This window comes from Hemitrygon akajei, chromosome 7, assembly GCF_048418815.1.
Source record: "Hemitrygon akajei chromosome 7, sHemAka1.3, whole genome shotgun sequence".
Lineage (NCBI taxonomy): Eukaryota > Metazoa > Chordata > Chondrichthyes > Myliobatiformes > Dasyatidae > Hemitrygon > Hemitrygon akajei.
This window is the reverse complement of record NC_133130.1, coordinates 17,147,256-17,723,971: the sequence shown is the minus strand read 5'-3', so window position 1 is coordinate 17,723,971 and position 576,716 is coordinate 17,147,256. Positions and strand designations below refer to the sequence as shown.

General features: G+C 42.6%; 2 protein-coding genes across 2 annotated transcripts; one reads left to right on the top strand and one right to left on the bottom strand.

Annotated features, from left to right (window-relative positions):
• Positions 1–125,545: 125,545 nt before the first annotated feature.
• On the bottom strand, positions 125,546–187,930 carry nmbr (neuromedin B receptor). Its single transcript, XM_073050253.1, has 3 exons — positions 187,527–187,930; positions 163,223–163,571; positions 125,546–125,932 (listed from the first exon to the last, which is right to left on the bottom strand). The coding sequence occupies exons 1-3, from the start codon at positions 187,928–187,930 to the stop codon at positions 125,546–125,548; spliced, it is 1,140 nt and encodes a 379-aa protein (XP_072906354.1).
• Positions 187,931–260,321: 72,391 nt separating this feature from the next.
• Positions 260,322–562,777, top strand: vta1 (vesicle (multivesicular body) trafficking 1). Its single transcript, XM_073050440.1, has 8 exons — positions 260,322–260,491; positions 378,804–378,898; positions 417,496–417,623; positions 444,863–444,938; positions 470,707–470,815; positions 486,460–486,657; positions 521,729–521,812; positions 561,195–562,777. The coding sequence occupies exons 1-8, from the start codon at positions 260,383–260,385 to the stop codon at positions 561,338–561,340; spliced, it is 945 nt and encodes a 314-aa protein (XP_072906541.1). The 5' UTR covers positions 260,322–260,382; the 3' UTR covers positions 561,341–562,777.
• The last annotated feature ends 13,939 nt before the right edge of the window (positions 562,778–576,716 follow it).

The window sequence follows — 576,716 nt, the reverse complement described above, 5'->3', positions numbered from 1 at the left end:
TTTGCCTAGCACTTTTTTCCTTTGTAATAGCAATGTCACTGTCCTACTCCCTGACTCTGACAGACCTCTGGCACACTGCTAGTGCCTTCCAGAGTGAAGACAGATGCAAAATACCCATTAAGTTCATCTGGCATTTCTTTGTCCCCCATTACTACCTCACCAGCACCATTTTCCAGTGGTCCAATATCAACTCTCACCTCCCTTTTACTCTTTATGTAATTGAATCCCTGCCGTGTCATATTCGAATGCCACTGGTAGATCTGTAGTGCACTTCAGTTTGTTATTTATGTGAGATTCATCTGTAGAATTTATCCTTACCTTCTTAAGTTATTGTGTGTTACGTGCACTATTGTGCTTTACATCCTAGTTTGGTTAAGCTTTGTCTCATTTCTATATATGTTATAAGGTAGTATACGGTATATACATGTATAAAGTTAAATGACAATAAATGACTTGATGATTTAAAATGTTTCAAGTGCAATTTAATCAGGGTTTTATAGAGCGTCAACATTAATTCACGGATCTTTGACTCAATCCCAGGACTAGTAAAGGCCAACAAACCTTAAGCCTTACTTGAACTGACTTGAAATATTTCTTTCTTTTTCAATATTTTTATTAATTTTCACATAGAAGAATACAGAGTGCATGAGGATATATGTTATGAATAAAATAAAGATAGTACCAAATACATTATATTTAAATCACACTTGCAATCGCAATATTCGTAACTTGAAGTAGTTTAAGTGCTGTCTAATCAGGGTTTTATAGAACTGCAACATTACCTCACAGCTCTTGAACTCAATCCCAGGACTAATAAAAGTCAGCACATCTTAAGCCTTAACAATCCTCTCAGCTTGCGCTTTGAGGGATATATGGACATGGACCCCAAGATCCGTCTGCTGCTCCACACTGCTAACAATCTGCCATTAACCCTGCATTCTGCCTTCAAATTTGACTTTTGTGAGGAGCTGTGTAAATGTGCCGTCCAACTTTCAACTGAATTGTTCAACTATTGAACCTTAAAAATACCCATGAAATTAAAACAAGCCTTTTTCTTTGATATTTAACTGCATTATAAAGGTGCCCGATTGTACATATTGCAGTATTTCCTACATCTTTCATGTCAGAGTTAGCTCTGCTGAGATAACCTGGTTCATTAACTAGGCATGGCATAAATTTCAGTGGTACCGGAACTGAGCAAGCAGAGACGCAGCCACAAAGAACCTCACTGCACACTTCACATGCATCTTAAATAGTATTTTATTCACTTATTTGTGGTATCATTTTGGTCTATGTGTACTGTGTGTTATATGTGTTGTGGTGCACCATGGTTCGGAGAAACGTTACTTTGTTTGGTTGTACAGTCTGGTGACATGGTGAAAGTGAACTTGAACCTGAACTACCACCATGTTTTAACTATGGAAACCTGCATCACCCCACCCCCATCACCCCCCCGACATCACTAAAGGAGCACCTTCACCAGAGGGGCAGCTCACCCCCACCTTCTCAAGGAATCAGTCTAACCTTGTGAGTGACACCCAGAGCCGAAAAATCAAGGCTCAAGGATCAGCTTTATTCACCAAATACATTTACAAGTATTAGGAATGTGGTGTGTGTGTGTGTGTGTGTGTGTGTGTGTGTGTGTGTGTGTGTGTGTGTGTGTGTGTGTGTGTGTGTGTGTGTGTGTGTGTGTGTGTGTGTGTGTGTGTGTGTGTGTGTGTGTGTGTGTGTGTGTGTGTGTGTGTGTGTGTGTGTGTGAATATAAAACATTAAACAACTGTAAAAATAAAGAAATACGTAAAAGTTAAGAGTATGGATATGGAATAAACTGTGCATAAATGTTTAAATGCCAGCACGTATTTACAAGTAAACGGCATTATAAAATGTAGTTTAAAGTGTTTACAGAGCAGTGCAGTGACAGGGGTAATAGATAGAGAGGGTGGGGCTAACTAGATTAGTTACTCAGACTGGGGGAAGAAACTTTTAATATGATGTGAAGTTTCTTTGTTTTAGTCGCCTTGTAGTGCTTTCTAGAAGGGAGCTTTTGGAAAGAGCAAAGACAAATTGAATTTAAAAAAAGCACTAGATTATCAATTGCTCAGTGTATGCCTCCTTTTGAATTAGGATAAACAATTTTACTGTATATTCTCAACATCAGACAGTGCTCACAGAGAAAGTTTGTTACCTTGGTAACCGAGCTTTATTCTCAGATATCAGGTGAGAAATGAAAGGAAAACAGAAAAGAATTTAGAGATCTTTGACACATATTAGTTAAAGATTCCCAGCTGCACTGAATCCCTACTCCTCACATACCAGAACCCTGTCATTTGCAAGGTCTGCTCGAATTTAGGAAGGTATAAAAAGATTGTTACCAGATCTTACACTGGAGCACAGTTAGGTTACAAACAGTACAAAAAGCCTGAATCAGAATTGTGAGATCAAATCACCCACCCAATATTTAAGTTCAGTCAATAGTTTAATATAAATATCCTAGTAGGTGGCACAGCAGTGTAGCTGCTAACACAATGTTTACAGTGCAGTCATCAGTGATTGGGGTTCAATTCCCACTACGTCTGTAAGCAATTTGTATGTTCCCCCTGTGACTGCATGGGTTTCCTCCAGGTGCTCCAGTTTCATAGAAAATAAAACAGTACAGCACAGGAGCAGGCCATTCAGCCCACAATGTTGTGCTGAACCAGCTGAAAAGCAAATCAAAAAACACCCAAACATTAATCCCTCCTACCTACACCATGTCCAGATCCCTCCATCTGCCCAAATGTCTCTTAAAAGCCTCCAATATATTTGCCTCTACTACTATACAAGGCAGCACATTCCAGGTATCTATGACTCTCTAAGCAAAAATCTTACCCCTCACATCCTCTTTGAACCTACCCCCTCACACCTTCAATGCATGCCCTCTGCTGTTAGACATCTCAACTCTGCGAAACAGATATTCTCTGTCCGTTCTTTCTATGCCTCTCATAATCTTGTAAACCTCACATTCCGGTGCTCCAGAGAAAGCAACCCAAGGTTACCCAGCCTTCTGCATTCCACAGGAAAAAGGTTTAGGCATAGTAAGTTGTGGGCATCTGTGTCTCAAGACTTGCCCATCCTCAGCACATCCTCACACTGCGTTGGTCTTCGATGCAAGTAACGCATTTCACTATGTTTTGATGTTTCCAATTACATGTGACAAATAAATATAACCTTTATCTACCTTTATACAGAAACTATTGGAAACATTTACCAGGTCAGGATGCAACGCCACGGTAATATAGCAGTTAGCGCGACTCTATTACATTTAATCGTATCTATTGAGAGTTCTGCTGCTACACAAGTTGTTCCGAGGCTCCCCGGAAGGAGACGGCTAACCAGAAGACCCAATCTGTGTGGATTGGTGATAAAATCTCCTTCTTGCCGAGGATCAGCACTGGTACACCTCAGGGATGTGTGCTTAGCCCACTGCTCTACTCCTATACCCATGACTGTGTGGCTAGGCATAACTCAAATACCATCTATAAAGTTACTGATACAACCTTTGTTAGTAGAATCTCAGATGGTGACGAGAGGGTGTACAGGAGCGAGATATGCCAACTAGTGGAGAAGTGTCACAGCAACAACCTGGCACTTAACATCAGTAAGACAAAAGAGCTGATTGTGGACTTCAGGAAGGGTAAGACGAAGGAACACATACCAATCCTCATAGAGGGATAGGAAGTGGAGAGAGTGAGCAGTTTCAAGCTCCTGGGTGTCAAGATCTCTGAGGACCTAACCTGGTCCCAACGTATCAATGTAGTTATAAAAAAAGCAAGACAGTGACTATACTTCATTAGGAGTTTGAAGAGATTTGGTATGTCAACAAATACACTCAAAAACTTCTCTAGATGTACCATGGAGAGCATTCTGACAGGCTGCATCACTGTCTGGTATGGAGGGGCTACTGCACAGGACTGAAAGAAGCTGCAGAGGATTGTAAATTTACTCAGCTCCATCTTGGGCACTAGCCTACCAAGTACCCAGGACATTTTCATGGAGCAGTGTCTCAGAAAGGCAGCGTCCATTATTAAGGACTTCCAGCACCCAGGGTATGCCCTTTTCTCACTGTTACCATCAGGTAGGAGGTACAGAAGCCTGAATGCACACACTCAGCGATTCAGGAACAGCTTCTTCCCCTCTGCCATCTGATTCCTAAATGGACATTGGACTCTTGTATACTACCTCACCTTAATATATATTATTTCTGTTTTTTTGCACGATTTTTAATCTATTCAATGTATGTATGCTGTAATTGATTTACATTTTTGCCTCTATTATGTATTGCATTGAACTGCTGCTGCTGCTAAGTTAACAGATTTCATGCTGGTGATAATAAACCTGATTCTGATTCCAGTTCAGGGTGTTCCGGAATTCAGAGTTCAATTCCAGTGCTGTTCCGTACGGAGACTGTAAAACCTCCGTCTGGAATGTGTAGATTTTCCCCGGGTGCTCAGCTTTCCTCCCATAGTCCAAAGGTGTATGGGCTGGGTTAATTGGTTATTGGGAATTGCCCCGTGATTATGTTAGGGTTAAATCAGAGTTGTCGAGGGTTGCCAGGGGATGCTGGGACGGTTCTGTTCGAAAGGCCAGAAGGGCCTATTCCACACTGCGTCACTAAATAAATAAATAAATAATCGGCGGTGTGAGAAACAGTTATTGTCTCGTTTCTGAGATCCTACATTGGAACAGGGAGAGAATGCATGTTTTCAATAGCAGAGGAAACGGGAGAGGGAAGGGGTTAACATAGGGAATATCTCTGGCAATGTGAGACCGCATAGGAGGAGCAGTTAGAACCTGCGCATTGTGCAAAGTAATTCATCAACTTAAGTGACATGAAATTTATTGTATTGTGGCAGCAGTTAAGTGGAAACATGAAGATCTATAAGTAACAAAATTAAATAAATAATGCAAAATACAAGGAATAGTGTTTATGGTTTTACAGGCCATTCAGAAATCTGATGCCACAGGGGAATCTGCTGATTCTAAATTGTTGAGGGTGTGTCTTCAGACTCATGTACCTCCTCCCTGATGGTAATAATAAGACGGGGGGCACATCCTGGATGGTGAGGGCAACTTTTGAGGTACTAGCTTTGAAGATTAGAATTAGAATTAGAACTAGAATTTATTTAAATCTGACATCCATCCCACAACATGAGGGAGTAAAAACCTTTGCATTTTGACTCCATTGCAATGTACAGACATGAGAATTTAAAAGTCTAATGACTTTCAGAAAGAAGCTGTCCCATAGCCTGTTGGTCCTGGCTTTAATGCTGCAGTACTGTTTGCCAGACTGAAGCAGCTGAAACAGTTTATGGTCGGGGTGACTGGTGACCCCAATGATCTTCCAGGCCTTCCTTCTGCACCTGCTGCTGTAAATGCCCTCAATGGAGGGAAGTTCACGTTCACAGATGCTCTGGGCTGTCCGTGCCACTTCCTGCAGTGCCCAGCAATCAATCTTGGTGCAGTCCCTGTACCAGGTAGTGATGCAGCCAGTCAGGATGCTCTCAATGGTGCCCCTGTAGAAGGTCTTGAGGATTTGGGGGTCCACGCTGAACTTCTTCAATCACCTGAGCTGGGCGAGACGCTGTTGTGCTTTTTTTTTGCCACAAAGTTAGAGTGTACAGTCCAGGTGAGATCATCAGTGATGTGTTATCCAGGGAACTTCAAACTACTCACCCTCTCAACTGCAGACCCATTAATATTGATCGGGCTGAGCCTCCATTCCTCCTGTAACCCATGATCAGTTCTTTTGGTTTTTGGACATCGAGGGAGAGATTGTTATCTTGGCACCACTGTGTCAGGGTGTCAACCTCTCCTCTGTAGGCTGTCTCATCATTGCTAGAAATAAGCCCAAGCAAAGTCGTGCCATCCGCTAGTTTGATCAGCCGATTGGAGCTGTGTATGGCAGCACAGTTGTGGGTGTAAAGGGAGTAGAGGAGGGGACTCTGAACACAACCCTGGGGGGGGGGGGGATGCCTGTGTTGAGGGTTAGAGGTTAGGGAGCCCATCCTTACTACCTGTTGGTGATCCAATAGGAAGTCTAGGATCCAGCTGCACAAGCTGTCCTCGATGGTGGGGTATATTGTATCCATGGTGGATTTGATTATGTCTGCAACCCTCTGCAGCTTTTTCTGATCCTATGTTTTGAAGCCAGACAGTGATGCAGCCAGTCAAGATGCTCTCCATTGTACATCTGTAGAAATTTGTACGTGTCTTAGCCATGAAACTCTTGACCCACTTGTTAACTGAATTATTTAAAACAGGAGTTCCCAACCTTTTTTATGCCATGGACCAATACCATTAAACAAGGGGTCCATTGACCCCAGGTTGGGAACCCCTGCTTTAACGGAATTAACCTGACATTCTTTCCTGAAATTATTTCAGTGAATTGTTCACTCGAATTGGTGAGCAAATATTCAACAGACTCCAGTTCCGCTTTCACCAGTGAGACAAGTACCCACTTAAGGGTGTTTATTGTTGGGTATATTAATACCTGAATTGTTGAGAGTGCCTTCGGGCTCCTGTACCTCTTTCCTGTCGGTAGCAATGAGTACAAGACATGCCCATGATGTTCTGGCAAACTTTTAACCTGCTCTAAAGTCAATCTAACCCTTCCCTGCATTTAGCCTTTCATTTTTTCTATCATCCATGTCTATCTAATAGTTCTTTAATGCCTCTGATGTATCTGGCTCTACCAACACCTCTAGCAGTACGTTCCATGCTCCCACCACTCTCAGTGTAAAGAATTTACCTCTGACTTACTTTCCTCCAATCACCTTAAAATTATGCCTCCTCCTATCAGCCATTCCCGCTCTGGGAAAAAGTATCTAACACCCACTCAAACTAACTCTCTTATCATCTGTACACCTCTATCGAGGTGATATCTAAACCATAGTCTAGGGAAGCTGCACAGGTAACACTAATCACGTGAACTCTCTTTGGGTGCAGAGACAACATTTTCCCCCAGGAATTTCCCTTCCTTGAATTAGCCCTGCATTTTCCTCCATTATTTCTGCTCCCAACAGAGTTCACTGCTGTGAGGATGAAGGTCATAGAGTTGTAGAGCACGACAGCACACATACAGGCTATTCAGCCCATCTAGTCCATGGCAAACTATTATACTGACTGGTCCCCTCAACCGGCACCCGGACCATAGCTCTCGATACTCGTCCCATCCACGTACTCATCCAAACTTCTCTTAACTGTTGTAACTGCACTCACTTCCTCTGGCAGCTCATTCCCAACTCTCACTACCCTCTGAGTGAAGAAGCTCCCCCTGGTGCCCCTTAAACATTTCATCTTTCATGCTTAACCCATGACCTCTAGTTCTCAGCTCACCCAACCTCAGTGGAAAAACTCTGTTTGCATTTATGTACTCTATCTGTATCCCTGATAATTTTATATACCTCTATCAAATCTCCCTTCATTCTCCTGCACTTCAGGGAATGAAGTCCCACCCTGTTCAACCTTTCTCTGAGCTGCTCAAGTCCCAGCAAAATCTTTGTAAATTTTCTCTGTTCTCTTTTGATCTTATTGATATCTTTCCTGTAGGTAGGTGACCAGAATGCATAAAATACTCCAAATTAGGCAACTTCAATATACCATGTACTCAATATTTTTATATATGAAGGCCAATGTGCCAAAAGCTCTCTTTATGACCCTATCCACCTGTGACACCACTTTCAAGGAATTATGAATTATGTATTCCCAGATTTCTGTTCTATCACATGCCTCAGGGCCTACAGTTTACTGTGTAAGTCCTTCCCTGGTTTGTTCTCTGAAAGTGCAAGACCTCACGCTTATGGAAGTTATGAAAGGTGTGATCTATATCGGTACAGGACGTGTAAGGATGCTGTCAGTGGAATTGACATGGGGCAGATTTCCAGTTCAGCTGGTCTTTCCATCCCACCATCAGCGCAGATTATGCGCAGTGACTCCAGATAAGGTGATCTTGGTACAGAAGTGTTATGGTTTAAATCAAATGGCAGTCTACTAGTTTTGCACTTATGAAATTAAGCGAGGTATTTGGAAGTTCTGTGTTATGATCTACTTTTTCTTCGCAAGTCACAGTCTAACCTTACCTCACATATAGGATTCAGCAAAATACCATTCTGCAGGAACTCAGAGAATCAGGCAGCATCTATAGAGGGAAATCAACAGTTCAGGTGGAGGCCTTTCACCAGGACTAAAGGGTCTCGACGCAAAAAATCGACTGTCTATTTCCCTCAATAGATAGCTTCACCTCCCCCACCCATCTAATTCACCCTCACCTGACTTCACCCATTATCTGCCAGCTTCTACTCCTTCCTCTCCCCCTACTTCCTTACTCTGTCTGAGTCCTTTCTCACAGCTGCCGTCGGAAAGAAGGAACAGGTGCCTTATATCCCACACCACCATGCTCAGGAACAATTATTACCCTGCAACCACCAGGCTCTTGAACCAGAGGCGATAACTTCACTCATGTCAACACTGAACTGAATCTGCAACCCACAAACTCACTTTCACAGACTCTACAACTCATGTTCCCGATATTATTTACAGTATTAATTGATTTAGTCATTATTACTTTTATTTGTTTTTTATCAATCGCCTAGTTGGTCCTTTGCGTATCGATTGTTTGTCTTTGAGTGAAGTTTTTCATTGATACTATAGTATTTGCTTGCATCTACTGTGAATACCTGCAAGAAAATGAATCTCAGGGCAGTGCAGTGTATGGTGGCATGTACGTACTATGATAATAAATTTACCTTGAATTTTGAACTTCCTTTCCAGTTCAAAATTGATGAAGGGTCTCAATCCCAAATGTCAACTCTTTATTCCTCACCATAGATGCTGCCCGACCTGCTGAGTTCTCGCTAGCATTCTGTGCATTGTTCCAAATTTCCAGCAGCTTCAGTTTACATGTGTCAGAAACATACGGTGTTGTATTCATCCACCAATTCATGAATAAACACAAGAGAAAAAGGTTAAGGTTGTGCATTGAAGAATAAGTTAATATTAATCGTGCAATTAGTGGTAATAAGCATTGAACAATCCCTCCAGTACTGAAGACTAAGTTTTAGAAGCATAGTGTTTAATTCCCTCAGAATCTATTGATTTTAAAGAAAGTAATAAAGGTAATTTCACTTCATTCTCCTTGTCTCTTTGCTGCCTCTGCCAAAACCCCTCTCTTCTCTAACTTACCTTTCTTTGTCTCAGTGTGTTTCACATATAAAATCAAAGTTTCCCACCACTGGGCCATGTTACCCTCTGACAGCTACCATTAGGCAGTAGGTATGGAAGCAAGCAAAGTTTAGTTGTATAGCACCCTTTTTCAAACACAAGACAGTTCAAAGTGCTTTACATAGAACAAGATATAAAAAGCAAACATCAAATTTCAGAGAATAAAATCACTCAAAAAATAGAAATGATAAATAGAAGTTACTGTGCAGGTGATTCCAATTAAAGGCTACAGCGAAAAGAAAAGTTTTAAGCCTCGATTTAAAAGAGCTTAAAGTTGGGTCAGACTTCAAATCCTCTGGAAGGTTATTGCAGATGTGCAGAGCATAGTAACTAAAAGCTGCTTCACCACGTTTAGTTTTGATCCTGGGGACGGTAAGCAGATCTGCCACAGACAACTTGAGAGCTCGTGAAGGTTCATAATGCAGCAAGAGATCGGAGATGTATTTTGCCCCTAGACCAGTCAGTGCTTTATATCCAGCAGTAATATTTTAGAGTCAGACCTCTGATGGACAGGAAGCCAGTGTAGTGATCTGAGAACTGGAGTGATACGTTCTACTTTCCTGGTCTTAGTGAGGACTCCAGCAGCAACGTTCTGAATGAGCAGCAGTTGCATCTGTCTGAGGGATTTTTTACAGAGACCTGTGAAAACGTCATTACAGTAATCAAGCCGACTAAAAGTAAATGACTTTTTCTAGATCTGCTGAGACATAAGCCCTTTAACTCTCACTATATTTTTAAGATGATAGTAGGCTGACTTTGTAATTGTCTTAATGTGCCAGTTAAAATTGAAGTTGGAGTCCGTCACAACACCAAGGTTTCTGGCTCGGTTTGTGGTCTGTAATGACAGGGATTCTAAGTGAGCACCAACTTTTAATCATTCAGGAAGCCTGAAGTCCCATACCATCAGGTTTAGGAACCGCAACAGTGCTATGCAAAAGTCTTAGGCATGTGTAAAAAAATCTGTAAAGCAAAGATGCTTTCAAAAACAATGAAAATAAAAGTTTATAAATATCAAGAACAGCAAACAGTAAAAAATTAAATCAAATCAATATTTGGTGTGACAATTTTTAAAACTGCGTCAATTCTCTCAGGCACACCGTCGTGCAGTTTTATACGAAAATCAGCTGGTGGGTTGCTCCAAGCATCTTGGAGAACTTACCACAGTTCTTCTGCAGACTTTGGCTGTCTCGCTTGCTTCTGTCTCTCCAGGTAATCCCAGACAGCCGTAATGATGTTAATATCATTGGCATATGTTATGAAATTTGATGTTATACAGCAGCAATACATTGCACTACATAATAACAAAAACTGAAGATTAAAGAGGAAAAACATGAGGTAGTCCTCAGCAGGCCAAGCAGCATCTACAGGAGAAGCACTGTCGATGTTTCGAGCCGAGTCCTAATCAGTTTAATGTTGATTCAGAAGTCTAATGGTAGAGGTGTTGCAGCCAGTTAGAATGCTCTCCACAGTATATCTGTGGAAATTTGCGAGTGTCTTCAGTAACAAACCAAATCTCCTCAAACTCCCAATGAAATATAGATGCTGTCAGGCCTTCTTTGAAACTGCGTTGGTAAGCTGCGCCTCAGAGATGAGAAATACTGCAGATGCTGCAAATAAAAAGCAACACACGCAAAATGCAGGAGGAACTCAGCAGGTCAGGCTGTATCTATGGAAAAGAGTACACAGTTGATGCTGCAGGCTGAGACTCTTCATCAGGACTGGGAAAAGAAATGCGGTTAGAGCAAGAAGGTAGGGGAGAGAGGAGGTGTTAGGTGACAGGTGAAACCAGGAGGGGGAGGGGTGAAGTAAAGAGCTGGGATGTTGATTGGTAAAAGAGATGAAGGGCTGGAGAAGGGCAAATCTGATAGTAGAGGATAGAGGACCATGGAAGAAAGGGCAGTTGGAGGAGCACCAGAGGGAGGTAATGGGCAGGTGAGGAGATAAGGTGAGAGAGGGAAATGGGAATGGGAAATGGTGAAGGGTGGGTGCGATTAACAGAAGTTTGAGAAATCAATGTTCATGCTATCAGGTTGGAGACTACGCAAACAGAATATAAAGTGTTGCTCCTCCAACCTGAGTGTGGCCTCATTGGAACAGTAGAGGAGGCCATGGAATGGGAAGTAGAATTGAAATGGGTGGCCACTGGGAGAATCCACTTATTCTGGAAGATGGAGCATAGCTGCTTGGAGAAGCAGTTTCCTAATCTGTGTCGGGTCTCACCGATACACAGAAAGTCACACCAAGAGCACCAGATACAATAGATGACCCCAACCAACCCACAGGTAAAGTGTCGCCTCACCTGGAAGGTCTGTTTGGGTCCCTGAATGGTAGTGAGGGAGGAGGTGTAGCACTTGTTCCACTTGCAAGGAAAAGTGCCAGGAAGGAGATCAGTGGGGATGGATGAGTGGACAAGGGAGTTGCGTAGGGAGCGATCCCTGCGGAAAATGGAAAGTTAGGAGTGGGGGAAGACGAACTTAGCGGTGTGATCCTGTTGGAGATGGCAGAAGTTACAGAAAGTTATATGCTGAACGCAGAGGTTCATGGGGTGTAAGTGAGAAGAAGAGGAACCCTACTCTTGGTGGGGGGGAGGGGCAGGGTGATGTGTTCAGTGAAATGGAAAAATGAGGGTGAGGGCAGTGTTAATGGTGGAGGAAGGAAAACCTTTTTCTTTAAAGAAGGAGGACATCTCATTGTTTCTGGAATGAAAAATCTCATCCTGAGAGCAAATGCGGCAGAGATGGACCAACTGAAAGAAGGGGATGGCATTGTGACAATGACAGGGTAGGAAGAGGTATGGTCCAGGTAGCTGAGAGAATTAGTAGGTTTATAAAAGGTATCAGTGGTTAAACTGTCTCCAGAGATAGAGACAGATATCAAGAAAGGAAGAGGGAGGTCTTGGAAAAGGACCAGCTAAAACAAAGTCGAGGTATGCAGGTGTAAGATTGGTGGGGCAGGGACAAGCAGAAACAATGAGTCCAACTGGACAGGCAAGTTTGTGGATCTTGTGTAGAAATAGAAGGTGTGGGCTAAGGAAACCATGATGTTGATGGCAATGAATATGAGATCCCAAGAGTTAATAAGGTCAGAGATGGTGCAGTTGACAATGTCCTGGTACATCTTAGTGGGGTCCTGTTCGACCCTGTTTCGCCTATCACCTCCCACCTTGTACCAATTCCTCCTCTCCCCCCACCTTCTTGCTTTAACTTCGCGTCTTTTGTTCCAGTGTGTGTTCCTCAGAGATGTTGACACAGGAACTTGAAACTGCTCACCCTGTTCATTCTGATCCCTCCATAAGAACTAATGTGTGCTCCCTTGTCTTACCCTTTCTGACATGCACAATCAGTCTTCAGTCTTACTGATGTTGAGTGCAAGGTTGCTGCAGCACCACTCGACTAGCTGATGAATCACAGTTTTGGTTCTAATTGTGTTCTTTCTTATGAAAAGAATATGCATAATTTATGTTTAATTTAGAATTGCCAAGGACTCCAGCAGTTTCTACGGCTGCCTGGTGGAGATCATTCTGACTGGATGCATCACCATTGGGTATGGCGGTTCCAATGCACAGGACTGAATGAGGGTTGTACACGCAGCCAGCTCCATCATGGGTACGGCCCTCCCTTCCACTGACGACTCCTTCAAAAGGCACCGCCTCAAGTAGACAGCATCCATTATGAAGGACCCTCACCAGGGGATCCTGACCTTCTTATCGCCGCGGACCAAGACCATTAAGCAAGGGGTCCGTAGACCCCAGGTTGGGGACTCCTAACCATCTTCATCCAGGACATTCCTCTTCTCATCAAGGAGGAGGTACATGAGACTGAATGTTTTAGGAACAGCCCTGTTATTAGATTTCTGACTCGTCCATAAAGCTATGAACACTAACTCATTATTCCTCTTTTTGCAATATTTATTTATTATTTTGTAATTTATTGAATTTTTTATGCCTTGCACTGTACTGCTGCCACAGAACAACAAATTTCACAACATATGTCATTGATAGTAAACTTGATTCTGATTCTGTTTACCTTGTGAATGTTTGTATCTGTTGCTGCCTTAGTTAATTTTTCATCGCACCTGTGCAGGTGACAATTCATTCAACGTTGACCTTTTGTCTTCAGACGCTGATTCATATTTTACGGCACAGAGCAGACACAGTGCGGAACAGGCCCCTCTGCCCATCGACCTTTGCCACCCAGCAACCCCCCCTGAGTTAATGCTAACCTAATCACAGGACAAATTACAATGACCAGTTAACCTAACAACCAGCACGTCTTTGGTCTGTGGGAGGAAACACGCAATCATTGGGAGAGTGTACAAGCTCCTTACAGGCAGAGTGGGAATTGAACCCTGACCACTAGGCTACCATGCTGCCTTTATTTATCATGTGTGCTTTGAAACATGCAGTGAAATGTATGGTTTCCGTTAACAGCCATCACAGTCCTGTTTATTATTCATTGAAATGCCTGCACTGTTTTTGTGCACCTTATGCAGTCCTGTGTAGGTCTGTAGTCTAGTGTAGCTTCGTCTGTGTTTTTTTTACGTAATTCGGTCTAGTTTTTGTACTGTGTCATGTAACACCACGGTCCTGAAAAAACATCTGATTTTTACTATGCACTGTACCAGCAGTTATGGTCGAAAAGACAATAAAAGTGACTTGACTTGATGTGCTGCCCATAAGCTGGCCACACATTCTGGTGCCAATACAGAATACAGGCAGCAGCAGCAACAGAACAAAACAAGACAACAACAGCAAAACAAATCTCGTTCCCACCCTCCCTTATACTCATCCTCCTCTCACACACACCTCCAATCCCAGGACAGGCAATCTCAGAGCCTCCAGTCCTCTGAAATGGTTGCAGGATGAATATAATTTTTCAAAACGTTTGTGTTTTGACTACGTCTTTCTGAGGGCTTTTCGTCTGAAGAGCCTTTCTACTATTTGTTCTGGTTCAGGGACATCACAGACACTTCTTAAAGGGTTGTGAGTTGGGTTAGAAGCTTATTATAGGTTGGCCTGAAGACTGTATGACCCAGTAACGTTTTATTTTAACAAGGAAAAGGATTTCACATGTGCTTGTGTGGTAAAGGATATATTCATATTTTTAAATTCCTTCATCAGCAAAATAAATTTTATGAAGATTAATTTTTGAAAAATATTTGAAATTTGTCACGTGTATTGAAACAGTAAAACATACGTCACATGCGTCAAACCAAATCAGCACGCTGGGCAGCATGCAAGCATCACCACTCTTCTGGTGCAAACGTAAGTACATCTGCAACTTACTGACCCTAACTCGTACACCTTTGGACTGTGGGAGAAAACTAGAGCACCCAGAATGTGGTGATCTACATATACCTGTCTGGACACGCCCCCCCCTCCGCTGACTGCTCCTGTGGCTCCTCCCACAGACTGTGGCTCCTCCCACGGACCCTGGTATAAAGGCGATTGGAGCCTGAGCCCCGGCCTCAGTCTCCAGGATGTCGTGTGGTGGTCAATTGCTGCTTGTTCTTTCTTCCAGCCAATGAAAGCCTATATCTCACCTCACGTCTCAGAGAGTTATTGACGGTGCATCACAGAGGAAAGTAACGCAGTCACGGGGAGAACATACAAACTCCTTACAGACAGCAGTGGGAATCGAACCCTGATCTTACAGCTGATGCTGTATAGTTTTACGCTGACTGCTATGCCACTGTGATGATAAAGAATATGAGCACATTTTGAAATTCCTACATCCAAAAGTGTGTTTGGTGGAATGCTTAATTATTTAATTCATTTATTTAGAGAGATACAGTGTGGAACAGGTCTTTACAGTTCAATGAGCCACACTGCCCAACAATCTAACTCTTTAGCCCCAGCCTAATCACAGGGACATCTTGAGATCTAACCCTTCCCTGCGACATAGTCCTCCATTTTATTTTCTATCATCCGTGTGCCCATCCAAGATTTTTCTAAGTACCCCTAACGTATTTGCCTCTACAGCCGTCCTTGGCAGGGAATTCCATGCACGTATCTTTTCCCTGGGATCAAAACGTCCAATACCAGAGGGCACACATTTAAGGTGGGATAGGGAATATTCGAAGGAGATGTGTGGGGCAAACACAGAGAGTACTGGGTGCCTGGAATGCACTGTCAGGGGGAGGGAGTGGTGGTGATAGATAAAAACGGGCTATATTCGAGGCTCTTTGACAGGTGTGTGAATGTGCAGAGAATGGAGAGATGAAGACCAAGTGTAGGCCGAAGGGATTAGTTTAATTAGGCATCATTAGATCAATTAGCTTGGCAGGTACAAATGCCTGTTCCTATGGTGTACTGTCTGATGTTCTGCATGGGGTGCCACAGTAGTGTAGAGGTTAGCAAGACGCTACTAGGGCTCAGGGTGTCAGAGTTTGGAGTTCAATTCCGATGTCCTCTGTAAGAAAGTTTGAATGTTCTTCCCAAGTGTGCGTGGGTTTCCACCGGGTGCTCTGGTTTCAAAGATACACGTAAGTGAGTTAATTGGTTATTGTAAATTGTCCTGTGATTAGGCTAGGGTTAAATTGGTGGGTTGCCAGGAGGGCAGTAAGGGCCTGTTTCACGCTGAATCTTTAAATACTCAAAACTGCTCCATCCTATCCTTAACTTTCCCAGTTTTTACTTCAATGAACAGAGTCTCAATCCCACCATTCCTATTGGATCTCAGCCGACATGATCTAATGGCATTCGGTCACAGGGCAAGTAACATCTTGCGCCTGCCCGAGATAAGATCTGTGGAAAGATGGGAGAAAGCTTTCTGTTGCAGGCCCACAAATTCCTGAAGTACATGCCCCTTCTCATAATTCTTATGAGTGCTTCAGCAAAACAATATTGTGTCTCAGAGAGAAAATGGGAATGATTAATTGCTCAATTAAATTGATTTTGAAAATTTTACCAAGTAGCAAAGCTGCAGTTCATTGTAAAAATGGAGAAGAAAAAAATCTTGTTCTGTCAAAGCCTTGATATATTTTCAGGGTATGCTACATAAAATCAATCCTCCTTCAGGTTCTGCTTCAATTACTAAAGACATCTGAAGAAAACTAGATATGTATGGGAGTGAGTCAAAAATCAGCTTGCCAATAAAAGGAAAAATGTCTTAAAAACCAACAGAAAAAATCTGTGTTGCTGGAAACCTACATCCAGTGGCCGCTTTGTTAGATACACCTATACACCTACTTATTAATCAGCTAATCATGTGGCATCAATTCAATGCAGAAAAGCATGCAAACATGGTCAAGAGGTTCCGTTGTTGTTCAGACTAAATATCAGCATGAGGGAGAAATGCGATGTAAGTGACTTTGACTGTGGAATGATTGCAGGTTCCAGATAGGATGGTTTAAGTATCTCAGGCACTGCCGACCTCCTGAGATTTTCACGCACAACAGACTCTAGATTTTGCAGCAAATTGTGCAACAAAAATACAGGAAGCATCCAGTGAGCAGCAATTCCGTGGGTGGAACGCCTTGTTAGTGAGAGAGGTCAGGGGAGAGAGGCCAGGCTGGCTCAAGCTGATCGGAAGGTGACTAACTCAACTGAAACAGTGACAGTTTCTTTCCTCGCACAGTTGCTGCCTGACCTGCTGAGTTCTTCCAGCACATTGTTGTCGTCACCATCACACTCTGCTTTCTACCATCTACCGTGCAGCATTTTCTGTTTTTACCATATACTCAGGGGCCACTTTATTAGATACCCCCTGTACCTAATAAAGCGATTACTGAGTGAATGTTCATGGTCTTCTATACTGCTGTAGCCCATCCACTTAAAGGTTCACCACACATAAGAATATTGGTGTGCAGAAGAGCATCTCTGAATGCACAACACATCAATCCTTTAAGTGGATGCCCTGGGCCCAAGATACAAAACACAGTACCAACAGTCATACACAGCACAAGGCACATGTTGCCCATGCAGTATAACATGGTAGTAAACATAGTCACACAAAAAATATATATAGCCCAAGTCCCTGAATGACTGTCCTGTAAGCTGATGGTGGTGGGTGTTGCCGTCAAGAACAAGCAGTTTTCAGCATTCCACGAGGGCCAGTAACATCATGAAGTATGCCATGCACCCTGTATATGGAGTATTTGTCCCACTTCCATCAGGGAGGAGGTTATGTAGCATCCATCCCAGAACCACCAGACTCAGAAACAGTTTCTTTCCCCTCACAGTAATTCTGATCGACACCTCTACCCACTAACTCCACCACTACTTTATTATTTCCCATCAGTCACCTTATGTACAGTTCAGTGTCACTTTATGGGCAAACAGTCAATCCATGTATCTAATATGTCTTGTGTATTTATATTTATTGTGTATTTTTATTATTATTGCATTCTTTACTGTTTCTGGGGTTTTTTTGTGCTGCGTCGGATTTGGAGTAACAATTATTTTGTTCTCCATACACTTGTGTGCAGGAAATGACATTAAGAAATCTTGAATCTTATACATGCCAACACGTCATGAACATCCTCATGAGTCTAGGGCAGGGGTTCCCAACCTTTTGTATGCCATGGACCCCTACAATTAACCAAGGGGTTTACGAACTCCTGGTCTAGAAGATTTGATTAAGCTACTTGTTGTGGTCTGGCCGACGTTTCTGGGAATAAATAGCAATTGTTTGTTACTCGGGCCGGTACAGCTACACTAATGTAAATGAATACTCCGGGATGAATATTGAAACTGCTTAAAAAAGAACACAGATGCTGGAAATCTGAAATAAAAATGAGAAACACTAGTAACACTCAACAGATCAGGCAACATCCATGGAGAATGGAACATTTTGGATTGAAGGAACTTCATAGGTCAATCTGAAATATTAACATTAACCTTTTCGAATTTGCAAAAAGCACTCAGCACAAGATGTTGTATGTAGAACATAGAACAGTACAGCCAGGAACAGACCCTTCGTCCCACAATGTTGTGCCAACCCAGCTAAAAAGTAAATTGGAAAACCCCCAAAAACTGATCCCTCCCACCTACACAATGTCCATATTTCGCCATCTTTCTCATATTCATGAGCCTATCTAAACAGTCTCTTAAAAGCCTCTAATGTATTTGCCTCTATCACCATACCAGGCAGCAAATTCCACACATCCACAATTCTGAGTAAAAAACTTACCTCTCACATCCCCTTGGAACCTGCCTCTTTTCACTTTCAATGCATACCCTCTGGCTGTGCTGAATGATATAAACTTACCCTAAGGTCAATCTAACCCTTCCCTCTCAAAAAGTCTCAATTTTCCTATCACCCATGTGCCTATCTGGTGATCTCAGAAATCTCCCTATTGTATTAGCCTCTACTACACCCCCAGACTGTGATGCAGACACCTAACACTCTCTGTATCAAAACCCACCCCCCCTAAACTTTCTGCCAAGCCATTCACCTTAAAAATATGTCCTCTCATATTAGCCATTGTCACCACAGGGAAAAAAAAAACTTTGGCTATCCAGTCTGTTTATGCCTCCTATTATCTCGCGCACTTCTAACAAGTCATCTCTCATATTCAAACATTTCGAAGAGAAGATTCTGATCAGGGCAGACTGGCTCTGTGGCCTCCAGTCAGCAAACAATACAGTGCTAAATTGAACTGAACCAAACTAAACTTAATAAACATTCCTAGACTGTTTCAATGGTTTGATGTTTAATATTCTGTGTTTTTAGCTCATTTATTCTCCACTTGCACAATTTGCTCTTTTGTTTTGTGCGTTGGGAGTTTGAAGTTTTCTTTGAACGGGTTCCATGGTGTTTCTTTGTTTTGTGGCTGTCCGTAGGAAGATGAATCTCAGGGTTGTATACTGCATCCATACTTTGATAATAAATGTACTTTGAATTTTTGAAAACTCCAACCCACTCAACCTTTCCTCATTGGACATCCTCTCTAATCCAGGCAGTTTCTTGTAGACTTCTGTCATCAATGTTCAAATGTGCATCAGTGACTTTGAACATAGGGGAATACCAGATAAACACATCAATTAATAATCAAGCAAACAATTAACTATTAAATGTTATATTGTTGTCAATGTAATGGACAATGGGAGGAAGTTTAAGACTCATGGTGATAGTCAGTACATAGAGCACAGAACATTACAGCACACTATTGGCTCTTTGGCCCATGATGCTATGCTGACCTATTAACCTACTCCAAGATCAATCTAATCCTTCCCTCCTACACAGCTCACTGTTTTTCTGTCATCCATGTGCCTATCTTGTTGTTGTGGCATCCGTCGGTCTCGAGAGACCATGGATCTGCGCCTGGAGTTTCCAGGGCGCAGGCCTGGGCAGGGTTGTATGGGAGACCGGCCGTTGCCCAAGCTGCAGGCCTTCCCCTCTCCACACCACCGATGTTGTCCAAGGGAAGGGCACTAGGACCCAAGCAGCTTGGCACCGGTGTCATCACAGAGCAATGTGTTGTTAAGTGCCTTGCTCAAGGACACAAACACGTTACCTCAGCTGAGGCTCGAACCAGTATCCTTCAGGTTACTAGTCTGATGCCTTGCCCACTAGGCCATGCGCCTATCTAAGACTTTCTAAAATACCCCTAATTGTTTTGCCTCGAACATTGCCCCTGGCAGGGCATTCCACACACCCACCACTTTCTCTGTGAAAAACTTATCTCTGAAATTCCCATCTCTACTTTCTTCCAATTACCTTAAAATAATTACCCTTGTATTAGCCATTTCCACCCCTGGAAAAAGTCTCTAGATCTCCTTTCGACCTATGCCTCTTACCTTCTACACCACTGTCAAGTTACCTCTCAGTTTTCTTCACTCCAAAGAGTAAAGCTCGAGCTTGCTCAACTTAACCTCATAAGACATGTCCTCCAGTCCAGGCAGCATTCTGCTAAATCTCCTCTGCATCCCCTCTAAACTTCCACAACCTTCCCATAATGAGGTGATCATAACTGAAGGCAATACTTTAAGTGTAGTCTAATCAGGGGTTTTATAGAGCTACAATATTACCTTGCAGCTCTTGAACTCCACTCCCCCCTCCCCAAGTAATGAAGGCCAACACACCAAACACCTTCTTAACCACCTGCATGACAACTTTGAGGGTTCTATGAATGTGGACCCCAATAATAGCTGGGTGATTTCAAGCCAGCTAGCTCCCAGTTTCACTCATTGCCAAGAAAGTGCAAGCTAAATGATTGGCCTGAGCAACTTGCTCACGTTTTTTTTTGAATAAATCTGCAGCAAGTGTGGCATCACAAGAGCTGAAGAGCACCTCATGAGAGGCATTTCTTTTCCACCAGTCTGGATCCAGGCGCTGTCAAAAGAGATTGTCTGAATTAAATACATCCCAAAACTGAAAACTAATTATTTCTTACAAATATAATGATTCTGAATTCATTTCAACATTATGTTACTATTTTGTTGTCATCTTGACCGCACGTTTTGTCCTAGCTGATAAGATACAACTTTTGAATTAGACAACAAAGCAAGCAGAATATATTCCATGACGTCAGTAAGCTCCCTCCGGATGCGCAGCAATTATTGTAATGCAGTAGGCAGAAGACATTCTGTGCAGAGCGAGCAAACAGCAACGTGACAGAGATGTGGTGTATCACAGCTCCAGTGACGCGGCTCAAATCCAACCATCACTGCTGGCTGGGTGGAGTTTGCACTGTCACTGCGTGGGATTCCTCTGGCTACTGTGGTTTCCTCTCATATCGAAAAGCTGGATGGATGTGTTGGAGGTTTAATTGACTACTGTATGTCACCCCTGGTGTGTGACTGAGTGGTAGAAACTGAAGGGGGAGGGGGAGAAATGAGGGTAAAATATGGGATCCCTATAAATGGGTGCTCTTGTTGCTTCAAGTTCCAGTTCAAGATCATTGTCACAGGTACACACACGGGGTATAAATACCATGAAAGTAAGCTCTTTGCACCTCAGTCCATTACAAAGCCAGTACACGTAAATCAACCTCCCCTCCAGAGTTCACGCAGGGAAGCTGGTTCCCATGATGTGCTGAGCTGTGTCCATAATTCTCTGCAGTTTCTTGCATAGTCTCGCGTGCAGAACAGTTACGATACCAATCCGTAATGGATCTAGACAGAATGCTTTCTATGATGCATCAAAAAAAATTAGTAAGAGTCAACAGGGACATGCCAAATTCCTGAGGAGGTAGAGGTGTTGGTGAGCTTTCTTGGCTGTGACATCAACGATCTTAATTCAGGACAGGTTATTGGTGATGTTCACACTGAAGTTCTCAATCGTTTGAACCTCAGCACCACTTATTTAAACAGGAACCTGTGCACCATCTCCCTTCCTAAAGTCAACGCCCAGTTGTTTCGTTTGTTGACATTGAGGGAATGGTTGTTGTCATGACACTATGGGACTAAGCTTTATATTTCTTTCCCATACTCTGACTCAATCATTATTTGAGATATGACTCACCACGGTGATGACATCTGCAAACTTGTAGATGGAGTTGGACCATGTGGAGTGAGATACATGCCATCATTAGTGACTTGGATGGTGGAGTCCCTGATAGATGTCATCTTGCTTTGACATCATATTTTGTAGATGTTGCTCAAGTGTGAAAAGAGCTGTACCCCTAATGGATCTGGCTGAGTCCACTGTGTTCCTGTGCACTGAAGTTCCAATAGCAGGCCAGTTTGCAACCAATCATAATGCCTTCCACTATATATGTGTAGAAGTTTGTCAGAGTCTTTGATGACCTGCTGAATCTCCTCAAACTTTGAAGAAAATGGAGATGCTGACTCGTCTTCCTTGTACCCACAAGGGAGATCCATTTGGAAAGGATGTAATGCGGAGGAAAACTCAGCGACTGACCGAAATGGTAGATTACACCAAACAAATCCAGCATGCAATTATCTTCCCACCCAATGGATTACAGAGGCAATACCGTCTTATCTGGGAAGTGAACTGTTACCCTCTGGCAAATAGCTCCAGGCAAACTGTGCACCAGTCATAATGCTTTCATTATCTGCTGCTCCATAAACAGCTTGAGAGAAAACCTGCTGCTATCCGCAATGTGGTTTAAATCCAATTTAACTACTGCTTACACTCAGTGGCCACTTTATTAGGTACACCTGTGCAGCTGCTCGTTAATATGAGTATCACAGCAGCCAATCAAGTGGCAGCAACCCAATGCATAAAAGCATGCAAACATGGGCAAGAGGTTCAGTTGTTGTTCAGACCAGATATCAGAATGGGGAAGAAATGTGATCTAAATGACTTTGACTGTGGAATAATTGTTGGTGCCAGATGGGTCGGGTTGAGTATCTCGGAAAGTATTGATCCCCTGGGATTCTCACGCACAGAAGTCTCTAGGGTTTACAGAGAATGGTGCAAAAGCAGAGAAACATCCTGGTTAGTGCCAGTTCTGTGGACAAAATGTTAAAGGGAGAGGTCAGAGGAGAATGGTCAGACTGGTTTAAGCTGACAAGAAGGTGATAGTAACTCAAATAACCAAGCATTACAACAGTGGTGTGCAGAAGAGCATCTCTGAATGCCTAACATGTCAAACTTTTAAGTGGATGGGTTACAGCAGCGAAAGACCACGAACATACTCTCAGTGGCTACTTTATTTGGAATGGGGGTCCTAAATAAAGTGGACACTGAGTGTATTTTTCAAGAGTAAGGAGTTGAAATGATGTTATTGGACAGTCAAAAAATCTCCAAAATTTCAACCAGTGCACTCTCAGGGATATTGTTTGGGTACTTGCCCCAATAGTTCCCTGAAATTGCTGTTGCAGGTAGACAGGTGGTAATATAGGCTTCCGGCTCACTGGCCTCCATCAGCCAAGGGCACCACATACAAAAGTTGGGATGTTATGTTGGAGCCTGACAAGACATTGGTGAGACTGCATCATGTTCAATTCATGATGGCTGGTAAAGTAGCAGCTGCTGAAAAAGCGAAGGTAGAGAATGAGTGGACATTAGATAGGGGTACAATGATACAAAATTATGAGGGTATAGGTAGGATAAATTATATTTCCGGTCCCTTAGAATGCCTTCCAATAAGTGAAAAAGGATCTTTTGAATTATCTTGAATCATCATTCATCCGGTGCTTTCCCGGCGCTTATGATAAATAAACCAACATTTCGATTATAAACTCTCTCATCTTCTTCAGGGATGATGCCTGGGCATGTCTAGTCTGGTGGTATTTATGCCCCCTAGTCCATCCCTCCTGATTGGTTAGTCCTCATCCAATGAGTTTCCCACTGTCGCACCTTGTTTACAATTGAATTCCAGTTCTTACTTGGAGCAAGACCTTTGATAAAATTCTTTTCCACTAGTTTTATTCCAAAAACCATTAGTGCGACACAATAGTTTTGTGCCATTGAGGCCAATTCTAGGACCTTTGTGAATGCAGTGTTTTGCTACCACCAATTTTTCCGGTTAACCCAAACGGATTCATCTCCTGTGCTCCTTGATACAGATTTCCACCGTGCGTCCCGTCTGGCCGATATACACTGCTCCGCATTCACAGGGAATCCTGTAAACACCAGCCAACCTGAGTCCCAGGTCATCTTTGGCCTGCAGAAACTGTGATTTGAGCTTCCTTATGGGTTTGTGGATGGTATTAATCTGAACAAAAGAACCAACAGATTACTTTTCCAACATGGCAGTCTCTCCATACCCATTATCCCTTTCTCTCATGTCCACTGTCTTCTCCTATAAGATTCTTTCTTCTTCATTCCTTTACCTCCTCTACTTATCACCTCCTAACTTCTTAATTCATCCCTCCCTCCCTTTCCACTCACCTTCTCCCTCACTTGGTCTCACCGATTATATGCCAGCTAGCTAGTGCTCCTCCCCCTCCGTTCCCCCTTCTTATTCTTTCTCATAAACACAAGAAATTCAGGAGCTGAAAATCCAGATTAACACACAAAAAATGCTGGAGGAACTCAGCAGGTCAGGCCAATGAAGGGTCTCGGTCTGAAACATTGACCATTTATTTCCCTTCTACCAGATTTATGAGGTCCTTCAGCATTTTTTGTGTGAGTCACTTCGTATTCTGGCTTCTGCCCCTTCCCTTCCAGATCTCATGAAGGGCCTTGACCCAAAATGTCGACTGTTTATTCCCCTCCACAGATGCTGCATGAATGTAAGACCGTAAGGTATAGGAGTAGAATTAGGCCGTTTGGCTCATCGAGTTTGCTCCGCTATTTCATCAAGGCTGACCCATTTCCCTTTTAGACCCAATTTCCTGCCTTCTCCCTGTATCCCTTCATGCCCCAACTAATCAGGAATTTATCAACCTCTGTCTTAATTCCACAGATTCACTACTCTTTGGGTAAAGAAATTCCTCCGCATCTCCATTCTAAATGGACATCCCTCTATTCTGAGGCTGCCTCCTCTGGTCGTAGACTTTCCCACAATAGGAAACATCCACTCCACATTCAGTCTATCAAGGGCATTCGAAACCCTTTGATAGGTTTCAAATGAGATTCCCCCCCCCCTCCATTCTTCTGAATTCCAGTGAGTATCAAATGCCCCTCATATGATAAGCCTTTCAATCACAGAACCATTTCCGTGAACATTTTTTGAAGCTTCTCCAATGTCAGCACATAATTTCTTAGATAAGGGGCTCCAAACTATTCACTATACTCCAAGTGAGGCCTCACCAGTGCTTTATAAACCCAAACATTACATCCTTGCCTTTATATTGCAGTCCTCTCGAAACGAATGCCAACATCACATTTGCTTTCCCCGACGCCAGCTCCCAAGTCTCTTTGAACCTCAGATTTTTGAATTTTCTCACCGTTTGGAAAATAGTCAACCCTTTCACTTCTTTTTCCTGCTGAGTTCCTCCAGTATCTTCTGTGCATTGTTCCTGCTTTGTTTTCCATTGAGATTAATAAATGAAAGAACATGAAATGTCATTGAACACAGATTATGTGCACTCCACAATATAATTGCATTTTTAGTTGGATTACTTTCATGTACTACTGTATTTTCCAATGGTTGCCCTTGGCAACTTCAGAGGTTAAATTAGTGGGCACCACGGTAGCATAGTGGTTAGTATGACGCTAGTACAGCTCAAGCCATTGGAGTTCGGAGTTTAATTCCAACAACATATGTAAGGAGGTTGTACATTCTCCCCATGATATCTTACACCACTTCATGATGCAAAATACGTTCACCTAAAGTTCAGGTCACATCTGAGTCAGATATATCATGGGGTGCCACGATGGCGTGGCGTTTAGCCCAATGCTTATATAGCTCAGGTCGTTGGAGTTCAGAGTTCAATTCCAGCACCGTCTGTAATCAGTCTTAACACTCTCCCCATGACCACGTGGGTTTCTTCTGCGTGCTCTGGATTCTTCTCACAGCCCAAAGATGTACCGGTTAATAGATTATTAGGTTAATAGGTTATTGTAAATTGTCTGTGATTTGAGGCCCTCCATTGGTTGGTGTTGACCATGAATGTTGTGTCCCACATGTATAAATAACATGCAAGCCAGGTCAAGATGATATGGAGAGCAAGCTGTTGCCCACGCAGCAGATGAATCCAAAGGAACAGCAGCGACCAATACAGTTCAGCCCCAGCGGTGTCACAGAAGTTGCCAGTATGCATTGAACTCAACATTGGACTGCTTTAGGGACTCCAGCTCTGGATTTTCCCTTTGAGGTTTACTCCCAAAGCCCTCCCCATGAGTGGGTATAGCCACAAGGCAGCAGAGGTTTGAGAACAAAGTTCTCTTCCTCCTGGATGAGCTGCCAAACATGGCCTACGAGCCTCGGCTGCCTGAAGCAACTGGTTTTAATGCACCAGTGACCTGCCTTGGCCATTTCTCCTGTCAGTGGAAACTGTTTTGCTGGGCTTAGTAGCTAAGTCACATGTCCAGGCCAGGAGCTGGACTTGGTGGTCAGAGGCTATTTAAGACACCTGCATTGGGAACATTTAATAAGTAGTGGGAGCTTATCCTCACTATCAGCACCTGCTATAGCAACCTGATGGAAGCCCCCTGTGGTTAGGCTAAAGTTAAGTAGCTGGGTTGCTGGCAGTGCAATGCATTGAGCCAGAAGGGCCTGGTCCATGCTGTATCTCTAAATAAATAAATTCTGCCAGTCCTCAGTGGTCTCAGCAACGGTGCACTGTAGGGGACAAACCCTTACAGGGATGTGAAAGGCAGATATATATCTTGTACTCTTCCCTTGTCGTTTGCAACTAGACTGTCGTGATCCCAACTTTACAGGAGAGAAGTAGGATATCTACACAGTGGATAACACAGTGAAGCAGCTGGAATTTATTAATTTATTTATTGAGATGGAACGCAGAACGGGCTCTTCCAGACCTTCAAGCCTCTCCACCCACCAACCTCCAATTTAATCCAGCCTAATCATGGGGCAATTTACAATGACCAATTAACCGGCCAACCAGTGCGTCTTTGGAGTGTGGGAGGAAACCGGAGCACCTGGAAGAAACCCAGGGACAATGTTCAACCCCCTATGAAGTGTTGTGCTAACCTCCGCACCACCACGCCACCGCTGGGTCCTGGGTTCAAGCCAGATATTCGGTGTTGTCACAGTGTGGAATTTACATGTCTTCTGAAAGATTTTTTTAAGAGATTAGCTTTATTTGTCATGTATATTAAAACCGAAACATACAGTGAAATGTGTCAACAACCAACATTGTCACTGTGCCGGGGGCAGCCCGCAAACGTTGCCATGCTTCTGGCAACAACATAGCTTATACTGTACCACAGGTGACTACCCTAACCCGCACGTCTTTGGAATCTGAGAGGAAACCAGAGCACTCGGAGCAAACCCACACAGTCATGGGGAGAAAGTATAACCTCCTTAGTGGCAGGAATTGAACCCCAATCTTACAGTCATAAAGCGTTATGCCAGGCACATTGCTACCTAGTCACCATGAGTTATTCAGGAAGAAAATCAATCCAGGCAATTTGTAGTACCAAATGGAAGAATACTTATTCACAAACAAGAGAGAATCTGCAGATGCTGGAAATCTAAGCAACATACACAAAATGCTGGAGGAACTCACCAGGCCAGGCTGCATCTACAGAGAAAAGTACACTCGACATTTCAAGCTGAGACCCGTCAGCAGGACTCACTCGAAACATCAACTGCCTTTCTTTTCATAGATGCTGCCAGGCCTGATGAGTTCCTCCAGCATTTTGTGTGTGTTGCTAAGACTTGTTCAATTATTTTTTTTAATCTGATTTGGTTTTTTATTTCATATGCCAAGTTAGGTCACAATAGTCTAACACTGTCTCATGGGTCTCAGCACTACTGGCTTAGTGGCTGTGAATTTTGTTTGGTGGCATCTGTACAATTAAATAAAATTTCTATAAATTACAAACGTAAATACATCATGCAGAAAAATAAAGGAATCATGAAGTAGTCTTCATGGACTATTCAGAAACCTGATGGCAGGGAAGGAAGCTGATCTGACTCAGTGGTGTAGATCTTCAGGCTTCTGTACCCCCTCCATGATGGTAGTAATGAGAAGAGGGCATGACCTGGGTAGTGAGGGTCCTTGATTTTGGAAGCTGCCTTACTGAGCCACTGCCTCTTAAACATTCCAACGATTATAGGGGTGCTTGATGGCTCTGGGCCTGTACTCACTGAAATTCAGAAGAATGAGGAAGAATCTCATTGAATCTATCGGCTGTTGAAAGGCTTGATAGAGTGGATGTGGAGAGGATGTTTCCCACAGTAGGGAAGTCAAGGACCAGAGAGCACAGACTCAGAATAGACCATTTAGAATGGAGATGACTAGGAATTTCTTTAACCAGAGAGTGCTGGATCCATGGAATTCATTGTGGAAAGCAAGTCTTTATGTATATTTAAGGCTGAGGTTGATAGATTCTTGATCAGTCAAGGTATGAAGGGTTATGGTGAGAAGGCAGGAGACTAGGGCTGAGAGGCAAATGGATCAGCCATGATGAAATGGCGAAGCAGGTTTGATGGGCCAAAAGGCCTAATTCTGCTCCTATACCTTATGGTCTTATGCCTGTGATGGAGCTGGCTGGGTCAACACTCGTCTGCAGCCTCTTGTAGTCCTGTGCGTTGGAGCCTCCGCACCAGGCTGTGATGCAACCAGTCGGAATCATCTGACCGTACATCTGCTGAAATTTGCAGAAGTCTATTCAGACACAGACAACTTCACAGACAAAAGCTGAGTTCCTCTTATTATTAAGGAATAATGTCAAGAAAGCACAGCAGCACCTCCACTTCCTGAGCAGACTGAAGCAAGAGCGGCTACCCAGACTCATTCTAACCACATCGCACAGGAGCACCATTGAGAGTGTCCCGACCAGCTGTATCATTGTCTGGTAGGGGACTTGCAAGGCATGTGAGTGCCAGACCTTGCAATGGATTGTGAGGACATCTGAGGGAATCATTAGGGTCTCTCACCCCCAACCCCCTCCAGTGGAGGACATACACCAGAAGTGCTGCATTTTGCAGAGCCCTCAGCATTTTCAAGAGCCCCTCCCTCTGTCCCACAATCTCTGCCATCATGTATAACATACCTCAGTATCAGAACAAGAACTCTAGGTTTGGTATCAGCTCCTTCCCCCAGGATGTGAGATTTCTGAACACCCTTCTACCACCAAGGACCTGTTACTTATGACAAGGCCAGTTGCTGTATACTGTTGTTGTATTGAGCTCTTTGGGAACTGTGCAGGGAGTTGGAGAGCATTGGACTCCAAGGCTTTTAGAACACCTGAACTGGTTAATTGTTGTTTATGAGAGACATGAATCGCTTAGAGTTCTTTGTGTTTTTTCTTGAGTGACTCGGGCTTTGTAGTGCTGCTTCCTGGCGCTTTCTGTTTTAAGTTTGTTAAAATTGATTTTGAGGGACTCATGGATTCTGTGCTACTTGTTTTGTTCATTAGTGCCTGATAATCACTCATGTTTCTTGTGGTTTTGCATGGCCAAGTCGCCATTGTTCAGTAGAGTAAAGGGAATTACACAGGCATGAAAGAGGGGCTGACCAAAGCTGATTGGAAGGGAACACTAGCAGGGATGACGTCAGAGCAGTAATGGCTGGAATTTCAGGACGTAATTCGGAAGGTGCAGGATGGATACATCCCAAAGAGGAAGAAGTATTTTAAGGGCAGGATGATGCAATTGTGACTGACAAGAGAATTCAAAGCCAACATAAAAGCTAAAGAGAGGGCAGACAATAAAGGAGTTAGAGGATTGGGCAGCTTTTAAAAACCAGCAGAAGGTAACTTTAAAAAAATCATAAAGAAGGAAAAGATAGAATATGAAGGTAGACTAGAAAATAATATTGAAGAGTAATATTAAGGGAAATTTTTTCCTGACAAATCTGTTGGAATTCTTTGAAGAAATAACAAGCAGAATAGACAAAGGAGAATTCATTAATGTTGTGTACTTGGACATTCAGAAGGCCTTTAGCAAGGTGCCATGCATGAGGCTGCTTAACAAGCTATGAGCCCATGATATTTATGAAAGATTCAAGCATGGATAGAGCAATGGCTGATTGGCAGGAGGCAATGAGTGGAAATAAAGGGAGTCTTTTCTGGTTGGCTGCTGGTGACTAGTAGTGTTCCACCAGTGTCTGTTTTGGGATTGATTCTTTTTATGTTATATGTCAAAGATTTGGATGATGGAATTGTTGATTTTGTGTCCAGGTTTGCAGATGATACAAAGATAGGTGGAGGGGCAGGTAGTTTTGAGGAAATAGAGAGGCTGCAGAAGGACTTAGACAGATTGGGAGACTGGGAAAAATAAGTAGCAGATGGCCTGCTGCGTTCCACCAGCATTTTGTGTGTTGATGGAATACAGTGTCGAGAAGTATGATTCCAGGTTTGAAAGGCTTTTCATATGAGGAGTGTTTGATGGCTCTGTTTCTCTACTCCCTGGAATTCAGAAGAATGAGGGGTGGTCTATTTGAAACCTATTGAATGTTGAAGGGCCTCAACAGAGTGGATGTGGAAAGGATGTTTCCTAGGGAGGGGGAGCCTAAGGCCAGAGGACACAGCTTCAGAACAGAGGGGCATCTATTTGGAATGGAGATAAGAGGAATTTCCTTAGCCACAGATTGGTGAATTGGTGGAATTCATTGCCACAAGCAGCCATGAAGGCCAACTCATTAGGTACAATTATAGCAGAGGTTGATAGATTCTTGATTAGTCAGGACATGTAGGGACATGGGGAGGAGGCAGAAGTATTGAGGTGAGAGGGAAAATAGATCCACCATGATTAAATGGCGGTGCAGACTTAATGGGCCAAATGCCCTAATTCTGCTCCTATATTTTATGGTCTTACGTCCTTATGTTCTGTTCGAATTCTTGTAAATAAACGGTACTCACCATTGTTATATCAGAGTCTGTTTTCCCTCTGTACTCAGGTTTCAACATTGCCAGTGCACATTGTTACAGTTGTATAGTCAACTATATGTCAAATATGCACTTTGTTATTGTGTACACTGCAGAATATTTATTTTTACTATCTACTCATATTATTGTACTAATTTTACTTTCTGTGCTGTATGTGATACATCAACTGTGTTTGCACCTTGGTCCCAGAGGAACATTGTTTCATTTACCTGTATACATGTGTACAATCAACCTGAACTTGAACTTCATATTGAATTAAAAGTTGAATAAAAACAGCTAGATATATGCAGCAGATCAAGCAGCAACTGAGGACAGAGAAGCAGAGTTTCTAGTCAATTTATAGCTTCTAAACAACAGATGGATTTTGATTAAAGAAGACAGAAATGGGTTTTAATTGATTTGGGTATTAGAAACTAAAGGCAAAAGCAACATAAACTAGGTGAACAAATTAAAGCATTAGCACTCACGGTTAATCAGGGAAAAAATCAATCTGGGCTATTTATGGTGTTAAACAGAACCAGACTTGTTCAATCAATTTTATTTGATTTTGCTTTGTATTTCATACACCTAATTAGTCTGTAATACCGTAACACCTTCTATGGATGTTAGCACCATGAGGAGTTACTGCAGAATAGAGTGGAAAGACAGCGTCAAGCCAGTCTTGTATTTTATACATTCTTTATGTGGAGTGATGTATGACATGGGCAATCATGGCCTATCGATGACAATGATTGTTCTTGGCAAATTTTTTGGCAAAAGAGGTTTGCCTTTGCCTTCTTCTGGGCAGTGTCTTTACAAAATGGGTGACTGCTGCCACTAACAGTACTCTGCCTGGTTCAATGGCTGCATAACCAGGACTTGTGTTATGCACCAGCTGCTCCCATGGCTTCAGGTGACCCTGATCAGGGGGCTAAGCAGGTGCCACACCTTGCCCAAGGGTGACATTCAGTCTAACAGAGGGAAGGAGTGCCTTACACCTCCCTTGGAAGAGATGGAAGAGACCCTGCACCCAAATTCTGTATTGGCATTTTAAAACTAACCAGGCCGTGTAGTTAAATAAAGACCTGCTTTTGAATATCTCGTGATAAGGCAAACCATGTTCACTTAACGGTTTCACTATTTTTCCATGTGATAATAACACAGAAACTTTGTGAGAATGGTCATTTCAAGCACTGCTACAAGGTGTGCTGCCACAAGAAAGCAGCATCTATTATCAAGGACTCCTATCATTCAAGTAATGTTTGCTTAGCACTACTACCATCAGCCAGGAGATAGAAGAGGCTTAGGTCCCACACTACTAGGTTCAAGAACAATTACTACCCTCCAATCACCAGGCTCCTAAAGCAGCGTGGAAAACTTCACTCACCTCAACAATGAACTGATCCCACAATGTATAAACTCACTTTCAAGGAGTCTACAACTCATGTCCTCAGAATTTCTAAATTAGTTGTATTATTTGTCATCTTTTGCACATTGATTACTTGTCAGTCTTTGTTTATACATAGCTTTTTATAATTTCTATTGTTTTTCTTTATTTTCCCTTCTTAATGTCTATATGCTCAAGCTTTTCAGTCCACTGTAAGTCATCCCTATGACTCATATGAACTTGAGAATAATTTTCTTGCAGCTGTACAGGACCCTGGTCAGACCCCACTTGGAGTACTGTGCTCAGTGCTGGTCACCTCACTACAGGAAGGATGTGGGAACTATAGAAAGTGTGCAGAGGAGGTTTACAAGGATGTTGCCTGGGTTGGGGATTATGCCTTATGAGAACAGGTTGGATGAACTTGGTCTTTTCTCCTTGGAGCGACGGAGAATGAGAGGTGACCTGATAGAGGTATATAAGATGATAAGAGGCATTGATCATGTGGATAGTCAGAGGCTTTTCCCCAGGGCTGAAATGGCCAAAGTGAGAGGGCACAGTTTTAAGGTGCTTGTAAGTAGGTACAGAGGAGATGTCTGGGGTAAGTCTTTTATGCCAAAAGTGCATGGAATGGGCTGTTGGCGATTGTGGTGGAGACGGATACAATAGGGTCTTTTAAGAGACTCCTGGATAGATATATGTAGCTTAGAAAATAGAGGGCTATGGGCAACCCTAGGTAATTTCTAAGGTAAGGACATGTTTGGCACAGCATTGTGGGATGAAGGGCCTGTATTGTGCCATAGGTTTTCTATGCTTCTATGTTTTTTAACATATACATGCTTTGATAATAAATTTACTTTGTCTTTGACCTGATTCGCAGGCTGAAGCTAGGAGCTGTTGAGGGCCACATGCAAGCTAACTACTTTGCAACTGACTTTTAATTAATTTATTATTGCCACATATCACCCATCCACAACCATCAGGCTCTTGAACCAATAGGGATAACTTCACTCAATTTCACTTACCCCATCACTGAACTGTTCCCACAACCTACGGACTCAATTTCAAAGACTCTTCATCTTGTGTTCTCAATATTTATTTCTTAATTATTTACTATTATTATTATTTCTGTTTTCATTTTGTATTTGCACAGTTTGTATTTTGCGCATTGGTTCCTTGTCTGCTCTGTTGGGCGTGGTCTTTCATTGATTCTATTATGGTTCTTCGATTTACTGAGTATATCTGCAAGGAATCAAACCTCTGGGTTGTTTATGATGACGTATATGTAGTTTGATAATTAATTTACTTTGAATTTTGAATGTACTGAGATAGAGTGAAAAGCTTGCCTTGTGTATTGCTTATTTATTTGTTCATTTTTGCTTATTTGTTTGGAGACACAATGCAGAACAACCCAATCCAGTGCCACACTGCTCAGCATACCACCTATTTTAACACTTTTCTCCACAGAGCTTTGTTGAGGCCTAATTTGGAGAATTGTGTAGAGTTTTGTTTACCTACCTACAGGAAGATGTAAACAAGGTTGAAAGAGTACAGAGACCTGAGATCCAAAGGACCTGAGTTATTAGGAAAGATTGAATAGGTTAGGACTTAACTCCTTAGAATGTAAAAAACTGAGAGGAGGTTTGATAGAGATATAGATAGGATAAATGCAGGCAGGCTTTTTTCCACTGAGGTCGGGTGGGACTACAAGCAGGGGTTAAAGGTTAAGGGTGAAAGGAGAGAAGTTTAAGGGGAATATGAGGGGAAACTTCTTCACTCAGGGTCGGGAGAGTGTGAAAAATGAGCTGCCAGCACAAGTGGTGCATGTGAACTCGATTTCAAAGTTTAAGAGAGCTTTGCATCGCTACATGGATGGTAGGGATATGGAAGGCTAGGGTCCCAGTGCAGGTCAATGGGAGTAGGCAGTTTAAATGGTTCTTGCATGGACTAGATGGGCCAAAGGGCCTGTTTCTCTATGACTCCATGACTAGTCTAATTACAGGGCAAATTACAATGACCAAATAACCTACCAACCAGCATGTTTTTGGGCAGTTGAAGGAAACCAGAGCACGTGGAGGGAACCCATGCAGTTCATGGGGAGAATGTACAAACTCCTTACAGGGAGTGCTGGAATTGAACTCCGAACTCCAGAATGCCTTGCGCTGTGATAATGTCAGGCTAACCTTTACACGACTGCCGTTCATACAGATCAATTTAGTTAACAGTGTATTGAAAAAGGTAAAACAATAATAATGCAGAATAAAGCATAACAGCTACAGTGGAAGTGTAGAACAGGTACACATAACCAAAGACTCCATCTACACTGGACATTCTTTACTTCCCTTGTCCCATCACTGAACTGTTCAAACAACTTCTGGATACATTTTCAAAGACACTTCATCTCATGTTCTCGATGTTTGTTTTCTTCTTATTATTTCTTTCTTTTCATATTTGGACAATTTGCAGTCTTTTTCACACTGATTGACTGCCCCATTGGTGCAGTCTTTCATTGAGATGGATGAAGACATGTGATGCATTAGTAATGATCTTTCAAGAATCAATAGATTCTGGTATGGTTCCAGGGGACTGGAAAATTGCAAATGTTACTCCACACTTCAAGAATGCAAGGGAGGCAGCAGAAAAGGAGATTATAGCACATTTAGTCAACCCTTGTGGTTGGGAAGATTGTTATGGATGCAGTCTCAGGGTACTTAGAGACACATGATCAAATAGGTCACAGTCAGCATGGTTTCCTTAAGGGAAAATCTTGTCTGACAAAACTGATGGAATTCTTTGAAGAAATAACAAGGGTAGACAAAGGACAATCATTGGATGTTGTATGCTTGGATTTTCAGAAGACCTTTGACAAGGTGCCACACATGAGGGTGCCAAACAAGTTGAAAGCTCAGGGTATTACAGGAAAGATACTTGTATAGATAGAGCTTAGGCTGACTAGCAGAAGACAAAGACTTGGAAATAAAGGGATCCTTTTTGGATTGGATTCCAGCGACTGGAGGTGTTCCACATGGGTCTGTGATGGGACCTCCTTTTTGTCAATGACTTGGATGATAAAATTGATGGTTTTATGGCTACATTTGCATACAAGATAAAGATAGGTGGAGGGGCAGGTAGTGTGAGGAAGCAGAGAGGCTGCAGAAGGATCAAGACAGATTAGGAGAATGGGCAAAATGGTGGCAGATGAATTACAGTTCTTGGGAAGTGTAATGTCATGCACTTTGATAGAATGAATGAAAGCATAAACTATTTTCTAAACGGGGAGAAAATTCAAAAATCCAAGATGCAAAGGGACTTGGGAGCCTTCGAGCAAGATTTCCTAAAGGCTAATTTGCAGGTTGAAATGGTGGTGAGGAAGGTGAATGTAATGTTAGTATTCATTTCAAGAGGACTAGAATATATAAGGCACTGGCGAGACCTCACTTGGAATATTGTGAGCAGTTTTGGGTACCTTATTTAAGAAAAGATGTGCTGACATTGGTGACATTTTAGAAGAGGTTCACAAAAATGAAACTGGGAATGAAAGCACGAGGAAATCTGCAGATGCTGGAAATTCAAGAAACACATACAAAATGCTGGTGGAACGCAGCAGGCCAGGTAGCATCTATAGGAAGAAGAACTGTCGACGTTTCGGGCCAAGACCCTTCGTCAGGACTAACTGAAAGAAAAGATAGTAAGAGATTTGAAAGTAGGAGGGGGAGGGGGAATGAAAGGTTTATCATATGAGCAGTGATTGAAGGCTCTAGGCCTGTACTTGCTGGAATTTAGAATAACGAGGAGGGATCTCATTGAAATCTATCGAATGTTGAAAGGCCTAAACAGAGTGGACGTGAAGAGGATGTTTCCTTTGGTGGGGGAGTCTAGGACCAGAAGGCACAGCCTCAAAATAGAGGGATGTCCATTCAGAACAGAGATGAGTAGGAATTTCATTACCCGGAGGATAGTGAGCCTGTGGAATTCGTTGTCACGGGTAGCTGTGGAGGCCAGGTCACTAGGTGCATTTAAGGCGGAAGCTGATAGGTTCTTGCTTAGTCAGGTCATGAAAGGCTATGAGAAGAAGGCAGGAGAATAAGGTTGAGAGGGAAAAGGATCAGCTGGAGCAGACTCAATGGATCAAATGGCCTCATTGTGCTCCTCTGTCTTATGGATTTATGGTCTTATGCAGGCTCAAAGTGTTTTAAAATAGATTGCCAAGATAATCAATTATCGTCATAAATTTAGATACAAAATTAAGAATAATAAGACAAACAATATGTAGAACAAAATGTAACTGAATATGCCAAATTATATAAATATAATTAATATCAACAGGCATTAAAGGTTATCATATGAGCAGCGTCTAGGACCAGAGAGCACAGCCTCAAAATAGAGGGATGTCCATTTAGAACAGAAATGAGGAGGAATTTCATTACCCAAAGGGTGGTGAATCTGTGGAATATATTGGCACAAGTGGTTGTTGAGGCCAGCTCACTGGGTGCATTTAAGGCGGAAGCTGATAGGCTCCTGAATAATCGGGAAGTGGAAGGTTATAGGGAGAAAGTAGGAGAATGGGTTTGAGATGGAACTGGGCCAGACATGATGAAGCGGTGGAGCAGGCTTGATGGGCTGAACAGCCTCATTTTGCTTCTATGTCTTGTGGTCTTATGATTATATTATGGTTATTGGATTTATTGAGTATGCCCAGAAGAAAATAAATCTGATAGTTACGTATATGAACTTTGATATCAATTTACTTTGAACTTCTACTTTATCCACTTTCCCCTCGGGCAGAAGAAACAAAAGCCTGAAAGCGCATGTCACCAGGCCCAAGGAGTATTTAATGTTTCTCCAGTATGAAAAGGGCATTTTTGACCTCCCTATGTACCTTGCTACATAATTTCACCTTATTGTCTTCCTGCACTGTACTTCCTCGACCAATGGAACACTTCATTCTGCATTCTGTTATTGCTTCCCCCTGAACAACCCCAGTGCACTGGTTACAAATTGTTTGTATGGACGGCGTGCAAAATAAAGTTTTTCACTCTACCTCAGTAGATGTGACAGTAATGCATCTTGCACCTTACTGTTCTCTCTGCACTGCACTTCCTCTGTACCAGAAAACTTCATTCCGTTATTGTTTTACTCTGTATACCATCGTAGTACAGCAGTTTCTGAAAGAGGTAGAGTTAGAGATCAGCCATGATTGAATGGAAGAGCAGACTAGATGGGCCAAATGGCCTAAATGTGCTCCTATGTCTTATGGTCTTATGGTAATAAATTGATCTGTAAGGGGTGATGGAATAAAAGACAAGTCTTTCACTGAATCACAGTGCCTGTGAAGGCCAAGAGATTGGAAATATTTAAAGCAGATGGTGATAGGTTCTTAATTAGTCATGGAGAAGGCAGGAGAATGGGGTTGAGAGGGATAATAAATCAGCCATTATGGAATATCAGAGCGGTTTTGATGGGCTGAATGGTCTAATTCTGCTCCTAAGGCTTATGGCCTTATGTGACAATAATAAACTAACTTATCAATGTACCAGTATCTCCGTATATCCCCTTCAAACTTTCCTCCTCTCACGTTAAATTTATGCCCTCCAGTACAAGCCATTTCTACCCTGGGATAAGGATTCTGACTGTCTACCCTATCAATGTCTCTGACAAACTTATATCAGGTCATGTGACAAAGGACTCCTGTGGGCGTCAGGCTGGACAATGCTGTGGACGAGGAGTTGCAGATCCTCCCCAGGTCGTAGGTACTGGGATCAGATGCCCATGTGGCCAGGAAGCTCAAGAAGCAGTACCGACACCCCCCCCCCCCACCCCCCCGCACCCCCTGTACGAGAATCAGTGAGTCCGGAGATCAAGGCCTGCAATTTGGAGTCCCAATATCAGCCAGTCTAGAGTTCAAGACCTGAAGTTCAGGATCCCTGCACTGGCTAGACCGGGGTCAATACCGAAGATCTAAGGTAAAGGGCGATCAGAAGATGAAGACAGGTGGCTGAAGCGCTGGCACTCAAATCTGCGAGTCCACTGGAGGATGGTCACCTGGAGGCCTGTCCTTGGACTGGAGAAATGTCTGTGTGTGTGAGTGGGTGCGAGGGAGGAAAGGGGCTTGTTTAGCTGTTGCTGCTTAGTTGCTTGTTGTTTCCTACGATGCTCTGCTGTTGGCATCAGAATTTGTGGCGACGCTTGTGGACGGCCCATCCTAAGGTGTTAGCTGTTAATACTAATGATGTATTCCTCTGTGTGTTTGATAAATAACTGGATCTGAATCTGAATGACTATACAAATATTTTATAAGGCTTTGTAAATTATTTACAGTAAAGGGCATGCTTCAGAAATGTAATCGTTTTGAAATAATCTATTACAGAATGAACATAACATAAAATCTCAGCTAGGATGTAATGGGTAGATTATGGCATGGAATAACAATATTATCAAAGTCAATAGCTGCTTCTGAGCAAAGAGTCAAAGAAAATTGTAGCGCAGAAACAGGCTCTTCGGCCAATCTAGTCCATGCTGAAACCACGTAAATTGCTACACCCATCAAACTGCATTGGGATTATAGTCCTCCATACCCCGACCATGCATGTACCTATCCAAACTTCTCTAAATTTTGAAATAGAGCTGACATGCACCACTTGAGCTGACAGCTCATTCCACACTCTCACAGCCCTCTGAGTGAAGAAGTTTCCCCTCTTGTTCCCCTTATACTTTTCACCTTTCTCACTTAACCCATGACCTTTGCTTGTAGTCCCACCCAACCTTAGTGGAAAAAGTCTGCTTGCATTTACCCCATCTATACCCCTCATAATTTTGTATACCCCATCAAATCTCCTCACAATCTTCTACATTCTGAGGAATGAAGTCCTAACCTATTCAATCTTTCCTTATAACTCGGGTCCTCCAGACCCAGCAGCATCCTTGTACATTTTCTCTGTACTCTTTCAGTCTTACTTACATCCTTCCTGAAGGTACGTGACCAAAACTGCACACAATACTCCAAATATGGACTCAACAACATCCTGTACAACTTCAACATAACATCCCATCTCCTGTACTCAATACTTTGCTTTATGAAGGCCAATGCGCCAAAAAAAAGCACGAAGAGCTGATGATGTTCCAGCACGATATATCTAGTAATCTTGTCGTGCAACATGTTTCGGTGGTATAGCAGTTAGCGTAATGCTTTACAGCACCAGCTGCAAGGTCGGGGTTCAATTCCTGCCTCTGCCTGTAAGGAGTGTGTATGTTCTCCCTGTGACCGTGTGTTTCCATTGGATGCTCCGGTTTCCACCCACGTTCCAAAGATGTATGGGTTAAGGTCAGCGAGTTCTGAGCTTGCTATGTTGGTGCCAGGAATGTGGCCTAGCACAATCTTTGCTGATTTGATTTGACATAAATGACACACTTCACTGTATGTTTCATTACACATGACAAGTAGAGCTAATCTTTCCTTTAAATTGACATTTACCTGTCAACTCATAAACATTTCTCCTGTTGTAATTGTGCTGAGGTGAACAGGACACAAACAAGGCAGTTGTGAGATACAGAGCAACACGCACAAAATGCAGGAGGATCTTGGCAGGTCAGGCAGCATCTGTGGAAAGGAGTAGACCATCGACGTTTCGGGCTGACGACTGAAAAAGAAGAGGAAGATGCCAGAATACAAAAACTTCAGGGAAGGGGAAAGAGGTTAGCTGGAAGGTGTTAGGAGAAGCCAGGTGGGTGGGTAAGGTCAAGGGCTGGAGATGAAAGAATCTGATAGAAAAGGAAAGTGAATCAGAGGAGAAAGGAATGGAGGAGGGGACCTGGGGGAAGTAATAGGCAAGTGAGAAGTAGTGAAAGGTCAGAATGGGGAATAGAAGAAAAGTGGTGGAATTTGTTACCAGAAGAAAAACTAGATTTTCGTGCTGTCAGGCTGAAGGGTACCCATATGGAATATAAGGTGTTACTCCTCCATCTTGAGGGTAGCTTCATCTTGGCACAAGAGGAGGCCATGGATCGGCACATCGAATGCAAGCTTTCTTGATGAACAACCTTAAAGACGTAGAATATTGATCCAATTGTTTTTCAACAGAATTTCTCTTTGTTCAATTTCACATCTGCATTGATTACACGTTACCATCAAATGCTCAGAAACATCTAACTACGCTTGTTTATATTATTCAGGTAGAAAGCTACATACAGAAATACAAGCACAAAGTATTAATCTTTGACAGGGAGACTCTGACCCCTCTCTCGCTTTCCGCATTCACCTCGACATTTCAATCTTCGTCGTTGCTTAATCGATGAAGTGGAGTCGATCATTTGTCTCACATACATCGAAATGTTGAAACATACAGAGAAATGCATAATTTTGCATCAGTGACCACCATGATCTGTGGATGTGCCAGGGGTCAACCCACAAATGTCAGCACACTTACGGTGCCACATAACATACCCAGAAGTGAATAACCCTAACCATACGTTTTTAGAATGTGGGGGAAAACTGGATACCCCAATACTACTGGATACCACTGGTCCTCCGGGTTCTGGGGTTCAGCTCAGAGCTAACATCCTTGACTGGTAAAACAAAGTTGTTATGGAGATAGCAATAAAGAATCCTTCTGCATCTGAGTGCAATGGTATTCCTGAGTCTCCACCCAGGACTTGCATGACTGACAGGAGTGAAAACCGAGAAGAACAAATGACATGATGAAGGAAGCCTTGACCACCACCAGGAAGGTGGGCAAGGACTGTCCTAACCAGCAGCAGGAATAATAACTACCTCTCAGCTCTTGAACTGAATCCCCCGACTAATGAAGACCAACACACCATAAGCCTTCTGAACCACCTTGTACAGCAACTTCGAACGATCTAGGGACATTGACCCTAACTTCTTCATTCCTTTATTATCTATCAGGATTACGCTTGGCAATTGAACACCCACAATATCCAGAGATAGGTCACACTCTGGGGGAAGAAACTTCATCTCAGTCCTGAATGGCCGCATCTTGAGCCCCGTGGGCCAGTGCCCCTCTATTTGTAATTGCTGTCTTATCTCGGGCCACGAAACACTTCAGTTTTCTGTTTAGTCTTGACAAGTTGATTTTGACTGGCCTGGGTTTTCTGCTCACTGCAATTATGTAAAGGACCCTCACAATTAGTGGTTATTGTGGAGTCCTTGTGCTTTGAAAATGATTCATCACACGGTGCCACTCAGTTGAGCCACCAATGTCCTTTTGAAATGCCAATGAATAACTCTTGTTTCTGTCTCAACGTGGGAGTCTGCTGTTCCTCAACACTTGGGTTCAGTCATTTGTTAACACATGCCATGACAGGCCAGCCTGTTAATTGAAGACTTTGACACGTTCTTCTAAATAACACAGCCAGGCAAAGCATCTTCTATGCATCCACCCTGTCAAGTCTCATCAGAATCTTTCCTCGTGAAGATCACAGGACAAAGGATAGTACAGCCCCTCATCAGCCCATGATATCTGTGTTGATCATGGTGCCAAGTTAAACTAATCCTATCTGCCATACATGGTCTGTATTCGTCCATTCCCTGCCTGTAGATGTGGCTTTCTAAATGCCTCTTCATTGTGCCATGGTAACTGCTTCTACCACTTCCTCTGGCAGCATGTTCCAGGCTTGGCAGAAGGACTTGTTTTTGTCTTGACGCTGTGTAGTCTTCTCCCTGATTGGAGTGCAACAAACAGTCCATGTGGGTGATGAGCGCAGTGGATAGAGGGGAACAGATGGATGTTATTTACTTGGATTTCCAAAAGAGATTCGATAAGGTGCCTCATAAAGGACTTACCCATAATATAAGGATGCATAGACTTGGGGGTGATGTATTACAATGGATAGAGGATTCGTCAACTAATAGAAAGCAGAGAATTGAAATACATGGGTGTTTCTCTGGTTGGCAATCAGTGATGAGCGGTGTGCCACAGGGGTCGGTGCTGGGCCCACAACTGTTCACAATATACATTAACAATCTGGAAAAGGGGTTCCGAGTGTAGTATATCCAAGTTTGCTGATGATACTAAATTGAGTGGAAAAGCAAATTGTGCAGAAGATGCGGAGAGTCTGCAGAGAGAGATAGATAGGTTAAGTGAGTGGGCAGGAGTCTGGCAGATGGAGTTCAATGTTGGTAAATGCGAGGTCATCCACTTTGGAAGAAAAATGAAAGAGCAGATTATTATTTAAATGGTAAAATTGCAGCTTGCTGCTGTGCAAAGGGACTTGGAAGTGCTTGTACATGAATCACAAAAGACTGGTTTGCAGGTGCAGCAGACTATCAAGAAGGCAAATGAAATGCTGGCCATCATTGCCAGAGGGATTGAATTCAAGAACAGGGAGGTTATGCTGCAACTGGACAGGGTACTGGTGAGGCCGCACCTGGAGTACTGTGTGCAGTTCTGGTCTCCATATTTGAGGAAGGATGCACTGGCTTTGGAGGCAGTGCAGAGGAGGTTCACCAGGTTGATTCCAGAGATAAAGGGGGTTAGACTATGAGGAAAGACTGAGTCACCTGGGACTGTAATAGGAATTCAGAAGAATGAAAGAAAATCTTATAGAAACATATACAATTATGAAAGGGATAGATAAGATAGAGGCAGGGAAGTTTTTTCCATTGGTGGGTGAGACCAGAACTAGGGGACATAGCCCCAAGATTCAGGGGAGTAGATTTAGGACAGAGATAAGGAGGAACTGCTTTTCTCAAGGGTGATTGATCTGTGGAATTCTCTGCCTAATGAAGCAAAGGAGGCTACCTCAGTAAATATATTTTAGACTAGGTTGGATAGATTTTTGCATAGTAGGTGAATTAAGGGTTAAGGGGAAAAGGCAGGGAGATGGAGATGAGTCCATGGTCAGATCAGCAATGATCTTATTGAATGGTGGAGCAGGCTCGACGGGCCAGATGGTCTATTCCTGCTCCTATTTCTTATGTTTTTATGTTCTTATGTGAGGTTCTTCTTGATATTGCAGGCCTTTTCCCAGCTCTTTTCTGTATATATGCCCTTGATGGCATGTAGGCTGATGCCAGTGATGTGTAAGAGTCTTTCGTCTTCCTAATTGCTTCCAGAACCCATAATTTAACTTGATCATTAAGACTCAGATGTGAATGTAGGAGTAATGATTAGTAAATTTTCAGATGACATGAAAATTGCTGGTGTCATAGAAAAGCTGTCAAAGGCATAATCAGGAAATAGATCAGGGCGGCACAGTGGAAAATGAAATATTATCCCAGCATGTGTTGTGTTTAGGAAGGGCAAGAAGGGTAGAACCTACACGGTAAAATGGAAGAGCACTGAGGAATGTAATGAACATAATCGCAGGAGATGCACTCCCCACCGCTGAGCACATCTACAAAGAACGCAGTCACAGGAAAGCAGCATCCATGATCAAAGAGCCCCACCGTTAAGAAAATACTCTGTTATCACTGCTACCAATGATAAGGAGATACGGGGCCTTAAGTTCCACGCCACCAGGTTTAGGACCAATTATTAGCCTGCAACCATCAGCCTCCTGAACCAGCATGGATAACTTGATTCACCACTGAACTGACACCACAACCTATGGGCTCATTTTCAAGGAATCATGTCAGTATTATTTACTTACTTATTTAGTTGTTATTATTTTTGTTTGTTTCTTTCGTAGAAGCAAGTTTTCTTCTGCACGTTGATTTTCTTTTCTCTGTCTTGGAATTACTTGGATTGCACTACCTGTATGTACAATTTATATTTTCATTTATATTTATCATTATTATTGTTATGAGCAGAGAGACAACATCTGCCGGAAGTAAATTCCTTGTATGTGCATAGGTACTTGGCGATTAAAGTCTTATTCTGATTCTGATTCTGATTCTGATCAAGTCAGCTCCGCCATTTTATTATGGCTGATCCATTTCTCTCTCAGTCCCAGTCTCCTGCTTTCTCCCTGTAACTCTTTATGCCCTGGCTAATGAAGTATCTATCAAGCCCTGCTTTAAATATAGCCAGTGACTTGGGTTCCACAGTCACTTGTGGCAATGAATTCCACAGATACACTGCTCTTTGGCTAAAGAAATAGATGTCCCTTTATTTCGAGGCTGTGTCCTGTGGTCCTTTCTCCATTGTTTCTCATTGATTTTGACTTAGTTCTACTGTGAATGCCCACAAGAAAATGCATCTCAAGGTTGTATATGGTGATAATTGTAGTTTCATGATAAATATACTTTGAACTTTGAACTTAAGAGCTGGGGCATCATATTACGACCTCAGAAAACATTGGCTAAGCCACATCTGTGTTGCTCCCTGCAGTTCTAGCCCCCACAAGAATGGAAAGATGCAATTGCCTGGAGATGGTGTAGAGGAGATTCACCAGGATTTTGCCTGCATTGGAGAATTCAGTTACAAGGAGAAATTGGACAGATGGGGTTTTACTTTCTGGGAAGCAAAGGAAGGTAATGGCTGACTTGGCTTTGGTATATAAAACTGTCATGAGGATAGATAACATAGATAGTAAGATTATTTCCCATGGTGTGAGGTGTTTAGTAATAGGAAAGGGAATTGGAATTGAATTTATTGATTAAAATACAGCCTGGTAACAGGTCTTTCTGGTCCAATTAAACCCACGTGACAAATTAACTTACTAAGTGCTATATCTTTGAAACATGGGAGGAAACCAGAGCACCCGGAAGAGAGTTACGCAGTCTCAGGTAGAATGTACAAATTCCTTATGAACTATAAGACCATAAGACATAGGAGTATAATTAGGCCAGTCAGCTCATCGAGTCTGCTCCACTATTCCATCATAGCTGGTCCTGGAACCCATTCAACCCCATATACCTCCCCTTGCCATATCTTTTGATGCCCTGACCGATTAAGAAACCATCAATTTCTGCCTGAAATTTATGCACGGGCTTGGCTTCCACCACAGTCTGTAGCAGAGCATTCCACAGACTCACTACTCTCTGGCTAAAAAAAATTCCTGCTTACCTCTGTTCTAAAATGCCGTCCCTCAATTTTGAGGCTGTGCCCTCTAGTTCTGGATAACCCCATCATAGGAAACATCTTCTCCATATCCACCTTATTTAGTCCTTTCAACATTCGGTAGGTTTCAATAAGATCCCCATGCATTCTTCTAAGTTCCAGTCAATACAGGCCCAAAGCTGCCAAGCACTCCTCATATGTTAACCCCTTCATTCCCAAAATCAATCTCGTGAACCTCCTCTGGACTCTCTCCAATGATAACACATCCTTTCTGAGATATGGGGCCCAAAACTGTTGACATAACTCCAAGTGTGGTCGCTCTAGTGTTTTATAAAGCCTCAGCATTGTCACCTTGCTTTTATATTCTATTCTCCTTGAAATAAATGTCAACATTGTATTTTCCTTCTTTACCACAGAATGAACCTGTAAATTAACCTTCTGAGAGACTTGCACAAGGACTCCTAAGTCCTTTTGCACCTCCGATGTTTGAACCTTCTCCACATTTAGATAATAGTCCGCACTGTTGTTACTTTTACCAAAGTGCATTATCATACATTTCCCAACACTGTGTTCCATCTGCCACATCTTTGCCCATTCTTCCAATTTGTCTAAGTCCTGCTACAATCACATTGCCTCCGCAGTACTACCTACCCCTTCATCTACCTTGTATCATCTGCAAACTTTGCCACAAAGCCATCAATTCCATTATCTAAATCATTGACAAACAATGTGAAAATTCCTAATACTGACCCTTGAGGAACTCTACTAGTCACTGGCAGCCAACCAGAAAAGGCCCCTTTTATTCCCACTCACTGCCTGCTGCCTGTCAGCCATTTCTCTATCCATGCCAGTGTCTTTCCTGGTATCCTGCTTTATATTATTAGCTTCTTTGCCGTCATATTTAATCTTTTCCTTTCTTATACCTTTTTTAGTTGCCTTTTGTTGGATTTTAAAAACTTCCCAATCGTCCAACTTCCCACTCACGAGTTAGCTTATATGCCCTTTCCTTGACATTTATGCAGTCCTTAACTTCCCTAGTCAGACATGGTTGCCTACCCCTACCATTTGAGAATTTCTTCCTCTATGAGGCATATCTATCCTGTGCCTTGTGAATTATTCCCAGAAATTTCAGCTCCCAACTATGGTCTTCTTTCAGTCCTGACGAAGGGTCTCAGCCGGAAACGTCAACAGTGTTTCTCCCTATAGATGCTGCCTGGCCTGCTGTGTTCCACCAGCATTTTGTGTGTGTTGTTTGAATTTCCAGCTTCTGCAGATTTCCTCGTGTTTGCCTTCTTTCAGCGATGACTCAGTGCCCACAACATCATACCGACCAATCTCTATTTGCACCATGAGTTAGTTCACCTTATTCCAAATGCTAGTCGCATTTAAATACAATGCCTTCTGTACTGCATTCTTTGCCCTTTTGAATTTTTGCCTCTGTGGCACAATTTAACTTTTTGCTCTATCTGCATTTGTACCCAGTAATTGGCTTATCCTTCCTTACATTCATGTTAGACTCATCATCTACTTGTAAACCTGTTGGCTCATCCTCAGCTCCATCATCCTGGTTCCCATCCCCCTGCCATATTCGGTTAAATCACTCTATTACACACTGTAATAGCATTAAGCAAACTGCTACATTACTATGACACCCTAATTGGGTGGCAATTAATATTGCCACATATCCTGAGATCCAGTGAAAAGTTTGTCTTGCCTACTGCACTCTAATTGATCTTTCATCAATTCTGTTATAGTTACTATTCTATCGACTTGCTGAGTACACCCACAGGAAAATTAATCTCAGGGTTGTTATGGTGACATATACAGTTGAAGTCAGAAGTTTACATACACTTAGGTTGAAGTCATTAAAACTCATTGTTTACCCACTCCACAGATTTCATATTAGCAAACTATAGTTTGGCAAGACAGTGAGGACATCTACTTTGTGCATGACACGAGTAATTTTTCCAACAATTGTTTACAGACAGATTATTTCACTTTTAATTGACTACATCACAATTTCAGTGGGTCAGAAGTTTACCAGCAAAATCAAAAGAAATCAGCCAAGACCTCAGAAAAAAAATTGCGGAAAAAAAGTCTGGTTCTTCCTTGGGAGCAATTTCCAAATGCCTGAAGGTACCACGTTCATCTGTACAAACAATAATACGCAAGTATAAACACCATGGGACCACGCAGCTGTCATACCACTCAGGAAGAAAACGCATTCCGTCTCTTAGAGATGAACGTACTTTGGCGCGAAAAGTGCAAATCAATCCCAGAACAACAGCAAAGGACCTTGTGAAGATGCTGGAGGAAACAGGTAGACAAGTATCTATATCCACAGTAAAACGAGTCCTATATTGACATAACCTGAAAGGCTGCTCAGCAAGGAAGAAGCCACTGCTCCAAAACCGCCATAAAAAAGCCAGACTACAGTTTGCAAGTGCACATGGGGACAAAGATCTTACTTTTTGGAGAAATGTCCTCTGGTCTGATGAAACAAAAATTGAACTGTTTGGCCATAATGACCATCGTTATGTTTGGAGGAAAAAGGGTGAGGCTTGCAAGCCGAAGAACACCATCCCAACCGTGAAGCAGGGGGGGTGGCAGCATCATGTTGTGGGGGTGCTTTGCTGCAGGAGGGACTGGTGCACTTCACAAAATAAATGGCATCATGAGGAAGGAAAAATATGTGGATATATTGAAGCAACATCTCAAGACGTCAGCCAGGAAGTTAAAGTTCGGTCACAAATGGGTCTTCCAAGTAGACAATGACCTCAAGCATTCCTCCAAAGTTGTGGCAAAAGTTGCTTAAGGACAACAAAGTCAAGGTATTGGAGTGGCCATCACAAAGCCCTGACCTCAATCCAATAATTTGTGGACAGAACTGAAAAAGCATGTGCGAGCAAGGAGGCCTACAAACCTGACTCAGTTACACCAGTTCTGTCTGGAGGAATGGAACAAAATTCCAGCAACTTATTGTGAGAAGCTTGTGGAAGGCGACCCAAAATGTTTGACCCAAGTTAAACAATTTAAAGGCAATGCTACTAAATACTAACAAAGTGTATGTAAACTTCTCACCCACTAGGAATGTGATGAAAGAAATGAAAGCTGAAATAGATCATTCTCTCTTCTATCATTCTGACATTTCACATTCTTAAAGTAAAGTAGTGATCCTAACTGACCAAAGACAGGGAATGTTTTCTAGGATTAAATGTTAGGAATTGTGGAAAAACTGAGTTTAATGTATTTGGCTAAGTTGCATGTAAACTTCTGACTTCAACTGTATAATGAACTTTGACAATAAAAGTTATTTTGAACTTTGAACTTTTGCTTCCCCAACCACCACCACCAAAGTATCACGACAATGATACAGGGTTTTGACTTAATCTGGCAATGGTGCCTTTTCACTCCACAGATGTAATCATAAAGAAGGCAAGGCAGCGGCTATATTTTATTAGGAGTTTGAAGCAATTTGGCATGTCAACAAATACACGCAAAAGCTTCTACAGTTGTACTGTGAAGAGCATTCTGACAGGCTGCATCACTGTCTGGAATGGAGGTTGCTGCTGCACAGGACTGAAAGAAGCTGCAGAAGGTTGTAAATCTAGTCGGCTCCATCTTGGGCACTAGCCTACAAAGTACCCAGGACATCTTTAGGGAGCGGTGTCTCAGAATGGCAGCTTCCATTATTAAAACAACACGTACAACAAGCTGGAGGAACTCAGCAGGTTGGGCAGTATCCGTGGAAACGAGCTGTCAACCTTTCGGGCCAAGATTCTTTGTCAGGACTGAAGAGGAAGGGGGCAGGGACCCTATAAAGAAGGTGGGGGGAGGGTGGGAAGGAGAAGGCTGGTAGGTGCCAGGTGAAAAACCAGTAAGGGGAAAGATCAAGGTGTGGGGGAGGGGATAGGCAAAGTAGGAATGTAAGGGGAAAGCACTAGAAGAAGGCAGAATCATGAGAGGTGATAGGCAGCTGGAGGAGGAGGCAGAGTGAAACTAGGATGGGGGAAGGGAGAGGGAGGGAATTACCAGAAGCTGGATAATTCAATGTTCATGCCAAGGGGCTGGGGACAGTATATGTGGTGTTGCTCCTCCAACCTGAGTTTGGCCGCATCATGGCAGTAGAGGAGGCCATGTGTAGACATATCCGAATGGGAATGTGAAGCAGAGTTGAAGTGGGTGGCAACTGGGAGATCCTGTCTGTTGTGACGGATGGAGCGGAGGTGCTCGACGAAGCGTTCCCCCAATCTGCGTCGGGTCTCGCCGATGTAGAGGAGGCCTCACTGGGAGCACCAGATACAATAGATGACCCCAACAGACTCACAAGTGAAATGTTGCCTCACCTGGATGGACTGTTTGGGGCCCTGAATGGTGCTAAGAGAGGAGGTCTTTATGTTGTCGATGATTAAAGACTCCAGCACCCCTTTTCTCACTGTTACCATCAGGTAGGAGATACAGAAGCCTAAAGGCACACACTCAGCGATTCAGGAACAGCTTCTTCCCCTCTGCCATCTGATTCCTAAATGGGCATTGAATCTTTGGACACTACCTCACTTTTTTTAATATACAGTATTTCTGTTTCTGCAGATTTTTAATAATCTATTTAATATATGTAATTGATTTACTTGTTTATTTATTATTATGTTATTTTAATTTATTATTTCTCTCTCTCTCTGCTAGATTATGTATTGCATTGAACTGCTGTTGCTAAGTTAGCAAATTTCATGTCATATGCCAGTGATAATAAACCTGATTCTGATTCTGAGAAGCTGCTCAGCCTGCTGAGTTCTGCCAGATCCCAGCAACTGCAGTATCTTGTGTTTCCAACGCTCTGAAATTACCTCACTTAGACACAGCACTTCCCTTTGCTCTTTAAATTCCTCCAACATGTTGTTCATCTTTTGCAGTATTTTCTTTCAGTTATCATCCTACACTGTGATCACAGGCTTAAGGCAAGAGACTGCATTGGCAGGGGCTGTTCTTCCTGGAGTGAAGAAGGTTGAGGGGTGCCCTGACAGGAGTGTATAAAATCATGAGGGTCAATGCACACAGACATTTTTCCAGGATTGGGGAAACAAGAACTAGAGGGACTCCCAAATCCATTCTCCTGCCTTTGCCCAATAAGGTCAAAAACCTATCAACCTCCACTTTCAAGACACCTAGTGACTTGGCCTCCAAGGGGGCCTGTATCAAAGAATTCCACAGGTTCATCACTCTCTGGCTAAAGAAATTCCTCCTCGTCTCTGTTCAAATGGGGCATTCTCCTATTCTGGGCCTGCGTCCTCTGGTCCTAGACTCTTCCATAACTGGAAACATTCTATGCACATATGCATTCTCTCTAGTCCTTTCAAAGTTTAAAATAAATTTATTATCAAGGTAAATATACACCACCGTTGACAAACCTGAGATTCATTTTCCTTTGGGCATGCAGAGTAAATCCAAGAACACGAAAGAATCAATGAAAGACCTCATCCAGCAGGACAGACAAACAACTAGCATGTAAAAGACAACAAACTTTGCAAATAAAAAAGAGATAATAATAATAATAATAATTTAAAAAGCAATAAATATCAAAGACATAAGATGAAGAGTCCTTGAAAGTGAGTCCATAAGTTGTGGGAATATGGTGACAGAGCAAGTGAAATTGTGTGAAGTTATCTCCTCTGGTTCAAGAGCCAGATATTTGAGGAGCAACAGCAATTCCTGAACCTGGTGGTGTGAGTCCCGAGGATTCAAAAGATCATAAGACATAGGAGCAGAATTAGGCCATCTGGCCAATCGGGTCTGCTCTGCCATTCAATCATGTATGATCCTTTCTTCTCTTCTCCTCAACCCCAGTTCCTGGCCTTTTTCCTGTAACCTTTGACGCCATGTCCAATCAAGAACCTATCAATATCTGTCTTAAATACGCCCAAAGACTTGGCCTCCACAGCTGTATGTGACAACAAATTCCACAAACCCTCTGGCGAAAGAAATTTCTCCACATCTCTATCCTGAGTCTGTGCCCTCTTGTCCTAGACTCTCCCACCATGGGAAACATCCTTTCCACTACTACTCTGTCTAGCCTTTCAACATTCGAAAGGTTTCAATGAGACCTTCCCCTCATCCTTCTGAATTCCAGCGAGTACAGACCCAGAGCCATCAAACGTTCCTCATATGATAACCCTTTCATTCCTGGAATCATCCTTGTGAACCTCCTCTGGACCCTCTCTAATGCCAGCACATCTTTTCCTAATACTGTTCACAATACTCAAGGTGAGGCCTCATCTGTGCATTATTAAGGCTCAGCATCACTTACTTGCTCTTATACTCTAGACCTCTTAAAATGAATGCTAACATGGCATTTGTCTTCCTCACCACCGGCTCAATCTGCAAGTCAACCTTCAGGGTATTCTGCACAAGGACTCCCAGGTCCTTCTGCATCTCAGTTTCTTGAATTTTCTCCCCATTTAGAAAATAGTCTGTAAATTTATTCCTACTACCAAAGTGCATGACCATGCATTTTCCAACATTGTATTTCATTTGCCACCTTCTTGCCCATTCTCCTAATCTGTCTAAGCCTTTCTGCATCCTACCTGTTTCCTCAACACTACCTGTCCCTCCACCAACCTTCATATCATCTGCAAACTTGGCAACAAAACCATCTATTCCATCATCTAAATCATTTATATACAGCATAAAAAGAAGTGGTCCCAACACAGACCCCTGTGGAACACCACTAGTCACTGGCAGCCAACCAGAAAAGGATCCTTTTATTCCCACTCACTGCCTCCTACCAATCAGCCAATGCTCTAACCATGTTAGTAACTTTTCTGTAATAGCATAGGCTCTTAACTTGGTAAGCAGCCTCATGTGTGACATCTTGTCAAAGGCCTTCTGAAAGTCCAAATATATAACATCCACTGCATCCCCTTTATCCTTCCTGCTTGTAATCTCCTCAAAGAATTCCAACAGGTTTGTCAGGCAGGATTTTCCCTGAAGAAAACCTTGCTGACTTTGTACTATCTTGTCCTGTGTCACCAAGTATTCCATCACCTCATCCTTAACAATTGACTCCAACATCTTCCCAACCACTGAGGTCAGGCTAACTGATCTATAATTTTCTTTCTGCTGCCTTCCTCCTTTCTTAAAGAGTGGAGAGAGATTTGCAATTTTTCAATCCTCTGGCACCATGCCAATGATTTTTGAAAGATCATTTCTAACGCCAGCACAATCTCTAATGCTGCCTCATTCAGAACCCTAGGGTGCAGTTCATTTGGTCCAGGTGACTTAAGTGCCTTTAGGTCTTTCAGCTTTTTGAGCACCTCCTCTCTTGTAACAGTAACTGCACCCGCTCCTCTTCCTTCACACACTACAACATCAGGCACACTGCTAGTGTCTTCCACAGTGAAGGCTGATGAAAAATACTCATTTAGTTCATCAGACATCTCCTTGTCCTCCTCATTATTTCTCCTGCCTCATTTTTTTTCAGTCCTATGTTCACTCTCATCTCTCTTTTATTTTAAACATACTTGAAAAAAATTTTACTCTCCCCTTTGATATTATTTGCTAGCTTGCTTTTATATTTCATTGTTTTTCTTCAATTTGTTTTAGTTGCTCTCTGTAGGTTTTTAAAAGCTTCCCAATCCTCCCACTAATTTTTGCTTTGTTGTATGCCCTCTCTTTTGCTTTTACAATAGGTCTTGTCAGCCATGGCTGTACTATTTTACCATTTGAGTATTTCTTGATTTTTGGAATACATATGTCCTGCACTCTCCTCATTTTTCCCAGAAGTGCGTGCTATTGCTGCCTCATTTTCTAGTGGTCCTATATCCACTCTCTTCTCTTTAATTTTTTACATATTTGAAAAAGCTTTTACTATCCACTTTGATATTGTTTGCTAGCTTGCTTTCGTATTTCATCTTTTCCCTTCTAATGATTGTTTTAGTTGCTCTTTGTAGGGTTTTAAAAGCTTCCCAATTCTCTGTCTTCTCACTAATTTTTGCTTTGGCGAATGTCGTCTCTTTTGTTTTTTTTTTCATTAGCTTTGTCTTCCCTTTTCAGCCACAGTTGTACTATTTTGCCATTTGAGTATTGTTTTTGCAATACATCAATCCAGCACCTTCTCCGTTTTTCCCAGAAACTCACACCGTTGCTGCTCTGCTGACATCCCTGCCAGCAGCTCCTTCCAATTTACTTTGACCAACTCCTCTCTCATACCACTGCAATTTCCCTTACTCCACCGAAATACTGCTACAACAGACTTTACTTACTCCCTATCAAATCTCAGGTTGAACTCAGTGATATTGTGATCATTGGTTCCTAAGGGTTCTTTTACCTTTAGCTCCCTAATTGCCTCCAGTTCATTACATAACACCCAGTCCAGTATAGCTGATCCCCCAGTAGGCTCAATGACAAACTGCTCTAAAAAGCCATCTCCCTGGCATTCAACAAACTCACTCTCTTGAGATCCATTACCGACCTGATTTTCTCGATCAACCTGCATGTTAAAGTCTCCCATGACTACCAAATCATTGCCTTTTTGACTTGCCTTTTCTATTTCCTGTTGTAATCTGTGGTCCATCTCCCAGCCACTTTTGGGAGGCCTGTATATAACTGCCATCAATGTCCTTTTCCCTTTGCGGTTTCTTAACTCAATCCACAAGGATTCAACATCTTTCTACTGATTTGATGCCATTCTTTACCAGTACAGCCACACCACCCACTCTGCCTACCTTCCTATCCCTCCGATATAACATGTAACCTTAGACATTCAGCTTCCAACTACAGTCATCCTTCAGCCATGATTCAATGATAGCCACAACATCATACCTAACAATCTATACTATGCCAATTTAGATACAACACTTTGAGTACCAAATTTGCTATCCTTTCCGATTCTGCATGCTTTGATACTCAGCCTGTTGGCTGCAACTAAGTCCCATCACATGCCTGCCCTTACTGACAATCTGACTGCACGCTGTCTTTACTTATTTACCATCTGTCCTATCCTGAGTCACTTCACTCTGGTCCCCATACCCCTGCCAAGTTAGCTTAAACCCTCCCCAACAGCTCTAACAAACCTGCTCGCGAGAATATTGATCACCTTTTTCTTCAGCTGCAACCCACCACTTTTAAACAGGTCATACCTCCCCCAGAAAAGATTCCCTGCTCCCTACACCATCCTGTACCATCTTCCCAATGGCAGTAGCAAGAAGAGAGCATGTCCTGGGTGGTGGGGGTCATTGATGATGGGTGCTGCTTTTCTGTAGCAGTGCTCTGTGTAGATGTACTCAATGGTGGGGGGGGGTTGGACCATAACCAGTAGGTTACATAGGATTTTCCATTTAAGACCTTTGGTATTCCATACCAGGCTGGGATACAACCAGTCAATATACTCTCCGCTACTTATCTATAGAAGTTTGTCTATAGAAGTGTTAGATCTGATGCCGAACCTTCACAAACTTTGAAGGATGTCGAGGCACTGCTGTGCTTTCTTCACTTACATGCTGGGTCTAGGACAGATCCTCTGAGATGGTAACATTGAGGAATTTAAACTTGATGACTTCCATAACCTCTGATCCCCGATGAGGACCGGCTCATGGACCTCTGGTTTCCTCCTCCTGAAGTCAATAATCAATAGGTTCAATAAGTTCTCTTCCTAATAAGGGAAAAGGAGGTGACCCCGTTTCACAGCAAGAGGGGAGACAAAGCAGCTCACTGATTTATGGTGTTTAAAGTCTGTTGCGCTGCTTTTTCCGAGCTCTGTGCTCAAAGAACCCAAAGGGCACAGAGCCAGCGACCAGCTCCCTGCTTACGATCTTCCGTGTACTCCCACGGCATATCAGGCGGCAGCACTGGGCTTGAATGCGCCCGCCTTGAGAGCCACGGAAATCCGGCACCCTGAAGGCGCGCTAGTCTTCCAGGCCGCGTCCTTTGGCATATCGAAAAGCAGCCAGTCGTGAGACCCCGAAAGTGGTTCCCATTTCCACAAGGAACCGAAGTCAACTCCAGGTCAGGGTCTTCACAAAATCCTTGAAAGGGAAAAAAAAGAGATACTGAAGATGGAAATAGAGCTGTTTCCGAAGATGCAAGCAAAGGAGTCGCCGTTAGGTGCCATCGTTCTCCTAAGCTCTGCCTTCAGTTCATTGGTCTTGCTGAAATTGAATGAGAGGTCATTGTTGTGGCTCCACTCAGCCAGATTTTCAATCTCCCTCCTATGACCTTTGATTCAGCCTATGACTGTGGTATCATCAGCAAACTTAATCTGGCATTGGAACCGTGCTTAGCCACACACTCATAAATGTAATTCCCTGGTTCACACCTTTACTGTTATGCTGTAGGTATTTACTTAGCAGCTCTGTAAGAGCTGTTTGCTCTGCTTTCAGCCTGTTTGGGTTATTGTTGAAGATAAGGGATGATGAGGAATGTATGCCATCCAATTAGGATGCCAGAACTGGGGAGAGTTTTTTTGTAAGGGACATTTAGGTTGGTCTTGGGGCTTTTGCTCGGCAGGAGATGAAGAGAGAAGACACTGGGGGAGAACTGGTCGTAGGTTACAATCCGGTGGGAGACCCATTTGCTCGAGATGGATTGCTTTCACACAGACCGAGGGCCCAGCGCGTGAGTGACTGAGAGCTTCAAGCTGAGCTCCAACCTGTGCTTATTTGACCATTTAATTAAAATGGGACCTTTTCTTTTTGTTTTCTTTACTAACCCTAAAGTTAAGATCCATAAATATAATTCCTTTAATTGTATGCATTGTTCCGTCTGTTGTTTCATGGCACTAATTTGTAACAGGGTAGCAAATTACCCAGCATCCACACAAACCGGGGTTTGGGGTGAGACAATCATCTCAATCTCATGAGTTTGACGGGACTGGAGAGTGTCCTCCCTAGACTTACACAGCCAAGGAAACTGGGGGTTTCATAAGTATTGTGTGAGTAGAGCTGGGAGCTGAGCACACAGCCTTGTGGTGCACCTGTGCTGATGGAGATTGTGGAGGAGATGTTGTTGCCATTCTGAACTGACTGGGGTCTGCAAGTGAGGAAATCAAGGATCCAATTGTTCAAGGAGATATTGAGGCCAAGGTCTTGAAGCATTGATTAGTTTTAAGAGGATAATGGTTTTGAATGCTGAGCCGTAGTCAAGAAGGAGCATTCTGATGTATGCATCTTTGCTCTACAGATGCTCCAGAGTTGAGTGAAGAGCTGATGAAATGGCATCCACTGTGGACTGGTTGTACCCGTAAGCAAATTGGAGCAGATCCAAGTCACATCTGAGACAGGAGTTTATATGTTTCATCACCAAAGTCTTAAAGCACTTCATCACTGTGGATGTAAGAGTACTGGATGATAGTCATTGAGTTAGGTTACCACGTTCTCCTTATGCACCAGAATAACTGAAGCCTGCCTCAAGTGGGTGGGTACGTCTGACTGTCAAAGCTGGGAGATAAATAACAGTCCAGCCAAGTGATCAGCACAAGTCTGTAGTAGTCAGCCAGATATCCTTTCTGAGCCAGATGCCTTCTGTAGGCTCACCATACTGAAGGATGATTTCACATCAGCCTCTGTCTGAAATTGCAGTGTCATCGGAGGCTGTGGGAGTTCGTGAGGCTTCCTCCAAATTTGGACAGTCAAAGTGAGCGTAGAAGGCATTAAGCTCACCTGTCAGTGAGGCTTTGTTGTCACCTATGTCTCATGGTTTTACCTTGTAAGAGTATTCAAGCCCTGCCAGAGTCGTTGAGCATCCTTCAGAGATTCAAATTTGGTCCAGAATTGCCACTTAACACATGGGATGTTTGTACCTGGACCTTTAGTTTCTACTTGGTCACCAGACCTGAATGCCACTGACCGAGCCCTCAGCAGATTGTCAACTTCATGGTTCATCCAGGGCTGGTTGGGGAAGACTGAATGATTTTGTGGGGACACACAAGTCTATGCTCTTTTTATAAAGTCTGTGACAACTAAATATATTTATTAAGATCCTCTTATGAGTCTTTGAACACGGCCCAGTCTACCACCTCTGTGTTGTCCTTATTTCTGGAGCCTTGCTCTTTAGCCTCTATCTGTATACCGGTAGGAGGACAGCGGTTAATGTGTTGGGACCCCTGGTGCTGCAAGCTATATGCTGACGATAACTGGGCAGACATTTCTTCAATCAAGCTTAACTGAAGTCCCTGAATATGATTTGAAATGCGTTAGGGTGGGCTTTTTCTAGTTTGGTGATAGCAGTATTCAACATCTTGAGTGCCTGATTAATGTCAGCTTTTAGCAGTATATAAACTATCAGGGTTACAGTGGAGAACCCTCTTGATCAGTAGAACAGTCAACACTTAATTATTATATACTCCAGGTCAAGGCTAGAGTCTCCCATTATTGGAAAGAGCCTCTCCACGTTCACTCTATCTAGGCCTTTCAAGGAAAGTCATTTTGGAAGGCGCCTTGACATGTTGTGCTAAAGAATTGTTTCAGTGACTCCATGAACCTGTCAATAGTCAACTCATTGACTGACTCTGACATAACAAGCTCATTAATAAGTGAGCTGAAGCAACTATACTGCAGCACAAGTATGGATCAAGTTCCTGGCAATTAAAGAGTTTAGATGTACATGTCTATTGAACACCACACAGTTAATTCTTACACCTGTGATTTAATGACAGTGGATGCCCTTCTCTTTCCCCAGGGACCTTAGCGTATATTTAATCAGCACTTATGTCAGGCATGAGTGATGAACATTTGTCTCAAAGGCATACCCCGCCTTTAATGTGAAGGATAATTTGGAAACATACAGAAGATAAATTGCTTGGCTATTAAGAACCGGGATATAATTGACAAAGTAGTGAATAACCCACTGACAGCATCAACAAAAGAATGTTAGTTGATCAAAGGTGATTGATTGCATGGGTAATATTGTCATGACATTTATGTTTAGGCAACCAATAAATCAAATTGGTTTTGCTACTTAAACATATGCTGATGGCAATGGAATTCTGAATTCACTAAGTACCTTATTTTTAGTAAGTGCTGTTGACTAGACCATTAAAAACAATTTCATTTTCTTCAGGGATATTTTTGATGGTATGATCATGTTGGAGTAAATATATCATCTCTTATAGATCTGTTTCTTTACACAACTATTGGATAGGGTTATAGTCAAAGAGAGTTACATCCAGTTGCATCATGGGTACAGCTGACCCCACCATCGAGGACATCTACAGCTACTGTAACTTCCTCAGTAAAGCAGCCTGCATATCAAAGGCCCCACCCACTCAACATGGATGTTTTCTCTTCACTCATCTCCTGTCAGGCAGAAGATACAAAACCCTGAAAGCATGTACCCTCCAAACACAAGGACAAATTCTATACCACTGTTATCAGAGTCATGAATGGACTTCTAGTACAATAAACTGGACTCTTGGCCTCACAATCTACCTCATTATGATCCTGCACTACACTTTCTCAGTAGCTTGTACACTTTGGTGTCTTAACTTGTTCTGCCTGAACAGATTGTGTAATGGTTTGATCCGTATTCACTAAGGAGAAGGATATTGAATTGTGTAAGGTAAGGGAAACAAGTAGGGAAGTTATGGAAACTATGACGATTAAAGAGGAGGAAGTACTGGTGCTTTTAAGGAACATAAAAGTGGATAAATCTCCAGATCTTGACAGGATATTCCCTAGGACCTTGAGGGAAGTTAGTGTAGAAATAGCAGGGGCTCTGACAGAAATATTTTAAATGTCATTAGAAAAAGGGATGGTGCCGGAGGATTGGTGTATTACTCATGTGGTTCCATTGTTCAAAAAGGGTTCTAAGAGTAAACCTAGCAATTATAGGCTTGTCAGTTTGACGTCAGTGGTGGGTAAATTAATGGAAAGTATTCTTAGAGATGGTATATATAATTATCTGGATAGACAGGGTCTGATTAGGAACAGTCAACATGGATTTGGGCGTGGAAGGTCATGTTTGACAAATCTTATTGAATTTTTTGAAGAGGTTACGAGGAAAGTTGACAAGGGTAAAGCAGTGGATGTTGTCTATATGGACTTCAGTAAGGCCTTTGACAAGGTTTTGCATGGAAGGTTAGTTAGGAAGGTTCAATCGTTAGGTATTAATATTGAAGTAGTAAAATGAATTCAACAGTGGCTGAATGGGAGATGCCAGAGAGTAGTGGTGGATAACTGTTTGTCAGGTTGGAGGCCAGTGACTAGTAGTGTGCCTCAGGGATCTGTACTGGGTGCAATGTTGTTTGTCATATACCTTAATGATCTGGATGATGGGGTGGTAAATTGGATTAGTAAGTATGCAGATGATACTAAGGTAGGTGGCGTTGTGGATAATGAAGTAGGTTTTCAAAGTTTGCAGAGAGATTTAGGCCAGTTAGAAGAATGAACTGAGCGATGGCAGATGGAGTTTAATGCTGATAAGTGTGAGGTGCTGCATTTTGGTAGGAATAATCCAAATAGGACATACACGGTAAATGATAGGGCATTGAAGAATGCAGTAGAACAGAGTGATCTAGGAATAATGGTGCATAGTTCCCTGAAGGTGGAATCTTATGTGGATAGGGTGGTGAAGAAAGCTTTTGGTATGTTGGCCTTTATAAATCAGAGCATTGAGTATAGGAGTTGGGATGTAATGTTAAAATTGTACAAGGCATTGGTAAGGTTGAATTTGGAGTATTGTGTACAGTTCTGGTCACTGAATTATAGGAAAGATGTCAACAAAATAGAGAGAGTACAGAGAAGATTTATTAGAATGTTACCTGGGTTTCAGCACCTAAGTTACAGAGAAAGATTGAACAAGTTAGGTCTTTATTCTTTGGAGCATAGAAGGTTGAGGGGGGCTTGATAGAGGTATTTAAAATTATGAGGTGACGTGGATAGGCTTTTTCGATTGAGAGTAGGGGAGATTCAAACAAGAGGGCATGAGTTGAGACTTAGGGGGCAAAAGTTTAAGGGTAACATGAGGGGAATTTCTTTACTCAGAAAGTGGTAGCTGTGTGGAATGAGCTTCCAGTAGAAGTAGTATAGGCAGGTTCGGTATTGTCATTTAAAGCAAAATTGGATAGGTATATGGACAGGAAAGGAATAGAGGGTTATGGGCTGAGTGTGGGTCAGTGGGATTAGGTGAGAGTAAGCGTTCAGCACGGACTAGAATGGCTGAGATGGCCTGTTTCCGTGCTGTAATTGTTATATGAACAATATGCAGGACAAGCCTTTCATGCTATCTTGGTACGTGTGACAATAGAACTTAGAACATAGAAGAGTACAGCACAGGAACAGGCCATTCAGCCCACAATGTTGCACCGAACCAGCTAAAAAGCAGATCAAAATCACCCAAACACAAATCCCTCCTACCTACACCTTATCCAAATCTCTCCATCTTCCTAACATCCGTGTGGCTATCTAAATGTCTCTTAGAAGCCTCTAATGTATTTGCCTCTCCCGCCATTCCAAGCAGCGTATTCCAGGCTCTCTGAGTAAAAATATTACCCTTCACATTGCTCTTGAACCTACCCCTTCGCACCTTCAATTTGTGCCCTCTGGTGTTAGATATTTCAACCTCAGGAAACAGATACTTTCTGTCCACTCTACCTTTCCCTCTTATAATCTTGTAAAGCTCCATCAGGTCTGCCCACAGCCTCCGATGCTCCAGAGGCTGGAGTTCATCCATCCTCTCATGATAGCACATGCCCTCTAAACCAGGCAGCATTCTGGACATCTGCACCCTCTCCAAAGCATCGACATCCTTCCCATCTTGGACATCTAGAACTGTATGCGATACTCCAGATGTGGCCTAATGAGTGTTTTATAAAGTTGCAACAAAACCTCCTAATTTTTGAACTCAATGCCTTGACTAATGAAAGCAGACATTCCATAAGCCTCCTTAACCACCTTATCAATCTGTGCAGCCACTTTCAAGGAGCTATGGAGATGGATCCCAAGATCTCCATGCTCAGCAACTCTGTTAAGAATCTTGCCGCTAATAGTGTACTGTCTTCTTGCATTTGCCCTACCGAGGTGCAGCACCCCACATTTACCTAGGTAAATCTCCACCTGCCAGTATTCAGCCCATATCTGCAACTAATCTATATTGTGCAGTATTCTTTGCCAGTTCTAAATCCAAACAGCCAATTCACTGCGAATCCCCTGCACTTTAATCTTCTGAATTAACCCCCCATAAGGGATATTGTCAAACACCTTACTAAAATCCATGTAGACAACATTCACTGCCCTACCTTCATTTATCTTTCTCATCACCTTGTCAAAAAGACTCAATCAAGTTAATAAGGCATGACTTGCCACACATAAGCCATGCAGCTGTCCCTAATTAGGCCAAGGGTTTCCAAATGCTCACATATTCTATCTCGAAGAATTTTCTCCAGCAATTTCCCTACAACTGATGTGAGACTCACTGGTCTATAGCTTTCAGCATGTTCCCTTGTTCCTTTCTTAAATAGATGTACAACAGTAGATACTCGTCAATCCTCTGGAACTTGCTTGTGGCTAGAGAGGACACAAAGATGTTGGTCAAGAGCCCAGCAATCTCATCTCTTCCCCCCTTCAATATCCTGGGGTAACTCCCATCAGGCCGTTAGGACTTATCCACCTTAATACTCATTAGGAGGCCCAACACTTCCTCTTTCTTGACCTCTAAATGTTCTGACATATTTACACACTCAGCACTGATCTGCTAGTCCTCCATATCCTTTTCCTTGGTAAATACTGAAGCAAAGTACTCATTAAGTACCTCACTCACATTCCCTGCATCCAAGCAAACATTCCCCCACACCTTCTGGTCCAATCCTTCACTTAATGACCCAGGGCTCCGGTTCCCAGCCCCCTGCAAAAACTAGTTTAAACTCATCAGCAGGTCAGCATCAGCAAGCCTCGCGGCCAGGATATTCGTTCCCCTCCAGTTGAGGTGCAACCCGTCCCTCTTGTACAGGTCACCACTTCTCCAGAAATGGTTACAAAGAACTTGAAACCCTGCCCCTGCCCCATCTCTACAGCCACTCTTTCATCCATGCTATTACCCCATTCCTACCTGCACCAGCCTGTGGCACAGGGAGTAATCTGGAGATCACAGCTTTGAGATTCTTCTCTTCAGCCTCTTTCCTAACTCTATGTACTCCCTACATAGGACCTCGTCCCTTTTTCTGCCCATGTCATTGGTGCCAATATGCACCACAACCTCTGACTGTTCCTCCCACCCCCCCACCGAGAATATCCTGCAGCCGCTCTGATACATCAAGGACCCTAGCACCCAGGAAACCACGCACCATCTTGGTGTCCCCTTTGTGGCTACAAAGTCTCCATTCTATCCCCCTAACTATTGAGTTTCCTATAATGACCACACTGCCTGGCTTTACCCTTCCCTGTCAAGCCTCAAAGCCAGCCAGAGTGTCACCAGCCTGGCAGCTGTTGCCATGATTTGATGGGTCATCCTCCCCAACGGTACCCAAAGGGGTATACTTGTTGCTGAGTAGAATAACCACAGGAGGACCCAGCACGGACCTCCTAATCCCCTTACCTCTCCTGGTGGTCACCCATCTAATGTCCGAAGCCTGTACCCTAGGTGTGACCACCTCTTTAAAAGTCTCGTCTATAAATTCTTCAGCCTCCCAAATGATCCTGTGTACGTCCAGCTCCAGCTCCAAATCCTTGACCTGGTCATCAGGGAAACCATCAGGTATCCTGAATTCCCATATCTGACAGGAGAAACATTCCATCCTGACTACTCTATACTTAAAAAGAAACAGGCTTGCCTCTTCTTAACTGTGCCTCCATCTGTACACACCAAAGCTTGTTAAACCAAAGCCTTCACACCTTATCTCTGGGACAGTCGGACAATGGCCGCTCTGCTTGGGTTTAGTCCTCCTTTTATTTGCAGCTGAGGTTAGGCCTCTGACACCAACACTTCCCACACCTGCGCAGTCCAAGAACACTAGCCTTGTCTGAATCTGCTCCTTCTGCCTTCTCTCCCGAATTCTGTAGGGCTCTGACCCTGGTACACCTTCCTCTTGCCTGAACCTCTGAAAAAAGAAATATCAAATCAATACCAATACCAATTAACGTCTTGTACTGAACTAATGCCACAAACACAACAAAGTTGAGGATTGCTTATTAGTGTATCACCATCAGTCAGAAGTTTTATATTTATTACTGGTTTAAATTTTTTTTAAATACCAGGTTTCCTATTAGAGAATGAGACAGGCAGGTGACAGATGTCTGTGTAGGGGAACATTTAGCATCTACTAATCATAATGTCATTAGGTCCAAGGTAATCATGGAGAAGGATAGGTCTAGTCCTCAGGATGGGATTCTCAATTGGACAAAGGCCATTACTAATGGTATCAGAAAGGATCTAGCAAACGTGAAGAGGAACAGATTATTTTCTGGCGAAGATGTACTTTGTAAGTGGCAGGCCTTCAAAAACAAAATTTTGAGAGCACAGAGTTTATACATTCCTGTCAGAATACAGCAAGGATAACAGATTTAGGGAACCTTAGTTTTCAAGAGATATTAAGGCTGTGGTTAAGAAGAATGAGGTGTATAGCAATTATAGACAGGAAAGAGCAAATGAAGTGCTTGAGGAGTAGAAGGAATACAATGGAACACTTAAGAAGGAAATCGGGAGGACAAACACCCATGACTGTGTGGCTAGGTGTAGCTCAAATGCCATCTATAATTTGCTGATGATACATCCATTATTGGCAAAATTTTAGGTGGTGACTGAAAGGCATACAGGAGGGAGATATACCAGTTAGTTACAACCTTGCACTCAACGTCAGCAAGACCAAAGAGCTGATTGTGGAGTTCAGTAAAGGTAAGACGAGGGAACATAAACCAATCCTCATAGAGGGATCAGAAGTGGAGAGAGTGAGCAATTTCAAGTTCCTGGGTGTCAACATCTCTGAGGACGTAACTTGGATGCAACATATTGATGCAGCTATAAAGAAGGCAAGACAGTGGCTATATTTGATTAGGAATTTGGGGAGATTTGGTTTGTCATCTGAAACACTTGAAAACTTCTACATGGAGTGCATTCTGACTGGCTGCATCACTGTCTGATATGGAGGGGGGTGCTACCACACAAGATTAAATTAAGTTGCAGAAAGTTGTAAAATCATTCAGCTCTATCATGGGCACTAGCCTCTGTAGTACCCAAGACATCTTCAAGGAGTCGTGCTAGGACCAGATAGGACATGCCCTCTTTACAAATTACTGTTGGGAAGGAGGTACAGAAGCCTACAGGCACACGCTCAGCAATTCAGGAGCAGCTTCTTCAACTCTGTCATCCAATTTCTAAATGACCACTACCTCACTATAATCTTAAAATAAGGGGATGCCGTTCCAGGACTGAGATGCAGAGAAATTTCTTCACTCAGAGGGTAGTGGGGCTGTGGAATTTACTGCCCCAGAGAGCTGTGGAAGCTACTACACTCAATAAATTCAAAATGGAGATAGCCATTTTCCTGGATAAAAATGGCATTAGGGGATACGGTGAGCGAGCAGGTAAGTGGACATGAGGCTAGGTTTAGATCAGCCATGTGATCGCCTGGACCAGTTTTCGATAGCCTGGATAGGTCGGAGAGGAATTTTCCAGATTTTTTCTCCTCAATTGGCAATTCGTTTTTTTTTCCCCGGGTGATCACATGGGTTTGGGCGGGATGAATAATAAAATAAAATGGGCGGCATGGTGCCCTGTTGGTTGGCACTGTTGCCTTGTGGGATTCGGTGAAAACTAGAGTTAAGATTGGATCAGCCATGATCTTGTTGAATGGCGGAGAAGGCTTGAGGGGCCGATTGGCCTACTCCTACTCCTATCTCTTATGTTCTTATGTTCACTACTTTATTACTTCAGTTTTTTTGCATTACTTATTTTAACTTAGCGAATATATAATGTATACTTAATGTAACTGTTTTGACTATATTTATTCATCATGTATTTCATTGTACTGCTGGCATAAAATTAGCAAATTTCATGACATGCTGGTGATAGTAAACTTGATTCTGATAAAATAATGCATGAGGTTGCTCTAGCAGTTAAGGTGAAGGAGAATCACAAAGGCTTCAACAGATAATTTTCATGACAGAAGTCAGTGATAATAAAGCTGATCCTGATTCGGAAAGGTGGACAATGAGTGACAGTGATGTTATGAGACAGAGAAAGCCATTTGACCCATTGGATCCTTGTCTGCTCCTAACACCACAATCCAATCAGCCTCATTCCCCTTCTCTGTAATGATCTGTAGCCCTTCAACTTAATGCATTTCCCCATCATCTCCCTTGACATTTTTGTCACTTCTCTACACTGAGGGGTAATTTACAGCAACCAAATAATGTTCTGGTAGCCACTCATTCCAATTACACTTCCCCTTTCCAATCTGACAACTCTGTCCACGGCCCCGTCTCCTACCACAAAGAGGCCTCATTCAGTTTGGAGGAGAAACACCTCATATTACATCTGGGTGGCCTCCAACCTGATGGCATAAACATCAATTTCTCCAACTTCCAGAAATTCCCCCCTTCCCCTTTCTCTCTTCTTACGTTCCCCATTTTGGTTCCTCTATTACCCCTTCACTTCTCCTCATCTCCCCCTCAACTTTCATAAGTTTCCCTCCTCTATCCCTTTTTTCCATGGTGCTCTGTCGTCTCCTGTCAGATTCCTTCTCCTTCTGCCATCTATCCCCTCCCAGCTTCTTACTTCAGCCCCTCCCCTCAAACACTTCCCCCCCCTCACCTGGCCTCACCTATCACCTTCCCCACCCCACCTTCTTATTTGATCTTCTTCCCCTTTCCTTCCCAGTTTTGATGAAAGGTCTCAGCGTGAAACATCATCTATTTATTCCCATCCATAGATCCTGCCTGACCTCCAGCATTTTGTATGTGTTGCTCAGTGTCTTTGGGATGTGGGAGGAAAGAAGAGACACAGGGAGGTTGACGGAATCCACATAGTCACAGGGAGAACATGCAAACTCAACCCAGAGAGCAACCAAGGTCATGACTGACCCTGGGTGGCTGGAATTTTGAGCAATGCATGAATGCCTTTACACATTTACTCACCACTCTGGCTAAGAGAGGCAGACTGGGAATGCAGACTGGTAATCGGCTTATTATTGTTAAATGTCGCAAAATACAGTGAAGGGTATTGTTATATGTACCATCCATAAAGACCATGGCATACATACATGCTTCGAGGGTCAACGGAAGGAAAACTCATAACAGGATGCTGAATACAGTGGTACACTTACAGAGAGAGTGCAGAACAGACAGACAAAAGGAGAAGTGGGGGGGGCGGATGAGGTAGACTGAGAAATCATGATGTTCTAGAGGTAGTAATGGGGGGACAAGGAAATGGCGGACAAACTTAAAACATATTCTGTGTCAGTCTTCACAGTGGAAGACACTAGCAGTATGCTAGGAGTTCAGGAGCGTCAGGGGGCAGAGGTGAGTCTACTGTAGTTGCTATTACTAAGGAGAAGGTGCTAAAGAAGCTGAAATGTCTGAAGGTAGATAAGTCACCTGGACCAGATGAACTACACCCCAGGGTTCTGAAAGAGGTTACTGAAGAGATTGTAGAGACAATAGTACTAATACATTACAGCTACAGAGAGAGTACAGTGCAGACAGACAATAAGGTGCACATTCATAGCGAGGTTGACTGAGCTCAACAGTCCATCTCATCCTACTAGGGATTGTTCAATAGTCTTGTAGTAGAAGGTGAAGGAAATGCACATGGATTCATAGAGTGATGGAATCCAATTTCACCTCTCATCATTACTCTGAGAAAAGGGATTCCTCCTGATCACTGGATTCTCTCCCAGAAAATGTGAAGAAGTAGGAGGAATTTGGGATTCAGGTGGATCTGAACCATTCTCTCCAGTCCATGTGAGCCCAATCAGAAGATTTTAGCCTACTTTCACAGCAGCAAGACAACTGTTAAGGTACTTAGAATGCCCATAGGACATCAAATAATACAACACAGCTACAGGCCCTTTAACCCACAATATCTGTGCCGGCTTTGAAGCCAATCCAAGCTGGGTCCTGGGAGCTGAACACATGAGGAGCATTAAGTGGCTTTGTGCTTGTTTTTGATAGAGGCCAGAAACATAGGGGAGCTCATGGAGAAAGTGAGGACAGGTGCAAATGCCATGATGAATTAGATCAAGAATTTATTATTGTTTATAAGGTTCATTCAAGTGTTAAAGTCTATATCTGCCCTATTTCTCAGCTGTTCATGTTCTTGTCTAAGTGCTTCTTGCCTACAAGATTTGCAAGATAAATCTCTTTTGTCCAACTGACAGCTTCCTAGGCAATTTGCACTCATTTTTGTTCATCACCGAGAAGTGGTAGAGTGATTAATAGCGCCATATTTTACAGAAAATGCAATTCCATCACAAAGGGTGACATCGGAACTACTCTTGTCAGTATATTAAATGTGCCCCAAATTGTCTTTCTTCAAATTACTTCGTGGTACAGATTTTGATGAATGCACAATTTAGATGTTTGTATCAACATTTATTGTTGCAGCTTAAACCTTAAATTCTGATATTTCTCTGTATCTCTCCCCTCCAACTCTTTCCTCTTTATTAAATCTTGCATTTTGGACTAAGTCTTTCTGTGTGATGTCAACTTCCAAAGAGAAATATACATCCTTATTGACTTCTGGGTATCATACTTCCCCAAAAAAAAACAGTTTCATGCATAGTTTCTGCATGATTTGTTTTTGTTTTCTGGACATTGGGTGTTGGGTGATTTTGTTTTTAATTGGTTCTATTGGGTATCTTTGTTTTATGGATGACTGTAAGGAGACAGAACTCAAGGTTGTATAAAGTTTACATACTTTGGTAATAGATGTTCTTTGATCTTTGAATTTTTTTATAGCAAAGACTCATACAGAACAACAAAGGATACCAGGGAAGTTAGGCAAGAAACACCACCTGCAGAATCTCATGTGTTTATAACTAAAGAGAGTTATGGACACAACTCAGCACATCACAAGTCTATGCTTCTCACTGCGCTGGTAAAGCAGCCAGCGTTATCAAAAACCCCATTTACCGCAGGCATCTATCTTTGCCCCTCTCCCATCGGGCAGAAGATGCAGAAGTCTGAATGCATATACCACCAGGCTCAAACTTCTATCTCAGTATTAGGTGACATGAACGGACCGCTTGTATGATCTCAGACTTTAGACAAACAAGAGAAAATCTGCAGATGCTGGAAATAAGAGGATCACACACAAAATGCTGGAGTAACTCAGCAGGCCAGGCAGCATCTATGGACAAGAGTCAACATTTCAGGCCGAGACCCATTGGCAGGACTGGAGAAAAACAGCTGAGGAGCAGATTTAAAAGGCAGGGGTAAGGGGGGGGGGGGGGAGAAACGCCAGGCTATAGGTGAAACCTGGAAGGAGAGGGATTAAGTAAAGAGCTGGGAAGTTGATTGGGTGAACGAGACAGAAGGCCATGGAAGAAGAAAAAGTGGGGAGGAGCACCAGAGGGAGGTGATAGACAGGTAAGGAGTTAAGGTGAGAGAGGAGAAAGGGATGGGAAATGGTGAAAGAGGGGGCATTGGGAGCATAACTGGAAGCTTGAGAAATCAATGTTTATGCCATCAGGTTGGAGGCTACCCAAATGGAATATAAGGTGTTGTTCCTCCAGCCTAAGTGTGGCCTCTTCATGACAATGGAGGAGGCCATGGTTGGACATATCGGAATTGGAATGGGCAATGAAATTAAAATGGATGGCCACCAGGAGATCCCGCTTGTTCTGGCAGATGGAGCGTAAATGCTCAGTGAAGTGGTCTCCCAATCTACGTTGGGTCTCACCAATATACAGGAGGCCACACCTAGAGCACTGAACACAGTACATGACCTCAATAGACTCACGGGTGAAGTGTCGTCTCACCTGGAAGGACTGTTTTAGCCCCTGAATGATAGTGAGGGAGGAAGTATAACAGCAGATATAGCATTTGTTCAACTTGCAAGGATTAGTGCCAGGAGGGAGATTAGTGGAGAGGGATGAATGGACAAGGGAGTCACGTAGGGAGCAATCCCTGTGGAATGCAGAAAGTGGCGGGGGGGGGGGGAAGATATGCTTGGTGGTGGGATTCCGGTAGAGGTGGTGGAAGTTTCAGAGTATGGACATGGAGGCTGGTGGGGTGGTAGGTGAGGACAAGCAGAACTGTATCCCTGGTAGGGTGGCAGGAGGATGTGCGTGAAATGGAAGAGATGCAGTTGAGGGCAGCTTTGATGGTGGAGGAAGGGAAGCCCCTCTCTTTGAAAAAGGAGGACTTCTCCTTCGTTCTCGAATGAAAAGCCTCATCCTGAGAGCAGATGCGGCAAGAAGGAGGAATTGAGAAAAGGGGATGACGTTTTACAAGTAGCAGGGTAGGATGAGGTGCACTCAAGGTAGCTGTGAGAGTCTGTGGGTTTGTAATAGACATTGGTGGATAAGCTGTCTCGGGAGGTAGAGACAGTGAGATGGAGAAAGGGAAGGGAGGTGACGGAAATGGACCAGGTGAATTTGAGGGCAGAGTGGAAGTTGCAGGCAAACTTTTGATCTCTCTCTAAATCATCATAGCACTCGCACCTTACTGCTGGTCTGTGCTGCACTTGCGCTGTGAGCTCCCCATCCTTCTGTCCTCCTCCAAAGTTGCTCATGAGCTAAAACTTTCATTCCCAGGATCACTTTTGTAAACCTCCTCTTGATCCTCTCCAGAGATGTCACATCTTTCCTAAGATATCGTTGAGCCATAGATCAAGTGGACAGTAGATAGCTTTTCCCCCCAGGGCTGAAATGGCTAATGGGAGGGGACACAATTTTAAGGTGATTGGAATAAACTATCAGGAGGATGTCAGAGGTAGTTGTTATGTATTTAATATTTCAGTAATTGAGCAATCTGGTAAATATATTTTTGATGAAGCATTTTTGTTCATTTAAATAATTCATTATGGGTTATATGTAAGCATGCATAAATTGCATGTGTCAAGACACTACCACGTGATACGTGTGTGCTTTTCTTGAAATAAACACAAAGTTAGACTCACGTTTCAGACTCCTGTGTCTTTCTTTGAATTAGTTTCATATTCTGAAGTTACAAAACATAACAAAAATGCTCTTCACACAGAGAGTGATGGGTGCATGGAACACACTGCCAGCAATGGTAGTAGAGGCAAATATATTACAGACATTTAAGAGACTCTTAGATAGGCACATGGATGACAAAACTAGATGATAGTATGGGAAGGGAGGTTTAGATTGATCCTAGAGTGGTTAAATATTCAGCACAACATTGTGGGCTGAAGGGCCTGTGTAGCTCTATGTCCTAATTTCTGCATTTGATTTATCAAACCTAAACTTCATTCCTCCAAGAGGACCACAACCTTGTTGTGGTTTTGGGCTTGCATTCCTCAATGGCCCAGAGAGCTATTTTGGCTGGAGCCAGGGCTTTATGTTTGGCTTGTGGTAGGGACACCCATACCAAACAGGTCAAACTAAGAGTGATCTACGGGTCCTTCTGGTCCAGGGGCTTCAGCTCAGGGCTAACAATTCTATCTGGTAAAATGAAATCGCAATGGAAAGAGCAATGAGCAATCCTTTCACATCTGAGTGCAATGGTATTCCTGAGTCTCCACCCGGGACTTGCATTAAGTGACAGAAGTAAAAACCGAGAAGAAGCTACTGACATGATGAAGGAAATGCTGAACACTGCCTGAGATGGAGGACCTTCATTGCTGCCCTAAATGCCAGTGGTGTAACAGGGAGTAAGTAAGTAAACTTCATTAGCCTGTCTCATATGCTTCTGTTGTTGACTTTGTAATCAAACCACACAGGTTGTGGAGGCTGTGAAGCTCTCTCTGCATATATTAACACTTATTGCTTTCTGATATGGGGGTGGGGGGGGGATCTCCTTTGATATTGTATAGACATTAGTCATTCCTCACTAGGGGAGCTGTAATCTCTCTGCAGGGAAAAGAGATCACATCCTATCCTACCAGCAGAAACCCGGATATCTTCAAGAAAGTAATTAACTTGAAAAAGAAAGAGATTAATTATTTCAGGAAAATGAATCAATTACTGCTGTTGTCCACTAGATGAAGATCAGGACAAAAATCATCATTGAAGAAGCTGTCATTTAACTCTTAAAATGGTAGTAGTCCAGGGAGTTAATCAAAGTCAAATTTATTGTCATCTGCTCACGTATATGTATGCATAATTGCAATGAGAAACTTACTTGTGGCATCAAGCAGTAATAAATCAAGGCAACTGGACTTGCTGTGTTGTCTAGAAGAAGTTTCACCATTCAGCTGAGAGGCTTCTTCAGTTCTGATTCGTGGCAGGTAATTTTCTTATAAACTCTGTGAGTTGTTTAAAGCTATACGCTTCTTTACTCCCTCTTTCTTGACCACCTATCTTAAACAATTCTGTGAGTTGTTTAAAGCTATAGGCTTCTTTAATCCCTACTTCAGACCACCTATCTTCCCTGTCCAAAGTGTGTACATTTTCATCATCAAAAGATTGTCCCTTGTCCGTGTAGATGTCTTGACTTGAGGTATTAGCCCTCCAATGTTGGGCCATTCGTTGGTGACGTGGTTGTTTTGTCTCACCAATATGTAGTTGCAGAGAAAATCAGGAGGATTTTCAACCAACACCAAATCCCTGTGTGTTTTTCAAACCTACACACACACTCAGACAGAAACTCGTCCAGCCCAAGGATCCAAAACCCAAACATTAACAGAGCAATATTGTATATGCTGTCCCATGCAATGAGAACTGTATATCGGCGAGACGAAACAACCACTTCACAAACAGATGGCCCAATAGGGGAGGGTAACTCCTCTAATCTGGTATCTCCACAACATGTCACACCTCCATTCATGCAAAGATAAGACCAATGACCCTTTCATTACCTCTACAACTCTTGCTATACTTTTAAATAACTCAGCGTTTATAAGCCAGAAAACTACCCACCGTGGATCAGAACTGAAGAAGCCTCTGGGACGAGTGGCAAAACATCTTCTGGACAACACAGCAAGTCCAGTTGCCTTGATTTACTACTGCTTGATATACAATGACCTGGATGACTGAGAATCTTCACAGACATATTACATGCAGCAGTATCACAGGCACATAGCATCATTCAGCTCCCTAGTAGCTACTTTATTATCTACCTCCTGTACCTAATAAGGTGGCAACTGGGAGTAGGTTCATGGTCTTCTGCTGCTGTAGCCCATCCACTGTTATAACATGTTGTCTGAGCTACTGTCACCTTGAACCAGTCTGGCCATATCTCCTCTGACCTCTATCATTAACAAAGGCTCTTTCACCCACAGAACTAGATTTTTTTTTGTTTCTCGCACCATTCTCCATGAACTCCAGAGTCTGTTGAGCGTAAAAATCCTAGGAGATCAGTAGTTTCTGAAATACTCAAACCGCCCCACCTGGCACCAACAATCATTCCATGGTCAAAGTCACTTAGATCACATTTCTTCCACATTCTGATGTTGGTCTGAACAATAACTGAACCTCTTGATCATGTCTGCATACCTTTATGCATTGAGTTGTTGCCATAAGATTGGCTGGTTAGATATTTGCATTAACAAGCAGGTGTACAGGTGTACCTAATAAAGTGGCCATTAAATGTATAAGCAGCATTCAGAGGAAAGACGTAAATTAAAAATAAATCATACACATTTTTTACAAAAACACAATCAAAACATAAGAAAGATCCACTTAGAAAAGAGATCAAATTTTTAATAACATTGTTAAACTGTACTGATCAGGGTTATGCGAGTTGCTTCAAGAACCGGATGGTTGAAGGTAAATGTTGAAGAAGATTTTTAAAGATTATCTTTATTTGTCACATACATTGGAAATGACAAGTACAGTCCGAGATGTGCTGGAACTAACCCATAGGTGTCACCATGCTGCCAAAATCGCATGCCCTCATACTACGTTATTGAACCTGGAGTTGTGGACTTCAGGCTCCTGTACCTCCTGCCTGTTGAAAGATGGCATGGTCCGGATAGTGTGAATCTTTAATGACAGCCGTTGCCTTCTCAAGATAGCGACTCCTGGAGATGTTACTGATGGTGGAGGGGGATATGCCCATGATGTGTGGGCAGAGTCCACTACTCTCTGCAGCTTCTGCCCTCTGCCTTGAAATTTCTGTCCCAGACCTTGATTCAACCAATCAGGACACTTTCAACTGTACATCTGCAAAATTTTGTTGGTGTTTGGTGACAAGCTGAACCTCCTTAACCTCCAAATAAGGCCCTTGCTTGAGCTGAATTTCACCTGACTCACACATGTGAGTAAGAAACTAAAATTATTACAAAGGAAAAATCAGAATTTGAGGCAGCAGGTGGAGACTTGGCCTCACAACTCAGTTCGATCCTGAGCTCGGGAGATGTTGGTGGTGGAGCTTGTATGTTCCTCTGTGACCAAGTAGGTTTTGTCCTACATCTCAGATGTGTCAGTTGGGGGTAAAAAAAAACTGACCCTCATGTAAGTGAGTGGTAGAATCTGGGCAGAGGTGATGGGAATGTGGGGAGAATTACAAAGTGGAGATTCATTGCAGTAACACACACAGGTTTAGTGTAGGATTGACATTTAACTCCAGGAACTCGTCTACACTTCCAACTGCCTCAGTAAAGCAGTCAACATAATCAAAGACACCACCCACCCTGGACATTCTCTCTGCTCCTCTCTCCCATTGAGCAGAAGATACAAATGCCTAGGCTTAAGGTAGCTTCTATACTAGTGCTAGACTATTGAATGATCCCCTTGAATGATAAGAGTGATTGGACATCGTAATCAACTTCATTATGACTTGTGCCTTATTGTAACACCATAAGACCATAAAATATAGGAGCAGAATTAAGCCATGTGCTCCGCTATTTCATTATGGGTGATCTCAGCCCCAGTCTCCTGCCCTCTCCTCATATCCCTTCATGCCCTGACCAATTAAGAATCTATCAACCTTTACCTAAACATACCCAATGACACAGCCTCCACAGCCCCTATAACAACAAATTTCACAGATTCGCCACTCACTGGCTAAAGAAATTCTTTCTCATCTCCGTTCTAAAAAGAGGCCTCTCTATTCTGAGGCTGTGTCCTCTGGTTTTAGACTCCCCCAGTATCGGAACCCTCCTCTCCACCTCCACTCTATCGAGGCCTTTCAACATTCGATAAGTTTCAATGAGATCACGCCTCATTCTTCTACATTCTAATGAATACACACCCAGAGCCATCAAATGCTCCTCATATGACAATCCTTTCAATCCCAGAATCATTTTTGTGAACCTGTTTTGAAATCTCTCCAATGCCAGCACATTCTTTCTTAGATAAGGGGCACAAAACTGCTCACAATACTCCAAGTGAGGTGTCGCCAGTGCTTTATAAAGCTTCAACATTACATCCTTGTTTTTATTGTCTGCCTGCACTTCACTTTCTCTGTAATTGTAACACTTTTTTCTGCATTCTGATATTGTTTTACCTAGTACCAGCATACTGATATGATGAAATGATCTTTATGGATGGTACAAAACACAAAGTTTTCACTGTCCTGCCACTTAGGGTTATTATTGTCACATGTACCAAGATACAGTGAAGAACTGTTTGCATGCCACCCATAGAGATAATTTCATAACAAATGCATTGAGTCAGTACACGGGAAAACAACTGTTCACATTACAGTTATTGCCTGCAAGGGAGGCAATAAGGTGCAAGGTCTTAACTGAGGTCATAACACAGCCTCAAAATAGAGGGTTGTCTTTTCAGAACAGAAATGAGGAAGAATTTCTTTAGCCAGGGAGTGATGAATCTATGGAATTCATTGCCACAATGTACCTAATTCTGCTGCTATAGCCCATAAGCTTGCAACTGTGTCAAACCAACCACCCCCTGGAGAATTTCTCATTCTTCTGTGATGTTTTCTTTGGAGTTTTGTGACTTCTGCTCTGATGTAAGTTCCCACTTACAATGCAGACTCTCAGTGAGTATCTGTGACTCTGCAATCACACTTCTCTGAGTGAGATGATGGAACAGTGCTGCTGTGAAGCGTCCTTCAACTCACCAGAGGTACAACAAGCAAAATTTTGTAAATAGAAAATGCTGTGAGAACATGTATCTACCAATTCCAAATCAGATTCAGGTTTTTAATCACTGGCACACAGTACGTCATGAGATTAGTTTTATAGCAGTAGTACAGTGCAATACATTCAAGAAACAATTTTCAATAATGAGTAAATATATGAAAAAAGAGCAGAATAGTGAAGTAGTGTTCATGGGCCATTCAGAAACCTGATGGTGGAGGGGAAGAAGCTGTTCCTAATTGTATTCCCACAGGGTAAAATCTATTAATTTAATTTATTTATTGAAATACAGTGCAGAATAGGCTCTTCCAGCCCTTGCTGCCCAGCAGCCTCCAATTTAACCACAGCCTAATCACAGGGCAGTTTATAATGTCCATCTAACTTGCTATTCAAGGACATTTTCAACCTCTCGTTGCTACAGCTGGAAGTTCCCACTTGCTTCAAAAAGGCAACAATTATACCAGTGCCCAAGAAGAGGAGAGTGAGTTGCTTTAATGACCATTATCCAGTAGAATTCACATCTATGGTGGTGAAATGCTTTGAGAGGTTGGTCATGACCAAAATCAACTCCGGCCTCAGCAAGGATGTGGACCCACTACAATTTGCCTATCAGCACAATAGGTCTATGGCAGACGCTCTTCACGTGACCTTAGATCACATGGACAATATAAACACTTATATCAGGATGCTGTTTGTTGACTATAGTTCAGTGTTTAACAACATCATTCCCACAGTTCCTGATTGATAAGCTACGGAATCTGGGCCTCTGTACCTCCCTCTGCAATTGGAACCTCGGCTTCCTAATCGGAAGACCACAATCGGAAGCATGGTGATGTGAGTGGGCTGCCTCCAACCTATTCTCAGACTGTGTTGGTCGTTGATGCAAAATGATGCACTTCATTGTCTGTTTCGATGTACAGTGTATATGATAAGTAAAGCTAATCTTTATCTTTGTGGGTGACAGGGTGGAGATATGTCTCTACCACACGAGGTGTAAAGCACTCCTTCCCTCCGCTGGCCTGCAGGTAACTCTTCAGGGTCTTTTGAAGCCGGGGAGCAGGCAGTGGATGGTCGTATGAGCAGCTGGGTCATATCACAAGTCCAGGGTATGCAACGCTGATGCTAGGCAGACGATCTCTGAAGATTATTGATAATGGCCGGGGTCACCCATCTTGTAAAGACACGGCCCAGAAGAAGGCAATGCCAAATCACTGCTGTAGAAAAATTTGCCAGGAACAATCAAGGATAGACCATGATCACCTACATCATACGACACAGTACATAATGAAAAGCATGACCTAAACAATCTACACTAGCACATGTTTGAAAGGATCTGGCTGCACTGGAGAGGAGGGACAGGAGATTCACCAGCTATATTGGAAAATTGGGTTATTATTGTCACATGTACCAAGATACAGTGAAGAACTGTTTGCATGCCACCCATAGAGATCATTTCATAACAAATGCATTGAGTCAGTACATGGGAAAACAAGTGTTCACATTACAGAGGAAGTGCACTGCAAGGGAGGTGATAAGGTGCAAGGTCATAACACAGCCTCAAAATAGAGGGCTGTCGTTTCTTAGCCTAAGTGTCTTAGGCTGTCTTAGCCTAATTCTGCTCCAATATTTTATGGTCGTATAATAAGGTAGATTGTGAAGTCCAGATTCCATTTTTTTTTTGCATCAGTGGAACACTCAATAGTCTTACATCACCTGGATAGCTGTCTGTGAACCAATCGCTATGGGCTTTCAGGCTTTTGTATCTTCTGCACAAGTGTGTATGGGGTGTCCAGAGATCTGGTGAATGGGCTTGTTTGCCCAGTCTGGGGCAGCTCACTTATCTTTGGGCTCCACCTGTCACTCAGCTCTCACCTGTGGCTATAAGTAGCTGTTTGCATGAGACAGCGGCCGTACCCAGCACAATGCTTTGACGGGCGGGTTAAACAAGCTGATGGGTCTCATACCCCAGTGACTTAGGGACAGGCCTATCCAAGCATGTAAAGTCAGTTTTGTCATACTGGGTGGATGAGATCAGCAGTGAGATCCAATGGTCAGGAAGGCAGTTCTGCAATGATTTTTTGAGGAGCATGGAAAGTCATCTACTGCAACCAAGGAAAACCCCATATGTGATGACTACTCATACCATTGGACCCAGGCTTCCAAGTTCAAGAATGTGGAACTGCCCCAATGGGTTTTCCACTTTAAAAACTCACTCACACAGGTCTCCTGCCATTGTTGGACACCACGGACAATCTGCACAATTTTCCACGTTGTTTGGTGCATTCATAAGACCATATGACATAGGAGCAGACTTGATTGGCCATTTGACATCTTTCCTCCAGATGTTTCCACATTCCATGGACATACAGAATAGGAGGTTAATTGGCCACATGGTGTAATTGGGCAGTGCAGGCTCAAGGACTTGGTAGCATGTTGTATCTCCAAATGAAATACCACTGTTGTGGGAGTGAGTTCCACTACTTAAACCCAAAGGACTAGCAAGTTATTTCCACATCTGGGTGGTGAATCATAATCAGTATTGGTACTGATTTTGGTTTATTATTGTCACAAGTACCCAGACATAGAGAAAAACTTGTCTTGCATATAATTCATACAGATCAAATCATTACACAGTCTACTGAGGTAGAATTAGGTAAAACAATAACAATGTACAATAAAGTGCAGCAGCTACAGAGAAGTTGCAGCACAAACAAAGTGCTGAAGGAACTTGGCAGGTCATGCAACATCCACGGAGACGAAGAAACAATCAGTCTTTTGCGCTGAGGACCTTTATCGGGACTGGAAAGGAAGGGAGCAGAAGCCAGAATAAGAAAGTCGAAAAGGGGAAGGAGTACAAGCTGGCAGGCAATAGGGAATGATCAGGAGGGTAAGTTTGGTAGTTTGGTAGTTGGGGAAGAAGTGAGAAAGTGGGAAGTGATAGGAGGAAAAGATAAAGGCATGAGGAAAAAGGAATCTAATAGGAGAGGAGAGTAGACCATGGAGGAAAGAAGTAGGGGGAAGGACCAGAGGGAGGTGATGGGTAAGTGAGGAGAAGAAAAGGGTTGAGGAGAAGCTGGAATGGAAAGTGAAAATAAGCAGTACAGGAAGTCAATAGGTCCATGGCCATGACAGGGAGATTGTGAGGTGAAGACTCCATCCCTGTTGTAGAAATGAGAGGCATTGATTGTGTGGATATTCAGAGGCTTTTTCCCAGGGCTGAAATGGCTAGCATTAGAGAGCACAGTTTTAAGGTGCTTGGAAGTAGGTACAGAGGAGATGTCAGGGTTAAGTTCTTTTACGCAGAGAGTGGTGAATGCTTGGAATGGGCTGCTAGCAGCGGTGGTGGAGGTGGAAACAATAGGGTCTTTTAAAAGACTCTTGGATGGGTACATGGAGCTCAGAAAAATAGAGGGCCATGGGTAAGCCTAGGTAGTTCTAAGGTAGGGACATGTTCAGCACAGCTTTGTGGGCCAAAGGGCTTGTATTGTGCTGTAGGTTTTCTATGTTTCTAAAGGGACTGTTTGATAGTCTGATAATAGTGAGGTAGAAGGTGTTCCTCAACCTGGTGGTACGTTCTTTCAGGCTTTTGTATCTTTTGCCCAATGGATTATTGTCTAAATGTCATCTTACAGAGCAACTCTTAATTTCCCCAAGAACTTGACAGCCTAAATTACATGGATTATGATGAAAAAGTTCAAACTGCAGGAACTAATGGGCCAATTTAACGGCTGTGCGCATTTTTAACTAAGGAGCATTGTTATTAGCCTTACCATAGAACCATAGAACATTACAGCACAGAAACACAGAAACAGGTCTTTTGGCCCTTCTTGGCTGTGCCAAACCATTTTTCTGCCTAGTCCCACTGACCTGCACCTGACCCATATCCCTCCAAACCCCTCTCATCCATATACCTATCCAAGTTTTTCTTAAATGTCAAAAGTGAGCCCACATTCACCACTTCATCTGGCAGTTCATACCACACTCCCACCTCTCTCTGCATGAAGAAGCCCCCCTTAATGTTCCCTTTAAACTTTTCCCCCTTCACCCTTAACCCATAACCTCTGTTTTTTTTCTCCCCCAGCCTCAGTGGAAAAAGCCTGCTTGCATTCACTCTATCTATACCCATCATAATCTTATACACCTCTATCAAATAGATAGATAGATAGATAGATAGATAGATACTTTATTCATCCCCATGGGGGGTCCCGTACACTTGTTGTAGCAAAAACTCATTACATACAATACAATACTTAACTCAGTAATAATATGATATGCATCTAAATCACTAGCTCAAAAAGCATTAATAATAGCTTTAAAAAGTTCTTAAGTCCTGGCAGTTGAATTGTAAAGCCTAATGGCATTGGGGAGTATTGACCTCTTCATCCTGTCTGAGGAGCATTGCATCGACAGTAACCTGTCGCTGAAACTGCTTCTCTGTCTCTGGATGGTGCTATGTAGAGGATGTTCAGGGTTTTCCATAATTGACCGTAGCCTACTCAGCGCCCTTCGCTCAGCTACCGATGTTAAACTCTCCAGTACTTTGCCCACGACAGAGCCCGCCTTCCTTATCAGCTTATTAAGACGTGAGGCGTCCTTCTTCTTAATGCTTCCTCCCCAACACGCCACCACAAAGAAGAGGGCGCTCTCAACAACTGACCTATAGAACATCTTCAGCATCTCACTGCAGACATTGAATGACGCCAACCTTCTAAGGAAGTACAGTCGACTCTGTGCCTTCCTGCACAAGGCATCTGTGTTGGCAGTCCAGTCTAGCTTCTCGTCCAACTGTACTCCCAGATACTTGTAGGTCTTAACCTGCTCCACACACTCTCCATTAATGATCACTGGCTCCATGTGAGTCCTAGGTCTCCTAAAGTCCACCACCATCTCCTTGGTCTTGGTGACATTGAGACGCAGGTAGTTTGAGTTGCACCATATCACAAAGTCCTGTATCAGTTTCCTATACTCCTCCTCCTGTCCATTCCTGACACACCCCACTATGGCCGTGTCATCAGCGAACTTCTGCACATGGCAGGACTCCGAGTTATATTGGAAGTCAGATGTGTACACCCCTCATTCTCCTACCCTCCAGGGAATGAAGTCCTAACCTATTCAACCTTTCTCTGTAACTCAGTTTCTCAAGTCCCAGAAACATTCTTGTATACTTTCTCTGCAACTCTTTCCTTCCTGTAATTAGGTGACCAAAACTGCACACAATGCTCCAAGTTCAGTCTCACCGATGTCTTATACAACCTCACCATTACATTCCAACTCTTATACTCAATACTTTGATTTATAAAGGCCAATGTACCGAAAGCTCTCTTTACGACCCTATCTACTTGTGACGCCACTTTTAGGGAATTATGTATCTGTATTGGATAGTGGACTACTTGACAGATAGACCTCAGTATGTGCAGTTGGGAGACTGTAGGTCTGGCACGGTGATCAGCAGCACAGGAGCGCCGCAGGGGACCGTGCTCTCTCCGGTCCTGTTCACCCTGTACACATCAGACTTCCAATATAACTCAGAGTCCTGCCATGTGCAGAAGTTCGCTGATGACACGGCCATAGTGGGGTGTGTCAGGAATGGACAGGAGGAAGAGTATAGGAAACTGATACAGGACTTTGTGATATGGTGCAACTCAAACTACCTGCGTCTCAATATCACCAAGACCAAGGAGATGGTGGTGGACTTTAGGAGATCTAGGCCTCATATGGCGCCAGTGATCATTAATGGAGAATGTGTGGAGCAGGTTAAGACCTACAAGTATCTGGGAGTACAGTTAGACGAGAAGCTAGACTGGACTGCCAACACAGATGCCTTGTGCAGGAAGGCACAGAGTCGACTGTACTTCCTTAGAAGGTTGGCGTCATTCAATGTTTGTAGTGAGATGCTGAAGATGTTCTATAGGTCAGTTGTGGAGAGTGCCCTCTTCTTTGTGGTGGCGTGTTGGGGAGGCAGCATTAAGAAGAGGGACGCCTCACGTCTTAATAAGCTGGTAAGGAAGGCGGGCTCTGTCGTGGGCAAAGTACTGGAGAGTACAACATTGGTAGCAGAGCGAAGGGCGCTGAGTAGGCTACGGTCAATTATGGAAAACCCTGAACATCCTCTACATAGCACCATCCAGAGACAGAGAAGCAGTTTCAGTGACAGGTTGCTATCGATGCAATGCTCCTCAGACAGGATGAAGAGGTCAATACTCCCCAATGCCATTCGGCTTTACAATTCAACCGCCAGGAGTAAGATATGTTAAAGTGCCGGGGTTAGGACTCAATGTATTTAAGTAAACTACTTAAGAACTTTTTAAAAGCTATTATTAATGCTTTTTGAGAGGGTGATTTTAGATGCATATCATATTTTTACTGAGTTAAGTATTGTATGTAATTAGTTTTGCTACAACAAGTGTATGGGACATTGGAAAAAATGTTGAATTTCCCCATGGGGATGAATAAAGTATCTATCTATCTATCTATCTATCTATCTATCTATCTATCTACTGCACTCCTCAGTGTCCTACCATTTACCTTGTATGTTCTGCCTTGGTTTGACCTTCCTAAGTGCAATACCTCACATTTGTCTGCATTAAACTCCATCTGCCATTTTTCAGCCCATTCCTCCTACTGATCCAAATCCCTCTGCAAGCTTTGAAAACCTTCCTCACTGTCCACTACACCTCCAATCTTTGTATCGTCAGCAAATTTGCTGATCCAATTTGCCATATTACCATCCAGATCATAGATATAGATGACAATAACAATGGACCCAGCACTGATCCCTGTGGCATACCACTAGTCACAGGCCTCCACTCAGATATCATACTACATGTCAGAACATGACAGAATTCTCTCCCTTTACTTCTATGGTTCATTTTAATATCTGAAATGGAGCCAGAACAACTTAAAGATTGATCTCAGTTCTTTATACACTCAATGGCCACTTTATAAGATAAGACAACAAGATATACTGTAGGAGTAGAATTAAGCCATTTGGCCCATTGAGTCTTCTCTGCTATTTCATCATGGCTGATCCAATTTTCCTCTCAGCACCAATCTCCTGCCTTCTCCCTGTATCCTTTTATGCCCTGACCAATCAAGAATGTATCAACCTCTGCCTCAACTATAGATAAAAACTTGGCCTCCATGGCTGCTGTGGTACTGAATTCCACAGATTCACCACTCTCTGGCTAAAGAAATCCCTCATCTCTGTTCTAATAGGATGTTCCTCTATTCTGAGGCTGTGTGTTTTGGTCTTAGACCCTCCCAACATAGGAACCATCCTCTGCACATCTCTATCAAGGCCTTTCACCATTTGATAGGTTTCAATGAGGTCACTTCTTATTCTTCTGCATTCCAGTGAATACTCATATGACAAGCCGTTCAAACCTGGAATTATTTTCGTGAACCCCTTTTAAACCTCCTCCAGTTTCAGCACATCCTTTCTAAGATGAGGGGCCCAAAACAGTACACAATACTCCAAGTGAGGCCTCACAGTTCTTTATAATATCTCAACATTATGTCCTTGCTTTTATATTCCAGTCCTCTTGAAATGAATGATAACATCACATTTCCCTTCCTCGCCACAGATCCAACATGTAAATTAACCTTTAGGGAATCCTGCACAAGGACTTCCAAGTCTAATTGTGCCTCAGTTTTTTTGTATTTTCTCTCCATTTAGAAAATAGTTAACTCTTTCATTTCCTCTACCAAACTGTATGACCATACACTTCCTGACCCTGTATTCCATCTGCCATTGCTTTGCCCATCCTCCTAATCTGTCTAAGTCCTGTAGCCTCTCTACTTTTTCAAAATTACTGGCCCCTCAACCTATCTTCATATCGTCTGAAAACTTTGCATTAAAGTAATCAATTCCATCATATAAATCATTGACAAATAGCGTAAAAAGAAGCAGTCCCAACATAGATCCCTGTGGATCACCACTGGTCACCAACAGCCAACATGAAATTCCCATTCCTTGCCTCCTGCCAATCAGCCACTGTGTTATCCATGCTAGAATCTTTCCTGCAATATCATGGCTCGTAGCTTGTTGAGCAGCTTCATGTGTGGCATGTTGTCAAAGGCCTTCTGAAAATCCAAGCACACAACAACCACTGATTCTCCTTTGTCTATATTTGTTATTTCTTCAAAGAATTACAACAGATTTGTCAGGCAAGATTTTTCCTTGAGGAAACCATGCTGACTACAGCCTATTTTATCATGTGCCTCCAAGTATCCTGAGACCTCAACCTTAACAATCAGCTCCAACATCTTCCCAACCAGAGATCAGACTAACTTGCCTATAGTTTTTCTTCCACCGCTTTCCCTTTTTGAAGAGTGAAGTGATATTTGCAATTTTCCAGTCTTCCGGAACCATTCCAGAATCTAGTGATTCTTGAAAAATCATTACTAATGCCTCCTCAATCTCTTCAGCCACCTCTGTCAGAACCCTGGGGTGTACATACTCTGGTCTAGGTGACCTATCTACCTTCAGACCGTTCAGCTTCCCAGGAACCTTCTCTCTAGTTATGGTAACTTCACACACATCATGACCCCTATCACCTGGAACTTCCACCATACTGATCATGTTTTCCACAGTGAAGGCTGTTGCAAAATACTTATTCAGTTCATCCGCCATTTTCTTGTACCCCAGTACTACCCATCCAGCATTGTTTTCAAGTGGTCTGATATCCAGTCTTGCCTCTTTTACACTGTATGTATCTAAAGAAATTTTTGGTATCCTCTTTAATATTATTGGCTAGCTTATTTTTGTATTCTATCTTTACCCTCCTATTGAGTATTTTAGTTGTCTTCTGTTGGTTTTTAAAAGCTTTCTAATCCTCTAACTTCCCATTAATTTTTGGTCTGTTGCACACCCTTTCTTTGTTGGCTTTCTTGTCAGCCATCGTGGTGTCATCCTTCCTTTAGAATACCACTTCTTAATAAGTAACCTGTATACCTACTTGTTAATGCAAATATCCGATCACTCAGACATGTGGCAGCAACTCAATGCAGAAAAGCATCCGGACAAGATCAAGAGGTTCAATTATTATTCAGACCAAACATCAGAATGGGAAAGAAATGTGGCCTAAGTGACTTTGACCGTGGAATGATTGTTGATGCCAGGCAGAGTGGTTAGAGTTTCTCAGAAACTGCTGATTTCTTGGATTTTCACGCACAACAGTGTGTGAAACCAGAAGGTCACAACCTGAGGTCCATAGACTCCTTACTTAATCTTATTGGTCCATGGCATAAAAATGGTGTGAACACCTGCTCTAGAGTTTACAGAGAATAGTGTCAAAAACAAAAGCAAAAACTCCAGTGAGCAGCAATTCTATGGGTGAATATTCCTTGGTTAATGAAAGAGGTCAGAGAAGAATGGCCGGACTGTGTCAAGCTGACAGGAAGGCAACAGTAACTCAAATAGCAACACACAATTTGGAGGAATTCAGCAGGTCAGGCAGCAGCGATGGAAATGAATAGCAAACCATCTGCAGATGCTGGAAATCCAGAGTAACAATCACGTAGCCATGTATCACAACAGTGGTGTGGAGAAAAGCATCTCTGGACGTGCAATTCAATTCAAGTTTAATTGTTGTTCAACCATACATGAATACCTGTGAATACAGCCAAACGAAACAGCATTACCCCAGGGCCAAAGGTGCAAATCACAGTGCCAACAGTCACACACTGCACAAAGTACCCACAGTAAAGTCTACACAAAGTCCAGCTCCTTCAGTTTCTCTGTCAATGAACAACTCGCTGATGGCATAGACCTGCTGTTCTTTAAGTTCTTTATGTCTAGAAGGAGCTTGCGATCTTAGAAAATACATTTAAAAAGAACAGTAGCCCCCTTTGCTGACCCGTAGAAGCTGCTGCAATCAAACATGCCACTATCTTACTCGAACCTCGGTGGATGGGCTACCACAGCAGAAGATCACATTCCTGATAAAGTGGCCACTTATTGCATACACCTCACTGGTCACCCCACTGTAGGAAGGATGGTGAGGCTTTGGGGATGGTGCAGAAGAGGTTTACCAGAATTCTGTCTCATTTAGAGGGACTGTGCTATCACAAGAGGCTTGATAAACTTGGGTTGTTTTCTCTAGAGTGCTGGAGGCTGTGAGGAGATCTGATAGAGGGTTACAAGATTATGAGAGGTATAGACAGAGTGGACAAAGAGCATCCATTTCGCAGAGTTGAAATGTTTAATACCAGAGGGCATGTGTTGAAGGTGAGAGGGGTAGGTTCAAAGGGGATGTGAGGGGTAATTTTTTTTTTATTCAGAGGGTCTTGAATGCCCGGAATGTGCTGCCTGGTATGGTGGTAGAGGCAAATACATTGAAGGTTTTGTGTAGGTAGGAGGGATTCATATTTGGGTGATTTTTTGATTTGGTTTTTAGCTGCTTCAGCATAACATGGTGGGCTGAAGGGCCTGTTCCTGTGCTGTGGTCTTCTGTGTTCTATTTGAGTGTACGTAGAATGACTGCCTCTACATAAAGTTATCAAAATTTAACTAAAATACGAATTATTTACAAGCTACCAAAACATTCTATACCCCATAACATTGCATGGCATCCTCTGCGGTACTCTGGTCATTACTTCACCCTCCCTCCATAACAAGGGAGCAAGTGAACTTACTCAGAATAGCTCAGAACTTAACACATTCGATATCTGTAAGCGTCTTGGTTACCTGACATGCTCTAACACAGAAGCAAGTTCTTTACTCTACTTGTCTTTATGATTGTTGTTTCATCTGCGGGAGTGGTGAGACACTTTTCAATGTTTCTGCACATCTGGGGGTCTGCACATTCATAAAAGGAACTTGCAGAGCTGAAGGTGGCTCTGTTGCGTTTACCACCATCAACGGTTGCTACCGCAGCGAATGATCTTGCCTCAGCTTCCTGCTTCAGTGAAGAGATTTTGCTAACACTATTCACGGAATCAAATGCTCTGATATATTGTCTGAACTGAGTAGTTGAGTTTTACGGTAGAAGGCCTTTAGCCTAACTCATCAAGATGCCTACCTAAGCACCTTGTCTTATGATAATAAATTGAGTAGGAAGGGTTTTTCTCTATGGAGCAAAGGATGATAAAGGTGATTTAATCGAGGTGTACAAGATGATAAGAAGCATATGTCGAGTGGACAGCCACAAATTTCGAAGTTCAAGGAACATTTATTACCGAAGTATTTGTACTACATACAACCTCGAGATTTCTTTCCTTACAGATAGCCGGAAAACAAAGATACCCAATAGAACCCATTTTAAAAAAAACCCTCAAACACCCAACGTGCAAAAAGGAAGAACATATTGTGCAGTGGCACGGTAGCATAGTGGCTAGCACAATGCTTTGAAGTACAGGCGACCCAGGTTCAATTCCCACCACTCTCTGTGAGGAGTTTGTACGTCCTTCCTGTGACCGCGTGGGGTTCCTCCAGGTGCTCGGGTTGCCTCCCACATCCCAAAGATGTACTGGTTGGTAGGTTAATTGGTCATTGTAAATTGTCCCGTGATTAGGTATGGGTTAAATTGGGGATTGCTGGGTGGCACAGCTCAAAGGGCCCATTCCACGCTGTATCTTAATCAATTAATACATACATACATACATAAATACAGTAAAAAGTAAGCAACTAACAATCAGTACTGAAGTTTACAAAAGTGAGCTCGTGGCTGCAGGTCCAAGAGCCTGTTAGTTACAGGCCACAGCTTCAGTTCAACACCCTGATGAGTAAACCTTGCCAAACAACAAGCTGATCACCAGCACCCCCTCCCCCCTTAACTTCAGCCCCAACATCCTAACATTTTCAATCTGGCCCAGCACTTAAATCGGTCAAACATCGGGTTGTTCCTTGTTCTCGGATCCGGGCCCTGCCGCTTGATATGCCTGCAGGCCTGAGCCCTGCAGCCTCGATTCAGCCTGTACCCAACTCTTCCAATCCGGCCCAGCCTTAAGTCAGTCAAACATCGGCCTGTTCCTCGCTCTCAGGCCAGGGCCCTGCCATATTAACTTTGCCTTGGCTCAGCTTGCATTGATTCCACCGTTTCAAATTGCCTCCGTGACTGCTCCAGTAATGGCAGGATATCGGGGTCGTTCCTCGCTCTGCCCACCACCTCCATTCAATCTGCGCAAGTCATGTCACAACCGTCTTGCACCTTCAGGATTTCAGTTCACATCACAATAATGCCAGGCCGTACAGACATTTCAGAAGCTCAGGTGTGAAAGGGAAGTTACAGGCTATTGATTGCAGTGTTCTTTTGCCAGAATAAATGTGTGATAAATAGAATAGTGAGTAGTCTCGTTTGCACTAACAAGACATTGCTGTGTTTCACCAGGATCACCTGAAGCCAGAAGACTCCTCCACCCCCACCCCAAGGTGGAACTGCTTAATACTAGGGCACATAATGTTAATGTGATTTGAAGAAAATATAGTGGGGGGCGTTGCCAGAGGTAAGTTTTTTTTTAATAAGCACAGAATTGTGAATGTGGGGTACACCCTACCAGGAGTGGTGGTGGAGGCAGACATATTGGGGGCATTAAAGAACCTCTTAGATAGGTGTATATGAAAGGAGCCAATCAGGAATCAAACTCAGGTTGCTGGGTTGGAGGCCCTGCACTCTACCACTGTACCTCCGAGGACTGGGAGGAAACCCAGTTGCGGAAACCACGATGCAGACAGCAGCTGATGTGCAGATTCAAAACCAAGTCTTACTTTCTTTTTGCCAAGGCAGGCAAAGAGCAGTCCAACTCAGAGGTACGGTAATCCACACACAAGCTCAGTAATCCAAGATCTTGATACACAAATGAGATCCAGAAATGGCGGTCAGAAAGCAGACATCAAAAAAACACAGGACAGACTTTAAAATATGTATACACACCAGAGGCTCCTACTACTTATAAGATCACATTTTAAGACTTAGCAAAGAAAAGTACAGGAAGCAAGTTTTAAAGACATGTTAATTGGGAAAATGTGCAATCAATGATCAATAACAAGAGAGTCCAATCAGTTCTGTAAAGGTCCTTTGGGCACTATGCCCGCCCCACTGGCCAACCCCAGAATAGACCAAAGTCCTAACAGATAGGCACATAGATGACAGAGAAATGGAGGGCTTTAAAGGAGGAAAGAGTTAGATTGACCTTAAAAGGTCCGCAAAGATATGGGCCAAATGGCCTGTACTGTGCCGAGGTGTTCAATGTTTTAAACCAGACCCATCTGGCTGTGTTTGGCCCACTTCCTTTTAAACCTATCCTTCCAAGAAAGATTTAATAATAAATAAATAGACAAACAAACAAAAACTATTGAGAACGTGAGATAAAGAGTCTTTGAAATTGAGTGAAGTTATCCCCTTTGGTTCAAGAGCCGTCTAAATGTCTTTTAAATCTAATAGTACCCGCCTCTACCACATTCGCTAGCAGCTCATTCCATATGCCACCACCCTCTGTGTGAAAAACTTGCCCCTCAGTTCTCCTTCAAATCTTTGCCCTCTCACCTTAAACCCATGTCCTTTAGACCTTAAGGTATAGGTCGACCTGCAATGCAGTTAGGGAGGGAGTCCCTGGATTTTGACCCATCGTCAGTGAAGGAGCAGCGATGTATTTCTAAGTCAGGCGGTGTGTGGCTTGGAGAATAACTTCTGGTTGGTGGTGTTCCCTTTGCATATGTTGCCCTTCCAGCTGGTAGAGGTGGGGCACTCCTGCGCAGTGGTTGAACATGCAAGTTTGTGCAGTCTTTCATCAATTGTATTATGGTTATTATTCAATCGTGGGTTTATTGAGTATGCCTGCAAGAAAATGAATCTCAGGGTTGTATATGGAAGTTGCTGTCGAAGGAGTCTTGGGTGCTCTAATGGTACAAACTGCAGCCACACTGTGTCGGAGGTGGAGTGAGTGAATGGTTCTGGGCAGGATATTAAGGCTAAGAGAGTTGAGAGCTTCAAATTCCTAGGTGTGAGCATCTAGGTGTGCCTGTTCTGGCACACTCATGTTGATGTCAGAAGTCTAAGGAAATTTGTCATGTTCTTGTCAACACTCACCAATTCTGACTGGCGCACCACAGACAGCATCCTGTCCGGATTCATGATGGCTTGGTATGGCAACGCTTCAGCACCTGACCACAATAAACTGCAGAGAGTTGTGGAGCCAGCATAATCAAAGACCCCACCCACGCTGGATGTCCTCTCTTCCCTCCCTCCCATTGAACAGGAGGTACAAAAGTCTGAAAGCATGTACCACCAGGCTCAAGGGCTGCTATCGAACTCTGGAACGAATCTCTTGCACGATAAAACGGGCTCATGGCCTCGCAATCTACCTCATTACGGGCTGGCATGGTAGCTTAGTGGTTAGCACAACTCTTTACAGTTCCAGTAACCCAGGTTCAATTCCCTCCACCGTCTGTAAGGAATTTGTGCATTCTCCTGCTTCTCCGTGAGTTTCCTTCGGGTGCTCCAGTTTCCTCCCACAGCTGGTAGGTTAATTGTTCAGTGCAAATTGTCCGGTGATTAAGCTAGGGTTAAGTAGGGGCGCTTGTGGGTGGCACGGCTCAAAAGGCTGGAAGGACCTATTTTGCACTGTAGCTAAATAAATAAAGAAATATAAATAATGATCTTGCAATTTATAATTGATCTGCAGTGAACTTAAATCAGTAGCTCTTACTCTTTATTCTGCATTGTTATTCTTTTACCTTATTCTACCTCAATGCACTGACCTGTATAAACAGTATGTAAAATGAGCTTCTCACTGTATTTTGGTACACATGACAATAATAAACCAATGCCAGTCAAACCAGCTACTGTGCCCCACGTGGAGCTCAGCTTCTTGAGAATTGTTGAAACTGCACTCACCCAGGCAGGTGGAGTGAGATTTGCCTCATTGCCGACTTGCCTCTGAATATAATGACGATTGATTTTTTTTGGCCTGCTTATTTCTTCCTTCAGGCTAGGAAGCAGATGATGAACAATCCTCAGCTCAATCAGACATAATCCCCTTCTCAGCGGCACAGGTCCTGGGCTATGGTAACTGTGAGTTATACCTCAAATAGGCTCCAAACTGAAGAATAAAGAGTTCAAAAGCCAGCAAATTACTCTCGACATCCAGGCTTCTAAGCCTTTAAATTTTCATGAGAGATCTTAAATTGAGTAATTTTGGTGTGAAATGCAATTTTTTTAACCAATTAACCTTTTCAAGGGGGCAGCTAATAGCTACTGGAGGCCCGAGAGATGAGAGACTGCAGCTGCTGGAATCTGGAGTAATGCACAGGTCGCTGGATGAGCTCAGCGCGTCGGGTGGAGCATCGATGGAAGAAAATACACATCATTTGTAGAATGGAGAAAAAGGTACAAGGTCTCTTAAAAAAAACACGAGATTCTAAAGATGCTGGAAATCCAGAGCTACACACATAAAATGCAGGAGGAACAAGTCAGACAGCATCTGTGGAGAGAAGTAAAGTGTTGTCTGAGGCTGAAACCTTTCATCAGGAGTACAAGGGTTGGGACATTATGTTGCGGATGTACAAATCATTGTTAAAGTCACATTTGAAGCAATGCGTACAGTTCGGCACTCACCACCGTACAGCTCCAGACGCGACAAGAAGCTCAGAGGCCTCGACCCTCACCCTGCCTTGTGCAGCTGGATCCTGGACTTCCTGTCAGATCGCCGGCAGGTGGTAAGAGTGAGCACCCTCATCTCTGACCCTCAACACAGGTGCCCCTGAGGGCTGTGTCCTAAGCCTCCTCCTTTACTCTCTGTATACCCATGACTGTGATGCCACCCGCAGCTCCAATCTACTAATTAAATTTGCTGATGACAGTACACAGATGGGCCTAATCTCAAATAATAATGAGGCAGACTACAGAGAAGAAGTCATCTCTCTGACACAGTGGTGTCAAGAAAACAACCTCTCCCTTAATGTAGCAACAACAAAGGAATTGGTTGTGGACTACAGGAGGAATGGAGACAGGCTAACCCCTTATTGACATCAATGGATCTGGGGTTGAGAGGTTAAGTTCCTCAGCATACACATCACTGAGGATCTCACGTGATCTGTACATGCCGGCTCTGTAGTGATAAAAGCACAACAGCACCTCTTTCACTTCAGACAGTTGAAGAAGTTTAGTTTGGCCCCGTAAGTCCTAAGAACTTCCTACAGGGGCACAATTGAGAGCATCCCGACTGACTGTATCACTGCCTGGTATGGGAACTGTACTTCCCTCAGTTGCAAGACTCTGCAGAGAGTGGTACGGACAGCCCAGCGCATCTGTAGATGTGAACTTCCCACTATTCAGAACATTTACAAGGACAGGTGTGTAAAAAAGGCCCAAAGGATCATTGGGGACCCGAGTCACCCCAACCACAATCTATTCCAGCAGCTACCATCTGGGAAACAGTACCATAGCATAAAAGCCAGGACCAACAGGCTCCAGGACAGCTTCTTTCCACCAGGCCATCAGACTGATTAATACATGCTGATGCAACTGTATTTCTAAGTCATATTGACTATCCTGTTGTACATACTATTTACTACAAATTACTATAAATTGCACATTGCACTTTTAGAAGGAGACATAACGTAAAGATTTTAACCCCTCATGTATCTGAAGGATGTAAGTAATAAAGTCAATTCAATTCAATTTCTGGTCACTCTGCAATACAAAGGATGTCACTAAGATGATAAAATATATAAACAGAATAAAAGCTATTCGGCCATTGAGTCTACTCTGCCATTCTATCATGGCTGTTTATTATCCCTCTCAACACTCTCCAGCCTTCTCCCTGTAACCTTTGGCGCCCTTTATGAATGAAGGCCATTTTTGAGAACCTCCTCTGGACACTCTTCATTAAACTGGAAAGATTCCCGAGGATGTTACCAGGGCTGGAGGACTTGGCCTATTGAGATGCATTGGGCTGGCTAAGGAGTGTTGGAGATCTGAGGAGACGGAGACAGTATTTAAAAGGTACTCGGACAGTTACAATACATGGATAGGAAGAAGTTTAGAGGGATATAAGTGAAATGCAGGCAAATATGCCTAGCTCAGATGGGCAACGTGGTTGGCATGGACAAATCGGCCTAAAGGGTCTCCTTCCACGCTCTTTAGATCCATGGCTGTAGGTCTCTAAGTAGATGACCACTTATGTTGCCACGGTGAAGAAAGCTACCAATAGGAAAAAGGTATTGATAGCTGGCATCAGTATGTGGATGGTTTCCATGTCAACTATGAATATTAGTTTCTCTAATGATATGTGTAACCGGGTGACTATCGAATGCTATTCAGTATTGTTAAAATTGTACTTAGGCATTCATCCAGGTAATGCTGGAATAGGTGTCTGTGCCTTTAAGCGGAGATGGTGACGTCATGATGCACGCGCAGGATAGCGGAGAGAACATTTTGTTTTCTGCTGCCGAAGCTGTTGGGGCGTTAGAATCAAGTTCCCCCAGAGCTGCTAGGCATGGTGAGGAAAGGTGAGCATTAATTGATAAAATCCATGTGAATCCGTTTATGAAAACACAAAATGCTGGGAGAACTCAGCAGGCCAGACAGCATCTATGGGAGGAGGTAGTGACGACGTCAGGAGGGTGATGAAGGGTTTAGGCCCGAAACACCGTCACTACCTCCTCCCATAGATGCTGTCTGGCCTGCTGAGTTCTCCCAGCATTTTATGTTTTTATTTATTTCCAGCATCTGCAGATTCACTCGTGTTGCCTTTGAATTCGTTTATGCTTGTTGGTGAATCGAGAATATCGGTAACTTGACAAGTTTTACATGTGGATGCTTTAGATTTTCACGAGTAAAGGACTCGACGCTGGATAGCTTGGCTTGCAAAGTTCTTCACTGGCCAAGTAGGGCAGTCTTCCTGTGATTTAACTAACCAGGCAATATCTTGTAAAAGTTGTGCCAAAATGTACCATATAACCATATAACAATTACAGCATGGAAACAGGCTGTCTCAGCCCTTCTAGTCCGTGCCGAACGCTTACTCTCACCTAGTCCCACTGGCCCGCACTTAGCTCATAACCCTCCATTCCTTTCCTGTCCATATACCTATCCAATTTTACTTTAAATGACAATACCGAGCCTGCCTCTACCACTTCTACTGGAAGCTCATTCCACACAGCTACCACTCTCTGAGTAAAGAAATTCCCCCTTGTGTTACCCTTAAACTTTTGCCCCCTAACCCTCAAATCATGTCCTCTTGTTTGAATCTCCCCTACTCTCAATGGAAAAAGCCTATCCACTTAAACTCTATCTCCCTCATAATTGTAAATACCTCTATCAAGTCTCCCCTCAACCTTCTACGCTCCAAAGAATAAAGACCTAACTTGTTCAACCTTTCCCTGTAACTTAGGTGCTGAAACCCAGGTAACAGGTACCCAAGTACCTTTGGTTTAACTTTATTGTATCATGACTGATTGTGCATGTAACCGCGTAACGTGAATGTTTAGTCTCCGTTTCGGGGTTCAGCACGTGTGTATTAAAGAATAATAGACATCTTAGATGAGATGTATTCGCTTACATTTTTCGCTGCTGTGTATAAGGTCCAGGGTTGGGGGGACTCTAATGTTGTTTGTATTGTGTTCCTTCAGAGTTGCCACTACCGTATCAGTACTGTATTAGTTTTGTGCGATTTCCTTTGTATTTTTTATACTGCATACGAAATAGGTCGAGACACAAGTGTGTGGATCGAAGGTTAAACGGAGATTGTAATGGCACGGCCTGATTGGAAAGTCGTTCGTTTTGTTTTAAGACCCTCTTCTGGCACTTAAACATCTAAAACAGATAAAGGAATTAAAACCCAAAAATGTAGTTGTTGTCCTGAATGCGTACTTTTCCCCCGGGCTACAACATATGTATTAATGCATTGACAACAATTAACAGAAGGCTACTTACATATTAAGGATGGGTGGATTATCTTTTAAGACTATAAGACGGTAATACGTAGGAGCAGAATTAGGTCATTTGGCCTGTTGAGACTGCTCCTCCATTCCACCATGCCTGATTTACTGCCCCTCTCCACTCCATTCTCCCGCCTTCTCTCAGTAACCTTTGATGCCACGACTAATCAACCTCTGCTTTAAATATACCCAATGGCTTGCCCAACACAATGGGTTCCACAGATTCAGAGATAAGGAGACTGATTTGACTTTTTAAAAGAGAAGGAGGCAACTTATTTGACACATACAAGGCCCTGAAAGCTGGTTTCAGCATGGATGTGGAAAGGATGTATACTCTAAATGGAAAATCTAGAATTTGTCTCCCAGTGCTGCATGCTTTCCGCGAAAAAAAGTGCATAATAAAATGTAACAAGAACAGAGAAAGTGCAGTGCTGGTGAATGATAAAGTACAAGATTATAACAAGTTATTTTGTGAGGCCCAGCATCCATCTTATATTGCAAAATGTCCATTCAAGAGTCTGATAACAGCGGGATCGAATTTGAACTGGAGCCTGGTGGAAAGTGCCATTAGGCTTTTGAATCATTTACCCGATGGGAGAGGGGAGAAGTGAGAATTTCTGGCGTGGGTGGGTCTTTGATTATGCTGGCTGCTTTACTGAGGCAGCGAGAAGTGCAGACAGATCTCTTGACCCTGGAGACAGTTCAGAGGATGTTCACAAGAATGATACTCTACACTTATGGGAAATGTTTGATGTCTCTGGGCCTATACTCGATGGAGTTTGGTAGAATGAGGTGAGACGAGGGAAGGGGATAATCTCATTGAAACCTACCAGATACTGAAAGTCCTAGACAGAGATAGAATGTTTCCATTAGCAGGTGCGTCCAGGATCCTAGGGCACAACCTCAGAATAAAGGGACATCCCTTTGCAAATGCAATGAATCAGGACTTCTTCAGCCAGAGGGTTGTACATATGGGGGATTTGTTGCCACAGGGGATGGTAGAGGCCAATTTATGGAGTGTCCTTAAGGCAGAGATTGTTAGGTTCCTGATTGGTAAGGAGGTTAAAGGTTTCGGGAAGAAGGCAGGGGAATGGTCAGAATTGAATGGCAGTACAGCCTCAATGGTCCAATTCTGTTCCTATATCTTACAGTCTGATAATCTTACAGTCTTCATTCCAGGTATACAAACAATACGTCACATCCAGTACTTAGAATATTTATTGTCATTCTTCAGAACACAAGTGTAACACAGAATAAAATGATTGTTACTCCTAATCCTAAACAGTATGAAACACACGATTATCATAAAGAACAAAAAATATAAATATTAAAGCAATCCTATAAACCACCATTTACAATGAACTGTTTGATATGCCTGAATTAGCTTATACAATACTGTGCGTACACACACACACACACACACACACACACACACACACACACACACACACACACACACACACACACACACACACACACACACACACACACACACACACACACACACACACACACACACACACACAGTCTTTGGCACCCAAGTTGTACATATACAGTATATAGACACACACACCTTGGTGCTGAAGACTTTAGCACAGTACTGTAGTAAATTTATGTACTGCACTGTACTGCTGCCACAAAGAAAATCTAATTTCATGACATATGTGAGTGGTGATAAAGCTGATTCTGATATAGGTTTCTATTGTGGACTGAGAGTGGGAAGGGGGCAGGGAGAGGGGAATCATCACTCAGTAAAGGGGAGAGGGGTGTGGAAGGATCGGGAAGCATCAGAGGGACATTCAATGTCTCAGGGCTGGGTGTGTCTGCACTTACGTCATGTCCTCACTGACTCTGGTCACCTCCCACACCCTCCTATGGCACTCCACCTTCTTTATTCCCAACATCCTTTGCTCCTGCCACATTTGCAAACTTGCTTTTTGCTCCATCTTGACAAATATATATATATCTACAGTGCCTAAAACCTTTGTACAGTACTGAATTTGTCAAGATGGAGCAAAAAGCAAGTTTGCAAATGTGGCAGGAGCAAAGGATGTTGGGAATAAAGAAGGTGGAGTGCCATAGGAGGGTGTGGGAGGTGTCCAGAATCAGTGAGGACATGACGTAAGTGATGTACATCTTTATATATATATATATATATATATATGCCTAAGACCTTTAAGGGGTGGTGGGGTGCTGATAAGTCTCTACGAAAGAAGGTGTAAGGCACTCATTCCCTCCCCTAGCTCGCAGGTCACTATTGGGTAATATGTAGCACCACTTCCCCCACCCCCACTCTGATCAGGGTCACATGAAGCCATGGGAGCAGGTGGTGGATGATCGTATGAGCAGCCGGTGCATATCACAAGTCCTGGTTATGCGACCACTGACGCCAGGCAGACAATCTCTGAAGAGTGTTGATAATGGCTGGGGCCACCCATCTTGTCAAGACACTGCCCAGAAGAAGGCATGGCAAACCACTTCTGTGGAAAAATTTGCCAAGTACAATCATAGTCGTGCATAGACCATTTTCGCCCACATCTTATGACACGGTACATAATAAACGGAGAAAGACCTTTTCATAGTACTGTATATATAGACTGATTGTATCTATATGAAGCCTTACTGCGTGCAGGAGTATCTGTACATAAAGTGACTCTGGCAGGAAATGCTAAAGTGACAAAGTGACTCCGAACAAGAGGAGCTCTTTGTGGTAGCAGCAGGACACATGCGAACACAATAGGACAGTGACAGTCAGTGTAGGGATGAGGTGTGGAGTGTAAGTGTAAAGTGGTAGTGCATGGTGGGGGGGGGGAATGAAGGGTTCTGAGGGGCTGGGGGCAAACTTCTATAGATGTGCGGTGGAAAGTGTGTTGACTGGCTGCATTACGGCCTGGTATGGGAACACTAATGCCCTTGAGTGGAAAATCCGACAAAAGGTAGCGGATTTGGCCTAGTACATCACGGGTAAAGCTCTCCTAACCATTGAGCATGAAACATTGCTGTAGAAAAGCAGCCTCCATCATCAAAGATCCTCACCACTCAGGCTGTGCTCCTTTCTCGCTGCTGCCATCAGTAGAAGTTACAGGTGCCCGCGACTCACCACCAGCTTCAAGAGCTCTGTTGTATTGTTAATTCATGTTTGCTATTTATTTACATCTGCATTTGCAGTTGCTTTACAGTTAACAGTTCTTGATGTTTACAGTTACTGTTCTATAGATTTGCTGAGTATGTCTGCAAAAAAGAATCTCGGGGTTGTATGTGGCGACATGTATGCACTCTGATAGTAAGTTTTACTTTGACCTTTGGAGATGAGTGACTGATGTGGAAGTAGTGGTGGTTGGAGAAGGTGTTTCTCAGCCTGAATAGCCAGATTCAGGCTATTAGCCAGATCATAATTACAGTGAGGCCAGGATGAGTAGAACATGAACATTATTGTGACAGCTTTGTCTGCACCAGCATTGAAGAATTAAGAGGTGGGGCAGAGGGGATGAGAGAACAATAGAAAGGAAGGAATTGACAATATGACGGATAACAACACGTCAAACTGTTAGCACAACCTCCTGTGTTAGTTGGAATTCATTGCCTTTCTGAAGATTTGTGTTTTTGACTGATGTACAAACACAATCAATGCTTCCACAGAATCTCTCTAAAGAGTGGGAGACGAGTCAAGTTTATCAAGATCGTCACTAATCCGCTAATGCAAAATCTCCAGTGAAGAGCTTATCTCCGGCAATCAGAAGGTTTATTGCTAATCTGTCATAGATGCTTGAAGTACTTTGATGGAGAGACTTCAAGAGCAATGAAGACTGGAAGTGCTTATATGTTCTTCCAGCCAAAGTATTAAGGAAATATAAAGCTACTGATATTTAATAAAGTGAAGGAAATATTTAAAAAAAGACTGGAAGACCATGAAACATAGGAGCAAAATTAGGCCATTCAGCCCATCAAATCTTCCTCACCATTCTATCATAACTGATTTATTATCCCTGTCAATGCCATTCTCCTGCCTTTTCCCCATTACCTTTAACACCCTTACGAATCAAGAAACTATCATCTTCCACGTTAAGGTATACCCAATGACTTGGCCTCCACGGCCATCTCTGGTAATGAATTTCACAGACTCACCACCCACTGGCTAAAGAAATTCCTTCCCATTTCTGTTCTAAAGGGATGTCTTTTTATTCTGAGGCTGTGCCTTCTGTTCCTCAGGAAAGGTAAAAGCCTACACAAAGTACACTGTGGTCAAATCAACACGTACAAACACGCTGGATGAACTCAGCAGGTCGGGCAGCATCCGTTGAAATGAGCAGTCAACGCTTTGAGCCGAGACCCTGTTATCACCAGCCTGTTATCAGACTCTTGTATAATAAGATTAACTCTTGCCCTCACAATCAATCTATCCCAAAATGATCTTTCACTTTATCATTTTCCTGCACTGCATTTCCTCTGTAGTTTTTACACTTTATTCATGATTTCCAGCATCTGCAGTGTCTCTTTATAGGCATCCGTTAGTCTCAAGAGACCATGGATTTATGCCTTGGAAAGGTTCCAGGGTGCATCCCTGGGCAGGGTTGTATGGGAGACCAGCAGTTGTCCATGCTGCAAGTCTCCCCTCTCCATGCCACTGATGTTGTCCAAGGGAAGGGCAAGGGCCGATACAGCTTGGCACCGGTGTCGTTGGAGAGAAATGTGTGGTTAAGTGCCTTGCTCAACGGCACAACATGTTGCCTTAGCTGAGGCTCGAACTAACGACCTTCAGATCACTAGACCAACACCTTAACCACTTGGCCACTTGGTATCACTTATGTTTACCAATACTAATGCATAATCTCTGTTGGAGCTGACAGTAGAGTGGGAAACAGGAGTAGACAGTCAGGGAAAGCAACACAGGGGGAAATTAAGGAGCAGAGAAACAGAGATGGAGAGATGGTGAAATTAAGAGATAGATAAATGAAAAAATTCAGTCAGACCCAGATTACAAACAGTTCCATTCCTGAACAGTTTTATTTATTTATTGAGATGCAGTGCAGAACAGGCCTTCTGACCCTTTGAGCCACGATGCCCAATAACCCCCTGATTTAACCTTAGCCTAATCCCTGGACAACTTACAATTACCAATTATCCTAACAACCGGTACGTATTTCAACTGTGGGAGGAAACAGCATACCTTGAGGAAACCCAAAGCATCACGGGGAAAACTTACAAACAATGGCAGGAATTGAGCCCGTGTCACTGGCACTGTAAAGTGTTGTGCTAAGCACTATGCTACTGTGCTGCCCTAGTTCTGTTCAATTTTCATGTTTAAATCAAAACTGAACAGCAACAGCTGAGGGCGGGAGAGTGGTAGAAAACAGAAGAGCTTGAATCTCCAAGCAACACATGCAAAATGCTGAAAGAATTCAGCAGGCCAGGCAGCATCAATGGAAAAAAAGTACAGACGACGTTTCGGGAAGAGTCTCGGCCTGAGACAGCAACTGTACTTTTTCTCCATAGATGCTGCCTGGCCTGCTGAATTTCTCCAGCATTTTGTGCGTGTTGCTTGGATTTGCAAATCTGCAGATTTTCTCTTGTTTGTGAGCTTGAATCTCTATATCTGCAGGCACAAGGACAGCTTCTAAGTAATGTTCATGGTTCAATGGCCATTCAGAAATCTGACGGCAGAGGGGAAAAAGCTGTTCCTGCATCGCTGAGTGTGTGCCTTCAGAACAATAACTGAACCTCTTGACAATGTCCACATGCTTTAATGCATTGAGCTGATGCCACGATTGGCTGATTAGATATTTGCATAAATGAGCAGGTGTACCTAATAAAGTGGCCACCGAGGGTATATTAGTGCAAAAAGTGAGATCATTTTCATAAATATGGGTTTTATGGCCTGTTCAGAAATCTGATGGTGGAAGGGAAGAAGCTGTTCCTAAAGTGAGGAAGAACAAATTAAATCAAGAACAATGCAGAATAATGTCAATGTCCTTTCTGTCAATAGAGGGGGCAGGTTTGGAAGGTTCTGCCAATGCGTCCCAGTGCAGATATTCACTGTACAGGCACGAAGCCCCACAAACAGCAGCTGTTCACATGGCTGCATTGTCCCTGACGGTGATTACAGTGTGTGACACTATCTGTAAATAGAGCTTATGAAAATAGTCACACTTAACAAGAATAAAATAGCAATGTGTTAATGAGATTTTAAAAATAATCAGAGGAGGAAGTTGCACTTTGTCTTAACTTGAGCATGCAGATATTTGTAACTATGGCTCTCAGCTCTATTAACCTCTCAAAAGTGTTGTTGTATCTTTAAGTGCAAACTCAGTCATCACTTCTTTCACTCAAGATATGGGTTGCTATATTTAAGGTTGCAGCATAAGGCATTAATTGAAAGGATTACAGAGATCCATGACAGAGCCGCTACTGTGTCCTTCAGAGTCAGATTTATTACCAACACACGAGGTTCTGCAGATGCTGAAAATATTGAGCAACACGCAGAAGCCACTGGAGGAACTCTGTGGGTCAGGCAACATCTACGCTGAGAAATGAACAGTCGACTGCTGGAAAGGAGGGGTGGAGAAAGCCAGAATGAGAAGGTGGGGGAAAGGGAAGGAGTACAAGCTGGCAGTTGATAGGTGAGCAACACCAACGCAAAATGCTGGAGGAACTCAGCAGGTCAGGCAGCATCTATGAAATGAATAGACAGTTGACATTTCGGGCCAAGACCCTTCATCAGGACTGGAAAGGAAGGGTGGGGGGCAGACGTTAGAATAAAAAGGTGGGAGGAGGGGAAAGAGGATAGCGAAGCCAGATGGGTAAGAAAGATAAAGGGCTGGAGAGGAAGGAATCAGACCTGGTAAGGTAGGTGACTGGTCTAGAGGGGAGGGGATGAAGTGAAAAGTTGGGTGGTGATAGATGGAAAAGGTAAAGTGCTGAAGAAGAAGGAATCTGATAGAAGAAGAGGGTGGGCCATGGGAGAAAGGGAAATGGAAGGGCATCAGAGGGAGGTGATGGGCACATGATGAGAAGAGGTAAGCAGGTAACCAGAATGGGGAACGGAAAAAGAGAGAAGGGGGAAGGAAACAAATAACCATAAGTTTGGGAGCTTGATGTTGAATTTATGCATCAGGTTGAAGATGACCTGGGGGGAATATGAGATGTTTCTCCTCCAACCTGAGAGTGACCGCATTGTGCCAGTAGATTAGGTCACGGACTGACATGTCAAAATGGGAATGCTAAGTAGATTTAACATGGTGGCACTGGGAAATCACGTCTGCTGTGGAGTTGATTTATATGATGTGAAATGTGTTCTTTCAAAGCAGCAGCACAGTGACAAAAACATTTACTGTAAATTACAAAGAGACAAAATCGAGGTAGTTTTGTGTGTGCTTCGTGGTTCTTTCTAAAATCCGCTGGCTGAGGGGAAGATGCTGTTCCTGAATCACTGAGCGTGGGTCGTCAGGCTACTGTACCTCCTCCACAGTGGTAATGCCGCACACGGGCAGGCAACTAACTTTATCCAGAGGCTCTGGGATGTCGTAGACCATACCTGGAACATTACAGGCCCTTCAGCCCATGATGTTATACTGATCCTTTAGCCTACTCTAAGATCAATCTAACCCTGAAGAGTTTTAAAGTTGTTGTTAGTTAATTGCGGAGTGCAGTTAGTCAGATGGCACCTTTATTAAAATGATTCCAATCCAATATTGCATGTTTTCCATCCCTCTAATATCAAAAAGAAATGAAAATCATGTTAAAAATATACTCAGTGGCCACTTTATTAGGTGGACCTGTACTTCAGCCTATTAATGCCAATATCAAATCAACCAATCTTATGGAAGCAACTCGCTGCATGAAAGCATGCAGACCTGGTCAAGAGGATCAGTTGTTGTTCAACTCAAACATCAGAATGGGGAAGAAATGTGATCTAAGTCACTTTGACCGTGGAATGATTGCTGGTGCCAGAGAGGTTGTTTGAGTATCTCAGAAACTGCTAATCCTCTGGGTGTTTCATGCACAACAGTCAGGGCTTCTCAAACTCTTATACATCATGGACTAATACCATTAAGCAAGGGGTTCATGGACCCCAAGTGGGGAAACCTTGCTCTAGAGTTTACAGAGAACAGGGCAAAAAAATAGAAAACATCCAGTGAACGGCAGTTCTGCAGGCAAAAAATACCTTGCTAATGAGAGAGGTTGGAAAATAATGGCCAAATTGGTTCAAGCTGATGGGAAGTTGAGAGTAACTCAGATTATTATGTGTTACAACAGTGGTGTGCAGAAGGACATCTCTTGAATGCATGTCAAACCTTGAACTGAATAGGCTACACCAGCAGAAGACTATGAGCATACAGTCATTGGCAGGTTTATAGGTACAAGATGTATTTAATAAAGTGACCTCTGAGGGTAACTAGTGTAACAAAGCTTCAGGAAAATCAGATATTGTAAATCCAGATGCAAGCTGGTGGGGTTGTTAAGAGGGCCTACGGTGTGGTGGGTCTTTATTAGTCAGGAGATTGATTTCAAGAGCCGAGCAGAATAAAACTGTGGTTAGACCACAGCTGGAATAGTGTTCTGTCCGGTCGCCTCATTATAGGAAAGATGTGGAAGATTCAGAGAGTGTGCAGAGGAGATCTGCCAGGATGTTTCCCAGATTAGATACGTGTCTTTATGAATTTGAGTGAGCTACGGCTTTTCTCTTTGGAGCAAAGCAGGATGAGACGTGACTTGATAGAGGTGTACAAGACAGTAAGAGGTATAGATAGGGTGGATAGCCAGTGACTTTTTCCCACAGCCTAAATAGCTTATACTAGAGGGCATAATTTTAAGATGATGGGAGTAAAGTATAGGGGTTCGCCAGAGGTAAGATTTTTTACACACTGTAGTAGGTATGCAGGAAAAAGCTGCACAGAGGTGTTAGGGGCAGATGCTTTGGGGACATTTAAGAAACTTTTAGATGCCACATAGATGATAAAATAGGAGATTTAGGAGGAAAGGGTTGGATTGATCTTTGAATAGGTTAATAGGTTTCCACAGCATCATGCCACCCCATCTGTCATTGCATTCCTTTCATTTCTGATGTTTCTTCGGAACAGCTGAACCTCGCCATTACATCTGCATTGAGTTGCTGCCAAATGATATTTATATGAATGAGCAGGTGTACAGGTGTACCACTGGGTGGATATTCTGTGTTCAAAATTGAAGCAGAAAATGCTGGGAAAATCTCAGTAGTCCAGCCATCATCTGTGGAGAGAGCTCCTAGATTAGACTGGAGACTCGTGACTGGAATTGAGAAAGAGAGAAAATAGTTGAGGAAGATGTGGTTGAGACTGTACCTGGAATATTGTGTGAAGATCTGGACATCACAGAGTAGGAGAGTGCAGAAAACATTCCCAAAAATGTTAGTGAGGCAGGAGAGCTTGAGTTATAAGCAGAAATTGGATAGGCCGGTGCTGTTTTCTCTGGAGCTAAGAGGCAGAAGGGGTCACCATCCAAGACATCTTCAAAAGGCAGGGCCTCAAAGAAGTGGCATCCCATGGAAACAGGCCATGCAGATAGCCTAATAACTTCCCTGTGATAAGTTAATGCCAGAGAAGAACGAGAGGTCAAGAGATTAAATATTTAATAACCACACAACGGCTGGTGAATATTATGGAAAATATCAAAAGCTGATGGTATCAATTATTTTGATTTGACTAAGTTGCGGATATTCATTTGAATACCAAGATACAGGGAGGTGATCTAAATATTCAGTCTAGAAAACTTGAGTCAAAGTTCAAATAAATTTATTATCGAAGTATGAATACTCCGCCACATACTGCCTTGAAATTCATTTTCTTCCAAGCATTTACAGGAAAATATAGAAAAACAATAGAATTTCTGAAAAACTCTAAATAATAAAGGCTGACAAGCAATCAACGTACAAAAGAAGACAAATCATGTAAATAATTAAAATAAATCGTCCTGAGTTTTAGAGTCCTTGAAGGTGAGTCTGTAGGTTGTGGATTCAGTTCAGGGTTGCAGTGAGCTAGTAAGGAGTTTGTAGGTTCTTCCTGTGACTGTGTGGACTTCCTACGGGTGCTCCGGTTTCCTCCCACAGTCCAAAGACGTACCGGTTGATGTGTTAATTAGTCCTTGTAAATTGTCCCATGATTAGGCTAGGATTAAATTGGGGGAATTGCTGGGCAGTGCAGTTTTAAGGGCTGTAAGGGCCTATTTTGTGCTGTATCTCAATAATAAGTTATCCAGCACCAAGAAACCCTCCCCATCCAGGACTTGACCTCTTCTCTTTACTTCCATGAGGGAGGAGCTTCACTCCGAGTGAGTAAAAACAACTCCTTCCTCTCTCAGCAGACACCTGAATGGTCCATCATCTCATTAAAACCACATTGATTCTCTATTTTATGCATTACTTATTTATATTTGTAAGTTATTTTTAAATTAATTTATTTCGTAATTTTATGTCTCTGCACTGTACTGCTGCTAAACAAAAGAAAGTGATGATAGATCTGATTCTGACCATTTTGATTTAACAGAGGTTTATTAAATCCTAAACACAAGAGATTCTACAGATGCTGAAAGTCCAGAGCAACAAACACAAAATGCTGGAGGAACTCAGCAAGTCCGGCAGTATCAATGGAGAGGAATAAATAGTTGATGTTTTCGGCTGAGACCGTTCATCAGCATTGGAAAGGAAGTGGGCAGAAGCCCAGAGTAATAAGAAGAAGGAATGCAAGCTGGCAGGAGATAAGGGAAAGCAGGCGAGAGAGAAGGTGAGTGGCTGTGGGGGTGGTACAGAATTAAGAAGCTGGCAGGTGAAAGGTGGAAGAATCAAAGGGCTGAAGAAAAAGGAATCTGAGAGTAGACATTGATGTCGTGAGAGTGTGGGACCAGCTGCCGGAGTGAGTGGTGCATGCAAGCTTGATTTCAACATTTAAGAGAAGTTTGGATTGGTTTAGGTGGGATGAGTCCTGATAAAAACATAGAAACATAGAAACTAGGTGCAGGAGTAGGCCAGCTGCCTTGACCTACCCAATACTTGCCTGATAAAGAGTTTTAGCCGGAAACGTCGACTGTTCACTTTTCCATAGATGATGCCTGGCCTGCTGAGTTCCTCCTGCATTTTGTGTGTGTGTTGCTTGGATATTCATACATCAGGTTGGAGGCTACCTAGATGGAATATGAGATGTTGCTCCTCCATCGTGAGAGTGGCCTCATTGTGGCAGTAGATGAAGCAATAAACTTCCAGTAATTTCTCCCCTTTCCACTTCTCTCTTTTTCTCTTCCCCATTCAGGCACCCCCCCCCCCTTTTTTGTTCTCCTCACCCTAATATAGAACATAGAACATAGAAAATCTACAGCACATTATAGACCATTCAGCCCACAATGTTGCGCCGACTATTTAACTTACTCTAGAAACTGCCTAGAATTTTCCCTACCATGTAGCTCTCTACTTTTCTAAGCTTCATGTGCCTTTCTAAGAGTATCCTAAAAGACCCTATTGTATCTTCCTCTACCACCATCACTGGCAGTGAATTCCACACACCCACCACTCTTTGTGTGAAGTACTGACCTCTGACAACCCCCTTGTACCTGCTTCCAAGCATCTTAAAACTATGCCCCTCGTGTTAGCCATTTCAGCCCTGGCAAAAAGCCTCTGGCTATCCACACGATCAATGCCTCTCATCATCTTATACACCTCTATCACGTCACCTCTCATCCTCCGTCGCTCCAAGGAGAAAAGGCCAAGTTCTCTCAATCTATTGTCAGAGGGTATGCTCTCCAATCCAGGCAACATCCTTGTAAATCTCCTCTGCACTCTCTCTATAGTATTCACATCCTTCCTGTAGTGAGGTAACCAGAACTGAACAAAATACTCCAAGTGGGGTTTGACCAAGGTTTTATATAGCTTTAACATTACCTCACAGCTCTTGAATGTAATGCAAAACACACCTTACACCTTCTTAACAACACTGTCAACCTGTGTAGAAGCTTTGAGTGTCCTATGGACATGGAGTCCAAGATCTCTCTGATCCTCCATACTCCCAAGAGTCTTACCATTAATATTATATTCAGTCTTCAAACTTGACCTACCAAAACAAACCACTTCACACTTACCTATTTCGAATTCCATCTGGCATTTCTCAACCCAGTTCTGTATCCTATTGATGTCCCGCTGTAAACTCTGACAACCCTCCAGACTATCCACAACACCCCCAGCCTTTGTGTCATCAGCAAACTTATTAACCCACCCTTCTATATTTATAAAAATTGCAGAGAGGATGGGGTCCTAGAACAAATCCCTGCAGAACACCACTGGTCACCAACCTCCATGCAGAATACGAACCATCTACAATCACCCTTTCCCTTCTGTGGGTATGCCATTTCTGGATCCCCAAAGCAAGGTTTCCTTGAACCCTATGCCTCATTATGCTAGGAGGGCCGGAATGGCCTGTTTCCGTGCTGTGATTGATTATCTTCTGCATGAGCCTTGCATGGGGAACCTTATCAAATGTCTTACTGAAGTCCATATACACTACATCCACTGCTCCACCTCAATCAATGTGCTTTGTTATATCCTCAAAGAATTCAATCAGGCTCGCAGGGCATGACCTGCCTTTGAAAAAGCCATGCTGACTATCCCTAATCAAATGATGTCTCTCCAAATGCTCATAAATTCTTCCTCTCAGGATCTTCCTATCAACTCCCCCTGATGCCTCTCCTCCCTCTGGAGTCCACTGTCCTCTCCTATCAGATTCCTCCTTCTTCAGTCCTTTACCTCTTCCTCCTCAGGTGAGACTGACTGAGGTGGAGGATAATTGGGTGGGGGAGGGGTGGATGAAATAAGCCTTTCACCTCTGAGCTTCTTACTTCATCCACCACTCCCCCACCTACTTACCCTCCTCCTCAGTCTATCACCTGCCGGCTTGTGCTCCTCCTCCCACTTTCTTGTTGTGGCTTCTTTCCCCTTCCTTTCCAATTCCGTTGAAGGGTGTCAGCCCCAAATGTCATCTCTATTCCTCTACCTGGATGTTGCCTGACCTGCTGATTTCCTCCAGCATTTTAAGTGTGTTATTAAATCCTGCGTAGCTAAGGTATATAATCACAGTCTATTTTTTCAAGATGAGATCTAAAACTGAAGCGGATGTGTTTAAGGTGAGAGGGGATGGATCTAAAGGAGACCTGCGTGGCAACTTTTCCACACAGAAGATGTGAGGAAATGGGAACAACTGCCAGGGGAAGTGATAGCGTTGGGTGTAATTGTAATATTTAAAGGATATTTGGACAGCTACATGGATAGGAGGGTTTTAGAGGGTTACAGGACAAACATAGGCAAATGGGAATAGCTCACAGAGGTATGGACAAGTTCAGTTATTATGTGACTCAAAAAAGGCCAAATATCAAGCGTTAATTTTTACACTAATCCAACCCCCCCCCCCCCCCATTTTATTGGCCTGCATAATTGAATATAGGAGTCGGGATGTTATGTTGAAGTTGTGTAAGGCCTAATTTGAAGTATTGCCCGCAGTTTTGATCACTTACCTACAGGAAAGATGTAAATAAGTTGAAAGACTACAGAGAAAAATTTCAAGGATGTTGCTGGGTCTGGAGGACCCGAGTTATCAGGGACTATTGAAAAGGTTAGGACTTTATTCCTTAGAACGTAGAAGATTGAGAGGAGATTTGATAGAGGTGTACAAAATTATGAGGGGTATAGATAGGGTAAATGCAAGAAGGCTTTTTCCACTGAGATTGGGTGAGACTGCAACCAGAGTTCATGGGTTAAGGGTGAAAGGTGAAAAGTTTAAGAGAAACATGAGGGGAAGCTTCTCCACTCAGAGGGTCATAAGAGTGTGGAATGAGCTGCCAGCACAAGTGGTGCATGTGAGCTCAATTTCAACATTTAAGAGAAGTTTGGATAGGTTTGGGATAAGTCCTGATGAGGAATCTCAGCCTGAAAAGTTGACTATACTCTTTTCCATATGTGTTGCCTGGCCTGCTGAATTCCTCCAGCATTTTGTATGTGTTGCTTGGATAAGTACATGAAAGATAGAGGTATGGAGGTCTATGATCCTGGTTCAGGTCAATAGGAGTAAGCAACTCAAATGGTTTAGCACGGGCTAGGTGAACTGAAGGGCTTGAAGGGGTTGTCTATTGGTGGGTCTTTGGTGATCATAAAGGCCGATCCAAGATCCACAGAATTCCCTTAACGGAGAATGCCTATGTGTAACTTTGTTTAACGCAGGGAGGTTGCTGCACGGGCAGCCACCACACGCTCCTTGACAGATCAGGGTCAGATTCCAGTGGCGTGGAATGCAAGATGACTGGGAACTCTTCACCATTGCACCCTACCTCAACTTTCACTGCCATCGTGATGTGTCACCATCTTCTACCAGCTCCACTAGGAGGTCTTGGTTGGATCACTCATTCTCTGGAACCTCCCCATTGACCTTACCGCCATGAGTGACCCTACCAGGTGCTAAGTGCTAGATGGCTAAACTCCAGACAGCATTGCCTTTGGGATCTCAGGAACTCACAAGCCTCTCCACCATGACCAGGTGTTGATCCCCAATTAACCCACCGACTCTCACTTCTACTGGATGTGGGACAAAGCCAAATCTCCTGGTGGGGGAAGCCCATGCAGACACAGGGAGAATGTGCGTACTCCCCACAGGCAGGGCCAGAGCTGGAAATTGAACTCACATCACAGGAACTGTGAGTTGGCAGCTCCATCAGCTGGCCACTGTGCTGCCTGTCTACCTAGGCCTTTCTGCACATGAATAGATGAGGAAAGGAGTGAAATGGACTGTGCAAAAAGAAGAAGTGGCTCTGGACCTGTACTCACTGGAGATTCGAAGAATCATGAGGATCTCATTGAAACCCATCAGAATTGAAAGGCCTAGATAGAGTAAACATGGAGAGGATGCTTCTGTTAGTGGGGGACTCTATGACAACAGACTCAAGATAGAATAATGTACCTTTAGAACAGAAATGAGGAGGAATTTCTTTAGCCAGAGGCTGGTGAATCCGAGAAATTCATTGCCACGGTCAGCCATGGAGGCCAAGTCATTGGATATATTTAAAGCGGAGTTGATAGGATTTTAATTAGTAAGCACAGCAAAGGTTATGGTGAGAAGGAAAAGATCAAAACAAACCCCTTTTCCCACCCTCCCACCTACTCACCCATTCACACACAAAAGCACCTCCAACCCCAGAACAGGCTGCCTCCAGAGTTCCTGGCCCCAGACTCTCTGTCTTGCATACTGTACATCAGGTCTCCATGCTCAAATCATTGGCTTGCATTCGCAGACTCACAAACATTGGGCCTCTGATTTCTTGACACTCTGACTTCAGTCTGCGACCTGCGGATTCAACCTCAAGACTCACCGATCACAGGACTTTAAGCTCTGAGTCTTGACCTTCAGTCTCACATGGGCCTCCAACTCTTAAAGACCGTTATGATATGTACCTCCAACACCACCCCTGACAGTGTGTTCCAGATACTTATCTGCCTTGTATACCTCCTCTACCTTTACTCCCTCGCTTTAAATGCAAGGGCAATTAGAGATGGGGAATATTCGTCTTCCTGTCAGTTGATCCAGTCTGAACCTCTCTCATAACAAGGCACTTTGGCCAACAGAACTGCCGCTCACTAGATTTTTTTTTTGTTTTTCGTGCTGGAAACTCTAGAAACTGTTGTGTGTGAAAATCCCTGGAGATCAGCAGTTTCTCAGATACTCAAACCACCCAGACGTCATTGCATGGTGAAAATTACTTAGACCACATTTCTTCCCCATTCTGATGTTTGGTCTGAAAAGTAGCTGAACCCCTGGACCTTGCAACACATGCAAAATGCTGGAGAAGCTCAGCAGGCCAGGCAGTACCTATGGAAAAGAGTAAATGTTTTGGGACAAGACCCTTCTTTAGAACTGGAAAGGAACAGGAGAAGTTGGAGTAAGAAGGTGGGGGGGAGGGGAGGAAGAAGTACAAGGTGGCAGGTGGTAGCTGAAACAGGGAGAGGGGAGGGGGTGAAGTAAAGAGCTGGGAAGTTGATTGGTGAAAAGAGATAAAAGGCTGGATGGGAAGAATCTGATAGGAGCGGATAGAAGATGATGGGAAAAAGGGAAGGGGAAGGAGCATCAGATGGAGGTGATGGGCAGTTAATGAGATAAAGTGCGAGAGGCAAACAGAAATGGAGAAGGAGGGGGGCAATTACCGGATGTTTGAGAAGTCAATGTTCATACCATCAGATGGAATATAAAGTGTTGTGCTTTCAGTCTGAGTGTGGTCATGGACTGACCTGTCAGAATGGGAATGGGAAGTGGAGTTAAGAGAGGTGGTCACTGGAAGATCTTATTCTAGTGGAGGGAGCGTAGGTGCTCAGCGAAGTGGTCTTCCAATCTACGTTCGGTCTCACTGACATACAGGAAGCCACACCAGGAGCACCGGATACAGTAGATGACCCCAACAGACTCGCAGGTGAAGTGTCACCTCACCTGGAAGGACTGTTTGGGGCCCTGAATGGTAGTGAGGGAGGAAGCGTAGTGGCACGTGTAGTACTTGTACCACTTGCAAAGATAAGTAGCAGGAGGGAGATCAGTAGGGAGGAACGAGGGGACAAGGAAGTTGTGTGGGGAGCGATCCAGTGGGGGGAGGGAAAGATGTGCTTGGAGGTGGGATAAACCCCATGGCTGCATGTTTTTATGCACTGAGCTCCTGCAACATAACTGGCTGATTCGAAATTTGCATTAGCAAGCAGGTGTACAGTTGCACTTGCTAGAGAGGCCACAAACTGTAAATAAAAGCCAGGGAGTTTGGTGACAACTTTATAGTTAGGGCCTATCTGAAGTATTGCATGCAGTTCTGGTTGCCCCATTACAAGAATTTGGAGGGGGTGCAGAAGAGGTTTACGAGAGTATTGCCTGGATTTGAGGGCATGTGCTATAAAAAGAAGTTAGATAAATTTGTTTTTTTCTCTCTGGAGCAGCAAGGGTTGACAAGAGATTTGATAGCGGGTTATAAGATTATGAGCAGCACAGATCTGGTAGACAGACAGTGTCTTTTTCCCAGGGTTGAAATGTCTAATACCAGAGGGTGTGCATTTAAGGTGATAGGGAGTAAATTCAAAGGAGATGTAAGGGGCAAGTTTTTGATACAGAGAGTGGTGGGTGTCTGGACTGCACTGCCTTCGGTGATGGTAGAGGCAGATACATTAGGGACTTTTAAAAGACATTTAGAGAGGCACATGAATGTGAAGAAAATGGAAGGATTTGGACTTGGTGTAGGCAGAAGACTTTAGTTAGCCATTTGATTCCTAATTTAATTGCTTCAGCACAACATTGTGGGCCGAAGGGCCTTCTCTTGTTCTGCACTGTTCTACATTCTTTGTTCTGAATGGCATCTTCTAAGATAATTTCTGAGCATGCGACTTTAGAGCTGAATATTCCAATTGTTTTAATATATGGTGCTTTATAAAACATGTCAGCCAGGTCACAGTTCTCAGCATGGAGATGAGGCTGTACATTTTAGTAAAATGTACAGAGAAGAGTTGATTGCAAAATCACACAAAATAAGCAGTTAGGCAACAGCATATAAAATAATTGAACAATTCATCTTTTATTTCAAATTGCCAGAGCATTATGCACTCGAACAGCTTCAGCGAATTTAATCAAGTACATGATCACAGCGACGCATAAATCCAAGCTGGAAGTGAATGGGTTCCACTGTCTCAGTGCAACAGGTCATCAGCAAGCATATTGCAGACTGCAAACATTGGACACGGAGCTGTAAACACAGGCATAACAAGTGCTACTGAAGGAGAGATTCCGTTTATTGAACAGCACAGAGGGAGTCAAGCAGGATATCATTGTAATAGTGAGTCAGTTGACTCGTACAGAGAGCCTATTAGGATTTGAAAAAAGTTCCTCCCTGGCCCTGTTTGGCACATCCGGCAGCAACCTTCCCATTTCTGTAGATTTTTGTCTGTTTTTTTAGGAGGTCAAATTGCCGGCTCAACACTTAACCCAGTAGGGATGGGAAGTATCGAGGAGCTGACTGGATTTGAACTCAGGACCACTCACCCTGAAGTCTGGTGCAGATGCCACTACACCACCATTAGGGCAAAAGATCTTGTAAACATTGAGACAGTACTGAAGGATGAGTCTCTAAGCGAGCAGCAGAAGACCACCGCTGCAGAATTCTCAGGGAACTGTATCTCAGATGGACACTATCATGACATGTTTCCACAGCACTAGGATGTTACCAGCACTATCCCCTTGTGTTCCACAGACTGCTATGTGAAAGATCCCACACACCCTCCCCAAAGTATCTCAAAGCATCTGGAAAATACATCAATATTGTCCTTGTAAAATCCTCCAGCTCACGGGAAAGATGATGAAACCAGTGTCCTTCTCCACCAAAGAATCCTTAAGCACTAAAAGTCCTAATTGTGCTCAATTACCTCCACAATACAGGTCACATCATTCACATTTCTGACCCCACATGCCTGAAACAGGTACTCGATTCCGAGTTTTACATAAGGAGATTAACAACCAAGCAGACAGAGGGAAAGAGTGCTCAAAGCCTATTGGAGAAATGCAACATGCCCACTGAGTCCCAAGAACCTCTGGTCCACACTCCAGGGAGAAACACACAAATTGCTGTAGGAACTTGGCAAGTCTGTGGAGGGAAATGGATAGACAATGTTACAGGTTAAGACCCTTCCCCTGGCCTCTAATTTATGCTGTCACTCAAAGGATTATTCAGGATGAGGTTGAGAAACTTTGGTCGGGAGAACACAGAAAGAATGAACCATCTCACTAGCATCAAGCACCTTCTGCAAAAGACTGCAGAGTGCTAGAAACTCATTCTCCAACCAAGGGGGATAGCCTGAGAGGGACATATCTGGCTCTTGAATTGTGGTTGCTGTTGTGAGCACTACAACAAAGGAACAAGTCCGATGGTCCATCTAGTTCATGCCAACCAGGTCTTCTACCTAGTCTCATGACTATGATTATTCTTGGCAAAGTTTTCTACAGAAGTGGTTTGCCATTGCCTTCTTCTGGGCAGTGTCTTTACAAGACGGATGACCCCAGCCATTATCAATATTCTTCAGAGATTGTCTGCCTGGTGTCAGTGGTCGCATAACCAGGACTTGTGATGAGCACCAGCTGATCATACGACCATCCACCACCTGTTCCCATGGCTTCATGTGACCACGATCAGGAGTGCTAAGCATCTGCTGGACCTTGCCCAAGGATGACTTGCCAGCTATAGCAGAGGGAAGAAGTGCCTTGCACTTCCTTTGCTAGAAATATATCTTCACCTTGCCACCCAATTTATAGAGTAGGTAGATATATTACTGAAAGATAGGGAAATTAATTGTATTAAGAGCTAACCCAGAAGATGAGAAGAGGTCTATGCTATGCTTCCATTGATTTGTCAGAGTATCGCGTACAAGAGTCAGGAAGTCATGATGGAATTAAATAAAATTTTGGTTTGGCTGTACTTAGAGTATTGTGAGCAGTTCTGGTCACCCTGTCACAGAAATAGTGTGGAGTGTTTGGAGAAGAGGTTCACCAGGAAGTTGCCTTAGTTAGAAGGTATGAGCTATAAGGAGCAATTCAACATGCTTGTCTTGTCTTCTCCAGAACATGTGACCTCATACCCAGTTGAGATTGGGACATGCCTGTCCTAGCGCGTGGTCAACTCAAATGCACTGGGCAGTTGAGATTAACAGTGAGATCCAATGGCCAGGAAGATGATTGTGTAAGGCTTTGCAGAGAGAGAATAGCATTAGGAGGCATGGAGGTAGTCATGTTCACCTACTGCAACCAAAAGAGTGCCCAGTTTGTGATGACATTTCCATACCAGTGGACCTGGACTTCTGAAGTTGAGTTCGTGGAACTGTCCCCGTGCAATGGCTATCCCACTTTAAAAAAAATCTGCTGGTATTGTTGGATATGACAGACAATGAAGAGTGTCAGAGGCTGAGGGAGAACTAACTGAATTTTGTCAAAAAATGAGACCATCAAATTGAGTAGACAATCAGGATCTTTTTTTGCAGGGTAGAAATGCTAAACCTCTTCTCAAAACACTCCACATTCTTCCTGTGATGGGTGACCAGATATGCATTTAAGATGAGAGGGGGGAAAGTTTAAGGGAGATGTGTGAGGAAAGTATGTTTACACAGAGAGTGGTGGGAGCCTGAAACGGGCTGCCCGGGGTGGTGGGCGAAGCAGATGCAAGACTGGTGTTAGACAAACACACGGATGTGTAGGGAATGGGGAGAACATGGATCATGTCCAGGCAAAAGAGATCTTGTATAATTTCAAAGTTCAATGTAAATTTATGATCAAAGTATGTATATGTCACCATATATTACTCTGACATTCTTGCAGGCATTCACAGCGGAAAAAAAGAAATACAATGGAACCAATGAAAGACTATGCACAAACACAGACTAACAAAGAACCAATCGGCAAAAGAAGACAAACTATGTAACTAAAAAAATTAATCAAATAAATAGGTAGATAGATAAATACATTGATAGACAAATAGACAGATAGATACTCAGACAGATAGACTGATATACAGATTGATAGACAGATAAACAGATAGATAAATAGACAGATAATTACTAAGAACATAAGTCGCAGAGTCCTTGAAAGTGAGCCCACAGTTCCCGGAATCCGTTCAGTGTTGAGCTGAATGAATTTATCCACACTGGTTCAGGAGCCTGATGATTGAAGGGTAATAGCAATTCCTGAACCTGGTGGTATGGGACCTAAGACTCCAGTACCTCCTTCCCAATAGCAGCAGCAAGAAGGAAGGATGACTTGGTGGTGATGGGTCCTTGAAGATGGACACTGCTTTCCTGCGGCAGCACGCCTTATAGATGCGCTCAGTGATGGGGAGGACTTTTCCTGTGATGGACTTGACATCGTGCTTGTCGCAGACATTTTGGGCCGACGGACCTTTTTCTGTACTGTGGTGTTCTATGATCTTGAAGAGATCATAGACCGGTCCTGCCGTTATTTATTTCAGTTCTTGTGTAAAAGGGCATGTTATCCCCACTGTGTGAATCAGGAGTCACTGGTATTGATTGAATCAAGTATGTTTCATTAACAGTAAATTGCTTTAATCAAAGAGCTTTAGTAAAGTATCAAGAACTGATGTGTAACCACAGGTGACAGACCTCTAATCAATGCCGTACAGGGCTGGCTGCCTGACTCCGAGTACAAGGCAGCTGGAGGAGAAAGTGACAACGAAAAGGAGTAGGTAGAGCGTTGAGAGGATGTGCCCACTGTCCCAGAACCACCTCGCTGACTCGTCCAAACCACTGCCAAAATAAAAACAGAGAACATAAAACATAGAACACCACTGCCCAGTACTTTTAACTGACTCCGAGGTCAATCTAACCCTTCCCACCCACTCAGACCTCCATTTTTCTTTCATCCATGTGCCTATTTAAGAGTCTGTTAAATAGCCCAAATGTATCAGTCTCAATAACCTCCCCTGACAGCATGTTCCAAGCACCCACCACTCTCTGTGTAGAAAAGCTTACCTCTGACATCTCCCCCTATAATTTCCTCCAATCATCTTAAATATACACTCCTACATATTAGTCATTTCTGCCCTGGGAACAAGCCTCTGGCTGCCCACTCCATCTATGCTTCTTAAGGATGGAAACACTTATGAAGGACAGGCTGCAGATGACAAAAGAGAGACAGGGTTGATGCCTCAGGCTCAAGACTTCTTGGCCGAAGTTGAAGGGGGAGGGTGAAAGTTGGTTGGCAGGAAGGGAAGAGGCAAGTCGAGGAGCTACGTCACCCCAGGATGCATGGGAAAGTACCACTGACAGGCCTTTGACTTCAGGAAGGGGGTGGTGGGGTAGGATGTGCACCCTACGGTTTACATCAGAAGCGCTGAGGACAAGGGTGTGGAGAGCTTATAGTTCTTGAGAGAAAACATCACCCATAGCCTGTCCTCGCCCAACTGTGCAGATACCTTGGTCAAGAAAGCTCACCAACACCCCTACTACCTCAGGAGAATAAAGAAACACAAAATGCCCCCCCACCAACCCTCACCAATTTTTATCGATGCACCCCAGAAAGCATCCATTCTGGATGTATCATGGCTTCTGCTCTGCCCAAGACCACAAGAAGTTGTAGACTCAGCTCAACACATCAGCAAAACCAGCTTCCCTTCCATGGACTCTGTCTATACTTCTCACTGTCTCAGTAAAGCAGTCAAAGTAATTAAATACCTCACTCACCCCAGGCATTCTCTATCAGGCAGAACACCACCATTATCATTATGTGCCCCCATTGTATGACATAGGCGATTACGGTCTTTCCATGAGCATCATTGTTCTTGACAAATTTTTCTACAGAAGTGGTTTGCAATTGCCTCCTACTGGGCAGTTTCTGGGTGTCTCCAGATATTATCTATACACTTCAGAGATTGTCTGCCTGCAATCAGTAGTCACTTAACCAGAACTTGTGATATGCAACAGATGCTTATACGACCACCACCTGCTCCCATCTGAGGGATAAGCAGGTACCACACCTTGCCCAAGGGTGACATGCAAGCTAGCAGAGGAAAAGAGTGCCTTACAGCTACTCTGGTAGAGATGTACCTCCACCCCTCCACCCAAGTTGCAAAAGCCAGAAAGCACGTGGCACCAGGCTGAAGAACATCATCTATCCTGCTGTTTTAAGACTATTGAATGGTCCTCTCGTTGAATAAGATGGATCTTGATCTCATAATTTACTTCATTATTAACCACAACGGTAGTGTAGCAGTTAACGCGACACTATTACAGCTCCAGGTGTTGGAGTTCACAGTTCAATTCCGGAGTTTTTATATCTTCTGTGTGGAAAGCATGGTTTCTTCCCCCAAGCACTTCCACAGTCCAAAGAGTATGGGGTAGTAAGTTAATTGGTTATTGTAAATTGTTCCGTGATTATGCTAGGGTTAAATCGGGGTCTGCTGGGCTTGAAGAACCTATTCCCATGCTGTATCTCTAACTCTTTAAAAGATAATTAATTATGGACTTGCTCTTTATTGTTTGGCTGAACTGCACTTTCTCTGTAACGGTAAAATGATATTCTGCATTCTGTTTTTGTTTAGCCTCGAGTTACCTCAATGCACCATGTAATGGAATGATCTGTATGGACAGCATGCAGAATTTTTCACTGTGCCTCGCTACATGTGACAATAATAAACCTCACTGTCCCAGCTGATGAGCACACATGGGTAACACACCAATATCAACACCTTGGCAACCTCTGTTGCTCCTTTCAGAAGTTAATGTACTTATACTTTGAGGTCTTCATGTTCTTTAGCACTCCTCAGGGCCCCACCATTCACTATATATTTCCTTCTCTCCGTTAATTTCCCAAATGTATCATTTTGCACTTGATTGTCTTAAACTCCAATAATTAAACATGCGCCATAAAAGGTGGGATTTCCCAATGGCCACCCGTTTCAATATGACTTTCCATTCCAATTCATCTCTTTCTGCCAGGATGAGGCCACCCTCTAGTTGGAGGAACAGCCATCTCATATTCTGTCTGGATAGCCTGCAATCTGATAGCACAGACATCGTTTTCTCCAATATCTCACACCCTTCCCCTTTCTCTCCTTTTCCATTCCCCATTCTTGTTCCCTTCTCACCTCTACTCTTCTCCTCACCTGCCCATCACCTTCCTCTGGTGCCCTTCACCCTTCTCTTTCTCCCATGGTCCACTCTCCTCTCCCATCAGATTCCTGTTATCTTTTTCACATATCCCCTAACAGCTTCTTACTTCACCCCCTCCCACCCTACTAAATATGAGTATATTTAAAGAGGAGTTTGAGAGGTTCTTGATTAGTCAGGGCATCAAAGTGAGAAGGCAGGAGAATGGGGTTGAGAAGGATAATAAATCAGCCATGATGAAACGATGGAGCAGACTCAATAGACCGAATGGTCTAATTCTACTCCTATATCTTCTCGTCTCTCGCCTTCCCCCTCAACTGGTGTCACCTATCACCTGTCAGCTTCAACACTTCCCCCTCCCCCATCTTCATATTCTGGTTTCTACCCTCTTCCTTTCCAGACCCACTGAAGGGTCTAAGCCAGCACATTCACTGTTCATTCCCCTCCTGAGATACTGCCTACTCGCTGAGGTCCTCCACCATTTTGTGTGCATTACTCAAAATTCCAGTGGTTGTTCCTTTGCTCACTTCCCCAGATGACTTAGATCCTGTTGTAAACTAGACAACCTTCTTCACAGCCCATTACACTGCCAGATTTCAACCTGAAGTGGGACCTGAACCAACAATCACCTGGGCTAAAGGCAAGAAAGTGATCACAGAGCCATAGGCTTTCCAGTCGGTCTCACCTGCAAGCTGCCCAATCCCATTCCGTCTCAATGCCTGAATTCTTCTCAAAACAGACAGACAGAAATGCTGAGGAAACTCAGCAGGTCTAGCAGCATCTGCAGAAAGAGAAATTGGCCCAGAACCTGGAGAAAACACAGAACATAGAACATTACAGCACAGTGCAGGCCCTCAACTCATGAAGTTGTGCCGCCCTTTTAGCCAACTCCTAGATCAATCTAACCCTTCTTCTCCACATATATGTCTCCACTTTTCTATCATGCATGTGCCTATCTAAGAGTTTCTTAAATGCCTCTAATGTATCTGCCTCTACCACCACCCCTGGTAGCATGTTCTGCATACCCAGTACTCTGTGAGTACAAACCTACCTCTGAAATTGTCCCTGTACTTTTCTTCATTCACCTTAAGCTCATGCCCCTTTCTCTTAGCCATTTCCACCCTGGAAAAAGCCTCTGGCTGTCCATTCCATCGATGCCTCTTATCATCTTGTACACCTCTATCAATTCACTTCTCAGCCCCTTTCGCCCCAAAGAGAAAAGACCCAGCTCACTCAAACTATCCCCATAAGACATCCTCTCTAATCCAGGCGGCATCCTGATAAATCAGAACCTTAACAAAGTTAAGTAGGGAAGTAGAAAGCTTGGAATGAACAGTGTGTAGGAGTGGGAGGAGGAGGACTTCCTGACCTGAACTGTTCAGTGGTTTCTCTTTCCACAGACGTCTCATCCCAGCTCGGTTCCTCCAGCATTTCTGTTTCTCCCTCAGATTCCAGCAGCTGTTAGCTTTGCTTTCCCTTCAGACAGTGGCCTGAACTTCACAGATCAAGAGCAATTTTCGAAGCAAGTAACTCAGATAAAGTGCAGAGCGTCTGATTCTGATGGTTGTGTGTTTGGGCAAATCGATGGGAAACCACGGACATCATTTGGAAGGAAGGTATTTGCACTTGGAGTTTCATCATCCATATTGGTGTTATAATCATGGCCTCCTGCTGTTGAGTGACCACCCAAAGAGAGAGAAAACTGTGTGATCTGGGAAGCCTCCTCCTCAATCGTTTGCCGTAACTACACCCAGTGGCATGGTACAGAGTTCGCATCGTGTGGGTCAACTGAAGCAATGATTATTCGGAGCAAACTTGATGGACCAAATGGTCTAACTCTGCTGCTACATCTGATGTCTTATTATACATTCATTTTGTTAGCTAACCAATATACATGCTTGTATTTCTGCAATCACATTACTAACAATTTCTGCAAAAAAAAGAGCATTGTAGCATAGCACTATTTCAGCGCCAGCAATCACCAGTCGAGGTTCAATTCCCACCGTTGTTTGTAGGGAGTTTGTATGTTGTCTCCGCAGACACGTGGGTTTCTCTTGGGCTGTCTGGTTTCCTCTCACATTCCAAAGATGTACAGTTTGGGTCAGTGAGTTGTGGGCATGCTTGTGAGCTCACAACACTTGTGAGCTGCTCCCAGCACAATCCTCACTGATTTGATTTAATGCAAATAATGTATTTCACCGTATGTTTCAATGTACAAATAAAGCCAATCATTCATCTTTCAATATCATCACCAAATTTCTAACGGGGGCAGATTTTTGTTACGTGGCCCAGAGTCTGATCAGGATTTCCGCTGACCTCTCAGAGCATCATTTGTGCATCAACCATCTCCTGTGTCCTGGCTTTGCTTTAGATCTGGTTCACAACTCTTCTGACTTTCTTTGCAGGGTCAAAACAGTTGTCTTTGTTGTTGAGTCAGAGAGGAGGTGTTCAGAAGCTGGTTTTATTCCAGGCTTTTCTATTGTGTCCTGTTCCACAAGGGCTCGTGCACACATCCCTGTTTAAGAAGCTTTACGATAGGCACGTGAAGAGGCAGTGAATGGAGAGATGTGGACGACGTACTAGCAAATGTAACAGTGGTGTCACGATCGGAACGGACATCATGGACTGAAGAGCCTGTTCCTGTCCTGTACCATTTCATGTTCTTTGTTCACAAAGGTCTCATGGAGACCAAGTCAGGAGCGGGAAGGTTCATTCAATCTCTGTCTTATGGGAGTCATAGCAATGACCTCTCTGTCTTTATTATCATTGTGGGGTGAGTAGCAGAAGCAACCAAATAGATGCTGTTACCAGGGTTCTGGTGATAACTTGAAACTGATCTAGACATCTGAACTTTTGTAACGAGTGCAGATACTCCTGACAGATGAATGGGGTTGGGTTGCTGAGCAAGCCAATTTGACTGCTAAAGACTCCCAAAACACATGCTTTTGGTAGAAGCCCGATGAAGAGGCGAAGATATTCCATCCCATTGGTCCCGTCTTGGCATCACTCTGACTGGATCACAACTAACTTACACGCCCACCTCAAGCGTAGCGCAGAAGGGCGTCACAGTAGTATAGAAATGCAGCACGGCAGTGTAGCGGTTAGCATAATGCTTCGCAGTGGTTGGAAGATATGGGTCCAATTCCTGCCGCAATCTGTAAGAAAGGTTGTATGTTCTCCCGCTGACCGTGTGGGTTTTCTCCGAGTGCTCTGGTTTTCCTCCCAGATTCGATAAAGACATGCAGGTTTGGGTCAGCAAGTTCACTGTACGCTGCGATGTGCCTCAAAAAAAAGGCTCATCTTCAATCATACCATAGTCTCCGTTCAACCACTGATTCAATTCTCACGGAAATGTGAAACAAAAATAAAAATCACGGCATTCTTCCCAAAGCATGAATGGGTAAAGGCTGCCAAACAGATTACCATACGGTGTTAATCTATTCAAACTGAGTGAGGTCTTAAAGGGTTTATCCACAGGAATTGAAATGATTTGAAAGGAATTGAAGTGATATTTGTAATTTGCCACTCCTTCATGCTGAATGGCTGGAACACTCACTGAAATGGAGTTAAAGAAGATAAATTGGTTTTGAGTTCAAAATCCTGCCAGGTTCCTGTTTAAGCTATGGAGGTGGAAACCTGCTTTCCATGAACATTGTTGGTTTATTAGAATATCTCTTAAAATAGCTATTACATTTGGTTGTAAATCTTTGGAAGGTCATTTGTATACTGATAATGAAGATACATTTAAGATATAGGAGCAAAATGAGTCCATTCAGCCCATTGCGTCTGCTCTGCCATTCTATCACAGCTGATTTATTATCCCTCTCAACCCCATTCTCTTGCCTTCTCCCTGTAACCATTGACGCCCTGACTAGTTAGGAACCTCCGCTTTAAATAAACCCAATATTTAATCTCCACAGACATCTGTAGCAATGAAGCTACAATGAGTCTCAATGACCATGATTGTTCTTGGCATATTTTTCTACACAAGTGGTTTGCTATTGCCTTCCTCTTGGCAACACTCTTCAGGGATTGTCTGCCTGGCATCAGTGGTTGTATAACCAGGACTTGTAATATGCACCAGCTGCTCATTCGACCATCCAGCGCCTGTCCCCATGGCTTCATGTGACCATGATTGGGGGGGCTAAGCAGGTGCTACACCTTGCCCAAGGTTGACCTGCAGGCTAGAGAAGGGGAGGAGTGTCTTACACCTCCTTTGGTAGAGACATATCTCTACACTGCCGTCTTTTTCTTAGATAAGGGGCCCAAAACTGCTCACAATACTCCATGCAGTCTGACTAAAACCCCAGCATTACATCCTTGCTTTCTAGTCCTTCCAAACTAAATACTAACATTACATTTGCCTTCCTTACTCCTGAATCAACTGACAAGTTAACCTTCAGGGAATCCTGAACAAGGACTTCCAAGTCCCTTTGCACCTCCATTATCTGAATTTACTCCCCATTTAGGAAATGGCACATACTATTTTCCAGTTACATGCAATATATTCCGTCTGCCTCTGGCCAGTGTTTGTCCTCCAGCTAACATCACCAAAGAAAGATAATTTAATCGCTTGCCTTCTTTCTTGTGTGATCTTGTTGTGTGAACATTAGCTGCTATGTAATGTTGGCATTCATTTTGAAAAGACTAGAATATAAAAATGAGAATGTACTGCTGTGACTTGATCAGGCATTGGACAGACCTTATGTGGAATATTGTCAGCAAATTTGGGCCTTGTATCTAAGGAAAGATGTGTTGACCCTGGAGAAGATTCCAAAGAGGTTCACAAGAATGAGAAGCTTAACACATGAGGAGCATTTTATATCTCTGGATCTATACTTGATGAAGCTCAGAAGGATATGGCAGAGGGATAACTTTGAAAACTACTGAATACCAAATATTTTGGAGAGAGTATAAATGGAAATGTTTTCTTTTCAGATACAAGGTAAAAGGGAGGCGAGAGTAGATATTGGAACAATGGAAAATTTCACTGGAGAGGTAGTAATAGGGAACAAGGAAATGGCGGATGAACTAATTAAGTATTTTACATCCACCTTCACTGTGGAATACATTACCTGTATGCCAGAATTTCAATCTGTCAGGGTGCAAAAGTGAGTGTCGTTGCTATTACTAGGGAGAAGGTGCTTGGGAAGCTGAAAGATCTAAAGATAGATAAGTCATCTGGGCAAGATGGTGTTCCAAAAAAGGTAGCTAGAGATTGTGGAGGCATTAGAAATTATCTTTCAAAATTAATAGACTCTGGCATGACTGCAGAGGACTGGAAAATTACAGAGGACTCAAGAAGGGAGGAAAACAGAAGAAAGGAAATTATAGACTAGCTAGTCTGACCTCAGCAACTGGGAAAATGTTGGAGTCGATTATTAAGGATGTGGTTTCAGCATAATTGGAAGCACATAATTAAATGGGCCAAAGTCAGCAGGGTTTCCTTAGGGGAAAGTCTTGCCTGACAAAACTACTGGAATTCTTTGAAGAAATAAAAAGTAGGATAGACAGAGGAGAATCAGTTGATGTGTACTTGGATTTTCAGAAGGCCTTTGACAAGGTGTCACACATGAGGCTGCTTAGCAAGATAAAAGCTAAAGATACTAGCATGGACAGAGCATTGGCTGATCGGCAGGAGGCAATGAGTGGGAATAAAGGGAGACTTTTCTGGTTGACTGCCTGTGACCAGTGGTGTTCCGAAGGGGTTGGTTTTGCGACTGCTTCTTTTCACATTATATGCAGTGACTTGGATACCAGAATTGATGGCTTTGTGGCCAAATTCGTGCACAATACGAAGATAGGTGGAGGGGCAGGTAGTGTGAGGGAACAGGATGGCTGCAGAAGGACAGATTAACAGAATGGGCATAGAAGTGTCAGATGGAATACAAGGTTGGGAAGTGTATGGTCATGCACTTTGATAGAAGGAACAAAAGTATAGACTGTTTTCTAAATGGACAGAAAATTTAAAAATCTGAGGTACAAAGTGACTTGTGAATCTTTGTGCAGGATTCCCTAAAGGTTAACTTGCAGATTAAGCTTGAGGTGAGGAAGGCAAAAGCAATGTTAGCACTCATTTCAAGAGGACTAGAATATAAAAGCAAGGATGTGATGCTGAGACTTTATAAAGCACTGGTGAGGCCTCACTTGGAGTATTGTGAGCAGTCTTGGGCCCCTCATCTAAGAAAGGATTGGCTGAGGAGCGTCGAGAGGAGGTTCACAAAAATGATTCTGGGAATGGAAGGATTATCCTGTGTGGAGTGTTTCATGGCTCTGGGTCTGTACTTGCTGGGAGTTATAAGAATGAGGGGGGTGATCTCATTGAAACCTATTGAATATTGAAACCTGGATAGAGTGGATGTGAAGAGGAAGTTTCCTATAGTGGGAGAGTCTAGGACCAGAGGGCACAGCCTCAGAGAAGGGGAACGTTTATTTAGAATGAAGATGAGGAAGAATTTCTTTAGCCAGGGAGTGGTGAATCTGTGGAACTCGTTGCCAAAGGTGTCTGTGGAGGCCAGGTCATTAGGTGCATTCAAGGCAGAGATTGATAGGTTCTTGATTAATCAGGGTGTGAAAGGTTACAGAGAGAAGGCAGGTGAATGTGCTTGAGATGAAAAATAGATCAGCCAGATGGCCTAATTTTTCTCCAAACTCTTATGGTGTTACGTTTTGGTTAGAAGGAGAGACCAGGATTTCAGAGTATAGCCTCAGAAATGAGATGAGGAGGAATCTCCTCAGAAATGAGGAGATGAGGAGATCAGGCAGGGGGGTGGTGAATCTGTGGAATTCATTGCCACATAGGACTTTGGAGTTCAAGTCATTGGGTGAATGCAAAGCAGAGATTGACAGATTTTTTAATTGGTAAGGGGATTCAGGCATACATGGAAAAGGCAGAACAATGAGGTTTGAAAAAGTTCAGCCACGATTGAAAGGCAGAGCAGACTCAGTGGGCAGAATGACCTAATTGTGCTCCTACATCTTATGGCCTTTTATTGAACTCCAGAGATAATTCAGAAATAGCTCCTCGGAGAGTGCTGAGATCACAAGTAGGTGCTACTTAAATGCATCTACTTTACTGTACTGAAGCCATCCTTAAACCATCTCCCCTAGATGCGGGAAGCAGGGCAGCATCGTGGTTTGTGATCTGAGTTCGGTCCCCATCCAACCCAACCCCACCCTCAGGCTTCAGTTTCCCATCACATCCCCGGGGGGGGGCGTTGGCATGTTGATGAGCCACTGTAAATTACTATTTGGTGTGGGGTAATGGCACAAGACTCAAAGGGGAAGTGGTGAGTGTTCGAGAGGGAGAATAGGTTTGTGACTTGAGTAAGTGAGGGGGTGCAACACACACAAAATACTGGCGGGACTCAGCAAGTCAGGCAACATTTACGGAGGGGATTAAACCGTCAATGTTTCGGGACAACACTCAGCCATTCTCTTCTCACTTGCCCATCATTTCCCTCTTGTTCCCTTCCTCCTTCCCTTTCTCCCATAGTCCATTCTTCTTTCTTACTAGATTCCTTCTTCTTCAGCCATTTACTTCTTCCAACAATCACCTCCCAGCTTCTCATTTCATCCCCCTCCCACACCCACCCAATTTCCCCGTTACCTGGTCTCACTTGTCACCTTAGAGCTTATACTTATTTCTCTACCCCCATCTTCTTGTTCTGGCTTCTCCCCTTCCTTTCCAATCCTTTTGAGGGTCTTGGCCCAAAATGTCAACTGTTTATTCCCTCCATAAATACTGCCTGACCTGCTGAGCTCCTCCAGCATTTTGAGTGTTGCTCAAGATGGTCTATAGAATCTCGTGTTTTTGAGGGAAAGGAAGCTGGCAGAGGCTCGACAGGCCAAATGGTCTCCTCCCAGCTTGGATCAGAAAAGGGAGAGGGGCATCTGCATTCTCTCCACTCGCCATTCTGGCTGCTGAGAATCGTGAGGCTTTTCCAGTGAATGTGGATGTGTGCGAGGTGACGGCGGGAGACGCGTGTTGCTTCAAGCCATTGACTCCTGCTTGAGGCTGAGTCCGTTGGTGACAATGTTCCTGTTGCTGCTCCTGATTGATGTCATGCGCATGGCGGAGGTGCTCTGGAAGTAGCTGCTGGAGGCGGAGCGGCGGTGGTGCCCCCTGCAGCGCAGGTGGTTGTTGAAGTGCCTCCGGAAGGTCTCGCTCAGCAGGTAAAGGGCAAACGGATTGACGCAGGAGTTGCAGAAACTCATCACCCGGCCCAGCACGGTGACCAGAAAGTGTCCAAGCGAAATGTCGATCTGGCCATAATGGAAGGAGCGGTACATGTACAGCACATGGTTGGGGAACCAGCACAGAGCAAACAGGCCAACGAATACCAGCACAATCTTGGCAAGACGCTTCCGTGTTTCCATCTAGAAAGCAAAGGAAAACAACAAAGTAGCAGAAGGTGATTCAGCCCTTTTCCTTCTTCTAGCCCTTATTCCCTCTCTCACGACCATCAACTCTCTCTTATCTGAAGCAACTTGCTCATGTAACATGTCACTACCCTCACCCCCCAGGAAGTAGTGAAGAGATTAATTTGAGACATCTGTTCATCGAGCATTGCTGGGCAATAGCTGACAAAGGGTTACAACTTAAATTGGTACATTTAAATCGGCAGTTTGGATTATTATTGGTACATGTACCAAGGTACAGTGAAAAACATTGCATGCCATCCATACGAGTCATCACATCAGTGCACCAAAGTTCAAAGTAGATTTATCTTCAAGGTACATATATTCACCATATACTATCCTGCGATTCATGTCCTTGTCAGCATTCACAGTAGAATGGCGATATAGAGCGGAATCAATGAAAATCTACTTGGAGTGAAGGAGGACGAGAGGTGACCTGATAGAGGTGTACAAGATGATGAGAGGCATTGATCGTGTGGATAGTCAGAGGGTTTTTCCCAGGGCTGAAATTGTTGCCACAAGAGGACACAGGTTTAAGGTGCTGGGGAGTAGGTACAGAGGAGATGTCAGGGGTAAGTTCTTTACTCAGAGAGTGGTGAGTGCATGGAATGGGCTGCCAGCAACGGTGGTGGAGGCAGATACGATAGGGTCTCTTAAGAGGCTTTTAGACAGGTACATGGAGCTTAGTAAAATAGAGGGCTCTAGGTAAGCCTAGTAATTTCTAAGGTAGGGACATGTTCGGCACAACCTTGTGAGCTGAAGGGTCTGTATTGTGCTGTAGGTTTTCTATGTTCCTATGTTTCAGTAACGGCAGACAACCAGTCAAAGGTAGGCAAGCTGGGCAAATAACTAAATAGATAGATTGGTTGATAGATAAAGAAATAATACTGAGCACATGAGCTGTAGAGTCCATAGGCTGTGCAATCAGTCTAGAGTTGAGATGTCTGAGGTTATCCAAGCTGGTTCAGGAACCTGATGGTTGAAGGGTAACAACTGTTCCTGAACCTGGTGGTGTAGGACCTTAGGTTTCTGTACCTCCTTCCCAATGGCAACAGCTAGAAGAGAGCATGGACTGCATGGTGAAGGTCTGCTTTCTTGTGGTGTGAGACCTTCGTACAGTCTGTCCTTGAGTAAACATACTCTTTCCCTGACAACCTTTTCTTTTCAATGCTTGTATAAAATGCCTTGATATTGTCTTTAATCCTGCTCACTGAGGATATTTCATGTTCCTTTTAGGTCTCCTGGTTCTTTGTTTTGAATCAGAATCAGAATCAGATTTATTACCACTGACATATATGACATTTGTTTTGTGGCAACAGTACAAGACCTAAAAATTACTATAAATTACAATTAAAATTAATAAATAAGTAATGCTAAAGTAGTTTATTATTGTTGCATGTACTGAGATACAGCGAAAGGTTTATCTCCCATATCGTTCATACAGATCGTTTCATCACACAGTGCATTGAGGTAGAACAAGGCAAAACAATAAAATGCAGAATAAAATTTAAAAACTACAGCGAAAGTGTGGGTAAACAATAAAGTGCAAGAGCATGTTGAGGTAGATTGTGAGGTCAAGAGTCCATCAGATATAGGAGAAGAATTAGGCCATTTGGCCCATTGAGTTTGCTCCACCATTTCATCAAGATGTAATTTTCCTCTCAGCCCCAATCTCCTGCCTTCTCCCCATATCCCTTCATGCTTGACCAATCAAAAATCTACCAACCACTGCCTTAACTATACATAAAGACTTGGCCTCCACAGCTACCTGTGGCAAAGAATTCCAAAGGTCCACCACTCAGATTCATTCAAGAGTCTGATAACAGTGGGATAGAGGCTAAGGTAATTGACAAGCTGTTTGTGGTGAATTCTGGGAATCTGACATCACCTTACTGCTTCTGTAAGATCTCAGTCAGTGTGGTGAAGATTATTGAGACAGGTCTACACCACTGATGGACAGGTGCTGGGAGCCGCTCGGTGCTCTAAGCTGGTCTGAACTGCAGTACCAGTTCAGCCCAAAAGCTTCTGACTGCAGTACTGCTGAATTAGCCGAGTGGACTGGAGTCGCTTATTGTGGGGAAGAATTATAGCGTAAAACACCAGAGACAGATAGTTCCACTCATCCAACTGTGAAACTGCTGTCAGAATTAATTTAGAGTATCGTATCACTTGGTCATCCAGCTAAGGGACACAGAGTTGCATAAACACCGCTGAGAAATATCTTCTTGCTACAGGAACGGTGCCAGGGTGATAAATCTCAGCTGGCAAAAGCCTGCGAGTGCATTCCTGACTTCTGGCAGCAGGTATCCGGTGACTCAACATTCGTGAAAATTTTCACACGGGAAGGGAAATCTCAGCCAATTTATGCACTCCAATTGCTCCCTCAATGTCAGCCAAACCAAAGAACTGGTCATTGACTTTAAGAAAGGGGGTGATGCACACAGTAATGGTGCAGAGGGGTCCAGGTTTGTCAAAGTCAACATCACCAATAGCCCATCCTAGTCCAACCATGCCGGCTCCACAACCAAGAAAGCTCACCAATGCCTCAGCTTCCCCAGCAGGCTAATGACATCTTACATGTTCTGTTTGAGCCTCACCAATTTTTCATTAATGTAACATTGAAAGCATCTTATCTGGACACAGCTCAGCACATCATGGAAACCAGCCTCCCCTCTATGGACTCTGTCTAAACTTCTCACTACTTCAGTAAAGCAGCCAGCATAATCAAAGATCTGCCCACTTGAGACTTTCTCTCTTTGCCCCATCCCCTCCTGTTTGGCAGAAAATACAGAAGTCTGAAAGCACACGTCACCAAGCTCGAGGACAACTTTTACACTGCTGTAATAAGAATATTGAATGGCCCCCTGTATAATAAAGCAGAAATGTAACCACACAATCTACCTTGTTATTACCTTGCATTTTACTGTCTACCTGCACTGCTCTTTGTTTGTAACTGTAACACTTTATTCTACATTCTGCTATTGTTTTCACTTGTACTACCTCAAGTAGCATCCATCATCAAGAATCCCCACCGTTCAGGCTATGTTCTCTTCTCTCCTCCACGGATGCTGCCCGACCTGCTGAGTTCCTCCAGCTTGTTGTACGTGTTGCTTTGACCACAGCATCTGCAGTGTACTTTGTGTTTTCTCTTCTCACTGCTGCCAGTGGACAGGAGGTACAAGGGTCTGTGTCGCACACCACCAGGTTCAAGAACAGTTATTACCGTCAACCATCAAGCTCGCAGTATTGCGTCCGGTGCGACCTTCTATATATTGGTGAGACCCGACGCAGACTGGGAGACTGTTTCACTGAACACCTGGGCTCTGTCCACCAGAGAAAGCAGGATCTCCCAGTGGCCACATATTTTAATTCCACGTCTCATTCCCATTCTGATATGTCTATCCATGGACTCCTCTACTGTCAAGATGAAGCCACACTCAGGTTGGAGGAACAACACCTTATATTCTGTCTGGGTAGCCTCTAACCTGATGGCATGAATATTGATTTCCCTAACTTCCATTAGTGCCCCTCCTCCCCTTCTTACCCCTTCCTTTATTTATTTATTTATTTATTTATCTATTTATTTATTTATTTATTTATTATTCCTCCCCACCTTTTTTTCTCTCTCTCTCTGCCCCTCTCACAATCACTCCTTGTCTGCTCTCCATCTCCCTCTGGTGCTCCCCTCCCCCTTTCTTTCTCCCTAGGCCTCCCGTCCCATGATCCTTTCCCTTCTCTAGCTCTGTATCCCTTTTGCCAATCAACTTCCGAGCTCTTGGCTTCATCCCACCCCCTCCCACTTTCAAATCTCTTACTATCTTTCCTTTCAGTTAGTCCTGACGAAGGGTCTCGGCCTGAAATATCGACAGTGCTTCTTCCTATAGATGCTGCCTGGCCTGCTGCGTTCCACCAGCATATTGTGTGTGTGGCTTGAATTTCCAGCATCTGCAGATTTCCTCATGCAGTGGTAGTGTTGTCATGTTCTTTTGATTGACTATAAATGAACAAAATCAGCACAGACACCTAGTGCGGATAATGACTGCCTTCATACAATGCTTTCGACAACTGCATCCTCCAAATTCTCATTCTCATTGTAACATTCGGATCGATTGTTAATACCTTCAAATTCTTTATAGTTTCTAACATGTTGAAGTAGTGAAATCATAAAATTTTCACTGCCAACCATTTCTGGCATCAGCAAGCCTGAATGCTTGAAACCGCAGTGAGCAAAGCAATTCAGAATTGTGTTACGACTTATTTCTCACCAACAGTAATTGAGAAAAATCACTGCACTGCAGCGGTCCCATTACTGACCCCTGAAGAACACCACTAGTCATCAGCAGCCAACCAGAAATTGCCCTTTTTAATCCCACTCGCTGTCTCCTGCCTGTCAGCCATTCCGCTATCTATGTCGGTATCTTTCCTGTAATGTCATATGATTTTATCTTGTTAAGCAGCCTCATGTTTGGCACCTAATCAAACATCTTCTGAAAATCTAAGTTTATCCTTGTATTTTCCCACCCTGCTTGTTACTTCCCTGAAGAACTCTAACAGATTTGTCAGACAAGATTTCCTTTTACCATGCTGACTTTGCCTTATTTCATCATTGGTCTCCAGATACCTCGAAACCTCATCCTCAGTAATACACTCTATCCCTTTCCCAGCTGCTGAGGTTAGGCTAACTGACTTTAATTTCCTTTCTTTTGCCTCACTCCCTTCTTAAAGACTGGAATGACATTTGCAATCTTCCAGTCCTCCAGAACCATGCCAGAATCAAGTGATTTTTGAAAGATCATGACCAATGCATCCATTATCTCTTCAGCAACCTCTCTCCGGACTCTGGGATGTAGTCCATCTAGCCCAAGTGACTCATCCACCTTAAGACCTTTCACTTTGCTTAGCACTTTTTACTTTGTAATAGCAGTGATACTCACGGACCTCTGGCACACTGCTAGTGTCTTCCACAGTAAAGAAAGGTGCAATGTACCCATTGAATTCATCTGTCATTTTCTGTCCCACATTAGTACCTCAGCATTATTTTCCAGTGGTGCAATATCAACTCCACCCTCCTTTTTACTGTTTATATAACTGAAAAACCTTTTGGTATTCTGTTTATGTTATCGGCTAGTCTGCCCTCATATTTCATATTTACCCTTATAGCTTTTTTAGTTGCCTTTTATTGAATTTTAAAAGATTCCCAATAATCCAACTTCCTACTCACTTTTGCTACCTTACGTGCCCTTTCCTTGGCTTTTATGCAGTCCTTTGTCAGCCACGGTTGCCGAGCCCTGCCATTTGAGAGCTTCTTCCCTTCTTCCTCTGTGGGACATATCTATCCTGCTATTCCCAGAAATTTCAGCCATCTCTGCTCTGCCCATCCCCAGCAGTATCCTCCTCCAATCCACCTGGGTAAGCCTCTGTAATTCCCTTTATTTCTTTAAACAGAGTTGATCGGAGTGTGTTTTTGTCTTCATGGTGTAGTTTTTGCCTGGATAGTGACAGACCAGCAGCTGGACCTTGCAAGTACAGGTGTATTTTACCACAATCAATTGAAACACCCTGACTGTATATAGTGAGTTATACAGCTCTCATTACATGCACGTTCCGTTCAACTCTTTGAGTGATTACGCAGAAAGGTTGAAGTTAATAACTTATCTCCTTCTACCTTAGGCCATGAACTTATCAATCATCCCTGCTGTGGACCACTTCTGGAGGTCCAAGATGCCGACTTCTACGAAGGAGGGATCCGTATGCTCCACGACCACTGGACTAAGTGTGTAAATGTAGGAGGCGACTATGTTGAAAAATAAATGTGCTAGGTTTTCTAAAATTGACTCCTTCTACCTTTGGCCATGAATTTATCAATCACCCCTCATTTCAATTGGCTGATGATTTGGTGTGCCATATTAAAGAGGATGAATATTTATGCAATCAATAATTTTGTGTTTTATATTTGTGATTAATTTAGATTATTTTGTAGAGATCGGCTTTCAGTTTGACATGAAAGAGTCTTTTTCTGTTGATCAGTGACATAAAAAGCCAATTAAATCCACTGTGATTCAATGTTGTAAAACAATAAAACTTGAAAATTTCCAAAAGTGATGAATACTTTTTATAGGCATTGCTTGACACTATTTAAAAACTGTTCACTCTGATCATTGTGTAGTGCATGTGACTGACACTAGTTAAAAAAATATTCAGCCAAAGTCTCTTATCCCAATTAATTGGCATAGTGTTCAAAATAAAGGCATGGAATCCCAGCTATTTCCTCAATTAATTTTTGTTCTTTAAGAGTCGACCTAAATAAGTGGCTGTCCTGATTAATCAATGGAGAAATTAACCGAATCCAGTATATTATTATTTGTTTTTCATATTTGCACAGTTTTTCTTCTTTTGCACATTGGTTGTTTGTCAGTCTTTGTGTGGACTTTTTCATCGATTTCACCATTTTTCTTTATTCTACTGTGAATGTCTGCAAAAAGTAAATCTCAGGGTAGTATATGGTGACAAATATGTACTTTGATACTAAACTTTTCAGGTTCATCATTGAGCACCTCTATGAGGAGCATTGTCGCAGGAAAGCAGCATCTATAACCAGGGATCCCCAGCACCCAGTTTATGCTGACTTCTCATTGCTGCCATCATGAAGAAGGTACAGGAGTCTCAGGACTCACACCACCAGTTATTACTTCTGAACCTTCTGCTTCTTAAACCAGAGGGATAACTTCATTCACCTTCACTTGCCCCATTATTGAAATGTTCTCATAACCTATTCACTCACTTTCAAAATATTCTTGATCTCATGTTCTCACTACTTATTGCTTGTTTATTTATTTTTTAAAATATTTTGTTCAAGGCTCAAGCTTGTAAAACCTGAAGAACGGGCAAAGCCAAGCACACTCATTTCTCAATTGCGAGGAACTTTTTAGATTATTCTGGTGGTATTTAGTATTGTGGCTTTCTGGAGATTTAAATAGATATTACTGTGTAGCCCTAATAGTTTAATGTTATTGTGTAGTGACTTTAGTTTGTAGATATTACTATTGGGACAATATATACCCAGTTCATGTTCCAAGGTCCTTCAATTTCCTCTTTTAATTCAGCATATTTCTGGTGCTTTACACTCATGGATATCTGTGTGTTGTGTATGTTTGGAATGGTTTCATTATTCAGTAAGTTGTTCTTGGCGTGTAATATTACCCTGTAATATTACACCCAGACTGTTATTATGGATTGTCCTATTTGTAATAACGGATTGGTTGTAATATAATTTGTGGGATGCTGATTCTAAAACTGGATCAGGCTTGAATTTATAGTAAGGTACAATTTCCTTTATGAGTTTATATTTTAAGCAAGATTTTGGTGAATTATGTTTGCCTCTTGATCGTGCCTGTGTAAGGAATCAGATTGAGTTAAACTGCTACTGGATCTTGTAATGTGATGGATTTTTTCTGGTTTCTTTGCATTTTCTACATTTATCATTTTGAATTTGTAGGTCTTTTATTATGTACTTTTGATAATTCTTTGTGTTAACCACCTGGTACTGTATTGCCACAATTATTACTATTTATTGTTTATTTTTTCTCAGCTCAAGCTGGTAAAACCTGAGGTACAGGCATAGCCAAGCACGCTCATCTCTCAATTGCTAGGAACTTGCGGACTTTTCTAGTGGTGTTTAGCATTGTGGCTTTCTGGAGGTTTACATAGATATTGCTGTGTAGCCTTAATTGTTTAATGCTATTGTGTAGTGCCTTTCAGATGATACCAGCTGTAAATATTACTATTGGGACAATATATGCCCTGTTCATGTTCCATAGTCTTTCAATTTCCTCTTTTAATTCAGCATATTTCTGGTGTTTTTCACTTATTGATGTCTGTATGTTGTTTGTGGTTGGAATGGCTATATCTATGGGTAGAAGTATTTCTTTTATTTTCCTTTTTGTATTTGTACAGCTTGTTGTCATTTACACAGTTGTTGGCCTCCTCTTAAGTGCAGTCTCTCATTGATTTTATTATGGTTATTATTCTATTATGGATTAATTGAGTACACCCACAGGAAAATGAATCGCAGGGTTGTATATGGTGACATATATGTACGTTGATAATAAATTTACTTTAAATATTGAAATTTACTTTGAACTTTGAGTTGACGTCTTGTTTGTCTTGTTTGTTCTGAAGGTGAACCCCCAACTCCACGCCAGTTCCTTCCGCCTACAGTTTAAGCGGGCTGCCAGAACCAGATTATTTATTTATTCATTGTGATGCAGCGTGGATTAGGTATTTCCGGCCCTTCGAGCCATGCCACCCAACAAACCCCCGATTTAATCCTAGCCTAATCACAGGGCAATTTACAATGACCTACTAACCTGCCAACCAGTACGTCTTTGGACTGCGAGAGGAAACTCGAGCACCTGGAGGAAACCCACACAGTCACGGGAAGAACGTACAAACTCCTTACAGGCAGTAGTGGGAGTTGAACCTGGGTCGTCTGTACCGTAAAGCTTTTGTGCTAACCACTACGCTACTGTGCTACCCCAAATGTTCCAAGCAGACATGATAGCAATAAATAAGAGGCAGTTAGTACAGGCAGGAATTGAAGGATATGGACAATGTACAAGCAAATGTTATTTGCTCAGTATAACATTATGGCTGGAACAGACATAGAGGACCAAAGACTTGTTCAATAAAAGCTGGATTATTGACTTCTTTAACTGAAGACCATGGTCAGTATGAATTAGTACTAATATCTCCTTCTCACTAGCAATCAACATAGGGGCACCTTAAGGATACATACCCAGCCCCCTGCTCTTTTCTCTCTACACTCATGACAGCGTGGCTACGCACAGCTCGAACACCATCGATAAATTTCTTGCTGACACCATTGTTGTTGGTAGATCCTCAGATGGCAGTGAGGAAGTGCACAGGAGTCAGATAGCGGCAGAGTAGCGTCACAACAACTTGGCACTCAGTGTCGGCAATGCCATGAGATTCTTCCCAGATTTCAGGAAGGAGACTATGCAGCCGTCCTCGTCAAGGGGTCAGTGGTGGGATTGGGGGTGCAGATCTGAGTTCCTGGGCAGCAACGTCTCAGAGGACCACGCTGGGCACAACACATTGACGGAATCATGAGAATAAAACGTGTCAGTGGCTCTACTTTGTTAGGAGCTTGAGGAGATTTGGTCTTAAAATTTTCTATAGGTCTGCAGTGGAGATCGTTCTGACTGGTTGCATTTCCACCTGGTATGGAAGCTCCAATATGCAGGATCAAACGAGGCTGCAGAATGTTGTTGACTCAGCCAGCGCCGTCAAGGTCACAACCTTCCCTGCCACTGAGGACATCTTCGAAAGGTAGTGCCTCAAGAAGGCAGCACTCATCGCTAAGGACCTCACCATTTGGAACTTGCTCTCTTCTCGTCACTACCATCAGGGAGAAGGTACAGGGAGCCTGAAGATTCATACTCAGTGATTCAGGGATAATTTCTTCCCCTCTGTCATCAGTGGAGCAGCACACTGGCATAGTGGTCAGCACAATGCTTTACAGAGACCCAGGTTCAATTCCCACCGCTGCCTGTAAGGAGTCTGTATGTTCTCCCCATGACCATTTGGGTTTCCTCTAGGTGTTCTGGTTTCCTCCCACGGTCCAAGGATATACCAATTGGTAGGTTAATTAGTCATAAATTGTACGGTGATTAAATCTCTCACAGCTACCTGGACTATACCTCGTCCCCACCCTGCTACTTAAAAAAATGCCATCCTCTTCTCTCGATTCCTCCATCACCGCCACATCTGCTCTCAGGATGAAGCTTTTCATTCTAGAACAAAGGAGATATCCTACTTTTCCAAAGAAAGGGGCTTCCCTTCCTCCACCATCAATGCTGCCCTCAACTGCATCTCTTCCATTTTGTGCACATCTGCTCTATTACCCCATCCTCCTCCCACCCTACCAGGGACAGAGTTCCTCTTGCCCTCACCTACCACCCCACTAGCCTCCACGTCCAGCACATAATTCTCTGAAACTTCTGCTACCTCCAACGGGATCCCATCACCAAGCACATCTTTCCCTTGCCCTCACTTTCTGCTTTCCACAGGGATTGCTCCCTACGCAACTCCCTTGTCCATTCTTCCCTCCCCACTGATCTCCCTCCTGGCACTTATCTTCGTAAGCAGAATGAGTGCTACACCTGCCCTTACACCTCCTCCCTCACTACCATTCAGGGTCCTAAGTAGTCCTTCCAGGTGATGCAACACTTCACCTGTGAGTCTGTTGGGGTCATATTCTGTGGTTGGTGCTCCTGGTCTGGCCTTTTGTATATCGGTGAGACCTGACGTAGATTGGGAAACTGCTGCACTGAGCATCTACGTTTTGTCCGCCAGAACGAGCCGGATCTCCCAGTGGCCACCCATTTTGATTCAACTTCCCATTCCCATTCTGATATGTCCATCCATGGCCTCCACTGTTGTAGGGATAAAGCCACTTTTTGGTTGGAGGAACAACACCTTGTATTCCATTTGGGTAGCCTCCAACCTGATGGCATGAACATTGATTTCTCACTTCGGGTGAATGTCCTCCACCCCCCTCTTCACCATTTCCCATCTCCTTGCCCCTCTCTTACGTTATCTCCTTGCCCGCCATTCACCTCCCTCTGATGCTCATCCCCCCCCCTTTTTTTCTTTCGTCCATGACCTTCTGTCCCTCACCAATCAACTCCCCAGCTCTTTACTTCATCCCTCCCCCTCCATGTTTCACCTATCACCTGGTGTTTCTCTCTCCCCTTCCCCCCCCCCACCTTTCAAATCTACTCCTCAGCTTTTTTTTCGAGTCCTACGGAAGGGTTTCAGCCCAAAACGTCAACTGTACTTTTTCCCATAGATGCTGCCTGGCCTGCTGCGTTCCTCCAGCACTTTGTGTGTGCTTTATTAAATCAGGGTTGCTGGGCGGGTGACTTGAATGGTGAGAAAGGCTTAAATAAATTAATAAATTTCTGAACAGACAATGAACCCATGAACACTATCTAGATATTCTTTTTATGTTCCACTATTTATTTAATTCTGTAATTTTTAGTAATATTTGCTCTGCACAAAAAACAAAATAATCATTATTTCAGTCAGTGATAATAAACCTGACATTGATTCTGAATTCTTACGTAATTCAGATTTATATCTCTATATAATTTTTTTCAAATTAGGGTAGAATTGTCAAGTTGCTGTGATGAGATTTAAAGGCAGGCCTCCAGATTATTATGTTAGATTGTAAAATGCTGCCTGACCCACTGAGTTCCTTTGTGTTCATTCCTCCAAATTATTAACCCGCTGTTCAGTATTGTAACTATGGTAACAGTACTCTTTGGCCTAAGCAGAAATCAAGAAAGTAACACTTCCATTTCAACAAACTTTTGAAAGCCATTTTGCTTCACTATCTGACCACAAGAGGGAACTGAACAATAGAATCTCTTAAAGGCTGTTAAAGTCGTTTTCAGGATGTAATTGTATTGCCTGGTCTCCAAGGAATCACAAATGTGATCAGTCTATAGTCGTGGTGGGAATCAGGAACTCGGCATAATTTGACCTTAGAAGCAAGGAGAGGTTGGACAGACATGGATTGTTTCCTCTGGAGTGTCCGACACTCAGGGGAGACCTGATGGAGCTTTATAAAATTATGAGAGTTACGGAAAGGGGCAATAGAGTCTTTGTCCTGAAGTATAAATGACAAACGCTGTAGGCCATGCCTTTAAGTTGAAATAGGCAAAATTTAAAGGGACAACACACAATCCATCACAGGAAAAGCCCTCCCCACCATTGAGCACATGGTCAGCAAGCACTGCCATGGGAAAGTAACATCCATCATCAAACACCCCCACAACCAGACCATGGTTCTCTTCTCACTGCTGCCATTAGAAAGCGGGTACAGCAGCCTTAGGTCCCTGATCACCAGGCTCAGGAACAGTTATTACCCTTCAACCATCGGGCTCCTGTACCAGTGTAGGTAACTATACTCACCACAACTCTGAACTGATTCCACAACCTATGGACTCACCTTCAAGGACTCCACCACTCCTGTTCTCAGTATTATTGATTCACATATTTATTATTATTGTTATTATTTGTTTTCTATGTATTTACACAATTTGTCTACTTTTGCACATTGGTTGTTTGTCAGCCTTTGTGTGTAGTTTTTCATTGATTCTATTGTATTTCTTAGTTCTACTGTGAATACCCGAAAGAAAATGACTCTGAGTTGAGTATATGGTGACATTTATGTATTTTGATAATAAATTTACTTTGAATTTTGAAGATTAATAAGTGCCTAGAAGGTGCTGTCAGAATACTGGTAGCAGAAGCAGGTATGACGGTGGTGTTCAATCAACATTTTGACAGGCTGATGAACATACGGGGAATGGAGAGATTTGAATCATTGTTCGGGCACATAGTGCAGTTAAATGGACATCATGATCAGCTCAGATATTGTGGGCTGAAGTGCCAATTCTTCAGAAAATTAGATAAAAATACTACTGTCTTCAATTTCTCCACATATTTCAAATCCACCATTTCTGGAAGCTTTGCTACATGCCTTCGCGTGTCCATAAGAGCGTACGACATTGGAGCAGAATTAGGTCATTCATTCCATCATGTCTGTTCCACCATTCCATCATGGCTGATTTATTATCCCTCTCAATCCTGTTCTTCAGCCTTCTTGCAATAACTTTTGATGCCCTGACTAATCAAGAACATCCTCTTTAAATATACTCAATATCTTGGCTTCCACAGCTATATGTAGCAATGAATTCTACAAATTCACCATATTCTGACTAAAAATTTTTTTCCTCATCTCTGTTCTAAATGGATATCCCTCTGATCTGAGGCTGTGCCCTCTGATCCAAGAGTCACCCACTATAGCAAACATCCTCCCCACATCTACTCTATCCAGACCCAATGAGATTCCCCCTTCATTCTTCGAAACTCCAGCAAGAACAGGCCCAGACCCATTAAATGCTCTTCATACATTAACTCTTTCATTCCAAGAATCATTTTAGTGAACCTCCGCTGGACCTTCTCCAATGTCAGCACATCTTTTCTTAAATAAGCTGTCCAAAACTGCTCACAATACTCCAAATGTAGTCTGACCAATGTCTTATAAAGCCTTGGCATTACATCCTTACTCTTATATTTCTTAGATAAGATGGTGCTGAGAGCAGTGGGCTCTGTCCATCACAGGCACTGCCCATGATAATATCTACATGAGGGACGGCCTCAGAAAGGAAATATCTGTCATCAACCTTCCAGCCATTCCACCATCCAGCCATGCTATCTCTCATGATACCATTAGTCAGGAGGTACAGAGGACTGAAGTCTCACACCACCAGGTTCAAGAACAGCTACTTCCCTTCAACCATTCGGTTTTTGAACAAACTGAAAGAACCTTAACCATGGCCTCAGCACAGCAACACTATGACTACTTTGAACTACAATCAACTTTTTTTTTGTAAAAATTGGGAATAATTTGTTTCTGTTTTTTCGTCTTGTCATCACTGTTCAGCTGACGTTAGGTGCCTGCGATGCTGCTGAAAATATTTCTCGTCGTCACAACTGACAATAAAATTGGCTTTGCTGTAATTAAATCAATTTAGCAAAAAAGAAAAACAGAATACAGATTGACGTTTTGCAGTTGCAGAGGAAAGAGAAGTGCAGATTAACAAGTAAAGTACAAGGGTTAGATTGATCTCAGAATGGGTTAAAAAGTCAGCGCCGCATCGTGGGCCAAAGAACCTATACTGTTCAGAGGTGTTGTACATTCAATGTTCTATCACACTGGCACTAAGTCATTCAGTGTCAAGCAAGGCAGCCTAATCGCCTGGACACTACCTCATATCATTGCCTTATAAAAAATGAAAGACTTATAGATCACTTTTCAGGATGGCCAAAGCAATAAAATTATAACCTAATTACATCTAATGAAGTGGGATCGCTGTAAACGATAGAAAGGGGTAAGTCAATTTCCAGGGAGTAAGATCGCGGAGGTGTAAAAAAGACTGGCAGACTGCAGAGGCCGGAAAATTTCCACAAAAAGGATTCTGGAGAAACCCAGCACAACTTCAGGATTGAAGGACATCCATTTAGAACTAAGATGCGGAGAAATTACTTTAGTCAGAGGGTGGTAAATCTGTGGAATTTGTTGCCACGAGCGGCTGTGGAGGCCAAGTCATTGGGTATATTTAAGACAGTGATAGATAGGTTCTTGATTAGCCAGGGCATCAAAGGGTATGGAGTGAAAGCAGGGGTGTGGGGATGACTGCCAGAGTTGGATCAGCCCATGATTGAATGGCGGAGCAGACTCGATGGGTTGAATGGCTTACTTCTGCTCCTATATCTTATGGTCTTATGGTTAGGCAGCACTTACGGAGTGTAGCATAGCAGTTAGCACAATTGCTTTATAGCACCAGCAATCAACTTACCTGGCTTTCCTCCATGTGCTCCGGTTTCCTCCCACATTTAAAACCACGCACAGGTTAGGGTTAGTGAGCAGTGGGCATGCTATGTTGGCACTGGAACTGTGGCGACACCAGGAGGCTGGCTGCCACCAGCTCAACTCTCACTGATTTGACACAAATGGCATATTTCACTGTACGTTTCAAAGTTTCAATGAACATGTGAGAAATAAAGCTGATCCTTAATATGTAACACTCGATGTTTCGGGCTGAGACCCATCATTAGGACTGGAATGGAAGGGAGCAGAAGACAGAAGCGAAGAGATCTGTTTTAGCCATTCCTTTTGAGAGGTAAATACATATTAGACCATAAGACCATAAAACATAGGAGCACTCCTTGTCTACTCCACCATTCCATCGTGGTTAATTTATTATCTCTCTCAACCCCATTCTTCTGCCTCCTCCCAGAAACCTTTGTCATCTTTACTAATTTAGAACCTCTACTTTAAACATAACTTGGTCTCCAAAGCTGTCCTGTACACAGATTAACCACCCTTTGGCAAAAGAATTATCTGCTCATCATTGTTTTAAATGTTATGATAGTCATGGGAGAGTTTAACATGCAGGTAGATCATCCATGATTCAATGGTGGAGCAGACTCGAAGGGCCAAATGGCCTAATTCTCTTCCTATGTCTTATGGTTCTTCTATTCTGAGGCTGTGCCCTCAGGTCCTACCATAAACTGAGTGGTGCATGGATCCCAGGTTGGGAACCCCTGTCCTAGTCTCTCTCACTATTGGAAACATCCTCTCCACATCCACTCTATCTAGGCCTTTCGATATTCAATAGGTTTGATCCCCTTCATTCTTCTCATCTCCAGTGAGTCCCACCCAATCTTGGTGCAAAAAGCCTGCTTGTATTTACCCTATCTATACCCCTCATAATTTTGTATACCTCTATCAAATTTCCTTCCAATCTTCTATGTTCTAAGGAATAAAGTCCTAACCTGTTCAATCTTTCCTTACAACTCAGGTCCTCCAGACCTGGCAACATCCTTGAAAATTTTCTCTCATTTAGCTAGGTGACCAAAACCACACACAATCCTCTAAATTGGGCCTCACCAATGTCTTATACAGCTTCAACATAACATCCCGTCATCTCAATACTCTAATTTATGAAGGCCAATGTACCAGTAGCTTTTGTTACAACCCTATCTACCTGTGATGCTACTTTCAATGAATTATGGTCCTGTATTCCCAGATCCCTCTGTTCTACCACAGTGCCCCACTGCTCACCGTGCAAATCCTACCCTGTTGCTAAATATCCTCTCATGTTGCTAAATATACAACAGTAAACTGCTGCTGGCAGTGTCATAGATCATTTACACTGGATGATAGCAGAATGCTCAGTAGGTTAAAGGATTGGCACACCATCTACCATTTTCAGCTGGTCCAGGTCCTGCTGCAAGTCATGATATAATCTTCCCGTCTGTCCACTATACACGGCGGTGTCATCCACAAATTTGCTGATCTAGTTAACCACATTATCATCCAGATAGTTGATATAGATGATAAACAGCAGTAGACCCAGCACCGATCCCTGTGTCACACAAAAGTCGCAGGTCTCCAGCCAGAGAGGCAACCATCTACTACCACTCTCTAGCTTCTCCCACAAAGCCAATGTCTAATCCAGTTTGCTACCTCTTGGGGGTGGAGCTTAGGAGGAATGATGGCACCTAACCATAAGACCATAAGACAAAGGAGCAGAAGTCGGCCATTCAGCCCATCGAGTCTGCTCCGCCATTTCACCATAGCTGATCCAATTTTTTAGTCCCATTCCCCTGCCTTCTCACCATAACCTTTGATGCCCTGACTACTCAGATACCTATCAATCTCTGCCTTAAATACACCCAATGATTTGGCCTCCACTGCTGCCCGTGGCAACAAATTCCATAGATTCACCACCCTCTGGCTAAAAAAATTTCTTCGCATCTCTGTTCTGAATGGGCACCCTGCAATCCTCAAGTCATGTCCTCTCGTACTAGACTCCCCCACCATGGGAAACAACTTTGCCACATCCACTCTGTCCATGCCTTTCAACATTCAAAATGTTTCTGTGAGGTCCCCCCTCATTCTTCTAAACTCCAAGGAGTACAGTCCAAGAGCTGTCAAATGTTCTTCATATGTTAACCCTCTCATTCCCGGAATCATTCTAGTGAATTTTCTCTAAACCCTCTCTAATGTCAGCACATCCTTTCTTAAATAAGGAGCCCAAAACTGTACACAGTATTCCAAGTGAGGTCTTACCAGTGCCTTATAGAGCCTCAACATCACATCCCTGCTCCTATACTCTATTCCTCTAGAAATGAATGCCAACATTGCATTTGCCTTCTTCACCACCGACTCAACCTGGAGATTAACCTTAAGGGTATCCTGCATGAGGATTCCCAAGTCCTGATGCATCTCAGAACTTTGAATTCCCTCCCCATTTAAATAATAGTCTGCCCGTTTATTTTTTCTACCAAAATGCATGATCATCCACTTTCCAACATTGTAATTTATTTGCCATTCCTTTGCCCATTCCCCCGATCTATCCAAATCTCTCCGCAGACTCTCTGTTTCCTCAGCACTACTGGCCCCTCCACCTAACTTTGTATCATCAGCAAACTTAGCCACAAAGCCATCTATTCCATAATCCAAATCGTTGATATACAACGTAAAAAGAAGCGGCCCCAACACGGACTCCTGTGGAACACCACTGGTAACCGGCAGCCAACCAGAATGGGATCCCTTTATTCTCACTCTCTGTTTCTTGCCAATCAACCAATGCTCTATCCACATATGTAACTTTCCTGTAATTCCATGGGCTCTTATCTTGTTAAGCAGCCTTATGTGCAGCACCTTGTCAAAGGACTTCTGAAAATTTAAATACACAACATTCTCTGCATCTCCCTTGTCTAGCCTACTTGTAATTTCCTCAAAAAATTGCACTAGGTTTGTCAGGCAGGATTTTCCTTTAAGGAAACCATGCTGAGTTCTGCCTATCTTGTCATATGCCTCCAGGTACTCCATAACTTCATCCTTAACAATCGACTCCAACAATTTCCCGACCACCAATGTCAAGTTAACAGGTCTATAATTTCCTTTTTGCTTCCTTGCCCCCTTCTTAAATAGCGGAGTGACATTTGAAATCTTCCAGTCCTCCGGAATCAGGCCAGAATCTATCGACTTTTGAAAGATCATTGCTAATGCCTCTGCAATCTTCACTACTACCTTCTTCAGAACACGAGGGTGCATTCCATCTGGTCCAGGAGATTTATCTACCCTTAGACTATTCAGCTTCCTGAGTACTTTCTCTGTCGTAATTGTGACTGTGCATATTTCTCTTCCCTGACACCCTTGAATGTCCAGTATATTGCTGATGTCTTCCTCAGTGAAGACTGATGCAAAATACTCATTCAGTTCCTCTGCCATCTCCTTATCTCCCATTACAATTTTTCCAGCATCATTTTCTATCGGTTCTATATCTGCTCTCACCTTTCTTTTACTCTTTATATACTTGAAAAAGCTTTTAGTATCGTCTTTGATATTATTTGCTAGCTTCCTTTCATAGTTCATTTTTTCCCTCTTAATGACCTTCTTAGTTTCCTTTTGTAAGCTTTTAAAAACTTCCCAATCCTCTGTCTTCCCACTCATTTTTACTTCCTTGTATGCCCTCTGCTTTGTTTTTACTTTGGCTTTGACTTCTCTTGTCAGCCACGGTTGCATCCTTTTTCCATTCGAAAATTTCTTCTTTTTTGGAATATATCTGTCTTGCACCTTCCTCACTTCTCGCATAAACTCCAGCCACTGCTGCTCTGCCGTCCTTCCTGCTAGTGTCCCTTTCCAGTCAACCTTGGCCAGTTCCTCTCTCATGCCACTGTAATTTCCTTTACTCCACTGAAATACCGACACATCAGATTTTGGCTTCTCTTTCTCAAATTTCACAGTGAACTCAATCATGTTGTGATAACTACCTCCTAAGGGTTCCTTCACTTCCATCTCTCTAATCACCTCTGGTTTATTACACAATACCCAGTCCAGTATAGCCGATCCCCTAGTGGGTTCAACAACAAGCTGTTCTAAAAAGCCATCTCATAGACGTTCCACAAATTCTCTCTCTTGAGATTCAGTGCCGACCTGATTTTCCCAATCCACTCGCATGTTAAAATCCCCCACAATTATCATAACACTGCCCTTCTGGCAAGCCTTTTCTATTTCCTGTTGTAATTTGTAGTCCACATCACTGCAGCTGTTGGAGGCCTGTAGATAACTGCCATCAGGGTCCTTTTACCCCTGCGATTTCTTAGCTCAACCCATAAAGATTCTGTACTTTCTGATTCTATGTCAACTCTTTCTAATGATTTAATGTCATTTCTTACCATTAAAGCCAAGCCACCCCATCTACCTACCTGCCTATCCTTCTGATACACCGTGTATCCTTGGATGTTCAGCTCCCAGAGACATGCATCCTTTAAGCCACGTCTCAGTGATGGCCACAATATCATATCTGCCAATCTGTAACTGTACAACAAGATCATCCACCTTATTCCTCATGCTGCGTGCATTTAAGTATAACACCTTAAGTCCAGTATTTGGTACGTTTTGCATTGATTGCACTGCATCTCATCCCATTGGCTGCAAATTTGCTCCATCACCTGCCTGTCCTTCCTGACATCATTACTGTTCACTACCTTAGATCTATTTCTGTTTTCCCTCTCCTCCGCTCCATCATTCTGGTTCCCATCCCCCTGCCAAATTAGTTTAAACCCTCCCTAACAGCTCTATTAAACCTTCCTGCCAGGACATTGGTTTCCCTAGGATTCAAGTGTAACCTGCACCAAAAGAGGTCCCAATGATCCAGAAATTTGAATCCCAGCCCCCTGCTCCAATCCCTCAGCCACACATTTATCCTCCACCTCATTCCATTCCTACTGTTACTGTCGCATGGCACAGGGCAGAAATCTCAAGATTACTACCTTTGCGGTCCTTCTTCTCAACTGCCTTCCTAACTCCCTATATTCTCCTTTCAGGACCTCTTCCCTTTTCCTACCTATGTCATTGGTACCTATATGTACCACGACCTCTGGCTCCTCACCCTCCCACTTCAGGATATCTTGGACACGATCAGAAACATCCCGGACCCTGGCACCAGGGGAGCAAACTACCATCCGGGTCTCCTGATTTCCTCCACAGAATCGCCTGTCTGACCCCCTAACTATTGAGTCCCCTATTACTACTGCCTTCCTCTTCCTTTCCCTACACTTCTGAGCTACAGGTTCAGACTCTGTGCCAGAGGCATGGCCACTGTTGCTTCCCCCAGGTAGGCTGTCCCTCCCAACAGTACTCAAACAGGAGTACTTATTGTCAAGGGGTACAGCCACTGGGGTAACTCTCTAGTACCTGACTCTTCCCCTTCCCCCTCCTAACCGTGACCCACCTGTCTGCCTCCCGTGGCCCCGGTGTGACCACCTGCCTGTAACTCCTCTCTATCAACTCCTCGCACTCCCTGACCAGACGAAGGTCTCGAGCTGCAGCTCCAGTTCCCTAACACGGTCCCTTAGGTGCTGCAGCTCGGCACATCTGGTGCAGATGTGGACATCTGGGAGGCTAGGAGACTCCAGAACCTCCAAAAATCTGACACCGAGAACAACAAGCTGCCCTCACAGTCATACTTCCCCTTTCCTGAAATAACAGGAAAAACTGAAACCTAAACCTACCTTGCCTCGTCCGCTTCCGCCTAAGCCCGCTGAGCCAAAGCCGTTAAGCCTTCACTCTGTTCCTCTGATCCTCCGACTTCCTTCTCCAAGTTAATGACTCCTTGGCTTGCATCTTCGGAAACAACTCTATTTCTACCTTTCATATCTTTATTTTTTTCTTTCAGGGTTCTTTTGAAGACCCTGACCTGAAGTTACGTGCAAGCTTCGGTTCTTTGCAGGAATGGGACCCGTTCTCAGGGTTGCACAATTAGCTGCTATTTGACATGCCAAGGGTTTGGCCTGAGAGTCTCGATCGTGTTCGGAAGCCTATGATCTTGAGGCCTGGAGACGGGCGGATCGCGGGTCGGTGTCATGGCCAGAGACTCGTGTGTCGTCGGGGAGGCCGGAGAATCTTTTGCTGTGAGTCCGAGGACCCCAGGTCTTTGTGATCTTCGGACACAAAGCTCGAAAAAAGCGACGAAATGGACTTTTAACATCATAAACCAGTGGGTTCTTGTTATGTCTCCCACCCGCTGTGAAAATGGGGGACGCCACCCTCTCCCTTACCAGGGAGAGAGAGAGCTTGTGCAGTGTCAAATTCAGACGAAATGCGAAGCTTTGGGGGTAACTGCATGGTCTGTGTCTTTGCTATCGCTTAGCACACGCTCAGGTTCGGTGATTGTACCAATGCTCATTTAATTTTGCTGGTGGGGGGAGGGGATCATTGCACACGGGAGGGGGGAGCTGGGGGGGTCATTGGGGTTCTCACGTTCTTTGGGGCACTTCTCTGTTTTCGTGGATGTTTTGCAAAGAAAAAGCATTTCAGGATGTATATTGTATACATTTCTCTGACATTAAGCTTGAACTTTGAACCTTTGAACCTTTGAACCTTATTGAAAGCCAAGCAACTGAACCTTCTTGACCAACCTCCCAAGTGGGACCTTTATAAATGCCTTGCTAAAGTCCATGTAGACAACATCCACTGCCTTGCCTTCATCTACTTTCCTTGTGACTACCTTGAAAAACACTGTAAGATTGGTTAGTCATGACCCACCATGCACAAAGCCATGCTAACTCTCCTTAAATCAGTTCATGCCTATCTATGCAAATTCTTTGCGTATATATCCAGTCCCTCAGAATACGTTCCAGTAACTTTCCATGACTGACGTCAGGCTCACAGTCCCATAATTCCTGGTTTAATTTTAGAGTTTCCTGAACAGTGGAACAACATTGACTGACCTCCAATCCTCAGGTACCTCACCTGTTGCTAAGGGTAATTTAAATATCTCTGCTAGAGCCCCAGCAATTTCTGGTTTTGAGCCTGGAGGTCCGGGTGTGGATGTTATGTAGCCTCCTCCCTGATTGGAGTGGGACAAACAGTCCATGAACAGGGTGGGTGGGATCCTTCATGATGTTGCTTGCCCTTTTCCAGCACCTTTCTGTATATATGTCCTTGATAGCAGTTAGACTGATGGAGGTGATAAGAGGGGCAGTTTTGACTACCTGTTGTAAAGCCTTCTTGTCTACAGTAGAGCAGATTCCTCACCAAGCAGTGATTCAGCAGGGTGTTCTCTACCACACACCTGTAGAATGTTGTTGTATGAATGTACATAGTCCAGCTCTTTTCAGCTTTCTCAGAAAGGAACTGGTGAGGCTTCTTGATGGTGTAGAGTATATTATGCGACCATGAGAGAACCAGGGGAAACAGCCCCAGCCTATCCAGTCTCTCCTTACAATTCAAGCCCTCCAGTGTGAAGGGCAGCTTAAATTTTATGTTGCAATGCAGAGTGGAGTGGGCTGTTCCATCCCTTTCAACCATGGCGCTCCAGCAACCTCACAGCCCTGAGTATCGCTAACCTAGTCACAGAACAATTTACAATGACCAACTAACCTACATGGAATACCTTTGGACTGTGGCAGGAAGCTGGAATACCCAGGGAAAACCCATGGATTCCATGGGAAGGACGTACAGTGACTCCTTACAGAGGACTGCAGAAATGAACTCCAAACTTTGACGCCCCCAGCTGGAGTAGTGTCTGTCTAACTGCTATGCTACCGTGACTGCCAAAGGTAGGTACTTGGTTCCACTTTCTACTGAGTTACCCACACCAGGCAATGCTAAACCTATGCCGAATGAACTGATTTGGAATGCAGTACTCAAACCCAGACATCAGCCCTGGCCCACGTCCAGTGTGGTTATATTCTACAAGTAAGGCCCATCCACCACTCAGACAGAATTACAATTTCACTTGTTCATCCTGCTCTATGTCAGAGAAAATGCATTAAATATAAACAAGTCTGACAGGGGCCTACACCTTAAAGATAAGGGTGATCTGAGCAACAGTGGAATAACCTGTTCTAGGGTATCAATGCTTTTGACGTGCAGCTAATTTTAATCAGGCTCAATGAACTGTGACAAGTCTTGTTTCCAAGGCAACCTTGTGTATTTTTCCTTATTATGTTTTTTCCTTTACACTGCGGTCGAGCATTTTCACTTGCTGCATCACCGTCCAGTATGGAAGCACCAACGTAGAGGATCAGAAAGGGCTGCGGAGGGTTGTACACTCAGCCAGCCCTATCATGGGCACCAGCCTCTTCACCATCGAGGACATCTTCCAAAGGCGGCTCAAGATGGCGGCGTCCATAATGAAGGCCCCAACCTCTGGGACATGCCTTCTTCTTATTACTACCATCAAAGAGGAAGTACAGGAGCCTGAAGACACACACTCAACAGCTTAGGAAAAACTTGTTCCCCTCGGCCAGCAGATCTCTGAATGGTCCATGAACTCATCAACACCACCTTAATATTTTAATGAACAAACAGTCAATGCCTCGGCTCCAAACATCAGCTATTTATTCAGTTCCACAGATGCTGCCTGACCTGCTGAGATCCTCCAGCACTTTGGGTGTGCTGTTCTGGATTTCCAGCATCTGCAGAATCTCTTATGTTTCTCTCACTCTTTGGTTCTCTTTTTAGAGTCATAAAATCAGAGAATCACAGGGAAGTACAGTACTGAAACAGGCCCTTCAGTCCATCTTCAGTCTACCTAACACACTGCCTTAGGTGAGGCTCGAACTCGTGACCTTCAGATCACTAGACCAATGCCTTAACCACTTGGCCACGCAATTTTATATATATATATATATATATATATAAATTTAAATATATATATATTAAATATAATTTAATATATATTAATATATATTTTTAAATTATTATATATATATAAAATTCTTAATGTACCTGAAATTTATAGCAATCTAAATCTATTGCACTGTACTGTTGCTGCGAAAGAAAAATTTCACAACATATGTCAGTGATGATAAACCTGATTCTGATTCTGTCTGTGTACTGCTTACAAAGACAAATGTCAGCAAAAAATAATCTCCATTTCTGACTTATCTTTTATTTGATGTTGATCCATTGCTCTAAATTAAGTTGTGCACACCACCTTTCTAAAGTTATTGATTATTACAGTATGGAGACAGGCCGTTGAGACGGTTCTGTTGATCTGGGTGCACAAAGAGCCTCCTCTCACCTCTTTCCATTCCCCTCTGTCAACGGTGAGGAAGGTGAATGCAATGTTGGCATTCGTTTCAATATAAAAGCAAGGATGTAATGCTGGGGCTTTATAAGGCATTATTCAGATCTCACTTGTAAACAGTTTTGGGCCCCTTATTTAAGAAACAACGTGCTGATATTGGAAAGGGTGCAGGAGAGGTTCACGAGAATGATTCCAGGAATGAAACGGTTATCATATAAGCAACTATTCAAGGCTCTGGGCCTATATGTGCTGAGATTTAGAAGAATGAGAGGGGATCTCATTGAAAGCTTTCGCATGTTGAAAGGCCTAGATAGCGTGGATGTAAAGAGGATGTTTCCTTTGGTGGGGAGGGGTGCTCTAAGACCAGAGGGCACAGCATCAAAGCAGAGAGACATCCCTTTAGAAGAGTGATCAGGAATTTCTTTAGGCAGAGGGTGTTGAATCTGTGGAATTCATTCAGTCAGGCAGCTGTGGATGTTAAGTAACTAGGTGCATTTAAGGTGGACGTTGGTGGGTTCCTGATTTGGAAACATAGAAAACCTACAACACAATACAGGTCCTTAGGCCCACAATGCTGTGCTGAAGACGTACTTACTTTAGAAGTTACCTAGGGTTACCCATAGCCCTCTATTTTTCTAAGCTCCATGTACCTATCCAGGAGTCTCTTAAAAGACCCTATTGTATTCACCTCCACTAACGTCGCCGGCAGCCCATTCCAAGCCCTCACTACTCTCTGCGTAAAAATCTTACCCCTGACATCTCCTCTGTACAACCTCCAAGCACCTTAAAACTGTGCCCTCTCCTGGTAGATATTTCAGCCCTGAGGACAAGCCTCTGACTATCCATATGATCAATGCCTCTCATCATCTTATACACCTCTATCAGGTCACCTCTCATCCTCCGTCGCCCCAAGGAGAAAAGGCCGAATTCACTCAACCTATTCTCATAAGGCATGCTCCACAATCCAGGCAACATCCTTGTAAATCTCCTCTGCACCCTTTCTATGGTTTCCACATCCTTCCTGTAGTGAGGTGAAAAAACTGAGGACAATACTCCAAGTGGGATCTGACCAGGTTCCTATACAGCTGTAACATTATCTCTCGGCTCTTGAACTTAATCCCATGGTTGATGAAGGCCAATACACCATACACCTTCTTAACCACACAGTCAACCTGCGCAGCAGCTTTGAGTGTCCTATGGACTCAGACCCCAAGATCCCTCTGATCCTCCACACTGCCAAGAGTCTTACCATTAATACTATATTCTGCCATCATATTTGACCTACCAAAACGAACCACTTCACACTTATCTGGGTTGAACTCCATCTGCCACTTCTCGGCCCAGTTTTAAAGTGACAGCCCTCCACACTATTCAAAACACCCCCAAAATTTGTGTCATCAGCAAATTTACTAACCCCTCCCTGCATGTCCTCATCCAGGTCATTTATAAAATTCACAAAGAGTAAGGGTCCCAGAGCAGACCCCTGAGGCACTCCACTGGTCACCAACCTCCATGCAGAATATGACCCGTCTACAATCACTCTTTGCTTTCTGTAAGCAAGCCAGTTCTGGATCCACAAAGCAATGTCCCCTTGGATCCCATGCCTCCATACTTTCTCAATAAGCCTTGCATGGGGTACCTTATCAAATGCCTTGCTGAAATCCATATACACTACACCTACGGCTCTACCTTCATCAATATGTTTAGTCACATCCTCAAAAAATTCAGTCAGGCTTGTAAGGCACAACAGGCTTTTGACAAAGCCATGCTGACTATTCCTAATCATATTATGGCTCTCCAAAGTTCATAAATCCTGCCTCTCAGGATCTTCTCCATCAACTTACCAACCACTGAAGTAAGACTCACTGGTCTATAATTTCCTGGGCTAACCCTACTCCCTTTCTTGAATAAGGGAACAACATCCACAACCCTCCAATCCTCTGGAACCTCTCCATTCTCATTGGTGATGCAAAGATCATCGCCAGAGGATCAGCAATCTCCTCCCCCACCCTCCCACAGTAGCTTGGGGTACATCTCATCCGGTCCTAGCAACTTAACCAACTTGATGCCTTCCAAAAGCTTCAGCACATCCTCTTTCTTAATATCTACATGCTCAAGCTTTTCAGTCTGCTGTAAGTCATCCCTACAATCACCAAGGTCCTTTTCCGTAGAGAATACTGAAGCAAAGTTTTCATTAAGTATCTCTGCTATTTCCTCCGGTTACATTCAGATTCAGATTCAGATTCAGTTTATTGTCATTTAGAAACCACAAATGCAATGCAGTTAAAAAATGAGACAACGTTCCTCTAGAATGATATCACAAAAGCATATGATAAAACAGACTACACTAGAAAATCCACATAACATTTGGCAATCCCCAATCCAGAGTCCGGAGAGGCTGCTGCATATTAATATCGCGCTACCGTCTTAGCGCATTCCCCAGAAAAGAGCTCCAAATCCACCAGACAAACAAGACCAAAAACTAAAGCTACAAGACCTGCACAAAACCACATAGTTACAACAGTGCAAAGAATTGCATAATTGATTTTAAAAAAACAGACCATGGGCACAGTAAAAATAATCCAAAGATGTTAAAGGACTGTAAGTTCTACATAAGGACTACATACACACTTTTCCACTGTCACTGTTGATTGGTCCTATTCTCTCACGTCTTATCCTCTTGCTCTTCACATACTTGTAAAATGCCTTGGGATTTTCCTTAATCTTGCTTGCCAAGGTCTTCTCATGGTCCCTTCTGGCTCAACTAATTTCATTCTTATGCTCCTTCCTGGATGCCTTATAATTTTCTAGATCTCTATCATTACCTAGTTTTTTGAACTTTTCATAAGCTTTTCTTCTTGACTAGATTTACAACTGCCTCTGTACACCATGGCTCCTGTACCCTATCATCCTTTCCCTGTCTCATTGGAACATACCTATGCAGAACACCACACAAATATCCCTGAACATTTGCCACATTTCTGCCATACATTTCTGCAAGAATGTCTGCTCCCAAGTTATGCTTCCAAAATCCTGCCTGATAGCTTCATATTTCCCCTTACTCCAATTAAATGCTTTCCTAACTTGTCTTTTCATATCCCTCTCCAATGCTATGGCAAAGGAGATAGAATTATGATCACTATCACCAAAATGCTCTCCCACTGAGAGACCTGACACCTGACCAGGTTCATTTCCCAATACAAGATCAAGTACAGCCTCTCCTCTTGTAGGCTTGTAGGCTTATCTACATATTGCATCAGACATTTTTTTCTGAATACACCTAACACCATCCCATCTAAACCCCTTGCTCTCTGGAGATGCCAATCAATATCAGGTAATTAAAATCTCCCGTCATAACAACCCTGTTATTATTGCACTCCAATTTTTCAAGGTATGAAAGATTATGGGAGAAAGCAGGAGAATGGGGTTAAGAGGGAAATGGTTCAGCCATGATGAAATGGCAGAGCAGACATGATGGAATGATCCTGCTCCCATGTTTTATGGTCCTATGGTCACTGTCAATGTCTTTGTGTCTTCCTTTTGTTAAGATAGTTTTAACATAAATTCAGAAGAAAGGCCTGGAAATCTACTTCTGTATCTTTTCCCAAAAACCCTATGGACAACTACACTATCCATAGGGTTGCCATGAGTAATTGGCGACTCGATGGCACTCAACTACAGCAGCATAAGTTCACTAATCTCATTGAAACATCCTTCAATGAGAAAATGGGAAATGCAGGAGACTGGGGTTGAGAGCGAAATGAATCAGCCATGATGAAATTGCGGAGCGGACACCATAAGACCATAAGACATAGGAGCAGAATTAGGCCATTCAGCCCACTGAGTCTGCTCTGCCATTCCACCATGGCTGATCCCAGATCCCACTCACCCCATACACCTGCCTTCCCACCACATCCTTTGAAGCTCTGACCGATCAGGAAACTATCAACTTCCACCTTAAATATATGCACAGACTTGGCCTCCACCGCAGTCTGTGGCAGAGCATTCCACAGATTTACTACTCCCTGGCTAAAAAAATTTCCTCCTTACCTCTGTTCTAAAGAGTTACCCCTCAATTTTGAGACTGTGCTCTCTAATTCTAGATACCCCCACCATAGGAAATATCCTCTCTACATCCACCCTATCTAGTCCTTTCAACACAATGGGCCAAATGGCCTAATTCTGTTCCTATACCTTAAGTTCTTTTGCCTGTCCTAGCATGTGGTGGGCTTTGGCAGAGTGGGCGGATGAGATCAACGGTGAGATCCAACGGCAAAGAAGGTGGTTCTGCAACACTTGGTGCAGAGCGAAAGGGGTGACAAGGAACAGAAGATGTCATGGTCATCCACTGGAACCAAGGAAGACCCCAGTTTGTGGCGACTACTCGTAATACTGGACACAGACTTCTAACTTTGAAAGAGAGGAACTTCCCCAATGGAATGGCTCTTTCCACTTTAAAAACTCTCCCGCACAGGTTGCCCATCATTGTTGGATATGACGGACAACCAACATGTATGTATGCATGTACAGTGCCTCCTTTGTTTGCAAATACTGCTTTCTGCTGAATCAGGAATTAGTTTTAGAATAGTTTAATTAAACCATGACAGTAAATTGAACTTGAAATCCAAGTTCCTATATTTTTACATGTGTTTAGCCAGAGTAAACATGAAGAAGCTACAATTATTCTTGGCTTGGGTAAGGTCCAGGGCACACAGATTGGAAATGATGGCTAGAAGATAGTGGAAAATGGGAGAATCAGAATTAAAATCATGATCAGGTTTAATAGAGAAACAGAGAAAACCAACAGCACAATACAGGCCCGTCAGCTCACAAAGCTGTGCCGAACATGTCCTTACCTTCGAAATTACCCAGGGTTACCCATAGCCCTGTATCCATTTTCTAAGCTCCATGTATCATCCAGGAGTCTCTTAAAAGACCATATCATTTCAGCTTCCACCACTGCCACCGGCAGCCCATTCCACACACTCACCACTCTCTGCAGAGAGAAAGTCAGAGTCTTTTTCCCAGGGCTGAAATGGCTAGCATGAGAGGGCATAGACTTAAAGTGCTTGGAGGTAGGTACAGAGGAGATGTCAGGGGTTAGTTTTTTAACCCCTGACATCTCCTCTGTACCTACTTCCAAGCACTTTAAGTCTATGCCCTCTCGTGCTAGCCATTTCAGCCCTGGGAAGAAGACTCTGGCTATCCACACAATCATCTTGTACACCTCTGTAAGGTCACCTTTCATTCTCCGTCACTCCAAGGAGAAAAGGCCGAGTTCATTCAACCTGTTTTCATAAGGCATGCTCCCCAATCCAGGCAACATCCTTGTAAATCTCTTCTGCACCCTTTCTATGGTTTCCACATCCTTCCACATGTAGTGAGGGGCCCAGAACAGAGCACAGTACTCCAAGTGGGGTCTGACAAGCCCTTAAGCTCAATCCCACGATTGATGAAGGCCAATACACCATACTCCTTCTTAACCACACAGTCAACCTGCACAGCAGCTTTGAGTGTCCTATGGACTCAGACCCCAAGATCCCTCTGATCCTCCACACTGCCAGAGTCTTACCATTAATACTATATTCTGCCATCATATTTGACCTACCAAAATGAATCACCTCACACTTTTCTGGGTTGAACTCCATCTGCCACTTCTCAGCCCAGTCTTGCATCCTATCAATGTCCCACTGTAATCTCTAACAGCCCTCCACACTATCCACAACACCCACAACCTTTGTGTCATCAGCAAATTTACTAACCCATCCCTGCACTTCCTCATCTAGGTCATTTATAAAGATCACAAAGAGTAAGGGTCTCAGAACAGGTCCCTAAGGCACACCACTGGTGACAGCCCAGCACATCTGTAGATGCGAACTTCCCACTATTCAGGACATCTACAAAGACAGGTGTGTAAAAAGGGCCTGAAGGATCACTGGGGACCCAAGTCACCCCAACCACAAACTTTTCCAGCTGCTACCATCCGGGAAACGGTACCACAGCATAAAAGCCAGGACCAACAGATTCTGGGACAGACTGAAAAATTCATGCTGATACAACTGTATCTCTTAGTTATATTGACTATCCAGTTGTACATAATATTTATTATAAATTACTATAAATTGCACATTACACATTTAGACAGAGACATAATGTAAAGATTTTTACTCCTTGTGTATATGAAGGATGTACGTAATAAAATCAATTCAATTCAATGCGGCAAATGTCTGATCAAGTTCGCTTAGCCCTCACTAACACACCCGCGAATGCTTGCTAAAATGGCTGATAGTCTGCACTCAGCCAGGCAGTTGTGCCTCATCCCTCCTGCTTTCCCTACCTCAATAAGCCCGGTCAGCAAGGCTGGCCGAGGCTGTGAACCAGACGCCAGGTCTGTGTTTTTACCAGGCTCACTTTGGTATGAACACTAGGAAGTGCTGATGGTCTTGCAGCTTTGACTGTGCCAGTGTATCGGAACATCAGAGGTCTGTGAACACTGTGGCTTCCAGCTGCCAGTGATGTCTACTGTTCATTATGGACACCCTTTCAAGGCGACGCTTCCTGGGTGACAGAGGTGCTCAAGTGAGTGTGCTGTCAACGTCACCTATTGATCAGAAGGCAAAGTGATGAAACCTCACTGGAGGCTGCGAATGGCCGCAGGATCCAGGTTTACGGGACACGATGGGTGATGCTCTGCTTCAGTGGGTGATATTACACATGGGTCTTCATCCTGGCTAAAGAGGCTAGACCACTGCTCGGTGCAGATTTCCTGTGTGCCCAAGGACTATTGGTCAATCTTAAGAACTGCCGGCTTGTGGATGTCAAGGATTTTGGGTTGTTGTTCTGCTCTCCCGTAAGTTCCCCACAATGGTGCTGTCAAGCACTACACAACCGCATGCAAGCCTACCTGACTGCTAGACAAAGTCCCAAATTTCACCAACTCTACATTCTTCACTACAGTTGTAGAACATGGGGTCAAGCACCACATCTCCACAAGTGGCCCACCTGTCCATGTCTGTGCGCGTAGACTGGACCCAGAAAAGCTGGCAACCGTGAAGGCTGAACTTGCCAGCACGGAAAGACTTGGGGTTGTATGCTGGTTGAATAGCTCCAGGGTTTCATCCCTGCACATGGTCCCAAAGTCCACTGGTGGTTGCTGCCCGTGTGGCGATTACCAACGCCTTAACGAGGTCACCACTACCGATCGTTATCTGGTGCCACGTATCCGAGGCTTATCGGCGTGTTTAGCAGGAAGGTTAATTTTTTCCAAAGTCGATCTAGTTAAGTGTTACAATCAGGTGCCTGTGTGCTCTGAGGACATTCCCAAAACAGCTGTGATAACCCCGAATGGACTTTTTGAGTTTCTGCACATGCCATTAGGGCTGAAAAATGTAGCACAGACTTTCTAATGGCTGATGGACTCTGCATTGGAATTTAGAAAGATGAGAGGGGATCTGATAGAAACATATAAGATTATTAAGGGATTGGACGCAGTAGAGGCAGGAAACATGTTCCCGATATTGGGGGAGTCCAGAACCAGAGGCCACAGTTTAAGAATAAGGGGTAGGCCATTTAGAATGGAGTTCAGGAAAAACTTTTTCACCCAGGGAGTTGTGGATCTATGGAATGCTCTGCCTCAGAAGGCAGTGGAGGCCAATTCTCTGGATGCTTTCAAGAAAGAGTTAGATAGAGCTCTTAAAGATAGCTGAGACAAGGGATATAGGGAGAAGGTAGGAACGGGGTACTGATTGTGGATGATCAGCCATGATCATATTGAATGGCGGTGCTGGCTTGAAGGGCCGAATGGCCTATTCCTGCACCTATTGTCTATTGTCTATTAAAACTCTTAGATTTTCCTTTTGCTTACCTGGATGACATATTTGTTGCCAGTGCATCCCAATTCAAACACATATCTCATTCCGTACACTTTTCAAGTGCTTAAACCAACACCAGATTCATTATTAACCCTGCTAAGTGCCAGTTTGGGTTATCAGCCACTTATTTTCTCAGCCATCCCATTTCCGCAGAAGGCTTGAAACCCTTCCCATCGGAAGTGGTTGCTGTTGTGGATTTCCCACTGCCCCACACTCAAAACAAATGACAGGAGTTTTTAGGTATGGCTAATTCCTAACACCGCTTCATTCCGCAAGCTGCAGAACTTGTGTTCCCCCTGTATAGTGGCTTAAAGGCAACACCCCTCATCAAGTGCTTGACTGGTCAGTGGATATGACCAGGGCATTTGATGATACCAAACGAGCTCTTTCCAATACAACCCTACTGGTGCACGCGCTCCCCAATCTATAGCCATTACTACTGACGCTTCAGACTCTGCTGTGGGTGCTGTGCAAAAACAGTTGGTCAGAGGTGTGTGACAGCCATTTGCCTTCTTCATTCGGCAGCTCTGTCCACTCCCCCCCCCCAGCCAAAACGAAGAACAGCACGTTTGGCCCTGAGCTTCTTGGTCTCTCTCTGGTTATTTGCCATTTTCTTTTTCTTCTAGAGGTTCGGCATTTCATAGTGTTTGCTGAGTTCAGAGTTTACAACTGATGTACAACATATCAAGGGAAAAAGTAACTCTGTGGCTGACTGCCTCTCACAATGAGTCGTTGAGACCGTACACATAAGGGTTGACTATGCCAACATGGCAGCTGACCGAGCCACTGATCGAAAGGTCCAGGCTTGCAGGACAGCGGTCACAGGCCAGCGGTTGGCTGACTTTAAGTTCAGTGGAGCTGAGATTTCTCTCCTGTGCAATGTCTCAACCTGCCACTCTTGCCCCATCGTGCCCACAAACTGGAGACGGACTGTTTTCAGCTCCATACATGGCCATTGGCATCTTTTGAGGTCCCTGAGCAACAGTTTGACCATGTCAATGTGGACCTTGTTGGTCCGTTTCCCCCCTCCGAGGTTTCATGCACCTTCTTACCATGGTGGACTGTACCACCAGATAGCCAGAGGTATCCCTCTAGCATCGAAGACGGCCACAGACATGGCTCAGATGTCTATCAGCATCCGGGCTGCTTTGTTCGGAACCCCATCTGATAGTTTCTCTGGCCGCGGGCCCCAATTCATATCGGACCTCAGGGTTGTGACGGCCCAGAACCTCAGCGCTCGGCTACACCACACCACGACTTCTCAGCCACAGTCCAATACCCCAGGCGAGTCGTTTCACAGTTCCTTAAAGGCTGCTCTGAGGGCTTCCCTGACCAATTAGTGTTGGCATGATCGTCTCCCATAGGTCCTGCTGGGGCTCAGAACAGCTCTAAAAGAGGACCCGCAGTCGTCCACGACTGAGTTGGTATATGGGCAGCCGTTACAAGTGCCAGATGATTTTACTCCTGACTCCACAACACTCTGGTTGGTCTCTCAACAGCCTCTCCACCCTCCTCAGTAAATTCAATTCCTTTACAGCTATTCCTATGCTCCATCATGGCGTACAGCACGCTTGGGCTCCTGCTGACCTACATTCTGCCTTATTTGTTTTCAACTGCTGTGGTGCACAGTAAAATCCCCTTGGGCCCTCTTACGAAGGCCCATTCCACATTTTGCAATGGAGAGAAATGACTTTTATCATAGTTAAGAGGGGGTAAACCTTATTGTGTTTCGGAAGATCACCTTAAACCAGCCCAGCAAGATATGAAGGATTCTGCTACCATGAATCTGTCATCACAACATGACCATAGTGTGTCAACACACCCCTGAATGAGCCAGGGGCACCTGCTGTTTCTCCACCCATGGAACACAGGACCCGAGACGGGCGGCTCATCAGGCTTCAGGCAGGCTCACACTGCAGGTTTTAGTGAATTCTGGGGTGAGGAGGCTGTGTAAGGTAACATAAAAAACCTGCAGCACAATACAGGCCCTTAAACATGTACTTACTTTAGAAATTACTTAGGGTTACCTATAGAACCCTATTTTACTAAGCTCCATGTACCTATCTAGGAGTCTCTTAAAAGACCCTATCGTATCCGCCTCTACCACCGTTGCCAGCAGCCCATTCCACGCACTCACCACTCTCTGTGTAAAAAACTTACCCCTGACATCTCCTCTGTACCTACTTCCAAGCACCTTTAAACTGTGCCCTCTTGTGCTAGCCCCTTCAGCCCTGGAAAAAGCCTCTGACTATCAATGCCTCTCATCATCTTATACACCTCTATCAGGTCACCTCTCATCCTCCGCCGCTCCAAAGAGAAAAGGCAGAGTTCACTCAACCTATTTTCATAAGGCATGCTCCCCATCCAGGCAACATCCCTGTAAATCTCCTCTGCACCCTTTCTATGGTTTCCACATCCTTCCTGTAGTGAGGTGACCAGAACTGAGCACAGTACTCCAAGTGGGGTTGACCCGAGTCTTATATAGCTGTAACATTACCTCTCGGCTCTTAAACTCAATCACACAGCTGATGAAGGCCAATGCACCTTATGCCTTCTTAACCACAGAGACAACCTACACAGCAGCTTTGAGTGTCCTATGGACTTGGACCCCAAGATCCCTCTGATCCTCCACACTGCCAAGAGTCTTATCATTAATATTATATTCTGCCATCATAATTGACCTGCCTAAATGAACCACCTCACACTTATCTGGCTTGAACTCCATCTGCCACTTCTCAGCCCAGTTTTGCATCCTATCGATGTCCTGCTGTAATCTTTGACAGCCCTCCACACTCTCCACAACACCTCCAACCTTTGTGGCATCAGCAGATTTACTAACCCAACCTTCCACTTCCTCATGCAGGTCATTTATAAAAATCACAAAGTCAAGGGGTCCCAGAACAGATCCCTGAAGCACACCACTGGTCACTGACCTCCATGCAGAATATGACCCATCTACAACCACTCTTTGCCTTCTGTGGGCAAGCCAGTTCTGGATCCACAAAGCAACGTCCCCTTGGATCCCATGCCTCCTTACTTTCTCAATAAGCCTTGCATGGGGAACCTTATCAAATGCCTTGCTAAATCCATATACACTACATCTATGGCTCTACCTTCATCAATATGTTTAGTCACATCCTCAAAAAATTCAATTAGGCTCGTAAGGCACAACAGGCTTTTGACAAAGCCATGCTGACTATTCCTAGTCATATTATAGCTCTCCAATGTTCATAAATCCAGCCTCTCAGGATCTTCTCCATCAACTTACCAACCACTGAAGTAAGACTCACTGGTCTATAATTCCCTGGGCTATCTGCCCTGCCCTTTTTTGAATAAGGGAACAACATCCACAACCCTCCAATCCTCCAGAACTTCTCCCATCCTCAGTGATAATGCAAAGATCATTGCCAGAGGCCCAGCAATCTCCTCCCTTGCTTCCCACTGCAGCCTGGAGCTACATTTTGTCTGGTCCTGGTGACTTACCCAACTCGATGCTTTCCAAAAGCTCCAGCACATCTTTTTCCTTAATATCTACATGCTCAAGCTTTTCAGTTCTCTGCAAGTCATCCCTACAATCACCAGGATCCTTTTCCATAGTGAATACTGAAGCAAAATATTCATTAAGTACCTCTGCTTTCTCCTCCAGTTCCATACACTCTTTTCCACTGTCACACTTGATTGGTCCTACTCTCTCACGTCTTACCCTTTTGCTCTTCACATACTTGTAGAATGCCTTGGTTTTGCTTAATCCTGTCCATCAAGGCCTTCTCATGGCCCCTTCTGGCTCTCCTAATTTCATTCTTAAGCTGCTTCGTGCTAGCTTTATAATCTTCTAGATCTCTATCATTACCTAGTTTTTTAAACCTTTCATAAGCTTTTCTTTTCTTCTTGACTAGATTTACACCACCACGGCCTATGTACACCACAGTTCCTGGACCCTACCATCCATTTCATGTCTCATTGCAACATACCTATGCAGAACCTGTGCAAATATCCCCTGAACATTTGCCACATTTCTTCTGTACATTTCCCTGAGAAATTCTGTTTCCAAGTTCCTGCCTGATAGCTTCATATTTCCCCTTACTCCAATTAAACGCTTTCTTAACTTGTCTGTTCCTATCCCTCTCCAATGCTATGGCAAAGGAGATAGAATTGTGATCACTATCTCCAAAATGCTCTCCCACTGAGAGACCTGACACCTGACCAGGTTCATTTCCCAATACCAGATCATGTACAGCCTCTCCTCTTGTAGGCATATCTACAAACCTTCCTGAACACACCTAACAAACTCCACAAACTTCACTCTAGGGAGATTCCAATCAATATTTAGGAAATTAAAATCTCCCACCACAACAACCATGTTATTATTACTCCTTTCCAGAATCTGTCTCCCTATCTGCTCCTTGATGTCCCTGTTACTATTGGGTGGTCTATAAGAAATGACCAGTGATAGTTATTGACTCCTTCCTGTTGCTAACTTCAAGCCACAGAGACTCCGTAGACAATCCCTCCATGACTTCCTCCTTTTCTGCAGCCGTGACACTATCTCTGATCAACAGAGCCACGCCCCCACCTCTTTTGCCTCCCTCCCTGTCCTTTCTGAAACATCTAAAGCTTGGCACTCTAAGTAGCCATTCCTGTCCCTGACCAATCAACTCTCTGTAATGGCCACAACATTATAGCTCCAAGTACTGATCCACGCTCTAAGCTCATCTGCTTTATTCATAATACTCCTCGCATTAAAATAGACGCATCTCAAACCATCGGTCCGAGCGCATCCCTTCTCTATCACCTATCTATCCTCCCTCTCGCACTGTCTCCTAGCTTTCTCTATTTCAACCACCCCTTCCTCCATCACTTCAGTTCGGTTCCAGCCCCCCAGCAATTCTAGTTTAAACTCTCCCCAATAGCCTTTGCAAACCTCCCCGCCAGGATATTGGTCTCCCTGGGATTCAAGTGCAACCTGTCCTTTTTGTACAGGCCCCACCTGCCCCAAAAGAGGTCCCAATGATCCAGAAATCTGACTCCCTGCCCCCTGCTCCAATCCCTCAGCCACACATTTATCTTCTACCTCATTCTATTCCTATACTCACTGTCCCGAGATTACTACCTTTGAGGTCCTGCTTCTCAACTTCCTTCCAAACTCCCTGTAGTCTGTTTTCAGAACCTCCTCTCTTTTCCTACCTATGTCATTTGTACCAATACATACCACGACCTCTGGCTGTTCTCCTTTCCACCTCAGCATATCGTGGACACAATCAGAAACATCTCTGGCACCTAGGAGGCAAACTACCATCCATGTTTATTTCCTACGTTCACGGATACAAGTCATAGAATTGTTCTGTGATTGGGTTTGTGGCTATATTTGTGGACGATATGAAGATAGGTAAAGTGGAAAGTAGTGCTGAGGAAAAACAGAAAAATAGAGGGCCATGCAGTAGGGTAACTCTAGGCATTTTCATGGTCAGCAAAACTTTGAGGGCCAATGGGCCTGTATTATGCTGTAGATTTCCATGTTTCTATGTTCTATGATGCACGAGTCCCTTTGCACCAAGTACCAGACTATTATGCAGCCAGTCAGGATGCTTTCAACAGTACATCTGTACAAGTTTGCTTGTGTTCAGTGACAAGCTGAACCTCTTCAACTTGCTAGGGAAATAACAACAGCTTACCTGTCGCTTGGCGTGATCGCTGCTCTCCCCGGGCATGTTGTGCGCGCTATTGATGAGGGTCTGGGCGATATGGAAGTAGTAGATGCTGATGATACTGAGGGGAATGAGGTAGTAGACGAGGAATATGAGCACGGAGTGGATTTTTGGGTGCAGCGTGTTGGAGAGCGGGTAAGGCACACAGGCGCTGAAGGTCTTGTTGGTGTTAAAGTGGTGTTGCACCACCTGTGCATACACTGCCTCTGGAATGGCAAGGGCCACGGAGATCACCCATATGGTGGCTGCCTTCAGACAGGTGTGGAGGACAGCGCTGGACTCCTGGATGTCCATAGGGTTCACAATCGCTTTGTACCTGGAGCAGAAAGAGCGGAATGCAAGTTGAACTCACCAACGTCCCAGATAAAAACCTCCTCAGCTGGTTCCTCCCATCAATGAGTTCACAGCGGGGTCAAGGGTTATAGAGCATTTTGGCTCATATCTGCCAAAATGTCCATCTAGGCTAGTCCAATTTTCCTCTATTTTGGCCATATCCTGGTAAAGATTATCTTTTGAAGATGAAACACAAGAGATTCTGCAGATGCTGGAAATCCGGAGTGACACATACAAAATGACAGAGGAACTCACCAGGTCAGGCAGCATCTATAGAGGGGAATAAAAAGTCAACAATTTGGGATGTGACCTTAATTGGGACTGGAAAGGAAAGGGGAAGAAGCCTAAATGAGAAGGTGAGGGGAAGGAAAGGAGTACAAGCTGGCAGGTGATAGGTGAGGCCAGGTGGGAGGGGAGGGATGAAGTAAGAAGCTGGGATGCGATAGGTGGAAGAGATTAAGGGCTGAAGAAGAAGGAATCTGATAGGAGAAGACAGTGGACTTTGGTTTCTACCCCCTTCCTTTCCAGTCCTGATTAAGGGTTTTGGCAAGTAGCATTGACTGTTATTCCTCTCCATAGATGCTGCCTGACCTGTTGGTTACTCCAGCATTTTGTTTGTGTTGCTTTTAAAGATTAGCTTTATTTCTCACATGTACATTGAAACATTGAAATATCCAGTGAAAAGAGTCATTTATTCTTACAAACAACTCAGACCCAGAAATTGCTGGGGGCAGCCCACAAGTGCCACCATGCTTCCAGCACCAACATAACATGCCCCCAACTTCCTAACCCTAATCCATTGGAATGTGGGAGCACCTAGCGGAAACCCATACAATCTCCTTACAGACAGCAGCAAGAATTGAGCCCCAAATGGTGACTGCTGGCACTGAAAGCATTACGCTAACTGCTGTGCTTCTGTGCTGCCCTAACCCTCGAGGCATGAGGTTTCAGAGGTTGGAATTTAGAAAGACACTGAAAAAGAAAAAGGATCTCGATAGATCAGGCAGCATTTGAGCAGGAAAATGGACGGTCAACCCCAAATGTCAACAGTCCACTTGGTGCACTGCCTGATACACCAAGACCTCAGGCGTTTTGTGTATTGCTCCTTCTAAACCCTTCCTATCCGTGTGCCTGTCCAAATAGAGTCAGGAGCACATTTGAAGTCTATCAAATATTAAAAAGCCTTCACAACTACCCTGGCAGGCTATTCCTTAGCCAAAGGGTGTGGAATTCATTGCCATGGATGGCTGTGGAGGTCAAGTCGTTAGGTATATTTAATGTGGAGGGTGGTTGGTCAGGGTATCAAAGGTTATGCAGAAAAGGCAGGAGAATGGAGTTGAGAGGGATAATAAATCAGCCACGATGGAATGGCGGAGTAGACTTAATGGGCTGAATGACCTAATTCTGCTACTATGTTTATTGATTTTATGGTCTAGGTTTACCACACTATGGCTGAAGAATTCCTTCTCATCTGAATTTTAAAAAGATGCCCCTTTATTCTAAGAATGACCCTTCAGATCTTAGAATCTCCTAATGGAAACTCCTCTCCACATCCACTCTTGCCAGGCCTTTCAGTATTTGTAAGGTTTCAATAAGATCCCCCCCCCCTCATTTTCCTGTACTGCAGAGACATCACACACTCCTCATACTGCACGTTATTCCTTTCATTTCGAGGATCATTCCACTATCATAACACCACCACACTATCATTCAATCATTCAGTGCCAAAAATTCCTAATGATATTTCAAATGCTGCTGGACCAAAATCTCATAAATTATTAGCAGCACATCCTCGCTTTTAGAAAGAACATCTGTCACAAGTACATTGAAACGTCGAGCATACAGTGAAATACGTCATTTTCGCCTCAACAGCCAGCACAGTCTGAGGACCGTGCTGATCATGCAAGCATTGCCATGCTTCTGGCACCAGCATAGCATGCCCACAACTCATTAATCCTAACTGGATGGCTTTGGAATGTGAGAGAAAGCCACTTGAACACAACCAGACTCCTTGCGGACAGCGGTGGAATTGAACCCAGATCACTGGCGTTGTGATAGTATTGTGTTAACTGCTACGCCATATTCCTACTGTCACTCCTTTTGAACAGTCTCCCAGCCTGACCTGTTTCTTTGCAGAGCCAAATGGGAATAAGTCCAGGGAGGTGAAGTCTCTCCACTTTAATTCCTTACAGAAAGCAAATGTGTTGCAGTTATTAATGCCACATGAGTGATAGAGTTGAAGTAATTAAGCTAATCTCCAGACCATGTGCCAATACATGATCATTTTAGTCATTTACATATTAATTTGTCTTTGGCAGTGAGTCAAATCAGTCAGTCGAGCAGCAGATGTAATCAGGTGAGTGAAGCAATGGCACACGACAGATTGTTTTCAGCCAGGAACTTGAGTATTGGCACTGACATTGGAATTGGTTTATTATTGTCTCATGTATGGAAGTACATCGATATGCTTGTCTTGCAGACTGTTCATACAGATCAAATCATTCCACGGTGCATTGAGGTAGAGCAAGGTAAAACAATAACAATGCAGAGTACAATCATAGGACACAGGAGCAGATTTAGGCCATCCGGCCCATTGGGCCCGAACCACCACTCCACCATGGCTGATTTATTATCCCTTTCAACCCCACTCTCCCCATGACATTTTACATGTTTACTAATCAAGAGCTCATTAGCCTCTGTTTTAAATATACCCAATGGTGGCCTCTACAGCCATCTGCAGCAATGAATTCCACAGATTCACCACCATCTGGTTAAAGAAATTCCTCTTCATCTCTGTTTTAAAGGGAAGTCCTTGTATTCTGAGGCTGTGCCTTCTGGTCCTTGGCTCTCCCACTAAAGGAAGCATCCTCCCAATGTCCATTCTACATTGCAACAGGTCCAGAGGACGTGCAGTGGAGGTAACTGCTAAGGTGCAAGCTCATAACGAGCTTGGTCTTGAGGTCAAGAGTCAACTTAAACGTACCATGAAACCACTTAACATGTTGCATAAAACTGTAGTGGAATGTAGGGTTATTGGATGGACTGTTGAGTGACTGGGCAATGGGTAGCATAATGGCCCAGCTGGTAGAGCCACTGCCTCATCCAGAGACCTAGGTTCAGCTCTGACCCTGAGTGCTGTCCAGGTGGGAGTTCACACCTTCTCCCTGCGAGTGGATTTTATAACCACCCCCCCCCCCCACCTCCCCTCCATTTACTTTGCTTTCCTGCCATGACAGGGCAGAGTGACACAGTAGTGTAGTGGTTAGCACACTGCTTTACAGTACCTGTGACCCGGATTCAATTCCCACCGCTGCTTGTGAGGAGCTTGTACGTTCTCTCTGTGACCATGTGCGTTTCCTCAGCGTGTCCCGGGTTTCCTCACACAGTCCAATGACACACTGGTTGGTCAATTAATTGGTCATTAATTGTCCCATGATTAGGTTAGGGTGAAACCGGGGGTTACTGGACTGAGATCCTATTTCAGTCTGTATGTCAATAAATTTTTGAAAAATAAATAAATAATCGATATGTGGGTAGGTGGGGGGCTGACAGAACCTCTTTGTGAAAGAACTGGGCCTGAAGTGAGGGCTTTTCATTGTACAGAGGGGTGTTGGAATCAGATTCAGGTTCATTTATTTATCACCTGTACATCGAAACACACAACAAATGGGTTGTCTGCGTTAACAGCCAACACGAGCGAAGGATATGCTGAGCTCAGGCTGTAAGTGTTGCCAATACCCACCATGTTCAGCTTTATTATAAGTAATATAATTTGCTGCTTTGTGTACTGTGTACGCCAATGTGCCACTTCCTGGGCTCACTACTCCCTCCATGTGCACCACATGCACTCCCCTCTCCCTACCGCCTCGCCTCACTGGGCTCTTCCTGTAGTGGCATTTCCTCTTGGGTCCAATTCTCCTGCAGGCACTTCTGTCACTGGAGAAGTTGGCCCATGGATAGGTGGAGGTTCCTGGGACCCTTCCCCTTGTCTATGAGCTGCCCAGATGGCCTTTTAGAACAGAAGTTCAGGGTTCTCTGAAAATGGAATCGCAAGTAGACAGGGTGGCGAAGATGTCCGGGCACACTGGCCTTCATCAGTCAGGCCACTGGGTATAGGAGATAGAAGGTTAAATTCCGGTTGCATAAGACATTGGTGAGGCTACATTGAGTCGTAGAGGACTATAGTACAGAAACAGGCTCTTCAAGTCCGTGCTGAACTGTTATTTTGTCTAGTCCATCAAATCGTACCTGGACTATAGCCCTCCACATCATTCCCATCGATGTACTTATCCAAACTTCTCTTAAATGTCAAAACCTAACCCATATCCATTCAGGTTAGCACAATCCCCACGCTCTCACCAGCCTCTCAGTGAAGAAGTTCCCTTCAGGCTCCCCTTGAACATTTCAGTTTTCACCCTTAACCCATGACTTCTAAAGTACTGGCATTTAAATTATTGCATACAGTTTTATTTATGTAATTATCTATCAGGGTATTTGTTTGTTAGTTCATATATTTTATTTAGAGATAGAGCAGAGCAACAGGTCCTCCCAACTCAATGGGCCTGCGAAGCCCAATTACACCCAAGTGATCAGTTTTCCTACTACCCGGTACGTCTTTGGCCTGTGGGAGGAAACCGGAGACCCAAGTGGTCACAGGGAGAATGCACAAACTGCTTACAGACAATGGTACAACTGAACCCGGGTCGCTGGCGCTGCAATAATGTTACGCTAACCACCAGGCTACTGTTGTGTTCTTGTAACAAAAAAGTTGCTACTCATCTAGATGAGCACAAAGGACAATTAAGAGGGTGCTGCCAGGACTCAAAGGCCTCAGTTATGGAGAAAGAACGAGTAGGATGGAACTTTATTCACTGGAGCGTAGGACATGGAGGGGTGGCCACATAGAGGTGTGTGAATTCATAAGGGATAGGAACTCTGTACTATCTTTCCCAAGGTTGGGGAATGAAGAGCTAGAGGGCATATTGTAGGTTTAAGGCAAAAAGGAAAAGATCTTATAGGATTCTGAAGGTAATCTTTTCTCATCCAGAGAGTGGTCAGTTTATATATTGAGCTAGCAGAGGAAGAACTTGAGCGAGTATATTAACAACATTTAAATGTTGTTCGTGGCTTGGACTCTGAAGTTCATGAAATGATGTGTTGATATTTGGACAGGTATATGGATAGGAAAGGTTAAGAGGGATACATGCCAAATACGGACTTATAGGATGAGCCTAGATGAGAATCTTGGTTGACATGGACCTGATGAACCAAAAAGTCAGTTTCTATACTGCATTACTCCTCTGAGGATCGTCACTTTGTCGCGGTGGAAAGGCTTGTGATTTTTGGAGATCCCAAGAGTGATGCCGTCTGGACCTTAGCTCCTGGTAGGGTCACCCATGGCGGTAAGAACAGGGGAGTGGTTCCAGACAAACAGTGATCTCAGCAATGGAGCTGGCGGAAGATGATGACATGTCCCAATGACAGTGAAGGTGGAGAAAGTCCCCAGTCATCTAGCACTTAATGCCACTGGACCCTGATTCTGATCTGACAAAGACCATGCGGTGGCTGCCCATGCATCAGCCTCCCCACGTTAAAGAAAGTCACGCATTCCCCAGTAAGGGGATCCAGACTAGCTTTTCATATTAAGTCCTGTGAAGATCAGCAAGTGATGAAAGGGGAAGGAAAAGGTCTGGAAGCCACTGGTCACGAGCTGGTGCATTGGGCAGTAAGTGTTTGTTTCAGTCGCTGGGCTCTAGGACTGAGGCAGAAAGAACATTTCAGCCACTGCACCCAGGACTAAGCAGCCTTGTTTAGGATCTACTCTGCTTACCCCTATCAGGAGAGGAGCTGGAAATAGTCAGCCTCAAAACCTCCTGACTGGATTACTGCATCCAGAGGGATGACAATATGTAGTCAGAAACTGTGAAAGGAGAGGATGAGCAATCAAACCACTGACCACAGCCACCACTTATTTTTGGCAACACTACACCAGAATATGTGGATTCTGGATCAACCTCTAAAGCCACCCCACAATGCACCAATAGACACCCCTTTGGGAGAACATCAAACTCTCCCAAAGGGATTGCACTACTGCTACAACTCTATGACTCTATAAAGGTCCGTCCAACAGTTTTTGCTTTTCTGGTGATCTTAGTTGACTTAAATGATTCAGAAGTAATTTAAACAATTAAAGTCAAGTCAAGTCACTTTTTATTGTCATTTCGACCATAACTACTGTACAGTACACAGTAAAAATGAGACAACATTTTTCAGGACCATGGTGCTACATAATTTAAAAAGATTTAAACACGTTTATGATTGAAATAATTATTTCAAAAAAACTTTAAAGTAATATAAAGAAAAAAAAAGCATTTGGTAATACTCAGCTTTTTACTCAATGACAGTGGCCTCATATACATGAATGGGATCATGTTACATTTGGCAGCCACGCCTGCTCCAAAACTGAGGGGTCAGATGTGAAGTGCATGCTGCCCACTTAGCTCAGAGTGTTCAGTCTCTGCCTCTGGTCTCAAAGGTTTGTCCAGTGGTCAAGCAGCCAAAGCAAGTCACCAGCTTGTAGGATTTTGTGAATAAAACCTGTGAGAGTCATTTTATGTGCTTAACAAAAGCTGTAGCCATTTACTTCCAATTCGAACAAACCAAAAGAAGTCGCTTTACTCTGTCATCATTACATCAAACCCCATCTCTTAAAGTGAACTCAACAGCTCTATTACAGTGTTTGTGAAGTATGTAGATCAGTTTCTATTATGAACAATATGTGCCATCTGCACCCGTTACATTATCCTACCAGCTCTTGAACACAACCCACCATGTAAAACTCATATAGATGCTGCCTGGCCTGCTGTGTTCCACTAGCGTTGATAGATAGATAGATAGATACTTTATTCATCCCCATGGGGAAATTCAACTTTTTTCCAATGTCCCATACACTTGTTGTAGCAAAACTAATTACATACAATACTTAACTCAGTAAAAAAATATGATATGCATCTAAATCACTATCTCAAAAAGCATTAATAATAGCTTTTAAAAAGTTCTTAAGTCCTGGCGGTAGAATTGTAAAGCCTAATGGCATTGGGGAGTATTGACCTCTTCATCCTGTCTGAGGAGCATTGCATCGATAGTAACCTGTCGCTGAAACTGCTTCTCTGTCTCTGGATGGTGCTATGTAGAGGATGTTCAGAGTTATCCATAATTGACCGTAGCCTACTCAGCGCCCTTCGCTCAGCTACCGATGTTAAACTCTCCAGTACTTTGCCCACGACAGAGCCCGCCTTCCTTACCAGCTTATTAAGACGTGAGGCGTCCCTCTTCTTAATGCTTCCTCCCCAACACGCCACCACAAAGAAGAGGGCGCTCTCCACAACTGACCTATAGAACATCTTCAGCATCTCACTACAGACATTGAATGACGCCAACCTTCTAAGGAAGTACAGTCGACTCTGTGCCTTCCTGCACAAGGCATCTGTGTTGGCAGTCCAGTCTAGCTTCTCGTCTAACTGTACTCCCAGATACTTGTAGGTGTGTGTGTTGTTTGAATTTCCAGCATCTGCAGATTTCCTCATGTTTGCCATGTAAAACTCACGTGCAGATTTCAAAAACCAGCTGAAGGAGCACCCTGCTGAGGACTGACTGCTGAAATGCCAGCAAAAAGGCTCGAGGTCATCAGTTTCTTTCAAAGGCAAGCCGGATAAATAATTGAAAACATCTGAGTTTGTTCATCAATGCCTGTTGTCTGAGCTGATTTATAAACTGCGGGTCATCAGTCAAAATTCAGTTTTCAAAAGATATATTTTCATAAAAAGCATAGAGCTGGAATCAGCATTCTTAACCTATAAATCCAATGATACCAGAGAAGTTTACATTCCATCTCTGTTCAGAAACTCTTGCAGTTAGCTTACCAAAGTCGAAGTCAAATTCACCGTCATCTGCTCAAGTACAGTATGCACAGGTACAATTAAAACCCTACTTGCAGCAACTTTGCATAGCATCAGATAAGCAGCAGTCATCAACAAAACAAATTAAACATAAATTATACACACCTTTGGCAAAAAAACAACATAATTAGTCCATTTTAGCACAGAGTGATCAAAGCTAAAACGTAGTGTTTAGGGTTTTGCCAGTCGGTTCTTGGATCTGATCGTGAGGGACATCAGGTTTCTGTAATCGCTGCGCAAGTTACAAGTTGCGAGGTACAAGATGGTTGAGATCTTTGGCGATGGGTGTTGCCTTCCTGAGGCACCTGCTCCTGTAAATACTACTGATGATGGAGAGGGAGCTGCCTGTGATGTATTGGTCTGAGCCGACAACCCGCTGAAGCTTATTACGCTCCTGCATATTTGAATTGTCATGTCATACCACAGAGTCATAGAGTCAGAGTGTAATACAGCAGGGAAAAAGGCCCTTTGGCCCAACTGGTCTATGCCATCCACAATCTCCACCCTGTAGTCCTTACACAAACATCCTAAACTCTCCCCTCCATATACCTATCCAAAGGCCTCTTAAATGTTGGCATTATACCCACTTTGGCCACTTCCTTTGGCAGCTCATTCCAGGTACTCACCACCCTCTGTGTAAAGAAGTCATGTCTTTACTCGAGGGGCTGAATGGCTGACTTCTGCTCCTTTGTCTTATGGTCTTATGGTCTCAGGTCCTTTTTAAATCTCTCCCCACTTATCTTGTGTCTAGTTTTGCACTCTGTTGTCCTGGGGAAAATGCTATGACCATCCACCTTATCCATATCCCTTATGATTTTATAAATGTCTATGACTCATAGGATCATAGAGCATTACAGCACAGAAACAGGCCCTTCAGCCCATCTAGTCCATGCCAAACTATTATTCAGCCTAGTCCCATCTAGAATATCACCCTCCATAACCCTCTCATCCATGTACTTAACCAAATTTCTCTTAAATGTTGAAATTGAACATGCATTCACCACTTCTGCTGACAGCTCATTCCACATTCTCACCACCCTCTGAGTGAGAATGTTTCACTCTCATGTGACCCATTAACCCACTAACTTGTGGGTTTTGGAATGTGGGAGGAAGCTGGAGCACCCAGGGGCAACTAAAGTGGTCATGGGAAGAACATACAAACTCCTTATAGACAGCAGTGGGAATTGAATCTGGGTCACTGGCACTCTCATAGTGTTACACTAACTGCTAACGACCTCTGTCTCATTTATTGAGTTCACCTCATTAACGTAACAAAATCAGCTCAGTTTGATCTTTATGTAGAAGGAATAAAGTTCCCAACCTTTTCCTTGAGATTCCAAGCAGTGGAAGATGCTTATTGACTTACAATATGTAGTTGCACAAATAATCACCTGATGTAAATGTGGCCCGAGTCATCAATAGTAATAATTTTGTGCTTTATTTACATGGAGCACTGCCACAAGAAAGGACCACCACTATCCAGCCCATGCTTTCTTCTGCTACTACCATCATACAGGAGGTAAAGGAGACTTACGTCCCACACCACCAGGTTCAGGAACAGTTATTACCCTACAATCATCAGGCTCCTGAACTGGCATAGATAACTTAGAGTCACAGAAATGTACAGCACAGAAACAGGCCCTTTGGCCCATTTAGTCATTGCCAAACCATTTAAGCTGCCTCCTCCCATCAACCTTTACTGGGACAATAGCCCTCCATACCCCTTCCATCCAGCTACCTATCCAAATTTCTCTTAAACATTGAAATCAAAATCACATAGACCACTTGTGCTGGAAGCTCATTCCACCCTCTCCTGACCCTCTGAGTGAAGAAGTTTCCCCTCATGTTCACCTTTCACCCTTAACCCATGACATCTAGTTGTCGTCCCACCCAACCTCAATGGTAAACTTCAATCAACAGTACACTGAATTTTATAGATGATACCTCCAGACTCAAGGACTTTACAGTACATGTTTTCAGTATTATTTATGGATTTATTTGCAAAATTTATTTTCTTTTACTCGTTGGTTATCTGTCAGTTCTTGTTTCTCTTAAATACTGTTGTATTTATTTATTTTTCTGTAAAAGTCTGCAAGAAAATGAATTTCATATGCAAACATATATGAACTTTGATAAGAAATTTGACTTTTACTTTGTATTAGTTGGTTATTAAATAATAATTGAGCCCAGTAGCTAGGACTATTATGAAACGTGGTTGAAAAGGATATGATTCATTTGATTCCCAGCAAACTTTTATTATGAAAATTTAATTAAATCCAGTTAATTACTTAGTCTAAAAGTGTATTATGAGAAATCTGATATCCAAGATGTGGACAAAACTTGTAAAAGCCATTTGATTCATTAATGTCCTTCAAGGAAACAGATCTATAGCTGACCAATACACCATTTCAGACTCACCAAGTGACTTGGAAATATATCACCAGTTCTCTACCATCACTGTCAATATTCACTCCAATATCTTTTACAGATGTGTGAACCAACCAGTGCTCTGGGCATGGAATTTTACCCGGTCTGAAATCTGTGTGGCACTTCCAATGTTTAAATGTTAAGGAAATTCCAGCTCTGCAGCAACAAAGGCTATGTGCATGGGAGCATTTCAGTTAGGCCATGGCCACGCACACACACAGCTTAGAAGGAACTGGAACTCCCTCCTGACCAGGAAGCAGTGAAGTGGCACATGGAGTTCAATCAGAAAAGTATGAAGAGATTGAATTTGGTGGCAGACTATGGGGTTAATAGCAGGATTCTTAACAGTGTGGAGAAACAAAAATATCTTCGGGTCCATCTCCATAAATACCTCAAGTGTGCCACACAAGTTGGTAGAGAGGTTTAGAAGGTGGGTGGTGTGTTGGCTTTCATTAGTTGGAGGATCGAGTTCAAGAACCATGAGGTAATGCTACAGCTCTATAAAACTGTAGTCATATCACACTTGGAACAGCATTGTGTTAATTTCTGGTCCCCTCATTATACAAAGGATGTGCAAGCTTTAGAGAGGGTTCTGCATAGATCAGAGACCATGTTTTATGAGGATATTCTCTCTCTTTCCCTCTCCCTCTATTGATCTTCCTCTCTGAGTCCTCTTCCCTCTCTCTGAGTCCCTCTCCCTCTCTCTCTGTCTCAATCCTTCTCCTTCTCCTTCCTCTCCTTCCCTTCATCTCCCTCTCTCCGAACTCTCTCTCTCTTTGTTTCAGAATGGGCCGTTTTTATCTGTTGTTCATTTTGACTCAGTATTTCTTTTTTCTGTTCGTATAGTCTAGCATTCTGAGCACGTCTCACAGTTGCTCTTTTAACGACATAACTCACAAGTACAGAAGCAAGAACTGTTTCAAACTGGTTCTCTGACTGCTCGCATTAACCTATTTGGTCTCACCCTGTCCACAACATTCCCTTTGTTCTACCCACCCCTCCCTCACCTCTTCTGTTATTGAAAATTAACTTGTTTTCCCTCTTTCCCAGCTCTGACAGAGTTCAGAGCTGAAACAAAATCTCTTTTGTCTTTTTCCAAGGAGCAATAAGATCACCTTTGCTATTATAAACTCTAGTTGATGTGGATCTAACTTCTTATATCAGAATCAGAATCAGGTTTACTATCACTGGTACGTGATGTGAAATTTGTTAACTTAGCAGCAGCAGTTCAATGAAATACATAATCTAGCAGAGAAAAAATGATAAATGATAAAATATAAATAATAATAAATAAATAGATCAATTACAGTATACATATATTGACTAGATTTAAAAAACACACAGAAAGCAGAAATACTGTATATTAAAAAAATGAGGTTGTGTCCAAGGTTTCAATATCCATTTAGGAAACAGATGACAGAGGGGAAGAAGCTGTTCCTGAATCACTGAGTGTGTTCCTTCAGGCTTCTGTACCTCCTCCCTGATGGTAACAGTGAGGAAAGGCCATGCCCTGGCTGCTGGAGGCCCTTAATAATGGACGCTGCCTTTCTGAGACACCGCTCCCTGAAGATGTCCTGGGTACTTTGTAGGTTAGTACCCAAGATGGAGCTGACTAGATTTACAACCCTTTGCAGCAGTCACTGGAGTTTAGAAGAATGAAAAAGGATCTCATTGAAACCTATTGATTATTGAAAGCCTTAGATAGATTAGACATGCAGAGGATACTTTCTAAGCTGAAGGAATCTAGGACCAAAGGGTACAGATTCAGAATAGATGAACATCCCTTTAGATTAAGGATAAGGAGGAATATCTTTAGACAGTTGGTGATGAATCTGTGGAATTCATTGCAACAGAGAGCTGTGCAGGCGAAGATGTTGGATATCTTTAAAGCAGAGGTTGATCATCATCATTATCATTATGTGCCGTGTCATAGGATGAGGGCGATCATGGTCTTTTGACCATGATTGTTCTCAGCAAATTTTTCTACAGAAGTGGTTTGCCATTGCCTTCTTCTGGGCAGCTCTTTACAAAACAGGTGACCCCAGCCATTATCAATACTCTTCAGAGATTGTCTGCCTGGCGACAGTGATCACATAACCAGGACTTGTGATATGTACCAGCTGTTCATACGACCATACACCAGCTGCTCCCATGGCTTCATGTGACCCTGATCGGGGGTTAAGCAGGTGCTACACCTTGCCCAAGAGTGACCTGCACGCTAGCGGAAGGAAGGGGTACCTTACACCTCCTTTGGTAGACCATCCCGTCACCTGGGAGGTTGATAAGTTCTTGATTAGTAAGGGCCTCAAAGGTTATGGGAAGAAGGCAGGAGAATGGAGCTGAGAGGGAAAATACATCAGCCATGATTGAATGGCAGAGCAGTCTCTATGGGATGAATGGCTTAATTCTGCTCCAAAGTCTCATGGTCTTATGGAATGAAGATGTCTAGTCTCCATTCCAAACACCCATTGAGCCTTTCTGAAGCACTGGAAGTACTTAGTGATATTGATTCAAATTCAGATTAACTTATTTATCACATGTGTGTCGAAACATATAGTGAAATGTGTCATTTGTATCAACAACCAACACACCCAAGGGTGGGCTGGGGGCAGCCCGCAAGTGTCGCCACACTTATTGCCACAATGGCGGTCGTCAAGACAAGGTCATCTAAGCACAAGAGAATCCGCCGATGCTCAGTTGCAGAGCAACCCACAAACTGCTGCAGGAACTCTGCAGGTCAGACAGCTTCGATGGAGGGCAATAAACAAGTCAACATTTCAGCTCTTCCCTCTGGTGCCGCACCTCCTTCCCTTGCTTTCATGGTCTCCTCTTCTTTCCTATCAGGTTCCTTCTTCTTCAGCCTTTTCAGCTCTTCCACCTATCACTGCCCAGCTTCTTATATCATCCCCCTCCTCGAACCACTCAACTTCCCTCTCCCTCATCTTGGTCTCACCTATCACCTAGCTTGCATTCCTTCCCCTCCTCCTGCACCCCCCTCCCCAATTTTTCATTCTGGCTTCATCTCCCTTCCCTTCCAGTCCTGATTAAGTTGTCTCGGCCCAAAACGTCGGCTATTTATTCATCTGCATAGATGACGCCTGACCTGCTGAGTTCCTCCAGCATTTTGCAAAATACTCTGGACTTCCAGCATCTGCAGACTCTTTTGTCAACTGTTCATTCTTCTCCATAGATACTGCTTCACCTCATGAGAGCAACAATCCTAGGGGCTCTAACTAATCAGGATTAAGTTATACAATTAAATAAAGGTTGATAAATACTTCAGAACCATTAAATACATAAAATAAAGTTCTTTACAACCAGTTATTTCATTGTTTTTGTTCAGGTATTATCAGCAAATTGAACATATCCAGTCTATGTTGTGAGCACCCATTTAGCCTGTTTGAAGCATTGTGGATTCTTTCTCATAATGTTGCCTCTAAATAATCAGGATGAAGTTGGACAGTGAAAAGGAAGTTACCAAATGATTCAGAATCGTTCATTCATTAAATGAAGTACTTAACATCCTGTTGGTGATTTCAAGAATTTGCCTAATTTATCAAGTCAGGACAGCCTCTTTCCTTCAATAAGGAGATCAGAAATCTACAAAAGAGCAGACTTTCCGTCGGAGAAGCACTTTGCTGTTTTAAAATTCCAATCCATAAAGACCACCATGCCATTTGACTTCTTAATTACTTGCTTATTAAGGGTCTTAGCCCAAAATATCAAACTTTTTATTCCCTTCAAGGTTGCTGCCTGACCTGCTGAGTTCCTCCAGCGTTTTGTATGTATTGCTCAACATTTCCAGCATCTGTAGAATCTCTTGTATTTATAATTACTTGCTAACATGTCTCATAGACAGAAGCATCATAAACTCTTGTCCATAAACAGCATAGACCGTCCATAAACTCCTGGACAAGAGCATTGATATCTCTATGAGCTCCTTCTGCAACCTCCTCCTGTTGATCTGGTAATTTGCTTCCTGAAGTGCGTGACCTCTCACCTTCCTACATTAAATTCCATTTTCCAAGCTTTCTGCCCAAATTGGCCTGTTGTTGCAAACTCCTATAATCTTCAGTGCATTTTGCCCTCCCACTTATCTTCAGCTGAACTCAATAATCTGAAGTGAGAAGTCTGACTAATTCCTGCTGGATCATGACACCAGATAATTGATAAATTACACTCAGTGGCCACTTTATTAAGTTCATCCTGTTCCTAGTTAAGTGGCTGCTGAGCATATGTTCTTCTGATTCTCACATGCCTATGCTATGAGATAACAGATTCTGGAATATTTCTGGAAGTGGGCAGCAATCATTTATCCAGATTAGGATTCAGATTCACACTCGTTTATCATGAGTACATCAAAACATACAGTGGAATGCATCATTTGCATTAACATCCAATACCCCTGGGGGGCAGCCTGCAGGTGGCTCTGCAGATTCTGGTGCCAACAGAGCAAACCCACAATGCTCAGCAGCAAAAGAACAGCATAAGCAGTAACAACAAGTTCAAACAAAACAACAACAGGAAAACAGGACCCTTTCCCTCCCACACATACCGACAGGACAGACCGCCACCAGGCCTCCAGTCCTTGAGTTAGATATGGCCCTATCTATTAAAGCTAGGGCTGGGGGGAGATTATAGTGAGGGGGGGTGATGCACCATCAATAACTCTCGGAGACGTGAGGCGAGATATAGGTTTTTATTGGCTGGAAGAAAGAACAAGCAGCAATTGACCACCACACTACATCCTGGAGACTGAGGCCGGGGCTGTGTCTCCAATTGCCTTTATACCAGGGTCCGTGGAAGGAGCCACAGTCAGTGGGAGGAGCCACAGGAGCAGTCAGCGGGGGGGGGGGGGGGGCGTGTCCAGACAGGTATATGTAGTTCACCACAGGGGGAGAAAGAGAGAGAAAGAGAACCAGACTAAAATTATAGATAGGGATGGGGTAAGGGGGGGCAGGGGTATCAATGGAGGTCTGTGAGTTGAACCTCTATTGATACCCGTGCCCCCCCTTACCCCATCCCTCACTATAATCTCCCCCAGCCCTACCTTTCTTTCTCTTTTATTTCCCATAATTCTCCACCTTCCCCCTAGCCCATTTCCCTTCAGCCTATCACTTCCCAGCTCTCTGCTTCATCCTCCTCCCACTTCTTATCCCCCCCCTCCACCATCCCATGTTACTTCACTCCTGATGAAGAGTTTCGGCCCGAAACGTCGTCACTACCTCCTCCCATAGATGCTGTCTGGCCTGCTGAGTTCTGCCAGCATTTTGTGTTTTTATTAGGGACTTTTAGGAGATGTTTAAATAGACACAAGTGCAAAGAAAATGGAGGGATATAGACATGGTGTAGAGAGAAGGGATTAGCTTAGTTGACAATTTGATTGCTAATTTAATTGGTTTGTCACAACATTTAGGGTCAAAGGTTCTGCTTCTGTGCTGTGCTAATCAATGTTCTATATTCTAACCTTGCTGGATGGAAACCTACTTATACCGAGTCACAGTTTCCGGTAAAATTTTAAGGAGGCCGAAGAATTTTTTATTGTACAAATCGGACAGCAGATTAGCTGAGAGTTGTTGCACACTTAAAGCAAAATGGAGAAGTTACCATCCACCACTTCACTCCCAGAAACCCTTTTCAGATTACTCAGGTACCATAAAACTCTTAACTGACTGACTCCTCACTGCCCTATTGTCCTGTTTATTATTTACTGTAATCCCTGCACTGTTTTGTGCACTTTATGCAGTCCTGGGTAGGTCTGTAGTCTAGTGTAGTTGTTTTTTTTTTCTCTCTGTGTTGTTTTTTACGTAGTTCAGTCTAGTTTTTGTACTGTGTCATGTAACACCATGGTCCTGAAAAAAGTTCTCTCATTTTTTACTGTGTACGGTACACAGCAGTTATGGTCGAATGACAATAAAAGTGACTTGACTTGACTTGACTTAAAGTATCATCACCACCGTTGTAATGTGAGTATTATTAAAAGTAAACTAATACTAATCGGGAAGCTATAGGTAACGAGAGGCGGGTTCCGGGGTTGGCAGGGTTTTTACTTCCGCTCTTTTTATCCCCAATATGCATTGTATACAGTTCTTCCACCCAGGCCGCACGAGGTACCTGAAAGCCTCGGTATTGTAAATATCATTTGCCGTCCCAGATAAAGATGTTCTTCTGGCCATTAAAACTGTCGAGTGGTCTTTTGTAAAGTGGAAGTTACCTCAACCACTACAAACAAAACTCAGCCTACAAATTTAAGAGGTTATCTTAGAACATATAATATAGAATTTAGATCTGTTGTTCACTCTGCTGACCCACGACTGTGCTGCAACACACAGCTCGAACCACATCATCAAGTTCGCCGATGACACGACCGTGGTGTTTCTCATCAGCAAGAACAACGAGCCAGCATACAGAGAAGAGGTGCAGCAGCTAACGGACTGGTGCAGAGCCAACAACCTGTCTCTGAATGTGAACAAAACAGAAGAGATGGCTGTTGACTTCAGGAGAGCATGGAGCGACCACTCTCTGCTGAACATGGACGGCTCCTCAGTAGAGATCGTTAAGAGTACCAAATTTCTTGGTGTGCACCTGGTGGAGAATCTCATCTGGTCCCTCAACACCAGCTCCATAGCAAAGAAAGCCCAGCAGCATCTCTACTTTCTGCGAAGGTTGAGGAAAGTCCATCTCCCACCCCCATCCTCATCACATTCTACAGGGGTTGTATTGAGAGCATCCTGAGCAGCTGCATCACTGCCTGGTTCAGAAATTCAACAATCTCGGATCGCGAGACCCTGACGCAGATAGTGAGGTCAGCTGAGAAGATCATCGGGGTCTCTCTTCCCGCCATCACGGACATTTACACTACATGTTGCATCCGCAAAGCAAACAGCATTATGAAGGACCCCACACACCCCCCATACAAACTCTTCTCCCTCCTGCATCTGGGAAAAGGCACCGAAGCATTCGGGCTGTCACGACCAGACTATGTAACAGTTTCTTCCCCCAAGCTATCAGACTCCTCAATACCCAGAGTCTAGACTGACACCAACTTACTGCCCTCTACTGTGCCTATTGTTTTGTTTATTATTTATTGTAATGCCTGCACTGTTTTGTGCACTTTATGCCAGTGGTCCCCAACCACGGGGCCGTGAACCGGTAACAGGCCGCAAAGCATGTGCTCCCGGGCTGCGAGGAAACGATATGATTTGGCGATATGAAACGATATGAGTCAGCTGCACCTTTCCTCATTCCCTGTCACACCCACTGTTGAACTTGAACACACATGAAGTCATCGGTCGCTTAAATGCAGAGATACCCTTGCAGTGATCACTGGTTGGCCTTGGGTAACCGGCCACCTTGCACGGCTGGCGAGAAGTGCTGTTGCTGCTGGCCTGGAGCACAGAGAGATGGGCGCCGCCTCTAAACTTGTTTAGCACACCGAATGTTCGTGGGGAACCCAGTGCTAAAATATTCGCAGATGATCTAATTCGGGCTCAGGGTTTCGTAAGTTGCAGAGCAGCTACCTCGCTGTGATCTACTGAAAGTCATCGAGCCAAACTTTTGTCGGCCTATCGATGCTACTGACCTACAAGGGAGGGCGGGCACGTGCCCTGTCACACTCCTCGCTCAGTCGGTCGCTCTCTCCGGACTGCGACTGCCGCGGCCCCGGTACGGGGACCTCCGGCCCTTACCTTGTCCTCTCACTGGTGTGTTGCAATGATTTTATATGTTCATACGAGGAAAATATGCGCTGTATGTTTAATATCGAAACTTTACTTAAAATGTTATGATGCTATTGACTTATAAGTGAGTTATAATTGACTTATCACTATATTCATGTGAGGAAAATATGCGCTGTGTGTTTAATATTAAATTCGTTAGATAAACCCTTTTAGAAATGAAACTGAGTGTATTAGCCACATAAGTGAGTTATAGTTGACTTATCACCTATATTCCAGTCATGATTAACACCCCCACCCCACACGCCCCTGTCAGCCAGTCCACAAGAATATTGTCAATATTAAACCGGTCCACGGTGCAAAGAAGGTTGGTGACCCCTGCTTTATGCAGTCCTGGGTAGGTCTGTAGTCTAGTATAGTTTTTTCTGTTGTTTTACGTAGTTCTGTATAGTTTTTGTATTGTTTCATGTAGCACCATGGTCCTGAAAAGCGTTGTCTCATTTTTACTGTGTACTGTACTGGCAGTTACGGTCGAAATGACAATAAAAAGTGACGTGACTTGACTTGACTTGAGAACATGGAACAATACAGCACCATGCAGACCCTTTAGCCAACAATGTCGTGTCCACCATTTAACCTACTTCAAGACCAATCAAACTCTTCCACCCTGCCTCTCCCCTCCCCTCACATAGACCTCCATCAAATATCCCTATTGCATCTGCCTCTATCACCAGCTGGCACCACGTTCCATGCACTCACTGCTCTCTGTGTAGAAAATGTCTCCCTGTACATCCCTCCATTCAGCTCAAAATTATGTCCTCTCACATTAGCCATTTCCATCCTGGGAAAAATTCTCTAGCTGTCCACACTCTCTAGGCATCTGATATGAAATGCCTTCTATAATTTTCCAAAAATCTAATATGCATCTTATCTTACGCAAAAGAGAATCCAGGATGGTGCATTGCCCCCCAAGTGCTGGAGTCCAGAATGTCCTAGTGCAACTGCAGAAGATCCTCAAGAAGGAGGGTTTAGCAGCCAGATGTCATGGTGCATATGGCATAGGTAGGAAGAGAGAAGACGTCCTGCGCAGTGAGCATAGGGAGTTAGTTAGGAGGCTGAAGAACGGGACCTCTAAGGTTGTAATCTCTGGATTTCTCCCCGTGCCATGTGCTTGTCAGGGCAGGAATGGGATGATGGTACAGATGAATGAGTGGCTGAGGAAGTGACGTAGGGATTAAGGTTTCAGATTTCTTGATCATTGGGATCTCTTCTGGGGAAGGTATGAGCTGTACAAAACAGACAGGTCACACCTGAACTCGAGGGACGCCCAGTACCCTTGTGGCCAGGTTTTCTAGAGCTGTTGGGGAGGGATAATGAAGGTGTGATATTTGGATGCACAGAGTATGCGGAATATGGTAGGTGATCTTGTAGCAGGTATGTTGTTGTGGACATCACTGAGTCATTGCTGAATGAAAATCATAACTGGGAGCTAAACATCCAAGGATACACATTGTATCGAAAGGCCAGGCAGGTAGGCAAAGCGGGTGGTGTGACTCTGTTGGTAAACAATTAACCCAGATCTTTAGAGAGAGGTGACATAGGATCAGAAGATGTAGAATCCTTGTGGGTAGAGCTAAGGAACTGCAAGAGTCAAGAGACCCTGATGGGAGTTATACACAATCCCCCAAACAGCAGCCAGGATGTGGGATATAAATTTCAACGGGAATTAGAAAAAGCATGTAATAAGGGCATTGCACACAAAATGCTGGAGGAACTCAACAGGCCAGGAGGTTTCTATGGAAATGAATAAATAGACTGCATTTCAGGCTGACACCCTTCTTCAGAACTGTGATAAGGCCAATGCTATGATAGTCACAGCAGATTTCAATATGCAGCTAGATGGGGAAAATCAGATTGGTGCTGGATCCCGAGAGAGGATATGCATAGAATGCCTATAAGATGGCTTTTTAGAGGAGCTCATAGTTGAGCCAACTAGGGGGAAGGCAATTCTAGATTGGGTGTTATGAAATGAACTAGATTTGATTCGAGAGCTTAAGGTAAACGAACCCTCGGAAGGCAGTAATCACAATATGATAGAATTCACCCTGAAGTTTGAGAGGGAGAAGGTAAAGTCAGATGCATCACTATTGCAGTAGAATAAAGGGAATTACAGAGGCACAAGAGAGGAGCTGGCCAGAGTTGATTGGAAGGGGTCACTAGCAGGGATGATGGCAGACTGGCAATGGCTGGAGTTACTGGGGGCAATGTGGAAGATACACAATAGATACAATATACCCCAAAGAAGTATTCTAAAGGGAGGATGAGGCAACCATTGGTGACGATTGAAATCAACAACAGCATAAAAGTACAAGTGAAGGAATTTGATTACCGGAAGGAGAAATTGAAATTTATGCCATCGGGTTGGTGGGTATCCAAGTGGAATAAAAGGTCTTGCTCCTCCACTCTGAGGGTGGCGTTATTTTGGCGCAGCACATTGGAATGGGAATGGGAATTGGAATCGGAATTAAAGTATTTGGCCACCGGGAAGTCCCACTTGTGGTGGCTGGTGCGGAGGTGATCCCCAATTTATGATGGGTTTCACCAATATGGAGGAGGCTGCATCGAGACCACTGGACACAGCAGACAGTTCCAGCAGATCTGCAGGTGAAGTGTGGAGCTCCTTATGCAACTTTTTTTTCTGTTGCCTTTCACTTTCTACACCTAAAATGCACACTTTTTAAGCAGCATTGAAGGTTCTTTAGTTTATTAGCTTTAGGACCCTGGGATCCTGCGGAGAATGCCTCTGCAATATCCTGTTTGCAATAACTAGAATAATCTAACAACCAGCCGGGCAGTTTCTTTGCCCATTGCAATCAACTGTACATCTACACATTAATGTTTTGCTCTGCTCATCATCCTGCCATGATTACATACTTAAATAAACTTTTCTCTCTGAAATTAAGAATTAAATTAAGTAATCCACATCAGTGTACATCTGTTTAATTTCCACGACTGATATTCATCATCAGAGAATCTTGTCTCACCCTCTTCTCGGGACATGCTCTCTTCTCATTACTACCATCAGCAGGAGGTACAGGACCCCAAAGACACACACACACACAATGATTTAGGAACAGCATCTTCTTCACCATCAGATTTCTGAACCCATGATCACTAACTTGTTATTCCTTTTTTGCATTATTTATTTACCTTTTGTAATTTATAGATTTGTGTGTCTCTACTGTACAGTATTGCTACCACAAAACGTAAGACTGCAACAGCTAGGAGCAGAATCAGGCCACTTGGCCCATCAAGTCCGTACCACCATTCCTTTCAGACTGATTTACATTCAGCGACACAAGGAAGTTTGCAGATACAGGAAATCCAAAGCAACACAGAAAAAATGCTGGAGAAACTCAGCAAGTCAGACAGCATCTATGGAAGTGAATGAACAGTTGATATTTCAGGCTGGGTCCCCATTTTTTGTGATTTACACTGAGTGGCCACTTCATGAGGTTCATTTTGCCCATAATAAAGTGTCCACAGAGTGTATGTTCATGGTCTTCTGCCACTGTAGCCCATTCAGTTCAAGGTTTAATGTGTTATCTTCTCCACACCACTGTTGTAATGTGTGGTTAGTTGAGTTATTGTTGCCTACCATATCAGTTTAAACCAGTCTGGCCATTCTCATTCAACCTCTCTCATTAACAAATCATTTTCACCTACAGAACTGCTGCTCACTGGATTTGTTTTTCTTTGCTTTTCACACCATTCTCTCTAGAAACTGTTGTATGAAAAATCCCAGTGAGTCAGAAGTATCTGAGATATGCACACCACCCAGTCTGGCACCATCAATCATTCCACAGTCAAAATCACTTTCATCACATTTCTTCCCCGTTCCGATGTTTAAGCTGAACAACAGCTGAACCTCTTGACCATGTCTGCATGGTTTTATGCATTGAGTTGCTGTCACGTGATTGACTGATTAGATAGTTACAGAATGTGCAGTTGTACTGGTGTACCTAATAAATTGGCCACTGGGTGTATTATTCCTCTCAATTCCACTCTCCTGCTTTTTCCCCTTAACCTTTGGCATCTTACTAATCCAGAATTTATTGACCACTTTAAATATACCCAATGATTTGGCCTCCTCATCTCTGTTCTAAAGTGATGATCCTTTATTCTGGTCCTAGACAACCCCCTCCCACCCCACCAGCACTGTAGGAAACATCCTCTCCATATCCACTCTATCTAGACCTTTCAATATTCAATAAGTTCTAATGGGATGCCTCAAACAAAATATTTCATTTCATAGGTCAGTGACAAGAAAATCACTGGTTCTCTGTAGCTATGAAATACATGTGTAATAGAAAAGGTCAAATACTCCCAACTAACCACTATGATGGGAAATGTTAGAGCATTTGCCTTTCATGTCTATTAGCTCTGTTGCAATCAGATCTAACAGATTCTTAGACTTTCATATCCCTGAAGCAAAATCAAAGCAGGAAATAGCAGAAAATCCTTTCCGTCATCAATGAGGCTCATACTACAATTAAGCTGAGCAAATTTGTTATACCAATTATTCTGCTTTCAATTCTTGTAAAGTTATTGACATCACTTTATCATCAAAAAGGATGACCTCGAGCTTCCTTCTGCATTTCCAGTTTTAATATTAGTCTGTTGGTGCTACTGCTTTCTGATACTGGAATATACACTCAGTGTGAACTTTCTTATGCATCTTGGTCACACTGTATTTTCATGGTCCTCTATTGCTATTCCACATCCTCTTCAAGGTTTGATATGTTGTGTGTTCGGGGATGCTCTTCTGCACATCACTGTTGTAACACATCACTTTCCTGTCAACTTTAACAGTCTGGGCATTGTCCTCCTACCTCTCTCATTAATAAGGTATATTGATACACAGAACTGCCACACACCTGATGCATATTTCTATTTGTTTCTCATACTATTCTCCATAAACTCTAAAGATCATTGTGAAAATCCCAGGAGATCAGCAGTTTCTGAGAATCTCAAACCATCCCATCTGGCACCAACAATCAAAGTAACTTAGATCATATTTCTTCCACATTCTGCTGTAGGGTCTGAACAACAACTTAACCTCTTGACCATGTCTACATGCTTTTTCACACTGAGTTGCTACCACATGATTGGCTGATTCAATATTTGCATTACTGAGCAAGTGTATAGGTGTACCTAATAAAGTGACCATTGAGTGTATATACTAAGGAACCAACAGAGAGGCAAGCAATCCAACTAATTATGAGGCAGATGGATGAATAGGTGATAAACAGAGTAGATAAGTAGCTGAAAATTTATAGATGACTAAACTAGAAATTCTGCAAAGGGAGTTTGTTTACCTTGCACACTTATTTGAAACTTTGCATAGAACACAGCAAGAGAGCTATTTGATGAGATTGACCCTCCACTCAAAACCAACACAGAAAACATAGAAGGCAAGTAGAGGGGTGAAGGAAACAGGTGAGGAAGACTAGCAAAATGATAGACAAATGTAAGATTCTGACAAGAAAAACACTGACAATTTCTTCACTTGGTCTACCGGCACCCTTTCCCCTCCGTTCATCCACAGATGCTGAGTTCTACCAATATGTTGCTACAGATCCCAGTGTCTGCAGTCCTTGGGCTCACACACACACACACACACACACACACACACACACACACACACACACACACAGTCAGCAACAAACCATAAACACAAGGAATTCAAGAAAGATAGATAGATAGATAGATAGATAGATAGATAGACAGACAAATAGGCATGCAGGCAGAGAGATTTTTCTAACTTAAGTTTTTTTTACTTAAATTACAATCATGTAGTCTGGGAGATCCTCCTACCTGTCGGCGCTGAGAGCAGTTAGTGTGAACACGGACACTCCCACTGAAGTGAGCTGGATAAGGGGAATGAGTTTACAAGCCATTGTGCCAAAGACCCATTCCTCGAAAAAATATCTGGCAGCATCCACGGGGACGCAGGTCACTAAGAGAAGCAGGTCCCCGACCGCCAAGCTGGAGATAAAGATGTTGGGGACACTTCTCATTGAGCTGTTGGACACAAAGACCTTAACTAGAGTGATGTTCCCCAGTAAGCCCACGGTGATGATCAGAAGGTAAATTGGTGGGATGATGCATCTAATAGCGAAAAAGACGGGATCAGGGTAGGCGATCTCCTTGGTAAAGTTGTTCGAAGATGATTTGTCCAGGGGAAAGATGGTGGTATTGGAAAACAGACCGCTGGCCATCCTATTAGAGTCTCCTCAACTTCCCAAGAGAAATAAAACTTGTTCTCGTTCACAATGTATGGAAACACCTGCCAAATGTGCACTCTGTATTCGGTCAATGTGATGGAGAGCCGTGATATCCGCAAGCCTTGAACACAACAGTCTCCGTACAATATAGAATGAACCAGAAAGGAAGCATCACATATGAATTGATGGGGAATTAGTTGGAAATATTAATTTAACAAAAACATCACATTTTACTTTTTAGTGATATTCGCTGACACGTTCAAAATCGAGAAGTCGATTCCCAGTCGGTTAGAACGGATTGCAGAGCCTGTGAGGAGCTGTCCGATTCCTGTGGTGCTGAAGTATTTCTCTTTGCGTTTCCTTCCAGCAATGAGTGGGAAGACAGCTGTTCCCGAGCCCCAGTCTGCGGACGTGAAGATGAGCAAAGATTTGTTTTCCGCTATTTTCTCGGAATATTTGAATCTTTCTGTATATTTCACCCCCACACTTCTCTTTCTCACGTCGGCTCCGCCTTCACTCGTCTTGTTTCACATTCACACTTTTTTCTACTGTCTGCGGTATTCTTCTCCAGTCTTCCCTTTGATCTTGCAAATGTCCGCAGCTTTTTCTTTATTCACTCTACTATTTACTTTGAACTAAGATCTTTTCTCTCACACACTCCTCTCTCTCTCTCTCTCTCTCACACACACACACACACACACACACACACACACTTTTTGGGTGGTTTCTATTAATCACCGACAAAGAAGCAGGTTTACCGCATCTCTCATAACAGACAGTTCGTTTTCTCGAAGGGTTGACTTTATTCAAACAAATGCCACAGACCACATGTGAAGTATGACGAAAGTTATTGCTGAATCCAATGAGAATAAACCCTTGGGAGCGCCTCTGTCGGTAGAGAGAGACAGTATCAGTTGCAGAACTCCAGTCGCCCACCTCAGATCTGAAAGATGAAAATACTTCCATAAACGATAATGGAATGGTGTCCTGTATAATTTTTGAAAAGTTACCTAAAATATCTATACCCGAAAATGTTGTGAGAGGATTATGAAAAATGAAATCAATCCATGTCCAACTTTGCCTTGCGGAGCTTCGGAAATGGTTCGTTTTATGTAGTTTGGCTCATTTTTTATAATCAGTAGCGGGAAGAGATGAAATCTTGTAGCTGCTGAGCTATTCAAGAGTTTAGAGATTTTGAGATAGAGACATGAGTATGAAGGAAGTGGAGCGACCACAAGTCGTGACTTAAGACATAGGAGCATATTTGGGCCATTTGGCCCATCGAATCTTCTCCGCCATTCCACCATAGCTGATTTTATTTTATTTTCCCTCTCAACTTTATCCTTCTTTCGCCCTGTAACCTCTGACGCCCTTACAATCGAGAATGTAGCATCCTCTGTTTTAGCAATACCCAATGATTTGGCTTCTACAGCCGTTTATGGGCATGAACTCCACAGATTTACCACCCTCTGGATGAAGAATATCCTCCTCATGTCTTATCTAAAAGGATTCCTTCTATTCAGAGGCTGTGCCCCCGTCCTAGACTCACCAACTATAGGAAATAACCTTTCCACGTCAACTTTATCTAAGCTTTCAATATTCAATACGTTTCGATGAGATCCGCCCTCATTCTTCAAACTTCCAGCGAGTAGATTCCCAGAGCCATCAAACGGTCCTCGTACGTTAACACTTTTATTCCCGGGATCATTTTCGTAAACCTCCTCTATGCCCTCTCCAATACACATTCTTTCTTGGACATGAGGCCCAAAAACTGGTCACAATACTCCAAATATGGTCTGACCAATGCCAAATAAAGCATTCTTGCTTCTACATTTCAGTCCTCTCGAAATGAATTCTAACATTGCGTTTGCCTTCCTTACCACCGACTCAACTTGCAAGTTGACCCTTTAGGGATTCCTGCAAAAGGTCTCCCAAGTTCCTTTGCACCCCCGAGTTCTGAATTCAGTCCCCCTATAGAAAACTTGTGTCCCTTGCTTCCATCTACCAACATGCTTGATCATACACTTCTATACCTTATATAACATCTGCCACTTCTTGGCCATCTTCCTAATCTTTCTCGCAGATTTTGCTTTCCTCACCACCACCTGCTCCCTCCACCTGTCTTTGACTCTCTGCAAACTTGGCAACAAAGCCATCAACTCCGTCATCCAGAACATTAACAACATAATGCGAAACGAAGCAGTACCCACATCGACCCTGCAGAACACAACTAACCTACCAGAAAAGGCCCCCTGTATTCATATTTTTTTGTCTCCTGCCAGTCAGCCAATCCTCTATCCGTGCTAATATTCTTCCTGTAATACCATGGGCTTTGTCTTTTTTAGCAGCCTTATATCCGGCACCTTGCCAAAAGCCTTCTGAAAATCAAACTAGCTTGTCCCGCCACTGCACTGCTCTATGTACTCCGATTGGTTTGTTTTTGAAATAGTGGTAACCCTTCATAAACCACAATCTCTACGGTAGGTAGCGAGTTGGGCGTGCTGAAGTTTCGGAGAGCCTTTGTTGGTGCGAATAGACACTGTGGTCACCGTTCGTCTCCCGCTCACAGGGGAATGAGATTTGATCTTTAAAAGAAGCTTCTCAATTCTGGGTTCTCGAGTGATCGGAAACGCACAAGACTCGAGCAAAACGCGCAAGTTTTTTTTTAACATCATTAGCGCTTTATTGATTCCGAGGAAGTGCACTCACAATGTTAAAACGGGAAAATGTATAATGAAACGTGTCTAGAAGGAATAGGTCAGCGTAACTTGATTATTTGTAAATGTCTTTCTTTACTGGGATTGGGGATCTATGTGTGAGGTAATTGGGACGAGATTCCATTGTGGCGAGCACGCCGTTAAGAATATATTGGAATCTACGTTCCACACAATCAGAGATGCCTTCACCCGCACAGGCTCAAACAAAGCGATCGAACAGCAATTTCAAGCTGTTTCATTGAAAGCTCAGCCAATACACTGAAGTCCGCAAAATTACTGAGGGATTTTCAAGCGGGAAATGTCCTTTCTTATGTGTTCCATTCATGACAATATTGTTAACACCCTCAGAAGCTGCAAACCAGACGGTGATTGTAGCAATGGCAACGGATTCATCTTCACTACAGGTGGCTGAAGCATTTAGAAATGGACATTGGTCCTAATTGTTAAAATCCGTTCATCTTCTCTCTCTCCCTCCTCTCCTCTCTCTCTCTCTCTCTCTCCTACCCTCTCTCTCTCTCACTCTCTCATCTCTCTCTCTCTCTCCCTCTCTCTCTCTCTCTCTCTCTCCTCTCTCTCTCTCTCTCTCTCTCTCTCTCGCTCCTCTCTCTCTCTCTCTCTCTCCTCTCTCTCTCTCTCTCTCTCTCTCTCTCTCTCCTCTCTCTCTCTCTCTCTCTCTCTCTCTATCAATCACATATATTGAATAGATTTTAAAAAACGTGCAAAAACAGAAATGTTCTATATTTTAAAAAGTGAGCTATTGTCTAAAGATTCAGTGTCCATTTAGGAATCGGATGACAGAGGGGAAGAAGCTGTCCCTGAATCACTGAGTGTGTGCCTTCAGGCTTCTGTATTTCCTACCTGATGGTAACAGTAAGAAAAGGGCATGTCCTGGCTGCTGGAAGTCCTTAATAATGGATGCTGCCTTTCTGAGATACCGCTCCCTAAAGATATCCTGGGTACTTTGTAGGCTAGTGCCCAAGATGGAGCTGACTAGATTTACAACCCTGTTCAGCTTCTTTGGGTCCTGTACAGTAGCCCCTCCATACTAAACAGTGATACAGCCTGTCAGAATGCTCTCCACGATACAACTATAGAAGTTTTTGAGTGTACTTGTTGACATGCCAAATCTCTTCAAACTCCTAATAAAGTATAGCCACTGTCTTGATATGTTGGGACCAAGTTAGACCCTCAGACATCTTGACCCCGAGGAACTTGAAGCTGCTCACTTTCTCCACTTCTGATCCCTCTATGAGGATTGGTATGTGCTCCTTTGTCTTACCCTTCCTGAAGTCCACAACGTCTTACTGACATTGAGTGCCAGGTTGTTGCTGCAGCACCATTTCACTAGTTGGCATATCCCACTCCTGTATGCCCTCTCATTACCACCTGAAATTCTGCCAACACAATTCAGTGGTGCCTGCATCATACCTGCCAATCTGCCTTATTTTGTATACTGCCTGCATTCAGGTACAACATCTTCAGTCTTGCATTCACCCTTTTTGATTTTGTTGCACCATTCTCAACCTTTTGATTCCTAACTTCGTCTGAAGTCTTATCAACATCTGCCTCCACAACCTCTCCACTAACTGTTCTGGAACTTTGGTTTAATGAAACAGTAAATAAAAGAAAATTCCAGTTGCGCTGCAAGAAAGCCTGAATGTATGGAAGAATTTCAGTATGCTGTGTGACTATGCATCTGCACAGTTTAGAGAGATATGAGTTCACGAGAATTATCCTGGGAATGAAAGGGTTAACATAAGAGGATCATTTGATGGCTCTGGGCCTGTACTCACTGGAGTTTAGAGGAATGAGGAGGGATTTCATAGTAATCTACTAAATATTGAAAGGCCAAGATAGAGTGGACATGGAGAGGACGTTTTCTATAGTGGGGGAGTCTAGGAGCAGAGCATACAGGCTCAGAATAGAAGCACGTCCCTTCAGAACAGGAATAATCAGAAATTTCTTTAGTCAGAAGATGGTGAATCTGCAGAATTTATTGCCACAAATCTCTGTGGAGGTCAAGTCTTTGGGTATATTCAAAGTGGAGGTTGATAGGTTCCAGATTAATAAGGGCATCAAAGGTTACAGGAGAAGGCAGAAAAATGTTGAGAGAGAAAGTAAATCCGCCAATGCAGCAGCCTTGATAAACCAAATGGCCCAACATTGTTCCTATGGTCTTACAATGCAGCACTCACAGTTGCAGATGTCAGATCTCAGCCTTCTGGAGAGTAAGCTCCTGGAAAGCATTTGGCCGGGATGGTGCCTCTGGTGGCATACTTACATTCTGTGCAGATCAGCTGGCAGGGGTATTTTGCAGACATTTTTAACCTCATTGTTTCAATGCGAAATTCCCACCTGCTTTAAAAAGCAACACTACCACCCTAGTTCCTATGAAAAGTAAGGCAATATACGTTAATAACTACTGCTCTGTGGGTCTGACATCCACCATCGTGAAGTTCATCCAGAAGCTGGTCATGGCAAACATTAACTCCAGTCTTCCAGACAATTTCCATCCATTGCAGTTCACCTGTGCTGAAACAGGTCTATGGTAGGCACCATCTCCCTGGCCCTATATTCATCTCTGTATCACCTGGACAGTAAAGGCACCCATTTTAATCTATAGTTTATTGATTACAGTTCCACTGCTGTATTATAATTCCAAGCAAACCCATCTCCAATCTCCTTAACCTATGAGTCAGTACCTCGCTTTGCAACTGGATCCTTGACCTCCTGGGCAACAGACTGCCATCAGTAAGGAGTGGCAGCAACATCTCCACCATAATTATCCTCAGCATTAGTTTCCAACAATGCTGCATCGACAGCCTCTGCTCTACTCCCTGTTCACACATGACTGTGTAGCCAGAGATGCTCTAACTCCATCTACAAATGTGCAGATGACATCACCGTAGTGGGCCGTATCTCAAATAACAATGAGTTGGAGGACAGGAAGGAGATAGGGAGCTTAGTAACATGGTGTCATGTCAACAAACACGATGTCAACAAAACGAAAGAGCTGGTTATTGACTTCAGGAAGAGGGGTAGTGCACATGCTCCTGTCCTCATCAGCAATGCTGAGGTCAATTGGGTTAATAGCCTGTCCTTACTCGACCACGTAGTCACCACAGACAAGAAGCTCACCAGCACCTCTACCTCCTTAGAAGGATATAACATGTTCCCTTTGACCCTTACCAACTTTCAGAGATACATCATAGAAAACAATCTGTCTGCATCCATCATGGCCTGGTATAGCAACTGCTCATGCACATCACCATAAAAATAACTGCAGAGAGTTGTGGACCCACTCAGCATTTCACAGAAATCAGCCTCCCTTCCATGGACTCCTTCTACACTTTGTGCTGCCTCAGTAAAGCAGTAAGCACTGTCAGATGTATCTCCTATCCTCAACATTCTCGCGTCTCGTTTCTTCCACTGGGCAGAAGATACAAAAGCCTGAAAGCGTGGACCACCAGGCTGAAAAATAGTTTCTGAGCCACTGTTACAAGACTATTGAATGGTACCCGACTGCCTTAAGATGGACTCTTGACTTCACAAATGGCCTCATTATAGGTTAAGCATCTTGTCTGCCTGCTTTTCACTTTTTCTGTAATTGTAATATTTTATTCTGCATTCTGTTGATGTCTTCCCTCATACTACCTCAATGCATTGATTTGATAGAATGGTTTGCATGAATGGCATGCAAAAAAGTGTATCACTGTACCTCCCAGTACATACGACAATAATAAACCAACTTTCCTATTTACCAGTTTACCTCAGTGCAGAGCATACACGTTATCTCATTTGACATTTCCAATATGAGATAGAATATGGCTATTTAGCCCATTGAGACTATGCAGGCTCTCAAATGACACTCACAAGCCCCATTTCCCCTCCTTTTTATTCCCATGTAAGAACAACTCCTCCTCTTCATCCTCCTCTTTCCATCCTCCACTCTTTCCCTTCTTCCTCCTCTCTGCCCCTCTTCCTTCTCCTCCATCTTTTCCTCTCCCACTCTTTTTTACTTCCTACTCCAACTCCCCCTTCTTTTCCTTTCCCCCTCTTCTCTTCCTTCTTTCTCCTCCCTTCTTTCTTCCTCCTCCTCATCCCTCTTCTCTTCCTCTCCTCCCTCTTTTCCACTTCACTTTCTTCTTTCTCCATTCTTCTTTTCCTCCTACAAATCTTCCTCCTCTACCTCCCTCTCCTCTTCCTCCCTCTCCTCTTCCTCCTCTCCTTCTTTTTCACTTCATTCTCTTCTTTCTCCTCTTCCCCTTCTCTTCCTCCTATTCTTTTTCTTCATCTTCTTCTTCCCCTTCACTTTCTCATCATCCTTCCTCTTCCTCCACCTCTTCTTCTCTCTCTTCTCCCTTTCACCCTCCATCCTCTTCTTCTCCTATTCTTCTTTCTTATCTTCTACCCACATCTTCCTCCCATTCTTTCCTCCCTCTCCTCTACTCCCTCTTTCTCCCCTCCCACCTCCTCTCCTGTATCCTCTCAGACTCTCACATTGAGGAACCACCTGCCTTTAGTCAGGAGTCTCTGGCATTAGAGATCAGCAGTGCCAAATGGTCACAACAAGTTCATTTTCCTCCAATTTTCTCACACATTCCAGAGTACTTGTGCCCTTACAAGTACATTATCAAGAACATTATCTAGTCCATATCTTCTTCCTGTTGAACAGTCACTCAGGATTGAGAATAACTTGTTCCCAGTCTGGTTTTGAAGTTTCTAGAGTTGGTTAATATCACATTGACTCCAGTCATTTCCCTTTGTTACTGCTGTGGCCTTATTCAAACTAATTGTGTTGAGATCATAAAAAAGCGCAGTAGAAATATCTTATATCAATCTGATCATTCACTTATTTCAGTCAGATCTCAGTCACTAGATTATTGCAGGGACCAGAAATAGTCAGGTTTATTATCACTGACTTACATGACATGAAAATTGGTGTTTTGTGGCTGCAGTACAGTGCAAAGACTTAAAATTACAAAATAAACATATAGTTCTGAAAAAGGAAAAATGAGTCAGTGTTCATGTGTTCATAGACTGTTCAGTAATAGAATATAGAACATAGAACACTACAGGCTCTTTTCCCCGCATTTTGTGCTGATCTTTAATCTACCTTAAGGTCGATCTAACCCCCGTTCCCCCTACAGATATCTCATTCTTCTACCATCCATATGATTATTTTAGAGTTTCTTAAATACCCCTTTTTTTATCTCTACCGCCACTCACATTGTAAAAACCATATCTGACATTCCTCCCCCACTATATTTTCTTCTCATCACCTTAAAATTATGCCCCCCCCCCCCCCGCCGGTATTAGCCATTTCCTCTCTGGAGAAAGTTTCTGGTATTTCACTTGATCTATGCTTCTTATCATCTTGTACACCTCTGTCAAGTCACTTCTAACTAATCATCCCTTCCTCCAAACTAATGGTGGAGAAAAGCAAACTCTTCCTGAATCATTGAGTGTGCGTCTTGAGGTTTCCTGTACCTCCTCTCTGATGGTAGTGATAAGAAGAGGACGCGCTTCAGATGGCGAGTGTCCTCAGTGATGGAATCCTAGTTATAAATATCTTGTAAACAATAAGCTCCTGATTTCGCAAGTGCCTGAACAGTATAATTTTTCTGCTCTCCGACAGAACCAATGATCCCATAGGGTCTCCTGCACATCACAGAGTAAACATTACCTCACATTACTTCACATTACCTCAGAGCTATGGGCAGCGAGGTGAAGATTTGTCTCTACCAAAGGTGGTGCAAGGCATTCCTTCCCTCTACTAGCCTGTAAGCCACCCTTGAAGCTACGGGACCAGGTTATGAATGGTTGTCTGATCAAATGATGCATATCACAAGTCTTGGTTATGCAACCACTGATGCCAGGCAGACAATCCCTGAAGAGTACTGATAATGGTTGGGGTCACCCATCTTGTAAAGATACTGCCCAGAAGAAAGCAATGGCAAACCACTTTGGTCGAAAACTTTGCAAAGAACTATCATGGTCATGGAAAGACCATGACATATAATGTCACAGCACATGATGAATGAATCTCAGAGCTAGTTTTAAAGTAAATAAATACTTGTCATTTCTTTAATATATGAAAACAGATGTTAATTCTCAATAGTCTCTAGAGTTTGTACCGTCTCATTGCCTGAATAACCTGTGTAAACATTCAGCAAAGCTCAAAGTAAATACAGTTTAAAATGATCACCTTCCTAACTGGATGTATCACAGTTTGGTATGGCAACTGCTCTGGCCGAGAAACTGCGGAGATTTGTGGACACAGGTCAGCACATCACGGAACTGAGGAACTGAGCCTCCTCTCTGTGGACTCTGTCTACACTTCTCACTGCCTCAGTAAAGCAGCCAGTATAATCGAAGACCCCATGCATGCAGTTCATTCTCATTTCCCCCCCAACCCCATCGGGCAGAAGACACAAAAGCCTGAAGCCAGGCTCAAGGACAACCTCTACCCCACTGTGATAAGACTATTGAATGGTACCCTCGTACAATAAGATGAACTCTTGATCTCACAATCTACCTTGTCATGAAGTCGCAACTTAACGTCTGCTAACACTGCACTTCCTATGTAATTGGAACACTTTACTCTGTATTATGTTATTGCTTGTCCTTGAACTACTTCAAAGCAATCGGGACAGACAAGAAAGGGGTAAGAAGTGAGAATAAGAAAGTAGGGGGGAGGGGAAGGAAAACAAGCTAGAAGGTAAGAAGTGAGACCATGTGACAGGAAAGGTAGGTGGGTGGGAGGAGGGGGATGCAGAGGGGAGCTGGGAGGTGATATGTGGAAGAGACAAGGGGCTGAAGAAGAAGGAATCTGATTAGAGAGGAGAGTAAGCCATGAGAGAAAGTTTTTCACTGTGCCTTGATACATGTGACAATAATGAACTATTTTACCAATTTATCAATCAGAAACAAGAGAAAATCTGCAGAATTTTGTGTGTGTTACCAATTTATCAATTACATTTAATTATATCATCTGTAGCAGAAGTATATTATCTTCAGCTTTTCACTGTCCATTTCTATGATTAACTGTATTTATAATTTTAGATGTAGGATAAAATTATCATGCTGCTAGAGTGAGTTATTTCTCACTGGCAACCATGCAATGAATGATTGGTAAACTTAACTTGTCAAGTATAAAATTTTTGTTGCTGAAAGGGATATTTAGGAAGGACATGATACCTCAAACTTAGGTCCTATTTTCCATCACAGGTGAATCCAAAGTAAACCTGGGCACTTTCTGGCATAGATTTAAGGCAGAATATGATCATGTCTTTACACATGATTGAGCACGTCTACACATAGTGTTGTCACAGGGAAGCATCATCCATCATCAGGGATCCCCACCACACAGGGTATGCCCTCTTCTCACTCTGTCATCAGATTCAGGAACATTTATTACCCTTCACCCATCAGGCTCTTGAACAGTAAAGGATAACTTCAATTGCCCCATCATTGAAGTGTTCCCACAATCTTTGGACTCACTTTCAAGGACTCTTCATCTCATGTTCTCGATAATTATTCCTTATTTATTTATTATTATTATTATTATTTCTTTCTTTTTGTATTTGCAGATTTCATTGTCTTTTGCATACAGGATCAACACTGAAGATGGTGTGGTCTTTCATTGATTCCATTATGGATTTATTGAGTATGCCCAAAAGAAAATGAATCTCAGGGTAGCATATAGTAACATATATGTACTTTGATAATCATCATTGTGGCTACCCTCGAGGTCGAGGATGATGGTCTTCGTTCCGTTGATCTATAACAGAGCGAAGACGCCTGTGCGTGTATTTGTTTAACGTGTACTTGATGTTGCACTCCAAGAAGCGCACGATACTTCACAAATCAACCAACTAATTCCAGTGGCATGGAAACCACGACAATTGGAGCTGACGGATTTGTTGCAGCCTTCATCCACCTTCACAGCCGTTGAGCTTGAAGTAACTTTGTCTGTGTATTCCACCATTGAGGTCTTGGTAGGATTGTTCTTTGTCAGGGACCTCACCCTCGACCTTACCATCATGGGTGACCCTACCAGGAGCATAGCTCCAGACGGCATCGCTCTCGGGATCTCAGGACCACACAAGCTTCTCCCCCACGACCAGGTGACAATCCACGGAGAAGACTTTGATAATAAATTTACATTGAACCTTGAACTATGAAGCAGTGAGCTGTCTGTCTGGAGTCATGCTCTTCCCATGACTGTATGAATTTCCTCTGGATACTTTGGTTTCCTCCCACATTGCAAAGGCGTACAGGTTAGTAAGTTAATTGATCACATGGGTGTAACTGGGTGCCACAGGCTCATTCAATCAGTGCGATCAGTTACTGTGCTGCATCTCTAAATTAATTTTAAAAACAAAATAAATTAAGGTCCTTAAGGGAAATTTGTGCCATCAGCGTTTATTACCCAAACTGAATAATACGTGACCATACCAGGAGGCAATATGTGCTGTCGGATATCTCATGAGATTTGGAGTCATATGTAGGTCACACTGGGTTAAGGACTGCAAGTTTCCTGTCCAAAACAAGATTAGTCAACCAAATGTGAGTTTACAGTTATCCAGCAATTTCATGGTTCATCCAGGGCTTCTGGTTGGGGAAGACTGAATGATTTTGTGGGGACATACTCATCTGCAACTGTTTTAACCATTGTGTATTTATTCAGATCCACAGGTGAGTCCTTGAACACGATCCAGTCCACCAACTTGAAGCAATCCCATAGCTGCATCTCTGCCTTCCGTGTTGTCCTAACCTCTGGAGCTTTGGTCTTTAGCCACTGCTGGTATGCAGATAGGAGTAGAACAGCCAAGTATTAGATTTCCTGAAGTACAGTTTGGACATGGAATAGCAGGCATTCTTTATCTTCATATAACAGTGATCTAGTGTGCTGGGACCTCTGGTGCTAAAGCTTATATTCTGATGATCATTGGGCAGGGTTTTCTTCAAACAGGCCTGCTCAAGTCCCCGACTACGATTTGAAATGCATTAGGTTGGACTCTTCCTTGTTTGGAGATGGCATAATGCAGAATCTCAAGCACTTGATTATAGTTGGCCACTGGTGGTCTGTAAACCCCAGTAAAGATCATGAATGTAAACTCCCAGCTCTGCATCCTGCCAATGTCCCATCGTCACCTATGACAATTGTCAACACTATCCAACCTTTGTGCCATCTGCATACTTTTTAACCAACCCTTCCATGTCCTTGACTCCTTTAAGTCATTCATAAAAATCACAAAGCCTCTGGGCACAGACTGGATGGGCTGAAGGGTCTGTTTGTGTTCTGTAGTGCTCTATAATGTTATGACTCTATGACACTAAAATCAATGCGGGTACAGTACTGTGCAAAAGTCTTAGGCATATGTATATATACAGTAGAGCTAGGGTGCGTAAGACTCTTCCACAGTACTGTATTTGTCAACATGAAGCTGAGAGTGTCAATCTGGCAGGAGCAAAGGTTGGAAATGTTGAGGGTGGATTGCTGCAGGAGGGTGTGGGACAGGTGACAGAGGGATGGGGGCAGAGCACAGGTGCAGACACACCCAGCTCTGAGACTGGGCAAGGTCACTTGATTCCAAACAATTGGTTTATTGATCATTACGGAATTTTCTCTGGTGCTTTCCACTCCCTTCCTTTCCCCTTTGTTTTTTCCCAACCATGATTCCCCTCTTCCTGTCCCTTTCCCAGTCCACTGTCTCAGTCCACAATAGAGACTCATTTCAGAACCAGGTTTATCATCACTCACTTACAGAGCCTATAAAAAGTATTCACCTCCCCCCCCCCCCGGAAGTTTTCATGTTTTATGGTTTTACAACATTGAATCACGGTGGATTTAATTTGGCTTTTTTTTTACAATGATCAACAGAAAAAAACTCTTTTGTGTCAAAGTGAAAACAGATCTCTACAAAATTAATTACAAATGTAAAACAAAAAATAATCGATTGCGTAAGTACTCACCCCCTTCAAGTCAGTATTTAGTAGAAGCACCTTTGGCAGCAATTACAACCTTGAGTCTGTGTGGATAGTCCTGACAAAGGGTCTCGGCCCGAAACATTGACTGTACTTCTCCCTATAGATGCTGCCTGGCCTGCTGCGTTCCAACAGCATTTTGTGTGTGTTGCCTGAATTTCCAGCATCTGCAGATTTCCTCGTGTTTGGATAGGTTTCTATCAGCTTTGCACATTTGGACACCGCAATTTTTCCTTACTCTTTACAAAACTACTCAAGCTCTGTCAGATTACATGGGGATCGTGAGTGAACAAACCTTTTCAAGTCCAGCCACAAATTCTCAATTAGATTGAGGTCTGGACTCTGACTTGGCCACTGCAGGACATTAACTTCAGTGTTTTTAAGCCACTCCTATGTAGCATTGGCTTTATGCTTGGGGTCAGTGTCTTGGTGGAAAACAAGAAGATTGGAAAACAAATCTTCTCCCAAGTCACAGTTCTCTTGCAGACTGCATCAGGTTTTCCTCCAGGATTTCCCTGTATTTTGCTGCATTCATTTTACCCTCCACCTTCACACGCCTTCCAGGGCCTGCTGCAGTGAAGCATCCCTACAGCATGATGCAGCACACCATGCTACACGGTAGGGATGGTGTGTTTTTGTTGATGTGCTGTGTTTAGTTTAATGCCAAGGGTGGCCAAAAAGCTCAAATTTGATTTCATCAGATCACAGATCCTTCTTCCAGCTGAATTCAGTCTCCCACATGACTTCTGGCAAACTCTAGCCGAGATTTCATGTGAGTTCTTTTCAACAGTGCCTTTCCCTTTGCCACTCTCCCATAAAGCTGTGACTGGTGAAGCACCCGGGCAACAACTGTAAGTGCAGTCCCTCCCATTCAGCCACTGAAGCTTGTAACTCCTTCAGAGTTGTCACAGGTCTCTTGGTGGCCTCCCTCACTAATCCCCTTCCTGGATGGTCACTCAGTTTCTGAGGATGCCCTGTTCTAGGCAGAGTTACAGCTGTGTCATATTCTTTCCATTTCTTGATGATTAAACTTAACTATACTCCAAGGAATATTCAGTGTCTTGGAAATTTTCTTGTATCCATCTCCTGATTGTGCTTTTCAATAACCTTTTTGCAGAGTTGCTTGGAGTATTCTGAAGTTTTTGCCAGGATACTGACTCACCAGCAGTTGGACCTTGCAGCTACAAATATATTTTTTACTACAATCAGTTGAAACACCTTGGTCAGTTGTTTCCAAAAACAGATTTCCATTTAACTAATTATGTGACTTCTAAAACCAATTCACTGCACCAGTGATGACTTGGTATGTCATATTAGTTATTGCATCAAGTATTTAGTGTTTTATATTTGTATTAATTTAGATCACTTTGTAGAGATTTGTTTTCATTTTGACACAAAAGAGTATTTTTCTGTTGATCAGTGTCAAAAAAGCCAAATTAAATCCACTGTGAAGCAATGTTGTAAAATAATAAAACATGCACACTTCCAAGGGGGTGAATACTTTTTATAGGCACTGTACGTCATGAAATTTATCTTTTTTGGGGTCAGCAGTACAATGCAATACATAAAATTACTGTACGAAAGTATCAGTCACCGTATCTATATACAATATATGTGCCTAAAACTTTTGTACAGTACTGTATTTATTGTATCATAGAAGGAATACCCTCCATTTTTGTAAAAATTCCTGGGCAGAATACACCTGAGTGGATGAAAGTTTTACCAGGATGTTGTTTGGACTTGGGGCCCTGAGTTGTATGGAGAGATTAAGTGGGCTGTGATTTATTTCTAGATTTTAAGAGATTGAGGGGTGACCTGATGGAGGTAGAGGATCATGAGGGGCATAGACAGGGTGAAAATGTATGGTCTGTCTCCCAGAGGCAGGCTGGTAAAAACAAGAGGGAACAGATTTAGGACTAGAACTGAGAGATTTAAAAAGGACATCGGGGCAGATTTTTTATGCAAAGGATGGTGCATATTTGGAACGATCTGCTCGATACATTGAGCAAAACAGGCACAGTAGAATGAGAGGGGATCTCATTGAAAACTACTGAACATTGAAAGGCCTCGGTAGAGTGGATGTGGAAAGGAGGCTTCCTATGCTGGGGAAGTCTAGAACCTGAAGACACAGCGTCATAATAGAGGAACAAGCATTTAGATGAGAAGGAATTTCCTTAGCCTCAGGCGGCTGTGGAGGCCAAGTCATTGTGCATATTTAAGGCTGAGGTTAATAGATTCTTGATTAGTCAGGGCATGAAGGGTTACAGGGAGTAGGCAATGGATCAGTCATGATGAACTGGCAGAGCAGACTTGATGGGCCAAATGGCCTAATTCTGCTCCTATATCTTATTGGCAACATTTGAGAGGTAAGGACGTGGATAGAAAAGATTTTCAGGGCTATGGGCCAAATACAGGCAGATGGGATTTGTGTGCTTGGGAGAGGTTAGTGTACTGCCAGTGATCAGGGTTTGATTCCTGCCACTGTCTGTAAAGAGTTTGTACTTTTTTCCTGTGACTGCATGGGGTTCCTCCCAGTGTTATGGTTCTCTCTCACATTCCAAAGATTACATCTTTGGGTTACTGAGTTGTCGGTAGGCTATGTTAGCACCAGAAGCCTGGTGACACTTGTAAGTCTGCCGCCAACACATCTTCAGACCGTATTGATCAATGATACACACTGTATACATGTGATAAATAAAGCTAATCTTTTTTTTAATTCTTCAGGTCCCACCCAGGGAGTTGGGGTACAACTGAACACCAGCTTATTCATGCAAAGATCTGATCAACCATTCAAATGGCAGCAACCTAATCCATCAAACATGTAGACATGGTCAAGAGGTTCAGTTGTTATTCAGACCAAATATCAGAATGGGGAAAGAAATGTGATCTAAGTGACCTTGACCATGGAATGATTGTTGATGCCAGACAGGATGATATGAGTATCTCCAGGGATTTTCATGCACTTCTCTAGAATTTACAAAGATGGCGTGAGAAACAAAAAAAAAAACATTCAGTGAGCGGCAATTCTGTGGGTGAAAATGCCTCGTTAATGAAAGACCTCAGAGGAGAATGGCCAGACTGGTTCGAGCTGGCAGGAAGGTGCACAACAACAGTGGTGTGCAGAAGGGCATCTTTGAATGCACAACATATGAAACCTTGAAGCGGATGGGCTACAGCATCAGATGAACATGAACATATACTCAGAGGCAACTTTATTTGGTACAGGAAGTAACTATTAAAGTAGCTACTGTGTCTAACTTCAAGTGTTCATCATATTTCTGTAGGGGAATCTGAAGCAGGAAGGCTCATTAATTATCCTCACAAGGAACAGAATGAGAAACCTTACTTCTATGGTTTCTTTCACACTGAATCTGTGTCCTGAGGCTTTAATATACTCCTCAGTACAAGAAAGAAGCTTATGGTCTCAAGATAATATTTAGGGTGAAAGTCAATATATTGGATCATATATTAAAGGAGAAAAGCTGTGCAAGGGAGTTACCAAGGGCCAAAGATATGATATGGAAACTGAGTAGGCAAATCTAGTGGAGTCTGGAAAACATACATAGATCGCTATAAATGAAAATATTGAATGCAGGAGTTGGGATATTATGTAGAAGTTGAAAGGATATTGGCAAGACCAAATCTGGAGTATTGTGTGCACTTCTGCTCAACTATGTTGGAAACCACTGTTTATTAAATACCTTTTATAATATGAATTAATGTAAGACTGAAGTTGTATTTCAATCATTTGTATTTTTCACAGGATACGGTGGGTAGTCCCCACTTACTGGCAGAAATCTGTACGGTAGCTAAACTAACAGTTTATCACCTTTCTCATTTTTCATTGGCTAAGTATTAGCATATTACCCATGTGATGTAATTGTGCAAACATTGACTGGTTTAGCTTATCTGAGCAATTTCTCTTAGCTCAATTCGAAAAGTGAGTGATAGATTGTTCAGAGGCGCCATGTTTTATCTTCAGCTTCTGACAGCTTTTCATTCATCTTAGAGTCTCAGCTCCTTATTTAATTTGCTCAGTATTTGTTTGTACAGTACTTTAAAATAAATAATCATTAAAAATTTAAGACAGCCTACCATTCTTGACCCCTGGAAGAACCCTAAGCATCAGAAATTAAATAGAGATCCAATACCTTCCTACAGAAAAGGTACAAATAAGATTGAAAGTGCACAGTGAATATTTACAGGGTATTGGGGGGGACTCGAGCCGCTGAGCTCTAGGGAATATTTGAATAGGCTAAGACTTTATTCCCTAGAGCACAGGCGAATGAGGGGAGATTTGATAGAGTTATACAAAATTATGAAGCAAGTAGGCTTTTTCCACTGTGATTGGGTGAGAATAGAACTAGAGGCTGAGGGTGAAAGGTGAAATATTTGAGGGAAACCTGAGGCAAACTTCTTCACTCTGAGGGTGGTGAGAGGGTGGAGTGAGCTGCCAGTGGAAGTGGTGGATGCAGGTTCAATTACAACACCTAAGAGAAGTTTCAATAAGTACATGGACAGAAAAAGTATGGAGAGATATGGTCCAGGTGTGATTGATGGGACTAAGCAGAGTAACAATTCAGCATGTACTGAAAGGGCCTGTTTTCGTGCTATAGTGCTCTATGACACTATGACTCTGTAAAACAGTGCAGCATAGTACGAGCCCTTCAGCCCATGATGTTATGACGACCAATAGGGTCTTGGCCCGAAACGTCGACAGTGCTTCTCCTTATAGATGCTGCCTGGCCTGCTGTGTTCCACCAGCATTTTGTGTGTGTTGTTTGAATTTCCAGCATCTGCAGATTTCCTTGTGTTTGCTCTAAACATACTCCTACATGGCCTTTACCCTCCATTTTCTTATATCCATGTACCTATTCAAGAATCTTTTAAATATCCCTATGGTATTGTCCTCTACCACCATCCCTGGTAGTGTGCTCCACATACTGACCACTTTCTTTATAAAAAAAAAACCTATCTCTGAAATTTCCCCTTAATTTTCGTACAAGCACTTCATTCTGATGTCATCGCCACCCTGGGAAAAGGGCACTTTGCGATGTCATCCAATTGGCACAGAAAATGTAAAAGAAACATGTTATTTAAAGAGCAAGTTATAAACATAAGATATTCAGCAAATGTGGGAAATCCAGATCAACACACCCAGAATGTTAGAGAAATATTCTAGGCAGCATCAACAGTGGGGAATAAACGGTCAACATCTTGGGACAAAACCCTTGTCCTGATGAAGGATTTCAGCCCAGAATGTAGACTGTTTAATCCCCTGCAGAGATGCTGCCTGACGACCAGTGGAGTTCCTCCAGCATTTTGTGTGTGCTCATCTAAACAAAGCACAAAGTTCAAAGTAAGTTTTATTATCGAAGTACATATACAACGCTGAGATTCATTTTCCTGCGGGCATACTCATCAAATCTATAGAATTGTAACTGTAACAGGATCAATGAAAGATCGGAGTGTAGAAGACAACAAACTGAGCAAATTCAAATATAAATAAATAGCAATAAATAATAAGAACATGAGATAATGAGATAAAGAGTCCTTAAAGTGAGATCCTTGGTTGTCGGAACATTTCATTGATAGGGAAAGTGAGTGTAGTTATCCCCCTTTTATTCAAGAGTCAGATTTTTGAGGGGTGGTAACCGTTCTTGAACATGGTGTGCAAATCCCAACGCTGTTATACATTCTACCAGATGGCAGCAGCAAGGGAGAAAGCATGGCCTGGGTGGTGAGGATCTCTGATGATGGTTGCTGCGTTCCTTTGACTGTGTTTCATATAGATGTCCTCAGTGATTGGGAAGGCTTTGCCTGTGATATACTAGGCTGAATCCATTACCTTTTGTAGGATTTTCTGTTCAAAGACATTGGTGTTTCCATATCAGTCCATGATGCAGTTAGTCACTGTACTCTCCACTATACATCGATAGGAGTTTGTCAAAGTTATAGATGTCTTGCCGAATCTCCGCAGACTCTTAAGGAAGTTGAGGCACTGCTGTGCTTTCATTGCAATTACACTTACGAGCTGTGTCTATGACAGGTCCTCTGACTCCTCCCCCTAGGAATTTAAAGTTGCTAACCCTCTCCACCTCTCATCCTCCGACAAGGACTGGCTTTCCTGAAGTCTGTAATGATTTCCTTAGTGTTGCAGACATTGATTGAGAGGTTGCTGTTGCAATTTCCCTCCTGTATACTGATTCATCACCACCTTTGATTTGGCCCACAACAGTGGTGTCACCAGCAAACTTGGAAGTGACATTGGAGCTGTGCTCAGCCACACGGTCGTAAGGGTAAAGCAAGAAAAGAGCAGAGCATTGACATGTTGATGGATCCAGGTATCTAAATGCTTGATTTTCAGGAGTGTTATCCAAGAGAGCAATGTGTTATGAGGATTGCTATCAGAATATTCTCAATCTTTGGAAGAGGAATTGATTATCCTTCAGTTGTAAGGGGTATTGATGAGGCCGTAAGTGGATTACTGTGTACATTATTGGTCTTATTTAAGAAATGGTGTCAGTACATTGAACGCCATTCAGAAAGATTTTATATTAGTTTGATTTTATCATTTTACTTAAAGATACAGCAAGTAACGGGACCTAATGGCCCAATGAGCCATGTGCCCATTACACCGCATGTGACCGATTAACCTATTCATCCGTATATCTTTGGAACGTGGGAGGAAACTGGAGCACCTGGAGGAAACCCACATGGTCACAGGGAGAATGTACAAGCTCCTTACAGACTACAACAGGAATTGAAACTGGATCACTGACACTGTATTAATGTCACTGTAACTGCTACACTACGGTCCCGTGGTAAATTCAATAAACAGATACGTAGAATATGGGGAAAGGTTGAATAAGCCAAGCATGTATGTGATGGCTTTACAGAGTGAGGGGGTGTGGAGACCAGACTGGAACAGTTAAGCTGCTGACGGGTTACGGAGGAGTGAATGAGTTTCCCCATGGTTATCCATTCATGAAATGAACAGGATTTAACACAGGGTGTTGTGAAACTTTGGAGCTCTTTTAGAGTCATAGGGTCATGCAGGACGGAAACAAACTCATCCACGCAGACATGCTTGATCATCTAACCTAGTCCCATTTCCCCACATTTGGCCCATATCTTTATAAACCTTTCCTATCCATGTACGTGTCCAAATGAATTTTAAATGTTGTAATTGTAGCCACCTTGACCACTTCCTCTGGTAGCTCATTCCATATCTTTTTTGTGTATTTTCCTGATTTCTTACATGTGCTTGCCATCTTGTTTGTGCTATGTGTGCTTTGTGCTGTGTCTGTCCATCGGTAATATGTTTTGCACTTTGGCCCTGGAGCAGCGTTGTTTTGTTTGGCTGTATTCAAGAGTATTTATGGACAGTTGAATGACAATTAGACTTGTATAGAATTGAATATATGCACCCCTTTCTGTCTGAAGAGTGGGTAGTTGGGAATTGTACCAACTTACTGTGCAAATGTTATGTGTGTGTGTGTCATAAGTCAAGTCAAGTCAAGTCAAGTCACTTTTATTGTCACTTCGACCATAACTGCTGGTACAGTACATTGTAAAAATCAGGACCATGGTGTTTACATGACACTGTACAAAAACTAGACTGAACTACGTAAAAAAGAACACAGAAAAAAACTACACCAGACTACAGACCTACCCAGGACGCATAAGTGCACAAAACAGTGCAGGCGTTACAATAAATAATAAACAAGACAACAGGCACAGTAGAGGGTAGTAAGTTGGTGTCAGTCCGGTCTCTGGGTATTGAGGAGTCTGATAGCTTGGGGGAAGAAACTGTTACATAGTCTGGTCGTGACAACCTGACTGCTTCGGTGCCTTTTCCCAGACGGCAGGAGGGAGAAGAGTTTGTATGAGGGGTGCGTGGGGTCCTTCATAATACTGTTTGCTTTGCGGATGCAGCGTGTAGTGTAAATGTCCGTAATGGCAGGAAGAGAGACCTCGATGATCTTCTCAGCTGACCTCACTATCCACTGCAGGGTCTTGCAAACCGAGATGGTGCAATTTCTGAACCAGGCAGTGATGCAGCTGCTCAGGATACTCTCAATACTATCCCTGTAGAATGTGGTGAGGATAGGGGGTGGGAGATGGACTTTCCTCAGCTTTCGCAGAAAGTAGAGACGCTGCTGGGCTTTCTTTGCTATGGAGCTGGTGTTGAGGAACCAGGTGAGATTCTCTGCCAAGTGAACACCAAGAAATTTGGTGTTCTTAACGATCTGTACCCTCTCGCCTTAAACATAATGCTCTGTAGTTTTTAAAAATTTTTATTTAGTGTACAGTACGGTAACAGGCTCTCCTGGCCCAACAAGCCCAAGGTGCCCAATTACACCTATTTTCCAATGAACCTACAGACCTGTGCATCTTTGGAATGTGGGAGGAGACAGAGCACCCAGAGGAAAAGCCACACAGTCACGGGGAGAATGTACCAACTCCTTACAGACAGCAGCGGAATGGAACCCAGGTCTCAGGCACTGTAATAACATTATGTAATAACTCGGGGGTTTCCAGCCTTTTTTATGCCATGGAAGCTTACCTTTAACCAAGTAGTCCATGGAGCCCAGGTTGGAAATCCTGTGCTAATGACTGCTCTAACACGCCACCCTTGATCTTTGATTCCCTTTCAAAGGGAAAAGGACTGTGAGGTCACCCTATCTGTGCACTTTGTACCTTGTTGTCTGTCTGCACCGCACTTTCTCCATAACTGTAACACTTTATTCTGCATTCTGTTGTTGTTTTGCCTTGTGCTACCTCGATGCATTGATGTGATGGAATGATGTGTATGGATGCTATGCAAAACAAGGTTTTTCACTGCACCTCAATACATGTGACTACAATAAGCTAATTTATCAATTCCTATGTTGAATGTTCAGTAAGAATTCCAATTACATTCATTCACCGAACCTTACACGCAAGGCCAACATTTATAGCATGGTGTTATATACCTCTGTATCTTCAGCAAGAGATGGTAGAAGCAGGTTCTTTGAAGAGTTTGAAGGATGAGGTAGACATACACTTAGTAGCCACTTTATTAGGTACCTTCTGTAGCTCCTGTACCTAATGAAGTGGCCACTGTGTGTATGTTTGTGGCCTGCTGTTGCTGCAGCCCATTTGTGGTTTCAGAGATGCTCTTCTACGTGGCTCTGTTGTACCACGTGGTTATTTGTGTTACTGTCACCTTCCTGACAGCTTGATCATTCTCCGCTGACCTCTCTCATTTTCACCCACAGAACTGCTGCTCGCTGAATGTTTCTCTTTTGTTTTGCACAGCATTCATTGTAAACTCGAAGAGACTGTTGTATGTGAAAATCCCAGGAAATCAGCAGTTTCTGAGATACTCAAACTACCCTGTCTGGCACCAACAATCATTCCACAGTCAAAGTCACTTAGATCACATTTCTTCCCCATTCTGAACAACAACTGAACCTCCTGGCCAAGTCTGCATGCTTTTATGATTGGCTGATTAGATATTTGCATTATTAATGTGAAGGTGTACCTAATAAAGTGACTACATACTTGATTAACCAGGTGATGAGAAGTCTCTGAAAACAGAAGGGAATGCAAAGTTGAAGCTAAAATCAGATCAGTCTTGATCTCACTAAATGGTGGAGCGGGCACTCAGAATCAATATGCTTCTCCTATACCTGGTTGCTGCTTTAATAAAGCATCTAGCATAATCAAAGGCCCTATCTACCCCAGATACTCTGTCTTCGCCTCTCTCCAATCAGAAGAAGAGACAAAAATCTGAATGCACATACTACAAGTCTTATACAGCTTCTACCCTGCTATTATAAGAAACAGCCCCTTAGTACAATAAGCACAAGAAATTCTGCAGGTGCTGGAAATTTTGAACAATATCCACAACTTACTAACCCTACATCTTTGGAATATGAGAGGAAACGTGAAAGAAACCCATGTGGTCACGGATTTGGGATGAACATACGAACTCCGTACAGTGCGCAGAGAGAATCGAACCACGATCGGTGATGCTGGCGCTGTGAAGTGTTGTGAAAACTGCTGCGCTACTGCGCCACCTATCTTAAGCTCGAGGGATATCAGGCAGGAAAAAATACACAACAGGATCCGGTAGTAAAACATCTTACATAACAAAGCCACAGAAATAAAAGTGTTGTAAAAAGAAAATTAATTGTATAATCTTTGAAGGCCCTTCATTGATTTCCATTGAAGGAGCATTATTCTAGGCATTGCATGAAGGAAAATAACCAACAGTATTTATACCTCCAATAAAATGGTAAATTGATTTGGGCATGTGGATTTTGAGATGGCTATAAACATCTAAAATGATACAAAACCGAGAAGGAAATCATAAACACAAGAGATTCGGCAGATGCTGGCAATCTAGAGCAGCACACACAAAGTGCTGGAGGAACTCAGCAGGTCAGGAAATATCTATAGAAAGGGATAAGCAGTTGAGGATTTGGGCATGAACCATTCAACAGGATTGCATTAGTGTAGCAGTCAGCATAATGTTAATACAGCACTTGCTACCTGGTTCAATTCCCGTCACCATCTGTAAAAAGTTTGTACGTTCTCCCCATGACCGTGTGCAATTCCTTCGACTGTTCCAGTTTCCTCCCAGATTCCAAAGACATACGGGTTCGTAGGTTAATTGTTCACATGGGTGGAATTGCTGTATCTCGAAATAAGCCCCTACACTTCACAGATGGTGCTTAACCTGCTGAGTTCCGTCAGGAAACAGGTTGAGTTCTTCCAGCAGATTATTCACCATTCCAGAATCTAAGGAACATCATAGATTCTGTAGATTCTGGAAATCCAGAGCAAAGCACCCAAAGTGCTGCAGGAACTTAGCAGGTCAGGAAGCATCTATGGAGAGGGATAAATGGTCAACCTTTTGGGCCAAGACCCTTAATCAGGACTGGAAAGGAATGTGGAAGAAGGGAGAATACGAAGGTGGGGGAGGGGAGGAGTGAAAGCTGGCAGGTGATAGGTGAGACCAAGGAAGATGAGTGGGTGAGGGATGGGGGATAAAATGAGAAGCAGAGAGGCGATAGGTGGAAGAGGTAAAGGGGTGAGGAAGATGGAATCTGATGGACGAGCAGAGTGGAACATGGAAGAAAGTGAAGGCAGGGCACCAGAGCGAGTTGAAGAGAAGGAGTAAGAGGGGATCCAGAATGGGGAATGCAAAAAAAAAGAAAGAAAGGTGAGGAAGGGGAAATTACTGGAAGCTAATGTTCATGTTGTAATGTACCAATTACAACATTCTACCAGTGGAGAACAGAGAAGGAGAAAGGCTGTATGCTAAGATCTTACAGGAGAAGTGATAGAATTAGAAAGTTATAAAGCAAAGAAACAGGCCTTTTCAGCCCAACTAGACCCTGCTAACCAAAATACCCCTCTAGACTAGTCCCATTTTCCAGTGTTTGACCTATTTCTCTCTAAATCTTTCCCTCTAAACCTGTACTAGTCCGACTGTTTATTAAAAGTTGCTATTGTACCTACCTCAATGACTTGTTGTGGCACCTGATTCCAACCTTGTTGTAAAACAGTTGCCCCTTAATTAGTGACGGCATCATAGATTATTGGGAGAAGGCAGGAGAATAGGATTGAGAGGGACAATAAGTCAGCCATGATCAAATGGCCGAGCAGACTCGATGGTCCTCGTGCAAGATTCCCTAAGATTAATTTGCAGGTTGAGTCAATGGTGTGGAAGGTGAACGTGATGCTAATATTCATTTCAAGAGGATAGAAGATAAGAGAATATGAAAGCAAGATTGTAATGTTGAAGCTTAATAAAGCAGTGGTAGGGCCTCGGAGTATTGTGAGCAGTTTTGGGCCCATTATCTAAAAAAGGATGTGCTGACATTGGAGAGAGTTGAAAGGACGTTCATGACAATGATTCCAGGATGAAAGGGTTACCATCTGAGGGCTGATGGATGGTTTTGAGCCTGTTCTCCCTAGAATTTAGAAAAATAAGAAAAAATCTCTTTGAAACCTATCAAATGCTGAAAGGCCTAGAAAGCATGGATGTGGAGAGGATGTTTCCTAGGGCAGGGGAGGCTCGGACTGTGGGGCACAGCCTCAGAATAGAGGGACCCCTATTTAGAACTGAGACAAGGAGGAATTTCTTTAGCCAGAAAGCAGGAAATCTGTGGAATTCATTGCCGCAGATGGCTGCGGAGGCCAAGTCATTGGGTATGTTTAAGGCAAATGTTGATAAATTCTTGATAAGTCAGGGCATCAATGGTTATAGGGAGAAAGCCGGAGATCGGGGCTGAGAGGGAACATAGATCAGCCATAATGAAATGGTGGGGCTGACTCAGCAGGCCAAATGGCCTAATTTTGGGTCTGTGTCTTATGGTGTAATTACTATTAAATCTTTTCCCTCTCACCTTAAGCCAATACTCTCTAGTTTTTGATTCCCCCAACCCTGAGGGAAAAACTGTGTGCATTCCTACTATCTATCATCTTCTTCTTCTTCTTCTTGAGCCCATCACCCCTGCAGGGGCATAGGCCACTGACAGCAGCTCGCTAGAATCCTCTATCCTGGCCCAGTCTTTCAAGTGGTCCCCAAGTGTAGCTCAGTGAAGATCCTTCCTCTCCCGGGGATGTGGTCTTTGGAGCATCCGTTGCCATTTCTGTAGATCTGGGTTTTACGTTGGGAATGCTAGCCACATCCCAAACCCTCCCCCTTTGCAGCTGGGCTTGGGACTGTCTATGGTAGATTAACACTATCTATGCCACTCAGGATTTATACACCTCCACAAAGTTACCTCTCAGACTCCGATGCTCCAAGGAATAAAGTCCTAGCCTGTCCAAACTTTCCTTATAACTCAGCCCCTCAAGCCCTGTCCCTTCCCACAACCGAGCACACTTACAAGGAGTGCTTCCACAAGAAAACAGCATCCATCATCATGGACCTCCACCATCCAGGCCATGCTCTCTTCTCACTGCTGCCATCAGGAAGGAGATACACAAGCCCAAGATCCCACATGATCAGGTTCAGGAACAGTTACTACCCTACAGCCATCAGGCTCCTGAACCAGCGTGGATAACTTCACTCCCCACAACTCTGAACTAATTCCACAATCTACAGACTCACTTTCAAGGGCTCCGCAACACAACAGTGCAAAGTCATAAAATTACAATTGCATTTTATTTAGAGACATAGCACGGTTACAGGCTCCACTGGCCCAAAGAGCCCGCACCACCCATGTGACCAATTAACCTAATAACCTGTACACCTCTAGAATGTGTGAGGAAGCCGGGGAGTATGTGGTGAAGGAAGAATGCACAAACTCCTTACGGAGAACGGCGGAATTGACCCCAGATCACTGGTGTTGTCATAGCATTACACTAACCGCTACACTCTGTCTTGAACCTCCCCCTTGACCTTACCGCCATGGGTGACCCCGCCAGATTGTTAAACTCCAGACAGCATTGCTCTTAGGGTCTCGGGAACTTACAAGCATGGTGATGATCCTCGGAGAGGGCAGAACATCAAACCTAGAACACAGAACATAAAACATAGGACATAGAACAGCATAGGATCAGGATATTCAGTCTGTGATCCCATATTAACTTTCACATCCGCCTATACGTGGTTGATACCCCTGCCTGTTCGTATGCCCATCTAAATGCCCCTTCAATGTTGGCTTTGCATCTGCTTTTACCACCTCCCCAGGCAGCACGTTTCAGGGACCTACTGCTCCAGTGTAGTGGTAGGTATCCCAGCCCGTTACACGGGAGACTCGAGTTCAATTCCCTGCCAGGAAGGATATGGGAAGCACATTAATGTATTGGCTCGTGTAATGCTTAACAGTACAGTACAAATAATTGGTGTTCAGTTCCCTCCATTGACTGTAAGGATCCTCCATGTTCATATTCTCTCCAGGACCATGTGGGTTTCCTCCGGATGCTCCAGTTTCCTCCCACATTCCAAAGATGTACGGGTTAGTAAGTTGTGGCTGTGCTATATTGCAGCTGGAAGCATGGTGACACTTGCAGGTTGCCCACAGAACATCCACTGACGCAAATGATACATTTCATTGTATGTTTTGATATTTTACCATTTAATTGGTGCAATAGACTGTTGCCAAACAGTTTCTAATTAGCGTTAGTTGCACGGACTTGCATGGCGGATAGACACTGCACCGTGCTTAGAGCCATCAGTTTTTAAATAGCATCAGTTGCATGTGTTTGTGTTCAAAAAGCAGTGATTTTTATGCCATTGATAGTTGGTGAGAAATAAGCAGTAGACAAGTTGGAGCCATTTTGTTTGTCGCAGTTTCAAACATTCAGATTTGGAGATGACAGAAATGGCCGGGGGTGAAAGTGAAACAATTCATCAAGTTAGGAATTATAAAAATTTTGAAGGTATCTTGAACGTAATGCAAATAAGATTTGGAGGATGCAACTGTTGAAAACATTGTATGAAGGCAGTCCATTATCTGCACAAGGTGTCAGTGCTGATTGTTCATTCAAAAGAACCTGGCAGATTAATTCATCCATCGATAACTATTAGGAACTAATAGACAGTGTCATAGTAATGTAGGGGTACTGGTAGTGTTCTAATTTCTATATTCCATTTGAATACATAAATTGCTACTCAGTTAAATGGTTTGCCTTTTTTATACCGTTCAACTATTTGAATGAAACTTCAACTAATTGGGGCAGCCGCTTAATTGGGCCATAAGGTGCTGGTCAGAATTCTATGGCTTCCTCCTGCCCCCCTCACATCCCGATCTTGATGAGGGGTCTCAGCCCAAAATGTTGACTGGTAATCTCTGCCATGGATGTAGCCTGACTTGCTGAGCTCCTCCAGCATTTTGTGTTAATTAATAACTTTTGCTTTTAACACAGTAAAACATATGAATTCCATAGCAATTGATGCAAGTATTCTTGCTTAAACTGTGATCTGGTTTTCTGCCAGAGAAATTTATGTCAGTGATGTTTTAAAAGTACATTTTACATTACAGCAACATCTAATCAAGTGGCTTGTTCTCAGTAAAGAGAATAATGATATGAATTAAATTTTAGCTGTGTGTCAGACCAAGAGTATTGAATTTGATGTTACTATATTTACTACCAGGAAACTAAATTATCAGTGACTAAAATAATTTGTAGCAGATTCAGACAGTATATCCTTAAACTGCACAGGCAGGGAGTGTGTGTGTGTGTGTGTGTGTGTGTGTGTGTGTGTGTGTGTGTGTGTGTGTGTGTGTGTGTGTGTGTGTGTGTGTGTGTGTGTGTGTGTGTGTGTGTGTGTGTGTGTGTGTGTGTGTGTGTGTGTGTGTGTCTGTGAATAAGTGTGGGTACATGTGTGTGTGTGAATGTGTGTGTGTTTACACGGGAGGGCTTGTATTTGCCAACTCAAGGACTTGGGCTACATTATATTTTTTGTGTGACTGTATGTTAACTGCTATCTTATATGTGATTTGTGCTGTGTATAATTGGTGTGGTGTTTTGCACCTTGACCCCAGAGGCATGCTGTTTCATTTGGCTTCATTTGTGTGAATTCTGTGATAATTAAACTAGAACGTGAAGTGTTGCCGCGCACCCAGAGTAAAGCAACATGGTGATGAGGAGAATGTACAAACTGCTTGCGGTTAATAGTGGAATCGAACCTCAACTGGTGATCGCTGGTTCTGTAATGTGATTGCACTATGCTACAATGTTGAAGTCATCAATTCGGCAAAAGATGCTTTGTCTTCCAGAAAACATCCCAACACAGCAGGAATACTGCTGACTGGCTCAGTCACGGCTGCAAGAGGGCATTCAAATGCAAAGTAAATTTATTATCGAAGTACATATATGTCACCATCTACAACCCAGTGATGTGTTTTCTTGCAGGAATACTCAGTAAATCCAAGAACCATAATAGCATCAACCATAATAGCAAAGACCATACGCAAGAGGTTGGACAAGTAAGCAAAGACAGCAAGCTGTGCAAATACAAAAGAAGAAAGGAAACAATAATAATAAATAAATAAACAATAAATATCATGTACATGAGTTGAAGAGTCCTTAAAAGTGAGTCCACAAACAGTGGGAACAGGTCAGTGACGGTGCAAGTGAGGTTGAATGAAGGTATCCACATTGGGTCAAGAGCCTGATGGTTGAGGGGTAATAACTGTTCCTGAACCTGGTGGTGTGAGTCCTGAGGCCCCTGTATCTTCTCCCTGATGGCAGAAGCAAGAAGAGAACATGTCCTGGATGTTGGGGTTCCCTGCTTTCCTGCGACAGACCTCCACGTAGGATATGCTCAACGGTGGGAAAGGATTTACTTGCGATGGGCTAGGCTGTATCCACTACTTTTTGCTGAGGGACACACTGAAACTCAGTGCAGACAATGAAAAGGCTCTGTGGACAAGGACTACAGTCTAGGGCCTCTCCACTACCACACACAGAAAGACTGAGTCGGGTGGGGAAAGGGGTATCACCCCAGGGGTCACACAGATTGCAATCAAGCTACGGTTTAAAACCTAGGTCGAGGGGCCTACTCAAAAAGTAAATCCCATGAGGGATCTTTCACACTCATCAGATGGAACAGCAAGAGCTTGCTTTACTGTCTCTCCAGCAGGCAAACTCCCACAACACCAACATGGAATGATCAAGCTCGACATCGATAGATCTCTCAAATGATACTTCAACCCACAAAGTTTCCTGATTCGGATGCCAGGGTGCAACCCAGTGACACAGAGTGGACAGAGAGTAGGAGTAAAATAACCTCCGCACAATCCCACACCTGACATTCTTTTTAAAGCTAATGTAATTGATGTAATTTACCATTGCAGAATTTACACACTGTTATTAAAACTCTCACCCAATCATCTCATCAAGTGGGGTTTTCTCTCTCTCTGTCTTTGCCTCTCCGTTTCTCTGTGTCTCTCTCTGTCTCTTTCTCTCTCTTTCTGTCTGTCTGTCTCTCTCTGTCTGTCTCTCTCTTTCTCTTTCTCTCTCTTCTCCCCTCTTCTTCCCACTCACCCCCCATCCTCCATCTTCTGTCAGTTTCTGACCTATCCTGCAATGTTTTCAGAGTGAAATTAAAACATTGGCACATTAGGCGGAGACAGCACTAACGCTACAGCAGCAAACCAAGGGTTGATAAACTGCTGTTGCCGACATGCTGACATTTAACCGCCTTTTGAACATAAAGATTTTCCTTGCAAACTCAGCCAGTCCCATTAGGGTACAGCCCCTCCACCATCCAGGACAACTGCAAGAGGCAACGTCTCAGGGAGGGGACATCCATCATCAGAGACCCCCCCCACCCCTCCTTCCAGGTCATGTTCTCTTCCTGATGCTGCCATCATGTACAAGGTGTCTCATTTATAAATGCACTTGGAAAATTGTGTCCATCTTTGTCTGCCTCATCGTAGGCAGGATGTGGAAGCTTTAGAGAGGGTGCAAATCAGGATATTGCCTAATTTGGAAAGCTTGTCTTATGAGGAAAGGTTGAGCGAGCTAGGTCTTTTCTCTCTGGAGTGGAGGAGGATAAAAGGTGACATGTAGAGGTGAAATATGGAAAGAGGGATTGTCAGAGTGGACAGCCAGACACCTTTTCCCAGGACAGAAGTGGCGAATATGAGGGGTCATAAGGTTAAACGTGCCTGGAAATTGGAGCTTCGGGAGTCACTTTCAGATGATCAATGGAATAAAATTTATCATTTAGTGAACAATTCATCCATTTGCACCCGTCACTCCTTGATTCAGATCAAGGTAGTGCACAGGGCACAGATGTCAAAAGATAAACTAGCGCATATGTTTTCTAATATAAATCCCACCTGTGATGGATGTAATGCTAAGGTGGCTACCTTAACTCATATGTTTTGGTCTTGTATAACGTTAAATAATTTCTGGAGAGATGTTTTTAGAACGTTATCCAAAGTCATCGGTTTGGACCTACAACCTCATTCACTTACGGCAATTTTTGGGATCACTCCGAAGGAAGCAGGAAATGTTTCTGCTTCCGCTCAACGTATCATAGCTTTTTCAACTTTATTGGCTAGGAGAGCTATTTTGTTGTATTGGAAAGATCCTAATCCACCTACTGTTTTTTTTTGGCTCTCCTCCAATATGTTGTGTTTAAGCTCGGAGAAAATTAGTTGGACGTTTGATACATCTTTTAAATTTGAGCAAACCTGGCGACCTTTCATTCAATATTTTCATATGATTTAAATTTTCTTTTTTTTAACTTTTTTTTCATTTATTTAGTTAATCTTTTTTCTTCTTCTCCGTGGCTTTTCAGATTTGACCAGAAGGATTTTTCCCCTTTTTTTGTAATTATATCCTCAAATGGAATGCCCAGTCTTTTTTTTTCGTTTTAGGTTAGTTTAGTGTTTTTTTTTTCTTTTTCTTAATAATGGCAATTTTTGATCTTTCTTTTGAATTGTTAAGAGGAGTTGTGGATATTGAGGAGCTCAATATTATACTGTATATGATTTTGACAGTGTACACTCCTTTTTTGTTCTTTGTATTTCCATTGGAATATGTATTTGATATAACTTCTCTGATTTGTATTTGTCTTTATATATTTTTAAATCAATAAAAAAGATTAAAAATGAATGAGGGGTCATGATTTTAAGGTGATTGTAGAAAGTATAGAGAAAGGATGTCTTTTTTCTTTTTTCAGTCTTTTTATGAGAAGGGATGTCAAAGTAAACTCTTTACACAGAGAGTGGTGGGTGTGTGGAATGCCCCGCGAGGGGTGGTGATGGAGGCAGGTACATTAGGGATATTTATCAAATTCTTAGATAAATGGAAGGCTATGTCAGAGGGAAGAGTAGGATTGATCTTGGAGTAGGTTAAAAGGTCAGCACAATATCATGGGCCAAATGGCCTGTACTGCACTGTACTGTTCTAAGCTCTATGTTTGTCATGTTTGTAGTGTAGAAATGTAGAAACATAGAAAACCTACAGCACAATACAGTCCCTTCAGCCCACAATGCTGTGCCAAACACGTTCTTATGTGTATTGTGCTGTTGCTGCAACAATCTAATTCTCTTGGCATTTACTGTATACCTCAGGTATGGATGCCCTTGCTAATAAACTTGAACCTGCATAAAATCACGGTTCTGTTTTAAAGAAGATCGAGTTCCCTGGTGCAGAGTTTGGACAGTGAAGGTAATCTCATAAAATTGTGCTACTCTGCTGTGAATAAACTGATGGCTGTTTTTTCATCAAATTTTCTAATTTATCAGACACTTTTGCTTTAGCCTTTGATACCTCTCCAACAGGACTTCAATGATTCACACAATGATTTGATTTCTATGACAAATTTATCACTGGATCTTGGTGCATGCGATTATAATAAACCAATTCCAATTCCATTCCACCTCCAACTTCTGGCCCGTTCAGAAGCTGGAGTACGTGTTGAATCCATGTTGGATCTCCTCATTCTGGATCATGCAGTTGGAAAGGCAAGGTCTGAGAATGAATAATCAAACACCCTGCCCACCAGTGGACCATCCGTACCAGACCAGGTAGAGGAAGGTGGAGCATGGAAACAAGTGAGGGAGGTGGGGAGGGCAGATGGGGACTGTGGGGAAGGGTACCCAGTGGAGGAGTGTGTGGGTGATGTACGGCTGGAGTGGGTGGAGGATGGAAATGATGGGGAACTGGAATTGGTAGAAGAACTGAGGAGATCAGGAGGAGAGAGAAAAAGGACACAGAGGGGGAGCTGGGTAAGTGAAATTCTAGAGTTCAATGTTCATGCTGTTGGATTGTAATCTACCTAGGCAGAACATGAGGTTCAGAACTGGAGAGTTCATTCTGTTCGATAGTAGTCTACCTGGGTGGAAGGTGAGGTTCAGAACTGGAGAGTTCATTCTGTTCGATAGTAGTCTACTCAGGCAGAAGGTGAGGTTCAGAACTGGAGAGTTCATTCTGTTCGATTGTAGTCTACCTGGGTGGAAGGTGAGGTTCAGAACTGGAGAGTTCATTCTGTTCGATTGTAGTCTACCCGGGTAGAAGGTGAGGTTCAGAACTGGAGAGTTCATTCTGTTCGATTGTAATCTACCTAGGCAGAAGGTGAGGTTCAGAACTGGACAGTTTATTCTGTTCGATTGTAGTCTACCCAGGCAGAAGGTGAGGTTCAGAACTGGAGAGTTCATTCTGTTCGATAGTAGTCTACCCAGGCAGAAGGTGAGGTTCAGAACTGGAGAGTTCATTCTGTTCGATAGTAGTCTACCCGGGTAGAAGGTGAGGTTCAGAACTGGACAGTTCATTCTGTTCGATTGTAGTCTACCCAGACAGAAGGTGAGGTTCAGAACTGAAGAGTTCATTCTGTTCGATTGTAGTCTACCCGGGTAGAAGGTGAGGTTCAGAACTGGAGAGTTCATTCTGTTCGACTGTAGTCTATCCAGACAGAAGGTGAGGTGTTGCTCCTCTTGTTTGCTTTTTGCCTCATTTCAATTTCTTCACTCAAAGGCGATGAATCTTTAGAATTATCTTTCCCAGGGAAGCAATGTAGAAGTACTGTATTCTTTCAAATAAAAACATCCATAGATTTGTGGACATCAAAGAGATCAATGCATATGGGGATGGTGAAGGCAAATGGGGCTGAGGTCAAATATTACCCATAGAGACGTAGAGTCACATGGTATGGAAACAAGCCCTCCAGCTCAACTGCGTCCAATTCATTGTCACAAGTAGCTGTGTAAGCCAGGTTACTGGGTCTATTTAAGGCGGAAGTTGATAGGTTCTTCATTAGTCAGGATGTGAAAGGTTACAGGGAGAGGCAGGAGAATGGGGTTGAAAGGAAAAAATGGATCAGCCATGATGAAATGGGCAGAGCAGATTTAATGGGCTAAATGGCCTATTTCCACTCCTAAATCTGATGGTCGTGTGAACAATGGCTCTCATATGGCTTGACCCTTTTACATGCAATTACTCCATATTCCTCTGGAACTTTCCTATCCGTGAACCTGTACAAGTACCTTTTAAGTGTACTTAAGACACTTCCTCGGGCAGCTTGTTCCATAATCTTGCTGAGTGGTGGAACAGGTTAGAAGGGCTGCATGGCCCACTCATGCTATGTCGTTTTGCTTTCATGATCATAAAAGCACAAACTTTAAGAGGATTTTGGGCATGTACCTGGACGTGAGGGATTTGGAGGTATATGGGCAAGGTGTTGGTTGATGGGAATAGGCAGAAGATCAGGCTGGTGGGTCGAAGGGGCTGTTTCAGAGTTATAGTACTCTATGACTATAACTGCTGAGCCTACATTTCACCACTGAGCTAAACAGTCCAACATGGTTGTATCGTCAGTACTTAGAACAATAGGCACAGTTATTGTTTTATTGTGAACAAAGTTGCCAGAGAGCCACTAAAGCTAATGGATATAGAAGAGTTTTGTTCAACAAAAACAAGCAACAGGAATCATTTTGAAACCCTTTCAGAGGAAGAGGACTGTTCGATATTACATGACATTTTATATGCTGAAGATTAAAGGACTGTTCTATAGTTATGATGAATGTATCTACAATTCTTCCTTTGAATTACATGAAATTTTCACACCTCCTTCTTCTCACCAACATTCCAGACACCCAAAGTGAATGTTAATCAGCATTGTCTGGTTTTCAATTAACGTGAGTCCACAGCTCAAGAAAATGATTGTCCAGGGCTGCATTTTAAATTTAATCTCTAATCCACATTCAGGTCTAAAGACTGGAACCTAAAGTTAACATTTTGCTCTATGCCCTAACTCCAGAATATGCTCTAGCAGTTGTCTACACAACCTCCTCCGACTTTCAGTGAGCCGAAGCAAACCAATGTCAATATCTGTATACGGCCAATGGCACCAAAGCCCTTGTTACCATTGGCTCTGCTGGGCATCCACATGGTGAGTTACAGACCACCAAGGTAAATCAGATACAGTTCCTCAAGGTTGCCTTTCCTGCACCTCACTGCTGCTGGCTCTGCACTTTCTCTGTCCTGTAACCCTTTATTCTGACTTCTGGCTGCCTCAGTAAAGCAGTCAGCATAATCAAAGACCCCACCCCCTTTTTTCCATGGGGCAGACGAGCAGAAGATACAAAAGCCTGAAAGCCCATACATCCAGGCTCAAGGGGAACCTCTGTCCTGTTGTTATAAGACTATTGAATGATGCCTAGTACAAGTTAGACTCTTGATCTCACAACCTACCTATTTATGACTTCGTACCTTATTATCTAGATGCACTGCACTTTCTCTGTAACTGTTATTATTTTGCCTTATTCTACCTCAATGCTCAGTGGAATGCACTAATCTGTATGAACCGTATGCAAGACAAGCTTATCCCTGTATCTCAGTGCACGTGACAATAATAAACCAACCAACTAAGCACTGTTATTGAGCAACGCATACGAAATACTGGAAGAACTCAGCCAGTCAGATAGTATCTACAGAGAGGAATAAACAGTCGACATTTCAGGCTGAGACCCTCTAACATTAATTGTTTGTTCCTGTTAACCATGGATGCTGCCTGACCTGCTGAGTTCCTCCTGCATTTTTTGTGTTTTGTTCAAGATTTCCAGCACCTGCAGAATATCTTGTGCCTATGATTTGCCCTTCTGTTATTGTTTTACCTTGTACTACCTCAATGCACCTTTGAAATGAATTGTTATGTAAGGAGGATTGAGTTCAAAAGCCATGAGGTAATATTGGAGATATATAAAACTTTGGTTCAAACATACTTGAAGAATTGTGTTCAGTTCTGGTCCTCTCATTGTAGGAAGGATGTGAAGTTTTAGATAAGGTGCAGTGGAGATTTATCATGATGCTGCCTGGATTAGAGAGCATTTCTTATGAAGGTAGATTGAGCAAACAAGGACTTTTTTCTTTGGGGAGAAAGAGAATGAGAGGTGATTTGATAGAGTGATTTGATAATGTGATAAGAGGCATAGATAGGACAGCAAGAGACCTTTCTCAGAATCAGAGTCAGGTTTATTATCACCAGCATGTGACCTGAAATTTGTTACCTTAGCAGCAGCAGTTCAATGCAATACATAATCTAGCAGAGAGAAAAAAAATAAAACATAATAATAAATAAATAAATAAATTACGTATACTGAATAGATTTTTTTTTAAATGTGCAAAAACAGCAATACTGTATATTAAAAAAAAGTGAGGTAGTGTCCAAAGTTTTCATGTCCATTTAGGAACCGGATGACAGAGGGGAAGAAGCTGTTCCTGAATCACTGAATGTGTGCCTTCAGGCTTCTGTACCTCGTATCTGATGGTAACAGTGAGAAAAGGACATGCCCTGGGTGCTGGAGGTCCTTAATAATGGATGCTGCCTTTCTGAGACACCGCTCCCTAAAGATGTCCTGGTAACTTTGTAGACTAGTGCCCAAGATGGAGCTGACTAAATTTACAACCCTCTGCAGCTTCTTTTGGTCCATACCAGACAGTGATGCAGCCTGTCAGAATGCTTTCCACGGTACAACTATAGAAGTTTTTGAGTGTATTTGTTGACATGCTAGATCACTTAAAACTCCTAATAAAGTATAGCCACTGTCTTGCCTTCTTTATGACTACATCAGTATGTTGGGACCAGGTTAGATCCTCAGAGATCTTGACACCCAGGAATTTGAAACTGCTCACTCTCTCTAGTTCTGATCCCTCTATGAGGATTGGTATTTGTTCCTACATCTTACCCTTCCTGAAGTCCACAATCAGCTCTTTCGTCTTTGACATTGAGAGCCAGGTTGTTGCTGTGTCACCACTCCACTAGTTGGCATATCTCACTCCTGTATGTCCTCTCATCACCACCTGAGATTGTATCATCAGCAAATTTGTAGATGGTATTTGAGCTATGCCTAGCCACACAGTCATGTGTATACAGAGAGTAGAGCAGTGGGCTAAGCACACACCCCTGAGGTGCGCCAGTGTTGATCATGAGCGAGGAGGATATGTTATCACCAATCCGCACAGCCTGTGGAAGAAGTGGCTAATTTTATGCAAAGGAGCATAATTTTAAGTTCATTGTCGGAAAGTATAGGCAGCATGTCAGAGGTAGGTTTCTACACAAAGTGTGGTGGAAGCATGAATGAGCTGTGAGGGGTGGTGGTAGAGGCAGATACATTAGGGGCATTTAAACTCTTTAGTAGGCACATAGCTGATAGAAAAATGGGGAGCTAGGTAGGAGGGAAAGGCTGGATTGATTTTAGACTATGGTAAAAGGTCAGCACAACATCATGGGCCGAAGAGCCTGTTCTGTGCTGTACTGTCCTCAAGGGAAAAATCTTGCCTGACAAATACGTTGGAATTATTTGAAAAATAACAAACAGGATAGACAAAGCAGAATCAGTGGATGTTGTGTACTTGGATTTTCAGAAGGCCTTTGACAAGGTGCCACACATGAGGCTGCTTAGCAAGCTATGAGCCCATGGTATTACAGGAAAGATTATAGCATGGATAGAGCAGTGGATGATTGGGAGGAGGCAAAGAGTGGGAAAAAGGGATCCTTTTCTAAACACAAAGTACACTACAGATGCTGGAGTCAAATCAACACGCACAAAAGCTGGATGAACTCAGCAGGTCGGGCAGCATCCGTTGAAATGAGCAGTCAACATTTCGGGCCGAGACATTGACTGCTCATTTCAACGGATGCTGCCTGACCTGCTAGGGGATCCTTTTCTTATCTGAGTGGTGTTCCACAGGGTCTGTGTTGGGAAGGCAGACCAAGAAATATAGTCCTATAGTCTATAATCAGCTCTTTGGTCTTACAATAGAGAGGTTGTTGCTGTGGCACCATTCAATCAGATTTTCAATCTCCTTCCTATATGCTGATTCATCACCATTCTTGATTCAGCCAAATACAAAATGCTGAAGGAATTCATCAGGTCAGGCAGCATCTATGGAGAGGAACAAAAAGTTGATGTTACATAGAAACATAGAAAATAGGTGCAGGAGTAGGCCATTTGGCCCTTCGAGCCTGCACCGCCATTCAGTATGATCATGGCTGATCATCCAACTCAGAACCCTGTACCTGCTTTCTCTCCATACCCCCGATTCCTTTAGCCACAAGGGCCATATCTAACTTCCTCTTAAATATAGCCAATGAACCGACCTCAACTGTTTCCTGTGGCAGAGAATTCCACAGATTCACCACTCTCTGTGTGAAGAAGTCTTTCCTCATCTCGGTCCTAAAAGGCTTCCCCTTTATCCTTAAACTGTGACCCCTCATTCTGGATTTCCCCAACATCGGAAACAATCTTCCTGCATCTAGCCTGTCCAATCCCTTTAGAATTTTATACGTTTCAATAAGATCCCCCCTCAATCTTCTAAATTCCAGTGAGTAGAAGCCTAGTTGATCCAGTCTTTCTTCATATGAAAGTCCTGCCATCCCAGGAATCAATCTGGTGAACCTTCTCTGTACTCCCTCTATGGCAAGAATGTCTTTCCTCAGATTAGGGGACCAAAACTGCACACAATATTCTAAGTGCGGTCTCACAAAGGCCTTCTACAACTGCAGTAGAACCTCCCTGCTCCTGTACTCAAATCCTTTTGCTATGAATGCCAACATACCATTTGCCTTTTTCACCGCCTGCTGTACCTGCATGCCCACCTTCAATGACTGGTGTACAATTACACCCAGGTCTCGTTGTACCTCCCCTTTTCCTAATCGGCCACCATTCAGATAATAATCTGTTTTCCTGTTCTTGCAACCAAAGTGGATAAACTCACATTTATCCACATTAAATTGCATCTGCCATGAATTTGCCCACTCACCTAACCTATCCAAGTCACCCTGCATCCTCTTAGCATCTTCCTCACAGCTAACACCGCCGCCCAGCTTCATGTCATCTGCAAACTTGGAGATGCTGCATTTAATTCCCTCATCTAAATCATTAATATATATTGTAAACAACTGGGGTCCCAGCACTGAGCCTTGCGGTACTCCCCTAGTCACTGCCTGCCATTCTGAAACGGTCTCGTTTACTCCCACTCTTTGCTTCCTGTCTGCCAACCAATTCTCTATCCATATCAATACCATACCCCCAATACCGTGTGCTTTAAGTTTGCACACTAATCTCCTGTGTGGGACCTTGTCAAAAGTCTTTTGAAAATCTAAATATACCACATCCACTGGCTCTCCCCTATCCACTCTACTAGTTACATCTTCAAAAAATTCCATAAGATTCGTCAGACATGATTTTCCTTTCACAAATCCATGCTGACTTTGTCCGATGATTTCACATCTTTCCAAATGTGCTGTTATGACATCTTTGATAACCAACTCTAGCATTTTCCCCACCACCGATGTCAGACTAACCAGTCTATAATTCCCCGGTTTTTCTCTCCCTCCTTTTTTAAAAAGTGGGGTTACATTAGCCACCCTCCAATCCTCAGGAACTAATCCAGAATCTAAGGAGTTTTGAAAAATTATCACTAATGCATCCACTATTTCTTGGGCTACTTCCTTAAGCACTCTGGGATGCAGACCATCTGGCCCTGGGGATTTATCTGCCTTTAATCCCTTCAATTTACCTAACACCACTTCCCTACTAACATGTATTTCCCTCAGTTCCTCCATCTCACTAGACCCTCGGTCCCCTTATATTTCCGGAAGATTATTTATGTCCTCCTTAGTGAAGACAGAACCAAAGTAGTTATTCAATTGGTCTGCCATGTCCTTGTTCCCTATGATCAATTCACCTGTTTCTGACTGTAAGGGACCTACATCTGTCTTGACCAATCTTTTTCTTTTCACATATCTATACAAGCTTTTACAGTCAGTTTCAGGCTGAGACCTTCTTCAGGGGTCTTTGTTCCTCTTTACTCCTCTTGATTCCTCTCCATAGATCCTGCGTGACCTACTGATTTCCTCCTGGATTTTGGATGTGGTACTCTGGCTTTCTGGCATCTGCAGAATCTCTTGTGGGTTTCATTAGGTCAACATCAGATATATCTGAACAGTCAGTGGGAGACTGTGAAATGTTCCAATTTAATTTTGCTTCTCAAAACTGGAAGGAAGAGAATTTGAAGAACATATCAAAGCTTCATTTTGGAAAAATTGTCCTTGAAAGAAAATTCAAACTGATGTTGGTTTTATTAGTTTACCAATACTTAGAGAACACAAACCCAAAGTCCTTCAAGTGTTGATTTAATTTTAGAGAACAGTATTGCTTTGAATGTCCTTTAAATGAAATCCCTTTCTTTGGTTAGCTTTAATGTACGCATTGTGCTCTATGACTCTATTAGTGCTGAAATACCTGCCCTTTAATGTTCTCGCCTTTAAATGTGAACTTTTCTCATTTAAAACTTTCCCCACAGCTGTTGTGCACCTTGCAGCTGGTCTCTGTTTTGGTTCCTGGTGCAGTATTCCGCCTTCACGACGCTTGTCATTACATCAACCAGGAGTTGATACTTCGGAGACTCTCATTCACTGTCTTCTACATCACCTCTCTCCTGTCCAGGATCATCCTGGAGACTGTTGCCTTATGGTTACAGAGTCACCTCTTCGGCTTTCAGAATCATCCAAGTCAAGTGCAATATCACATCCCTTCGATAAGTATTTCAGCATCAGCAGTTGTACAGTCTCTGAGCACTTTGGGAAGTCATTCTTCCCGAGAGCCATATACATCTTAACTGCCATGACTATGCTTCTGTGCATCGCCAAAGTCTTCAAGATTTGTCCACTCAATAAACAGCCGTCCATTGATATGCAACCTCAGTACTGATTCTTCTGATTTAGAACATAGAACATAAAAAATCAACAGCACAATACAGGCTCTTTGGCCACAAAGTTGTGCCAAATATGTCCCTACCTTAGAAATTACTAGGCTTACCCATAGCCCTCTATTTATCAATCAGCTTAGCATAATAAGATAACTATATGATATTAAGATATAATTTAAGGTATTGTGGCCATTGTGTTTGCCCCATTATTCCATAATGACTAATTTATTATCCAACTCAACCCTATTATTCCATATTGACTAATTTATCGTCCCTCTCAACCCAATTTTCCTGCATTCTCCTAGCAAATTTTGATGCCCTTAACAATCTCTGCTTTAAATATACCCAACAAATTCCACAGATTCACCTTCCTCTGGCTAAAGAAATTTCTCCTCATCCCAGTTCAAAAGGGACATCCTTTTCTTCTGAGGCTGTTCCCTCTGGTCCCATACTCTGCCACTACAGGAAACATCTCCTCAATGTCCATTCTATCCAGGCCTTTCAATATTTGATAGGTTTCGGTGAGATCCCACACATTTTTCTAAACTCCAGTGAGTACAGGCCTAGAGCTATCAAACACTCCTCATATGTTAACCCTTTAGACCATAAGAGCAGAATTAGGCCATTCGGCCCATCGATCTGTTCCACCATTCTATCAGGGCTGATCCCAGATCCCATTCAACCCCATACACTTGCCTTCTTGGCTATCCTGTGATGCCCTGACCGATCAGGAAACTATCATCTTCCGCCTTAAATACATACATGGACTTGACCTCCACCACAGTCTGTGGCAGAGCATTCCACAGATTCTCTACTCTTTAGCTAAAAAAAATCCCTCCTTACCTCTGTTCTAAAGAGTCGCCCCTCAATTTTGGGCCTGTTCCCTCTAGTTCTGAAGACCCCACCAGAGGAAACGTCCTCTCCACATCCACCCTATCTAGTCCTTTCATGTCTGGGATCATTCTCGTGAACCTCCTTTGGACTCAATCCAATGCCAGCACACCCTTTCTCAGATATGGGGCCTAAGATGAAGTCAAGTCAAGTCAAGTCAAATCACTTTTATTGTCATTTCGACCATAACTGCTGGTACAGTACATAGTAAAAATGAGACAATGTTTTTCAGGACCATGGTGTTACATGACACAGTACAAAAACTAGACTGAACTACGTAAAAAAAACAACAACACAGAGAAAGCTACACTGGACTACAGACCTACACAGGACTACATAAAATGCACAAAAACAGTGCAGGCATTACAATAAATAATAAACAGGACAATAGGGCAAGGTGTCAGTCCAGTCTTTGGGTATTGAGGAGTCTGATAGCTTGGGGGAAGAAACTGTTACATAGTCTGGCCGTGAGAGCCCGAATGCATCAGAGCCTTTTCCCAGACGGCAGGAGGGAGAAGAGATTGTATGAGGGGTGTGTGGGGTCCTTCATAATGCTGATAATGAAGTTAATGTTCATAATGAAGTTGAATGTAGTTTAACACAGTTGATGATAGCTTTCAAACTTGGTGTAGGACATTGGGAGAGTCATTGGCATCTGCCAGAATTAATATTCCCTGTCTATCATTTAACTTTCAGAATTAGCTAGGTTGACAAACATAGTTGCTCCAGAAAACACCAACATTTTCTATTACTTCCCAAGCAGAACTACTTTTACTTTGTTTTCAAACCCTTGGGGCGGAGAAATATTGCAGTACTGTATTTTGAATGTTATTAAATTATGTAGTCATGAAAAATGCAACTTCAATCCGGGCACAATGTCTGCAAGTTACTGATAAAATGCTCATAATTAAATGCACAAAATGCTGATGCTTGATAGCTAGTCCTCATTAGGAACCTGCCTCATATCTCTAGCGAGAAACCTCAGACATGTCTGCAAAACCTTTGGACCTTCTGGCAGGGGAGCTATATAATCTGACATTCCTGTCAATGTGTTAAGGGTATAGAAACTTTTGGCTGTTATTTCCAGAAGCTGTGGATAGAGTTTCCGATCAGTCCAGATCTGCAGGAAAAAGAATCATGGGCTACCAAACATGATCCTGGTGCATCTGGGTGTCAACAGTGCCCTGGTGGGAGTAGTATAACTACAGCCACAAGAAATCACAGAACGTCCAAGCTAGTGGATGTGAAAAATGAGAACTCACTGATCTACCAACATTGAGAAGGGAATGTAAATGCAAATTACTCTCAAACCCAACCAGAAAGGTTTAACATAATCTTCATCTGTGTGCATTCTGCTGACCCAGTAGGTTCAGCTGAGTAAGGGAAGCTACTGCCAGAAGTCTAGCTAGTGATTCTTACCACGTGACTTCACCTAGCAACTGCTGTCCACTGTGTGAACTCAGGGAAACTGGCAAGGCATTTAGAAGCTGAACAGTATAGAATCATACTTCAGAAAGGGCACGACAAGGGCCTCTTACCGCTTCTCATCTGCCTATCACCCCACCCTTGTGTCTCTTCCCCTCTCTTTCTCCTATGAACCACTCTCCCCTCCCATCAGATTCCTTCATCTCCAGCCCTTTCGCTTTTCTACCCACCTATCACCTTCTAGGTATCCTCCTTCTCGTCCCCTCATCTTTTTTAATCCTGGCGTCTTCCTCTTTCCTTTTCAGTCCTGAAGAAGGGTCTTGGCCTGAAACATCTACTTAATATCCATTTCCATAGATGCTGCCTGACTGCTGAGTTCCTTGAGCATATCGTGTGTGTTACTTTGGACTTTCAGCTTCTGCAGACTTTCTCGTGTTTATCTATCTGTTTACTTATTTACAGTATGTTTATTATTTGTTGCTTTGTTTATTAACAAACTGGTTGTTTGTCATTGATTGTCATTAAGTTTTTCATGGATCCTTTTGTATTTCTCTGTTCTACTGTTAATGACGGCAAGAAAATAAATCTTAGGGTAGTATGTGGTGACTTTACATCGTAGCAGTAGAGGAGGCCATGGATAGACATGTCAGAATGGGAACATGGACTGGAATTAAAATGGTTGACTACTGATAATTTCTGCTTGTTGTGGATGGAGCAAAGGTGCTTGACGAAGCAGCTCCCAGTCCACATCAGTCTCACCGATGTAGTGGAGGCTGTAGTGGGAGCAGCGGATTTAGTATAAGCACCTGTTTGCCACAGGCAATAGAGAATGAATTTTTCTTTGTCCTTTGCAAGCTGCTGATCACTTCATCCCTACCAATTTCGACCCTAAACAAAAGACCAAAATGCAGCCTCTAGTGGTGAGGTTCCCAACCTGATCTCCAGGGACCCTTCTGTTAGTGGTAGGGGTCCATGGCCCCCTCCTCTAGAGGTACTCAGTGGGTAAGGGAGCATCTGTGGAGGCAGAGAGAAAGTCAATTGTTGTGGGAGTATGCCAGTATCTGAAGGCAAAATAGCCTGTGTTGCAGACCAGGCAGTAACAGAAGAAGAGTCACAAGGTACAATGACATCCATTCTCTCAGGGGAGAATGATCAGATGGACAAAATTCCACGGGAATATCCAGCCGTGAAGCTTGGCCCCCTGAGGGAGCCGTTGAAGCAAACGAAGTCGGGTGGCTCATTAGCGTAGCGCTTATTGTAACGCTTTACAGCACCAGCGACAGCAGTTCAGTTCCTGTCGCTGTCTGATTGCGTGGGTTTCCTCTAGGTGTTCTGGTTTCCTCCCACATTTCAAAGACATATGGGTTAGTAGGTTATTGATCACATGGGTGTAATTGAGCAGCACAGACTCTTTGGGCTGGAACCATCTGTTACTGTACTGTATCTCTGAATATAATGAAGAGATATACCGTATTCTACAGATGGAAGAAAGAAGATGACAGGTTTTTTGTTTTAAAACATTAAAGATTGGCTTTATTTGTCAATTGTACATGGAAACATACAATTAAATGCATCGTCTGCATCAGATCAGATCAGTGAGGTTTGTACAGGGGGCAGCAATACCTCCAAAGGTAACATGGCATGCTCACAATTCATTAACCCTATTCATGCGTCTTTGAAATGTGGGAGGCAACCATAGCAGCTGGGGGAAACTCAGTGGGATCGATGAGCACTGGTCCTGTAAAGCAATTATGCTAACCATTTCACTACCATGCCATCAATTGTGCTAACCCTTTCACTACCATGTTGTCAATCATGCTAACCGCTTCACCACCGTGCTGTCAATCATGCTAACCGCTTCACCACCGTGCTGTCAATTGTGCTAACCGTTTCACCACCAGGCTGTCAATTGTGCTAACCACTTTGCCATGGTGCTGTCAATTATGCTAACTGTTTCACCACCAGGCTGTCAATTATGCTAACCGTTTCACCACCAGGCTGTCAATTGTGCTAACCACTTCACCACCGTGCTGTCAATTGTGCTAACCGCTTCACCACCATGCTGTCAATCATGGTAACCGTTTCACCACCAGGCTGTCAATTGTGCTAACCGCTTCACCACTGTGCTGTCAATTGTGCTAACCGCTTCACCACTGTGCTGTCAATTGTACTAACCACTTCACCACCATGCTGTCAATCATGCTAACCACTTCGCCACAGTGCTGTCAGTTGAGTTCATCGTGAGTAGGAGAAGGATTGTACAAACATGAACTTCAGGATGGAGAAGTTGAGGTTAATAGGCTGTTTCTCTGTGGTAAATTCTAACTGATAATTGGTTTACTATTGTGACATGTACTGAGGTACAGTGAAAAAAATTTCCTTCGCATGTCACCCGGACAAATCATTTTGTTGGAATAATAATGTGAGACAACATAAGGGAAAACCACAGACTGTAGAAGAAAGTGTTACTGTTACAGGCAAAGTGCAGTGCAGGTAGACAATAAGGTGCAAGGCCATGATGAAGTAGATTGTGCGGTCAAGAGTCCAATTATTTTACTAGGGAATCATTCAATAGTCTTATAATGTTTAATTTTATTTATTTTATTGAGCTACAGTGAGGAATAGGCCTTTCTGGCCCTTTGAACTGTGGCACCCAGCAACCTGCAATTTAACCCCAGCCTAATCATGGGACAATTCACAGTGGGAGGAAACTACCACCCAAAGATTCCCACACAGTCATGTGGAGAATGTGCAAATTCCTTACAGGCAGTAGGCAGGATTTAAACCCCAGTCGCTGGTACTGTGAAGTATTGTGCTAACCACTATGTAACTGTGCCACCCAATAATATATTATTACTGATAGATACCCATTGTTTTCATCTGTGAAATGGTAACTTCGTGAACTGTGGCTATACCAAATCCAGCATCTAATAAGACTATACGACATAGGAGCAGAATTAGGCCATCTGGCCCATTGAGTTTGCTCAACTATTAAATCATGGCTGATTTATTATCCCTCTCAACCCCATTCTCCCGCTTTCTCCCTGTAACCTTTGATGTGTTGATTATTTATGTATTAATATTGATTTATTACTGTTACATGTACAAAGATACAGCAAAAAGCCTGTCTTGCATACTGTTCGTACAGATCAGATCATTACACAGTGCATTAAGGTAGAACAAGGTAAAACAATAAGAATGCAGAATAAAGTGCAGGACCTACCAGAAGGTGCAATGCCAGTAAACGATAAGGAGCTAGATCAGAACCAGGTAGATTTTAAGGCCAAGAGTCATCTCATCTGGAGTAAAAGGAATTACCGAGGCATGAGAGAGGAGTTGGCCAGAATTGCTTGGAAAAGAACACTGGCAGGGATGAAGCAATGGCTGGAATTTCTGGAAGCAGCTCAGAAGGCACAGTATATATATAATCCCAGAGAGGAAGAAGTATTCTAAAGGAAAGATGACACAACCGTGGCTGAAGAAGAACTCAAAGCTGACATAAAAGCCAAAGAGAAGGCAAATAATAGAGCAAAGATTAGTGGGAAGTTAGAGCATTGGGAAGCTTTTAAAGACCAACAGAAGGCAACTAAAATATGAAAGTAAGCTAGCCAATAATATTAAAGAGGATACCAAAAGTTTATTCAGATACATGAAGTGTAAAAGAGAGGCGAGATTGCCTGGATGCCTTATGAGAATATGTTGAGTGAATTTGGCCTTTTCTCCTTGGAGTGATGGAGGATGAGAGGTGACCTAATAGAGATGTATAAATTGATGAGAGGTATTGATCGTGTGGAAAGCCAGAGGCTTTTTCCCAGGGCTGTAATAGCTAACACGTGAGGGTATAGTTTTAAGGTGCTTAGAAGTAGGTACAAGGGGGATGTCAGAAGTAAGTTTTTCCACAGAGAGTGGGGGGTGCGTGGAATGCACTGCCAGTGAGGGTGGTAAAGGCGGATACAATACGGTGTTTTAAGGGACACTTTGATAGCTACATAGAGCTTAGGAAAATGGAGGGCCATGTGGTAGGAAAACTCCAGGCAGTTTCTAGAGTAGATTACATGGTTGGCACAGCATTGTGGGCTGAAGGGCCTGTAATGTGCTGTAGATTTCTGTATTTCTATTATGAATTGATATTCAACCACTGGAAAACAATGCTGGAGAGGTAGTAATGGGGGACAACGAGATAGCGGATGATCTGAACAAGTATTTTGCATCGGTCTTCAGTGTGGAAAACACCGGCAGTATGATGAAAGATCTTGGTGTCAGGGGGCCTAAAGAGTGTGAAGTTACTGTAAATGGAGAAAAGGTTCTTGGGAAACTGAAAGGCTCAAAGATATTTAAGTCACCTGGACTAGATGGTGTACAGAAAGCGGTGGCTGAAGAGATCATGGAGGCATTAGTAGTTATTTTTCAAAAATCACTGGATTCTGGAATGTTTCTGGAAGAATGGAAAATTGATTTCAGAGTTTTGTATCTTGTACACAATGGAAGAGGGAAGAAGGGAATGATTAAACTCATGAAACCCAAAAGGAGTTGGACAGGTGTGAAAACCGTCACAAGCAAGTGATTGAAGGAAGATGGATGTTCAGCTGTTCCTTGGAAAATCTTCGTGGTTATTTCAGAGAGAAGAAATGGTAAAGCAATTTGCAAGAAACACTCAAAGCCAGCTGTGTTTGATAAACATCTGCGTCTAGATTAAATATTGTAGGACACTTAGAAAGTGTTTAGAAACATAGAGATAGAATGTTAACTAAAATTAGAAAGACTTCCATTTCCACTGGACCAGGAAGGCCCCTACCATCCTGTATTGCTAAATTAATTAATTAATTAATAAACAAACAAACAAACAAACAAACAAACAAACAAATAAATTAATAGATAAATAAATGTGTGTACTTCTATCACATGTCCCCTTCAACCTTCAGAGCTCCAGAGAAAACAATCCAAGTTTGTGCAACCTTACCTTATAACACCTATCTTATAATCCTGGTGGACCTCTTCTTTACCCTTTCCATAGTTTCTACATCCTTTCTGCAATGGGGTGACCAGAAATGCACACAATATCTTCAAATGCATTCCAATCAATGTTTCAAAGTTTCATTGACCCCACCATGCTCTCTTCTCACTACTCCCACTGGGGAGGAGGTACAGGAGCCTTAGGTCCTAAATGACAAGGTTCTGGATCAGTTTTTCCCCTACAACCATCAAACTCCTAAACCAGCGTGGATAACTTTACTCATCTCAACTTGGAATGGATTTCACAACCTACGGACTCTCTTTCAAGGACTCTGCAACTCATATTCTCAGCATTTTTATTTGCATAGTTTGTCTTTTTTTACATGTTGGTTGCTTGTCAGTGTTTATTTTTGTAGCTTTTCATAAATCCTGTTGTATTTCTATAGTTTGCTGCAATCTCAAGGTTGATATATATGTACTTTGATAATGAATTTACTTTGACTTTGCCATGGCTTTCTGACTCTTAAACTCATTGCCCTGACTAAGGAAGGCAAGCATGCCACATCCTTCTTTACCACCTGATATGCCATTTTCAGGGACATATGGACTTGTACCTCAAGATACCCCCATACATCAAAGCTCTTTTACTATTTGCTCCACACTCCCATCAACTACCCTTAGGTTCTAACATTCACCCTACAGCATCAGGCCAATTTACAGTGGCTAAGTCAGGAAACCCGAGAATCTGTAGGAAACCCACGCAGTCGCAGCAGAGCATGCAAGTCCCACATGGACAGCACCATAGTCAAGATCGAATCCAGGCCACTGGATGTACGAGACAGGTTCTTGCATCTGCAACAGCATTGACCAGCATCCAATCAATGTACACTGAGGTAACTTAGCTCTGTTGTCCGTTATTTGGAACTGGAATTGGTTTATTACTGTCACATGTACCGAGATACAGTGAAGAGTGTGTCCGTTCATACAGACGAAATCATGACACAATGAATTGAGACAGAAAAAGGTAAAATGAAAAGTAACAGAGAAAAATAAATGTACCTTCTCCCTGTGAAAATGCGGATTCCATCCGGGAGCTCCAGCTTCCTCCCACATTCTAAAGACTGGTTAGCACATTAATTGGTCATTGTAAATTGTCCTGTGATTAGGCTAGGGTTAAATAGGTGGTACACTACTCGGTGCAACATGTTGGGCCAGAAGGACTGGTTCCAGCTGTATCTCTAAAGAAATGAAATAAAGTGTAACAGTTACAGAGAAGCAGTAGAAGTTAAACAATGAGGTACACATTCATAATGAGTTATATTGTGAGGCCAAGAGTCCAACTTATCATACTAGGGAACCATGTACTAGTCTTATAACATCAGCACAGAAGCTGTCCTTGAGCCTGGTGGAAGATGCATTCAGAATTTTGTATTTCTTGCCCAATGGGAAAGGACAGAAGGAAGAGTGTCCAGGGAGGGTGGGGTCTTTGATTATGCTGGATACTTCACTGAAGTAGCAAGAGGAGGGAAGGTTGGTTTTTGGATGTGCTGAGCTGTGCCCACAGCTCATTGTAGTTTCTTGCAGTCATGTGCAGAATGGTTACAACGCCATGCCTTCATTCATCCAGATAGGACATTTTTCCATGGTGCATTGATAAAAATTGGGAAGGGCCGATGAGGACACACTAATTTTCTTTAGCTTCCTGAAAAAGATAAGCTCAGGTAAGCTTTCTTGGTTGTGGTATCTACGTGGTTGGACATCTACAGGATATTGATAATTTTCACTCCTGGGAACTTGAAGCTCTCTACCCTCTGGTTCTCAACATCATTAATGTCAACAGGAGTGTGCGCACTGCTTCCCTTTCTGAAGTAGATGGTGTTGTGGTTTCTCGTGCCCCACAAACGACCAGGAGACACAGAAGATTCTTCAAGAAGGGTTAAACTTTAATTTGCAAATCAAAGCTGAGACAGTCATTGAGCTAGTCGCTGATTGCCCACCGATCCTTGTACATAGCATTTTTTATAGCAATCTCCTGGTTTAGTTGCATTAGCATATCCAATCGGTCTACAGTTGCGTATCACAAGTACATCCGCCACTATTGTTTCTACCCATTGACTTAATCATGTTCTAATCTACATCTCTTAGCTACCTCTCATTAACACACCATTATCTTCTACATTCTTAAGATTTCATTCTCCTACTAAATTGGATACATGCATAGCAAAATAGCAAGCTCAAAGCTGACTACATAGTTTTGGTTACACAGCAAACAATGCAACTTTTATACTCCAATAATGACCAGCTCTATCTTTTGCTTCTGAGTCTTGTCGTGCAGTGTGTTATAAGTTAGATGCATCTGGAACATAGAACACCAAACATTACAGCACAGTACAGGCCCATCAGTCCACAATGTTGTGCCAACCTTTTAACCTACTCTAAGATCAATCTAACCTTTCCCTTCATTTTTTTCTATCACCCAAGTGCCTATCTAAGAATTTCTTAAATATGCCTAATGTGTCTACTTCTACCACTACCCCTGGGAGAGTGTTCAATGCAGACATCACTTTCTGTGTAAAGAACTTATCTCTGACACTCCCCCGATATTTGCCTCCAATTACCTTAAAGTTATGTCTCATGGTATTAGCCACTTCTGCCCTTGGAAAATGTATCTGGCTGTCCACTTGATCTATCATTTTACACATTATATATTTATCATTTTGTACATCTCTATCAAGTCACTTCTCATCTTCTGTCACTCCAAAGAGAAAAGCTCTAGCTCACTCAACCTATAAGGCATGTTCTCTAATCCAGGTAGTATCCTGGTAAATCTCCTCAGCACCCTCTCTAAAGCTTCCACATTCTTCCAATAACGAGGTGACCAGAACTAAACACAATACACCAAGTGTGGTCTAACCCAGAATTTTATAGAGCTGCAACATCACCTCTTGGCTTTTGAATTCAATCCCTGACTAATGAAGGCCAAGACACTATATACCTTCTTAACAACATTGTCAATTTGCACGGCAACTTTGAGGGATCTATGGACATGGAACTGAAGGTCCCTCTGTCCCTCCACATTGTCAAGAGTCCAGCCATTAGCCTTGCCTTCAAATTTGACCTTCCAAAGTGAAATACTTCACTCTTCTTGATGAGACTGAGGCAAGTGAGTCTGTCCCCGCAGCCCCACAATCTCACCACATTCTAATGGAGCACCACGAAGAGTGACCTGACCAGCTGCATCACCATCAGGTCCATCTGGTATGAGAAATGGAAAGCAAGAGCCTGAACATCATTGGGGTCTCTCTCTCCAAATACCCCTCCCCATTCAGGACATATATTAGAGCGCTGTATATACAGTGCCTCCAGCCTTGTTGAAGACCCCTCCCATCCTTTGCACAATCTCTGTCAATCTCTGAGCCATGCCACTCAGGGAATTGTACTACAGTAGTACTATTTTGTGACTGTATGTTCAACTATTGTCACTATGTGCACAGGCAATGTTGGAATCCAAGTGCGGTGGGAAGATAAACTCCAATGTAGAGATGATATTGGAGTATAAAAGTATAAACTTTAACTATGAAGTCAGTTATTTGCTATGCATGTACTCAATTTAGTAGAATGAAATCTTAGGAATGTAGAGGTAACTAAAGAGCTAAAGAAATGTAGATTAGAACATTGCTCAGTTCTGAGTTTATTATTTTCTATCAATTTACTCAATTTAGTAGAATGAAATCTTAGGAATGTAGAAGACAATGGTGTGTTAATGAGAGGTAGCTAAAGAACTAAAGAAATGTAGATTAGAACATTGCTCAGTTCTAAGTTTATTATTTGCTATGCACAATGTACGTGCAGCACGTGTAAAATGCAACTAGAGATTGCTTTAAAAGCTGCTGTGTCCGAGGATCGGGGGGCAATCAGCGACTAGCTCAATGACTGTCTCAGCTTTGATTTGCAAATTAAAGTTTAACCCTTCTTGAAGAATCTTCTGCGTCTCCTGGTCATTTGTAAGGCACGAAAAACCACGACAATGACAACCAGAGTTTATTCATAAGGATTCCAATGGAACTTCAGTGGCTCAGCTGAGCGACACCACGAGGTGTACCATTTTCAAAACTAGGATCAGTACTAATTGGGCGCCTGCTTGTACAATACAAGTAACATAGAATTGTCAAGCCTGTTGAAATAAGCTTAACAAGTATAAACAGAAAGCACTAGGAAAAGCATTACAAAGAGCAAGTTCCTCGAGAACAACACAAGAAACTCTAAATGATTAATGACTTTCATTAAACAACAATGAACCAATTCAGGCACTCTAAAAACCTTGGAGCCCAATGATCTCCAATGGCCTGCACAGGCCTGAAAAGCTCATTACAACTATACTGTGTGAGGCTTTATGTTTTGCACCTTGGCCCCAAAGGAACAATTTAGCTGTTTTCAAGTGAATGGTTGAGTTATGTACCCCTAGGGTTCATATTTTCTGTGGATAACCACTTTAAAGTGTTGGGAGAATGAGTCTGGCTTTTGGACACTGTTTGTGCTGCTAATGAGAGAGAGAGAGTGAGAGAGAGAGAGAAGAAGAGGGGGGTGGCACCCAGAGCAGATGTGAGAAAGTGAGACAAAGATTTAAAGTTATGGCTCCGTGGATGATTATTTACTTTTGCTCCAAGGACACTTTCCCTGCTTGTGAGCGTTCCTGCTGAGATGGCAAAACGATGCCAGGTGATGGACATGTGATGGATGGCTCGTAGCCTGGCAGGGGAGATAAAAAGCGAGTCCTGCTGAGACACAGGCAGACATGTCATGGGACACTGAAAGAGCATTGTGCACCCACAGGAAGGTGGGGGCTTGGAGGATCAATTCGGAGGAATTGATCAGAGGCTCACAGTGTGTGAAGGCAGACTGGTGGGGGCTTGTGTATGTGTCCACCCTCACCTGGGTGACAGGCTCATCACTGAAGAATGGTCTGGCCGGGAACGGAGGGGTCACAGTCAGTGACCCAAACAGGACAACAGAACAAGAAGACAACGGAAGGCTTACCTGCTGCAACTGCTCACCTCTCTCTCTCTCTCTCTCTCTCTCTCTTTCTCGCTCTCTCTCCCCCCCCCCAATGGTACCACAGCAACTACCTCGACTTAAACTGAACTGAACTGAACTCTGCATCACCTTAAGATTATTCATTTACCCCTATACTTTGAAAGTGCTTGGATTTAATTTATATTTCTACACTTCTGTATATCATTGCTAACCTGTTTTATATGTATATTTGCATTTTATTGTACTAATTACTAATAAACTAATAAACACTATATTACTAATAAACACTTTTAGTTACAGTAATACCAGACTCCAACGTATCATTCCATTTCTGCTGGTTTGGTAACTCAGTCACGGGGTAAGTAACAAATTGGGGGCTCGTCTGGGATTTGAATATCAAACTGGGGGCCTGTTGAATTGATTGGGGTAAGTTCCCTTATTTAATCTGGTATGGAAAGACAGCAGAAAACACATTGATAAGTTTTTGAAGGAACCAACCTCGGAAGCATTAGAGGATGCCAGGAAGTTGTAATTGCTGAGCATTGTGAGATGGTTAAAACTTTCGAAGGTGAAACAGACAATGAAGAAGTCAGAGATACAGAGAACAATAGCCGCGTATTATGTATCCCAGGAGGTGTTTCAGGTAGAAGAGTTGGAGCTGTTTCCTGAAAGTAAACCTGGCGGGGTTGAGTTTCAGCTTCGGTTGGAAAGATTAAGAATAGAGGCCGAGGAGAGGAAAAGGAAGCATGAGTTCTGAGTAAAGAAGCTGGAGGCTGAGGAAGCAAAAAGGAGGAGAGAGAGGGAGAAAGAGGAAAAGGAAAGAGAGCGAGAAGAAAGGGAGAAAGAAAGGCAGTTTGAGATGGATAGGATAAGAGTGTTGCAGGAAGGGGGCACGTGGTGGACCCAGTCAGGGGTTTCAAGGTTAGTCAGGAGGTTAAGTTGGTACCCCTGTTTGAAGAGATGGATGTCGATAGGTACTTCCTCCATTTTGAGAAAGTTGCTATGAATCAGGACTGGCTGAAGAAGAAGTGGGCTGTTCTGTTACAGAGTGTTCTTAAGGGGAAGGTTCAGCAAGCCTATTTGGCATTGTTTGTGGATGAGGCTAAAGATTATGATGAAGTAAAAGGGGCTAAACTGAGGATTTACGAGTTGGTGCCCGGGTTACGTACCCGTGACACGTGACAGTGGTGTACTTTGTCACGTGACAGGTGTTGAAGCTATACTGGACTTGAGGTAATGGTCTTGTGATGGTGGAGTGACCTTATTTTCCCACCAGTAGAGGTCATGTGACAGGTTTTTTTTACAGGGTATAAAAGGAGGACCCCTCCCTGTGAGAAGGGGCAGTTCGTGGCTGGATTTGCCATGTTGACTTCATGCCACTGCGTGATTTAATGTTATGATGCAGTTTAGTTGAAAGATGAAGTTTTATCTAATGCCTAAAGTTTAAAAGGTCATTGCCAGCAGTTTCTTTATAATACTGCTAGTTGAGAATCAGTGGAGAGTGAAGATCGGAGTTCGGGAGTTAAAAGATCGAGGAGAATCGATTTCGCTGGTGGAACAGGTTCGACCTTGTTTGATCCTCATTCGGAAGGAATTTGTTGACTGTACTCGTGTTAATCCTGTGAAATAGCAGAAAGGATTGAGTACAGTGTTGTAAAGGAAAGGTCAGTGCCTTTAAGCCGTTACATTTCATCTTCGTAAAATTCTTCGTGGGAAAAGTAGTTTGACTGTGAACTGCAACAACGCGACGTGAAAGAGAATTTAAATCATCTTAAAAAGTCTCTCCCTTAATTGGACTGTGAGCATTTTGAACTTTTGCAATACTACTTTGAAGAACTGTTTTTGCAACATCGCTTTAAGAACTGTTTAAGCTTCATTGCTTTAAGAGCTGTTTAAGCTGCCGCACAGCAGCGAACTTCCAGTTACGTTAGTGATTTGTTTACTTTTGGGGATTTGTTTTCAGTGTTTAATAAACGTGTTATTTGTTATACAAACCCCTGCCTCACTCATATATTTATTGTTGTCTGAATCCGTAACACCCGAAGCGTATAGACAAAAGTTCAGAGACTTAAGGAAGCAGTGGAATCAGACATTTACGGAGTTTGCATACGCGAAGTGTGTGTACTTTGACCATTGGTGCGCTGCAGAAAGGGTGGAGGAAGATTTTGACCACCTGAGGGAGTTGATCCTAATCGAAGAATTTAAAAGTTGTGCTCCGGATAATATCCGGACATACCTGAATGAGAAGAAGATTAAGTCTATATCAGAATCTGCCAAGTTAGGAAATGAAAACGCCTTAACCCATAAGGTGAAGTTTTCCCCAAGTAAGAGCTACCAGAGGGGTAGTAAGTACGGAAGAGAAAGCCCACCGGTTAAGTCAAAGAATAAGCCGGGGACTAGCCGGGGAAAGGGTCAGGAGGAGGAAAAGCAGATTGGAAGGAAGTTTCCTAGTTTTACATGTTATAATTGTGGGAAAGCTGGCCACATAGCATCTAAGTGTCTAGCTCCAAAGAAAGAGACAGGGAAAGGAAAGGCTCCAACCCCAACTGCCTGCATTAAGCTGGCTGAAGCGCCACTAAAGGAGGGGGCGTCAAGCCAAGTTCAGAAAGGATGTGAGAAGTTTATTTCGGACGGGTTGGTATCTGTGAAGGAGGGGTCAACCCCAGTTCCAGTGCGGATCTGGAGAGACACTGGGGCTTGTCAGTCATTGATCTTAAGGAAGGTGTTAGAATTCAGTGCTGAGACCGAGACTGGGGAGGTAAATGTGATAAAAGGTATCAAAAAAGGGGACTGAGGCCATACCTTTGCACAAGATATTTCTGAAATGTGACTTGGTATCTGGACTAGTCACAATAGGGGTGCAGTCCTGAACTACCGATGGACGACGTGGATGTCTTACTCAGTAATGATATTGCAGGTGGGGATGTGTACTCAGTAGTGAAGCTGACGAGCAAGCCTGTAAGTGCTTGGACCCACCCACAGATTCTGAAGTTTATCCCACCTGCGCAGTCACCCCGGAGCATGGCAAAAAGGGCTGCTGAAAAAGGCCCTGAGGTAGCTGCAGCAGACGTGGATTTAGCTGAGAGGTTTTTACCGTCCCTGTATCAGAAGGGGTTAGAGGACAGTGAAGCTGAGGAGATAAAGAGGGACGAGACGGATTTATTGTTGTCAAGGAAAAAATTTGTGGCTGAACAGAGCAAAGATGAGAAACGGATGTGGCAGTTGGAAGGTCCAGTGTTGGACACTGATGATTTATACAGCTTGAAAGAGCTGTTTACAGTGGAAGAATTTAAGAGGTGCATTCCCGATGATGTAAGGGCATTCCAAGATGAAAAGGATGCCGCTACCTTGAGGGAGTCTGCTGGGTTGGCAGACGAGGTTGTTTTAACCCACAAGGTTGAGTTTACTCCGGATGGGAGTTGCCCAGAGAGTAAATGGGAGGATCAGGGGAACTTGGAGTTTGAAACTGGAACTGGTAGTGGAAGCCTAGAAGAGGCAGATGTCCCGTTTGCCTGTGCTCAGGTTGTTGAAGTACCTGTGGATTCACAGGGTACTGAACCTTGTATTAAAACTCAGGAAACGTCTGAGGTATCTGACTTGGTTAAAAAGGAATGCAATCCTTTTGGGTCAAATAGACTTGGTTCAGTGAGTAAGGGGTTAACCCTGGCACCAGTGGAAAGTGAGGATTCTCAGTCACTTGTGTTAGAAGGTGTTCTAAAAGTTAATGATGAGATAAAAGCTGTTGATGTGAATATTATTGAAGATAAAGGGAAAAGTATTGTTCCTGGACTTTTGGATAAGGAAAATTTAAAGTCTGAATTGGTTTTAGAAGCATTGACCATGCTGAAGGGACAATGGGTTGGTAACAAGGTGCCTGCTAGTCAATTACAGTTTATTTTGAAATTTAAAGATAAACAACTTGGTGATGTTGTTCAAGTTTGTGATTTGGAGAGGCAAAACTTGAAGTGTTGTTTTGACCAAGAGGGATCACCTGATGGTGTTATTATAAGAACTTATAAAATTAAAGGTCCTGAAGATAAAATTAATGACCTGCTTAAAATTAATTAGTTGTCTGGGAGTTCAGAAAATGGGCAAAGTCTGCCAAACATTGGTGTTAAGCCAGCACCTGTGCAGGGGGTCTATGAAGGCCTTGTCCAAGCTGGTAAGCAAGCTGAACACGTGATGGTTAAATGCTCTGCTTCAAAGTGGAAAAGGGGCAATGGTTGATTAAACGCCACTTTGAATAACAAGATCTGGTTTGCAGAACTTTGACTTTTTTTTGTATTAAAGCATGTGAAAGATAAGGACAATATTGTGGTAGATTGACTGTTTGAATGTTAAGTTTCAAAGTGAAATATAGATTAGTATTTGTATACGCTTCTGTAATTGCTAAATGGTAATTCTTTATATATGGTAATGTACACGTAAGTTTAAATTTTCCCTTCGTGAAAATTTCTTGAAAGGGAGGGGGTGTTATGTACCCCTAGGGTTCATATTTTCTGTGGATAACCACTTTAAAGTGTTGGGAGAATGAGTCTGACTGTTGGACGAGAGAGAGAGGGAGAGAGGGAGAGAGAGGGAGAGAGGGAGAGAGAGAGAGAGAGAGAGAGAGATATTAAAAGTTATGACTCCATGGATGATTATTTACTTTTGTTCCAAGGATACTTTGCCTGCTTGTGAGCATTCCTGCTGAGATGGCGAAACGATGCCAGGTGATGGACATGTGATGGATGGCTCATAGCCTGGCAGGGGAGATAAAAAGCGAGTCCTGCTGAGACACAGGCAGACACGCCATGGGACACTGAAGGAGCATTGTGCACCCACAGGAAGGTGGGGGTTTGGAGGATCGATTCGGGGGAATCGGTCAGAGGCTCACAGTGTGTGAAGGCAGACTGGTGGGGGCTTGTGTATGTGTCCACCCTCACCTGGGTGACAAGCTCATCACTGAAGAACAGTCTGGCTGGGAACGGAGGGGTCACAGTCGGTAACCACAACAGAACAAGAAGACAACGGAAGGTTTGCCTGCTGCAACTGCTCATCTCCCCCTCTCCAACGGTACCACAGCAACTACCTCGACTTAAACTGAACTGAACTATGCATTACCTTAAGATTATTCATTTACCCCTAGACTATGAAAGAGCTTGGTTTCAATTTATATTTCTACACTTCTGTATATATCATTGCTAACCTGTTTTATACGTATATTTGCCTTTTATTGTACTGTATTACTTAGTTTACTGATAAATACTTTTAGTTACAGTAGTACCAGACTCCAACGTATCATTCCATTTCTGCTGGTTTGGTAACCCAGTCACGGGGTACGTGACAGTTGAATGGCAATGAATCTGAACTTTTCTGTGCTGAACATCATCTGCCACTTCTCAGCCCTGTTCTGCATCCTTGTTGATGTACCATTGCAATCTACGACAACCTTCTACACTATCCACAAGAGGACTGAACTTCAACAAACCACAACACCAACCAGTGTTGCCAACCCTCTGCACTTCTCACTATCCACATCTGCTGAAAGAAGTGAGTGAAGTGTTTCTTCATCATGAGGAACATAATTGAAGAATAGTTGGATGAGACTTACGCCATGGTAGTGTAGCTGTTAGCGCGATCCTATTACATCTCAGGGCGCTGGAGTTAGTTCAATTCTAGTGTCATCTGTAGGAAGTGTTTACATCCTCCCAGTGGAATGCGTGGGTTTCTTCCTGGTGCTCTGGTTTCCTCCCACAGTCCAAAGACGCACCGGTTAGTGGGTTAATTGGTCATTGTAAATTGTCCTGTGATTAGGATAGAGTTAAATAGGTGGATTGCTGGGCGGTGCGGTTCAAAGGACCTGGAGGGCTTCTTCCGTGCTGTATCTCTAAGTAAAATCAATCAAATAAAATAAAATCCCAGAGCTACTGTAATATGAAACTGTTGCAGAGTGATCAGTGATGATGAATGAACTCTATCTGCTTATGACCAACAGCGGGGCTGGGAAATGCAAACCGACATAAATGATTTATGTGCCGTGGGACTTTTACACAAAAGCGCAAGATGATTACAGAAAATGCACAGGTAGCACTAACTTATCCAAGAGGAACTGATCAGGTCAGGCAGCACCTATGGAGAGGAAGAGTGTGTCAATGTTTTGGGCTGAGACCTGTCATCAAGGACAGTCCTGATGAAGGGTCTCAGCCTGAAACGATGTCTGTCTATACCTCTCCATAGATGCAGCCTGACCTGCTGTGGTTATCCTCCATTCTTTGTGTGTGTTACTCTGGGTTTCCAACATCTGCAGAATCTCTTAAGTTAATAACTTATCTAGATCTGGAAGATGGTATCACCAGAGAACAACAAGGGAAGGTCCTTACATTCAGGTGATCTCTCTTCCCCTAGATGATGTCGGCGGATGGGGCTAAAGCAAGGTTTAGTCAACGTGGATTGTAGATTTGGACTCTAATCCAGTTTTTGTGAAGTGTTTTATTTCTAGTACTGGTTCAGGTTGCTCTTCTTTTGTTACTACCATTGGGCAATTTTTGGATCAGGCAGCCTACAGATAATGAGCACTAAGCTGAACTGAACTGTATTGAAATATGCCTTCTATATTCTGTTTTCAATCTTTTTGTTACTGTTGGTGAGATTTTTTTGTGCTGAGGGAGAGAGATTTAATGCTTGTTATTTGTTTCCATGTTTCTTTGGTTCATGACAGTCTGTGGGCAAGACAAAGCTCATGGTTGTATATTGCATGCATACTTTGTCAATAAGTGTATAAGAAATAATCTAGACACGTGGGCTCCAAGTACCACTACATGCTGGTGTTCTATCTGTCCACATTTTTACAAAGGATTGGCCTGGCTCTGCTGCCGTGCAATGCCCCAGTCAACTGGAGGTTGCCACACCACCTGTCCTTTGTGGGAAAGTTCTTCTGGACCAATACCTTTGACAAGTCCAGAATCAGAATCAGAATCAGAATCAGACTTTAATCGCCAAGTACCTATGCACATACAAGGAATTTATTTCCAGCAGATGTTGTCTCTCTGCTCATAACAATAATAATGATAAATATAAATGAAAATATAGATTATACATACAGGTAGTGCAATCCAAGTAATAGTTAGCCGACAGTTAACCGGCAGTTAACTGTTCAGCAAAGTGACCGCAGTAGGGAAAAAACTTCTCCAGTGCCTATTAGTCTTAGTCTGGAGGGATCTGAAACGCCTACCAGACGGAAGCAGATCAAACAGTCCGTGCGCAGGATGGGAGGAGTCCTTTATGATGTTCCCCGCCCTCTTCTTCAACCTGGAAGAGTACAGGTCCACAATAGAGGGCAGGGAGGCTCCAATGATGCGCTCGGCAGTCCTCACTGTGTGCTGTAGTCTGGTTCTATCCTGCTTGGTGGCGGCTCCAAACCACACAATGATGGAGGTGCACAGGACAGACTCAATGACTGCAGTGTAGAACTGCAGCAGCAATTCCTGAGGCAGACCGTATTTCCTCAAGAGCCGCAGGAAATACATCCGCTGCTGGGCCTTCTTCAGGATGGAGCTGATGTTCTGCTCCCACTTCAGATCCTGAGAGATGGTGGTTCCCAGGAACCTGAAGTTCTCCACGGTGGACACAGGACTGCTGAGGACTGTGAGGGGAGACATAGCGGGGAGATGTCTCCTGAAATCCACTATCATCTCCTTTGTCTTGAGCGTGTTCAGCTCTAGATTGTTCCGACTGCACCAGAGCGCCAGTTGGTCCACCTGCTGTCGATATGCAAACTCATCACTATTCTGGATGAGTCTGATGATGGTAGTGTCAGTCAGCCTGGAAAGTCCTGTAGATACTGCAGGAGTGGGACTTGATGGACATAGTGGGGTGCTCCTCTGAGCAGAATGTCCAGACCATCTGGCAGAATGCCTCATCACCAGGCTTCACCAGAAGACACCAAGACCTTGCCTGGCTGGTCAGACTCCAGTCAGATCCTTCCTACATGCCAGAGCATGCTGCTCGCAAGATGGCTGTAGCAAGCAAGAGACAGTAGCTCACCTCACTGCAGACTGTGGATTTGCAAAGAGCACATGGAGAATGATGGAAGGGCCTGTGTCACAGTTCACCCTGAGCAGCTGCGTGACAGAGGACTCTCTGATCTACGGGCTGTTTCCAGGGACACACATGGAGACAAACATCAAGTGCTGCTGGTAGATCATCAACTTGGTGAAAGACGCTTTTTTGTTTACCAGAAACTTGTTGGTCTGCCAGGACCACACTTGGAGTATTGTGTGCTGTATTAGGCTCCTTATTTTAGAAAGGATATACTGACATTGGAGAGGGTTCAGAGAAGATTCATGAGAATGATTCCAGGAATGAAAGGGTTACCATATGAAGAATGTCTGGCTGCTCTTGGGCTGTATTCCCTGGAGTTCAGGAGAATGAGGGGGGATCTCATAGAAACATTCTGAATGTTAAAAGGCCTGAACAGATTAGATATGGCAAAGTTATTTCCCATTGTAGGGGATTCTAGGACAAGAGGGCACGACTTCAGGATTGAAGGATGTCCATTTAGAACTGAGATGTGGAGAAATTACTTTAGTCAGAGGGTGGTAAAACTGTGGAATTTGTTGCCATGAGCGGCTGCGAAGGCCGAGTCATTGGGTGTATTTAAGGCAGAGATAGATAGGTTCTTGATTAACCAGGGCATCAAAGGGTATGGAGAGAAGGCAGGGGAGTGGAGATGACTGCAAGAATTGAATCAGCCCGTGATTGAATGGTGGAGCAGTCTCAATGGGCCAAATGGCCTACTGCTGCTATATCTTATGGTCTTATGGACATTGAGATGGCCGAGGAGGAATGCTGCCAACTGGCACATTCTTGGCTGCAAGAATACGTGCTGAAGCTGTACTAAAGAGATGCACTGAAGCTTTGCATAGACACTGCAAGGGCTCCTTGGAGAAGAAAGACCACAGAGTAGGGTTTTTCTGCTACTGGAGAGGGAAGGGCTGGGTGGGGGAGGAGGAAACACCTCAATTATTGTAGTAGTTAGCATACATCCCAGAGTGTCACATGAGTGTCAGCAGTGCTAATGATGTGAATGAATGCAATAGGACAGCATGGAAAGCATTGACCATGCATGTAAAGAATGAAAAGGCATTGAACAATTCATTCTTGTAATTTTTTTTACTATGAATGAAGTTTATTTTGCTAATAAAATAATTTTGGCAGGTACGTTAACAACATTTTTAAAAAGTACTGAGATAGGTACTTGGATAGGAGAGGTTTTGTGGAATGTAATAGAACAGTTTGGAAAGCATTGACTAAGAATATGAGAATGAAAAGGCAGTGCACATTTTATCTTTATAAATATGCTGATTCTATTTATTTTGATTTAAAAAAAAGTAGTTGAAGCAGGTACAATTAGAATGCTCAAAATAAAGATTTAAAAGGAACCTATGGACAATTTTTCATACTGGGATGGGTGGATATGGAACGAGGAAGTGGTAAATGCAGGTACAATTTCAACATTTGAAATGCATCTTATCAAAGACCCTTGCCAATTTCTACAGGTATACCAAGAGAATCATTCTGACTCGTTGCATTGCTGTCTAGTACAGATAATCCAATGCAAAGGTTTGCAAGATGCCTGAAGAAGGTTGTAGACTTAGTCAGCTAAATGATGGGCATGACATTCCCCAACATCAAGGACATCTTCAAGAGGTGCTGATTTAAGAAGATGGCATCTATCATGAAGGACCCTCATCACCGGGGACATGGCCTCTTCTACCATCAGGGACAAAGCAGCCCAAAGTCCCTTGAACAGAAAATCCTACAAAAAATAGTGAATACACCCCCCCCCCCAGTCCATCACAGGTAAAGTCCTCCCCAACATTGAGCACATCTACATGAAGCTTTGTTGCAGGAAAGCAGCATCCACCATCAGGGACCCCCACCACCCAGCTCATGCTCTCTTCTCACTGCTGCCAAGAGGAAGAAGGTACAGGAGCCTCACGATCACACCACCAGGTTTAGGAACAGTAATTACTCCTGAACAATAGGGGATAACTTCATTCCACTCAACCTGTCACCGAATTGTTCCCACAACCTATGGACTCACTTTAAAGGACTCTTTATCTTATGTTCACAATATTTATAGCTTGCTTGCTTATTTATCTATCTATCTATTTATTTATTCTTTTTCTGTATTTATACATTTTGTTGTCCAACCTGTTGGTGGGGTCTTTCATTAATTCTATTATGGTTATTGCATTTATTGAGTACACCCACAAGAAAATGAATCACAAGATTGTATATATGGTAACATGTACTTATGTACTTTGATAGTAAATTTACTTTAAACTTTGAAGACCTACACTCAGCAATTTAGGAACAGCTTCTTCCCCTCTGCCATCAGATTACTGAACAGTTTGTGAACGCATGAATACTACATCACCCTGCCTCTTTTGCACTCTTTATTTTTTATTGTAACTTACAGTGATTTGTTGTATGTATTGAACTGTACTGCTGCCACAAAACAGTCATTTTTACGACATATATCAGTATAATAATAAAACTGATTCTGATTCTGACCTTTGGACATGCAAATGCATAGGAAAGGTTTAGAGCAGGGGTTCCCAACTAGGGCTCCACAGATCCCTTGGTTAATGGTAGAAAAAGGTTGGGAACCCCTGGTTTAGAGGGGTATGGGGCCAGATGTGGGCAAATGGGGCTAGCTTAGATATGCATCTTGGCCAGTATGGATCATGGGATGGGAGGCCTCGGGAGAAAGAAAGGGAGAGGGGGGAGCACTAGAGGGAGATGGAGAACAGGCAGAGAGAGAGAAAAAAAAACAACTAAATGTTGTCAGGGATGGGGTAAGAAGAAGAGGAGGGGCATTAACGGAAGTTAGAGAAGTCAATGTTCATGCCATCAGGTTGGAAGCTACCCAGACGGAATACAAGGTGTTGTTCCTCCAACCTGAGTGTGGCTTCATCTTGACAGTAGAGGAGGCCATGGATAGACATATCAGAATGGGAATGGGACATGGAATTAAAATGTGTGGCTACTGGGAGATCCTGCTTTCTCTGGCGGACAGAGCGTAGCTGTTCAGCAAGACGGTCTCCCAGTCTGCGTCAGGTCTCACCAATATATAAAAGGCCACACACACACACACACACACACACACACACACACACACACACACACACACACACACACACACACACACACACACACACACACACACACACACACACACACACACACATATATATATATATATATATATATATATCAAAGTTTACAGAATATGTCTGTGATAATAAACCTGATTCTGATGTTTGTGATGTCATAAATTACCTAGATCAGGGGTTCCCAATCTGTTTTATGCCATGGACCCTTACCAGGGGTTCCGTGGACCCCAGGTTGAGAATCCCTGATCTAGATGAAAACGTACATTACTGTGCAAAACTCTTAGTCACATACGGTGAACTGTATGTAGCTAGGAAGACTCATTGCACGGTACTGTCGCAGTTTTATTTATTGCTCTGTGCAGCTGCCACAATAAAAAACTAATTTCATGACAGATGAGAGATGACAAGCCTGATGCTGATTTGTGTCTCTATTAGGGACTTTGAGTGGGAGGGGGGTAGGTAGAGGGCAATCATTGTTGGAGAGAGGAGAGGGAGCAGGAAGCACCAGAGAGACATTCTCTAATGACCTTGCCTGGTGTCTCAGGGCTGTGTGTCCATATTTGTGCCACCCCTTGCCCCAGAACCTCTCTGCCACCTGTTCAAAGCTCCTCCCATGGTGTACTACCCTTGCCGTTCCCAACATCCTTTGCTCCTGCCAGATTTACAAACTCGCTCTCCACTCCGTGTTGACAAACACAGGTCTGTGCAAAAGACTTAGACACCCTAGCTGGGGGGGGGGGGGGGGGGGGGGAGGAGAGGTGTGTTTGTGTGTGCACCTAAGACTTTTGTACAGCACTGTAAGTGGGGGGGGGGGGTGTTAGTAAGTTCACAGATTATAAAATGATACTTCTGATTATAATTTACAGTACATTTTATGTATTGCAATGTACTGCTGCTGCGAAACAACAAATTTAATGACGTACACTCAGTAATATTAAACCTGATTCTAATTCTGATTCTGTTTCTGATTGGTTGCTTTGTGGATAGTGCAGAAGATTGCCAAAAGATGCAGCGTAATTCACCACTACTCTGAACTGATTCTATGATTTAAAGAATCACTTTCAAGGACTATTTACAGCTAATGATCTCATCTTTATTGTTATTTATTTGGACAGGTTGTCTTCTTTTGCACATCAGTTTGTCATTCTTTATCTGTTTATGTATATACTTCCAGGAAATTCTATTGTATTTTTTTCCCTGTAAACGCTGGCAAGCTAGTATGATAGTATACACTCAGTGGCCACTTTATTAGCTACCTCCTATATGTTTGTCTTTTTCTGCTACTGTAGCCCATCAATGTGATGCGTGTTCAGAGATGCTTTTCTGCACCCCACTATTGTAACATGTGTTTAGTTGAGTTACTGTTGCCTTCCCATCAGCCTGAACCAGTCTTGTCATTCTCCTCTCACCTCTCTCATGAACAAGGTGCTTTTGCCCACAGAACTGCCGCTCACTGGATGTATCTGTTTGCACCTTGCTCCGTGAGCTCTAGAGACAGTTGTGCATGAACACTCCATGAGGTCAGTGGTTTCTGAGACACTCAAGCCAGCCCATCTGGCACCAACAATCATTCCAAGTCAAAGTCACATCCCTTCTCCATTCTGATGGTTGGTCTGAATAACAACTGAACTTCTTGACCAGGTCTGCATGCTTTTACGTTGCTGGCACATGATTGCTGACTAGATACTTGCAATAATGAGCAGATGTGCAGGTGTGCCTAATAAAGTGACCACTGAGTGTATGTCCTTTGATAACGATTTTACTTTGAACTTTGATATCGTAAGATTACCTGTCTTCACAACCTTCTCAGGCAGAACCCTCCAGACCACGGCCATCCTCTGGATGAAAAAAAAACAACCTCACATCCCCTCTTGAACCTCTGTACTTTGGTGTACGATATCTCCATTACTGGGAAAAGATTTTCATTAGCCACACTACAGCCTCATAATTTCGTGCACCTCAATCACATTCCCCCACTCCAAGGAGAATTTATACCAACCTATCAGATCTCTCATCATAAATGAAACATTCCAACTCAGGCAACATTGTCGTGAATCTCCGGTGAGTGTTTTCTAAACTGTGTTTTTTAACTGAATTAATATTCTTTTTGTAATAGATATTATATCTGTAAGGGTGTTTCTTCTGTGTGAGGGAGTTTCTTCTTTCTTTATGTAACTGCGTGTGTTAATCAAAATGGCTTCTTTGTTATGCTAACTGGTGAGAGGGTGTTTTCTCTCGAAGCTTGTTTGGGTTATGATTGCTGATAATGGCTCTTGTATTCCTTTGTTAACCAACTGGGATAGATGTTATTCTCTCTTCTGAGTCTGTAAGCTGTTGTTGGCAGGCTTTTGGCGAGTCGGTGCGAGGGGGTGAGAGAGAGGGAGGACATGATGCTGTACGCTGGGCGATGGAACGGGCCCTGAGCGGGGGTCCAAGGCCAGGGTTTTCGGCGAGGAGAGGAGATGAAGAGGGGTGCTTGGTTGATCACTTCGGGTGGTCCTGAGCTACGAGTCGAGGTGGTCTGAGGGGATCGAATGGTGGCCAGAAGACTTCGTTAATTGAACTCCAACGGTTGTGCACAAAGTGGTTGGACTTTGATAAGTTTGGTGCCTTTTACTTTTCCTTTTATATTGTATCTCTATTAAGTACATAGTTCCAGTAAGATCTATAAAGTGAACACATTTAATTGCATATGGTGTACTGTCTGTTATTTGGCATGTTGGGGATGTCGCACAGCATCCACACAAGCTGATTACCCAGTTTGGAGGGGCCAAAGGCTGCTTCCTCTAGACAGAAGCAAGCTGAGCGAGCCTGAGGCTTAACGGGGCTTACATATCTAATTTCTTTTAATGCCTTTCTGGTCTATTTTGAAGGTGATAGGGTGATTGGAGGAGAGTACAGGAGGGATGTTTGAATTGTAAGCTTTTTCACACAGAGAGTGGTGGTTGCCTGGAATGCCCTAGAGGTAGATACATTCGAGACATTTAAGAAACACTTGGAAAGGAACCACTAGAACGATAAATGCCACTCCCTCTTGTTACGTACCCCGTAAATGGGTCACTTACCAGCAAAGATAGAGAGGTCCGTTGAAGTCTGATGGTACTATTTTTAAAAGTCTTTATTTATAAAGGGGCACAAAAATAAGGTTAATACAAACATTCAGATAATATACGTCGTCAATACTCAAATCTAAAAGCGTGGGTATAGTAATAATCATCAATAAGAAATAGCTCTATCATTTGTCTAGGGGATAATATATTGTCCGTTGGAAATATAAAAGTCACTTAGTTTCAGCAGGCTTCAGCCTTTGGGGACCGCTGGGTTTTCACTTGTTGGGGAGAGAGAGAATTGTGAGAAAAGAAACTTGCCCGGGTCTTTTGATGAGGCCAAACCATTGAGTCGGGGGAGTTGGTTCCCCGTTGTTAGTTCAAGACAATCGTTTCTGTGGTACCCGCCACCGGCTCCCAGGCAAGGGAACCGAACGCACGTGGCTTCCTTCAAATGGCTGCCCGCTATTACGGGATCGCTAGCGTGTCTTCTGGTGCGTCTGAGGGGGCTGTTCCTACAGCCCCTCTTTTATCCTGACTTGCAGGGTTGAAGATGTCAATCAGGTTGGTGGATGATGCAATCTCTCCCCGTCACCCAGCCCACTTTGCCCTGAAGGCTGTCACGTAGTATAGGATCGCAATCCACAAAGGTGTCTCCAAGAAACAATGGATATGTCCCGGGATTTTACATCGCCGGGGACGTGGCATCTTGCACGTCCCTCTCTCATTTCCTGGGTCTACTGACTCACCCTCCCTTTAGTGCTCTTGTGATTCTCACAAGGGAGGGGGCTGCAGTCATAACACTCTGTAAAAATCCCACCTCTGATATCTCCCGTAAACTTTCCTCCAATCACGTTAAAATGACAGCCTCCTATATTAGCAATTGCAACCCAGGGCAAAGGTCTTTGGCTGTCCACATTACCGATGCCTCTTATCATCTTATACACCTCTATCTATTCACTTCTCATCCTCCTGCACTCCGAAGAAAAAAGCACAATCTCACAAACAAGAGAAAATCTGCAGATGATGGAAATCCGAGCAACTGTCACTAGGGTTTGGATGTGGCCCAGGTGCGGAGTGAGAGACACTGAAGCAGGCCAATATTTCACAAAACTTTAATACGAACAGTGTTCAAGGGGAAAAATAAAACAATAAACACTAGGCCAAAAGGGCCACTATCTAAAACTCTCAAATGGGAAATGAAGCCTACACTGCGGCGGAAAAGTACATCTAATTATTAAATGAATACTGCAAGTCTTCGGAGTCGGTTGACTCCACAGTCTAATTTCTCAGGCAAGGCCGATGCAAACAAAAGCGAAGCGCTGTTGTGCTCTGCCCAAGTCTCGACAAGCACTACGATGACAAGTATGGAGTTAAATACTATCACGATTAAATAATAATTAGCTGACACGTGCAAATTCACAAGCGCAATTGCCGTATCTACGGCGCTGCCGACTCCATGGTTGTGATAGCAACACATACAAAATCCTGGAGGAACTCAGCAGGCCAGTCCTGCAGAAAGGTCTGGGCCCAAAACGTCAATTGTATTCTTTTCCACAGATACTGCCTGGCCTGCTGAGCTCCTCCAGCATTGTGTGTCTGTAGCACCACCTCACTCAGCCTTTCCCCCTAAGACACACTCTCTAATCCAGGCAGCATCCTGGTAAGTCTCCACTGCACCCTCTCTAAAGCATCTACATCCTTCCTATAATGAGGCGACCAGAAATAAACATCATACTCCAGATGTGATCTAACCAGGGTTTTATAGAGCTGTAACATTATCTCATGGTTCTTGCACTCAAGCCCCTGAATAATGAAGGCCTACACAGCATAGGCATCCTTACCCACCCTATCAACCTGTACGGCAACTTTGAGGGTTCCAAGGTCATGGACCCTGTGAACCTCCGTTCTTCCATACTGCTAAGAATCTTGCCATTAATCCCGTATCCTGTCTTCAAGTTCAATCTTCCAAAGTGTATCACTTCATATTTTTCCGGATAGAACTCTGTCTGCCACTTCTCAGTCCAGCTTTGCATCCTATCATGTTCAAGTTCAAGTTTATTCTCATCTGACTATACATAAATACAACCAAAGGAAAGAACGATCCTCTGGACCACGGTGCACCCACATAGTATCACACAGAGCGCACAAGCCAAAATATTACCACAAGTAAGTTAACAAAATATAACTCAGTACACAGTGCAGGTAGCCCGCTGTCCTAGTGACGAGACCCCTGAGGTGACTGGGAGTTCATTTGACTCACAGGCTGTGGGAAGATGTCAATCTTCCGTTGTAATCTATGACAACCTTCTACACTACCTAAATTTTGTGTCATCTGCAAACTTACCAACACACCCTTCCACCTCCTTATTTAATTATTTAGAGATACATCGTGGAGTACACCTTTCTGGCCCTTTGTGCAGCACTGTCTCAGCAAACCCCCCCCCCCAAAACATGCTTAACCCTAGCCTAATCATGGGACAATTTACAATGACCAATTGATGTAGCCGGTACGCCTTTCGACTGTGGGAGGAAACCAGAGCACTTGGAGAAAACCCTTGCATTCCCTGGGGAGGATGAACGGACATCTTACAGACGGTACTGGAATTGAACTCTGAACTCGGAAATGTCCCGACCTGTAACAGCGTCATGCTAACTACTGTGGCATATCTAATTCATTTCTAAAAATAACAAAAAGCAGAAGTCCCAGAATAGATCCCTGTGGAAGACCACTGGTCATTGACCTGCACCAGAATACACTCCATCTCTGCCTTCTTTGGGCAAGGAAAATCTGAATCCACACAGCCAACTTTCCCAGGGTCCCGTGCCTCCTGACGTTCTGAATGGGGAACCTTGTCAAGCCCCTTAGTAAAATCCATATACACCACATCCACTGTTCTACATGCATCAATTTGTGTTGTCACTTCCTCAAAGCATTCAATCAGCTCACAAGGCGTGATCTGCCCCCACAAACCCATGCTGTCCTTAATCAGACTATGCTTCTCCAAATACTCGTAAATCCTGCCTCTAAGAGTATAGTCCAATATTTTACCCACCATTGGTGTAAAACTCACTGGTCCCTAATTCCCAAGGTTAACACTACTCCCTTTCTTGAACAAAGTAATAACATTTCCCACAACTCCCACCCATCATCTGGTAATACTCCTGTGGCCAGGGAAGACACAAAGATCATCGCTAAAGATGTAACAATTACTTCCTTTGCTTCCTGTAATAACCTGGGGTACATCACAGCTGGCCCCAGGGATTAATCTATCTTAAAGTTCCAGCATATCCTCTTTCTTAACGTTGACATGTTTCTTAACATTAGCCTGTCGTATGCTGACCTCACATTCATCAAGGTCTCTCTCCACTGGTGAATACTGAAGTAAACTATTCATTCAGGACCTTCCCTACCTCCTTTGACTCCAGGCATGTTTCCTCTTTTATTCCTAAATGGTTCTACCTTCACTTCAGTCTTCCTTTTGTCGATCACATAAGTGTGGGACACCTTTGTGTTTTTCTTAATCCTACTTACCAAGGCCATCTCGTGTCCCCTTCTAGCTCTTTAGGAAGTCCCTCCCCAGGATGCTTCCTAGTTGTCTTATAATTCTTAAGAGCCCTGTCTGATCCTTGCTTCCTAAACCTTAAGTAAGCTTAAGCAATTGACACAAAATGCAGGAGGCATTCAGTAGGTCAGGCAGCATCTACGGAAATGAATAAACAGTCGATATTTTGGGCTGAGACCCTTCTTCAGGACTGAAAAGGAAGGCGGAAGCAACCAAAATAAAATGGTGGGGGGGAGGGGAAGGAGACTAGCTGGACAGTGATAGGCAAAGCCAGGTGGGTTGGAAAGATAAAGGGTTGGAGAGGAAGGAAGCTGATACGAGAGTGGACCACAGGAGAAAGGGCAGGAAGAGGGGCATCAGGGGGAGGTGATGGGCAGGTGAGAAGAAGTAAAAGGCCAGAGTGGGGAATAGAATAAGACTCGATGTTCCACATCTCTTGTCAACCATGGTTCCTTCAGCATGGTTCTCTTGACAAGAGTTGACAAGGGATTATGCTGACTAGGATTTTATTCACTGGGACACTGGAGATGGAGGCCTGACCTGATAGAGGTATATAAGATCAAGAAGGCCATAGACATAGTGAGAGCACATAGTCCCTTTCACAGGGAGGAGTTCCTAAAACAAGTGAGCAAAATTTCAAACAGACATGTGAGATTTAAAGGGATGCAGGTGTCCCCCGCTTTACGAATGTTTGCTTTACGCCACTTCGCTCTTACAAAAGACCTACATTAGTAACCTGTTTTCGCATTACAAAGAGGATTTTGGCTTTTATGAAAATTTTTCCCATATAAATTAATGGTTCTTTGCTTTCGGCTAAGAAAAGTTTCATAGGAACTCTCTACCTTTGTAAAGGGGGGGGGGGGGGAGACCTGTATCTGAATCAGAATCAGGTTGATTATCACTGACTTAAGTCGTGAGACTTGTTGTTTTGTGGTAACAGTATCATGCAATACATTAAAGTACTGTAAGTTCCGATAAGAAATATATTAAAAAGTTGAGCAAAAAGACGGCATTTAGTGAAGTAGTGTTAATGGGTTTATTTTCCATTTAGAAATCTGATGGCGGAGGAGAAGAAGCTGTTCATAAAACGTTGAGTGAGGGGCTTCAGACTCCCCTCCCTCCACCCAAGGACATGAGAAGAGGGCATGTACCTTGATGGTGTGGGTCCTTTATCTTGGGTATCAACTTCGGAAGATGTCCTTGATAACGGCTGGTATGTGTTCTCCAGCTTTTTCTTCCTGAAGTCCACACCAATTCAGTGGTCTTCATGATGTTGAAAGCAAGGTCAGTAGTAACACCACTGAACCAACCGATCTATCTCACTCTTGTCTGCCTCTTCGTCACCATTTAACACTCTGCCAGTAACAGTTGTGTCATCGGCAAATATATAGATGGTCCTTGAACTATGCCTGTCACAGGTGTCAGCAAATCGGTTGAGGTGCACCTGTATTGATTGTAAGCAAGGAGGCAGGGGCAACCACTTCACAGAAAGAGCGGCAAAGTGATTTTTTTTCAGTGCACAATTGTACAGCCTAGCTTATTACGAAGTGTTATAGTTCTGCTAAAGCGTAGTTGTTGAACCTCAGGAAATTGAGGGCTATGGCGAGCTGATGCAGAAGAGGCTAGATCAGCCAGGATTAAAGTAGAGTTTGAGTGGCTGAATGATCTGCTGTGTACGTGGTCACAGTTACCTGTGGAAAACAATGAGCCTCCATACTTTATCGCTCCGATAAATCACGATCGATCCTGCACCCCGTGATATCGCTGAATTCGCCTGCGGGCCGGTGTAGTGCAGTAACCTCTCCCGTCCGGCAGCGGCGCTGCACGTCAGAGCCAGGCCGGGGTGGGGAACCTCCTCCCGGCCGGAGCCGCAGTGGCGACCTCCAAAGCTGGGGCGGCGCTGCACACAGAAGTCTCTCCCTCCTCTTTCTTCTCCCGGAAGTGGTTGCCGTGCAGGTTGGAGGCCTTGGTAACCAAGTCATGGCGTCGGAGGCGCTGCCCCCTTTGCCGCAGCAGTTCAAGCAGATCCAGCATCATCTGCGCACCGCTCAGGAGCATGACAAGCGCGACCCAGTGGTGGCCTACTTCTGTGAGTCAACCTGCGCCGGAGGAGGGAAGGGATGACACTCCGGTACCGCTGCCGCAGTAGTTCATCCTGCTGGGTGGGAGCGAGCCAGTGGGCGAGCGCCCCGGGATCAATACCCCTCTCACTCGGGGTGTGGTGCGGAGGTTGCCGGTGCATGAGAGGAGTGAAAAACGTTGTACGCGTGCTGGCGGGCGAGGGTTGGTGTGGATAGGAGCAGTTTTGGGTCCCATGTCTGAGAAAGGATGTGTTGGCAATGGAGAGGTTCCAGAGAATGTTCACGAGAATGAAAGGGTTAATGTACGAGGAACGTTTGGTAATTCTGGGCCTGAACTCGCCGGAGATTAAAAGAACGGGTGTGTGTGGGGGGAATCTCATTCAAATCTACTGAATATTGAAAGATAGTGGGTGTTGAGTGGATGTTTTCAATAGTGGGAAAGTCTAAGAACAGAGAGCAGAATCTCAGAATACAAGGGCGTCTCTTTATAACAGATGTGGAATTTCTTAAGCTAGAGGCTAGTGAATCTTTGAAATTCGTTAGTACAATTGGCTGTGGAGGCTAAGTCATTGGGTATATTTATTGGGTATATTTAAAACGGAGGTTGCTAGGTTCTTGGGGTGTTAAAGTTTATGGGGAGAAAGCAGGAGAACGGGGTTGAGAGCTCAAATAAATCCTGTCAGCACCATTGGTCTGATTGAATGATGTTGGAGACTCTATGGGGCTGCAGTGCGTAGTTTTGCTGTTATGTCCAATGTAGTTGTGCCCTTAGTACGTTAAGGTTAAGAAACAGCATGTGGTGAAACTTTTTAAACAGGGCTGGATGGGATGTATCTCAGATTATTGCAGGAGGTCAAGGAAGTATTGTTGTGCCTTTAGTGATAATCTTTGCACCCTCACTGGCCGCAGGAGTAGTACCAGATGATTGGAGTGTGGCAAATGCTATTAATTTGTTCAAGGTACTGTAGACTAGTGAATTTTACATTAGTGGCTTTTGGAGAGAATTCTTAGAGATAGGATTTATGAGGATTTGAATTGTGATTTTTATAAGGTGATGCTGGAGAGATAGTAATGAGGGACAAGGAAATGACAGGTGAACTGAATAAGTATTTTGCACCAGTCTTCACTGTGGAAGAGACTAGCAGAATGGTGGAAGTTCCAGGTGTTACGGGTCATGAAGAGTGTGAAGTTACCATTATGAGAGAGAAGGTTCTTGGGAAACTGAAAGGTCTGAAGGTGGATAAGTCACCTGGACCAGAAGGTATACTCCCCAGGGTGCCTAAAGAGGTGGCTGAAGAGATTGTGGAGGCATTAGTAATGATCTTTTAAGGATCGCTTGATTCTGGAGTAGTTCCGGAAGATTGGAAAATTGCAAATGCTACTCCACGAAGGGAGAGAGACAGAAGAAAAGAAATTGTAGGCCAGTTAGTCTGACCTCAGTGGTTGGGAAGATGTTGGAGTCGGTTATTAAGGATGTGGTTTTGGGATACTTGGAGGCACATGATAAAATTGGCCATAGTCAGCATGGTTTCTTCAAGGGAAAATCTTGCCTGAAAAACCTGTTAGAATTATTTGAAGAAATAAGAATCAGGATAGACAAGGGACATTCCGTTGATGTGTATTTGGATTTTCGGAAGGTCTTTGACAAAGTGCTACATGTGAGGCTGCTGAACAAGCTACGAGTCCGTGGTATTACAAGACAGATTCTAGAATGGATAAAGCAGTGGCTGATTGGCAGGAGGCAAAGAGTGGGAATAAAGAGTGAGTTGGTAAGTTTGCAGATGACACAAGGGGTTAGTGGTATTGTGGATAGTGTATGAGGTTGTCATAATTTAAAACATTGATAGGATGCAGAGCTGGACTGAGAAGCAGCAGATGGAGTTCAACCCAGAAAAGTGTGAAGTGGTACACTTTGGAAGGTCAAACCTGAAGAGAGAGTACCTTGGATATTTCCAATAATGGGAGAGTATAGGATCAGAGGGTGATGAATCTGTGGAATTCATTGCCACAGATGGCTGTGGAGGCCAAGTCATTGGGTATACTTAAAGCAGAACTTGATAGGGTTTTGATTAGTAAGGGTGTCAAGGTCGTCCCATTCTCCTGACCGAATGATACAGCAGACTCAATAGGCTGAATGGCCTAATTCTGCTCCTCTGTCTAATTGAAGGTGTTTGTGCATGTGCGCACAAGGGGCATATGCTGGGCACGTTTGCCCAGGCATCAGAAGGGCATAGGAAGGGATGGTGTGTGCATATGTGTGGGGGGTGTGTGGGTTGGGGTCCACATGTGTAGACCCCGTGTGCATTTTGTCAGTTTTGCTAGTTGTGTAGGTAGGTGCTGTAGCCATGGTATGACATGGGTGTTGTGTGTGGGTATGATGCAAATAATAGGGATGGTGTGTGGGGTCTGGCCATGGGTGTGGCTGGTGGTTTGACTTTAGGGAAGTCAACTTCATTTTATATAAAGTTTCAAAGTGTTGGTTTCAGGTTGAAATACAATCTATCAATGAGAGTTAAGAAGTGAGAGTTGTTTGTTGTAAATTGGGGAAATGATATTAAAAGATATGACAATATACAAATAAGAATTCAATATGTAGTTTTTGCATAAACATAAGATTAGTATTTGCATAAACTTAAGATACCCCATATTAAAGGAAGTGACAATGTAATCACTAACTGTTTATCTACCGTAGATGTCGGATTATAAGCCGCTACTTTTTTCCCACATTTTGAACAGCTTTGAACACTGCGGCTAATGCATGATTTTTTTTCATGCCGCCAAAAACATTTTGCCTCGTAACAGTAGACCAATAAAATTGATGAGTAGTTCACAGAGGTCCAATGAAATTGTACGATAAATCAAGCGCACTTTCACAATTAAATTATTGTAAATCAGTCATTTGTACTCACCCTCATCAACATGGAAAACACTCGAAGAAAAGCATTGTGCTGCCTTTATGGCAGTTATTTAGTTTATAATATTTTCGCTTAGTAATTCATTTGTTAGTATTTTCTAGTTAAAGTTAGAAGTGTTTTAACTATATTTGTTTTCTGTACTACATCCCGGGATGCTATGACGTCACATCCGATTTCGCCGCGTCTTGTGGGAAATACCGGTTTGCGATAAACGGGAAGGTGGGGGGGGGGAGCACATTAGCCGAGCGAAAACGCTGCTTTTAAGTTAAAGGCGATCAATAACTTTTCCTGGTAGGCTGCAGTATATATATTTTTTACCAGTCGTTAGGAGATATTGGAATGTTGTTCAGTAAAAAAGTATACGCAACGTAATTTGTGTGTTACCGATACGTATGTATATTTAAAAGTAGCCGCGTTACAGGCACGGTTCAAAAAAAAGCATTTGCAATATGTATTTGTTTATGTTACCATATTAATTTAATTAAAAGTTAAAAAATCCTCACGTGTAATATCTTTCTGTGTAAATATCTCATATTACAACGTGGGACACCTGCGGTCTAAAATCCGGTGCGGCCTGTACAAGTACAAAATTGATTTTCTTTCTAAAATTAGAGCCAGCGGCTTTTAATCAGGTGCGCTCTGTAGTGCGAAATCTACGGTAGTTGCTAAGTTGAAGGTATATCTGTATTGCTCTGTAGTTAAAAACCCTTCTGTGTTTTGGTTAGATTCTGTAATTCTGTAAGACTCTGTATTAGTTAATTTTCCCCTTTGGTGAAAATTCCTAGAAGGATGGGGGTGTTACGAAGGATGAACAACTCTGATGGGCAGAAGGGTGCAGAGTTGCCCATGCCCCCCCCCCTTGGAGAATCGCAAACCGTTACTATTTCGATGCTGCTAACGAGAGAGTAAGAGAGACAAAAGAAAACATGCCAGGACATCTGTTACTGATAACAGCCTGAGAGAGAGTTATGTTTATCCACCATGTTATGACTCCCGAAAGACTTATGGCTGCAGAGAGGGCTGTTTACGTGGTACCATCCTGTTCATTAAAATTTCTCAGTGGACAGCCAGAGTGGGCTGGTTTGATGGGTTAAGTCATTCAAACCTGATTGACACCTGAGACCCCGTGAGTAGGGCTAAAAGTGAGGTCTGGGGAGACACCCCTCAGACGCACCAAGAGACACAATAGTGAGCACTGCTTAAGTATTGGAACCCACGAGAAAGTGTGGGGCATCGGAGACTGAACGAAGGATCGGTCAATTTTAACAGTGTTTATAGCGAGGGCGGTGGGGGCTTGTGTGTGTGTCCACCCTTGCCTGGGTGACGAGTCCATCACAGAAGAACGGTCTAGCTAAAGGATGCAGGGGTCATACTTGAATGGCCACAGCAACAACGACTCGCCGAATCAAGAAAATAAAGGAAGGTTTGACTGGCTGTCACTGTTTTCGTTCTCTCTCTCTCTCTCTCTCTCCCCCTCTCTCTCCCTCTCCCTCCCTCTCCCTCCCTCTCTCTCCCTCTCCCTCCCTCTCTCTCCCTCTCTCTCCCTCTCTCTCCCTCTCTCTCCCTCTCCCTCCCTCTCCCTCCCTCTCCCTCCCTCCCCCTCCCTCCCCCTCCCTCCCCCTCCCTCCCCCTCCCTCCCCCTCCCTCCCCCTCCCTCCCCCTCCCTCCCCCTCCCTCCCCCTCCCTCCCCCTCTCTCCCCCTCTCCACATCGACCAACAACTACCTCAGCCTGCATGAACTGAACTGAGCTTTATACTCACATATGACAATTCATTATCCCCTAGACAACGATAGAGCTTGTTTATTATTGATTATTATTATACCCACACTTTTAGGTTTAGAATTGCTAACGTGTATTATCTGTATATTTGCATTGTTGATATTTATTTGTATATTTTTACTAATAAACACTGTTTTGAAAATAGTACCAGACTCCAACGGATACTTCTATTTTTGCTGGTAAGACACCCAGTTACAGGGTACGTAACAATATCCTTCCTGTTAGATGACAACATCTGATGGGAAAGATGGGACTCATGCCACCAGGTACAGGAACAGTTATTACCCCTCAACCATCAGGCTCTTGAACCAGAGAGGATAACTTTATTCACCTCAACACTGAACTGCTTCCACAGCCTTCACTTTCAAGGACTCCTCATCTCATTCTTGATATTTATTGCTCATTTATTATGTTTTTTATTTATATCATTTTTTATTGCACATCTTGTTGCCTTTTGCACATTAGTTGGTTGTCTTGTCTATGGTTTTTTTCATTGATTCTGTTGTTTCTTTGTATTTACAGTGAATGCCTGCAAGAAAATTAATTTCAGGGTTGTAAATGTACTTTGATAATAAATATACTTTGTGCTTTTTGAACATCTCAGTGGGAGCTGTTATAAATTATGACTAAGAAGAGCAATTAAAAGCATTGTTAGAAGGAAAAACTAGAGACGTCATTAACAGATGTATCAAGAATTAGTGGAAAATCAAGTTTCAGCAAAGGGGTTGGTAAGGAAAAGCAAAGTAAACATGGGAGTAGTCTAGTGGAACCAATTGCGAAATGTAGATAGCAAAAGATTACCTGAAGTTAATATGGTCCCTCACTGCAATGGAATGAAGAGATGTGAAGTTCAGCAGTTTTATGCGTAAATGTTTGTTTGAAATGGTGAGGGATTATGTAAAGCTAACATTCAAAGGGCCCTTGGTGTTGTATGCAGTTTACTAGAAACTTTAGTCGGGCTACAGTAAGCAATGAGGAAGACAAATGGTAAGTTGGCCTCATCATAAATGAAGATCTGAATTCAAGAGTGAAGATGTTTCATTCTAATTGTAAAGGTTGGCTAATGTATTATAACTTGCTTCTCAGCACTGTAACCAGCAGTAATGCAAATGAGAAGGAGAAACTGCTCCACGGTTATATCATTTGTATTCCCAGATGCAGATATGTAATTGCTCCAATTGATTAAGGCCAGTGTTTAGTTCAGCCACTGAGTGTGAAGGGTGATAATTAATTATGAAGGTTGATTAACCTTGGATGGCATTTGTGTGTACAGCGCACACACAAGACGTACAAAAAAGCTCGATGAACTCAGCAGGTCAGGCAGCATCCGTTGAAAGAAACAGTCAATGTTTCAGGTCGAGACCCTTCGTCAAGCAGTCAACGTTTCAGGTCGAGACCCTTCATCAAGCAGTCAACATTTCAGGTCGAAACCCTTCGTCAAGCAGTCAACGTTTCAGGTCAAGACCCTTCGTCAAGCAGTCAACGTTTCAGGTCGAGACCCTTCGTCAAACAGTCAACGTTTCAGGTTTGAGACCCTTCGTCAAGCAGTCAACGTTTCAGGCTGAGACCCTTTGTCAAGCAGTCAACGTTTCAGGCTGAGACCCTTCGTCAAGCAGTCAACGTTTCAGGCTGAGACCCTTCGTCAAACAGTCAACGTTTCAGGTTTGAGACCCTTCGTCAAGCAGTCAACGTTTCAGGCTGAGACCCTTCGTCAAACAGTCAACGTTTCAGGTTTGAGACCCTTCGTCAAGCAGTCAACGTTTCAGGTTTGAGACCCTTCGTCAAGCAGTCAACGTTTCAGGCTGAGACCCTTCGTCAAACAGTCAACGTTCAGGTTTGAGACCCTTCGTCAAGCAGTCAACGTTTCAGGTTTGAGACCCTTCGTCAAGCAGTCAATGTTCAGGTTTGAGACCCTTCGTCAAGCAGTCAACGTTTCAGGCTGAGACCCTTCGTCAAGCAGTCAACGTTTCAGGCTGAGACCTTTCGTCAAGCAGTCAACGTTTCAGGTCAAGACCCTTCGTCAAGCAGTCAACGTTTCAGGTTTGAGACCCTTCGTCAAGCAGTCAACGTTTCGGGTGGAGACCCTTCGTCAAACAGTCAACGTTCAGGTTTGAGACCCTTCGTCAAGCAGTCAACGTTTCAGGTCGAGACCCTTCGTCAAGCAGTCAATGTTCAGGTTTAAGACCCTTCGTCAAACACAAATTGTAAGCACACACACAATGCTGGAGAAACTCAGCAAATTTGGCAGCATCTATGGAGGGGGAATAAACAGTTAATGTTTTGGGCCGAGACTCTTTATCAAAGGAAGGGGAAAGGGGGAGGGGAAGAGTAAAAGCTGGCAAATGATAAGTGAGACCGATAAGGGGAAGGTGGGGGGGATGAAGTAAGAAGCTTGGAGCTGATATGTGAGATCAAATGAGGGGAAGGTGGATGAGAGAAGGGGAGCGAAGTAAGAAGCTTGGAGGTGATAGGAGGTGAAGGGTGACAAAGGATGGAGCAATCTGATAGAAGAAGGCATTGGACGGTGGCAGAAAGGGGAGGAGGAGGGGCATCAGGGGGAAGTGATGGGCATGTGAGAAGAGAAGGGGTGAGAGGGCAACCTGACTGGGGAATGGAAAAAGAGAGAAGGGGATAAAATGACGAGAAATCAGAGAAATCAGATTGGGTGCCTTAGACTTTTGCGCAGTACTGTATTTGTCAACAGAGAGTGGAGAGTGAGTTTGTAAATCTAGTGGGAGCAAAGGATGTTGGGAATGGTGGGGGTGCAGTGCCACAGGAGGGGTGTGGGACAGGTGGTAGAGGAGGAGTGCCAGGGTGGGAGGAGTTGGCATGTGCGCAGACACACCCCACTCCGAGACACCAGGCAAGGTCACTTGATTCCAAGCAGTTGGTTTATTGATCATTGTGGAATGCCTGTCTGGTGCTTTCCATTCCTTCCACCTTTTCCCATCAATGATTCTCCTTTCTCTGCCTCCTTCCCACTTTTTGTCCACTCTTAGTCCACATTAGACCCATTATCAGAATTAGGTTTATCATCACTCACATATCTCATAATTTTTTTTTGCGACAGCATTACTGTACAATACATAACATTACTATAGTACTGTGCAAAAGTCTTCGGCACCCTAGCTATATATATGTGCCTAAGACTTTTGTTCAGTACTGTATGTGTGATATGAGTTAGATGAGTTGACCTATTTCCCATGTGATATTTGCAGGGTGTTGTAGATGTCCACTGATTGAGCAACCTCTGAAGCAGTCTTAAGAATGGCAGTGCACGAATTGTTAGCAAGTTGTGACAACTTGGAGATAGATTGTTTAGGCTGGCAATAACAACACATTGTGTACAGAGGATTCATTGTTGGAGAAGTCACAACATTGTTAACACAAAGAACACTGCAGATGCTGTGGTCAAATCAACACGTACAAACAAGCTGGAGGAACTCAGCAGGTCGGGCAGCATCTGTTGAAACGAGCAGTCAACGGATGCTGCCCAACCTGCTGAGTTCCTCCAGCTTGTTTGTATGTGTTGATCACAACATTGTTGTAGTGTGCTTTTCTTCTCACCGTTTTTCCCTGAGTTCAAAGATCTGCCTGAGTCATCATCTTCCATCAGCTCCATTGTTGAGGTATTGGTTGGATCGTTCTTTGTCTGGAGCCTTTCTTTGACCTTATCACTGTGGGTGACCCTACCAGGTGCTAAGCGCCAGATGGCTAAACTCCAGACGACATTTCTCTTTGGATCTTAGGAATTCATAAGTTTCTCCCGTACAATAAGGTGACGATCCTTAGAAGTACCATCTTGTGCACTTCTATCAAGTCACCTCTCACTTTCCTTTGCTCCAAAATGAAAAGTCCAAGCTCAATCAAACTTCCCTAATGGGGCATGTTTTCTAATCCAGGCAGCATCCTGGTAAATCTCCTTTATACCCTCTAAAGCTTGCACATCCTTCCTATTGCTTTAGTCTTCCACCTTCACCGTGGACTTGCCTTGTCAGAGGTTTGGCACTGATCATGATGTGGTAATGAATGTGAATAGGTAAATAGAATCCAAATCAGCTTCATTATCACTGATGTACATAATGAAATTTGTTGTTTTGTGGCAGCAGTATGATACAAGGCATAAAAATTGCTCTGGCTTACAAAAATGCTCTATGTAGTGTAAAGATGAATTTGCTGCAGGCTATTGATTAGTAGTACATGCCCCTGTGATTTTTCCTGTTGTCTCTCTGGTCTTCCATGCTTACCTCAGCAGAACCCATTTTGTGTTTTGTTTAATATGCTGTGATTTCTTCCTTAACATCAAGGAGTGCCTCACTGAAAATTCACTGATTATTACAGTGATGATGTGGAAGGGGCTGAAAGGTGAAATATGTGGATAATTTAAAAAATTTTCAGTTTGATTGTCAGCAGTAATTTTCCCAGCACTTTTCTTTGCTCTGGTGATAATGCATCGTTTAATGTTGGTACCTGACATCCAGTGATTTTCTACGCTGAATGGATCACTGGCTGCAACCTTTTCTGGTGCCCCTTCTCCTTCCCTTTCTCCCATGGTCTACCTTCCTGTCTTATGAAATTCCTTCTTCGTCCCATTACCTTTTCCACCTCCCAGCTTCTCACTTCATCCCTCCTCTCCCTCACCTACTCACCCTACCCCTCACCTGGTCTCATCTATCACCAGCCAGTTTGTACTTCTTCCCCTCCTTCCACCTTTTAATTCTGGTTTCTTTCCTTGCCAGTCCTGAATGATGTCGGCCCAAAACATCGACTCTTTATTTTTTTTACCTAGATGTTGCCTGGCTTGCTGATTTCCTCCAGCATTTTGACTGTGCTAGTCTGTAAGATTGTTTGGATGGTAAATCATAGTCCCAAACACTTCTACCCATGGTTATCTGTTCTGATACACCCCACTGTATTGCGGTGGTTAGCTCAACGCTTTTACAGCTCAGGGCATTAGAGTTTGGAGTTTAGTTCTGGTGTCATCTGTAAGAAAGTTTGTACGTTCTCTCCATGTGTGCGTGGGTTTCCTCCGGTTGCTCTGGTTTCCACCCACATGTCAAAGGCATGCTGGTTAGTAGATTAATAGGTCATTGTAGATTAGGCTATGGATAAATAGGTGGGTTGTTGTGCAACATGGCTCGTTGGGCTGAAAGGACCTATTCCACACTGTATGTCTAAATAAAATGGAAGAAAAAAAATCAGCCCTACAAGCAACATATCAAGTAACAAAGGTCAGTGTACATTGACAGCTCAGCAGGTCCCTGTCGGGCTGCTGGCCTTTTAAACCTTTTCCCAAATCCTACATAACTGCTGTTTCTGTACTTAATTCATTTAGTATTTTCACACTTGGTGTCTGGTTTGAATGATTTGTAGTGTGTAAATAAGCACATTCAGTGTGCCTTGTAGTCTTGTCAAAAACAGCTGTAATATTACTAGCATATGTCGTGAAATTTTGTGGCAGCAGTTATGTGTGTTTTCTAAATATCAAAAAAATTGTTATAAAGAGCAGTAAACAGTTAAAAAAAACACAATCAATATTTGGTGTGACTACTCTTTGCTTTTAAATCTGCATCAGTTAGGTACACTTTTAAGAAAATCAGCTGGTAGGTTGTTCCAAGCATCTTGGAGAACTTAACCACAGTTCTTCTGCAGACTTTGGCTGTCTCGCTTGCTTCCTTCTCTCCAGGCAGTCCCAGACAACCTCGTGTTGAGACCGGGGCTGATTTCTGACTTCAGATCAGCAACATACTCTGACCGTTGAGAGACTGAGAGATCGATCCTCTAGTGCAGAGACCTCAGACAGCCGCACCCGCAGTCTCGATGTTACAATCTCCCGTGACACCGGCAAGGAATCAGAGTGCTCATCTTCTAGGCTGCTCCTGGAGGTATCGAAAATGCTAGGCCACTTGGCAACTCTGAGAACAGCAACCCACAGCAGTTTGAGTGCAGCTGTAGATCATGGACTCCAACAGTACTCCAGCTACCTTGTAAACGAACGAAGAGACATCAAAGAGAAAAAATTAAACTGTTTTGCAGATGAACATGAAGAAGTCACCCTCTGGCGCCATCTTTAGCCTCCTGTTTGAGCCAAAGTTTCACATTTTGGTCCAGAGCACCTGCTGCCATTGTTCAGCACCCCTGTTTTTGTGTGTAGGTGAGCCTCTTGGTTTTGTTTCCACTTTGGAGGAATGGCTTTTTAGCAGAAACTCTTCCATGAAGACCAATTCTGACAAGATTTCCATGGACTCCAGAGGGGCACACTTGGGTTTCAGTGGTTTCTGTGAGTTCAGAGCTGATAGCAGTACAGGACTAATTTTAATTTAGAAGGAACGTCAGTTTGATGTATCTCTCGTCTGCTGCATTCAGTTTCCGTGGCTGACCTCTGCATATTTGGTGCTCAATCATGCCGGCCTCTTTGTGCTTCTTCAGAAGAGCTTGGCAGCACATCTTGAAACCCCTATCTGCTGCGGAATTTCTGTTTGAGAGCGGCCTTGTTGATGCAGGATGACCACCTTGTGTCTTGTTGCTATGCTTACTCTTTGCCATGGTGTAAGAATTGATGATTTAACAGTAAACTGTCACATCTGCCACAACCTCACCCTTTACTTTGGTTGTCCTTCACCCAGCTTGATTCTTTCTACACCGGTTTCTGTATCAGTTAATCAGTTTAGTGGTTGCCAACTAGTTGATCGTGATCTTTGAGACTTTCCCAGTAGATCCCAAAAAAGAAAAATAAATACACAAATACTGTTGTAACGGGAGCATTATAAAAGTAAATAATACTAATTAGCATAATGGTAATATAAACAATACTCCCACTACGGAAAGCTGTTTGTAAAGAGAGGTTGTTTCTGGGGTTGCGGGGTTTTACTTCCGTTTGGGGTTGAAGGCCCAGCAATTGTTTTTCACAGAACATGCTGCTCAAAATAAGGCTGCTATTGAAGCATCAATTTGTGTCAGTCCCCTTTTGGGTAAACACAAGAAGCCTTTTACAGATGGCGATTTATTCAAGGAAGCAATGGCCATTCCGGCAGAGACTGTTTTTAATGACTTTAAAAACAAAAACGACATCAAAACCGCAATACGTAATATACCACTTGACCCTGCAACAGTGACAAGGAGGGTAGAGTCACTGTCAGAGGACGTGGATCGACAAGTGTTAAATGACTTGTCACTCAATGAATATTTTTCACTACAGTTCGTTGAATCCCTGGATGTAATCCAAACGGCTCAGCTTGTTGTATTTGTCAGAATGGCTTTCCAGGATTTTACAACAAAGAAGGACTTCCTCACTCTTTTGCACTTAAAGGAGAGAACGAGAGGTGAGGATATTTACAATGAGTTTTAAAAAAATATGCCTGTGAGCATGACATCCCCATTAATAAACTGGTGGCAATTACTACTGATGGGGCCCCAACAATGCACAGTGTGTTCATTGGTTTTATAGCACTGCTGTAATGACCCTGATTTTCCTGACTTCCTGGATTATCACACTGTGATTCATCAGCAGGCCTTGGCTGAGAAGATCTTAAACTTTTCTCAAGTAATGACACAGGTGCTCAAACTGATAAACATGACTTGAGCAAAAGTGCTTCAGCACCGCTTATTCAAGGCGTTATTGGATGAGCTCGATGCCGCTTATGGAGACATAATTCTTCATGCTGATGTTCGGTGGTTGAGTCGCGGCAAAGTGCTGCAACGATCTGTTGACTTGCTGCCTGAAATAAAGACTTTTCTGTCGACAAGAAATGAGGAGCACGAGGAACTGTCAAATGATGCGTGGCTACTGGATTTAGGGTTTCTGACAGACCTAACGGCTAAATTAAATGCACTTAACAACGAGCTCATGGGAAAAGACTGACAGCTGCCCCACACGATAAGCGCAGTAAATGCGTTTAAGGCCAAGCTTGGTGTTTGGATTTCAAATTTAAAGAACAAGAGGTTGACACACTTTCCCAACTTGGAGAAAATGTTACAGGCCATCAAGGAGAAAAATGCTTTTCACCCTGAGCAGTACTGTGCGTACCTAGACAAACTGGCAATATAGAGTTTGATCGGTGTTTTGGGGAGTTAAACGTCATGAAAGATACTGCTGCATTTACTTCAAACCCATTTCTGCCGATCGATATGGAACAGATGGCAGCCAAATTCCAGCAAATATTTGGTGTACCAATTGATATTGAAATGGAAATAACTGATTTGCAAAATGACATTGAGCTTAAAGCAAGATCAAGGGACGGTGACTTTTGGGGGCTTGTCAGCAGGGAGAAGTTTCCTCATCCCACCACATGTGCACTAAAAGTCAGTGCCTACTTCAGGTCAACTTATCTGTATGAAATTGCATTTTCACAGATGAAAATTAGTAAATCTAAGTACAGGAGCTGTCTTACTGACAGACACCTCACAGACTGTCTCAGACTGGCTGTCTGTAGTTATGAGCCAAATTTCAAGGAACTAGCAGAAAGTATTCAGCCCCAGTTTTCATACTGAGTGCAACAGTCAATTTTTATTCATTTATTTTTCATTTTGAAATAAAATTAAATAATGAAACTTAGAATTAAAGGTATGAAGTATTGTAATATTCTTAAAGATAGCTATGGCCTGTTTGATATGCTAGTTACAGTGTTTTCTTGTTTGAATTAATTTGAAAGTTTGACAAAAGCATTTTATGTAATTCAGATACAATTAGCCCAAATAAAAGGCCTCAAGTTGGAAGTACAATCTGAGCTATTTTTTCTCTAAACGATTTAGTGGGTAGATCTTCCCTTTCACTAAGGCCGAGCTAGGGGATCTTGGGCTTAAAAAGGTTGGAACCACTAGTTTAGTTCATTCAATTCATTGTCATTTTTCATTAGCATCCTGTTTGTTATTTTTGTTTAATTATGCACTGCACTATATACCTACAAAGTAATCAAGTTTTTATTTAATTTAATAAGCATTACTTAATGTTACTTTCTTTAATGAAATAGAAATGTGTAACATTTAATTTTTGGAAAATGACTGTTTGGAAATCTGAAATTTGTGTTTTTTACTGACATACAAATGCAGAAGATAAAAATTAAACTTCTAAAACAAACTTATATAAAAACCTAGGCTGCCTAAGACTTTTGCACAGTAATATATATTACTGTAAATTGTCTTGTGATTAGGTTAGGGGAGGAATAAAATGGAGACAGTGGCGTGAAAATCAAAAAAAATCCAGTGAGCAGTAATGAGAGAGGTCAGAGGAAATTGGCCAGACTGGTCAAGCTGATGGGAAGGTGACTATAACTGAAATCATGCGTTACAACAGAGGTGTGCAGAAGAGCACCCACTTTATTAGGAGTTACCTAATAAAGTGTCCACTGAGTGTACAGCAAGGATAAGGGCTCTTTGGCCCAACCAGTCCATGCTGACAGACATACTTTATTGATCACCAAGGAAACTGGGTTTCGTTACAGTCGCACCAACCAAGAATATTGTAGAAATATAACAATATAAAACCATAAATAATTAAATAATAATAAGTAAATTATTCCAAGTGGAAATAAGTCCAGGACCAGACTATTGGCTCAGGGTTTCTGACACTCTGAGGGAGGAGTTGTAAAGTTTGATGGTCACGGGCAGGAATGACTTCCTATGACGCTCAGTGTTGCATCTCGGTGGAATGAGTCTCCTGAGCCTAACCAGTACATTATGGAGTGGATGGAAGACATTGTCCAAGATGGCATGCAACTTGGACAGCATCCTCTTTTCAGACACCACCGTCAGAGAGTCCAGTTCCACCCCCACAACATCACTGGCCCTACGAATGAGTTTGTTGATTCTGTTGGTGTCTGCTACCCTTGGCCTGCTGCCCCAGCACACAACAGCAAGCATGATAGCACTGGCCACCACAGACTCATAGAACATCCTTAGCATCGTCCGTCAGATGTTAAAGGACCTCAGTCTCTTCAGGAAATAGAGACGGCTCTGACTCTTCTTGTAAACAGCCTCAGTTTTCTTTGACCAGTCCAGTTTATTGTCAGTTTGTATCCCAGGTATTTGTAATCCTCCACCATGTCCACACTGACCCCTTGGATGGAAACAGGGGTCACCGGTGCCTTAGCCCTCCTCAGGCCCACCACCAGCTCCATAGTCTTCTTCACATTAAGCTGCAGATGATTCTACTCGCACCATGTGACAAAGTTTCCCACCGTAGCCCTGTACTCAGCCTCATCTCCCTTGCTGATGCATCCAGCTATGGCAGAGTCATCAGAAAACTTCTGAAGATGGCAAGACTCTGTGCAGTAGTTGAAGTCCGAGGTGTAGATGGTGAAGAGAAAGGGAGACAGGACAGTTCCCTGTGGAGCCCCAGTGCTGCTGACCACTCTGTCTGACACACAGTGTTGTAAGCGCACGTACTGTGGTCTGCCAGTCAGGTAATCAATAATCTATGACACCAGGGAAGCATCCACCTGCATCACTGTCAGCTTCTCACCCAGCAGAGGAGGGATAACCACAGTATCCATCCAACTAGTCCCAATTTCTTGTGTTAAACCCTGCCCCTCCACTTAGATAGGAACATGCTCCTTAGAAGACACCACTGTACCTGCTTCAACCACTTCCTGTGGCATCTTGTGAATGTTAATCATTTTTTGCATAACGCATAATTATTACATTGGAAATGTGGCTGATTTCCCTTTGACAGTATCCCACATTGAGCTGGGCAATTTTTGTGGCATAGACCCCCATGTTACAAGGTGTGCTTGTATTCCCGGAAATTAAGTCATGTAGAGATTTTTCTAATGGCAAGATATGTCTTTGTTGCTCTGTGCTTGTGCTCGCTGGACTTTAGAAGAATAATGGGCGATCTCATTGAAACCTATTGAAAGGCTTTGATAGAGTATATGTGGAGAGTATGATTTCTGTATCAGGAAGACTAATATCAGAGGGCACAGCCTCAGAATGGAAAAACATCCCTTTAAAACAGACGAGGAATTTCTTTAGCCAGAGGATGGTGAATCTGTGGAATTAATTGCCTCAGATGGTTGGGGAGGCCAAGTTACTGGATGTATTTAAAGTGGAGATTCTTGATTAGTAATGGCATCAAAGGTTACAGGGAGATGGCAAGAGAGTGGGTTTGAGAGGGATAATAAATCAGCCATGGTGTAGCAGACTTGATGGGCCAAATGGCCTAATTTTGCTCTGATGTCTTTTGGTCTTATAGTCTTATGTCATCTGCGCATGTATTAATGAAATAAGATTTTAAAAATTGTAAAATTTGTGTTGATTTATTTATTTTTCACATAACTTCTATGAGACCCAATTACATTCTGTACCTCAAATTTTTAGGTGGTGATTTGTGAATTCCTGTAACTTGGGATCGCCTGTAAATCACTATTACCTTGGACTATATTTCCTCTTATTTCCTTTATCTTTAATCTCACACTAGTGTCGTTGCTTATTTTGCTAATTTTGCTCAAGTGTAAGAAGTATATAATTTACATTTGTCTTCATGTATGCTGCTGCTGCTGTAAAAAGCAGATTTTCATGCCATATCTATTCTGAGTACGACAGCAAGCTTGAACTCTTGGGCTAGCAATTCGCAGACTTTGGTGAAGGTGTTGCATTGTTACATGGAGGCTTTGGAGATGTCACAAGCAACACACTTAGTGGTGGCATCCGTTAGTCTTGCAAGACCATGGATCTGTGCCTGGAATGGTTTCCAGGGCGCAGGCCTGGACAAGGTTGTATGGAAGACCAGCAGTTGCCCATGGAGCAAGTCTCCCCTCTCCACGCCACTGATGTTATCCAAGGGAAGGGCAAGGGCCAATACAACTTGGCACCGGCGTCATCGCAGGAGTTACCAGAAAAAGGTTGAAGGCAATGTCGGACTGCGTTAGGGATTCCAGTTCTGGATTTGTCCTCAGGGTTTACACCCGAAGCCTTTCCCATGAGTGGGTATGGTCGCAAGGCAGCGGTAGTTTGAAATCAGAGTTTTCCCTCTCTTAGACGGACTGCCTGACCAGGCTGACAAGCTCCATCAACCTGAAACACACACAAAACACTGGAGGAATTCAGCAGGTTAGACAGCATCTATAGAAAAGATTAAGCAGTCAACATTTTAGGCTGACTCCCTTCATAAGGATTGGGGGGAGAAGTGGATGAAGACTAGCTGAAAGGTCATGCGTGAAGCCAGGTAAGTGGGAAAGGTCAAGGGCTGGAGAAGAAAGCATCTGGTAGGAGAGTGGACCGTAGGAGAAAGGGAAGAAGGGGACCCAGGAGGAAGTAATAGGCAGTTGAGAGGAAATGAAAGGTCAGAATGGAGAATAGAGGACTGGGTGCGGGGGGGGAGAATTTGTTCACATGAAGGAGAAATCAATATTCATGCCATCAGATTGGAAGGTACCCAGAGGGTGGCCTCATGTTGGCATGAGGAGGCCAACGATTACCATGTTGACATGGAAATGAGAAATGGAATTAAACTGTTTGGCTACCGGGAAGTCCTGCTTGTGGCAAATGTGTGGAAATTTCTTGTGACATAGCATATCATAGATTAGTGGCTTCGGGAGTTGGATGCCAGGTAAGGAGATGATGTGACCCACCCACTGTAGCTGGCTTTGTGAGTTTATAGCCTTGGTGTTAACCTGGGAGACAATGTTACTGTTAGTTTGCATATCTGCAGTGGATTTGGAGGATTTTTGGCAAGTGACTTTGGTGTCCTCCAATGCTTTAAGGTACCTGTTGTGACCAATCCAGGTCTCCAATGAATGCAGGAGGTCAGGGAACAGTGCGCTCAAGGGACCTTAAGTTTGGTGTCTGCTTCAAAACCTTGTTTTTGAACACCTGTTCCTCATGTGGCCAAAGATTGTGTTCACATTCTGGATGTGCTACTGGATTTCATCATTGTTGTTTGCCCTCTCTGAGAGATGGAAAATGAATCTTGTTGGCCATGTTCCCATCATCGACCTATTAGGGCAGGTGTTCTCAACCTGCCCTAGAAGTAGGGGCCCATGGCATCAAAAAAATTGGAACACCTGCGTCAGTGGATGCATCAAGGTTGGGCCGGGATTGGTGAAGATCCTTTTACCTTCTGGAATTTTGGTGTGATGCCCATCTCCTCATGCCTTTCAATGGAAGATATTAATGGTTGGTGCTTGGCCTCCATGTGTGCACATCCATGAGCATCATCAGTCCACTGTAACTGGATGACTGAATTTGACTCAAGTTGAAATTTATTGTCATGCACTCTACACAGCTAAATGAAGCAACATTCTGCTGGGACTAAGGTGCAAAACACAGTACATATATTATGTACAACACAAAATAATATTAATACAATATTATTAACAGATGATAAAAAATCTATATGTTCCAGTTGACATAAAGTGCATATATGACATATAGTTAAATATACAACAGTATAATGCTACTAGCGCTGTCATAAATAATGTGTGCTGGGTGGTAGCAGGGTGTTCAGAAGTCTCACAGCCTGGGGGATGAAGCTATACGCAGCCTAACAGTCCTTGTTGTTATACTGCAGTACCTCCTGCCTGATGGTAAAGAGGTCAATGAGATTGTGGGATGGATGGAAGGGATCCTTGACCATGCTAAGGGCTAAGAGCGTATGCCCAAATTGGCAAACATCTTCTGTAAAAAAGACCCTTTCACATGCCATGATAATTTTGGGCAGAGATTAGCATTAATTAATAAACTAGTAACAATAATTGTGGACTTATTTTAAGGAGCAAGGATGAGTCCTGTTAATTTACACACATTCATGATTTTACACTTACTACATGCATAACAGAGGTAGATTGAAATAAATGAAGCCTTTAAGCAAACCTGTCCAAAAATGATTAATATTAATCTTTAAATAAGACAACTGAAAAATAAATATTCATGGAGGCAGTAATCTGCATACAGTATTTACTGTTAATATCACTGAATATCCATGTTTACTCACAAAACAAAAAAGTATAAGAGCAAAGCCAATTCCATCTGGCCCAACCGTTTACTATCCAAATACAGATGTGTGCATCAGGTCCATGAGGATTTCAAAACATATCATCCAACATCACAAGTTCTCACATCTGTCCAGCTGTGTGAGGCGTTTTCAGTGAGAGCATCTGACTGCTCTCAGGTTGTAAAAGTTTTGCTTCATTTGGCAGTCCGGGTAATCATAATGTAACTTCTTATGGGTGGGGTTTAAAGAATCAAGGGTGGTACTGCATGCCACATGCCCAAAAATATTTTTCACTTGCCATGTTGGTTCACCACCTGCATTCCACTAGGGAGCTTGTTGGAGGTGAAAAATTGCTGAGATAATGATGGAAGAGAGAATTAGCTGGATGACGTGTCCTTTTTTGAGCCCAGTCTGCACTAGAATTGAGTCTGCGATGCATGTAGCATGATAGGAGGAGAATAGTGATTTATGGGCCCTATGTTTGAGATAAATCCTTCATAATCTTTCCCTTTGAAGTTAAAAACGTTTTAGTGATAGTGCCAAATCCCAGAACCAATCCCCCGCAGATGCTCAAGTCCCTTATTTAACCTGTTCCAATGCAGTGGTCTTTAGGACCCAGCGGAACCCCGGACCTTATTTAACCTGTATCAGTGCGGTGGACTTTAGGACCTGGCGCAGCTCTGAATCCGCGGTGTTTCTGTTCATGAAAATGATCAAGATTGAAAATAAAGTGGAAGTAATAAAGCGATTGGAAAGAGGTGAAACGCCATCGGTCATTGGAAAAGCGTTAGGCTACAGTCAGTCAATGATCGGAACAATTTTAATGGAGCATTTGAAAGGCCCTGCCCCGATGAAAGCTACGATTATTACTAAGCAAGGCAGTGGTTTAATTATTGAAATACATATGTTTCTTAAGTGTTTTATTTGCATAGAAAGGTAAAATGTATACTAAGACAAACATTTTACTAACTGAGGCTACATAATACCAGATGTACCTTTTCCGACTTCAAATCCGACTTAAAAACAGACTCAGGAACGGAACTCGTTCATAACCTGGGGACTGCCTGTACTTTTAATTCATCTCTAGATTACCTATAATACCTAATACAATGTAAATAGTTGTTATTCTGTATTTAGGGAAAAATGACAAGAAAAAATAGTCTGTACATGCTCAAATGACGAGTGCTGGAGAGTGAACTTCTGAGTTTTCCTGATCCTCAGTTGGTTGAATCCGCGCACGCGGAACCGGTGGATAAGGAGGGCCAACTGTATGTCACCATATACAACCCTGAGATTAATTTTCCTGTGGGCATACTCAGCAAATTTATAGAATAGTAACTATAACAGGTTCGATCAAAGATTAACAGGAGTGCAAAAGAGAACAAACTTTGCAAATGCAGATATAAATAAATAGCAATAAATAACGAGAACATCAGTTAAAAAGATCTTAAAGGGAGATCATTGATTCTAGGAACATTTCAATGATGGGGCAAGTGAGTGTAGTTATCTTCTATTCAAGAGCCTGTTGGCTAAGGGATAGTAACTGTTCTTGAATCTGATGGTGTGAGTCCTGAGGTTCTTGTACCTCCTACCTGATGACAGCAGCGAGAAGAAAGCATGACCTAGGTGGTGGGGACCTCTGATGATGTGAGGACTTCGGGGTGGTGGGGACCCCTCATGTGGCCTTGCTGGACAGAAAGTACATTACAAATTTGAAAGCTCTCTTTATCCTCCCCAGAGACCGTTGAGAAATGTTTTTGCAGTTTAGTGTCTGACAATAATAAGAAAAAAAGTGATGGCAATTAGTTTTTTTTTTGAGATGGAAAGAAACTGTCATGAAATAAGTTCACTTTCCTTGGTTTGTAGGGAATGGAACATTTGGCATTCATACTATTAGCAACCCTTGGTGCTTTTTTTTCTCCAATACTTTTCTTATGGTTGGCTGACTGCTCCTAGATTCATTGGCGAAGAGATGAATATTTTCCTGTTCATAGTTGCCCAGGGTACGACATTTTTATGGAAAGCAGCCACACTTAAATAGGGAATAGTAGAGTATAATGATGTTGAGTAAAGAGTTGATCATCCATGAAGAAAGAGGAGACTTGAGCCGGATTCAGTATTTGATAGGAAACACTTAGAATAGGTTAAATCATTTTTATTTTATTCATTCATTGAAGTGTAGACTAATGAAGGGTGATGATATAGAAGTGAATTAAATTATGGGTGACATAGATGAATGCACAGTTTTTTTCCATGTTTAGGGTTTGATGTGAGAAGCTGGGAGCTGATAGGTGGCCCTTTACCTCTAAAGGACTAAAGAAGAATCTGACAGGAGAGTGGACCATGGGAAATAGAGAAGGAGGAGGGGCACCGGAGGGAGGTGATAAACAGGTGATAAAAATGTTAAGAGGAGAACCAGAATAGGGAATGGAAAAAAAGAGAAGTTGTGGGGAATGGGAGAGAAATTGTTTATGCCATCAGGTTGGAGGCTACCTAGAGTAGATGTGAGATATTACTCTTTCAACCATCAGCTTCTCTGAACTTCTGGTAATAACCCCCCCCCCCATTCTCTAATGTGGCTCCCTCTTACCCCTTCTCCTCACCTGCCCATTAACTCTCTAAGCGTCCCTCTTCCTTCCCTTTATCCCATAGTTTATTGACTTCTCCTATTAGATCCTCCTTTAGCCCTTTACCTTTTCCACCTATCATGGAAACATATAACATTACAGGACAGAAACAGGCCTTTTGTCCCTTCTTGGCTGTGCCGGACCATTTTTCTGCCTAGTCCTACTGACCTGCAGCTGGACCATATCCCTCTATACGCCTCTCATCCATGCACCTATCCAAGTTTTTCTTATGTTAAAAGTGAGCCCGCTTCATCTGGCAGCTCATTCCACACTCCCACCACCCTCTGTGTGAAGAACCCCCCCCCCCCCATGTTCCCTTTAAACTTTCCCCCCTTCACCCATGTGCTCTAGTTTTTTTCTCCCCTAGCCTCAGTGGAAAAAGCCTGCTTGCATTCATCACTGACTTTCTCACTTCATTCTTCCTCTCCCACCTTTCTCCTCACCTGGTTTCACCAATTACCTGCCAGCTTATCGTCCTTCCCCTTAACCCACTTTCTTATTCTGGCTTCTTTCCCCCTTTCCAGTCCTGAAGAAGGGTCACGGCCTAAAATATCAACTGTTTATTTCTATCTTCAGACTGACCTGCAGAGTTCTTCCAGTTTGTGCATGTGCTTGTGTGTTGCTCAAGATTTCCACCATCTGCAAAATCATTTGTGTGTATGATGGGCAAAATGGGACTAGCTTTGAAGTGGTTCTTGATTGGCATAGACCAGTTGGGCCAAAGGGCCTATTACTCAGAAGCATTCGGGCTCTTACGACCAGACTATATAACAGTTTCTTCCCCCAAGCTATCAGACTCTCAATACCCGAAGCCTGGACTGACACCTTGCCCTACTGTCCTGTTTATTATTTATTGTAATGCCGGTACTGTTTTTGTGCACTTTATGCAGTCCAGTGTAGGTCTGTAGTCTAGTATAGCTTTCTCTGTTTTTTTTAAATTACGTAGTTGAGTCTAGTTTTTTGTACTGTGTCATGTAAACCATGGTCCTGAAAAACATTGTCTCATTTTTACTATGCACTGTACCAGCAGTTATGGTCTAAATGACAATAAAAGTTGACTTGACTTGACTATGTTATATGACTGTATGGGTTGTGGACATCACTGCCATTGAATTGAATTGACTTTATTTCTTACATCCTTCACATACATGAGGAGTAAAATTCTTTATGTTACGTCTCCACCTAAATGTGCAATGTGCGATCATAGTAATTTATAATAGATAGAACAGTCAATGTAATATAGGGTACACTCAGATCAGCGTGAGTTCATCAGTCTGATGGCCTGGTTAAGAAGCTGTCCCGGAGCCTGTTGGTCCTGGCTTTTATGCTGCGGTACCATTTCCTGGATGGTAGCAGCTGGAATAGATTGTAGTTGGCGTGTGACTCAGGTCCGCAATGATCCTTCAGACCCTTTTTTCACACCTGTATTTGTAAATGTCCCGAATCATGGGAAGTTCACAACTACAGATGCACTGGGCTGTTCACACCACTCTCTGCAGAATCCTGCGGTGAAGGGAGGTACAGTTCCCATATCAGGCAGTGATGCAGCCAGTCAGGATGCTCTCAATTGTGCCTCTGTAGAAAGTTCTAAGGATTTAGGGGCTCATACCAAACTTCCTCAACCGTCTGAGGTGAAGGAGGTGCTGTTGTGCCTTTTTCACCACACAGCCAATGTGTACAGACCATGTGAGGTCCTCAGTGATGTGGATTGAGTTATTGAGGGCCATATTGGTGAGTCTGGAATCATGTGAAAGTCAGGCCAAGTAAGATTGACAGATTCTCTTCTGAAAGAACCTGGTTGTAATACTATATTTTGCATTCTGTTTTCTTTTTACTCAGTTAGTATGGAGTGATCTGTCTGGAAAGCACACACAAGTTTTTCCACAGTAGTTTGGCATTTGTGACAATATTAGAACTATACCAAGTGAAGCAGACTGGCTCATGCAGCAGTCCAGTAGCTTCATGTTTATCTTCATGCAAGTTTACTTAATGATGCTAATTCACATTCCACAGCTGCCATGCTGGGATTCAAAGCTGCCTCTCAGAATCAGTGGTCCAGAATTCTGGCTGCTCGACAAGGCATTTAACCACAATCACTCTAACCCTGATGCTCCAAATTCTGGGTGTAGATAATCCATTGGATGGAACAACTTGTTTGAATTATTGACAGCTGTTTGACTGATAACATCCATTACTATGCAGGCCATGCTCTCTTCTCACTAGCACTATGGGGCAGTTGATACAGGTTCCACATCAGCAGGTTCAGGAATGGTTATTAGCCTACGACCATCAGGCTCCTGAACAATGTTTCCTCAAAGGTGTGCACATGTGCATGCTCACATATCTTTTGCTACTAGTGTGCGAAGGAAATTAAACTGCGTACAAAAGATTGTCACCCTCTACCTCATTGGCATGTTAAGTATATTTCATGATTGTACACAATCACATTTCCTTTGTGTAAGAAGTGGTAAGAGGGAAGCCAGAATGAGTTATAGAAAAGATGTTGGTGGGGGGAGAGATGAGGCAATTGTGGAAGCCAAGACATTGGGTATATTTAAAGATGAGGTTGATAGGTTCTTCATTAGTCAGGGCATCAAAGCTTTTGGAGGGGAGGGCAGGGGAATGGCCTAAATCTGCTCCTATGTCTTATGCCCTCCAAAGCCTCTCAGTTGTTTGTATTTTTGTTGTATAGGCTTGTAAACCCTTTTATTTGCGCTAATTGGCATCAAGACCTGACCTAAATGTTGCATAGGTGACAGCTGTAAAAATGTTGTATTTTCATTTAAAAGGAATACAGGAAAGATATCAATATGATTGTAAGCGTACAGAGAAAATTTACAAGGATGCTATTGGGACTTGAGGACCCGAGGTACAGGGAAAGGTTGAATAGGTTAGGTCTTTATTCCCTGGAGGGTAAGAGAATGAGGGGAGATTTGATAGTTATACAGAATTATTTATTAATTTAGTGATACAGTGCAGAGAAGGCCCTTCCAGCCCTTGGAACCATGACACCCCCGGCAACGACACAACCCTGATTATCCTTTAAACTAATCATGGGACAATTTACAATGACCATTTAACCTATCTGGTATGTCTTTGGACTGTGGGACGAAACCAGAGCACCCGGGGAAGAACTACATGCACTCCTTGCAGGACAGTGCTGGGATTGAACTCTGAACTCCAGAATGCCCCAAACTGTAATAGTCTTGCACTAACTGCTACGCTATCGTGGATTTATTGTGTTTTGCATTGTTCTATGGCACTTGAGGTCCTGAGTTATAGGGAAAGGTGCCAATGTAGTGTAGCAGTTAGCATAGTGCTACTACAACTTGAGGTGTCGGAGTTTAGAGTTCAATCCCGGCACCCCATGTAAAGTGCCATGGGATGTCTTTCCTCTGGAACACACAAATTTTCTTCTGGTGCTCTTGTTTCCTCCCACAGTCCAAAGACAAAGGTAGGGTAATTGGTCACTGTCGATTGTCCTATGATGAGGTTAGGGTTAAGTTGGTGTTGTCAGAGGTTGCTGGGCAGTGCAGCTGAAAGGGCCTACAAAATGCTGTATCTCTAAATAAAATTAGGGCTTTCTTCCCTGGACAATTAGGAGAATGCGGGGAGATTTGATGGAGGTATAGAGAATTATGAGGAGTATAGATTGAATGTAAGCAGGCTTTTTCCCACTGAGATTGGGTAAGGTGAATTAGAGCTCATGGGTTAAGAGTGAAATGCTTGAGGAAAAGATGAGAGGTTATTTCACTCAGGATGGGACGAGCTGCTGGTGGAAGTGGTGGATATAGGTTTGATTGTGACAGTTAAGAGAATTTTTACATGAACGGGAAGAGTATGGAAGGCGATGGTCCAGATGAGGGTTGATGGGACTAGGCAGAATAACAGGTCTGCATGGACTAGATGGGCCAAAGAACCTGCTTTATTTATTTATTTATTTATTTAGTGATGAAGCATGGTAACAGGCCCAACAAGCCCGCATTGCCCAATTCCACCCATGTATCCAACTAACCTACAAATCTGTACATTTTTCAGAATGTGGGAGGAAATTGGAGCACCCAGAGAAGCCCACATGACCCAAGGGAGAAAGCACAAACTGTCCATAGACAGTGGCAGGAAATGAACCAGGGTCGCATTATGCGAACCATTATGCTTCCATAAAATCTTTGACTCTGTGACCGTGATAATATGTTATACTGCCAGTGCCATTATTCATTGTGTTTGCTGTTTTCATGTTTACTCTGCTGAGTGAAGGCTCTTCCTCCTTTGGGAATCCAATAAATTGTTCCCTTATCCATAAGGAGCCAAGACTCATAAGACCATAAGATATTGGAGCAGATTTTGGCCAATTGGTCCTTCAAGTCTGCTGTGTCATTTCATCATGGAATGATCCATTTTCCCTCTCAGCCCCGATCTCCTGCCTTCTCCCTGTATCCCTGATTAATCAAGAATCTATCAACCTCTGCCGTAAGTATACCCAATAACAGCCTCCACCACCACCTGTGGCAATGAATTCTACAGATTTGCCACTCTCTGGCTAAAGAAATTCTTCATCTTAGTTCTAAATGGATGCCCTTCTATTCTGAGGCTCTATCTTCTGGTCTTAGACTCCCCCATTATCGGAAACATCCTCTCCACATCCACTCTATTGAGGACTTTCAACATTCCATAGGCTTCAATGAGATACCCTCTCATTCTTCTGAATTCCATTGAGTACAAGCCCATAGCCATCAAATGCTCCTCATATGATAAGTCTTTCAATCCCAGAATAATGTTGGAATATCCTTCCTTGGGTAAGGGGCTCAAAAACTGCTCGCAATACTCCAAGTGAGGCCTCAGCAGTGCCTTATAAAGACTCAACATTACATTCTTGATTTTATATTCTGGCCCTCTCGAAATGAGCGCTAACATTGTGTTTGCCTTCCTCACTACCGACCCATTGAACATCATTGGCAGACCGTTTACCATCAGGTTAATCCTTGATCCAACTGATTGTGATTAAATAGGATGTCAGTGGAAGATTACGTTAGTCATATGTTTACCTCTCAGAACAAAATAGTACTAATTGCCACTGGTGGACTGGAGCTTCTGTATGGAGCCTCTTGGCCCAGAATTTGCTGATCATGGCAGTGAGTGGAAATGTAAGCAGAACTTAATGTGCTGTAACAAGGGGTAGCCTGGGATGATGGTGGATAGAATGATTCACAGTGAGTCACAAGTGTCAAGCAGCTTGGTGAATGCCTTGCCAGTAGCTCAGTGATGTAAAAGGCATCTGGCATATTTAAAATAGAAAGTGACACACTGATTTCAATTCAGACTTGGAGAACGTCTACAGGTTTTGGTTATTTTAACAATTGCAACTTTCTGAATTTTTGTGGAATTTAGTGGGATTCCAGCTTTAGTTATTTCAACCAAGTGGCAGAGGGTTTGGGAAAGAGCTGGGTGCACAGTTCTACACTAACTTTGCAGGAATTTGTGCATCGGAGAACTTGGCCTGGAGCATTAAAGGAGCATTTCCTGGCCAATACCCAGCAGTGGAGAGATGTCAAGTTCCAAGAGACAGGAGTCCTCCAACAATTGGACACAGGTTCATAGGGTCCTAATGAAGGGTCTCAGCCTGAAACATTGGCTCTTTATTTCTTAAAAATAAATGCTGCCTGACTGATGGAGTTCCTCCAGCATTTTGTTTGTGTTATTCTGGATTTCCAGCATCTGCAGAATATTTTGTGTTTATCAGGTGGTGATAGTTTGGCAGTTGTGTGGCTGCAGAATTCATTCCACATCCCTTGACTATGCAGGGAGGCAGGCAGGGAATCTGAGGAGCCACTGGGGCCAGAGTGATAAATCATGCGCACAATATTCAGATACCACTGCCTGACAAATGAATGTGGCACAGATTCTGCCCTAACTCCATCTAAAGCAGGGGTTCCCAACCTGCAGTCAATGGCATAAAAAAATTGGGAACCCCTGATCTAAAAGTTGGCATAGTGGGCCAAATCTCAAATATTGATGAGTCTGTGTACAGGAAGGTGATAGAGAGTCTGGTGACATGGTGTCACGCTGATAACCTTTCCCTCAGTGTCAACCATACAAAAGAGAATCATTTGATTTCATGATGGAGGGCAGTATGTCTGCTCCTGTTTACATCTATAGTGTTGAGGTGGAGAGGGTTGAGAGCTTCCTGGGAACTAGGAGTATCTCCAGTAGCTGGTTCTGATCCAGTAATGGAAGTACCATCATCAAGAAAGCGTCTCTACTTCCTCAGGAGGCAAAGGAAATTTGGTGTGACCTCATTGACCCTCACCTATTTTTATAAGTGCACCATAGAAAGTATTGTATCCCAGCACATCTTAGCTTGGTGCAGCAACTGCTCTGCTAAAGGCTCAGCAAACTGTAGAGAGTTGTGGGCGCAGCTCAGCACATCAGAGACCAGTCTCCCATCATAGACTCTGTTCACATTTCTCTGCCTCAGAAAAGCAGCCAACATAATCAAAGGACCCACCCACACCATATCTTCTCTCTCATCGGGCAGAAGACATAAAACCTTGAAAATGTGTCGGTCAAGGGCAGATTGTATCCCACTGTTGAAAGACTATTGAACAGTTCTCTTGTACAATAAGATGGACTCTTTACCTCACAGTCTATCTTGAATCTTATTGTCTGTCAGAGTTACACTTTCTCTGCATTCTGTTATTGTTTTACCCTGTCCAACCTCAATGTACTGATGTACATAATAATATGAGCTGTATGGATATACTGCAATTCAAAGTTTTCTTTTACTGTACCTTAGTACGTGACAATAATAAACCAATTACCAATTAATCTGGTGACAATACGCAAACTGAAGACTAGCTGTTGGTGGTAAAATCCCTGGTTGTTGTTGGGGAGGTGATGACACAAATGTTGGAGGTGTTGTGGATAGTGTGGAGGGCTGTCAGAGGTTATAGCGGGACATTGATAGGATGCAAAACTGGGCTGAGAAGTGGTAAATGGGGTTCAACCCATATAAGTGTGAAGTGGTTCACTTTGGTAGGTCAAATATGGTGGCAGAATATAGTATTAATGGTTAAGACTCTTGGCAGTGTGGAGGATCAGAGGGATCTTGGGGTCCGAGTCCATAGGACACTCAAAGCAGCTGTGCAGGTTGACTCTGTGGTTAAGAAGGCATACGGTGTATTGGCCTTCATCAATCATGGAATTGAATTTAGGAGCCGAGAGGTAATATTGCAACTACATAGGACCCTGGTCAGACCCCACTTGGAGTACTGTGCTCAGTTCTGGTTGCCTCACTACAGGAAGGATGTGGAAACTATAGAAAGGGTACAGAGGAGATTTACAAGGATGTTGCCTGGATTGGGGAGTGTGACTTATGAAAACAGGTTGAGTGAACTCGGCCTTTTCTCCTTGGAGCGACAGAGAATGAGATGACCTGATAGAGGTGTATAAGATGATGAGAGGCATTGATCGTGTGGATAGTCAGAGGTTTTTTCCCAGGGCTGAAGTGGTTGCCACAAGAGGGCACAGGTTTACAGTGCTGGGGAGTAGGTACAGAGGAGATGTCAGGGTTAAGTTTTTTACTCAGAGAGTGGTAAGTGTGTGGAATGGGCTGCCGGCGACTGTGGTGGAGGCGGATACGACAGGGTCTTTTAAGAGACTTTTGGATAGGTACATGGAGCTTAGAAAAATAGAGGGCTATGGGTAACCCTAGTAATTTCTAAGGTTAGGGACATGTTCGGCACAACTTTATGGGCCGAAGGGCCTGTATTGTGCTGTAGGTTTTCTACGTTTCTATGGAAATCTGCTCACCCAAAATTATTGTTTTGTAAATGTACAGTACTGTGCAAAAGTCTTAGGTACATATATATAGCTAGACTTCTGCTCAGTTCTGTAATTGAATGCTGCTGTGACGTTTTAGTTCAAATTTTTTTTTGAAGAAAGAATGGATACTTTTCTTCTGTTTTTCAAAAGTGGTCGAGCTCCTAGCCTTCAAGTGTGGCTTAGCTACTAAGTCCAGTGGAACTGTTTCCTTTAATAGGATAAGGGGCAAAGGCTGGTTACTGGCGCCTTAAAACCAGTCACTTTGGGCAGATGGGGCTGTCAGCTGTGGTTGGCGGCTCATCTAGGAGAAGGATATCTCTGATCTCAAACCTCTGCTGCCTTGCGGCTGTACCCAGTCAGGGGGAAGGCTTCGGGAGTAAACCCCGAGGGCAAAAATCAGGAGCTGGAGTCCCTAAGGAGTTCAGTGCTGACTGGCAACTCATGCGACCCTGCTGGTACCAAACTGTATCGGTCTCTGCCGTTCCTTTGGGTTCATCAGGTGTGCGGAGAGGGGGAGCTTGCAACATGGGCAACAGCTTGCACTCCATGTTATACTGCTCAGGCTTGTGTATCTAGACAGCTAAGATGCAATATCCATGGTCAACTCTGACTGGCAGAGGCTCTCACCTCCCCAGAGGTTCTGAAGCATGAAGCTTGATTGTACGGTGCTTTCAGGATGCAGTGCATATTTTCTTGATGTTCCTTTCTACTGAGGAAAGCAGCCAGCTCCATTTCCCTTCCAGGCCTCTGGAAGATGGGCTGCATTGAAAACAGGAAGACTTGTTTGTTATTCTCTTATTAACAATTTGGTTTATGAGCAAGATACCAATGGAGCAAACATCTGCTGCTTACGATTATTGTGGTAGTTTCTCATGAGTAATCGTGAGAACTTTTATGATGAAATCAGAGAAAGAAATACAAAAGTGTTTATAGTAACATACAAAAATTGCTGGAGGAACTCAGCAGGTTAGGCAGCATCTATGGACAAGAATAAATAGTGGGGAGGGGAAGGAGGACAAGCTAGAAGGTGATCAGTGAAGGCAGGTGGATAAGAAGGGTGAAAGGCTAGAGAGGAAGGAATCTGAAAGGAGAGGAGAGTGGAACATAGGAAAAAGGGAAGGAGGAAGAGGACTGGGGGGAGGTGATAGGCAGGTGAGCAGAGGTAAGGTGAAGAGGAGAGGAGGGTTTTTTTTTAACCGGAAGGAGAAAGTGTTCTTGGTGCTTGTCTCTTCCTAGAGTTAGAATTACTTGATTCATCCATTTTGGTTCATCCCTCCCTGCCTTTGTGGGCTCTTTTGACTTCGATTAGAGAAAAAAAATTAGATTTATTTGTCACATGTTCATTAAAAGTGCAATGAAACGTGTTATTTGCGTCAATGACTAACACAGAAAGATGATATTTTGGGGGCAGCCAAAAGTGTTGCTGTGGTTCTGGCATGCTGACAACTCACTGCAATGTGGGAGGAAACTGACCAGCCCCTCATGTGACTTGATCATTCTCTCCCTCTGACTTGCCTACTGTTTGTCCTACTCACCGGCTGCCTTTACCGTATCATTTTTAAAAAATGTATTTAGAGATACAGCATGGTACAGGCCCTTCCAGCCCAATGAGCCCACACCACCCAATTATACACGTGACTAATTCACCTCCTAATCCATGTATCTTTGGAATGTGGGAAGAAATCGGACCACCTTGAGGATACCCACATGGTCACGGAGAGAACATACAAACTCTTCAGCCAGTGCTAGAATTGAACCTGTGTGGTTGGCATAGTAATAGCGTTACACTAACTGCTATGATACTGTGCCGCTTCATCTTTGTTGTAGTTCTGACTTGGCTTTCTTGTACTCTGGCATTATCAAATGCTTCGGACTATTTCACCACATTAAAGGTGCAATTTTACGTATTGAACTGGACGCTATTGGGCTTGTTGCCAGATTTCCGTCTGCAGCGCTATGAATCTCTTGTCAGAATTCAACTCGCCTCATTACGCTAAGCATTAGATCTAAAATAGAACCGACTCCAACATCCTTTCCGTTACATTCTGTGTTGAACATGATAACACGTCTCAAATGGTACAGAATGGATATGTAATTACAGAAACTGCCACTTGATGGCAACATTAGTACATTTCTGTGTTCTGATCACTGGATTGCTTGCAGTTGACACCAGTAGAAAAAACACTCAGATTTGTCAATCAGTATGTGAAGAAGAGGCTTTGACAAAGGAAGTGTTTAATAGTCAGACTACACGTACATTTCACAATAGTTCTAATATAGGAAAACATTCCAACATGTGCTTCATGTGCACTTTTCAAAACAGTTTCCCAATGCGTCGCATATGGAAATACCAGGGCAGAAATATAACCAATATTTTATAGAAGCAACACACACAAAATGCTGGTGGAACGCAGCAGGCCAGGCAGCATCTATAGGAAGAAGTACAGTCGACGTTACGGGCCGAGACTCTTTATCAGGACTAACTGAAAGAAGAGATAGTAAGAGACTTTCATAGTTGCATTTTAAACATAGAACAGTACAGCATAGGGACAGGCCATATGGCCAATGTGTTATGCTGAACCAGCTAAAAAGCAAATTAAGAAACATCCAAACACTGATTCCCCCCACCTACACAATGTCCATATCCCCCCCATCTTCTTTACATCCATATGCCTATCCAAATGTTTCTTAAAAGCCTCTAATGTATTTGCTACCACCATACCAGGCAGTGCATTCCAGGCATCCACCATTCTGAGTAAAAAAACCTTCACCCTCACATCCTCCTTAAACCTACCCCCCTCTCACCTTTAATGCATGCCCTCTAGACATTTCAACCCTGGGAAAAAGAAATAGACAACTCTTGCTATGTCTCTCATAATCTTATAAATCTTTATCAGATCTAATGGGACCCTAATGGGTGTTGTCTACAGGCCACCAAACAGTAGCATGGATATTGGGTGCAAGTTGAATTAGGGAGTTAACATTGGCATGTGGCAAAGGTAATGTCGCAGTAGTTATGGGGGATTTCAACATGCAGGTGAACTGGGAGAATCAGGTTGGTGCTGGACCCCAGGATAGGGAATTTGTAGAGTGCCTACGGGATGCATCCTTGGAACAGCTTGTACGAGAGCCGACCAGGGACAAGGCTATTCTGGATTTAGTGTTATGTAATGAACAGGATTTGATAAGCGATCTTGAAGTAAAGGAGCCATTAGGAGGTAGTGATCATAATATGATGTTTTTATCTGCAATTTGAGAAGGATAAGGACAGCTCGGAGATGTCAGTGTTGCAGTTGAACAGGGGAAACTATGGAGCCATGAGGGAGGAGCTGGCCAAAGTTAACTGGACGGATATCCTAGCAGAAAAGACAGTGGAACAGCAATGGCAGGTATTCTTGGGAATAATGCACAAGGTGCAAAATCAATTCATCCCCCGGAGAAGGAAGGATTCAAAGGGGGGAAAGGGGCCACAGTGGCTGACAAAGGAAGTCAGAGATTGCATAGCATTAAAAAAAAAAGGAAGTATGACAGAGCTAAGGTGAGTGGGAGGACAGATGATTGGGAAGTTTTTAAGGAACAAGAGAACTTAACTAAAAAGGCAATACGGCGAGAAAAAATGAGGTACAAACGCAAGCTAGCCAGGAATATAAAGGAGGATAGCAAAATCTTTTTTAGGTATGTGAAGAGAAAGAAGATAGTTAAGAACAATGTTGGGCCCTTGAAGAATGAATTGGGTGAAATTGTTATGGGAAACAGAGAAATGGCAGAAGAATTTAGTAAGTACTTTAGTTCTGTCTTCACTAAGGAAGACACAAGCAATCTCCCAGATGTATGGATGGGCCAAGGACATAGGGTAACAGAGGAAATGAAAGAAATTGACATTAGGAAGATAACGGTGATGAGTAGACTGATGGGATTGTAGGCTGACAAATCCCCAGGTCCAGATGGTCTGCACCCTAGGGTACTAAAGGAGGTGGCCCTGGAAATTGCGGATGCATTGGTAATCGTTTTCCAATGTTCCTTAGATTCAGGATCTGTTCCCGAGGATTGGAGAATGGCTAATGTTATCCCACTTTTTAAGAAAGGAGGGAGGGAGAAAACAGGGAACTATCGTCCTGTCAGCCTAACATCAGTAGTGGGGAAGATGCTAGAGTCTGTTATTAAAGATGAAATAGTGGCATATCTAGATAGCAGTGATAGGATTGGGCCAAGCCAGCATGGATTTACCAAGGGTAAATCATGCTTGACTAATCTGTTGGAGTTTTTCAAGGATGTAACCAGGAAGTTAGACGGGGGAGATCTAGTGGATGTAGTGTACCTCGATTTTCAGAAGGCATTTGATAAGGTCCCACATAGGAGATTGGTGGGTAAAATCAAAGCTCATGGCATTGGGGGGAAGACATTGACATGGGTAGAAAACTGGTTGGCAGATAGAAAGCAAAGGGTAGCGGTGAATGGGTGTTTCTCGGAATGGCAGGTGGTGACTAGTGGGGTGCCACAGGGCTCGGTATTTGGACCACAGCTGTTTACGATTTACATCAATGATTTAGATGAAGGCATTGAGAATAACATCAGCAAATTTGTTGATGATACTAAGCTGGGTGGCAGTGTGACGTGATGAGGATGTTAGGAGAATTCAGGGTGACTTGGATAGGCTGGGTGAGTGGGCAGATACTTGGCAGATGACGTTTAATGTGAATAAGTGTGAGGTTATCCACTTTGGGAGTAAGAACAGGAAGACAGATTATTATCTGAACAGTGTAGAGTTAGGTAAGGGAGAAATACAAAGAGATCTAGGAGTCCTTGTTCATCAGTCACTGAAGGTGAATGAGCAAGTGCAGCAGGCAGTGAAGAAGGCTAATGGAATGTTGGCCTTTATTACAAAGGGAATTGAGTACAAGAGCAAGGAAATCCTCTTGCATTTGTACAGAGCCCTGGTGAGACCACACCTGAAGTATTGTGTACAGTTTTGGTCTCCAGGGTTAAGGAAGAACATCCTGGCTGTAGAAGAAGTGCAGCATAGATTCATGAGGTTAATTCCTGGGATGTCTGGACTGTCTTACGCAGAGAGGTTAGAGAGACTGGGCTTGTACAAGCTGGAATTAAGGAGATTGAGAGGGGATCTGATTGAAACATATAAGATTATTAAGGGATTGGACAAGATAGAGGCAGGAAATACGTTCCAGATGCTGGGAGAGTCCAGTACCAGAGGGCATGGTTTGAGAATAAGGGGTAGGTCATTTAGGACAGAGTTAAGGAAAAACATCTTCTCCCAGAGAGTTGTGGGGGTCTGGAATGCACTGCATCGGAAGGTAGTGGAGGCCAATTCTCTGGATGCTTTCAAGAAGGAGCTAGATAAGTATCTTATGGATAGGGGAATCAAGGGATATGGGGACAAGGCAGGAACCGGGTATTGATAGTAGATGATCAGCCGTGATCTCAAAATGGCAGTGCAGGCTGGAAGGGCCGAATGGTCTACTTCTGCACCTATTGTCTATTGTCTCTCCTCAGCCTCTGCCACTCCAGAGTAAACAACCCAGGTTTATCCACCCTTTCGTGATAGCACCTGCTCTGTAAACGAGGTAGCATCCTGTTGAATCTCTCTGCACTCACTCCAAAGCTTCAACATCCTTCCTGTTGTGGGGAGACCACTAATTACAGAGCTCCAGCTCATAGAAGTCTCTAAAACCACCACCTTCTGTCTTCTATCACAACCGGTTTTGAATCTAACTAGCCAATTCACCATGGACCCAATGATTCGTAATCTTCTGGTTTAGCCTCCCATGAAGGATTTTGTCAAATGCCTTACTAAAATCCAAGTAGACAACACCCACTGTGCTACCCTCATCATCCTCTCTCATCTCCTTGTCAAAAAATTCAGTCAAGTTGGTAAGACATGTCCTGCCCCGCACAAAGCCATTGCTGGTGCTCGCTAATTAGGCCATGGGTTTCTAAATGCTTGTATATCCTATCCCTAAGAATTTTCTCCAGCAATTTCCCTACAACTGACATGAGACGGACTGGTCTATAGTTCCCAGGATTTTCCTTTGTTTCCTTCTTAAATAGAGGTACAACATTAGCCATTTGCCAGTCCTCCAGCACCTCATCTGTGGCTAGAGAGGACACAAAGGTATTGTTCAAAACCCAGGCAATCTTGTCTCTTGCCTCCTTCAATAACCTGGGGTAAGAAAGGTTGTGTTCATGGTTTATGGACGGTTCAGAAATCTGATGGAAGGGAAGAAGCAGTTCCTGAATATTTGAGTGTGTATCTTCAGGATCCTGTATCTCCTCCCTGATGGCAGTAATGAGAAGAGGGCATGTCCTGGGTGGTGAGGGTGCTTAGCGATAGATGCTGCCTTCTCGAATACAGAGCTGAGTCTACACAAGTTACTATAAGTTACAATAAGGAATACTGTATATAGTGCAAAATGAGAATAAACAGTGAGGTAGTGTTTATGGTTCAAGGACAGTTCAGAAATCTGATGGGGTACAAGAAGCTGTTCCTAAAATGTTGAGTGTATGTCTTCAGGCTCCTGTACCGCCTCCCTACATTCAAAAATGATCAAGAAGCTGGAATTGGAGTGGCTCAGGTAAATCTTTGGTTAGAAGGTGGTTGGAATTTTTCAAACTGAGCTTTTGCTTAATTAAGAGTCAATACTCTGTCATATATGGATTAGGCTGAATGGAGTTGGAGAATTTTACATGACCACAGGTTTCTAGTGAATAGAGCAAGAGAGGCCAAGCAGAAAATGTCAAGTTAAGGCAAATAAATGTGCGAGTAAGCAACAGATGGGGCGGCAGTAGAGTTTGGCAAAATTATGGATGTCAAAATGAGCAATATTTGTGGTAGGTAGTCAAAAGTATTTATTTTCAAAGGACCTTCAGACCGTCCAGTCCATGCTGAACTGTTATTCTGCCTGGTCCCATTGATCTGAACCTGGACCATAGATCTCCACACCCCTCCCATCCATGTACCTATCCAATCTTCTCTTAAATGTTGAAATTGAACCCACATCCAGCACTTCCACTGGCAACTCGCTCCTCACTCGCACCACCCTCTTGAGTGAAGTGGTTTCCCCTCGTGTTCACTTTAAACAATTCACCTTTCATCCTTAACCCATGACCTTTTTCCAACCTCAGGCATTTACCCTATTTATACTCTTCATAAATTACGTATACCTCAATCAAATCTCCCTCATTCTCCTATGCTCCAGGGAATAAAGTCCTCACCCATTCAACCTTTCGTAGTAACTTGGGTCCTTAAGGCTTGGCAATGTTATTGTAAATTTGGCTGAGTAGAGGGGTTGGGAGAAGTTGCTGGCATCCATGCCAAAGGCTGCAAGTTGGTTGAGGAGGATGAGGATGAATATCCCCGTCAGTCACAGAAGGTTTCAATAGTAACCTTGACATTGGTAGGGAATTACCATATAACAGCAGTTCTCCTGTCTTAGCTCTAGGGACCTGGGTTCGAAAGTGACCTCAGATGCTGTTCTGAGTTTGAATGTTTTCTACCTGGCCATGCAATTTCCTCTGAATGCTCCATAGCGTCAAAGAGCACTGCAACACAGGAATAGGCCCCTTAACCCATCTAGTCTGTGCTGAACTGTTATTCTGCCTAGACCCATTGACCTGCACCTGAACATTTCTCTAAGACATTTGGCCCATTGAGTCTTCCTCACCATTCCATCATGGCTGATTTATTAACCCTATCAATTCTATTCTCCTGCCTTTTTGGCTGTAACCTTTGATGCTCTTACTAATCAAAAACTTATCAATCTCAGCTTGAAAAATACCCGATGACTTGTCATCCATAGCAATGAATTCCATAAATTCACCAACCTCTGGCTGAAGAAATGTCTCCCTATCTGTGTTTTAAAGGGACACCTTTCTGTTCTGAGGCTTTACCCTCAGGTCCTGGACTCCCGCACTACAGGAAGCATCCTCTCCATGTCCCCTATGTAGGCCTTTTAATATTCTATAGATTTTAATGAGATCCCCACCCATTCAATTCAAGTAAGTAGGATAATTTGCTACCATAAATTAGCCCTTATGATAGTGGCTAAATAAGATCAAAGGGGAATTAATAGCATGTGTGAGAGAGAATAATTTGCAGTTCGGGTACAGGGAAATAAGATGAGGTCACACAGTTCCCCTGCCTTCGATCTTACCAATGAACCAGACTTGCAGTATTTTATATTACCAGTGTCTATCAGGGCCTTTCAGTCACAAGAAAAATGCTTAAGCATATATACCATTTGTTGGACCCAGAGAGGCCGCACTAAGTGCACCACCATCTTACCACAATGTGATAATGGAAGGTATGGGTTCGAATGGACCTGCTGAATTTTTATAGATTAAAACACAGTTTGAAGAAAATACAGTGGCAATTTGTTTATTGGTTTCATTTGTAAAGAATCTTGAAGGATTTAATTAGAACTGAAGTGATTGTACAAAAACAAGAAGAATTTTGCCACTGGCAAACTTCACTGAGAAGTCAAAATGCTTTTTAAACAATTTGATAATTAGCACACTTTAGAAGTTAAATGTTTGTTATTTGAAATGCATGATGCTGTGATGTGACTGATGGGCTGACACTGGATTTGCAGCATAATACAGGACCACACTGACTCTTGTGATGCTGGCCACAGGACTGAACGGCCACCTTCAGTCTGGCTCAGTCAGCTCAGGCCTGAGTTATTGTATTCAGGTTTGTAGCATTTGCTCACATTAGTGGACCAGTACATTCACAGCAATGATGTTATCTCTCTGATTGTTATTTCTACAAAACCACTTCCGTGATTCATTACTCTGTACACCCAGACTAGGCAATCAGAGAAGCAATACAAACTTGCGATGAAGGATCCTGATGAAGGGTCTCAGCCCGGAACGTCGACAGTGCTTCTCCTTATAGATGCTGCCTGGCCTGCTGTGTCCCACCAGCATTTTGTGTGTGTTGCGATGTTGGAATTACTTGCCTGGGTGTAGCTGGAACATTACACTGTCTGATGATGTCTGTCAGCCTGCCTTGTGCCTTCAGTCTTTTATTGCCTTTAATCTTCATTTTAACATTTACCTGCTTTTTAGAGCCCTCAGTAATATAATTGGTCCCTTGTGCCTGTGGCCTTACTTTCTGCTAACCGTAAGGCCATAGTTCGTGTGGGCAGCAACATCTCTCGTCCCATTATGCTGAGCACTGGTGCTCCCCAAGGCTGTCGCAGGTTCCAGCTCAAACCGTGTCATCAAGTTTGCAGATGGCACTACAGTGTTTGGGCTTATCGAGTATGATGATGAGACAGAGTACAGAGAGGAAGTGGAGCAATTGGTGGATTGGTGTGAGAAAAACCTAAGCCTGAACATGGAGAAGATCAAGGAACTTCAGGAAGGTGGAGACAAATTGTCCCCCTCTGCGAATACATGGCTCCTCCATAGAAAGTTAAGTGCATCAAGTTCTTGGGAGTTCACATCACGGATGACCTGACCTGGTTCCTTAATATCACCTCCCTGAACAAGAAGACACAGCAGCACCTCCACTTTCAATGAAGATTGAGGCAAGCAAGGCTCCCACCACCCCCCACCCATCTTAACTGCTATTTACAGGAGCACCATTGAGAGCGTCCTGACAAGTTGGTATGGGAGCAGTCGAGCATCGGACCAGAAATCCCTACAAAGGACTGTGAGGACAGCTGAGAGGATCGTAGTGGTCTCTTTACCATTGGGGACATTTATCAGGAGTGCTGCATATGCAGGGCCCTTAGTATTATTAGGATCCCACCCATCCGTCCAACATCCTCTTTGACTTTCTACCATCAGCCAGGAGACAACAATGCATAAAAACAAGAGCGGTCAAGATGAGAAACAGTTTCCTCTCCAAGGCCATTAGGCTTTTGAACACCTGACCCATCGTATTCAAAGTGTCACTGGCTAATCTATTCAGTACCATACACTATTTAATATTAATGCACTTTCGTTTGTAATTTATGTGTGATTTATCTGTTGATTTTACCCTTGCCTTCATAAGATATCATGTGGTAGGTGTGTTATATGTACTGCTGTGCTTTACATCCTGATTCGAAGAAATGTTGTTTCTATATACAGTATATGGTTATATACATTATATACATGTATATAGTTAAATGGTAAAATGGAGTCAGAATTCTGAATCTTGGAACTATGAGGACCACCACAATGGCTGCAAAGAGGAGCAAGTCTTGGTCTCCATGCCATTGGATTCTGGCCCCTTCTCTGTCAAGGATTGTGTGGTGGCTGCTTGTGCATCAGTCTCCCCATATTAAAACATCTCACGCACGGGCATTTCTCCTGGTTTGGTAATCTGATCGGCCAACTTGGAAACCTGGTGGTGGGTGTAGATAGTCGTCTTGCTCTTGGACTGAGGCAGATGGAGCTTTTTTGGCAGCTGCACCCATAACTGAGCAGCCTTCTTCAGGACCTGATCTGCTCAACCCACATGGAGAATAGGCTGGAAAAGGTGCCCTAATAATAGCCTGCCTCCTCACTTCTGACTGGATTACCGAATCCTGTGGGATCACCAAACTGCGGTCTGAAACAAATATGAATGTTGAAACCTGGAATATACGAACACTTTTGGATAGCGAAGCCAGTGATTGTCCTGAAAGATGTACAGCCATCATCTCAAGAGCTGAGAAGATTCCAAATTGACCTTGCCACCCTCTCTGAAACGCAATTGGCCAAGAAAGGACGATTGAAGGAGAAGAAAGGTGGATACACCTTTTTCTGAAAGGAGAAACCAGCAGATGAATCCAGAATCCACAGAGTTGGATTCGCCATAAAGAACAGCATCATCAGTCACCGCTCCAAATTGGCACCATCAACTCCAGTGGAGTGCTCTTACTCTCCAAGTGTGCTGAACGTGCCCTGACCATCACTAGCACCCTGTTCCTCTGGAGAAATAAGATGAAAACTTTGTGAATGCATCCCCGTTCAAAGACTTGGCATCTTATAGATTATGTCATTGTTCGGATGAGGGACCAGCAGTTTATTCACTCAAATATAACCATCAAAATCACAGGGAAGAGTGCAAAAGAAGCTGATTTGTCCCAGGTTCAACATCGAGAGCCTAAAAGACACAGTGAATGTACATCTCCAGGCTACCCTTTCTGAAAGACTCCCAAAGCAGTATCTGGAGTACATTGAAGCACAGTGGACCACAGTGAAGACCACCATCCTTAAAACTTGTAAAAACATAATTGGATACAAGACCAGCAAAAGCTAAGATTGGTTTAATGAAAATGACATTAAAATAGAAGAGCTAATCAACAACAAAACTTTCTGTGCCTGGCAGAAGGACATCAACTGGAAGGCAAAAAGAGAAGCCTGCTTCAAAGCTAAGGCCATAGTCCAGCATAGCGTAAGGAAAATAAAGAATCAGTGGTGGACTGAGGGCCAGAAAAATACAGCAGCTTGCTGACCCTGGTGATATCAGGGGTTTCTTTATTGCCACTAAGGTATGGATGGGCCTAACCATTGTGTCCTGATGGACAAAGGCTACTAAGGACAATAATACCATCAATTCTCGAAGGAAGGAACATTTTCAGGAGCTACTTAATTGTAGCACCACTGTTGACATTGAAGTAATCAACCAGCACCCACAACAACCCATGAAGGAGGACATCTAGTATGTCTTCTAGTATTAAAGATGTGCTGATGGCTTGCACAAGATCGAGAAACCACAAGGACACTGGGCCTGATATAATTCCAGCAGAAATCCTCAAGGAAGATGGTGCAGAATTTTTAAATCATATTCATGACCTGCTTGTTGAGATCTGAGACTAGGAGAAGATTCCAGCTTGACTCAGGGATGCCCTGGTTGTCACAACTCTTCAACAAGGGTGACAAAGCATCTCACTCCTCTCTACAACAGGAAAGGTACTCACCTAAATTTTAAGTTACCAGCTCTCACCTCTGGTAGAAGATCTCCTGCCTGAGTCTCAGTGTGGCTTTCGTCCAGCCAGAGGAACATTTGACATGATTTTTACAGCATGTCAATTGCAGGAGAAAGCCTGGGAACCAAATCTCCCACTTTATATGGCCTTCATAGACCTTACAAAAGCATTTGACTCTGTAAATTGTCCCGTCCCTTGGCACCAAAATTGGATGCCCAGAGAAATACCTCAGGATCCTGCAGCTCTTACACAATGATATGACAGAGCCTTTTAAGTTTTAAGGTTTAGACCGGGGTCAAATGGGGAGCATCATTGCTCCAACTCTGTTTGCTGTTTTCATTGCAACCATGCTTCATCTCACAAGCCAAGACCTCCCTCAAGGAGTCCACATTCTCTATAGGACAGATGGGGGAGCTCTGTAACTTTAACAGGTTCAAGGCAATGAGCAAGGTGTCACTACTTCCATCATGGAGGCCAATATGCAGATGACAATGCCATCGTACCTCCCTCTGAGGAAGATCTGCAGTGCATAATGGATGCTTATGTCAGAGTGTACAGTTTCCTGGTACTTGATCTAAACATCAAGAAAACCCAAGTCCTACACCAAGCTGCTCCAGATTGAGCTCCTAAACCTCCAACCACTGAAGTTGACAACATCCTTCTGGAGAACACAGTTCATTTCCCATACCTTGGCAGCCTTCTTTCTTCAAGAGCCAACATTGACCTTGAAATAAATTGGAGAAGAAGCTGTGCGAATGAAGCTTTTGCCAAGCTGAGAAAGAGGTTTTTTGAAGATTGGGATATCAAGACCAACACTAAGCTTCTGGTGTATAAAGCTATAGAATTTACAAAGAATGGTGTGGGAAAACAAAAAAAAATCCAGTGACAGTCCTGTGGGCAAAAATGCCTTGTTAATGAGAGCGCTCAGAGGAGAATCTCCATGCTGGTTCAAACTGACAGTGTGCAGAAGAGCATCTCTGAACGCACAACATGTTGAACAGCAGAAGTTCACACCAGGGTCCACTCCTGTACCTAATAAAATGGCCACTGAGTGATATTAATTTTTCTTGTGACTATATATTGTAACACTGATCCAAATACACGTGCTGACAATTGCTCTCACCAGTTGTAAATTGCTGATGGACAGGCCAATATGATCCAGGTTTGATCCCAACCTATTTTCTACTTTGAGGCAGTCTTTAAAATTCGTTGAAGATGAGGTAAACAACATTCCTGCAGTCAGCAATTGATGTGTTGCAGCATTACTGTCTGTGGACGTTTGGCAGACTTCAAAACGCAGCACCTGAACATATTTAACTAAAAGATTGCACGGTGGTCGTTTGGAAAATTTTGCTGAAGAGACATGCCCACGCATTTGTATTTCATTTGTGTGGTAGGCTGTAATGACACTCTTTGCTGAGGAATGCTCAATAATGGGTTAGTGATGAGGCAGCTTGGAAATGAAAAGGGATGAAGGACATCCGCGGGCATACCAGTGAGGATGAAGACTGATAGACTATTTGGCCTTTACTGTTTATGTAGAGATACAGCACAGTAACAGGCCCTTCTGGCTGAATGAACCCGTGCTGTCCAATTACAACTACCGTAGATTCCGGACTACAGAGCGCACCTGATTAATAGCCGCTGGCTCTAATTTTAGAAATAAAATCATTTTTTTAATTATACAGGCCGCATCGGATTTTAGGCCGCACCGAATTTCCGGCAGAACGGATTTTCGGCGCACTGGATTTCCGGCGGACCGGATTTTCGGCGCACCGGATTTTCGGCCACTTGTAATATGAGATATTTACACAGAAAGATATTACACGTGTTGGGCTTCAAATTCTGCCCTGTGTTCGTTTTGGAAGAGAGACAACCAACACCGGATTACAGTGCAGCGTGGCTTTATTGCAGAACGCGTTTTGCCTTCCCCTTACATTCTGCTCTTATTTATACTCCTTTTTCCCCCAAACCAAACCCTCGCTACACATATTTGGTAAGGCTAAACTTTGTTATACCTACCGGTATTTGGTAACATCGGACACTTGTGTCCTTATTGGCCCGATACCATTCACACACGAGTTTTACTGTTTTTTTGTTTACTGAATCGCTAGCAGTTTCGGTGCAGCGGAATCTTCAGTTTCGCTCCCTCCCTCCCTTGTACTGCTGTCTAATATCACGTGAGCCATTCCTGACCTGAAGCGGCAGTCCCAAATTAAATCTCCACCATCTCACCATCGATTCATGTATGCCAAGATTACGCGCAGCAGCTCGATTTCCTTGTTCAACCGCCAGATTGATTGCCTTTAACTTAAAAGCTGCATCATACGCTTTTCTTCGAGTGTTTTCCATGTTGATGAGGGTGAGTACAAATGGCTGATTTACAATAATTTGTGAAGTGCGCTTGATTTATCGTACAATTTCATTGGACCTCTGTGAACTACTCATCAATTTTATTGGTCTACTGTTACGAGGCAAAATGTTTTGGCGGCATGGGAAAAAACTTTCTATTAGCCGCACCTTATTATAAGCCGCTATGTTCAATGCTGTTCAAAGCATGGGAAAAAAGTAGCGGCTTATAATCCGACATCTACGGTATGTGACCAATTAACCTACAACCCGTACAGAGTGTCAGAGAGTCATAGAAAAGTACTATAAGACCATAAGATATAGGCCATTTGGCTCATCGACTCTGCTCTCCCATTCAATCATGGCTGATTTATTATCCCTCTGAATGTTACTTTCCTGCCTTCTCTCCGTAACCTTTGACGCTCTTACTAATAAAGAACCTATCAACTCCAGCTTAAAATACATGTGGGAGACCATGAACTATCAATGATTGACTGTGAAGTGGAGAATATAGAACAGTCCCTTTGGCCCACAATGTATTTTAAATCTAAACTAAATCTAGTCAGTTATTAAAGATATGGAATCCTGTGTGCTTGGCTGCATTTTGGTGGTGTTTGCCTTGTCAAGAAGTAGATGGAACTTCTATGTGCCTTTTCTGTTTAGTGAATGATGATCTGTATTCTACTAGAGCAGCAGATTGACTGAGTTTAATTAGCTTAGTGAGAGGAGAGTCTGTACTAAAATTGCATAATATAACGCAGTGACTTTTTGACCTTGGGTTTCCCTTGCATTATTGCCAGCAACCAACCTTCAAATGAACTAAACATATATAATAGGATCTTTGTTCCAGGATGGTGAGGACATACACACTTTGCTTTCCTAGCCTGGAATTCCACAGCTGTCACTTGGGTTGAGGACCCCAGAGTTCTGTATTGCTTAGTTACACTGGAACATGTAATCCACTGCCAGATGCAGATTTTGAGAAACACACAAAATGCTGGAGGAACTCAGCAAGTCAGGCAGCATCTACAGTGCCTTGAAAAAGTATTCAGTCCCCACAACAAGTTTCACATTTTACTGTTCCATTTTTTAAAATTTAAAATGTATTGAAGTAGGATTTTATGTGTTAATCTACAAAACATATCAAATCAAGAATTCTAAAACCTGTCAACTATACTTAAAAAAAAATTAAAAAACAAAATTCAGGCTGAAAAAGTATTCATCCCTTTCGTAATTACTATGCTAACTTCCCTCAGATGCAATACTGTATACAGGTTCCCCCCGCAATCCGAAGGTAGAGCATTCCTATGAAACTGTTTGTAAACCGAAATGCTGTAAGGTGAAGAAGGAATTGCCATTAATTTATATGGGAAAAATTTTTGAGCGTTCCCAGACCCAAAAAAATAACCTACCAAATCAAACCAAATAACACATAAAACCTAAGATATAGTAAAAGCAGGAATGATATGATAAATATACACCCTATATAAAGTAGAAATATTGTAGGTACTGTGTAGTTTCACTTATCAAAATCGGGAAGACAGCGAGCCAAAATCGATTTGGACGAAAAAAATCGGCACATACACACGTGCATGTACACGCATGCACAAACAACTGCCCGCACAAGGCTTCACGGTCATTGTAATCTTTCTTGGGGTAAACGCACGTATAAAGCAGGCGTCTTTTTTTCATAAAAGCGAAAATCCTCTTTGGTTAGCGAAAACAGGTACTAATGTAGCTCTTTCGTAACAGTGAGTTGTCGTAAAATGAACGTTCGAAAAGCGGGGGACAGCTGTAATACCTTACCAAATCACCAACATGTTATATTGGAGGATCCCCCTTCTACAAGGTCCAACAGCATGGTAGATTTTCAGCAGACCAAACTGAAATGAAGACAAAAAAATCATTCAATGCAAGTCAAGGAAATAATGGTAGAGAAGCATAAAAATGGGAAAGGGTACAAGACTATCTCAAAAGACACTGAAAGTACCTTAGAGTTCAGTATAGTCCATGGTGGGGAAAAAATATGAAACCAACAGCGACTGATTAGTTCCTTCTAAACCTAGTCATTGGAGAAGAGTAGCACTTGTAAGAGAGGCTACTGTGATGCTAATGGTTACGCTGAGTGAACTGTAGAGGTCTGTGGCTGCAACTGGAAATGGAGGTCATGGCTCCTCAATCTCTAAGGCCTTACACAAGAAGGTTATTCATGGAAGAATGGCAAGGAAGAAGCCCTTCTTGGAAAAATCATATCCTACCCCATGAAGATTTTGTACAAATCATATCACACATTGCACAAAATAAAATATTACCATAAACAAAATGTAATTCAAAAATACATGTAGTGCATGGCACAGGTAAACAGTATAGTGAACAGCTCGCTGTCCTAGTAACAAGACCTTGGTGGTGGTGGCAAAGTATTCATGTGTTCCACAGCCTGAGAGAAAGAAGATGCTGTTAAGGCCAGGCTGTCTTGCAGTCTTAATTGTTGGTCAGGCAGGCTTGGATCTGATCCTCCTGTATCTCCTTTCTGAGGCTAGTGGGTCAAAGAGATTGTTGGATGGGCGGTAGTGATCCTCAACAATGTTTTGTGCCCTTTACATACACACTCCTGGTAAATAGATAGATAGATAGATACTTTATTCATCCCCATGGGGAAATTCAACTTTTTTTCCAATGTCCCATACACTTGTTGTAGCAAAACTAATTACATACAATACTTAACTCAGTAAAAAATATGATATGCATCTAAATCACTATCTCAAAAAGCATTAATAATAGCTTTTAAAGAGTTCTTAAGTCCTGGCGGTAGAATTGTAAAGCCTAATGGCATTGGGGAGTATTGACCTCTTCATCCTGTCTGAGGAGCATTGCATCGATAGTAACCTGTCGCTGAAACTGCTTCTCTGTCTCTGGATGGTGCTATGTAGAGGATGTTCAGAGTTATCCATAATTGACCGTAGCCTACTCAGCACCCTTCGCTCAGCTACCGATGTTAAACTCTCCAGTACTTTGCCCACGACAGAGCCCACCTTCCTTACCAGCTTATTAAGACGTGAGGCGTCCCTCTTCTTAATGCTTCCTCCCCAACACGCCACCACAAAGAAGAGGGCGCTCTCCACAACTGACCTATAGAACATCTTCAGCATCTCACTACAGACATTGAATGACGCCAACCTTCTAAGGAAGTACAGTCGACTCTGTGCCTTCCTGCACAAGGCATCTGTGTTGGCAGTCCAGTCTAGCTTCTCGTCTAACTGTACTCCCAGATACTTGTAGGTCTTAACCTGCTCCACACATTCTCCATTAATGATCACTGGCTCCATATGAGGCCTAGATCTCCTAAAGTCCACCACCATCTCCTTGGTCTTGGTGATATTGAGACGCAGGTAGTTTGAGTTGCACCATATCACATTGTAAATGTCACAAACAAAGGTGAGGCAAACACTGGTGATCCTCTCAGTGGATTTTTCTCTCCTCTGTAGGACCTTGCTGACAAACATGTGTTTCTGGATCAATGATGGTTCATGGTTCATTAACTTAACCTGTAAACTACTGTAGTCTACATGCCATGAATCAAAGGAAAATCTTAGTGAGTTTTTTTTCCACCCAACAGATAAATTGTGCAAGATGAAAAAGTGGCAAAGGTTTGCCTCTATCACCGCATCTCCGTCGAGCTAATAACACTATGGTAGCATCACTATTAGTGTGACGCTTTTACACCCTGGGGTGTTCTGGAATTTGGAGTTCATTTCTGGTGCTGTCTGAAAGCAGTTTGTACAATCTCCCAATGACACTGTGGGGTTTTCTCTGATTTCCTTCCACAGTCCAAAGATGTACCGGTTAGTAGGTTAATGAGTCATTGTAAATTGACGTGCGTTTAGGCTAATTGGTGGGCTGCAGGGTATTGTAGTTCATTGTGCCAGAAGAGCCTGTTCCACGCCGTATCTCCAAATTAAAAACAATCTCTTCCTCCCTACTCCCCATCATAGTGAAATAGATAGCTGACAAGCAATTTTTCACAAAATAAAATCTCTTCCAAAAACTACAGGGTGAGCATGAACTCTTTGATTCTCATCGGCTCATTCTCAAACTGTGTTAAAGGAGGCTTTGTTCAACAAAAAAAACATATGACAGTCCTGGTATTGCCTGCCTATTAGGGCAGATAACTTCACAGAACCTTTAGTCCTGCACTGAACATCATTACCTTACCCTTAATTACCCATTACAATCAGGGCTAACAACAATGTTTCAAAATAACCAGATCGAAATAGTTTATAATTTTGTGAATTAATTATTTCTGCATAACAGAAGGGACTGTTAATTGAAGGGCTTAGCGGTAGTTGAATGAAATAAACAGAGTTGATGCTTTTTCTATAGTTGGTTATTAAAGGGAAAAAAAACAAGCAGAAGAGTTGGGGTGCAAAATCAAGCTGATGGGGTCCCAAGAAGTCTTTTGATGAGATGAAGTAAACTCTACACGTCACTGAAAGCCGTTCTGAAAGAGGGATAAAGCTCTGCATCTATCCTGCAACAAGGTGCCCCTATTTCCCCTACTTTTCTCATCTTCTGCCTGTCACCTCACTCTGGTGCTACCCCTCCTTCCTGGTTCACTGTGCTCTCCTATAAGATTTCTTCTGCTGTGTTTTTCCTTTTTCATCTATCACTTTGCAGCTTCTTACTTCAACTCCCCCACCCACCTTATGCCTCACCTGTCTTTACCTAACACCTATCAGCTTGTACTCTACTCTCTTCCCCCGCACCTTATTCTAGCTCCTTTCCCTTTCCTTTCCAGTGCTGATGAAAGGTCTTGCCCAAACTGTCAACTATTTATTCCCTTCCGCAGACAGTGCATGACCTGCTGAGTTCCTCCAGCATTTGATGCTCAGAAACACAAAGTAATCTTTAGTTTTTGGCCTTTTCTCGCATAGACCAGGGCATCGAGTCAGGTCATTTACAGTACTGTGCAAAAGTCTTGGGGACATGTATGTAGCTAGGTTGCCTAAAACTTTTACACAGTACTGTATTTGTCAACATGGAGCGGAGCCCAAGTTTGTAAATCTCGCTGGAGCAAAGAATGTTGGGAGTAGTGAGGGTGGAGCACCGTGGGAGGGTTGTGAGACAGGTGGCAGAGAAGGAGTGCCAGAGCAGGGGAATGATGCGGGTATGGACATCTCCAGCCCTGAGGCACCAAACAAGACCATTTGATGCCAAACTTAACTCTGCGCTAAACTGGGGCTGTGGCCTGCTCCTGATTCGGCTGTAGTGATGCCCGGCTTTGTGCCTGTGGACTCACTGTCGTAAACTTCAGTTCTGAATGCTATTTGCTTACTTTTATTGCTTGCACATTTTTTTTCCTCTCTGTGGGTTCTATTGGGTTTCATTGTTTTGTGTCTGTTTGTAATGAGATGAGTTTCAAGGTTGTATAAAGTATACATACTTTGTAAATCCAGATCCCGCACTTTTGATAAGGTTTTAAAAACATCTTTCCAAAAATTCTCCAACGTTATACAAGACCAAAACATGTGAGTTAAAGTGGCCAGCTGAATATTACATCTATCATAAATAAGATTAATATTGGGAAAAATACGGGCTAATTTACTCTTTGACATATGTGCCCAATGCAGAACCCTGAACTGTATCAAGGAATGACGGGCACAAATAAATGAAGTATTTACCTGATGAAAAATTTTACTCCATTGATTATCTGAAAGTAACTCATTTACAAACTTATTTACAGCTGTTTACAGCTGTTTTTGGGACTATTCAATCGGAAGCAGGGTACCTTCCTGCTTGCACTCAACAGATGATAGCATTTTCAACTTTATTGGCTAGGAAAGCCATTTTACTTAAATAGAAGGACCCTAACCCTCCTACCGCCTTTAATTGGCTTTCCTCTATCATGTCTTGTTTAAGTCTAGAGAAAATTAGAAGTCGGATATTGGATGCATCCTTTAAATTTGAAGAAATCTGGCTACCTTTTATTCAATATTTTCATATGATCTGATTTTTGTACTGATTCTCTTCCAGCTATTATTTTCAGAACCTTGGATTTGATCAGAGAGTCTCTCTTTTTTTGGTTTTTCTATCAGGATTGTCTGCCCAATCCTTTTTTTCCTGTATAGAATAGTAGGGTTTTTTTTCTCTTTTATATAAAAATTTCTAATTGTCCTTCATAAATCGATGAGGAGAATTATACATTCTATATCAAAGTCATACTTTGTAGATAAATACTGTATGATTCTGATTTTTTTTGCCTTCTGTATGTACTGCTACTGACGTATATCCCAGAGATATTCTCCTCTTTGTATACATTTTTTTAAATCAGTAAAAAGATTGGAAAAAAAAGTATACATACTTTAATAATGTACTCCGAACTTTGGTTTATTAATCATTGCAGAATGTCTCTCTGGTGCTTCCTGCTCCCTTCCCCTTTTCCCAACCACGATTCCCCCTCCCCTCTATATATATTTGCCTAAGACTTTTTCATGGTATTGTATTTCCTTGTTTAAAATGGGCTCGAAGATTCTAGAAAGTCAGCAGTGCTGTGTTGAACTATCAGTTTTGATTGTTGCTTAGTGCTATGGAAATAGCATTTCCAGTCCTTGACAACCTTTGGCATTTTATTGAGCTTGCCGGGTATGGCTAGGCCAGCTGACTGTGATTATTAATCTCCCCTGGGAGTGGTGTTTGTTCCAGGGATGGTAATGGGTTGCAAACAGCCCGTGACTGCAGGGCCTCACAATTTGAATTAAGGCATCTTTTCAAGTGAGTGTTGATTCATACTTGTTATTTAACAGCACCTGGTGCAGTCACTCACAACCAACAGAATGTGTGGCTGTGAAGCCTCTTGGTCATACTGTTATATCTTCCCTTTCAACTGGCCACATCCTACTTTAACATTTTTCATCTCCCCACTCCAAAACTTATATAAATTTGAAATATTTATTGCATTGAATTGACTTTATTACTTATATCCTTCATATACATGAGGAGTAAAAGTCTTTACATTACAGACAGACATACTTTATTGATCCCAAGGGAAGTTGGGTTTCATTACAGCCGCACCAACCAAGAATAGTGTAGAAATATAGCAATATAAAACCATAAATAATTAAATAATAATAAATTAATTATGCCAAGTGGAAGTAAGTCCAAGACCAGCCTATTGGCTTAGGGTGTCTGACACTCCGAGGGAGGAGTTGTAAAGTTTAATGGCCACAGGCAGGAATGACTTCCTACATCTCCATCTAAATGTGTAATGTGCAATTTATAGTAATTTATAATAAATAGTATGTACACAGTATAATCAATATAGCATAGAAATGCAGTTGTGTCAGCATGAGTTAAGCAGTCTAATGCCTGGTGGAAGAAGCTGTTCCAGAGTCTGTTGGTCTTGTGGTACTGTTTCCTGGATGGTAGCAGCTGGAACAGTTTGTGATTGTGGTGACTCGGTTCCCCATTGATCCTTCAGGCCCTTTTTACACACCAGTCCTTGTACGTGTCGTGAATAGTGGGAAGTTCACATTTACAGATGCGCTGGGCTGTCTGCACCACTCTCTGCAGAGTCCTGTGATTGAGGGAAGTACAGTTCCCATACCAGGCAGTGATGCAGCCAGTCACGATGCTCTCAATTGTGCCTCTGTAGAAAGGTCTTAGGATTTGGGGGCCCATACCAAACTTCTTCAACCGTCTGAGATGAAAGGCACTGTTGTGCCTTTTTCGCCACACAGCTGGTATGTACAGACCACGTGAAATCCTCGGTGATGTTTATGTTAAGGAACTTAAAGTTGTTCACTCTCTCAACCCCAGATCCATTGATGTCAATAGGGGTTAGCCTGTCTCCATTCCTCCTGTAGTCCACAACCAGCTCCTTTGTTTTTGTGACATTCAGAGAGAGGTTGTTCCCTTGATACCACTGAGTCAGGGTGATGACTTCCTCTCTGTAGGCTGCCTCATTATTATTTCAGATTAGAATAATCAGTGTAGAGTCATCAACAATCTTAATTAGCAGATTGGAGCTGTGGGTGGTGACAGTCATGGGTATACTGAGGGTAAAGGAGGGGGCTTAGTACTCAGCCATGAGGGGCACCTGTTTTGAGGGTCAGAGGGGCAGAGGTGAGGGAGCCCACTCTACCACCTGCCGGTGATCTGACGGGATGTCCAGGATCCAGCCGCACAAGGCAGGGTGAATGCCAAGGTCTCTGAGCTTCTTGTCAAGCTTGGAGGGAATTATGGCATTGAATGCTGAACTGTAGTCCAAGAACAACATTCTCACATAAGCATCCTTCTTCTCCAGATGTGTAAGGACAGTATACAGAGCTGTGGCTATTGTATCATATGTCGATCAGTTGTGTCGATAGACAAATTGTAGGAGTCCAGTGTGGGTGGTAGCATGCGGCAGAGGTAATCCTCTCAAAGCATTTGCTTATTATTGAGGTGAGTGTGACAGGATGCCAGTTGTTTGGACATGTCACCTTGATCTTTTTAGGTACTGGAACAATGGTGGATGTTTTGAAGCAGGAGGGCACTCTACACTGGGAGAGGGAGAGATTAAAAATGTCTGTAAACACACCCAGTAGTGCTGTGCACATCCTGAGTACTCGCCCTGGGATGCCGTCCAGTCCCTCAGCTTTGCGCCTCTCCACTCGTTGGAAACACCTGAAAATTGCATCTGCTGTAGGTCTCCTCAGGGGCTCATCAGTGTTGGCAACATCAAATCAAGTGTGAAAAAGATTTAGCTCGTCTGGAAGAGAGGCAGTACTGTTGGAAACTGCACTGCGTTTAGCTTTGAAGTCTGTGATGGTGTTTAGACCTTGCCATAAGCTGCATGTGTTGTTGGTCGGGAGTTGAGTTTGAATCTTGTCCCTGCCTTGATGACAGCGCAGATCGTAGCTGCATTTCTTGAGCTCCTGCTGATTACCGGCAACATAAGCTCTGTGTCGTGTGTTAAGTGCTGCTCATACAGAGCTGTTGATCCCAAGTTTCTTGTTTGGATAGACCACAACCAATTTCTGGAGGACAACATCCTCGATGCACTTCTGAATGAAACTTGTGAGCCCATCAATGAACTTGGAGACATTCTCATCATGGAAGACATTCCAGTTGACGTCATCAAAGCAGTTCTGTAGCATGGTCGGACCGATTGGTTGGACGGTTTTAATTACGACCACCTCTTATTTCTGCTTCTACCTGTGCTTTGGCAGCAGCAAAATGGAGGAGTGATCCGATTTTCCAAATGGAGGGCAGAGGGGCGTTTTGTAAGTGCTGCAGAAGGGAGCATAGCAGTGGATGAGTATGCTCTTTCCCCATGTGCTCACCTGGATGTGTTGACAAAACTTCAAAGAGACTTTAGACAGTGAGGCTCTACTAAAGTCACCGGCAACGATGAAAGCAGCCTCGGGGTGTGCAAGCTCCAGGGTGTTGATGGTCTCATACAGTTGCTTAAGAGCCAGGTCAGTATCGGCCTGCTGAGGGATATACACAGCTGTGATAATAACAGCCATGAACTCGCTAGACAGCCAGAAAGGTCTACACTGCATCACGAGGTACTGCAGATCTGGGGAACAAAAAGATTTGAGGGTATGCAGGTTCTGGGGTTCGCACCAAGCATTATTGACCATGAAGCATACTCCAACTCCTTTACTCTTCCCAGAGCACTCGATGGAATCGTCCAGTATCTCCTCCGTCAGCGGTCTGCACAAAGCATTACATTCCTTTGTTTCCCGCTCACAAGAAATTCTGGCTCTCAGTTCGCTCAACTTATTGTCCAGGGACTGAACATTAGCCAGGAGTATGCTAGGGAACGGCAGCCGCTTAGCACACCGTCCCAACCTCACAAGGACTCCAGCCCTTCTCCCTCGCCTCCAGCGCTGTTTCCGATGTAGGTACTGCACAGTAACAGGCCCATCCAGCCCAATGAGATTGTGCTGCCAAATGGTACCTAGGTACCCAATTAAGCTACCAACTTGCATGTCTTTGGAATATGGGAGAAAATTGGAGCACTCAGAGAAAACCCACGCGGTCACAGAAAGAACCTACGAATTTCTTACGTTCAGTGGTGGAATTGAACCCAACGGTTAGGGTTAGTGAGTTGTAGGCATACTACATTGGCATCAGTTAGCGGACTGTCACCAGCACTTCCTCGGCCTATGGTTGATGACGCGAACAATGCATTTCACTGTATATTTTGATGTTCATGTGATAAATAAAACTAAACTTTAATCTTTATTGGTCTACATAGCTAATCTGTGAACAGTGCAGAAAGGGGCTGTTAAGTGGAGACAAAGTCAAAGAACAGTGGGATGTTGACTTTTGGTTCACTGGGATTTTTTTAGTTCTCCGTTATGACCCAATGGCAGGTGACGATCCTACCCCCCCCCCCCCCCGAAAAAAATTAGTAACTCACCGTCATTATGCGGCCTTAGGTATAGAATTAGGCCATTCAGCCCACTGAGTCTGCTCTGCTATTCTATCATGATTGATTTATTATCTCTCTCAACTCCATTATCCTGCCTTCTCTCCATAACCGTTGACACCCTTACTAATGAAGAACCTATCAACTTCTTTTTGGGTCTCTTCTCTAAGAACGGATGTGCAGACCTTGAAGTTCAAAAGAGGTTCACAAAAATGATTTCAGAATTGAAAGGCTTGTCATATGAAGAATATTTGATGGCTGTGGGCCTCTATGCACTAGAATTCAGCAGACTAAGAGGTAACCTCATTGAAACCTATTGAATGTGTTGAAAGGCCTAGGTAATGTGGATGTCAAGAGGATGCTTCCTATGGTGGGGGAGTCCAAGACCAGGGGACACTGCCTCAGAATAGAGGGGTGTTCTTTTAGAATGGAGTTGAGAAGGAATTTTTTTTTAGTTAGAATGTTGAATCTGTGGAATTTGTTGCCTCAGGTGGCTGTGGAGGCAAGTCTTTGGGTATATTTAAGACAGAGGTTGATAAATTCTTGATTAGTCAGGGTATGAAGAGATACAGGGAAAAGGCAGGAGATTAGGGCTAAAAGGGAAAATGAATCAGCAGAGATGAAATGGCAGAGCAGATGATGACCAAATGGCCTAATTCTGCTCCCATATCTTCTGATCTTTAACGATAAGTGTCTTGGTCTTCGCAGCCATCTGTGGTAATGAATTCTACAGATTCATCACCCTCTGACTATAGAAATCCCTCCTCATCTCCATTCTAATGGGATATCCTTCCATTGTGAGGTAGTGTCCTCTGGTCCTAGACTTCCTTTACGATAAGATGCAAACACTCCACATCTACGCTATATAGGCCTTTTAACATTGGATACATTTAATTGAGGTCACCCTTCATTCTTCTAACCACCAGCTAGTACAACTCATGTTAGTAAATTCAGTGGCAGATCACAAAACCCAAATGAAATGAGTCACTGCAGTCACTAAAAAGGCAAGTGCAACTTACCAAAACCACAGCCAGTTTGTGGGCCAATCCCGCATTTCCAAGTAACTCTGCCCTACCAGTGAAACCTCAAGAAGCTTTATAAAAATAGTTATGCCAGAAAGAAGCAGCAAGAGACATGTAGAGATAGGCAAACTGATGTACTGCTCTTTTCACTGAGGTTGGGTGAGACAAGAACTGGAGGTCATAGATTATGGGTAAAAGAGGAATGTTTCTTGAAATGCTGTGTGTGCAGGGCGCTTAGCATTGTCAATGATTGCTCCCATCTGTCCAATAATCTCTTTGATCCCCTATCATTGGGCAGGAGGTACTGTAGCATTAGGACATGGACTATTAGGATGGAAAACAGCTTCTCCTAGGCTGTGAAGACTACTGAACTCCCTGCCACCTCCCTGGTCACCACATTTGAAGCGTCAGTAGTGTTAAACTGTTTACTTTTTAACTTGTGACAATAAATGCACCTTATTATTTGTTTTTATTTGTGGTAATGTTATTTTGTGTGTTGTGTGTTATACATACTTTTATGCACTTTGGTCTGAAGGAACATTGTTTTGTTTTGTGGTAAACGTATATACAGTTGAAATTTGAATTGAGGGAGACCTGAGGGGGAACTTCACTCAGAGGATGGTGTGAGTGTGGAATGAGCTTCCAGTGGGTTCAATTTCAACATTTAAGAGATGTTTGGATAAATACATGGATGGGAGGGATATGGAGCACAATGGCCCAGTTGCATGTCAATGGGACTAGGCAGAATAACAGTCTGGCACTGACTAGATAGGCCAAAGGGCCTGTTGCTGTACTGAAGTGCTTCTTATCTCAGTCATCTACATTTTGTGATGGGTATTAGGAAAAGTAACTTGAGATCAGCATTTGTACTGCAAGTGCTTTGTAATAGTTTGGAAAGTTTAATTTGTTGTAAGCAAGCCTTTGTTCTCCAGATGGTAAAATTCACTGGCTGGAGTTTTAAAATACATTTTTATCTCCCCTGTTTGCAAAGTGCTGGGCTGAGCTCTGCACATATAGTTAATAGTCTAAATCTAACATAATAGGAGAGAATTGGGTCACCGAGGTGCTGTCTGTTGCATGAGACACTACATCTATCAAAGCATGTAAATGTCACTAAATACTACCCTGAGATTAAGTTTCTTGCAGGCGTTCAAAGTAGAACAAAGAAGTACAATTGAATCAGTGAAAAAACGATAAATTGTGTAAATACAATAACAAACATAATAAAAGTGGTAACTAAATAAATAACGCTGAGAGCATGAGTTGGTAGAGTCCTTGAAAGTGAGTCCATAGGTTAGGTTCAGTGATCAGTTCAATATTGAAATGAGTGAGGTTACCCACACTCCCATCAGGAGCCTAATAGTTGAAGGATAACCACAAATATTCTGCAGATCTTGGATATCCAAAGCAACATACAAAATACTGGAGGAACTCAGTAAGTCAAGCAGCATCTACAGAAAGAAACAAACAGTCGACTTTTCATGTTGAGACCCTTCTTCAGGACTGAAAGAAAGGTCTTGGCCCTGTTATGACCCCAGCCCCCTCCTTTGTGAGAATCGCAAGAGCCCTAGTGAAGGGGGGGTCAATGACCCAAGAGAGAGAGCGACGTGCTGAATTGGACTCAGGAGAGTGAGGGAGAGGCCTCAAGGTTTTGGAACGTGGTCTGGCCTCTCAGCCAGACAAAAGCCACGGAAATGGCCATTGTCTCTTGGAGACACCTTTGTGGAATGGGGACTGGGTTACGTGCAAACCCTCAGGGCAACGTGAGCTGGGAGATGAGGAGAGATTGCCTCACCCCACCCTGATTGACAGCTACAACCCTGCAAGTCCCGATAAAAGGTGGGCTGCCGAGGCGGCCCCTCAGACGCACCAAGGAGACACACTAAGAAGACACGATAGCGCTTCCCGTCGGAGCGGGAAGCCATTTTGAAGGAAGCCACGTGCGTTAGATTCCGGATCGGGAGTCTGTGGCTGAAACCAAAGGAAAAACCGTTTTTAACTAACAACAGGGATTTGTTTCGCAAAGACAACGGGCAAGTGTTCCTTTCTCTCACCAATCCCTCTCACCAATCCCTCTCACCAATCCCTCTCTCCAACACGTGAAATGTCAGCGGTTCCCAAAACGGAAAAGCCTGCAGATTTCTGAGTGACTTTTATATTTCCATTGGACTCAGTATTATCCCCTAGACAACGATAGAGCTTATTTCTGATTGATTATTACTATACCTGTGCTTTAGATTGAGTTTTGACGATGTATATGATCTGAATGTTTTGTATTAACCATACGTTTGTGCCCCTTTATAAATAAAAAACGTTTGAAAATTAGTACCATCAGACTTCAGCGGACCTCTCTATCTTTGCTGGTAAGCCACCTAGTTACAGGGTAAGTAACAGCCCGAAGTGTAATAACTGTACCTGGCCCTGATGCGACATTGTGCTTTCAGAGGCCCCATGCTGATATGTGCAGAGACTATTTAGTGTTTTCCTTGAAATGTCACCGGGGAGAAGCTCACAAATCAATGTCATTTTTGTCTGTGGGCCTTTTCTGACAATGACTTCCGCATATGCATTACAGAGGATGTGCTCCTAAGGTAACAAATTTTATACAGTGTTTTGATGTTGATAAAGAACTCTATAAATGCAAGGCTCTATAATAACTTCCTGCATTTGTTGCTAGTTTGCTTCTGGATCCTTGCCTAATCTGACTATTTTATTGTTCCCAGCCCCATTGCAGCTGCATGCTCTTCAAAGTGTTATTATATTTTTAAAAAACACACTAAATTTGCCATGTTGTAATCAATTCTGTTGTCAAAGCATTTACTGAGATTGGAATAAGCTTTTCAGTTTGGGACACTCTAGCACCGAAGCCCGTGGAAATGCTTACTGTTTGTGTCTTGTGATTCTTCATTGATGGAAATTTTGGCAGGGCACTTAACCATGGCAGCAAGCTTAAAGCTGATCATGTGGTCACCATAGCTAGACCTGACTGAGTTTATGATCATAGGTCATAGGTTTCATATTGAGCATTGAGTGTATTGCAGCATATGGCTCAAATTGTGCCACGTGGTGATCTAACTGAGCCAACTTTGACTAAGCGCGCAAGTAGGCAACCCTGGCCAAGGTCTCCATGATGGTTTCAAACTTGTAGCAAGAGGTGAATATAAGAAATTCTGTGTTTGGTTATAGAAGCAGCAAAGATCATTTTTCCTAATTTGTACAGATTCAGAATTAGATTCATTTATTTATCACATGTACCTTGAAACATACAGTGAAATGCATCATTTACGTTACAACCAATGCAACTTAAAGATGAGCTGTGGGAAGCCCACAAGTGTCACCATGATTCTTGTACCAACATAGCATGCCCACAATGTTTAGTAGAACAACAGCAACAAAACATCAACAGCAAAGCAAGTCCCGTTCTTCATTCTCATCCACCATCCACACACTCATAGAAACAGTCCTCAGGCCAGGCCTCACAAACTCACAGACATCAGCTTCCAACTTTCCCAGTGGACTTGCGGACTCAGGACTTCAGCCATTGGGTCTTGACTTCCAGACTTCCGATTGACCTTTGGGCTTTGATCTTCAATATCGAACCCAGGACCTGCTGATGACTGGTCTCTGAACTTTAGGCTTCAAGCTCCAGGCTTGCTGACTCACATGACCTTGGGGGTGAGGGTCCCTCATCCATCTTGCCTGTAAGAACCTCTGATACTGCCAATCCAGCGGAGACACGTTGAACTTGGGTGTGGCAGCCCTCCTCCTCACTGGTCTTTGTCCCCAACGCTTGCTGGCCTGACAGCTGTCCAATAATGTCCTTTGCCAATGTCGTCGCTGGCCTTCGAACATGGAGCAGCTGCCTAGACCCCAGCTAGATCTCTAATTCCCCTACATCCCTGTACCTAAATCCTAACAAGGCCCCTAACTCCCATCTCTGTCCCCAAACCCATCTGTACAAACCTAAAAAAAAAACTTGAGTGTAAGCCATGACCTCTAATGAAACAGCAGCTTGGCTCCGTCTTGGATAGAAGTCGACGTAATTCGTTACAGAAGTTGTCAGTCTCGAAAGGTCACATTTAGTTGACCTGAATGGCAGGGATAAACTGCCTTCTTGAAACCAAGCTGATCTTGTTAGAGGCATTAGAATCTGGTCTAAGAGGCAAGGATGTAGTCTGTTTGTCTCTGATGGTATTGATCATAGAATTAAATGAAATTTTAAGACCCTTTGTGTCTATGTTATGATAACTGATCCAGCAGGAATTTCGGTTAAGTGCTGCAGGACATGGCTCTTCAAATTTGGGGTGCTGTGGTAGCGAGACGGTTAATGCAACTCTTATAGCTCGTAGTGACAAAGTTCTAAATTCAATTCTGGCGTCCTCAGTAAGCAAGTTTGTACGTTGTGTGTGTGTGTGTGTTTGTGTGTTTGTTTGTTTTCTCTGGGTGCTTCGGTTTCCTCCCACAGTCCAAAGACATACCGCTCAGTAAGGTAATTGGTCATCGCAAATGGTGCAGTGATTATGCTAGGGTTCAGTTCATGGATTGCTGAGGGTTGCAGCTGGAAGGGCCAGAAGGGCCTGTTGTGCACTGTAAATCTTTTTTTTTAAAAAATTACACATTCAGATGCAATTTAAATGTATTGAGAGTTTCTACCTGTACTACTCTTTCTGGTACTAAGTTCCAGACCCCTAATACCTTTTGTGTGGGAGGAAAATTAACTGCGATCCTGTCTCAAAGATTTCTAACAATTAATTTACTTCTGTGGCCTTGATTTTTGACTCTGCTTAGGGAACCTTCCTATTTACTCCATCAAGCCCTGATAATTTTACATGTCAGTTAAGTTTACCCTAATCTTCCACTAATCCAAAGAAACCAATGCTGCCTGGCCTGCTGTGTTCCACCATCATTTTGTGTGTGTTGTTGACTGGTTTCTCTGTTCTTTCCTCATTGATACAATGTTTCAATTCTGGCAGCAAGAGTTCCCTCTGCCTTCTCTCCAGCAGAATCACAACCGTCACGGCATCAAAAAAGGTTATTGGCTGCAAAACCATATGTTTCCAGAACAAAGAGGCAGGCAGGAAAAATTATTGTGGATACTACCCATCCTGTAAACTGCCTTTTCCAAAAGCTCTCTTCTGGAATGCACTAACAGAGCTATCAAAACAAAAACTTCATGCCATCGTAAATGTTTCTTCCCCCAACTAGTTAATCTGATCAACTGTTCTAGTTATCCTCCCACCTCGCCCTCCTCTATCTATTATCTCTTTCATTGCACTGCACTGTAAGCACTTTAAACCAATTTTTATAATGCTGTTTACAAAGTAAAGACATGCTAGCCTTTATGTATTTATGTACATTTTATTCCATGTCCATACTTCAACCTCAAACATAATTTTATATACTTTTTTGTCAAATGTTGTTTTTTGTTGCATGTTGTACCAACACAACACAGCAAATTCCTAGCAGATGTAAATGTCATTTGTTTGTTATGTGTCATGTTGTATGAGGTGGGGATCATGGTCTTTCCATGACCATGATTGTTCTTGGCAAGTTTTTCAACAGAAATGGTTTGCCTTCTGGGCAGTGTCTTTAAAAGTGGCCCCAGCCATTATCAATACTCTTCAGAGGTTGTCTGCCTGGCGTAAGTGTTTTGCTTAACCAGGACTTGTGATATGCACCAGCTGCTCATACAACCATCCACCAGGGGCTGCACCTTGCCCAAGGCCTTCAGGCTAGTGGAGGGAAGGAGCTCCTTCACCTCCTTCCGTAGAGGCATATCTCCACTCCAACATGTAAATGTCTATGGGGAATAAAGCTGACCTTTGATCTTTCTACTATGTTTATCAGAGCTGAGCACAGGTCAAAGTAATGTTGCATGCAGTTCTAGCACAACTTCCAACCTTGTATTGCATGCCTTGACTAATAATGGAAAATATTTTATGTACTTTTATGACTATTCAGCTATCTTTTAAAGATCTTTGTACATAAACTCCCATATCCTGTTCCTTTGCACCACTCAATTTTACTTCTAAGTTTTATGCTTTTAGCTTTTCTGAGAAATAATTTCCTAGGTCTGAAATGCTTCTAGTTTCTCTGGATATTAATAATTACTAAAATTCATTGAAAATTTAGTGTGATGGCAGAGAACCCAGTGCTCCTAAATGGAGCCACCTCAGATTACTGAGTTGTTATCGGTTACTGGGGGATGAATTTTATGTTCCCCTGGCCACCTTAAACAGCTACCAGACATACCCAGTTCCCCTCCACCACTACTCTCCTCTGCCTAGCAGATCGTCCTTGCTCTGAATAATCTCTCCTTTGGCTCTTCCCACTTTCTTCAAACAAAAGGAGTACCCATGGGCACTTGCATGGGACCCATCTACAATATGCCTGCCTTTTTGTCTATGTTCCAAGTCTATACTGGTGACCGTCTACACTTTTCCTACATTACATCGACAGCTGCATAGGTGCTTCTTGCAGCTGTGCTAGCTCGTCAACGTCATCCACCTTGCCTCCTACTTCCACCCTGTCCTCAAATTCATCTGGTCCATTTCTGACACCTCTCTTCCCTTTCTCGATCTCACTGTCTCTATCTCCGGAGACAGCTTATCCACCATTGTCTATTTCAAACCTATGGATTCTCACAGCTAACTAAACTACTCCTCGTCCCACCCTACTACTTGTAAAAACGCCATCCCCTTTGCTCAATTCTTCTGTCTCCACCGCATCTGCTGTCAGGCTGAGGCTTTTCATTCTAGAATGAAGGAGGTGTTCTCCTTTTTCAAAGAAAGGGGCTTCTTTTCCTCTACCATCAATTTTGCCCTCAACCACACCTCTTCCATTTCACTTTCATCTGCTCTTATGCCATGGCCTCCTCCACTGTCATGATGAGGTCACACTCAGGTTGGAGGAACAACACCTTATACTCTGTCTGGGTAGCCTCCAACCTGATGGCATGAACATTGATTTCTCATACTTCCAGTAATGGCCCCCCACCTCCTTCTCCATTTTCCATCCCCTTTTCCCCCTCTCACTTCACCTCACCAATCATCTTCTCAGCTCTTTGCTTCATCCCACACCTCCAAGTTTCACCTATCACCTCTCCTCTCCCCTCCACCCACCTTTCAAATCTACTCCTTGGCTTTTTTTTCCCTCCAGTCCTGCCAAAGGGTTTCGGCCGGCAATGTTGTCTGTACTTTTTTCCATAGATGCTGCCTGGCCTGCTGAGTTTCTCCAGCAGTTTGTGTGTGTTGCTCAGATTTCCAGCATCTGCAGATTTTCACTTGTTTATGCCTTGAACAGCTGAAAGGATGGTATCTGGCCCTTCAAGAACTTCTCATGACTATGACTAAAAATGATATAAGATCACTGAAAGTAAGATTTTGAATAATTACAGACTTTGAGGTATTTCGAGGTCATTGAATTATTCACAAAGGTATCAATAAGATTTTAAGCTCTCAAAGATATCCATAAGATTGAAAGGGTGCAGAGATAATTTAGAAGGATGTTGCTGGGATTTGAGGGCCTGAGTTAAGAGAAAGATTGAATAGATTAGGGCTTTCTTCCATGAAGAGTCAGAGAATGAGGGGAAATTTGTTAGAGGTATACAAAATTGTGAGGTGTTTCGATAGGGTAAATGCAAACAGGTTATTTTCCCCTCATGTTGGGTGAGACCAGAACTAGATGTCATGAGTTAAAGGTGAAATGTTTAAGAGGGACATGAGGAACTTCTTCAGTCAGGGTCGTGAGAGTGTGGAGCAAGTTGCCAGTGAATGCTCGTTCATTTAAGAGGTGTTTAGATAAATGCATGGATGGAAGGTTTACGGAGGGCTATGGCCCAGATGCAGGTCGATGGGACTGGCAGAATAATAGTTTGACATGTTTCTGTGCTGTGGTGCTCTATGACAGTAAGCTGAGTGATTTAACTTTGGCAGTCCTTGATCGTAAAATTTCAGGTGAAAGGTCATTTAATTTCTCTATCCACAGCTGCTTCCTAAAAATGCATTTGGTTTAGATTCACGTAGTCACGCAGCTTAGAAACAAGCCCTCCAGCCCACTGGGTTTATGCCAGGCACCCATTTACACTAATCCAACATTAATCCCATTTCTGAATCAGAATCATTGACATATGTCGTGAAATTTGTTGTTTCATGGCAGCACCACTGTGCAATACATAAATTATACTCTAAATTACAGTAAGAAATGTATATAAAAATTAAATAGTGTAAAAAGAGAACAAAACCGGTGAGGTAGTATGGGCTCATTGTTTATTCCGAAATATGATGCTGGAGGAGAAGAATCTGTTCCTGAAGCACTAAGTGTGTGTCTTCAGGCTCCTGTACTGATGGAAGTAATGAGAAGACGGCATGCCCTGGATGGTGAGCTGTCCTTGATGATGGATACCACTTTTTGAAGCTTCGGCTTTTCAAGGCGTCCTCGATGGTGGGGTGGCTAGTGTTCAGGATGAAGCTGGCTGAGTTTACAACCCTCTGCAGCTTTTTCCAATCCTGTGCAGAGGCCCCTCCATACCAGATGGTGATGCAACCAGTTAGAATGCTCTCCTCAGTACATCTGTAGAAATTTGCTGGAGTCTTTGGTGCCATTTTATTCTCCTCACATGCCTTTTATTTTTAGTTTCTGCTATATTCACTGTTGTAATTGAGGGAATACACCAGCCAATATGTGTTGAGCCAGCTGTCTCGGACAGTGGGTCTGATAATTATTAGATTCTCTGTTTTAGTGATGTTGACTGAGAGGTAAATTTTGGCCAGGACCCAAGGAAGAAATACTCTTTGAAATAATGTCCATCTTGTTCTAATTAAATGGACCCTAGTGTGACTGCATCTGGAATATTACGTACCATCTCAGTTTGTTTGCAATCAGTGGATGAAGTGAAGCTTCATTCAAATTGATTCCTCACAGGGCCTGCCTGTTGCACATTGAGATTCAGAGTTTATTGCGTGGTAGAAATGCTGCCTCATAGTTCCAGCTAACATGTTCAGTCTTGATCTCCACTGCTGTCTCAGAATCAGAGTCACTGGCCTATGTTGTGGAATTTCTTGTTATGCAGCTGCAGTACATTGCATTACATAATAAAAACTGAATTACAGTGAATATATATATTGAAGTTCAGAGTAAAATTTATTAGAGTATATACATATCACCACATACAACCATGAGATTCTTTCTTTGCAGGCATACTCAGATCTATAGAATAGTAACCATAAACAGGATCAGTGGACAAAAAACTCTGTGTGTGTGTGTGTGTATGTGTATATGTATATATATATATATATATATATAAATTAGCTAAATAAGTGGTACATAAACAAAAGTAGATAGTGTTAATGGGCTCAATGTCCATTCAGAATCAGATAGCAGAGGGGAAGAAGCTGTTTCTGAACCATTGAGTGTATGCTTCCAGGTCCTGTACCTCCTTCCAGATGGTAGCAATGAGAAGAGGGCATGTCCTGGGTGATGGGCATCCTTAGTGATGAGCATCCTCCCTGAAGATATCCTGGATACTATGGATGCTAGTGCCCATGATGATGGAGTTGACTGAGTTTACAACTCTCTGCAGCTTATTTTGTTCCTGTGTAGTGACCCCCCCCCCCCCCCCCCCGCAATACCAGATGGTGATGCAGCCAGTTAGAATGCTCTCTATGGTACATCAGTAGAAATTTTCCTGTGTGGAAATCGTACATTCCCCCCTAGGTCTGCGTGTATTCTCTCTGCATGCTCTGCTGTGACTGCCACTTCCCAAGGACATATTAGTTTGTACCACCCTCACTTGGTCTCACTTGCCAGCTTGCAGTACTTCCTCTTCCCCCCCTCCCCTCCACCCCCCATATTCTGCCTCTGCTCGCTTCCTTTGCAGTCCTGATGAAGGGTCTTGGCCCAAAAGTCAGTGTTTGCTCCCCTCCATTGCTGCTGCATGAATTGCTTAAAGAAGAGGTTAGCTTTATTTGTCACATGTACCGTGAAATGCATCATTTTGCCAACAAGCAACACAGTCCGAATCAGTATGGAGGATAGCCTATAAGTGTTGCTACATTTCCAGTGCCAACATAGCATGCCCACAACTTACTATCCGCAACCCTAACCTGTACGCCTTTGGAGAAATCCAGAGGAAACCCACACAGTCATGTGGAGAACGTACAAACCCCTTGCAGAGCAATGGGAATTAAACACCAGTTGGAGATTACCTGCCCTGTAAAGTGATTGTGCTAACTACTATACTGAAGTCCTACAGCATTTTGTGTGTGTTTCTAGTTTTTAGGCATCCTGGCCATTGTATATTGCCCCAAGTGTGCAGGCGACTAGTAAAATCCGGGAGAGTTGATGGGATTGCAGGGAAAATAAGTCTTGGGAAAATTAGTTGGGAAGTTAGGATTATGAATTACCATAGACTGTAGGCTGAAATAGCTTCCTTTAATGATGTAAGGAAGTATGGAGTGTTAATCTTACTAAAACATGCCAAGTATTCAAAGGGCTTGACAGGGCAGAAGCTTACACTAGTTGGGGACTAGAACCGAAGGCCACTGTCTTGGAAGTAAAGAGGCAGCCAAGGTGAATTCAATCAGATGTGAAATTCCTTCACCCAAAGGATAATGCATGCTGGCAATTGGTGCTGAGCTTACAAATCGTACTACCATGTAGTTGTATGATTGGTCTCTCAGTCTATCTCATCAATGCCTTGCAGCTTTTTGTCTGCCTTGCACTGCATCTAATTTGTAAGTCAGCATTCTGTTAGCAGGGGTGTTAAACTCATTTTAGGTCAAGGGCCGGATTGAGCAAAATGCAGCTTCATGCGGGCCGGATCAGTCGGACGCGTGCGAACGCAGCTTTCGTTGCCTCCGTTTTTTCAGCCTGCTCTCATGTGTCTCAGCCTCTGCTATAACTACAAAGTGCTTCACTTTACAAATTCTGTTTCTTATGAAGAAGACTGCCGAATAAACACTAAAAACCCTGAAAACCTGGTACCTGAATAAACTCAGCATTAGCCATATCATAAGGCATAGACGCTTTGATTACTGGGGCCAGCTTTAATAGTAATTAGATATTATCTCGCGGGCCAAAGATAATTCCACCGCGGGCCGGATTTGGCCCGCGGGCCTTGAGTTTGACATATATGTGTTATTGTTTTTCTCTTGTAAAATCTTTGTACACTGATCTGTATGAATGGTATGCAAAACAAAGATTTTTACTGCAACACACTCAAAATGCTGGAGAAATTCAGCTGAAGGGCCTCGGCCCAAAACATTGACTGTACTCTTTTCCATAGATGCTGCCTGGCCTGCTGAGTTCCTCCAGCATTTTGTGTATGCTGCTTGGATTTCCAGATCTGCAGATTTTCTCTTTGTGGAAAGATTTTGTTGGTACCTGTTTCAATAATGAAACAATTTGCCAGTCAGCTGTGACCTTGTTGAATGATATGGCAGGCAGGATTCTATAACTGTGTTTACTGGCGCAGGCAGTATTTCCAATCATTACCACTCCTGCACTGTTGCGCTGCCCGAGTTTTGGTCTTCAGCACAAAAGTGGATGTGAATCCACATGGAACAGAGTACAGGCTCCTTGGCCCACAATGTTGTGATGACTCTTTAACCTATTCCAAAATCAATCTGACCCTTCCCTCCACATTGCCGTCATTTTTTCTGTCCTCCATGTCCCTATCTTAGAGTCTCTTAAATGTCTCTAATGTATCTGTCTCTACTACCTTTCCTGGCAGTGCATTGCATGCATACACCAATCTGTGGGGGGGGGGGGGGGAATTACTTCTGATGTTCTCCCTATAGTTTCCTCTGATCATCTAAATTTTTTTCTTTTGAAGATTCAGCATGGTAACAGGCTCCTCCACCCCAATGAGCCTGTGCTGCCCAATTACTTCCATATAACCAATTAACTTAACAACTGGTACGTCTTTGAACTGTGGGAGGAAACTAGAGCACCCACAGGAACCCATGTGGTCACGGGAAGAACGTACAAACTCCTTACAGGCATCAGCGAGAATTGAACTTGAGCTACTGAGGCTGTAATAGCGTTACACTAACCTCTATGCTATCGTGCTGCCCCATATTATGGTCCCTTGTATTAGCTTGGGAAAAAGTGTTAAACTGTCCTCTCTATTGATGCCTCTAATCATCTTGTACACTTCTATCAAGTCATCCATAGACTTTCTTTTGTAGATTGTTGGCTGACTGCGAGTCAAAGTGTTCAGAACTTTTTATAAATGCTTGGGCAAAATTGATTAAATCCAATGTGATACTGTTCCTTTTGATATGCTACAGCAGTTATTGACAAGAGGCATTGTTCTGTTTTATTCCCTGGTGCCGTGTGTGTATCACGATTGGTGGAATGAATGCTGCCTCTGAAATGCAACCCATAATTAAGAAAGTGAAATAATGGATCTTCTTTTTGGCGATCGAGAAAAACAGCAAACATGAGGAAATCTGCAGATGCTGGAAATTCAAACAACAACAATACACAAAATGCTGGTGGAACACAGCAGGCCAGGCAGCATCTATAAGGAGAAGCACTGTCGACGTTTCGGGCCGAGACCCTTCGTCAGGACTAACTGAAAGGAAAGATAGTAAGAGATTTGAAAGTAGTGGGGGGAGGGGGAAATGCGAAATGATGGGAGAAGACCGGAGGGGGTGGGATGAAGCTAAGAGCTGGAAAGGTGATTGGTGAAAGTGATACCAAGCTGGAGAAGGGAAAGGATCATGGGACGGGAGGCCTAGGGAGAAAGAAAGTGGGGGGGAGGGGGAGAAGCACCAGAGGGAGATGGAGAACAGGCAAACTACTAAATATGTCAGGGATGGGGTAAGAAGGGGAGGAGGGGCATCAACGGAAGTCAGAGAAGTCAATGTTCATGCCATCAGGTTGGAGGCTACCCAGCCGGTATATAAGGTGTTCCTCCAACCTGAGTTTGGATTCATTTTGACAGTAGTGGAGGCCATGGATATAGACATATCAGAATAGGAATGGGACGTGGAATTAAAATGTGTGGCCACTGGGAGATCCTGCATTCTCTGGCAGACCGAGCGTAGGTGTTCAGCAAAACAGTCTCCCAGTCTGCGTCGGGTCTCACCAATATATAAAATTTTATAAAATATATAAAAACCCTCCGGTCTTCTCCTATCATTTTGCATTTCCCCCTCCCCCACTACTTTCAAATCTCTTACTATCTTTCCTTTCAGTTAGTCCTGATGAAGGGTCTTGGCTCGAAACGTTGACAGTGCTTCTCCTTATAGATGCTGCCTGGCCTGCTGTGTTCCACCAGCATTTTGTGTGCGTTGTGAGAAAAACAGCAATATGACATGTTGGAATTTTAAGACCCTCTAGAGAAAATTATTTAGCAAAGAGGTAATGAAAACAAATAATTATATCTTTTAAATTGTTAGTAGTGCTTCCAATTTCTGATCTGGGCATAATAGTTTGTTTTGCGATTCGCTTCATTATTTTCACCATTTCCCTTTACTGGGTGTTCTCTCAGCTTGCCTCACTCCTTCACTCAGTCTTTTCCATAAACATAAACTCCCTATGGAAAAGAAATTTATTGTTATTCTCTTAATGGAACATTGCTGAAGTGAACAAAATGTTCTTGCCAATCAGCTCAGTCCATACGATCTTCTTTAGTGTTGGCTTCCATTTAAGGGTTGATGAATAATCAGAAATCATCATATTGAGGGAGGTTTGGACTACTTGTGAGAGTGTTTGACACAGACTTGTGATGTACATTACGTAGTATCATAGCCAAGAAACTTTGAAACCTTCCTTGTCCAGCTGTATTTGATCAGTGGTCAGCTGGTCGGTAAATGGAGGTCCATGGCCCCCACTTGTGTTATGATGAGGCCACCAGCAGGGTGGAGGAGCAACACACCTCTGCTCCATCCACCAAAAGTGGAACTTCCCGGTCTTTATTTCCTGTTCTAACGTGCCAGTCCATGATTATCTCTTGTCCCATGATGAGACCACCCTCGGGGTGGAGGAGCAACACCATATATTCTTTCTGGGAAGCCTCCAACCTGATGGCATGAATATCGATTTCTCTTTCTGGTAAAAACAATTTCCCTCCCCCTCCCCTCTTCTATTCCCTGCTGTGGTCTCTTCTTCTGAACTGCCTTTCACATTCTTCTAGGTCCCCTCCTTCTTCCCTTTCTCCTATGGCCCAGTCATCTCTCCTATCAAATCCCTCTATCACCTTTGCCTTTTCCACCAACCCATCAACTTCTAGCTATCCTGCTTCTCTTCCCCTCCCCCCCGCAACCTTTATATTCTAGTATCTTTCCCCTTCCTTTCCAGTCCTGAGGAAGGGTCTTGGCCTGAATCATCCATCGATTGTTTATTCATTTCCATAGATGCTGCCTAAGCTGCTGAGTTCCTCCAGAATTTAGTACACTGTATGTTGATAAAGGGAGATGGCATGTTTCCATTGAATACCAACCAACCAACATTCGAGCACTGCCAGACTAACTCATCAACTCTGACAATGCCAGCATGGATAACTTTACTCACCTTAACGCTGAAGTGATTCCACAACCTATAGATTGATTTTCAAGGACTCTACAACACAAGTTCTCAATATTTGCTATTTATTTCTAATTTAACTTTTTAATATTATGTTTTTGTATTTGTATAGGTTGTCTTTTGCCAATAGTTTGTCAGTCTTTGCGTGTAGTTTTTCATTGATTTTATTGTATTAGTTTTTTCTACAGTAAATGCCTGCAAGAAAATGAATTTCAGTAGTATGTGGTAATATTAATAATAAATTTACTTTGAACTTTAATTCTGAAGCTAGTACTTCAGAATGTGGCATTGAAGTAGGGGAACTTTTTTAAAATTTGAGTCAAAGTGTGTATAGTCATCTGATCGGTTTTCAGTGTAGAAATTTTCCATTCATTCTATTTTCCTGACCTTCCAAAATAAGTTTGCTAGATGAGCTTTATTTTTCTGAAGGTTTCTCAAGATTGACATTGAAGTCAGAAGGAATTGAATGACTTTTGTGAAGTTTGTGAGTTATTTTTGACTCGCTATGTAGTCTAAAAAGGAGGAAACTCGTTTCAAGGAGGCAGGAGCCCATTGAAAGGTAAAGTTTTGCCAGGTGTAACTGGTCTACAGTCCCAATTTTGTCCCCATCTCCACATTCTGGCAATGTCTTACTGTTTTGGATATGTATCTGTCATCATTAATAATTCTTGGCAGTGTGGAGGATCAGAGGGATCTTGTGGTCCAGGTCCGTAGGACACTCAAAGCTGTTGTGTAGGTTGACTCTGTGATTAAGAAGGCATACAGTGCATTGGCCTTCTTCAACTGTGGGATTGACTTTTAAGAGCCGAAAGGTAATGGTACAGCTATATAGAACCTTGTTTAGACTCGACTTGGAGTACTGTATTCACCTCATTCTGGTCACCTTATTACAGGAAGGATGTAGAAACTATAAAAAGGGTGCAGAGGAGACTTACAAGGATATTGCCTGGATTGGGGAGCATGCTTTACGAGAATTGGTTGAATGAACGTGGCCTTTTCTCCTTGGAGCGATGGAGGATGAGAGGTGACTTGAAAGAGGTGTATAAGATGATGAGAGGCATTGATCGTGTGGATGGTCAGAGGCTTTTTCCCAGGGCTGAAATGGCTATCACGAGAGGGTGCAGTTTTAAGGTGCTTGGAAGTAGGTGCAGAGGAGAATGCCTTCCATGATGAGAATGTCTCCAAGTTCTTGGATGGTGTCCAGAGTTTCATCCAGAAGTGCATCGAGCATGTTGTCCCCAGAAATTGGTCATGGTCTATCCAAACAAGAAACTTGGGATCAATAGTTCTGTATGAGCAGCACTTACTGCGCGGCATAGAGCTTACGTTGCCGGTAATCAGCAGGAGCTCAAGAAAAGCAGCTACAATCTGCACAAAGTCATCAAGGTAGTGAAACAACAATACAGAGACAAGATCCGGACACAACGCTCCACCAGCAACACATGCAGCTTATGGCAAGGTCTGCACACCATCGCAGACTTCAAAGCTAATCGCAGCGGAGTTTCCAACATCGCTGCCTCTCTCCCAGATGAGCTAAATCCTTTTTTTACACTCGGTTCGATATTGCCAGCCCCAAAGAGAGCTGCCAAAGCGACATGGTCATCTCTGAGGATGAAGTATGCAGGTGTTTCCAACGAGTGGACAGTCACAAAGCTGTGGGACTAGACGGCATCCCAGGGCGGGTACTCAGGATGTGCGCGGCACAACTGGCAGATGTGTTTACAGACATTTTCAATCACTCCCTCTCCCAGTGTAGAGTGCCCTCCTGCTTCAAACATCCACCATTGTCCCTGTACCTAAAAAGACCAAGGTAACATGTCGGAGCGACTGGTTTCCTGTCACACTCATCTCAATAATAGCCACAGCTTTACACACTGTCCTTATATATCTGGAGAAGAAGGAATACCATAATTCCCTCCAGGCTCGACAAGAAACTCAAGAGACCTCGGCCTTCACCCTGGCTTGTGCAGCTGGATCCTGGACTTCCTGTCAGATCGCCTGCAGGTGGTAAGAGTGGGCTCCCTCACCTCTGCCCTTCTGACCCTTGTCACAGGTGCCCTTCAGGGCTAGTACTAAGCCCCCTCCTTTACCCTCTGTATACCCATGACTGTGTTGCCACCCACAGCTCCAATCTGCTAATTAAATTTGCTGATGGTACTACATTGATGGCCTAATCTCAAATAAGTAATGAGGCAACCTACAGAGAAGAAGTCATCACCCTGACACAGTGCTGTCAAGAAAACAACCTTTCCCTCAATGTCGCGAAAACATAGGAGCTGGTTGTGGACTGTTGGAGGAATGGAAACAGGCTAACCCCTATTGACATTAATGGATCTGGGGTTGAGAGGGTGAACAGTTTTATGTTTCTCAGCATACACATCACTGAGGATCTCACGTGGTCTGTAGATACTGGCTGTGTGGTGAAAAAAGCACAACAGCATCTCTTTCACCTCCGACAGTTGAAGAAGTTTGGTTTGGGCCCCAAAATGCTAAGAACTTTCTGCAGGGGCACAACTGAGAGCATCATGACTGGCTGCATCACTGCCTAGTATGGGAACTGTACTTCCCTCAATCACAGGACTCTGCAGAGAGTGGTGCGGACAGCCCAGCACATCTGTAGATGTGAACTTCCCACTATTCAGGATGTTTACAAGGACAGGTGTTTAAAAAGGGCTGAAGGATCATTGGGGACCGGAGTCACCCAACCATAAACTATGCCAGTTGCTACCATCTCAGAAGTGGTACCACAGCATAAAAGCCAGGACCAACAGGCTTTGGGACAGCTTCTTCCACCAGGCAGGCCATCAGACTGAATAATTCACGCTGATACAATTGTAATTCTATGTTATATTGACTGTCCTGTTGTACATACTACTTATTACAAATGACTATAAATTGCACATTGCACATTTAGATGGAGGTGTAACATAAATATTTTTACTCTATGTATGTGAGGGATGTAAATAATAAAAGTCAATTCAATTCAATCCAATCCAATCAGTCTGTGTCTATTCAAACATTCAAATATCTGGTCATTCAGAATACCTTCCAATTACTTTCCCATTACTGATGTCAAGCTCACTGGCCTATAATTTCCTGGTTCATTTTTAGGCCTTTCTTTAAAAAGTGGAACAACATTAGCTATCCTCCAATCCTCTGGTACCTCAGCTGCCGCTAAGGATGATTTAAATATCTCTGCTGGGGCACTGGCAATTTCTGCACTTTTCCCCCACAGGGTCCGAGGGAGCAACTTGTCAGGCACTAGGGATTTATGTACCCTAATTTGCCTCGACAGCAAACATCCCTGTAGTTCTTCTAGTTCTTATGGATATTAATTATTTGGAGGATTCACTTAACATCTTTTTCCAGTGATCTGATTCTTCAAATATTTTCCCTTTCTAATATAACTATTAAATAATTCACCTCGTGTGGATAACACTGGGAGATCTCAGTGTTGCGGCTAAATACTTTGGGGAAATGAGCAGTGTTGTTTAAACCAGGCTGTTTGCCAGGTCACACAAATGTACAGCTTATTTATGAGTAATGTATAAGGGAATATATGTGGTCTTTAGAATGCCTTCAGTCAGCAATTAGAGGCTCAGCCACGGCCACACTTTGCTGGCATGGTTTTCCTCTAATAATCTTTTCCTTTTTCTTGATAAAAAGAATTAACAAAAATAAATGTAATCTTTCACATTCAATCAAATTATTTTAGGGAACATCTGAGTTGCCCACTAAACATTTAGTTCTTTTATAAACTGTGCATGAATGAAGCATATGAAGAGATCATTGAGGATCAGAGGAGGAGAGGTTCAATAAACTTTAAAATCCTGGGTGTTACTATTTCAGAGGACCTGTCCTGGAGCCAGCACGTATGCGCAATTGCAAAGAAAGCATGACAACACCTCTACTTTGTTAGGAGTCTACAGAGATTTGGCATGACATCTAAAATTTCTATAGATGTGTAGTGGAGAGGATATTGACTTGGCTGCGTCATGGCCTGCTGTGGAAACACCAATGCCTTTGAATGGAAAATTCTTCAAAAGGTAGTGGATTTGGCTCAGTACATCACAGATACAGTCCTCCCAACCATTAAACGCATCAACGTGAAAAGTGTAGTAGGAAAGCAACATCCATCGTCAGATATCCTCACCGCCCAGGTTGTGCTCTTTTCTTGCTGCTGCCATCAAGAAGAAGGTACAAGAGTCTTGGGATTTGCACCAGCAGGTTCAAGACCAGTTACTACCCCTCAATCATCAGGCTCTTGAACAAAAGGAGGTAACTACACTCACTGTGCCCATCCATTGAGATGGTCCCATAACCAATGATTTCTCTTCAAGGATTCTTTATTTTGTTATCTCATGTTCTCGTTATTTAGTACTGTTTGTTTATATTTGTATTTGCAGAGTTCGTTGTTTTCTGCACCCTGATTGATCTTTTGCTGATCCTGTTATAACTACTATTCTATAGATTTGCTGAGTATGCCCACAAGAAAATGAATCTCCTGGTTGCATATGGTGACATGTATGTGCTTTGATAGTAAAATTTATTTTGAACTTCTACTCCATTACCAAGTCTCTTCATGGTATGGACTCTTAGAAGAAGTAGTTTGTCACGGTAGCATTGAGGTTAGTGTAATGCTATTACAGCACCATGTTCAATTCTGCCACTGTCTGTAAAGAGTTTGTACATTCTCCCTGTGACTGTGTAGTTTTCCTCTGGGTGCTCTGGTTTCCTCCCACAAGCCAAACATATGGGTTAGTTAGATAATTGGTCACATTTGTGTAATTGGGCAGTGCAGGCTCATTGGGCTGGAAGTGCCTGTTCCTCTGGATAAATTTTATTTAATGATGGAGTCATTTTTTTCACAAAATCTTGTAATGTGCATTCAGTTTGTGGTTGCACGAGCAGCTCAGCTTTGTCCTAGAGTTATACAGCATGGAGACAGGCCCTTTGGTCCCAACTTGCCCATGCAAACTGTGTTGCTTATTGAGCTAGTTCCATCTACTTTTGTAAGGCCCATATTCCTCTAAACCTCTCCTATCCATCTACTTATTTAGATTGTTTTTAAATGTTGCTAAAGTGCCCACCTCAAACATTATTTTTGTCACCTCATTCTAGATGTGCACATCCCTTTGCATGACAAATCTGCCTCAATGTCCCTTTTAAATCTCTCACCTCTGATCTTAAACCTAAGCCCTCTGGGTTCAAGTACCCTCTCCCTGAGAAAGGAGAAGTGGTGACTTGATAGAGGTGTACAAGATAACAGGAGGAATAGATCCAGTGGGCAGCCAGAAGCTTTTTCCCAGGGTGGAAATGACTATTATGATGGGACATAATTTTAAGGAGATTATAGGAAAGTATAGGGGAATGTGAAAGGTTGCTTTTTTTAAAAGCAAAGAGTGGTGGGTGTGTGGAACGTGCTGGCAGTAGTGGTGATAGAGACAGGACATTGGAGTGCTCATATGGGTGATAGAAAAATGGACGGATATGTAGGAGGGAAGGGTTAGATTGATCTTAGAGTAGGTTAGATTGATCTTAGAGTAGGTTAGATTGATCTTAGAGTAGGTTAAAAGGTCAGCACAACAGTTTGAGAAAAAACTGCTTTCATTTTATATACCCCTTATGATTGAGGGATGTAAGTCACTAACTCATCTTATCTTTCCCATACTCTCTCTCCCCCCCACTCCACCACAAACCCTTAAGTCTAAGTGAAGTGGTAAACCGAACACATCAAAGTTCTGCTTATGATCAAGTGAGAAGTTATAAACAAGACTGAGAATTTGAAAGTTATGCTTTACCTTCCCTTGAAACTACACTTACACAGACACTGGATATACCATTCTTGTTATATCTATCTTGTGTAATTCAAGATGTACAAGTTGTATTGAAGGTAGAGTTGTTTTTTGGTAATGTTTCTAAACAAGAGGGTATTTAGTTTGCCTGCCGGTGGTGAACAAGCCTTTAAGTACTGTTACTGCTCTGAATACTGTAAGAGTATATGTCTGAAATGTGGCAAAATGATTTGGAAGCTTTTAAGTTGTTCAGCTATAATTCATAAAAAAGAATAAGAAGATGATAGATGTGGCTTAGGTTGCCTTGTGTTTAAATTGGCACTCGGTATTGGTAAAGCATGAGCTGTATTACTTGAAGGGAGACGAAAAAGGATGATTGTAGTAAGGAATAATGTGGTTAAGAGAACAGACATCATTCTCTGCAGCAAAAGGAGTTCTGGAGGCAGAATTGCTGCCTAGTGCCAGAGTTAAGGACACTTCTTCTGGGCTGGAGAACAGATTGGAGTCTTCAGGGGAGAATTTAGTTGTTGCAGTGGAGTGGCTCGTACAATGCTTTACGCTAGCTGTAAGGTCAGAGTTCAATTCCTGCCACTGTCTGCAAGGAGTTTGTACCTTCTCCTTGTGACCGTGTGGGTTTCCTCTGGGTGCTCTGGTTTCTTCCTGCATTCCAAAGATGTACTGTTAGCATGGGTGAGTTGTGGGCATGCTTTGTTGGTGCCAGAAGCATGGCGACACTTGCATATCCTCACGGATTTGATTTGACACAAGTAGTGCTTTTTACTGTTTTTGATGTACATGTGAGAAATAGAACTAAAGTTTCTCTCTCTGTCTCTTTTTCTCCCTCCTTCTCTGACTGCCTCTCTCCCTTCTTCATGCTCACCTCTGTATCCTCTGGTGAGTATGAGTGCAACAGGATAGAGTTCCACATACAGCTTGAGGTCAAATGCTATGGACCTAAACTAAAGGTGATTGCAAAGGTATGAAGGAAGAGCTGTCAAGAATGGACTGGGTAAACAGGTTAAAGGGAAAGTCAGTAGATGAATACATATAAAATATGTAAAAGATAAAGATTAGCTTTATTTGTCAAATGTATATTAAAACATCAAAACATACAATGAAATTCAAAGTCTGAGGATATGATGGGGGCAGCCAGTGTCGCAAGGCTTCAAGTGCCAAATTAGTATGTCCACAGTTTACTAACCCTACTCCACACTAAGCAGCTTGTTTAAGAATGCTCTGCACCACTTGATTCCAGTTCAGGAAGAGGCACTCAGTGAGAAAGATGAACCATCCATGGCTAACAAATATAATAAATCAGGCAATATAATAAATCTAAAACATATAATGTGGCAAAAGTTAGTGGTTGACCAGATGACCGGGAATTTTTCAGGAACTGGCAGTGAGAGACAAGAATGCTAATAAAGTGGGTGACATTTAATTATAAGAGCAAACTGACAAGGAAAATAAATGGAAACAGCAAAAGTTTTTATGGATTTAGAAAAAGAAAGAGGGTACTTAGAATGAATATTAAGGAACTAGTAATAAGATGGAAAAAAAATTACATAATTTAACCCAATACTTTCTGACAGTCATTATTATGGTGGACACTTCAAACATCCCAAGTGTATTTGATGTGCTAATTTCAAGTAGAATAAGAAACAGCTTTATTATAACATGAAATTTGTTTGTGGTAGCAATACAGTTCAGGACATAATTTTATTGTAAATTATAAAATAAGTGATGGTTGTCAGTCCTGTTCAATGATGGCAGGAAACCTGTGTGGGAGAGTTGTTTAAGTGGACAAGCCATTGCACTGGAGCAGTTCCACTCTCTTGACCTCAGAAGTCTGTGTCTAGTGGTACAAGTGATCGTCACAAACTGTGGTCTTCCTTGCTTGCAATGGATGACCATGACATCTTTTTCAAGTGCCTCAGTAAAGCAGCTGTCATGTACCGTGACCGGGTTAAAGAACCAGCAGAAATGGAGAATGCACTGGAGTCTGGTATTGTTATAAGCTAATAGTGTTTATTAGTAACTAAGCAATACAGTAATATAAATGCAAATATATTAGATGTTAGCAATGATACATAATAAAATATGTGTGGGTGTGTGTGGAAATAGGAACAAAACTAGGCTCTTCCAAACCTAGGGGTAAATGGGTACAGTCTTATGATGATGAAGAGAGTTCAGTTCAGTTTGAGGTAGTTAATTGAGTAACATTGGGGGGAGGGAGGAAGAGAGAGAGAGAGAGAGGGGTGAGAGGTGAGCTGATGCCGTTGATCTTCCCATCGTCTTCCGAAATCCTGTTGTAGTCACAGACTATGACCATAACACGTACGACCGTTCTTCAGTGGTGGAATTATCACCCAGGCAAGGATGGACACACAAGTAATTCCCCACCGGTCACACCTTTTCACACTGTAAGCCACTGATCGATTCCCCAAGTCAATCCTTCAAAATCCCACCTTCTTGTGGGGGCAACAAAGCTCGTTCAGTGTCCGAACTGTGTGTCTCGTGGTGTGCCTGTCTGTGTCCCAGCGGACCTGGTTTTTATCTCCACTTGTTGGACATCAGCTGTCCATCATCCTGCTCCGCCCTCCCCTTTTGTGCAGGAACTTTACAAGTAGGCAAGTGACCTCGGGGAAAGGCAAATAATTTGCAGAGAAACCATAACATCAATCTTTCGAGCAGTCTCTCCCTCTCCCTCTACCCCCCTCCCCCGCTGGACGCCTCCCTCTCTCTATCTTAATAGCAGCACAGTTCATAGGCTCAGTTCTGGACCCCGTTCCAAACTAGGGTTACCCATGACATAGCCAACATAACCAAAGACACCATGCCCTCCCCCTCCCCTGCAGCTTCCTGACGGGTTTGGTTGCAGCGCATCATCAGCCTGCTTTTCCCGAGATCTGGGTTAGTGGTTGACAATCTGTTGATGGTTTCTGTAACAATTGCTTGTTTTACTTGAACGGGTTGTTAGCCCATTGCACAACCCCCAACCTGGAGGACCAGGGGTTTTCTGTTGGGTTCACCTTCCCCTAGGCGATGGCATTTCCATGCTAACGAGCTCCACCTGCCCGGGTTTGAAATCAGAGTTTGCCCTCTCCTAGATTGGCTGCCATCCAAGGCTAACAAGTACTATCTACCCGGGTTTGGAATCGGAGTTCCTTCTCCTAGGCTATGTTGGTTCACAGCACCTTCTTCCATATTATCCGGTGCACTCCTCACACGAGGGATTCCCCATCCAGCACCCAGGGGACATGCCTCAACGCCGTATAGCCCCAGCGCGAGGCCCTGGATACCACATACAATCCACAAAATAAATAGTGCAAGAAAAAATTACTATGGTGTTAGTATTCATGGATTCACTGTCTGTTCAGATATTTGATGGCAGACTGGAAAAAGCTGTTCCAGAATTGTTGAGCGTGGGTCTTCAAGCTCCTGTACTTTCTTTGTAATAAGGTAATGAGAAGAGGGCTGTGGTGCAACCAGTCAGAATGCTTTCCACTGTCTATCTGTAGAAATTTGTAACTGTCTTTGGTGAGACATCAAATCTCCTCATACTTCACATAGCAGCAAATAGCAGCAAAATTTCTAACGATACCTATTATGAGGGCCAAAGTATTTGTGTAAGCTGCTCTGTGGTGGACAGGAAGGCTCTACAGTAGGTAGTCAAAATTCCTCAACACATCACTGACACCGATTTACTTCACCAGACATTTCAAGGGCATTTGTATACAGAAAAGTGCCGGGAAAAGTCCAGTAACATCATGATGGATTCCACCCACCCTGCCCGTGGAGTCCTTCTGCCATCAGGGAGGAGGCTATGTAGCATCCACCACCAGGACTCAGGATTCAAAGTACATTTATTAACAAAGTATGCATACAGTACAAAACCCTTAGATACGTCTTTCCATAGACAGCCAAGAAAAATTGAAACATCATGGAACCTGTTCAAAGAAAAACATCAACCCCACCTGGTGGAAAAAAAAAAGCCGAATTGCACAAATGGCAAAAAAGAGCGAAAAACACAATATAAAACACAAAATTGAAGAAGTCCAGATTTTGTTCTGTTCAGTTCAATTAATGCTGTCATTTGTTATCTGCTGGTTGTCAATGATCCAAATCACCTAAAATAGCAACAACAAAAAAAGTGCAACCAGAATCTACAGTCCAATCCACAAACTGCATGATTAAGCCTTGCTCAAGACCCAGGAGTCCAGCACAATCCTCTGGTAGCATCAAGTGAGGTGGACAGTGATACCATTCACACGCTGGAACCTTCCTTCGGGAGCAGTGAGCAAGTTCGTCACATGCAGATACCTTCCTCCAGTAGCAGTAAGAGAAAGGTTGGTAGATGGCACAGAATTCCTGCTTGTCTTCTGCTCTCACCTCAACGATTTCAATCTTCCTCGTCATTTTAATCAGCAAGATTGGTGAAAAATCAAGTTGATCATGGGCTTGTACCCAGTCTCTAGGCTTTTTGGCCTTGAGGCAACACGCTTTGCTTGAAACCTCACTGAACTCCCTCTGACAGCAAAGCTGCAGATTGCTTAATCAGCCTGAAAACACAGCACCAAAATGTTGATCATAGGCTCCAACAGAAGCAGAACCACATTTGACAGAAAAAGAAGACAAAAGAAGTGAACGTTGTAGCTTCATGAACAGTTCGGAGGATGTTGCCCTTGATCGTGTTGTTCATTGGTGCTATTTTGAGTCAGGACCTCTGGACTCAAAAGGACAATTTCTATGTATATAAGCTATCTTATGTATTAATGTTTATTGTGGTTTTTTTAATTATTGTGTTCTTTATCTTACTGTGTTGATTTGTGCTGATCTGGTCCGAGATAAACAATTAATCATTCTCCTTTAGATTTATACTTAAAATGAAATTAAACTATCTTAAATCTTGAACTTGAATCTTGAATATTAGTAGGACTAAACCAAAGGGCCCAACCGGATTGTAGAATCGTTGATTGAAGTTTTCCATGACTGACTTAGTTGCATGAGGATCCCAGTGGATTAGAACACCAAATATGAAGCCCTTGTTATGACCATAAGATAAAGGAGCAGAATTAGGCCTTTTGTCCCATTGAGGTCAAGAGTCCATTTTATGATACTAAGGGATCATTCAAATGTATCATGATCAGAAGACGCAGGTGTAGAATTAAGCATAATGATCTTTCAGTAATCAAATGATTCTAGAATGGTTCCAATAGACTGGGAAATCGCAAATATCACTCCACTCTTTTAAGAAGGGAGGGAGGCAAAAGAAAGCAAATTATAGACCAGTAGCCTGACTTCAGTGGTCAGTAAGATGTTGGAGTCCATTATTAGGAATGAGGTTTTGGTCTGCTTTGACACACATAATCAAATAGGCTTAAGGTTTCCTTAAGGGGAAATCTTGTCTGACAAACATATTGGAATTCTTTGAAGAAATAACAGGCAGGATAGACCCTCTTTTCCTTACCTACCACCTCATCAGCCCCCACTTCCAACACATTATCCTCTGCGGCTTCCACCATCTCTAAAGTGATCCTACTACTAAACATATTTTTGCCTCCCTCTTTCCACCCACTTGCTTTCAGCAGGAATTGTCCCCTCTGTGATTCTCTTGTCCATTTGTCCCTCCCTACTAATCTCCCTTCTGGCATTTATCCTTGCAGGTGGCCTAAGTGCTACAACTGCCCACACACCCCCTCTCTCACCTCCATAAAGGCCTCAAGCAGTCCTTCTAGGTGAGGTAACATTTCACCTGTGAATATACTGGGGTCGTCTATTGTGTCTGGTGCTCCTGATGTGGCCTCCTCTACATTGGTGAGACCCATCATAAATTGGGGGACCACTTCGTTGAGCACCTCCTCACTGTCTGGCACAAGCAGGACTTCCCAGTGTCCAAACATTTTAAAACTGATTCCCATTCCTGTTCTGACGTGTTGATTGGTGGCCTCCTCTTGTGCCAAGATGTGCGTACCTTCCAACCTGATGGCATGAATATCAATTTCTCCTTTCCGTAAACAAATCCCAATCCCCATGTTCTGCTGTTTCCCACTCTGACCTTTTACTTATTCTCACCTGCCTATTACTTCCCTTTGTCCTATGGTCAACTCCAGCCCGCGACTTTTCACCTGGCTTCACCTATCACTGTCTAGCTAGCCTTTTTTCCCTCTCCCCCACCTTTTTATTCTGACATCTTCTCCCTTCCTTCTCAGTCTCAAAGAAGGGTCTCAGCCCAAAACATCGATTGTTCATTTCCATAGATGACCTGCCGAGTTCCTCCAGCATTTTATGTGTTGCTGTCAGTTGCATTCATCGAGGTAAAATGCTGAAGATCCTGAAAGTTTACGGAGCGCCAGACCATCTACTGAGAGTAATAGAGTCCAGCTATACCGAGACCATGGTGAAAATTGTATCACCAGACGGAGAAACAGCAGTGTTCAAGCTCGCAGCTGGTGTGCTGCAAGGAGGCACTCTGGCACCCTACATCTTTATAATCGTCCTTGATTACGCTCTATGTCAAGCTACCAAAGTTCATGACAAGCTTGGTTTTACCATAAAACCAGGACGAAAAGGGTCAGACCAGTTACACTCACAGATCTTGATTTTGCAGATGACATAGTCCTGCTCTTTGACCAGATGGAGGAAGCACAGCAGCTACTGACAGAAGTGGAAATTGAGTGCAATAAAGTTGGACTTCACCTAAATGTTAAAAAGACAGAATACATGGTGTTCAACTGCAATAAAGGTTCCCTCAAGACTGTAAAGAATGATACCATTAAGAAGGTCTCAGATTTCAAGTACCTTGGGTCAAAAATGATGAGTTTGGAGAAGGCTATAAAGATCCGGAAGGCACTGGCATGGAGGGATATGAACGACACGAAGGAAATCTGGAGGTCGAACCTGACCAGAGGGCTCAAAAAGAGGATCTTCATAGCAGTCATAGAGTTCATTCTCACGTATGGATGTGAGACGTGGACACTCACCAAGACCATGAGAAAGTCACTAGATGGTTGCTATACATGAATGCTCTGGATGGCTCTTGATGTGAGTTGGCAACAGCACATGACGAATGTTGAGCTTTATAACGACCTACCGATGCTCACTACTAAAAGCGAGGCGAGAAGACCGCAACTAGCGGGGCACTGTCTACGCCACCCTGAGCGACCTACCAGCCTAGTCATCACATGGGAGCCCAAGCCCTGGAGGATGAACCCTGGGCACCCTCCCAAGACTATGGTCAACACGCTCTTAGAAGATAGCAGTGCAGCTAATGTAGGTTGAGGAACACAGTGATGAGGGAGAGGGAGGAGTGGAGAGTCCGTCATCGTGCCTGAGGCCGGCCCCTAGGCCTGAGTCCACGTGGTAATAGTAGTGCTGTCAGTGGATGTTGTTTACTTGGAATTTAGAAAGCCTTTGACATGAGGCTGCTATACTTCATAAGACCCCATGGTATTACAGGAAAGGTACTAGCATGGATAGAAGATTGGCTAACTGGCAGGAGGTTAAGAATGGGAACAAAAGAGGTCTTTTCTGATGGGCTGCTGACGACTGGTGACGTTCTGCAGGTGTTGGTGTTGAAACCTCTTCTCGTGTTATATCAATGATTTATGTGATGGAATTGATAGCTTTGTAGCTAGGTTTTATATGTTAAATTGAGGTTGATGGGTTCTTGAATAGAAGGGTGTCAAAGGTTATGGGAGAAGGCAGGAAAATAGGGTTGAGAGGGATAATAAATCAGCCATGATTGAATGGCCTTATTCTGCTCTTACGTCTTAAGGTCTTATTTAGATTCTACACAAAAGTTGTTTGAGTGAATGCCAGCAAATACAGTTTAATGTCGAAGTGAGAGAGGCTATACCATTTTGATAGGAAGAATCAGAAGCAGGTTATTATCTAAAAGAAGCTTCAAATGAGTGCAGTACAGAGGAAAATAGGCATTCTTACGTGTGAAACAGAAAGTTACCATGCAAATACCAATGAGTATGAAAGCCCAAATTACTAGGAGGTTAGAGTTTAAAAATAGGAAGATATGTTGTAATTGTACATAGTACTCGTGAAACCACACCTAGAGTACTATTTTGTTTTGGTTTCTTGATTTAGTAAAGAACATATTAGCATTGGATGCAGGCAGAGAGATTCACTAGGCTAATGACTGATAGGTTACTTTATTTTGAATGGCTAAAACAGTGGTCCCGAACCACTGGGTTGCAGACTGGTACCGGGCCGCAAAACGTGTGCTACTGGGCCGTGAGGAAATTATATGATTTGGTGGTCTGAAGCGATATGAGTCAGCTGCGGTGCTTTTGTTCCCTACCATTCATAATATAATCTAAGCTAAATAACTTTCCAAAGTGCATCATCTCATACTTAACTGTATTGAAATCCATTTGCCACTCCTAGGCCCATTTGCCTAACTGATTAAGAGCCCCTTATAATCTTTGATAGCCGCCCACAAGTACCAACAACCTGTCCTAATTTCTTGACATCTGCAGATTTACTGATCAAGCCTTGTACATTCACATCCAAATCAGAAACTGCTCAGCCATTCCATTATGGCTCATTCTTTCCCCTCTCAACCATATTCTTCTGACTTCTCCTGTAATCTTTGACACCCTTACTCATCAAGAACTTACGAACCTCTGTTTTAAATATATCCACAGCCATCCATTGTAATTAATTCCACAGATTCCAGTGTTTCCTTATCTCTGGTCCTAGACTCTCCCACTGCTGGAAACATCCTCTTCCTATTTAGGCCTTTCAGTTTTCGGTAGGTTGTCCCTCATTCCTCTGACCTCCAATGAATACAGACCCAGGTTCATCAAACAATCCTCATACATTAACTTTTTCATTCCCGGCATCATTCTCATAAGCCCCCTCTCGATCCTCTCCACTGTCAGCATATATTTTCTTTGATATGGCACCCAAAAATGCTTATACTGCTTCATATGTTTTCTGACCAATCCCTTATGAAGCCTCAGTATTACATCCTTGCTTTTATATTCTAGTCCTCTTGAAATGAATGTGAGCATTGTATTTGTCTTCCTTACCACCAACTCAACCTGCAAGTTACCCTTTAGGTGAACTCTCAAGTCCCTTTGTACCTCTAATTTCTGAATACACTCCCTGATTAGAAAATAGTCTATGCCTTTAGTCCTTCTACCAAGATGCCTGACTGTACATTTCCCTACACTGTATTCCATATGCCACTTCTTTGCCTATTTTCCTAACTTGTCCAAGTCCTCTACAGACGCCCTCCTTCCTCACACTACTTCTGCCCTCCACATATCTTTGTATATTCCACATACTTGGCAACAAAGCCATGAATTCTATCATCCGGACCCAATAATGACCCCTGCAGAACTCAATCAATCACTGGTAGACAACTAGATAAGTTCCTTTTTATTCAAACTCCTTGCGTTCTGTGAGTACGCCAATTTTCTGTCCACGTGCGTATCTTTCCTGTAACGCTGGGAGCTGTTACCAAGTTTACCTGCCTTATGTGCAGCACCTTCTCAAAGGCTTTCTGAAAATCTAAGTAAGCAACATCCACTGACTCTCCTATGTCTATCCTGCTTGTTATTTCCTCAAAGTGTTGCAACAGATTTGTCAAACAAGATTTCCTCCTTAAGGCTAACCTTGGCCTATTTTATTATGTGCTTCCAAATACACTGAAATCTGATCCAAATAATGGACTCCAAAATCTTTCCAACCACTGAGTCATGCTAACTGGCCTGTAATTTCCTGTCTTTTGCTTCTCTCCCTTCTTAGAGAGTGGAGTGACATTTTCAAGTCCTCCATAATCATTCCAGAATCTACTGATTCTTGAAAGATTACTGCTGATCTTGCAGAGGAGATTTACAAGGATGTTGCTTGGATTGGAGAGCATGCCTTACGAGAATAGGTTGAGTGAACTTGGCCTTTCCTCCTTGGAGTGACGGAAGATGGGAGGTGACCTGATAGAGGTGTGTAAGATGATGAGAGGCATTGATCATGCGAATAGTCAGAGGCTTTTCCCCAGGGCTGAAATAGCTATCACGAGAGGGCACAGTTTTAAGGTGCTTGGAAGAAGGAACAGAGGAGATGTCAGGGGTAAGATTTTTACACAGAGAGTGGTGAATGTGTGGAATGGGCTGCCCGCAATGGTGGTGGAGGCAGATGCGATAGGGTCTTTTAAGAGACTCCTGGATAGGTACATGGAGCTTAAAAAAATAAAGGGCTATGGGTAACCTCAGGTAATTTCTAAGGTAAATACATGTTTGGCATAGTATTGTGGGCTGAAGGGCCTGTAATGTGCTGTAGTTATTCTATGTTTCTAATGCCTCCACAATCTCTTTGGCTACCTCTTTCAGAACCCTGCATTGTTTTTGAAGTGGAGCTTCCTCAAAGTATGATGATTGCTTGTTTAATGGTTTAGGGGTGTGCGCCAGAGGCATGTTGAATTCAAATGGGTACAGTTGGCTCAGTGACTAAGTGCAGTGACACAGTAGTTCTGTGGAAGGTGTGAAATTTGCATTTCAATTTGTGGTGATAACATCAAGGGACCATGTGGTGGTATTTAAGAAGACCTTATGCAAGCATCAGTTTCAGTTCTAAGAGTAAACTTTCCTGGAAAGTGTGTAACATTGGGAAGTAAGGTTAATTTTGAGGCTTACTATATTTTTCAAAAGAACAACTTATAATTGCCTACTTCAATGTGTTCAGATATGCTGTAAATCTTTTGAAATATAGCTATTGTTAAGTTGAAGTTTAATTCTCATTCAACCATACACAGATGTATGTATGGTTGAATGACAATTCAAAACATCATTTCTAAATGAAACATCGTTCCTCTGGGGGCAAGCCACCGTGCACACAGCACATACAGTTCAAAAAATAATGTTAGTCATGTCCGAGTGGCATGGCCTGCAAGTTGATGGTGCATGGGATGTTGTTAAGGAGGAAATGGTTAGGCAATTTACACCAACAAACAGTGATGATATCACTGACGGGTAATCTGCTTGATGCTAATGGTTGGGAGATAAATATTTAAAACTCAAAGGGAATTTGTTATCAAAGTACATATATATCACCAAATACTACCCTGAGATTCATTTTCTTGTGGACATATTTAATACATTTTTCGAATGGTAATGAATGGTAATTTCAATGGGATCAATGAAAGATCATCTAGAGTGCAGAAGACAACAAACAGGGCAAATGCAAATATAACTAAATAGCAACATGAGAGCATGAGATAATGAGATGAGTCCTTAAAGTGAGATCATTGGTTGAAGGATTATTTCAATGATGGCGCAAGCCTGTGGCCATCAAACTGTACAACTCCTCCCTTGGAGTGTCAGAAACCCTGAGCCAATAGGCTGGTCCTGGACTTATTTCCACTTGGCATAATTTACTTATTATTATTTAATTATTTATGGTTTTATATTGCTATATTTCTACACTATTCTTGGTTGGTGCGACTGTAACGAAACCCAATTTCCCTCGGGATCAATAAAGTACCGTATGTCTGTCTGTCAGTGTAGTTATCCCCTTTTCTTCAAGAGCCTGATGGTTGAGGGGTAGAAACTGTTCTTGATCCTGGTGGTGCAAGTTCTGTCGCTCTTGTACCTTCTACCTGAAGACACTATTAAGAGTTCCATTGTGTTTTGAAATAATACAGATTTTATATGTCTTCCTTTTCCTGTCGAGCAGATAGGATGTTGGAAAGTCCAGTACTCCCTGAGCAGCGAATATTGCCCGAGGTCAGGCATTTTCCTTTGTGTTTACCCTTACTTAAATATTGAGATAGTATTGGATTTAGCATCATGTTAGCATAGATCAGAACAGCACTGTGCAGCTCGTTCAGATATGCTCTGCTCACCTTAAAATTACTGCCTGGCTTCCTTCCCACATTGTCCTACATTTTTCTGTCAACCATGCGCCTATTTAAGAGTCTTTTTAATATCCCTAATGTTTCTGCCTCAACTACCACCCCTGGCAGGGTGTACTACACATCTACCACTGTGTAAAATGAAAACTTGCCTCTGACATCCCCCTATACTTTCCTCCAATGACCTTAAAATTATACCCCTTGATATTAACCATTTCTGACATGGGAAATTGTCACTGTATGTCCACCAGGATCAAGAACAGTTTCATCTTATACTTGTCTATCAATTCGCCTCTCATCCTCCTTTTATCGAAAGAGAAAAGCTCTATCTCGCTCAGCCTATCCTCAGCAGGATCAAGGGTGATCTTTATTTGCTGTATCCTATCCTCGTTATATGCGGGGGATATGTGCCACGTAGTTCACGCATAACATGAATAATTATTTAAATGGAGAAAATAGAGATACATTCCAGAGGGCTTCCTAGATATGTTTTATCTGTAATTAATTCACATTTTTCATACCAATACGACACAAAAGCAGTACTACAAGGCAACGTTTGTAATATATTTCATCAATTTAAGGTAATATTCAATGTAATAAATCATAGAAAGTTAACATACTAGTACAGTACTCACTAACAGTGGCAGGTGTGTTAGCTCTGGGAGATGGGTGGTTGTTGTGGTGTCAGACAGCTTTACATGGATAAGGTGGATGGTTGTGGTGCCGAGATCATATCAAGCACAGCAAGGGGTGAAGGAAGACTCACAGAACTCTTAGAACTGCCGGCAGCAAGAGATGACACTGGTTTGAAGAAAGTGGTGAGGGTTGTTTGCTTGGCAGCATTTTGTTTTTCAGCATAAATTTGCTTGTAGGGATGAAGGGTTGATGGCAGGGAATGACTGAAATGCTGACTCTGTTCTAAACTTGGGTCCATGTCCATTGCAGTTTGTGCCAAGTGTTCCGACTTCCACCATTCCCTCACCGTTGGTAAATTCCTGGGATTTTCAAAATTGTCTGTTGTTTGCAACATCTGAGAGTTTGCCGTAAAAAAATATGCCTTGAATGTGGATCGCACCTTGGTCGAGTGGTTGAATCAGCAATGTTGTGTTAGGCGGCAGGAAACACACTGTTATGTTAGGATGAGTGCTGTCCAAATGTTTAGGATGAACTGGCGCATTGTGAAGCAACAAAAGAACTTTAAAGGCAAGGTTCTGTTCCCGGCAGTAGCGTCCCAGAGCTGTGTTACCTTCAGCTGATACCACGCTGTTTATAATTTCCAACTTTTTTTCAAGTGTTAAAGCGGTTCTCTGCCGCTTGGCTGATGGCCCAGGACGTGACATTGGATGCTTAGGAGGCATCGTTAAATAATTTCAAGCACAAAATCACTGCACTGTAGGTAAAACCAGCAAAAGTTTAAGAGCACAAGATCGCACATCCACACCTTGCCAAAACCAATGCGAGACTGGCGGGAGTGAGATTGTGAGATGCGCGCACCTGACTTTGTATTGGCGGGAAAGCGATGCTTCTCACCCCAACAGTGAGACTGTGAGGCATGCGCACGTGACTTGTGTTGGCAGGAAAGCAGTTCTCCTCGCATAACTGAGTTTTGGATGCATATAAGGAGACATTGGTAGAAATAGATTCCTCTCATAACCATGAATCGGCATTGTCTGAAGACGTTTATAACGAGGATAGGGTGTATATTTATTATGTACTAGGAATCTGCTGTCTTGTTGGCACGAAAAATTCGACAATTATAAAAAATAAAGAACTATATAAAAATAAAGGGAGAAATACAGGTAAGGAATAAATGTGGAAAAATATATAAATGCGGAAATGTATTTACAGTTGCATTATAAAATGTGGTTTGAAGTTTTTATGGTCCAGTGCGATGATGGAGGTAATAGTGAGGGGTGGTGTAATCCAGGAAAAATCTCCTCTACACCCTCTCTAAATGTTGCACAGTCTTCCTATGATGAGTTGACCAGAACTGAACACCCAACATACCAGGTATGGTTTAACCAGGGTTTTATAGAGCTTTAACATTACCTCACGGGTTGAAATGGAAAACAGATGAATAATTAAATCTTATGGCTATTTAGGACTGGGCTCTTGAAAAATTACTTGCACATTTTTAACACCTGAAAAATAACCTGAAGGCTTGTTACTCAACGTGGGCTACACCTTTACTCCAATCAATCTAGACTTCTTGCTCATGCTTCTGGTTTGCATCTTAAACCTGAGGGTTCCCAACTTTGAGGCAAAAGATTGTGCACACTCTGTAACACGCACACTTTCTCACACTCTATGGAGAGGAATAAATAGTTGATGTGTTTTGGGCTGAGACCCTTCATCAGGACTGCACCTTCTTATTCTGGCTTCTTCCCCTCTTCCTTTCTAGTCCTGATGAAGGGTGCTGGCCTGAAACATCGACTGTTTATTCCTCTCCATCGATGCTGGCAGGCTAGCTGAGTTCCTCCAGTATTTTGTGTTGCGACTTGGAGGCAGGCTTGCTTTATGCGGAGGCCCTGCAGAAGCTCCAATCACCAGGCAGTTGCAAGGACTCAGGCAAACTGAAGAGCAAGAATAAAAATGGAACAGCTGTGCTACAGATTTGAAAGTAAAACCAAACTATGGCAGATGTTTAAGGTAGAGTTCAGAATACATCATCTGCAAGCTCAGATATTTATTCATTACAGCTTGAACCCAAGAGATCAGAACCCATTCCAAAAAATAAATCATGTACAAAGGTACACTGCAGAAAACAAACATTCTTTTTTTATCAACTCCAAGTAACTATAAGTAGGGTATTAGAAAATACCTGTGAGGTAAAACTTGTAGAAAAGTAACTTAAAGTTCAAGTTATTGTCTTTCAGCCTTATGTATGTACACTGCTAAATGAAATAATGTTCAGGACCAAGATTGTAAACAGTACTTATATCACATAAAAATAATATTAACAGATAACAAAGAATTCTGTAGATGTATAGTAAGGTGCATATACAACATGTAGTTAAATATACAACAGTATAGTCCTACTGGTGCTGTCATGAATAATGACAGGAGGAGGGAAGTGTTTGAGGACTGTTTGGATAATGAATCAAAACAGTTCAGTTGTGGGTCTGATTGAGCTGTATCATAGGCAGCTATTGTCATCTGTCTGTCGTCCATTGTTCAGCATGTGACTTTGACTTATGGCTCCATGTGTTGCAGCGTGGAGGACAGATACACTGAAGTTCCATTGTCTTCATGTTTGCCTTCCACTTTACTCCTGGACTCATGACAGGGTTCTGTGGTAATTCCAGTATGGAGCTGTAGGCTGAATGCACTTCACAATCGATGGTCTTGGCCAAAGGTGGCTGGTGTGCAGGCATCCCAGCATCACCATAATGCTCACCCACCCCTCACACACAGATGCTTCTCAACCTGCTGAGTTCCTCCAGCACATTATGTTGCTCTCACCTCCTAACTATTGTCAAGGAGCCTTGTGCCCTCTATACCTTTTACTCTGACTGCTTTACAGATAAAATTCAGATAATAAAATCTCCCAAAATTACATAGAAACATAGAAAATAGGTGCGGGAGTAGGCCATTTGGCCCTTCGAGCCTGCACCGCCATTCAGTATGATCATTGCTGATCATCCAACTCAGAACCCTGTACCTGCTTTCTCTCCATACCCCCTGATCCCTTTAGCCACAAGGGCCATATCTAACTTCATATCTACTCCATCTTAAGTATTTGCTTTTCTTTCTCTTTTGGTTGTTTGGCCTGCAGTACACTTTCATCAAGCATACCGTTGTTTTGTTTTATCTATTTATTATTCCACCCATATACAATAAATTTGCAGTTCGTGAAGCATCTATGGAGGGAAATAAGCAGTCGGTGCTTCAGGATTTGAAAGGAAGTGGGAAGAAGGCAGAACAATAAGGTGAGGAGGGGAAGGTATATGAGCCTAGTTAGGAATATCCACTGGTCCATTTCCTTCTTCCCTTCTGTCAGATTCCTTCTTCAGCCCTTCGTCTCTTCCACCTATCACCTCCTAGATCTCCCCCTCACCTGGTCTCACCTATCACCTGCCTGTTCGTACTCCTTGCCCTTCACCCGCCCCCCCCCATCTTTTTATTCTGGCTTCTGTTCCCTTCCTTTCTGTCCTGCTGTAGGGTCTCGGCCCAAAATATTGACTGTTTACTCCCCTCTGTCGCTGCTGAGTTCCTCTAGCATTTTGGGCACGTTACTGTAACTTTTAATCTAAGTTACACCTCAATGCTTTAATTTTCATTTGTGATTGGAATGTAAAGATGCTGTTGAGCCACATTTTCTTCCTCCTCCCCACCAGACTCAATCTGAAAGAGGCCTTCAATATAACCCTTAAATATTTTGGTTTTTAAAAAACCCCATGGTGCCCATCCACTAGGCATCAAACCGTAAAAAACAAATAAAGATATTGGAACGCTGCTTTTTTTCATTTGGAAGCCATTAGTCCCTGTGGTCCCACTTGAGTGTTGCTTGCACGTCTGTTCCATGAATGCAGTCTGAAATAAAAACACAGCCTCACCCCCTCCCACATGGCAAGTGCAACAATCTCACTTAACATCAGCTTGCATCTTGGGCCATTCCCCCTTTTCTTTTGGGTAATTACCACAGAGCACCATCGAAATAGGAGGCCAGTAGGGACTTTGTAGCAATGTTTATAATTCATTTATATTGTGGGAATTGTTTTTGTAACTAAAGGTTAAGAAAAAAAATCATTAATTATTCTCAGTCTTGAGAGGTTTCGATAGAGAGAAATGTTTTCCACGAACAGCAAATACTGTAGCCAGAAACAGATGTACGGATATGAAGAAAAAAAAATCAGGGAAAGGATGAGGAATTTTTATTCAGTGATTTGTAATATATTGCCTACAATGGAAAGATTAACTTCCAGAAGAAACTAAAAATATACTTAAAAAGGAAAATTCTCCATGTGCTTTGGAAAAGGCAGAGCATCAATCTAATTGTAAAGTTCATTCAGATCTGGAACAGATTTGATGGGCTGAAAGGGTTCTTCTGATGCTCTTTAATCCGTATACACTATTACACGTCTACTATGTTACATGCTCAGAGAAAACAGCAGATCTTTCAGGAACTGCAGTGTTCCACACAGGAAAGTGATAAGAGTACAGTCAATCTGTGTTGAATATAGAAGTATTAAAGTATATGGAGCATACAATGCTATGGCTTTGCACAGGTTCTTCAGCCATAATGTTGTACCGACCCTTTAACCTACACTAAGAGGTTGACTGGAACACAACCAGAGACCATGGATTAAGGTTGAAAGGTGAAAAGTTTAAGGGGAACATGAGGGGAAACTTCATCACACAGAGGGATATGAGACTGTGAAATGAGCTGCCAGCACAAGTGGTGCATGCAAGCTCGATTTCCATGTTTAAGAGAAGTTTGGATAGGTGCATGGATGGCAGGGGTATGGAGGGCTATGGTCACAGTGCAGGTCAATGGGAGTAGGTATTTTAAATGGTTTTGGCATGGACTAGATGGGGTGAAGGGCCTGTTTCTGTGCTGTACTTCTCTATAAATATATCAATCTACCCTTTCCTCCCATATTCTGTAGGCCTCTCCTCCACTTTATTGACACCCTTGAGCCTATTTTTGGGCTAGGTGGAGAATCATCTCTACCAAAGGAGGTGTAAGGTGCTCATTCCCTCCGCTAGCCTGCAGATCACCCTTGGGCAAGGTGTAGCACCTACTTAGCCACCCAGGTCAAGGTCATGTGAAGCCATGGGAGCAGATGGTGCACATCACAAGTCCTGGTTATGTGACCACTGACGCCAGGCAGACAGTCTCTGAAGAGTATTGATAATGGTTGGGGGTCAACCATCTTGTAAAGACATTGCCCAGAAGGTGGCACTGGCAAGCCACTTCTGTAGAAAAACTTGCCTTGAACAATCATGGTCATGGATGGAAAAAAGTATTAGAACAACAACATGAAAAGGGTCAAAAGACAGATGGAAGTCCATGATCGCCAATATCATATGACATGCCACATGATGATGATGATGAGCTTATTTAAGAGTCTCTTAAATGTCCCTTGTGTATCTGTATCTATCACCACCCCTGGCAGGATATTCCATATATCCTTTGCACACTGTGTTTAAAAAAAAGACTACCCCTGACACTATTCTGTACTTTCCCCTCAACACCTTAAAGTTATGGTGCTTTGTATCAGTTATTTCAACCTAGGGATAAAGACGCTCGCTGTTCACTCAGTTTATGCCTTGTACTCTATCAAGTCATCTCTCATCCTCCTTCGCTCTGAAGAGAAAAGCCCTAGCTAGCTCAACATCCCTTCATATGAATTGTTCTCTGATCAGACATCACCCTGGTTAATCTCCCCTGCACCCTTTTGAAAGCTTCCGCATCCTTCCTATAAGGAGGCGACTAGAAATGAAGACAATGCTCTTAAGTGTGGTCTACGGTCTAACCAGGCTTCAACAGATCTGCAACCCTGTAAAGGTAGTTTGATGGTAAAGTCAGGCAGATGATGTTGGCATGGATTGCTCATTGTAATGTTGTATTATTTTGTATTGAAATTCCTTTTTTCCAAAATCAATTGATCATTAGGATCAGGTTTAACATCATTGGCATATTTCAAGAAATTTGTTCTTTTGTGGTAGTGGTACAGTGCAATCAATATATAATAATAAAACATATAAATTACAATAGGAACTACATATAAAACTTTTAACTAGGCAGTTCAAGAAGAGCAAAAAATAAGAAAAAAAAAGTGAGGTAGTGCTTATGGGTTAATTGCCGATACAAAAATCTGATGGTGGGGGAAGAAGCTTTTTCCTGAAAGGATGAGTGTCTGTTGTCAGGCTCCTGCACCACCTGCTTGATGGTAGCAAATAGAAGAGGGCATATCCTGCGTGATGGGGGTCCTTAATGGTGGATGCCACCTTTTTGTGGCATCGGCTTTTGAAGGTGTCCTCGATGGACACCCAGGGAGGCTAGTGCCCATGATGGAGCAGGCTGAGTTAATGTAAATCTTCCCAATGGAAAAATGTGTATGAAACAAGCTTGTTCTTTAAATTTCAAGATATGTTTCACCCTCTTGCCATCCTTTATTTTGGACACAGTCAAATTGAGTTTTACGATGTGTTCATGTACACATCTGCAATGAAAAATTTACTTGCAGTAGCATCACAGGCATATAGCAACATATAAGGAGCATTCATAAGAAAGCATAGATTAAACATTGTTTAAAACACAGAACAAAAAATACGTCATCTTTGTGCAAAGTGGATGTAGAGTTGCTAATCTACAGTGATTAGGGTTTTGTCAGTTGGTTCAAGAACAAAATGGTTGAAAGGAAGTAACTATCCTTGAAACTGGTGGTGTGGGACTTCTGGATTCTGTATCCTTCCTGACGGTAGTTGAGAAGAGGGCTTGTCATAGATAGTAAAGGTCTTTTGTGATGGATGCCCTCCTTGAGTCACCCCCTTCTTGTGACATTGCCTTTTGAAGATGACATCTGATAAGGAGGGTTGTGCCCATGATGGAATTGGCTGAGACTACAACCCTCTACAGCTTTTTACGATCCTGTGCATTGGCACTTTCCTGCTACATTGTAATGCAACCAGTTATAGTGCTCTCCACCGTTATGTGCTAGATTTTCCTAAATAGTGCTAATGTGCCCGACTCAAACTCTATTTCTGGCAGCACATTCCAAATATGCACAACCTTTTGTGTGAGGAAGTTACCCTGATGCATTGTGAAGTTTCGGTGTTGCAGACTGTACCTTCAGTCAGTGGAAGGATATTGAGCTAATATCATCTGGTGAAAGGGCATTTGAAGTTCAAAGCATAGCTCCATTCATGTGCAAGTCTAAAGCAGGGTTTCCCAATCTGGGACCCAAAGACCCCATGCTTAATGGTTTAGGTCCATGACATAAAAAACACCCCTTGCACATCCAGCCTTGAACCATCATAATTGTACATAGCAGAGGTTCAATCTGGAGATAGAAACCCTTAATGGAACTCACTGAAGAACAAAGAACTAGGAGATGGTTGCTGAGGCCTTGATTAGATTTATGTTATTATCACATGTATATCAAAACATATAAGGAAATGGTGATTTTTGCATCAGAGGATGTGCTAGAGGCAGCCCACAAGTGATGACACACTTTCCGTGCCAACATACTATGCCCACATCTCACTAACCCAAACCTGTATGTCTTTGGAATGTGGGAGGAAACCCACATAATCACATGGAGAATGTACATCTTCCTTACAGACAGCAGTGGGAATTGAAACCCGTTCAGTGATTTCTGGTGTAGTAAAGTGTTACGTGAACCACTAGGCTACTCCAATGCCCTATGCTTCGAAGCAGATTGCATCTCTTACTGCCAGAGCTATTAAGTGAATACAGCACAGTGAAAGAAGAAATAGTTATTTTAAGTACCTGTCCTCAGCATATCTACTGATACAAACAACACATTTCATTGTATATTTTACGTGTTTAAACCACTCCAACCTTAAATCAATGATTTAAGAGAGCATCAGAAGAGTTAGAATAAACAGAAAATTTGGTGTAGATGAGAAGTTTTCAGAATAAAAAAAGTTCATTTTATATACTTATTTGTTTCATTTCCTGTACTGTCTTCATTTCTCCAGTGCCATGCAGAGCACGTGTTGAGCTCTCCCTTGTCCTTTCATGTGACCCCATCACCCTTCACATTCCTTGAATCCACACATTGTAACATACAACACCTTAAACAAGATGTCACCACTGGCCACATCATCTTCCCTCCCTTTTCAGGATTTCAGAGGGACCATTCACTCCATCTCTACCAACACCTAGATTCTCTTTCACACAACTTTCCTATGTAATCTTGTGTGATTTAATACTTCCTCATTCAGTCCTCCATCCCCATCTAAACAGTCCCCCCAGGTTAAACATCAATTCATTGTTCTGTATTTGCTACTCATGTAATGATCTCTACATTGAACAAACCAAACTCAAGAGACCAGAAGATTTAGGAGCAGAATTAGTGCTTTTGACACATCGTGTTGGCTCCAACATTCCATCATGGCTGATTTAATATCCCCCTCATTCCCATTGTCACTATAATCTTTGATGCCCTTACTAATCAAGAGCCTATCAACCTTTGTTTTATATACTGTATACCCAATGATTTGGCCTCCACAGCCATCTGTTGCAATAAATTCCACAGATTTACCACCCTCTGGCTAAATAAATTACTCCTCATCTTAGTTTTAAAGGGATGTCTACTATTTTGAGGCTGTGCCCATTTGTCCTAGACTCCCCCACAATTGGAAACATCCTCTGCATGTCCTTTTGATCTATAACTTTCAGTATTCAACAAATTGATGAGATCCCCCCCCCATTCTTCTAAACTCCACTGACTATAGGCCCAGCATCATCAAACACTCCTCATAAATTAATTCTTTCATTCCTGGGATCATTCTCGTGAACTTCTTCTGGACCCTCTCCAACCCCAGGACATCCTTTATCCTTTCTTATACAAGGGACCCAAAACTGCTCACAATAGTCCAAGTGCATTCTGATCAATGCCTTCAGTGGGTGACTGTGGAGCATGTCCACAAGTCCACTTTTCTGTCCTACATTCACTCTGATCCCTGTCTTGTTCTGTTAACACTATTTCAATTAAGCAAGTTTGAGGGACACCATCTTCGGGCTAAGTAGGTCATAGCCCTTTCTTCCAATAGATTGTATCACTGGCGTGGAATTTTTGTTGTTCATTGTCCTTATGTGCATTTACAGTATTGCCAAAGTGCTTCTTCCATCTTGAATTATCTAAATACTTTGCTGGAAGTGATTCCTTCATCGAGAGCAAGGAATTAAATAGAATCAGGTTTATTATCACTGACATAAGTAATGGGATTTATCATTTTGTGGCAGCTTTACAGTACAAGGCATAAAAATGCTATTAAGTTGCATTAAAAAAATAAATCATGCAAAAGAAGAAAAATGAAAACAGGAACACTTTAGAAACAGCTTCTTTCGCTCCGTATTCAGATTTCTGAATCAGCAATGAATCCATGAACACTCTTACTTTTTCTGCCCGTTTGCACTACTCATTTAAAGTTTTACATATATTCCTTATTGAATTTATAGTTTTTTAATTATGTATTACGATGTACTTGTTCGTTCATTATTTCCAGTGTCATATGACGTAGGCAATCACGGTCTTTCCATAACCATTATTGTTCTTGGCAAAGTTTTCTATAGAAGTGGTTTGCCATTACCTTTTCCTTTACATGATGAGTGACCCCAGCCATTATCAATACTCTTCAGAGGTGATCTGCCTGGCGTCAGTGGTCGCATCACCAGGACTTGTGATATGACCATCCACCACCTGCTCCCTGGCTTCACAAAACCCTGATTGGGGGTGGGGGGGGGGTGTTAACCAGGTGCTACACCTTACAGAAAGAGTGATCTGCAGGCTAGTGGAGGGAAAGATTGCCTTACACCTCCTTTGGTAGAGATGTATCTCCACTCCGTCACCCTTGTTATACTGCTGAAAAACAACAAATTTCACGACATAGGCCAGCAATATTAAAAGTGGTTCTAATTTTGATCATGAGTTAATGGACCATTCGTAAATCTGGTGGCAGAGAGGAAGAAGCTTTTCCTAAAATGTTGAGTGTGCACCTTCAAGCTCCTGTACTTCTTCCTTGATAATAGCAATGAGACAAGGGCATGCCCTACATGGGGAGGGTCCTTAATGATGGATGCTGCCTTCTTAAAGCTCCACTTGCAGGTGTCCTTGATGGTAGGGAGCGTTGTGCCTATGATGGAACTGGCTGAGTCTACAACACTGCAGCCTCTTGTGATCCTCTGCATTGGAGTCTCCATACTTGAGGATGAGGTAACTTGTCAAAATGCTCTATACCATATATCTGTAGGAATGAAAATACTTTGTGTTTTCTCAGACTTTAATGTATTATTAGCAAAAAAGAGTTATTTATATTTTAGAATTTTTCTTTTCTGTTTATTGATAATGTCTTTTGTGACTTTAGTCTGGCCTGCACTAAAGATAGAGCAGGCGCTTCTTAAACAGGAAACTAAAATCTGATAATGTCAGTAATGATGATGCAGTTAAAAATAATAAGATCTGCATGTACCCATGTGAAAGAACAGTGGCTACGGTGCAGAGCACAGCAAGTTTCAGTATGGTAGCTTAGCATTTAGCAAAACTTTAGCAGTAAGATTGGAGTTCAATTCCTGAAGCTGTCTTTAAGGGCTTTGTTTGTTCTTTCTGTGACCTCATGAGGTTCTTCCAGCTGCTCCAGTTTCCTCCCACATTCCAAAGTCATACAAGCTAGGGTTAGTAAGTTGTGAGCATGCTATGTTGTGTGGTGACACTTGTGGGCTACCCCTAGCAGATCCTCAGACTCTGTTAATCTTGATACAATCAATGCATTTCACAGTATGTTTGAATGTACAAAACTTCAAAGTAAGTTTATTATCAAAGTGCATAAATACAACACTGAGATTTATTGTCCTGCAGACATACTCAATAAATCCATAACAGAAGAAGATTAACTATAATAGAATCAATGAAAGACCACACAAACTTGGGTGTTCAACCAGTGTGCAAAAGACAACTAGCTATTCAAATACGAAAAGAAAGAAAAAAAAAAGCAATAAATATCAAGAGCATGAGATGAAGAGTCTTTGCAAGTGTATCCTTAAGTTGTGGGAACATTTGAATTGACTTTATTACTTATATCCTTCACATACATGAGTAAAATCATGTATGTCTCCATCTAAATGTGAAAAGTGCAATTCATAGTAATTTATAATAAATAGTATGTACAGTAGGACAGTCAATATAGCATAGAAATATAATTATATCAGCATGAATTAAGCAGTCTGATGGCCCAGTGGTAGAAACTGTCCCGGAGCCTATTGGTCCTGGTTTTTAAGCTGCAGTACTGTTTCCCAGTGGTTGCAACTGGAACAGTTTGTGGTTGGGGAGACTCGGGTCCCCAATGATCCTTTCGGCCCTTTTTATACACCTGTCTTTGTAAATGTCCCTTTGCAATTTTTGCTCATTTCCTTCTCAATTCCTGCTAAAACATTGTTTACATTTACATTTGCGTTTACATTTACATTTATTATACTGTAATTTGCCCTTTACAGTGTCTATTGTCTTGTCTGTTAATTGTTGTACTGTCTTGCACTGTTTTGTGCACTTTATGTAGTCCTGTGTAGGTCTGAAGTCTAATGTAGTTTAGTGTTGTTTCATGTAGCACCATGGTCCTGGAGGAATGTTGTTTCGTTTTTACTGTGTACTGTACCAGCAGTCATGGTTGAAATGCGACTTGACTTGAATAGTGGGAAGTTCACATCTATAGATGCACTGGGCTGTCCGCACCACTCTCTGCAGAGTCCTGTGATTGAGGGAAGTACAGTTCCCATACCAGGCAGTGATGCAACCAGTCAAAATGCTCTCAATTGTGCCCCTCTAGAAAGTTCTTAGGATTTGGAGACCCATATCAAACTTCTTCAACCGTCTGAGGTGAAAGCAGAGCTGTTGTGCTTTTTACACTACTCAGCCAGTATGTACAAACCATGTGAGATCCACATTTCAATGATGGAGCAAGTGAGGTTTGAAACATAGAAAGTTGAGTAAAGTTATCTCCTCTGGTTCAAGAGCCTTTTGCTTGAGAATAATAACTGTTCCTGAACTTGGTAGTGTGAGTTTTGTACCTTCCTGATGGTAACCATGAGAAGAGTGCATCTGTGGGGTGATGGGGATCTCTGATGATGGATGTTGCTTTGCTGCAATGTCATTCCAATGACAACTGGCTCATGGTTCTCTGGTTTCCTCCCACTGTAGTCAATAATCTTGCTGACATTGAGTAACAGGTTGTTGTTGTGGCACCACTCAGCTCAGGCAGATGACAAATATTGAAATGAATTGAATTGACTTTATTTCTTACATCCTTCACATAGATGAGGAGTAAAAATCTTTACGTTACGTCTCCATCTAAATGTGCAATGTGCAATCTTAGTAAATTTATAATAAATAGAATAGTCCATGTAACAAATCAGTGTGAGTTAATCAGTCTGATGACCTAGTGGAAGAAACTGTCCTGGAGCCTGCTGGTCCTGGGTTTTATGCTGCAGTACTATTTCCCGGATAGTGGCAGCTGGAATAGATAGTGGTTGGGGTGATTGGGGACCCCAATGATCCTTTGGGCTCTTTTCTCATACCTGTCTTTGTAAATGTCCTGAAGTTCACAACTACAGATGCGCTGGGCTGTCCGCACCACTCTCTGCAAAGTCCTGTGATTGAGGGAAGTACAGTTCCCATACCACGCAGTGATGCAGCCAGTCAGGATGCTCTCAGTTGTGTCCCTGTAGATAGTTCGTAGGATTTGGGAGCCCATACCAAACTTTCTCAACCATCTGTATATAAGAAATAATATTAAATCATTAGAAAGGGAATGACATAGGATCAGAAGGTGTAGAGTCCGTATGGGTTGATTTAAGAAATGGCAAGGGTAAAATGACCCTACTGGCAGTTGTATATAGGCCTCCAAACAGCAGCTGGGTTGTGGATTATAAATTACAGCAGGAGATAGAAAAGGCATGTCAGAGGGCAATGTCATGATAATCGTTGGGGATTTTAATATTAAAGTGTGTTGGGAAAACTAGGCCAGTACTGGACCTCGAGAGAGAATTTGTTGAATGTCTAAGCAATGGCTTTTTATAACAGCTTGTTTCTGAGCCCACAAAGGGATCGGCTGAGCTGCATTGAGTGTTGTCCAATGATCCAGTGGTGATAAGAGAGTTTAAGGTTAAGGAACCCTTAGGGAACATTGATCACAATATGATCAAGTTCACTTTGAAATTAGAGAAGGAGAAACTAAATTCCAATGTGTTGGTATTTCAGTGGAATAAAGGAAATTACAACAGCACGAGAGGAGAACTGGCCAAAGTTGACGGGAAAGGGACACCAGCAGGAAGGACAGCAGAGCAGCAATGGCTGGAATTTCTGTAAAAAGTAAGGGAAGTGCAAGACAGATATATTCCAAATAAGAAATTTTTGAATGGAAGAAGGACACTACCATGGCTGACAAGTGAAGTCAGAGCCAAAGTAAAAGCGAAAGAGAGAGCATTCAAGGAACCCAAAGCTACTGGGACGATTGAGGATTGGGGAGCTTTTAATAACTTGCAGAAGGAAACTAAGAAGGTCATTAGGAAGGAAAAGATGAATTATGAACGGAAGCTGGAGACTAATATCAAAGAAGATACTAAAAGTCTGTTTAAGTATTGTTATGTACCCTGTAACTGGGTCACTTACCAGCAAAGATAGAGAGGTCCGTTGAAGTCTGATGGTACTATTTTTAACAGTATTTATTGATTAAAAATGCACAAAAATAATATCAATGCAAACATACAGATAATATACGTCGTCAATACTAAGTCTAAAAGCGCGGGTATAATAATAATCACTAAGAAATAGCTCTGTCGTTGTCTAGGGGATAATGTATTGTCTGATGGAAATATAAAAGTCACTCAAGTTCATGCAGGCTGGAGCCTTTGGTTGGAGTCAAGAGAGAGAGTTAAAACTTGCCCATTCCTTTTATGATGTCAATCCTTCGAGAGTCGTTGGGGCTGATTTCTCCTTTGTTTTAGCTAAAGCCGTTCTTCCGTGGTAAGGCCCACCAATTCCGAGGCAAATGGAAAAGGACGCACGTGGGCTTTCCACCGGCTGTCGCTATTACGCTGTTACAGGATTTCTAGCGTTTCTTCTGGTGCGTCTAAAGGGGCTGTTCCCCAGACCCTCTTTTATCCTGACTCACAGGGTCTCAGATGTCAGTCAAGTTGGAAGGATGCCACCCCTCAACCAGCCCACTTTTGGTCATTCCCTGAGGGCTTCAAATAAATAGCACAGTACTCAATACACAATTCCGTCTCCAAGAGACAATGGCCGTTTCCTGTGGCTTTGTATTGCTGAGGGGCCAGGACATTCCAAACGTCTCTCTCTCATTTCCTGGGTCTCCTGCCCTGAATTAATAGCGATCTTGCGATTCTCAAAAAGGAGGGGGCTACTTTGGACCCTTCGGCCCCTCAGAGTTGGGGGGCACAGGCATAACAGTATATCAAGGGTAAAAGAGAATTGAGTGTAGATATAGGACCAATAGAAAATGACGCTGGAGATATTGTAATGAGAGACGCAGAGATGGCAGAGGAACTGAATGCATATTTTGCATCAGTCTTCACAGTAGAAGACAGCTGCAGTATACTGGACATTCAAGAGTGTCAGGAAAGTGAAGTAAGTGTAGTGAAAATTATGACTGAGAAGGAGTACCTGGAGCCACATGACAAGATAGGCCAAAGCCACCATGGTTTCGTGAAAAGAAAACTAGCTAACCTGCTGCAATTCTTTGAGAAAATTACAAGCAGGGTAGACAAAAGAGACACAGTAGATGTGGTGTACTTGGATTTTTATAAGGTCTTTGACAAGGTGCCACACATGAGGCTGCTTAGCAAGATAAGAGCCCATGGAATGACAGAGAAGTTACTAGCGTGGGTGGAGCATTGGTAGATCGGCTGAAAATAGAGAGTGGGAATAAAGAGCTCCTATTCTGGCTGGCTACCGGTTACCAGTGGAGTTTCATAGGGATCGGTGTTGGGACCGCTACTTTTACGAAGTATGTCAATGATATGGACTATGGGATTAATGGATTTGTGGCTAAATTTGCCAATGATACAAAGATAGGTGGAGAGTGGGTAGTGTTGAGGAAATAGAGAACCTGCAGAGAGATTTAGATAGTTTAGGGGAATGGGCAAAGAAGTGGCAAATGAAATACAATGTTGGAAAGTGTGTGATCATGCACTTTGGTGGAAGAAATAAATGGGCAGACTATTATTTAGATGGGGATAGAATTCAAAATGCAGAGATGCAAAGGGACTTGGGTGTCCTTGTGCCAGATGCCCTAAAGGTTAACCTCCAGGTTGAGTCGGTGGTGAAGGCGAATGCAATGTTGGCATTCATTTCTATAGGTATAGAATATAAGAGCAGGGATGTGATGTTGAGGCTCTGTAAGGCACTCGTGAGACCACACTTGGAATATTGTGTGCAATTTTGGGCTCCTTATTATAGAAAGGATATACTGACATTGGAGAGGGTTCAGAGAAAATTTACAAGAATGTTTCCAGGAATGAAAGGGTTATCGTATGAGGAACGTCTGGCAGCTCTTGAGCTGTATTCCCTGCGATTCAGGAGAATGAGGGTTGATATCATAGAAACATTACAGATGTTAAAAGGCCCGAACAGATGAGATATGGCAAAGTTATTGTCTATGGTAGGGGAGTCTAGGACAGGAGGCCACGATTTCAGTATTGAAGGATGTCCATTTAGAACTGAGATGTGGAGAAATTACTTTAGTCAGAGTGTGATAAATCTATGGAATTTGTTGCCACGAGCAGCTGTGGAGACCAAGTCATTGGGTGCATTTTAAGGCAGAGATAGATAGGTTCTTGATTATCCAGGGCATCAAAGGGTATGTGGTGAAAGCAGGGTAGTGGGGGTGACTGGAAGAATTGGATCAGCCCATGATTGAATGGCAGAGCAGGCTCGATAGGCTAAATGTTTATGGTCTTAAGGTCTGAGGTGAAAGAGGCACTGTTGTGCCCTTTTCACGGCACAGCTAACCTTTAACATTCTGTTTATCAGATCAAAGTCTAAATGAATCAAGATTAAGACAGTTTAATGAGGATCTTAAAAAAATTGCAATAGCAGATCAAATAAGAGCACAAGTTGCCTGAGGACATTTTAATACATCTAATATGCATTATGTTGACTGAGGCTGTCAGGAGTTGTATATTTGGGAAATCTTGACTGTTGATATAGTGAAGCATGAAGATCTTATATTGCAGCAGCATATAGTGCAAGAATAACTGTAGTAACCTGATCAGCAACAGATCACCTTCAGTCATGATTAAATGCTGTTTTGAAATTTTAGTTTTTGTGTGGTGGTTGGAAATGGGAGAACAATTCTCCAATTCTTCACTAAAGCCCATCAGCCTGTAGTTCACTTGTTTTTTATTAATTCACTGGCAAATAGATCATCACCCTGTGTTTCTTTAAATTGTATCTCTTGTGAGCTAATTGGTGTTACATATCAACTAATTTGCTCTGGGTTTGCAAGACTAACCAATTCCCTGTGGGCATTAGTGAACCTGCTGGGTTCCTGATGGTAGTCTCATGAGCACAATAAATTAGCCTCTTAAACATGTGTTCAACTATTTTAATTTATTATTATTCCGTAGCATTGTAGGATTGGAGTTCATGTCTCTGGATATTTATCCAGTAGCTTCACTAATTGCCAAGTTTAAAAAAAAAATCTGTGTGGTAAATTCCCTTGTCCTGATTGTGAATGTAAACCTTTCCGTGATCTTTGGGAGTGAAGGGACCGGGGAAGGTTGAGGTCGTGTGAATTTTCAGTATATGTGGAATTTGATGAACCCAAATGAGAAATGCAGGCCAGTTATTTTGTCCTTTGTACGGAATGTACAAGCAGAACAAGAGGTTCCAGTGAGCACGTACAAGTACATTGTCGTAATGGAGTTTGGACTGACACTTAGTCGTAATTCATAACCTTTCCATCTAAGGATTTGCTGAGCAAATTTTGCAGCCTATGAAATAACACATATTTAAAAATACATTAAAAGTCTCAAAAATACTACCAGTCCTCTCTTTTTCCATTTCCTATTCTGCTTACCCTCTTACCCCTTCTTTTCTCCTCACCTGCCTTGGTGTTCCTCCTTTTTCCTTTTATCCCGTGGTCTACTCTCCTCTTCTATCAGATATCTCCTGCATCGGCCCTTTACCTTTTCCACCTATCGAGCTTCGTACTTCATGCCCATCACCCATCCACCTACTTTCCCCCACTTAGTTTTTCACCTATCACCTTCCAGCTTTTACTCCTTCCCCTCCCCCTACCTCTTCCTTCTGATTTGTTCCACCTTCCTTTCCAGTTCAGATGAAGGATCTTGGCCCGAAATGTTGGCTCATTATTTCTCTCTGTCGGAGCCATGCATCTGTTCTCTATCTGCATTGTATTCTGTGTTGCGCCTTTATTATGGTAAATCGTCACAAGTGGGGAATGGTAAAGTGAAGGGAATGTTAGGTATTCGTGCTATGTTTCGGGGGAGTTTGGAGTTGGGGGCTGACGGTTATCATATCTTTTGTTTGCCACTCGGTTACGCTCAGTTAAGCTTTTGTTAGCTTTAGTTTCATCATTTCAAGATTATACATTTGCTGATAAGGATAGGCAAGAAAATATGACCGTTCACCTGTCCAATCCAAAAACATCTTATTCACCTAATTTCAAAATCCATCCTTTTAGAAAAAGGATAGAAACACCTTGAAAGGAAAATCCTACAAGAAGTAGTGAATACGGCCTAGTCCATCATGGCTAAAGCCCTCCCCACCGCTGAGGACATCTACACGAAACACTGTCATAGGAAAGCAGCATTCATTATTAGGGAACCCCACCACCCAGGAAATGCTCTCTTCTCGCTGCTGCCATCAGGAAGAAGGTACAGGAGCCTCAGGACTCACACCACCAGCTTCAGGAGCAGTAATTACGCCCCATCCTCAGGCTTTTGAACCAAAAAGGATAACTTCACTCGCCCCATCATTGAAATGTCCCCACAACTTATGAACTCAGTTTCAAAGACTCTCAATCTCAAGTTCTCGATATTTATTATTTATTTATTTATGTATTTCTCTTCTTTTTATATTTGAACAGCTTGTTGTTTTTCACACACAGGTTGAACGCCCAAGTTAGTGTGATCTTTCATTGATTCTGTTATGGTTATTCTATTATGGATTTATTGAGTATGTCAACAAGAAAATGAATCTCAGGGTTATATCAAGTGACATGCAGTACTTGTGCTTTGATAATAAATTTACTTTGACCTTTGAATGTGACAAATAATCTTTTTGAATACACATGAAACTGGGAGTGACATATTCAATTGATTTTGCTGTTTCCTGAACTAACTGAAGCTATTACAAGATACAGTAACAGTGCCCTAAACTATGACCCATTTTTTTCTTTGCAAGTCTACAGGAAAGACTTTGCATTAGGTAAAGATGTAGTTACAATGCAACAATGAGCCACTAAGAAGCACTGTTCATGATACCAGAGGTAGAACAACCTGAGATTAATGCAGTCTGCATTTTTGGAAGCATATCATGAAGTATGGACAGTGCCTGGTATTGTTCTTGTCATAGAACATAACAGTGCAGTACATCTTTAGGCCTGCAATATTGTGCGGACTTTTTAATTGTACTCTTAAAATCAATCTGACCCTTCCCTCCTACATAACCTTCCAGTTTTCTATCATTCACATGCCAATATAAGAGTTTCTATTTGTCCCCAATGTATCTGGCAGGGCATTCCAAACACTCGGCATTCTCTGTGTTCGGCATGGACAAGATGGGCCGAAGTGCCTGTTTCTGTGCTGTACTTTTCTATGGCTATGACTCTAAAGAACTTACCTCTGACATCTCTTCCCCACTTTCCACCAATCAGCTTAAAATGTTGCCCCCTTGTATTAACCATTTCCACCTAGGAAAAGCTTTGCATACTCCCTTTGTCTATTCCTCTTGTCATTCTGTACGCCTCTATCGGGTCACCTCTTAAACTCCTTCACTGTAAAGAAAAAAGGCCGAGCTTGTTCACCGTGTTTTCATTAGACATGTACTCTAATCCAGGCAGCATCCTGGTAAATTTCCTCTGCATCCTCTCTAAAGCTTCCACATTCTATAATAAGGCGAGCAGAACTGAGCACAATATTCCAAGTGCGGTCTAACCAGAGTTTTATAGAGCTGCAATATTAATGCATTGTGACATATACTCTGGTTAATTTAGTATTTTGACTGCAGTTGTTTAGAACCATTTCTTCAGCAGCTGCTTTGACAGACAGGCATACTTTATTGATCCTGAGGGAAATTGGGTTTCATTACAGTCACACCAACCAAGAATAATGTAGAAATATAGCAATATAAAACCTTAAATAATAATAAGTAAATAATGCCAAGTGGAAATTAGTCCAGGATCAGCCTATTGGCTCAGGGTGTCTGACACTCCGAGGGAGGAGTTGTAAAGTTTGATGGCCACAGGCAGGAATGACTTCCTATGATGCTCAGTGTTGCATCTCGGTGGAATGAGTCTCTGGCTGAATGTACTCCTGTGCCTAACCAGTACATTATGGAGTGGGTGGGAGACATTGTCCAAGATGGCATGCAACTTGGACAGCATCCTCTTTTCAGATACCACCGTCAGAGGGTCCAGTTCCACCCCCACAACATCACTGGCCTTACGAATGAGTTTGTTGATTCTGTTGGTGTCTGATACCCTCAGCCTGCTGCCCCAGCACACAACAGCAAACATGATAGCACTGGCCACCACAGCCTCGTAGAACATCCTCACCATCGTCCGTCAGATGTTAAAGGACCTCAGTTTCATCAGGAAATAGAGACGGTTCTGACCCTTCTTGTAGACAGCCTCAGTGTTCTTTGACCAGTCCAGTTTATTGTCAATTCATATCCCCAGGTATTTGTAATCCTCCACCATGTCCACACTGACCCCTTGGATGGAAACAGGAGTCACCGGTGCCTTAGCCCTCCTCAGGTCCACCACCAGCTCCTTAGTCTTTTTCACATTAAGCTTCAGATGATTCTGCTCACACCATCTGACAAAGCTTCCCACCGTAGCCCTGTACTCAGCCTCATCTCCCTTGCTGATGCATCCAACTATGGCAGAGTCATCAGAAAACTTCTGAAGATGGCAAGACTCTGTGCAGTAGTTGAAGTCCGAGGTGTAGATGGTGAAGAGAAAGGGCCACTATGTGAAGAAAAGACACTTGGACCACTAGATGTTTTAAAGTAGTGATGTTGTGGTGCAAAGGTTGTTACCCCGGCCATACCTTCCCTGCCCACTCCCAACTTCCCCACAAGTCAGATATGCACTCAGTACAGGAGGTACCCAACAAGTGGACATTGAGCATGTGTTCGTGGTCTTGGTAGTCCGCTGCTATAGCCCATCCACTTCAAAGTTTGATGTATTCTGAGTTCAGAAATACTCTTCTGCACACCACTGTTGTTATTTGAGTTACTGTCGCATTTCTATCAGCTTGATCCATTCAGACCATTCTCCTCTGACTTCTCTCATTATTAATAAAACGTTTTCACCCACAGAACTGCTACTCACTGGATTTTTTTGTTTGTTTTTCATACCATTCTCTGTATACCCTAGAGACTGTTGTGCGTGAAAATGCCCAGTGATCAGCAGTTCCTAAGATACCAACGATCATTCCATGGTCAAAGTCACATAGATCACATTCTGATGTTTGGTCTAAACAATGACTGAAGTTCTTGACCACGTCTGCATGCTTTTATGAATTGAATTACTGTCACATGATTGGCTGATTAGCTATTTGCATTAACGAGCAGGTGTACAGATGTACCCAATAAAGTGACCATTGAGCATAGATCACAGATTCATATCCGCCATAAGGTCCTTTTCAGTGCAGCTCCCATTTTGCTGCGATTGATGTTCGCTCATGAGCGCTAATTATTCATAATTAGAGTTTGATTGAATGTAGTAAAATGCTCCAAAGCACATCACAAGAATGTTCATACTTAAATGCCCATTATGCTGCCGAAGTTGAAGGCAGCAATGGAGGTTCTCCATCTCTGGCGGTGTTCAGAGCTTCCTTCATCGTAAAGGAGCTGCTTCTCAGTTTTCACTACTGTCTGTCATGCAAGACCCAGGTGAAGACTCAGGATACCATTGCACTCAGATGTAGAATGATTCCTCAGTGTTCTTTCTGCAACAGTTTTGTTTTACCAGTCAGGGTTGTTAGCCCTAAGCTGAACCCCTGAACTTGGAGGACCAGTGGACCACTCTAAATGTGGCCTCTACTCTTTGACCTGTTTAGTATGGGAGTCCCTACCACGAGCCAAAAGAGCTCTCCAGGTCATTGAGGCATGCAAGCCTCCAATCCATGGCAAGATGGTAGTCCTTTCAGAGGACTAGTGTGTGAATCAAACCAAATTTGAGAAAGAGCTTTTTGTATTTGTTCTATGTATAGTACTGTACTGCTGCTGCAAATTTCACGACTGTCAGGGGAATTGGTAGAAGCAAGTGCAATAAGAAACTCTTAGTCAGGAACAGTGATGAAAGAAAAATGGGGGGCTCTGTGGGAGGGAATGGTTAGATTAATCTCACAGTCAGTTAAACACATGCGAGGTGGTTGATGTAAAGCTTTTGCAACACTGGCTGTCCAGGTTCAGCTCCCGCCGCTGTCTCTAAGGAATTTCTCCCCGTGACTGTATGGGTTTCCTCCAAGTGCTTCAATTCCTCCTTCCAAACACAAACTGGTTTGGTTTGGTTCAGATGACTGTTACTGGGCAGTGTGGGCTCGTTGGAACGGAAGGGCCTGTTACTGTGCTGTATCTCTATATTAAACATTGTGGGCCAAAGTGCCTGTACTGTGCTGTATCGTCTTTTGTTCTATATTCAGTAATAATAAACCTGATTCTGGTAGAGTCTTAGTCATAAAAACACTACAGCACGGAACCACCTAGTCTGTGCTGAACTCTTGATCTGCTTAATCCCATTAACCTGCAGCTGGATCATACCCCTTCGTACCCCTGTTAATCGACGTACCTATTCAAATTTCTCTGAAGTGTAAAATCGAACTTGCATCCACCAGTTCTGCTAGAAGCTCATTCCATATTGTCACCACCCTCTGAATGGAGAAGATCCCCCTTATGTTCCACTTAAACATTTCACCTTTCACCCTTAACCCATGACCTCTAGTTACAGTCTCACACAGCCTCGGTGGAAATGCTTACATGCATTTACCCTGTGTATACCCCTCATAATTTTGCACACCTCTATACAAAAGGTTATTCATTATCAGGAGATTATACATAAAGAGGCAAGGTAGATTTTAAGGGGCAGCTTGAGCGTGAGTGAGGCAGAATATTTTAGGGAGCAGTTTTCAAAGCTTTGATACTAGGCAGCGAACGACAGGGACACCTGTCAGGGAGTGTGGGAACCTGTGCAAGCGGTTACCACAAATAATTTACTAAAGTCATCATATATCATTCAAGGACTAATGAATTTCTGCCGATGGATTAAAATTACCATCGGGGACTTGAATCACTGAGTGAAAGTGAATAAGAAGTATAGAACCAGCCAGCAACTAATCCCTCAAAGCTGAGAGTTAATGCTTCACTCAACCCGGTTCATTTGGCACTGTGCATGTTTGTGCGTTATAAGTTTGGGGTATACGTTTCACAGTTGCATGTAAAGTTATAATCCGTTTTGACTCTTCAAGACAGTGGCGAACTAAATGGCAAATATTTGGAACTATTATTCCTTGGGCATAATACTAATAAAGGTGAAGTTTAATACAAGTCATGTGGAACAATGTGACGAGATGTTTCTCCAGGTGTTCTGGTGAACGCTTGATTCATACAACACAGAAAGCCGCCTTTGTTTGCAGAATTTTATTGGTGCGTGTGTGTATATAATAACACCTGCTGAAGGACTTTGAAATATTGTACCGATTTGAAAAGTCCTATCTGGTTATACTCCATGTAAATTGAGCTCTTTTGAAAAAGCGACGTGTAGTTGATAAAGGAGAAGGGCAGGGAATGGCATATCGCAGTGACAGGGAAGGGTCCTCAGTCACCTTGCATTCCAGGTCACTGGACCCTGACCACGATCTGTCCAGGATTGTGCAGTGGCTGCCCATGCAGCAGCCTCCCCATGCAAAAATCAAGTTACGTACATGCATTCTCCATGAAATGAATAACTCCTTAGGAGTACTTTATACTCAATTCAAGTGATTGCACTCTAGCATAATAAAGGCCCTTTGGCCCATGATGATATGCTGACCTATATAAGCCTACTCCACCATTAATCTGATCCTCCACAACCTATAACCCATAATGCTCTACGTGCTTTCCATTGGGCTTTTAATAAAGTACCCTTTCCAAGGTAATGTCAGAAAATAAAAGTTCAAGGTATTAGTGGTAATAAATTAATGTCAGTAGAATGTGGGTTGATGATAAGAAACATGGGGCTAAATTATCTTGTCAAGATATGAAGAGTGATATTGCACAGGAATTAATGGTGGAACCTCAACTACTTACTGTTTGTATTGGTGTCATGTAGTGGTTAGCACAATGCTATTACAGCGAGAGGCATTCCAGAAGTGCTATTCTGGCAAAGTCTGTAAGGAGTTTGTATTTTTTCCCTGTGTGTGCTCCACAGTCCAGAGGTGTACAGGTTAGTAGGTTAATTGGTCAATCCAAATTGCCCTGTGATTAGGCTAGGTTTGAAGAGGTGGGTTGCTGGATGGTATGGCTTGTTGTGCCAGAAGGATCTGTTCTGTGCTGTATGATATAAATACATAAAATAAGTATAAATAACTAAAATAAAAGTATCAGTGCTGTGCTTAACATACACAAAATGCAGGAGAAATTGAGTAGCTTAGTCAGCATCTATGGAGAGGACAATGTTTGTTGATAACACAGAGACAGGTAGAAAAGAAAGTTTGATGGGGGCATAACGACATCTCAAAGTGAAGTGGATAGGATGTGGTTACTGGAGTATAATGTGGGGAATGATTGGAAATGCATTCCATGCATTGAAACATGTAGAAGGTTATGGGCCAGATGTTGGTAAATAGGACTACCACAAATGGGGCACATTGGTCGGCCAGCTGGGTCGATGAGACCATAAGATATAGGAGCAGAAGTAGGCTATTCAGCCCATTGAGTCTGCTCCGCCATTCAATCATGGGCAGATCCAATTCTTCCAGTCATCCCTACTCCCCTGTCTTCTCCCCATACCCTTTGATGCCCTGGCTAATCAAGAACCTATCTATCTCTGCCTTAAATACACCCAATGACTTGGCCTTCACAGCCGCTCGTGGCAACAAATTTCACAGATTTACTACCCTCTGACTAAAGTAATTTCTCCACATCTCTGTTCTAAATGGACATCCTTCAATACTGAAGTCGTGCCGTGCCCTCTTGTCTTAGACTCCCCTACCATGGGAAATAACTTTGTCATATCTAATCTGTTTAGGCCTTTTAACATTCAGAATATTTCTATGAGATCCCCTTCATTCTCCTGAACTCCAGAGACTACAGCCCAAGAACTGCCAGATGTGGTAACCCTTTCATTCCTGGAATCATTCTCATGAATCTTCTCTGAACCCTCTCTAATGTCAGTATATCCTTTCTAAAATAAGGAGCTCAAAATTGCACACTATATTCCACGTGTGGTCTCACGAGTGTCTTATAGAGCCTCAACATCACATCCCTGTTCTTATATTCTATACCTCTAGAGATGAATGCCAACGTTGCATTCACCTTCTTCACCACCGACTCAACCTGGAGGTTAACCTTTAGGGTACCCTGCACAAGAAATCCCAAATCCCTTTGCATCTCTGCATTTTGAATTCTCTTCCCATCTAAATAATAGTCTGCCCGTTTATTTCTTCCACCAAAGTGCATGACTATACACTTTCCAACATTGTATTTCATTTGCCACTTCTTTGCACATTCCCCTAAACTATCTAAGTCTCTCTGCAAGCTCTCTGTTTCCTCAACACTACCCACTCCTGCACCTATCTTTGTATCATTGGCAAATTTAGCCACAAATCCATTAATCTTATAGTCCAAATCATTGACATACATCATAAAAAGCAGTGATCCCAACACAGACCCCCGTGGAACTCCACTGGTAACCGGCAGCCAGCCAGAATAGGATCCCTTTATTCCCACTCTCTGTTTTCTGCTGCTGAGTCAATGCTCCACTCATGCTAGTAACTTCCCTGTAATTCCATGGTCTCTTATCTTGCTAAGCAGCCTCACATGCAACACCTTGTCAAAGCCTTCTAAAAATCCAAGTACACCACATCTACTGTGTCTCTTTTGTCTACCCTGCTTGTAATTTTCTCAAAAAATTGCAGCAGGTTTAGCTAGTTTTCTTTTCACGAAACCATGGTGGCTTTGGCCTATCTTGTCATGTACCTCCAGGTACTTCGTAATCTTGTCCCTAACAATCGATTCCAACAACTTCCCAACCACTGATGTCAGGCCAACAGGTCTATAGATTCCTTTCTGCTGCCTCCCACCCTTCTTAAATAGCGGAGTAACATTTGCAGTTTTCCAGTCATCCGATACAATGCCAGATTCTATCGATTTTTGAAAGATCATTGTTAATGTCTCTGTAATCTCTCCAGCTACTTCCTTCAGAACCTGAGGGTGCATTTCATCAAGTCCAGGAGATTTATCCACCCTCAGATTATTAAGTTTCCTGAGAACCTTCTGAGTCATAATTTGCACTGCAGGTCAAAGGGCCTGGTTCTGTTTTCTTTAGATATACAGCATGGAAACAGGCTCTTCTAGCCTAACAAGCTTGTGCTGCCCAGTGACACCCATGTGACCAATTAATCTACAAATCCTAGGTTTTTGGAATGTCAGAGGAAACCAGAACACCCAAAGGAAACCCTAGTGGTTGTGTTGAGAATGTACAAACTCCTTACAGACAAAAGTGGCAATTGAACCCAGTGTCACTAATGCTGTAATACCATTGTGCTAACTGCTACACTATGGTGCTGCCCTGTTTTCCTGCTGTATGAATATGAAATGTGAAACTATCCATAAAATAGGGACAAAAGTATATGATCTAAATAGTGAGAGAGTTCAGAGCTGTGAGATGCAGAATGATTTGGATCACCTGCTGTATGACTTATAAAACACTAACATATACTGTAGATATTGTAAATTATAGGATGACATCAGGCTTTGAGGCAGCTCAGTAGCACACTAGTAGACTTGCTGTCTCTCAGCTCTGTTGAGCTGGATTCAATTCCAGCTTTGCAATACTTGCTGGCTGGAGTTTGCATGTTTAGCTGTGGCTCTGTGGGTTTCTTCCTAGTGTTCCTGTCTCCTCCCACATTTCAAAAGCCTGCATATTAGTAGGTAAATTGGCCTCTGTGAATTGCCTGTGGTGTGCAGGCAGTAGGTAGAATCTTAGAGGGTGTGTGGAGTCAATGAGAAAGTTTGGAGAATAAAATCAGATTAACATAAGTGGGGGATTACATCAACTTGATCTACTAAAGAGTCTGTTTCAATAATATATAACTCAATGGCTGTACGGGCAGCACGGCCACATAGGGGTCAACGCATCAGTTTACAGCGTCAGCTCTAAGTTCGGACTTTAATTCCCTCTGCTGTCTGTAAGCAGTTTATATGGTCTCCTTGTGACCATGTCAAATTCTTCTGGGTGTTCCAGTTTTCTCCCAAATCCCAAAGACATACAGTTAGTGTGAGTTGTGGGCTTGCTATGTTGGTGCTGGAAGTGTAGTAACTGCCCAACCCAATTCTAGCTGATTTGATTTGATACCATCAACACATTTCACTGTATGTTTTGATGTACATGTGACAAGTAAAGCTAATTTTTTTTTTAAAAATGTGTTGTCATTTATTGCTAAGAGAATTAAATAGAAATACAGAGGATATACTTTAGTTATGTAGGGTATTGGTGAAACCATATCTGGAGAGCTTTGTACAGTCCCTTTTATTTAAAGAATCAGAATCAGGTGAAATATCGCTGGTATATTCAAAGATTTAAAGTATGGGAGTAATATACAACCCTGAGATTCATTTTCCCACAGACAACCATGAAACAAAGCAAACCATGGAGCCCGTTCAAAGAAAGACATCAGCCCCTCCCATGCAGAAAAAAACATTGTGCATATGGCAACAGAAAAATGTCTGAGAAACACAAAACCGAAAGTCCAGGCATATTCGGTACAGCTCAGTGCTTGTTACCTGCAGGCCACCCTGACTCAAAGTTGCCCTACGTACCAACAAATAAAAGGAGCAACCAGAAAGACTTCATAAGGTGAACTACAGAGTCCAATCCACAGAATACATCGATTAAACCTTGCCCGAGACCCAGAACTCCAGCACCAACCTCTGACAGCATCAAGGGGAATTGAGGGACCATTCAAATGCAAGGAATATAGATTAATTGAGCTGAGAGCAAAAGTACTGAGGTAATGTTTATGGGTCGGTTCATTGTCTGTTCAAAAATCTAATGGCTGAGGGAAGAAGCTGTTCCTAAAATACTGAGTGTGTGTTTCCAAACTGTTGTGTTTCCTCCTCGATGTTGCAGTGAGAGGAAGACATTTCTCGGGTGGTAGGTTCTTAAAGATGGGTGCTGCCTTTTTGAGGCATCGCCTTCTGAAATCCTTTTGGAGGCAGTTCAGAGAAAGCTTATTAGACTGATTCTTAGAACAAGCAGTTTGATCTATAAGGAACAGTTGGACAGGCTAGGTTTGCATATACATTCAGACCCCACTTAATGCTGAGGTTGGGTTCCTTGGAGGTGGAGCACTATATAAATTGGCGCTATGCAGGGTCATTATAACAGTAAGTAAATAAACATGTATGCCTGATTAAAAAAAATCAAACTTGAGATATTATTTTATGTATATGCAGTAATTTGTGGAGTACAAACACGCAAATAGGCCCAATCTATAAATCAGTGGAGCAGCAACACATCATAGCAGCAGCGAAGAGGAGTGGATGCAAGTTAAATCTTAGATGTGGGACCAGTCTGTGGCTCCTCCTCTAACTTTGGCTTTTTCTTCAAGTAGGCATCGAGATTTGATTGCCTTTTAAGTTTCCTCATGAAGCAGTTCTCGGTAGCAGGAAAACCTCTTTTTTCCTTATTGCTTTGCTGGGTCATTATCGATGAACTGGTCCATGATTTGTGTCATCGTGGTGATGCTAGTGCTGAGGAATTTTGTGGTGAGTTCCTTGCTGATGTTTCCTCTTCTCCATCCATGTCCACCCAGGACTGGTTGCTCTGCCAATTCTGGAAGTTCTTCAGTTTTAAGGATCTCACCATGAGAATGCAGCAACTCTTCAACATTGCCACCATTAACATATCACTTGCAGCTTCATATCCATGTTAATAATTTTCCTAGACATCTTAAAAATACTACTGTCACTGAAAGTTGCAGGCCATTTTCCAGACATTATGGTTGAAAAAAATGGAATAAATTTGTGAGGGAGCAAGCACATTTACTCTTGTGGGGGAGGCGGAGTGTGAACTAATACATGACGGGCTGTGAGTGGCTCAGATCGTATGTAAAGCACTCTCATTGGCTGATTAAATATTTACTGTAGAGGCGGCTGCTCTTGAGAAGTTTTAAGTGTTATTTAGAATTAATTTTTTTGTCATTTAAAAAAATTTCAATAAAGAATTGATTAACTGCATTGTAATGAATCAGTGTTATGCGGGGTAGTGTTATGTGGGGTTTAGGTGTATTGGAGTTTAGAGTCATAGACTCATAGGAAAGTACAGCACAGAAATGGTCCTTCAGCCCATCTAGTCCATGAGAGAGAACTTGAATGAAATTAATATGATCCTGATGCAGTTGGACAGGCTGGATGAGGAGAGATGTTTCCTCTTTTGAAAGAGTCAAAATCTGGGTGCCATTGTTTAAAGATGGGGTAATCCATTTAATACAAAAAATACAGGCTTTTTGAAAGAATTCTTTCTCAAGGATTGTGAGTCTTTAGAACAATTCTATAGGAGGCAGTATTTTTAAAGCAAAGTTAGATACATGATATAGGGTCCAAGGTGAAGGATCTTAGCCCAAAACGTTGACGAAAGATTGATGCTGCCTGACCTGCCGAGTTCAAAGTAAATTTATTATCAAGGTATATTCATCTCACCATATACAACCCTGATTCACTTTCTCACAGACATTCACAATTAATACAAAGAGATGCAATAACACACAAAGATGGATAAACAACTAATGTGTAAATGTCAACAAATTGTACAAATACAAAAAGTAAGCATAATAATGATAGATAACAAAGTAATAAATAATATTGAGAACAGAAGTTGGAAGTGAGTCCATAGGTTGTGTGGAATCAGTTGGGACCTCGGGGTGAGTAAAGTTATCTGTTTCGGTTCAGGAGCCTGATGGTTGAAGGGCAAATGTTGAACATTCCTGATCCTGGTGATGTGGGACCTAAGGCTCCTGTACCTTCTTCCCTTTGGTAGCAGCAAGACAAGGGCATGGCCAGGATGGTGGGGGGGGGGGGGGGTGGGGGGGGGGGGGGGGGTGGCCTGAGGATGGATGCTGCTTTCATAAGGCAGTGCTCCTTATAGATCTGCTCAATGATGGCAAGGGTTTTACCTGTAATGGACTGGGCTGTGTCCTCCACCTTCTGTTCCTCCAACATCTTGTGTTTTTTACTCTGGATTTCCAGAATCTCTCGTGTTTAGATATTTGATATTTGTTGGGGTGTAAAGTTACGTTGGGGTGAATGAATGTTGAGGCATCTAATTGCCTTGAAACAAGATTCTTCCATTGGTTTCAGCCCAAGAGTGTGAATGGAAAGATGATATTTATTTGTAAACTTGTTTATTATTGTCTTATGTACGGAGCTGCAACAAAAAGTATACCGTACATTCTGATCATTTCACTACAATAGTACATTGAGTCACTATGGGGTAAAACAATAACAGAATACAGAATAAAGTGTAACAGTGAGAGAGAGAGAGTACAGTGCAAGCAGACAATAAGGTGCAAGGTCATAATGAGATAGATTGTGAGGACAAGAGGCCATCTTACCATGCTGGGGATCATTCATTATTTCTATAACAGTCGTTGAGCCTGGCGGTACATGCTTTCAGCTTTCAAGGTTCTTTTTACTGCTGTTTATCAATGATCTTCATCATTACAAATGTTTATGGCTACATGGTAGTGGGGGTGGAGATATGTCTCTACCAACGGAGGTGTAAGGTGCTCCTTTCCTCTGCTAGCCTGCAGATCACCCTTGGCAAGGTGTAGCACCTGCATAGCCCCCCCAGTCAAGGTCATGTGAAGACATGGGAACAGCTAGTGCAATATCACAAATCCTGGTTGTGCGACTACTGACTCCTAGCAGACAAACTCTCAAGTGTGTTGATAATAGCTGGAGTCATCCGTCTTAAAAAGACACTGCCCAGAAGAAGGCAATGACAAACAACTTCTGTAGAAATATTTACCAAGAACAATTATGGTCATGGAAAGACCATGATCGCCCACAATATATGACAATGAATGAATGATGGCTACCTTATATATCTTGTGTCATTTTCTGTCATTTGAACTGTTACAGATTTTGTGTGTATTTCTCTGCACCATCCTTAAGATGTTTTCTGATTGTGCAGGTCGCCTTTATGCCATGCAGACTGGAATGAAAATTGACAGTAAAACGCCAGAATGCCGTAAGTTCTTGGTGAAGCTAATGGATCAGTTAGAAATTGTAAGTATTGATTTAAAATACTGTCCTTAAAAATAAAATATTAAAATATTATTTGTGAACACAATGATTTGAGGCCATTTATGGTTCTTCGTCAATAGCACAGCAGGCTTTTAAACCAGACTATAGGAGTGTAAGTTAATTTTCATTTCAAATTGAGAAATCATTAATCTACGTAGTCCCATTGACCTGCACTTAGACCATAGCCCTCTATATCCCTACCATCCATGTACCTATCCAAACTTGTCTTAAATGTTGAAATAAACCTCACATCCACCATTTGTGCTGGCAGCTTATTCAACACTCTCAGACCCTCTGAATGAAGTAGTTCCCCCTCAGGTTCCTTTAAGCTTTCGCTTTTCAACTTTAACCCATGACCTCTATTTGTTGTCTCACCCAATCTGAATGGAAAAAGCCTGCTTGCATTTACTCTATCTATATCCCTGATAATTTGGTATACCTCTATCAAATCTCCCCACAGTCTTCTACATTCTGGGGAATAAAGTTTTAACCTATTCAATCTTTCCCTGTAACTCAGGTCCTCAAGTCCTGGCAACATCTTTGTAAATTTTCTCTGCATTCTTTCAATTCTATTTACATCTTTCCTCTAAGTAGGTGACCAAGCTGCACATGGTACTCCAAATTAGACCTCACCAACATCTTATACTAATTCAACATAACATTTTAACTCCTGTACTAAATATATTGATTTATGAAGGTTAATCTGTCAAAAGCTTATGAACCTCATCCATTTTTTAAAGTTACATTTGGTTAAGTAGAGCTTGCAACAGAGAATTATAGTAGATGTTCACAGTAAGTTGGGTTTTTTCGGAATGTAGAGTAAAGAGCAAGGAAGTACAATGGGAAACTACAACTTTACCTCTGCTACAGAAGGGCATTTAAACTGTGATAGATTGCAGCTGAACTATGGACATTGCATTTTATAATAAGAAAGTAGAGTGGAAATATAATTCAAAGCTGCCCAAAAAATGTCACTGTATATGACCAGCTCCATCTTGTATAATTCAGGAGACGCCCATATATTTTCAGAATTTATCCATATAGATAGGTTAGGCATAAAATATTTAATATTTAATTTGTTTCTTTGTGGTTAAATCTACATTTGTAAATTTATCTGCCTGAAAGTAAATTAATTAGCAATCACAACAAATTCTTGAAATGACATTGCCTCATATATTTTCAAGAACCAAAGTTGGGGTTATTGTCATCTGCACAAGTACATGTATACACAGTTGCAATGAAAAACTTACTTGCAGCAGCATCACACACAGTTACAAAGCATCAGATAGCAGCATTAATGAGACAAATATAAATTAAACATAATTTTTACAAAAAAGAACACAACTAGAACAAAGCAAAAACAAAGTCCATTGTAATGCTTCATAAGCACAAGAGATTCTGCAGATGCTGGAAATCCAGAGCAACACAAACAGAATTCTGGAGGAACTGTGCGGATCAGACAATATCTGTAGAGAGAAGTAATACTACCTGACCTGCGGAGTCCCTCAAGCATTTTGTGTGTGTTGACCATTGTAATTCAGAGTAATTAAACTGGTCAGAGTGTTGCTAAACTGTTAGTGATTAGGGTTGTACCAGTTAGTTCAAGAACCAAATGGTGGAAAGGGAGTAGATGTTCTTGAACCTGTGGTGTGGGACTTCAGTTTTAATTGAAAATCCTTCATACATTATCTAATTTTTATTGCTCGTTTTGCTGTATCACTTCTCTATTAAATCTTAACCTCTCTGTTTTGAATGACAATGCAATATAGAAAGGGTTGCTGGTAACATCATTGAATGCATTATAAATAGCATTGAGGACTTGTCACTAGGGCAGCAGGCTGTTTACTGTGCTGTTTACTGTACTGTTAACTGTTTACTTTTTATCTGTGCTGCACGTTACATGGACTTTGAATTATATTTTATTAACTACTTGTAGTAATATTTTGTTTTATGTGCTGTGTGTGATATATGTACTGAAGATGCACCATGGACCAGGGGAATGCTATTTAATTTGGTTGTATATATGTACAGTAAGATGACAATAAACTTGAACTTGAACTTCAATTCAGTGTGATAAATTGTGAGAAGACATTGCATAAATAAAAAAAAGTCAATTTTGTTGTTATGTGCATAACCTGTGTACACGTATGTACATCTTCATCATCATAAGATGTAGGAGCAGAATTAGGCCATTTGGCCCTTTGAGTCTGCTCCACCGTTTCATCATGGATGATCCATTTTCCTTCTCAGCTCCAATCTCCTGCCTTCTCCCTGTATCCCTTCATGAACTGACTAATCAAGAATCTTGTCATCTCTGCCTTAAGTATACCCATTGACTTGGCCTCCATAGCCGCTAATGGCAACAACTTCCACAGATTCACCACTCTCTGGCTAAAGAAATTCCTCCTCATCTCTTCATCTAGAAGGACACCCCTCTATTCTGAGGCTGCGTCTTCTGGTCTTAGACTCCCCCATCATAGGAAACGTCCTTTCCACGTCCACTCTATCAAGGCCTTTCACCATTCAATACATTTCAATGAAGTCACCCCTCATTCTTCTCAATTCCAGTAAATACAGGCCCAGAGCATTCAAACACTCTATCTATGACAAGCCATTCAATCCTGGAATCATTTTCGTGAACCTCATTTGAACCCTCTTCAGTTTCAGCACATTCTTTCTAGGATAAGGGGCCCAAAATTGCTCACAATACTTCAAGTAAGGCCTCACCAAAGCTTTATAAAGCCTCAAAATTACATCCTTGCTTTTATATTCTAGTCCTCTTGAATTGAATGCTCACATTGCATTTGCCTTCCACAGCACTGCCTCAACCTGCAAAGTTACCCTTACAGAATCCTGCATGAGGACTCCCGTCCCTTTGCACCTCAGATTTTTAAAATTTTCTCTCCATTTGAGAAATAGTCTACCCTTTTATTTCTTGTACGAAAGTGCATGTTCATAGACTTCTTGACACTGTATTCCATTCTAGCACTTCTTTGCCCATTCTCCTAATCTGTCTGAGTCCTTCTGCATCCTCTCTAATTCCTAAAAGCTACCTGCCCGTCCACCTATCTTCGTATTGTCCACAAACCTGCCACAAAGCCATCAATTCCGACATAAGAAGCAGTCCCAACACAGATCCCTGTGGAAAACCATTAGTCATGGGCAGCCAACCAGAAAAGGTTCCCTTTATTCCTAATCTTTGCCTCTTGCCAATCAGCCACTGCTTTATCCATGCTAGTATCTTTTGTGTAATACCATGGGCTCTTAACTTGTTAAGCAACCTCGTGTGGCACCATGTCAAAGGCCTTCTGAAAATCCAAGTATACAATATCCACCGATTCTCCATTGTCTATCCTGCTTGTTATTTCGTCGCAGAATTGCAAAAGATTTGTCAGGCAAGATTTTCCTTTAAGGAAACCATGCTGACTACGGCCTATTTTATCATGTGCTTCCAAAGACCCCTAAACCACATCCTTAACAGTCAACTCCCATCATCTTACCAACTACTGAGGTCAGACTAACTGGTATAAAATTTTCTTTCTTGTGCCTCTTTCCCTTCTTGAAGAATGAAGTGACATTTGCAATTGTCCAGTCCTCTGGAACCATGCCAGAATCAATTGATTCTTGAAAGATCATTGCTAATCCTTCCACAATCTCTTCAGCCATCACTTTCAGAATCATTTGCCTTTCTGAGACACCACTCCTTGAAGATGTCCTGGATACACTGTAGGCTAGTACCCGAGATGGAGCCAACTAAATTTACAACCCTCTGCAGCTTCTTTTGGTCCTGTGCAGTAGCCTTGGGCAGTGCATTGGGCAGTGCCCCCCCCCCCCCCACTATACCAGACAGTGGTGCAACCTGTCAGAATGCTTTCCACAGTACATTTATAGAAGTTTTTGAGTGTATTTGTTGACATACCAAATCTCTTCAAACTCTTAATGAAGTATAGTTGCTGTCTTGTCTTCTTTATAACTGCACTGATATGTTGGGACCAGTTTAGATCCTCAGAGATCTTGACACCCAAGGACTTGAAACAGCTCAATCTTTCCACTTCTGATCCCTTTATGAGGATTGGTATGTGTTCCTTTGTCTTACCCTTCCTGAAGTCCACAATCAGCTCTTTCATCTTACTGACTTTGAGTGCCAGATTGTTGCTGCAAGACCACTCCACTAATTGGCTTATCTCACTCCTGTACACCCTCTTGTCACCATTTGAGATTCTACCAACAAAGGTTATATCATCAGCAAATTTATAGATGATATTTGAGCTATGCCTAGCCACATAGTCATGGGTATAGAGAGGGTAGAGCAGTGGGCTAAACACACACCCCTGAGGTGCACCAGTGTTAATCATGAGTAAGGAGGAGATGTTATCACCAATCCGTACAGGCTGTGGTCTTCCAATTAGAAAGTCAAGGATCCAATTACAGAAGGAGGTACAGAGGCCCAGGTTCTGTAAATTCGCAATCAGGATTGTGGAAATGATGGTATTAAATGCTGAACTATAGTCGATGAACAGCATCGTGATGTAGGTGTTTGTGTTGTTCAGGTGGTCTAAAGCCATGTGAAGAGCCATTGAGATTGTATCTGCCATTGACCTATTGTAGCGATAGGCAAATTGCAGTGGATCCAGGTCCTTGCTGAGGCAGGAGTTCAGTCTTGTCATGACCAACCTCTCAAAGCATTTCATCACTGTAGTTGTAAATGCTACCAGGCAATAGTCATTAAGGCAGCCCACATTAATTTTCTTGGTCACTGGTATAAGTGTTGCCTATTTGAAGCAAGTGGAAACTTCCACCCATAGCAGTGAGAGGTTGAAAATGTCCTTGAATATTTCCGCTAGTTGATTGGCACAGGTTTTCACCCTCACTTCCTGCGTGGAATCCTACGAGGATGAGTCCATACACAGTCGGTATTGTTTTTGTCAGCTTTAAGCAGCGATAGCTCATTTAAATGCATTAAGACTGTACTGTACAGTACAGTTGACTGTACTGACCTTGGAAGGAGGTGTGATTTTTAGCTGTATCAGGCTGAAATGAGAATATTTAATCGTATCCATTGAGAGTTCTGCTGCTACCCGAGTCGCTCCTAGGCACCCGGGCTTTTCCTTCTCAAAATTCAGGGCAAATTCAATCATACTATGTTCACTTTCCCCCAAGTTTAACCTTAAACTTTAACCTTAAACTCTCTAATCAATTCTGGTTTATTGCACAACATCCAATCCAGAATAGCTGATCCTCTAGTGGGCTTAACCAAGAGCTGCTCTTCTTGTAGCCATTCTAGAAATTCCCCCTCTTGGGATTGAGCACCAACCTGATTTTCCCAATACCCCATAACTATTGTAACATTGCCCTTTTGGCATGCATTTTATGTAGATCACATCTTCACTGCTGTTTAGGGGGTCTGTATATAACTCTTATCAGGGTCTTTTTACCCTTGCAGTTCCTGTTCCCACAATGATTCAACACTTTCCAACTGTATGTCACCTTTTTCTAATGATTTTATTTCATTTTTTTATCAACAATACCATGCCATCCCTCTGCCTTCCTGCCTGTTCTTTTGATACAAAATGTACGCTTGGACATTAAGCTCCCAGCTATAATCTTCTTTAAGCCATGATTCAGCGATGCCTGCAGGGTCATACATACCAGTCTGTAGCGTCACTACAAGTTAATCTGCCTTGTTCTCTGTACTGCACAATTCAAATATAATACCTTCAGAATGCTGGAAGAACTCAGCAGACCTGGCAGCATGTAATCACCATTGCAGTCCTCTTCACCTCCTTTTTCTTCTGAGCCACAACACCAGACTCAGTGCCAGAGTCCCGGTTACTGCAGCTCTCCCTGGTAGGTCATCCCCCTCAACAGTGTCTGAAGTGGTATACTTATTATCAATTGGAATGGCCACAGGGATAATCTGCATGGCTACTCATTTCCCTTCCTTCTCCTGGTAGTCACCTAGTTACCTGCCTTCTGTAACCTAGGGTGACTGCCTCCCTGTAGCTCCCGTCTGTCACCTCCTCATCCTCCCCTATGAGCCGAAGGTCATTGAGCTGTAGCTCAGTGCACCTGGTGGAGTGGACGTCGTCTTCGGATTCCGATGGACAACCTGGTGCAGATGTGATTATTGAGAGACTGGAGGTCAAAACACTGCCCCTGGAGCCATTCTCACTGCACTACTATGACCTAAGATGAAAAAGAGAAACTTAGAAGATAATTACCACGCCCAAGTCTGATGAGCCAAAACCACTCCATGCACTGGACCACTTGCACTTAGGTACAGTGCTGTAAGATGTGGGTGATGATGGTCTCTGTGACCATGATTGTTCTTGGCAAATGTTTCTACCAAGCCGTTTGCCATCCCCTTCTTCTAGCTAGTGTCTTTACAAGACAGGTTACCCCAGCCATTATCAATGCTGTTCAGAGATTGTCTGCCTGACGTCAGTGGTCGCATAGCCGGGACTTGTAATATGCACCAGCTGCTCATACGACCATCCACCATCTGTCCCCATGGCTTCACTTGATCCTGATCGGGGGCTAAGTGGGAGCTACACCTTACACAAGGGTAACTTGCAGGCTAGTGGAGGGAAAGAGTGCCTTGCACCTCCTTTGGTAGAGATGTATCTCCACATGTATGGACAGGTGCAATGAAAAATTGACTTACAGCAGTATCGCAGACACATACATCAGATCAGCAGCATTCACAGAAAAAACATAAACATAAATTATGCATGATTCTTACAAGAAAGAACACAATTAGAACAAAGCAATAATGAAGGAAATGCAAAGTGATTGGAGTGATTAAGTTTGATTAGATTCGATTCATTTATCACATGTTGAAGCTTCTTTTGGTCAGTGTCAACCATAGATGTTGTGTCCTAGCTCTCTGGATATGCAAGCCAGGGCAGTACAATATGAAGAGTAAGTTGTTTCCCATGTAGCAGGCTCTCCTCTCTCCACACAGATAAGCGATGAATCCAAAGGAATGGCAGAGAACGTTACAGCTTGGCACCAGTGGCACGCAGGAGTTTCTAGTCAGCTTTGAACTCAAAATAGGACTGTCTTGGGGACTCCAACTCTGGATTTTTCCCTTGGGGTTTACTCTTGAAACCTTCCCCATGGGTGGCTACAGCAGAAGTTCGAGTTCAGAGTTTTCCTTCTCCTAGTTAAGCTGCCAACCACGGCTGATGAGCCCATCTGCCCAAAGCAAATTTTTTAAGGCACCAGTAACGTGCCTTTGCCCCCTTTTCCTGTCAGTAGAAATGGTTCTGTCGGGCTTAGTAGCTAAGTCCAGGAGCTGGACTTGGTTGTCAAAGTCTATTTGAGACGCAGTCCATTGGGGGCATTTAATAGGTAATAGGAGCTTGTCCCCATTATCAACCCCAGGTTGTAACAACCTTAAGGAATCACATATATATCAAAACATACAGTGAAATAAGTCATTAGCATTAGTAACCACCAGGGCCTAAGGAAAGTACTGGGGCAGCCCACCAGTGTCGCCACACATTCTGGTGTCAACATACAGTAGCATACACAAAATGTTTAGCAGAGCAGTACTCAGGCAGCATACAACGAGCAACAACAACAATGATACCAAGACAAAACAACAACAGCAAAATAAGCTCCTTTCCCACTCTCCCACCCACACGCTTAAAGAACCAAATGGTTGAAGGGAAGTTGTAGTTCTCAAACCTGGCGGTGTAGGACTTCAGGAATGTGGGTAAACAGTAATTTTGTTGAAGTGTTCTGAGATTAAATGAAAAGATATATTAGATAGAAATAGTTATGGAAATTTGGAGGGCATAGCTTAAAAATTGAAGCCAGACTCTTTCAAGTGCAAGCCTAAGAACTGTTTCTTTCAATAAGTGATGGTGGAAATTTAGAACTTGCCTTGGAAAATGCCAGTTGATGCCAGGATCTCTGTGCATATTCCGTGACTGATTTGTCAAACTCTTCAGATATACTGAACACCGACACAATGCTTTTGCAGAGAGTTCCTCACAGCAGCATCTCAGCTCAACCAGGAGAGGCAGCATGTTACCCCTGTTACTCCTATAAATTGATATAATAATAATAATCATGAGTTTCACAGGAATGAGAATTGGGAGCATTTATATTTGATTGGGGCAATTGGGAGGCTAATTTTTGAAACTATTTGGATAGTATCTGGTTGCTTCATTATAGGAAGGATATGGAAGCATTAGAGAGGTGCACAGGTGATTTACCAGGATGCCACTTGGATTAGGGGTGATGACTTATGAAAATAGGGTATGTGAGTTCAGGCTTTTTCTCTTTGGAGCAAAGAAGGTTGAGAGGTGAATTGATAGAGTTGTACAAGATGATAAAGAGGCATAGAATTAGTGGATAGCCAGAAACGACTTCACAGGGCCGGTATGGCTAATATGACCATAATTTTAAGGCGATTGGAGCAAGTTATGGGGAGATGTAAAAGTATGTTGTTTACACACAGTGTGGTGTGTGCATGGGGCGTACTGCCAGGAGTGGTGCTAGAGACAACTACATAAGGAACATTTAAATAACTCTTAGATATGAGATGTGAGAAGAACCCTGTGCAAGGTCAACCCATGGAAGGCTGCTGGACCAGACAACGCTCCTGGTAGAGTGCTCAGAGGATGTGCAGACCAGCTAGCAGATGTTCTCACTGACATCTTCAACACCTCCCTGAGCAGCACCACCGTTCCAACGTGTTTCAAGACCGCCACCATCGTCCCCGTGCCGAAGAAGTCTTCAATGTCCTGCCTAAATGACTACCGTCCCGTTGCACTCACATCCATCATCATGAAGTGTTTCGAGAGGCTCGTAATGAGGCATAAGACCCTGCTGCCCCCCTCACTGGACCCCCTGCAGTTTGCGTACCGTCCCAACTGCTCAACAGACGACGCCATTGTCATTACCCTCCATCTGGCCCTAACCCACCTGGACAAAAAAGACACACACGTTCGGATGCTGTTCATAGACTTCAGTTCAGCATTCAACACAATCATCCCTCAGAAACTGATTGGAAAGCTGAGCCTACTGGGCCTGAACACCTCCCTCTACAACTGGATCCTAGACTTCCTGACTGGGAGACCTCAGTCAGTCCGGATCAGGAGCAGCATCTCCAACACACTGAGCACGGGGGCTCCCCAGGGTTGCGTGCTTAGTCCACTGCTGTTCACTCTGCTGATCCACGACTGTGCTGCAACACACAGCTCAAACCACATCATCAAGTTCGCCGATGACATGACTGTGGTGGGTCTCATCAGCAAGAACGACGAGTCAGCTTACAGAGAGGAGGTGGAGCGGCTAATGGACTGGTGCAGAGCCAACAAACTGTCTCTGAATGTTAACAAAACAAAAGAGATGGTTGTTGACTTCAGGAGGGCACGGAGCGACCACTCCCCGCTGAACATCAACGGCTCCTCGGTAGAGATTGTTAAGAGCACCAGATTTCTTGGTGTTCACCTGGCAGAGAATCTCACCTGGTCCCTCAACACCAGCTCCATAGCAATGAAAGCCCGGCAGTGTCTCTACTTTCTGCAAAGGCTGAGGAAAGTCCATCTCCCACCTCCATCCTCATCACATTCTACAGGGGTTGTATTGAGAGCATCCTGAGCAGCTGTATCACTGCCTGGTTCGGAAATTGCACTATCTCGGATCGCAAGACCCTGCAGCGGATAGTGAGGTCAGCTGAGATCATCATCGAGGTCTCTCTTCCCGCCATCACGGACATTTACACTACACGCTGCATCCACAAAGCAAACAGCATTAAGAAGGACCGCACGCACCCCTCATACAAATTCTTCTGCCTCCTGCCATCTGGGAAAAGGCACCGAAGCATTCGGGCTCTCACTACCAGGCTATGTAACAGTTTCTTCCCCCAAGCTATCAGACTCCTCAATACCCAGGGCCTGGACTGACGCCTTACTGCCTTATTGTCCTGTTTATTATTTATTGTAATGCCTGCACTGTTTTGTGCACTTTATGCAGTCCTGGGTAGGCCTGTAGTCTAGTGTAGTTGTCTTCTTTTTCTCTGTGTTGTTTTTTACGTAGTTCAGTCTAGTTTTTGTAATGTGTCATGTAACACCATGGTCCTGAAAAATGTTGTTTCATTTTTACTATGTATTGTACCAGCAGTTATGGTTGAAATGACAATAAAAGTGACTTGACTTGACTTGACTGATATAAGCACATGGATAACAGAAAGATGGAAGGCTGTGTAGGAGGGAGGGGTTAGGTTGATCCTTAACCTTTCAAGTAGGTTAAAAGGTCAGCAAAACATGATTGTGTGAACTTATAGGATTTGGGTGACAGGGACAAAATCATGGATTCTTCTCTCTGCAGATCAAGTCACTGCACCTTCTCTCTGTAAGCTGTCTCGTCGTTCTTGCTGATGAGACCCACCACAGTCTTGTCATCGGTGAACTTGATGATGTGGTTCGAGCTGTTTGTTGCAGCACAGTCATGTGTGCCAAGGGGCCAGTTCTATGCTGTAATGCTCCATGTTCTATGCTCTAATCAACTGTAATCTTTGGAAAGTTGAGGGATAAGAGAGATGGGATTTGGATTCAACTATGTGCATAAGTGAATACAGATAGGAAAGTGTGATTTGGATCAATACAAAGATATCTATATCCAGTTGGAATACTAGTTTAGGTGTTAGGGAGTTTTGTATTTCTTTAGGCAGAGGGCAGTGAACCTGGGGAATTCATTGCCACAGATGATTGTGGAGACCAGTTCATTGGGTATATTTAAAGCAGAGCTTAATAGGATCTTGATGAGTAAGAATGTCAAGGAGAAGACAAAAGAATGGGGTTGAGAGGGATAATGAATCAGCCATAATGGAGCTGTCTTGATGGACTGAATGACCTAATTCTGCTTCTATGCCTCATGATCATATGGAAACAGGCCATACAGCCAGCCTAATAACTTATCTGCGATATATTAATCCTAGAGAAGAATGAGGACTCAAGAGATGAAAATATTTAATAATCACACAAAATGTGGTGAATATTTGAGCTAGGTATTATGGAAAATATATAAAGCTGACGTTATCAGTTATTTTGATTTGACTAAGTTGCGGATATTTTATCAGTTATTTTGATTTGACTAAGTTGCGGATATTCATTTCAATATCAAGATACAGGGAGGTGATCTAAATATTCGGTCTAGAAAACTTGAGTCAAAGTTCAAATAAATTTATTATCAAAGTACGAATATTCCACCATATACTGCCTTGAAATTCATTTTCTTCCAAGCATTTACAGGAAAATATAGAAATACAATAGAATTTCTGAAAATCTCTAAATAATAAAGGCTGACAAACAATCAATGCACAAAAGAAGACAAACCATGCAAGTAATTCAAAAAACTAAATTGTCCTGAGTTTTAGAGTCCTTGAAGGCGAGACTGTAGGTTGTGGAGTCAACACAGGGTTGAGGTGAGTGAGTAAGGGGTTTGTATGTTCTCCCTGTGACCGTGTAGGTTTCCTCTGCATGCTCTGATTTCCTTCCACAGTCCAAAGACGTAACGGTTGATAGTTTAATTGGCCTATGAAAATTGTCCTGTGAGTAGGCTAGGATTAAATTGAAGGATTGTTGGGCAGTGTAGCTCGAAGGGACAAAAAAGCCTATTTTGCGCTGTATCTCAATAATAAGTTTTCCATGTTAGTTGAGGAGCTTGATGGCTTAAGGTATCAACTATTCCTGAACCTGGTGGTGTGAGTCCTGCAGCTCCTGTACCTCCTGTGTGATGGTAGTGAGAAGTGAGCGTAGCCTGGATGATGGGGGTTCTTGATGATGGATACTGCTTTCTCCTTGTGGTGGGAAGAGCTTTGCATGTAATGGTCTGGGCTGTACGCTGCACTTTTTGTTGCACATTAATGCAACTGGTCAGGATCTCTCCACTGTGCATCTGTAAAAGTTTGTCAAAGTTTTAGGTAGCATGCTGAGTCTGTGCAAACAATTAAGTCAAGTCACTTTTATTGTCATTTCGACCATAACTGCTGGTACAGTGCATAGTAAAAATGAGACAATGTTTTTCAGGACCATGGTGTTACATGACACAGTACAAAAACTAGACTGAACTACATAAAAAAACAACACAGATAAGCTACAATAGACTACAGACCTACACAGGACTGCATAAAGTGCACAAAACAGTGCAGGCATTTACAATAAATAATAAACAGGACTATAGGGCAAGGTGTCAGTCCAGGCTTAGGGTATTCAGGAGTCTGATAGCTTGGGGGAAGAAACTGTTACATAGTCTGGTCGTGAGAGCCCGAATGCTTCGGAGCCTTTTCCCAGATGGCAGGAGGGAGAAGAGATTGTATGAGGGGTGCATGGGGCCCTTCATAATGCTGTTTGCTTTGCGGATGCAGCGTGTAGTGTAAATGTCCGTGATGGCTGGAAGAGAGAAAATAAGAAGCACTGTCATGCCTTCTTTGTTATGGCGCTTACATGTTGATCCCTGGGACAGATCCTCTGATATGGTAATGTCAAGGGAAGTTAAAGTTACTGAACCTCTTCACCTCTGATGCTCTAACGGGGACTGGCTCATGTACACCAGGAGATATTGTTTTGTATTGAAGAAAGGTGACATTTAATAGATTTCAGGTAAATTGTCGTGGAGCATGTTGTCAGGAAGACTGCAAGTAATTTTCCCAAGCTAGCATTTAAACACCCTGCTGATTAAAAATGGACATCGTATTTCATTTCTCCTCTTTCAAATCAAAGTTGAGTTTATTGTCGAATACACAAGTATATGTATGCACAGGTGCATTGAAAAATGCACTCACAGCAACGTCATAGTCACAGCAGTGGTGGTTCTTGGTTCTGACCCTGTGATTCTCTCCCAGTAATCCACGCTCTCCCAGTAATCCACTCTATGTAATGAACAATCTGCTGCTGGAGGAAATCAGTAGGTTGAGCAACGTTTCAGGTTGAAAACCTGAATCCAGACTTTAAAATTGTAGTATTAGTTTAGAATTAAAATTATCTGCTTTTAGTTCAGAACATCCAAATGCAGTGCCCTCCTCAGAGTGTCTCCCTCCAATTGGGAACTAAAGCTAACTGCTTTTCTTTCAAACAACAACACACACAAAATGCTGGTGGAACACAGCAGGCCAGGCAGCATCTATAGGGAGAAACGCTGTCAATGTTTCGGGCTGAGACCCTTCATCTTCTCCCTATAGATGCTGCCTGGCCTGCTGTGTTCCACCAGCATTTTGTGTGTGGTGTTGTTTGAATTTCCAGTATCTGCAGGTTTCCTCGTGTTTGCTTTTCTTTCAGTTGTCTTAGTTCTGGGCTAAGTCAAAGTAAAATTATTGTCAAAGTATGTGGCTATTACTACATACTACCTTGTGATTTATTTTCTTGTAGGCATTTACAAGAAAATAAAGAAATAAAATAAAATTTATGAAGAACTCTACATAACAATAACTGACAAACGACCAATGTGCAAAAGAAGAAAAGTTATGCAAATATGAAAAAGTTATATTCTGAGCATGAGTTGTAGAATCAGTTCAGATTTGTGGTGATTGAAGTTATTCACGCTGGCTTAGGAGCCTGATGATTGAAGGGTAATAACTGTTCCAGAACCTGCTGGTGTGGGACCTAAGGCTCCTGTATCTCCTGACCAGTGATGGTGATGAGAAGATGGCATGGCCTGGATGGTGGGGGTCCTTTATGATGGATGCTGCTTTCTTGTGTAATTGCTTTCAATGGTGGGCCTATGATGGACTAGGCTCTATCCACCACTTTCTGTGGACTTTTCTGTTCCTGGGCATGGATGTTTCCATACCAGGCTCAATGGCAGTGGTAGTTTTTATTGGAAAAAAACCCTGTTTGTCTTCCATCACTATGAGTCTCTCTTTTTCTGCAAATTAACCTGAAACCGGGAATTCACAGATCTATGCTGTAAAATCAGCAAATGTATTAATCGTGTGGTTAACATTTTTTCCACTCTCACAGCTTCATGCACGTGTGTAGCTCACTGTTCCCTAGAAATGACCAAGTTTGGATGGAAGCATCATGTTCCAGGTAGAATGCAATAGCAGCTGCCAATGAAAGAAATCATTCAACATTTACACAAGGAAGATAGTTATGTTTTCATTTAGCCTCCATTACTCAGAGAGGAACTTGGCCATGAAAAGAAAAAAAAGTAAAGTTCTGCAGCTTCAATGAAATGTTGACCACAAACATCTTTATATAGTGCTATTTTGTGAAAGAGTCCTGAGAGGCACAAGCAAAACCTTCTTAATTCAGAGCCTGGTTAACTTGCAAGAATAAGTTGCAAGATAGTTGACTGACATGACTAATAAAAGTAGTAGAAAGGGTAGAAGCAGTAGAGATTCTGCAGAGGCTGGAAATCCAGAGCAACACACACAAAATGCTGGAGGAACTCAGTAGGTCAGTCCTGATGTAAGGTCTCAGCCCGAAACGTCGGCTCTTTATTCTTCTGCATAGCTGTCGTTCGGTCTACTGAGTTCCTCCAGCATTTTGTTTCTGTTGCTCTGGTTTGTGTTGCATCTGCGGAATCTCTTATTATTTGTTGCTTCACAGCTTTCCCTCTGTTTTGTTGTATTTTTTGCCGTATGCTGCTCTGGGGCAACACCTACCTATGATCACTTTTTACTAATGACGGCTTTGTTCCGAGAATTGTGTTTTACCCTAGTCAGCTTTGTGCAGCGGTATGTGTTCTGGATAGTAGCTTGAGGGTGAAATGAGTTCAAATGTACCTGCACAAATATTCTGAGCAACTGACCTCTGGCAAAAAAAAAGCTATTCATTCTTTTCTGTTTGTTCTTTAAATGTAGTCAGTGAAGTCACTTCTGTCCGTCTCTACTCACTATGGGGAGATCCAGGCGGACTTCTGTGGTTTATTACGCTCCCCCCACTGTTTGGTTTGGTTGGCAGCTCAAAGACGCTGATGCAGCAATAATGAAGTTGTATATGTCCAAATCAGGATTATGTGTTGCCTGCGGTAACAGCTTACTGCTCTTACCTATTTTTACTAGTTAAAGTTACGTCGATGGAAGTTGCAAACAAAGTAATCTTGGTGAATTGCTGTTATATATTCTGTGGGTATATAATCTGCAGAGTCAGAATCTGACTAAGATGGCATGAAATACGTGGCTTTGCACAGCAGACCAGTGCAAAGTCATATAATTACCATAAATTATAAAATAAATAATGCAAAAAAGGGAGGTTGTTTTCATGGACCATTCAGAAATCTGATGATGGAAGGGAAAAAGCTGTTTCTGAATCATTGAGTGTGGGTCTTCAGGCTCCTGTCCTTCTCCTCATTGGTAGTAATGTGTAAAGGACACGGTGAGAGTCCTAAGTGATGGGAGCTGCCTGAGGCATCATATACTACTATCATGGCATTATAGAACATAGACTGTTGCAGCACAGTTCAGGCCCTTCAGCCCATGATGTCAACCTTTTTAACCTACTGTAAGATCAATCTAACACTTCCCTCCTGCAGTTTTTCTATCATCCATGTGTCTATCTCAGAGTCTCTTAAACGTACCTGCCTGTTCCACCATCCCACAGAGCATTCTCTGCACCCACCACTCTCTGTGTAAAAATAAACTTACCTCTGAAATCCCCTCTATACTTTCCTGCAGCCCCCTTTTACTATCCATTTCCACTTTGGGGAAAAAAGTCTGGCTACCCAGTCAATCTGTGCATCCTATCGTCTTACACACCTCGGTCAAGTAACCTTTCATCCTCCTACTGACCAAAGAGAAGAGCCCTAGCTTGCTCAACCTATTTTCAAAAGGCATTCTCTCTAATTCAGGCAGCTTCCTGATAATTCTCCTCTGCACCCTCTTTCTTATCATTATCATCATAATACCAGCATGCTCTTGTACAAATCTGCTCTTGTACAAAGGTACTTTGTGTTTTCTGGCAATCTCCTTTAGAGTATCACATTGTAGTTATCCCATGGGAAAAGAAGGCAGCAGAGGGCTGAGCAAAGCATTTTGCATTTTCATATATAATTCTTCTTCTTTTCTATATTCTCATTTCCATTTTGTTCTGCATTTTACTTTGCCAAGTAGAGCAAGGGACACAGTGCTGTCTGTGCAGAACTTAGATTTGTACTCCCTTTCATATGGGAAAAACCACAGCTTAAGAATTGTGCATGTTTGTGCCCATAGAGGTTATAATTCCTCGAGTCTCACTGTCACGAAACGGGTGTGTGGTGTTCTGTGGTTAGTTTATTTTTAAGATGTCATCTGAAATTCAAATTGAGACTACTGTGGATTATGAAACTCATCCTTGGCCTGTGGTTTATTTTTCTGTAGTGTCACACTTTTTCTTGTCTCAGACCTGACATGATGGTTTTGTAGTTGAACATGAGAACTCCAAATAACTTTGCTGGAAGTTTATTATACACTATGAATCAGGACATTGGTGAACTTTAGATGAATACCATCAGATTCAGGAACAGTTATTATCATACAACCATCAGGCTTGTGAACCAGCGTGGATAACTTTACTCACCTCAACTCTGAATGATTCCACAACCTACAGGTTCACTTTCAAGGACTCTATAATTCACATTCTCCTTCCCTTTCCCCTGAGGTCCACTCTCCTTTCCTATAAGATTCTTTCTTTTTTTAGTCCTTTACCTCTTGTTTAGTGACTTCAGACTTGTCTAAACTCAAGTCAAGTTCATTGCCATTTAATTATATCCATGTATATATGAGACGTTTCTCCATCACCAGGATGCAGAGTAAGGTAGTACAAATGCAACATACAATAACTTAGGAAAGTAAGAATTAAATCTACAAATGAACAGTCTGCCTATACCTCCCAGCTTCTCACTTCATCCCCTCTCCTGTTCCAACCTACCTTTCCCTGATCTGGTTTCACCTATCACCTCTAGTCTGTACTCCTTCCCATTCCCCTTCCTTATTCTGGCTTCTTCCCCTCCTCCTCCTTTCCAGACCTGAAGAAGGGTCTCAGCCCAAAATACCGACTCTATATATTCCTCTCCATAGATGCAGCCTGGCCTGCTGAGTTCCTCCAACATTCTATTTATTGATTTATTTGCTTGTTTGCTGGTTTAAATATACAGGAAGGAACAGGTCCTTCTGGTCCAATGAGCTGCAGCACTTAGCAACCCACCTATTTAACTCTAGTCTAATCATGGGACAATTTACAATGACCAGTTAACCTGCCAACCAGTACATCTTTGGATTAGGGGAGGAAATCCCCATGTTCATGGGGAGAATGTGCAAACTCCTTACGGACAATGGTGGGAATTGAACTCCAAACACAGACACCCTGAGCTGTAATAATGTCTCGCTAACCTCTATGCTACTATCGTGTGTGTGTGTTATTCTGGATTTTCAGAATCAAGTCTAATATAATTAGCATATTTCATAAAATCTGTTATTTTGCAGCAGTGGGACATTCCAATACAGGGGTGTCAAACTACCACAAAGGGGTCCAATCCGGCCCGCAGGATGATTTGGAGGGATGGAAAGTATATTCACGACCATTTATTATGTATCAGTATGGCAGCCATACAATAGGCAGCAGTTAATAAGAACCAACCACCCTGCACTGAAGACCACTAGGGCCCCACTTACATCGTCAGACGCAGTATAAACACACAGAGTACTCAGGTCAGTAACACCTGTAGCAAGGCTGAGCCTGTTTGCTGCTGTGGTTCAAAATACTTTCTAAGGAAAGAAAATTTGACATTGAAGGTCAGATATTCATCGATAATTGGAAAGATTGTTTTTTCTTCTGTGAGGTCAACGGCAAACCTGTGTGTCTGATATGCTCGCAACAAGTGGCTGTGGCAAAAGAGTACAAAATCAAACGACACTATGAGACATCACACAGAGAAAAATATGACAAGTACACAGGACGACTCAGAACGCAAAAGGTAAACGAGCTTGAAGCAGCTCTGAAAAAACAGCAATCAGTGTTCATCAAAAGTTGAGAGACTCATGATGGAGCTGTCAAGGCCAGCTATATTATTGCCAACAAAATAGCTGCTGTGTCAAAGCCATACTCAGAGGGGGAATTCATCAAAGCACGCAGGCTGATGGCAGCTGAGCTGGTGTGCCCTGAGAAGAGATAGGCTTTTGGTAATTTCAGCTTGTCAAGAAATACTGTGGCAGAGAGAATCGAGGACCTTGCAGGAGATTTGAACAGTCAACTAAAATACAAAGTGAAGCCATTTATTGCCTTCTCTATTGCAATTGATGAGAGCACTGACATGACTGATGTAGCTCAATTGGGAATATTTATTCGTGGTGTTGATGCATCTTTAACCGTCAATGAGTAGTTTGTGGAGATGGTGCCCATGACAAACACCACAACAGTGAACAACATTTTCTCCAGCCTCATCAAGGCCTTGGACAGACTGGGGGTTGACTGGAGTCACGCTGTTAGTGTGGCAACAGAGGGCGCACAGTCCATGGTCGCGAAAAAGGCAGGTATTGTTGCGAAACTCAGAGAGAAAGTTCAGACAGAGAATCCAGAGCAAGAATTCTGGAATTTTCATTGTATTATACACCAAGAGGTATTATGTAGCAGGAGCCTGAAAATGGACAATGTCATGGATGTAGTAATCAAAATAGTTAATTTTATTAGAGCCAAGGACTCAACCATTGGCAATTTGACACTCCTTTGTCCAAAAGTAATATTGGACACGGCCTACCCTACACTAAAGTCTGCTGGTTGAGCAGAGGAGTTGTGCTCAAACGTATTTTTCAATTATGTGCGGAAATTGAACTATTCATGAATAAGAAAGGGAAGCCAGTGGCAGAGTTGGATTACCCAGACTGGCTTCATGATCTTGCATTTTTGGTGGATATAACAGAGCACTTAAATGTGCTTAATGTTAACATGCAAGGCCGCAACAAACTTGTTACGGAATACTACAACAGCATTTGTGCCTTTCAAATTAAATTAGACTTGTTGGGAGATGTAACTATCCCGGAGCAACCCAGCTCATTTCCCCTCTTTGCAGTCTGTGTGTGTCGCTCATGGGAATAATGACAACATGGACAGGTACAAGGACAAAATATCACGGCTGAAAAGTGAGTTTCAGAATCGTTTCCAAGTCTTCACTCAGCTCGAGAAGGAATTTGCACTATTTTGCTCGCCGTTTGTCGTCAACGCAGCATCAGATGTGCCGGAGGAACTCCAAGTGGAACTAATTGAAATTCAGTGTAACTCAGCTTTGAAATATAAATTTGAGACTGTGGGTCTGGACTCATTCTATCAATACCTGGGACTGATCTACCCCAAAATGACAGACTTTGCCTCAAAGATCCTTTGCATGTTCGGGACAACATATCTCTGTGAGCAAACATTCTCCATAATGAACATTAATAAATCCAAACTGCGCTCGCAGCTGACACACAGACATCTAAATGACAATATGAAAATCACAACTGCCCAGAAACTGGTCCCTGATGTTGACAGGGTGGTTAAAGCCAAGAGATGTCAGGTGTTTGGAAGCAGCAAGTGAAAAATGAGTGACACAGTTCAATGCACTGCGACATGTAAGCAAAATGCATTATGAAATATTGAGCTTCATTCTGATTCATTCATTTTCTGACTTCTATTATTGTAAATGTGATGACTTCAATAAAAATTAGAGGCTAAATGTGTTCATTGTCTGAGTTTGCTGGAAGCAGGCTAATAAAAATTAGGTGCAGTTGTGTAGCCTACAGTTACAATTTGTTTTGTTAGGTCTACATTTGTGTCTGCTAATGTTCAATTTCAAATGGTTTATTACTGGAAAGGGTGTGGCTCCCTAAACAATCTTAGCCAAAATAGCATTGTTTTTTCTCTCTCTCATCACAACTTTCTAGTAGCTTATGACTGTAAGTTAATGCCAATCATAAAAATAATGCTTGCTAGGCAATCTTCTTTATGAGAAACAAAATTCGTAAAGTGAAACACTTTGTAGTTATAGCAGAGACTGAGACACATGAGAGCAGGCTGAAAAAACGGAGGCAACGAAAGCTGTGGGAGCACGTGCGTGCGCACAGCTGATCCGGCCCGCATGAAGTTGCATTTTGCCCAATCCGGCCTGTGACCTAAAATGAGTTTGACACCCCTGTTCCAATACATAATAAAAAACTAAATATTTATATATACATGAGTATATATATATATATTAAATAAGTAGTACAAAAAGAGAGCAAAATAAAATCTGCAGAAACTCTTGTTTTTTTTTATTTGCACTGTTTGTCTTTTGCCCACTGGTTGTCAATCGTTGCTTATGCACAAGGTCCCTCCTGCTGAAGGGTTTCAGCCTGAAACATCAACTGTACTCTTTTCCTAGATGCTGCCTGGCCTGCTGAGTTCCTCCAGCATTTTGTGTGTGTTTGCTTATGCATAGCTTTTTTTGTAAATTCTATTGTATTTCTTTATTTTCATGTCAATGCCTGCAAGAAAATGAATCTCAGGATTGTATATGGCAACATATATGTACTTTGATAATAAATTTACTTTGACTTGTTGAATTATGGTTTTAATTCATTGAGCTTTACAATATAATTCTTAAATGAGCCATTATGATGCATGACCAGACAGCAGAACTGGTTTGAAAATTTAGAAATAAATCTATTGAAGTTGCAATTTACTTTCCAAGTTCTATTCTACTTTCAAAATTCACTAAATGATAGCTAATTGTGTCTACCTATGAATAGTTTGATTAATGTCAAAGAAGATAGTGTGGAATTGTCACCACTGTTCATCTGACATAGCATGAGTAACAAGTACTAAAGTACAAATATGTCAGGTAATTGGGGAGGGGTTTGCTGAACAAATTCTTGGTTTGGATTTGCCTCTGGCAAGTAGTTGTGTGATCACTCAAGTCAAGTAGTTGTTTGTTAGTGGGTTTTCAGGTGGCTCTGGAGGCTGACCCAGGATCTAAATGAATGGAGAACGCCTGTGCATGGCTTGTTTAACGTGGGAAGACTGATGCACAGGCAGCCACCACACGGTTTCTCTTCTCCCCCTTTCCCATCGCGATGGAGGTACAACATCCTGAAAGCGCATATAGTACACCAGACTCAAGGGCAGATTCCATCTTGCTATTATGTTGAATGGTTTGCTAGAGATAAGGTGGACCCTTGACTTCTTAATCTACCTTTTTATGGCCTTGCACCTTAGCATCGACATGCACTTAATTTTCTCTTGGACTTTTATTCTACCATTTTGTTATTGTTTTCACTTGTACTACCTGGATGCACTAATCTAATGAAATGATAAAACCTTAGATCATGACATAGGAGCAGAATTAGACCGCTCAGCCCATTGAGTTTGTTCCGCTATTCCATCATGGTTGAACTGCAATCCCTCTATAGGATCCTATGATCTGTATGAAGAGCATGCAAAACAAAGTTTCTCACTACCTTACTGCATGTGACAGCAATAAATCACGAATAATGTATACCAATGCTTTAATATACATGTTCATCCATTCCCAGTCAAGCAAAGGAAAATTTATTCTGCTAGTTCGGTCTTCAAGTGGGTGTAATGAAGCAAGCATAAGAATTCCTTGTCTACCCACTTAATGAGAATTGAGCCAACTCTAAGTATTTCTCCTCACTTGGTATTCGAACACGTAAGCTTTCCATAAGACCAAAAAAAGTCAGAATAGAATTAGGCTATTTGGCCCACAGAGCCTGCTCCACCATACCATTATGGCTGATTTAACATCATCTCAACCCCACTCTCCTGCCTTTTCCTCATAACCTTTGACACCCTTACTAATCAAGGATCTGTTAACTTCTGCTTTATATATCAGAGTCAGGTTTATTATCATCAGCATGTGACGTGAAATTTGTTTATTTCAATGATTTGGCATCTACAGCCATCTGTGGCAATGAATTCCACAGATTCGCTACCCTCTGGCTAAAGAATTTTCTCCTCATTGCTGTTCTAAAGGGGCATCCTTCTATTCTGAGGCTGTGTCCTCTGGTCCTAGACTCCCTCACTAGAGGAAACATCCTCTCCATATCCAGTTTATCTAGTATTTCAATATTCAATAGGTTTCAATGAGATTCCACCCTATTCTTCTAAACTGCATAAAGTACAGTCCCAGAGACATCAAATACTCTTCATACATTAACCCTTTCATTCCTGAGGTCATCTTGTGAATTTCCTCTGGACCCTCTCTATTGCCAGCACATTCTTTCTTTGATAAGGAGCTCAAACTGCTCATAATACTCCGTGTGGTCTGACCAATGCTTTATAAAGCCTCAACTAGGAGGTCTTTCCACTTTCCACTGAATCAGGTTTAATATTTCTGGCAGATGTTGTGAAATACTATATGTTGTTTTGACGTAACAGTACCTTGCAATGCATAATAAATAACTATAAATTACTTCAAGAATATATATAGTGCAAAAAGAGAGCAAAAAATATAGTGAGGTAGTGTACACGGGATGATTGTCCATTCAAAAATCTGATGGTGGTGGGGAAGAAGCTGTTGCTAAAATATTGAGTGTGTGTCTTCAGGCTCTTGTACCTTCTTGATGGTATCAGTGAGAAGAGGGCATGTTCTTAACGATGAGGGTCCTTAATAATGGATGTAACCTTTTTGAGGCATTGTGTTTTGAAGGTGTCCTTGCTGCTGGGGAGACTAGTGCCAGTGATGGAGCTAGCTGAGTGATTCAGACCAGACCAATTTGTGCATTACCTTCCTGACAGTGTATGTGCAATTGTAGTTCATCTACTGCATTCATCATTGCAAACAACAAGCAAGGTGCGGTGCAGAGCTGAGACTGAAACAGACCCAGTGTGTCAGCAAGTTGGGGTAATCAGCTTATAAGCAAATATCCTTTTCAGTAGTGGTCAACTGTGAAGCCATTCAAATATGCCTGTTATTTCGTACCACAGGATGAATCCTCTTAGCTAAATTACATGATAAGGGGAGAATCTGCACCTGCAGGGAATTGGAGATCTATACCTGCAAGTTATTAGGCTGCTGAAAATTGGAATAGTGATTTTGTGATTTGAGCTGTCAGTGAGTTTAATAAAACCAGGGAACCTTTCCAAACTAGTGTTGAGCATTTTATGAGGCTTTGGTTGCTCTACTGCTGTTTTTGGTAGAGTTATTTTAACATTTGAGTAGAATGAATTTGAACTTTTTGCTTTAACTACAGCTTGGCCATCCTCCTTTGCATTAATCTGGTATTTGACTGGATTTCTTCACCACCTTTGCTTCAGAGGATGCCCTCATATGTTATAAAATTTGCCTCCCCTCCCAAACTCCTTCCCCAAATATGATCCTTGGACCACCAAGGTGCAGGTGCGGTCAGTACTTCTGCTGCTGCTTATGCAAAAGGGGGACTTGATGTTTCTATGGGGTTCTTGTTTCTTGGATGTCTGAAGAGGACAAATTTCAGGTTGTGTACTATATACATACTCTGCTATTAAATGAAGCTTTGAACCTTTTGAACTTTTGAATATGCTTATTCTGTGCATGTAGAGATATAGTTGAGAAATTAAGAAATAGGAGTAGTCTCGGAAACAGTTATTTGTCACGGTGGTCGCTGGCAGGACTGAACGACAGGCGCTGTCAGTTTGAGCTCTGTTGATGACTCTAATCTGGTGCAGAGGAACAGCAGACTCCCACATAGAGACAGAAACATAGGAATACCAACAGAGCATCAGCGGCATGATCAAACAACACCGTGAACCAAATCATTCTTCACACACACGGACTCCGTGAAAAGCGCTCACCGAGAGTCTAAATTAACTAATCATAGAAGGCAGAAAATACATACCAGTAAGAATTAATTTGACCAGATTAAACAGAAAGCACAAGGGCTTAGTGACTCTCATTAAGACAACAGTTAACAAATACAGGTGCTCGAGAACCCTATACGCCCAGCTCTCCAAGGCGACAGTACCCTACAACCATCAGGCTCCTGAACTGGCGTGGATAACTTCACTCGCCTCAATGCTGAACTCATTCCACAACTTATAGACACACTTTCAACGACTCTACAACTCATGTTCTCAATATTAGTTATCTGTCTTTTTTATTTAGTATTTGAATTATTTGTCTCCTTTTTCACATAGATTGTTTGTCAGTCTTTGTTATTTATGGTTTATAATAAATTATATTGTATTTCTTCATTTTCCTGTAAATGCTTGCAAGAAAATGAATTTCAAGGCAGTATATAGTGAAATCTTTGAAATAAATTTACTTTCAACTTTGATGTAAGTTTTCTAAACTGACTATTCAAATCACCTCCCTGTATCCTGAAATTTAGTTGAGTATTTGCAAGTCACTCAAATCAAAATAACTGATAAACATCAGCAAATAAACTTTCCTCAGGCTTCTAGCTGGGTTTAAGTATAGGTTTTGATGACAAACTCTGATAAAGATTGCAGTTTGTCATTGAAATATCAGTTAAAATCGACACTTGTACTGGGTTTAAAGCCCAAGAAGAGTTTACTCACCGGGATAGCACTAGATCTATTTTGAACTTTGGTTTCAACATCGAACGAGGCTGTAGGGATCTTTGAGCCTGTCCTATCACTGCTGATATGATCTGAACTTGCCTACAGTTCTTGTTTCCCTTTGCTTCTGGACACAACACCCTACCCTTGAATATATTCAATGATTTAACCTCTCCAGCTCTGATTTAGAGAAATATAATTATTCACCACCCAAGTAACATAACCAAGTAGGCTTTTTTTCTGGATAAACTGGGTGGTAAGGAAATTTGGAACAAGACTCAATGCTGCTTCAAGGGATAGAACTGAGTTCAGTGGGGACATGGTAGACAGGATATGCATACGGCGGTGTGGCAGTTAGCGTAATACTATATCTGTGCCAGTAATGGGGATAGGGGTTCAATTCCCGACATGGCCTGTGAGGAGTTAGTGTGCTGTCTCCCTGACTCTGTGGGCTTCCCCGGATACTCCAATTCCCTCCCACATTCCAAAAAGACGCACAGGTTAGGGTTAGTTAGTTGTGGACATGCTATATTGGCGCTGGAATTGCGGAGACCCTTGCAGGCTGCCCAGCACAATCCTTTCTGATTTGATTTGACACAAACAACGCATTCCACTGTATGTTTCAATGCACAGGTGACAAATAAAGCTAATCTCTGTCTTCAACCTGGAAAAATGTGAAAATACACACAGTTAAAATGCCAGTTGCATTATACTGTTTACTTTTTAACCTGAGTCATAAATGCACCCTGTGCTAAATGTCAATCTTCGCGAAACTATTTTATTATTTATTAGCTTATTTGTGGTAATATTCATTTGTGTTGTGTGTGAGATATATGTTTTGTGTCCTGCACCTTGGGCCAAAGGAGTACTGTTTCGTTTGGTGGTATATATGTATACGGTTGAATGACAATAAACTTGAACATGAAAATATTTTTAAATGGTGTGTGATTATAAAGTATCAGTATTCAGGGGGACCTGGGTATTCTTGTACATGAATCTTTGTAAGCTAACATAGAAAACCCAATGATACATTGCCCTGTACTGCAAACTAAGGATTTGAGTGCAAGAGTAAGGCATCCTAATGGAAATACAGAGGATTCCAATTAATTGGGACACATTGTGACCAGTACATTTTGGCCCAATTCACCAGTTTCATAGAAATTGTTAAAACTGTATAAAAAAGACAAACTATAGTTTGACTGTATAACAAATTATGTATTTAAAAGAAATACAGAACAAATTAGAACACCAACAGCGTTCCCTCTAATTTGTAATGACCAGTGTGCATAAAAATCTTATGCTGTGCAATTTTTTGTCCAATAACAACAACATGTGCACACTGAATTTTATATACAGTATAAAGGTATTCATTTTAACAACCAGCAAAACACTGTCAATAAGAACTTTGATCTCCTCTAGGTTTGATTGTCTTTGCTGTGAATAGTTGGCCCTGAGGAGATGGCACTTAGAATATTGTGTGCAGGTCTTGTTTACCCTATCAAGATCCACCTTCAGAATGTTGCAAAGAAACTAAAATCCAGAGTGGCCATAATCAGGAAGGTAGATAGATAGATAGATAGATAGATACTTTATTCATCCCCATGGGGAAATTCCAACTTTTTCCAATGTCCCATACACTTGTTGTAGCAAAACTAATTACATACAATACTTAACTCAGTAAAAAATATGATATGCATCTAAATCACTATCTCAAAAGCATTAATAATAGCTTTTAAAAAGTTCTTAAGTCCTGGCGGTAGAATTGTAAAGCCTAATGGCATTGGGGAGTATTGACCTCTTCATCCTGTCTGAGGAGCATTGCATCGATAGTAACCTGTCGCTGAAACTGCTTCTCTGTCTCTGGATGGTGCTATGTAGAGGATGTTCAGAGTTATCCATAATTGACCGTAGCCTACTCAGCGCCCTTCGCTCAGCTACCGATGTTAAACTCTCCAGTACTTTGCCCACGACAGAGCCCGCCTTCCTTACCAGCTTATTAAGACGTGAGGCGTCCCTCTTCTTAATGCTTCCTCCCCAACACGCCACCACAAAGAAGAGGGCGCTCTCCACAACTGACCTATAGAACATCTTCAGCATCTCACTACAGACATTGAATGATGCCAACCTTCTTAGGAAGTACAGTCGACTCTGTGCCTTCCTGCACAAGGCATCTGTGTTGGCAGTCCAGTCTAGCTTCTCGTCTAACTGTACTCCCAGATACTTGTAGGTCTTAACCTGCTCCACACATTCTCCATTAATGATCACTGGCTCCATATGAGGCCTAGATCTCCTAAAGTCCACCACCATCTCCTTGGTCTTGGTGATATTGAGACGCAGGTAGTTTGAGTTGCACCATATCACAAAGTCCTGTATCAGTTTCCTATACTCCTCCTGTCCATTCCTGACACACCCCACTATGGCCGTCATCAGCGAACTTCTGCACATGGCAGGACTCCGAGTTATATTGGAAGTCTGATGTGTACAGGGTGAACAGGACTGGAGAGAGTACGGTTCCCTGCGGCGCCCCTGTGCTGCTGACCACCGTGTCAGACCTACAGTCTCCCAACCGCACATACTGAGGTCTATCTGTCAAGTAGTCCACTATCCAATCCACCATGTGAGAGTCTACTCCCATCTCCGTTAGTTTGTGCCTTAAGATCTTGGGCTGGATGGTGTTAAAGGCACTAGAGAAGTCAAGGAATGTAATCCTCACAGCACAACTGACCCCCTCTAGGTGAGAGAGTGATTTGTGCAGCAAATACGTGATAGCATCCTCCACTCCCACCCTCTCCTTATACGCAAACTGAAGAGGATCCTGGGCGTGCCTGGTTTGTGGCCTCAGATTCTGTATTATCAGCCGCTCCATGGTCTTCATCACGAACCAAATGGGGTGCTTAGCCAGTCAGCATAGCAGTATGTTTCTCAGTTGCTGAGTATTGCACACCCACCTGGGAGAAAAGAGCTCACACCAACATCATCAGTACACAGCTCCATACCTCTATGAGAATAATCTCAGGAGCCCTAAAATCTACACCTGTCCTTTGGCTCCCAATAGTGAGCAGAATAGCAACCCCAGGGATCAGTAGAAGAGCAGCTTCATCAAAATTCTACAAGCATATCCAAAGTATGCCCAACAATATTCCAGTTAGTAAAGTCTTCGAAAATGCTCCTCCAATTGCCTGACTCAAGTCCCAAAAACCTTTCTACAACTTGAAAAACCTTGACTCCTATAGCAAACACACTGAATGTAGCAAATTCTGGCACACCAACACGCCCCCCCCCCCCCCACCTCACCCTGCGGAGATCTGATGGAAGACCCCACCTCACTCCTTCCGGGCTTTACTACAGCTACCAGAAAAAAAACAGGACAGCTGCAAATGAACTCAGAAGTTGACATACCAAAACAGCGCAAACCCTACATTGATGAGGCACTTGACAAACCTCAGCTTGCCCTGAGGTTCCCTAACCCAGGATGTCCTCCCCCTTGTCCAAACATGCCCTCTCACCAAGATCCAAGATGACTTTGCCGCAGTCCATTGACATGGCCACGACCTGGAGGAGTGGCTTGACAAAAAACAATGAGAAATGTGAAGAGAAAAGCAACTGCCATACGAAACAACAACAAACCCCATCAAGAAAGAATATATGGGACCTGTGGTAGAGGGATTGCAGCAAAATAACTAAAAAATAAAGGGTCAACCATTCAGAGTTAGAAGTTGGTTTAATATCACTGGCAGACATCATGAAATATATTGTTTTGCATCAGTAGCACAGTGCAATACATAAAAAACCGTAAATTACAATAACAAATACATTCCAAAAAGTTAAATATGTCGTACAAAAAGTTTTGAGGTAGTGTTCACGGTTTCATAGTCCATTCAAAAATCTGATGGTGGAGGGGAGATAGCTGTTCATGAAATGTTGAGTGTGTTTCTTCAGGCCTTGATGAGAAGAGAGTATGGCCTGGGTGATGGGGATCTTTAGCCAGAGAGTGGTGAGTTTATGGAATTTGTTGCCACAGGCAGCTGTCAAGGCCAAGTCTGTATGTATACTTAAGGTAGAGGTTGATAGATTCTTGATTGGTCCGGGTATGAAGGGATACGGGGAGAAAGCAGGTGATTGGGCTGAGAGAAAAATTGGATCAGTGGTGGTAAAATGGTGGAGCAGACTCGGTGGGCCAAATGGCCTAATTTTGCTCCTATATCTTATCATCTCATGGTCTTAGTGATGGATGCCACCTTTTTGAGGCATTGCCTTTTGAAGATTTCAAAATTAAGAAAAAAATCTCTTCACAAAGAAGGTAGCATTTCTTCGGTATTTTCTATCCAAATGGGATGTAAAGTTAAGTCGTGGAGTAAATACAAGACAAAAATCAAAAGAGATAATGAAAAGACCTAAAGTGAATTCAGGAAAGAGGCACTAAAGTAAAGGTTCAGTCGTGATCTAATGCATGGTAGAGCAGGTGCTAGAGGTCAAATTGCTCATTTAGGAGTCATAGCTTAATACAGCAAGGAAACAGGCCTTTCAGCCCAACTGCTAGTCCCAGTTGCCCACATTCACCTCATAACCCTCTATAAGCCCTTCCCTGACATGTACTCTCCAAATGCCTATTGAATGTTGCAATTGCACCCGCCTCAACCACATCCTCTGGCAGCTTCTGCTGTCTGCACTTTCATAAGCTCATTCAGAATCCTGTATTTGAATTCATGGGTAAAGAATCAGGATGAATATTCTGGAAAGTCTGTATACTGACTTCATCTGTGTAATGGCCAGAAGGTGTAGTGACATAAAGTTTGGCAGTCTAGAGAGAAAGAGAGATGGTGGTGAGGCCACCAGTCACATTCCAGACCACATTCATAATTGCCATTTAAAGACTGCTCATGTCCATAAGACATAAAGACCAGTCACACTTGCCACTGACCTTCATTAAGGCTCTATTGTGGTTCTCTTGTGCCAAGCTTGAGATGTGGTGATGTTACAGCTGTTCTACAGCTTGATCCTGGTATAAGACCATAAGGCATAGGAACAGAATTAGGCCATTTTGCCCATTGAGTCTGCTGCAGACTTATTTTCCCTCTCAACTCCATTCTCCTGTCTTTTCCTCATAACCTTTGACACCTTTACTAATCAAGAACCTATCAACCTCTGCTTTAAATCTGGGTGCCATGGTAACATAGAGGTTAGCGTAGTGCAATTACAGCTTGGGGTGACGGAGTTGGGAGTTCAATCCTGGCATCCTCTGTACGTGTGTACATCCTCCCTGTGGAATACATGGGTTTCTTCCTGGTGCTCTGGTTTCCTCCCACAGTCCAAAGATGTACCAGTTAGCAGGTTAATTGGTCATTGTAACTTGTCACATGGTTAGGTTAGGGCTAAATCAGTGGGTTGCTGGCGGCATGGCTCGAAGGGCTGGAAGTACCAATTCTGCGCTGCATCTCTAAATAAAATTACTCTACCCAATGTATACCTGCGTACTAACCCACAATTCAGGCACAGACGGGTACAGAGAGACATAGAATGCAAAGATATGAAACACGAGAAAGTCTGCAGATGCTGGAAGTCCAAAGCAGCATACACAGAATACTGGGGAAACTCAGCAGGCCAGGCAGCATCTTTGGAAATGAACAGTCGACATTTCGGGCCGAGACCCTTCTTCAGACTGGAAAGGAAGGGAGAAGATGTCAGAATACAAAGGTAGCGGGAGGGGAAGTAAGATAGATAAAAGGTGATAGGTGAAGCCAGGTGGGTGGGAAAGATAAGGGGCTGGAGAAGAAAGAATCTATTGGGAGAGGAGAGTGGACCACAGGAGAAAGGGAGGGGGGAGGGGACCTGGGAGTAGTGGGGAGGAGGGTGGTTGATGGCCAGATAATGAAATAAGTGAACAAGGAGAAAATTACTGGTATAATTTGTTAACAATGACCATGAGACCATAAGATACAGAGGAAGAAAAATGCTTCTCAGGTAGAATTTTAATTACATTTCAAGAAGATACTTACTGTTTGATAATATTTCCTCCTTCTGAAGTACCTTTTGCAAGTACGAGGCTTGTGTATTTTTTTTACCAATCTTTGATGTACCAAAGTGAAGTTTATATAATATTGATGAAAGATTTGTAAATTCTGTGCCAAGTTTAACTTATTAATTTCTAGAGTATTTATCTCCTTTGGCAGAAAGCGTTCTTAAATTCCTGCTCCTTATGGTTGGGAACCTGCCCAAACCAAGAAGATTTTTCATTTTAGTTTTCATTTTACAGACTGGCAATTGAATATTTTTATTTCTGCTGAAGCATGAACTGCCTGGCTATCTGGTTAGCCACAGGTGCTATCAGCCTTCATTGGGATGCAGTGTCAAAAACATCTTATTTGCATGTTTTCCAGTGACCTAGTCCTTGATATCTGATTAAATTTCATAATGAGCTTGCAGTTGAACACAATACTGTCCCTATATAATGTCTACACTTAGTGACACTTTATTAGCTAAACCTGCTTGTTAATGCAAATATCCAATCAGCAAACCATATGGCAGCAGCTCAATGCATAAAACCTTGCAGACATAGTCAAGAAATTCAGTTGTTGTTCCTATCAAACATCAGAATGGGGAAGAAATGTGATCTAAGTGTCTTTGATTGTGGAATGATTGATGATACCAAATGGGATGCAATGAGTATCTCAGAAACTGCTGATCTCCTGGAATTTTCATCCTCAACAGTCTCTAGAGTTTACAGAGAATGGTGTGTAAAAAATGCATCCAGTTCTGTGGATGGAAATGCCTTGTTAATGAGAGATGAGAGGAGAACAGCAAGACCGATTCAAGCTTGACAATGACACAACCAACCGTGGGTTAACAGTGGCGTGCAGAAGAGTATCTCTGAATGCACAGCATGTCAGACCTTGAAGCAGATGGGCTACAGCAGCAGAAGACCACGAATGTACACTCAGTGGTCACTGGAGTTAATAAAGTGATCACTGAGTGTACATTTGATCTCTTTTCATTTGATCTCTTTTCATCAACAGTGACTGGAAAATTCACAGAAACCTGTACTACTTTTTTTTTCCTCTCCATGAAATAGGAGAAAAATTTGGCCATTTGGCCTATCAAATGGCTTCACCATTCAATCAAAGCTGTTTTATTTTCAACCGCATTTTTCTGAACTCAAAAACTTTTATAGTTTTACCGTGAAGAGCATTCTGACAGGCTGCATCACTGTCTGGTATGATGAGGGGGGTGCTACTGCAAAGGACTGAAAGAAACTGCAGAAGTTCGTAAATTTAGTCATCTCCATCTTGGATACTAGCCTACAAAGTACCCAGGACATCTTCAAGGAATGGTATCTCAGAAAGACAGCGTCCATTATTAAGGACCTCCAGCACCCAGGGCATGCCCTTTTCTCATTGAGATACAGAAGCCTGAAGGCACACACACACACTCAGCGATTCAGGAACAGCTTCTTTTCTGCCATCCAATTCCTAAATGGACATTGAACCCTTGGACACTACCTTGCATTTTTAATATATATTATTTCTGTTGCATGATTTTTAATCTATTCAATATGCGTATACTGTAATTGATTTATTTATTTATTATTGTTATTTTATTTTGGTTTTTTTTCTTCTATGTTATGTATTGCATTGAACTACTGCTGCTAAGTTATCAAATTTTGATGTCACATGCCGGTGATAATAAACCTGATTCTGATTCTGATAACACATATCCCCATCATCAATCTAGAACCTGTTAACCTCTGCCTTAAATAATCCCAATATCTTGGCCTGCATGGTCTTCTGTGGCAACAAATTTCACAGATTCACCATCCTCTTGCTGAAAAAAATTACTCCTCATCTCAATTTAAAAGGATCACCCCTTTATTCTGAGTCTATACCCTCGGGTCCTGAACTCTCCTACTAATTCTCTTCACATCCATCTATCTAGGCTTTTCTGTTATCTAATGGGTTTCAGTGAGATTCCTCCTTATCCTTCTGATGATTTAAGTACAGGCCCAGGGACATCAAATAGTGGTTAACCTTATGGGTTAAGCTTTTCATTCCTGGGATCATTTTTATGACCTTTCCTCTGGACTCTCTCCAAGGCCAACACACCTTTCCTTCAATATGGGGCCCACAATTTCTCATGGTGTTGCAAATGTGGTCTGACCACTGCCTTATAAAACCTCAACAGTTCATAAACACAAGAGATTCTGCAGATGCTGGATATCCAGAGCAGTACGCACAAAGTGCCGGCGGAATTCAGCAGGTCAGGCAGCATGTATGGAGAGGAATAAAGTGTCGATGTTTTGGGCTGAGACCTTTCGGGGACTGGAAAGGAAGAAGAAAGAAGCCAGAATAAGAAAGTGGAGGGGGGCAGGAAAGGCTTGCAGGCTGGAAGCTGATAGGTGAAGTCAGATAAGGGGGCAGGTAGATGGGTAGGAGAGGGGGGAAGACGTGAAGCTAGGAGGTAATTTCCCCCCCCCTTCCCCTTCTCTCCTTTCCCATTCCCCTTTTTGGATTCCCTCTTCCCTTTTCCTCACTTGCCCATCACCTCTCTCTAGGTCTCCTTCTTTTATTTCTCGCCAGTCCACTCTACTCTCCTGTTAGATTCCTTCTTCTTTAGCCCTTTACCTCGTCCACCTATCAGCTTCTCACTTCATCTTTCCTCTCCCACCCTCCCCGTCACCTGGACTCATCTATCACTTGTCAGCCCCACCTTCACTTTGTCTTCCTATTCTGGATGTTCACACAAAGTAGCTCCAGCTGCAGTTCCTAGAATTAAAGGCATTAAACAAATGTTACGCCCTACCCCCCAGCTTCTTATTTTGACTTCTTCCTTTCCAGTCCTGATGTTGGGTCTCGGTCTGAAACATCAACTTGTGATTCCTCTCATAGATGCTGTGTGACCTGCTAAATACTTCCAGCAGTTTGTGTATGTGTTATTCAGCAGTACATCCTTTCTTTCATGTCTTAGTCTTCCTGTCCATTGTGGCATACTGTCTTAATGCCTCCTCTCGCATCACCTAACAACCCACAGACTGAGATTAGTTTGGCTCCGAGGCACACTTGAACAGTGATTCTCCACATTATGATTTGTATGAAGTTATTGCATTTAACTCCATAATCAAATGCTATAAAAATGTCAAACCATGTACACAGCATTGATTCTTTCTGCACTGAAGGGCCTGTTCATCTGTCAAAGAAGTGTTCACTTGTACCCTGTTGGAATATATCTGTAAACTTGTGATGCTTAGAAAGAAGATCTTTGTAAGAATATGCACAACTACAGAATTAACTTTACAGGAATGAACTCTTGCAGTTGAGATTTCTGTAGAACGGGAAGCTGTTTTTTAAATTTGCTATAAAGAGCAACAGTAGTACGAGATTATTTAATGTCATTTCCAGTACACAAGTGAACAAAATAATTTTCACTCTGGATTTAATGCAGCACAAAAAAAAACTCAGCAAGATAAAAAACACAATAAATACAAATACATAAATAGCTTATATACATAGACTGTTTGTATGTCCATAAAGTGACACTAGGTGCAAGAGTGTCTGTACATATGGTGACACTAACTGGAAATGATAAGGTAGTGGTATGAAGGGTGTGTTTGGGTGGGTTAGTGGGTGGAGGCATCTATCTGTCTTAATGCATTAGGAAAATAACTTTCTGAGTCTGGTGGTCCTGGCGTGGATGCTATGTAGCCTCCTCCCTGATGGGAGTGGGAGAAACTGTCCATGAGCAGAGTGGGTAGGATTTTTCCTGATGTTATTGGCCCTTTTCCAGTACCTTTGTGTATATATGTCTTTGATGGCAGGTAGACTGGTGCATGTGATGCATTGGGCAGTCGTGAAGACCATTTGTAGAGCCTTCCAGTCCGCCGTCGTGAGGTTTCCATACGATCGCCTAAGATAGAACAGTAGCTGCACATCACTGATTCTTATTATAAAGTTCATGCATAGTTAACTACTTGTGATTTGTAAATACTGTATGTAGTTTTGGAGCTGGAGGCGGATGTTCAACTCGTCAAGCCTATTCTGCCGTCCCATGGTAGATCTGATTGAAACCTCAACATCTCATTCCCACGTATTCCACCCCTTGCTTCTCAAGTATATGCCTTAAAAATATTCTACTTCTACTATCTTTTGAGCAAGAGACTGTTAAAGACACTTGGTCTTCTGAAGAAATTCTGCCTGCTCTGTCGTAAATGAGTGACCCCTTATATTTAAAAAGTTACTCCATTCTCAATTCTCCCAAAGAAATGGTTCATCTTACCTTCAAACAGAGTACGCGTGCAGACAATGAGGCAAATTAAAGCCATGTGGAAAATGTCTTCCAGCTCTCACCTGATAAGTGCCAGATTTCCATATCTAATACATGATTCTTAGTTATTTTCAGACTGAAATCGTGATGATACTTACAAGTAATGTTTACGTGCTGAAAGGTATTGCCAGAATTTTATGAGTTCCCTCTGGAGTTGGTAATTTTTAAAAAACTATTCAGGCAGTAAACTTGCAGTTCAAAAATATTGAGGCAAGTGCCATGTTTGGATCAGGTAGTTCAATTCCATTAATATCACAGCATCCATATGGAGGGTAGATGGTGGTTGAATTAAGGCCATGTGAAGAATCCTGAAGCGGCAAAGTTACTGAGATGACAACCACAGTCTGGGACATTTATCCAGAAACGAAATCCCTGTGACAGTACGGGAAATGAAATTCTATTTATTAAATAAAAATCTGGAGCTTAAAATAAAATGTTGGTCTCAGTATTGGTAACCATCAAATTGCAGCACCATGGTTGAAAAAGAACCTCCTCGTTCACTGCCATATTCTGGAGAAGGAAATAATATTAGGTACCTTCTGTACATAATAAAGTTGCTACTGAGTATTTGTTCATAGTCTTCTGCTACTGTAGTTAATCCAATTCAAGGTTCAAGTGCATTCAGAGGTGCTCCTCTGCGCACCGCTGTTGTAACGTGGTTATTTGAGTTACTCTTACCTTCCTGTCAGTTTGAACCAGTCTAACCATTCTCCTTTGGCCTCTCTCATTAATGAAATGTTTTCACCTGCAGAACTCATGCTCATTGGATTTTTTTTGTTTCTCACACCATTCTCTGCAAACTCTAGAGAGCCATGATTGAAAATCCCAGTAGATCAGCAGCTTCTGAGATACTCAAACCACCTTGTCTGGCACCAGCAATCACTGCATGATCAAAATCATTTAGATCACATTTCTTTCCCTTTCTGATGGTTGGTCTGAACAACATCTGAACCTCTTGACCATGTCTTCATGCTTTTATGCGTTGAGTTGCTGCCGCATAATTAGCTGATTAGATATTTGCATTAACGAGCAGGTGTGCAGATGTTACTAATATAGTAGTCACTGAATGTATATGTGCTCTTATTAGTGATAAAGATGTTGGCAGAATTTCAGATGGTGATGAGAGGTTGTACAGGAGCGAGATATTCCAGTTAGTTGAGTTAGTCAACTTCCAGTCTTCCATAAAAAAACCTTGCCCAGGCTTGCACCCTGGAAACTTTCCAACGCGCAAATCCATGGTCTATTGAGACTAACGGAGGCCTACTACTACTATTCCAGTTAGTTGAGTGGTGTCGCAGCAACAGCTTTGCACTCAGTGTCAGCAAGATCGAAGAGCTGATTGTGGACTTCAAGTAGGGTAACACAAGGAAACACAACCCAATCCTCATAGAAGGATCTGAAATGAAGAGAGTGGGCAATTTCAAATTCCTGGGTGTCAATTACCTCTGAGGACCTAACCTGGTCCCAACATATTTATGCAGCTATAAAGAAGTCGAGACAGTTGCTATATTTCATTAGGAGTTCAAGGAGGTATAGTTTGTCAACTAAAACACTAGAAAACGTCTACAAATGTACCGAATGGCTACATCATTGTCTGGTACAGGAAGGGGGTGGTGCTACTGCACAAGATCCAAGTAAGTTGCAGAAATTTGTAAAATTAGTCAGCTCCATCATGGGTACTAGCCCCCGATCTGGGAAGCCACGGGAGCAGGTGGCGGTTCGTCATATGAGCAGCTGGTTTATATCACAAGTCCTGGTTATGTGACCACTGACACCAGGCAGACAATCTCTGAAGAGTATTGATAATGGCTATGGTCACCTGTTTTGTAAAGACATTGCCCAGAAGGCAATGGTAAACCACTTCTGTAGAAATATTTGCCAAGAACAATCATTGTCATGAAAAAAAACGAAATAACAGATTTATAAACTGTGAAGTGATGCAATGAAAATGATGAAGAATAATGAATGAGGCAGCATAAGTAGGAACAGCTTCATTTCAGGAGTAACAAATTGATATCAAACGAATATCTAAGAGTAAATCAGGGTTCCCAACCTTGGTCCATAAAAAGGGTTAGGAACCCCTGGAGTAAATAGAGTTCAGAATAGGACATTTTAAAATAAGATTTGTAGGTTGTGAACTGTCCAACCTGAATCTTTGATTTAATCACTAAAATGGTTGCAGGAATGAACATTTGGAATAGGAACTGGAATTGGGTTATTGTTGTCACATGTGAACTGGAATTGGCTTAATACTGTGCAGTGAAAAGCTGTACCGTCCATACAGATCAAATCATATTTTTGCCAGGTTTGTTTGACCAGGAACTTCAACAGGCATATGGAGGAATTTAAGGTGGGGGGGGTTATATGGGAGGCAGGGTTTAAGGGTCAACACAACATTGTGGGCTGAAGGGCCTGTACTGTGCTGTACTGTTCTATATTCTATATTCTATCTTTACATAGTGCATTGAGGTAGACAGAGTTTAAATTTAAAAGAGTAGAACAACTATAATCAAGTAAAAGATTAGCTTATTTGTCACATGTAAACACACAGTGATATTCGTCATTTGTGTTAAATCAGCAAGAATTGTGCTGGACAGCCCACAAGTCGCCGCACTTCCAGTGCCAACACAACATGCCTACAACTCACTAACCCTAAATGAATGTCATTGAATGTAGGAGGAAACAGGAGCACCTAGAGCAGAGGTTCCCAGCCTTTTTTTATATAAGAACATAAGAAATAGGAGCAGGAGTAGGCTATCCAGCCCATCGAGCCTGCCCCTCCATTCAGTAAGATCATGGCTGATCTGTCCGTAAACTCAGCTCCATCTACCTGCATTTCCCCCATAACCCTTAATTCTCTTACTATGTAAAAACCTATCTAACTGTATCTTAAATATATTTAGTGAGGAAGCCTCAACTGCTTCCCTGGGCAGAGAATTCCACAGATTCACCACTCTCTAGGAAAAACAGTTTCTCCTCATCCCTGTCCTAAATCTTCTCCCCTGAATCTTGAGGCAATATCCCTTAGTTCTAGTCTCACCTACCAATGGAAACAACTTTGCTACTTCTGTCTTACCTATCCCTTTCAAAATGTTGTATGTTTCTATAAGATCCCCTCTCATTCTTCTGAACTCCAGAGAGTATAGTCCCAGGTGACTCAATCTCTCCTCATAGGTTAACCCTTCATCCCTGGAATCAACCTGGTGAACCTCCTCTGCACTGCCCACAAAGCCAGTATATCCTTCCTCAAGTATGGAGACCAGAACTGCACACAGTACTCCAGGTGCTGCCTCACCAGTACCCTGTATAGTTGCAGCATGACCTCCCTGCTCTTGAATTCAATCCCTCAGCATTGAAGGCCAACATTCTGTTTCCCTTCTTAATAACCTAATTAATGACAATAATATGATGGAGCCTTACCTTTAACTTAGGGGCTGTGGATCCCAGGTTGGGAATTCTTGGCTTAGAGGAAGTCCACACAGTGACGGGTAAAATGTACAAACTCCTTACAGACAGTAGTATGAATAGAATCCTGATCTTACAGCTGCTGAGTATATGGTATACTTAGTGTATATGGTGCACTGCCAAGGGATGGTGGTATAGATTAGGAACATTTAAGAGGCTCTTAGATGGGCCCTTGATGAAAGAAAAATGGAGGGCTATGTAGGTGGGAAGGGTTGGATTGGCAAAAGCTCAGCACAACATTGTGGGCCAAAGGGCCTGTACTGTGTTGTTGTGTTCTGTGTTCTAAAACTATTTAGGATATTTGGTATTGAATTCTGCTGCCCTTTTCTAATCCTCTTTCAGATGAAGAAACAGTTGGGTGACAACGAGTCAATTACACAGGATGTGGTGGGCAATGCCCACATCGAAAATTATGCCTACAAGATGTTCCTGTATGCAGATACTGAGGATCGTGCAGAAAGATTTCACAAGTAAGTCTTGCAAATGTGTTCACTTTGATGAATAATTATGTCTAAAGTTCATGAAATCACTGATCAAAGATTGTTGATACATGTTCTGCCATTCAATGTGATATTGGGCGATCCACCACAAATGCCATTTTCCTGTAGCAGCTCCATATCTCTTGTTTTTTTTTATATTCGGAAATAAGTTGATTTGGGAAAGAATTTCCGATATTCATTTAGAAATATTTATCCCATATTTTGTGCCTGCAACCCTCTGTTCTACATTCATTAGTGGAGAGTACCATTCTTCCTGTCCCAACATGCAAAAAGAGTACAAAAAATAGTTTGTTGGTGTTCATGGTTTCATTGTCCATTCAGAAATCAGATGACAGAGAGGAAGAACCTGTTCCTGAAACGAATGCTTGTCCTCAGGCTCCTGTACCTCCTCCTTGATGGTAGCAATGAGAAGAAGGTATGCCCTGCATGATGGGGGTCCTTAATGATGGATTCCATCTTTTTGAGGTATTGCCTTTTGAAGATGTTCTTGATGCTGAGGAGGCTAGAGTCCATGATGGAAGTGGCTGGGTTTACAATACTCTGCAGCTTTTTCCAATCTTGTTCCTGGCCCCTCCGTACCAAATGATGACACAATTTAATGAATCTTTATCCAGCATTACTTTCACCACTAATAAGAGCCTAAGACCTAAGAGTAAAGTTAGGCCTTGTCGCCCATTAAGACTGCTCCACCATTTCATCATGGCTGATTCATTTCCTTCTCAGCCCCAATCTCAGGCCTTCTCCCCGTAACCCTTCATGCCCTGACTAATCAAGAATCTATTAACCTCTGCCTTAAATATACCCAATGACTTGGCCTCCACAGCTGCCTGTGGTAACAAATTCCACAGATTTACCATTCTCTGGCTAAATAAGTTCCTCATCTCTGTTTTAAGTGGGCATTTCTCTGTCCTGAGGCTGTGTCCTCTGGTCTTAGACTCCCCGACCATAGGAAACATCCATTTCTCCACATCCACTCTATTGAGGACTTTCGACATACAATGGGTTCCATGAGGTCTCCCTCATTCATCTGAATTGCGGTAAGTATAGGCCCAGGACAATCAAACGCTTGCCATATGATAAACCTTTCAATCCCAGTACCTCAACTGTTAAAGTCCAAAATCTTGATGATTTAGCAGCACCTGAGATGCCAAGAACAGCTGGATGCATTAATTGTATTTTTGACGGGACCGACCATCTCAAACAGATTTCCACTATGTCCACTGTTTCATCAGCGAATGAAGGAAGAAGTTCGAAACAGTTGACAAAAGCATACAGTTTTATTATAAAAGGTCTGTGATTTGTTTACAGTGTTCCTGTGATTAATAAAAATTGAATCTGAAAATTGAATTGAATTGACTTTATTTCTTACATCCTTCACACACGAGGAGTAAAAATCTTTACGTTACGCCTCCATCTAAATGTGCAATGTGCATTCATAGTAATTTATAATAATTTGTAATAAATAGAAGAGTCAATATAATATGGAGTACACTCAGATCAGCGTGAGTTCAGCAGTCTGATGGCCTGGTGGAAGAAGCTGTCCTGGAGCCTGTTGGTCCTGGCTTTTATGCTGCGGTACTGATGGTAGCAGCAGGAATAGATTGTGGTTGGGATGACTTGGGTCCCCAGTGATCCTACAGGCCTTTTTTTACACATCTGTCTTTGTAAATGTCCTGAATCATGGGAAGTTCACAACTACAGGTGTGCTAGGCTGCCCGCACCCCTCTCTGCAGAGTCCTGTGATTAAGGGAGGTACAGTTCCCATACCAGGCAGTGATGCAGCCAGTCAGGATGCTCTCAATTTTGCCCCTGTAGAAAGTTCTTAGGATTTGGGGGCCCATACCAAACTTCCTCAACCATCTGAGGTGAAACACGCGCTGTTGTGCCTTTTTCACCACACAGCCGGTGTTTACTGACCATGTGAGGTCCTCAGTAATGTGGATGCCAAGGAACTTGAAGCTGTTTACCTTCTCAAACCCAGAATTCATTGATGTCAATGGGAGTTAGCCTGTCTCCATTCCTCCTGTAATCTACAGCCAGATCCTTTGTTTTTGTGACATTGAGGGAGAGGTTTTCTTGACACCACTGTGTCAGAGAGATGACTTCTTCCCTACAGGCCACCTCATTATTGTTTGAGATAAGGCCAATCAGTGTAGTGTCGTCAGCAAATTTAATTAGCAGGTTGGAGCTATGGGTGGCAGTGCGGTCATGGGTATACAGGGAGTAAAAGAGGGGACTCAGTACACAGTCCTGGGGAACTCTTGTATTGAGAGTCAGACGGTTGGAGTTGAGGGAGCCCACTGTTACAACCTGCTGGCGATCTGACAGGAAGTCCAGGATCCATCTGCATAAGGCTGGGTCATGGCCGAGGTCTCTGAGCTTCTTGATTCGAGCCTGGATGGAACTGTGGTGCTGCATGCTGAACTGTAGCACTGGCTCTACATACCGCCCTAACATATCTGGAGAAGAATTCTAGATCAACTGTGAATGGTTGTCTTGCTTAACTCTAAAACTGAGCGTCCCTTTCCCAACAAGTTGTTTGATAGACACAAGAGGGTCTGCAGATGCTGGAAATCCAGAGTAACACATACAAAATTCTGGAAGAACTCACCAGGTCAGGCAGCATCTATGAAGATGAATAAATAGTTAGTTTTGTGCCAAAACTCTTCATTGGGACTGGAGAGAGGAAGTAAGAGGCAGGGATAAATACAACAAGTAATACCATGATCAGTGCAAAACAGCAGAATGGTGCAGGACTAGTGGTGTAATCCGAAGCATTCTGACTGCTTGCACTACTGCTTCATAAGGATACCCGAATGTACAGGCTGCAGAGAGTGGTGGGCCCAGCCAGTTCCATTATGGGTTCAGCTCTCCTCCACCTATCACCTCTCAGCTTCTCACATCATCCACACTTCCCCCACCCACCCAGCTTCCCCCTCACCTGGTCTCACCTGTCACCTGCCAGTTAGAACTCCTCCCCAACCCCACTTCTTATTCTGACTTCATCCTCCACCCTTTCCAGTCCTGATAAATGGTCTTGGCCCACAACGTCAACTGATTATTCCTTTTCATAGATGCTGCCTGACCTGCTGAGTTCCTCCAGCATTTTGTGTGTGTGTTACTCTCTCAGTTAATAGTTAGCTTAGAGGTTTCATTTATCCAAATGAGGTGCCAAGTCTCCAAATCTGCCTGGTGACATAGATCTGAATCTCAAAGGATTCAAAGTACATTTATTATCAAAGTATGTAGAAATTATACAACCTTGAGATTTGTCTGCTTACAGGCAGCCACAAAGCAAGAAACCTGAAAGAACACAATTTTAAAAAGAAAGACCAACACCCAATGCGCAGAGAATGAGAAAAAAAACACAAGCCATGCAAACGACAGAAGCAAGCAACAGCATTCTGAACCAAACTGAGTCCATTGATCCAAATCCCCGAAGCCCTCTCCAAAGTAGCTTGGTGCCTAAAGCGATCCAACCTCACACCCAGATTAGGTGGATGGGCAATGAAACTCCTCTCTGAATCATTTGCTCCATCTCCAATCCAACAGTGACACTACTTCCGTCTCCGACACTGTCTCGAGCACATGACGCTTTGGCTTTGCAATGCATCAGCATGGCTCATCCCTCAAGTCTGCTTTGCCTTTGCCTCTTCGTTGTTTGCAATGATAATTTACCGCAGTTTACCTCAGAAAAAGTGTTATTACTGATGTTTTCAGTTGAATTTCTTGTCTTTTGAACTACATGGTAAGCTGTCAACCAACTTAAGATCACTATCTGAAACTGGAATGTTTAAAATACCTTTTCCTGCATCTCTGCTTGTTAGCAGACACAGTTTATTTTCATCAATGTCACTTGCTGCTGCCCATAATGTAAAGACTCCAAAGATTTAGTAAATTCTATGTCATGTATTGTACATATCATAAAAAAACTAAAATTCTCGTGAACCCTCCTGGACTCCTATAGTAAGTACTGTATATCCTATCTTTGATGTTCCTTTGGAGACCTGGGATATAGCTCTACTGTTGTAATCAAATCCTCTTGAAAAAATGGCTTAGTTTGCCTGCATGTTACCATCCAGTGATTAATGTTCAAGGACACACTAGGTCCCTTTGAAAAACAGCAGCTTTTGGTATCTCTCCGATTAAAACATATCGGCTTCCTAAGTTATATAATAGCTGATTACTCCCACATTAAGGCTACACTTGGGTTGGAGGAAAATCATGTCATATTCTGTCTGGGTAGCCTTCAACCTGATAACATGAACCTTGATTTCTCCAACTGCTAGTAATTTCTGCCCCACTCCCTTCTTTCTTTTTCACATTTCCCATTCTGGCTCCCCTCTTACCCCTTCTTTTCTTCTCATTTGCCTGTCACCTCCCTCTGGTGCCTCTGCTCCTTCCATGGCCCACTTTCCTCTCCTATCAGATTTCTTTTTCTTCAACCCTTAACATTTTCCACCTCTCACCTATCAGCTTCTCATTTCACCCTCCTTCCCCCACCTACGCACATTTGCCCCTCACCTGGTCTCACCTATCACCTGCCAGATTGTACTCCTCCCACTCGCCCCCACTTTCTTATTCTGGCTTCTGCCCCCTTCCTTTCCAGTCCTGATGAAAGGTCTTGACCCAAAACATCGATTATTTATTCCCCTCCATAGATGCCACCCGATCTGGCCAAAAATAGCCCGTTTTTTCCAAATAATTAGCCAGATTTGTATTTTACTTAATAGGCCCATACTCATAGTTTGGTTCAATAATTTCTTGTATGTCATGTTAGTGAACAACTCATTTGTCTTAATTTGTGTTAACAGTTATAACCTCAAGCTAAAATAAATTTGTCAAAAACCATGTTCACTTCCTAAGTGTTTTGACCCTTTATTTGTTTAGCGACCTGTGACAACATCCTTATTAATGGAGTCTATTGGAACACACACAAAATGCTGGAGGAATTCAGGAGGTCAGGAAATGAATAAATAGCTGATATTTGGGACCGATACCCTTCTTCAGGGCTTTTCTTTTCCTGACCTGCTGAGTTCCTCCAGCATTTTGTATGTGTTGCTTTGGATTTCCAGCATCTGCAGACATTCTTGTATTTATAAATAGAGTCTATCTGTGGTTTTCCCTAATCTATTCATTCCCATGCATTTCCCATTGTCATTCTCTCTCTCTCTCTCTCTCTCTCTCTCTCGCGCGCTCTCTCTCTCTCTCTCTCTCTCTCTCTCTCTCTCTCTCTCTCTCTCTCTCTCTCTCTCTCTCGCTCTCTCTCGCTCTCTCTCGCTCTCTCTCTCTCTCTCTCTCTCTCGCTCTCTCTCCAGTCAGTCGTGCCTGAGGTATCAGAATCAGGTTTATGATCACTAACGTGTCATGAATGGTGTTTTTTTTTTGCAGGAGTGTAGTGTAATATATAAAAACTTACAAAAATAAGGAAATAGTGCACAAGAGGAATAATGAGGTCATATTCATAGGTTCAATGACCATGCAGAATTCTGATCCTAAATTATTGTGTGAGTGTCTTCAGGCTTCTGTATCTCCTTCCTGATGATAGTAGATAGATAGATAGATAGATAGATAGATACTTTATTCATCCCCATGGGGAAATTCAACATTTTTTTCCAATGTCCCATACACTTGTTGTAGCAAAAACTCATTACATACAATACTTAACTCAGTAATAATATGATATGCATCTAAATCACTAACTCAAAAAGCATTTATAATAGCTTTAAAAAAAAAAAAAAAGTTCTTAAGTCCTGGCAGTTGAATTGTAAAGCCTAATGGCATTGGGGAGTATTGACCTCTTCATCCTGTCTGAGGAGCATTGCATCGACAGTAACCTGTCGCTGAAACTGCTTCTCTGTCTCTGGATGGTGCTATGTAGAGGATGTTCAGGGTTTTCCATAATTGACCGTAGCCTACTCAGCGCCCTTCGCTCAGCTACCGATGTTAAACTCTCCAGTACTTTGCCCACGACAGAGCCCGCCTTCCTTATCAGCTTATTAAGACGTGAGGCGTCCTTCTTCTTAATGCTTCCTCCCCAACACTAATGAGAAGAGAGTATGTCCTGGATGGTGAGGTTCTTTAATAACAAATTCTTGAAAGTGCCCTTGATGGGCATCTCCCCTTCCCCACTCCCTATGGTGCGAAAACAGAAAATACCCAGTTGGTGCCAGTTCTATGGAAGAAAATGCCTTGTTAATGAGAGAGGTCAGAAGAAAATGGCCAAACAGGTTCAAACTGACAGGAAAGTGACAGTAACTCAGATAGCAATTTGTTACAACAGTGACAACACACATGAACCTCGAAGTGGATGGGCTACAGCAACAGAAGACCACAAGCATACGCTCAGTGGCCACTTTATTTGTACAGGAGGTACCTAATGAAGTGATCACTTAGTGTATAGAATTATATATATAACATACAACACGGCATACATAAATAAAAACAATCAGCGGCCATAGTTCATTAGGAGTTTGAGGAGATTTGGTTTGTTACCTAAAATACTCGAGAACCTCTATAGATGTACCCTGGAGAGTATTCTGACAGGGTGCCTCACTGTCTGATATGGAGGGGGGCTCCTGCAGAGGACCGAAAGAAGCTACAGAAGGTCGTAAGGGTAGCCAACTCCATCTTGGGTACTGGCCTCTATAGTATCCAAGTCATCTTCAAGGGGCAATGTCTCAGAAAGGCGACATCCCCATTACCCAGGACATGCCCTTTTTCTTTTCTCATTGTTACCATAAGAAAGAGATACAGAAGTCTGAAGGTACACACTCAGCAATTCGGGAATTGCTTCTTCTCCTCTGACATCCTATTCCTAAACGGACATTGAACCAATAAACGCTACTTCACTTTTTAAGTATATTATTTTGTTTTGCACTATTTTAATCTATATATATATATATACATACATACATTTACATGCACACACACATGTACTTACTGTAATTGATTTACTTTATTTTTTTCTTTCTATATTATCATGTATTGCATGGTGCTGCTGATGCTAAGTTAACAAATTTCATGACACGTACCAGTGATAATAAACCTGATTCTGATTCTGAAATACTTAAGTTGTGTAGAACAACAGCAAAAGTAGTGAGGTAGTGTTCATGGATTCATTGTCCATTCAGAAATCTGTTGGCGGAGGGGACGAAACTGTTCCTGAAACATTGAGTGTACATCTTCGGGCTCCTGTTCCTCCTTCCTGATGGTAGTAGTGAGAAGAGAGAATGTCCTGGGTGGTGGGCGTCCTTAATAATGAATGTCACTATTTTGAAGATGCCCTGTATCTATTTCTTTTTAGGTTATTGGAGGAGGTTGCAGGGCATCACAGCCTGTGGAGGAACAGTAATTACTATTCAGCTTTGGGGATTTATTTACTCTAACTGCATGTGTAGAAATCTAGAATTAATTGCTGGTGTTTAGAGTTATATAGCATTGGAAACAGGGCATTCGGTCCAAGGTGTCCATCTATATTATTCTAGCACTGGCCCATGGCCTTCAATGGTGAGGTGTTTTAAGTGTTCATTTGGGCACTTATTAAATGTTATTAGTGGCTCTTTTTACGCCACTCATTCAGACAGTGTATTCCAGGTACTTGCCACTTCCTGGATGAAGATGATTCTCCAACCCCCTCCCCCTGCGAGATCCTCTCTAAATCTCATACATGTACCTAAAATCTACATCTTCAAGTGCTTATCTCTGTTTCCAGTAGTCTACCCTATCTATACCCTTCATAATTACATTTACCACAATCATGAACCTCCTAACCACCTGCTCTACAGTCAAAACAGACTTTACCTCTTCATAAACTCGAGATTTTGCAGTTGCTGGAAATCCAGAGGAGTATACACAAAATGCTGGAGGAACTCAGCAAGTCAAACAGCAACTTCTGCCTCAGCAAGGACCAGAACTCATTGCAATTTAACCATCATCACAATTGGTCATTGGCAGACACAATCTCAATGGCTCTCCACATGGCTTTAGACCACCTGGACAACACAAACACCTATGTCAGGATGCTGTTCATCAACTATAGCTCAGCATTTAATACCATAATTCCCACAATCCTGATTGAGAAGTTGCAGAACCTGGGCCTCTGTACCTCCCTCTGCAATTGGTTTCTTGACTTCCTAACTGGAAGACCACAGTCTGTGCGGATTGGTGATAACATATCCTCCTCGCTGACAATCAACACTGGCGCACCTCAGGGTGTGTGCTTAGCCCACTGCTCTACTCTCAGTATACACATGAACTGTGTGGCTAGGCATAGCTCAAATGCCATCTATAAATTTGCTGACAATACAACCATTGTTGGTAGAATCTCAGGTGGTGACGAGAGAGCGTACAGGAGTGAGATATGCCAACTAGTGGAATGGTGCCGCAGCAACAACCTGGCACTCAACGTCAGTAAGATGAAGGAGCTGATTGTGGACTTCAGGAAGGGTAAGACAAAGGAACACTTACCAATTCTCATAGAGGGATCGGAAGTGGAAAGAGTGAGCAGTTTCAAGTTCCTGGGTGTCAAGATCTCTGAGGATCTAACCTGGTCCCAACATATCAATGTAGTTATAAAGAAGGCAAGACAGTGGCTATACTTCATTAAGAGTTTGAAGAGATTTGGCATGTCAACAAATCCACTCAAAAACTTGTATAGATGTACCATGGAGAGCATTCTGACAGGCTGCATCACTGTCTGGTATGGACGGGCTACTGCACAGAACCAAAAGAAGCTGCAGAGTTGTAAATCTAGTCAGCTCCATCTTGGGTACTAGCCTACAATGTACCCGGGACATCTTCAGAGAGCGGTGTCTCAGAAAAGCAGCGTCCACTGTTAATGACCTCCAGCACCCAGGGCATTCCCTTTTCTCACTGTTACCTTCAGGTAGGAGGTTCAGAAGCCTGAAGACACAAGCTCAGCGATTCAGGAACAGCCTCTGCAATAGGATTCCTAAATGGACATTGAACTCTTGGACACTACCTCACTTTTATTAATGTACAGTTTTTTCTGTTTTTTTGCATGTTTTTTTAATCTATTCAATATACGTAATTGATTTACTTATTTATTTTTTTCTCTTCTATATTATATATTGAATTGAACTGCTGTTGCTAAGTTAACAAATTTCACATCACATGCCGGTGATAATAAACCTGATTCTGATCTATGGAAAAGAATAAGCTGTCGACTTCTTTGGCCAAGACCCTTCATCAGGACTGGAAAAGAAGCAGGCAGTGGCGCGCTTATGAAGGTTAATGAGTGGGGAAGGAGTATAAGCTAGCAGCTGATAGTTGGGACCACGTGAGGGCACAGATGGGTAGATTGTGAGGGGGTGGAACTAAGTGAGAAGCTGGGAAGTGATAGGTTGGGAAGATAAAGGACTGAAGAAGTAAAAATTATTTTCCTCGCCTCTTTAGTTTCCTCTCGTAACTGAAACACTTCATCCCAGGCAACATCTGGGTGAAATGCTTGTGTACCAATGTCTAGTACCTACATATCTACACATTAATGAGTGATTGTAGCATTCAACAGTTAATTTCATTTTCCTGCTGAACCCATGCCTTTCTGAAATGGAGAACAAATGATAGAGTCTGGGACCCCTGTTCTTTCTGATTTTTATAAATAACTTATATAAGGTGGAGGGATGGATTAGTAAGTTTGCAGATGGCACGAAGGTAGGTGGTGGTGTAGGTAGTGTACAAGATTGTCACAGGTTACAAGAAGATATTGACAGGATCCAGAGCTGGGTTGAGAAGTGGCAGATGGAGTTCAACCCGGAAAAGTGTGAACAGGTACACTTTGGAAGGTTGAACTCGGAACAAAGAGCAGAAGGTTAATGACAAGATTCTTAGCAGTGTGGAGGAACAGAGGGCTCTTTGGGATCCCAGCCATGGATCCCTCAAAATTACCAAGCAAGTTGAAGAATAGAGAAGAAGGCTGTAGTGTGATGTCTTTCATTAGTTGGAGGATTGAGTTCAAGAGCCGCAAGGGAATGTTGCAACTAGATAAACTCTGGTTGGACCACACTTAAGGTATTGTGTTCAGTTCTGGCCACCTCATTATAGGAAGGATGTGTAAGTTTTAAGAGGGTGCAGGTGAGATTTACCAGGATGCTGCCTTGTCTACAGAGCAGGTTTTGTGAGGACAGGTTGAGCGAGCTAGAGCTTTTCTCTTTGGACCAAAGGAGAATGAGAGATGACTTCATAGAGGTGTACGAGATGCTACGAGGAATAGGTAGAGTGGACAGTCAGTGCCTTTTTCTCAGGGAGGAAATGGTGAATATGAGAGGGCGTGCCTTTTCTGTGACTGCAGGAAAGTGCAGGCAGCTGTCAGGGGAAGAGATTGTAGTTAGAAAGTGATGTTCATGAAACACACTGCCGGGGGTGTTGGTGGAGGCAGATACGTTAAGGACATTTAAAAGACTCTTAGATAGGCACATGGAAACAGAATAATGGAGGGCTATGGAGGAGAGAAGGTTTAGATTGATCTTGGCTGGGTTAAAAGCTGAACACAACATTGTGGACCGAAGGGCCTTTACTGAACTGTAATGTTCTATGTTCTTGGTCAGTCTGCATGACTTTGGTACTGCTGCAAGAGAAAACCGTCTGTGGCTGTACTACAACCAATCAGTGACAGGTAGATGTTTACCCTAAGTTCCATATCATGGCTAATGGATCTGCATCTATAAGCAAAATAGTGGTAGTTGTATGCAGACAAGTAACTGGCAAATCTGGAGATCTGGAAGATGCAGTTGTCATTATTATTTATTGATTTTTTTTGTTGCACATTTGTCATCTTTTGCACATTGGTTGTTTGTCAGTCTTTCCTGTGTATCATTTGTTTGATATGTGCCACTTTGTATGACATGGGTGATCATGGTCTTTTGACCATGATTGCTCTTGGCAAATTTTTCTGCATAAGTGGTTTGCCTTCTTCTGGGCAGTGTATTTGCAAGATGGGTGACCCCATCCATTATCGATACTCTTCAGAAATTGTCTGCTTGATGTCAGTGGTTGCACAAGCCAGTCTTGTGATATCCACCACCTGCTGTCATGGCTTCACACAAGCCTGATTGAGGGGGGCTAAGTAGATGCTATGCCTTCCCCAAGAGGGACCTGTAGGCCTTACACATCCTTTACATCTCCATCCCGCCACTCTTCCTATGTATAGGATGTGCATGTATGGTGAGGGGGGTAATTTCAAAGGAGAGTGTGAGGGACTAGCTTTTTTACACAGAGAGTGGTGGGTGCCTGGAATGGTGGGAGAGGCAGATACATTAGGGACTTTTAAGAGACGTTTAGTCGAGCATATAAATGTGAGGAAAATGGAAGGATATAGACATTGTGTAGACAGAAGGGATTAGTTTAGTTGCCAATTTGGTTACTAATTTAATTGGCTGAGCACAACGTTGTGGGCTAGAGGGCCTGTTCCTATACTGTATGTGCTCCTTTCTATAAATTCTGTTGTATTTCTTTATTTTCCTGCAAATGCCTGCCAGAATCTTAAGCGTAGTATATGCTGACATATGTGTACTTAAATAATAAATTTACTTTGAACTTTGCCTTTGGTGCAGGCAGCACAAGCAACACCAACGAGCCAGGATGTGGTCATCATGGTTTTCTTCTAAAGAGGAATTTTCTGCTGCTACAGGTGTTTCCCTGAAGCATCTGAATTGACAGAGATTTTGCTTATTAATAGGGAAAGGTTGCTTTGATGGAACTATTTATTTCCATAAAAGTAATCCAGTTAATAAGCACAGTGCTTATTTTTGTTCTCAAGTTGTGTATTCTTTGGCACAGGCATTCTGCCGCCATATTCACTCACTGGCTACATCTGATTTCAGGAAGAAGAGAAATATTAGTCTGGTAGAAGGAGGAGGGGTGGCAGATACAGTACTGTGCAAAAGTCTTGGGTACCCTAGATCTTTTATATAAATTTTGTTTTAGATGTTTAATTTTTGTCTTCTGCATTAGTGAATCAGTAGAAAAGAGCAAATTTTAGATTTACGAACATACATTTTCTAAAAAATTAAATGTTACAGAGCAAATTTTTGTACTTTGTTAAATAAACACAAGCTGTTCATCGACTATAAAATAGGCATCTGTTAGTCTCGAGAGACCATGGATTTGCGCCTTGGAAAGTTTCCAGGGTGCAGGCCTGGGCAGGGTTGTACGGAAGACCAGCAGTTGCCCAATGCTGCAAGTCTCCCCTCTCCACACCACCGATGTTGTCCAAGGGAAGGGCAAGGGCCAGTACAGCTTGGTACCGGTGTCGTGGCAGAGCAATGTGTGGTTAAGTGCCTTGCTCAAGGACATAAACCGCTGCCTTAGCTGAGGCTCGAACTAATGACCTTCAGATCACTAGACCAACGCCTTAACCACTTGGCCACGTGCCAAACTATTGACTGTAGCTCAGCATTTAATACCATCATTCCCACAATCCTGATTGAGAACTTGCAAAACCTGGGCCTCTGTACCTCCCTCTGCAATTGTATCCTTGACTTCCAAATTAGTAGACCATAATCTCTGCAGATTGGTGATAACATATCTTCCTCGCTGACAATCAACACTGGTGCGCCTCGGGTGTGTGCTTAGCCCACTGCTGTACTCCCTATATACCCATGACTGTGTGGTTAGGCATAGCTCAAATACCATCTACAAATTTGCTGATGATACAACCATCATTGGTAGAATCTCAGGTGGTGACGAGAGGGCATACAGGAGTGAGATATGCCAACTAGTGGAGTGGTGTCGCAGCAACAACCTGGTAATCAACGTCAGTAAGATGAAGGAGCTGATTGTGGACTTACAGAGGGTAAAACAAAGGAACACATACCAATCCTCATCGAGGGATCAGAAGTGGAGAGAGTGAGCAGTTTCAAGTTCCTGGATGTCAAGATCTCTGAGGATCTAATCTGGTCCCAGCATATCGATGCAGTAATAAAAGAAGGCAAGACAGTGACTATACTTCATTAGAAGTTTGAAGAGATTTGATATATCAACAAACACACTCAAAAACTTCTACATATGTACTGTGGCTCCATCTTGGGTAGTAGCCTACAAAGTACCCAGGACATCTTCAAGGAGTGGTGTCTCAGAAAGGCAGTGTCCATTATTAAGGACCTCCAGCACCCATGGCATGTCCTTTTCTCACTGTTACCATTGGGTAGGAGGTACGGAAGCCTGAACCTCAGGATGAAGACCATTCAGAATAGCTTCTTCCCCTCAGCCATCCAATTCCTAAATCGACATCGGACCGTTGGACACTACCTCACTTTTTTATTATATGGTATTTGTTTTTTGCACAATTTTTAATCTATTCAATAAATGTATACTGTAATTTATTTATTTATTTATTTCTATATTATGTATTGCATTGAACTGCTGCTGCTAAGTTAACAAATTTCATATCACATGCCAGTGATAATAAACCTGATTCTGATTCTGAAAGTAACTTCAGTAAGGCCTTTGACAAGGTCCTGCTTGGGAGGTTAGTTAGGAAGCTTCAGTCGCTAGGTATACATGGTGAGGTAGTAAATTGGATTAGATATTGGCTCAAAGGGAAAAGTCAGAGAGTGGTAGTCGAGGATTGCTTCTCTGAGTGGAGGCCTGTGACTAGTGGTGTGCCAATAACTGTCCATTGTTATTTGTCATCTATATCAATGATCTGGATGATAATGTGGTAAATTGAATCAGCAGATTTGCTGATGATGCAAAGATTGGTGGTGTAGTGGACAGTAAGGAAGGTTTTCAAAGTTTGCAGAGGGATATGGACCAGCTGGAAAAATGGGCTGACAAATGGCAGATAGAGTTTAATATAGACAAGTGAGCGGTATTGCACTTTGGAAGGAAAAACCAAGGTAGAACATACAGGGTAAATGGTCGGATGCTGAGGAGTGCAGTAGAACAGAGGGATCTGGGAATACAGATACATAATTCCCTAAAAGTGGCATCACGGGTAGATAGGGTAAAGAGAGCTTTTGGCACATTGGCCTTTATAAATCAAAGTATTGAGTATAAGAGTTGGAATGTAATGGTGAGGTTGTATAAGGCATTGGTGAGGCTGAATTTGGAGTATTGTGTCCAGTTTTTGTCACCGAATTACAGGAAGGATTTTAATAAGGTTGAAAGAGTGCAGAGAAGGTGAACAAGGATGTTGCTGGGACTTGAGAAACTGAGTTACAGAGAAAAGTTAAACAGGTTAGGACTTTATTCCCTGGAGCATAGAAGAATGAGGGGAGATTTGATAGGGGTGTATAAAATTATGATGGGTATAGATAGAGTGAATGCAAGCAGGCTTTTTCCACTGAGGCTAGGGGAGAAAAAAATCAGAGGACATGGGTTAAGGGTGAAAAGGGAAAAGCTTAAAGGGAAGGTTAGGGGGAGCTTCTTCGCACAGAGAGTAGTGGGAATGTGGAATGAGCTGCCAGTTGAAGTGGTGAATGCAGGCTCACTTTTAACATTTAAGAAAAACTTGGACAGGTACATGGTTGAGAGGGATTTAGAGGGATATGGGCCAGGTGCAGGTCAGTGAGACTGAAAAATGGTTCGGCACAGCCAAGAAGGGCCAAAAGGCCTGTTTCTGCGCTGTAATGTTCTATGGTTCTATAGTAACATATTAAGCTATAGAACACTTTTCAAATAAAATTCTAATTACTTTGTACGTATGCAATACATTTTCAAAAACTGCAGTGGGTTATGAAGACAGATTGAAGGATGAAATTTATTTTCCTTCCCAGTGGCTTAGATTTCTACAATGTTTTAAGTTTTTACAAGGGCTTTATACATCTGCCTTTACCACCATCCCTGCTGTGCATTCTGTGCACTTTTTAATCTATGTGTTGAAAAAGCTACTAGATAGAGTGGACGTGGAAAGGATGTTTCCCATGTGGGGGTTACGGGAAGAAGGCTAGGGAGTACTGAGGAGGGTAAAAAGGATCAGCTGTGATTGAATGGCAGAGCAGACTCAATGGGCCAAATGGCCTAATTCTGCTCCTATGTTTTATGGTCTTATGGTTTACTTCTACCAACCTCCTCCACACCCCCCCCCCCCTTTAGACTTTCCTGCAATCACCTTAAAATTATGTCCTCTCTTATTAGCCACCACCACTGGCAGGAGGTTGCACACACCCATCATTCTATGTAAAAAGAAACATTCTACAGTATGAATACAGGTCTTTTAGCCTAAATGTTCAATGCTGACTGAAGTGCATACTTGAGCTGGTAATATTTGTCTGCATTTGTCCCATATCACTTAAAAGCAGGTGTTCCCAACATGGGGTCCATGGACCCCTTGCTCAATGGAAGTTTAAAGCCTTCCCTATCTAAATACATGTCCAAATATCTTTTAAATGTTGTAATTGTACGTGTATCTACCACTCCATCTGCAGCTTGTTCCATGTATCCACCATCCTCTGAAGAAGCCTTGGCCTGCGTGTCAATATGGAGAGCAAGCTGTTACCCATATAGCAAGCTCTCCCCTCCATGCACCTAATGAACCGAAAGGAACGGCAGAGACCAATGCAGTTCGGTACCAGCAGCGTCACAGGAGTTGCTAGTCAGCATTAACTCAATGTAGGACTGCCTTAGGAACTCCAGCTCCGGAGTTTTCCCTCAGGGTTTACTCCGGAAGTCCTCCCCATTAGTGGGTATAGCCGCAAGGCAGCAGAGATTTGAAATCAGAGGTTTTTTTTTCTCCTAGATGAGCTGCCGTCCATGGCTAAATAGCCCCATCTGCCCAAATTGGCTGGTTTTAGGGCATTTGCCCTTTCTCCTGCCAGTAGAAATAGTTCCACCAGACTTAGCTAAGCCACATGTGAAAGCCAGGAGCTGGACTTGGTTGCTAGAGGCTATTTGAGGCACACACACCACGTTTAATAGGTAGTAGGAGCTTGTCCCCATTACCACCCCTGGCTATAATGACCTTAATGTACCAAGTAAAATAAGTAAATAGTGTAAAATGTAACAAATAATGTACAGTAGTAGAGTTCATGGTTTCATGGACCATTCAGAGGGGAAGAAGCTGGTTCTGAATGATTGAGTGTGGGTCTTTGTGCTCGTTGCAGAAGGTAGTAATGAGAAGAGTGTCCTTAATGATGGGTGCCACCTGCTTGACGCACTGCTTCTCGAAGGTCTCCTTGATGGTGAGGAGGGTTTCCCCATGATGAGTCCATACCCTTTGCTGCACCCTGCGATGTTGTGTATTGGAGCCTCCTTACCAGGCTTGTGCAAACAGAATGCTCTCCACCATACATCTAAAAAAATTTGCAAGAGTCTTGGTGACATACAAAATCTCCTCAGGCTCCAAGTGAAGTGGAGCCATTGGTGTGCCTGCTTTGTCATTGCATGAATGAGTTGGGCCCAGGACGGATACTCGAACTGAAAGTCTGTCAATCTGAACTGCACATGTGGAGAAGAATGGATCACAGTTCAAACCATTGACTTCCTATTTGTTTCAGAATGGAGCAAGAACATTCTTGGCTTCCCCTCACTAGGAGGGGAACAAGTTCTCTCTTGTAGCTAATAAAACCCAGGAGCTCGCTATAATGGGTCACTTAATTGGAGTGGGTTAAAAGGTCTACACAACATTGCGAGCCAAAGGACTGATACTATGCTGTAATGTTCATTATCTCTTTAAGTGTCTTTGAACCCACTGGCTGAACAGGTGGTGAATGAGGACTTGAAGAACTGATAAATCAGAGTGACCCATGCAGTATATTTCTGTAGTTAGTCATTAATGTTGTTCAGAAATAAAATTAAAGGCCATCAGTCTGGGTCTATGTAGATAAGTTCAGTCAATCACATTCCCTTGTTCTTTCTTCATTTCCTTATCCAACCTCCACAATTGACTCATGCTTCCACCCTCTTTACAAGCAGATGATAGCCATCTCTACTTAAAATAATTTTTCCACATATCCTTGTATATTTTGAATCGATGCCCCTGAAACCTGAATCAGCAAGTAATGAGTCCGGCCTCTGAAGTTTTGCCTTATCTAAATCCATAATTTTCTCAAGCTTCTGGGAAGGAAGCTTATCCTACCCTTATCCTGTCTGATCTGTGTTTAATTCCATACCCAGAGTATTGACATTTAACTCTTCCTGAAATAACCATATGTTTCAGACAACCGGAAATGATAATAAATGGAGTCACAGAACACTACAACACAGAAACAGGCCCTTCTGCTTAGTCTCAACTACCTGCATCTGGACCATAGCCCTCTATACCCCACCCATATACTTATCCAAACTTCTCTCAAATGTTAAAATCGAACCCTCATCCACCACTTCCACTGGCAGTTCATTCGACACTCAAATGATCCTCTGAGAGAAGTTGTTCCCTCTCATTTGGTCTTTGACCCTTTCGCCCAGGTAGGAGATCGGGGAAGAAAAATGGATCAGCCATGATGAAATGGCGGAGCATACTTGATGTGCCAAATGGCCTAATCCTGCTCCTGTATCTTATGGTCTTAACCCATTACCTCTAGTTCTAGTTTCACGCAACCTCAGTGGAAAAAGCCTACTTGCATCTACCCTATCTATACTCCTCATAATTCTGTATACCTCTATCAAATCTCCCCTCATTCTCTTACACTCCAGGGAATAAAGTCTTCACCTATTCAACATAAGAAATAGGAGCAGGAGTAGGCCATCTGGCCCGTTGAGCCTGCTTCGCCATTCAGTAAGATCATGGCTGATCTGGCCATGGACTCATCTCCACCTACCCGCCTTTTTCCCATAACCTTTAATTCCCCTACAATGCAAAAATCTACCTGACCATTCTTAAATATATTTACTGAGGTAGCCTCCGCTGCTTCATTAGGCAGGGAATTCCACTGATTCATCAGTCTCTGGGAAAAGCAGTTCTACCTATCTCCATCCTAAATCTACTCCCTTAACTCTAGAGGCTATGTCCCCTAGTTCTAGAACCTTTCCCAAAAATTCAGGTCCTCAGGTCAGTAACATTCTTGTAAATTTTCTCTGTACTCTTCCAATCTTTTCTGTTGGTGGGTGACCAGAACTGCACATAATATTCCAAATTAGGTCTCAGCAATGTCTTAGGCAACTAATAGAACAGTAGCATTAAACAGAATGGCGTGTGCATCCTGACAGTAAGTGGACAGGCAATTCTCTGCAAAATGTTATACCATTCTTGATACCAAATGATACTAAATATCCTTATCCTGTGTAACTTCCATATTCCTTCTATCTAAAAGCCTCCTAAACTTCACCATGCTGCCTGCTTCCACTATTACCCTTGGTAGCCTGTTCCAGGTACCTATCATTCACTACATAAAACCTTGCCGCTCACGTTATCTTCTTCATTATGAGTTTATCACTGTACAGCATCTGATACAAAGCTTAGATTGCCTGTTGAACCAATCTGTTGGTTAGAATGAAAGGTGGCAAACCGAGACTGCCATGTTTTTGTACCACTTTAGAAAGCGGTGTCTCAGAAAGGCAGTGTCCATTATTAAGGACCTCCAGCACCCAGGGTATGCCCTTTTACCGTCAGGCAGGAGATACAGAAGCCTGAAGGCACGCATTCAGTGATTCAGGAACAGCTTCTTCCCCTCTGCCATCCAATTCCTAAATGGACATTGAAGCTTTGGACACTACCTCACTTTTTTTAATATACAGTATTTCTGTTTTTGCACATTTTTAATAATCTATTCAATATACGTAATTGATTTACTTGTTTATTTATTATTATGTTTTATTTTTTTCTCTTTCTGCTAGATTATGTATTGCATTGAACTGCTGCTGCTAAGTTAACAAATTTCACATCACATGCCGGTGATAATAAACCTGTTTCTGATTCTGATTCACTGTGATTTGGATAGCCAAATCTGGTGAGTGTTTATGGTGGCAGAAACACAATGTGAAAGCATGCTCTTCTGATCTGGCAGTCAACCTGAGGTTTTTGACAGATAAGCCCAGACTATCTGGGTAAGCAAATCACAACTGTATTGATTCACACCTGGATCAATACCATTCCTGAAGAAAGGTCTCGGCCTGAAGCATCAACTATTCATTAACCTCCATAGATGTTGCCTGACCCTTGCTGAGTTCTTCCAGCATCTTGAGTGTTGCACATTGATTCAGATTAACATTTATTTATTTAATCATATGTGCAATCACATGTACAGCAAAATTTATAGTGAAATTTGTCATTTATGACCCGAGGATGTGCGGAGGGCAGCCCACAAGTGTTGCCGCACGTTCCAACACTAGTGTACTGTATCTACTATGTTCACAGAACACTAGTGACAACAACAACATCAGCAAAACAAACCCCTTTCCTCCCTCCCCCAAATGCACACACACACACAAACAGTTTTATAACCGCAGGCTGAGGCCATCGGACCCTGATGTCCAGACTTCGATTGACTTTACAGGCTTTGATCTTCGATATTGCTTGCTTAATTCCACTAGGTATAAGTTGTTTATAATTATATAAATAAGGCATACAACTCCATCTAAAATGAGAGTCAGAATTTTCAAGAATATATCAGTAAAATGCGTCAAACGTTTCCCATTGATAGATGCAAAAATCTTTTCAGAAATTCCAACTTTTTCATATTTTTACATTTCTATCCTGGGAAAATATTTCATTGGAAAGCTTGTAGTAAACCTAAAGGATGTTTCCCATCATTTTCAAGATAATTGTTATGATTGTGTTCAGGAATCTCGGTCAATAAAGCCATTGTCATAGAGTACTACAGCACTGAAACAGCCCTTTGGTCCATCTAGTTCATACTGAACTCTAAAGTTTAAATGTAAAAATACATTGTATCTGAAATAATTTTATAAAGAGTGGGACAAGAACAAGAAGGCAGGAGAATGAGGTTGAGAGGAAAAATAAAAGAGCCATGGTCAAATGGCAGAGTAGACTCGATGGGCTGAGTAGTCTTAATTCCGTTTAGATTTCTCGTGAAGGAAGTTAAAATAAGGTGTTGGTAAAAATCTGGACAACTCTTTTCAATTAACAGTACTGTCAGGCAATGTCCAGAAGCATTGTCAGCAGTAAGCAAGCCTTTGTTTTGCTAAGTTCTTAGTTATAGGATATATTCAATGAATAATATAATCTTAGAAGAACAGTGCTAAAAGATTAGCTTCAGAATATAATTTAGAACTCTTTGGTTCTCTTGTGTAGTTGAATAACATAGGCCTAAGCTTCTAGTTATTAACACAAGAGATCCTGCAGATGCTGGGAATTTAGAATAGTGCACACCATATGCTGGAGGAACTCAACAGGTCAGACAGCATCTATGGATACGATTAAACAGTTTACATTTCAGGCCCTTCATCAGGACCAGAAGGCAAGTGGCCGGAATGGTGACATGTATGAACTGTGATAACAAACTTTACTTTGAACTTTGAACTGTGAATAAGAAAGTGGGGCGAGGGGAAGGAGGACAAACTGACAGGTGATAGATGAGAGCGGGTGAGGGGAAAGGTGGGTGGGTGGGGAGAGGAGGAATGAAGTGAGAAGCTGGGAGTCAATAGGTGGAAGAAGTAAAGGGCTGAAGAAGAAGGAATCTGATGGGACGGGAGAGTGGGCCATGGGAGAAAGGGAATATGGGTACCTGAAGGAGGTGATGGGTGGGTGAGGAGAAGAGATGGGGTAAGGGAGGAATCAGAATGAGGAGTTATAACAGAGAGGAGAGGGAGAAATTGCCATAAGTTAGAGAAATGGCAGCATGCAAATCATTATCTCTGAATTCTTCCAACAATTTGTTTGCATTGATTCCAGTCACTCTGAGCTTTGCCTCCGCAGAAAAGTGTACGATTATCTCTGGCTATCCTGAAGCTTCCTGTAATTATTTCAATCCTTGTGAGGAATGTATGTCAGAACATCCTCTTCCAAAAGAGCCCCATTTCACATACTTATTGAGAAGAGTAGTTATCTTTTCTCATCATTAATCATTATACTTTATTGTCACCGAACAATTGATACTAGAGCGTACAATCATCACAGTAATATTTGTTTCTACTATCTATCTGGTCACTGTATCTGAGAGACATACAGCAGTGATGCATAGAAATAGGCCTTTGGCCCAATGATTCCATGCCAGCCATGGTTCCCACCCAACTAATCCCAATTTTCTGTGTTCAGCCCATATCCTTCTAGGCCCTGCCCTTCCAGTTATCTTTCCTAGTGCTTCATAAATGGTACTATTTAGGATAATCGAAGACACGACCCACCCAGCCAACACACTTTTTGTCCTTCTTCCCTCCGGGAGAAGGTTCAGGAGCTTGAAGATTTGGGAACAGTTTCTTTCCAACTGTGATAAGACTACTGAACGGATCCTGATCCAGATCTAGGCTGTACCTTCCAAATATCCGAACCTGACTTACACTACCTTACTTTCCCCTTTCTATTTTCTAATTATGATCTATAATTTAAATTTTTATGATATTTACTTCGATTTGTACTTCAGGGAGCGCGAAGCGCAGAATCAAATATCGCTGTGACGATTGTACGCTCTAGTATCAATTGTTTGGTGACAATAAAGTAAAGAGAAGTATTGTACCTGCCTCAACCACTCTCTCTGGGGCTCACTGCATATACTCACCACAATCTACATGAACAGTGCCTTTTAAATTATTCTCCTCTCACCCAAAGCTATGGTAACCTAATGGTTAGTGCCATGTTTTACAGCACCTGCTGAAAGATCGTAGTTCAATTCCTGCCACTGTCGGTAATGAGTTCATACTTTCACCCTTGACTTTCTTCTGAGTGCTCCATTTTCCTCCCAAATTCCACAAAGATGAACAGTTAGGGTTAGGGTTTGCGTTTGCGAGTTATGGGCATGCCATGTTGGCGCCGGAGCGGGGCTGTATTCAAATAAAGTTAATCTAATCTTATGCCCCCTAGCTTTAGACACCCTGTCCCTGGGGATAATGCTGTTACCATCTTCCTTAGCTATGCTTTTCATAATATTAAACACTATTATAAGATCACCCCCATTCTCCTCAGTCAGAATCAGATCAGAATTAGAATCAGGTTTAATATCACTGGCATATGTCGTGAAATTTGTAAACTCTATGGCAACAGTACAATGAAATACATGTTAAATAAACACAGAGAAAAAATGAATTACATTAGGAATGAATATATATATTATTTGTTTATATTTATTCTTATATATATATGTCTATTAAATAGTTAATTTAAAATAAGTAATACAAAAGAAGAAAGTAGGAAGATAGATAGATAGATACTTTATTCATCCCCATGGGGAAATTCAACTTTTTTTCCAATGTCCCATACACTTGTTGTAGCAAAACTAATTACATACAATACTTAACTCAGTAAAAAATATGATATGCATCTAAATCACTATCTCAAAAAGCATTAATAATAGCTTTTAAAAAGTTCTTAAGTCCTGGCGGTTGAATTGTAAAGCCTAATGGCATTGGGGAGTATTGACCTCTTCATCCTGTCTGAGGAGCATTGCATCGATAGTAACCTGTCGCTGAAACTGCTTCTCTGTCTCTGGATGGTGCTATGTAGAGGATGTTCAGAGTTTTCCATAATTGACCGTAGCCTACTCAGCGCCCTTCGCTCAGCTACCGATGTTAAACTCTCCAGTACTTTGCCCACGACAGAGCCCGCCTTCCTTACCAGCTTATTAAGACGTGAGGCGTCCCTCTTCTTAATGCTTCCTCCCCAACACGCCACCACGAAGAAGAGGGCGCTCTCCACAACTGACCTATAGAACATCTTCAGCATCTCACTACAGACATTGAATGACGCCAACCTTCTAAGGAAGTACAGTCGACTCTGTGCCTTCCTGCACAAGGCATCTGTGTTGGCAGTCCAGTCTAGCTTCTCGTCTAACTGTACTCCCAGATACTTGTAGGTCTTAACCTGCTCCACACATTCTCCATTAATGATCACTGGCTCCGTATGAGGCCTAGATATCCTAAAGTCCACCACCATCTCCTTGGTCTTGGTGATATTGAGACGCAGGTAGTTTGAGTTGCACCATATCACAAAGTCCTGTATCAGTTTCCTATACTCCTCCTCCTGTCCATTCCTGACACACCCCACTATGGCCGTGTCATCAGCGAACTTCTGCACATGGCAGGACTCCGAGTTATATTGGAAGTCTGATGTGTACAGGGTGAACAGGACCGGAGAGAGTACGGTTCCCTGCGGCGCTCCTGTGCTGCTGACCACCGTGTCAGACCTACAGTCTCCCAACCGCACATACTGAGGTCAATCTGTCAAGTAGTCCACTATCCAATCCACCATGTGAGAGTCTACTCCCATCTCCATTAGTTTGTGCCTTAAGATCTTGGGCTGGATGGTGTTAAAGGCACTAGAGAAGTCAAGGAATGTAATCCTCACAGCACAACTGACCCCATCTAGGTGAGTATATCAGCATCTAGGTGAGAGAGTGATTTGTGCAGCAAATACGTGATAGCATCCTCCACTCCCACCTTCTCCTTATACGCAAACTGAAGAGGATCCTGGGCGTGCCTGGTTTGTGGCCTCAGATTCTGTATTATCAGCCGCTCCATGGTCTTCATCACGTGCGACGTCAAGGCAACAGGTCTGAAGTCATTCAACTCCTTTGGTTGTGGTTTCTTCGGTACCGGGACAATACAGGATGTTTTCCACTGTCTGGGTACTCTTCTCTGCTCCAGGCTCATGTTGAAGATGCGCTGTAGTGGTTCTCCCAGCTCAGTCGCACAGGCCTTCAGTAATCGTGGGGAAACTCCATCCGGTCCAGCCACCTTGCTGGTACAGATCTTCCTCAGTTGACCTTCCACCTGCGCAGCCGTAATCCTGGGCGTGGGCAAGGTCTCCTGTGAGTGGCTATTTCCCTGTGAGGGAAGTAAGCCTGGTGTGGATTTCTGCGGTGAGGATGAGATTGAGCTGTCGAACCCGTTGAAGAAGTTGTTCAGCTGGTTCGCTTAGTGTTCATGGGCCAATGTCCATTTAGAAATTGGATGGCATAGAAGAAGAAGCTGTTCCTGAATCGCTGAGATTGTGCCTTTAGGCTTCTGTACCTCCTTTCCGAGGGTAACAATGAGAAGAGGGCATTCCTGGGTGGTGGGGATAATGATGGACACCAAAATTGCTATTTTCCTGCGATCGGCCTATATTTCTCCAATCTCAGCCCTCCGCATACCTATCCAAGTACTTCTGAGATGATACTGCTGTACCTGCCTCAACCACTTCCTCTGACAACCCGTTTCATATACTCACCACTCTCTGTGTGGAAAAATTTGCCCCTCAGGTCCCTTTTGAAGCTTTGCACTCTCACCTCAACCCTATGCCCCCAGTCTTGGACTCCCCTAGCCTGGAGAAAAGACTCCTTATCTGTGCCTCTCTTAATTTTAAACATTTCTGTAAGATTGCTCTCATCATCCTTCTTTGCAAAGAATATAGATACAACATTCCCTGCAGCTTCATTGGAAAATGTTTTGCCTCCTCAGAGTCTGCACTTGTTGACTCCGCCCACAAGAAAAATACACAGATTTGCAAGTTTTTAGAAGCATTGAAAGTGGCCATTTCTGTCCTTAATTATGTTAATACTTTCAGAAGATCCTTCACCCACTGCATGTCTTTCAAGTTGTACCATAACCATCTCACTTTTTCCTGGATCGTCATCAAACTGAGGGTCACATTCCATTGATTCTGAGCTTCAAAACCTCAAGCTTAAAACTTTTTCCATGATAACATCCAGCTCTTCATCCACCGCACTTCTCAGGGGCACCATTCTAAGCACTAACTTGCACTTTATCCAAGTTGATAAGGGCCGTTCAATTGGTCAACACGGCAGATTTAACAGAAGTCAGGTGGGCACCAAACACACTGCCCTATCACTACAACTAACTGCGTGTAGCTTAGTACTAACAGAACACTGTGACGTCTTCAAAGTTAGAGTGGCGGGGGGGGGGGGGGTGGGGGGAGAGACTCCAGCATGCAATGCCTCACAGGGTGAGTTTAGCACAGTTTTAGGGATAATCTTAATAAATTAAGGACCTGGACCCTAAAAGAGTCAGCAATTTCATGGGAAAAATTTAGAAATTGAACAATGTAAATTGAAGAATGTCTTATTCTTCAGCAGTATATATTCAATTTATTTTAAAAATGTAGAATAGTCCCCAAGATTTCTGTTTTCATAATGTGTGTTTTGGGTTTCAGATTTGTACACTGCCTTACTGTAGACATGTTTGAGCTGCTGCCTCATAACCCCATAAACCTGGGTTCAATCCTGAGCTCTGATGCTGTCTTTATTAAATTTTTATGGATGATCCAAAGAATGCATTCTTTCTGGAGCATCAGAGCAACTGCTCTGTGTGTGACTGCAAAAAAGTGCAGGGACTTCTGGACACAGCTCATCAGGTCATAGGAACCAGCCGCCCCTCCATGGACCTTTTCTACACCTCTTGCTGCCTCAGTAAATCAGCCATCATAATCAAAAATCCCAACCACCCCAAATATTCTCAATTCTCCCCTCTCCCGTTAGGCAGAAGATACAAAAGCCTGAAAGCATGTACCATCAGGCTCAACAAAGCTTCTTATTGAATTGAATTGACTTTATTACTTACATCCTTCATATACATGAGGAGTAAAAATCTTTACGTTATGTCTCAGTCTAAATGTGCAATGTGCAATTTTTAGTAATTTATAATAAATAGTATGTACAATAGGACAGACAATATAACATAAAAATACAATTATATCAGCATGAATTAATCAGTCTGATGGCTTGGTGGAAGAAGCTAACCAGGAGCCACTGTTATCAGACTCTTGAATGGACAAGATGGACTCTTGATCTCACGGCCTCACAATCTGGCTCGTTATGATCTTGCACTTTATCATTTACCTGCACTGTACTTTTTCACCTTTTTGTACTTCATTGTTACTGTTTTACCTTGTTCTGTTTCAATACAGTGTGTAATGATTTGATATGGATGAACATTATAACCAGTTTGCAAGAGAAGTTTTTCACTGTATCTTGGTACTGTTCAGACTATAGGACTTCAGTAATCATAGAGAAGTTATATAAAGGGAACAGCTGAAAGGGAGCCATGATATTGAGAATTTTAACATCTGAAGGACTGAACACTGATCAGCTTGAATGCTTGAGTTAGATTTACTGTCCTGTAGTCAAATCTTGTTCTTCTGGTTTGACAGTATATTAACAGGGAAGTAACCTGCATCCTGTAAGTTTTTATGTGTACCTTACACTCAATGGCCACTGAGTGTATTTTTGTCCTCTTCTGCCACTGTAGTCCATCCACTTCAAGGTTCGATGTGTTGTGCATTCAGAGATGCTCTTGCACAGTACTGTTGTAACATGTGGTTATTTTGAGTTACTGTTGCCTGCTTGTCAGCTTGAACTAATCTGGCTTTTCTCCTCTGACCGCTCTCATTACTAAGACATTTTCACCCACAGACATGCTGCTCTCTAGATATTTTTAGTTTTTTTAATAATTCTCTGTAAACTCTAGAGGCTGTTGTGCATGAAAATCCCAGGAGATCAGCAGATTCTGATCTGTTCAAACCACCCCCTCTGGCACCAATAATCATTCCACAGTCAAAGTCACTGAGATCGCATTTCTTCCCCATTCTGATGTTTGGTCTGAACAACAACTGAACCGCTTGACCATGTCTGCATGCTTTTATGCATTGAGTTGCTGCCACATGATTGGTTGATTAGCAATTTGCGTTAATGAGCAAGTGTACCTAATAAAGTCGCCACTGATTGAAATATAAATAAGAGTGAATGTTACTCTATTTTCATGTGTCTACATCTTGTTGTCTTCAGTAGCGGCATTATCTTATTGAGGCTGGCATCGTCCCAAGAGCATATTAAAAAAAACCTTAGCGTAGTGGCCTCTCCTTGAAATTGGATATGGTCATATAATCCAAGTTCAAAGTAAATTCGTTATTAAAGTACATACAGTATATGCCACCATATACTGCCCTGAGGTTCATTTTCTTTCAGGCATTCACAGTAGAACAAAGAAATACAGAAGCAGTGAAAAACAACACACAAACAAAGACTAACAACCAATGTGCAAAAGAGGATTTGACTTTGATTTGATTTTGATATTATCAGTAGCGTAACAATAACAATGAGGGTTTGTACATAGATGGCTTATACCCATTACATGAAGTGCCAATCATTGTTTAATCCTGCCTTTGACTGGCATGATTTGAAATAATACTTTGTTTTCCACAGAAACATGATCAAATCGTTCTACACTGCCAGTCTGTTATACGATGTCCTTACCGTGTTTGGGGAGCTCACTGAAGAGGCAAGTATGCAGAATATTTAACCAGGATCACATTTAAATTTTGCATTTCTGTTAATGTTGCGATGTGCCATGCTTATTAAGGAAAGTTAAGACTTAATTTTTAATATTTGTATTTAAAAAGTGATTTGTGTATGGTTGCATGTACGTAACCTCACTTTCAGGACATTCCAAAGAATTTCATAGCCAATGAGTTACTTTCAAATTGCAGTCACTATGGTTAACTGGGCAATTACCACAGCCAACTCGCAAACAGCAAATGCCTAGAGACCTTGATAAACTGACTGAATGATTAATCACTGTGGTTTTGGAAAGGATGGGGACAAGACTGTTTTTGGAAATTTATGGAGGAAAGATTGAAGTAGAACCACTATCTTCAATCACGCCAAATGCCCCTGAGGCCTCATCAACAAATCTGTGGAGATCCTTCTGAGGATTGTCCAAAGCAGAGGAGTTGTTTAGTTGGTGCCACAAAAGAATTGCCATTGTCATAACAATTTAACTGAAGAAAACTACTTAGAGCATTGCTTTTATTTCATTGTTTAGTGAGGTCATGTGACCTAACTTACCCCGTTCTGCCTCTACCCTTAATACATTTGGTTAACACAAAACTATGGATCTTTTAAATTAATGATTGGTCTGGGTCATTCCAAACTTCTATCACCTTTTGCATATTGAAATATTTCCTAACAACTCCTAAAAGGCTTGGTACTGATTTTTAAACTCCATTTCCTCCCTAATCGTAAACACATGTAATATTTCTTCTCTCCCCATTTTAACAGTTCCCTGTCAAAGTAAATTTATTATAAAAGTACATTTATGTTACTATATACTACCTTGACATCCAATTCTAGGAAAATTCATAGGAAAGTAAAGATACAGAAACAAGCAAACAGAAATAATACATAATCGGAGACTGATTGACAACCTTACAACCTTAAAACTTACCTTTACCATCTTAAAAGCATAAATTAATTACCCCACTTGATTTAACCTTCTAAATTCCCCAGAAATCCAACCTCCAGAGCTTTTTCTAATTTAACTAAAGCATTCTGTTGTCCAAGATAAAATGGCTGTGGCCTTTTGTTGACCACTAGTTTATTTTCTGTGCTTGTTAATGATCAGAGCAAATTTTTTTGGATCTCCATTGCGTTTGTCTATTTACCATTTTGGACATATAGTCCATTACTTCCATCTATTTTTTCTTGGGTCCAGACTGGATTACTTCATATTAATGTACATTCCAAATTGTTCACCACAGTTTTAACTATTTACTTAATTCATGAAACCCCCTGTGATTTAAACTTTGCATTTTAGCATGTCTTTGCGTCTTCTGTATATGTGAATGCTTGGTGTTCCTATCCCATCATCAGTATCCTTTCACAGTTAGCACCAGATTACCATTCTTGTTATGTACTTCTAGAACTGGTAATTTGGGATACTGCTGGAGCCTTGTTTATAACTGGTCCTCTCTGAGATTGTGCAACAATTGACTGACAATTATGGCACGTGTATCAGCATGGAGCAATGGCAATATTGTGTTCAATTTTGGTACCCTACCATAATATAGAAAGAGGCACTGGAGATTTACGAGGATGTTGCTGGGACAAAGAGGTTGAGCAGGTTGGCCATTGGTCATTGGAACATTGGAGAATGAGGAGTGATCTCATAGAGGTAGATAAAATAATGAGGAACATAGACAGGGTCAATGTGCATAGAATTAGGCATCAACAATTAAAAGGCATAGCTTTAAGGAGAGACGTTTAATGAGAACCTGAGGGGCAACCTTTTCACCCAGAAGGCTGGTTAGTATATGGAATGAGCTGCCAGAGGAAGTGGTTGAGGCAGGTACAGTAACAACGTTTAAAAGGTACTTGAACAGGCACATGGATTGCTGAATTTTACATGAATCAGGGCCAAACACAGGCACGTGGGACTAGCTTAGATCAAAATCTTGGCCAGTGTGGCCCAGTTGGACTGAAGGACCTGTTTCCCTGTGGTATGTCTCAATGACTTGATTACGCCAATGAAAGGCAGATGGATGCCTGTGGGGGTACTAAATTTGAGAAATTTGAGACCAAAAGTTGATTCTACCAAGCAGTAGTGATCTCTCCCCTCCTATTTGCTTCTGAAACCTGGTCTTTCATAGCCAGCACTTCCTTGGAATCTCTAGCCAGTAAGTACATAAAGTGGAGGAGGAGCATGCAGGTATCGGGACCACTCCACTAAATGTACATCCCCTTGCTCCCATCTATGGAAGAGCTTGTGGTTCCCTGATTGGCTTCGTTAACCATCTCAGAACCAACAAAAATAGATTGGAAGCAAAGCATTCTCAATTCTGAGTAAATGTCACCATATGAGTCCAATTTCAACAGAAGATGCCGAATGTATTGGGTACTGAGTGCAGATTGTGAAGTTAACAATGCATTGTATTGTGCAACCCATCCATTCACGAATCTGAACTGCGAGATTGAAGCTATCCTTGAGCTTGGTGGTACAGTTTATAGGTGGAGATGGAACAGAATCTGTCCACACAGTTGTTAGTGTACAGGGAATTGAGTAAGGGGCTGAAGACATAACCTTGAGGATGAACAGTGTTCAGAATGTCACGTGATATATAAGATCACGTGAGACACAGGCAGAGTGAAAGTACACTGTCTTTTTCCCAGGATGGAGAGCTGAAAACAGGAGGCATATGTTTAAGATCAGGGATGAGAGGTTTGAAAGGGTTATTAGAGGCAACTTCGTGCAAAGGGTGGTGCATATTTGGAATGAAATAGAGGTTGAGCTGAGCACAAATTTAAATCAGCATCACTGGCATATATGGTGAAATTTGTCGTCTTTGCAGCAGTACATTGCAATACATAATAGTGCAAAAATACAAATAAAAAAATAGCAAGGTAGTGTTCATGGCTTCAGTGCCCATTCGGAAATTGGATGGCATCCAGACAAATGCACAGATATGTTGTTTTTTATTTTGAGATACAGCGCACTAAATGGGCCTTCTGGCCCAATGAGCCCATGCTGCCCAATCACATCCATGCAACCAATTGACCTACTAACCCATGCATCTTTGGACTGTGGGAGAATACCGGAGCACCAAACTCCTTACAGAGAACAGCGGGAAATTAACCTGGGTCACCAGTGCTGTAGCAACATTGCGGCATAACTGCTACTTTACCATTGCCGATTGAGGACAAAGGGGCAAATGTGGGATTTGTTTTCTGGGCAACACATTTAGGATGGGCTAATTGGACCACAGAGTTTGTTTCCATGCTGGGTGACTCTGTGACAGACTCGGCGAGCTGAAGTGCCTGTTTCCATGTCATACAATTCGATGACTCTACGGCCCTGATCACTGTGACTGTACCTGCAAAGTGCTTCTTGGGCTGTGAATGGCTGCGTTAGTGAGAACATAATGAAAGTCTGTTTCTTGTTCATTGGGGACTAGGGAAGCAAAAGCCTGAATGATCTCCTGTTCCAATATTTCATTATGGTTTCATCAGAGTAACAGCACTAAAAATAAATGCAGGGTTTTGTTTGCCTGAAGCCTATTTTGTGTTTTCCTGCAGCAGTAATCTTTTCATTTTGAAATAGTTTCTAAGATAAAATCTGTGTGAGAGGCTCACTGTGCAACATTAGTCTATGACAGTTGGCTTTCTCCAGTTCATTGTGTGACAGCGCTAACCTTTATAAGACTGTACTTGACTGAAATTTGGTACTGAAGTTAGCTTTGTAAATAGGGCTTCCTGCAAGAAAAATGCAGCCAAATTAGATAACTTGGCATTTTGCTTATTTTGAGAGGCTGACCTACAAATCTGCAACTGACAGAAACAATCAACATACTGTAAATTGAATCTTCATACCTTGTTTAATACCATAATTCTTTTAGTAAACTTAAGCTAATATTTATTGGAAATACTTCTGTTTTTTATGTGATTGGAAGTCAGATGGAACTGGGTCCATTGTTTATCATGTATACCAATAATCTGGATGATAGTGTGGTAAATTGGATCTGCTGGATCCTAGACTTCCTACTGGATAGCCGACAAGTGGTAAGGATGGGCTCCCTCACCCCTGCCTCTCTGACTCTAAGCACAGGTGCCCCGCAGGGTTGTGTCCTGAGTCCCCCCCCCCCCCCCAATCCCTTTACATCCACGATTCTACTGCCACACACAGCTTCAATCTGCTGATCAAGTTTGCAGGTGACATGACATTGATCGGCCTTATTTCTAGCAGTGATGGCACAGTGGTGCCAGGATGACAACTTCTCCCTCAATGTCCAAAAAACAAAAGAGCTGATCATGGATTTCAGGAGGAATGGAGACAGACTTGCCCCGATCAAAATCAATGTGTCTGCAGTTGAGAGGGTGAGTAGTTTCAAGTTCCCTGGTTTACACATCACTGAAGAACTCACCTGGACTGTACACACCGGTTGTGTGGCAACAAAAGCACAACAGTGTCTCTTCCACCTCAGAAGTTCAGCATGAGCCCCCAAATCCTCAAAGCTTCTACAGGGGCACTGTTGAGAGAATCCTGACTGGCTGTATCATCGTCTGGTATGGGAACTGCACCAAACTTGATTGTTGGGTATGGGCAGCCTAGTGCTTCTGTGGATGTGAACTTCATCCATTGAGGAGATTTACAGCAACAGGTGCATAAAGAAAGCCTGGAAGTTCATTGGGGACACCAGTCACCCCGACCATAAACTGTTTCAGCTGTTTCCGTCTGGTAAATGGTACTGCAGGATTAAAGCCAGGTCCAACAGGCTATGGGACAGCTTCTTTCTACAAGACATTAGATCTATAAATTCACATGTCTGTACTTTGCAAAGGAGTCATAACGCAAAGGTCTTTGCTTTCTCACATTGTGGGATGTTCGTAAGATTTAAATAAATTCAATTCAAATTTTGCAGATGAAACCAAGATTGAGGGTGTAGTGGAAAGTGAGGAAGACTATTAAAGCTTGCGGTAGAATCTGGACCAATTGGAAAAATGGGCTGGAAAATGGTAGATGGAGTTTAGGCAAGTGTGAAGTTTTGCTCTTTGGGAGGACCAACCAGAGTAGGACTGTAGGTGAGTAATAAGGCACTGGAGAGTGCAGTAGAATTCCTTGGAAGTGGTGTCACGAGCAGATAGGGTCGTAAAGAAAGCCTTTGGCACATTGGCCTTCATAAACCTATGGAGTACAAGAAATGGGATGTTATGTTGAAATTGTATAAGGCATCTTATTTGGAGTATTGTGTGCAGTTTTGGTCACCTACCTACAGGGAAAATATAAATAAGATTGACAGAGTGCAGAGAAAGCTTACAAGAATGTTGCTAGGACTTGGGCACCCGAGTTATAGGGAAAGGTTGAATAGGTTACGACTTTATTCCCTAAAATGTAGAAGATAGGGAAGAATTTGATAGAGGTACAATACACAAAATTTTGCTTCATCCCGCCCCCTCCCAAGTTTCACCTATTCCCTGGTGTTTCTCTCTCCTCACCCCCACCTTTCAGATCTATTCCTCAGCTTTTTTTCTCCAATCCTGCCGAAGGGTTTTGACCTGTGATATTGACTGTGCTTTTTTTCCATAGATGTTGCGTGGCCTGCTGAGTTTCTCCAGCATTTTGTTTGTGTTGCTGTGAAATAAATTATTTTGCATCAACATCTAACACTGTCTAAGGATGTGCTGGGGGCAACCCACAGGTATCACCATGCTTCTGCCGCCAACAATGCATACCCACAATTTACCAACCATAATTAATACATTTGGAGTGGGGGAGAAAACTGGAGCACCCAGAGGAAACTCACAAGGTCACAGGGAAAATGTACAGTCTCCTTACAGATAACAGTGGGGAATTGAGCCCTGATCTTACAGCCGGTGCTAATTACTATACTGCCTTATGTTGAGGGGTAGATGTGTTTCTGTACAAGACCACTCCTATACATGCCCCAGAACACTTCACTTCTGTACTAGACCAGAACAAAAGCTAAGAAATACAACAAATCCACTATCACAAATTTTAGAGGCTCTTCGATACCCAAAGATTAGTGGGAATGAGTAAAGTGGGTGTTAACAGTTTGTAAGAAAGTAGTTAAATTTGATTTGTCTTTTGCATATCTAAGCTATGTAACACAAACTGGAACTTAGTAAGACAAAATGGTGTTAGTGTAGGATGTGGGAATGTTTAGAGAAAGTACAAACGAACCAGTCAACAGGAATGTTTTGAGAATTAGGTATGAGTAGCAATGAGTAGTAATGCAGAAAAACAAGTTTGTCTGGGAAACTGTTAGAGTGAAGGGTTTTGAAGGTATAAAAGGGACAATTTCTTTATGCACATGGGAATCTTATCTTAGGCTGGTTTGTGACTAGTGCTAAGAGTTGGAGATAGAGACAAGGACATCGAGAGGGAGAGACTGAGAAAGCTGTTGGACACTTGTGGTTTGCTCCAACAGTACATTGTGTAGCATGGGTTAGTAATTGCTTGATAAGTATTAATCTCTCTTTTTTATTTTGTTCATTTACTTTCTGTATTTTATTCTTTATATAAATCTAATCAAGTAATTTAGAGTCGTAGAAAAATAAGCACAAAAGCAGGCCCTTCACCCCATCTAGTCAGTACCAATCAGCCAGTACTCTAACCATGCCAGCAACTTTCCTGTAACACCATTGGCTCTTAACTTGGTAAGCAGCCTCATGTGTGGCACCTTGTCAAAGGCCTTCTGAAAGTCCAAATATACAACATCCACTGCATCCCCTTTATCTATCCTATTTGTAATCTCCTCAAAGAATTCCAGCAAGTTCATCAGGCAAGTTTTTCTTATGGAACCATGCTGACTTTGTCCTATCTTGTCCTGTGTAACAAAGTACTCCATAACATCATCCTTACCAATTGACTCCAACATCTTCCCAACCACTGAGTTCAGACTAACTGGTCTATAATTTCCTTTCTACTCCCTTTCTCCTTTCTTAAAAAGTCGAGTTACATTTACAATTTTCCAGTCCTCTGAACCATGCTGGAGGTCCAATGCTTTTTGAAAGATCATTACTAATGCCTCCATAATTTCTCCTGCTACCTCTTTCAGAACCCTAAGGTGCAGCTCATCTAGTCCGAGTGATTTATGCACCTTTAGGTTGTTCAGCTTTTTGAGCACCTTCTCCCTTGTAACTGCATTCACATCTCTTCCCTCACACCCTTCAACATCTGGCACACTGCTTGTGTCTTCCACAGTGAAGACTGATACAAAATACTCATTTAGTTCATCTGCCATCTCCTTGTCCCCCATTATTATTTCTCCAGCCTCATTTTCTAGCAGTCCTAAATCAACTCTCATCTCTCTTTTATTTTTCATTTACTTGAAAAAGCTTTTCTATCCACCTTGATATTGTCTGCTAGCTTGCTTTCATATTTCCTCTTTTGCCTCCTAATGATTCTTTTATTCTTTTTAGTTTTAAAAGCTTCCCAATCCTCTATCTTCCCATTAATTTTTTGCTTTGTTATAAGCCCTCTCTTTTGCTTTTACATTAGTTTTGACTTCCCTTGCCAGCCACGGTTGTATTATTTTGCTATTTGAGTATTTCTTTGTGTTTGGAATACATCTGTCCTGCACCTTCATCATTGTTCCCAGAAACTCAAGCCAATACTTCCCTACTGTCATCCCTGCCAGCATCTCCTTCCAATTTACTTTGGCCAACTCCTGTCTGATACCACTGGAATTTCCTTTACTCCACTGAGATATTGCTATGTCGAACTTTACTTTCTCTCTATTAAATTTCTTTGAACTCAATCATATTGTAATCACTGTCTCTTAATGGTTCCTTTATCTTAAGCTTCCTAATCATGGGTGTTCATTACATAACACCCAATCCAGTATAGCTGATCCCCCAGTAGGCTCAATGACAAACTGCTCTAAAAAGCCATCCCATCAGCATTCAACAAAGTCACTGTCTTGAGATCTATTATGAAACTGATTTTCCCAATCGACCTGCATGTTGAAATCTCCCATGATGATCATAACATTATCCTTTTGACATGCCTTTTCTATTTCCCATTGTCCACATCCCAAGTACTGTTGGGAGGCCTGTATATAACTGCCATCTGGGACCTTTTACCGCTGTAGTTCCTTAACTCAACCCACAAGGACTCTACATCTTCCGATCCTATGTCACACCTTTCTACAGGTTTAATGCCATGCTTTACAAGCAGAGCCACACCACCCCCCTCTGCCTACCTTCCTATCCCTATGATACAGTGTGTAACCTTGCACATTTAGCTCTCAACTACAACCATTCTTCAGTCACAATTCAGTGATGGCCACAACATCATACCTACTAATGTGTAATAGTGGAACAAGATCATCCACCTTATTTCTTATACTCTGTGTACTGAGATATAACACTTTGAGTACTTCATTTGCAACACATACTGATTTTGCTTCCCTAATGCACTGATACTCAGACTACTGGCTGCACTTTTGTCCAGTCATCTGCCTGCCCTTCCTGACAGTCTGACTGCACGCTATCTTTGCTTTTTTTTTACCATCTGTCCTATTCGGAGTCCTTTCACTCTAGTTCCCACCCATCTGCCAAATTAGCTTAAACTCTCCCTAACAGCTCTAACAAAATGCCTGCAAGAATATTGGTCCCTCTGGGGTTCAGATGCATCCTGTCATTTTTGTACAGACCATTCCTTCCCCACAAAAGATCCCAATGAGCCAAGAACCTGAAGTCCTGCCCCTGTACCAGCTTCTCAGCCATGCATTTCTCTGGTACATCATCCTGTTTCTATCCTCAGTGGCACAAGACACAGGTAGCATCCAGGAGTTACTACACTAGAGGTCCTGCTTCTCAACTTTCTGCCTAGCCCGCTGAATTTTCTCTTCAGGACCTCTTTGCTTTTCCTTCCTATGTCATTGGTACCAATATGTACCAAGACATCTGGCTGCTCTCCCTCACCCCTCAAAAATACTGTGGATGCAATTTGAGATGTCCCTGACCCTGACACCTGGGTGGCAACATACCATTCAGGTGTGCCGTTCATTTCCACAGAGTCTGTTCGTCTGACTATTGAGTCGCCTATCACTACTGCTTCCCACTTCTTCCTCTTTCCTTTCTGCACCACGGACCCATGCTCAGTGCCGGTAGTCTAGTCTCTGTGGCATACCATTTGCATACTGTTGTGATCATGAAGGAAATAGCCACAAGGGTGATCTGCGCTTACTGCCTATTTACATTTACATTTCTCCTGGCAGTCAACCAGCTACTCACCTCTTGCAACTTAGGGGTGACTACTTTCCTGTAACTCTGATCTATTTTTTCCTCACTGTCCAGTACAAGACAAAGGTAATCCAGCTGCTGCTCCATGTCTAACACAGTCTTCAAGGAGCTGCAGCTGGATGCACTTCACCCAGATGTAGTTCCCTGGGAAACTCTCCAGGACTCCAACATCTGGCATGAAGAACACTCAACAGCCATTTACTACACTAGGTACAGTAAGAGAAAATAAAGGGAACCTTAACAGAAACTTACTCAGAGCCAACATCTCTTTTGAGCCGAAGCCTCCTTTGAGTCAAAGCCTGACACTCCTACCCTCACCACTGGCCTACTCCCAATGGCCGCCCCTTCTGTACTTTTATTTAATTCACTACTTTTATTTATTTCATTTCAAGCTAAAATTAAGGCTTTGTCCCCACATGGAGCACAGCAAAATGATATAAGCCCTAGAGTGAAAGAGAACTGATGTAAGAGCAATGGAAAGGCGATCCCCTTCACATTCCTGTTGTGTGCTTGGATAGATTTTTCTGTTTCTCTGATCCACTGATTACAAAATGAGCCCGAGCTGTAGTTAGATTATTTTTACTAAATTATAGGCTACAAGCCCAAATTGAAATTAAGAGGATGTACTGAACATTATGTTGAAAAAGAACATTTGGCAATGATTCCCATTTACCCAGAAAAATATTATCAGTAACTTATTATTGGTAAAAGGAAGGAAATATAAATTACCAGGATTTGGCTCTTGTGAACTAAAATTTAACATCTTGATTTCCAGGCTTTTTGCCTTGCTCCAATCATCATTTCCATGGTGAATTACAATTTTGAGAGGCCTATCGGGAGCTTTGGAAAGATTCTGTTTTGCAACAATAAGTACTTGAAAATGGGACAAGGAGTGGTAAAGATTTTTGAAGGAAATGAAATAATATTTCTTTTTAACACAAGTAAAATGCTGGAGGAACTCAGCAGGTCATACAGCATCTGTGGAGAATAATGTGTTGGGGAGAGTACAAGCTGGAACTTGGGTTCTGAAACTTTTTTATGCCATAGACTCCTACCATTAAGCAGGGGGTCTGGACCCTAGGTTAGGAACCCTTGAGAAAGAAGATGATACGTGAGACCAGGTGAGGGTGAATTCAGTGAGAAACTGGGAGGTGGTAGGTGAAAAAGATAAAGTGCTAATGAAAAACATACTTGAGCAATCCCTCTTTCTCACTCTTTTGATGGAGAGTGAGAGCCTGTCGATCCTCGAGATGGGGGGGGGCGGGGGGGCTTGGAGAAGCACCATGGAAATTGTAACATCGGCACAGCAAGTTGCTGGTTTCTGCTCTCGTCGTTGCAGGGGTAACTCCTCTCTCAGTAGCTGGAGAGAGAACCTGTCTAAGATACCGAATTGCTAGGTTATGGACTGTAGTTTTGATGGACTCCAGGTCAAGGTCTCTGGGGGCTTTTGCTGTTGCTTGCACGGTGGGGAGGGGGAGTGACTTTGGTGCTTCTACTGGCATGAAGGGGGGAGTTGATGCTTTTGCTGCTCCTTGTGAAAAGGGTGGGTTGGGTGCTTTGGGGCTTTGATATTCTATCATTCATTCCATGAGGTCTTTTATTTCATGAATGTCTGTGAAGAGTATGTTAAATGATCCTTTGAATCTTTGAAAGAATCTGATAGGAGAGAGGAGTCACCATGGAAGAAAGGGAAGGAGGAGGGGTGCCAGAGGGAGCTGATAGACAGTTGAGGAAAAAAGGAGTAAGAAGGGATCCAGAATCAGGGAATGGAAAAGGATGGGAGGGAGGAGGGGGAAGAAATTACTGGAAGTTGGAGAAGTCAATGATGCTATCAGTTGGAAGCTACCAGACAGAATGTGGAATGTTGCTCGTCCAGCCTGAGAGTGGCTTCGTCATGGCAGTAAAGGAGGCCATGGACCAACATATCGGAATGGGAATGGGAAGTGGAATTAAAATGGTTGGCCAGCAGGAAATCAGGCTTGTTGTGGACTAACACCATAAGTTGGTACTTCAAGATTGTGTTTATTGCCACTGTTATATACAAATCATACAGTACTTCCCCATTCTAGCTCTGTGTGCAATATAATTGATGTTCAACTAATGTCATCTCTGCCCCAGAGGAAGTAATCTCAGCAGTGACATCAAATCAAAGCCAGATTTGCAGACTTGAACTTACTGCAGGAAAGCAGAACAGAAACTTAATATCAACAGTCTCTAGAGTGTCATCCTTGGACATGTCACAAGACTGGGGCCAGTGTTCGGGAAGTATTAATAGCTTTGATAAACACAAGAGATTCTGCGCGTGCTGGAAATACAGAGCAACACACACAAAATGTTAGAGGAGCTCAGAAGGACAGAAAGAATCAATGCACCGGAATGAACAGTCAACTTTTCAGACCAAGACCCTGCACCAGGACTGGAAAGGAAAGGGGAATAAGCCAGAACAAGAAGGTGGGGGGGGGGGGGGGGTTGGACGGGAGGGGAAGGAGTACAGACTGACAGGTGATAGGTGAAGCCAGGTGAGGGGGGAGGTAAGTGGGTGGGGGAGAGTGTTGATGAAGTGAGAAGCTGAGAGGTGATAGGTGGAAAACATGAAGGATGAAGAAGATAAGGGAGGAGACTGGACCGTGGGAGAAAGAAATGAAGGGCCTCTGCCTAAAACATTGACTATTTACTCCCTCTTCATAGATGTTGGGTTCCTCCAGCACTTTGTTTGAGTTTCTTAAAATCTTTGAATTATTTTTAGAAAGAGAAATAATTAAAATGGGATCTACACCTGGCAAGGTTGATGTCAGGTTATAACACAAAATAATCATGTAGATACAAGAGGCTGTGGATGCCGGGATCTGGAACAAAAATAAAAATGCTGTGGGAACTCAATGGGTCAGGCAGCGTCTGTGCAGGGAAATGGACAGTCACCTTTTTCAGATCAAGAACCTTCATCTGGATGGAAGAACAGAGGGGAGAGAGCACGTATGAACAGGCGGGGCGGGGAGGGGTTAGAGCAAAAGCTGTTAGGTGATGAGAGCTGATAAGCAATGGAGGAGGGGAGAGTGGGAATAGTGACAGGGTGGGATGGGAGGTGCTACGTGGAAGTGATGGTAGAATCTGATAGGAGAGTCAGGTGAGCATGGAATAAGTGAGGGAGGTGAGAAGGGCAGATGGGAACTGTGGGGAGAGTGTGTGGGTGATGGGCAGATGAGGGGAAGATGGGGAAAGACTAATCATGTGCTGCATGTGATGGGTCTGATGGCTTATTTTCTTGTTCTGACTTTATGTTCTCAGTTTCTAAGGTTTTGTGCAATAATATTAAAATCTTATGCAACTCCAGCAGATGAAGCAATGAGTTCTTCAAATATTACTGTCAATTTTTTTAGGGAAATTTTAGGTTATGTTCACCTATATGCACAGTGATTTCATATTTTCTATTGCTTTCCAATTAGATAAAATATATTTTTTTAGATTAGACAATGGACAATAGACAATAGGTGCAGGAGTAGGCCGTTCGGCCCTTTGAGCCGGCATTGCCATTCAATGTGATCATGGCTGATCATCCACAGTCAATAACCCGTTACTGCCTTCTCCCCATATCCCTTGACTCCACTATCTTTAAGAGCTCTATCTGACTCTTTCTTGAAAGCATCCAGAGAATTGGCCTCCACTGCCTTCTGAGGCAGAGCATTCCAAAGATCCAGAACTCTCTGGGTGAAAAAGTTTTCCCTCAGCTCTGTTTTAAATGGTCTACCCCTTATTCTTAAACTGTGGCCTCTGGTTCTGGACTCCCCCAACATCGGGAACATGTTTTCTGCCTCTAGTGTGTCCAATCCCTTAATAATCTTATATGTTTCAATCAGATCCCCTTTCATCCTTCTAAATTCCAGTGTATACAAGCCCAGTCACTCCAATCTTTCAACATATGACAGTCCCGCCATCCTGGGAATCAACCTCGTGAACCTACGCTGCACTCCCTCAATAGCAAGAAGGTCCTTCCTCAGATTTGGAGACCAGAACTGAACAAACTACTCCAGGTGGGATCTCACCAGGGCACTGTACAACTGCAGAAGGACCTTTTTGCTCCTGTACTCAACTCCCCTTGTTATGAAGGCCAACATGCCATTAGCTTTCTTCACTGCCTGCTGTACCTGCATGCTTACTTTCAGTGACTGATGAACAAGGACACCTAGATCTCGTTGTACTTCCCCTTTTCCTAACTTGACTCCATTTAGATAGTAATCTGCCTTCCTGTTCTTGCCACCAAAGTGGATAACCTCACATTTATCCACATTAAACTGCATCTGCCCACACACCCAACCTATCCAAGTCACCCTGCATTCTCCTAACATCCTCCTCATATTTTACACTGCCACCCAGCTTTGTGTCATCTGTAAATTTGCTAATGTTACTTTTAATCCCTTCATCTAAATCATTAATGTATATTGTAAATAGCTGTGGTCCCAGCACCGAGCCTTGTGGTACCCCACTAGTCACTGCCTGCCATTCTGAAAAGGACCCGTTAATCCCTACTTTTTTGTTTCCTGTCTGCCAGCCAATTTTCTATCCATGTCAGTACCCTACTCCCAATACCATGTGCTCTAATTTTGCCCACTAATCGCCTATGTGGGACCTTATCAAAGGCTTTCTGAAAGTCCAGGTACACTACATCCACTTTTACATTAAAAGGGATATCCTGTTACTGCTATCCAAATGTGCCGTTATTTCATCTTTTATAATTGACTGCAGCATTTTCTCCACCACTGATGTCAGGCTAACTAGTCTATAATTCCCTGCTTTCTCTCTCCCTCCTTTCTTAAAAAGTGGGACAACATTAGCCACCCTCCAATCCTCAGGAACTGATCCTGAATCTATAGAACATTGGAAAATGATTACCAATGTGTCCATGATTTCTAGAGCCACCTCCTTAAGTACCCTGGGATGCAGACCATCAGGCCCTGGGGATTTATCAGCCTTCAGTTCCATCAGTCTACCCAACACCATTTTCTGCCTAATATGAATTTCCTTCAGTTCCTCCATTACCCCAGGTCCTCTGGCCACTATTACATCTGGGAGGTTGTCTGTGTCTTCCCTAGTGAAGACAGATCCAAAGTACCTGTTTAACTCAACACACACAAAATGCTGGTGGAACACAGCAGGCCAGGCAGCATCTATAAGGAGAAGCACTGTCAACGTTTTGGACCAAGACCCTTCATACCTGTTCAACTCGTCTGCCATTTCCTTGTTCCCCATAATAAATTCATTTGTTTCTGCCTTCAAGGGCCCAACTTAGGTCTTAACTAATTTTTTCCTCTTCACATACCTAAAGAAGCTTTTAGTATCGTTCTTTAAATTGACAAAACTTGAAAGAAATGAAAGATTTAAATAATGCTTGCCACAGTATAGTAGCAGTTAGTGTGACGCTATTACAACCCACCGGTGTTTTGAGTTCAATTCTGGCATTCTGTAAGGAGTCTGTATATCCTCCCCATGGAACATGTGGGTTTCCTCTGGGTGCTCCAGTTTCCTCCCACGGTCCAAAGACCTACTGGTAGTAGGTTAATTAGTCATTGTAAGTTGTCCCATGATTAGGCTCGGGTTAAATCTAGTTTGCTTGGGGTTGCTGGGCAGCATGGTTAGAAAGGGCTATTCCATGCCTTGTCTCTAAGTAAAACATGTTGATTCTCTCTGCATTAGTTAAATCTGTGCAGGACCAAACACCTCAGTGATGCTCAAAGATAAAGATTAGCTTCATTGTGATGTACAGCAAAAATGTGTTGTCATAGGGATAAATCTGAGAGATTGCACAGAGGTTTCATATGTTGGCATTAGAGATGCAGCCTAGATGAAACCAAAGTCATTCCTATTTTTTCTTCAATCCTGGATACGCAGTTACTCTGGTCCCGATGAAGGGTCTCGGCCCAAAACATTGACTGTTTACTCTTCTATGGATGCTGCCTGGCCTGCTGAGTTTCTCGAGCATTTTGTGTGTGCCACTCTGTTCCTTATCCATTTGCTGCTGTTTCTTCCAAAGACATAGCGAACATTGTTCATTTATCTACATCAGGGGTTCAGAGGTTCATTTATTATCAAAGTACACAACTCTTAAATTCTTCTAATACAGATAGCAATGAAACCAAGAAAGTAAAGCATGATCATTAACCCCAAAATCCCTCCTCCCCTCAAAAAGAAACAAACAAAAACGGAACAGGCACTTCAACCCCCAAATCCCCCTCCCCTGCACCTGAAAAATGAGGAAGATCGGGCAAAAAACACAGAATATAAAAAAACTTGAAGAATGAAAAAAAAATCTGTAGTCCAAGTCCATATCCAAAACACAGAAAACCTGGGTAACATTCTCCAGGCACAGTAGCAGGCCTTGCCCTCTCCTTAGCAGAGCAATCTCACCAGTCACAAAAAGGTAGTCCCCTCTCTCCATAGCAGAGCGATCTGAGCATGGTTCTCAACCTTTTTTATGCCATGGGCCCATCAGTTGTGAGTATCTAGGTCTGGATATAATTGTCTTTGAGCAATACAACTGGAAAATGTTACGATTAATAATTCTGATTCTACAATTAAGTACAATATAGTCTTTTTGCTTTCATTTGACACAAAGCAGTTCTTTGTTGCTAATGCTTTTGCCAATCATGTAGCCTGAAGCTATAGTGCAAGAGGACTTTTACTTGGAAAGTACCCAGAAAAGAATAGGCTGCATCCCAACAGATGCCAATTTTGCCTTTATGAAAAATGAAGTCAACCCATGCTGCATCATCTACCTACAATCCTGAATCAGAGATAACCTTGCAGTTGTCGTCCTACCTACCTGCAGGAAAGATATCAATAAGGTGAAAAGAGAGGCCAACTCCATCGTCAAGGTAGCACTTCATTGGAGCCATGAAGAGTGGAGAAAACGTGGAAGATCATAGACAACTTGATGTCATACCATAGAGGCAGAAATGAGGGCCTTAAACCACACCTGGGGCACAATAGATAAGACGGCCAAAGACAGACAGAGATGGAGGACCTTCATCGCTGCCTTAAATAGCAACGGTGTAACAGACTACAAGACAGAGAAAATTTACAAGATGTTGCTGGGACTAAAGGATCAGAGTTACAAAGTTTGAATAAGTTAGGACTTCATTCTCTGGAGCATAAGAGAAAGAGGGGATATTTGATAGAGGTATACAAAATTATGAGGATAAATTCAAGCAGGCTCTTTACAGTGACGTTGGTTGAGACTAGAACTAGAAGACATAGGTTTAGACTGAATGGTGAAATATTTAAGGAACTTAAGTGGAAACTTCTTCACTCAGCTGCTGGTGTGAATGTGGAATGAGCAGCCAGTGGAAGTGATGGATGTGCAGTCATTTAAGAGAAGTTTGGACAGGTATTTTGATGAGAGGGTTATGGAGGGTTACAGTCTAGCTGCAAGTAGATGGGACTAGGTAGAAGGCTGTGCCAGCACAAACAAGAGGGATTAAAGATCGGTTTCTTTGCTGTAGTACTCAGTGATTCTATGACACTACTCCCTAAATGTAGGAGGGATTATATAAAACAGATGAACTGTTCAAACTCACATACCATGCAACCATCACAAGTTACTGGTTTTTCCCAGATTTGTATTAGGTTCAGATTTCTGAGTTATATTCACATGCTCATTGAAAGATTTAACAACCAATACACCTAAGGATGTGCTGGGAGCAGACTGAAAGTGTCGCCACACATCCAACACTGATGTTCCAGGCTCAACGCAGAACATACCAAGCGATCAAGCAACAGCAAAGCAAGCCCCATTCCTCCCTTCCTCCCATCCACACACGCACATACACAGTCCTCTAACCCCAGCCAGGCTATCTTTGGCCTTCAGCAGACTCAAGGATTCAGAGACTTCTGGACTTCCAATCAACCTTTGGGCTTCGATTTGGACTTCCATTCAACCTTCGCTAATGACCCAGGACTTGCCAGTAGCAATGAATGAGGAGCCAAACTCCAGGTGTCAAACACCAGGCCTGAAGACTTTACCTGAACACTAGGTCTCCTCTCAGTGTCCCCAAAACCATGAACCTGATGTTTGAAGAGTAATAACTGTTGCTGAATCTAATGGTGTAGTTCCTAATCCTTCCTGTTGGCAGCAGCGAGAAGAAAGCATGGCCTGGACAGTGGAGGGACCTTGATGATGGATGCTGCATTCTTTTGGCAGTGCCTCTTGTAGGTGTGCTTACTTGTGAGCTCGTGGCACCCTTGGGAACCAAAAAGGTAACCTGAGCCCATTCTACAATGCATTCATCTGCAAATCAATAAAGAAGCCATGCCACTAGATAAAGAAGAGCAAGGCAGTTCTCCCCAAGTCTTTGGTAACATTTATCCCTCAACCCTCATTAAAGAAGACCAAATACTGCAAATTCTGTAGGTAGGCAAAATAGTTCCAGAAATGTTGAATACTAATTTTAAACATTATTCCTTCTATAAATCATTCTTCTATCTGTTCCCCTGACTTTTTCAATCTTAACTATAATACTTGCCCTCATCTTTCTGAATAGAGCAATAACAAATAATTTTAAACGTAATTTAATTACCAATACAAAGTTATTTTTCCAGTAAACCTGCATTACATTCATTGAATGAAAAATAGATCATGGATCCAGTACCACAGGACAGAGCATAGCCAAGGCTCTGAACAATGCAATGACCACTTCCTTCTGTCTGGGGTATGGGCAGCACAGTAGCATAGCAGTTAGCGTAATGCTTTTTACAGCGCTAGTGATTCCGGATCTATTCTCACTGCTTTCTCTCAGGAGTCATACGTTCTCCCCATAACTGTGAGTTTCTCCAGGTGCTCTGGTTTCCCCCCAATACTGCAAAGGCTAGCGGGTTAAGGTTAGTAAATTGTGGGCATGCAGTTTTAGTGGCAGAAACTGTGACATGTACCGGCTGCCGCAAGCATGTTCTTGGATGGTGTGGGCCGTTCAAGCAAGTGATGCATTTCACCATATGTTTCGATGTACATGTGAGAAATAAAGCTATTAAATGAAAATGAAAAAAGCCTCTAGATCACGGGTTATCAACCTTTTTTATGCCATGGACCCCTACTATCAATCGAGGGGTCCACAGAGCCCAGGTTGGGAACCCTTGCCTTTATGATTACCTTTTGTGATATACAACAGCTTTACACGAATTGAGCACAAAGATACTTAAAGCTCCTTGTTCCTCCAAAACTTCCCTATATAAGGCTACCCAGGTTGGTGTTATTCCTCCAACCTGATGGCATGAACATTGATTTCTCTAACTTCCGTTAATGCCTTTCCTCCCCTTCTTACCCCATCCCTGATATATTTAGTTTTTTTTTCCTCCTCCCTTTTTTTCCCTGTCTGCCCATTCTCCATCTTCCTCTGGTGCTCCCCTCCCCCTTTCTTTCTCCCTAGGCCTCCCGTCCCATGATCTTTTCCCTTCTCCAGCTCTGTATCCCTTTTGCCAATCAGCTGTCTGGCTCTCAGCTTTGCCCACCCCCTCCGGTCTTCTCCTATCATTTCGCATTTTCCCCTCCCCCTCCTACTTTCAAATCTCTTACTATCTTTCCTTTCAGTTAGTCCTAACGAAGGGTCTCTGCCCAAAATGTCGACAGTGCTTCTCCCTATAGATGCTGCCTGGCCTGCTGCGTTCCACGAGCATTTTGTGTGTGTTGTTTCAATTTCCAGCATCTGCAGATTTCCTCGTGTTTGACACTAAATTGAAGTATCTCTTGCAACATAACTTTTTTCTGTTACAGCTTTGCAACTTTTTCGATTTTACACAATCAATTATGTCAAAGTGTCATATGAAAATTCTTCTATTTGTTCACTGTCTCTGGATTCCATGGGAACACAATGTCACATTTCCTTCATTGGAGTTGAAATGTCACAATATTAGTCTGAAGCTTTTCTGTTCTAATAATTACCAATCACTTGTCACAAAATTATCTCCAATTCTACGGATTCCCATGTTTTGCTAATCTTGTTTGGAAGCTCATCAAAACCTTAAGTTCATTTGTGTTGAACTATTTATGTCCTTAATCCCAAAGAATTTCATCCAGTTTAGTCAGACATGACTTCACAAATTCCACTCTTTGATCGATCGTTAAGTGTTAAGCCACCGCCACTGTGAAGATTGTTTTTAGTATCTTTGCAGAAGCTGATAAATTAGCTATGAGAAAGGGATTATTACTATCCAAGCGTGTTTATCAAGCAGGCAGACAAGGGCTCTTGACTGGGTTTGCACTGAAAGATAACAAAAGGAGAATTAAAATAACGTCTCAGTATGGAGAATTAACAGTAATTGGTTCCCAGTTGAATCTTGAATTATAGTTTAAAGCTTTACGCATTCCCGTGGAACTCAGGAGATTCTGCAGACAACACACAAGATGCTGGAGGAACTCAGCAGGCCAGAACAGCATCTATGGAAAGGAGTGCAGTCGACACATCTGAATTCTCATTTCCTCTCCCCCACTTACCTCCCTCCTCACCTGAATCTACCCATCACCTGCCACCTTTTACTCCTCCCACTGCCCCCCACCTACTTAATCTGGTTTCTTCCCCTTTCCTTTCCAATCCTGATGAAGAGACCCCACCCAAAACATCAACTGTTTTTTCATTTTCATAGATGCTGCCTGACTGACTGAGTTCCTCCAGTATTTTGTGTGTGGTGTAACTGATGGTATTGTGATTTAACAAAAACTGAGTCACACAGAAGCTGTAACTGGGAAATACTGTATAAGTCTTTATTCACGCAGCAAAACTGCAGGAGAGAGAGTCCAAGGGAATCTCACTCTCCTCTAACAATGTTTTACGTTTCTTCAATGCAAAGATAATAATAAACAAGGAATCTCCTGATGAAGGGTCTCGGCCCAAAACACTCTTTTCCATAGATGCTACATGATCTGCTGAGTTCCTCCAGCATTATGTGTGTGTTGCTTTGGATTTCCAGCATGTGCAGACTTTTTCATACTTATTAATAACAATTAACTACAGCTAATTAATCTATTGTCTTCCGCTATGTAGTTTCAATAGGACAGAATCCAAATGTTGCATTAAATTGTGTGCAAATTTTATTTTTTGAAGACTGGTTCTTATTTTTGTTCATCCATAATTATGCTATCCATAATATGTCGTGCCTCCTGAATGATTTCTAACAGTGTAGGTGGTTCCTGCAGATTACATAAACTGGATATGTGTTATTTTTAGTAAATTTTACCCATGCTATATTGACACCAGAAGCATGGCCACACTTGCCTCTTCCGCCCCCCCCCCCCCCCCCCCCAACTGCTTTCATCCTCTTAGCTATCCATTGCTAAAACTTGAAGCCTGTTTCTTTGGTACAGCTATTGGTCAACTCTTCTAGTATCTACAATTCAAGTTTAATTGTCATTCAACCGTATACGCATTCCCATGAATACAGCCAAATGAGACAGTGTTACTCTAGGGTCAAGGTACAAAACAAAGTACCAGCAGTCACACACAGTGCAAAGCACACATAGTATATACAACACACACAGAACAGTGGAGGAACTCAGCAGGGTCAGACAGTATCCATGGAAAAGAATAGATAGTTGACATTTCGGGCTGAGACCCTTCTTCAGGACTGAAAAGGAAGGGGGAATATGCTAAAATTAAAAAGTGGGTGAGGGGAATAAAGCTAGCTGGAAGGTGATAGGTGAAGCCAGGTGAGTGGGAAAGGTCAAGGGCTGGAGAAGAAGGAGAGGAGAGTGGACCATAGGAGAATGGGAAGGAGGAGGAGGCCCAGTAGGAACTAATAGGCAGGTGAGAAGAAGTAAAAGGTCAGAGTGGAGAATTAAGGAAGTGTTGCAGGGAGGGGGGAGGTGGTAGTTTGTTCACCAGAAGGAATAATCGATATTTATACCATCAGATGGAATATTAGTTGTTGCTCCTCCACCCTGAGTGTAGCATAAGAGGATGCCATGGTTCAACTCGTCAAATGGGAATGGAAATAGGAATTAAAATGTTTGGCCACTGGGATGCCCCGCTTTAGGCAGATGGAGCTCGATGAAGTGGTCTCCCAATTTACGACATCTCCCAAATGTAGAGGAGGCTGCATGAGACACAGTGGACATAATAGACAAACCCTGCAGATTTGCGGCTGAAGTGCTGCCTCACCTGGAAGCACTCTTTGGGGTCTGAATGAAGGTGAGGAAAGAGGTGTATGGGCAGGTGTAGCACTTAGGCCACCTGCAGGGATAAGTGCCTAGAGGAGATTCATGGGGAAGGACAAATGGACAATTGAGTCATGGAGGAAGCGATCCCTGCAGAAAGCAGAGGTTGGGGGGAGGTAAAGGTGTGTTTAGTGGTAGGATCCCTTTGGAAATGGCGGATGTTGCAGTGGGTAATGTGTTGGATGTGGAGGCTAATGAGGTGGTAGGTAAGGACAAGAGAGACTCAATCACTATTACAGTGGTGGAAAGATGGCATTAGTATGGATGTATGGGAAATGGAGGAGTTGCTAAGAAAATTTTTAACAACATCCTTGAACACCTTCCATGCGATTTTCACCGATGCCTCAACAAGTTCTTCGAATTGCCTGTCATTGATGACCTGTTTAATTTCTGGACCAAGAAAAATGCCTTGCTTAATCTTGACATCAGTTATTCTGGGAAACATCTGTCTCAAATATCAAAATCCCTCACAGAAATTTATAGCCTTTCTAAAGCCTTTCCTGCCTTGCAGCATCTGCCCTGCCTAAGCATGCTGAGGAATGCCTGGATAAGATAGAAAAGATTTCAGTTTATATTGTGGGCAACATTTTAATTGATTTAAATTATGAATTGAAATAAAAATATAGGGAGTTTCAAAAAAATTGGTGCGTGGTAAAGAAATGTCATGGTGACTTTCTTGATCAGCAGCCCAAAATCCAAAAGATGCACCCAGAAATAGTCAGGAAGCAAAATCTTTGTAGTCCAGTGTGATTCCATGTCCTCTTCTCATTGTTACCATCAGGATGGAGGTACAGAAGCCTGAAGGCAACACACTCAGCGATTCAAGAACAGCTTCTTCCCCTTTGTTATTGCAATTTCTGAATGGACATTGAATCCATGAACAACACCTCACTATTTTTTATATAATATCTGTTTTTGCACTGTTTTTATTTTAAGTATTAAATATACATATACACTTACTGTAATTGACTTCTTTATTTTTCTTATGTTACCATGTATTGCATTGTACTGCTGCCACTAATTTTACAAATTTCATGACTTATGCTGGTAATATTAAACCTGTTTCTGATTTTGTTATTTTGTTTCAAGGATTCTGACTTTATTTTCCCTGCCCCAATCCAGCTTTAAGTTTCTTTCAATGCTCCTGAGCTTTATTACTCAATACGAGCACATAAAATAAAGAGTTCTCTATGGATATGTCACAGGTATTATGCCTGTTGTAATGCTTTGACTTTCTTGGTTTTGGTCTGAGATGCTGGCAAGATTAAGAATGACTAAAACATTAAGTAATTCTCTGCCACGGATTTAATCCCGGTCTGTTAATGTATGAGTCATTTTGTGTTGAGAGTTTGCACCTGGCAGTTGTACATATTTAGGCTAAAGACTAACAGAAAGTACAGGGAACACTGCCGCAAAGAAAGCAGCATCCATCATCAAGGACCCCCCCCCCCCCCCCAAGTTATCCAGGCCATGCTCTCTTCTCACTGCTGCCATCAGGAAGGAGGTACTTGGGTTCCACACCACCAGCTTCAAAAACAGTTCCAAGAATAGGCCTTGCACAGTGTACAGCACGGGACTAAGGAGTGCGGTAGAGAATATTTACAAGAATGTTGCCTGGACTGGAGGACCTGAGTTATGAGGAAAGATTGAATAAGTTTGGACTTTATTCCTTGGAATGTAAAGACTGAGGAGAGATTTGATAAAGGTATACAAAATTATCTGTGAATACAGATCAATAATTCATTGAAAATGGGTTCACAGGTAGATAGGGTTGTAAAGAAAGCTTTTGGCCTTCGTAAATCAAGGGATTGAACACAGAAGTTGGGATGTTACATTGAAATTGTATGAGATGCTAGGCCTAATTTGAAGAATTGTGTGCAGTTTTGGTCACCTACCTACAGGAAGGATGTAAACAAGGTTAAAAGGGAACAGGAAATTTACAAGGATGTTGCCAAGATTGGGGAGACTTGAGTTATAAGGAAAGATTGACTAGGTTTTGACTTGGAATGTAGAAGACTGAAGGGAGATTGATAAGAGGTATACAAAATTATGAGGGGTATAGATGGGAAAATGCAAAAAGGCTTTTTTCCTTGGGGTTGGGTGGGACTACAACCAGATGTCATGAGTTAAGGGTGAAACGTGAAATGTTTAATGGAAACATGAGGGGAAAATTCTTCACTCAGAGGGTAGTGAGAGTGTGGATCGAGCTGCCAGCACAAGTGGTGCATGGGACCTCGACTTCAGTGTTTACATAGGTACGTGGATAGGAAGGGTAAGGAGGATGATGCAGGTGCATTTCAATTGGATTAGGCAGATTAAATGGTTTTGCACAGATTAGATGGGCTGAAAGGCCTTTTTCTGTGCTGTACTTTTATATGACTCTGTAACTGGTTCTGACCCTACAACCATCAGACTCCTGAACCAGTGTCACACACCTCAACATTGAACACAGCCTGTGGATTCATTTTCAAGGACTCTATAACTCATGCTCTTGGTATTATTTATTTATTTTTAAACCATAGAATAAGAATTAGGATATTCAGCCCATCAAGTTTACTCCGCCATTCCATCATGGCTAATTCATTATCCCTCTCAACACCATTTAGGGTGGCACGATAGCATAGTGGTTAGCACAACAATTCACAGTACCAGCGTCCAGGTTCAAATCCCGCTGCTGCCTCTGAGCAGTTTGTATGTCCTCCCTGTGACAGTGTGGATTTCCTTTGGGTCTCCGGTTTGTTCCCGCAGTCCAGCAGGGGGATTGCTGGGTGGCATGCAGCTGATCCTGCTCTGTGTCTCAATAAAATAAAAAATAAATAGAAAATACTACTGCCTTCTCCCCATAACCTTTGACACCTTAACTAATCAAGAACCTATTCACCTCTGTTTTAAGTATACCCAATGACTTGGCCTTCACCGTCGTCTGTGGCAAAGAATTCTGCAGATTCACCACCCTCTAGCTGAAAAATTCCTCCTCATCTCTATTCCAAAGGGATGTCCCTTTATTCTCAGGCTGTGCCCTCTGGTCTTGGGCTCACCCACTACAGGAATCATCCTATCCACATCCACTCTATCCAGGCTTTCCAACCTCTTCTGGATCCTCTTCAATGCCACCAATTCTTATCTTAGATAACAGACCCAAAACTAGCAACAATACTCCAAGGATGCTCTGATCAAGGTTTGTGTTTGGGTTTTTGATCCTCCACAATATTCCGCGTGGGAATTTAAACTGGAGGTGACTGTTTTTTTTTCGAGGCCTAGTTGTGAGCTCGACATCAACCTGGCACGGATGGAGATCGCACTTGGGAGTGGTCTATCACTGGATCGAGCTCGGGAACCTTTGTTTCCAAGCCTGGCGCTGATCTCACTGCGCCACCAGCCGACCTGGTCTTAGAAACCTCAACATTACATACATGATTTTATATTCTAGTCCTCACAAAATGAATACTAGCATTGCATTTGCCTTCCTCAGTGACAACTCAGCCTGCAAGTTAACCTTTGGTGAATCCTGCACAAGATCTCCCAAGTCCCTTTACACCTCTAATTTTTGAACTTTCTCCCTATTTAGAAAATTGCCTATGCTTTTATTCCTTTACCAAAATACATGGCCATACACTACACTCTAGTCCATTTGCCATTTCTTTGCAAATTCTCCCAATCTGTCTAAGTTCTTCTATAGTCTCTCTGCTTCTTCAACACTCCTGTACCTCCTGTACCCAATAAAGTGGCTTCTGAGTGTATGTTTGTGGTCTTTTTCTGTAGCCCATCCAACCAAGGTTAGTGTGTTGTACATTCAGAGATGCTCTTCTGCACACAATTATGGTAACTTGTAGTTACTTGTGTTACTGTTGCTTTCCTGTCGGTTTGAACCAGTCTGGCCATTCTCCTGTTACCTTTCTCATTAACGAGGTGTTTTGCCCACAGAGCTGCCACTCACTGAATGTTTTTTTTTGTTTTTTTCATCATTCCTTGTAAATACTGGTGACTGTTGAGTGTGAATATCCCAGGAGATCAGAAATTTCTAAGATATTCAAACCACCCCATTGGCACCAGCAATCATTCTACGATCAAAGTCATTTAATTCACATTTCTTCCCTATGCTGACATTTGGTCTGAACATCAACTGAGCCTCTTGACCATTTATGCATTGAGTTGCTGCCACATGATTGGCTGATTAGATATTGCATTAATGAGTTGATGTACATAATAAAGTAGCCACTGAGTTTAAACAAATTGCAAATCTATTTCCTTTAGTTTCATTACTGTCTTTGATTACTAAGGTTTGGATGCTTTCATTGTTTTACTCCTACAATAGAATATCCAGCACAGGAAATATGCAAAATGGAAAGCAGCCTATATCCACAACTGTTTGAAAAATGGCGAAACTCCCAAGTCTGGACCTATCGGGATGGAAAATGAATTTGGTAAGCATTAGATTTTTTTGTCTTTTAATACAAATGATTACTAGCAGACTGAGTGGTGTGGTTGCATAATGGTTAGTGTAATGCTTTAACAGCATCTGTGATCAAGGTTCAATTCCCACCACTGTCTGAGTAGTTTGTATGTTGTCCCTATGCTTGCATTGGATAGCTCCAGATCTGTACTCACTGGAGTTTAGAAAAATGAAGGGGGAAATCTCATTGAAACCTGTTGAATATTAGAATGAATTGGAGAAGATGTTTCCTATAGTGGGTAAGTCTAGAATCAGAGACCACAGCCTCAGAATACAAGAATGTTCCCTTAGAACAGAGATGAAGATTAATTTCTTTAGCCAGAGGGTGGTGAATCTGTGGGATTAATTAACATAGACAGCTGTGGAGGCCAAGTCATTGGGTATATTTAAGCTGGAGGCTGTGGGTTGTTGATTAATAAGGGCATCAGAATTTACAGGGGCAGGAGAATGGTGTTGAGAGGGACAATAAATCAGCCATTATGGAATGGCCTAATTCTGCTCCAGTTTCTTCCCACATTCTAAAAACATACAATTAAGTAAGGGTTAGTAATTTGTAGGTATGCTTTGTTGGAGCCGGCACATCATTGTTGCAAATGACATATTTCAGTGTATGTTTTGATGTATGTGTGAAAAATAAAGTTAATCTTTAAAACAATATATTTAACTGGTACCACTTGAAATGCATGCATGCAAAAAGATTCAGGACATAAAAAAACTGACATAATTTGAGCTCATTTTAATTCTCTGGTGCACAGAGTTCCAGTCATTGTAGCTGCTTTGCTCTTGAAAGATCCATCACTGTGTACAAAGCAAATGAATCCACAGTTCCTATGCTGCAAGCTTGCATGGTTGACTGGCACCTTTGGGAAAGAGTTTGAATAAGGATGACCACGTTGCCCTGTGGCAAGAGGTTTAATTTATTTCCCGCACATAAGGACAGGAAAGGCTGCTGGCTGTTATATCTATGTGGTTTCTTGCTTTGGCAGTCATGGATTGCCAGAGTGATAATAAGAATGGAGGAAATGGCTACATTTACAAGAGGTTGTAAACAAGAAATGAGGATTTTCTTAAATATTTCCGCTATCTTCTGGCCATAGGGACAGACAGTTCAAATTCAGTCAAGTTTGTTGTCATTCAACCATACACATGTACGCAGCTGAAGTAAACATAATTTCTCTGGAGCCAAAGTGCAAAATGGAGTACACACAGCTCCTACAGTCACAAAATAATATTAGCACAAATCCCTGAGTGGCACGGCTTGAAGTGGCAGGTTGACATAAAGTGCAATGTGCATGTTTATGTAAGGCTGTTCCTAGAACAAAGAACATTACAGTGGAGTACAGGGCCTTCTGGCCCACAATTCTCAAACCAGCAGAATGGTCCTTTTCTAGAGGGGGTCATCGTCTGTAAATGAATGCTGAGCTTCAGGAGGGACGTACATAGGGCTGGTGGGAATGTTGTGGGGGTGGAGGAGGAGGAAAATCCACCTAGCTGGCCATATCAACCAAATCAACCCTATCGATAAATGGGTGACAGATGTTGGAGCTGCATTGCCGTAACAGCAGTGATAAAAAATTAGCAAGGGTCAAAGATGATGTGCTAACTTTCTTTTGCTTCCTGAGTAAGGAAAGGCATTGGTGAACTTTCTTGGCCATGACATCTACATGATTGGACCAGGACAAGCTATTGGTAATATTCTTCCTAGGAACATGAAACTCGAAGCTTTGAGTCAGTCAAGTTTTTGGAGTGAGGAGTTAATGTTTTCAGGCTGGAGTCAGGCTGATTAGACCTCATCACTGTCTAGCAACATTAATTGTGTTTTCCCTCCATAGATAGTACCTGTTCTACAATGTCTGCAGTGTTACTGGTTTATGTGTTGGGTTTCCAGCATCTGCAGCATGGTGCATTTGATGTCTGTCAGATTGTGGAGTGTTTCCACTTGGTTTCTGAGCTGCAGTTTCAGTTCAAGTGAATTTGCACATCTGTAAAAATATCTGGTACCTGGATCAGGAGGAAAGTTTCAGCTCCTGGCCTTAGGATGGTGGAAAAATTAAGTGCAATAAATCTTGTGTTGAAACTAAAATATACTTCAATGTTTTCGGAACACCTCAAAGCAAAACTGTCCCTTCGTAGAGCTGCATTGGAAGCCCTGGAAATGGAATTCCCCATATCATGAGCTTTGCTAGATCTTGGGGCGTGCCAAGTTACATACCACACTGAAATAAAATAATAGTACTTTTTCACAACCTCAGAACATCTCACAGCAATTAACTGCCAATGAGATACTTTTTAAAATGTAGGCATTATTGCATTAAAATGAGAGCCAATGTAGACACTGCATCTCATCGCATACTATATGAACTATAGTAATGTAATATACTGTATGAACACTAGTGAAGTTTAAGAGACTACTAGACAGGTATATGGAGGAATTTAAGGTGGGGGGTTATATGGGAGGCAGGGTTTGAGGGTCGGCACAACATTGTGGGCGGAAGGGCCTATAATGTGCTGTACTATTCTATGTTCTATGTTCTATAATAGGATAATTACGGACGCTAGCCACCCAGCAAACTGCCTTTTTCCAAAAGCTCTCTTCTGGAAAGTGCTATAGGGCTATTAAAACAAAAATCATAATGCCATCTTAAAAGTTTCTTCCCCGCAGCAATTAATCTGATCAACCATTCCAGTTAGCTACCTCCCCGCCCCCCTATCTATTACCCGGTCACTACACTTCAGAACTCTTTTAATTATGCTGTTACTTTGTAAAAGCATACTAGTATGTATATGTTTATGCACATTTTACTCTGTATATGGATTTTAACATACCGTAGATTCCGTACTACAGAGCGCACCTGATTAAAAGCCGCAGGCTCTAATTTTAGAAAGAAAATCAATTTTGTACTTGTACAGGCCGCACCGGATTTTAGGCCGCAGGTGTCCCACGTTGTAATATGAGATATTTACACAGAAAGATATTACACGTGAGGATTTTTTAACTTTTAATTAAATCCGTATGGTAACATAAACAAATACATATTGCAAATGCTTTTTTTCGAACCGTGCCTGTAACACGGCTACTTTTAAATATACATACGTATCGGTAACACACAAATTACGTTGCGTATACTTTTTTACTGAACAGTACACGAACAACATTCCAATATCTCCTAACGACTGGTAAAAAAATATTTATACTGCAGCCTACCAAGAAAAGTTATTGATCGCCTTTAACTTAAAAGCTTCGTTCTCGCGCGGTTCTAATGCCGCTCGCCCCCACCTTCCCGTTTATCGCAAACCGGTATTTCCCACAAGACGCGGCGAAACCGGATGTGACGTCATAGCATCCCGGGATGTAGTACAGAAAACAAATATAGTTAAAACACTTCTAACTTTAACTAGAAAATACTAACAAATGAATTACTAAGCGAAAATATTATAAACTAAATAACTGCCATAAAGGCAGCACAATGCTTTTCTTTGAGTGTTTTCCATGTTGATGAGGGTGAGTACAAATGACTGATTTACAATAATTTAATTGTGAAAGTGCGCTTGATTTATCGTACAATTTCATTGGACCTCTGTGAACTACTCATCAATTTTATTGGTCTACTGTTACGAGGCAAAATGTTTTTGGCGGCATGAAAAAAAATCATGCATTAGCCGCAGTGTTCAAAGCTGTTCAAAATGTGGGAAAAAAGTAGCGGCTTATAATCCGGCATCTACGGTATAACTTTTTAAATATATACATAATTCTTTATTCTCATAATTGTTGAATGTTGTTGTTTTTGGTTGCCAAAGCACTATAGCAACAAAATACATGTAAATTAAACTCAACAGGAAGGCTCAGCAACGAGTCATCAGAACTGCCCAACACATCACCAGCACTAGCCTATGCACCATCAAAGGCATATATACAGTTAGGTGCCAGAAAAAGGCCAGTAACACTGTGAACGATCCCACCCACCCTATTCATGGACTCTTTATCCCTCTCCAATCAGGGAGGAGACTATGTAGCATACATGCCAGGATGACAAGACTGAAGACAGTTACTTTCCCCAAACAGCTGATCAACACCTCCACCCACTAACTCATCCCACCCCACAATTCCTGTTAGTCATCTTTTGTACAGACACTCCTATCCCTAGTGTCACTTTGTGGACATACAATCAGTCTGTGCATGGAAGCTATTCTATGTACTTATATTTATTTTGTTTTAATGATTATTTTGTTCTTTATCTTACTGTGTTTTTTGTGCTGCATCAGATCCAGAGTAACAATGATTTTGCTTGCCTTTACACATGTACTGGAAATGACAATAAATTATCTTGAATCTATATGGTGAATAAAGTTGATCCTTGATAAGAAGATAATCTGATATGGTGATTTAATTAGTTATTTTGTAAATATTGGACCGGAACACCAGAGAAAATTCCTTATTTTTATCTGAAATAGTGTTGTGGCAGCAAATGTATGTGTTGTGTTGAAGTAACACTGGTAAGTCACTGCGGTGTATTTTGCTGTACATTACAGTCATGGTCATAGAGTCATGCACAGGAAATGGTCCTTTGGCTCAACTCATGCACACTGATCAAGATTCAAGATTTAAGACCATTTATAGTCATTCTTCACTGCACAAATATGAAGGAGAACAAAATAATTGTTCCTCCTGATCAGCTACAGCATAAAAATACATAATAATAACACAATAAAAATAACACTATAAATAAAAATAGAAAAGATAGTTTATATACACAGACTGATTGTATGTCCACAAGGTGACGTTAGGCACAGGAGTGTCTATACATACGGTAACTGACAGGAAATGATAAGGTAGCGATGGTGGGGTAAATTAGTGGGTGGAAGTGTCATCAGTCTTATGGCTTAGGGGACGTATCTGTTTTGGTCTGATGGTCCTTACATGGATGCTACATTGTAGCCTCTTTCTGCCCATCTAAACTAGTCCCATTTGCCCATGTTTGGGCCTTATTCCTTTTAACGTTTCCTATCCACATACCTGTCCAATTTCTCTCAGAGCTGGACTCATGAGACATAGGAGAATAATTAGACCATTTGTTCCATCGAGACTCCTCTGCCATTCCATTACAGCTGATTTATTATCCCTCTCAACCCCATTCTCCTATCAGATAATGTGGCAGATGAAGTTCAATTCAGTTAAGTGTGAAGAAATATGCTTTGGAAGGTGAAACTTGAAGGTAGAAAGGACAATTGGAGGATTCTTAGCAGAGTGGATGAACAGAGCGATAGTGGAGTCATGTCCATAGATCCCTCAAATTTGATAGGCTAGTTTAGAATATGTGTAGTATGTTGTCCTTCATTAGTCAGGGGTTGGAGTTCAAGAGCCACAAGGTAATGCACCAAATAATGAAGGCCAACACATTCTACTGCCTCATTGTAGGAAGTTGTGGAAGCTTAAGGGGAGGCACAGAGAAGATATACCACAATGCTGTCTGTATTAGAGAGCTTGCATTATACAGAAAGTTCATGTGAGCTAAGGTTTTTCTCTTTGGAGCGAAGGAGGATGTGAGGTGACTTGATTGACCTGTAGAAGATGATAAGAAGCATTGATACAGTGGACAGCCAATGCCTTTTCCCCAGGATGGAAATGGTTACTACAAGAGAGCATAATTTTAAGGTGATTGGGGGAAAGTATAGGGGGGGAGATGGCAGAGGTAGGTTTTTAAATAGAGAGTGGTGGGTATGTGGAACACACTGCCAGAGGTTGTGGAAGAGGAAGAGATGTTGGGGACACTTAAGAGATTATTAGATAGGCACATGGCAGAAAGTGTTAAATTGCTCTTGGAGTCAGTTATAAAGTCATCACAACATCATGAGCCGAAGTGCCTGTCTTCTGTTACAATGTTGTATGTTATTCTGCCTGGCCTAGTTCCATTGACCAACATCTGGACCAAAGCCTTCCATACCCCTCCTCTATGTACTTACCCAAACTTCTCTTAAATGTTGCAATTGGACCCGCAACCACCATTTAACAACCTTTAACTGAAGTTCCCCTTCATTTTCCCTTTAATATTTCACCTTTCACCCTTAACATATAATCTCTAGTTCTAGTTTTACCCAGCCTGAAGGTAAAATGCCTTCTTGGTTTTATCCGAATAATTCTGCATACCACTATCAAATCTCTCCTCATTCTCGTATACTCCAGGGAAAATAAAAGTCCTGATCTATTCAACCTTTCCCTATAGCTCAGATCCTCAAGTCTTAGCAACGTTCTTGTAAACTTTCTCTGTGTTCTTTCAATCATATTGATATCTTTCCTGTAGGTATGTGACCAGAGCTGCACACAATACTCCAAATTTGGCCTTACCAACTTTTTAGACCAAAAGCTCAGAAGACCATTAGATATCCATAATTAGGAATGTTTGTAGATTAATGAGATCATGGATTTTATCTTTCGATGTAGTTTTCTCTGTTTCTCCTAATGAAAAGTACAAAACTTCACTAAGAGATTAAAAGGAAAGAAGTTAAAATGTTGGCATTTTGAGGAATAAATTCTCTACGCTCAGCTGTAGTGACCATTATATAAAATGGATCTTTTGCCTTCTGTTATCTTAAAATGTCATCATTTTATTTTTCACATTCTCAGAGCTCTGAAACCAGTACTGCTTCCGGCAGTGGCTTTAGTTCCTCCACTATTCTGATAACTGTGGCATTAAATAATAAACCAGACAGGAAGCTGCTAATCAGAATCAAGTTTACTATCATTTATATACATCATTAAATTTGTTGTTGTTGTGCAGCAGTAAAGTACACTACAAAAAATTGCTAAAGATTTACAATAATAATTTCGGTTTAAGGTGGTGCTGGTGAATCTCAGTGACTTCTGGTTACTGAAACAAAAAAAAACCTACACAAATAAGACCATAAGGTATAGGAGCAGAATTAGGTCATTTAGCCCATTGAGTCTGCTCTGCCATTTTATCATGCCTGATCTATTTTCTCTCTCAGCCCCAATCTCCTGCCTTTTCCCTGTATCCCTTCGTGTCATGACCAATCAAGAATCTGTCAGGCTCTGCCTTAAATATACATAAAGACTTGGTTTCCACAGCTGCCTATGGCAACAAATTCCACAGATTCACCACTCACAGGCTAAAGAAATTCCTCCTCAGACAGCCTGTTCTGAGGCTGTGTCCTCTGGTCTTAGACTCTCCCACCATAGGAAACATCCTCTCTGCATCCACTCTGTCAAGGCCTTTCACCATTCAATAGGTTTCAGTGAGGTTACTGCATCATTCTTCTGAATTCTACTGGACACAGGCTCAGAGCTACCAAATGCTCAATGACAAGTCATTCAATCCTGGGATCATTTTCTTGAACCTGCTTTGAACCCTCTCCAGTTTCAGCACATTCTTTCTAAGATAAGGGACCCAAACTGCTCACAATACTCAAGTGAGGCCTCGCCAGTGCTTTATAATATTTCAACATTACATCCTTGCTTATATATTCTAATCCTCTTGAAATAGATGCTAACATTCCATTTGCCTTCCTCACCACAGACTCAACCTGCAGATAAACTTTTAGGGAACCTTGCACAAGAGCTCCCAAGTCCATTTGCACCTCAATTTTTTGTATTTTCTCTCCATTTAGAAAAATTCAACCTTTTCATTTCTTCTACCAAAGTGCATAACTATATACTTCCCAACAGTGTATTCCATCTGTCATGTCTTTCTCCATTCTCCTAATCTGTCGAAGTCCTTTTGTAGCCTCTCTGCTTCCTCAAAACTACCTGCCACTCCACCTGTCCTTATATCATCTGCAGACATTGCAACAAAGTCATCAGTTCCATCATCCAAATCACTGACATATAACGTAAAAAGAATTGGTCCCAACACAGACCCCTGTAGAACACTACTAGTCACTGGGAGCCAGTCAGAAAATGCTCCCTTTATTCCCTTTCTTTGCCTCCTGCTAATCAGCCACGCTTTATCCATGCAAGAATCATTCCTGCAATGCCATGGGCTTGTAGCTTGTTAAGCAGTGTCACATGTGGCACCTTGTCAAAGGCCTTACGAAAATCCAAGTACACAACATCATCCAGTTCTCCTTTGTGTATCCTGCTTGTTATTTCTTCAAAGAATTTCAACAGATTTGTCACGCAAGATTTCCCTTGAGGAAACCATGCTGACTATGACCTATTTTATCATGTGCCTCCAAGTACCCTGAATTTCATCTTTAATAATTGACTCCAACATCTTCCCAACTACTGAGATCAGACTCAATGCCCTATAGATTCCTTTCTTCTGCCTCTCTCTCTTCTTAAAGAGTGGAGTGACATTTACTGTTTTCCAGTCTTCCAGAACCATTCCAGAATCTAGTGATTCTTGAAAATCATTACTAATGCCACCACAATCTCTTCATCCACCTCCTTCAGAACTCTGTGGTGTAGACTATCTGATCCAGGTGACTTATCTACTTTCAGACCTTTCAGTTTCCCAAAAACCTTCTCTCTACTTATGGTAACTGCAAATACTTCATGCCCCCTGACACCTGGAACTTCCACTGTACTACTAGTATCATCCACAGTGAAGGCTAATGCAAAATTCTTATTCAGTTCATCCACTATTTCAGCGTCCTCCACTACTGCTTCTGCAACATCATTTCCAGCAGTCCGATATCCACTCTTGCCTTTCTTTTGCACTTTATGTATCTGAAGAAACTTTTGATATCCTCTTTACTGGCTAGCTTACTTTTGTATTCCATCTTAATGACTTTTTAGTTGCCTTCTGTTGGTTTTTAAAAGCTTCCCAATCCCCTAACTTCCCATTAAGTTTTGCTCTATTATATGCCCTTTCTTTGGCTTTTATGTTGGCTTTGACTTATCTTGTTAGCAACGGCTATGTTATCTTTCCTTTAGAATACTTCTTCCTCTGAGATGTATATAGAAACATAGAATCATAGAAATTTACAGCACATTACAGGCTTTTTGACCCAGAATGCTGTACCGACCATGTAACCTACTCTAGAAACTGCCTAGAATTTCCCTACTGCAGAGCCCTCTATTTTTCTAAGCTCCATGTACCTATCTCAGAGTCTCTTAAAAGACCCTATTGTATACACCTCTACCACCTTTGCTGGTAGTGCATTCCATGCACCCACCACTCTCTGAGTGAAAACTTACCTCTGAAACATCCCCCTTGTACCTACTTCCAAACATCTTAAAACTATGTCCCCTCATGTTAGCCATTTCAGCCCTGGGAAAAAGCCTCTAGCTATCCACACATTCAATGCCTCCCATCATCTTATACACCTCTATCAGGTCACCTCTCATCCTCCGTCACTCCAAGGAGAAAATGTCAAGTTCACTCTACCTATTCTCATAAGGCATGCTTTCCAATCCAGGCAACATACCTTGTAAGTCCTTGTAAAGTGTAGGCTTCTAACATAGACTGTTCCACATAGCTGACAAACAGGCAGGCTACCCCTTTTGTTTGAAGGAAGTGGGAGGAGCCAAAGGAGAAATTCTTTAGAGTGAGGACAAGTTCCATGAGGCAGTGGAGAGTGGCGGTGGAGTAGAACTGGCTAGGTCTGGTGTCCAGAAAAAAACGGAGAGCTTTGAGGCCTTCGTGGTGGAGCATGGGGATGTATAGTGTCTATATATCCTGGGCCTTTCGAATTGCTTCCAAAAATTCCAACCATTGCTGCTCTGCTCTCAACCATGCAGGTATTCTTTTCCAATCAATTCTGGCCAACTCCTCTCTCATCCCTCTGTTATTCCCTTTACTCCACTAATACATCTGACTTCAGCTTCTCCTTTTCAAATTTCAGTGTTAATTCTATCATGTTATGATCACTTGTACTTAAGGGTACTTTTACCTTAAGCTCTGTAATCAATTCTGGTTCATTACACAACACCCAGTCCAGAATAGCTGATTCTTTAGTGGACCCAACCACGAGCTGCTCTAAAAAGCCATCTTCAGAAGTTTTCTGATGACTCTGCCATAGTTGGATGCATCAGCAAGGGAGATGAGGCTGAGTACAGGGCGACGGTGGGAAACTTTGTCTCATGGTGCGAGCAGAATCATCTGCAACTTAATATGAAAAAGACTAAGGAGTTGGTGGTGGACCTGAGGAGGGCTAAGGCACCGGTGACCCCTGTTTCCATCCAAGGGGTCAGTGTGGACATGGTGGAGGAGTACAAAAACCTGGGAATATGAATGGACAATAAACTGGACTGGTCAAAGAACACTGAGGCTGTCTACAAGAAGGGTCAGAGCCATCTCTATTTCCTGATGAGACTGAGGTCCTTTAACATCTGCCAGACGATGCTGAGGATGCTGTACGAGGTTGTGGTGGCCAGTGTTATCATGTTTGCTGTTGTGTGCTGGGGCAGCAGGCTGAGGGTAGCAGACACCAACAAAATCAACAAACTTATTCGTAATGCCAGTGATGTTGTGGGGGTGGAACTGGACTCTCTGATGGTGGTGTCTGAAAAGAGGATGCTGTCCAAGTTGCATGCCATCTTGGACAATGACTCCCATCCACTCCATAATGTACTGGTTAGGCACAGGAGTACATTCAGCCAGAGACTCATTCCACCGAGATGTAACACTGAGCGTCGTAGGAAGTCATTCCTACCTGTGGCCATCAAACTTTACAACTCCTCCCTTGGAGTGTCAAACACCCTGTGCCAATAGGCTGGTCCTGGACTTATTTCTACTTGGCATGATTAACTTATTATTTAATTATTTATTGTTTTATATTGCTATATTTCTTCACTATTCTTGGTTGGTGTGGCTGTAACGAAACCCAATTTCCCTCGGGATCAATAAAGTATGTCTGTCTGTCTGTTAGCACTGCTGAATTTCTTCCTCCTGTAATCCAGCACCAACCTGATTTTTTCAATCTACCTGCATATTGAAGTCCCCAATGACTATTGTAACATTGCCATTTTGGCATGAAGCTTTATACAACTTCAACATAACATCTCAACTCCTGTGCTAAGTTCATTGATTTATGATTAAATAATGCTGTAATTATTTTATTATGATTTAATAATACAATACTGTGATTTAACTCTCCTTTTGGACTTTGTCGCCTGATGAGTTATTGATCTTGGCACAGTGTTCTAAATAGTGTCAGCTGCAGAATAACAGTCAGCTACAACATTAGCCGTGTGGAACCAAATATAAAATGCAAATTCTCTTTGCCCCACAAGGTATTTGTAAAAGACTTTCTAGCTCTCTTTGACTTTTATGGTCAATACAAGAACTCCATTGTGTGAAGGAATAGACTGCAAATCATGCCTCATTTTCCATTAGCAAGTAGAGGAAACTAATGAGTAAGTAAAATGGAATGGAAGAAAAGTCTGTGTTCAAGAAGAGTATGTGGTGCCCTAAACCATTAGCATACATTCTGAGATCTTTTGTTTACTCGTAGGGAACTTTTTTTCTGAGACAACCTTTTCAGCAGCTGTCACAGAAATCTGACAGATTTTGAGCTGTATTTTCCCAGGAATTTGTCATTAGCTTTGCCATGAGGTCCTAGATTTCTAAAACATAAAACTTTAGCTAGGCCACATCTGGAGTATTGCATACAGTTCTGCTTGCCCCACCATAGGAAGGATGTTGAGGCTTTGGAGAGGGTGCAGAAGTGGTTTACCAGATTGCTGCGTGAATTATACGGCTATGCTATAACGAGAGTATTGTTTTCTCTGAAGAGGCTGGTGGGAGTGCTGATGGAGGATTCTAAGATTATGAGAAGCATAGATAGAGTAGGCAGACATTATCTTTTTCCCTAGGTAGACATGTCTAATACCAGAGGGCATACATTTAAGATCAAAGAGGTAATTTCAAAGAGATCTGAAAGACAAGTTTTCTTTACAGAGTGGTGAATGCCTGGAATGCACTTTCTGTGGTGGTGGTAGAGGCAGATATGTTAGGCACTTTTCAGAGATGTTTAGACAGACAGATGAATATAAAGAAAATGGAAGGATATGGACATAGTGCAGGCATAAAGGATTAGTTTAGTTGGGTATTTGATTACTAATTTATTTGGTTCAGCACAGAATTGTGGGTTGAAAGGCCTTTTCCTGTGCTCTACTATTCTATGTTCTAAATTGCTCAAGTGGATTTAGAATTCAAAATTCAAGATTGCTTACTGTCACTTCCAGTACACAAGTGTAGAGGAGAATGAAATAATTGTTGCTTCAGATAAGATGCAGCACCAAAAAAAAACACAATAAGGTAAAGAACAGAAAAATAATAAAACACAATAACATAAGGTAAGCTAAAATACATGGGTTGATTGTATGTCCATGAAGTGATGAGTCACTGGAGTGCCTGTACATAAGGTGACTGACAAAAAATGATAAAGTAGTGGTGGTTGGTGGTGTGGTGAAGTGGGGGTAATGATCAGTCTTACGGCTTGGGGAAAGTAACTGCTTTTATCGTCTGGTGTTCCTGACATGGATGTTACATAGCCTCCTTCCTGATGGTTTAAGTCTGAGGCAGATGAGCTACATGCAGCATAGACCCATTACGCCTGCGCACCCTTACCTTTTAACCTGTCCATTGAAGGCCATTTAATGGATGGTGTAGTAGCGTAGCAGTTAGTGCAGTTGCTTTACAGAACCGACAATCACAAATCAGGGTTTGATTCCTGCTGCTATTTTCCCTGTGGCCACATGGGTGCTTCCCTCTGGGTGCTCCAGTTTCCTCTCACATTAAAAGCTGTACAGTTAGGGTTAGTAAGTTGTGAGCGTGCTGTGTTGGCACCTGAAACATGGCCTCAGCACAAACCTTGGACGATCATTGATGCAAATTGACACATTTCACTGAATGTTTCAATGTCCATGTGACAAATAATAATAATTTTTAATTATATCAGAGATGTCTCTATGAAATGCGTTTGGAAAAAGAGTCGATACACTAAATTAAACTCTCCAATTTCCTTTTACAGTGCATTTTTAAAGTAACTTTCTAAAAAACATAAACAAGAGATTCTGCAGATGCTGGAAATCCAGAGTAACACATACAAAATGCTGGAGGAACTCAGCAGGGCAGGTAGCATCTATGGAAAGGAATAGAGTCAACATCAGAACCGGTGAAAGGTCTCAGCCCAAAAGCCCATTTAGAACAGAGAAGAGGGGAAATTTCTTTAGCCAAAGGGTGGCAAATCTGCAGAATTTATTGCCACTGATAGCTGTAGAGGTCAAGTCATTGGATATTTTTAAAGTGGAGGTTGGTAGGTTCTTGAGTAGAAAGGGTGTCAAAGGTTGCAGGGAAAGGGCAGGGGAATGGGTTGAGAGTAATAACACGATGAGCTGAATAATGTAATTCTTCTATGTCTTACAGTGCAATCTTGTTTTTTTAGATTAACGATGCAACGTAAGTTGCTCAGACCATTGCTGCATCTGATCAGTGTCCATGCTAAAGCAAGGTGCTAAACTGTAAATATTGCTTTACCAGCAGTACATTATTACATCAACACAGTACTTTGAAATAGTACTTGGAGCAGATACTATCCCAGATGTTATTAGAATGACTTTATCAAGTAATTCCAATTGTAAATTGGATGCCCCCTGCAATGGTGAGGAGGGTTGTGCCTATGCTGGAGCATACTGAGTTTCCCAATACCTGTAGATATCCATAATTAGGAACATTTTAGATTAATGAGATCATGGATTTAATCTTTCAGTGTAGCTTTCTCAGTTTCTCCTAATGAAAAGTGCAAAGCTTCATTAGGAGATTAAAAGGAAGGAAATTAAAATGTTGGCATTTTGAAGAATTAGCTCTCTATGTTCAGCTGTAGTGGCCGTTATTTAAAATGGATCCTTTGCCTTCTGTTACAACGTCATCATTTTATTTTTCACATTCTCAGAGCTCTGGAGCCAGTACTGCTTCCGGCAGTGGCTTTAGTTCCTTCACTATTCGGATAACTGTGGCATTAAATAATAAACCAGACAGGAAGCTGCTAATCAGAATCAAGTTTACTATCGTTTATACACATTATGAAATTTGTTGTTGTGCAGCAGCAGTAAAGTGCACTACATAAAAATTGCTAAAATTTACAATAAGAATTCCGGTTTAAGGTGGTGCTGGTGAATCTCTGGTGACTTCTGGTTACTGAAACAAAAAAAAACTACACAAATAAGACCATAAGGTATAGGAGCAGAATTAGGCCATTTGGCCCATCAAGTCTGCTTTGCCATTTCATCATGGCTGATCCATTTTCCATTTCAGCCCCAATCTCCTGCCTTCTCCCCGTATCCCTTCATGCTCTGACCAATCAAGAATCTATCAACCTCTGCCTTATATATACGTAAAGACTTGGCTTTCACAGCTGCCTGTGGCAACGAATTCCACAGACTCACCAATCTATGGCTAAATGCTTTGTTAATCACTCTTTTTCTAGTAAAAAAAAATCATTGCACCGATAGTATAAAACTTCCCTTTGGATTTGAAGGCAATTCAATGTGGCAGGACCGAGGCGAGGAATGGACCCTCCACGGACAGCTAGCAAGGTTCGATTGATTTAAATGTCGGGCCATATCAGAAAGGTTAGGTACAGGCTGAATTGAGGCAGTGGGGCACAGGCCCTACCGCGTATTGAATGTATGTTGAACTTTAAAAATAAATAGTGCAGAAGTTCAAAGTTCATTTATTGTCAAAGTATGTATACATTATATAACTTTGATATTCGTCTGCTTACCGTCAGCCGCAAAACTAGAAACCCATAAAACCCATTTAAAAAGACCAACAAGCACCCAATGTGCAGAGAGAGAGAAAAAAATTCAAAGCATGCAGACAATAGAAGTAAGGAAACGGCATTTAGGACAAAAGAGTCCTCAGACACAAAGCCTGAAGCAGCCAGGAGAGCAAAATAGTAAGGTAGTGTTTGTCTGTTCATGAACCACTCAGAAATTTGATTATAGAGGGGAAGAAGCTTTTCCTAAAACATTGAGTGTAGATCTTCAGTACCTCCTCCCTGACAGGAGTAATGAGAAGGGGACATGTCCTAGTCGTAGGGATCCTTAATGATGGATGCTGCCTTCTTGAGGTATCACCTTTTGATGATCTCCTTGATGGTACAATGTGTTGCACCTGTGATGGACCTGACTGACTACGGCCCTCTGCAGCTTTTTTTGATCCTGTGCATTTCCACCTATTGGGGAAATTTTGTATAATTTGTATTTAATTAATTATGATTTTGAGGTGATTTTAAGGTGATTGGAAGAAAGTATAAGGGGTGTCAGAGAAAGATTTTTTATGCAGGGATACATGGGTGTGGGAGACACACTGCCAGGGGTGGGGGTTGAGGCAGATACATTGGGGACATTTAAGACCCTCTTAGATTGGCACATGGATGACAGAAAAATTAAGGGCTATGGGGAAAGGATGGTTTAACTTAGAGTAGGTTAAAGGGTTGGCACAACATAGTTGGCTGAAGAGCCTTACCATGCTCTACTGTTCAACATTTTGAGCTTTTCTTGTGAACACTGAGTGTCTGACATTTTGTGCCTACGATGCTGCAGCATAGAGAAACTTATGTATATGACAATAAACACAAGTTCAACTATGAATTATTACAAACACTTTCATATTCAAATTATTGATAACCGAATACTGTATTTTCTTGCAGAGAATGAGAACGAGGATGATGCTTCCCTCCCACAGTCTTCTCTCTCCAACGATCCTGCTGCAGCTATGCCATCATCCGACCTCTCCAATATTCAGAACCCCGCTGCCAATCACCCTTCGTCAAATTTCTCAACCATTCACATCCCTCCCGGTGCCCATGCTCCAGCCAATACTCCAGCCGAAGTGCCCAGCAACTCAGGTATGGCTCACTGTAACATGGAGAATGAAGGGCGACTGCATGAAGGGTGCCGGTTTCATTCTGGTGCTGACCCAGGCCTGTGTTTAACCATCTGGTCATTCTTGATAGAAAGCCTGGCCCTCAGATGTATCTCTAGGTATCTAAACATTTAAAATGGTAAATGGTTTATTATTGCCACATGTACTGAAGTACAGTAAAAAACATTGTTTTGCATGCCATCAAATAATCAGATTCAAGTTACACTGATATATGCGCAATGACTATTTTATTAGGTATACCTGTACACCTCATTAATGCAAATATCTAATCATCCAATCATGTGGCCATAATTCAACCATAAAAATATACAGACATGGTTAAGAAATTCAACTGTTGTTCAGACTGAACATCAGAATGGGGAAGAAATGTGATCGAAGTGACTGAATGTGGGATGATTGTGGGGCCAGACGGGTGGTTTGAGTATCTCAGAAACTGCTGATCTCCTGCAATTTTCACAATTTTTAAGAGCTTGCAGAGAATGTTGTGAAAAACAAAAAAAATCCAGTGAGTGGCAGTTCTGTGAGTAAAAACATCTTGTTAGTGTAACCCTGAGGTTCAGCCGACAGCATTAGTCTAGGGAAGACAGTCTCTGGCCCCGCCAAACGTGTGAAACCTGAGGTACAAAACCTCTTGTTTGTGTGGATGCTGCGTGACGTGTTACCCTGTTATAAATCAGTACCACGAAATAACAGACAGTACACCATATGCAATTAAATAATTTAGCTTTATAATTCTTAATTTGACTAGAGGGTTAGTAAAGTAAAACAAAAAGAAAAGGGCCCATTTTAATGAAACAGTCTAATGGGCGCATTGGAGCTCTCGGCTTCCCATCCGTTAGTCCTCCATCAGGCATCGACTCCCGGCCCCTCGCTCCAAGTCCACTCCATCCTGCAGTCTATGGCCTCTCCTTTCTCACGTCTTCTCTCTTCATCTCTCACCGAACAAAAGACCTAGAACACTTGGCTCTCGGGCACACAACAAGAAAAAACACTCCCTTCATTGGATGGCGCATATTCCAATGCTCCCATTATCTCTAGTCTTAACCCAAACATTGCTACTACAGAAAAACCATTACATTAGCAGTGACATTCCATTCCAATTACATTCCAAGGGTGTTACATTAATGAGAGGGGTCAGAGGAGAATGACCAGACTAGTTCAAGCTGGTAGGGTAGGCGACAGTAACTGAAACGAACAGAAGTTACAACAGTGGTGTGCAGAAGAGCATTTCTGAAAGCACTGTAGGTTGACCCTTGAAGAAGATGGCCCACAGCAGCAGAAGACCACGCACATACATTTAGTGACCACTTTATTAAGTACAGCTGGTAGATAATAAAGTAACCTCTGAGTGTATATTGTTAATGTTTTCATTCAGTGATATTCCATCTGAATCTATAATCTCTTGGTTCAGGGTTTTCCATGAGCTTGGGGTATAGTCAGCAGCTACAGAAGAGAAGGATGTTGGAAATTAAAGTATGTTAAGTGTGCCCAAAATGCTCACCAAGCTTATCTGAATGAAGACTCAAGATTTCAGATGCTGGAGCAACAAACAACTGCTAAAGGAAGTCATCAGGTCGAGCAGTATTTCTGTGTGAGGGAATATAAATTGCTGATGCTCCAGATGCAGGGTTGTGATCTGAAGCATCTGTATTTCATATCCCTCCGCAGCCGCTGTCTAAACCGTTGAGTTCCTCTAGCATCTTGTTTGTTGCCCAAGCTGATCTGAATCATTCCTAACTATTGGACACTGTAGTTTCCTTTTCCCCCATTCATTAATGATCCTAAGCTGCAGGAAGTTAAAGGAAATCTGTACTCTTCCTCTCCAGGTTAAACTACACAATACAGAGCTGTGGATATTTCTGATAAAGCTCCACTTTTCACCCCACAAAATCCAAGCAACTCCTTTGCAGCTATCTTTTGTTTGTCCGGTTCAAGTCATGTGTATGGAAGTTCGAAGATGGCTATTTGTTGTGACCAGTCCATCACATTCAAAGTCCTTCCCAGCATTGAGCACATTTGCAAGGAGCGCTGCCACAAGAAAGCAGCATCAAGGACACCCACCATCCAAGTCATGTTCTCTTCTCACTACTACCATCATCATGCAAGAGGTACGAGAGCCTTAGGTCCCACCCCACCAGGTTCTGGAACAGTTGCTACTTTTCAACCATCAGGTTTCTGAACTGGCATGGATATATTAACTCATCGCAACACTGAACAGATTCCACAACCTATGGCCTTATTCTCAAAGACTCCACAACTCAGTATTATTTATTTATTTATTTAGTTAATTTGCACAATTTATCTTCTGCACATTAGTTGTTTGTCACATTAGTCATTTATAATTTTTCATAAATGCTGTTGTATTTCTTTATTTTCCTGTAATTGTCTAAAAGAAAACAATTTTTAAGATAGTATGTGGTGACATTTATGTACTTTGATAATAAATTTACTTTGAACTTTGAATTTTGAACATAGTCAAATTAGAGGACCATACCTGTCTCAATACTGGTATCAATTAGATGCCTCAATTTACAATATTTTAAAACTAATTGGTGCATTTTAAATGTGGCCCTTTCCATCCCATTAGGTCCACCCATGCAATTTCCAGTGATTGACTTTGGCTTACTTCCTTATTTTATGCCCCCCAAGCTTTGTGGCAGTGTTTATGCCCAATGTGTTTGTAGTGGAGAAGATTCGTTGACTTTTTTATAATGCCAATAAATGTGCTCATTATACCAAAATGTGTTCTGATGACAAATAGTTTAGCCAGGGTTTAGCTTGGCCTTTCAAACACGTGAGAATGTAACATTGGATTGGAACACAAACAACTCAACAAAGCTGCATGATTTTGTGATTGTTAGTAACAAGTTATCGGTGAAAAAAAATTACCTGCCATATCTAGAAAAAAAAGCTGGCCGGTGGCCGATGGTGTAGTGGTATCCACACCAGACTTCAAGGCGAATGGTCCCAGGTTCAAATCTGGCCGACTCCTTACTCGTTTCCATCCTTGTTGATGGTTGAGGGTTGAGCTAGCAACTCAGCCTCATAAAACCAGACAAAATGCTAAAAAAACGGCAGGATTGCCATCCAATACGCCACAAGGCGCAGAAAGAAACAACAATAACTAGAAAAGGAACATTTAAGGTGAGAGGGGGTAATTTCAGAGGAGATGCAGTGGGCAAGATTTTTAAACAGAAAGTAGTGGATGGCTAGAATACGCTGCCTGGGGTGGTAGTACAGGCAAATACTGTAGAGACTTATAAGAAACGTTTAGATAGGCACATGATGAAAATGGAAGGATATGGACATTGTGTGGATTTGTTTAGTTGGCCATTTGATTACTAATTTAATTGGTTCAGCACCACATAGTGGGCCGAGTGGCCTGTTCTGTGTTCTATGAGTCAGTTGTTCTGTGAAGATGATCATGTGTGTATCCTGTCCTATAGCTTCAATGTTCAAAGTAAATTTTATATCGAGGTATGTATTCAGTGTGTCACCATGTACTATCTTGACATTCGTTTTCTTGCAAGCATTTACAGTAGAACAAAGAAATACAATAGAATCAATGAAAATTTACACAAAGACTGAAAAACAACCAAATTGCAAAAAGACAAACTGTGCAAATAGAAAAAAAATTGAAATATATAAATAAAAAGTAAACAAATAATACTAAGAACATGTGTTGTAGAGTCCTTGAATCTGAGTACATAGGTGTGGAATCAGTTCAGATTTGAGGTAGGTGAAGTTATCCATGCTGGTTCAGGAGCCTGATGGTTAAGAGGTATATCTGTTACAAAAACTAGTGGTATGGGACCTAATGTTCCTGTACCTCCTTCCTTATGTTAGTAGTGAGAGGAGAGCATAGCCTGGATGGTGGGGTCCATGATGGTGGATGCTGCTTTCTTCTGGCTGTGCTCAGTGATGAGGGCTTTGCCTGTGAGGGATTGGGCTGTATCCACCACTTTTTGTAGGCTTTTGCATTCTTGGGCATTGGTGTTTCCATACCGGGCCATGAAACAACCACACTCTCAACTGTACTTGGAGATGCAAGAGACTGCAGTTAGCCTCCACAGATGGTGCTTGACTCACTGAATTCCTCTAGCAGTTAGGTTTTTATTTGCTTATACTATAACTTTTTTACTTTGACTTATTCAATCAGTGACATGAGAGAAAAAAATAGAAGCCTTTCTCAATACTAGCATTGTTGCACAATAGAACGATAGTGACCCTAAAAGTGTTCTGAGAATGGGTTGTTACTGAACTAATATCCCATGATTAGAAGCTTTTTTGTTATTTACTGGGTACAAGAATTGATAGAGAGCATCTACAGACAGAAGCACAATTAATGTTTCGAGTCTAATGTTTCCATTAGAACAAATTTCTTTAGGTATTGAACTTCTGTTATAAGACCATAAGACAAAGCAGCAGAAGTCGGCCATTCAGCCCATCGAGTCTGCTCCGCTATTTTATTATGAGCTGATCCATTCTCCCATTTAGTCTCACTCCCCCTCCTTCTCACCATAACCTTTGATGCCTATCAATCTCTGCCTTAAATACACACAATGACTTGGCCTCCACTGCTGCCTGTGGCAACAAATTCCACAGATTCTCCACCCTCTGGCTAAAAAAATTTCTTCGCATCTCTGTTCTGAATGGGCGCCCTTCAATTCTTAAGTCATGCCCTCTCGTACTAGACACCCCCAACATGGAAAACAACTTTGCCACATCCACTCTGTTGTCCGTGCCTTTCAAGATTCGAAAAGTTTCTATGAGGTCCCCCCTCATTCTTCTAAACTCCAAGGAGTACAGTCCAAGAGCAGTCAAACATTCCTCATATGTTAACCCTCTCATTCCTGAAATTATTCTAGTGAATCTTCTCTGAACCCTCTCCAATGTCATCACATCCTTTCTTAAAAAAGGAGCCCAAAACTGTACACAGTACTCCAAGAGAGGTCTTACCAGTGCCTTATAGAGCCTCAACGTCACATCCCTGCTCCTATACTCTATTCCTCTAGAAATGAATGCCAACATTGCATTTGCCTTCTTCACCACTGACTCAACCTGGAGGTTAACCTTAAGGGTATCCTGCACGAGGATTCCCAAGTCCCGTTGCATCTCAGAACTTTGAATTCTCTCCCCATTTAAATAATAGTCTGCCCATTTATTTCTTCTACCAGAATGCATGACCATACACTTTCCAACATTGTAATTCATTTGCCACTTCTTTGCCCATTCTCCTAATCTAACCAAGTCTCTCTGCAAACTCTGTTTCCTCAGCACTACCGGCCCCTCCACCTATCTTTGTATCATCAGCAAACTTAACCACAAAGCCATCTATTCCATGATCCAAATCGTTGATATACAGCGTAAAACACGGACCCCTGTGGAACACCACTGGTAACCGGAAGCCAACCAGAATGGGATCCTTTTATTCCCACTGTCTGTTTCCTGCCAATCAGCCAATGCTCTATCCACGTATGTAACGTTTCTGTAATTCCATTGGCTCTTATCTTGTTTAGCAGCCTCATGTGCGGCACCTTGTCAAAGGCCTTCTGAAAATCCAAATACACAACTTCCACTGCATCTCCCTTGTCCAGCCTACTTGTAATTTCCTCAAAAAATTGCAATAGGTTATATCTAATCTAAATAGGTTATACCCTCGATGGCCACTTTATTAACTACCTCCTCATAGAGCGACCACTGAGAGAATGTCCATGGTCTTCTGCTGCTGTAGTCCAGCCACTTCAAGGTTTAACATGTTGTGCATTCAGAGATGCTGTTCTGCACACCACTGTTGTAATATGTGGTTATTTGAGATATTATTGCCTTCCTGTCAGCTTAAACTAGTCTGGCCATTCTCCTATGAGCTCTTTCATTAATGAGGCATTTTTGCCTACTGAACTGCTGGTCACCAAATGTTTTTTTTGTTTGGTTTTCACACCATTCTATGTAAACTCTAGAGACTGTTAAGTGTGAAAATCCCAGGACATTTGTAGTTTCTGAGATACTCAAACCACCTCGTTGGGTAACAGTAGTCATTCCACAGTCAAAATCACTTAGATCACATTTCTTCCCCTTTCTGATGTTTGGGCTGAACAACCAATGAACCCCTTGACCATGTTTGCATGATTTTATGCATTGAGTTGCTGCCACATGATCGGCTGAACGGAGGTTTCCCAGTTTGATCCAGTGACAGACCCCTCCCGTGCCGGGTTGATGTCGAGCTCGCAACGCGACCTCGTAAAAACAGCACTATTATCCTTCTGTTTAAATTCCTACGCGGAATATTGTGGATGATCAAATACCCAAACCCAGCACAGCCCCCACTTGTCCCATTTAGCCTGTCTCAGTGCGGTGGTCCTTAGGATCCAGTGGATCTCGGGAACCGGAAGAGCTCAGGACCCGCTACCCGCAGTGTTTCTGTGCCATTGACGGGAAGCGATCACGATTGAAAAAAAGAGTGGAAATAATAAAGCGTTTGGAAAGAGGTGAAACGCCATCGGTCATTGGAAAAGCGTTAGGCTACAGTTGGTCAACGATCGGAACAATTTTAAAGGATAAAGTGAGAATAATGGAGCATGTGAAAGGCCCTGCCCCGATGAAAGCTACAGTTATTACTAAGCAATGCGGTGGTATAATTATTGGAATACATACATTTCTTAAGTGTTTTATATGCATAGAAAGGTAAAATATATACTATATACTAAGACAAACGTTTGACTAACTGACGCTAAATAATACTGGATGTATTTGTTCCGATTTACGTACAAATCTGACTTAAAGACGGACTCAGGAACGGAACTGGTATGTAACCCGGGGACTGCCTGTATATATAGCTTGATAATAAGCTTATTTTAACTTTGAACTTTGCGTATTTGCTGTCATCAGAGCTTATTCAACAATCAAATATAGAGCATAATGTTTAATTTGTGAGGTAAGTAAGAAACAGAATAAGGGACAAGTATGGTGATCTCTCATTTATGCATCCAGAATTCGAATGCAGCCAGCAAAAATTCCTAGAAATGTTAAAGCAATTTCATAGTGCTCAAACAGATTTTATTTCTCATGTGTTGTGCAAAGTAAGTGTGAATATATATTTTTTGTTTATTGATGTGTATACTGAAGAGCAGTGCAGCTGTGGGCAGATTAACCACAGCATCCTCTGAAAACTTGGCACTTGGTGTGCTGCTGAGTACAATCTTGTATTTATTTTTGCATTGCTAGTGGTTACCTTTAAAATAGAGAATTGCAGTATAAAAAGGGTAGCAGGTAACATATAATTTGGCAATGTATCTAAAGGCTTATGCACAGAATGCTATTGTATCATGTACAGTAACTTTTACATGAGCATTTTTCTTTCCACCATAAGGCATAGGATTATTCAGCCCATCACATCTGCTTCAGCATGCAGTCATGGCTGTTTTTTTGTCTCTCAATCTAATTCTTCTGCTTTCTTATCCCTCTTGTTCTCATGTTCTGTGTATTATTTATTTATTTGTTTATTATTATTCATGTATTTTTTTGTATTTCACAGTGTATTCTGTTGCACAATGATTGTCAGTCTTTGTATGTGGTGTTCATTGATGATGTTGTATTTCTTTGTTCGACTGTGAATGCTGGCAAGAAAATGAATCCCACTGTATAGTGACATGTACATACTTAGATAATAAATTTACTTTGAACTTTGAAACTATAAATTAAGAACCTATCAATCCCTATGTTAAGTACACCCAATGACTTGGCCTCATCATCTCTCTGTAGAGACAAATTCCACAGATTCAGCACCTGAAGAAATTCCTCCCAAACAGGGTGTTCTCAGTTCTCAGTCTGAGGTCCAGAAACGTCTTGCTCAATGGTATTGGTCCATGACATAAAAAATGGTTGGGAAACCCTTTTGTAAAGGGGCATCCCTTCATTTAGAGGCCTTACTCTCAGATTCCAGACTCTCCTACTCATGGAAATATCCTCTCCACATCCACTCTGTGCAGGCTTTTCAATATTTGGTGGCTGTCAATGAGATCACCCCCTCTTACTTCTGAACTCCCCAAGCCATCAAACACTCCTCATATATTAACCATTTAATTTTCAGAATCATTCTTGTGAGCCTAATCTGAACCCTCCCCAGGGCCAGCACATCCTTCCTTCGATAGAGGGCCCAAACATGCTCACAATATTCCAGATGCAATCTGACTATCACCTTATAAAGCCTCCTTGCTTTTATATTCCAGTCTTCTTGAAATAAATATTGTAATATTGCATTTGTTTTCCTTACTACTAAGTATAATTTACGAGTCTCAAATTAACACTCAAATAAACAGATAAATTTCAATTTTGGCATGAGTTCAGATCCCAACATGTGAGTTCAAAAGCTTTCATCCACTTTCTCAAAGCTTGTACTTTAAAAGCCTGGCATTAATAAAGACTAATGTGCGGTCTAAAAGCTCAAAATAATAGAACAGGGATTCAATACTGGCCTCTAGTATAGTGGGAGGGTCTAGAACAAAGTGCATAGCTTCAGAATACAAGGGCATCCCTTTAGAACAGAGATGAGGAGGATTTTTTTTTTAGCAAGACAGTGGTGAATCTGTGGAATTCATTGCCACAGATGGGTGTGGAGGCCAAGCCATTGGGTATTTTTAAAGCAGAAGTTGATAGGTTCCTGATTAGTCAGGGTATCAAAGGTTACAAGAAGGCAGAAGAGCAGGTTGAGAGGGATATTAAATCTGCCTGATAGGAGAACAAACTCAGTGGGCTGAATTACCTAATTCTGCTCCTATGTCATGCAGTCTTACGGTCTATGGTTATGTTTATGCAGTCAGCACCCCTCCATGCCCCGTGAATGCTGGAAGGTTGGGAGTTCACTGTAGCACATCTGAGGGCCATTTATCTGAGCATGACTGGGGAATTCTTCAGAAAATCATCCTATGCTGGTGAATCACCTCACTGCCTTCACACTCAGCCTGAACTGGAGTCGCCCTGAATCCTACTTTTTATTTATTTGGATATACAGCATGGAATAGGCCCTTTTAGCCCTTCAAGCTGTACCACTCCAGCAACGTCCGAAATCTCCGATTTAACTCTAACCTAATTGTGGAACAATTTACAGTGGCAAATTAACCTGCCTAGTACATCTTTGAACTATGGGAGGAAACCAGACCACCCTGAGAAAACTCACACATTCTATGGGGACTCCTTACAGAGAATACTGGGATTGAACTCTGAGCCGTATAGCGTTGCACTAACCGCTACACTACAGTGACGCCCATTTGGAAACCTCCTAAAGCACATTAGCCTGAGTTTAGAATAGACCCTACTGCAGCAAACCAACAGATTTTGACCAGCTTCACTGGCACCAACAAAACAGCAGCGTTTCTTCTATAAACCAAAATCATATTGGATACCTGAAATTATGACAGAAAGGTGGGCTTATGGTAAAATGAAAGAGCTACAAATGAAACCAGAAAATACTGGAAATGTTCAGCCAGTCAGACAGCATCTGTGGAGAATGGTTATCTTCTATCATAACTGTGAAAGGAATTGAAACATGATTTTAGTTAGGGTGAAGGGAAATAGGCTGGGAGAAGAAGAAGTATGTTATTGTCTGGAGCCAGGTAATGATACAGGCTGGGGAAGGTGATAAAGTCTTGTTGACTGTAGATGTTCTGAATGCTACAGAACTGCAGAAAATGAAATGGATGTAAAGGGAAAAGAGAACAAAAAACAGTTCTGCATCTCCATGATGCCAACTGGAGAAGCAGAAATTGTGCAGATGCTGGAAGTCTGAGATCAAAGCAGAGAATGCTACAAGTACTCAGCAGATCAAAGTTCAAAGTACATTTAATATCAGAGTATGTATCCAGTGCACGACGTGAAATTTGACCTCCACAAAACAGAGGAACCCCAGAGAATGATAGAAATGTCAAAATCCCAAAGCCCCCTCCACTCCCTTTGCAGCACCCCCACCCCCAGCATCTGCAGCGCAAGACAGACAAAAAATGCTGGAGGAACTCAGCACATCAGGCAGCATCTATGGAGGGGATAACAGACAACAACCAGAGGTCATGGGTTAAGGTGAAAAGTTTTAAGCAGAACATGAGGGGAATCCTCTTCACTCAGAGGATTGTGAGAGTGTGGAACGAGCTGCCAGCACAAGTGGCGCATGCGAGCTCGATTTCAACGTTTAAGAGAAGTTTAGAAGATGTTTCAGCCCAAAACATCAACTGTACTTTTTTTTCCATCAATGCTGCCTGGCCTGCCAAGTTCCTCCAGCATTTTGTGTGTGTTGCTTAGATAGGTATATGGAGGGCTACTGAACGGGTGCAAGGCGATGGGATTAGGTAGTTTAAATGGTTTGGCAGTGGTTAAATGGGCCAAAGGGCTTGTTTCTGTGCTGTACTTTTCTATGACTCTATAACTCTATGATATTTTGGACCCTTCATCAGGACTGGAAATGAAGGGGGAAGATACCAGAATAAGGAAGAGGAGAAAGAAACAGTTTCAGGTGTCAGACTGATATCTGTTTGAGGAAGAAGTGTAGAGACTTCAGATCTACTGTGGAGTGGACAAGTGGAGGGATTATCCTTTGATTGCTAAGATCAACCAGTTGTCCACAACGTTGTCAAAGAAATGGGGTGGGAGTCTTCATCATCTTACCTGTTATAAGTTAGACATGGAGAAAGAATCACTTCAAAAAATAAGCTTTTTCATTAAAAATAACAAGTTGATATGATGTTCTGTCTGGGAACCTTAGGTAGTTTTACCGCATTTTGCGTTAAGGTCCATGATTGAGCCCATTTATTGTCAAGTGCACAAGTACATGTATGCACAGGTGTAATGAAAAGCTATCTTACTGCAGCATCACATGCTCGTAACATTAGACAAACAGTGTAAATGTAAGTTATACAGATTTTTTACAAAATTAAAACAAACAATGATCCATTTTAGTGCAAAGTGAACAAAGTGGCCATAGGGTCGCTGTACTGAGGTAGTAATTGTGCTGGTTAGTTCAGTAACTGAATGTCTGAAGGGATGTTTTGTTCCTGAACCTGGTGGTGTCGGACTTCAGACTTCTGTACCTCCTGCTCGATGATAGCTGCAAGAAGACAGCATGGCCTAGATGGTGATGATCTTTGATGAAGTTGAAGCTTATTGTCATTTGACTGTACAGATATACAACCAAATGAAACAATGTTCTTCCAGACTACGGTGCAGCCACAAAACATTTATCATACACAGCACATGAACCAAAATATTACCACAAATAACTTAATAAAATATTCACGATGATTGTAGTGTGCAGCACATGTTAACAGTAAACAACTCGCTGTCCTAGTGATAAGACCTCAGTGGTGGCAGGGTATTCAATAGTCTCACAGCCTGAAGGAAAAAGCTGTTACCCCGTCAAGCAGTACTAGTCCTAGTCCTGATGTTCCTCTACCTCTTTCCTGAGGATAGTGGATCAAAGAAATTGTGGGATGGCTGGTAGGGTTCACAATAAGGCTTTGGGCCCTTTATTTAAAATGCTCCCAGTAAATATCACAAATGGGGTAGGGGAGGGTTACCTTGTTGATCCTCTTGGCAGTTTTAGCTATCCTCTGTAGCGTCTTTTCTGCCTCGAGGCAGAACCTCCTGTAGATATAACCAACAGTGGGGGAGGGATGTGCCTGTGATGTTTTAGGTTGAGTCCACTGCTCTCTGCAGCTTCTTGTATTCCTGCTCATTTAAATTGCCATACCAGAACATGATGCAACCAGTCACGATATTCTCAACAGTACATTGTATTGAAACAAAAAAATAACAGACTTTTCTGACTTAACAATGGTTAATGCTAGTTGTGGTCTCATGTACCAGACTCAACCTGGAGACATTACATTACGTGACGGGGGGGGGATGTCCCAGGTACGTCTTTTACAGAGGGTGCATGGAACATGCTGCCAAGGGTGATGGTAAAGGCAGATACATTAGGAACATATAAGAGGTTCATCGATAGACACATGGATGAAAGGAAAATGGAAGACTATGTTGGAGGTAAGGGTTGGATTGATCTTAGAGTAGGCTAAATGGTCAGTACAGCATTGGGGATTGAAGGTGTTGCACTATGCTGTGATGTTTAAACTCGTTGGCTCCTGTACCTAATAAAGTGACCACTGAGTATACGTTCATTGTCTTCTGCTGCTGCAGCCCATCCACCTCAAGTTTTGACGTGTTGTGTGTTCAGAGGTGATCTTCGGTTTGAACCAGTCTGGCCAATCTCCTCTGACCTTTATCATTTACAAAGCTTTTTCGCCCGCAAATCTGCTGTTCATTGGATGCTTTTTTGTGTTTGTTTTTTATTACATTCCAGAAACTGTTGTGTGTGAAAATCACAGGAGATCAGCAGTTTTTGAGACACTCAAACCAGCTCATGTGACACCAACAATCATTCCACGGTCAAAGTCACTTATATCACATTTCATCCCCATTCTAATGTTTAGTCTGAATGAAAACTGAACTTCTAGACCAGTCTCTATCAACTTTTTTGCCCTGGAGGAACTCTTGAAATAATTTTCATGTCTCAGGAAATTCCTGTGTAAGAAGTATTACATCTACAGCTCATGGTACGTTAGCTTGGCCAGTAAGTTGTAGATACAATGATCTAAAAATAATTGTCAATGCTCTTTTGAGTAGAAAATTAATTTTTAGCCAAGCTTTCTTGGAAAAAACAGATAGTTAAGCTTAACTTACCTTTATTGAAATTAATCTCTTTTTTTCCCTTTCATAAATTTTTAAAACTCTTAAGGCAAATGTAATAAATTTCTGTTAAATAACTGGCTTAAGCCAAAGTGGGACTTAATTTTTCAAAAGGTAGCTCGGTAGATTTAATTTATATATATAAAGGTTGTAAATTGATTTTAGTTAAAAGCTTTCCTGTTTGTTTCCAACAGCCATTTAAAATAATCAGCATTTTTATGTGTCGTATGGTGGATTTGTTTTATCAATTTTGCTGGGACCATTGTTGCACTTGTAAGTTGTTTGCCGCAGACTAGACACAATGGAAAATGGGATAACAAAATATAAAAAAAGAACAGCATAATAAACTACATGAGAAAACTGCAAAAAATGTGAATACTTCACAATACAATTCACTTCTAACCTACACAATCCACCTTTTGCAATGTTTACAACAACAGCAAAGCGACAGACCAGCAGCCTTGGCACATAGAGATTCCTTCTTTAGAATGAAAACTTCCCTCCAATTTTCTACTGCACCAGTAGAGCTTGTTCACTCCGATAAGTCAATTGGCGGTGAATAAGGAGAAATTGGGGTAGGGAATTCGGGAGGGAGAGGTTAACGTCACAGCCCAAGTTGGGCGAGTCCATTCAGTGCTCGGAAAACGCGCATCAGCCTACACCGACCTTCCCTCCGTGCAATACAGCGCTTACCATCAGTGGACTGTCCCGGCTTCTGTGCAACACAGCGCTCACCAGTTATCAACAGCCTCCCCTATCTCGCACCAAAAGCTGAGAATAAGTGCAGTCCTACTGCACGCGACCATACCGGGCTGAGAGACCGCTAACAAGATTGATCACTGGACACCACACTGCAAGCGCTAGTAGCATTGTGCATTTCGTAAAGTTCAAAAAAACTGTTTATCTTTTCAATCACGATCTCTCACGGAACCCCCAATTGAGAAACCCTGTGCTAGACCATGTCTGCATAGCTGACTAGATACCTGCATTAATGAGCAGGTGTACCTAATAAAGTGGCCACTATGTCCTATGTACATTTGCCTTGCAACATGTGTTTGGGCCACACTCCAGTTGTGGACTGGGTGCTCCCATGGATGCTGATTTTACTGATATCAGTTTGGCTAAACAGAGTTCTTTACTCTGCGTCTTGCACTCCCAATCAATCAAGGATGACGCAGTTTGGAAATGTGCTGATGTTGTATAGTATAAGAAACATTCCATTCCCAAGAAACTGGACAAAGCCAGCTTTAGCAGGGTGGGAACCACGAAGAGAAGAAGGTTTGTCATTCTTTACAATCCTGTCTTCAAATCCCCATGGCTCAGAAAGCAGACTTCGAGTTGTGCTTCGAATTTATTAATTTTTTGTTTGAGCTCTTTGGGGAAGAAAAACAAAAATAAGAATATCCTGATTCGACATTATCCTTGGTTTTCATGGGTTATATGCCATCTGCAGCTGAGATTGAGCAGCCCAGTCTCTCAGGCCTTTTATCAGTGTCTCTGCAAACAGCTGGTAGAGTAGTTAGGATCCCCTTTTCCTCCCTCAGCCTCCTGCCCCTCCCTCTACCTTTCCCTCCCCTCCCTCTCCCCTTCCCCATCCCTTTCTATCCCTCTCCCCTCCCTCTCCCTCTCACTCCCTTCCTCTGTCTCTCCCTCACTCTCCCTCTCCCCCACCTTTCCCTTTCCCTCTGCCTTCACCCTGCCTTCCCCCTTCCTCTACCCCATCTCTCACTCTTCACTCTCACCCCTCCTTCTGCCTCCTCTCTCTCACCCTCTCCCTCTCTCTTCCTCTCTAACCCTCTCCTCTCTCTCCCTCTCTTTCCCTCACTCTTTCTTATTCCTGTCTACCACCTCCACCCCTCCCTCTCTCTTTCCCTCTCTCTGTGTCTCACACCTGCTAGCTTGCCCTCTACCCTCTCCCTTGAAGAAAGTTGAACTGGTTTCTCCACAAATTATGGAAGTTCTTTCAGAAAGCAGTTGTGGTAATAGCCCTGAGCAGTTTTTGTAGCTGAAATGAATTTGCTTAGGGAAGTGAGGGAATAACTTGAAGTAGCCCATTGTAATTGCTGGTCATTATAGATTCTGGGGTGATAATACAGTCAAGAAAGCTTCTGTTGAGATCATTAACTGCAGGCCATTCAATTTTACCTCAGTGGTGGAGAATGTTCACAAAGCAATAACCAGGGACAAAATTAGCAGGATGTGGATTGTCTGAATTCATTAAATCAAGCCAGAACAAATATTTTTCTGTTCTTATTATATTTAATTAACTTTATAGAGTCTGAAACTAAGATAATACAGATGCTGGAAATCCAAAGTAATGAACGCAAAACGCTGGAGAAACGTAGCAGGTCAGTTAGCATCAATGGAAAGGAATAAAGAGTCAACGTTTCAGACTGAGATCCTTCACCAGGACTAGCAAAGGGTTTCACCACGAAACACTGACTCTTTATTTCTCTCCGTAGGTACTGCCTGACCTGCTGAGTTCCTTCACTGAAGTAATAGAAAAGATTCTTGAGGGAATGTAGTTGTGAAGTAAATGGAGTTCCAAAAAGCATTTGATAAAGTACCAAAAAGGGCTCAGGAATTGGGATCTGGGGATCGGATGGACATCATCAACATAAAGTGGAATGGCATATTGAGAGTGTGATTATAAAAATATAGAAAACCCTGTGTATGTGTGGCTAGGAGGGAAGAACAGGGCATGTTTGGCTTTTGTTGTTTTGTTGCTTGTTGTGTTTTATGTTATTCAGCTGAACATCGTGGGTTTGCTGTATTTGCATTGAAATATATGGTAACTCTTGTGGGCTACCTCCAGCACATCGTAAGGTTGTTTCAATGTACATGTGATAGTTAGCTTGAATCTTGAGCTGTACCTATAGAGATGGAGTATAAGAGCAATGAAAGTGTGAGGAACCTTTAGAAATCAAAGGTACAGCCACAGCTAGAATAGACCATAACACAGGAGCAGAATGAGGCCACTCAGTCCATCGAGTCTGTTCCACCATTCCATCATGGCTGATTTATTACCCCTCTCCACCCCATTCTCCTGCCTTCTCCCCATAATCTTTGCCACCCTGTCTAACCAAGAACCTGTCAACTTATGCCTTAGGTATGCTCAGTGACTTGGCCTCCACAGCTATTTGTAGTAATGAATTCTACAGATTCATTGCCCTTTAGCTAAATAAATTCCTCCTCATCTCTGTTCTAAATGGACATCCCTCTATTTTGAAGCTGTGCCCTTTGCTCCTAGACTCACCCACTATAAGAAACATCCTCTCCACATCCACTCTAACTAGGCCTTTCAATATTCAATAGGTTTCAGTGAAATCCCCCCCCCCCCCGCATTCTTCTAAACTTCAGCAATACAAGCCCAGAGCCATCAAATGCTCCTCATATGTTAACCCTTTCATTCCCAGGATCATTCTTGTGGACCTCCTCTTAAACCTCTGAATGTTGTGTTCAAATCGAGGAGCTACAGTTTAGAGAAGATGTGAAGTCTTGGTACAGAATAAATTTTAGCTGAAGGACCTGTACTGTGCAGTACTGTTCTGTTCTGTAAAGTTGCCTACCTGAACTGCTCCCATTTGGCTGCATGTTGCCCATATTCCTGGAAAAAATGTGGGTTATGTAGGAGAGAAGGTTATATTGGTCTTAGAGAAGGTTAAAAGGTAAGCGAGTGGGACGAGTTAGTGTGCACTTTCCTGGCATTTTCTCAATCATCTCTCTGTCATGACCAGCATATTCTAAAGATATGTATTTGGGAGCAGAATGAAAGGATGGGACTAAGTTCATGGTTGTTCAAGTAGGCAGACCTGATCAGATGGCTTTCTTCTGCCCCACTTGATTCTGTAACCATGACCACTTATTTACTACACACAATTCATTCCTGGTGTTAATGAAATCAGTTCTACAAGGAAAGATTACTGCTGGGATCTATGAAGGCCTGTGAACCACCCCCCCCCCCCCACCCCCAACCAAGATCACTGAGATCAGAGGTCCATGCATGTCCGAAAGTCAAGGCCCGAAGCTCAAACCCATGGTCTGTGAGTCCTGGGTTGGGGATCTTTGATAATGGATGTTGCCTTCTTGGGGCAGCTCTGATGCAGAACCCACTAATGGTGGGGATGGATGTGTAGCTCATTATGTTCCTGTGCATTTGAAATGCCGATCTGGATGTATCATAATGCAACCGGTTAGGATACTTTCAACAGTATAGAGTATTTGATATACTTGTGAATGTCAGACTGGAGAACCAACACTAACTATAAGTCACTACAAATATACTACTCCTTCCCTTTGAATCAAAGTCAGCCTGTTCTCATTTCTGAGCAAACATCATAGCCAACATGAAGCAAAAACAGTTGTTGGGATCGTTCAGGTTCAGGTTCATTTATTTATCACGTGTCCATCCAAACCTGCAGTGAAATGCGCCAGTGTTGCCGACTGAAGTGTCACAGGAGAAAACAGAACATTGGGAACAGCAGATCAGCTGTTGGGGGCTCTGTACTTGGCGAATTGCACGCTTTCCTCCTCTTTCTCTCATTGGTGGGGAGAGTTTGTTGCCGATTCTCGAGTCGGAGAACTCCGGAAAAAAGTAACGCAGCAAACTTTAACACCATAACTCAGCGTGTTGTTTATCTTTGTTGGTCTTCCCTGTTGCTGTGAAAGCGTGACAACTCTCTGCCCCTTTATTAAGGAGAGCAGAAGCCTGTCGCATGTCAAATTGTCGGGTGAACAATTAGTTCTTGTACTGCAGATCATGGTCTTTCTTGGTGGGTGGAGGGTGCTGATACTTGTGGGGGAGAGGAAGGGTTGAGGCTTTGCTGCTGCTTGTGCGTGGGAGAGGGAGAAGGGGGCTTTGAGCTTCTAACATTTTTACTGTCACATTCTGTGGAGCGTCCTATTTTTGTGGATGCCTGCAAAGAGCAAGAATTTCAGGTTGTAGATTGTATACATTCTCTGCTATTAAATGGACCTATTGAACTATTGAAACTACTAATGTGCTGGGGGCAGCCTGCAAGTCTTGCCACACATTTCATCACCAAATGCCCACAATGTTCAGGGACTACACAACAACAACAACATAACAACTTAGCTCCCTCCCATTCACCCAGCCACACACATACACCCAGATAGTCCTTTAAATGCTGACATAATTTATTAAATGACAGGAAATAGAAATAATGAAGTGAACCCAACATGCATTCAGACAGAAAGTTAATAATGGATGTAAAACATCCATTGTAGGGAAGTTTTGGTGTGTGTTGCCTTTGCCGAGTGCTGAGGATGCAACTTGTAGGTGATTTACTGTAGTTTCAAGTCAGCAGAATTCTGGAATCCGCTAATCACATCAGAAGACCCAGCTTCAAAATGTAGTATGCTGTAGTTCTTGACATCTGTCAGCAATTAGCTTTATTATCCAAAGCAGGATTAATGGTTTGTTCCTGCTTTAACTTCAGTCTGTCCTTGTTTAAATTGCGACTGTCCTTGATAACATCTCCTGAGGATGCAGACCTTTGCTTTGCCCTGATCAGAAGTGGAAAGGCTGAGCAGTTTCAAGTTCCTGGGTGTCAACATCTTTGAGGATCTATCCTGGGCACAACATATTGATGCGATTGCAAAGAATTACAAAGACAGCGGCTATATTTCATTAGGAGTTTTAGGAGAGTTAGTATGTCACCAAAAACGCTTGCAAATTTCTACAGTTGTACCATTCTAACTGGCTATATCACTGTCTGGTATGAAGGAGCTAGTATCAGAAAAAATTGCAGAATGGTGCAAACTCAGCCAGCTCCATCATGGGCACTAGCCTCCCCAGTGTCAAGGACACCTTCAAAAGGTGATGCCTCAGAAAGACAGATTCCATCATTAAGTACCCCCATCACGCAAGACTTGCCTTCTCATTGCTACCATGAAGGAGGAGGTACAGGAACCTGAAGACGCACTCTCAATGTTTTAGGAAAAGCTTCTTCTTCTCTGTCATCGGATTTCTGAATAAGCAATGAACTCATAAACACTACCTCACTATTCTCCCCTCTCTTTTTCACTACTTATTTAATTTGTATTTTTCAATACACTGCATGTACTTACTGTAATTTATATCTTATTATTATGCCTTGCAATGTACTGCTGCCACAAAACAGCAGATTTCACAATATTTAATCTGATTCCCATTCTGATTATTTTCAAGTAAACATGTAGAAATTACAGTAAATTGAAAATTCAGCGCTGTATTATATGATTAATCATTAGATAATTTGAACTAAGATAACTGAATTGAAAACTAGCATGTATTCAGTTTCCTCTTCGGCTCTCCCAGCTAGGATTAGCTGCCATACATCATGCTAACCATGTGAAGAAAGCTTACAATTTGCTGTACAAAGTTGACTGGCATTATAGTCATATTTCTGTGAGTAGGTCATCTATCCAGACAATGCCTCTTGTGTCCAGCTTGCTCTATGGTGTTTAGCTAAATGTAATGGAATATTGAAATTAAACTCTTCTGCTGAGTGGGCATCAAGCTTCTTAGAAACAGGCCCTTCATCCCATCTAGTCCATGCCACGCTGCTATTCTGCCCAGTCCTTTCGAGCTGCACCTGGACCATAGCTGTCCATATCCCTCCCACCCATGTTCTTATCCAAAACTTCTCTTAGATGTTTCAGTCGAACCGATGTCCACGCATGTTCAGTACGCATGTACACCACCCTCTGAGTGAAGAAGTTCTCCATCTGATTCCCCTTAAATATTTCACCTTTCACCTTAAACCTATGACCTCTAGTTCTAGGGTAACCAACACAAAATGACGGAGGAACCCCATATGTCAGGCAGCATCTATGGAGTGGAATAAACAGTTTGAGCCAAAACCCTTCATCAGGGCCTCTAGTCCTTGTCTCACCCAACGTCAATGGAAAAAGCCTGCTTGTATTTACACTATCTGTACCCCTCATAATTTTGTAAACCCCTATCAAATCATCCCTGATTTTCCTGTGCTCCAGGGAATAAAGCCCTAACCTATTCAAACTTCCCCTATAACACAGGAACTCAAGACTCAGCAACATCCTTGTAAATTTTCTCTGTACTCTCTAAATCTTCTTGACATCTTTCATGTAGGTCAGTGCACACAGTACTCCAAATTTGGCCTCATCAATGTCTTATACAATGTCATCGTAACATCCCAGCTCTTGTACTTAATGCTCTGATTTACGAAGGACATTAACCACATTCTGAGCAATTTGTACTTAAGATGAATCAAAGACCATGGCATCTTTCTAATACCTTACTGATGGCCTCAATGAAAAAAACTTACGATGATAGAGGACCTTTTCCATATCGCCTTGCGCGAACTGCTACGCTACTGTGGCACCCCAAATTATTCAGTTAAATCTTGTTCATTTGAACACAAATTATTGTAATGTTAATAAATGCAAGGAAAAATCCCATTCACAATAGTAATGTAAATACTCATCACCATATTCAGGAACAACTACTTCTCGTGAACTATTCGGTCCTTCGACCAACTGGCAAAATCCTAATCACTACAGTTTAGCAACACTGTGATCATTTTGCACAAACTTGGACGGTGTGTTTTTTATTGTTCAAGTGTGTTCTTTCTTGTAAAAATAGTGTATAATTAGGGTGGCTCGATGGAGAAGTGTTTACCGCGACACTTTGTAGTGCCAGTGATCAGTTCCCACTGCTGTCTGTAAGCAGTTTATGTGCTCTCTCCATGACTATGTGGGCTTCCTCTGGATGCTCTGGCTTCCTCCCACATTCTGAAGATGTACATATTAGTAAGTGGCCAGAAACATGGCAACACTTGTGGGCTACCCCCCTCCCAAGCATATCCTTGGACTGCATTGGCTGATGACGTAATTGACGTATTTCCATAAGACCATAAGATACAGGAGCAGAATTAGGCCATTTGGCCCATCAAATCTGCTCCACCATTTCATCATGGCTGATCCATTATTCCTCTCAGCCTCAATTTCCTGCCTTCTCTCCATATTCCTTCATGTCTCGATTATTCAAGAATTTACTAATCTCTGCCTTAAATATTTGTAAAGACTTGGCCTCCAGAGCTGCCTGCGGCAGTGAATTCCACAGATTCACCACTTTGGGTAAAGAAAATCCTCCTCATCTCCATTTTAAAAGGACACCCTCTATTTTGAAGCTGTGTCTTCTGGTCCTAGACTCTCCCACCATAGGAAACATCCTCTCCACATCAACTCTCTCAAGACCTTTCACTATTCGATAGGTTTCAATGAGGTCACCCCTCATACTTCTGAATTCTAATAAATACAGGCCCAGACCCATCAAACACTCTTCATATGACAAGCCATTCAATCCTGGAATCATTTTCCTGAACTTCCTTTGAACCCGCTCCAGTTTCCGCACATCCTTTCTGAGATAAGGGGTCCAAAACTGCTCACAGTACTCCGCGAAGCCTCACCAGTGTTTTATAAAGCCTCAAATGCAGTTGTTTCACTGTATGTTTCAATGTACATGTGATAAATAAAGCTAAGCCTTCTCCTTCTCTTTATCTTTCTCTTTACATTTATTTATATTTTTTTCCCCTGTGGAAGCTGCTAAATTGATGCTATGTACCTGTGATGCTGCTGGAAGTCTTTCATTGCATCTTTGTAGATGGCAATAGACTCAATTTTCACTTCCAGCTGATCTAAATGGTTTTCTTCCACTCTTAGTTAGGCCCGTGAGATCAGAGATGTCATGATTCCCCTCCAGTTCTGAGTTGTTTGTTGAAGACAATATCGGGTCTGTAGATTCTTCTGCATGTGAAGCTCGAATGCCTGACATTGCAGGCAGGTGGTTAGTCTGTTGATCTGCCTCCTACTGCCATTTATGGCAAACTTCTGTTTGCTCCTGATTGATGACTCTTTACTCAGTACTATCCTGAATGTGCCTTGTGCATTCTGAATGCTCCAGAGGCAAGGATTCCCAATAATCAGTTGAAGTTTACATTTCAGAACATCCTTGCATTGTTTCATAGACAAAAGAAATTCTGCAGATGTTGGAAATACAGAGCAATACATGAGCGCGCGCGTGCACACACACGCACACACACACACACACACACACACACACACTCTCACACACACACACACACACACTCACACACACTCACACACACACACACACACACACACACACACACACACAATGCTGGGGAGGAATGCAGCAGGAGGTCAGGTAGCATCTATGGAGGGAAATAAGCAATCAACATTTTGGGTTGAGAACCTTAATCGGGACTGGAAAGAAACCAGAAAAAGAAAGTGGGGAAGGGAGAAGAGTAAGGAGGGAGTGGGGAGAAATTATCTGGAGTTAGAGAAATTGATGTTCATGCCACCAGGTTGGAAGCTTTAGATCACCAGTGGATGTCCCAGTGGCAACCCATGTCAATTCAATTTCCTATTCCCATTCTGACATGCCCACCCATAGTCTCCTGTACTGCCATGATGAGGCCAAACTCAAGATGGAGGAGCAACATTTCATACTCTGTCTAGGTAGCTTCCATCCTCATGGCGTGAACATTGATTTCTCCATCTTCTGGTAATTTCTCCAGAAGTTGGAGAAATTGCTCCCTCCAGACACCACACCACTTTATTGTTTTGGCTTCCACACCTTTCTCTTTCATTCCTGATGAAGAATCTCAGCCCAAAATGTTGACTGTTTATTGCCCTCCTTAGATGCTGCCTGACCTGCTAAGTTCCTCCAGTATTTTGTGTGTCTTGCAATGCTTGATTTGTCCTCCTGAATGATTTCAATTACAGAGCTCAGGGTGGGATTTCTATTTTGGGAGCATGATGTTGGGCATGAAAGCTATGCTCAGAATGGAGGTCTGGAAGGAAATGATCATACTGGTTTGTTTATCTTTCCTTCAGCTTCAGAGATTTTTATAGAGGCACCTTCAGTGATGGTTTGCCAGTGCTTTCGAGTTTCCACTTGTAGGTAGGCCATGTTTCAGAAGCACCTACATGATAGGTCACTATCTTGAATATAATGCGGCATAATGGTTAGCGCATTCACTTCATAGTGCCATTGATCAGAAATTAGGCTTCAATTCCTGCACGAAAGGCAGGAATCGGGGTTAGCAGTTAGCAGAATCGCTTTACGGTCCCAGCAGTCAGCAATCGGGGTTCGATTGCCGCCGCTCCCTGTAAGGAGTGACCGTGTAGTTTCCTCTGGGTGATCCTGTTTCCTCCCACATTCCAAAGACGAACAGTTTGGGATAGAGAGTTGTGGTCATGCTATGTTGACACTGGAAGCCTGGCGACACTTCAGGCTACCCCCAGCGCAGTCTGTGCTGTTTTGATTTGATGCAAATGACATGTCTCACTGTAAGTTTCAATGTTATCATCATTAAGTGCGGCATTGTATGAAGTAGACGTTAATGGTCTTTGACCATGATTGTTCTTGGTAAATTTTTCTACAGAGGTGCCTTCTTTTGGGCAATGTCTTCACAAGATGGGTAGCCTCAGCCATTATCAATACACTTCAGAGATTGGCTGCCTGGCGTCAGTAGTTGCATAACCAAGACTTGTGATATGCTGCAACAGCTCATACAACCATCCACCATCTGCTCCCATGGCTGTATGTGACCCTGTTCGGGGGTGGCTGGGGGGCTAAGCAGGTGCTACACCCTGCCCAAGGGTGACCTGCAGGCGAGCAAAGGGAAGGAGAGCCTTACACTTCCTTTGGTAGAGACGGATCTTCATCCCACCACCCAATGTTTCAATGTACAGCTAATTTTGATCTTAGTTCTGGTCAACATACTTATGATTAAGATAAAGAAGGCGCAGAAAATAGCCACAAGGAAATCGCTGAGACTGGAGGGCTTGAGTTACAAGGGGAAATTAGATAAGGTCAGCTATTCACTCTACAGTGGAGGAGGCTGAGGAGTAACCATTTAGAGGTGTATAAAACCATGAGGGTTAGTGAGCAGGTACCCTTTTTAAGTGGTGATGTAAAACCAGGCAGCAACATTTTAAAGTCAGAGGGGAAAAAAGAGCTGAAGGCCAGGTTTTTCACACAGTGAGTGGAAAGTATATGGGATGAGCCGGCAGAGCAGGGTGTAGTTACAATATTTTTAAAAGTTCACAGATAAGAGAGTTTTAGAGAGATATAAGCCAAATGCAGGCAAAGGAGACTAGCTCACCATGACAACCACCATGCTGTCAGAACTTAAGAAACTGTTACCTGTTCGATCAAGTGCTGTCGGCTGGGTTTGACACGCTCATGTTCAGAAGCATGAGCTGTGCTAATGCTGTGAGGTAATGGTAGGTTTGGTCATTAACTCAAACAGTTCTTAGTAATCAGCTAGGCAAAATAAATACAGGATGTATTTGGGGTGAGAAGAAGCAAGAAAGTTTTGTTGAGTACACGCACGAAATGCTGGAGGAACTCGGCAAGTCAGTGAGGAACAATGGAGGGGAATAAGCAATTGCCATTTCAGGCCAAGACCATTCATCGGGTCTGAAAAGGAAGGGAACAGAAGGAGGTGGGGGGAAGGAAAGGAGTGCAAGTTGGCAGGTGATTGGTGAAACTAGGGTAGGGGGAAGGTAAGTGGGTAGAGGTGAGGGGATGAAGTGAGAAGCTGGGAGGTGATTGATGGAAAAAGCTAAAGGAACGAAGAAGAAAGAATCTAATAGGAGAGGAGAGTGGAGTATGGGTGAAAGGGAAGAAAGAGGGACACCAGAGGGAAGTGATGAGCTGGTGAAGAGAAGAAAAGAGGTAAGAGGGTAACCAGAAGCCAGAAGTGGGAATAGAAAAAGAGAGAAGGGGAGGGAGGAAGAAATCGATGTTTAGGCCATCAGATTGGAGGCTATCCAGACAGAACATGAGATGTTAATATAGAAATTCAAAGCAAAGTCAATGTACTCTCCACCACACATCTATAGAAGTTTGTCAGAGTTTTAGATGTCTTAATGAATCTTTGCAAATTCCTAAGGAAGTCGAGGCATTACATGCTGAACCCAGGACAGGTCCTCCGAAATGATAACACCGAGGGATTTAAAGTTGCTCCAACTCTGATCTTCCAATGAGAACTGGTTCATGAACCTCAGGCTTCCTCCATTTGAAGTCAATACTCTTTTGTCTTGCTGACTTTGAGTGAGGGAATTTTGCTATAGCATCACCTAGCCAGATTTTCAATGTCCCTCCTATATGCTGATTCATCCACCACCTTGATTCAGCCAACAGCAGTCATTATTTACAAATTTAATTTTACTTTGATTTTGTTTATTCCTCTACTTTTAGCAAGTTGGCTCCCTTGTAAGGTCATGTTGCATTGAACGATAAACAAACATTTTCAAGATTCAAGATTATTTAACGTCATTTCCAATATACCACTTTTGATTCAGCCTTTGACAGTGGTGTTGTCAACAGACCTAAGTATGGCATCAGAGCTGTTTATTAGCCACACAATCATAAGTGCAAACATAGAACAGTACAGCAAATGTTTAAAGCTCATAAATTAAAATGGATTGTTAAGGTGAAACAAGATGTGAGGAGAAAGATTTAACAACGAAGGCAGTACGATCCTCTATAACATAATGTTAAGTGGGAATGATAGAGGGGAGTTATGTTGAAGGGATGCCATTCAAGGCATAAATGTGTGGCTGAGTGTGTGAGCAGGGAATTGCCAAGGAAATGCTGTGGCCACTCAGCTGAAGGTGACGGTTCATGAATGTTGACAAGAAGAGCATTGTTGTCAACACCTCCAATCCCTCACCTTTTGTTGAGAGGATACCACTCAATGGCTGAGCAGGGTTGGGTGTAGTGGTCTCAAGTCTGAAGAAGAAGGAACGATGATGTGAGGATCTGGATGTTGAGGAGATGATGGTGTGTTTGTCAAGGTAGAGAGAGAAGAGTCAGATGGCCAGAGATAGTGTGGGGAGTAGGGGTGAGGAGTGGTGGTGGTGCAGGAAAGTAAGACGATCGGGAAAGAGGGTAGAATGTAGCCATGGAGCAAGGTAAAACACAGGAGAGGAAATTTATTGATGAGTAATAAGGTAACAGAGGTCGAAGAGGCTGATGAATCTGTAGAATTCATTGCCTCAGACAGCTGTGGAAGCCAAGTCATTGGGTATATTTAAGGCAGAGGATGAGAGGTTCTTGATTAGTAAAGATGTTGAAGAATATGGGGAGATGGTTGAGAGGGATAATAAATCAGGCACAATCGAATAGTGGAGCAGACTTGACTGGCCAAATGGCCTAATGTGGGGCCAGTCTAGCATCTGGGATCGTGTCAAAGGCCTTTCTTGACCTGTACTCTCAAATTTCTTAATCACTTCCTCACAGATTCAGATGCAAATATTCCTGGAAGAGAGGAAATTTCTTTTAGTGGAGTATAATAGAAGCAGCATCTATGCAGTAAGAAACAGGGTTAAAACCTCAGGCCGATGACCTGCTGGAAATGTTTTTCTTTGCAGCTGTTGCAAATTGTGCTCTCGGTGTTTTATGCATTGAGAAAATTCCATTGTATATTTCTCAGAAACATCTTTCTACTCAGATGTTAAGTATTGGCATGTGATTATCATAACTATACAGGATTCTCCATTGCAAATGGAGATAATGCTTTGAGAATAAATTTTCTCAAATGACGTCTCCTGAGAACCAGCATTGATGCACTGTCTTCGCGATCTCAAAAGAAACCAACAAGTTTAGTGCTTGGCACACTTGACCATCTCCTGTGCTGGCTTGAGGCAGCTTTCCTTTTGGGGCTTTGAAAGTAATCCCAAACACAGCTTGTTGAATGTCCTTTAGAAGCCAAATGGAACAATTTTAGGGGAAAATAATTGCTCTTTTGGGCTGGCATTCCTTTCAGTCCGGATATTGAAATGGATTTGGTTCCATCATGTCACTGTGCACTGAACAATATGGAACATCCCAGCAGAGCAGCTAGAAATTGGCAGTGACTTTCATCCCTTGCTAACCTATAAGTTTATGAAATGGTGACTGTGGGATAAGAAGCAGCATATCAATGTCATTGAAAAGTTGAACATTCAAAACTTACCTAAATTTACAAATTCCTTAGTTGGACAGTGGCAGTGAGAAGGATCTTGGCCTAAAAAGCTGACTATTTATTCCCATCTGTAAATACTGAGTCATCCATCCGTGAACGTTCACAATCACGGCTGCAAAAGGTGGAGGGTTGGGCATGGGGCTAGCAACCCCATCCTGTAAAAATCTAGAGCTACAGAACCACCAACAGAAGTTCCAAAGACCTCAACCCTGAGGGGGGAAGGAATTTCAACGATGGGCTACACCTGGGCACAGTTCAAAAGGCTGGTCTGGCAAGGATAGAGGACTCCGGCAAACTGCTGACGGTGGCCTCTGCCCCATGAGGGGTGATAGGCATAGGTAGATCTGCCTGATCTGCTGAGTTCCTCCAGTATTCTGTGTGGCTTTCCAGCATCTGTAGAACCTCGTGTGTTTATGATGTGCCAGTGAAAATCTCGTGGATTGGTTGAGATTCAGTTAATGACTTGGTGAAGCTAAGTTGCTCCAACTTGGCTGAGCAATGGAAAGTAGCCTTTTATTGTCAAAGCAGGACTTTCCAAAACTCTTCAGTGCTCCCAGTGGTTTTTTGGTACTCATTCTATACAGGGCCTCTCTTTGCTGTCATTTCCTGTGCTGTTGTTGATATATTCGGAATAAGCCAAATCAATCAGGGAAACTGAAACAGAAAGGTTCCACCCACTGAGAAAACAAATACCTCAGTCTTACAGAAGGGACATCCAGACTAGGATGAAAAAGACTTATAGTTTCACTAGACACAGCATTAACCCATGGCATCCTGGTGATGCATGAGTTGTTATTACATATAGTGCATAGGTTTTTTGAATTTGAGGTCAGTTTTGCAGTGATGTCTCCCAGTACCATTCACTGTACACTGGTGAATTTTCATCCTCTTTTTCAAAACCTACTGTCTTACCCCTTTATTTCTGTAGAATCATAGTTATACACCCAGAAATGGACCTTTCTGTCCAGCCTGTCCAATCCAAGTTGTCTACTTGAGTGAGACCCATTCCCCCATATTTGGCCTTTATCCCTCTAGACATTTCCTATCTATGAACCTGTCTAATTGTCTATTAAACATTGTAAGACCATTGGACATATGAGCAGAATTAGACCTTTCAGCCCATCAAGTCTGCTCTGTCATTCCTTCATGATTGATTTATTATCCCTCTCAACTCCATTCTCCTACCTTTTCCTTGTAACCAAACCCGGACAAATCAAAAACCTATCAACCTTCACCTTAAATATACCCAATCTCCACAGCCATCTGTGGCAATGAATCCCACAGATTTGCCACCCTCTGGCTAAAGAAATTCCCTTCATCTCTGTTCTAAGTGGATGTTACACTATTCTGAAGCTGTGCCCTCTGGTCCTAGACTCCCCCACTATAAGAAACATCTCTCCACGTCAGCTCCATCAAGACCTTTCATTCTTCTAAACTCCAGTGAGTACAGGCCCAGAGCTATCATACTTGCTTCATATATCTTTCATTCCCTGGATAGAAGGAGTACAAAGAAGGTTCACCAGATTGATTCCTGGGATGGCAGGACTTTCATATGAAGAAAGACTGGATTGACTAGGCTTATACTCACTGGAATTTAGAAGATTGAGGAGGGATCTTATTGAAATGTATAAAATTCTAAAGGGATTGGACAGGCTAGATGCAGGAAGATTGTTTCCGATGTTGGGGAAGTTCGGAACGAGGGGTCACAGTTTAAGGATAAAGGGGAAGCCTTTTAGGACTGAGATGAGGAAAAACTTCTTCACACAGAGAGTGGTGAATCTGTGGAATTTTCTGCCACAGGAAACAGTTGAGGCCGGTTCATTGACTATATTTAAGATGAAGTTAGATATGGCCCTTGTGGCTAAAGGGATCGGGGGTATGGAGTGAAAGCAGGTACAGGGTTCTGAGTTGGATGATCAGCCATGATCAAACTAAATGGTGGTACAGGCTCGAAGGGCCGAATGGCCTACTCCTGCACCTATTTTCTATGTTTCTATCCATTTATAATTACAATAATCCCCACCTCTATCTCTTATACTGGTAGCTAGTTGCATATACCCAATCACTCCTATAATGTCTACCATCCTTGCAACTCTCTGAAGAACTCTTTTCTTCCAGTTCCAGAGTTCTGTGTATCTGAGTTATCGGCACAATACCCTAAACAATGTTGTCAGCCACTGGGCCCCTGATTTTGCAATTTACTCTGGAATTGACTTTGGAATCTGTAGCTCTTCTTTTGTCATCTGTTAATAGAGCAGATTAGCAAATTATCCTAAAACCACATACTTCAATCTTGCCTGTATGATTTAATGTATTTTTAAATTATGTTCTAGTGGTGTAATTCAGCTTTTTGCCACTGCCATATAATTCACATGTAGAGTCATAGAGCATTGCAGCATGGATACAGACCTTCAGCTCAACCAGTTCTTGCTGCCCACGTTGCCCATCAAACTCGTCCAAATTTCCACCATTCCATATCCCTCCAAGTCCTGCCCTTACATTTACTTATCCAAGTACCTGCCTCAACCACTTCCTCTGACAGCTCATTCCATATTCTCATCACCCTCTGTGTGGAAACAGTTGCCCCTCAGGTCCCTTTTAAATCTGTCCCCTCTCACCCTAAATCTCTGCCCTCCAGCTTACATCTGTCCTACCCAGGGAAAAAGGCAGTCACCATCCACAACATATAATTTATATTCTGTCTGTTGCCTGAATATACATACCTGTGATCCTGCTGCATTTCTTTCACTGTACCTGTATGACACCTTACTTGTTTGTGCACATAAGACATAGGAGCAGAATTAGGCCATTCAGCCCATTGAGTCTGCTCCACCATTTCATCATGGCTGATTAATTATCCCTCTCAACTCCACTCTCCTGTCTTGTCCCTGTAATCTTTGACCCTGACTAATCAATAACCTATCAACTTCTCCTTGAAATATACTCAATGACTTGGCCTCCACAGTCATCTCTGGCAATGAATTCCACAGATTCCACCTCACCTCTGTCCTAAAGGGACTTTCTTCCATATCAAGGATGTGCTCTCTGGTCCTAGACTCTCTCACTATAGGAAACATCCTCTCATGTCCACTCTACGGTACGGAAGCAGAATCAGTCCATTTGGCTCATCGAGTCTGCCCCGCCGTTACATCATGGCTGATCCATTTCCCTCTCATCTTCAATCTCATCCCTTCTCCCCGTAACCCTACATGACCTAACCAATCAAGAACCTTTTAACCTCTGCCTTAAATATACTCCACAGCTACATGTGACAATGAATTCCACAGTTTCACCACTCTCTAGCTCCTCATCTCTGTTCAAAGGTTTCAAAGGTACATTCAATGTCAGAGAAATGTATGCAATATACATCCTGAAATGCTTTTTCTTCGCAGCCATCCACAAAAGCAGAGGAGTGCCCCCAAAGAATGAATGACAGTTAAATGTTAGAACCCCAAAGTCCCCTCACTCCCGTGCGTAAGCAGTAACAAGCAATGAATCCCCCTCCCCACCCCCACCAGCAAAGCAAAAGCATCGGCACCCGCCACCAAGCACTCAAGCGTGAGCAAGGCGACAGCAAAGACACAGATTTGCAGTACTTCAAAGAGTACACTGATCCCCGGCATTCGACACACCACAGGCTCGCTCCCTCCCTAATAAGGGAGAAAGAGGTGTCACCATTTCACAGCGCGAGGGGAGATATAACTACTAACTAGCTGGTTTACGATGTTAAAAGTCCGTTGCGTTGCTTTTTCCGAGCTCTGAGCCCAAAGATCTCAGGTCTCTGGGCACACGGCCTTAGATCTTCCACCTCCCATGACACGCCAGTTTTCTGCTCGGACACCGACCCCGATCCCCCTATCTCCAGGGTGAGCAGAGCTCTTAAGGCCGAGCCCTTGGCATGCCGAACGACGGCCAATTATGAAACCCCAAGAGTGGGTCCCATTCTCACAAAGAACCTAAATGTATGCCTCTCTATTCGGAGGCTGTCTCCTCTGGTTCTAGTCTCCCCCACTGTAGGAAGCAGCCTCTCCACGCCTCTCAATATTCAATAGGTTTCAATGAGATCTGCCTTATTCTTCTAAACTTGACTAGGGAATGCTAGGGAGAATGCAAAAGAATGGGGTTAAGAGGGATAATAAATGAACCATGATCGAACGGTAGAGCAGATATGATGAGCTGAATGGCTGAATTTTGCTTCTATGTCTTATATCTATGGTCTTATGTTTCCATAATGTGCTGAGTTGTGTGCACAACTCCCTACAGTTTCTTGCTGTCACATGCAGAGCATTTGCCATACCAAGCTGTTATGCATCTAGATAGGATGTTTTCTGTGGTGCATTTTCCTATCACACTTGGGCACTATCCACTCAAAACAGAGACAAAAGTAGCAAAATAAAATTTGTAGGGTTGAGTAAAGACAGTCAGCAATGTGTAAAAGTACAGGAGAATCAGTGTTACCATCTGCAGCCTCCTGTTTCTCCAGAGAACCACTTGTACCCTTACCTACCTTTCAGTTTTAAAGCTCTTTCAGTGACAATCCAACCAGCTATCACTGGCTCATGAGCGATGTAGGAACCAAAACTCCAGCCTGTTAGCTGGAGTTGGCTAAGCTACTACATGCCTTGCAAAGTGTCTTCTGCACTTAAAAATTGCTCCAGTTTGTCCATGTTGACCCCTCCCCCCAGCATTGCGCTTTACAGCACAAGCTGTAAGATAGGGGTTCCATTTCCACCTCTGTCTGTAAGCAGTTTGTACATTCTTCCTATTACTACGTGGGCTTCCTCTGGTTACTCTGGTTTCCAGCCATATACCAAATGCTTACGAGTTACGGTTAGTAAGATGTGAGCATGCTATGTTGGCACTGGAAGTATATGGGCTGTATTGGTCATTGGCGGAGATAACACTTCTCACTGCATGTCTCAAAATCCACATGACAAATAAAGGTAATGTTTGAAAAAAATTATATCATTAAAAATGGCTGTATTTTCTCTATGCTGAGCTCCTCATTCACCAAGTTGTGACTTAGCACGATGCCCAAATCATTTTCTCTCAGAACTCAATTATCCAGAGTGTACAATGTTACCTTTGGGGAAGGAAGTTAAACCATAAGGGTTGGGTGGCAGTGGCTGCTGACCCAGCAGAATTTTTTTGGAGATAGTAATAGGTCCAGCTTACAAAGAAATTAAGGTTCCAATTAAAGCAAAAAGAATGTTTCAGAAGATAAACATTTCACTCTTCCAAAGGAAAATCAAGTTCTATTGATTTATCACCTGCTCTGATAGAGCTAGGAACTGTGATTTATTTATTGAGATACAGTGTGAATTGGTCCTTCCAGGCCTTTCTTTAACCCCCTACTTAATGCTTGCCAAATCACAGGACAATATACCATGACCAATTAGCCTACCAGCTGGTAAATCTTTGGACTGTGGGAGGAAACCAGAGCTCCTGGATTAAGCCTATGCGCTCACAGGGACGACATACAGACAGCGTCAGAATTGAACTCCAAATTTCGACTGCTCAGAGCTATAATAATGTCGCACTAACCGCTAAAATATGGTGTTGGGAGATTCAGCATTATCCTGTTGGTGTGCATATATTTCAGGATTGGAATGTTATTCTGGGTGTGTTCTTATTAAGAGGGTCAGGGGGTTAATTAATACCTTCTAGACTGCTGTCATGTTTTTCATAAGGGCCATGATAAAAGCTAGTGGATCCTGCTGCTTTACTCCATGCTGTTTAATAGGCTAGTATAGCCTAAACTCTGAGCATTCTGGTAAGCGATGTTCTCTATTTATTATAATAACAGGCAGGATAGACAAAGGGGAGTCAGTCGATATTGCTGACGGATTTTAAGAAGGGCTTTGACAAGGTGCTGCACATAAGTCTAATTAACAAGATAAGAGCCCATGGTGTTACAGGAAAGATACGAGCATGGAGAGAAGATTGGCTGATTGGAAGGAGACAAAGAATGGGAATAAAAAGGTCCTTTCCTGGCCTGCTGCCATTGACTAGTGCTGTGCTACAGGGGTCGGTTGCTTTTCACGTTGTACATCAATGATTTGGATGATGGCTTTGTGGCCAAATTTGCAGATGATACTGTTACATTCCCCAGTAACCGGGTAATTTACCAGCAAAGATAGATGGGTCCGCTGAGCCTGGTGCTACTATTTTCAAACGTTTTATTTATAATGGGGCACAAACGTATGGTTAATACAAAACATTCAGATCATATACATCATCAAAACTCAATCTAAAGCATAGGTGTAGTAATAATCAAAAATGAGCTCTATCGTTGTCTAGGGGTTAAACGATTTGTCCAATTGAAATATAAAAGTCTCGCCAGTTCATGGAGGCTTTTTGCCGCTTGAGGGACCGCTGCGTGTTCACGGGTTGGAGAGAGAAAATAAACTTGCCAGCCTTCTGGACTCAAAGCATGAGATCGAGAACGGGAGTTCCTCGTTGTCAGTCCGAACTCCTTTTCGGGGTTATTAGCCACTCGATTCCCTAGCTAGGGGATCTGAATCACACGTGGCTTCCGAGCAGCTTCCCGTTATTACGAGAGGAATGAGCGATGGTGTCCGTCTAGTGCGTCGCTGGAGTACCGCCTCCAGCAGTCTCCTTTTTATCATGGCTGGCAGATTTGTAAATGTCAATCAAGGTAGGGTGAGGCCATCCCCACACCACATTGCCCGAGGGTGTCCATGTCCCTGATATCTGGCACGTACTATAGAGTTGCAATTCACACAGGTGCCTCTAAGAACAATGGTCAACTCCGTGGCATTGTCTCTCATTTCCTGGGTCCAAGACCCGAATTAATAGCGATCTTGCGATTCACTTGAAGGAGGGGGCTGAGGTCATGACAATACGAAGATAGGTGGAGGAGCAGGTAGTTTTGAGGAAGCAGGGAGCCTGCAGAAGGACTTGGACAGATTAGGAGAATGGGCAAAGAAGTGGCAGGTAGAATATAGTTGTGCAATTTGGTAGAAGCAATAAATATGCAGACTATTTTTTACTCTGGGAGAAAATTCATAAATCAGAGGGTCAAAGGGACTTGGGAGTCCTTGTGCAGGATTCCCCAAAGGTTAACTTGCAGGTTGAGTCAGTGGTAAGGAAGGCAAACACAATGTTAGCATTTATTTTGAGAGGACTAGAACGTAAGAGCAAGATATGCTGAGGCATTGTAAGACATTGACCAGACTGCACTCCGAGTATTGTGAATAGTTCTAAGGTCCTTAGCTAAGAAAAGGTGAGGGTTCAGAGGAGATTCACAAGAGTTATACTGGAAATGAAAGAGTTAACACATGAAGAGTGTTTGATAGCTCTGGGCCTATACTCGGTGGAGTTTAGAAGAATGAGGGGAGGTCTCATTTAAAGTTATTTAATATTGAAAGGCCTATATAGAGTGGATATGAAGAAGATGTTTCTTATAGTCACCAAGTCTAGGACCAGAGGGCACAGCCTCAGATTAGAGAGACATCCATTTAGAACATTGATAAAGAGGAATTTATGTAGCCTGAGAGTCGCAAATTTGTGGAATTCATTGTAGAGGTCAAGTCATTGAGGAGATTTAAAGCGGAGGTTGGTAGGTTCCTGATTAGTCAGGTTATGGGGAGTATGTAGGAGAATGGGGTTGTGAGGGAAAATAAATCAGCCTTGATAGAATGACAGAACAGACTCAATTGGCTGAATGGCCAAATTCTGCTTCTGTGTCTTATGCTTGTAAATGCCAAAGAACAGTTGTGAAGAGAGGGTGTCTCTTTAATGAAATGTGCTTGCTCTCTAATCTGACTGGAAGCATGTCTCTTTGTGTATAATACCTTATCAAAAGTTTTACAGTCTATAAATTAGTTTGTTCAAAGTGTAAAGTAAGTTTATTATCAAAGTTTGTATATCCCACCATATGTGACCCTGAGATTAATTTTCCTTGCAGGCATTCAGAACAAAGAAATGTAATAGAATCAATGAAAGACTGTACACAAACAATGACTGACAAACAACCAATATGCAAAAGAAGACAAATTGTGCAAATGCGCAAAAAATAACAAATAATAATAATAAATAAATAGCCAGTAAATATTACTGTATGAGATTGGAAGCTTCAATCCCTTTTAAAAAATATTCGAGAGTCACTTCTGTAAAATCACTTTTCTAAGACAAGGCAGAAAATTCTGCTGAGCCTCTCCTTGAATGAAACCCCTGCTGTTTGCTGCTCTATTATTTGGATATCACTTGAACCATGATTTCTGTTTATTCCTTTTGCAGTGTTGCCCAACACTCCGACAGTACAGCCAGGACCACAGAGCGTACCAATAATTGACCCGTCATTGTACAGCGTCAAGCCTCAGGGTAAGACTTTAAGCTCTTCCAACTTTTACAACAGTTAGGTAATTGGTGCTGTGCACAAGATGCCGTGGCCTGATGCTGTGCCAAATTATAATGAGGATCAAGTACTGGCACTGAATGCAGACTAACATAAACCATTCATTCAGAATGTTTTAAAGGGGAGGCTCTGTCATTTGAACAGCAAAAGTCAACGTTCTACTAGCCTAACGCTTAATCTTCTGTGAAGCCGGTTGTGGATACTATATAGCTAAGCTATGAGAATCCTCAGAGGGTCAGTGAAAAAGAGACTTGACTACAGGAGGAGAGGTGGCGTTATTAGTCAGGGGAAATGTCACGGCAGTGCTGTGTCAGGACAGACTGGAGAATGCAACTAATGAGGCATTATGTGTGGAAAAGAAAAATAAGAAAGCAATGACCACATTAATGGGGCTATATGACAAACCACCCAACAATCCTAGTGATATAGAGGAACATAATTGTAACGAGATCAGACTGCTGAAAGAAGCATAAGATTGTTATGGTAGGTGATTTTAACTTTGCATGTATTGACTGAGAATCCCATACTGTAAAAGGACTAAATCGGATAGAGTTTGTCAAATGTGTTCATGGAAGTTTCCTTCATCAGTACGTAGAAGTCCCATTGAGGAGTGTGCGATACTGGATCTGTTATAGGGAAATGAGACAGGGCAGGAGACAGAAGTTTGTGTGGGGGAACACTTCGCATCCATTGACCATAATGCCATTGTGATGAGGTGAGAACCTCTGTCGGTCGGAGTTGACCATTGATATTGCACCCTAGCTGACTGGATTTGCAAGCCTGAGCAGTGCAATATGGAGAGCAAGCTGTTGCCCCCTCTCTCCAGCAGAGACTGATACAATTTGGGACTAGCAGCGTCACAGGAGTTGCCAGTCAGTATTGAGCTCAATGTAGGATTGCCTTAGAGACTTCAGCTCCAGGTTTTTCCTTCAGGATTTACTCACTAAGCCTTCTCAATGAGTGGGTATAGCCAGAAGGCTGTGGAGGTTTGAGATCAGAGTTTCCATTCTCCTAGGTGAGCTGCCGACCCAGATTGGTGAGCCCCATCTGCCAGGAGTGACTGGTTTTTAAGGTGCCAGTAACCTGCCTTTACCACTTCTCCTGTCAATAGAAATGATTTGGTCAGTCCTCGTAGCTAAGCCACATGTGAAGGTCAGGAGCTGGACTTGGTTGTCAGAGGCTATTTGAGATGCACGCCATTGGGAATATTTAATAGGTAGTAGGACTTTGTCCGTCTTACCACCCCCGGCTATAACAACCTTAAGGAACCATAACAATGCCAGTAGTTTCAAAGTACTTATGCAAAGAGATAGGTCTGGTCCACTGGCTGAGATTCTAAATTGGAGGAAGGCCAGTTTTGATGATGTCAGAAGTGATCTGGCAAATGTGGATCGGGACAGGTGTTTTCTGGCAAAAGTGTACTTGGAAAGTGGGAGGCTTTCAAAAATGAAATTTTGAGAGTACAAAGCTTGTATGTGCCTGTCAGAATAAAAGGTAAAGGTAGTAAGTGTAGGGAACCTTGGTTTTCAAGAGACAGTGAGCCCTGGTTAAGAAAAAACAGGAGGTGCATAGCAGGTATAGGTATGTAGGAACATATCAAATGCTTATGGAGTACATGAAATGCAAGAGGACACTTAAGAAAGAATAACAAATGAGAAAATCTGCAGATGCTGGAAATCCAAGCAACACACACAAAATGCTGGAGGAATTCAACAGGCCAGGCAGCATCTATGGAAAAGAGTACAGACAATGTTTTGGGCTGAGACCCTTCCTGCTGAGGGTTCTCAGCCCGCAACGTCGACTGTACTCTTTCCCATAGATGCTGCCTAGCCTGCTAAGTTCCTCCAGCATTTTTGTGTGTGTTACTCAAAAAAGAAATCAGGAAAGCTAAAAGAAGGCATGAAGTTGCTCTAGCAGAGAAAGTGAAGGAGATATATTAAGGACAAAAGGATTGCTAGGGACAAAATTGGTCTTCTGAAAGATCAAAATGGTAATCCTTGTGTGGAGCCAAAGCAGATGGGAGAGATCTTACGAACATTCTTTGCATCCGTATTTACTCAGGAGATGGACACAGTGTCTATGGAAGTGAAGCAAAGTGGCATCAATTTCATGAACCCTGTACATATTACAGAGGAGGAGGTGTTTACTACCCTAAGACAAATCAGGGTGGGTAAATCCCTGGGGCCTGATATGGTGTTCCCTTGGACCCTACGAAGGCAAGTGCAGAAATTGCCAGGGCCCTAGCGGAGATATTTAAAAATCCTTAGCAACAGGAAAGATACCAGAGGATTGAAGGTTAGCCAACGTTTCCACTGTTTTAGAAAACAGGAAATCGTAGGCTGGTGAGTCAGACATCATTTGCGGAGAAGTTATTGGAAGATATTTAAGTAACTGGCTATATAAGTATTTGCATAATCATGGACTGATTAAGGGTAATCAACATGGCTTTGTGCGTGGTGGTTGTGACTAACCAATCTTATAGAGTTTTTCAAGGAAGTTACGAGGAAGTGAATGAAGGCAAGGCAGTGGATGTTGTCCACATGGACTTTAGTAAGGCATTTGACAGGGTCCCATATGGGAGACTGGTCAAGAATGTCCAGTCATTCAGCATTCAGAATGAGGTAGTAAATTAGATTAGACATTGGCTTTGTGGGAGAAGCCAGAGGGTGATAGTAGAGGGTTGTCTCTGACTGGTGTGCCGCAGGGATTGGTGCTGGGTCCATTGTTGTTTGTCATCTCTGTCAGTGGTCTGGATGATAATGTAGTTAACTGGATCAACAAATTTGTGGATGGCACCAAAATTGGGTGTGTAGTAGACAGTTATGAAGGCTATTTTGGTTTGCAAAGGAGTCTGCAGCAGCTGGAAAAATAAGCTGAAAAATTGTTGATGGAACTTAATGCAGACCAGTGCAAGGTTTTGTATTTCAGTTGGACCAGCCAGAGTAGATCTTACACAGTGAATGGTAGAGCAAAGGAGTGTGGAGGAACAAAAGAATCTGGGAGTCCAGGAACCTAATTCGTTGAAAGTGGATTCATAGGTAGATAGGGTTGTAAAGACAGTTTTTGGCGCATTGGCCTTCATAAACCAATGTATTGAGTACAGAAGATGGGATATTATGTTGAAGTTGTATGAGACGTTGGTGAAGCCCAGTTTGAAGTAATGTGTGCAGTTTTGGTCATTTGCCAATTTGAAAGGGTGCAGAGAAAATTTACAAGGATGTTGCCAGGTCTGGAGAATTGAGTTATAAGGGAAGACTGAATTGGTTCAGGCTGTATTCTTCAGAATATAGGAGATTGAGAGGAGATTTGATAGAGGTGCACAAAATGATGGGGGATATTGAGTGGGTAAATGCAAGCAGGCTTTTTACTCTGAGGTTCGATGGGACTACAACCAGAGGTCATGACTTAAGGGGAGCTTGAAGGAAAACTTCATCACGCAGAGTTCTGAGAGTGTGGTATGAGTTGCCAGTGCAAGTGGTGCATGCAAGGTTGATTTCAACATTTAAGAGAAATTTGGATTGGTACATGGAGAGAGAGCTATGGTCTGGGAGCAGATCAATAGGAGTAAGCAGTTTACATGGATTCAGCATGGACTAGATGGACCAAATGGCCTGTTTCTGTTCTGTACTTTTCTATGACTTTGACTGTATAGAATTGAAGCAATAGATAAAGTAGATAGAATCTTGTTTTCCTAAGGTAGAAATATAAATTACTAGACGACATCAGGATAGAGGTTCTTCAAATTGGCATAGGAAATTGGCAACTGCGTGCATTCAGTTCCCAATGGAATCAACAAATATTCCTGTTAAGGACTACTACACTTAAAATCTACAGCACAGCCATTGATACTTCAGTGAGCAACCTTGTTTTAAGATGTTTTAAAAAAAACAATCTGTTGATCCACAAAATCATTGGACTCTGGACTACAGATTCAGATCGTGAGTGCGATTTCCCCTTTAAGAAAAAGAAAGTGCAGGGTCTAGAGACACTCTACTATCCTGCTGGCTAATGAACAATCTTTGTAAAGTAAAATTAAAGGCCTCAAAGCAAGACTGGTACCAGACGGACATCAGGGACTGTTGCATACTTTGCTAACACACTCAATGTTTTAGGAACAGCTTCTTCCCCTCTGCCGAATAATGAACCCATGAACACTGCCTCACATTTTTTGTTTGATCTCTATATTTATATATTGCACTATACTGCTGTCGAAAACTAACAGAATTTCATGGCCTTAAGACCATAAGACATAAAAGCAGAATTAGGCCATTCAGCACATTGAGTCTGCTCTGCCATTCCATCGTGGCTGATCCCGGATCCCACTCAATCCCATACACCTGCCTTTCCGCCTATCCTTTGATGCCCTGACCGATCAGAAAACTATCAACTTCCGCTTTAAATATACCCACAGATTTGCCCTCCACTGTAATCTGTGGCAGATCATTCCACAGAGTGACCACCCTCTAGTTAAAAAAAAATCCTCCTTGGCTTCTGTTCTAAAAGGTCGCCCCTCAATATTTAGGCTGGGCCCTCTAGTTCCTCTCCACATCCATCTTATCTAGTCCTCTCAACATTCGGTAGGTTTAAATGAGAACCCCGCTTCCACCACCCTGCATTCTTCGAAATTCCAGTGTGTACAGGCTTAAAGCTGAGAAACACTCCAGGTATGTTAACCCCTTCACTCCTGGAATCACCCTTGTGAAATTCCTCTGGACTCTCTCCAACTGCAACACTTCCTTTCTGAGATATGGGGCCCAAAATTGTTGTAAGTACCCAAAGTGTGCCCTGACTAGTGTCTTATAAAGCCTCAATATTATTTCTGCTTTTGTATTTTACTCCCCTTGAAATAAATTCCAATTTTGCATTTGCCTTCTTAACCACAGACTCAACCTATAAATTAATCTTCTGGGAGTGTTGCACAAGGCCTCCTAAGTTCCTCTGCACCACTGATGTTTGAATTTTCTCCCCATTTAGATAATAGTCTAAACTATTGTTCTTTTTACCAAAATGCATTATCATACATTTCCCAACACTGTCTTCCATCAGCCACTTTTTTGCCCATTCTTCCAATTTGTCCAAGTCCTGCCGTAATCACATTGCTTCCTCAGCACTACCTACCCCTATCTTCATATCATTCGCAAACTTTGCAACAAAACCATCAATTCCATTAACTTAATCATTGACAAACAGTGTGAAAAGTAGCGGTCCCAATACTGACCCCTGAGGAACACTACAAGTCACTGGAACACTACAAGCCAACCGGAAAAGCCCCTCTTTATGCCCACTCGCTGCCTTCTGTCTGTCAGCCATTCCTCAGGCAATATTTCCCTTTGCAGAAACCGCATGGTTTAACGCATGACTTAAGCTTATTTTATCACTAGTCTCCAAGTACTTTGAAACTTAATCCATAATAATAGACTCCAACACTTTCCCAACCTCTGAGGTTAGGCTAACTTACCTATAAGTTCCTCTCTTTTCCCTTCCTTCCTTTTTAAAGAGTGGAGTGACATTTGCAATTTTCTAGCCCCCCCATGACCGTGCCAGAATCAAGTGATTCTTGAAAGATCATGACCAATGCAACACCAATCAATTGTGACCAATCTCTTCATCAACCTCTCTCAGGACTCTGGGATGTAGTCCATCTGGTGCAGGTGACTTATCCAACTTAAAACCTTTGAGTTTGCCTATTACTTTCTCCTTTGTAGTAGCAATGGCACTCACTCCTGCTCCCTCACACTCATGGACCTCTGGCACACTGCTATGGTCTTCCACAGTTAAGACAGATGCAAAGTACCCATTAAGTTCATCGGCCATTTCTTTGTAGCCCATTTCTACTTCACCAGCATCATTTTCCAATGGTCCAGTATCAACTCTCATCTCCCTTTTACTCTTTATATAACTGAAAAAAACTTTATTATCCTGCTTTATGTTATTGGCTAGTTTTCCCTTCTTATAGCTTTTTTAGTTGCCTTTTGTTGGATTTTAAAAGCTTCCCAATCATCCAGCTTCCCACTTACTTTTGCTACCTTATATGCTCTTTCCTCTGCTTTAAACACACAAACACACACACACACACACACACACACACACACACACACACACACACACACACACACACACACACACACACACACACACACACACACACACACACACACACACACACACACACACACACACACACACACACACACACACTTACTTTTAGGAAGAGCTTCTAACCCTCCATCATATGTAAACATTCCATGATTCCATGGACACTACCTCATTCTCCATGAATACTTGGACACTATATCACTATTTGCTCTTTTTTAATATTTCTTATTGAAACCTATAGTATGTTTTATGTACTATGCTGTATGGTTGCTGCAAATCAACACGTAACAATATATGTCAGTGATAATAAACCTGATTCTGTAAAACTTTAGTAAGCAAACTTTGTTTGAAGCTTGAAAACGAGATTGCTTGCCAAATTTGAACAGAATGTACCAATATGATTTCATCTGCATTTGTTCTTGGGCTACACATACAAACACCGGAGGAACTCAGCACATCAGACAGCATCTATGGAAAGGAATAAACAGTTGGCATCTTGGGGTAAGAACCTTCATCTTAACCTGCTGACTGTTGTGTGTGTTCCTGTAGATTTCCATCATCTGCAGAATCTCTTGTGTTTTTGTACCTGTTAGATACAAATTTTTAAGACATTTCACTCTCTTTGACTATCTGGAGGTTTGAATTTGGCCTGAACATGTGTCTGCGGGAGTGGAGGCATCCAAGATGAATTGGTACTTGTCTGCTTTGGGACAGATCCAGGAGTCTCCCACTCCAAAAGGCAAACCAGTGGGCAGTGCTGCATTGAAGTGGCATGGAGAAACTGAGTAATGGAAATGTCACCACCAAGGCATCTCAGCACTTTACAGTGAAACTCAAGCCAACGTTATTGCATCTAACAGTGCCACTTGAAGTGAAAGGTGTTCAGAACAACACACAACTTCCTTATTACTGGCAGATTTCTGTAAGTTATTAAAGGGACTCAATAGAGGGACAACAGCCACATGATAAACTGTCGAATCTAAGACAAACATCCCTTAGAATTCCCTTTGGATTCCATTGAATTTAATCAATCAGTAGAGTCATAGAGCGCCTCAGCACAGAAACAGGCCCTTTAACCCATTTAGTCCATGCTGAGCTATTTTTCTGCCTCGACACATCCACCTGCACCTGGACCATAGCCCACCATGCCTCCCCCATCCATGTACATATGTTCTTAAATGTTGAAATCAAACAGCATCCTCCACTTAGGCTAACAGCTCGTTCCACACTCTCACCTCCCTTCAGTACTGAAGAATTGAAAAACTTACTTGTAACAGTATCACAGGTATATGTTAGACATAAATTATACATACATATCCATAACACCATAAGATATAGGAGCAGAATCAAGCCATTTGGCCCATCAAGTCTGCTGCATCATTTCATCATGGCTGATCCATTTTCCCTCTCAGCATTAATCTCCTGTCTTCTCCCCCCCCCCCCCCACCCCATATCCTTTCATGCCCTAACTAATCAAGAATCTATCAACTTCTACCTTAAAGACTTAGCCTCCACAGCTGCCTCTGGAATGAATTCCACAGATTCACTACTTTCTGGCTAAAGAAATCCCTCCTCATCTTCGTTCTAAAAAGGACACTCCTCTATTCTGAGGCTTTTTAGACTCCCCCACCATAGGAAACATCCTCTCCACATCCAGCTTATCGAGGCCTGTCAACATTCAATAGGTTTTAATGAGATCCCCTCCTCATTCGTACAGCCCCAGGCATCGGAGTTCAGTGTTCAACTGGCAGAAACGATGAAGAATGATGTACTCTCTGATAGGGTGAATGGTGAGATCCAAGGAAGTTTATCCCTGTATTATCTTGGGTGAAGTGAGTGAGACTGGAAGTGAACGAAATGGAGATGATGCAGGTGGGGATCCGTAAACCGTAGTACAGGGGCAACCATGTTTCCTGAGAAAAGATGGAAGGGAGAGGCCTCAGAATAGAGGAGTGTCCTTTTTAGAAATGAGATGAGGAATTTCTTTAGCCAGAGAGTAGTGAATCTGTGGAATTCATTCTATGAATATAGCCTATTCTGTGGGCTGTGTTCCAGGTGCAGGCTGATAGGACGAGGCAGAATAGCCCCGCATGGACTAGATAGACCAAAGGGCCTGTTTCTGTGCTTGTAGCGCCCTATGACTTTGTAAATTTCCAAACCAAAGTAATTTTTTGGCTTTTTCATGTATATTGTTTCTGTACAATGTAATTAATGCTTGTTGCATAAGCAACCTTATAAACACATCAGCAAATCTTGATTATTCAGCACTGGTTCTGATCTCGTGATAGTCAACGGATTGCCCATACTTATAACTTTTGTCCCCCTCCAAAGAAAATGCACATGTGACAGCCTGCTTTGTATTTCAGAATTCTTCCTTCTCAAAGAAGGCATTAGCAAGAGCTTGTTTCATAAATAATCATTCATCCCTAATGAAATCTGCTTGAGAATTAAACCAAGAGCTGTTCATGTTAGATTTTAGTCCTGCATACATTCTTGGGCCTATGGAGTTCTTCACTTTTTTTTTGGCTTCTAAATAATTTGTATTTTAGTTCAGTTTTGAATCTTTTGATCAACACCTCCAGCCATTAACCCACCCCACCACCATGACATAAGCATCACCTAGTATCACTTTATGTAAATGCAGTCAGTTTATATGCACTGCTGTTGTAGCCAGTCCACTTCAAAGTTCAATGTACTGCGCATTCAGAGATGTACTTTTTCAATCCACTGTTGTAACACATAGTTACTTGAATTGCTGTCGCCTTGAACCAGCCTGGCCATTCTCCTCTAACCTTTCTCATTAGCAAGGCATTTTTGACCACATAACTGCCACTCACTGGAAGTTGTTATTTTGTTTTTGCACCATTTTCTATAAACTTTGGAATCTGTTGTGCATGAAAATCCCAGGAGAACAGCAGTTTCTGAGTTACTGAAACCACCCTGTCTGGCACCAGCAGTCATTTCATGGTCAAAGCCACTGAGGTCACATTTCTTCCCCATTCTGATGTTTGGTCTGAACAACAACTGAACCTCTTGACCATGTCTGCATGCTTTTATGCATTGAAGTATTGCCAGATGATTGACTGATTAGATATTTGCATTAACAAGCAGGAGTACAGGTGTACATAATAAAGTGGCTGCTGAGTGTAGCTTTAAGGTCAAACTCTGCTGAGTTCCTCCAGTGTTTGGTGTGTTGCTCTAGAAGCAAGAAGTGACCATTATGGTAAGTTGATGGAGAAGATCCAGAGAGGCAAGATTTATGAGTATTTGGAGAGGCATTATATGATGATTAGGAATAGTAAGCATGGCTTTGTGAAAGGCAGGTCGTGCCTTACGTGCCTGATTGAATTCTTTTGAGGATGTGACTAAGCACATTGATGACGCTAGAGCAGTAGATGTAGTGTATATGGATTTTAGCAAGGCATTTGACAAGGTACCCCATGCAAGGCTTATTGAGAAAGTAAGGAGGCATGGGATCCAAGGGGAAATTGCTTTGTGGATCCAGAACTGGCTTGCCCACAGAAGGCAAAGAGTGGTTGTGGACAGGTCATATTCTGCATGGAGATCGGTCACCAGTGGTGTGCCTCAAGGATCTATTCTGGGACCCCTACTCTTCGTGATTTTTATAAATGACCTGGATGAAGAAGTGGAGGGATGGGGTAGTAAGTTTGCTGCTGACACAAAGTTTGGAGGTGTTGTGGATAGTGTGGAGGGCTGTCAGAGGTTACAGCAGGACATTGATAGGATGCAAAACTGGGCTGAGAGTAGCAGATGGAGTTCAACCCAGATAAGTGTGAGGTGGTTCATTTTGGTAGATCAGATATGATGACAGAATATAGTATTAATGGTAAGACTCTTGGCAGTGTGGAGGACCAGAGGGATCTTGGGGTCCAAGTCCATATGACACTCAAGGCTGCTGCACAGGTTAACTCTGTGGTTAAGAGGGCATACGGTGCACTGGCTTTCATCAATCGTGGGATTGAGTTTAGGAGTCTAGAAGTAATGTTGCAGTTATATAGGACCCTGGTCAGACCCCACTTGGAGTACTGTGCTCAGTTCTGGTTGCCTCACTATAGGAAGGATGTGGAAACCATAGAAAGGATGCAGAGGAGATATACAAGGATGTTGTCTGGATTGTGGAGCATGCCTTATGAGAATAGAATCATAGAACATTACAGCACAGAAACAGGCCTTTTGGCCCTTCTTGGCTGTTCTGAACCATTTTTCTGCCTAGTCCCACTGACCTGCACCTCACCAATGCCTTGTTCAATCTCACCATAACATTCCAACTGTTATACTCAATACCTTGATTTATTATAGGTTGAGTAAACTCGGCCTTTCTTCCTTGGAGTGACGGAGGATGAGAGGTGACCTGATAGAGGTGTATAAGATTATGAGAGGCATTGATCATGTGGATAGTCAGAGGCTTTTTCCCAGGGCTGAAATGGCTAGCACGAGAGGGCACAGTTTTAAGCTGCTTGAAAGTAGGTACAGAGGGCATATCAGGGTTAATTTTTTTACGCAGAGAGTGGTGAGTGCATGGAATGGGCTGCCGGCGGCCATGGTGGAGACAGATACGATAGGTACTTTTAAGAGACTCCTGAACAGTTATATAGAGCTCAGAAAAATAGAGGGCTATAGGTAACCCTAGGTAATTCCTCAGGTAAGGCCATGTTCGGCACAGCTTTGTGGGGCAAAGGGCCTATATTGTGCTGTTGGTTTTCTATGTTTCTATTATTTTAAGCATTACCTGAGGCACCTGATTTAAAAGATCTCACTGAGATGTTGAAAGAAATTGAGAGCTTTCGTTCAAGTGCTTTACACCATATTGTGAGATCTCTTAAATTGACCCTAGTGCGCACACAGATCTTAATATCTTATCTATTTTGCCAATGCAACATATTCAGGCAAGCTTATTACCGATACCAACGTCAGCAAGTCAGGCAGCATCTATGGTGGGGAATAAACAGTCAGTGTTTGGGCCGAGACCTTTCCTCAGGACTGGAAGGCAATTGGGCAGAAGCTAGAATGAGAAGGTGGGAGAGCAGGAAGAGTACATGCTGACAGCTGATAAGTGAGACCAGTTGAGGGGGAGGTTGGGTGAAGGGGGGGGGGGGGGGGGGATGAAGTAAAACCTTGGAGGGGATAGGTGGGAAGTGACCCAGAAGTTCGCAAAGTCCAAACAGAAAAGCCAAAGATTGAAGTACAAAGTGTGGTTCCCCTCTCTTCTCCTTATCTTCTGTCACCTCTCTCTGGCCCCCTCCTTTCTCCTCTGGTCCGCTCTCCTCTCCTCTCCTATCAGATTTCTTCTTCAGCCCTTTCCCTTTACCACCTATCACCTCCCAGCTTCCCACTTTATCCCTCCTACCCCATCCACCTACCTTCCCCTCATTTGGTCTCACCTACCCCTTCCCAGTTGGTACTCCTTCTCCAAGGTCCACCTTCGTATTCTAGCTTCCGCCCCCTTTCTTCCCATTTCTGATTAAGGTTCTCGGTCCAAATCGTCAGCTGTTTATTCCTCTTCATAGTTGCTGACTGACTTGCTGAGGGGTGTGTGTGTGTGTGTGTGTGTGGTGCTCTGGATTTCTAGTAGCTACAGAATCTTTTGTGTTTGTGATTGATGATAATTTGTGCACAGCATGTTTGAATGAATAGCAGCGCCAAAATGACCAAATTATCTGCTGCTTAGCAGCTTTGGTTAAGATACAATGATAACTTTTCTAATGCAAGCTGGGACATATTTTTGAACCTCCTACATGCAGCTCAGTGCACTCAATACACTTTTTCTGCTGTGGTGCTGATTTCCATATTGACACTACAATGGGTGTATTAAAACAGTCTTTTCACTTGTTGCTGACAACATTTAAAATTAACTCTTCTGGCCAGCCAGAGCTGTGGGTTGGGATTATTTCTGTAGCTGACGTTCCCAAGTCAGAAAGGATAACAGTAAAGAGCATTTGAAGGTATGTTTTGTATCAGAAACACCTTCAAGATTCAAGATTATTTATTGCCATTAAGACATAAGATATAGGTGGAAATATGCCATTTGGCCCTTTGAGTCTGCTTCGCCGTTCCTTTATTTATTATCCCCCTCAATCCCATTCTTGTGCCTTCTCCCTGTTACCTTTGAAGAACCTCTCAACCTCTGCTTTAAATATACCCAATGATTTGGCCTCTACTGCCGTCTGTGGCAATGAATTCCACAGATTCACCACTCTCTGGGTGAAGAATTCCTCCTCATCTCTGTTCTAAAGAGGCTTCCTTATATTCCAAGGCTGCCTCTCTGGTCTGAGATTCGCCTTGGACTATTATTCTTCGGTACACCAGCGTAAAGGAGAACAAAATGATTCCAGGCAGCATTAGAAAAGCACACCCAGTAAGCATAACAAACACAATAAGAAAAACAACGGAAACACAATAACTACAAATATAAAAGCAATGCTATAAAACACAATGTACACATAACTGTTATATACACCCGGTGGCCACTTTAATAGGTACATCTGTACTGCTAGTTAATGCAAATATCTGATCAGCCAATCATGTGGCAGCAACTCAATGCATATAAAAGCATGCAGAGACGATCAAGAGGTTCCATTGTTGTTCAGACCAAACATCAGAATGGGGAGGAAATGTGATCTAAGTGACTTCGTCCATGAAATGATTGTTGGTGCCAGAAAGGGTGGTCAGACTATCTCAGAAACAGTTGATCTTCTGGGATTTTCACACAGAGCTATCTCTAGTGTTTACAGGGAATGGTACAAAAAAAACAAAACCATCTAGTCAGTGGCAGTTCTGCAAGTGAAAATGCCATGCTAATGAGAAGAGTTAGAGGAGAATGGCCCGACTGGTTCAAGCTAACAGGAAAGCGACAGTAATGCAAGTATTCATATGTTCCAATAGTGGTGTACAGAAGAGCATCTCTGAATGCACAACACATCGAACCTGGAAGTGGATGAGCTACAGCAGCAGAAGACCATGAAAATACACTTGGTGGTCTCTTTATTAGGTAGAAGGAGTCCCTAATAAAGTGACCACTAAGTGTATGTCCTCTAGTTTTAGACTGCCCTTCCCTGGAATAAACACTGATCACCCACCTTATCCTTGTTCAAACTCCTTACAGACATTGGCAGAATTGAACAAGTCACTTGCTTCCATGCTGCCAAGATACATTATAGAACATAGTACTTTACAGCACAGTTCAGACCCTTTGGCCCACGATGTTGTGCTAATCTTTCAACCTACTGTAAGGTCAATCTAAGCCTCCCCTCCCACATGGTTCTCCATATCTCTTTCATCCATCTGCCTAAGGGTCTCATAAATGATCCGAATGCATCCGCCTTTGCCACCACCCCTGGCAGGAAGTTCCCCACACCTACCAGTCTCTGTGTAAAAAACAACCCCCCCCCGCCCCATACTTTTGTTAGTATTATGCTGCCTTGTATTAGTTATTTATACCCTAGGAGAAAATCCCTGGCTGTCCACTCGATCCATCTCTCTTGTACATCGCTATCAAGTCACCTCTCATCCTCCTTCGCTCGAAAGAGAAAAGCCCTGGCTCACCTATCCTCCTAGGACATGCTCTCCAATTCAGGCAGCATCTTGGTAAATCTCGTCTGCACCCTCTTTAAAGCTTCCATATGCAGATACATATATTTTGGAATACGTTAGTCAGACCTTCGTTCTGTTCCTTAAACATTTGGTTGCATTTCATCATACAATTCCATGGCAAGGTTTCTTCACATGAGTTTCATATTTTCCCTTTGTGAGGGTTACATATCATCCATACATTTCTTTCTTGATGAATGGCATCAGAAACCGTGCCAATTTTATATTTTAATACTCATAATGAACTCTCCCTACACAATTTCTTCCTCACTTCCCTTTCGGGGCTGTGATTTTTCAGAGTCTCCTCAGTCTGGCTGGAGATCAGAAAGGCAACCGGTGCTCTGGGGGCCTTATTAACATTAAATGGAAATATCAGCACCTCAAAGGGATACCATGCCAGCTGTTGAATTTACTGTATACTAGTCCAATTGAAAACAGATGCACCTAAGTGTGGAGGAAATGAGCTCTGGAAAGGTTATTGCTTGAAGAAACAACAATAGTTACAAGTCAAGGCAAATGCAGTGGTTAAAGTCTGTGCACCAATTTCCGTAATACCATATTGAAAATCAGCAAGTCAGGCAGCATTCACAGAGAGACGGAAGCACGTTTCAGGTCAAAGGTGTTTTATCAGAGCTGGGAAAGTTTAGAGAAGAACAGGTTTAAAAATGCAGAGAAATATGATTAAACAATTGGGATTCAGTTCCCACCACTGTCTGTAAGGAGCTTGAAGCTTCTTTTGAGGATCGTCACCTCATCGTCGTTGAGAGGCTTGTGAGTTCCTGAGATCCCGAGAGTGATGCCGGCTGGAGATTAGCTTCTGGTAGAGTCACCCATGGCGGAAGATCAAGGAGGAGGTTCCAGATAAAAGCGATCCAAAAATTACCTGAACAGGGGAGCTGCCAGAAGCAGTGAAATGGGAAGAAGGCTGCAATAGGAAAGGCTCCCCAGTCATCTTGTCCCTGACCCCAATCTGTGTGGTGGCTAACCTGCATCAACTTCCCCATGTTAAATAAAGTCATCTACAGGTATCTTCCATTAGGTGAATAATCCCTCCGGAGAACGTCGTTGTCAACTTGAGTAATGAATCTACTACTACGTTCTCCCCGTGACCTCATGGGTTTCCTCCAGGTGCGCTTGTTTCTTAGCACATTCCAAAGATATTAAAATTAGGGTTAGTAAGTTGTGGGCATGCTATGTTGGTGCCAGAAGTGTGGCGACACTTGCAGGCTGCCCCCAGCACATCCTTGGACTAAGTTAGTCGTTGACGCAAACATCGCATTTCACTGTATATTACTATGGTCATTTGACAAGTAAAGCATATCTTAGAATCGTTGAAAGAGGAGAGAAGTGCCAAAGGAATGGGGCAGAAGGCCGGAAGGATCAGATTGGGCAGCAGTCAATCTTATCCTTTCTGTCTTCTGCCCCATCACAAGGCATTTAAACTACCAAATGTCTCTCGAAGTCATAAATTTTCTGTCATCTAAGAAAAAAAACACTAACAAACAAATACAAAATATTAATACAAATTTAACAAAGAAAGAATGTTGGAAGAACATCATAGTCTTCAGATGACTCCAAATCAAGTCATGTATAACTTTAAACAACAAAATGCATTCCACCAGCATTTTGTGTGTGTTGTTTGAATTTCCAGCATCTGCAGATTCCCTCATGTTTGCATGTATAACTATACTGTACATGTATACTGCCATGCGAGACGTTTCCCTGAAGCAGGGTGTAAACCGCAGTAGTAAACATAACACACAATAACTTGGGAAAATAAGCATTAAATCTACAACTGAATTACACGTAAAGTACAAAAATTAAATATTGTAAGGTATAGTATAAATTATCCAATGGCACTTCAGATGGGATGTGGCAGGGTGATCAGAAGTCTAATGGCCAGATGGAAGAAGCTTCTACTCATCCTGACCATTCTTTATGCATCAGAGATTCCTGCCTGATGGTAGACTATCAAAGGGGATGCTAGATGGATGGGTGGGATTTGTGCTAATACTAAGGGTCCTGAATACACAGCACCCCTGATAAATGTCCCCGATGGATGGTAGGGAGACCCCTATGATCCTCTTGGTCATTCTCATAGTTCTTTGTAGGGGTTTCTGGTCCGATGCTTGGCTGCTCCCATACCAGATGGAGATGCAACTTGTCAGGATGCTCTCAATTGTGCTCCTTTAAAACACAGTTACGATGGTGGGAGGTAGTGGGGAGCCTTGCGTGCCTCAATCTCCTCAGGAAGTGGAAGCACTGCTGTGCTTTCTTATTCAGGGAGGTGATATTGGGGGACCAGGTGAGGTCGTCCGTGACTTCCAGGAACTTGGTGCACTTAACTCTCTGTACGGAGGAGCTATGCGTGCACAGAGGGGGATGGTTCACCTGCACCTTTCCAAAGTCCACAATCATTTCCTTAGTCTTTTCCATATCCAGACTTAGGTTGTTTTTCTGATGCCAGTCCACCTGTTAATCCACTTCCTCAGTGTACCCTAACTCATCATTGTTCTCGATGAGGCCAACCACTGTTGTGTCATTTACAAACCTGATGACCCATTTTGAACTGAATCCTGTGACATAGTTAGACATCATCAGTGGGAACAGCAGTGGGCTGAGCACACAGCCTTGGGGAGCCCTAGTGCTTAGTGTAATTGCACGAGAGATGTTGCTGCTGCAGAGACTGACTGTGCCCTTACTGTTAAGTCCAGGCAACACACACAAAAGGCTGGAGGACAGCAGGCCAGTCGGCATCTATGGAAAAAAAGTACAGTCGATGTTTTGTGTTAACTCCTGGATCCAGTTATAGAGGGATGTGGTGAGACCAAGCAAGGACAGTTTTCCCACCAGTTTCTGGGGTATGATGGTGTTAAATGCTGAACTGAAGTCTATAAACAGCAACCTGGCATTTGAGACCCCATTTTCCAGGTGGGACAGGACATAGTAGAGAGCAGAATCTATGGCATTATCAGTGGCTCGATCTGAGCGACAAATTAAATGGAAAGCCGGGAAATGCACTCCATGACCAGTCACTCAAAGCATTTCATAATGGTTGATACTAATGCTACAGGACAAAAGTCATTTAGGCAGGTTACTGTCACTGTCTTTGGCAAATTAGGGATAGAGATATTGAAATAGTAGTTGTTTAACATTTTTGAACTCAAGAAGGCTAAGCAGCATGTTGGTGGCAGAGTGACTGTTTCAATTTACATAGCTCCTTCCAAACATACAGCTTATCCAGAAATTTACAGGAGTAATTTGCTTTCAACCAGTATTGACTCCATTTCTCCCTGAGAAGGGGAGATAGCCATAAAACTAAGATTCCATTCTCCTCTCCTATCAGATTTCTCCTCCTTCAGCCCTTCATGTTTTCTACTTATCACCTCCCAGCATCTTACTTTATCCCTCTTATTCTACAGGAAAGGCTAGTGAGGGCTAGTACCAATTAAATAGTGAAATGAATTGTGCAAATGTGGTAACAGGGTTCCACAGACAAAAGTAGAGGAATGGAATGTAGCAACGATGACAGCCAAGTTTTGGAAACTTTACTAATTGTGCATCCATTGTTGTAAGAGAAAATAGGATTTACTGTTAGACCTGTCGATAATAATTTTATTCTATAATCAGTCTGCTACTTAATGAAGTCTTTCTGTTATCACCATTACGTTATCAAAATGTTGTTTTACTGTAACCTCATCAACCAAGAATGTAAAAAGGTGTGCCAAATTCATGCTCAGGTAGATTAGCTTTGGGTATGCACCAGTTTTTAATAAATTGCCCGTTATTTCGGACACCAATTCTGTGTGATCTTGCAGTTTGCTCCTATACGCCCTCCCCAACCAGCCACTCATTTTCCTCCACCTATTACCTGTCAGATTTACTCCTTTCCCTTGCCCCACACCTTCTTATTCTGGCTTCTGCCCCCTTCCTTTCCGGTCCTGATGCACTTGGCCCAAAATGCCAACTGTTTATTCCCCTCCATTGATGCCTAACTTGCTGAGTTCCTCCAGGATTTTATGTGTGTTGTTTCAAAATAGTGTACAAGGGTCTCTTATCCCAAATGAAAAGCAGAAGTGCCTTACTTTGTGCCTGCACTGAATGTCCCTCCAACATGCTGGCAGTCCCTCCGATGAAGAGTCTAGTCCTGATGAAGGGTTTCGGCCTGAAACATCAACAATTGTTCCTGAGCTACACACACAAATTGCTGGAGGAACTCAGCAAGTCAGGCAACGTATATGGAAATTAATAAACAACCGATGTTTTGGGCTGAGACCCTTCATTGGCACTTGCCTGCTTATTCCCCTCCATAGATGCCTGGAAATTCCTCCAGCATTTGTGTGTGTTGTTCAAGATTTGCAGCATCTGCAGAGTTTCTTGTGTTTTTGATAGAATGGCAGTTGTTGGTACCCTGTAACACTAGTGTTTTTTTGAAACCATTTCTCTATATGAGAAAATTCCCTTGTTTTCAGTATTCTATATGACAGTCATGCCTTTCGAGATCTACTGCTCTGCAACCCGTCCCATTCCGGAGTGCGGATTGGTTGCGGTAAACTCGCCCTGCAAGCAGGAGAATATCAACCTTTCAAGTTCTCATTTTCTACAGCTGAAGAATTGGCCAGCGTTGCCCCAACCGTTGAGTTGTGAAGAAACCATTAAGTTGTGAAGTTCATCATCATGTTGTTCAGTAATCTGAGGGTACAGCTGTTCTTCCCACTAGCCAGCCAGTGAATGATAAGCGTAGATTATGAACAAAGGGTTATTCATTGTTTTTTTTAACATCCCTTTGTGGTATCCAGAAATAGAAGTTTACGAAAAAATGATTTTGCCAGGCGTCATACAACAGAAAACGTATGTGGTTCATTTCCCTCTCCCTCTGTACCACCCTCCAGCCCTCTGTTGAAGTAGACTCATTCATTCAGATTGGCAAAGCCAGTCTTCCGCTGACCACAGTCAATCAGAAAGCTTCTGGTTTCTGTTTCTTAATTACAGCCAAACATTCTAACAAGTAGCTCGTCACCAGTGGAAGTGTGAAATTTTGCAGAAAACTATCCAGATACTTCATCTATTTAGTGTCATAGAGTCATAGAACACTACAGCACAGGAACAGACCCTTCAGCCTATCTAGTCCATGCTATTATTAATCTGCTAAATTCCATTGACCTGCACCAGGACCATATCCTTCAATGCCCCTCCCATCAAAACTTCTCTTTTAAGCATTGGAATGCATACCACTCCACACTCATTGCACACTCTTGCCACCCTCTGAGTGAAGAAGTCCCTCCTCATATCCCCCTTAAGTATTTAACCTTCTTAACCCAGGACTCTAGTTCTAGTCTTATGGAAAAGAACAAAAAGCAACACAAATACAGATGGTTCTGAATGAGGATTATCCTGACCTGTATGCTTTTATATTTAAATTATTTCTGGACTTGCCTTGTCCACTGATTTGCGACACATTGTGGCTACAAGAGCAAGTCAGAGGCTGCATGTTATCAGCTGAAATGACTCATTGTTCTTGGCAGCTCAAGCCATTTCACCTCTCTACCATGCACAGAATAGGGGTGTGAAAGACAAGTACAACTCTGACAACAATTAACACCTTCCAGGGATAAATGGCCACCTGGATTCGCTCCCCTAAATATTTATTGAGGGGGGGGGGGGTACACTGAAACTGATTGAACATTGAAAAACCTAGTGGACATTGAGAGGATTTTTCCAGTAGTGGGAGAGTCCAGGACCAAAGATCATAGCCTCAGTAGACAAGCTCATCCCTCTAGAACAGAGTTGAGGAATGTCTTTGGCCAAAGAGTAGTGAATCTATGGTCTTCATTGCCACTGGTGGCTTTGGAGGCTAGCTCATTGGGTATATTTAAGGTGGTGGTTGATAAGTTCTTAATTAGTAAGGACATCAGATGCGATGGACCGAATGGCCTAATCCTGTTCCTATGTCTTACGGAAAACAAATTGTGTAAAATAAATTATACTAAGAACATGAGCTAGAAAGAGTCCTTGACAGTGAATCTGTAGATTGTAGTTGAGATTGTAGATTGTGTTAAGGTGAGTAAAGTTATCCACGCTGGTTCAGGAAGCCTGTGTGAAAGAGTTTTTAAAGTGGGAAAGCCATTGTACTGGGGCAGTTCCACTCTCTTGACCTCAGAATTCTGAATCAAGCAAACATCACAAGCTGGGGTCTTCCCTGGTTTCAGTGGACGACCACAATGTCTTCTGTGCCTTGTCATGCCCTTCGCTCTCCATGGAGATTGCAACACTGCCTTCCTGGTCATTAGATTTCACTGTAGATCCCAACCAGAGCTGACTTTGATGTTAGGACAGGCGTGCCCTTATCTTACTGGGTATGAAGCCGCTTGCTACCCTCACCTTGTTTAGCCTGCTTGTCAAAGCAATGTACCAGGGCGTGACAGCTGTCGCATGCAAACAGCTACTGGAAGCCACAGGTGAGAGCTGAGTGTCTGGTGGGGACCAAAGGTGAGTGAGAAGCCACAGAATGGGTTTGACAAGGAGCCTGATGGCTGTAGGACAATAGCTGTTCCTGAACCTAGTGGTGTGGAAACTAAGGCTCCTGTACCTCCTCCTTGATGGCAGTATTGAGAAGAGAGCATGACCTGAACGATGGGGTATTTGATGATGGATGTTACTTTCTTCTGCCATCTGTATCGAAATTCAGTCTGCACAACCTCAAGGTTCTCAGTATCATCCAAATACTTTTAGCTCTGGGGTTCCCAACTTACAGACCCCTTGGACAATGCTAGGGGTCCGTGGCATAATAAAAGGTGGGAACCCCTGTTTTAGTATATGAATTGGGAAATTTTGTCCCTATTATAGAAAAGATGTGGTTATGTTGGAAAGTACAGAGAAGATTTATGAATATGTTGCCAAGACTAGGAGGTTTGAGTTATCGGGAGAGGTTGCCTGGGCTAGGTCCTTATTCCTTGGCACATAGAATGGTGGTCATGCCACATTGGCACTGTGTGGTGACACTTGCGGGCTGCCCTGTGCAACCTCAGATGTGTTGATTGTTAATGCACTGTTTGTTTCAATGTACTCAAATCAATCTTTAATATTGAATGAGAGGTGATGTCAAAGATTGGTGGAGGGGCGGGTAGTGTTGAGGAAACAGGTAGGATGCAGAAGGACTTAGAGTGGGAGAATGGGCAATAAAGTGCAAATGAAATATAATGTTGAAAAATGCATGGTCATGCATTTTAGTAGTATAAATAAATGTGCAGACTATTTTCTAAACGGGGAGAAAATCCAAAAATCTTAGATGCAAAGGGACTTGGGAGTCCTTGTGCAGAACACCCTAAAAGTTAACTTGCAGGTTGAGTCAGTGGTGAGGAAGGCAAATGCAATGTTAGCAGTCATTGCAAGAGATCTAGAATACAAGAGCAGGGATGTGGTGCTGAGGCTTTCTAAGGCACTGGTGAGGCCTCACCTTGAGTATCATGTAGAGTTTTGGGCTCCTCATCTTAGAAGAGATGTGCTGGCATTGGAGAGGATACAGAGGAGGTTCACAAGGATGAAATCCGGGAATGAAAGAGTTATCATGTGTGGAATTTTTGATAGCTCTGGGTCTGTGCTTGCTGGAATTAGGAGGATCTCATTAAAACCTTTCGAATGTTGAAAGGCCAAGACAGAGTTGATGTGGAAAGGATGTTTCCCAGGATGGGGGAGTCTAGGACAAAAGGGCACAGCCTCAGGATAGAGGGGTGCTCATTCATAATAGAGATGCGGAGAAATTTCTTTAGCCAAAGGGTAGTGAATTTGTGGAATTTGTTGCCACATGCAGTTGTGGAGGCCGGGTCATTGGGTGTATTTAAGGCAGAGATTGATAGTTCTTGATTGGAGATAGCATCAAAGGTTACGGGGAGAAGGCCGGGAAATGGGGTTGAGGAGAAAAAAAAAAGGATCAGGCATGATTGAATGGCGGAGCAGACTCGATAGGCCAAGTGGCCTGATACTGCTCCTATGTCTTATGGTCTTATGATGTGTTAGTCCTTACAGAGGATATAAAAGGGAGACATCAACTTGGAGCTCATGCAGACCTGCAAGGGTGACGGTGAACCGTGTGGGGTGGGCTGGGAGTAGGGGTGGTCAGAAGGTATGGCAACTTTTCAGAAAATGTACAAAGGAAACTAGCTGAGAGCTGGGTATGGACGGTGAAATGTAATGAGGGTACTGACCCAGCTGGGTGAAGCAGAAATTAACGTTAAAAGAAGTGTTAGTGTAATACGGAGGGCGTAGTGGAGATACGTCTCCACGGGAGGTGAAAGGCACTCCTTCCCTCCACTAGTCTGCGGGTCACCCTCGGGCACCTGATTAGCCCCCGATCAGGGTCATTTGAAGCCATGGGAGCAGTTGGTCGATGGTTGTATGAGCATCTGGTGCACATCAGAAGTCCTGGTTATGTGACCATTGACGCCAGGCAGACAACCTCTGAAAAGTGTTGATAATGGCTGGGGTCACCCATCTTGTAAACATACTGCCGAAAAGAAAGCAATGGCAAACCACTTCTTTAAAAAAATTGCCAAGAATAATCATGGTCATGGAAAGATTGTGATCACCCCCGTCATATGACATGGCACATAATAATGATGATGACTGTAGTTTAGTAAGAGTGGCAGATGCAAAGTGGGCCGAAGAGGCAGCTTCCGTACTATGTGACAGTGTCTCTATATCTAAGTCCTGAAAATGATGAGAGATATAAATAAGGTGAATGGTGACAGTCTTTTCCCCAGAGTCCAAAACGAGAGGGCATAGATTTAGGGTGAGGGGGAAGAAGTTTTAAAGGGTCCTGAGGGGCAACTTTTACACACAGAAGGGGGTGAGTATATGGAACGAGCTGCCAGCAAAATGGTTGGGGCAGGTATGAAGTACTTGGGTAGGTAAGTGAAGGTGTGCGGCTTGGCAGGATATGGGCCGAAAACAGAAAATTGAGATGAGCTGGGTGGGCACGGTGGTTGGGCTGAAGCACCTGTATCCATGCTGTATTTCTTTATGATTCAATGGCTCTCTTTAGAGTTTGAAAGAAGCATACAAAATCCCAATGGGGCATGACAGAATAGATTAGAAATGATCTGGAAGACATAGACCATTTGGAAATGGAGGTGTGCAGGAGCTGGGGTGGATTTGTGCATCATTTAGAGATACAGCGTGGTAACAAACCTCTCTGGCCCAATGAGCCTGCACTGCCCAATTACACCCATGTGAACCATTAACCTATGAGCCAATATGTCTTTGGATTGTGGGTGGAAATCGGAGCACCCAGAGGAAACCCGCCCAGTCACGGAAAGAATGTACAACTCCTTACACACAGCAGAGGAAATTAACCCAGTTGCTGTCTCTGTCATAGCGTTATACTAATCACTATGCTAATGTACAATTCTACACAGAATATGGAATGAGCTGCTAAAGGCAGTGGTTGTGGCATTTAAGGAGCACTTCGATAGGTACATGAAGGGACAGAGCTTGAAGAGATATGGGACGAAGACAACTTGGAACTGGCTGGGTGGACAACATGATCAGCATAGTTGAACCAAACAGTCGATATCCATGATGCATTGCCTTATGCAGTTCCACTCTGAGCAATGTTGAGTTAGAGACGCCCAGGAGCCAGGGAGGAAGTCACATTTCTTCAAGGAAGCTTTGGCAGCGACTGCAGCGAATAGATAAAGGTTCCTTGACAACTAGAACCGTGATACTGAGTTTGAATATCTGCTTCAAGGCTCCCTCTCTGTCGCAATCTACAGCCAGTGGACAAAAGCAGCCCTTCTGCAATACATACACACAAGAAAGGCACAGATAGGGTCAGTGCAAGCAGGGTTTTTCTATGAGGTTGTGTGATACTAGAACTAGAGAGCATAGGTTAAGGGTAAAAGGTGAACTCTTTAAGGGGAGCATGAGGGGGAACTTGTTCACTCTAGGGGTGGTGAGAGTGTGTTACGAGCTGCCTGCAGAAGTGGCGAGTGCAGATTTGATTTTTACATTTAAGAGAATTTTTGATAACAAGGATGGGAGGGGTCCACATGCAGGTTTATAGGACTAGGCAGATTAATAGTTTGGCACAGACTACATGGGCCAAAGGGATAGCTGTGCTTTAGTGCACTATGACTCAATGACTTTAAGAGATTCTGCAGATGGTGGAAATCATGAGCAACACACACAAGATGCTTCAGGAATGCTTCAGCAGGTCAGGTAGCATCCATGGAGGTGAATAATCTGACAACATTTCAGACCAAGTTCCTTCACTATGTTCTGCAATAGGTTCATCAGAGCTTGCATTCATGCAGCAAAAGAAATGCATTGACAGAGTACTAAAAGTAAAAATGGGCTTAAGCCAAAGGAGATGTTAGACCAAATAGAGTCATAGACTCATACAGCATAGAAACAAGCCCTTCAGCCCAACTGGTCCGTGCTGACCAAGATTCCCTATCCATGCTCAGAATCAGGTTTACTATCACTGGCATGTGACATGAAATTTGCTAACTTGGCAGCAGCAATTCAATGCAATACATAAGCTAGCAGAGAAAAAAAAGATAAATAAAATAAAAAATATTAATAATAAATAAACAAATAAATGTTGAATAGATTTTTAAAAACATGCAAAAACAGAAATACTGTATATTTAAAAAAAAGTGAGGCAGTGTCCAAAGATTCAATGTCCATTCAGGAATCAGATGGCAGAGAAGAAGAAGCTGTTCCTGAATCACTGAGTGTGTGCCTTCAGGCTTCTGTACTTCCTGCCTGATGGTAACAGTGAGAAAACGGCAAGCCCTGGGTGCTGGAGGCCCCATATCTTGATAAATCTTCCCTATTCAACTGTCTTTTAAAAGCCTCAATCACTTTCTCTGGCAGCTCGTTCCACATACATATCACTCAAAATACAAAATAAATCTATTATCAAAGTGCATGTATGTCACCGTATACAACGGTAAGATTTGTTTTCTTGTGAACATACTCAGTAAATCCAATAACCGTAATAGAAACAATGAAAGACTACACTCAGTAGATGGACAACTATTGTGCAAATGCAAAAGAAAAAAGAGAAATAATAACAATAAATAAATAAGCAATGAATATTGAGAACATGAAATGAAGAGTCCTTGTAAATAAGTCCATATGTTGTGAGACCAGTGATGGGGCAACTGAAGTTATCCTGTCTGGTTCAAGAGCCTGATGGTTGAGGGGTAATAACTGTTCCAGAACCTGGTGATGTGGGTCCTGAGGCTCCTGTACATTAATCCTAATGGCTGCAACAAGAAGAAAGATGAGAGCATGAGCAATACTCTCCTGCAAGGTCCATAGTTATCCTTATCTATAGCTACTTAAAACTTAAGGAGTTGTGGTCGCTGTTCTCGAACTGCTCACCCACTGAAAGGTTAGTCACCTGGCCAGCCTCATTACCCAATACCAGGTCCAGTACAGCCTCTCCTCTTTTTGGACTATCTACATATTGAATAAGAAACTCCCCTTGATGCACCAAATAAATTCTGCCCTGTCTAAACCTCTTGCACTCAGAGTGCCCCAGTTTATATTGGAAAAGTTGAAGTCCCCATGGAAATAACCTTTTTTTTTTACAACTTTCGTAATCTGTCTGCATGTTTTGCCTGAGCCATAATCTTCCATACGCCTCCCATCGATGTGCATCCAAGCTTCTCTTAAATGTTCAACTCAAGCCCACATTCGCCATTTCCTTTGGTAGCTCATTCCACACTGTCATCAGCCTCTGAGTGAAGAAGTTCCCTTTCATGTTCCCTTAAACATTTCACCTTTCACCTTTAATCTATGAAGTCTAATTCTAGTCTCATTCAACATCAGTGGAAAAAGCCTGTTTGTATTTACTCTATCTATACCTCTCATAATTTTGTGTACTTCTGTCAAGTCTCCCCTCATTTCCCTACACTTCAGGGAATAAAGTCCTGACCTAGTCAACCTTTCCCTATGACTTAAGTCCTCAATTCACAGTAACATCCTTGTAAATTTTCTTAGTACTCTTTCAGTCTTGTTGATAATCTTTCCTGTATTTAGGTGACCAGACTGGCACACAGTGCTCCACATAAGGCCTCACCAATGTTTGATACAATTTCAGCATAACATCCCAACTCTTGTACTCAATACTTTGATTTATGAAGGTCAATGTGCCAAATGCTGTCATTACAGCACCATCTGTATCTTGCGTGAATGGTTCCTTGTTCAAGTCAATTTCTGCTCTCTGGACCATGGAGGAACTGCAGTGATTTGTAAGAAACAAATAAGAAGTTTGAGTCACCTAAATGTTTCATATCAGTTATTTATTACAATAGACTCCATTATGTGTACTTTGGCAAATCACCAAGTTGCAGCATAAAACAACTATTGTAAAGAATATCCCCCTTCCCCCCCCCCCCCACACCCTTCAAACTCTTCTCTGCTCCTGCTCACTCCTGCCAGCAATTGGTTTTAAAGCTCTACAAAGTTCAAAGTAAATTTATTATCAAAGTCACCATACTCTATCCTGAGGTTCATTTTCTTGGGCAGCATGGTAGTGTAATGATTAGCACAGTGGTGTTACAGTGCCAGCGTCCTGATAAAAGGTCTCAACTCAAAGCATCGACTGTACTCTTTTCCATAGATGCTGCCTGGCCTGCTGAGCTCCTCCAGCATTTTGTGTGTGTTGCCGGTGACTGGGGTTCAATTTCACCCCCACCCCCCTTGTCTGTAAGAAGTTTGTACATTCTCCCTGTAATTGTGTGAGTTTCCTCTGTTTGCTCCTGTTTCCTCCCATATTCCAAAGACCTACAGGTTCATAGATTAATTGAAAACATGGGTATAATTGGGAAGTACGGCCTTGTTGACTGGAAGGATCTGTTATGCTGTATCTCTAGGTTATATATTCATAGTAGAACAAAGAAATACAATAGAATCAATGAAAATCTGCACACAAAGACTAGCAAGCAACCGGTGTGTAAAAGAAGACATTGTGTAAATATTACAAAACAAAGGAACAAATAATAATAATATATTATGCAGAATGATATTGAGAGCATCAGTTGTAGAGTTCTTGAAAGTAAGTCCATAGGTTGTGGAATCATTTCAGTGTTTGGATGAGTAAAGTTATCCACACTGGTTTAGGAACCTGATGATTGTAAGGTAAAAACTGGTTTCCTGAACTTGGTAGTGTGGTACCAAAGATTCCTGTACCTCCTTCCTGCTGTCAGCAGTGAGAAGATGGCATGGATGGTGGGGGTCCTTGATGATAGATACTGTACCAAAGTCCTCGGTCAGCGATTCTTAATGTAAATTCGTTCTGGTTTCCTGTTACTAATAGTTCCTCTCTGGCCGTTCTGTGGTCATTGCCACAATGTAGTGCACGAAACAACAGTCTATGAAAGACCATAAGATAGAGCAGAATTAGGCCATTCAGCCCATCAAATCTGCTCCACTATTTGATTATTTTGTCCCTCAATTCCATTCTCTTGCCTTCTCTCCGTAAAACCATGTATCATTGTGAGATTAAAGATTAGCTTTATTTCTCACAAGTACATCGAAACATACAGTAGCATATGTCATTTGCAATAATGACCAACACAGTTCAAGGATATGCTGGAGAAGGCTACAAGTTTCACCATGCTTCCAGGGCCAACATTGCATGCCCACAACTTACAAACCCTAACCTAACCCTGTAGATCTTCAGCCTGCTCTGTCTGTGCTGACCATGATGACAAGTTAAACTATTCCCATCTGCCTGCTCATTGGCTATCTCCCTTCATTCCCTGCTTATCTGTGTGACTGTCTAAATGGAGGGCTATGGGAAGGAAAGGATTAGATTGATGTCAGAATAGAGTAAAATGCCAGCACAACATTGTGGGTCGAAGGGCCTGTTCTGTGCTGTACTGTTCTATGTTCCATTCAGATCAAAGAAAACGTGATTGTGTACAAAGCAGTTTACAGGATGTTGCCTGGTTTTGAAGACTGTAGTTATGGGAAGAGATTGGAGAGACTCTGGAGCAAAGAAGGCTGAGGAGTGACCTAAGAAAGGTATATAAAATTATATGAGAGGCAGATAGGGTAGATAGCTAAAAACTTTTCCAACTTTCAAGTTTATTATTATTGTCATATACATGATGGTCAATGTGAGTAGGCAATTTAAATTGTTCGGCACAGACTAGTTAGGCCAAAGGACCTGTTTCTGAGCTCTACTTTTCTTTGACACAACTACCTGTATGCACAGGTGAAAAGCTTACTTGCAGCAGCATCACAAGTACATAGTATCACATAAGCAGCAATCACAGGAAAAATATCAATTAATCATCCGGTAGAAGGGTATCAGAATCAAAAGTGTGAGGAACCAAGAGGTCAGGGGTTAAGGGTGAAAAGTGAAATATTTAAGAGGAACTTCTTCACTTATGAGTGTGGAACAAGCTGCCAGCAAGGTGGATGCAGGTTTGATTGTAACATTTATGAGCAGTTTGGATAGGTACATGGATGGGGGCGGGGGTATGGAGGGCTAATGTCCAGGTGCGGGTCGATGGCATTATGCAGAATAATAGTTTGGCATGGACTGGATGAGTCAAAGGTCTGTGCTATAGTGCTCTATGATTCTATAAGTACTTTTCAAGGTGATCTGAAGGCAATAAACAGAAGGTGGTTGATACCTGGAACCCGCTGCCAAAGGAAGTGATGGATTTGGAATTGGTTTATTATTGTCACAAGTACAGAGATACAATGAAAAGCTTGTCTTGCATATGGCTCACACAGATCAGATCATCACACAGTGCATTGAACAGGGTAAAATAATAACAATGCAGAAGAAAGGTTAACAACTACAGAGAAAGTGAGTCAAACGCAATCAATCTGTTTAAGAGGCATTTAGGTAAGCAAGGCATAGAAGGATGATACGAACCTAGCCCAGACAAATGGGAAAGATCAGTACGTACATCAGACCAAAAGCTATTTTGTGAGGCTTATTTCTATGCAGTGCTGGAGGACAGTGTAGTGAATATAACACCAAATGAGACCAAGCTGCTGTTAGTTTCTTGGGCATGTACTTAACTTAAACCAGTGAAGTGCCTGCTGCAAGAAGTGTCCACTTCCATTAACTCTTCCCATCAGTGATGCTTTGGCACGCTCAGGAGATCCACAATGTGCATGTCAAGCTCCTCGTGGTCCAGAATGAAATGCTTTACTTAGTTAAATAGTGTTTCTGGGGAAGAATTTGTGTGAAGTTCAAAGCATTGGGTTCATTTTTTTTTAAGTACTGAATAAATGAAAGCATGAATCTGTATTTCCAAAGTTCAAAGTACATTTATTATCAGTGTATGCATATTATATACAACCTTGAGATTCATCTTCTTACAAAAACAGACACCCAATAGAACCATTAAAAATACTGTCAAACACCCAATATCTAAAAAAAAGCAAATAGTGTAAATAATAAAAAGTAAACAAATAACAGTGAAAAGTTCACTGAAGTGAGTTCACAGCCAGGAAGCCAGTCCAGGAGCCCGTTAGTTGCCAGCCACAGCCTCTGTTCGGCACAGAGACAAGTAAACCTCAAGGAGCAGCAAGCTGAATGCCGACCAGTCCCTCACCTCCGGCCTCGACGTCCTGATCTTTTCAGTCTGGCCCCATGCTTTGACCGGCCAAACATCAACTCGTTCCTCACTCTCAGGATTTGCTTACTGGAATTGATAGCTCATTATATTTCCAAGCCCAGGTCCAGGATTTAATCCTGCATACCTGCCAGAAATGAAAGGGATCAGTATGAAAACAACATTTGGAAATTTTAAACACAGTTCAAGAGAAGGATTCTTCCTTTGCATGACTGGGGAAAGTAAAAGAAAGGAGGTGAAGGTTAATTCTGCTTAAGTGTTTGCAGTTGAAGGGCAGTCCTACCAGGTCTGTTGCTGAGGAGGCATGCAAAATTGGTACAGGATGGAAAGTCTGTATAATGAAATAGAAAAGATTTTAAAAGGTGTTTCAAATAACTTTGAAGTAGTTTTCAGGTGCAAAGAAAGCAAGAATAATGCATGTCTGGAGATTAATCGCAAGGGGAGGAAGTTGAACTCAGACACTAAAGTGATGGTTCTGAACCTGGGGTCCAGGAACCCTCTTGCTTAATGGTATTGATCCTTGGCATAAAAAAAGATTGGAACCCCTGGAGTAAAGTATTAAAGTTCAGCTATATTTCTCAAATGTACTAGAAAACAGAATGAAATGTGTCATTCGCATCAAATGAAATCAGCAAGGATTAGGTTGAGCAACTCACATGGGTGGTCAGGCTTCCAGTGCCAACATAGCATGCAAAGAACTTACTAACCCTAATTGTACGTCTTTGGAATGTGGGAGGAAGCCAGAGCACCCAGACGAAACCTAAATGGTCTTATAGGGTAGATGCAAGCTGGCTTTTCCCACTCAGGTTGGGTGAGACTGGAACTAGAAATCATAGGTAAATGGTGAAAGGGGAACTTGAGGGAGAACTGCTTCACTCAGAAGATGGTGAACGTATGAAAAGTGGTGGGTGCAGGTTCGATTTCAATATTTTAGTTAAGCACATGGATGGGAAAGATACGGAGAGAGGTATGGTCCAGGTGTAAATTGATGGGACTAGGCAGAATAATACTTTGGCACAGGCTAAATGGGCTGAAGAGCCTGATTCTGTTCTATAGTGTTCCATTGCTCTTTTTTGTGGGCTGTTCAATTCATGGACTTTTGTGTTTCTATACTAGACCATGATGCACCCGTCAGGGTACTCTCCACTGTGCAGCTGCAGAAATTTCTTAAAGTTTTAGATGACATGCCTTCTTTGTAATGCAGCATTACAGGATATATTTACACTTTATGTACTTCAATGCTCCTGCCAGAAACAGCACAGTAACATCACAGTTTGCGCAACGCTTTACAGTGCTGCCGATCTGGGTTCAATTCCCACAGATATCTGTAAGCAGTTTGTGACCGTATGGGTTTCCTTCACGTGCTTCGATTTCCTCCTACATACCGGTTATTAAGTTGTGGGCATGCCATGTTAATGCCGGAAGAATGGTGACACTTGCAGGCTGTCCCTAGCACATCCTCGGACTGTGTGGGTCGTTGATACAAACAACACATTTCACTGTATGTTTTTATGTACATATGGCAAATAAAGCTAATCTTTAGATCTTTAATTTTTAAAAGTTTCACAGAGATGCTGCTAGGACTGGGGAGCTTGACGTATTAGGAGAAGCTGGGACTTTTTCACCCGGAGCAAAGGAGATTGAGGTGTGACGTCTTAGAACTGTGTAACATCATGAAGGAAGCAGATAAGGTGGTTAGGCAGTATTCTCAGGGAATCTATGTAGAGGACATGGGTTTAAGGTGGGAATGAAGGGAATCTGAGGGGAAATCCACACAAGGGTGGTGTGTATATTGGAACAAGCTGCCAGACGACACTGTAGATGTGGATATAATCATAATATTCCAAAGAAATTTGGACAAGTATAAGGACAGGAAAATCCCAGAGATCTACGGGCCAAATGCAGGGAAATACCAGAGTCAAAATAAATTTATAATCAAAGTATCTTATGTCACAATAAACCACCTTGAGATTCATTTCCTTACAGGCATTTGCAGAAAAATTTAGAAATACAATGGAGTTTCTGAAAGGATAGACATAAACAATCAACGTGCATAAGAAGACAAACTGCAGTATTGTCAGATTCAGTGAGGGTAATGACCAACCTTGCTTTGCTGCATTTGAATTCTTCCACAGAGTAGATGGGCTGAAGGTCCTATTTCTGTACTCTATATAGTTTCACAACCACAGCCAAAGCCGACTCAGTTGAGTTCAATAACCTTAGAAGCGCCCGTGTAACAAATTCTTTAGTAAGTATTGAAACCAAAGTGATTTTGTAATGATAACTTCAGGCATAAATCTACCTGTGTCTTTTGTAATGTCTCATCAAAGGTAATAATGCATGAAATACAAGGTGTGTTGAGTTAATGAAATGTAATTGCTTCGAGGCATCCCGGTGAATGGAATTACAGTACAACAGCTCATTGTCATCCTGTAACGTGGCGATGACAAGGTAACGATTTTACCAGCTGCGATAGCAAGATTAAAAGGAAGTGTTGGGTGGGGTTGTATCTGTCACAACTTTTTGTTTCTCAGCCACATTATCGAGTCCCTTTCCATGAGACCACAAGGCATAGGTGTAGAATTTGACTATTTGGCCCATTGAGTCTGTTCCAACATTCCACCGTGGCTGATTTATTATCCCTCTCAACCCCATTTTCCTGCATTGTCCCCATAACCTTTGATGCCCAATCTCATTAAAGACCTATCAACCTCCACTTCAAATATACCCAATGACATGACCTCCACAGCTGTCTGTTGCAATGAATTCCAGAAATTCACCACCCTGATGCTTAAGAAATTCCTATTCATTGCTTTTTTGTATTCTGAGACTGTGCCCTCTGGTCCTAGACTCCCCCTCGATAGGGAGCATCCTCTCCAGATCGGCTCAATCTAGGCCTTTCTGTAATCAATAGGCTTCAATTAGATTTCCCCCCTCCCTCCATTCTTTTAAACTGAAGGGAGAACAGGTCCAGGGCCATCAAATTCTCCTTATATGTTCATCATCATCATGTGCCATGTTGTATGATGTGGGTGATCATGGTCTTTCCATGACCATGATTGTTCTTGGCAAATTTTTCTACAAAAGTGGTTTGCCATTGCCTTCTTCTGGGCAGTGTCTTTACAAGACGGGGGACCCTGGCCATTATCAATATTCTTCAAAGATTATCTGCCTGGCATCAGTAGTCACATAACCAAGACTTGTGATATACACCAGCTGCTCTTACAACCATCCACCAGCTGCTCCCATGGCTTTACGTGGCCCAATCCGGGGTGCCAAGCAGGTGCTACTCCTTGCCCCAGGGGAACCTGCAAGCTAGCAGAGGGAAGGAGTACATCATACCCACTTTGGTAGAGACTTACCTACACCCCGCCACCCACCTCATACGTTAACTCCTTCATTTCCCAGGATCTATCTTGCAACCCCCTCTGAACCCTCTCCTATGCCAGCACATCCTTTCTTAGATAAGGGGCATAAAACTGCCCTCCCGATTCCCCAGGTGCCTTATCAAAGCTATTCTTTGGTTTAACTTTTGTGTTGATTACAACTTTCAATAACTTTCCATCTGAGTTACCCACTTCAAGACACTTCAACGTGTTTTACAGCCTGTTCATAAGCTTCTATAAACAACAGTGTGAAAATGACCAAAACATAACAAAAGTTGAGAGTTGAACAAAACTCTAGGGTTAATGTAATACTTCATATCCATGCCTTTAGATCTCTGATATCACTGGTCAACAAATTTTTCAGAAGTATTGCTTCCTCAGAATTTTTTTTGTTCATGATAGACCGCTTGAAGCTGAACACAAATGCAATTTCAGACTGCTTGTATCACGTAGGAATTTGGAGAAACAAGAAATTAACTTTTATTGAATATAATGTATTTTATTACATAACGGTGCTGATGCTTTGCAATAGTTAGCTGAGCTAAAAATGTTCTGTTGATGATTTACGTTTGTACTCAGTCTCTGAGGCTTCTCGCTTAAGTGTCCAACAATAATCAGCCAGCTTTGATGGATTCCATTTGCACTGATACTGTTTCTCCATGACCACAATGTCCTGGTGAAACTTTTCACCATGCTTGTCACTGACAGCGCCAAGATTTACAGGGAAAAAGTCTAAACGGGAATGTAGAAAATGGATCTTTAGTGACATGTTGCACTCTATGGTTTTAGACCATAAGATATAGGAGCAGATAATTCTATCTGAGGAAGAATGAACAATAATATGGAGGTATCAATGAAAGTGTACCAGTTCACAGAAATGGAGGGAGTTTGGATGGAAAAACTTGAGAAGATATTTTATTACACCCTCTCAGAAATCCCATTTTGATAGTAACCTCCCTGTTTGCTGGAGAAATTGTAAAAATCAAAATGCAAACCATTATCATATTTTCTGGGACTGCACCATTATCAAAGACTACTGGAGTGGGATACACAATACCCTATGTAGCCCCCGGCACGCCTTAGGCACGCTCAGCTCTCTGCCGTCTCGGGGGAGCAGCCTTCGGCCCCACCAAACTGGGTAGCCAGCTTGTGTGGATGCTGTGTGATGTCCCCACCCCGCCAAATAACAGACAGTACACCATATGCGATTAAATGATTACACTTTATAGACATTACTAGAACTAAGTGATTAATAACGATACAGTATATATGAAGGAAAAGAAAATAATGAAAATGCGCTAAAACTTATCAAAGTCCAAACCACTTCGTGCACAACCGTTGGAACTCAATTAACGAAGTCTTCTGACCACCATTCCATCCCCTCATACCGCCTCGATTCGTAGCTCAGGACCACCCGAAGTGATCAAACAAGCACCCCCGGCACGCCTGTCTTCGTCTCCTCTCCTCGCCGACAATCCTGACCTTGGACCCCCGATTGGGGTCCGTTCCTCGCCCAGCTTACAGCATCGCGTCCTCTCTCTCTCACCCCCCTCGCGCTGACTCCCCAAAAGCCCGCCAACAATAGCTTACAGACTCAGAAGAGAGAATAACATTAATCCCAATTGGTTAACAAATGAATAGAATTCTCGTTATCAGTAAATTTTAACCAAAGAAGCCATTTTGATTAACATACGCAGTAACAAAGAAAAAGCAGAAACCCCCTTACACCAATAAGAAACCTCCTTTACACCTACAAGACATCTTTTAATGTGAAATACCCTTAGAAAGTAACACCATATGTTTTGAGTATATACCTCAAGAATGGTTGAAAAGAGATAAATATTTAATGACTATACTACTGGTGGCTGGTTAAAAGGCCCTTACCAGGAAATGGTTATCACCGGAGAGCCCGTCCATAAGTGCATGATTGAAATTACAATAGACCTTTACAAAATGCAGCAGATAACAGCATCTGTTAATCATAGGTTGGAACAATTTGATTCATACTGGGAAAAATGGTTTAACTACATAACACCTCATAGACCTGATTTTATTCTCACAAATCAATGAATATGTTGTAAAATAAAAATCACTCCCTACTTGTACATAGTTTTCTCCTTTTGCTTCTTCTTTCTTTCCTCTCTTTTCTATAAGTGTATACCTCAGATAAATATTATCTGGAGATTTGTGGCATATATGATATATATGTACAATATCTGAAACACATCTTATGGAAATGTTTGTTTGATGATGAACTTCAATAAAAAATAAATTACAAAAAAAACAATATAGGAGCAGAATTGCCATGGCCCATCGAGTCTGCTCCTCCACTCAATCATGGCTGATCCTTTTTTTTTATCTCCTCCTCAACCCCAGTTCCCAGCCTTCTCTCTGTAACCTTTGATGCCATGTCCAAACAAGAACTTGTCAATCTCTGCCTTAAATACACCCAATGACCTGGCCTCCACAGCTGCATGTGGCAACAAATTCAACAAATTCACCACCCTTTGGCTAAGGAAATTTCTCCGCCATCTCTATTTTGAAAGAGTACCCCTCTATCCTGAGGCTGTGCCCTCTTGTCCTAGGCTCTCCCACCATGGGAAGCATCCTTTCCATATCTACTCTGTCTAGCCTTTCAACATTCGAAAGATTTCAATAATATCACCCCTCATCCTTCTAAAAAATCCAGCAAGTACAGGCCCAGAGCCATCAAGTGTTCCTCATATGTTAGCCCTTTCATTCCTGGAATCATTCTTGTGAACCTCCTCTGGACCCTCTCCAATGCCAGCACATCTTTTCTAAGATGAGGGGCCCAAAACTGTTCACAATACTCAAAGGTGAGGCCTCACCAGTGCCTTATAAAGCCTCAGCATCACATCCTTGCTCTTGTATTCTAAACCTCTTGAAGTGAATGCTAACATGGCATTTGCCTTCCTCACCACCAACTCAACCTGCAAGTTAACTTTTAGGGTGTTCTTCCCAACCACTGAGGTCAAGCTAACTGGTCTATAATTTCCTTTCTTCTGCCTTCCTCCTTTCATAGAGTGGAGTAACATTTGCAATTTTGCAGTCCTCCGGCACCATGCCAGAGTCCAATAGTTTTTGAAAGATCGTTTCCAATGCCACCACAGTCTCTAACACTGCCTCTTTCAGAACCCTAGGGTGCAGTTCATCTGATCCAGGTGACTTGTGTACCTTTAGGTCTTTCAGCTTTTTGAGCACCTTCTCTCTTATAATGGTAACTGCACCCACTTCTCTTCCTTCACACACTACAACATCATGCACACTGCTAGTATCTTCCACAGTGAAGACTGATGCAAAATACTCATTTACTTCATCAGCCATCTCCTTGTCCCCTGTTATTATTTCTCCTGCCTCATTTTCTAGCAGTCCTATATCCACTCTGATTTCTTTTTTATTCTTGACATACTTGAAAAATCTTTTACTCTCCATTTTGATATTATTTGCTAGCTTGTTGTCATATTTCATCTTTTCCCTTTTAATGATGTTTTTAGTTGCTCTGTGTAGGTTTTTAAAAACTTCCCTATCCTCTATCTTCCCACTAATTTTTGCTTTGTTGTGATGCCCTTTCTTTCACTTTTACAATAGCTTTGACTTCCCTTGTCAGCCATGGTTGTACTATTTTACCATTTCAGTATTTCTTCATTTTTGGAATACACATCTTGCACCTTCTTCATTTTTCCCAGAAACTCACACCATTGCTGCTCTGCTGACATCCCTGCCAGCAGCTCCTTCCAATTTACTTTGTCCAACTCCTCTCTCACACTACTGTAATTTCAAGTTGAACTCAATCATATTGTGATCACTGGTTCCTAAAGGTTCTTTTACCTTAAGCTCCCTAAACACCTCAGGTTCATTACATAACACCCAATCCAGTATTGCTGATCCCCTAGAGTAGGCTTAACGACAAACTGCTCTAAAAAGCCATCTCTTCGGCATTCAACAAACTCACTCTTGAGATCCATTACCAATCTGATTTTCCCAATCGATCTGCATGTTAAAATCTCACATGTTAAAATCTCTGCCTACCTTCTTATCCCTCCGGTATAACATGTAACCTTGGACATTCAGCTCCCAACTACAGCCATCCTTCAGCCACTAAGTGATGGCCACAACATACCTGGCAATCTGTAATATTGCAACAAGATCATCCACCTTATTTCTATACAATGCACATTTAGATGTACCTTGAGTACCATATTTGCTATCCTTTCTGATTTTGCATCCCTAATGATTTGATTCTCAGCCTGCTGGCTGCAACTAAGTCCCATTACCTGCCTGCCCTTCCTGACAAATCTGACTGCACGCTATCTGAACTTTTTTACCATCCGTCCTATACTGAATCCCTTCACTCCGGTTTCCACCTCCCTCACCAACAGCTATAACAAACCTGCCCATGAGAATATTGGTCCCCCTTGGGTTCAAGTGCAACCTGTCACTTTTGAACAGGTCAAACCTTGCCTGGAATAGATCCCAATTATACAAGAACCTGAAGCCCTACCCCCTGCTCTAGCTTCTCAGCCATGCATTTATCTGCCAAATTATCCTGTTTCTACCCTCACTGGCACATGGCACAGGCAGCAATCCAGAAATTACTACCCAGGAGGTCCTGCTTCTCAGCTTTCTACCTAGCTCTCTGAATTCTTTTTTCAGAACCTCATTGCCTTTCCTTCCTATGTCATTGGTACCAATATGTACCAAGACATCTGGCTGCTCTCCCTTCCTCTCCAAAATGTTGTGGACGCGATCTGAGACATCCCTGACCCTGGCACCCGGGAGGCAACATACCATCCAGGTGTCCCATTCATGTCCACAGAATCTCCTATCTGAATCTCTTACTATCAAGTCCCTGATTAATACCGCTCCCTTCTTCTCTCTCTTTCCCTTCTGCACCATGGACCCATGGTTAGTGCCTTTAACCCGGTCACCAGGGCTTTCTCCCATGGCATTTTGTATGCTTGAAGCATGTTTTCAACCAGTTGCACGTAGTTTGGTGGTCTGTAGTTGCCAAGAATAGTTTCAACAACATCCTTGAATGCCTTCCATGCAATTTTCTCTGGTCCCACTAGAAGTTCTTCCTAAGAAACACACACTAAATGCTGGAGGAACTCAGGCGGTCAGGCAGCATCTGTGGAAAAGAGTAAACAGCTGATGTTTTGGTCCGAGACACTTCTTCAGGACTCAACTCCTGACTGATGGTAACTGTGAGAAGATGATGGGAATCTTTGATGATAGATGTTGCCTTCTTGAGTCAGTGCCTCCTTTAGATACAACAGATAGTGGGAAGGGATGGACTTACGATGTATTGGGCAGAGTTCACTACTCTCTGCATCTTCTTTATTCCTGAGAAGGGTCAAGACTACAGCTGAACATCTCATCTAGGTATCAATGACAAAACAAGACACCTTCCATAATAATAAACAAGATATTCAACTGATGCTGGAAATCCAGAGCAGCACACAAGATAGGCACTGCAGTAGCGTAGTGGTTCGTGCAATGCTATTACTACAGCTCAGGGCATCGGAGTTCAGAGTTCAATTCCATTGTCCTCTGTAATGAATTTGTAGTCCTCCCCGTGGAATGCGTGGATTTTCTCCAAGTGCTTTAGTTTCCTCCCATAGTCCAAAGATGTACTGGTTAGTAGGTTCCACGCCGTATCTTAATTAATAAATGAACAAGATGCTGGTGGATCTCAGCAGGTCTGGGCATCTTCTATGGAGAGGAACAAAGAGTTAATGTTTTGGGCTGAGAGGGAGATGAATTAAGAAGCTGGGAGGTGATAAATGGAAAAGGTAGAGTGAAGAAGAAGGACTCTGATAGGAGAGGACAGTGGACCATGGGAGAAAGGGAAGGAGGAGGGGCACCAGAAGGAGGTGACGGGCAGGTGAGGAGAAGGGAAAGAGTAGCGGGGAGCCAGAATGGGGAATGGAAAAAGAGAGAAGGACAAGGGAGAAGAAATTACCAGAAGAAATCAATGTTCATTACATCAGGTTGGAGTCTACCCAGATGGAATATGAGAAGGGATAACAGCCCAAACTCACTGGCACTTGAACTTCATAGATGCTGCATCTGCTGCGTATTTCCAGTACTTCTGCTTTCACTTCTAGACAGCACCTCATAGCAACCAGTCTCCTCTCCATGGATTCTGTCTACATTTCTCGCTGCCTCAGTAAAGCAGCCAGCATAGTCAAAGACCCTACCCACCCCGGACATTCTCTCTTCTCCCCCTCCCATCGGGCAGAAGATACAAAAGCCCAAAAGCACGTACCACCAGACTCAAGGACAGCTTCTACCCCACTGTTATCAGACTTTGAATGGGCCTCTTGAGTGATCACTTGACCTCATAATTTTTCTCTTTATGATCATGCACTGTTTTGGTAGCTTTTATACTTTATTCTGCATTGTTATTGTTCAACCTTATTCTTGCTCAATGCACTGTATAATTTGATGTGATTTGCGTAGAGTATGTAAGACAAGCTTTTCACTGTATCCAAGTATATGAGACAATAATAAACCAATACCAATACTCATAGTGATCAGTTATGTTCCAATATATGTGTTGACAGTATTAATGATAATTAGAAATCTCTTGACCTATTGACTGGAATAATCTGTTTTACCCACAGGGGAGGTACGCCTGACCCCGGAAGACTACGCCAGAGCTCAGAAGTATTGCAAGTATGCCGGCAGTGCTCTGCAGTATGAAGACGTAGGGACGGCCGTGCAGAACCTTCAGAAGGCCCTCAAGTTGCTTACCACAGGGAGAGAATGAGTCCTCTACATAGCACCGCCTACCTGTAACCATGTCCACCCGAGTAGCTGACCAGTGCCTGACTCCGGTCTCTGTTCCATAACGAAGGAGCCTGTTGTAACCTCTTCAGCAACTCCCCTCTCACTTTGATCTAAAGAACTATGTTGGTGTTTCTGATCTCGAAGGAAGGGACTTTGGGCACTGGGTGTGACTATTACAAGCTTGGTTTTAATATTGTCTGAAAGGAAAGAGCACACTTAGTAATAATACTAATGGAGCCTGCATTGAGTTCTCCAATTCTTCTGCCTTCTCAGTGAGGTAATTGCCCTGTAAATGGATATTTTAGCAAGTAGTGGCACCCAGGTAGTGAGATAAGACCATGTGTGACAGTCTCCATATCCTTGGACAAACACAAGAAAATCTGCAGATGCTGGAAGTCCAAGCAACTAACACAAAATGCTGGAGGAACTCAGCAGGTCAGGTAGCATCTATGGAAAAGAGTGAACCTTTTCCTCTTTTCCATTGGTGCTGCATGGCTTGCTGAGTTCCTCCAACATTTTATGTGTGTTCCATATCCTTGGACCCAGGTAGTCAGATACTGACAGTCCTTGTACCCAGATAATCAGATGAGTGGCAGACTCAATATCCTTGTACAGCAGCATGTAAATCAAGTCTATCCACCCCTTAGCAAGCATGCTCAGATTCCCAGCCATCAGGCTGAAGAGGACTTCTGTCTTCCACAGATACAAGCACACCAAATGACCACCTCCATTAGCTGTACATAGCGCCCACATTGCTGAGTTGGTCTGGACACCTGTTTGCAAGGGGCCTAAAATGGAATGCAATGGCCGTAGAGACAGATCTCAGGCATTACACCAGCTTGCAACCAAACTACCTAGAATCACAAGGCTGATGTGCCCAAAGTCTCCCAAAGCAGCATTGAACATCCAATCTAAAATATCCATTCAGAGGAATAATCCAGCTTCACTCATAATATAACTAGTTCCCAGAAGACATATTCAGTATGCATGGATGAGTATTGTTGACATAATGTTTTGTGATAAATACCGTGTTTGTCTGTTTCTTCTCGGGGATGAGATGAGGTGTATTGCACTGGATGTGTGTGCATGTGTGGCTAAATCAAACATCTAAAATTACTGCTCTTTAGTTATTTACAAATTTTCATAAACTCACTGAAATATCAAGTGCAGCAACTTTAACACTGCATAATAGTTCTTAATTGGCCTTGTATAACATAACAGTACTGATTAAAGCATTGTTTATTTTGGAAGGTCACTAGAGAACTAAATTTAATTGTTAATGAATCCATCCTCCGCTCCCCCATGGTCAACAAGATCCCCTAGGCCTGATTTGCAGTTGATGTGAAGTGCTCCCACATGGCACTTTTGGTTACTTGTACTGATCAATCTATAAGAGAAATAAAGTATGTGTCTATGATCTGCCATTGTCCTGTGTTCATTTGCATTGGGAAACTCAGATGAAGTCAACATTGAGCTGATAGATTCACCAGTTGGTGAGGAGGAGCATTTTTAATCAGCGCCAGTAGATACAAGAAAATGTCAGATATAGGAGCAGAGATGGGCCATTCAGCCCATCGAGTCTGCTCTGCCATTCAGTTATGGTTGATTGGTTTTCCTTCTCAACCCCATTCTCCTGCCTTCTCCCTGTAACATCTGATGCCCTTACTAATCAAGATCCTATCAACCTGTGCTTTAAATATACCCAACAAATTAGCCTCCACAGCTGCCTGTGATACTGAATTCCTCCTCATCTCTGTTCTAAATGGAAGTCCTTCTATTCAGAGGCTGCGCCCTCTGGTCCAGGACCCTCCCAGAATTGGAAATATCCCCTCCACGTCCACTCTATCAAGCTGTAGATGCTGGAATCAGGCAAAAAGGCAAAATGATGGAGGAACTCAATGGGTCAGGCAGCATTTGTAGAGGGAAATGGACAGTCAGTGTTTCAGGTCAAGACCCTTCAGCTGGACATTGTGAGACTATTCCTATAACTTATTGTAATTTGTTCATTATTGTTACATGTCAGAATCAGGTTTAATATCACCAGCATATGTTGTGAAACTTGGTATGTGGCAGTACATTACAATACATAATAATAACAACTAAAAATACAGTAAATCTATATATTAAATTTAAAAAGTAATGCAAAATGAGAAAAAAAGTAGTGAGGTAGTATTCATGGGTTCATTTTACCAAGATACAGTGAAAAGCTTGTTCATGCCGATCAAATCATTACACAGAGCACTGAGGTAAAACAAAGTAAAAGAATAACAATGCAGAATAAAATGTAACAGCTACAGAGAAAGTGAAGTGTGGGAAACTTCAGATTCTCCTACCAAAGGAATCTCATTCCATCTTGTATTTTCCCTCTCAGTCCCACTCGGCCTTCATCTCTCTGTTATGCTGTTTTGAATAACATATTAATGTTGAAACGTCTAGTACTAGGGGCATGTATTAAAGGTGGGAATGGAAAAGTACAGAGGAGATGTGTAGGGCAAGGTTTTTTAAACACTGAGAGTGATGGGTGCCTGGACCCTACTGCCAGGGATGTTGGAAGAGGCAAATAGTACAAGAGATTTTAGAATCAGAATCAAAATCAGGTTTAATATCTCTGACATATTGTTGTGAAAATTGTTGTTTTGTGACTACAGTACAGAACAGTACATACAAAAACTATAAATTACAATAAGAAATATGTTTTAAAAATTAAATTATGTAAGTTGTATAAAAAATAGGCAGTGTTCATTCTGTGTTCAGAAATCTGATGGCAAAGGGGAAGAAGCTATTCCTGACATGTTCAGTGTATGTCTTCAGGTTTCTGTACCTCCTCTCTGATGGTAGTAATGAGAAGAGGGTGTATCCTGTGTGAAGGGGGCCCTTAATGATGGATGCTGCCTTTTCACAAACTTAAAAGAGTTCAAGCAAATTTAGTGAATGTGATTAACCTTTCATAGAACTGTAGACTAGTCCTGATTATATTCACCTTCCCAAAATGATTCACTCTTTCGTCTTTGCTTATTGTCTTACGCACCTTGCTAAATATAGATGTTAAGATTGCCTAACATAAATTACAGAAACCTAATCTAACATAACTTACATGATGCAACAAACAAAACTAAATTATGCAAAGTTAGTGCAAGTTGCAGAGAAATGCAGACTGAGGTAGTGTTAAGGTTTTACACAGCGATTCAAGAACCTGATGGCAGTAGGAAAAAGTTTTGAACCTTGAAGTGTGGTTCCTCATATCTGTAACTCCTCCCTGATGGCAGCATGGAGCAGATGACATGGCGTAGATGGTCAGGGTCCCTGATGATGGATATCACCTTCCGGAGACATCACCTCTTGTAGGTGATCTCGATCGTTGATGTACCCATGATGGAACTGGCTGGGTCCACAACCTTCTGTAATGCGTTGGAGTTTCCATTCCAGGCCACGATGCAACCACTGTGTCTTCCCTGGCTTAGTGTTAGAAGTAAAAAATTCTAAGAGCCCTGTGCCCATGAGAATAATTTTGGAGTTTTCCTTTTCTAAATTAGACCAATGCTAAATTGTGAAAGATGTAGCCTTTTTGTACCGATACATACAAATACCAAATTCTTACACAAGGTCTGAAAGCCAATTCATCAAACCTGCCCAAACAGCATCTGTATCAGGAGGTGAGTCACTACGGCAGATTACCCTGTCGATGGCCTACTCTCATAGCAACAGACAGAGACAGAGAGACATAACACGCAGAAACAAGATTCAAGTCAGTTTATCAAGTATACATTGAAACATGCAGTGAAATCCACATTTTTGTTATAAACCAACATATCTGAGGAAGTGTGTATGTATTTATTTATTTATTCAGAGATACCACGTGGAATTAGGGCCTTCCAACCCACCAAGCCATGTCACCCAACAACCCACTGATTTAACACAAGCCTAATCACAGGACAATTTACAATGATCGATTAACCTACTAACCGGTACATCTTTGGACTGTGTGAGGATACTGGAGCACCTGGAGGAAACCCATGCAGTCATGGGGAGAACATACAAACTCCTTACAGAGAACTGCAGGAATTGATTGAACGTGGGTTGCTGGCACTGTAATAGCATTTCACTAAATTGCTACACTACCGACCAAACAGGGCATTATGAATAAGCAGTCAATATTGCCCTCGTCGCTGCTGCCAGTTCCCATGAAATGAAATAAAAGCAAGTCTGGTCTTCAAAGGTTAAAATGTGCAGAAAGTGAGATGATGATTCCTCCAATTGTTTGTGAAACAGTCACAGCCTAAAACATTAAGAAAATACATGACCTGATCCTCCACAGAGATTGGCAACTTTCTATAAGGGCATTGTGCACATAAATCCATCAGTCGTGTCCATATCAAGGCTCAGTTTACACTTAATACATCTCCTCTCCATATTGAGAGTTCAGGCAGCACAACAAAGAAAGGGGTGGCATTATCCTGCAAAGACGCACAGATAAGGTGAGTTTTAGCCCAACTGATGCATGCGATCACAGCATAATAACAAAGATAAAGTAGATACATCAGCAACTGAGCTTCAAAACATTTGAAAAGAACATGCAACCACAGTCATGTTACACTTATGCATTTTAGTCGAAATCATTTTGTAATCATCCCTTCTCTTTTTGCTTTCAATGCTCACTGTAACACAGAGTTGTGCGTAGCTTCGAGTGTACTGAGCTGAATTTGATATCATGCCTCTTACTGGGTCAGATTTCAAGTAAATCAGTCTGCTGAAAGAGGTGACAGGGTTCTTGTACCTCTTAAACTGCACAAGATCATGAGACCCACCAACATTTTGATGAGCAATTATTAAAGGCAGGAAATAGGTAGCACGGTGTAAGATAACAAGTAAGTAGATTAGAGTCTGCCTGGTGTTGCAGTGTTCACCGAGCTTGGCAAGTAGCTTGCAGACATTTCATCGCCAGTCAAGGTGACATCCTCAGTTTGCATTTGTTGGTGTTTCTCTCTGGGGGTGCTCAGGTTTACGTAGGCCTCTGTTTGCTTACCTCTGATTGACTACCTCTTCAGTTGAACTTTGAATTCTATTGGCTCGCATTAATTTGGCTCTTAGGAGTTTGTAGATGGTGTCTATTTCACTGTGTTTGTTTATGGAGTTATCAGAAGAGAACCATGCTTCTAAAAGTTCTCACGCCTGCTTCAAGTGTGCCTGCACCAGAACCTCTGCGGTGTCCCAGTTAAAGTGGTGTCCTTCTCGGTCATCATGTTGCAAAATCAGGGACAGTAGATCATGTCCCCATACCACCAGTTTGTGTTCCTGTAAATGAGTTGAGGGTTTACGTCCTGTCTGGTCAATGTAATTCTTGTTGCAGTCTCCACAGGTGACCCCGTACACCTCATTGCTTTTTGTAAGTAAGGTAGAGTCCACTGATACTGAGGTGAGTGAAGCCTGTCCAGTTCATCCTCCACCCTCATCCTTGACGCCTTAATCTTTTAATATGACTTGCCACTTAAATCATCTGAACATCAGTTTGTTTCTCACTAATAATCAGAGTTACATTGTACATGCATACTTTGACATTAAAATGAACCTTTGAACCTTTAATGGCAGATTCTTAACACTGTGGAGACTCAGAGGAATCTCGAGGTCCATAGATTCCCTAAGTTGCTATGAAAGTTGATAGGCTAGTTAAAAGGGTGTATAGTGTGTTGGTCTTTGTTAGTCGGGAGATTGAGCTCAAGAGCCATGAGGTAATGAGCAACTCTCTAAGACTCTGGTTAGACTATACTTGGAGTATTGTGTTCAGTTCTGCTCTCCTCATTATAGGAAGGATGTGGAAGCTTTAGAGAGGGTTAAGAGGAGATTTACCATGATGCTGCCTGAATTAGAGAGCTTGACATGAGGATAGGACAAGTGAGCTAGGGCTTTTCTCTTTGAAGAGGAGAGTGAGAGGTGACTTGATCGAGGCACGCAAGGTGATAAGATAGATAGAGTGAATAGCCCAGGAATTTTTCCAAGGGCGTAAATGGCAAATACAAGGAGGCATAGATCTGTTTTTGGAGGAAAATATAGAGGGGATGTCAGGGGTAAGAGTTTTACATAAAGAATGGTGAGTGTGTGGAATGCACTGCTCGGAGTGGTGGTAGTGGCAGATATTTCAGGGACATTTAAGAGATTCTTAGATGAATGAAGGAAAGACAAATGGAAGGCAATATAGGAGAGAAAGGTTAGATTGATCTTAGAGTAGGTTAAAAGGTCAGCAAGCAATGTGGGACAAAGTTCCTGTACTGTGCAATGTTCTATGCTCTAAAAGTCAGCAAGTTATGTCATGTTGCAGTTGTACAAACCTCTGGTGAGGCCACATCTGGAGTATAGGAAGGATATGGAGCTTTTTGAAGAGGGTGCAGAAGAGGCTTACCAGGGTGCTGTCTGGATTACAGGGCATGTTCTACAATGAGAGGCTGGAGAAACTTGTTTTTTTTTTGGATCAGAGGCCGAAGGGAAACCTGACAGGTTTATATAATTATGAGAGACATAGTAGACAATCAGAATTTTTCTCCCAACATTAAAACGTTGGGATAACGTTGATTAAAACATAATACTAGAGTGCATAAGTTTAAGCTGAGCGGGGGGAAATTTTAAAAGGGATGTATGGGGCAAGACTTTTAAACACAGAGAGTGGTGGGTGCCTGGAATGCGCTGCCAGGGGCAATGGAGGAGGCAGTCATGATAGTGGTAATTAAGAGGCATTTGGACAGACGTGGATATGCAGGAAGTGGAGGGATATGAATCATGTATTCCTGCCCATTGGTAGCTGTGAGAAGATGGCATTGCCATCTTTGATGATGGATTTTGTCTTCTTGAAGCAATGCTTCCTGCAAGATACTACTGATGGTGGGCAGAGACGTGCCCATGATGTACTGGGCAGAGTCCACTTTAACCTGCAGTTTCTTTCATACCTGTGCAGTCAAATTGCTGTACTAGTGTATGTTGCAACCAGAGCTGAATGATTAGCCTTATTTGTTACATGTACACTCATTGGCCACTTTATTAGGGACAATTGTACACTTTCTCATTAATACAAATATCTAATCAACCAGTCATGTGGCAGCAACTCAATGTGTAAAAGTACGCAGAGGTGATCAAGAGGTTCAGTTGTTGTTCAGACCAAACATCAGAATGGGGAAGAAATGTGATCCAAGTGACTTTGACCATGGAATGATTGTTGGTGCCAGATGGGGTGGTTTGAGTATCACAGAAATTGTTGATCTTCTGGGATTTTCACACACGACGGTCTCTAGAGTTTTCAGAGAATGGTGTGATAAACAAAAAACATCCAGTGAGTGACAATTCTGTGGGTGAAAATGCTTTGTTAATGAGAGAGGTCAGAGGAGAATAACCAGCAGAATAATAAGATGACATTAACTCCAATAACTACGCATTCCAACAGTCGTGCGCAGAAGAGCATCTCTGACCATGAATATACACTCAGTGTCCACTTTATTAGGTACAGGAGTGTATATTGAAACATTGAAACATGCAGTGAAATACGTCGTTTGTGACAAGTCAAATCAGTGAGTTTTGTGCTGGGCAGCCTGCAAGTGTCACATGCCTCTGGAGCCAATGTTGCATGCCCACAACTTGCTGTACATTATGTTAACGAGGGAGTAAACCAGAGCACCTGGAGGAAATCCACGTGGTGACGGGGAGAACATAGACAGCGATGGGAATTGAACCCTGATCGTACCATAAAGTGATTTGCTCACCGCTACACAAGCTTTTCCTGATTTACAGTAAATCTGTCTCCCCTGCCACTGTGCTTACTGTTCCAACTCGCTAAATAATTTTATATTTTTTATCTGATGTTAAATTATGCTGAAAACAGTGATTTCCTTTCATCTTTTTCTATGATTGATCTTTGGAGCCACTTCCATTAGAGTGAAGGTATTTTATGCATAGGAAAGGAGTCAGTGTTTTCACTTTCTTACAAGATTAAGGAGGTTCTGCTTGCCATCGAACACTCCACTTATCTTCTACAGGTGTATTCTGATTGGTCAGGTCACTGGTACAGCAATTTGCACGCAGTGGAACGTAAGAGCCTGCAAACAGCGGTGGAATCAGCTCACGACATCTCGGACACATCCCTCCCCACCATCAGTAGGCATATCTACAGTGGTATCTACAACCATGACCATGATTGTTCTTGGCAATTATTTCTACAAAAGTGGTTTGCCATCATCTTCTTCTGGACGGTGTCCTTACAAGATGGGTGACCCCAGCCATTATCAATACTTTTCAGAGACTGTCTGCCTGGTATCAGTGGTCACATAACCAGGGCTTGTGATATCCACCGCCTGCTCATACGGCTTCACATGACTCCGATCAGGCTAGGGGGTTGGTTGCTAAGCAGGTGCTACACCATGCTCAAGAGTGACCTACGGGCTAGCAAAAGGAAGGTGCACCTTACACCTCCTTTGGTGGAGATGTATCTCCACCCTGCCACCCAAGTATTGCAATACTATCACCGTTTTACACTGCAATGGACTCACCAGAGGGAGGTGATGGGCTTTCTTTCTTGTATAATTTGTGTGCAATGTATGTTTATGTGGGGCCGCACAGTGGTTTACAGTCCAATGATCAGTGATCGGAGTTCGATTCTCAACGCTGTCTGCAAGAAGTTTGTTCATTCTCCTCTTAACTGCATCAGTTTCCTCCAGGTATTCCTGTGTCCTCCCACGTTCGAAAGATGTGCATTTATGCTTTGGGTTAGTGAGCTGTGGGCATGTTATGTTGTTGCCGGAAGCTTGGCTATACTTGCGGGCTGCCCCCAACAAATCCTGGAACTGTGTTGGTCATTGACACAAAATGACACATTTTACTGCATGTTTTGATGTATATGTGACAAATAAAGCTAATCTTTATAAGACCATAAGACATAGGAGCAGAATTAGGCCACTTGGCTTGTTGAGCCTGCTCTGCCATTTCATCATGGCTGATCCATTTTTCCTCTCAGTCCCAATCTCCTGCCTTGTCCCCATATCCCCTCAGGAATCTATTAACCTCTGCCTTAAGACTTGGCCTCCATAGATGCCTGTGGCAATGAATTCCACAGATTCACCACTCTCTGGCTAAAGAAGTTCCTCCTCATCTCCGTTTTAAAAGGATACCCCTCTATTCTGAGGCTCTGTCTTCTGGTATTAAACTCTCCCACCAAAGGAAGCAGCCTCTCCATATCCACTCTATCAAGGCTTTTCACCATTCGATTGGTTTCAATTTGGTCACTCCTCATTGTTCTGAATTCTAGTGAATATCAGCTCTTCATGACAAACCATTCAATCTTGGACTCATTTTCATGAATCTCCTTTGAACCCTCTCCAGTTTCACCACATCCTTTCTAAGATAAGGGGCCCAAAACTACTCACAATACTCCAGGTGATGCCTCGCCACTTCTTTATAAAGTCTCAAAATTACATCCTTACTTTTATATTCTTGTCCTCTTGAAATGATGCTATCATCGCATTTGCCTTCCTCACCACAGACTCAACCTGCAAATTAACCTTCAAGGAATCCTGCACAAGGGCTCCCAAGCCCTTTTGCACCTCAGCTTTTTATATTTTCTCTCCATTTAGAAAATAGTCAATCCTTTCATATCTTCTACCAAAGTGAATGATCATACACTTTCCGAAATTCTATTCCCCCTGCCCTTTCTTTGCCCATTCTCCTAATCTGGTTACGTCCTTCTATAGTCTCTCTATTTCCTTAAAACACCTGTCCCTCCACCTATTTTCAAATCATCTGCAAACAAAGCCGTCAATTCCATATTCCAAATCATTGACGTATAACATAAAAAGAATTAGTCTGAACACAAACCCCTGTGGAACACCCCTAGTCACCGGCAGCCAACCAGAAAAGGCTCCTTTGCCTCCTGCCAATCAACCATGGCTTTATTGATGCTAGAATCTTTCCTGGAATTCCAAGGGGCACAAAGGTCTTTTATCTTTAATTTACAGTTTCCCTCACGAATGGTGTTTATCTGATGCTGTGTACCTGTGATGTGTTTGCAAGCAAGTTTTTTATTACACCTGTGCAGACATGTAATTATGCAGATGACAATAAAACCCCTCCCCCCCTCCCAGTTTCAGTTATCATCTGCCACCTTGTACTTCTTCCTCCCCTGCCCCCACCTTCTTTTCTGACTTCTCCCCTTCCTGTCCAGTCCTGAGGAAGGTTCTCGGCCCAAAAAGTTGACTGCTTTTTCCCATTCATAGAAGCTGCCTGACTGGCTGAGCTCCTCCAGCACATTGTGTATTGCTCTAGATTTCCAGAACCTGCAGTACCTTGTATCTATAAGTCAAACTTGACTTTGACTTGGACTATCTCCTGTGATTTTCTCTCCGTTGACTCATCCTTCATGTTTGTTTATTTTTTTATTTATTATGATGCCGTGCAGAACAGGCTCGTCTGGCTCTTGCAGCCGTGCTGTCCAGCAGTCCCCCGATGTAACCCTAGCCTAATCACGGGACAGTTTACAATGACCAATTAACCTACAAACTGGTACATCTTTGGACTGTGGGAGGAAACTGAAGCATCCGGAAGAATCCCATGCATTCTATGAGGAGGATACAAACTCCTTACAGAGGGCACCAGGGCGGAACACCAAACTCCAATGCCCTGAGGTATAATAACATTACGCTAGTGTGGTACCCCTTACAAGGCACTATCTTACAAATCTGGTGCATTTGCTGACTCAACTCCCACAGAGATTACAGAGAAACTTAGATCATTGTTATTGTTATTGGAATTGGTTTATTATCGTCACATTTTAGCAAGATACAGCGAATGGCTTGTCTTGCATATTGCTCATACAGATCAAATCACACTACCAGGTTGAGAAACATTTATTTCCCCTCAACCAGCATGCTCTTGAGCTAGAGGAGATAACTTCACTCATCCCAACACTGAACTGTTCCCACAATCTATGGACCCACTTTCAACAACTCTTCATCACATGTTCTTGATACTTATTTATTACTATTTTGTTTTATTTTCTTTTTAGATTTACAGCTTGTCTTTTTTCACATTGCTTGTTTGGCTGTTGTGTGTGTGTTTTTTCATTGATTCTTTTTTTTGGTATTTACTGTGAATGCCTATAAGAAAGTGAATCTCAGGGTAGCAAGTGGTGATAATAAATTTACATTAAACTTTGAACTTTAGAAGTGTCAAAGCTCCTGAAAAAGGTAAACATTAAAGAGCAATATCATAACACGGTAGACTGTGAGGCAAAGAGTCTATGCCATTGTAGAAAGAGGTCAGCTCAAGAGCCTGATCATTTTGGTATAGAAACTATCTTTGAGCCTGGTGGTGCGTGCTTTCAAGCTTTTGTATTTTCTGCCTGATGAGAAGGGAGAAGAGAGAATGGGTGCAGTCTTTAATTGTGCTGGATGGATAACTGAGGTAGCGAGGACGGTAGACAGAGTCCATAGAGGGAAGGTTGCTTCTCATGCTGTGCTGAGCTGTGCCCACAACTCTCTGCAGTTTTAAAAAATTTATTTATTGAGATACAGCTCAGAATCAGCCCTTCTGGCCCTTCACTCTGAACAGCCCACCAATCCCCCGATTTAATCCTAGCCGAAACATGGGGCAATTCATAACGACCAATTAACCTATCCTTGTACCGTGGTAGATAACCAGAACACCCAGAGGAAACCCACGCAGTCACAGGGAGAACAGGTGGGAGTTGAAGCCGGGTTGCCTGTGCTGTAAAGCCTTGTGCTAACCACTCCACCACCATTTCTAGTGATCACGGGCAGAGCAGTTACCATATTTAGCCGTTATGTATCCAGATGGAATGCTTTCTATGGTCATCGATAAAAATTGGTGAGGGTCGATGGGACATGTCAACTTTCTTTAGCCTCCTGAGGAAGTGGAGGTGTTAGTGATTTTTCTTGACTACCAGGACAGCCTCTTGGTGAAGTTTTCTCCTCAGAACTTGATGCTCTCAGTCCTCACAACCTCAACACCGTTGATGTAGACAGGAGCATGTGCATCATCCCCTTGCTGAAGTCGATGATCAGCTCTTGTTTTGTTGACATTGAGGGGAAGGTACATACCGGGGGAATCACTCCGGATTTCAAACAGACTAGTAGAGCGGGGTAACAGTGATGTCTCATCCCCAGAGCAGCTCTGGTCAATTTCCAGTACGCCCTCAGCAACCTCCTTGCTCACGTGTCCAGTCTGAGTGCAGCTAGTGAGGTCCTCTGTCACGTCAGCTGCCAGACGCAGAGGTTCTCACTGAGGCAGCTGCAGGAGGGCAAGGAGCCAGCGCGGAGGTCCTGAGTCACGGCCAAAATGCTGAAGGAACTCGGCAGGTCCGGCAGCATCTACGGAAGACAATAAACTCGACGTTTTGGGCCAAGACCTTTTGTTGTGTCCCGAAAGGAAGGGGCAGAAGCCAGAATGAGAAGGAAGGGGGAGGAATATGAGCTGGCAAGTGATAAGTGAAACCAGGTGATGGGGAAAGTCGGTGGGGGGTGGTGGATGAGGGGAGATGAAGTGAGAACATAGAACATTAGAGCACAGTACAGGCCATTCAGCCCATAGTGTTAATCTGACTTTTTAACATCCACTAAGGTCAATCTAACCCTCCCCTCCTACATAGCTCCCTATTTTCCTATCACCCATGTGCCTACCTAAGAGTTCCTTAAATGCCCCTAATATATTTGCCTCTACGCACTCACCCACACTCTCTGTATAAACAACATCCCCCTTAAATCACCTTAAAGTTTTTCCAGTTCTGTCCTGGAAAAATGTGTCTAGCTGTCCATTCAATCTATGCCTCATCACCTTGTACGTCCCTATCAAGTCAACTCTCATCCTCCTTCACTCCAAAGAGAAATGCTGCCAGGAAAGACCGTTGCTATTTCCACCTTTGGGAAAAGTCTCTGGATATCCAGTCTTTCTAGACAAGCTGGAAGGGGGCAGGTGGATGAGGAAATCACTGAAGAAGGAACACACACAAAATGCTGGAAGACCTCCGCAGGCCAGGCAGTATCTACGGAAAAGAGTACAGTCGACATTTCAGGCTGAGACCCTTCATCGGGACTGGAGAAAAGAAGATGTGGAGTCGGGATAAGAAGGTGAGAGAAGGGCAGGAAGGGGGCATAGGCAGGGGTGAAGTAAAGAGCTGGGAATTTGATTGTTGAAAGAGATACAGGGCTGGAGAAGGGGGAATCTGATAGGACAGGACAGAAGGCCATGGAAGAAGGGAAAGGTGGAGGAGCACCAGAGGGAGGTGATGAGCGGGTAAGGAGATAATATAAAAGAGGGAGAAATGGGAATGGAAAATGGTAAAGGGGGGCATTACTGGAAGTACAAGAGTTCAATGTTCATTCCACCAATCAACTTCCGAGCTACTTACTTCACCCCTCCCCCTCCCAGTTTCACCAATCACCTTGTGTTTCTTCCTCCCCTCCCCTCCACCTTCTTACTCTGACTCCTCATCTGTTTTTCTCCAGTCTTGATGAAGGGTTTTGACCTAAAACATTGACTGTACTCTTTTCCATAGGTCTTCCCTGGCCTGCTGAGTTCCTCCAGCATTTTGTGTGCGTTGCTCGCATTTCCAGCTTCGCTTGTTTGTCAGGGGTAAGTTTTTTACACAGAGAATGGTGAGTGCATGGAATGGGCTACTGACAACGGTGGTGGAGGCGGATACGATAGGGTCTTTTAAGAGACTCCTGGATAGATACATGGAGCTTAGAAAAATAGAGGGTTATGGGTAACCCTGGGTAATTTCTAAAGTAAGTAAATGTTCAGCACAGGTTTGAGGGCCGAAGGGCCTGTATTGTGCTGTGGGTTTTCTATGTTTCTATATTTCTATGCTTCTAACTGTGGTGTGGGTGGGGGTTAGTCTGGAATCTAGACTGTGACTGTAAGAAAGTCTAGAACTGAGGCAGTCTCAGGTCAATCGATAAAGAGTCGAACTGATCTGAGGAGTGAAGAATCCAGAGCCAAGCCTCAGGGCAAGGAGGCACAAGAGAGGCTGCCGATGCTGTCTGTGTTTCACAGGGAAAGGAGTTTCCAAAGGTGGAGAAGTGAAACTTCTGAGTTCATCCACACCAGGGGAGCTGCAGCAGCGTGCTCAGTCATAGTGAAAACATCTGGACCTTGAAAGCCTACAAATAGAAGGCAAATTAGAGGAAGTAGGTATCCAGAGACAGTGATTCACGGTGGTGGAGCTGGTAGAGTGACTGCCCTTGCGCTCCATGATCCACGTTCAATTCTGACCTCGAATGCTGTTTGCATGTTCTCCCTGTGACCACTTTGAGTTCCTCCGGGTTCAATAAGGTATTAAAATAAAAGTAATAAATAAACCAATTCTCTCTTTGGGCTGATGTGGGCTTCCTCTCATGTTCTTGATATTTTTTGCTTATTTATTTATTCATTTATTGTTCATCCATACTTACTGTGAATGCCCACAAGAAAATGAATCTCCAGGTAGTATACGGTGACATTAATCTACTTCCAACTTTGAATTACTTTGAACTAATAGATAGTTAAAATGGTCATCTATTACCTATTTCAGCTGCTGGGGTTTCTTTTGGATGTTGATGCCATTGTCCCCAGCACACCACTGCATAGAAGATTGTACTGGCAACAACAGACTGATATAAAATGTGAAGGAGAGGCCTGCACACTCCAAAGGACCTCAGGGAGTAGAGGTGACTTTGGCCCTTCTTGTACACAGCCTCTGTTGGTGTTCCACTCAAGTCTGTCATGCAGGTGCACCACCAGGTACTTGTGGGTCCTCACCACATTCACATCATAGTAACAGGGAGCAACGCAGGCTTGGTCTTCCTGTAGTCCATCACCATCTCCTTTGTCTTACTGATGTTGAGCTGCAGACGACTCAGCTTGCACCGTTTGACAAAGTCCTCCACCAGAGCCCTGAATTCATCCTCCTGTCCTTCCTTTATACACCCAACTATTGCTGAGTCATCAGAAAATTTCTGTAGAAGACATGGCTCAATGTTGTATCTAAAGTCCGAGGTATACAGGGTAAACAGGAGGGAGCCAATATAGTCCCGTGTGGGGCCCCTGTGCTGTTTATAGCCACGTCTGACACGCAGCACATTTTCGAAGAATGCATGGGGATCTCATTGAAACCTATCAAATGTTGAAAGGACTAGATAAGGTGGATGTGGAGAGGATGTTTCCTCTGGTGGGGTATTCAGAATTAGAGGGCACAGCCTCAAAGTTGAGGGGCAACCTTTTAGAATAGAAGTAAGGAGGAATTTTTTCAGCCAAAAAGTGGTAGATCTGTGGAATGCTGTGTCACGGATTATGGTGGAGGCCAAATCCATAGGTATATTCAAAACAGAAGT

Bases quoted from the DNA above. Each gene is read 5' to 3' on its own strand.
- vta1 (XM_073050440.1), top strand. From the start codon at position 260,383: ATGGCGTCGGAGGCGCTGCCCCCTTTGCCGCAGCAGTTCAAGCAGATC. The intron at 470,816-486,459 runs GTAAGCATTAGA...ATTTTCTTGCAG, and splicing joins CGGGATGGAAAATGAATTTG to AGAATGAGAACGAGGATGAT. The intron at 521,813-561,194 runs GTAAGACTTTAA...TTTTACCCACAG, and splicing joins GTACAGCGTCAAGCCTCAGG to GGGAGGTACGCCTGACCCCG.
- nmbr (XM_073050253.1), bottom strand. From the start codon at position 187,930: ATGGCCAGCGGTCTGTTTTCCAATACCACCATCTTTCCCCTGGACAAA. The intron at 163,572-187,526 runs GTAGGAGGATCT...TTTCTGCTCCAG, and splicing joins ACTGCTCTCAGCGCCGACAG to GTACAAAGCGATTGTGAACC. The intron at 125,933-163,222 runs GTAAGCTGTTGT...TTTGCTTTCTAG, and splicing joins GCGATCACGCCAAGCGACAG to ATGGAAACACGGAAGCGTCT.